The sequence below is a fragment of the Vipera berus genome (genome assembly GCF_964194415.1).
Source record: "Vipera berus genome assembly, chromosome: 2".
In the NCBI taxonomy this organism is placed as follows: domain Eukaryota; kingdom Metazoa; phylum Chordata; class Lepidosauria; order Squamata; family Viperidae; genus Vipera; species Vipera berus.
Genome location: NC_138203.1, coordinates 50,271,168 through 50,847,883, shown reverse-complemented (window position 1 = coordinate 50,847,883; position 576,716 = coordinate 50,271,168). Strand labels below are relative to the sequence as shown.

The window sequence follows — 576,716 nt, the reverse complement described above, 5'->3', positions numbered from 1 at the left end:
ACCCAGGACTTTTTTTGTCATAGAATGCACGGAACGGCGTTCCGGCACCTTTTTTCAATGGAATTTGTTGAACTAAAAAAAGTTCAGTCAGACCTTCCAACTTCTTGTGGGGGAAAAAAAGATCTCACAAGGAGTTGGAAGGTCTGACTGAACTTTTTTTAGTCCCACAAACTCTATTTCCCTGCAGCAGAAGAGAAACACGCCAGAGCTGGAAAGCAGGTTAGCAAAGAAATGCTTTTGGGAAGAGGGAGCACTGCCCACACTCACCATTTTACTCTGATAAAGAGCATCTTTTCTATTTTTTTTTTACAGGTTTGTATGTATGCTGACAGCCATATATGGGCTCTTTTATCCTGTTACATATTTCTTGAATAGCTTTCCACAAATCAAATCTGGAAAGAAACCATAAAGGTTAAATTGATCTAATCAGACATTATTGAACTAGAAGTTGGCTTTACCAGCGGAAGGTTAATCCCATATTAGCTATTTATTAAAAATGTGTTCAGCTTTTAGAAAGCAATGGGATTTACCAAAAGTCAAATCTTTTGATTTTTGCAATTTGGGGTTTGAAATGGACTTTACACACAAAACAAGGACAACAATTCTTTAGTTCCAAAATCAATAACATTTGTTGACCTTCTGAAATGGTCTTTTGGGAAAGTGCCAGTCATTCCAGTCATTTATAATTCCTTCCAGTAAGGCATAGAATGAAGAAAAGCTTCTTGTATAGCTAGTCTCATCCTAAGGCTTTATGAAGAACACCCCATTTGATATGACATTATACAATAATGCTGTGCAAACAATCCAAATAATGAACGAACAAAGATAAATTGTACAAAGCTACATTTTTAGCTCCAATTTTAGTTACACATTGAGGATGTGATTTGTATAAAGTAAAGGTAAAGGTAAAGGTTCCCCCGCACATGTGTGCTAGTCATTTCCAACTCTAGGGGGCCGGTGCTCATCTCCGTTTCAAAGCCGAAGAGCCAGCGCTTGTCCGAGGATGTCTCCGTGGTCATGTGGCCGGCATGACTAGATGCCAAAGGCGCACGGAACGCTGTTACCTTCCCACCGCAGTGGTCCCTATTTTTCTACTTGCATTTTTACGTGCTTTCAAACTGCTAGGTTGGCAGAAGCTGGGACAAGTAACAGGCACTCACTCTGTTATGCGGCACTCGGGATTCGACCCGCCAAACTGCCGATCTTCTGATTGACAAGCTCAGCGTCCTAACCCACTGAGCCACTGTGTCCCTTGTGATTTGTATACAGCTACTTATAACGGTAATGTAAGTGTATGCAATATTCAGCGCTACATATTCCAAGGAAGGAAGGAAGGAAGGAAGGAAGGAAGGAAGGAAGGAAGGAAGGAAGGAAGGAAGGAAGGAAGGAAGGAAGGAAGGAAGGAAGGAAGGAAGGAAGAAGAGAAAAGAAGCATATGAGCACTTAACATGTGAGTCAACTGCAGGCATTTTCACCCTGCCATCCTTTTCACTTCCCAAATCTTCAAAAACAGTTTGAAGGGAATCCAGGAATGGCTTTATTCCTGTTAGTTGAAATACTAATACAAGAAGCAAAAATGGCCATTCCACCCTAAATTATTACAGATGTCAAATTAAGAAAAATGCTCTACTACTCACCATCCAAGAGGGTGAGAAGGAAAGGAAAACAGGTGATGGGCTGGACATTGCACACCAACTCCCTGTTGAATAGAAACAGGCAATTGACAAGTTACAGGATTGTTACACTTTTCCTTTACTCTGGGCTACTGAAGCTGAACTGCAAAGCCAACAAGCTTACATTTCTCTTACAGAATCTGAAAGTTAAAAGCCAGCAGCTGTAGCAAATGTTTTCCAGAAGGGAAAAAGAGTTATTTCAAAGCAACAACAACCCCAAACAATACTTTTCAAAATCCAGTTTCTCAATGGTTTCACCTGTACTACAGCTAAGTCAACCTTCCAGCACTGATGTGAAACCCCAGAAGATTGGAACAACTTCCAATTTACCTCATAAATGGAACTGCCTTATTTCATGTGAAATTAGTTACCAATCTCACAATGAAATTTAGATAATTTTTTTCATTTGCAGATATCCCGTTGATTACACTCTTGTATTATTTCTTCCAAGTCCAATAAGCACAACTAGAGAGAATTGTCTGCAGCATTCTTTTATTTGATATTTAGGGTCAAATATTACTATAAAATGGAAGATTAGAGGCAGAAGGCCCAGTTAACAGATATCTCTATTTATGTTACTTCGTGTTTCTACTACTTATACCATTAGGCCTGAACATCTTTCTTAGCTTATTGTTCTTGCTTCTCCCTTACAAAGTGTTCACATGTGCATATGCAATGCCTTCATACAGTGAAATTTAAAGAGGTCGGTATATTAATTTAGTAATTAGAATAAATATCTAGATTTTTAATTCTTTTATAATTGGAAGATTTTCTGGTATCCTAGAGTGTTGTACACAATTATAAAGGAGGAATAAAAAAAGAACCTGAAAAGATAAAAAGGAAGTACAAGCCAGAGATTCACCAGAGATAAAATCCCAAACAAGACAAAGGTGCAATGACTTTCTCTATAAAGAATGTACAAAATGAAGTCACTGGGGAGAAACTAATTTTGCAGAGATCTAGAATCTTGCTTCAAGTTGCTGATACTTGACAGATAGCACAATAGATGGGCAATATTACACTCCCTTGTTGTAAAATATATTCTAATGAACTTACAGAAATATCCCAGCTTTCTAGCAGGCATGGATCTAAAAGGATAATGCTGACTTTTAAGAAGTCTATTTTTTGATAAATGCTTTTCAGATTTAACTTTTTAAGGAGGCTTTACATTCTATCAATATCTTTATAAGAGTTGTATCCATCCCTGATTTAATTCTAGGAGAAGAGCCAAGAAAATGAGAGACAATGGCATAAACTCTAGAGTCCTAATCACAACCATCCTCTATCTGTAAATAGGGATGTGTCCTTCCCTGTATTTATCCTGTTCTGACCTTGATGTTAAAGGAGTTAACATCAAAGTCAGATCTGGATAAACAGAGGGAAAGAAATGCCCTAGATTTAATTAAAAGAAAGATACAGGTTTCAAATGACTTTTTTGGAAGATGAGGAAGATTTAACTCAACTCTTTGCTACTCTCCCCATGCCCCCCCCCAGGAATGACAATTTATCTTGAAACAATCAAATTTATGCTGCAGTCTGCCACAGCTATAACTGAGTTTCCTAACACCTTACTTCCTTCTAGTTACTCCTCTGTGGAAATGCTGCTAAACTCAGCCTCTGAGAATGCAAAATCTGCAATAAATAAAAAAGGCATTCCAGTACTACAGCATTCTGATTTGGAAAAAGTACCTTGCCATGAGTGCAGGATGTTACCACAAAATCCAGCAAAAATGCCTGCAAGTTTGGACAATTTTTGATGACACCCCTATGTTTTCTGCAAAATAGGTTGCTGCCACCCAACCATCTGTGTTCTATAAACTGCAGGACAAATTCTCATTTTTGTGTTGGTCAATCAGAGCAGTCAAATAATAGCAAATAACCCTAAAGAAAATTAATTAATAGTCCAGAGAGAAAACCTCCCAACCTCATCTTTAGCAGATTTTTTAATTCATTCCTTGTTCTGTCAAGACTTTTGAAATGCTTATATATTATCCTGAATCAGAAAAATATGAAAACACATTGTTCACTCTCCAAGGATTTTATGTTTAGGAGTCGTGGTGGCGCAGTGGTTAGAATGCAGTATTGCAGGCTAATTCAGCTAATTCAGCTCACTGCCAGGAGTTCGATCCTCACCGCTCAAGGTTGACTCAGCCTTTCATCTTTCCAAGGTCGGTAAAATGAGGACCCAGATTGTTGGGGGCAATAGGCTGACATTGTAAACAGCTTAGAGAGTGATGTAAAGCACTGTGAAGTGATATAAAAGCCTAAGTGTTATTGCTATTTTGTTATAAATATTTCTTCACATTTTGCAGGAGGAAAAAGTATACATTCTGTGTCCTAACCTGTGAATGTTAAAGTCCTTAATTATATTCAATTCTTTTGTGGTTTCAGCATCAAAAGTGGTAATGTCTGCTTCCTTCGCCGCTCTCTTGGCCTGAGGCAAATCCTTTGCAGATTTTCCAGGTGATATTACAAATATTACTACACAATTAAACCAAACTGGAAAAAAAACAATTTTCTTCTATCGGTTTGACAAGAAAGAACATGAAAACATGTTCAACATATTAATAATGTGATTTATATTAATATCCATCAAGGTATGGCAAGAATAAGTGTAAGATTGGCCGAGTGTAATGGTAAAACTGTTTCATTCGTGTTCTGTCCTTTAATGTGTAATATGTAGTTATAAAATGGTAGCATCTTTTATTTAAATGGTTGATTAAGGTCTATTCCTGTGTTGTTCTCCTAATAACCTTACTGTGTGGCGTATAACTTCCATTAAAGGACTAAGTAATGAAGTCATACAAACAAAAACAGGAGAATTTAACTAATGGGCGGATTTACACAGAAGTAGGCAGATCTTCTAATATCCTGGTTCAAAACTTTTCTGTGCCCAGAACTAAAGTGGGAATCCAGTGGAACCAATATCCTGCCCATGACACACACTCAGAATAGTTTTTAAAGATGATCCAACATTGATGACATGACTAAGTTTGGATGTTGTTGAACACAATAGTTCCTAGAAAGGCATGCAGTAAGCATAATAAATGACATATATGAAAGGTATTATTTGTATTAAATTCTGATTGTACAAGGATCCATAAAACTGAATATATAGCACCACAAGCAATGTAACTTAAAAGCAAAACAGGAAATTGAATTCATCCAGAACTTGACATTTGTTTTCTTGGTTTAATAACTATCTGTCAAGGTCATCTTGTTTAGACTGTGTCACATATCTTACATATTAACTAAGCCTGAAGTCTTCATATCTTCAAACACCAGGTGAAAACTAAAAGCAAGATTGCACTGGCACTGCCACACAAAATCATATCATAACAATTTACTTGAACTTCCTTTTTTTCTGTTTCTGTTGGTTTTTTTCAATTTGGGACTAAAGAAGAATGATTCCAGGTATGTTCTCTCCTGCAGTATTGTTTTCTTCCTGGTTTCCTTTCCCCTGCAGACCTCCTCACAGTTTCCCAAAAGAACAAAGCCTCTTGTGGGCAAAACTCTGCTTTTTCTTTACATGTACAATTTCAAATACATTCAGGCAATTTTACAAAGGCACATAGCTACATTTCTTCATTTTTGATGCGTCACCCCTGTAATTTGTATAATGGCGTAAGAATTACTTCAAATACATTAAAAAGAGGGAGAGAGAAACATTTAAAAATTAAATACAAATATTGCTATTCTTTGCATCCATGCAGAGGTGACCCTTAAGGTATGATTTTTACAGCTAGGATTTTTAAATAACTCTTCCCTCATTGCTGGAACATACATACATACATACAGTCATTTATTTATTTATGTATTTATTTATTCATTTATTTATTTTATCATATGCTGCTACCCTGCCATCAGGTAACTCTGGGTGGTTTACAACAGACATGCCAAACTCGAGATGTCACATGATGTCGCGCAACGTATTGGGACAGTTTTGCCATTGCCGGAAATGGGGTGGGTGCGGCTTCCTTGTGATGCATCTGACCCACAGGCCGGCAGTTTGACAACCCTGGCTTACAACTTAATAAAAGTGACGACATAAAACATTAAAATGTTAAATATTAAAATTAACAAAAAGATAGAAACTACTTTACAATGGGGTGAAGATGGGGTCTTCTTTTTAATCCACTGATACTTCCAGTATGGAACACCCCCATCGGGGGCCCAGGTCAATTGACAGAACCAATTTTGGGGCCTTTGCGGAAAGCCAAGAGAATAGCAGCAGATCACATCTTAAGGGGCACGATATTCCAGAGTGTGGGAGCCAGCTGAAATTCTTTGACCAACTGGGTTGACAGCATGCCCCTTCTGCCTGAGCAGGTGGGGTGGGCCAGTCCCATTGAGATGAGACAGTTTCTCAGGTAATCTGGACCTATTCCATATTGGTTTTTAAAGGTAATAACACCTTGAATTGGACCCAGAAGCAAATCAACAACTAGTGCAGCTCACACACCAGAGATAGTCCTGGGCAAACCTGGAGGCCCCTAGAGCTGTCCACACAGTTGCATTCTGTGCCACCTGTATCTTCTAAATATACCTTACCTAAATTCAGTCCCATATATGGTACATTTCAAGATGGCCAAGACTTGAGTGACTAAGTGAAGGGACTTACAATCTAGGAAAGGACACAATTGGTGTACAACACAAAGTTGCACTAAGGCTCTCCTAGCCATTACTGCTACCTGCTTTTGAACAGTAGTTGTGAGTTTAGGAGATCCCCCACATTGTGTATGGGTCTGTCTGGGGCAGTGCAACCCCACCCAGAACTAAAGACATTAAACTCCCAGATCACCAAGCCCTCACATCAGTAGCCACTTGGTCTTACCAAAGTTCAGCCAAAGCCTGTTGTGTCCCTTCTAGACCCCTACAACCTCCATGCACTGTAAGACAGCAGAGACAATAACACTTGGATCACCAGGATGAAGATATAAAGTGTAGTATCATCTGCATACCTCATTCCATGGTGGCAGATAATCTCAATCAGCAGCTTGATGTAGATGTTGAAAAGAAGTGGAGAAAGTACCGGGCCCTGCAGCATGACACAGGGCAGCCTCATGCTAGATCTCTCACTCCCTATAAATATAGATTGGGACTGGCCTTGGAGAAAGGAGCCAAACCAGTGCAAGACTGTGCCACCAGCTGCAAACTCCACAGTCAGCCCAAAAGGATACCATGTCAACGGTATCGAAGGCCACTCACAGGTCAAGGACAGCAAGGAGGGAAGCATCAGTTCCACCCTGCTCTCATCAACAAGTGCAGCCAATGCTGTTTCTGTCCTGTAACCAGACATGAAACCTGACTGGAAGGGGTTCAGATAATCCATTTCATTCAAGACCCTCTAATGCTGCCACGGAATGCTGCCACATATGATGACATTAAACTGCGAATGGCTTTCAAAAGAATTGCCAAAGGCAGCTCATAAGGGGATTTCAAATAGAACTATTACCAAATACATTGTCAATGATGCTAGATATTTATTTATTTCTCTTTCTCTTTCTCTTTCTCTTTCTCTTTCTCTTTCTCTTTCTCTTTCTTTCTTTCTTTCTTTCTTTCTTTCTTTCTTTCTTTCTTTGAAAAGAAAAAAAAGTGGGAGAATATGAGAAGGGATATCCTAGCAATAATACAAGTGCAAAGTTTCTTAGAATAATACTTGACCACAAACTGAAGATGAGTTACAGGTGTAAAGGGGCTGCAACCACCACCACCCCCAAAAAAAACACAAAGAAAGATTTAGGGTGCATAAATAGAAATATTGGTTCCCTTCTGCACTGGTGAGACCACATAATATGGCATTTAGTACTGGAAGAAGTACAGAGTAGGGCAAAGATCCAATGAAGAAACTAGCCGCATCTCTGAAGAAAAATTGAAAAAAATTGAGTATGAATAGCCTGAAGAATACAAAACTATGATAATACTCAAGTATCAGAAAGCATTATATAACAGTGGATTTAGGTTACAGAAACTCCTTTCAACTCCTGTTGAAAGTAAGAAAAAAAAAGCTCTTCAGTGATGGTTTGAAAAATCAGACAGGTGGAGATTATGGAGATGCTTTGATTTGTATTCCTGCCATAAGCAGACACCCCCACAGGCACCACCATCTGCCTGACCTTGATTAGCTTTGGAGACTAAGTAGGGCAAGAGCTGAGCAGTAGTTGGTTGGGAAATTCCCAGAGAATATCAGTGCTGTAAGCTAGACTGGGAAAGAAAAAAGAAAATGTCCTCGAGGAATGAGGTGGCAAACCTTGTCCACATTTTTGCCAAGAAAACTGCATGCATGTGACCATGCAATCACTAGGAGTCAATCTGGGACTGTAAAAGGTATTGGCTTCAATGCCCAATTCGATGGTTCTATTGGTTCTGTTTCTTTTAGACGTTGATCCTGCAGCTACTGTCCTCAGACTCCGTTCCCGAGAAAAAATCTTTTCTTTCTCAATATGTATTAATAATAGAAGCTACCAGGTGGATAGGTTAACTGATGAATAAATCAGAGCTGTACAAAAAGCCTATGAAAAATTTGATTCCTCTGGGATGTGCTGCTGTCCCGAGGGAATGCAATAGTTTGAAGCAGTAATTAATTGCTGCTGCTGAAATCACCATGCAGCGAAACCAGACTCTCCAGGCAAGCTGGTACCAAGTGCATTAAAGCATTCACATGGGGAGACTGGAGCAGGATCTGGTGAACCTTTTACCTAGAGTGCTGTCTCCCTGTAACCAGGTGAAGAAAGTAGTCTTTCTATATATTCATCTCAGCATGTCTATAATTAGTCTCTGCAGCTCTGATTTAAGCTTTCCATTTTACACTTACATGCTGTGCGGCACCTGTAAAAATAGATCTGCTATGGGGATATCCCCAAACCACTGCTGAAAGAAGACAAGATGGCACCTTTCCAGTACTGCAGCAGACAGGGACAAAGCTACTTTAGTGAAACAAAAGACAGAAATGCTTCTGTGGATTTTTTTCATTTTTATTTTTTACTTCCTACCAGTTTTCATTCAGTTAAGAGGAAGGAAAACTTGCTTTCACATTTTCTTCTAAAAGAGAATTTCAATTAAATTATGCATGTTTAGACTGTGGTATTCTTACCTTTATTTAGTTCTGAATTACCTATTTTATAAAATTATTCATTAGATTTTAACAAGCTTCCAACATGAAATTCCAAGGGAAGCGTTCATGAGACAGTTCCTATAAGAAATCCTTTTCAGTAACAATGTTGATATCACTGCTAAGGGGGAGTCCTGCTCTTGAAAAATATCTTCTTCATCTGAAGAAATTTGAAGAAACTGCCCACCCAATTTCCTTCTCCACAAATGATTTAATGTAATGATTATATACATATACATATACTTACACAGAGAGAGAGAGAGAGAGAGAGAGAGAGAGAGAGAGAGAGAGAGAGAGAGAGAGAGAGAGAGAGAGAGAGAGAGAGAGAGAGAGAGAGAGAGAGATTTGCCACTAAATCATTTCCGACAGACCCTTCAACATACTGGGATGGGATTTAAATTAAGACAGCAAGTTGTCCCTTACCATATCTTTAGTATTTTTTGTTCTCAGCATGGCAAGCCAAGAAAAGTGAGAATCATCTCAGATTGTTTTTGAGAATATAAGGAACTAAAATGGTGATAGTGTAAAAGTGCCCTTGCAGATACTACCAGTCCTTCTAATCATATAAGAATATTTTGCCTTACAGTTCTGAGGCGGCCTGTGAAAACCATTTTCCAATTTAATAATGCATTACACCAAACCAAAGGACAATCCATAAAAAGATCAATTTAGTTTGATGTGGAAGTTAATCTGTTCCACAAACAATCATGCAGGTATCTCACTGTTCACCAGATAAATTCACCAACCTTCATCTCAGGTCTGCTTTACCATGACACTCTGAAATCAGATCTCACAAATGTCCAGCCATTCCACATTTACAGGGTTAATTTTCTTTTCCACTAGTTAATGTTCAGAAATGTTACTTCATATTCACGTCCTAGAGGGAAGATGGGACCCAAGCTTTCTCAGCACTGCAGATTACAGGAAATAGAAAGCCAATTGTATTTCCTGCCATTTGATTGGGCCCTTTGCTCTCATCTTACATGGAATATTAATAACACCTAAGGATTTCATTAGACCATTGTGTCATTGTTACCTTGATTGGCAGTAGGTAAATATGACAATTATGTAGGCCACAATGTCTGGCCAGTGAACAAGGCTAAGAAAAACTCACTGGCAAAAGGATACATAATTGCTCTCAAATAATAAAACTATTTATGACTGGAAACAATATTTTCAGAAAATTAACACAACTCTTACTGAGAAATCAGATTTTTGTTCTTTTGTTCTTTCAGAAAATTAAAAGCATCTTAAAACTAACACTAAGTTAAAAATGATGATGAGCCTGAAAGTGCTTGGCTATTTCCTACATTGTATATGTACGCAGCTAAATATCTCTTTAAGTGGAATTAAATCCAGCTGTGAATTTGAGGTATCAAATGCTGGAGCGAAATGATGAGCTCTATCAGGCGGATGAGTCCAGATAAGATGTTGGGGAGCACCAATATACTGTGAAAAGGAGGGGACATTTCTTACCAGTAGAGGACTGTCTTCCAATAGACTATACAATAGTGAATTGACCTTTCTTGATTTGGACTCATGACGCTCTTATGTGGCTCTTAACACTTTTATCACATCCCAATATTTGTTCTGGGTAATTTGAGTATCACAAGATAATGCTGCAAAAGCTTCACTTGTGCTAAAGTTCTTGGGGGGGAAGTGGTTGTGAGATTTAATGCTACTGAGTAATACTAATTAATTACAGCTTCTGCCAACCTAGCAGTTCGAAAGCACGTAAAAATGCAAGTAGAAAAATAGGGACCACTACAGTAGGAAGGTAACAGCGTTCTGTGTGCCTTTGGCGTCTAGTCATGCCGGCCACATGACCACAGAGACATCCTCGGACAAGCGCTGGCTCTTTGGCTTTGAAACAGAGATGAGCACCGTCCCCTAGAGTTGGAAACGACTAGCACGCATGTGTGGGGGAACCTTTACCTTTATCTTTACTTTATACAAATCACATCCTCAATGTGTAACTGAAATTGGAGCTAAAAATGTAGCTTTGTACATTTTTATCTTTGTTCGTTCATTATTTGGATTGTTTGCACAGCATTATTGTATAATGTCATATCAAATGGGGTGTTCTTCATAAAGCCTTAGGATGAGACTACCTATACAGGAAGCTTTTCTTCATTCTATGCCTGACTGGAATGACTGGCACTTTCCCAAAGGACCATTTCAGAAGTTGGAAACGACTAGCACGCATGTGCGGGGGAACCTTTACCTTTTAATACTAATTTAGGGTTCAAACACACTCAAAACTAGAGTGATTCACCAGGCATTCTGTTATTGACTGAGAGGAACAATACAGCTTTAAATGCACAAGCATTCAAAATATTCAAGGACAAAATAAAAACAAAGCTAAACCTGCTTAAGATAAATATAGTTGCCTCTTGATAAATATTGTACTATATAGCTTCTTGGCCTTTTGGCTAGGTTCCAATGTATATGTGTATTATATAATATGTAAATTGATCTACAGTATTGCCCCTGGACCCTTTAAAATATAGCATAATAAATCCATGCAAGCTATTTATTCTTCAGCGTATTATTTTCCCTCGATCCTAAATAACAGCTAGCTATAATTCTTACTTTTACCTTGTGCAACTAAATAGCCTCTCCAAGGAGATGAACAATGAACTCCAAAGAAGAAATGCTTGAAAAACCAAAGGAGCAAGACAATTAGAAAAGGTGCAAATGACCTTGTATTTCACTTCAACTTGTACAATTTACTTTTGCCTCTGATTAAAATTTTAATTTCTTCTCGAATTCTTTTCTTAAACAAAAAATACATTTCAAACATCTTGTAATGAGGCAATCCTTTCTTTTCTTATTTTTTGGGGAAAAAGATATAAGAGACTATATATGGAGCACAAGCATCTCATTAAAATAATTGAACAAGGAGCTGTGCCCTCTGTATGACAAATACTGCCTTGTTCCTTTGATTATATTATCTCACAGAAGCATGAGATACTCAACATCAAGCGGAAAGGGTATCTCATTGAATTATTTCAAGCATGAGTAAACCTATATATCATTAGAACGTCTGCACAATATATAGCAGAGTGGGTCATCTTCTTCCTTGAATAATTTTGTTAGTCAAACACATAAGTACTGACCATGTCACCAGTCCCAATAAATCCTAAATCCAATAAATTCAATTCACTATAAATTCTAAGAAGGATGTTCTAAGCTACTCTTCAACACTGATTATTCTGATGATGGATTCCACTGTAGAGGCTTCCCACTGAGTGGGAAGGGGGCTGTTTCTGTTTGTTTTGTCTAACCACTATTACATAAGAAAAATAGACACCGATACTATTCACTAACTTTTTGTCCTCTAACTCCTAGTCTGGTTGAAAAATTATTTTGCTTCCCTTATATACAACCAAGAGCAGACTATTGATTTTCAATACTAGGAACTGCAAAGCCGGGGCAGTGATTTCATATTTTGCAATATGACAAATTATAGGGGGTACAGGAATATAGGATCAGTTTTTCATTCCCTTCCACAGAGGTTCTCTTGAATCAAGTCTCACCCATGATAATCTTTGTTGTAGATTTTGGTTTCAGTAAGGAATATCATTTTATTTCAGAATATTAGCTTTGGAGACAGACTTATCAAGATGTCTTTCTTGTGTCAATGGACTCTCATCTTTAACACCATAGTATTCTGATTGGTTGCTTTTTAAATCGAGACATAAACTAGTGATTATATAGGGAGCAGTAGCAACTATTTCAGAGTCTTCATCCCTGTTGTCCCCCATTCAATCATCCTTCTGTTCATAGGATGAATGAGAAAACAAGAACAATGTAAAAAGAGAAATGGAGGGGTGGGGCGAAGGTTTCAGGAAATCCTAACCAAGTCAGGGGTTCAAATTTCCCTGTTACCTACATTTGATTAAATGGATTAGATTTGGAGATTTTTTGTAAAATTCTAGAGTAGTTCTAACACAGCTGTGGAATTTCTCATTGAGAGGTGGGAATAGAAGGATTGAAACAAAATTCTTCATTAAAACCTTTATCTGTAATCCCCTCTGGGGGGAAAAACCAAGGCACCTGTTGGGAAAGTTTTAATCTTCTCTTCGCCTGGTGGATTAATATTTGTAGTAGGAACAAATAGTAGGAACCTCTTGGTATAGATGCTGCTAGTGGCCTTCAGCCCAACTTCATGCAATCCTTGTCCTAATTCCAAAATTCTTCGCAAGTGAACAGAAGAATTTCTGTTCTCTTCCTATACAGTATGTTTGCTTATTCTCACCATCTCTTCCTCCATCACTTAATCCATCTTCCCCAGACTGTATGCATATACAGTATAATTGTGAACATATTTATAAGCTTTCTGTTTCTTGGGAATTGGTTTATTGATCATCTGATAAAATGATGTGCTCCTGAAATGTTTATGTGCTAATAAAATTGGTTAGGGTTTTTTTTCTTAAGTAATATATGGACATTATGTTAAATGTATTGTCTTGGTTCTTAAACTGAAAATGCAATCCAAAATAAATTATTATTTCACAACCTCTATTTATGTTGATAGTAATGAATTATGAATAACTTATATCACCATGAAAGAAACAAACTCTTAAATTCACAGATTCACCAAATGATCCATTTTAGCTGAATTCTACAGAAAACATAGGAGTAAATGTTGATTTTGAATATAGAAAAAAAGTGAAAAGCATGTGCTTTCAGTTGATGTAAATGATGACATATCCCCTTCAAAAATGGCATAATGTTCTTTAAAAAATAATGTCTGTAACACTGTAAGCATTACAGTACTGCGGACACCTGAATAAACTGGTGGGGAGCAAATCTTAATAAGTTAAACAATTAACCTTGGAGAACACCTACCTCTCAGACCAGCTAAATTAATCATTCATGTCACATTTAACAGCACTATACACAGAGAAGTTCTGATAAAGACAAAAAGTTCAATCCTAGGGTCAGACTCTACATCTGGCTATATTTTCCTGTTCAACTCCAACTATAAAAACAAATATTGATCAAAGACAAGTTGAAAACTACAGATACTAATTTTTATCTAGATCAGGGTGGGAAATCTGTGATGCTAGAACTACATTCAGCCTCTTTTTACTTTAGTCCTGAAGTTCCATTAATTACAATACCAAATTCCAGTGATATGCACACCATAAACACTTACCCAATTGCCTGACATCTCAACATGGGAAACATATGAAAACCCTAGCATAGGACCTAAAACAGATTTAACCTAGTCAATAGAAAGACAATTTTTCAAGCCCTCCAGAAGGGAAAACCAGCCTATGAATAGCTGAAGTATGGCTTCCCCCATATTACATCATTTCTGCTCACTGCCGCCTTTTGTTCACTCAATAAAGCTATCTGACTTCCAGCCCCCAAAAGATAAAATCACCTCTGAACTGAGTTGAGCCTCCACATCTGGTGACTTTATGGATACCTTCATGTAGTTTTCTTGGCAATGATGCAGAAGTAGTTTGTCATTGTCTTTTCCTAGGATCGTTTTCAACTTATAAAGCTATCGTGCAATGTTGAGATTTCCCATCTGAATATTAGCCAGACCAAAAACTGCTTGCCTTTTTGAGAGCAGCTAAAATCAAATAGATGCTGCTGTGAACTACCGTATTTTCCGGCGTATAAGACGACTTTTTAACCCATGAAAATCTTCTCAAAAGTTGGGGGGTCGTCTTATACGCCGGGTCGTCTTATACGCCGAAAAAAAAAACAAATCAGTCGAGCGTCCCCGTTCTTGCAAAGCCAGGCCGCCCCGCGCAACCGAGCTATCTCCGGCGCGGCTCCGGGACACGGCTGGGCGGGAGCGTCGGGCGGCTCTCCCCACGCGAAGGCGGCGCTACCCATCGGCTCTTGTCCATCGCAGAGGAGGCGAAGGCCCGACTGGCCCCGCCGGCCCTCCCGCTGCTCCCGTGCTTCTGCCGGCCCCCGAGGCGCAGCGTTTCCCGGGCAGCAGGCAGCGCTGGAGGGCAGCCGCCACCCCGCCACGGCCGGCGCCCCTCCTGCTTCCCCCCCCAGGCCTTGAACTTCTCCCATTCAGCGCAGGGCGGGGCAGCTCCGCCCACAGCCTCTTTTTCATGTGCCGCTTCCCTCTCACAGTCGGCCGAGGTGCGCTCGGCCCGGGCTCCTGGTCCCTCTTCCCGGCCGGCTTCCCGCCCTGCCCCTCATGGAGCTGGACTGGGCGTGCAGCCTCTCGGTGTGGCTGCTTTTCCTGGGCAGCCTGGCGGTGTGGCTCCTGCGCTCGGACCTGTTGCTGAGCCGGCGGCTGCTGCTGCGCGTGGGGCTGCTGGCCATCCTGCAGGCGCTGGGCCTTCCTGCCGCTGCCTGAGGGGAGGGCCTTGCGCCCGCCGGACTCACCTGTCACCAGCACCGCTCTCCTCCCCGCGGGGATGCGCTTCCACCGGGCGGTGCTGGCCGAGACGAGCCAGCAGGCAGCCGCCGTGAGCGCGGCGCTGAGGGGCAGCAGCAGGACGGCCCAGCACCTGCAGGATGGCCAGCAGCCCCACGCGCAGCAGCAGCCGCCGGCTCAGCAACAGGTCCAAGCGCAGGAGCCGCACCGCCAGGCTGCCCAGGAAAAGCAGCCACACCGAGAGGCTACACGCCCAGTCCAGCTCCATGAGGGGCAGGGCGGGAAGCCGGCCGGGAAGAGGGACCAGGAGCCCGGGCCGAGCGCGCCTCGGCCGACGGTGAGAGGGAAGCGGCACATGAAAAAGAGGCTGCAGGCAGAGCTGCCCCACCCTGCGCCGAATGGGAGAAGTTCAAGGCCTGGGGGGGAAGCAGGAGGGGCGCCAGCCGTGGCGGGGTGGCGGCTGCCCTCCGGCGCTGCCTGCTGCCCGGGAAACGCTGCGCCTCGAGGGCCAGCAGAAGCGCGGGAGCAGCAGGAGGGCCGGCGGGGCCAGTCGGGCCTTCGCCTCCTCTGCGACGGACAGGGAGGGCAGGGCATGTAAGTATTTTCCGGCGTATAAGACAAAAAACCTTGAAAAACCTCTTAAAAGTAGGGGGTCGTCTTATACGCCGGGTCGTCTTATACGCCGGAAAATACGGTATGTAAGAACTAATCCAACTAATTTGCATCACCATTAGAAAAATCTCATCAGGCTATTATTTGAAAGTTCACTAGAAAAAAAATATGAACATTTATTTCTCTCTGAATATTTTCTCATGCCATGGTCTGGACTACAAAATAGAATATTGTTAAATATTGTTAAATATTACCACATTATTTCTCTAGTTTAAAAAAATTATAATCCTAATAGTTTCCAGTGTCTGGTTTAATCATTCTTACAAGCAACCAGGTATGTTATCATGCGCTCCAATGAGATAGGTCTTGTACTCTAGTTATCACATTCTTATTGATGGAAGAAATTTAGGGTGCCTGTTACATGCAGGAATTGTCCTTCAGATATTCTTAATATTTGGAGATAAACTAAAATGTTATAGCTTGCCTTCTGGACTCTGCAAATTAGACTCGAGAATTTTAAGTCAATGGAAACTAAGAAACCTGGAAGTGTCTATTCATAGTATTTTATATTTTCTGGAAATGTCAACAGAAATATTTCTGTGCATAGTCTACTTTTACTACTTGAAGAATCAGCAGCAGCACCAAGCATTCCCAGTGAGCAAACATAAAATCCATAGGTAATACAGTATACTACAGGCAGTGCTTTTTTTGTAAAAGAAAAAGGTGCCGGAACTCACACGTCATACAACCTGCCTTGCCTACGCTACAAGGTTCCATCCAAAAAAGGTGCCGGAACTCCGTTCTGAGCGTTCTATGAGAAAAAAAACCCTGACTACAGGGGTCTTCAAACTTGGCCCTTTTATGATTTGTGGACTTCAACTCCCAGAATTCCTCAGCCAGGCACACTGGCTAAGGAATTCTGGGAGTTGAAGTCCACAAGTCATAAAAGGCCCAAGTTTGAAGACCCCTGGTATACTAGACATGTGATGAGGGGATTATCTTCATTTAATACACAGCTAAGTAATATAATATCTATGAATATTTTCTTATGGATGCACACATTATCTCCAAAAATAAAGCTCACCCTGGCAGAGTTTGAATTGTACTGAAATTGATCTTCAGATAAACATGAATTCCAATATTTACCAAAGTTTCATAGGGATATTTAATAGCTTTTATATTCAGCCTTGAAAAGGGCTCTGGGGTCACTTATTCCAAACAAAGCTAAAATGAAAGTCCATCTGAACATATGAAAAATTAAATCTCCCTTGCCCAGAAAGTAATTGTAATTTAATTTTTGATTAATTTTTCAGGATGCTCCCATCAGAACAAAATTTTTAATATCCCACAAATTTTCTTAATGTAATGTTATATAGGAAAAAAACTTAAAAGACAGTATATGACTTAGTAAAAGACCTAAGCATTGCTGGCACAACTTAAGAAACTTGGTGAGGCTTTACATTGATTTGTTTTGTGGCTTAGCATGTTTTGTAAACTCACTATTGTTAAGTATTATAACATACAATGAAAATTGTGACAGAGACAGTGATCAAACCATTATTTTTTCCTTTAAAGCAAGGGTCCCCAACCCCTGGTTCGTGGACCTGCACCAGTCTGCAGCATGCCAACAAGCAGGCTGCACAAACAAGCAAAGCTCTATCTTCAGGATGCAAGCAGTATTCAAAACCACACACCCCTCTGGTGTGCGGGGGAAAAAAATTCTCCATGGCACCAGTCCCTGGTGCCCAAAAGGTTGGGAATCTCTGCTCTAAAGAAAACTTCTTCCCTAAAAGTTAGCCTGCTGTTGCTGAAAATCATTTATGTATGGAGAAGAAAGGACTGCCCTCCTTCAGTCTTTTTTCAGATTCAGTGTTTCATTAGCTTGGCACACTATTTTTCTATTAAACCTGGCACCAGCTGCCACCAAACACAAGCCAACATTGAAGACAGATACTTCTTTTCTGACAACTGCTGAGAAAAACATTTAGATGCCACAATGACTTATCACAACAACAGGTAAAAATCAGTCTGACCAGATGGGCCATAATTTAAAATTCTACTTGTGATCAAAACTAACTAAGGATGAAGCAACAAAATTAGAAATTACATGGGCAAAGGTTGTTTTATGCAGTCTGTGGCATAAATTGCACAGTTCGTTAATGAATCCATAATTTGACAAGGAGGGAATTGTTACTATCAGGATCCTGGCCACATCTGTGCAGCAATGTCTAACATACATCCCCAACATGCAGATTTGGGGAACAAGAAATAAAATTGGTTTTGTTACTCCAAATATGGGTATAGTAGCCTCTATAAGCTAGGCATAGAATAATTATATGCATATCCAATATATTTTTTGCCTTTTTGTTATTGTTTTAAACTAATGTTTTATTTTCAAGTGCACTTATTTGCCTAGAATACAGGTCTGCAACCCGTGGCTCCGGAGCCGCATGCGGCTCCCAGTCCTCTGCCATGTGCAGTCCCCCCCCCAAAAAAAGTTCAACCAATCAATTCAAATATGCAGGGTAGGTGCATATCTCGCCTTGGCTCCACTCTTCAGTCAAACCCTGTTCTGCGCATGCACGCATGTACGCGCATGCGCACACATTTTTTGCGGCTCCTAGTTTTTCCTTTTGTGAGGGAACCGGTTCTGAGTGGCTCTTTCACTGTTTCAGGTTGCTGACCCCTGGCCTAGAATATAGACAACAGTGAACAAGAGCAAAGGGAGTATATTGTGTGGAGAGAAGGGATTAGATATAGGAGTGAGTATTCAGATAAATCAGTGTTTTACTCGTTATATATCCCACATAGTAGCCATTTTGTATAATAGCATGCTCCCCAATCAACATTTTGATAAAAAGCCTCAACATATGAAAATTCCAGATGTGCCTACCATCCAAAAATGTTAGAAACCCTCAAAATCTACTTGATGCATTTGTTGGTGCATCCTGTGTGAGTTTCATTTACTTATAATAAAAAATAGCCTACTTTTATGTGTAAGAGAGCTCAAGAAGTATCTTGGTTCTACTAGTCCTAATTTTATATTTATAGTATCTCTGTGCAGTAGATTGATATGAGAGAGACTACAAATCATCCATGAAACTTTGTTTGAATCTGGGGTTCCCCTCTCTTAATCCAACATAAACCATTATCACACTGGTTGTACTGTCCTGATGTAGTACAACACAATAACATTGTGTATGAAAGACTCACAGTTTGCATAAAGTTAGGGTCACTTTGATAGCTTTTAGGTAACACACATAGACTTAATTAGATCAGTAATAAACATTGCACAACATGGTAGGCTTGAGAAGTCTTTTTAAGGACTTAGTGTACTACTTTTTTTTTTATTGAAAAGTTTTAACATACAATTTTCCTTTAAAAAACCCCCTCCCCCTCCCTTCTCCCTCCCCCCTTCCTCTCCCCCCTCCCCCCCTCCCCCCCGACTTCCCAGAGCTAAATACAAGGTATATAAAAAAAAACAATCATAAACAACCATATACTAACAACTATAAACTCTAAAATCCATCACTCTCTAGCTTATATAGGATAAAACAAACCTTAGTAATATTGAATATATATAAAAAAACTAAAAGAAAAAAAGAAAAAAAGAAAGAAGACTTATTCAAATGCTACATAAAACTTCTTAACCCTATACTTGTTCTGGATAAACTCAATCCATTTTCTCCATTCCATAATATAGCGTTCTTGTGAGTGATCTTTCAAATAGGCCGAAATCTTCGCCATTTCTGCCAGGTCGGAAACCTTTAAAGTCCACTCTTCTATGGTCGGCAGTTCCTCTTTCTTCCAATACTGACCTATCAAAAGTCTTGCTGCCGTAATAAAATTCAACATCAACTTAGTGTCCACAACTGTAGCATCTGTAATTATTCCCAACAAAAAAAGTTGCGGACAAAACTTTATCCTCTGTTTAAAAATCTTCTGCATGTTCCACCAGACTTTTATCCAAAAAGCCTTAATCTTTTTACAAGTCCACCATATGTGAAAATATGTTGCGTCTTCATCACCGCACCTCCAACATTTAGGCTGATAATTCGGATACATACTTGCAAGCTTTTTAGGATCTAGATGCCATCTATAAAACATTTTGTAAAAGTTCTCTCTTAGATTTTGAGCTTGTGTGAATTTTACGTTCCTCACCCAAATCTTTTCCCACGTGTCCATTGTGATAACTTCCTGGATGTTTTGGGCCCATTTTATCATACAATCCTTAACAAGTTCTGTTTCCGAATCAATCTCTATCAGTGCAAGATATATCCGTTTAATATGTGCGGGTCCCTGATTTCTAATTTGCTTTATCAAATTTTCATCAGTCATTGTAAAACCATTTTTCTGGTCTTCTTTCCACCTGGCCCGTAACTGAGTATATTGAAACCAGTTTTGAACAACCTTCTCTTCTCGCAAGAGGCTATATGATTTCAAACACCAGACATTTCTTTCCAAACTTAGGATCTCCTTATACGTAGTCACATCATGTTTGAAACCAGCATGTATATTTTCTATTGCGTGTTTTGGAATTGCCCACAGTGGTATCTTGCAATCTAACTTATGTCTATACTTCTTCCAGACTCTCAGCAATGCCTGTCTTAAAATATGCACTCTAAACACATTGTCTACCTTCTTATCATACAACAAATATGCATGCCAGCCAAACAACAAGTCATGGCCCTCAAGATTTAATAATCTCTCTTGTGTCAAATTAATCCAATCACTTATTCCTACTAATGCAGCAGCTTCATAATATAATTTAAAATTGGGCATTTTAAGCCCACCTCTCTCACGAGTATCCTGCATAATCTTAAGTGTACTACTTGAATGAGGCCTGGCTACTTTCAATATATTATATGAATAAAACGTCTGATAGTTTGTCTAATGCTGTCATGGTTGTTGTCAAATCTCAGTTCAGAGGAGGAGGAGGATGGCGCAGTCCCCTCAGAACAAACAGAGAGTCCAGTTCAGGAATGAGGCAGTTCCAAGGCTGTCCACTGGGGGAGGGGGATAGCCAACTGGATGGAGAATCACCTGCAGAAGCAGAACAGCTGCAGAGCACCAGGGGAGATGACAGGCTCCAGACCACCTCTGACAAGGAATAGCTGCATCTCCTACTCAATTCACAGGCACAGAGAGCAGAGCAGAGGAGGCACAGAGAAGGTTGGTGAGGTTGCTCTCAAGGAACTTTGATTTGGTGCACACCTTCCTGGCTTCTGTTTCTTGAAACTTGGACTGTGTTTTTGGACTCTGAACCTGTGAACTTAGGAGTTGTCTTCAAAATTTTGAACTGTGCTTTTGGAACCTTGGACTCTGTTTTGTAGATTAGGATTTTGTGAGCAGTGTGTCTTGTCCTTGTGCTTCATGAGTCAATTTGACCCTAGTTTGTGGAACCAATGGTTCTGGCAGAAGGGGAATATGGACAGAGAAAGTGGCGTGGACCTTTACCAGCAACATTGGTGAGTTGTGGGACACTGTTTAAGTGAGTAATAAACTGACTTTAATTAATACATGCCTCGCCAACGTGACTTGGGTCAGAACAAATACTCAGCTAGGAGAAATAAGTAAGCGTTAGGCAAGAATGAGCAGGAAATTCAAATGTGATGTATTAAATATTATAATCATCATTAATTTCAATGGATGGATAGATATGCAAAAAAATCTAAGACATGGTTTATTCAACCTTCAAATGATAAAAAGAAACTTCTTTATAAAAAACAATTTTGACAGTGACAGTAGTGACAGGAAGAAAATGTTCATCACAGTTGTTCTGGCTCTCAAAAAAAATAGACCATCAACTGTAGCTCTGCGGAGAATTGCTGCATTGGCAAAAGCTTGTCATAAAACTGAATTTTGTGACAGGCATTTACTATCATAAAACACTGTTTACTATGTTACCACAAACCATGATGGAATTATAGATCGGTAATAAAAAAATTTGCCCTCATCCCTCAGAGGAAACCTTATAGGACAAGATTTGCAGCTAAAGAAGGAGGCAGGATAAATCAATAAGAGATGTATCTGTAATCTGATGGACATGTGCATAAATCTTAGAATTCAATAACTGCAGTAGGAGTAGCCTGTGTCATAAAGTAGAGGCTCCCAAACAGGTGCCCAGAAAAATAAAACACTTCCATATTGAACTGTCATTGCCCTGCACTGCCATTTTGATCAGCAATTCCTTGTTATCAAGCCATCCACGCTGAGCAGCTTTGTGAGGGGGAGCAGCAAAAGGACCCACAGTAGCGCTCCAACTGCCTTGTCCAATTCAGAATCAGCTGCAAAACTACTTGATTGAAAGGTACTAACTGACTGGGGAACTGAGTCAATTTATTTTTGTCTGGATGCCCGATTATTTGAAGCTGGAGTACAGCTATTTTCCCCCTTTGGATTATTGTAGCTCTGCATCAGTTGTTGGCCATCTGCTTCCCCACTGATGGGGATTTTTACCTCATTCTGCTTCTTTGCTCCTAGAATTAGTCCCCATTACTCTGTTCTTTACCTGGCAAGGTATTTAAGCCTTTTGCTCATGCTTCTTCTCCTTGCAGGTGAATATTGTTTAAACCACTGTTTTTCAAACATGGGGCGTTAAGATGTGCTTAAGATTTTAAAATGCTGGCTGAAGAATACTGTGAACTGAAGTCCACACAACTTAAAGTTGTCATATTTGAAAAACAATGGTTTAAAATATTATCTCCTCCATTCCAATGGATACCAAAGTGTGCAGAGATGATTGTAACTGATGGAAAAGAAACATACTACTTGGAAAATGACTGACATGCTATTATTTCACCTTAATATTTTCAAGGTACTTTAAAATGCAGGAATAATGATGACTTTGCCACCCAAAACTACTCTTGATATCACTCATTCTGTTATTTTGGAGAATGATTAATACACATAACATGTACTGAAAATGTGGGATAGTAGTATTTTGTTGTTGTTGTTTTGTTTTCCTCTGGTGCACAGAAGAAGTGAGGGGTTCTGTTTGGTTCTAATAGACAGGACTCAGAGTGGTTTAACAAGGAATGAGTTTATTGAATACACAAAGTCAACTGCCAACTGTCAAATGTTGCAACCCTTTTATAGAGAAAGCGTTTGAACTGTAACCAATACAAACAGTCTCTTTTCCCGCTCCTTGGTTGTGGCGTCCAATGATTGCACCTTATTTTCCCGCTTTAACCCTTGCAAAGCTGCACTGTGTTTGCAATCTCTTCCATGGCTTATTGCTAACTATTTACATACATAACACCCCTTACCCCCCAGTTGGTGTCATTTCTTTACAAAATCCATTAGGTATTTTGGTGGCCTATGTACTCTGGACGGGTATCTGTTGCTTTGGCTATTAGGGACCCTTCTTTCTGGTTGACTGCTAGGCTGCTGGTTACTCCTGGACCTGGGCTCTGGGTTACTGGCTACAGATGTATTGTCTTGAATAATAGGTTGTGTTTGGGATTCAGTGGTCACTGGCCTACTTCGCAGGGGTATTTCCCAATCAATTGGACTGAATTGTTGTTGTTGGGCATCAGGGAATGTGTTATCAATCCCAACCTCTACATCGCTTTCAGGCCTAATGTTGTCTGTACTGTTTCCCCTTACTGATCTTTGGTCCCCCTCAGCAGGCACACACCCACTAGATCTTTTCCTCAGCTGGTCTATGTGTCTTTTACAGATCCTATTCCCTTCCCCCTCAATGATGTATGATAGGGGACCTAAGATTTCAGTTACCACCCCTGGAATCCATTTGTCCCCTTGGCCGTAGTTCCTGGCCCAAATCAAGTCCCCCACCTCAAATGTTCTGTTAGGAATGTCTAATTCGATGTTTGGTTGGAGTCTGTCAGGGTGTAATCTGTCCAACTTGGTCAAAATTTTCCTGCCCCACCTCATTTCAGCTGGACTTTTCCCTGTAGCCGAACAAGGGGTTGTGTGTTGAGCCAACAAGAACGCAGCTAGTCTCTGATGCCAGTCTCCACGAATGATTCTTTTAAGCGCGTCCTTCGTGGTCCTCACATTCCTTTCAGCCAATCCGTTGGAGGAGGGGTGGAAGGGTGCAGACGTCTTATGCTTAATCGAGTTGGCCTTGAGGAAATCCTGAAATTCAATAGATGTGAATTGTGGCCCGTTATCCGACACTATTAAATCCGGCAACCCATGAGTGGCAAAGAGGCCCCTTAATGCCTGTATTGTTCTGCCTGCCGTTACTGAACTGACCGGTACTACTTCCAGCCATCTAGAGTAGCTGTCGACCACTACAAGGAACGTTAACCCCTGGAAGGGTCCAGCGAAGTCAATGTGAATCCTGGACCAAGGATTCCTAGCCAGCTCCCATTTATGTGTGCGGATGTGTTGTTGTTCGGGCCTGGAACGTTGGCACAGATAGCAATTGGCAACGCATTCCTCAATGTCGTGGTCCAAACCTGGCCACCACAAGTGACTCCTAGCCAGGGCCTTCATCCTTACTATTCCAGGGTGTCCCTCATGCAATTCCAAAAGAATAGCTGATTTGTGGATTTCTGGAATTACTACACGAGTTCCCCAGAGTAAGCAACCCATATGAACTGATAGTTCATCTTTCCTTCTGAAAAATGGACTGTATTTTACATCCGGGTTGGCGTTGGGCCAACCACTCATGACCCAGGCCATTACTCTCCTTAAGATGGGGTCCTTATTGGTTGTCTCAGCTATGTCTTTAGCAGTTAGGGGTAAGTCAGGAATGTCCTGTAGGGACATTATTTGTCCCACAGGGGCAGGGTCCTCCTCTGTTATGCTAAGGGGCAATCTGCTGAGGGCGTCAGCGTGTCCCATGTCTTTGCCCGGTCTGTATTGGAGGGAAAATGAGTATGCTGAGAGGAAAATGGACCATCTCAGCATCCTGGGAGACATAATTTGGGGAGTCTGTTTATCTGTGGTAAACAGTCCCAGCAGGGGTTTGTGGTCTGTCAGTATTGTAAAGTTCCTGCCATACAGGTAGTCATGGAACTTTTTAACTCCTGCCACTATGGCTAAAGCTTCCCTGTCTATTTGGGCGTAGTTCCGCTCAGCCTTGGTTAGTGTGCGGGAGTAGTAAGCAATGGGTCTTTGCATTCCCTGGGTGTCTAAATGGCTGATTACTGCCCCAACGCCATAAGGCGAAGCATCGCATGCCAGGTAGATTGGTCTGTTTTCTATAAAGTGGGTTACTGTGGAACTACTGGAAAGGATGTCTTTTAAGGTCTGGAAACTCGCTTTGTGCTTATCTTGCCAATGCCAAGGGGTCTTTTTATCTAAAAGCCTGTGCAGTGGTTCTGCAATGGCAGCCTTATGTGGCACAAAAGTGTGATAAAAATTTACCAAGCCTAGGAAGGCCTGTAGCTCAGCCTTGTTCCTTGGTTCAGGAGCCCCTTTTATTGCTTTAATTTTTTCAGGGGTAGGGTGGACTCCGCTTTTGTCAATTCTGAACCCCAAAAAATCAGTGGATTTAACCCCTATGCTACATTTTTCCTTTTTTAATTTTAATCCAGCCTTTCTAAATCTACCCAGTACCTGTTCCAGCCGCTCTACTAACATTCCTTCATCTTTTCCAGCTATTAGGACATCATCAAAGTAAGGGCATACTCCAGGTATGCCCTTTAAGGTCCTCTCCATCACTTCTTGGAAGATGCCTGGAGCTGCTGCAATTCCAAATTGCAGTCTGTGGACTCGGAACGCCCCCTTGTGGGTAACAATTGTCTGTGCCTCTGCAGCCTCTTTGGAAACAGTCAACTGTAAGTACGCATGCGCCAAATCAAGCTTGGCGAAGATGGCGGCGTCCTGGATCGTGGCGAGGACCTGCTTCACCGTCGGGACCGGGTAAGCATGCTTTTTCATTCCAATGTTGAGGGTGGCTTTGTAGTCGGCGCAGATTCTCACGTCCCCGTTAGGTTTGAGGGGTGTGACAATCGGCGTCTCCCACAAACCGCCCTCAACAGGTTCTAAAACTCCGAGGCCTACAAGCCGGTCGAGCTCGGCCTCGATTTTTTCTTTTAAGGCAAAAGGTACCCTCCGGGCCTTTAGCCTGATTGGATTTACTGAGGGGTCTAGGTTAAAATTAATGGGGGGCCCTTTGTACTTGCCTAGAGACCCATCGAATACGTCTGCAAATTCTTTGCAGACGGATTCGAGGGTCTTATTTCTAATCACTGAATTTATTCCCCCTATCCAAATTCCCAGGGCAGGAAACCAATTAAGCCCTATTAAGCTGGTCCTATTCCCCTCCGTAACTATCAAATCTAAGACCCCTTTAAACCCCTTAAATTTTACTTTAAGACTGGTCTTCCCTTTTACGCTTATTGGACTTTTTTGGAAGTCCATTAATTGAATATTTGTTGGTTTAAGTGGAATTCTTTTCCCACTTAGTTGTTCAATTTTCTCAAGGGTTTCAGTGGAAATTATCGACACTGAAGCCCCTGAGTCGATTTCCATTCTGCAAGGGACCCCTTGCAGAAGGACTGTGATTTTTAATTTTCCGTCCGGAAAATTGTGCCCCCTTTCCCGCCGTCTCCGATTGACGCGGGCCACCTCCCTTAGGGTTGGAATTTCCGCCCGGGTTTTAGGGGTCTCCTTGCCACTAGCCTTGGGGGTTACCTTACCCTCTGGCCACACATCGACTTCGTTCAGACGGGTGTCCCGAACGCGATTTCTGCAGATGGCCTGGATGTGGCCAGTCTTGCCACACGCCCTGCACTTGGCGGTACGAAATCGGCAGGAAGCGCGGGAATGGTTGCTGCCGCAGCTGCCACATCGGTTCTGGGTTTCGTTGTCGCGTGGTCTGGTTGCTGTGTCCCGCCACGGTCGTTGTGCCCCGGTCGGTGGTCTTTGCGGTGTTGCGGGTTGTTGCCGGCGGCCAGGTTCAGGCCCCTCGCTTCTGAGTTGTCTTGGTGCCATCTTACCGAATCGCCTGGAGACTTCGGCGATCTCTTCCTCCCACTGCTGATCCACCTCCCCACAGTCCACATAGCCCTCTTGGTTAATTTCGGGTGCTGCCGCCATGCTACTGCGGGGGGGGTCGCGATAGCCGGTTGACTCATACGTTAGAAGTTCGTCGAGCACGTCCTGTAAATCGCCGGTAGGTTTGGCGATTATTCTATTTTGTAATTGTTCGTCACGTAAGCCCAGCACGACTCTGTCCCTGATTCTAATTTCTAAATTATCGTATTTGCAACGTACTGCGGCTTCCCTGACGGCGGCGACGAATTTCTGTATGGACTCCCCCGGTCTCTGATTTCTCTTCTCGAAGATGCGCCGCCAAAAGAGTTCTGACCTTCGGGGAGTAAAGTGAACTTTTAATTTTGCGAGGAGGTCGGCATAGGGCACGCTGGAGACTGGTTGAGGCTGGCATAGCCCGACAGCAACTCTGTAGACCGGTGTGCCGCAGATTGTCAAGAGTGCCGCCGCTTTTTTCCGGTCGTCGGTGATTCCGTTCACTAACAGGAATCCTTCGACCTGACCGATGTATTCTTCCCAATCCTCGGGGAAGTTAGGGTCGAATTCCTTCAGTGACCCAATCTGCGCCATTCGGAGAATTTTTTTATTCTGCCGCGGCCGCTCGGTTGACTTTGACACGTATTCGAATTTTGCCGCCTTTGCGCGACAATTCCGCCGATTCTCTGGTCTTCTGTCTATCCCATCCTCGTCGCCAGTTGTTTGGTTCTAATAGACGAGGACTCAGAGTGGTTTAACAAGGAATGAGTTTATTGAATACACAAAGTCAACTGCCAACTGTCAAATGTTGCAACCCTTTTATAGAGAAAGCGTTTGAACTGTAACCAATACAAACAGTCTCTTTTCCCGCTCCTTGGTTGTGGCGTCCAATGATTGCACCTTATTTTCCCGCTTTAACCCTTGCAAAGCTGCACTGTGTTTGCAATCTCTTCCATGGCTTATTGCTAACTATTTACATACATAACAGGTTCTTTAGGTCCAGGGTAAGTAATTGCTTGGAGAAGAGGGACGGTCACACAAAAAGTCATCAGTTGGTGTAGTATATGGCTCACGGTGTTCCCTCAAAGGACTCAGCACTTTTAGGTTGGCAAAAATGAAAGCAATGCAGCCTGTTTTCATCACAGATTTCCCTTATTGCAGGAGCGTCAAACTCAATTTCATTGAGGGCCGCATCAGCATTGCGGTTGCCCTCAAGGGGCCGGGTGGATATGGCCAGGGTGGGCATGGCCTACTGGGTGGGCGTGGCTAGAGTGCATATGGCCTACTGGGTGGGAGTGGCCAGCTCTACATCATTCGCATCAAGGGTGCCTATGGGGGCCTGGGCAGGAGTGGGACAGATCTGAGGGTCTCTGGCAGGAGGAGGGTCTCAGGGCCAGGGCCAAGGCAGTGGGGGCCGTTCCCTCACTGTTTCCAGGATGGCTTCGCGGGCCACATGAAACCACTTCGCGGGCCGGATCCGGCCCCCGGGCCTTGTGTTTGACATGTCTGCCTTATTGGAACAATGAAATGTAAGAACTGGTATCTGAATTGTTTTCCTCTTTCTTTTTTCTGCCTTTTCCTCCCAAATTCTGCTCAAAACCCTTCTGTTGACAGCAGCTAAATTAACATTGGGTGGCTCTGCTATTTATACCCATTGTCGTGTAAATGAGTCAGTACTTTTTTTTTGTTCTAGTGTTTTCCTGTAAGTGCAGGATCTGCTTTTGTCAGATAAAGCAATTATTGACCCATTGGTTGCAACAGGAATTGAGCGATCAGCTTGCTGCCCAAGCATGACATTGTGGCCTAAGGTAGAGTGACTGTCTCCTAGTCATCTAAGCTGGCTTTCATGCATAAGGTGGGCAGGACTAGAACTCACAGTCTCCTGGTTTCTAGCCTGGTGTCTTTACCACTAGATGAAACTAGATCTCATTAAAGTATAAGACAGACAGGTCTTTTGAAGACAATAAAAAATCTGAAAAGTATTTGCTTCTTTTAACATCTGTTACTTAAAGTCCAGCCAAATACTGTCAGACAATTCTTTTGATCTTGCAATAAATGGCAACCAGGAAAAACATGCTGTTTTCATTTGGAATATTTTGCCTCATGGCCTCTCAAAGGATGTGACAGAAAAGACTGGCAGTGCAATCTTATGCAGCTCCAATGAGTTCTGTTAAGCCTCTTGGTTGGGAGATACACACACACACACACACACACACACACACACACACACACACACACACACACATCCTGCATGTTTATCACAAGTTCAGAACATAACTGATTCACTAGCAAGTTAATAGCTAGGTTGTTTGAGCTATATTAATCAGTACTGTACAGAAATCCACCAGACAGACCTCAGAATGAAGGCAAGGATGCTGGAACCACATAAAATATACCATCCTGGTTAATCCAGCACAGTTTAATCACTGGATTATTATCAGCCACTAATTTAAAACATTCGGTCACTGCAAAGTGCAACATGAATGAATTCTTTTCTTTTCCTGTTGTTTTCTTTTTTCATATTGGCTTCCTCCTCCCCCCCTTTTACTGTTTTCTTTACACACATATAAACACACACACACACACACACACACACACATATTCAGGATTCTGAAAATAAAATAAAATACCATCTTGCATGATATGGCATTAGATTTGTTTTATTCCTTCCTCAGCCATGGAGGTTGTGGGTTTTTTTCAAGACAAAATGGAATTTCCCCTTCAGTGCAGCAGAAAGCCCATTGGTTATCCTGTCAGCATGTGGAGCCAGGGAAATCCTTCATGAAAGAAGCTCACATGTGAGCAATCCCTGCAAGCATTCCTCAGATAATTCATCCGCCTACGCGGATCTCTGCAGAGCTTGCCTTTCTCTTGCTTGCTTGCTTGGCAGAGCACAGAGCCAGTGATTAAAATCCAGCAGCAGGCTTCTTTTAACCAGGCACATTGTTATTGTTACTGTTATTATTCCTATATGCACTTTCTGCAGCAATTCAAGGTCATAGTGTAAAACTGCAATTGTTATTAAAAGGGCAGAGTTTAGAACTTTCAATTAAATTGGCAATACTGAATATCTGTTGGGCTTGTCCAAAAGTCACAGAGATGCTAAATGGTTAAAATATAATTCAAGCTTTCTTTTCCCTCCCATCTCTCTGTAGAACAGTATTTTTGTGGCAGGATAGATCAGCTTCCCTTTCAAACTCCAGCCAGGCACCTGCAGGCTGACAAACACTGCTAGCAGATTTGTGTGACTGCATAAGGAAGAAGTAGGGAAGGGAGAGTCCATGAATTCTCATTCCGAAAAAGTTAAAATTAAACAAGACTGCTTGATTGTAAGCAGCAGTTTCTAGAAGATGTTTGAGCTCCAAGGCTATCTGAAATCTGCCTGTCTAAGACCCTTTTCTAAGGTACCCTTCATTCAAGCTCACTCTTTTCTTCCTAGTAATGCTGTGTCCTGCATTTCCCTGTCCTCAAAAATTGGTGTACTTGGTTTCCATGGAATTGATCCAAAGTCATAGCTTTTAAATATTATGCTAAGCAACGGTTTGTTTTAACCATAGTTTGTTAAATATACCATATCTGAGCTATAGCAGTCAGAATTAGAGGGTTTTATTTCTCTTTTCTGCCTTCTACTGGTGGCTGGATTTTTGCAGCCCAGACACAGTTATCTAACTGCAATGGTCCTGGTATATATCACCCTAAGCCATATACCATGTGTCAAGCAATAACATTCAATGTTAGCAGCCATTTACATGGCAGTATTCATACGACACAAAAAGTCAGATGTAAGCAAATCCCATAATGGTTTAAAGCAAGAATTCTCACACTGTAGGACAGGTTTTCTAGGACAAGAATATTTTTAAAAGCCCAATCTCATTTTATCTCCACAAGTCCATGACATATTTTTGTCCAGTCATAACCATAATAAAATCAATCTCCATGAAAAAGCCAAATAGATTATCATTTTCACATGCCTTGGTATTGCAAAATTTGAAAGCTTATTGTCTGTATATATAATAGTAAATATTCCAATACTGTAAATGCAAGGTTAATATTGGATGTGCCTGAATAGTTTATAAAAAGAAATGTTTCAGATTTTTCAAATGTAGTGTGACACTTTAAAATACAAGATTCAGATGTTTATCTCAAGAGCCAGAACAGTCCATATCAGAAACAAAGAAACTGTCCCTAAATTCTCTTTTATAGAGTGCAGCTTTCACATATTCGTGCTCTGAAGAACAGCAGCCATGTAACTGTCAACATAATTGCAGAAGAGCAACTGCTGTAGTGAGATACAAGTACAAGTAATCCGACTTACAGTCACAACAGAGACCAGGGATTCCGTTGTTAAACAAGGAGATAAATAGGGCTACCAAACTGGGCTGAAAAAATATAGGTAACCAGCAGATGACAACAGAGGCATCTTTTGCTGGCATCTAATAGTCATCAAGATTTTTGCATCCCAGATCTGATAATCCTAAAATAGTGGAGTTATTAGGGCTCATTTGCAAATGGTTTATTATCCAATGAGGTAACATTACTCACTGATGTTGCTACCTAGTTGAGTGATGAAACATCTGCAAGCAAACAACCAAGCTCCGAGAGCACCCAGAGTGCCACAGTTCAACCCTGAGCTACAGATATTCTCTTCTACTGAAATCCTACAGTTATGGGTACAGTTTTAGCAAAATGCCGTTTCTTCATTCTCAGCAGTTTTGGGCAAGTATGAGAAGAATGGAAGGAAATTTTTTTCTTGACCTAGAGCAGTTGTCAAGAAAGAGCTGTGTATATATGCACAAATTCTGTGGCATGGGTCCCTACTTTTTCCCCAAAACTATAAAGGCTGCCTTATTGCATAGCTTTAGCTGTACATTTATCTTCAAAAGCAATAAAAAAATTGTAAACTTTTTAACCTGTTAGGCTTGAGAGATAAATCATTGTATGGAAAACATGGAAAAGCAGTCTGCTTATCTGTCATTTTCATGGCCAATTTCTCAAATCAGAGCAAGGAGTGGTGAGCAAAGTGGGGTTTCATCAGCTACACTTTTTTCAGAAATTGACAAAGTGCTTTATCCTAGTTTCTTGTAAATTACCAAAGCTTCATATAGGTAATAACATATTTCTTTTTTCCTTAAAAAAGGTAAAGGAAACGAAATATAATTCTGGCTTATTGCAAGCACCTTAAATCTGAGGGGGTTTTGGCCAGTAGGAAAAACTTTTGGAAATTATCTGACCAAGCCTTTAAACTTGGATAATTCTTTTTCTTCCAGCCTCCTTTTTTTCTGAAGCTAGAATCCTGCATTGCTGTATGACTTGGCTGCTATGGCTGACTATGAGTGCTGGCTGGCTGTGACTGAAGTATAATCAACATGGCTTTCCAAATGTTTTCTGGACAGTTTTCCTAGGTCTACTCTACATTGTTTACTTGGCTTTTCAAAATGGAAAAGACTAAGCATTTTTTGCTCCTTTCTTATCTGGTCTGGTCCACTCAAGAGATACAGCCTCTCACTCTTGGTTTCCCCCTGTTCTGCATCCTCCAAGGAACTTACCACACTTGGATTTCAACTCTTTAACTTTGGGTGAATCCAAGTTATCTCTTCTGAAGTAGTTGTGGTTTCCTTAAAGGGGTTGTCTCCTTTTTGTCCCAAGTGGAACCCTTTTTAAGTGGGTTGGTAGAAAAGTGGAAGGAAAAATGAGCATCTGTTTCCATCCACTCTCCGTTCTATAAATGGAACGTAAATTATTCAAATTGAAGATGATATTTCTAGCCGTCTTCCAGCTTCCAGAGAAAAATCATTCTTCTGAATCTATGTGACTTTGGTTAAGAAAAGAAGAAATAAACAATTACTGAGTTGGGTAGTGACAGCTCACCAAGTTAGTTCTACTTCTCTTTTTGGCATGCAAGGATTTGGTTGCTTAGTAAACACAATGGGACCTTTTGGTTTGATTATATTTATTTACTATTTGGTATTGAACAGGACTGCTATATGGAGTCTGTTAAGTCCGGAATGACGAGCGGAGACAGCGATGTCGCACAAGGAACGTTTATTGGAACTCACATGGGTCAACTGGCTAGCAGCCATTGAACCCTGCCTTAAATACTAACTCCATTCAAACATAACCAATCCCCGGCTTAGAATCTCCCGCCGGGAAGTAGCAGCCAATGATTGCACTCAGGTTTCCCGCCAAAGGGAAACCACTCCCATAACTATGTACACAACACCCCTTCCCCCCTGGATGAAATTACTATTTGACATAGTCCTTCAGGTAGCTTGGGGGTTTATGTTGCCTGACTGGATATCTGCTGGCCATACTAACTGCTGGGGTTCCTTCGGTTCCACCGGTGACTACCTCCTCTGACCCTGTTGTGTGTGTGGACGGCCCAGGTGGTGTTTCCTTATTGGGCTGTTGTTGTGATTGCTGTTGTTGGGGTACATTGGGTTGACTGGATGCCCCTGGTGTGCTGTCCGGGGGCGCTATTTCTATCCTTGCGTTACAATTCTGGGGGTTTGCTTCAATTGCCCTGAAATGTATTATCCTCCCTTTCCCCCCTGGTGCTTGGTTACCCTTGGCTGGGGAAGGTGTAGAGTTCGTTGTAGAGTTGTCCCTCTCTTTGTTGGCTTGTACACCTTCAGGGGCCCTTTTCCTTAACTGATCGATGTGTCTCCTAATCAGCTGATTCCCTTCCCCCTCAATTAAATAAGATAAGGGACCGGTTTTCTCTATCACGACCCCTTGTGCCCATTTGTCCCCCTGTCCGTAATTTCTAGCCCACACCATGTCCCCAATGTTCAGAGACCTGGTTGGGGTAACCGGGTCGTGTTCAGCAGGTAGTCTGTCAGGGTGTAGTCTGTCCAATTTTGTTATCAATCGCCTGCCCCACCTCATTTCAGCAGGACTCTTCCCTGTGGCCACACACGGTGTGGTGTGTTGGGCCAGCAGGAACTGAGCCAGTCTCTGATGCCAGTCACCGTGGATTATTCGTCTGAGGGCGTCCTTGGTTGTTCTGACGTTCCGTTCTGCCAAGCCATTAGAGGAAGGGTGGAAGGGTGCTGAAGTCGCGTGTCTAATCCAGTTGGCCTTGAGGAAGTCCTGAAATTCATTAGATGTGAATTGTGGCCCATTGTCAGAGACAATTACGTCAGGTAACCCATGAGTGGCAAAGAGTCCCCTTAAGACCTGTATGGTTTTTGCTGATGTCATGGACTTAACGGGCACGACCTCCAACCACCGGGAGTAGCTATCCACTACTACAAGGAATGTGAGGCCCTGGAAAGGGCCGGCGAAGTCAATATGGATCCTAGACCACGGGTTCCTGGCCTCTTCCCACTTGTGTACCATTGTGTGTGCTTGCTCCGGTCTAGAACGCTGACACTGGTAGCACCCTGCAACTTTATCCTCTATGGCTGTGTCTAACCCTGGCCACCATACGTGACTTCTAGCTAGGGCCTTCATACGCACAATTCCAGGGTGCCCATCATGTAATTCCCCAATTACTGTGTTTCTATGCCTCTCTGGTATGACAACCCTGTTGCCCCACAATAGACATCCAACATGTGATGATAGTTCGTCCTTCCTTCTAACATATGGTGTGAACTTGGGGTCAGGGCTTTTGCTAGGCCACCCACCTTGTACCCATGCTGCTATTCTGCTGAGTATGGGGTCCTTCCTGGTGGCAGCTGCAATGTCCCTGGCAGTTAGGGGACACTCAGAGAGTTCTTGTAGGGACATGATTTGTCCCACAGGTGCGGGGTCTGTACCTGTATCCTCTAGGGGTAACCTGCTGAGGGCGTCAGCGTGCCCCATCTCCTTGCCCGGCCTGTGTTTGATTGAAAATGTGTAAGCGGAAAGGAAAATTGACCATCTTAGCATCCTGGGAGACATTATTTGTGGAGTCTGTCTATCGGTAGTAAATAGCCCTAGCAGGGGTTTGTGGTCAGTGTAAATAGTAAAGTCCCTACCATACAGATAATCGTGGAACTTTTTTACGCCTGCCACTATGGCCAATGCTTCCCTGTCAATCTGTGCATAATTCCGTTCCGCCTTTGTTAAGGTCCTGGAATAGTATGCTATAGGCCTCTGTTGCCCTTGCTCATCCATGTGGCTAATAACTGCTCCCACTCCATAAGGGGAAGCATCACAAGCTAAGAATATGGGTTTGTTCTCTATAAAGTGAGTAACTGTAGAATTGCTAGACAGGATGTCCTTTAAAGTTTGGAAGCTGGTCCTGTGTTTTTGTTGCCACTGCCAGGGGGTCTTCCTATGTAAAAGTCTATGGAAGGGTTCAGCAATAGCTGCTTTGTGAGGCAGGAATGTGTGATAAAAATTAATTAAGCCAAGGAAAGCTTGTAGTTCCGCCTTATTCTGGGGTTCTGGAGCTAACTTTATGGCCCTAATTTTTCCTTCTGTAGGGTGGATGCCTGATGCATCAATTCTAAACCCCAAGAATTCAGTTGATTTTTCCCCTATGCAACACTTATCCTTTTTTAATTTCAATCCTGCCTCCCTGAATTTCCCCAGTACCTGTTCTAGCCTTTCAGCTAGGATGTCCTCAGTTTTTCCAGCGATGAGGACATCGTCAAAATAAGGGCATACACCTGGAATGCCCTTCAAGGTTCTCTCCATCACCTCCTGAAAGATGCCTGGAGCTGCAGCTATCCCGAACTGAAGTCTGTGAACGCGGAACGCCCCCTTGTGGGTAACTATTGTTTGAGCCTCGGCGGCTTCCTTAGACACGGTAAGTTGCAAATACGCCTGCGCCAAGTCGAGCTTGGCGAAAATGGCGCCGTCCTGGATCGTCGCGAGGACCTGCTTCACCGTCGGGACTGGGTAAGCATGTTTTTTCATTGCGAGGTTCAGGGTAGCTTTATAGTCGGCACAGATCCTCACATCCCCGTTCGGTTTCAGGGGTGTGACGATCGGTGTCTCCCACAGGCCCCCTTCTACCGGTTCTAAGACGCGCTGGCCTACTAGCTTATCTAGTTTGGCCTCGTTTTTTTGTTTGAGGGCAAAAGGCACCCTCCGGGCCTTAAGCCTGATGGGCCTAACCTCGGGGTCTAAGTTAAAATTAATGGGGGGTCCCTTGTACCTCCCTAATGACCCGTCGAATACGTCTGCGAAATTATCGCAGACGGATTTTAAGGTTTTATTCTGAATGGTGTTAATTCCCCCTACCCAAATGCCTAGGGCCGAGAACCAATTAAGGCCTACAAGGCTAGTTCTCTGGCCCTCGGTGACTAAAATAGTTAATACTCCACTGAACCCCTTATATTTAACGTTGATGGTAGCCTCTCCCACTAGTTCTATGGGTGATTTCTGGAAGTCGGCTAATTGTAATTTGGTGGGTTTAAGGGGAATTTTCTGGCCGCTTCTGGTTTCGATGTATTTAAGGGTGTCCCTAGAAATTATAGATACTGAGGCCCCAGAGTCCACTTCCATTTTGCAAGGGACACTTTGCAATTGGACTTCGATTCTTAATTTAGGCCTCAAAATGTGGTTGACTCTAGGGGTGTATTTTCGTCTAGGGATCCCCACGTGGTTGACCCCCACCCCAGTCCCCGGGTTGGAAGTGCGTGCCTTGGGCCTAGAGGTCTCTCCGCCACTCCGTTCGGGGGTTACCTCACCTGAGGCCCAAGCGTCGAGCTCGTGGAGGCGGTTGTCGCGCGGTCGGCTTCTGCAGATGGCCTGGATGTGGCCCGTTTTTCCGCACCCTCGGCATTTGGCGTTTCGGAATCGGCAAGTCGATCGTTGGTAATTTCCGCCGCAGCTTCCGCACCGGGTCTCTGGGTCTCGAGGTCTGGCGGGGTTGTCCCTCTGGGGTCGTTGCGGCGCTGGTGGTGGTTGCCTTCTGTTCTGATCTGGGCCTTCGGCTCGTAGTGGTCTCGTCGCCATCTTCCCGAACCTTCTGGCTACTTCGGCAATCTCGGCTTCCCACTGGTAGTCCACCTCCCCACCGTCCACATGGCTCTCCAGGTTGATTTCGGCTGAGGCTGCCATGCTGTTGTAGGGGGGGTCGCGTCTGCCTGTAGACTCGTACGTGAGTAGCTCGTCTAAGACTTCTTGGAGGTTGCCGGTGGGCTTAGAGATGATTCGGTTTTGCAAGTGTTCGTCTCGCAGCCCCAAAACCACTCGGTCCCTGATGCGAATCTCGAGATTGTCATATTTACAGCGCAAGGCTGCTTCTCGGACTGCCGCCACAAATTGTTGTATTGATTCGCCCAGCCGCTGGTTCCTCTTCTCAAATATCCTCCGCCAGAACAGTTCCGACCGTTTAGGGGTGAAGTGGACCCTCAGTTTCGCCAACAGGTCGGCATACGATACGCTGGAGACCGGCAGGGGTTGGCACAGGCCGACGGCCACCCGGTAAACCGGCATGCCGCTGATAGTTAGTAGCGCTGCCGCCTTCTTCCTGTCCTCCGTGATCCCGTTGACCAGCATGTACCCCTCAACTTGTCCGACGTATTCTTCCCAGTCTTCAGGGTAGTTAGGGTCAAACTCCTTCAGGGATCCGACTTGCGCCATTCTGTTGTTTTAATTTGCTTGCTGCTCGGTTGACTGTGGTTCAAATTTCCCGCTTTTCGCTCTGTCGGCTTTCCGCGGTTCACTCGCTGTTCTGCCATCAATCCCACCTTCGTCGCCACTGTTAAGTCCGGAATGACGAGCAGAGACAGCGATGTCGCACAAGGAACGTTTATTGGAACTCACATGGGTCAACTGGCTAGCAGCCGTTGAACCCTGCCTTAAATACTAACTCCATTCAAACATAACCAATCCCCGGCTTAGAATCTCCCGCCGGGAAGTAGCAGCCAATGATTGCACTCAGGTTTCCCGCCGAAGGGAAACCACTCCCATAACTATGTACACAACAGAGTCTTTTACACAGGAGTCTTAAGCTGCAGGTTTCACAAGCTGGGAATGAGGTTGGTTTTAAAAAATTACATTCTGAATTTCAGTCCACTTTTAGATTTTACAATGATGTCCTGTCTAGACTGTGGTTGCTGTCACCCTCAGTGGACTCCTGTATCTTTACCACTCTCACTTGTTTCTAAAAGCAGGCGCTCATCACTTTTTCATGCAGGTCTGTGAGGACAAGTTATTTCCAATGGACCTTTTGTAGGAAATCCTTTATGTTGACTTCATTTCATATTTGTTATGTTCTATTTGGTATATTCACTAGTACAAAAATAGGAAGGAAGGAAGGAAGGAAGGAAGGAAGGAAGGAAGGACAAGGATCTAATTTTCATCTTTCATTCTGTCACTTGACCTAGAAATAAAACTGAAAATCTTGTCAATTTGTCTAGTTAAAATTAGAAAGGCCAATTTTCATCAAAGTATACATCAGGCCCAACAGAGACTCCACTTCCTCAGGGTCTTGTGGAAGAACAGGGTATAATAATGGCTAATGACCTTCTTTTACCAGTCTACTATACAGAGCATCCTCTCACATTGTATTGTGGTTTGGTATGCTGGCCTGACAGCTGCAGATAGGAAGATATTACAGAGGGTGGTGAGCACAGCACAAAACATCGTGGGCTGTCCCCTGATACCACTGGAAGACATCGCCAGGGCTCGCTGCCTTGGAAGAGTGAGGAAAATTCTCAGGGACGACTCACACCCTGGTTGGTACCTTTTTACTCTCCTACCATCGGGTAGGAGATACAGGAATATAGCCAACCGTACAAACAGGCTGAAGAACAGCTTCTATCCATGGACTATCAGGCTCTTGAACGAGAAATAACTTTATGTATGATTGACTTGCGAGGCCAGTGTGTTGTGTGCAATTAGCTCACATGGTGTAACAAGATGGTGGGTTTATTGTCACTGTGAGTTGTGGGGGGGCACAAAGGAAGGCTCAGCCAATGTCAATGTATACATGGTTGTACTTTGACAATAAAGGTTCATTCATTCATTCATTCATTAAACCTCTACCTCCCCTCCAAAAAAAGAGCAATTTTCAACCAATCCATTCTAGGTTTCTTTCAGCCATTCCCTGGCCTAAGACAAAATGGCTCTGAAGGGCAGCTCATTGAGGAGGGCAGTGGATATTTCTGCCATAGTGCCCAGAACAGAACGGAGACCTTTCCATTCTGCAGTCTCATTCACAAGAGATGGTTAGTGATCCACCCTTATGCCAGGGCAAGTAAGGCCCCATGCCAGGCAGTGAGTATTTCTTTTTTAAAAAATAGTTTTTGGCTAAGCTGAGCACACTGGGGGAAAGAGAAAAAAATGAATACAAAATCAAAGAGGAGAAAACATTAGTATTTAAAATTCTAGAAACATCAATGTTATTTTTAGAGTATGACCTTTCATAGATTATAAATCACTTTCCCAGGGCTAAATTAGAAACCGCTTTTATATATACCACATATATCTACTTACTGTATCTTTTTCTTAATTAGTTAAGAGAGGTGGAAATTTTTATTAGTATTACAGAGCAAAAAGGATATATCTTTTTTTCTTCTTAGGAAAGCAGTCTGGTGTGATTAGGAATAAAAAAATTGCCCTCCAAGCCCAGAGTAGCTATGCAGAATTTTAAACACATATTGTGGGCACTCTCACAAAATGACTTCTCAGAGGCTTGCAAATATATAAGCTGTTCCTCATATTGGTCACAGTTAGTTACAATGCTTCCATTTATGTAAACTGATAAGGTTGCTATCTACTGCCCCCTCTAAATGTTCCAGAATGCTTTTTTCCCCCTACTAATCTTTGGAGGAGTGGCTGGGGGGAGGGTAAGTGAGCATCTGTAGGGAACAAAGAATTCTTGTAAATAAAAGATGAGATTCTGCCAACCCTTGATCTAAGCAATTTAACAACATAGGGAGCTATACTCATCTTCCATGCTCCTGTATTTTCTCTCTTAATATTACCTGAAATTAATTAATGGAAAACAGGATCAAAAAAAGTCAAGTTGAAACAGATCGAACAACAAGCATTCATTGGTTTGCATTTTAAAAGAAAATGAGACAGTGCCATATAGGACAGTGTTCTCGAACAGGTTTGTAATGACACTCATCACATTTAATTATGCTTGGAAAGATTTATTCCAATTTCTCCCAGGGATTGTTGCTCTTAATAATCCAAACTGCAAATTGTAAACTGGAGACCCTTTACGCTTGCTCATTTATGCACTAATTCATCTTCCTTCCATCTTCTTTGCCATTTATTATTTATACAATTAGTAGTAAATTATCAAGTGCACTGGCTAACATATGTAAGTATAAATAACAAAAGGAAGATAACACAGGAAAGAAGATACTAAATTTATGCCATGTTCTTCAGAAAAAAAAACATTTAAATCAACCTCCATTAATCAAAGCAATCCTTTTTGGTGCGTGAACAGTATTAAAGGTAGACAAATTACTGTAGCTACACTGGATTTTAGTTGCAAAATTGGTACAAAAATGAGGCATTAACATTTCTTTACATTGTAGTCATTTTTTCTGCTATTTTTATGGTTGGGTATCTTCAAAAATCAAAAGGGATGGTATATGGCAGCTTTAAGGCAACACACTAAAGATGTGCTTGTTTTGATGGCTGAACTCCTTAAAGAAGACTTATCTTTTTTTTAAAGTCTCACACAGAGGACTAGAAAGGAAGCATCTGCTTTACAAAAAGATGCTATATTCACTGTGTCATGCATTCTGAAGTACCTTTTACTTTTTCAAATCATGCACAAACCTAATAATTATAATACATTTCGTGATGAGAAAGACTGTTTTTTCATTCTTATTTTTATACCTTTTCACTGTGTTCCTTCCTTAATCACTCTTGGTTTTTTAAAAAAATATATACTTGAACCTTCTATTTAATATAATGTTCTATTCTGATTTTGCTTATTATTTAACTATTTCAGGAGAAACTTATGTGTTTACCATGAATATGCAAACACAGAGACACTCATTTCATTCATAAGACTTCTAAGCATTGCAGTCTTTGCTCCCAGTGACTTATTGCTGTGGCAATGATGGCAAACCTGTGTGTCAAAGATGACACACCACAACATTTTGGGTGACACCCCAGCTTTCACCGACACCCAACGACAACTATTCTTGAAAGCCCACCCCATTCTTGCTCTATTTTTGGAGGTGATAGATGATGCATGAGAATAGGGTGTGTTATTGCATGGTCTCAGAAGTTACCAGAGAGGGCCATACATTTATATAGCCTCCAGAGCCTCTGAAAATGTCGTAAGAATGGGACATGCTTTCATGTGGTTTTCATATACTGCAGAGGCTGCAAAAAAGCATTCTCCAAAGCCACTTCAAGAACGAAAGCCTTGCGGAATCGAAAGTAGCCTTGGGAAAGTTACAAGGGCCAGCAGAAAGACAACATCATCTGAATGTAAGCAGCATGAGGCAGACCCTGGGGAGCACTAGGCAGCAGGGACAAATCATGCTGTTTCCTGAAGCTCATGCACAAGGCAGCCTTTTTGAGTGGCAGCAATGGCCCTGGGACTGAAATCAAGGCCCAAGCCTCTACTTCAGGCCAAACCTTGGCACTGCCACTGAGTGCTGCTGTTCAGGGTGGCCTAGATGGGAAATAAAGAGAATTGTTTCTTTTTTGTTTAGTAGAAAAGACATGCCAGCATAGTCAACTTGGGAATTTTCCAAATTTTTGACATACTAACCCCCAAAAGATTCGCTGCTGGACTAAGAAGTCACAGCAGAAAAAGCAGAAAGGCAATAGTTTTAGGGCAATTAACCTTATCAGAAGTCTTTCTCGGCCAAAAGATACTAGGATTGGCTAACATTTGTCCTACAGTGAATCAATACAATCATACTGCTATAAAAATACTGTACATAAAAGTGATTTAGCTATTAAAATCCAATACGTATATTATAACTTCTGGTTCCTTAAGTCACTTTTCTCTCCTACTTTACAGTGTTCTGTTATGACCCTGGAAAGATAATTTTACCCTACAGAAGGATTCAAGAAAAAGAGTTCTAAGTTAAAATGGCAAAAATTATCTCTATGTGACTCTCATCAAGTAATCCCCTAATCTTTATTAGGGCAATGTCATAATTAAACAAATCAAAATCGTAAAACAGTGGGCAAACATTTGAAATTATTACTATGTGAAACGATAAGCCTAGCTTTAAAAGGTGGTTGGTGGTTGCACTGATAATTGTCTGTGTAACTCTATTGTATTAGCAGCATTGGAAAATATCACTAATTATCACAAGGTGTGACTTTACTCATATTATCCCTTTCTGAAACTCAGACCTGAGAATTTGCAGGTACCGGTAGTTTAAATTTTCTCAGAAAATTTCAGAAGTACAACTTAGTCCAAGAAGAGAGAAGCAGCTTCGGGAGGTTTAAGAAGGGCATACATCAATATGATATAAATGATAAGGACAACAACGGCAAGTTCATCTTCAGCGGAACCTACCTATCTTACTTCATATACTATTTAAATGGTCATTTCACATAACATTGAAAATACAAACGATCAATAAATATGCCTGAAATAAATCAAGTACTGTTCATGTTATGTTATAAGCTTGGGTAACATAGTTATTATGTTCCAGGATCTTGATCCTGAAGATATCCAATGCTGTAACAATTTTAGCTGTTCATTCACACAATGATTTCTTACTTCTAAAAAGTACACTCACACTTTTGAATTGTGGTATGCCTACAATATTCAGTGAGAGAAAGGCATGTGATTCCATCAACATTTTGAATATTTTCCAGAAAAGGTATTCTGCCCACCCCCCAACCCCCACCCCCCCGATCTCTGAAATATGCTGTATTGGAATAAAATGTCAGTTGTATTATCTTCCCTCCCCCCACACACACACACACCTCATATTCATCTCCAAATCACAGAATAACACCATGCATGTAATGTGAAGTTATTAGAGGAAGGTCCAAAGTGAATGAATGAGGATGACAAGATGTCCAGCTACAAAGAATAGAACAGAACTTTCTAGTTGCCCAAACTATATTTTCTTTCTATGATTTGCTTACTAATAAAACCATGGAACTTATGCTGGTTTAATTGCTTGAAAAGAACTATTTACGTCCCTTATCCCAGAGCCCAAATGTAAATGCTTTCAGCATTTCAAAGGTGACTGGTTATGACACCATCAAATTTTATGTTAGCAACTGCATCCTTAAATAAGTGACACAAATATATTGGCTCTTTCTAAAGAACAGCTTTTTGCAATGTATGGCAGTGAAAGCTGGACCATAAGAAAGGCTGAGCGCCAAAGAATTGAAGCCTTTGAACTATGGTGCTGGAGAAGACTCCTGCGAGTCCCTTGGACTGCAAAGCGATCAAACCGGTCAGTCCTAGAGGAGATCAACCCTGACTGCTCTTTAGAAGGCCAGATCCTGAAGCTAAAACTCAAATACTTTGGCCACCTAATGAGAAGGAAGGACTCACTGGAGAAGAGCCTAATGCTGGGAAAGATTGAGGGCAATAGAAGAAGGGGACGACAGAGAATGAGGTGGCTGGATGGAGTCACTGAAGCAGTAGGTGTGAGCCTAGATCAGACATGTCAAACACAAGGCCCAGGGGCCGGATCCGGCCCGCGAAGTGGTTTCATGTGGCCCGCAAAGCCATCTTGGAAAGAGTGAGGGAACGGCCCCCACTGCCTTGGCCCTGGCCCAGAGACCCTCCTTCTGCCAGAGACCCTCAGATCTGTCCCACTCCTGTCCAGGCCACCATAGGCACCCTTGATGCGAATGATGTAGAGCTGGCCACGCCCACCCAGTAGGCCATACGCACTCTAGCCACACCCACCCAGTAGGCCACACCCACCCAGGTCACACCCACCCGGCCCCTTGAGGGCAACCGCAATGCTGATGCGGCCCTCAGTGAAATTGAGTTTGACACCCTTGGCCTAGATGGACTCCAGAAGATGGTAGAGGACAGGAAGGCCTGGAGGAACATTGTCCATAGGGTCGCGATGGGTCGGACACGACTTTGTAACTAACAACAACAACAAAAGAACAGCTTTATAGGAATACACAATGATGTGAGGGGTTCAAGTGAATGCTAATTAGAATTGATTGTTCGGAAAGTATATTTTGAAAAAGACAACTTAGCCAAGATTATTTAGCACTTCAGTCAAGAAAGTCATGCCAGGGCAGGGGAAACTGTTCTATACCAACCAGGATGGTTGTAGGGTGGGAGACAGTGAATTCATAGTTTTAGAAAATATGCTGCCCTTCCTTCCTAAGGATTTCAGAAAACTGTACAACTTGATGAAAATGAAGGGAGGGAAGAGGAAGAGAGGGGAGGGGTAAAGAGGAGAGAGTTGCAGGCTATAACACTGAAACCTTATCATTTATTCATTCGAAAATGTCTAGTGAGTCAAGAAAACAAAGAAAAACGCAGTATATATTTAATTATAAATTTATTAAAACTGCACATGAAGTAGCCATGTCACTTCAGTCACTTAGCAGTGTTTTTGTATTTACTTTTACTACTGAGTTGATAATATAATATTTTTTCAAGATTGTATTTAGAGTGACATCTAGGAAACCCATTCTTTTATATACTGTCTCTTCTGTCTTCTTGCGTAGCAGAGTCCTTCCTTCCTTCCTTCCTTCCTTCCTTCCTTCCTTCCTTCCTTCCTTCCTTCCTTCCTTCCTTCCTTCCTTCCCCAAGCAGAGAGATCTTGCTTGCTTGTATATTTGTCTTCCCACTGAGAGATCCTCCTTGTTCAGCAAAGAGATACTTGTGATCTTCAGGCATTTCAATCTCTTGGTCTTGTCTCCTGACCAGACCTCATTGACCAACTGGTTCAGCATGAGAGGTCTTGGGCTGCCAACTCTACAGCATGATTCACAGGCCTTACCTTTGACTGTTTAGCTATATAGGTAACCTAGAAGTGCTAGGCTATTGATATCACTGTTCCTCGTCTTAGAGTGATTTCAGTGGTCAGTCTCATGCCTATATAGTATCCTGCCTTTTTTGGGCAGCATATTTGGTTGCTACAAGATATTGTTGCAGGCTGCAGACAATGACAGAAAGTGATGGATAAAGTACTTCTATCTGACATCTCCAAAGCTTAAAGCAACATTTAGTATCTAGAAAAACATACAATTATATGTGTTTCATATACTTGGTCTATTAATGAATTAATCTAGCTATTTCAAGACTATTTGGAATAGCAAAATAAAATTAAAAGTTTCTTCTACAGTTTGATTTTTCCCTGAAACATAGAATTTAAAACAAATTCAGAACCACTGAATGAATTATTTTTCTAAATTTTGGATTTATGCTTCTGCATCAGTCTGCCTACATCTCTGATATTATGTGACTTAAGTTCCAAGAAAAAAAATCAATCTATAAACTGGTTTGTCTTTAGACATTTTATTGTTATTATATTAATATATTTATACTATTTATATAAAATTTTGAATTGAACTAAGGCCAGGTTCATATTTGTATTTGGCAATGATGAACATAGGCATGTGCTATTTTTAATTTATTTATTTATTTTATTTATATTTAAATTTATATACCGCCCTATTCCCATAGGACTCAGGGCGGTTTACAGGGAAAATTAAAAGTTAAAATACATCATATACAATTAAAAATGATTAAAACTAAGATTAAATTAATCCCTGAGCTTAATTAAAACCCCATTAATTAAAAATTAAAAACCCCTCAGTCTGGGCCAGACAACTCAAAAAACCAAGTTTTCAAGTCCCTACGAAATAAGCGAAGGTCGGGGGCGGTCCTAAGCTCTGTGGGAAGCTGGTTCCAAAGGGCCGGCGTGCCCACACAGAACGCCCTTCCCTTGGGGATAACCCGCCGGCATTCCTTAACCGGCGGTACCCTAAGAAGGCCGTCCCTGTGGGAGCGCACAGGACGATGGGAAGTTGATGCCGGCAGCAGGTGTTCCCTTAGATAATCCGGACCCAAGCCATTTAGAGCTTTATAGGTCATTACCAGCACCTTGAATCTCACCCGGAGGGCAACCGGAAGCCAATGCAGCTCACGGAGAAGAGGTGTTACATGGGAGTATCGGGAAACTTCCGTAACAACTCGCACAGCTGCATTCTGCACCAGCAGAAGCCTCCGAGTGGTCCTCAAGGGCAGCCCCATGTAGAGAGCGTTGCAGTAGTCTAGCCAGGAGGTCACAAGCGCATGGGTGACTGTGTGTAGGGCATCTTGGTCCAGATAGGGCCGCAACTGGCGCACCAGACGAAGCTGGGCAAAAGCCTCCCTGGTCACGGCTCCTATATGATCTTCATAATTGAGCCGTGAATCCAAGAGGACGCCCAAGTTGCGAGCCCTATCGACAGGGGGTAACACCTCACCCCCCGTCATTAGTGGTGGAACAACCTGGTTTATCCGAGATGCCAATATGCACAGCCACTCAGTCTTGGCAGGATTGAGTCAAAGCCTGTTTCTCCCCATCCAAACCTGGACCGCTTCCAGGCAATGGGACATCACGTCGAGTGCATCACTGGGTTGGTTCGGGGTGGAAAGAAAAAGTTGGGTATCATCAGTACCACCCCGAAACCACGAATGAGCTCGCCCAGCGGTTTCATATAGATGTTGAACAGGAGGGGAGAGAGGACCGACCCCTGCGGTACTCCATAAACGAGAGACCTTGGGGCGGACCTCTGCCCTCCCGTCAACACCAACTGCGAGCGGCCCAGGAGATAGGAAGAGAACCACCGTAAAATGGTCCCTCCCACTCCCAACCCACTGAGATGCCGCAGTAGGATACCATGGTCGATGGTATTGAAAGCCGCTGAGAGATCTAAAAGGACTAGGACAGAGGAACATCCCCTGTCCCGAGCCCGCCAGAGATCATTCACCAGTGCAACCAATGCCGTCTCCGTGCTGTACCCAGGCCTGAAACCCAATTGGTACGGGTCCAGATAATCAGTTTCCTCCAGGAACAGAAGAAGCTGATGCGCCACCACACTCTCAACAACCTTCACCAAAAAGCGAAGGTTGGAGACCGGACGATAGTTATTTAAAACAGCCGGGTCCAGGGCAGGCTTCTTGAGGAGGGGCCTCACCAAAGCCTCCTTCAAGGCAGCGGGGAAGATACCCTCCTTCAAAGAAGCAGTTATTACTGCCTGGAACCAGCCTCGTGTCTCCTCCCGAGCCGCATAAACCAGCCAGGAGGGGCAGGGGTCCAGTAAGCAAGTGGTGGAGCTCAGTCTCCTCATAATCCTGTCCACGTCATCGGGGGAAACAGGGTCGAACTCAGTCCAGATAACATGCTCAAGACCACTTGATTCCTCCATGCCAGACTCTGCCCAGTCAGAGTCCAAACCGGTCCGGATCTGAGCTATTTTGTCCACCAGATGATGACTAAACTCCTCAGCCCGACCCTGTAAGGGTTCCTCCCTCACCTCCCAATTAAGGAGAGAACGAGTCACCCTAAACAGGGCGGCTGGGCGATTATCTGCGGACGCGATGAGGGCAGCAAAGTAATTAGACTTCGCCGTCCTCATCGCAGCAAGGTAAGACCTTGTGAAGGCTCTTAGTCGCAATCGGTCAGATTCAGACCGGGTGGACCTCCAACCGCTCTCTAGACCCCGTCTCCGACGCTTCATCTCCCGGAGCTCCACAGAAAACCATGGAGCCCAACGGGATCTGTGCCAAGTCTGGGGTCGCAAGGGTACAACACGGTCGAGTGCCTCAGCAGCTGCCCTTTCCCAGGCATCAACCAAGGCATTGACCGGGCTGTGAGTGAGGGAGAGAGGTAAGGACCCAAGCACCGTCTGGAACCGTTCTGGGTCCATTAGGCGCCTGGGACGGAACCATCTGGTTGGTTCCACAGCCTGGCAGCGGGGGTGGCACAGTGGAAGACCAGCCGCAGGAGATAATGATCGGACCATGACAGGGGGACAACAGATGGCGAGCCCCCTCCCAAATCATCCAACCATTGTCCAGATAGAAAAATCAGGTCAAGGGTGTGACCCGCCCCATGAGTCGAGCCCTGAATTACTTGGGTCAGGTCCATGGCCATCATGGAAGCCATGAACTCCCGAGCTAACTCTGACGACTCTCCCAGGGAAGGCAGGTTGAAGTCGCCCAGAACTATAAGTCTGGGAAACTCCACCGTCAACCCTGAGAGGGTGTCAAGCAGCTCAGGCAGGGCCGTTGCCACACAGCTGGGCACCAGGTATGTTAGCAGCAGACCCAGCTGAGCCCGAGGGCCACATATCATGAGAAGGGACTCACTCCTGCCTATCTGGACAATGGTGGTCTCCTGCGGACATAAGGTCTCCTGTATAACCACCGCCACCGCCACCCCACCGCCCCTGCCCTGAGCCCGAGACTGGTGTAGCACACAGAAACCCGGAGGGCAAAGTTCAACCAGAGGGACACCGCCCTCTGGGCCCAACCAGGTCTCCGTAATGCATGCCAGATCTGTGTGTTCCTCCTCGATCAATTCCCGGATGAGGGGAGCCTTGTTCACCATGGATCTGGCATTGAAATACACCAGTCTGAGCTCAGGGTCCTGATCCCCCTCACCCCCGGATACAAGGGTACTAGCCGGAGGGTCGGAACACGCCACCGCTCGAAGACAGCGGGGGCGCGGTCCCGGATATTGATACGGCCCTCCATGTAACCGCCTGCTGCCGTTCCCAATCGTCGTAATGGACTGTACAGTTATATTCCGTCTTCAGAATATTTCAAATTCACTTAGTAGTTTATGTTTATTTTAAAAAGCAGAGAAGTTTTAATAATGGCCAATAGTGATATGTTTTCTCAGTCATTTTCTTTCAAAAATGTATGGATTGCAAAACCAAAATTTGAATATTGCAAAGGCTATATCTAAACTAGCATAGATGTTACCACCTTCCTCCCATGGCAGAAAACCTACAAATGATAAGATGACTGTGTGATAAAAGTGGAACTGTCCTCTGCTGAGCTGTCACCAAGACAACTTACCTTTCAAAAGAAGAATTTGAGTTATCTTCATGACTGACTGATAATGCAAGATCTCCCAGGTGAATTGAAAAAGATTGGAAGCCTGCAGATGTTCCACTTTTTCATTACACTAAACTAGATATAAATGACAAGGTTACAGCATCTATTTAAGTATGCTTTTCCTCACTCCTCCTTAAGGATGAGAGCTGTGAAGTGAAGCAAAGTCAACCTTGTCAACCCAAGGGCAGTGAATGAAAAGTTCTTAAATTTCAAAGGGCAAAACAATACAACTATCCATGGAATAGCATCTTCTACTGAGGTCTAACAAAAAGTGATTGAATATTAACCACAACAAAAATCATATTTTGCTATGATCAGGACATTAGTTTAGTCAGAATAATTAGGTCTCATATTCTTCTCATTCCATTGGCTTGAATATTATCAATCAGTTTCATGCAATCTTTCTTTAATTTAATATGCAGATATCTAGTGAAACCAATTAATCTAATCTAATGTACTCAGAAGAGCTGCCACCCTAAAATTGAGGTAAAGGATCTTTGCTCTCTATAGGTTACTATTTCCTGGGATCCTGCTTCCTGGAATCCCAAAGCATGGAATTCAGTTAAGGATATCCGGAGTTCTATAGAGAGCCTGCATGCATCTTTTCAATCCTTTCTGCATACTTACACACTTTCTAAAGATTCATTTATAAGCAGAGACTATCTGGTAGAGCTTTGAACACATACCTGCTATGTATTCAGTTAAAACATTCCTTTGGCATATGGGAGATCCTTATATGTATTAGAAAATATACAGTTCTGTTTGGTTTTATTTCTTTAAAAGTCATATTTACAGCTATGAAGATGTATGGATTAATGCCTTTTGATCTAATCCCTTTTTTTCTGAGGTGCTTCTAGGTACCAATTACTGATTTCTGTTTTAGAGGTATGATTTATAGTTTGTAAATAATACATATATCATATACACAGCAAAGTTTATTAAAAAAATTTCTTGGGGAGTCAAGTGAGAGAAATAAAGCTTTATCAAGTGGCTGTAAGTTCTCATACAATTGTGAGTTCTAATGTTGTTTGGCTGATATTATTTAAGCGTGTCCTGTGAACCCAGACTTTGTGATCTGTTATTATCACTTAACATGATGCATAACTCCAGCCACCCTACTTATCTTGGCTTGTCCTTACTAATAAAATTTTTCAGGCTCACTGATGGCTTCTCAATTTACATTGCTGGAGACCTGAAGATATGTTTGCAGTGAGTTATGAACATTCCCAGCAAACCATGAATAAATGAGCTTAACTGTTAGAAATTCACTAAATGAAACAGACCACAATCTTCAAAGAAATAAAGACCATCCCTCAAATATATGATAGAAGGCTTGAATTTAATTCTACTTTTTAAGTTCCACAGTTTATTGGATAATAATAGTGAGCAGAATGTGTATCATGTTTTATTTTAAAGAGTTAAAAAGTGATTTCTCACAAGATATATTGAAGGCTAGTAGTGTATAGACATTTATAGTAAGCAAAATTTCCCTTGGTACTATTGTATCATTACTATGTAACTCCACTAAATTAAAATGTCTACAAAAATATTTAAAAAGTCAAAGCCAATATTCAGATAACTTAACTGGTAGCAATAAAATCAACTCATTTACTCAACTGTATTGAATATGATTCTATTACATTGATGATCAAGAATAATAGGTGGAATTAAGTATTCTTCACATAGCTATTGTTGAATTAATAAAATAACAAATTCAGCAGGCACAGACATAACAAAAATGGCACAGGAGTCACTAGAAAGATAAGCTAAATTAGCACCATATTCTGACTTCAATAAACCAAACCTGTAGAACAGAATTATAATATTTAAATTTGTTTTGAAGTTGTAAAGCTACCACTTTCTTAATTTCTAGCCAACATGTGTCAATTGGGAATTATAGACAGTGAAGTTGTATTAATCTAGAAGGCATTGGGTTGGAGAAAAGTGAATGATCATGTTGCGTTAAGATGAACATAGTACAAGTCATAGATTTTACAAAGAAATAACCAATATTCCTCATTTAAACATTTGCCAATTGATTGAAAAACTCAGCTTTATGCAGACCATATCTAAAAGTATTTAATAGATCGTTGCAGGTTCAGTCCAGCTGTACCCAAACAATACAATACAACTGTATGTTCAGGCAATTAAAGAAGAACTTGAAATTATATTTTGGAGTGATTATTCTGAGTATCACTAAGAGAGTCATTTTTGAGCTATTGTTGTTCATGAAATAATTTGTCCATCTGTTACCAGTGAGACTAGCATACAAATGAAATGTCCATCTGTTATCATAGAAATTGCTGCATATGAAAGCAAAATGGTTATTTCTGCTCCGTGATTTGAGGTTCAGTTTGATATGATTCTATCCTATCTCCTAAGGAGAAGGGGGCAGGTTGGGGGTGTTCCCTTGATATCCACACCCATGGTATTTGCATCATTCCAGGGAACCTTCACTTCTTTAATCTTACATCATGGTTGTCTCAGCCTTCCTTCAGATATTGGTAAAATGAGGACCAGATTGTTGGGGGCAATATGCTGCTTCTGTAAACCGCTTAGAAAGGGCTGTAAAGCACTGTGAAGCACTATATAAGTCTAAGTGTTATTACTATCATCATCTTTGCTGGAGGGTTAAGTAAATTTACTTCCAGTTCAATTGTGGTACAACAGGAATAACCACAACAGTGGTTTTGGATTAGGAAGGCTAGAACTGGGCAGAGCGGGGTGAGGGGGGTGAGGGGGGGAGAGGCAGGTTTCCCACTGGCAAAAATACTCACCTGACCTGACACCCAGCTTGAGACCCACCTCATTTCCTTAAAGGGCAGCCTATCTTAATGCCACAATGCTTTTTCATTGAACTTCCCAAAACCAAATGAATAGTTGCCATTGTGGTTTTCTGACACTTTTTTAAATCTGCAGACAATAAACAGACTTGTGTAACATGGACTACAGATGTGGAAAAGTAGCAAGGCTTAGCTATTCAGAATAATCTTCAGTCATCCAGTTACACTAAATATGTGTGATTTCATTCAAGTAAAGGGAAATGCTTATTTATAAAAACATTGTATACTATCTCAACATTCAATAATAGCCACCATGCTAGATAGTAGAAAGGGCAATTTAGCAGTTTTAAATAATATAATAGCTACTAGTCTTAGTGGCTATCTACCAAATGAGAGGCAGAAGGCCCCTTAGGGCTTATTAATATGAAAAATGAGCAGGAAGGTGCTCTTGTTCTTAGGTCATATTTAGAAGCTTCACAAAGACAAGGATTATGTTTGTACAACAACTTTCCTGTGGTTAATTTATCCAAAGTTAATGACATTAACCAGTGTTCTAGCTTTGTATGAGACACTAAAATATAAACTAACCCTATGACGCCAGAATACACTAGCTGCAATGCAGTTGGCTAATTGGTGACTCAGTGTGCAATGCTAGCAAAGTGGTTAAGACAATCACAATGGGAGCAAAACACTGTTTTATCTGATCAAGCATGGTTCTTCTAACCTTTTTATGGCACTTGGTTTGGTATCACTGCAGAGTTTGATGGCTTGCACTAGGAAATGCATCTTAGCTATACAAGCTCAACAGAGTGGTTGCATTCACATGACAGTCTGAATTATAATTCAGCACTTTAGTAGTTGAATTAATCATGAATAAAAGTGTCACATGAGTAGAGCCAGTATTGGGCTGTTAATAGGTTGCACAGTACAGTTATACTAATAGCTATAGTAATAGTTATACTAATAGGTTGTACAGTTGGTTATACTGTACAATAAGTACAGAAACCTGTACAGGAACAAGTACAACCTTCCTGATTTAGGAAAGGAGATTGGTTTAGTGGTAGAAAATATACTTTGTATACAGTATAAAATGACAAACCTTATGTCTTTATCTATGGTTATCTAAATGTGGTTGACTCATTGGTTTGCATTACACCTTACATATCATGCACTGGGTGTGTACAAAATGCTAAACTAAAATCCATTTGATTAGTTCACAATTTATTTATTTATCAAACTTGTATATCACCCAACTCACCAAAGGTGATTCTAGACAGCTTATTTATTGTGTTAATGTTATAACACATTAAAACAATAAATAAAGATCTTAAATTTAAAATTCAATTAAAAGAAAACTAAGCAGGCTGAAGAGGGTGGGAGCAAAGTGCTCAAAGGGAGGAGACAGGTGTTATATACTCCATTAGCCATGTCAAAAATGTCACACCACCATTGGGAACCAGGCTACTTGGCACAGACATGTCTTCAAAGCCTTTTTGAAGGCCAAAAGTGTGGGAGCGGATCTGACCTCAGAGGTGCAATAAGTTAGAGGGCAAGAACCACAGCAGAAAAGACTCTTCTTCTGCAGACACAGATGAGTTGGGCTAATCTCATCCTGGTGAGCTTATTTCTTAGATAGTCTGGACCCATGTCATGAAGGGCTTTAAAAGTGATAACAAACACCTGAAGCAAACTGGCAGTCTTTGCAGCTCGTGGAAAAGTGATGTAACACGGGCCACCCTAGAAGCCCCAAGAATTGTCCGTGTAGCTGCATTCTACCCCAGTTAAAGCTTCCAGATGCTCTTCAAAGGTAATCTCATGTAAAGTACATGGCAGTAATCCAAACATAAGATGACTAGGGCTTGAGTGACTGAGTGCAGAGACTCCTGATTGTGGGAGAGGACCAGGCTGAGCTCAAGGACGGGGTCAAATGCATCTTGCACCTGACATGATCTAGGAAAAGGTGCAACTGACACACAATATGAAGTTGTGCAAAGGTTGTCCTAGCCACAACTGTCACCGGCTCATTGTGAGTCCAGGAGAAGCCCCAGATTGCACACCAGGTCTGTCTGGGGTAGTGCAACCCCATCCAGACTTAAAGATGTTAAAAGTCCTAGAGACAGACGCTCCATACATCCAAAGCCACTCAGTCTTACAAGGGTTCAACCAAAGTCTGTGTCGACCCTTTTGGCTTCTAGGCACTATGAAAGGATAATGACAAAATCACTTGAGTCACCCAGGATAGGGATGTAAACTTTAGCATCATCATTATACTAACGGTACCTCATCCTATTGTGGTGAATGGTCTCACCTAATGGCTTCATATGTATGTTTAAAAGGAGTGGACAGACTACTGAGCCCTATGGCACACCACAAAAGAGGCCATGGGCTGGATCTCTCACTCCCTATCAACACTGATTGGGACTGGCCTTGGAAAAAGAAGCAGAACCATCAGGTAAGAGATACAGAAGTAAAGCCAGCCATACGAACAGGCTGAAGAACAGCTTCTATCCATGGGCTGTCAGGCTCCAGAACGGGAAATAACTCTATGTATGATTGACTTGCGAGGCTGGTGTGTTGTGCAATTAGCTCACATGGTGTAACAAGATGGTGGGTTTATTGTCACTGTGAGTTGGGGGGGTACAAAGGGAAGCTCAGCCAATCTCACTGTACACATATTGTACTTTGATAATAAAGGTTCATTCATATAAGACAATGCCACCCAGCCTCAAAACCTGCAGCCAGCCCTAAAGGATACATGATCAATGGTACTGAAGTTCTGAAGCTGCCAAGAAGTCACCTTCTCTACCATCTTCCTTTAAAAAGGAAGGTGGGAGAGGAAGTAGTACAGAAGGTGGGAATCAAGAGATTTTTTTAAGGAGGTGGGGAACCAGGGCTTTCTTAAAAGATCACAGAAACATCTCCTCCTGCAGTGAAGAATTGATTACTGCCTGGTTGACACTGACCTGGAGGCTTTCACCAACTAGGAGAGCCAGGGATCTAATTGACAGGTGATTGCACTGACAGCATTGAAGACCCTGTCCACTTCATCAGGTCCAACAGGATTGAACTGTTCCAAGACCTTTCCCCAGGCATCTCATGTGTGGGTTCCAACTGGGAACAAATCCAAAGAATTGTACATCAGGTGTTCCACAAATTTCTCTGAATGACTCTGAATATGATCACCCAAGCCTTCTTGTCCCCATACTATTTAAAAAGTTATGCAACCATATTAGAAAGTAATGTGTTTTTGTGTTAAACTTATGTTAATTCCAGGAAGGAAGCAAATGAAAGAAAATCTTATTTTTGTAGCCTTTTAAGAATGCTGCTGCTTAGATGATTCACATCTAAAATATGTTTGGAGCCTCTGACCTGTTCTGAATTTATTCAGCATAATGTAGTTAAGTGACAAAATCCAGGGAATCTCACATCACTTGCTCACAAAAGAGAATTTATGGTCGAGACAGATTGAACAGCAGTTCAAAGAGTCAGTCAAGGAGCATAACTGAGACAAAATAGAGGTTTAAAATTCTGGACAAACAAGTCAGAACAAAACTAGACTTAACTGATGGACTGAGGTGTCATAAACAGTGTTTCCAGCAGTATATTCTTGAATTGAGGTGAATACAGGAATCTGAGCCTAACCAAAATCAATCATTGCTCATAGCTTGTAAGTGGAGTTTAGATTCTCTTTGCTCCTTGATCAACAGCAACCTTAAGGACTCCAAAGATGGGATCCAAATGATGGTTTCGGATCCAAGGACTGAATTCAAACCTGTGTCTGAATTAGCAGGAGGGATTAGTGCCCTATAAAATAATGTTTCCTTCATTGCGTTTTACTATTCCAAAGAAAAAAATCCTCACTGAAGTGAATAAGGACATTTTTAATGACTTACTAAAGTGCTTGACTTGGCAAAGTTAAGGTCAAAAGATTGAAGCTGGCATCTTGCAAGGATGATATCACTTCATCCTTCAACTGCCAAATTTTGCTTATATGAAAAATTAGTATACTATTTGTACAAAGGTGATATCACCATGCAAATGCTGCAATTATGCATTTGCATCACAATATCTAAAATAGGTACAATTAGTCACAGCATTTGTGGGACAATGTCATGATACATTTTCTTCCCCCTTGCCTACCTCTGGGTAACTATGATGGATGCACCAAATTAGTGAGTACTGCAATAATGGGTTTTTTAATCAACATATAGAAAGCTCAAGTGTAATTCACCAAGCTAAAAAAGGCCCATAGTTTATTCTACAAATTTCTTTGAGTAGTTTTCAGTAATTCATGTAAAAAAGTACACACAATAAAAGGTTTTTGTTGTGTTAGATTGAAGATCTATTTAGTCCAGGTTTCTCCTCCCATAGTGATCTGGAAAAACTCAAAAGTATGAGTGAAATATCAATTGTTCCTACAATTGAATGAGGCTTTTCTTTCAATTATTTCTCTGCTATTGTCAACTTTAAATTTTTTGATGATTTCTGTAATCTTCCTGTGAATGTCTCTGCAGTAGCCTACAGATTTCATTTCAGTGTTAACATTACTTTTCTCACACATTTAAATAACATTGTTGAATACAACCCTGGTTTTGATTTGATGACCAACGGATGTTTCCTACTGTCATGTGGCATGTTCATCCTACATGTTAGCAACAGAATAGATGAAAAATGTGCTGATCTGCAATGACTAACAGATGGATAATTAAAAATTCCTATTTAATAAAACAACGTGCAAATTTTAAAGTTTCATTCATCAAGCATTAAGATAATGAGGGATAATGGTAACATTGCACTTACCAGCCTTGGAAAGATCAGCCCATAAAAAAATTAGAGCATTACACACAAAAAAGTGGAGCTAGTAAAACCAGCTACTCCATTGTATCTCCATCTTAGTTGTATCTCCATCTTAGTATATGAAATTCAATACAGTCATTTCAGCGAAGCTAAAAATGGGTTCTCTTAGTCAGATTCATGCTATCTTGTCCTAGCAGCAAAAAGAAAGGGTAATGCACACTTTAATATGGGGCCACTTATCTGCAATATTCAGACATCAAAATCCTGCCATAGAACATACTAATCCTGAATACTTCTTTCTCGTATTTCTACAGTGTGAGAAAAGAGATAATCACATTACATATAGCATTCCAAAACAGTTTATAATGCTTGCCAGCAACTGCAAAGCAAAATGTCCCAGCAAGTCTAAGTAAAGAATTCAGTAAATATGGATAATTTGATTCAATTTAGAACATTTTGGATTCTGCTAAATAGCAAACAAAGAGCCGTTAGACAATCCTCTTTACTGTAGCGCAGAAATGTCTTATCTGCCAAGGTATATTTTCTATTCCTTTATTTTGGGATTCTTCTCTCAGTTCCCAACTTTATTTCCTAATTCCCTTTTCATACTATATCTCATATCCATCAGATGCAGCTTTCAAGCTGCCAAGTTTCTCCTAACCAGTCCAACATTCTTTTCAAGTTAATAGCCTCTGTAAATCATTTCTAGTGCTATCATTCGTACTGAATATAGCTGCATGGCTTGAATGACATAAAACTATAAGGTCCAACTGAAACACTTTTGGTTTGGTTGGTTAAAGTGATTTGAATGCATAGGTGGTCTGTTTTAACATACTCAGGCTTCAATCTCTTGAATCCAAAGAAAAATATCCAAGTTTCACAATGGGTTACTGTTCAACACCTTCTTATGGCTACAAGGGCATTACTTTTCAAGAATAATGCAAAGGTAACAATAATTAGGGAGAGAGAAACTGTCCCCATCTTCTTACTTATTAACTATGTATACTTCCTTCTGCCTTGCACAGTACAAAAGAACTCCTAATTACTTTACTCCTTAGGAATCAATTTCCAAACAGATTATATTAACCTCTTTCTTCCCTGCAATCCCAAATAATTACAGAACTGAATCATGGAACAAAATTATTGCAAAATATAGCTTGGAGCCAATCTCAATGTATACATGGTTGTACTTCAACCATAAAGGTTCATTCATTCATTCATGCTTGCAGAAAGGTTTGCACAATGATGCTTTTGAGCTAATCACCATCTCTCAGTGACATCTGTCATGTAGGGTTGAGGAAGGAAAACCCCTATAATCCTAAATCAGCGTGGCTAGTGGGTGAGCTAACACATTTGGACAAGGGCAGATTGGAAATTGCAGAACTGTAAATGCAAGTAGCTCTATTCTTTTGTATATATAATAGAGGGTTTTTTTTTTACAAAATACAATGGCAAAGTTATAGGCTGGGATTTGATCCTGTATTATAACAGTATTACATCATCTTCAGTGGTTCTAGGTTCTTGTAAACACTGTTCAAGATGCTGGTATTAAATTGAAAATCTTTTCCTTACATTAAAAAAATGCCTCTTTCCTATCACAACCTTAAGGTTATCTTCAGACAGTTTCTTCATATGTTCTTTCATGTTGGGGTTTAGTTGGCAGTCCTCCAGGAATGGGCCTTCTTATTAAGGCCTCTGATCACAAGTCTTTCCCCAATAATACAAGAATGACAGCTATGTTTTTATCTTTACAATGTCTTTATGTTAGCTTGGTGTTTTTTTCTTTAACATGCTAATATACCACTAAATTGACCTTAAATTACTGATGAAATAAAATTAATTTTATTTAAAGTACATTTATGATTTATTGCCATATTGTATATCATATGCTCTTTTTAGTTTAAATATAAAAATTTTAAGCCATCCCAAGAAAACATCAACATATATAGGTAACAAAAGTTATAGGGGTTCATCTTTGTCATTCATAAAGATTGTTAAGAACATGTTTAAATACAACACAGATAAGTAGAAAGCCATCAAAAGGACATTTATAATACCATTAATTTATTGTTCACTCATGGACACACACTGAAATCTTAATTCATGGATACATACAAGAATACATGCCTAACCAATTTAGGCATGTTTGAATTCCAAGAGAATTAAGAATTAATTAATTAATATCTCTCTCTCTCTCTCTCTCTCTCTCTCTCTCTCTCTCTCTCTCTCTCTCTCTCTCTCTCTCTCTCTCTCTCTCTCTCTCTCTCTCTCTCTCTCTTGCTATCAGAATTCTTATGGGTAAAATAATTTGTATTTCTTTAGTTAAAAGTTGGTTCTTTCCTTTATCTCACAACCTCCAAATATTGGAACAATTTAAAGTCCTTTCTTTAAAAATGCTTCCAAACTCTGGAAAACACAAATCAAAAGTTTAGCATCATTTCATCTATACTGTCTTAGACCACCTTTCCCCCCCACTTCCATTCAATCGTGCCCCAATTTTCAGAAACTGCTTGGAAAAGTCTCTGCCCTATTGTTGGCACAGTTTTTCAGAAGTGATCTGCCACTGCCTCCTTCCTAGGACTGAAAGAGACTGGGACTGGCCCAAGGTCACGCAGCAGGCTTTGTATATAAGATGGGACTAAAACTCATGGTCTCCTGGTTTCCAGACTGATGCCTTAACCACCACACGAAACTACCCCTCTATACCAACTTTTAGATTAACATAAAGACAGTGGTTAGAGAAAAGTTAAATATTTGACTGATTATTAAAAATAATCTTTGAAAATATGTATACCAATGGGTAATCCAAAACAATGAGGAATATTGCATCACTGATACATAGGATGTTAAATATGTTAACTAAAGATTTATGACATAATGGTGCAGAAAATCTTTTGAAATAATTTTTGCACAAGTTAAAGAAGCAGCATTTGAGTTCCTTTACAAATGGTATCAATTTTCAATTAGATTTCATCAACCCAATAAAATATTGTCAAAGGATATCAGAAGAGATATAAGAAATGAAGAATTGTTAACCACATATAATGGCTAAATTACATATGATGGCTTGTTTTATCCAAATTCCAACCTTTCCAGATAGTATCTGAAATAACAGCCTGACATAAATATTGCTTCTTTTGCTGTCATTTTCTTGGAAAACATGAACACAGCAAAACTTTGTATAGAGATAGTACATAAATAGAGATAGTAAGATGTTGAAAATGATTTAGGGCCCTAATGCGTATAACTGACTAGTGAAAACAAAATAACTTGAGCTTAGAAAAACATGATTTATTCATAACAATTATCAATATATTTATATATGCGTATCAAAGTGTCTGCATAATTCCACAACCATGTCAGATAAAAGTTTAGGAAATGTATGTCATAGTGGAAACCTGAATGTTCAAATTGCTATAGAAGTGGACAAAGTTTCCTCAGTAGATCCTACAATATTCCAGGCAGAAATGTCTGCAAATAACATGGAATGATTATCCAGTCACAATATAGCATTGTTGGAGCCAAGTTGATTGTACTGGCTGGCCAAGATCAATGTATAAGACAGCAAGAGATGGCTGTTGTTATGTACTGGGCTCTTGTTAAACACCGTGTGGGTTGCTGGAGCAGCTAACGGCTCTCCAGCAACCAGGACTTTAAGTCTCCTGTGCTGCAATTGGCTATCTCCAGGTGGCAATGGTTGATTCAAACCTATTGGCTGCCGCCTAGGGGCTAGACTGCATATTGCGTCTAGTTGCAGACATTTTCCCAGTACAGTTCCAGCACAAAATAAACAATGAGTTATCCTGTACTCTGTTCCGCGTCTTCATTCCTGCACCAAAGAACCCGCTATTTAACAGCTGTCATTTATTGTTTATATTTATTAATGCTTATTTTATATCTCTCTAATGTTCATCCTATTTCTCGGTCAGAAGAATTGCAATCAATTGTTTCCATTCTTCCAAAATAGTTCTACATAGGAAAAATATTTGGAAAATTCATTTTCTTCCAAGCATGAGCATCAAACTGAAGAAAAGGTTGTGTATAAGATGTCAGATATCTCCATTCATGAATAGGGATATGTGGGAAAGTATAGGTCTGGTTTTGCAAGTATATTATGCAATATACTATCCCAGAGTTCCCCAATCTTTTTGGCTTTGCGGACTGGTGGGACAGGGAGAGGGGATGGTTATGTGCAAGGTGGGCAAGCATAGGCACAACTCCATTTGCACAAGTGATGGGCATGTACGCCCACCGCTCACACTCACCTGCTGCTTGCACTATGTGTATGTGTATGAGTGCGCTCACCCCTGTCTTCCACGGCCCAGTTCCAAAAGGCTCAAGGCCTGGTAGTGGGCCGCAACCTGGACTTTGGGGATCCCTGTTCTATCCCATTAATTTTTTTAATGAATCATTTTTTTCAACATCCCCCAAAACTGTTATATGAACTTTGGATATGGATATATTTAATATATGCAAATGCATATGTGCATTTTTTTATTTTTTGAACACAACTATCCCTAATAGATAAGCTGACTTTTTAAAACAACTTTCAAATGTAAATACTGGGGGGGAGGGAATAATTCACTTTTCAGTAATGTACTCAGCAGATTTGGTAGCGTACATGTAGAATTTATTATATGAAACAATTTTAGGTTTTGAAAATAGCTATACTGGTAGTCCTCAACTTATGACCACAATTGGGACCAGAATTTCCATTGTTAAGCAAGGCAATTGTTTAAAGTGAATTGCACTAAACTTAAAACCTTTTTTACATTGTTGTTAAGTGCATCACTGCAACTGTTAAGTGAATCAAGCTTCAATTAAGAATCTGGCTTCCCCCATTGACTTTGCTTGCTGTAAAATAGCCGGGAAGGTCACAAATGGTGATCACATGACCCCATAATGCTGCTAATCATTGTAAATATATGCTGGTTGCCAAGCACCCAAACATTGATCATATGACCATGGGATGCTACAATGGTTGTAAGTGCAATGACTGGTTGTAGCTTTCAACCTTCACTAAAGAAATGGTTATAAGCCAGAGATTGCTTCTGTATCTTTCAACATAACTTAGGTGTTAATCATTCTTGTCATGCTTTTCCTCTGTATTTGAACTTTGGCTAAAAGCAAATAAAATTATAATAATTTCAGCAAAAATATTAGAAGATACTAAGTAAAAGGGAGATACAGTACTTTTAAAACCTCCATCCATTTTAAAAAGCACATCAGGACATTGCTGATGGAATGTCAGTTGTTATAACATACATAATGAAAACATTCATTAAAGGAGGAGATCAGATGGCCTTGTAAGATTTTAATTTTGATCATGCAATAGGGCAGAATTAATATCCAATCCATTAGTGAAAAAATTAAGAACATTTGGAATTAAAGCATAAATGAGGAAAAATATTAAAAAGAATCAGGTGGTAACTTGACATTTTAATGTTTCTTCTGCAATACCATAAACTTGCTATTTATGTATAAATGTCACTGGATTTTGCAGTATAGAGTATGCAAATATCTAGACCATTGCTGATTCCAGATGCAAATCTTCACCAAAGCTAGCACAACTTCACCAAAAACATCACCAGAGTTTAGGAGCCTGATTGTAAAAGGATAGATATTATTCCATTGTTCTTGATTATAGAATAAAGCTAGTTAATACTCAATCTCTCAGTAGCTTCTCAAACTGTCAACAACACTGTATCTTCCTGAACTACAGATAGTCATCCTGGATTATCCTGAAGTTTGAGGTCTCTGTATTTTAGAGAAAGTATTAAGTTTAATGGATCTTTTGCTGTTATATTTTTCCATGCCTCTCTGAATGAATTAGATTCTGTTGTCTCGGATTATTGTTTTTATCACTGTATTCCATATATTTGTAAACTGCTTCAAGTTGAATTTGCATAGGATGTCGTAAGAGCACCTGTGAAATGAGTAAAATAAGCAGTTTTTATAAAGGAATGGAGGCGAATATATGTATCGCAAGATAATGTTTTTATAAAGGCTTAAAATCTCTGTCTATCTTAGAACTAAATTATAGCTGTTGAATTCATTTATGTGATTTTGTAATATATGGGAGTAAAGCAGTTTATTAACAATTTAGAGCTATTTTCTTTCTTTACTCCTTTACCAGAGTAATCTGTTCCAAATAAACTCTGGGTGTGCCCAGTTTTTTTAAGGGATTCGTAACTGCACACCAAACACTACTTGATGCTTTGACAAGGTACTTTAAAAGATCCAGAAGATGCCATTTTATCCTTCTTCTCCATTGTTTCTTTCCTGTTCAGGCAGACTATTCAACTTGCTTATTGGGCTGAATGTTGGGGAATGCCAGGAAGAGGGGGGGGGGGAAAGCTTATCACTTTTCTAAAGAATGTTGGTGGTTTCTCCAAATATGGCAATTTTTTTAAAGTCTGCTGATATAAATCGGTATAGGAAATAAAATCACTCAAAATAACTGAGATCATGATTAGCACAATATGTCATACTGTAATACTGTAATGGCATGGGTCCGGGTTACTTACGGGAGCACCTGCAGCCGGCATCAACTTCCCTTCGTCCAGTGCGCTCCCACAGAGAGGGCCTCCTTAGGGTGCCGTCGGTCAAAGAGTGTCGACTGGCGGCCCCCAGGGGAAGGGCGTTCTCTGTGGGCGCGCCAGACCTGTGGAACCATTTACCAGTGGAGCTCCGGATGGCTCCCGACCTTCGCTCCTTCCGACGTGACCTAAAAACATATTTATTTGAACAAGCCGGCCTGGTCTGATGGGTTTTGGGGTATTTTAATGTTATTGTATTAATTGTATTGAATTGGGCTGTAATATTTAATATTTTTTTAATTTTTGTATGTTGTATTTTATTGTATTGCCCTGTACACCGCCCTGAGTCCTTCGGGAGAAGGGCGGTATAGAAATTAAATTATTATTATTATTATTATTATTATTATTATTATTAATACTAATGGTGCAATCCACTGAATTGCTGCCAGATAAATGGGCAAATATCATGCTTTTTATAGGATACAAACCAAATGCTTCTGATTTGGGATGCTTTTTATTGATAGAAGATTTGATCATTGATAGATTGATTGATCATTGATAGATTTCCTCAGCTTTTAGAGCATAGAGTATACTTACTTAAGTATACTTACTCAAGGTTTCGGAGCAATGTAAGAGCAGTAAGTATGAGAAACGGGAGAGAAATGAGTAGTAGGTTCTTATTTCTATGGTGCGATTTCCCACCGAGTTCCCTAACAACCTCTGCCAATATGGCTGACCATATGTGATTATTTCATTAATTCTAAGAATTTGGGGAATTAAAAGTGTGATTAGTTCCATCATGCCAATAAAATAAACCTTTCAGATTTATACAAGCCTTCGTCTTTTATTACATGCTCTGAATTCATGCTTCTTTTACCAATGCTTCTTAGAACAGCATCAGTTTTCACCAGCTGTCCTACCTCAGTTCCAAGCCTTCGTCCCACTCATTTTCAATTTCTTCAATTAAGTACTGGATTTTCTTCCTATAAAGTTTGTTTACCAATATCATTTCACCAGAGATAAACCTAGCTATTTTGTGATCTATTGTCAAATAAAGAATAAACCAAACTTTTCTTCAAACATTGAATCATGCCGTAGCCTAGGCAAAAAAGTCAGAAGAAATTAAATAGACTTAATTAGCAATAGACCAGCTGGGTCTGTTCTCTTCTGAGTATGGCAGAGGAGACAAAATAACCCTTTTCTTCATCGGTGGGGGTGGTGGGTGGGGATAAGCCAGCATGGAAAATACCATTCTGTTTGCTTTTTTGTTTCATTCTGCCAGTTTTAGACAGAGCAAGTGCTTTGAAACAGAAGTTCTTTCCCTGAAACCATGGGAAAACATCAGTATTTGGAACAATTGCAAGTCCCTGGGCATGTGTCATTTTTCAGTTTACAAGTTATATTACACCCAAAAGAGGCTATGCCTTTGTGTGAAGGTGGATGATGTAAATTGCTTTCTTTAGAGAAGGGTAAGCAAAATAGAATGTTGCCACCTCCAACTTCCACTTATTTGTTACATCAGATGAAAAATTTCCAGAAGGTGGGAATTCACGATCAGTTGCTTACCTATTTGCATTTATGACAGCTATGGAACATTTATGAGCCATCATAAATAGTTGCACCCCTCCCCCCCCCTCCGTGGTTACATGACTCATGTTGGGTGCTTGGCAACCAAACACTTTTATGATCAGTCACACCATTCCACAGTCACATGAAAACACTCATTTGAATGAATGGATTCACACTTTATAACAGCACTTATAAGCATTGACTTAATAGCTGTGGATTTACTTAATAACTGCTGCAAAAAAAGGTCATTAAAATGGCTCCTGATCACATGGAAGTGAGTTAACCTCTGTAATCACTTACAGATGGATTTCTGATCCCAACGGCAGTTTTAAATCAAGGACTAGCAGTATGCAATGCATGTTAATATGTGAAAAATAATTTTTGAGCATGTCCAATAATATAAACACTGCGCTACATTTCTGTGTGAGAGAAGCAGTTGCCATGAGTCAGAATAAAGCTATCTGAAGTCAAACTAGTCCTTTGCCAAAGCAAAGGACAGGTGGAAATCACCCAAGCAACCAAACGAAAGTTACTGGTTGACCAATAGCCAGTACAGCTCCGATAGTAGAGGTGGGGAAATCTAGGTCTTTTTTGGCCATAGTCTTCACTTGCTATTCAGGAAGAGGCCAGGAATCCAAAAGGACTCCCAGATTGCAGGTTGTACAATTCCATAAAAAGACAGATTTTTTTTTTACTCCAAATCAGTAGGCTTCTGAATCCACCCTTACACTGTCTTTGTGGGATTCAGTCTTAGCTTGTTTCATTTTATCCTTAACAACCATTAGGCATTGGGGCATAACATCAAGTGCATGTCTGTTCAGCCCAGGGTAAGGATATATAACTGGTTATCTTCAAACCCCATGCTGAAGTTTGGTGTATTTCATGTACATGTTAGGAAAGAAAGAGTTACAAAGCACAATGGACTGTCCAGTCACTCAGAACAGAAGTGAACGACTGCATAGACGCGCCCCCCATTCCCAAATCTCATAGCTGGCCAAAGGTTTATTATGGGTGGTGGTTTCAAAGATTTGCCAGGAACAGAAAAGTTGCACTCCCACATGGTGGTCTATTATAGACCATCAATAAGAGAGACCAATTCTGGTCTATATCCAAAGGATTCTTTAATCACCTGGGGCAGTTGTATAAGGAACATGCATGTAAAATTATTTTAGATTAGAAATTGGCATCTAACCTTGTTTAGATTTAATCACCACAGTAAAAGTAAGGATGTGATCTGCAGATTTTCCATGTATCTTTAGATTTGATACAGATTCTGTGAAAGAGGCAATCGCAGCAACACCCACCAATTTTTCCTCCCATCTTGTGTCTATCTAGCATTTTTGTTCACTATAATCTGCAAGATTTCAGGCATGTCACACAGCAGGAAGGAAAAGAAAATGGCCTGCAGCATGAATCAGAATGCAGTGGGTCTTGTGAACTGGAACAGAATTGGTTCTAATGCACTGAAACTCTGCTGGTATGAGTCATGCAAATAGAAACACTGAAGGAGAAAATATGTAATGGCTTGATTCTTTGAAGACCAATCCCTTCTGATTATTTTTTATGTACTGTATGTACTGTAAGAACTCACAAGTTTTATACTCGATCTAGTGTAGGTTGCTATGGGCATTTGTTGCAGTTAGCTCATTGTTGGTGGATACTATTCATACTACTGTTTTTTTCATTTCAGGCAAGGCAACAATGCTGAAAAAAGGAAATGAAGCTATTTTTAACAGAAATTGCATCTCAGCAGGATTTTTTGCTCGTATCAACTGAAGCTGAGAATCTTTGTTCAAAGTACAAGCTTCTATCCCTCACCAAAGCAAAGAACAATTTAAAGGTGCCCACAGAAGTTCAAATATAACATTTTTAAAATCCACTATTTTAATTCTATTGAATTGCTCAGAAACTCTGTTTTTACAGTTGTGTTAGTGGCACTAAAACCACTTGATTATTTCAACTGCTGGGTATTCCCAAATTCAGGGAGATAGGAGTGGAGAGGAACATTGGGAGGGTAAAACAGATAATTAACCCTGCCATGAACCAGTTCTTTTGTCTGTTATTATTATCCTTGGATCACAAAAGCAATGCTCAACTCTGAAATGGAAAGAAGTGATAAGAATAGGGGAAAAATGGGAACCATATATTTTCATAACTACCTACCAATAACTGATACAAATATGCTCTTGCCCACATTCTCAAAATAATTTTATGAATGAAATTTGGAATAATAATAATAATAATAATAATAATAATAATAATAATAATAATAATAATAATAATAATAATAATAGTTGAAAGGAACCTTGGAGGTAAGCTGCTGCAAGAAGATCGCACAGGCTGACTACAAGCAGCGGCATGACAAAGTAGCAACAATGGTGCATTGGAAGATCTGCAAGAAATATTATTTGCCTGTAACCAAGAACTGGTGGGATCATAAAATAGAGAAAGTCATAGAAAATGATAAAGTTAAACTGCTCTGGGACTTCAGAATTCAAACAGACAAGCACCTGCAACATAACACTCTGGACTTAACAATTGTCAATAAAAAAGACAAAAAAGTCTGGATAGTGGATTTGGTAGTGCCTGGAGACAGCAGAATAGACGAGAAAGAACTGGAGAAGATAACAAAATACAAAGACCTACAAATAGAAATGGAAAGACTGTGGCAAAGGCAAGCAAGGGTAGTACCAATAGTAATAGGCGCCTTGGGTGCAATCCCAAAACAACTGGAGCACCACTTGAACACCATTGGCATTGACCAATTCACCATTAGTCAATTGTGGCCTTACTAGGAACTGCTTCCATCCTGCGACAATATCTATAATACCATCAAACATCCACATCTGCCTATGCCAGGTCCTTGGTAAGGACTAGATAGGTAGACAAAAATGCCAAATCCAGTCTGAACATCTGGCTGACTGTGCAATGAATAATAATAATAATAATAATAATAATAATAATAATAATAATAATAATAATAATAATAATAATAATAATAATAATAATGAGGAGGAGGAGGAGGAGGAGGAGGAGGAGAAGAAGAAGAAGAAGAAGAAGAAGAAGAAGAAGAAGAAGAAGAAGAAGAAGAAGAAGAAGAAGAAGAAGAAGAAGAAGAAGAAGAAGAAGAAGAAGAAGAAGAAAAAGAAGAAGAAGAAGAAGAAGAAGTCCAACCCCCTGCTCAGGCAGGAAACCCTATACCATTTCAGACAAATGGCTGTCCAATCTCTTCTTAAAGACTTCCAGTGTTGGAGCATTCACAGCCTCTGGAGGCAGGTTGTTCCACTGATTAATTGTTCTGTCAGGAAGTTTCTCCTTAGTTCTAGGTTGCTTCTCTCCTTTTTTTATTGAAAAGTTTAATAAAAGTTACAATATAAACCCCAAAATCAACCCACCCTAAACCCCCACCTCTCCCTCCCCCACTTCCCAGAGCTGAGTACAGGGTTACAAATATAATAATCATAATCTAACTAACATTAATCAACTATATAAATAACCAAGTCCATAATGCGCTTTAACTCCCCTTTAACATAAATATAAACAGATTAAAAGTAAACATAATAATAATAAAAACATAAACAAATTAATATCCTAATTATTAAACAATACAATATCCAAGTTGTTAAACAATACTAGTACTAAAAATAATAATAATATCATATAATTAAAACTAATAAAAATTCCACTATAATAAACTATTAATAATAATAATACTCTAAAATTTACTCATAGGCTAAATGGAACTTTTTAGTCCCATATTTATTCTGAATATAATCTATCCATCTTCTCCAGACCAAAATGTATCTTTCTTGTGATGATCCTTCAAATAAGCAGAAATCTTAGCCATTTCTGCTAAATTTGACACTTTAAGCGTCCATTCTTCTATAGTAGGCAAGCAATCCTTCTTCCAATATTGCCCTACCAATAACCTTGCAGCTGTTATCAAATTCAACATCAAGTTAATTTCTTTAGTATCACAATCTGTAATAACACCCAATAAAAATAATTGTGGAGTAAACTTTATCTTTCTCTTGAAAATCTTTTGAATGTGCCACCAAATCTTAATCCAAAAAGCTTTTATATTTCTACAAGTCCACCAGATATGAAAATAAGTAGCATCCAAACTGCCACATCTCCAACATTTGGGCTGTAAATTAGGATACATACAAGACAACTTTTTAGGATCCAAATGCCATCTATAAAACATTTTATAAAAATTTTCTCTTAAATTTTGGGCCTGGGTAAATTTTACATTTCTAACCCAAATTACCTCCCATATATCCAATGGAATCGGTTCTTGAATATTTTGGGCCCACTTTACCATACAATCTTTAACTAATTCCATTTCCAAATCCAATTCTATTAAAGCATTATAAATTCTCTTTATATGCGCTCGATTTTGATCTTTAATCTGTTTTACCAAATTCTCATCCATTAATATAATACCAACCTTTTGATCTAACTTCCACCTAGCTAACAATTGAGTATACTGAAACCAAGACTGTACAATATTTTCTTGCTTTAACTCAGCTAACGATTTTAATTGCCAATCATTCCCTACCAATCTAAGTAATTCCTTATAAGAAATCCTATCCAAATTCACACCCATAGATACACCCTCTATCGCGTGTCCAGGAATCCCCCAAATTGGTATTTTATAATTTAACTTATAATAATACTTTTTCCAGACACGCAATAAAGCACTTCTTAAAATATGAAATTTAAAAGCCTTGTAAACTTTTTTATCATAAATTAAGTATGCATGCCACCCATATAATAAGTCCCATCCCTCAAGATGAAGTATACTTTTATTTGTTAAATTAAGCTAATCACTAACCAGTGTTAAAACAACTGCATCATAGTATAATTTCAAATTAGGCGCCTTAAGTCCTCCTCTTTCCCGTGCGTCTTGTAAGATCTTAAGTTTAATTCTTGGTTTTTTCCCCGCCCAAATAAATTTATTAATACCCTTCTGCCATTCATCCAAATTGGCATCTTTTTTCAAAATAGGCATCATTTGAAACAAGAAGAGAAACTTTGGTAGAACATTCATTTTAACAGCTGCAATTTTCCCCAACAAAGATAATTGTAGTTTTTCCCAATTGTTTAAGTCCTTTTGTACTTTTAACCATAATGTCTCATAATTATTCTTATACAATTTTACATTAGAAGCTGTAATATATACTCCCAGATATTTAACCTTTTTCACTCTTTCAAAACCTGTCAATTTAACTAACATTTCCTTTTCCTTCATAGTCATGTTTTTAGATAATATTTTAGTCTTATTGTTATTTACCTTAAAACCAGAAACTTTCCCATACTGTTATAACTTCCATCAAGTCTATAACTGATTGAATCAGTTGAGATAATGTCACAACCAAGTCATCCGCAAAAGCTCTCAACCTATAATCATTCTGTTTTATTTTTATTCCCTTTATTATAGTTGATTCATGAATTTTGATCAGTAAAATTTCCAAAAACAACAATGGCGATAGTGGACATCCCTGTCTTGTACCTTTTTCAATTTTAAATGTCTCTGTTAAACCCCCATTAATTATGATTTGTGCCGATTGTTGTTGATATATAGCCCTAAGAGAATATAAATTTTTTCCCCAAAATTCATTTTATCAACAACTTTCAATAAAAATTGCCAATTCAACTGATCAAAACCTTTTTCAGCATCCAAAAATATCAATGCCGCAGGGACTTGGTTGTTCTTATCCAAATACTCAATTAAATTAACAATTTGTCTTACATTATATTTCATATATCTTCCAGTTATAAATCCAGACTGATCACTACGAATCATTTGCTTCAAAACTTGCATTAATCTATTTGCCAATATTTTTGAAAAAATCTTATAATCTGTATTCAAAAGCGATATAGGTCTATAATTCTTAGGCTGGGTAAGGTCTTGGTCCTCCTTTGGAATCAGCGATATAAAAGCCCTTCTCCAAGACGGAGCCACTTCTCCTCCAATCTGGATACTATTAAAAAGTTCCTTTAATGGTTCTATCATCTCTACAGATAATATTTTATAATAAATTGCTGATAAGCCATCTGTACCAGGAGCCTTCCCCACTTTTAACTGTTTAATTGCTAAAATAATTTCCTCAGAAGTAATTAAACAATTCGTCTCCTTTCGTTGTTCATTTGAAAGTCTAGGAAAATGTGCTGCCTGTAGGTACTTATCTATATCTAAAGCTTGTATATTTTCACTAGCATATAATTTTGTATAAAAATCTAAAAAACTCTTTTTAATCAACTTTTGTTGATATACCTCTTTACCTTATATTCTATTTTCTCTATAATACGTGATTTCTGTTTCTTCTGTAATTGATAAGCCAACCACCTACCAGGCTTGTTTGCATTACAAAACGTATTATGTTTCACATAACACAAATTAGTTACAATCTGATCAGCTATTAACATATTAAATTGCATATTTATAGAAACCTTTAATCTATTATCTGATGGGTTCAAAATAAAAGCTTTCTCCTTCGATTTAATCTCTTCTTCAAGCTCTTTACGTTTTTGCATCTGCTTACGCCTATATCCATTATTCATATGAATTAAACCCCCTCTCATATAAGCTTTACTAGCATCCCAAACCATTGCCATCGAAGTGCCTTTATGCATATTCAAAGCAAAAAATTCTTTCAAATGTTCTCTACATTTCTGCGAAAGCACCTCATATCTAAATAAATTTTTGTTCAATCTCCAAGATCTTCTGTTCCCATCTTCAGCAAATAACTCCAACCATACAGGGCTATGATCCGACAATGTTCTAGGAAAGATCTTAGCATTCTTGACCCTGGAGAAAAGATCAGTAGTAATTAAAAAAAATCAATTCTGGAGAATGATTGATGCCTATCCGAAAAAAGTAAAGTCTCTATCTTCCACATTCCGTTCTCGCCAAATATCTCTAAATTCCAAATCATCTTTCAAATCAAAAAAGCTTTAGGTAATTTAGAATGATTAGGAGAATTTTTGAAAGTTCCCTTCTTGTCTTTACTTGAGTCCAAAACAACATTCCAATCACCCATCACGATAACAGATTTATAATCCAATTGAGTTAGTTTGTGATGTAAAAACTTATAAAAAATTTTTGCTGTTGATTAGGGGCATATAATTCAATAATAAGAACTTTCTTGCCTTGTAGCACTAGTTCAATAATAACATATCTTCCTTGTATATCAGATTCAATTAATCTAGCTGATAAATCTCTTCTTACATAAAAACTACTCCCCACTTTTTATCTGGGGCAGAAGCTATAAAATGTGATCCCAACTGAGAACTAATCAAGTACTTTTGATCTTTTGCAACAATATGAGTCTCCTGTCAGCAAACAATGTCATTTTTATGTTGTTTCAAGTAGTGAAATACTTTCTTTCTTTTCTGTGGTGAAGTCAGGCCATTAACATTCCATGTCAGAACCTTTGCCATCCTTAGTGGCCTGGAGCCTCTGGAACACTACTTGAAGATCAGCCGTTGATCTCTTCGGTCGTGCCCCTCCCACAGGCTCTGTAGTAATCGGGCCTTGTATTATTGGTCCAGAATTAGCCTTCTGCTTCTGCTCCTTTTCTTTACATCTATACGCAGCACAAGTCATCCTCTGTTCCTTTGGATCATCCTTTACCTCCAAACTCTGTTCAATATGCTCAGCCTGCGGTAAATCTCCTACAACCAGTGACATTGCACCTTCAACTGGTTGTTTATCTTCCAGCCTTTCTGCTATTCTCTTAGGTCGTGGAGATGGTGGTGAACCTGCTTTCAGGACATAAGTATAAAAATCTTTTGCCTTTGAAATTGTATTAAGTCTATATCGTGTCCCTGCATAGTTCACCACTATTCCAATAGGTATCTCCTATCTGAACTGGACCTGTCGGTCTTTGAGCTCCTCAGACAGAAAGGCGAAATCTTTTCTTTTTCTAAGAATTTTTGGAGGTATTTCTTTTAAGATTATAATATTTTGATCTGCAATTTGAAATCTCTGTTTGTAAAAAGCCTGAATAATTGCATTTCGAAGTGATCTCCTAGAAAAATAAATAACCACATTTCTGGGTAAATTTTTCTGCCTCACAATCCATGAATTGACCTTAAATATTTTATCCATCTCTTGATAATTCCTCAGGTTCACATCCCAGAATAGGAGCTATAGCTTTTGCCACCTCCTCTTTCAGATCTTCTCGTGGGTCCTCCTTTAATCCTCTTATTCGCAATGCAAATTCCATATCTCTATATTGTGAGATGGTAACTTCATCCTCTGTTATATCAATCTTGTTTTCAACTTTGACAACTCTGCTTTCTAGCTTTTCAGTATTTTCCACAACTTCATCCACCCGGTCATCCAAGCGTTCAAAAGTGCAAGCAATATGTCTTCCCTCATTTCTCTATTTTTATTCTCAAGAAGGTCAGCCATCTCCTCCTTCATTTTACTATCAAGGAGATCAGCCATATCCTCCTGTATTTCCTGTGTTGCTTGCTTTAAAGCATCTTGAATATCTTTAAGCGTAAATGCAGGCAGTGGGGGAGAAGGTGGAGGGGATTTAGGCTTAGATTGCACTGCAGGCTGTGCTACAGGAGAAGAGATTGTACTTTTAGAAACAGCAGAAATTCCCAAATGCTTTGAAGCCATTTTCCTGCTTATATAAATCCACTTCTTATAAGTTTCACTTTCCCCTTCAACAAAATCAGCAGTTAAAGAAAAAAAAGTAAAAAGCAAAATCCCAGAAAAAAGAAGAAAAAATATTCTGTAAGAATTCTCTTTTAAAAAAAGAAAGAAGCTGTAAATACACAAAGTCTAATACGTTGTTTAAACTTTGTTGCCAAATGTATCTCTTTCTTGACACTGTCCTTTCAAACAAAGAAACAGCATTCCGGCACCATTTTTTCCTTTTAAGTCAAATTAAAATATGGAGAAGATTAATTCTCCCCGAGTTAAAGTTTTTAGCACTTGCAATTTTAACTTCTCCTGGTCAGCTCTATCTGCTTTTAAATTACTCACAAGTCCCTTTAAAATGCAGATGTGGATGCGGCATCTTGCTTTGCTCCTGAAGCTCGGAGCAAAGGCGTCCTGGAGTGTGGAGGAAGCCTCGGGCTCCAAGGGAGCTCTCACCCTTCAACCCCCAAATAAGTAAGGGGGTCAAGTGGAGCTCTACCTCTACCCAAGGAGAATTCTTCTCTCCCTCTTCTCCCGAGGGGGAGGTTTTCAAGCCGCGGGACAGCTGATTTTCGCTGTCTCCACGCGCTTTTCACACAATCACAGGGCTGGCAGCCAGAAGAAAGCCACCATCAGCGCAGCGTCACCACCGGAAGCCAGGTTGCTTCTCTCCTTGATTAATTTCCATCTGTTGCTTCTTGTCCTGCCTTCAGGTGCTTTGGAGAATAGCTTGACTCCCTCTTCTTTGTGGTAGCCCCTGAGATATTGAAACACTGCTATCATGTCACCCCTCGTCCTTCTCTTCATTAAACTAGACATACCCAGTTCCAGCAACTGTTCCTTATATGTTTTAGCCTCCAGTCCCCTAATCATCTTTGTTGCCCTTCTCTGTACTCTTTCTAGAGTCTCAACATCTTTTTTACATCGTGGTGACCAAAACTGGATTCAGTATTCCAAGTGTGTAAAGTGGTATTAACACTTCACATGATCTTGATTCTATCCCATTAATGCAGTGTAGCACTGTGTTGGCTTTTTTGGCAGCTGCAGCACACTGCTGGCTCATATTTAAATGATTGTCCACTAGGACTCCAAGATCCCTCTCACAATTGCTACTATTGAGCAAGGTACCACCTATACCAGTGGTGGCGAACCTATGGCATGCGGGCCAGAGGCGGCACTCAGATTCTTCTCTGTGGGCATGCTCATCATGCCCCAGAGATGGCAACCATCCCTCTTCAAGCAGCCCGCTAACGCCAAGGCCCCATGTGGCCAGATGCATCCTGGCACGGCTGGTTTCCCTCCCCCCCTGTCCTGTCCCTCCTGGCCTCTCATGGTCTCCTTTTCCTGGGCACAACCCACTGCATTGCCTCCTCAGCTTTTGGCTGGCCATCCAGCTCAGAGGTGGCTTCTTTGTACTGCTGGCGGCAGGCTGCAGAGCCCCAGATTGTGTCGGCCAAGGAGCCAGCAGGCTATGGCTGCTGACGGACACCGTTGACCCCCATGTGCTCACTAGCCTCTGTGTGTTGGGGCCGATGGTGGTCAGGCAGCTGCCATCCCAGCCCTTGCCTTACCCCATGGCAATGGTACCCCTGCCCTGCCTCGCCTTACCCTGCAGGACGAGCCTCCTGCCTACCGCCCCACCTGCCAGAGACCCCCTGGATCTCATCCATCCCTGCCCACCCCCCACAGGCATCCCTTCCCATGAGCACCTTGGCCACACCCACCCAATCTGCCATGACCACCTCAGCCATGCTCACTCAGTGGGCCACACCCACCTGGCACCCGGCGATAAGTGGGTTTTGGGTTGCAGTTTGGGCACTCGCTCTCTATACTATACCTGTGCATTTGTTTTTTCTTGTCTAAATGTAGAATCTTTTTCTCAGTCAAGCCTACTCCACTGGTGTGTTGCTGTAAGAATCAAAATAGAAGAGAGACTGTTAAGTGCAAAGGAAATGTGAGCTTTATCAGTTATTACTGTATAATAAATAAACCTAACACATCTTAGGAAAAATACAATCAAAATATGTGGCAAATATACTTATTTTCTATATTAGTTAGGTGAAAGAAACAGTATTGTACTGGCATAATCTTGCATCTTTTTAAGAAATAATATATTAGGAATTTTTTAAAAAAGAACCAATGTAAATACATATAAAATACCTGGTTTACCAAAAATTTGTTTCATCTTATATTTTAAAATAGATGGGAAATCAGTAGCACAATCCATTTCCTTTTTAAAATGGGGAAAGTAGAAAATTTCATATAAATCCATTTTTATTATCCATCCTGTTTGTATTGCTTGTTTAAAAAAAGTATTGAAGCATTATTACTATTAAACTAATACTTTGTGGCAAATAGAAGCAGACAATTGAGGGAGCCCCTAGTTCAGCAGCTTGCATCTTCCTGGTGAGAGGACATATCCTGCAAAGCAAAGAGGGAGTATGAATTATGCAAAATGATGGAATAATCTACTCCAATTGATCAAAGCAAAGCTCTCTGTAGTGGGATTTTCCACTGGCAATCTGCTTACATTCTCCTATGTGAGCTGCATCCAAAGCAGAGTCATATTTCCATAATGCCATTTCAAGCAGAATTCACAGGTTGAGAATTTTCCTTGGTCTGTTTGTGCATGTGCATGCATCTCCATATGTAGGTACATGATTCTGCTGAAGGGTGCTGAAAATCAGAGAAAATGATCCTGCAATGTGTTGAAAACAATTGGATTTTTGTCGTTCTGAAAGGAAATAACATAAGCAAAACTAATCCAAAAAGAGGCATATTGATGGGTGTCTGAGTTTCCTAACAAATGCTTGCCTCTTCCGGGGGACTACAGATTGCAGATGCTTCATCTATCAGAGTGCTTGACAAAAAGCAAGAAAAGGGAAGTCAGGAATTCCTGAACCTCCCCTTTCACAAGAACACGCTCTCATTAAATTTCAGTCTGACAAATCTGACTTGAAGTACAAGAAGTAATTTTTAAAATGTTGGCTTTGCTATAAAGAGAACATAGCACAGAATTAAAAGAGTTCATCTGATAATTCCTTACATAACATTGTTAATAATAAATGAAGGGAAAATATCCCAAACTTGTATCTAGAAGATTCTGGAATCTTGATTTCCAATCATTGAGCTATGCTAGGAATGCAGGTGATAGTATACCCCCTCCACAGAAAGCCCAAGGCCAGGGTGGACCAACATTTTCAGCCTGTTTTGAGAGGTTTAGGAAAGTCTTCAAGGACAAAATAATGCACCCATTTCACATCATTAAATTCCATCATGTGCCCAAAATTTGGCCAATAAAGACTTTAAACTCAACAAAAAAATAGTGCACTTCTTAGCCCCAAAGCAATTTTTACCTGTGATCCGATTTGTTTTTCGATGGCGTAATAAGGAAACAAATGAAATAACATTATAGCTTCACAGGGTTTCACATGTTTTCAAAAGACTGCTGATACAAAGGTAGTATCTGTTTACCCCTTTCACGCTAGCACTCAGTGAATGAGATCACTGAGATACACACACACACACAGAGTTCTCCAGCTCAAATTTCCATCTGAGCTGAAGAATACTTTAATTACATCTATTTTCAAAGGAAGGAGTGCAGCACTCCCTTGCAGACATAAAATATGAGGGAGGCTGGGGTCTTTTCTGCCCCAACGACCAAGGGGGACAGTCATCCTCCTAGGGCATCTTGGATTTTGCCATTGTAGATTAGTTTGTTTCTTTCTAAACATTTTGAAGCAGCAACTTCTCTATGATAGCTTATTTGTGAATATCCTCTGTGTTAATCATCCACAACTGAGTATGTTGGCTGAGGATAACAGGAATCAGCAGAACTCAGAGAAGATGACAATTAGGTACTGATAGAAGAAAATATTTGTAGCTCAGAATTGAATTGTGGGGTTCTTGGTGCTCTCTAAACCTGGTTGTTTTCTTGCAGATGTTTCATTACCAAACTAGGTAACATCATTACTGCTAGTAGGAAGTGATCTTACTGGTTTCTTGATTGGGCTCTTGTTACCATTAGATTCTTTGGCAGTTCCTTGAACATCAACTAGTAGTCAGAAGTCATTATAAAAACTACTTAATTTCATAAAACACGGACAGACTTAACCTTGTTTTTTAACTGGGAAACTGTGAGCACCCTAGAGAATTTCTGGAAGCCTGACACTCAGATTGGCCGTCAGCAGGCACATAGACATAAACAACACAAAAGAGATGATCAAAAAGCCAAAAAGGAAACAAAAAGACCCAAATATCTTCTCACCAGCAATCAACATACAGATGAGCAGAGATTTAACACCAAGATTAACATTAGACCAACAATCAAGAAGCAAATAATATCCCAATCAAGGAACTGCCAACAGGCTAACAGTAAACAACATTACCTAGTTTGGTAATGAAAATATGCAAGAAAGCAACCAAGCTCAGAAAGCACCAAGAGTCCCTAAACTCAGGTTTCAGGTAGGACTGTTATGTTTTAGGTGACATTTTAACATTCTGTCTGAAAAAGAGAATATTGAAAGGTTACCTATTGTTTGTGATGTTGGGCTGAATCTATTACGGCTTTTAACAAAAATTAAGTTGTAGAAGAAAAGAATTCTTTGTTCAGCTTTAGAACATTCACTTTCATTATGGGATATACAGTGAAGAAGAAATTGCCAGTTGTTTTGTTTTTTTAAAGCTATCATTTGTTAAAGCTTAAATTAGAAACATCTGAAATGTAACAGATGTGGTAGTATATAATTTTCTTCATGTGAGCAGATCTAATTCTTAGTGCCCCAGCAGGAGACTTATTAGTTATGCTTTTGCCCTTGGCTCCTGCTTCATGAAGTCAAATCAAAGCAGCAAGATTGTCTAGATTGGAAAATGCCAGGTCGAAAGGAGGGGGTGAGAGACAAAAACATTGAAAAGGTGTTAGCAGAAGATAATCTTTGACTATCTTCTACTCAAATAATCTTTGAGTATTAATCCAGAGCTTGAATAAACAGTGATTATATAAGCCACCTTTGAGCCAATAACAAACTTGCTTCCAACATACAAATTCATTTCAAATCTGTATTTCTATCATTCTCTTTGATGAAACTGAAATGTCTCCAGTAAAAAGCTACCTGTAGATGTGCAATCTACGACATGGAGGGCTTTCTTGAAGTCAAATTATTTTTACTTGAAGGAGAAGGATATTTTCAAGCATAAATGGACTTGAAAGTACAACTTCCAGGATTGTAATGTGCTGATTGATTCAATTTGCATTCCTATACTCTATGCCAGGGATGTCAAACTGCCAGCCTGTGGGCTGGATGCGTCACGCCAAAACGTCACAACACCTGTGCTCTATGCCTTTCCAACTCTGATTCTATGAATACAATCCTCCAACTAAAACAGCTGTTCCCAATCTTGCTCTTCCATTGTGTTGGACTACAATACCTATCACTCCCATAGGTATGTTAGCTGGAATTGATGTTAGGTTCAGACCAAAGCAGTTAGAGAACAGCAAATTTGATAAAAGTTAACTGGCACACAGAGACTTTCATGTATTCTGCCAAATCTGTAGATTGGTTTGGTATCACCTGAGCACGTAAACCCAGCCACAGTGGAATGCAGTATTGTAAATGCTATTTCTAGAAAGCATTCAAAATTGCAAATCAATACCAATCTAATACTCAATTTGATCATCTTGACTTAAACATCTTACCACTGTTCTTAGATATTCTGTGAAATGGTAGAATTGCTCCTATAAATGAGAAAATATTTCATCAATCCCAGGTCTAGTTCCCATTTCAAGATTAAGCTGGAATTTAAGGAAGGCATTTAGAGATGGAGAGGATTACTAGTCTGATATATTTATTTTTATCTTAATAAGATGGTGTTTTTATATTTTAAAAGAATAGAAGCCATTTGCAAAAATCCATTTTGCAAAGCACAGTAAAAATAAATTAAATAATCAAAAATTGACAAAGGATTTCAGTGAACTAGCACCTGCCACTTTCAAAACTGTTTCAAATCACACTACCCAAGAAAAGAGATGCAGGAAGGAGCAAACAAGTCAATATGGCAGCTCCATCCCTTCTTAATCATCTTAATTTTTTGAGCATTTTTCATCAAAAAGATGGAACTATTACTGTCAATAAACTATTATGAATTCATTTTTCTCAAGACTAGGAGAAAAGAAATATATATATTTGGGCTAGAAAAACTGAATACAGGTAATCCTCAACTTACAACAGTTCACTTAGTGACCATTCAAACTTACAATGGCACTAAAGTGACTTATGACCATTTTTCACATTTACAACTAATGCAGCCTCCCCATGGTCACATGATCAAAATTCAGTTGTTTGGCAACTGACTCATATTTTAATGGCTGCAGTGTCAATGGGGAAGCCACATTCACTTAACAACCATATTATTCACTTAACAACTGCAGTGATTCACTTAACAACTGTGGTAAAGAAGGTCGTAAAATGGGGCAAAGTTCAATTAACCACTGTCTTGCTTAGCAACAAAAATTCTGGGCTCAGTTGAGGATTACCTTTAATAACTTTCCTTACTGTCCGAGATCTTTTTCCACCATAAAGGAGGAAACTGCAGTCATGATTCTCACATTTCCTTCTCTAATGATTGTCTAATTTTCTAGCCTTGGACATCTTTAGAAAACCTTGGTGGAGAGATGAATTGCTACCCTATGCTTATCATCTGAATCATCACCCATTTTTATGTATTTTATGTATTTTATCTCTTTTTCTCCAGGAGCTGAAGGCAGCAGATTCAAGACTCCCTCCTCCTATTTTTCCTTATAACAGCCACCTTTGTCTGGTAAGTTCAGCAGAGAGAGCAGGAATGACCCCCAAAACATCTGGTGACCTTTCCTATCTGGGAGTGAAGGTGAAGTGGAGCCTCTGAGATCTACCAGTAGTTCAGCTTCTGAACTACAAGCACTACATTCTCTCACACACAAAAAGCAGAAACAGCCATGTTGGCTTTGAGGGGGAAAAAATAAGAACCTCAATCTGAAGAAATAGTTAATTAGACTATTTGAATGCTTGAAATCTACATAAGGCCAGTTGCTTAAAAAAAATTAAAAGCAGAGCAAAGCATGGCTGATGTTTAAGACCGCTCTGTGTCAGTTATAGCCTCAGGCAGCAATTGTGTATTCACTGACTCAGGAATAAGCCTCACTCAACTCAATTAAGATGTCATTCTCACTAGAAATGGGCAGGACTGAACCGGATGGCAAATATGTTCTTATCGGATAAGACAAAACCCCCTCAAGTTATGCTCAACTCTTGATGACTACAAAGACCTCCATGTAGTTCTATTTGCATCAGTTTGAAGGCAGAGGGCCATTGCCTTGTCCCAGGAATATTGTTTTAAATTTCCTTTATAGCCATGTATTTTCTAGCAGTCTGGAAGTTTTTTTTTTAAATTCCATTTATATCCCGCCCTTCTCCGAAGACTCAGGGCAGCTTACAAGCTTAGCAGTAGCCTTCATTCTATGTATATGCCTGCTTATTAGGGCTTTCGCCCCCCCCAAGCGGCATTATTACAAAGTCAGCTTAATTGCCCCCAACAATCTGGGTCCTCATTTTACCTACCTCGGAAGGATGGAAGGCTGAGTTAACCTTGAGCCTGGTGGGATGCGAATCTGCACTAATTTCAGGCAGCTGGTGTTACTTAAGGAGGCATTAGCCCACTGCTCCACCAAGGCTCCACCAAGTTGAAGTCCATGAGTCATAAAAGAGCCGAAGTTGCCTACCTCTGGCATAGACCATGTGTGATGTTGGTCCCCATACATATATGAGCTGCATTCATGTGAAATGTCCTTGAAAGAATATTTTCAGCAAGTTGAATTGACCCTAAATGGTGACAGGAAGCAGAATCCATCAGGAATTATGGCCCCCAAATCAAATTGCTTCTATTCACTGACCATTTCTCAAAGATAGTATGGTTAATATGCTGACTTAGTAGGAAAGGATAAATAATACTAATAATAATGTTTGCAGGAATGGGTTTATCTAAAAGTTTCAACATCACACTTATTTTCCACTGTATCTGCTTTTTCCTGTGTTTTGTCTTTGCGATGCAGTAGGTAATGCAGACTCACCATCATTGCTGAGGAGAAGCAGCTTATTCCAGCCAAGCCCATTGCTAATATTGTCTGAGAAAAGATGAAATTACCACCCTGCCATTGTCTGAATAAAGCTGCCATATATTCATAAACTGTACCCAGAATTTGCCTAAAGCTTGCTTAGATGTAGAAATAAGGAAATATTTCTTCCTCCCACAATCATAATTTATCTCAGAATTTTTAATGCTGCAGTCAGGGTATCTCTAACTGAGTCCTAAGATCTATCCTTAAACTCATTTCCTCTACATTTTAATATCATATTAATATTTTAAAAATGTTGTTTTAATTCAAAATATTACTTTGGGGCTTTATATTAGTCATCCATGGGTAATATTTGAAAAGTAAAAAAAAAAGATTGATAAGCCCAAAGTTTGCTTCTTAATTTAACCATTCCTTCTCATTTTGAATATCTGCCTCCTTGAAAATATACTCACAGATGATGAGCACCAAACAATTAAAGAATTTGAATTAGTGAAATAACAATACCAGACATCCTTTCACAGACCAAAGAAGTAGAAGACAGTTAGGGTACCTGAGTCTGCAGTTGGTACAGTATGTCACAGATAAATCAAGCTCAGAGAAACCTGAAAGCATTTTGGGAAAAGTGCTGAGAATACTAAGAAGTTTAGCAGACAAGTTATGCAAGACTGCCTGGAATGAACTGAGCATAGCAAGAGAGAGAAAATGAAGAGGGCATATTGACAACTTTCAGATAGAAAAGCAATAAAGAGCAAGGAAATGAGTCTGCAGAAAAGCAGAGAAAGGTTAAACATAAGGAAGTTTCCAAAACTGTTACTTCATAAAAGCAGCAGTCTGGGGGGAAAAAAAGAAGAAAAAAGGAATTGGAGGTATGTTCAGCATTGTATAGTCAGAAAAGTTTCAGTATTTTTACATCTTCATGTTTAATGTTAGAAGGGTTTTATTTTAAAGGAAAAAAGAAAAAAAAGGTACAAAGCAAAAAATGATCATGTTTTAAGTTAGATCAATAAATCAGCAAAAGATTACAGTTGTGATAATTTCTGTTTCCCCTTTTCCTTTCTATTCTTCAATATTATATTACAAGAACTCAACTAAATTAGTTTTCTATGCAGTTTTCATTAAGTTTCTCTCTGTCTCTGTCTCCCTCTCTCTCTCTCTCTCTCTCTCTCTCTCTCTCTCTCTCTCTCTCTCTCTCTCTCTCTGTGTAGGGGTGTGTGTGTGTGTGTGTGTGTAGGGCAGCAAGGTGGCTCAGTGGTTAAGATGTTGTGCTTGTTGCCTGGAAAGCCAGCAGCCCAGGTTTGAGACCCAAGCTCCACACAAGGTGAGCTCCTATCCTTGCTTCAGCTCCTGCCAGCCTAGCAGTTTGAAAGCATACAAATGCAAGTAAATAGGTACCACTTCAGTGGGAAGGTAACAAACTTCGTGATGTCATGCTGACCACATGACTCTATTATTATTATTATTATTATTATTATTATTATTATTATTATTATTATTATTATTATTAATAATAATAATAATAATAATAATAATAATAATAATAATAATAATAATAATAATAATAATAATGGTTTTTTCTTTAAAAAAGGGTGCCGGAAGTCTCATCTTGGTGGGCGCAGGAGGTGGGAGGGCGGGGGGGAGCGGTGCTACTATGGTCATGGGTGCGAGGGGTGTTGGTGGTGGGCCGTCCCCTGGGGCTGGAGCCGGCGTGGCTGGTGCTGTGGGAGCAGCGGGGCCTGCTCTATATGGCGGGGGTCCGCAGGGTGGGTGGCGGAGGCAGTGCGGGCCAGGCGATGCAGGGTGGCCACTTAGGCATTCAGGGCAAAGCGACAGTGGCACAGGTCCAGCACCAGGTAGGCCATCAGCCTGGCTGACACGGGTGAGCACAAGGAAGGAGTGCACATGGACTCCGCAGAACCCACCTCCCACTCCTTGTCCTTGTGGTTTAGTTGTAATAGATGGTTAGATTCAAAATAGTTTTCAAGAGTATGTACAAAAGATACTATTTTTTCTACAATCAGCTAAATTAAACATATTGCATTGAGAAAAATGTTTCTCATTTCTTTCCTGTTACCTTTATTGATTTCATTGCAGAGATGTTAACATAGGAAATAGATTATTTTGTTATCTAATTTTACCTTCCAAAAGACAGATGCAGATGAAAAATGTGAGGTTCTTTCCTGTTGGCTTTTTTGAATTAGCTGCTTTAGATTCTAAAAGTTTAGTTCCTAAAGAAGTAACCCTGTAAATAATTTTAATGTCCTCCTCTAGTGCAGGCTCTTTTATGACTCGTGGACTTCAACTCCCAGAATTCCTGAGCCAGCATGGCTCAGCTTGGAAACCTCTCCCTTTCCCCTCAGCATGGCTGGCTCAGGATTTCTGGGAGTTGAAGTCCACGAATCATAAAAAAGGACCAAGATTGCCTAGCCCTGCAATAGGCTTTCAGAGGGAGCTTTTTTTCTTTTTTTTTGCAAAAAAAAGGTGCCGGAACGCCGTTCTGAGCGTTCTATGAGAAAAAAAGCCCTGATTATTATTGTTGTTGTTGTTGTTTGTTGTTTTTGTTATCATTATTATCAGCAACAAATAGCATACATACATACATGTTTTTTCCTTGAAAATGGTCCACAAAGAACGGATCGCCCTTCCTTCTCTCCAAGCAGTCTCATTGTGTTTAGACCTTCACCTGCCAAAGATCCCTAATCATAGGCAGCCATGAAGGGAAAAATAGAGGCAAGTGCTAAAACGTACACCATGACATTGCAACAAAAATTCTGCCCTTATGCCCGTAATATTCCAATGTCAGTTCAAAAAAATAGAATTTCTAGCATGATCCCACTATATTTATAGACTTCATATTGATAGCCTTCTTGCCAACACATTTGCTTTTTTACAAAATTAATTGAAATTGGTAGTTTCAATAACCAATTGTAGATTCCAATGTTTATATACAGTATATGCTGTAGGATTTACAAATGATATTTGTATATAGGAGTAACATTTTAATCTTCAGAGAATTATCTTAAGAGACTATTATCTCTATTGAGATACAAACTCAAGAGATCTTCACAGTTAAAATAGAGAAGCATACAGATCTAAGAAAATAAAATATGAAAGAGAGAGAGGAAGGGAGAGAAAGAGAGAGAAAGAGTTTGTTAATGTATGATGTGCCACTCTCCACATTTATTCTGTCTATCTACACTCAGCATGTTACCAATCCTTCACTGTGATCAGAGCTGTAAAAATCAAGGCAAGTGTGGATTCAACACATGGGAAAGGTACCAAGGGTATAGAAGTCAAGGACATCAAGACGATAGCTATAAATGTAGCATTAATTCTGAGATTTATTTCTGAACTCATATAGATATAAAATTCTATATGTTTGTACATATAAAAATATGTTTGTTTAGCATACATCTAAAAAGAAAAATGTCTCAGTTTGGGACAAGGACATTTTGCAATGTTAACTCAGAGCTCTCCCCTATTTATCTACAAGGCCACACATAGTGCAGTCAGCGAAAAGACTATCTGAAAAATTAGAATAGCGGCAACATTGGCCTGGCATACTACTCACATCTGTTGTTGGTTTCACAGTTAGAAGGACTACCTGTCATTCTTTGAAAGGAGATAATCTGTAGTAACATTACCATCTGCCTAAGCTAAGACAAACAGGGATTCTCAGTTTAAAACATTATTTAAAAAGTGAGTTATCAGTTGCACTTGGGAGAGCAGATATGTCCTGCTGTGCTTGTCTAGGCCATCTGTAGATAGGGGAGAACCATTTGTGTGTCAATAACTGATGATCCCCAAGGCTTTGTCCAATTGTATTTTTCCATGCCTGACTAGGGAATGAAAAGAATGTATAAAAAGAAAGAGAGTTTAAGAATGAATAGAAAATAAATAAAAGATGTGTTAGTCACATCTTTAGTCAGTTAGTTGGCTTGCCAGGTTTTATAGCACTGGTGAGTTTCCTTCAATTCTTAGTGAAAGATGATTTAAATATTATTTTAAGGACTTAAAAACTATTACTTTAATAAAAGCAGCAAAAGAGTGATTAAAACTTTGCTTTTAGAAAGTTACAAATGGACTAAAGGTCCAGATAACATTTAAATAAGATTTTGGGACTAATTATAAAGAATTCTTCCTGAGGGAAAATGCTTATTGTTTTAAATTCTATTTTTTAAAAAGATAAGACCTTAACAATTGGACACACAAAGGAACTAGAAGGAGCTAAAGATTACAATTAAAGGTAAAATCACCTTATAGCGAGATGGGCAGAAAATAAATTAAATAAATAAAATAAGAACACTCAACTTGATTTTCTAATACAGAATGAAACAAAATATTTTAATATTAGACATATTGAAGGGTGATTTTGAACAACGAACCCAGGATTTATTTTTAAGACTATAAGGTAAAGGTAAAGGTTCCCCCGCACATGCGTGCTAGTCGTTTCCAACTCTAGGGGCCAGTGCTCATCTCTGTTTCAAAGCTGAAGAGCCAGCGCTTGTCCGAGGACATCTCTGTGGTCATGTGGCCAGCATAACTAGACGCCAAAGGCGCACAGAATGCTGTTACCTTCCCACCGTAGTGGTCCCTATTTTTCTACTTGCATTTTTATGTGCTTTCGAGCTGCTAGGTTGGCAGAAGCTGGGACAAGTAACAGGCGCTCACTCTGTTACGCGGCACTCAGGATTCAACCCGCCAAACTGCTGACCATTTGATCAACAAGCTCAGCGTCCTAACCCACTGAGCTACCGCATCCCTTTTAAGACTATAGGTAGACTGAAAATGGATTTAAAAACAACAGGCTACAAAATGACATGGGAAAAATGTTACACTTTACATACAAAAGAAATGACTGATGTCTTAATAATTAAAAGAGATATTTTGATTATTAAAAGGTATGTACATACCATTTCTTTATATATTTCCCTTTTCTTCACTATATTCTATTTTTTTTTGTTTTTACTTTTCTGTATTTTCTATTTTTTATTTTTATTCTTTTTAGTTTTCATTAGTTTTTACTGTTGTAGATATAATTTTAATATAATTACTATTTAAAAAAGAACTAGCATGTTTCTCTCTTTTTCACCATAACTATCACACAGAGCTCTTGCAAGTAAGCTTTTCCTTAGTATAAGAATGTCTAATCCAAACTATCTGTAGCTGGGAAGCAAGGTACAGATGTATATCATTATATCTACCATGCAATCACTTAATCACATAATTATACATGCTATGTTATAATCACAGTTTGAAACCATCCTGAAAAATAAAAACATTTTTAGCATATGGATCCCCAAATAAACTTGGACAGGGGGACATATCTTAAACTAGTCAATCAGATACCTGGAAGCGGCATCCACACAGAGAACTGGTTGTTCACATAATTGAATCCACCACTGCTCTTGGCCCTATATAACCAATACTTGTGCTAGGATAATGCCTAATCTGTTTCCTTATCTGATTGCTTCTTTGAATCTTGACCCATATGTCCTTTTGACTAAGAATTTATCTCTAGGATCTGACTAATATTTGCTAATTTAGAATTCATCCATTCCTGTCCTGGATCACATTATTTCAGCCATTTTGGAAACACACTGCAGGGGTTCCAGGTGTGATGTTTTATTGTTGTAGAGTTACCATATTAACAGAATCTTGAAAGCCTGTATTTCACTTTTTAAGGAAAACAAGATAATGTCAAGGCTGTACTAAGTCTCTATCTCCACCTTCAATTTTCCCATGGCTGAGTAACTATTTCATCTCTTCCACTTTCTCTTAAGGCCAGAGCTAAATTCCTTCCCAAATTCATACATTTGGGAAACATATTAAAGGCAAAGAACGGGAAAGTTTAAATGATTGAGATGGCAGCTACGATCTTGAAAAAGAAAATAACAGCTTTTAGCTTGCGATATCTTCTATCAAACACAGATATAAAGATTAGAAGCTGTGCATAAGAGGAGTAGAATACTAAGAGTTTTTCTAAAGGTTTCATAGAATAAGGTACAGCAGGGGGGGCGGAGCCAGCTGTCAGAGCGGGCGGCTGTGTGAACGGAGTTCTCTCCACGCACAACCTCTCACCCAGTGTTCGCGGGGGCTTTTCGGAGCTTCAGGAGGTCCTGTAGGGGCATCCGAAGTCGCAGGCAGCCCGGAGAACCTTCATGAGCGGCGGTTCGTGTTGGAAATCTGGAGAAGTCTGATGCGAGCGAACCGGGGAGAAGGAGGCCAGTAATGGCCGACATGAAGATCTGACAGAGGGACGGAGCCAGCACGTAAGCAGCGGGACAATGGTGGAGCGGAGCTGACGGAGAGTATATCCGAATATCTAATAGGAAGCGCTTAAGAAAGAGGTACTGGTTTGAAGTGGGAGCCTCACGGAGAGGGAATAAGCGGCGATAGAAGTCTCAAGGGAGGCGTTTGGCAAAAACAGCAAGGAAAAGAAATTCGAGGACTATAGTGACTATATGACTGTTAGAGACTGAACTCTGGATTGTCGGGCGTGAAAAGTGACCAGCTTGGTTTATCCTGGGCTTTCCTGGTAAATTTTGAACTTCTGAACTTTTGAAACTTTTTGAAATTGTACTCTACTTGTCACGGGCGGCCATTTGATATAGCAATTTAGTAATTGGAGGTTTGTTTAGTGGGACACCTACTGGTCTTTGACAGTAGAAGAAGACGGAAAAGGTGTCAACTTCTGCGCCGGAAACGAGGGGAAAAAAAAAAGAATGTGACTTTGAATATATTCAGACATATATACTATAGAATTCTATTATATAAATTGCTTAGTTGGTAATAAGTATCTGGTGGTAACTGTTTTACATACCTTTTGTCATAGAATTAAGAGGTTTATATAAGACCCAGGGTACTATATATTGATAAAACGTGTGTTACAACCGGGGAACCATGACAAGTATTTCGGGAGCAACTAAGCCTAGCGCTGGCAAAAAGGTGGCAACACAGGGACAAGGGATGGCCTCAAGTCCCTCCAATCATAAGTCTATAGAGGATATGCTACAAAGGGAAAGATCTAACTCAAATTCCTTTAAAGATCTACATGCCCTGTTGCAAAACCTACACGAGGTAATGGCCAAAAACCATGAGGAGATGAAGAGAGAAATAGGCCAAATAAGAAATGACACTGGTGAATTAAAGGGGAAAATTCAAGCGATAGATGACAAATTCGAAGGGATTCAACAACAATTAGTCAAAAATGAACAAAGACTTCAAGATATGGAAGCTAGAATGGAAAAAGAGGAAAAGAGAGTAGATGATTTAAATGAAACACTTCTTCAGGCCAATAAGGAGTTAGAAACAACAGTTATTTTTCTGGAAGCAGAAAAGGCTGCTCACTATCTACGCTTCCAAAATGTTCAAGAAAAAAGAGGGGAAGATTTGTTGGTCATGATGGCAGAATTGATGGCAAAGGCACTCGGTGTAGGGAAGGAGGAAATGCTGGCGGAAATTGATGAAACATACAGGGTTCAAACTAATTATGCGAGAAGGCACAACCTCCCAAAAGAAGTACATGTAAGGCTAGTTAAGAAATCAATTCGGGATGAGCTTCTGCATAGATCTAGAGAGGAACCATTAGAATTTCGGGGCCAACCAATCACCATCCTTAAACAGATACCTAAAAGGATGAGGGACCTGAGACGTGGCTATCAATTCTTAACATCTAAATTAATCAGGGAAAATGTAAACTTTAGATGGCTAACCCCAGAGGGTATCCTAGTTACGTGGCAGGACAGAAGGCATAGACTGGACACGATAGAGAAGGCAGAAGATTTTTACAAACTCCACTTCCATAACCAAGAGGAAGTGGATTTAGAAGATCAAGATGGAAGGGAGGTAAGAGAAAGAGATACGATACGAGGGACAATGGATGGGAAGGTCTTAGCAACAGAGGATAGAAGGAATAAACCTGGAGAGCCAACAGAGAAACATGGGATCAGAGACAAGGAAGAGAGAGAGCCCCGAATCACAAGATCCACAAAAACTAGAAATAAGTGAGATGAAGGGAGGGGAGTGTAGTATTATGTCTGTGAATATTAATGGACTAAACTCGCCAGTGAAAAGGCGGAAATTTTTTAATAGGCTCATTCATCAACAATTGGATATCGTGGCAATACAAGAAGTCCATATAAAGGAACAACAAAAATATTTGTTAGTACAACCAAAAATAGGGAATCTATTCGTTTCCTTAGACCAACACAAGAAAAAGAGAGGAGTGGCATTATATGTAAACCCAAAATTGATAGCAAAACAAATTTATAACGATAAAGAGGGTAGAATACTGATAGTCGAGGTTGTAATAAACCACAGGAAGGTCATGATGGTAGAGATATATGCCCCAAATCATAATCAAGAACAATTTTTCAAAACACTTCACAATAAGATATGTAGCATTGATTATGAGGAGATCTGTTTAATAGGAGACTTTAATGCTATCCTAGATATAAATTTGGATTATATGGGTAAGACGCTCAGGAAAAAGAAGAGAAGAACTCTACCGAGATCTTTTCTCAACTTGGCTAACGATCTAAATATTCAAGATGTCTGGAGGGAAAGAAATCGTAAGGCTAGACAATATACATATTACTCCAATCGACATAACTCATGGTCTAGAATAGACATGGTATGGATGACGGAAGAAATTAGTTCTGAAATAGATGAGGTGCATATAGCGATAGGTACTTGGGCAGACCACAATCCTATTAAACTTAACTGGAAAGGTTCCAAAAAAATACCTAGATGGACGCTACAAAGAGCAATCTTAAAAGAGGACGAATTCAAATCTAAGATGGAGAGAGAACTAAGTTTTTTCTTTAAGGAAAATAAAGCCATAGACACCTCAGTACAAAACAATTGGGATACGGCCAAGGCAATGATGAGAGGGGTAGCGAGGGCATACATGGTATACAAAAACAAGGGGAAAAGACAACAACGGGAAAGATTAGAAGGGGAATATAAGAGCTTAGAAGTTATACTCCAACAAGACCCACAAAAAGAGAATATTAAGCAATCTATGGATTTGATTAAACACAAGCTTAACATTTTAGATAAAGAGAAATTAGCACAACAACTGAGAAACACGAAACAAAATTTCTTTGAAAATGCAAATAAACCGGGCCGTTGGCTCGCATATAAATTGGGAAAACAAAAGGGGAAAAACTGGATTCGTGAATTACGAGATGAGGAAGGGAGAATATTCCACCAGGAAGAAAAAAAAAATCATAGCCCAGGAATTCTATGAGCGTCTATACAAAGAAGATAGCCAGGCAAGTGTGGAGAAAATGGAGGAATATTTTCAAAAAGCCAAACTACCCAAAGTCACAGAAGATACTAGAAATATGCTAAACGAGGAAATTCGGCTATCTGAGGTGATAAAAGCTATCAATGCACAAAAGAACAATAAAGCATCGGGCCCTGACGGTCTCCCGTCAGAAATCTATAAAGAATTACAAAATATTTTAGCGCAACCCCTAGTGGAGGTATTTAACGCAGTATTAGAAGGCGCAAGAACGCCTAAATCTTGGTCGGAGGCAAACATAACCCTTATCCCGAAAGATAATACGGACCATACATTAATCCAAAATTATAGACCCATATCACTTCTGAATTCGGACTATAAGATATTTACTTCAATTATAGCGGAACGATTGAAACGATTTCTGAACGACTTCATATACGCAGACCAGAATGGTTTTCTCACTAAGAGACACACTAAGCACAATATTAGAATAATATTAGATACGTTGGAGTACTATGAATTACATAGTGGTCAACAGATGGCATTACTTTTTTTAGACGCCCAAAAGGCATTTGATAATGTTAAATGGTCTTTCTTGCACCAACAACTTAGCTTCATGAACATGGGTGAAAAATTTATAAATGTAATTAGGGCAATTTATGACAACCAGGAAGCAAAAATAATTATTAATGGGGAAGCATCCAGGAAGTTTCAAATTCAAAAGGGAACACGGCAAGGCTGCCCCTTATCACCACTGCTGTTTATATTATCACTTGAAGTATTAACGAGAACTATAAGAAATGACCCAAAGATAAAAGGATTAACCATTAAAAAGGAAACCTTTAAACTTCAAGCTTTCGCGGACGATCTGGTCTTTATTATGGAGGATCCATGTCAGATGGGACCAAATTTATTGGAAGAACTATCTAAATATGGTGAGGTCGCTGGACTGCGAATAAATAGAAATAAGACCAAGATGGTTGTTAAAAATATGACCAATAAACAAAAAGAAAATTTGGCTGGAATTATGGATATAGAGATAGTTAAGAAAATAAAATATCTAGGGATTAACATTACGGCTAGATGCACCTCACTCAAAAAAGATAATTATGATAACGTAGTGAATCAAATAAAAGGGGATCTGGAAAGATGGGGAAATCTAAACCTCTCATTATTGGGAAGAATCGCTGTCATTAAAATGAATATTCTGCCTAAAATCCTGTTTCTATTTCAGAATATCCCAATACAACTCGATTCTAAATTTTTTTGAAATTTGAATAAATTATCATTAAATTTCGTCTGGCAGGGAAAAAAACCAAGAATTAAATTGAAATATCTACAGGACACGAAGGAAAATGGGGGTTTTGGATTGCCAGACTGGGAATTATATTACCATGCAGCGGCTCTGAGTTGGATTAGAGAATGGGTACTCTTGAGAAATAGAAGACTACTAACTTTAGAGGGTCACGATTTGCAATATGGCTGGCATGCTTTCCTATGGACGGAGAAACAAGGTCTTTTCTCACATTTTCAAAGACATCAGATTAGGCATGCGTTATTTAATACCTGGAAAAAAATCAGATCTCATAACTACACTAAAGTACCGGTCTGGCTATCCACCCTTGAAGCGATCGTTTACCCAAAACTATTTGATTTGGGTAACATAATTTCATACAAGGATATTCTGAATGAGGAGGGGGAATTGAAAACTAGGAATGAACTAGAACTACAAGGTATAAAACTCGATTGGTGGGCTTATTTACAAATCCAATCGAGATATAGGAAGGATAAAAATGAATGGGGGATATATACCTCAGAAACAGCATTGGACAAAATATTACTGGGACCAGACTCTAAACAAATAAGGAATTTATATAAATTGCTTTTGGGATATAAACTGTTTGAAGAGCAAGTGAAGGATCCCATGTTGATCTGGGCTAACAATTTAGGACATAACATTGATCTAGGTACTTGGCAAACAATTTGGGACAGAAACAAAAGGATAACACTGGCCTCTTCGTACAAAGAAAATTTATTTAAAATGTTTTATCGATGGCATCTCCCCCCAGCCCGTCTAGCAAAAATGTATATAACAGCATCTCCCAAGTGTTGGAAGTGCTCTGAAGAGATAGGCACATACTTCCATACGTGGTGGTCTTGCAGTAAAACACAAAAATTTTGGAGAATGATTTGGACCTGGCTGAAAGAAATATTGAAACAAGATATTGAGTTTAGTCCAGAATTTTTCTTGTTGGGAATTACGAAAGAGAAATACCCTAAAGATGTGCTATATTTAACGATCCATATTATCACAGCAGCTAGAATGTCATTTGCGCAAAAATGGAAAAAGAATGAGATCCCAGGTGAGAAAGAAGTTATTAGGAAAATTTGGGATTGCGCAGAAATGGACAAACTAACTTTGGAACTAAAAAATAAAGATCAATCAGAATATTATAGAATTTGGAACAAATTGTATCTTTGGAGGGATAAAAAAGAAAGGTCTTTAATAGGGTTTACAGACTAGCTTATTGTCTTAAATATTCTGTTATCTTAATGATTTGTAACTTAAGTGTATCTAAGTGTTTATTTGATGTACATATATACATGTATATATATATATTTGAACATTGTAGACAAAAAGGTTTGTCAGCCCGCTGGTACTGTATCCAATGTTTTTAAATAATAAGTTTAATAAAAAATATAAAAATTAAAAAAAAAAAGAATAAGGTACAGCAGTTGACGTCTAAAATATACCACTTCAGACTTCATTGGAGAAGATCTTTTTGTATGTTGCAGAAGTAAAAGGAAAAAAAGTACTATGTAAATTGTTGCATGGCAGAAATTTACAGTAGCCTTCTCCCTAATGCATACTGATTCAACCTATGAGAGGATCTTGTTAATTTCAGAATTACATCTCTCAAATTTACATTCTGAAATGCTATAGCCCAGAATTCAACACCTCATCTAACATCAGTCTGGTCTGGTTTAAAGAAGATATTCAAGTGGACTGCATGTTCTTTAGACATGCAGAATCCATTTATATCATATTCATAAATGGAATGTTTCAAACATTATTCCATGGATTCTGCCATCTCCCGAAGAGAAGAGAATAGATGTGTAGGCATTTCAAAGGAAAGGAGAAGCCTTTTGAACTGGGGAAACAAAAGGGAGGGCTAGCATCTGGCTTTTCTCACGGAAGAGAGCAATAAACATGAAGGGTCCTAAGTTCCTTTTTCCCACGAGAGGGATGATACGAGGTAAAGGATCGGGGACTGACCAAATGGGGTTTTTGTTGTTGTTAGCTGCGAAGTCGTGTCCGACTCATCGCGACCCTATGGACAACATTCCTCCAGGCCTTCCTGTCTACCACCATCTTCTGGAGTCCATTTAAGCTCACGCCTACTGCTTCAGTGACTCCATCCAGCCACCTCATTCTCTGTCGTCCCCTTCTTCTATTGCCCTCGATCTTTCCCAGCATTAGGCTCTTCTCCAGTGAGTCCTTCCTTCTCATTAGGTGGCCAAAGTATTTGAGTTTTAGCTTCAGGATCTGGCCTTCTAAAGAGCAGTCAGGATTGATCTCCTCTAGGACTGACCGGTTTGATTGCCTTGCAGTCCAAGGGACTCGCAGGAGTCTTCTCCAGCACCAGAGTTCAAAGGCCTCAATTCTTTGGTGCTCAGCCTTTCTTATGGTCCAACTTTCACTGCCATACATTGCAACTGGGAAGACCATAGCCTTGACTATACGCACTTTTGTTGACAGGGTGATGTCTCTGCTTTTTAGTGTGCTGTCTAGATTTGCCATGGCTTTCCTTCCCAGGAGCAAGCGTCTTTTAATTTCTTGGCTACAGTCCCCATCTGCAGTGATCTTGGAGCCCAGGAAAACAAAATCTGTCACTACCTCCATTTCTTCCCCATCTATTTGCCAGGAATTGAGAGGGCCAGATGCCATGATCTTGGTTTTCTTAATGTTAAGTTTCAACCCAAGTTTTGCACTCTCCTTCTTCACCCGCAACAAGAGGCTCTTTAGTTCTTCTTCACTTTCTGCCATTAGAGTGGTATCATCTGCGTATCTTAGGTTGTTGATATTTCTTCCAGCAATCTTAATTCCAACTTTTGATTCATCTAGCCCTGCCTTTCTCATGATGTGCTCTGCATATAGGTTAAATAGGCAGGGCGACAGTATACAGCCTTGCCGGACTCCTTTCCCAATTTTGAACCAATCAGTGGTTCCGTGTCCAGTTCTCACTGTTGCTTCTTGACCCGCATATAGGTTTCTCAAGAGACAAATAAGATGGTATGGTACTCCCATCTCTTTAAGAACTTGCCACAGTTTGTTATGATCCACACAATCAAAGGCTTTAGCAAGGTCAATGAAGCAGAAGTAGATGTTTTTCTGGAACTCCCTAGCTTTCTCCATGATCCAGCGTATGTTGGCAATTTGATCTCTAGTTCCTCTGCCTCTTCGAAATCCTGCCTGTACTTCTGGTAGTTCTCGATCCACATACTGCTGAAGTCTAGCTTGTAGGATTTTAAGCATGACTTTACTAGCATGAGAAATGAGTGCAATGGTGCGATAGTTTGAACATTCTTTGGCACTGCCTTTCTTTGGAATTGGAATGTAAACTGATCTTTTCCAATCCTGTGGCCACTGTTGAATTTTCCAAATTTGCTGGCAAATTGAGTGTAGCACTTTTACTGCATTGTCTTTTAAGATTTTGAATAGCTCAGCTGGAATACTGTCACCTCCACTAGCTTTGTTATTGCTCAGCTTTTCTAAGGCCCACTTCACTTCACATTCTAGGATGTCTGGCTCGAGGTCAGTGACCACCTCATTGTGATTATCTGGGACGTTAAGCTCATTCTTGTATAGTTCTTCTGTGTAATTTTGCCACCTCTTCTTAATCTCTTCTGCCTCTGTTAGGTCCCTGCCATTTTGGTCCTTTATCATGCCCATTTTTGCATGGAATGTTCCCTTCATCTCTCCAATTTTCTTGAAAAGATCTCTGGTCCTCCCTATTCTATTGTTTTCTTCTATTTCTTTGCACTGTTCATTTAAGAAGGCATTCTTATCTCTTCTAGCTATTCTCTGGAATTCTGCATTCAATTGGGCATATCTTTCTTTTTCTCCCTTGCCTTTCGCTTTCCTCCTTTCCTCAGCTATTTGCAAAGCTTCCTCAGACAGCCATTTTGCTTTCTTGCATTTCTTTTTCTTTGGGATGGTTTTGGTTGCTACCTCTTGTACAATGTCGCGAACCTCTGTCCATAGTTCTTCAGGCACTCTGTCTATAAGATCTAATTCCTTAAATCTATTTGTCACCTCTACTGTATATTCAACAGGGATATGATTTAATTCATACCTGAATAGCCTAGTGCTTTTCCCTACTTTCTTCAGTTTAAGCCTAAACTTTGCAAGGAGAAGCTCATGGTCTGAGCCACAGTCAGCTCCTGGTCTTGTTTTTACCGACTGTATAGAGCTTCTCCATCTTTGGCTGCAGAGCATATAGTCAATCTGATTTCTGTGTTGACCGTCTGGTGATGTCCATGTGTAAAGCCGTCTCTTGGGTTGTTGGAAAAGAGTGTTTGCTATGACCATCGTATTCTCTTGACAAAATTCTATCAGCCTGTGCCCTGCTTCATTTTGTACTCCAAGGCCAAACTTGCCTGTTATTCCAGTTATCTTTTGGCTTCCTACTTTAGCATTCCAATCCCCCATGATGATAAGGACATCATTTTTTGGTGTTACTTCTATAAGGTGCTGTAGGGCTTCATAGAACCGGTCAATTTCATCCTCTTCAGCACTGGTGGTTGGGGCATAGACTTGGACTACTGTGATATTGAATGGTTTCCCTTGGATTCGAACTGAGATCATTCTGTCATTTTGAGGGTTGTATCCCAGTATTGATTTTCCTACTCTTTTATTGACTATGAAGGCTACTCCATTTCTTCTGAGGGATTCTTGCCCGCAGTAGTATACCTGATGGTCATCTGAATTAAATTCACCCATTCCTGTCCATTTTAGTTCGCTGATACCTAAGATGTCGATGTTCAGTCTTGACATCTCTTGTTTGACCACGTCCAGCTTTCCTTGATTCATGGATCTTACATTCCAGGTTCCTATGGAGAAAAAATCTTTACAGCATCGGACTTTCCTTTCACCACCAGACACATCCACAGCTGAGCGTCCTTTCGGCTTTGGCCCAGTCGCTTCATTCTTTCTGGCGCTACTAGTACTAGCCCTCTGCTCTTCCCCAGTAGCATATTGGACGCCTTCTGACCTGAGGGGCTCATCTTCCAGCATCATATCGTTTTGCCTTTTGGTACTGTCCATAGGGTTTTCATGGCAAAGATACTGGAGTGGGTTGCCATTTCCTTCTCCAGTGGATCACGTTTTGTCAGAACTCTCAGCTACGACCTGTCCGTCTTGGGTGGCCCTGCATGGCATAGCTCATAGCTTCATTGAATTACGCAAGCCCCTTCGCCACGACAAGGCAGTAATCCATGAAGGGGTTAAGGGGGGTTAAACCGGGAACTCTTTATAAGGGTTTACTTCGTGGAATAATATTAAGTCCTGTCTCGTTTCCTACAACCAAGCATGTCATAGTAAAGATTCTTTTTGTAATAGATTTGACTCCAAGAATTTTGTCTTCCTAAGACGTGGTTTGGGGTGGGTCCTGACATTAGACAGGACTTGCACTGAAAGTCAACCTGAGAAGAGGAACCTTACCGGGGGACTTTGCAAATAAATATGATGTCTGACGATGAAGCAAGAAGGGAGGGAAGCCCCACGGAGAAGGAGCCTTCCTCCCAGCCGAATTCCCAGAAACATTGGGAAGCTGAAGCGTTATATTCCTCCTGGGAGGAAACGGCGGAGCAGCACGAACAAAAACCCCGGTGGTCGATGGGCGTTGGAAGGAAAAGTGAGTGGGAAAAGGCTTCAGGAGAAGTGACCCTGAGACGGAGCGACCACCAACTGGAATGGAAACAAGAGATGGAGAACTCCCTGCACGCCAGTGAGGAAAAGCGGATTCTGGAAAAAGCTATTGACTTGATGAAAACAACCCTGAGCTCACTAAGGGAGGAGAGAGCTGGAAACCGCAACCGACACAACACCTGGGGTCGCAACTGGAGGGGTAACGGAAGAGATCCAACACCTGAAACCCCAGGGCCATCCAATGGAACAGGAGCCGATGACTCAGTGGTACCCACCCACCCCAGACCCACAGACGGGGATCGAGATGAGGAGCGATACACTCTGTGGCACAGATAATGCTCCAGCCAAAGATTCCCACCCCTGGAAGCAAAGCTCAAGGGGGAGCCATCACAACTGGGATTTTTCCTAACCCAAGTCCTCAGCTACATGGAAGAGTACGGATGGGACATCCCCAGTGACAAAACACGCATCCGAATTGTGCAATCTGCCCTGGACGGGACGGCTGCAGACTGGGTGGTGAACCTGCATGACTCCAACGCCCCAGAACTCAACGACTTCAACCGATTCATGTCATCCTTGAGGTGACGATTCGAGGACCCTTTGGCTGACTGGAAGGCCTGGGAGAGAATCAAAACGGTGAGGCAGGGCAGGAGAACAGTGGCCGAATATACCCAAGAATTCCGAGCCATCGCCAGCAAGCTGAACTGGCCAGAAGACATCCTCCTCAGCCATTTCAAAGACGGTCTAAACTACGACCTGTATGACGCTTGCCTGCCTCGGGGAGACCCCTACCATCTCGACGACTGGTATGTCCTGGCAGAGGAAGTGGAAATAGACCTATTGAAGAGACAACGCAGAGGAAAACCATGGGGCCGCCCGCCACTTGAGCAAACACGTGAGGGGGAAAACCCACCGGCCACGACTAAAAAATCAAAGGGATGTTTCAATTGCGGGAGAGAGGGCCACTGTGCTGCAGAATGTTGTTCGAAAGCCCCTCCACGCAAAACAGAGGCACCATCTTCCAAAAAGCTGGGGAAGTCTCAAGGCAACCCAAAAGAATCTTCCATGAAGGGAACAGAGGCTGTAGAGTCCACAATTCCTGCCAAAACCTGGGATTGGACTCTGGCCTACATTGCAGGGGCGGCGGACACCTCGGAAGACAGCTCAGAGGGAGAACCTTTGGTAAGTGGACCTCTTCCACCCATACTTAAGACAGTGACTATATTAGCTTCCTCTGTACCAAAAGCCAATGAAATAAAAGTTCTGATAGACTCTGGCTGCATCCGCTGCCTCATCAGCCCAACACTGGTGGAGGAACTGAGCACCCCAGTGAGGAGGCTAAAACAACCAATCTCCTTCAGTCAATTAGATGGGTCTATAGCAGGGGGGGACCAGCTACCCTAGCCACTCTACCACTCCACTTGTCCCTGGGGCCCCATGAGGAGGACATAACATTTATAGTGGCCCCAGGCATGGAATGCCCAATGATTTTAGGACTGGAATGGCTGAAGAAATGGAACCCCGGGATAAACTGGAGGACAGCAGAACTCAACTTCCCAAAAGGGGAACAGGAAAACGTAAAACCCCCAAACACCCCCCCCAACCCAGAGGGAGGAGACAGCAGCAGTGGGGAAAGAGAAGGGGTTACCAGAGATACCGGAGGAATACAGGGACCTGGCTGAGGTTTTCAGTGAGGAAAGAGCAGATGAGCTTCCCCCCCACTGCCCCACAGACTGCACCATAGAATTCAAACCTGGGGCAAAACTCCCAAAACCCAGGATGTATGCCATGAGCCCAAGGGAAATGGCAGAAATGGAAAGATTCATAAAGAAAAACTTAGAAAGAGGATTTATTGAGCCTGCCAAACCCAAAGTGGCCGCCCCAGTTCTGTTCAGGGAGAAGGATGGTTCTTTCCGCTTGTGCGTGGATTACCGGAACCTAAATACAATTAGTGAATGTAATCTGTACCCCCTTCCCCTAATGAAGGATATGCTATCCCACCTATCGAAAGGAAAGATTTTTACCAAACTAGACCTGAGGGAAGCATACTACCGTATTAGGATTAAGGAAGGAGACGAATGGAAGACTGCATTCAACTGCCCAATGGGGTGCTATCAATTCAAAGTATTGCCATTCGGACTGCAAGGGGCCCCCGCAGTCTTTATGCAATTAATTAATGACGTGCTGAGAGAGCACCTATATAAGGGGGTCCTGGTTTACCTCGATGACATCCTTATCTTCACAGAAACCAAAGAGGAACATATCAAACTAGTCAGAGCAGTCCTGAAGAAGTTGTGAGCTGCCCACTTATATGCTAAATTATCGAAGTGTGAATTCCATCAGAAAAAAATCGACTACCTGGGATATCGCATATCTCCAGAGGGCATCGAAATGGACCCTGAGAAGGTCAGGGCAGTACTAGAGTGGGCACCCCCCTGCACACGGAAGCAATTGCAAAGTTTCCTGGGGTTTGCAAATTTCTACCGCCAATTCATCCCCGCATTTGGCCAAATAGCCATGCCCCTCACAAATTTGTTGAAAATGAAGGGGGGGGTCACCTGTGGAACCCAGCCAGCCTCTAAAATGGTCAATGGAATGTCAAGCAGCATTTGAGAGGCTAAAGAGACTCTTTTCTGCGGAACCTGTACTTAAACACCCAGATCCCAACAAACCTTTTGTAATACAGGCAGATGCGAGCGACGTAGCAGTCGGAGCCGTATTACTACAGGAAAATGATGAGGGGGCGTTGCAACCTTGCGCATATACATCCAGGAAACTTACAGAAACTGAACAACGATGGCCAATATGGGAGAAGGAAGCATTCTCATTAAGGTGGTCATTATTAACTTGGCGTCAATTTTTGGAAGGAAATAAAATACCTTTCCAGGTCTGGACTGACCACAAAAATTTAGAAGCACTAAAAACGCCCAGGAAACTCACTCCTAAGCATGCCCGCTGGTCCCAACACTTTCACCGATTCAATTTCACTCTCAAACACTTGCCAGGGGGGAAGAACTTCCTGGCAGATGCATTATCTCGCATGCCCCAATATAATAGCACACGGGTAACTGACTTTAAACCACTCATACCAGAACAACAACTGGCAGCACCAGTCACCACCGGGGCACAAGTAAAAATGAAGCCGGAAGTGGATAGCCAAACCGGAACAGAATTCCGAAAGTCCTTGGAAGGGGACGAATGGTTCCAGAAAAATAGGCATGTGTGCACTATTAAAGATGGGTTACCTTGGGTGGGTGAGAAGCTATACATACCTGCCACCCAGAGGACCAATTTCTTGCAACTGTGCCATGATACAAAATCAGCAGGACATTTCGGGTTTGTAAAAACATTACACTTAACTAAAAGGCAATTTTGGTGGCCATCTATGAAAAAAGACATAGAAAGCTATGTGGGCAGTTGTCAAATTTGTGCAATGGCCAAGAGGTTACAAGGGAAATCACCAGGACTGTTACAACCAGTGGCGAATCCCTCAGCCCCATGGAAAGAAATAGCCATGGATTTTATTGTAGAACTACCAGAAAGCAATGGAAACACCGTTGTCTGGACTGTCACTGATCTGTTCTCTAAGCAAGTCCATTTCATACCTTGCCCAAAAATTCCAACTGCAAAAGCATTAGCAAAACTTTTTGTACAACATATTTACAGATTGCATGGGGCACCACAACGCATCATATCTGACAGGGGGGTGCAATTTACCTCAGCATTTTGGAAGGAATTTTTATCTCTGTTAGGAACTACCCAAGGACTGACATCTAGTCATCATCCTCAGGGGAACGGGCAAGCGGAACGGTCTAACTCTGTACTTGAGCAATATTTAAGATGTTATATAAGTTTCCAACAGTCGGACTGGTCGGATCTACTGCCTTTTGCAGAAGTGGCATATAACAACGCAGTTCACTCCAGCACAGGTTACACTCCTTTTCAAGTAGCCACAGGCCAGAGCTTCAACCCCATACCTGATCTAACTCCAAAAGAACCGGTAATTCCAGAACTAAAGGGATGGATTGCTCAGTTACAATACACCTGGCCTATTGTCAGAAAAGCGTTAACAGAGGCTAGATTAGCACACAAGACACAGGCAGACAAGAAAAGAGCCGATCCCACACCGTTCAAGGTGGGAGAGATGGTATATCTGTCTACAAAATACCTTAACTCTCTCCAACCCTGTAAAAAACTAGGACCAAAATACATTGGACCTTTTCCAATTAAAAGAATCATAAACCCAGTAACAGTTGAATTAGGACTACCTAAAAATCTTAGATGAATACACCCAATCTTTCACTGCAGTCTAATAAAGAGAGAACAACAATCTCCCCTACGAACAAAAATTCCACCACCACCACCTCCCATCATGGTGGAAGGAGAACAACATTTTGAGGTGAAAGAAATTCTGGATTCCAGGAAACATCATGGAACAACTCAATATTTAATGGCTTGGAAACACCTCCCCTCCTCAGAAAATGAATGGGTCAGCAAACACCACGTTAAAGCACCAAAGCTGCTTAAGAGATTTCATACAGAATATCCGAACAAACCGAGTTAACATTTACATATTTTTTTTCTTCTCTTTTCTTTTCTTCCCCTACAGATGGACACATCTTTTTTCTAAGGAGAGCGGACTGTCAGAATCCATTTATATCATATTCATAAATGGAATGTTTCAAACATTATTCCATGGATTCTGCCATCTCCCGAAGAGAAGAGAATAGATGTGTATTGAACCGGTATTAGGCATTTCAAAGGAAAGGAGAAGCCTTTTGAACTGGGGAAACAAAAGGGGGGGCTAGCATCTGGCTTTTGTCACAGAAGAGAGCAATAAACATGAAGGGTCCTAAGTTCCTTTTTCCCACGAGAGGGATGATACGAGATAAAGGATGGGGGACTGACCAAATGGGGTTAAGGGGGGTTAAACCGGGAACTCTTTATAAGGGTTTACTTCGTGGAATAATATTAAGTCCTGTCTCATTTCCTACAACCAAGCATGTCATAGTAAAGATTCTTTTTGGAATAGATTTGACTCCAAGAATTTTGTCTTCCTAAGACGTGGTTTGGGGTGGGTCCTGACAATAACAGAAACAAACATATTTTAAAAGTTCCCTATAATAGCTTCTCCCAAGAAGGAAATTGTCATAGCAAAAAGCAAACTGGTTTAAAATTTGTTGCCATATTTTGATAATTCATATTGTTGGGAGTGTTGAGTTCTATTTTTTTAAAACCAAATGAATGTTAAAAAGTGGAAGCCTCCCAGTGTGATATACGGAGAGGATTTAAGTGACTAAGAGAATAATAGTTTAAGTGACTAAGAGTATAATAGTGTCAGGAAGAGGACTTTCTACTAGAGTCAGGAACAGAAATAGAGCAAGGGGGGGGCGGGAGAGAGAAACTTCCAAAATGTGAAAGAGGAAAAAAATGCAAGCAGCTTTCAGAATAAATAATCATAACAGCCTAAAAAATGGGCAATAACAAATATGTATGATGGCTGGATGCAATTTTTCAATACAAAACAAGAAAACCTTAGTGAAGATATTCACATTCCTTCATTTTCTATTATATATTTTCTATTACCTTTTATATCCCACTTTCTAATAGGGACAGTTCCTTAATGTATTTATTTTCTGCAAATGTTTCCAATATAAGTAATTTCACTTGTAAATGGATACATCATTACATGAATAAATATAATAGACATAGAAATGTTTTTCTTCCACTAGCCACATTCCTCTCTATTTTATGATTGGGTTTTCTACCTTAGCTCCTATGATTTCTCTGATCTTCTCGAAACAAAAGAAAATAAAAGCTATTTTAATAAAATCAGAAAAAACACAGGAGTTAAGGCCCTGCTGTCTGATTTTTAGACTTTCTTAGTTTGATTTTTAATTTTCTCTTAGTTTTTATTTAATTTCCTTCAGATTTTTTTCTTTTTAAGGATATATTTTACTAAACTCTATAGTATCATAGAATATTTAACTGTGATGTTTCATATCTATACATATATATAAGAACTTATATGGCTAGGTATGTTTCATCTCTCTATGTATATAAAAGAAATTATGGTCACTGAATACCTCACACAAAAAGAGATAAATTCTAGGGCAGCAAATAAAAATCATAATAAAACTAAATAATTGCAAACTTGATGTGGTCAAAGTACTATATATTTTACACATGGTAAAGCAAGACTTAAAATCACATTGGTCAGAGAATAATAGCTGTAAATAGATTGAATCCAATTGGCTTGGAAATCTGACTAGATGAGGTGCTAGAGCTAAGAACTAGGCATCTTTCCTGCAGAAACTCAAGGTACGTATATTGTTTTCTTACCTCAAATTTTTCCTTATCACAATGTTGTAAGGTAGATTGGGTTGAGAGGCCAATGTCCCAATAAAGTTAAGGGAAGTAATAAAAAAGACAATTGCTGTGAAAGATGGATGGTATCAAAGAAATTATAGGACTGTCCTTGGAAGAGCTACAGGAGATAGATCAAGATTATTATTTATCTATATAGATATCCGGTTGAAATGGTATTATCTCAAGAGACTCAGGGGGAAAAATTGTGTATGTGAGTGGATGGATGGATGGATGGATGAATAAAAGGAAGGAGAAAGAGAAAGATGATATTCAGCTAGAATTAATAGATACCAAACAGTTGACCATGTCTTTTAGATTAATATGTAATCCCAGAGAAGCATGATTCTGTCTTTTCTTATGCTCCCAAACTCAGCAGTTGAATCTGTGAATTGCCACTAAAATTTCTCAGTGTCTTGGAGTAATATATACTGAAGACATAATGGGAAGTCAAAATGGTGGCTCCTGATTACCACTGCTTAGAAGGCAGAAGCTATTGTTTTTCAGGTGGGTCTATACAGTGCTTTTTTTGTAAAAGAAAAAGGTGCCGGAACTCACACATGTCATACAATCTGCCTTGCCTACCCTACAAGGTTCCATCCAAAAAAGGTGCCGGAACTCCGTTCTGAGAGTTCTATGAGAAAAAAGCCCTGGGTCTATAAAAGGTCACCAACAAAGGATGACTTCAGTAGAAGTATTTTGCTAAAGTTTTCTCAACCAGGATTCAGCCTTGACAGCTAGTTTGTTAACTCTGTAATTAAATGTCAGGGTGAGGAAGATTACCATAGTGAGTTAGCAGACCAGCAGCTAAGGCTGAATTTTATTTGATTTATTTAATTATTTGTTAAATTTGTTATAGTTGCTGACCTCATTGGATTCTGGGTGGCTTGCAAAATCCAGAAACCAATTAAACACATATAAATTGAATAGAAGGGCTCTGGAGCATATCCACTCTGTCCAAACATGATATATTTGGAGATAGATAGTTCCTCAGATAGACCTCAAGCATTGAAGGGTTTTATAGGTGATGATCAGTGTCTTGAATTGCATCCAGAAGCCAACTGACAACCAGTATAGTTTGCATAGCAATCGTGGCAGTTGAGTGTAATGTGAAGTGCCCATTACTGTTCATACCACTGCATTTTGTCCCCGATGTAGCCTCTTCATGGTCTTCAAGGGCAGCCCCATGTTAATCACATTGCAATATTCCAATTGTGAGGTGACCAGGGCATAAGTAACCATTGGAAAGGTCTTCTAGTCAAGGAAAGATGCAACTGATGCTGAAAGAAAGAGCTGCAAACTCAGGACAACCCTATCATTACACCAAACTTGCATGGGGAAGTACAAGCCCATCTAAGACCAACAATGAAAATATCACTGACCCAAACTGTTTGTAGCCAAACAGGGATGGTTACTCAGTCTTATCAGACTAAAGCTGAAGTCTACTTCTCCCTATCCAGCCCTGAACAGCTTCAGGCATTGGTTCAATACATCCAGACTTGTTGCTACAAACTTTGTGAGTTCTAGGCTTGCTTTACTGCAATACTGTTATACTGAAGTCTTCAAACATACAGGCAAGAATCCCACTATTGTTGAGAAAATATTGAGGTCCCTCTGGTTAGATTCATTCATTGGGATCCTTATCAAACCCAATATATAGTTGATGGACTATGTATGGGGAGAAGCTTAGGTTCCTTAGATTCCTAAAGGACAAAACATCCTTAATTCCTTTTCCTTTATTATGGACACATTAAGGAAAGCTGCAATCTCCAAGATTTATGCTCTTGGAATGGTAGAATAGTATAAGAAAAAGGGATCTATTCTTCTTACAGAAAACAAACTGAAAGAGAGACCACAAGAATATTAGTCTCCCATATGGGGAAAAACACTGAAGAAACAAAGAAGCATTTATTGTTATTTCTACTCCTAACATCCACAGCAGTAAATAGAATAATGTAGGATTGCAGAGCAGGGTAGGCCCTTCAACATCTTCTGTAGTACCAGTTATCTTTTTCAGTTTCTAAATATTTCATGACATCACTCCTTATTATTCTACAAATGTACAGGAATCTTTTCCAATCATCATTCATTAAAAGAAGTCAAATTGCAAGACCTGATTGCATCTCTCCTCTGCAAAGGGAAGATGATAGATGATGTCATGGGGAATCTTCATCACAAAATTAAAATAACAACAACAAATTCCTTCCCAGCAAAATTCTGAAGGAAGAGTAAAATATTGAAAGTCAAAACTGCCAACTTTGTAAGATATAGTAGAATGAGGAAAATTGAAATCCTCAAAGGATGCTCACTTGTGTTCTAGAGCTTCTTTTTTTATAGTTTACTATAAAATGAAAAGGAAAATGCTATTATTTTCGCTCCAGTGCAATCACATGAGATTAGCATTCTTTCTTTAGCATACCTTTTTCTCTCTGATTACACACATTTACCGATACACTTTGGGGGGAAAAACTGAGGTCAGAATTGTGACAGCCCTGAAAAATATGCACTGACAGGAGAATCAAAAGAGAATTTTAGTAAGAGCAAACTGTTTATACATAACATACCAAAGTGTTGCCGAGTGTAACTGAAAAGGATATCGTATAGAACCAATCAAGAGGTTCATTTACATGCAATTAATAACAGTAATGATAATAGATTGTGCCTATTATGTGCACAGTGTTGCAAAGGGTAGAAGACAAAGAGAGGTATATAAATGAAAGCCTAAAATATTTTTTAAAGCAGATAAGTTCCAGTAGATCAGATACCTGACAATGGTAGTTAATCTTTTTGATCAGTGGGTATGCTGTGCATTTCTAAATAGAGCGCATTTTCATAGATCACATTTTAATCCTTGATATTGCTGACACTCCAGTAACACTAGTTTGCATGATGCTTTATTTTGAATCGGTTGATTCTCCTGCAGTTTCTCCTTTTGAATTCCCCACAAGCTCAGACACGAAGCTTTTTGTCTCAATAATTGACAGAAGGTTGCCCCGTTAAAATACTCAATTTTGGCACTGTAGTTTTTCAGAGATAAATAGGGGGGCTGCTTTTGATTTTCAAACTATCTGCTGCCTTAAGCTATACTGAGATTGAACAGAATTTGTCAAGTTGAGCTGCTCTAGTGATAAGGACCTGGGGTTTTTTTTAGAATTGAGCCTTAGCTAAGGTCCCTTTTGAATTTACTTTGACTCCTAATGGCTTTAACAATAGATCCATGTCGTTGCCTTGATAGGAGAAAGGAAATAGTAGGCCCTTGCCTTCTTCTGGAATCTGTATTTTAGCTTCCCAGTCTAGCAGATCAATCTTCTATTCCTGGAGGAATCTCATCCAACTATTAACAAGATTCCATCTTCCTTAGATTCTGAACCAGACAAGGTCAGGTAGGTGCTAAAATAAATGACATCCCCCCCCCCCGCAAAAAAAAACCCAGTATGATGCAAAAGTTTGTGTTTGTCTGGATTTAAATGATTTCAATACTTAACAAAATCACCCATTTCCAACATTCTGGCCCATTATGTCTTATTTTGGCATAAATTATTAATATTTGATGAATGAAACATCTATTGCTATATTTGTCTGTATCAACACTATTACTTAGATTGGCTAAATAATACCAAGAGCCCTTTAAGAGACAGTCAAGCATGCATGTGTAGGTGCATTTTTTAACATGGATATGAACAATGTTAGAATTCAAAAGTAAAAGCATTTTAGCATTATTTGTTACAGCAGTACAATGCTAGTAATGCGGTGGACAACAGTATTTCTGAGAGATACAACTCACCCAGTCTCTTGATTTGTTCTATTTAGATTTCTTGATAGTTTTCTTCTTGGTTCTAACTTCATGCAGGGTACCAACTTCATGCAGTGTTTGACAAAAGAATCCCTAAAATGATTAAGTGAATGAATGTAAACACCCCCATGCAATGATTTATATATCAAATAAAGCAGTGATCCAAATAAAAATAAAATATTCTAATGGGATGAGTATGTTTGTAGCCTTCTCAGTTCATTCTTTGTATTCATTTTGACCCAAAATTCATTGAGATACATTGTTGAGCATACTGTTTTCAATGAAGCGTCAGAAGAGATATCAATGAATTGCTGTGCCTCAGTAGTAGCAAGCTATGAATTTAGTATCTATTAAATGAACAGGTAAGTTAATGCTGAGGAAAGGAAACAGGGTAGAGGATGAGTTTATGAGTTTAGTAATGTTAAGTAGTCCAAGGTCAGCTTGAAGCAATTAAAAATGTCAGAACCACCGCCAAACAACTAAGCTGCTTGTGTCTCTTCTATGGGAAGGCAGGGGGGAACCCGTACTTTGAAAAATCCTGCTCAGTGACACTGTACTAGGAAGCATATCATCATAAATAACTGTGAAAACATAATAAAGCAGCTGTTTTTCTTTTCTTTCTTTTAAAAGGCAAACATCTATACAAGAGCACCACCTAGCATAATGGTGCTTTTCTCAAGCAACCCTAAGAACATATTTGTGCTGCTCTGTATGAGAGAAAGATTGCAATTGTATTTTATTTATTTACGTGTCTTGTAGGCTGCTCCAGTCTGCCAACTTTTAAATAGCATACAATTTTCAAATACATAATTGGCATTAAAATTATATAGTCAGTTCAAAAACAGCTAGAAGTATTTCTATGCAATTGAAAGTCAGGAATAAAAACATTAACAATAATCTCACAACCAAGAGACCATTGTAGGAGTCCTGCCTCCTTGAGGTGGTGGAACAACTCAGTTTTCATCAACTTCCGGGGAACCAGAAGTGAAGGCGCTGATTATGCATCAGAGAGAGGGGGAGATGCTGTTCTAGAGGAGCCAGTGACTGAAAAGGCACACGTAGTAAGCTCACCTATTGGAACATTCAGTCAGGCAGCTGTGATAGACAGAAGGGAAATAAGACCAAACAATGGTGTAAATGGCAGCCAACACCTTGAATTACACCAGAAGCCAACTGACACCTCTCAGAGTAAAGATGTTACATGGGTGCATCTTGAGTTATCCACTACTTGAGCTGGTCTCTTCTGAACCAGCTGCAGCTTCTGAATGCTTTTCAAGGGCAACTCCATGTACATCAGTCTAATCAAAACTGATTAAGATAGGAGTGACAATGAGTAATGCCTCTTATTCCAGAAAGGAATATGAAATTGTGCAAAGTCTCCCTTGAACACTCCTACATGTTCTTCAAATAGGAGCTGTGAATTTGAGAGAACATTCAAACTGCAAATCAGGTTCAAACTTTATCTTATCTGTGCTCTATCTGATCCTTGTTTTAATTAATGGCACTCTAGACATATCTTTGTTTCATTTCCAGAGCTTGTCAAAGAACCAAGAAGCCATCTTGTATCAGCAAGTGCAATTTTATCCAAGGTTATTGTCCCCTCATTCCAGTAAATAGTTAAAACCTACTGTTAGCTTTGGAAATTCCCCAAATATTATCAGGAAACCTAACAGTTCCATTAGATGTCTGGGGTAGATCAATAAAATAGGTCCCTCCTCTGGGAACTTTATACCAATAGAGAACTTTATACCAATTGTGGAATGATCAGGCAGATATTAGTAACTCTGAATCTTAGATCATTTCACAACTGCCCAAGACAAAACTCAGATTTAACATTGCAATTTAAACAAATTCCTTGAGTTTATGTTTTACTTACAAATATATTTTCTGAAAAGCAAACTGATATGAAAACAATAGTTTTTGTAACAGACATTGTTTCTAAGCTGACCACCGTAATTTTTTCTGTATCAAAACTGGTGAAGCATCCTTTGACAGAACTGTTTCAATGTGCCATTTAGTGGTTATGAGCACAAATTGCACTTCTATCTTTTATACAACAGTGTTTGATCCCAGTGTTTGCAGGACTGACTGAATCCAACCTGACAGAATGTTTTCATGTGAATTTTCTAATACATCATAACAGATACAGTATGGCTTTAGGTTATGGGAAGTAATCATGATTGCTAAGGTCAGTAGTCTCTCCTTGCCATAATTTCTAACAGCTTGACCAATTTAAATAGCACTTTCCACACAAAAGAATTGGAAGACAATCTTGGCCAATCCTAAATTATGATCTTCAATTTAAAAATAATCTGTTTCCTGCTGTACAGAATAAAAATACTTAATCTATCTAGGCCAAATAGACGAATTAATTCAGTGAGATCTTGCAGTGAATAGAAATGTAATTGGTCATTCTAATGAACTGATTTGTCCTTCATAGGTATGAACCCTGTTCAATCAATGCAGATGATGATCAGATTCAAATTCTGCATGTAATTTGTTTCCATTTCTGCCTTCGTATTTCTTAATAATTGGAAATTCAGCTTACTGAATTTTTTCTATTTTCCTCTACACAATATGTTCTGAGGCATGAAACTATACTTATGGTTCAATGCTATTCCTGCATTTACTTACAGTAAAAGGAGGACTATTTACCTCAATAATTTACCTTTAAAAGGGGAGAATCATTTTACATTTGTGGAGAATATAGAATGTTTCATTACTAGATCACTTTTGGTTTGTCAATCAACAAGAGAAAGATATAGGACACATCAACAAATCCTCCTTGCATCAAAGGTGAGATGGCCTGCTTATCTTTTGTGGATTTTGCTGCCACCCTATTGGAGGGCAAGGTGAAACTGAACCAAAGCAGAAAGGTAGCACTTTCCAGGGGAAAATGTGATATAATCTATGAAAATGTTATGATTCACATGCAAGAGGAAATTGAGGAAATTTAAATTTCTTTAAAGAAATTTAGAGCTGTGCTTAGGGAAGGTATGAGTGAACCAAGAGACTTGGACAAGAAGTCATAAGAGTCCAGAGACTAAAGGAAGTGTGAGGGAAAAAATCTCAACCACTTTTTGTTTAGTATAGAATGAGATATTGGCTTTCAGGATTGTTGTTATACACTACAACAAAATAGCACTTATGAAACCTAGTGATTTCTACTTCTTGACCTGAACTACCTTGAAAGACTGACAGTTGCCAATATCGACTTATTACTGTTGACTGCAATGCACTTAAGTCAAGATCAGGGGTGTCAAACTGGTGGCCCGCAAGCCGGATGCATCACGTGCAGGCCACACCCACCCCGGCTCCGCAAAAGCAAAAAACATTGCAATACGTCACATGACACGGTCAAGTTTGACACATGTGGTCAAGATGATCACAGGTTGTGTGTGTGTGTGTGAGTGTGTGTGTGTGTGTGTGTGTGTGTGTGAGAGAGAGAGAGAGAGAGAGAGAGAGAGAGAGAGATTTTGAATGTAGTTTAACAATCAACAAGAGAGATTTCTAGGTCAATAGTCTTTAATATACCCTTTGATAATTTTTTGGCAATATTACAAATTACTCCAAACTAGATAACTAAAACAAAACAATTTATTCTAAGACATCTTATTTCCAACTTAAAACTTCTTAAGATATTGATTCACAATTTACAATTGTTATAATGATTTATAATTCATTAACAAGAGAATACTAAATGAATGTGTACAAATTACAAATAATCACAGTACAGATAAATACATATACAAAAGGAACATGTGAATGAAAAAGCAACAAATCCAGAATCTTGGCTAAATCTCTACTGTACTAGTCTGCTGATGATGAAAGCCTTCCATTATAATTTCTTCTTCCACGTAGTGGTTTTGCATAAGAATTATCATTCTTTTTTCATTATTAGATTACAGCATGACAAATAATTAAATGGCTCTTTATTCAAACACTGCTTAGAAGTACACAGGTATCATCTCTTTTTAGCGTGCCATTTTTCCTTTCCACTTGTTCAACTGACCCACTAGTTCTCAAAACAGTAGATAAAAAAACTATAGGTTATAGTGGCCAATACCACTCTAAAAGTAAAATGCAGTAAATCAGATAAAGAATTAGTAAGGAGTAAGGTATTAAGTAAATAAAAATTGTAAGAACCACAGAAAGAAAGAAAAATTAGAAGTACACAAAAGAAAAGTTTTAAAAGGAAAGAAAGAGGGGGCAAAAAAGTACTTGAGGCTATTACATGGTTAACACCACATGGTTTTTTCAAGTGTCCTTTTCTTCGATACTGAAGAAATTATTTCTGGTCCAACTGCTACTAAAATGTACAAAAATACCCAACACTTTTTTTGTGAGCTCATACTAGACAGAATGTAAACTAAACACCCGAAAACCAACTTAAAGGACCCTTTAAGATACATAGTTCTAAATAGTTTGATTCAAGTTTAAATAGAGAAGAACTCTTTTATATATTTACTCCAACAATACAATTATTTCAGACCTTTAACTTTCCATGCTGTTTATTTTCCCCTTGAGCATTTCTGAACAAGATCTTATTGAAAGCTTATGCACTGTAGACATATGTATTTCTCCAAAGATATATTAAATATAATTACAACATTATTCATAGTTCACCAGGAGCTTCTGTCTGATTCGAAGTGCAAACAGTAGAACTTCCAAGGTGAAGAACAAATTTCTTAGTGGAAGTTAACAGCAGCCCCGTTAGTTCAGTTTGTGCTTGAAAAATGCACCTGGTTTCCTTCAATCTTATTCTTTACGGCATTTCTTTTCTGTATGAGCACTGATGATTTTAGTTTGCTTTCACATGAGATGCAACTGTGGAGAAGGATGAAATTAAAATTTAACTATTACTTTTGCAATAACCAAAACATCTGCCTTCTGGTAAATGATCCTGACATTTCCTCAGTTGTTTTACAAAGATAATCATCATCATCATCATCATCATCGCCTTGGGTGTAATCCCAAAACAATGGGAGCACCACTTGACTACCATTGGCATTGACAAATTCGCCATTAGTCAATTGCAAAAGGCGGCCTTACTAGGAACTGCTTCCATCCTGCGACAATATCTATAATACCATCAAACATCCACATCTGCCTATCCCAGGTCCTTGGTAAGGACTCGATAAGTAGACAAGAATGTCAAATCCAGTCTGAACATCTGGCTGACTGTGATAATAATAATAATAATAATAATAATAATAATAATAATAATAATAATAATAATAATAATAATAATAATAATAATAATAATAATAATAATAATAATAGTTGGAAGGGACCTTGGAGGTCATCTAGTCCCCTGCTTAGGCAGGAAACCCTATACCATTTCAGAAAAATGGCTGTCCAATCTCTGCTTAAAGACTTCCAGTGTTGGAGCATTCACAGCCTCTGGAGGCAGGTTGTTGCTTCTCTCCTTGGTTAGTTTCCATCCATTGCTTCTTGTCTTGCCTTCAGGTGCTCTTCTTTGTGGCAACCCCTGAGATATTGGAACACTGCTATCATGTCCCCACTAGTCCTTCTCTTCATTAAACCAATTCCAGCAACCGTTCCTTGTAAGTTTTAGCCTCCAGTCCCCTAATCATCTTTGTTGCTCTTCTCTGTACTCTTTCTAGAGTCTTGACATCTTTTTTACATCGTGGTGACCAAAACTGGATGCAGTATTCCAAGTGTGGCCTTACCAAAGCACTTCACGTAATCTTGATTCTATCCCTCTGTTCATGCAGTCTAGCGTTGTTGGCTTTTTTTGGTAACTGCAGCACACTGCTGGCTCATATTTAAGTGATTGTCCACTAGGACTCCAAGATCCCTCTCACAATTACTACTCTTGAGCAAGGTATCTCCTAAACCAGGGGTAGGCAACCTCAGCTCTTTTATGACTCATGGACTTCAACTCCCAGAATTCCTGAGTCAGCTGACTCAGGAATTCTGGGAGCTGAAATCCATGAGTCATAAAAGAGCCGAGGTTGCCTACCCGTCCTAAACTATACCTGTGCATTTGGTTTTTCTTGCCTAAATGTAGAACCTTGCTTTTTTCACCATTGAATTTCATTTTGTTAGATAGTGCACAATGTTCAAGTCTGTCAAGATCCTTCTGTATCTTAAGCCTGTCTTCTGGAGTGTTGGCTATTCCTGCCAGCTTAGTTTCATCTGCAAATTTGATGAGTTCCCCATGTATCCCCTCATCCAAATCATTGATGAAGAGTACTGGGGCCAGAACAGAGCCCTAGGGCATCCCACTACTCACTTCCCCCCCATGTAGTCCTCAGTTCGAGGACTACATGCTGAGTACGGCCGGTCAGCCAGCTACGAATCCGCAGTACAAAATTAAAGTGTGTTCTAGAAGAGTGTCTTGAGGTTTAAGTAAGTGTTGCAATATCTCACAGATATATTCCCACCTTAGTCTTTTTTCCTTCTGCTGTTATTACTGTGATACAGAAAGCATATGCTCTGCTTGTCCCACTTCTGGCTTTAAGTATAGTGCCATGTATAGGCCATCTAACATTACATTAACTATGTGTTGATGGCAGCTACTTTCTCCCAAGTCACACTTTCATCTAAATGTCTGTGAATACACAGATCAGTAAAGGAAGAAAATCTCAACACATTCATTTGTAATATCAACCTGGGACTAGCTCCTACCTCAAAATCTGCTCTTTTATTTTTAGTCTGCTGTGTTTCTCTCCCCTAGAGGAATACGGTCCCATAGTTGTAATAACTGTTCACCAATCTGAGGTTCCAGTTCCTAAATGGGAGGAGGAAAAAAAGGCTTTGAGATTGCTAAAATTTAAATTCTGGCTTATAAAAAGCAAATCACTTTATAAAAGTAAGCAGAATTGAGGCAATGAGATTCTGTATCATTTTAATAATAATAAAAACAATAGCTTTTTTCCAGAAATATTTCCAGAAGTGCAAAATACTTCCATTTATCACTTTAAAAAACCTACCTGTATCAAAACATTCTTGACAATAAAGACTAAAAGAAGCAAGATGATCTTATTTTATCATGTAAAAATAGTATACCTGGCCATCTCGGCTTATCTGTACTTTCTTATTGTCATTCCAAGGGTTAAGCAGATGATGAGCAAACTGAAAAGGAAGACTTTCCTTCCGGATCCATTCCACCTTGAACACTCCCCCTAAACCAGTCGAACCCCAGTCCTGACTTTTCTCACGGCCTATCTCAGAAGACATTCGAGCAAAGCCCTGTGGAAATTTTAGCAAGATTAAAAATCTAAGTAAAATTTAGGTATTAATTTTCAGCTCTGTGTTAAAACAATCTCTTCTAAATTATAGATAATCCTTGACTTACAATCACAATTAGGACTGGAACTTCTGTCACTAAGTAATGCGGTTAAGACAGTTGTGCCCAATTTTACAATCTTTTTTGCCCTGGTCATTAAATGAATCACCATATTTATTAAACAAATCTGGCTTCCCTCATTTACTTTGCTTGTTGGAAGCCCCAGGAGTGAAGGTTTAGTAGCCTAATCCAGGCAATATCCTAGGATTGCTTTGCCTTGACATTACACACCATTTAACCAAATCATGGTTCTCTGCCTTCATCCTTATATGCAAGCATTTGTTTGGAAAAGTAACCCCCTCTTCCCAAAATAGGCTTATTCCTATAAAATGAAGTTAAACACCCATGTTTAACACAATGCTATACAAGTGGTGAACAATATTTTTAATTTTATTAAGATTATTTAATTCAAACATTTATAAAAATGAAATAAGAATGTTCATGTGTGTGTGTGTATGTGCATGTGTGAAGAGAAACCTTATGTCTGAATCAATTTTTATATGAAAATCTTACTGCACGTGATATAAAATAGCAGTAGCAAGTAGACTTATATACGGCATCAAAGTGCTTTACAGCCCTCTCTAAGCAGCTTACCAAGTCAGCATATTGCTTCATTTTACCGACCTCAGAAGGATGGAAGGCTGAGTCAACCATGAGCCAGTGAGACTCAAACTCCTGGCTGTGGGCAGTTAGCCTGCAATGCTCCATTCTAACCACTGCACCACCATGGCTCTACAATGTTACTTTACATCTTCAGGGAGTACAGGAGTACAGGTGCTCCTTGTTTAATAACCATTTGTTCAAGGACCATTTGAACTTAAGAAGCCACTGAACAAGTGTTAGTTGCAACCACTCTTTATGCTTATGGCCATCACAGCATCCCATGGTCACACAATTGCCATCTGCAATTTTCTTTGCTGGCTCCCTGAAAACAAAATCAATGTGGAAGCCAGCCAAAGTTAGCAAATAGCAACTACATGACATCCTTGCTTTTACTGATCTATGGTGATTCACTTAATGACAGCATCCGGGAGTACGAGAATTTCTGTTGCTAAATGGCACAGTCCCATGACATTGCATTTTACAACTATGTTGCTTAGAGATGGAAATTCCAGTCCCAATTGCTGTCTTTAAGTGAGAAGTATCTGTATATCACAAAGGCACTTTTTCTGAAAGTATTGAAGTAATAGTAAAATTAAATTAACAAGTCAATTACTTGACAAAAGTTTACATGTCAGTAATATGTAGTGAACTGTCAACAGTCAATTTGTCAGTTTGGAGAGTTCTTACCTGAAAATGTCCTGATCCCTGAACAGAAAATACCAAGTAAACAACGCTACTTTCCCAAAAAGCACGATTCAATTTTCTCTCATTACTTGGAGTTGTAGACCAAATTCCCTTCTGTTGTGAAATCTCAAGATTCCTTAAATTGCTGCTTTTCATAATAAAGTACCGAATTGACATATTTGGCCTCGGAGAAGGAGACTTGGAACCCTGCAAAAAAGTTTTATTTTATAGCGCTTGGGATATATAATTAAGTAAGAACTCAGCAATTTTTGCACTATGTAATTCAAGAGCTGGCAATCAAAAGAATGAGAATACTGTATGAATGTTATATGCTGAAAATTAAGTACAAAATCAAATGTAGCAATCACACTGTCATTTCACTGTTGACTTTGGAACTTCAGTATTAATTGCAGCATAAAATCAATAAATGTTGGTCTTTCTGTTATGGCTTGTCATTAACCTTTCCAAAGTAGTATGTAGATCTGGAAATAGGTTTTATTTAATCTTATTAGTTTTAAACATTTTACAGCCAAACTATACCCAAGCTTTCATAACTAAATGAGATGGAAGACTGTTCTTGATTCCTGAGCAAATTAATATTTTGCCTCTTGGGGAAATGCAAAGATCACAATAGCAAGAAATACGGAATGGATTATACAAATAAGTCACTATTCCACTTCACTAAGCATTTCATTTTAGTCTAATACTTGCTAACACATTGGTTTTCTTGAATGTTTTATACCTATATAATAGTTTTAGTAGGAGGGTGTAGTTTTATTTAATGGTGGCAAAAAGAAGACAGGTACATTGCATAAAATAATTTAAAAATATCAGTAATTAATTATCATAAAATATTGTCAGCACTCACATTTCACATGCTTTATAACAGGATGCTCATATTCCATCAGTGCAATAGAGGCAGGATATAAGGCAAGTCTACAGAGTCCCTGGTTGACTGCATTTCCCAAATCTAGTGCCGCCTTTCTGCTTGCACTCCACAGCTCTTCCAATCCTCTTTTTTTACTCCTCCATCCAATTTGCCTCCTTTATACACACTACTGTTCCTTCAGCTAAGTCCATGTTTTCAAACTTGTCAACTTTAAGATGTGTAGACTTCAGCCCCACCAAATTCCACAACCAGCATGCTTCAAGTTGCCAAGTTTGAAAAATGTTTGAGCTAATGCCTCCCTGAAATTTGTTACTTTCCCAGCAACTGAAGATGGTAGTGGCCAGCCACCTTGGCAAACAATTTTCTCCACACTAGAGCAGGCTAGCACTTGAACAGACAGGGAAAAGAGGTGGTATGTATGGGTCTAGTCGTGCTTTGATGTGACCAGGATTATCTAGCTTCTCCAAAGCTGTAATGAAAGCAATACCCCATCCCTTGACGTTGATGGAATAACTCCTCTTCACTCCCACTGCTTTCTTCCAGTATCATGCTTTTTTCTTTCTTTTTTTTTTGGTCACTCAAGCAAAAAAGAATCAAGTTGTTTTTCTGGCAAAGTGGTACAGTCCAGTGTCTTGGAGTACTTCAAAACACAGACAAATTTCAGCTCAAACTGCTCACAAGTAGGCTAACAGAGTTCTGTGAGTCTCCTATAAACAGAGTTAAAGCCTTTCTTCACTGCTACTTTGTAACCACTAGTATTATAAAAAGATAATAGAAAGCCTCATAAACTTGTAAATATTATGACTTAGGTTTCTTGATAAAGTACTTGCTGGAATGTCAACATAAAATGTTGAAAATCACAGTATATTCACAATAACATACAGTAGTGCTTAAAAGTTTGTGAATCATTTTGGATTTTCAATATTTCTGCATAAAATGATCTAAAACTAGATAAAGAAAACCCAGTGAAAGAAATGAATCAAAAACATCATGCTTGTTCATCCATTCATTGAGGAAAATTACATTCCTGAGTTGAAACAGTTCTGTAAGGAAGAATGGGCTAAAATTCTTCTGTTTAATTGCCCAAGGGGATACACATTACTAAAAACAAAGGTTCACATTTGCTACCCAGAAATATGTACATTTGGATCATTTTCCCCAATAAATAAATGAATGTATACTGTATGCGTTTCACTCATGTTATTGGGATCTCTTTATATTGTTTTAGGACTTGTATAGATAATGTATCATGTATTAAGTCATACTTATGCAGAAATATGGAAATTCAAAAGAGTTCACAAACTTTTAATCATAGCTGTAGACTTATTTTAGTTTGTTTTTTAATGTTAGCCAATGTTCTTCAGTTTGCATTATTTTTTAATAGGATTTAAAACTACTATACCTTCCCAGAAGATGGAGGAGAAGGACTGGCACAGGGACTGGGATAACTGATACTATCTGTAGATTTCACAGATGTTTGGTCTGCCCTGTCATCCGTGCTTCGTTTGGAGTGCACAACACCTCTTTCTTTGTATTTTGGTGGTTGGTGAAATGCTGGAGATGTAGATTTCATTAAGACTCTGTAAATGAAAAGCAGAATGCAGCATTTAATAAAAAATAAACTGTGGTTCTAACCAGATACTGCAGCTTTAATGTTCTTTTAAAAGGATTCCTGCAGTAACATGCACTTGTATTTAAAGGGATTCAACTCTTGTTTTCAGGTCCATCAAACTAAACACATTTTATATGCACCTATACAAGACAATCTGCTCATTGTAGCATAGCATAAATTATGTGGCATAACCATACCTGGCATTAGGTAAACAGCTCAGAGGTATAGAAATACTTTACTGTTTGCAAGGTATTTCTGGGATCTGTCATTATGAAGCTAGGCTTAAGATTTGGGAATGGGAAGAAATTGATATAGTACTTACTAAGGCTGAGCGCCAAAGAATTGAGGCCTTTGAACTATGGTGCTGGAGAAGACTCCTGCGAGTCCCTTGGACTGCAAGGCGATCAAACCGGTCAGTCCTAGAGGAGATCAACCCTGACTGCTCTTTAGGCCAGATCCTGAAGTTGAAGCTCAAATACTTTGGCCACCTAATGAGAAGGAAGGACTCACTGGAGAAGAGCCTAATGCTGGGAAAGATTGAGGGCAATAGAAGAAGGGGACGACAGAGAATGAGGTGGCTGGATGGAGTCACTGAAGCTGTAGGCGTGAGCTTAAATGGACTCCAGAAGATGGTAGAGGACAGGAAGGCCTGGAGGAACATTGTCCATGGGGTCGCGATGGGTCAGACACGACTTCGCAGCTAACAACAACAAATATCCTCAGAGCCCATAGTCTGAGATATCCTAAAGGTATCCTTGGACTTCCTGCAAAGTCACCTTAAATTTTCTGGAAAAATAGCAATACTGATGCTACTGTAAATGAAAAATGTAAAAGAAGTGTTATAAGAGAAACATTACCTTAATATTGTATTGTTCTGCTCTTTGTTTATATCATAGCTTAAAGTTGCTTTGGGAGTATTTCTGAAAGAGAAAAGGTAAAGATCTAAGTAAATTTCTGGTATTATCATGATTGTCATCATTATGACCACCCACTCCAAAAACATTTTGGGTAGCTTACAATATCCAAATACACAATTGAAGGTTAAAAGCATAAAACAAGATATGGAAGCAGGGATTAAAAACAACAGTAACTACAAAAGCATGGCAGGGACTCCCCCAAATATGCTACTCCTTTCAAAATGGTTAAATTCTATGGCTTGAATACGATGTTCAAATGACACCAAACTACCTTTATATTTGTTGAGAAGATGCCTGTTTTAACACAAATGACACTTATTCAGTTTTTAAGCAGGACTCACAGGAAAAATATATTGTGAGAGGTCTTTTATATATTCTTGTATGCAAATATATCTATTTACATATTGACTTTCCACAAACAAAGAACTAGCAGAATCTTCCCCTATAATATAGCATGTTTTTAAACTGTTAGGAAAATAATTTTGATATGGTCCTAAGAAAACTAAACTGCACTTTAGCAGGTTGTCAATGTTTTAATTAATGAAAACAAAGCAACAAAAGAAACAGATACAGGTAGTAGTGAAATGTCCATCCATCATCCGTCCGTCTGTCTGTCTGTCTGTCTATCTCTCTATCTCATTCAACTGCAGGAGTATCCATTTTTTTCAGAAGAGTAAACAGCAACAGATGCCTTAATTCACTTCCACAAATGACAAAGGTTATGTAGTACCAAGATGTAGTACCAAGATGTACCAGGTATACATCTTCCTGAAATAACAGATAATATGAGGTGACCCACCTAGCTGAACAGCAAGTTGCTTCAGTAGTCCTGCCACTGCTAAAAGAAAAAACTGAAAACTATTTCTCCATTTGTTATTGGACTCTTTAAAAAAAGAATGGGTTTCCCCATGAGTAAAATTTGAGTTATTAACCTTTCTGAGTTAAAAGCATCATCTGCAAACTCTGATTCTCCTGAGCTTTTTCGACTGGTGTTTGATCTCCAAGAAGAGGCTAAGGGAAGTTCTTCAGATGACATAGGTCTTGGTCTTTGCCCAATTCCTGAAGGCTGCTGCAGACCTGCAGACTGTTCTTCAGTGCTCAATACAGCAATGATTGCTCGTATTGTTGCTTCATCAACTTGAGACCATGGCTTTGAAGGAGCTCTCATGCGTCGCAGAAATAAACTATGCCATTTTTGTCTTAACTGCAAGAGGAGGCTAGCAGCCTGTTTAAAAAAAACAAGTTTTATTTTAACACACATATCTTTGAGGCTTTTTTGAAACATGACAATTCAGATTCAAATAACTGTATAAACTGAATTTTTTAGAGCTCCAATACTATTAACTGAACTGAATGACAAAATACAAGATCTATACAACATTTTTTATGCCACAAAATAGATATTTATGCTGAATTTTTTTTTCCATGTACATATATGAACATGAACATTTGCAAACCTACAGCCAATCTTGAACATCCTCAAATATAGGGACAATGCAAAAGACCTGAAAGTAAACTGAACTTTCTTGATCTTGAATGGACAGCTAGAAGATAACTGTGAGTGGTCTGAATTTTAATTTTTGTACACAACCAAAATAAGAGAGAAAGAAAAGAAACCTTATATTAACACCATCAACATTGAACTTTTACTGTCTAATAAGAATTGGTATTCAGGATTATACTGACGAAGGGTAGGAATTCCACTCAGAGGTCAGAGCAAGCAACTCTTGATTGATAATCTCTTTCAAGATTTAACCTACTCTTTTAACCTATTCTCTTTGTATGCCAATGGCCATTGCCACATTGTGTGGCAAGAAAATGTCATGGTCATTATGAATTGTTATGAATTATTTGAACCTACTGATAACTGATTTTATGGAATTCATATTTGTGCTGGAAAAAGATATTTATATGTATGTTCTTTACATCATCCTTTTTTTAACAAATCCTCAAACCTTTCATATCTTCTCAAATTTTTCTATTTTTTATTTCCAAAATTGCACTACTTCATTTTTTTTCAGCAACTGAATTCCAGACACAGATAAATGCAAGATACTACAATACTTAGTTCCATGAATTTACTGAAATATAGCGGTACAGATTTTTTTTCTTTCTTTCATGGATCTACATTTGGAATCCTCATCTTACAAGCCTTTAAGCAAATATTTCTTTTAGGGAAAAAACCTGTGTATTAAATGTGTTTTTTAGCAGTTACCTCTGGATCTAATTTGAAATTGAGCCACTCATCTAATTTTAAAGCAGCCAAGTTTGCAGTTGTTCGATCCTCCATTTCACTATCACTGCTATCGTTAGGGACACCATCAACTATATTAGAAAACAGAGATCCTATGTATTAGTCATTTGTAAATAGTATTTACATAGTTTGAGATTTTAATGATTAATCTGTGCTAAGAACTCCCTAAAGTAAATGTTCAATTTCTCTAAAATACAAAGAATGAACCATTATTGTTTTTCATGGAAACAGAAAACATTTCTGGAATCCGTATATTATGCAATAGGTATATATAATCAAATTCATTTACTTTGAAAATTAGTTTACTTAATTACAACAATTATGATATATTATATAGAGACTTAACACATTTTTAAAGAATATACTAAAAGTACTGGAAATTTAGAGCTGTATAACTGTTATTAACAATAAGTTAGTTCAATAATATAGAAATATTATACTTGCAATCATATTTTGTATGATTTGAAATGAAATCCAATTATATATGCATGTACACACCCACAGATAAAGAAATATAAAATTAAGATTGTTCACACAATGATCTTTCATGTATGGAGACCAAATTTTTCAAACACAATAAACTCAACTTGCCATGAATTAGACCAAACATGTGCAAGACTATTCAATATATCTAGTAATTATATATCTTGATTTTATTCTGACATTATTTCCTAATCAATAATAATACAGTATAGTTCACACTACAAGTAGTCCTGTATTAACATCCAGTTGCTTAGCAATCATTCAAAACTATGACAACTCCCCACAACAGCTACTTACAACTCAGTTTTGAAGTTACAGCTGCTGCACTGCCCCCTCAGTCACATGCACAAAATTCAGACTGATTCGTCCCTATGACCAACTACAGGGACGCTGTGGCCATTTCCAGCCTATCTCCCCCCCTCCCCCCCAATCTTGTTCCATTGGGTCCCCTGCAGGCTTTGGGCCTGCTTCCCATCCCACCAGCTCCTGCACTATTCTCTCCACCCCATCATCAATCGCTGACCATCCAGTTTTCTTTCATCCAACCCTTTAAAAATCATGTTTAGATTTATATTATATAATATATGGAACAAAAATAACCCCTTATATATGTTGACATTTTGATCCAGTAGTTTAAACATCAACTTTCAAGGATTTTTAAAAATATAAGTTACAGGAATATGAATACCCTACCTCGGAAGGAAGAAGGTTCCTGTAAAGCATTACTTGGCAACCTAGCTGATCCACAGAAGAGGGCCACTGTGACTGGAGTCACAACTGAGCAGCACCTGATATTGGCTATTCGGTGGGCTCTCGTCATTTCATCATATATAAGCCAGTCTGTGGGAAGTGCCTGAATAGCTGCTACTTGGCCATTTGCAGGAGGAATCTGTTAGCAGTTCAGCAAAATGGTTTGTTCAGCACAATAAATGAGGCAATTCAAAAATATTAACTTTAAGCTATGTTGCATGAATTAACAAGAAAAGAATTGGGATCACTTAATGTTCTCAGATTATTAACATAAGCAGTTGTAGAGTTTTGTTAAAACTTTAGGCAGGAGATTTCAATAGCTCCATATAAGTCACTCTTAGTTTGCTGAAAACCAAACAATCTATTTATTAGTATTCTAGACCTGAATATCTTATAGCAAAAAATTATGTTAAATGTCAAATTTAACAAATCTATGGCTCATAAAAAATCTTAAATATATCTCTGTGTATATGCATGTGTGGAGAAATACAATACTATTTCACATATATTTGCCAAGTATAAAAGATGATACACATAGAGTTTATTCATGTAATTTGTAACCCTGATATGATATGTTTTTATTTAATCTTCCATCAGCTAAGCAGATTCAGACCTGCTTAATTCTTAGGTGGGAGACTTTCAAGAAAAACAAAAGCTCTAGGCTGGATGGGAAAGGTGAAAGAGGTCCCAGAAGACCACTTGGCAAACAATGTATGTACTGCTGCTAAGAAAATTCATGGATGTGTCTATGAAATCACACTCTATTTTAGAAAGACTTTACCTTTTCACTTGTCCTCTAAACAGAAATTAATCAAAAGTTGAACTATATAATCTCCCTCTAAGTTGTTCAGTTAGGAAATTAATTTTCATTTCATATTTAGTTAAAAGTTTGAAAGCCTAGTAAATTATGCAAGAAATCCTCATAGGAAAAGGTATCCCAAACATTTGAGGAAGAGAGTTGCTTTTTCCTCCAAACCTGAATAGGAAGGTATGCAAGGCACTTGAAAAAGATTCATGAGCCAAGTGTTAAACTAAGGGCACACTTTAGAAGGCCCACAGTAAGTGCTTTGAAGGCTATCGCAATTCTTTCTTTCCACGGGCCAAAACTGCAACCCTAATACTTTTATCTCACCTTTTTATACTGGGGTTGGCTAAGAACAGATGTAGGATGAAAACGGACTTTTTTCTCTTTGGGCCCAGTCAAAATTACATTCTCTCTATCAACATGAACAATATTTGGATACATTCCAGCTACTAAGGCTCCTTTAACTACAGCCCAATTTTCTGAGTTTGTGTTCACATCTCTTATATCACCACCACCTCTGGCTCTAACAAAACCTGAGAAAGAAAGAAATCACTAGTTAATTATTTAAAAAACAACTCTATTTCTTGTACTTAACTGTCAGCCTGGATAATTTCTTAACTCTCACTTCGTTTTTAAGATATATTAACTGTACATTTAGCATGGATGAATTCTACTGAAAAACAGATATTAGGGGATTTGCTCTCCACTTTATTTGGCTGATTTATACTTGTCTTTTTGTATTTTAATATCATACAGATTGTCAAGGCCAGACAGATATATAAATTTATGTAATTCTGAACCTTCTGTAAGACACTTTTTCACCATTAGCAGTTATACAATGGTGTTCCTAATCCAATCAGAGATACTTATGAATTAGCTATAAATTCTGAAAGTGCAGTGTGGAAATATTGTTCCTTAAAACAATGAACAAAAGCAACCTCTGAAAGTTTCTTTCTAACAGATGTTCAGAAAATTACACAAAAATGGAATTCATTCCAACATGCAAACACGTTTCCCTATTTTAATATTTAACTGAAATTAGAAAAAGAACGAATCATAGGCAAAATAGCATCAATTAATAATTTATACTATTCTAGATACAATAATGATTCAACTTTATAAATTCTAACATATAGATTTTTTTAAAGAACTACATTTTTACTATTTTCCATGTGACTATTAATCTACATATAACTACTGATGTCCCTTTACTTTTTGTATTAGGAAAATAGTGTATGGCTTGAATAAATTACAGCAGCTTATTCTTTCAAACATAGCAAATCAAACGCAGTAAGGAAAGTTGTAGCTTTCTACATACGGAACCAAGATATGGTTTTCTTTATTATTTATGATTATTATGAATAGATATATTTGTACCTGAGGCTCTCAGCTGCCCAAGCAACTGTGTTCTCATTCCTATGATAATTTCCATGGTTGCCTGAGAAAGGAAGTTCTTCTCACAAAAAGCTCTTTCCCAGCCATCACTGCGTGCTTTCTGCCATGCCTATCAAACATGTTGGTTTAAAATGCTTAGAACAACAGATAAGACAGACAGATAGAGACAGACACATACGTAATACATCTTCAGTGGCCTTTCCAAACCTAATCCCTTTCCAGATTACCAAAAATTAATGTATGTCTTCCCATCTCTCAAACTTACAATCAAAGACAACTAATATCTATCTACATTGGCTCTACAGGCTCTTTGTACAGATTAGATTAATGCATCCACAATTCAAAAGGCAAAAACCATTGCACTGTCTCTGAGGCAATTGCTTAGGACTTGCAGAAGTCTTCCAAAATTGTGTCCCCTAAAGGGCAGGAAGGTCATAACAGGTGAGAGACAGAGAGATCACCAAACGTCCGTAGCGTTCCTACAGCCACTGGGAATATTTGGAAAATAAAACTGACAGAAAAAATTTCCCACACAGCAATGAAGCACTCTTCACTGCTCTTGAATACTTTTCAAATCAAACAATCACCTTGAGCCCTCCATTAACTTTTCTTGCACGCACCAAAGAAACCAAAGGACAGCTCTATACAATGCTTTTTTATACACAAGAGATGTCGTCCACAGCATAATCTTTAGAACTGTTTTTCCATTATTATTTCAACTAATGTGTGTTTTTAAAATTTAGAAAATAAGATGCATAATTTTTATCAGGTTTTAAGGAAATTTTAAAAGTTTCAGCAATCAATTTAACCATATTACAGAATTACGGGAGCCAGAACTGCAAGCTGCTGAGGTTCTCACTTTTAACACAGGTTAAAAATGGAAGTCTTGAAAGCGATAAAGAAAAAGCAGAAAATACATACAGAATCAACATAACGCTATCGTCTTTTGCCAGCTGGCAACAATGAAAAAAGGAAACAAATAGCAGATGGAAAGCAGAGGCTAACTGGCAGCAGCAAAAAGGAGACAGGAACTAACAACAATATAAATTAGATTTTCAAGAGCTCTGCCCTAATTATATTATTCCTGAGGTAACTTTTCAAAACAATTTGATCTAGCTAAAATAGCTCATTGTTTCATATAATCGAACATGATTTTTTAAATGTCCTTTTAGTAAATAAACATATTAATACCTGGAAAGCCCGAAGAAGAGCCATATGGTCACTAAATGTTCCCGCAGTAAATCGTTTTCTACACAGCATGGCTGCACGTTTTTGAGAAGCCTGTGTGGGTAGCACAAAAGGATCCCGATACGCAAGTGTGCAAGCAATTGTCAAAATAGGATCCAAGCACTTCAGAACCACAGCGCAAAGCACCATTTTCCCAAGATGGGGCTCTACAGGTAAGTCAGCCAGATGATAGCCAAGTTCTGTTAAATCTTCCCAGGTGTCCATAGCATCTATGGTCTATTAAAACAAATTATAAGCAATGTTATAGACAGACATGCATAATCTAAAAAATTTTCTGGGCCATAATGAAAGTTCAAATTCAAATTAGTTAAAAATTCAGTCGCACTCCATTTACTCACCTTAAGCATCTGCACAGCATTTCGCACAATTAAAGCAGGAGGCGGCTCTGGAGCTTTCATTAAGAAGTCAGCAATTGGACAATTGATGGGAGCTAGCAATTTTGTATGTAAACAAAGCTCCTATAATATAAAAATATCTTTTTCAGATCATGACTTCATTCATAGTACAATCTTATGTATTTCCACTTAGATGTCAGTGATGGAATAGAGTGTTTATTTTTATCAATTTCTTCTACCCATTGTAGCAACTTACGTTCTTCTCTGAGGGAGATGGTTGGTTCAAAAATATGATAGGTAAGTAGGTAGGTAGGTAGGCAGACAGACAAGAAAACTAGTCTGGTTGAAAAAATCTTCCAAAACATTAGACTACAATCTTGCAGCTCACTTCAACATCTATAAATCATTCATTTATCATACATATATTCTATTTTATTTTTTACTTATCAAATTTCTTTGCCGCTCATCTTGCAGTTCAAGTGACTCTTATGATGTTTCTTAAAAATTAATGCTGGTTACCAGATGATTAAATAAGCCATTGCACAAGCCACAACTGTCTTCTGTCATTCAGGAATAATTAGATAATATAAATTCAAATATTAATTTTTTGGAATGATTACTGAATGCAACAACAACACCGAAATTCCTAGCAAACTCAATTGGTTTTATAAATAAGCATGCCTAGGATTGTCATTCAACTGCATATATTCAGACGTTGTGGGTTCTTCATCACTCGAGGTTTTTAAGAAGAAACTAGACAGCCACTTGTCTAAAATGATATAGGGACTCCTGCTTGAGCAGGGGGCTGGACTAGAAGACCTCCATGGTCCCTTCTGATGGTCTATTCTGATTATTTATTGAAAATATAATATAAAAAGGGAAATCTAAGAGAAATATTAAATTTTTTGACATTCTGAAGCAGAAACTGGCAATGTAACTGCCTACAGAGCCTTACATTTTTTGATACTTTCTGAAATCCTGAAATCACATGAGTTGTCAGATATTGTCAGGCAAAATTTCAAGCGTTTCATTGTTGAAAATCTGTGAGGTTTCAATAATTTAAAATTTTTATTCTAGGCAAAAATATTTTCCAGTGCAAAAAAAAAAATGTATTACTTGAATCTTTAAAGCAATGTTGTATAAGTAGGCATGAAAAGAAAACCCACAACAGTGACCCACAATCATCAGATTTTACAATGCATATTAAGAAAACTCTTATTCAAGAGACAGTGAGCCTGAGATGCAGAATAGCTAATTTATTCAACATCTCATAAAAATCTGGTTCCCATTAAGTATTTAGCACAATTAAAAAGTACTGTTATTTTAATATTCAAAAGTTTTCAAGGATTTCCATGCAAAGCCTCCAAAACAGCTTTCAATATATTTGTTGCATATTTGTTGCAAGTAGCGATCAACCAGAGTTTGTTTAAAGTTTGTTAAACAAGGCACACTCAGTCTTGTAAACATAAACATATATAGATACATATCCAGATATTTTGATAGGCTATCTGAACCTTCATATTTTCTTTTCTCCTCAGGCTATTTCTTGGATCTGGAAACAAATTCTTGAACTTAATTGCTAAAAATATCAGAAAGTAACAGAAACTAAGGTTAATTTGAGCCAAGTCCTCACAGGTGATTCAACAAATCAGAGCTAAAAAATAAACCACGGCTAAACTCAAGCACAGTATTACAAAGGCTTAAAAAGAGAATAAAAATTACCCACTTGTAGAGGCATTCTTAGAAGTTCAGGAGTCTGAAACTCCAACATATTTTGAAATCTTAATCTACTGAAAAGTCGAAAAGAAATTCCAGGTCGACAACGTCCTGCCCTTAGAAGTAAAAAATTATGTAAGCTGAATTAAAACATTAAAAATATATGAATAAATTATCAAAGCAGACTAAAAATTCATTCATTAAATTTTCTATCCTAAGTGAAAATTTTCTTCCCACTTTTAATTTTATATATTTGTGAGGGTTTCTTGCTAGGTCTGGAAAAAGATTTCTTTTTTTAATGATGTATCTTAAAATGCTGAACATCTCTATTGCAAGCCTCTAAAAATATTTTTTTATATTTTTATTACCTGCCCTTCCTCTGAACAGCACTTGCTTTAGAAATCCACACCATCTTAAGCATAGTTACACAATTCAGCGCATCAAAGGACTTCTAGAAAGTTAAGGAAAATCTATGTTATAAAATATCAATATTTATTTATTAATTACATCTATACTTCTCCAACATTTGGCAGTTAATGATATAAAAATGAACACTAAATTAGTAATTAAGTCATATAACAATATATCATATATATGATGTATGTGTGTGTGTGTTATATAATTAATTTTATTTTACTAAAGTAATGCCGACATAACTTTAATTAAATTTTCTACAAAATAATTTTAAAATATACATTATATTATAAGATATCCACCACATTAAAGATAGCATACCTCTTTCATTTTTCCCGAGTCAATCACAAAAACAACATCATTTACTGTGATACTGGTTTCTGCAATATTTGTAGAAAGTATCTGCAGAAGCAAAACAACAACTTTGTAACGACAGCCTAATGTTAAAGTGGGAACAATCATTAAATAACTAAAGTCATTTGATACTTGCTATTTTGCGGATGCCTAGAGGAGAAGTCTTAAGAACCTTTTTTTGGTCAGATGTCTGCATATTTGAGTGCAGCATAAATACCTGGAATCTGATAGCAAAAAATCAGAATGGAATACCAAAAATATTGCAGTTCTGAAAGTAAAACAAAAAGCCCTTCAAAATAAAAATATATAAACTTTTACCTATGAGCATTATCTGCAAATCTTTTGTCATCAAAGAGTATGCGATCTCTCAATCCAACTATCTCATCATATCCAGGAAGAAAAATTAAAACTGCACCTGTAAAACAAAGTTCAAATGCTATAGAAAGATGAGCCTAAGCAATTCTAATTATTGCTGCACTCAGATTTCTCACAATTAATAAAATAGCTTCAGAACTCTGTGGAATTATGTATATAGTTTTTAGTTTGAGAATTCAAACACTTCTTAAAGGGTTTTTCTATTATCAGCTAGTTCAAATCATCCCTGAATGTGAATGTGCTACAACAGAAATAAAAGCAAGCCAAGCCTTATGCTCTCTTGCCTATGTAACTGAATGTGAAACAAATCTCAATTTCATTTATATGCATTTAGGCCTTGCTCATAATTCATTATAAAATTGCAAGAAAAAAGTGACAACAGGTTTGTCAATCTCTGTCTCTGTATATATGCTGGCCTTGGGATACACACTGGAGTATAATATAAGTAATCCATCCTTCAGTGACTCAGGTCTTTCATAGTTTTTAATGTTAGGATTGTATTTTTTTTTAATTTCTAGTCATACTGAGTGATTAGGATTGAGCAAAAAAAATTAATTAATCAACAAACAAATATAGCCTTGATATGAAATAATGAATGAAATAATGTATTAAAATGGGATATACCTAAATGGACATTACCTGCATCACAGCTATGGCAGATGTTGTACAGTAGGTGCATTATCAAGTCAAGATCTACCTTTTCATCATCAAAACTGTAGTGATAAGCTTTCAGGAGTTCTCGATCTTCTATATTCATTTCACCAGCATTAGCATGGACCAAGGAACTTTCGTCTAGATTACCAGACTCTAATGAGGCACTGAAATATATAGCAGAGATAAATAAGGTAACACTGATGAAATAGGTGTTAAACCTGAAAATAAAAAACCAGAAGTACCAAAATGATTTTTTTTTTCAATTTTACAAATATTTGGAAACCACAAAGAAATCTTTTTAAGAATACAAGGGCATTGATTCAACAAAGACATTAGTTAATCCAAGGATTTTTGTCTTTTCCCCTTTCACTCTCAAAGTCCTAAAGAGCCAGTGTTCATAGTAATTCTATCTTGATTAATAATCCACTGAATTTACCTCAACAGGAATAGGTTCATAAAATTAATTTCAATTAATCCATACTCTTACTCACATGCTTTATTTGTTCAATTTACTCAATGAAAACACTAAAAAACTAATCTCCTAGAACAGAGGTCCCCAAACTTTTGGGAACCAGGGACTGGTTCTGTGGAGAGAGATTTTTCTGCGGAGTGGAGGGGACATGGTTTTGTGTGCTGCCTGCATCCCAAGGATGGGGCTTTGCTTGTTTGTGCAGACCCGGTATGGTCAATGGACCGGGGGTTGGGGACCCCTGTCCTAGAAAGCAATACAGTTAACACTTTCAATATCAACTATCAATGTATTTACTCTAGTGGCAAGGGGGTTAAGCTTTTATTTATTAATTAGACTTACAGTTGCAAGAAAAAGTATGTGAACCCTTTGGGATTACGTGGAGTTTTGCATGAATTGGCCATAAAATGCGCTCTAAACGTCATGTAAGTCACAACAATAGAAAAAAACAGTCTGCTTAAAATAATACTACACAAACATTAGCTGTTGTCATGTTTTAATTGAACATACGATGGAAACATTCACAGTGCAGGGTGGAAAAAGTATGTGAATCTTTGGACTTAATAACTGGTTGACCCTCCTTTGGCAGCAATAACCTCAACCAAACGTTTCCTGTAGTTGCAGATCAGACCTGCACAACGATCTGGAGTAATTTTGGACCACTCCTCTTCACAAAACTGTTTCAGTGTAGCAATATTCTTGGGATGTCTGGTGTGAATCGCTCTCTTAAGGTCATGCCACAGCATTTCAATCGGGTTGAGGTCAGGACTCTGACTGGGCCACTCCAGAAGGCGTATTCTGTTCTGTTGAAGCCATTGTTTTGTTGAATTATTTGTATGCTTTGGGTCATTGTCCTGTTGCATCACCCATCCTCTGCGGAGCTTCAGTTGGCAGACAGATGGTCGTACGTTTTCCTGCAAAATGTCCTGATAAACTCTGGAATTCATTTTCCCATCAATGACAACAATCCGTCCAGGCCCTGAGGCAGCAAAGCAGCCCCAAACCATGATGCTCCCTCCGCCATGTTTTACAGTGGGGATGAGGTTTTGATGTTGGTGTGCTGTGCCTTTTTTTCTCCATAGTGTTGTGTGTTTTTCCCAAACAACTCAATTTTGGTTTCATCTGTCCACAGTATATTTTGCCAGTAGTGCTGTGGAACATCCAGGTGCTTTTTTGCAAACTTCAAATGTGCTGCAATATTTTTTTGGGACAGCAATGACTTCCTCCGTGGTGTCCTCCCATGTACTCCATTCTTGTTTAATGTTTTCCTTATTGTAGATGTGTCAACAAAAATGTTAGCATGTGCCAGAGAGTTCTGTAGGTCTTTAGCTGACACTCTAGGATTCTTCTTTACCTCATTAAGCATTATGCGCTGTGCTCTTGCAGTCATTTTTACAGGACGACCACGCTTAGAGAGAGTAGCAAAAGTGCTAAACTTTCTCCATTTGTAGACAGTCTGTCTTACCGTGGACACATGAACATCAAGGCTTTTGGAGATACTTTTGTAACCCTTTCCAGCTTCATGCAAGTCAACAATTCTTGATCGTAGGTCTTCTGAGAGCTCTTTTCTGCGAGGCATGGTTCACATCAGACAGTGCTTGAGACCAGTAAACCCAAAACAGGTGTGTGTTTTTAAAGGGCAGGACGGCTGTCAGCAACACATCCAATATCATCACACTGATTGGAGTCAAGGTTGGCTCACTCCTGGCTCCAATTAGCTCTTGGAGAAGTCATTAGGCTAGGGGTTCACATACTTTTTCCACCCTGCACTGTGAATGTTTCCATCTTATGTTCAATTAAAACATGACAACAGCTAATGTTTGTGTAGTATTATTTTAAGCAGAGTGTGTTTTTCTATTGTTGTGACTTACATGACGTTTAGAGTGCATTTTATGACCAATTCATGCAAAACTCCACGTAATCCCAAAGGGTTCACATACTTTTTCTTGCAACTGTATATGCCCCCCCATCTTGCCTCTTCCAAGTTCCTAATGATTTCTATAGCTCAAAGATGAGAATACGGAATCGAACAACTAACTCAGAATGTTCTGATAGAACAACTCATATGGTCTGTTCTGCATGTGAAATAAAATATGACCACCACTCTGGATATATTTAATAGAGGTCAACATTAAAAATATGTTTTATATTAAATTACCTCATTGTTTAAACTTCTTTCCATACTGTGTTATAATTGCTGTTCAATAATGTTCTAGTTCATCCTATTTCATATCTTTCAAATACAGGCTAACTTACAGAAACAAATCATTTGCTAATTTTGCAAGGACCATTAATGCCTTGTTTTAGAGGTAGCTTGGCTTTAACCCTGGAATTAACATATACATCAAGAAGAAAATAAACTGCGAAGTGCAGTGTGTGCAATAAAAATAGATTGGGGAATGGTCCTAAAAGTATTTAATACTTTTATTAAACATTAAGAGTTTTTCCAAGTATCATTAAGTAACTCTTTTTCCTATTTCAATTTTATCATGAAATTTCCTACTTGAAAAAGCTTAATCTGCTTCAAGAAATACAGATAGTCCTCGACTTACAACCATCGGTTAGTGACTGTTTGAAGTTACAATGGCTTTAGAAAAAAGTGACTTATGACCAGTTTTCACACTTACGACTATTGTAACATCTCCATGGTTATGTGATCAAAATTTGGGCGCTTAGCAACTGACATGTATTTATGACAGTTGCACTGGCCCAGGGTCATGCAATCAACATTTGTAATTTTCCCAGATGGCTTCTGATAAGCAGAGTCAATGGGGGAAGCTAGAGTTGCTTAACGACCACATGACTCACTTAATAACTGCAGTTATTTGTTTAATAACCATGGCAAAAAAGGTCATAAAAGGGGCTCACTCACTTATCAACTGCTTGCTTAGCAATGGAAATTTTGGGCTTGACTGTGATTGTAACTTGAGGACTAACTGTATTCCAAAGGCCTGGACAGATTTAAGTTCAGTAAAAGATCTCCCCAAATCAGATATCAAAAGCATCCTAATCGTGAAAAAGATTTTGACAGATTTCTGTAGTGCATTTCAGTAACAGAAAATACATTACCAATAGGATTCCAGCAGGTCAATTACTTCTGTCTGCCCAAAGTGTTTAGCCCAATCCAAAGCTGTCCTGTAAAAGTATTTGATAAAATGTTTGGTTTATGCACAACAATGGAATGTTCCCAATATTCTCTAGTTATATTCATTATGCAATAGGTCTATGAATGCTTCACAGTGACATGTAAACCATGCAGATAGCAGCAAACAGCTTAGAAAACAGCTATATAAGCCTAGAAAAAACACGACTGCTTTAATAGTTGCAAGAAATGTGCTTTCTACATGCTCCTTTGTACTGCAAAACATTTATTTTGAAGAATTTGAACAAGTCTAATCTGTAATCTTGTTTTATTATTCTATTATTTAATGAGCCACTTAATGATAGGAAAAGAGCTTTTTAACAATATTTGAACCTCTAAGGTTGCATCTTTAACTACTGCAAAGTACTTAGGATCTCTTGCTACTACAACAAGTAATCTATAGTATATGAAATTACTTTTCTCTGTTGTCATATGTTTAATTATTTGCAGGACTGGCTTCCGGATGGCAAGGCGACGCCGGAGGCAGCCATTTCTTGGCTGTCAGCCTCACGGCTCCGTAGAGCCGCCGAAAACAGCGCGGATCAGCTGTTCGGTGGCTCGGAAGCCCCCACCTCGGGAGAAGAGGAGGGGGTGAGCGTCCAGGTAGGGGTAGAGCTCTCCGGGGCTGCCAGATCTTAGAGTTTTGGTGGCGGAAGGATTGAGCCCCCCCGAAGCCTGGGCATGCTCCGGACTGCGAGGCGCCTCTGCTCCGGGTTTTTTGGAGCAGAACAGGGCGTTCGCAACCATCCCTGCTAGCAAGGAAGAGCTTTTGAGAACGAGGACGCAGGCAGAGCGATGCAGGAGATTTTGGTGAAGATGATGTTTTGATCTTTAACTCAATGGACTTTGCTGAATCTGTAAGTAAAAGTGCGTAGTTAACAATAGAGGGTGAAAATGGCGGCTATATCTTCTAAAGTTCCTGCCCTGAGGCAGCAGTCTTCGGTGAAAACGTCATTGTCCTCTGCATCTGAATCTGTATCAGCTTTTACAGCAAAAGATTTGCAGAATCTGTTGCAAGAGACTATGGAAAAGCAAATGCAGCAATTTGTTGAGATAATGGAGAAAAAGTTGGAGGAGAAGTTTACAGAGAAATTAACAGAAATGAGAGCAGACATCACATCTGCAATACAAAGCATGGTCAAAAGTATTGAGATTTTGGATGACAGAGTGGAAGATCTTGCTCAAAATGATATTAGATTGGAAGCCAAAATGACAGAAACTGAAAATGCGATAGAGAAAATGGATTATGATTTGATTTCGACACAGTATTATCAGATGGAATTTGCTTTAAGGATTAGAGGTCTGAAAGAAAATCCTAAGGAAAATTTGAAGAAAATAGTTTCTGAGGCTTTGGAAGGGGTGTTGAAGAGACCAGCAGATGAAATAATGCAAGATATAGATAAAATCTTCCGTGTTAATTCGTGGATCGCAAGACAAAGGAAACTACCCAGAGATGTGGTGGTTTATTTTACAAAGAGAATGATTAGAAATGAAGTTATCCAGGCCTCCTACAATATTGATTTTGTAATTGCTGAGCAAAAAGTTCTGATTTTAAAAGAGATCCCTGCAAAGATTTTAAGAAAAAGGAAGGAATTTGCTTTTTTGACACAAGAATTGAGACGACGTGATATCAGGTTTAGATGGCAAATACCAGTGGGTATGGTGGTGACCTATGAAGGTACGAGGTATTGTTTTACCACGGAGATTCAGGCACGTGATTTCTACAGTAATGTTTTAAAAGCAGTCCCCATACCATCTTTGGAATCTACAAAGAAAAAAGGTGAGAGTCTCAACGTTCCAGAGAGAACCTGCAAGTTGCTGAAGGGTTAACGCAGACAGATGTGAAAGATACAGGAGTGGGTCAAATTTCATTATCACTGGAGAAGGCCAGAAATTGGAAGAGGCGTGCTACTTCTGGACAAATGAATCAAGCCTGAAGATTTAGTCACATAATTGTAAGAGACTATAATGTAATAAGGATTATGGGAATTGGAATTGCTAGAAGGACTAAATATTTGGGGATATATTTTTTACCCTTATAAAATAATTGTGTAATATTTTGTGTTGTTTTAGTTTTAAGATGATTATGAAAAGTTAATTGGGAAGATTTGTAGTAGTGTTTATTGATATTCTGTAGGTTATGATTTGTTATTTGGATGAAAAATTTTAAGCTTTTAGTTGGATAGAAGAATAGTTTTATAAAATTGATATAAATTGTTTTCTTTGTGATTGAAGCTAACTTGTAATATTTTTATGGGTAATATTGGAATAGGTAATAGAATATAAGAATATAAGAATGATGTGATTATATAAAAAATTTTAAGTTTGGAAAGTAATCTATGGTATTTTAAGTTGTATAACACATTAGGATAATGTGAATTTAAAGCTTAGTTGGAATGAGGAATAGTTTTAGACAATTGATATAAATTGGTTTATTTGGGATTGTTTTTATTGGGTATCAGATTGGAAGGTATTATTTTGTATTTGAATAATCATTGATATGATATATATATGTATGTTTGGAATTTACCTATATGAGTTAAAGTTTGATAGTTTGTGTTTGTATTTTTATACCTTGTGTTTTGGTATTAGATTGGAAAGTATTATTTTGTATTTGTATAATTATTGATATGATATATATATATATGTTTGGAGTTTTTTATATGAGTTAAAGTTCGGTAGTTTAAATAGTTTAGGATTGTTTGCGTAAGTTAGATTATGATTGTTTGTATTTTTATACCCTGTATTTTGCTCTGGGAAGCGGGGGGGGAGGGGAAAGGGAGGGAGGGGTTGGGGAGGGTTGGGGAGGGGGAAGAGGGTGGGAGGGGAGGGGGTTGGGAGGGTTTTTTTCTTTTTTTGGTTTGTTAAAGATAAAATGTATTGTAAAACTTTTTAATAAAAAAAATTATTTGCAGGACTGCTTATCTACAGCTATTTCTACCAGCCTCACAAGGTTGCACTGAATGGGGATATTCCAGATCCCCCCACTGACGTTTTGCTATCTAATGGGATGTAGAAGATGCATCTTCTTTATTATTGTACCTGCCCTTTGGAATGAGCTCCCCTCTCCCACACTCCATCCCCACAAGGATTCTATCAAGCATTCATAGAACCAAGAAGACCTGGCTTTTCTCCTGTGTATTGGTCAAGATAATAACTGAGCTCAGTTTGCTTGTTATTCCCAGCCTTGGCTATATAGTATGTATCATTTGTGGTTGGTAAAGAAACAAGCAGTTAAGAAATATGCCGCACAGTAGCACTTGGTAGGACTGCTATGACAGCTTTGGAAAAGATATTTGTATGCAATGATGTTTGCAGTGACTATACCTACAAGATCAGAATAGTGCAAGTAATGGTATTTCCTGTGATACTCTATAAAGCTGGTGTTTGAAGAAGCAGGTTAGGAAGTGAAATTGATGTTTTTGAGTTCTGGTACTGGAAAAAAACCTCCCAAGAATACTATGGATAGCCAAGAAAATAAACAAGTAGATCACTGAACAAATTAACACAATTCTTGTTCAAGAAACAAATGACTAGGCTCATATTTTCCTCCTTCAGATACATTATTCAAAGATCTAGCTCTCTAGACAAAGCTCTAGTGTTAGAAAAGATGGAAGGAAAAAGAAGAAAAGGATGACCAGTACCAACTGGGTAGACTTAATTACAATGGCAATGGATATACCATTCAAAGACCAAGTCAGGTACAAATTAGCACGGAGAATACATCATACATGCATGCATGCATGCGTACATATATATGGAGAGAGAAAAAGAGAGTGTCTGTCTCGCTAAGATCAATACTGACTTAATAATACATAATCAAATAATAAACACAATGAAGGTGAGAGAGAGATATGAAAATTGCTTTTTTTAAAAAAAAAGTTGTGGTTAGTTTTAATATATCTTTCAATAAGCTAGAACCAATATTATCCTTTTTTCCTTCTTGCCTTATTCCAATGCATTCAGGCTTTCAACTTCAAAATAACTGATACCATGCATTTTAAATTAAATCATAGTATCAGAATCATAGTATCAGAATATTAGAAAAATAGCCTTCCTTTATACAGGTAGTCCTCGAGTTATGAATGTAATGGAGCCTGCCCATTCCACTCGTAAATCAAAAACCTATAGAGTAAATCTTGTTCCTTTAGCGAGATCACTCTCTTCCTCGTTAAAATGCACATGGCTCGTTAAGTAAACATGAGGTATCTTAAAGTGGGGGAGGCCATGGAGAGCCTAGTGATGGTACAGGCCCCCCAGGCCTCCCCGACCCACTAAGATACCTCATGCTTCCCCCTCTTCCTGATGCGCAGGACTCACCTGGAAAAGGTCTGACTCCTCTCTGCTACAGTTCTTGCTGCTGCAACGATCTAAGGCCAGGGGACGTGTCCAGTCTCCCACGGCCCAATCCTGGCTCCGGAGACTTGGAAAAGACCTCCGGAGGCCGGATCTATGGCCGCAGAGCAATTTCACAGCCCCCTGCGGCCAATCCGGTCTCCTGAGGCCTGAAAAAGACCTCTGAGGTCCAGATCTATGGCCGCGGAGCGATTTTGTGGGGGGCCCCCTGCAGCCCAATCCGGTCTCGAGGCCTTTTCCAAGCCTCCAGAGACTGGAACAGGGTGCTGGGGGGCCACAAAATTGCTCCGCTGGCATAGGTCCAGGCAGCAGACGTCTTTTCCAGGCCTCCAGAGCCTGGATCGAGCCGTGGGGCCCCCCCGCAAAATTGCTCCATGGCCATAGATCTGGGCTCCGGAGGTCTTTTCCAGGCCCCTAGAGCCCAGAATGGGCCACTAGGGGGCGTAAAATCGCTCCGCAACCATGGATCCGGGCTCCGGAAGCTTGGAAAAGGCCTCGAGCCCAGATCAGGCCACGGGGGGGGCAAAATCACTCCGTGGGCATAGATCCAGGCGCCAGATGTGGTACAAATTCATATATAGAGGATTACATATAGAATTATAATTCAAGTATGGTTTCCAAGATGAGCTATATTCTGTGGCAGGTTTATTTCTGAGTTATTTTTTTCATTGTTGGATACCACATATTAAAGCATGATCAGTAACAGAAATATTCATCAAGAACTAGAATTAAGCTCTTTCCTCCCTCCCCCAGTCTTAAATCACATATATTCCCTAGAGAAAAACAATGAAAAAATGGCATTTTTACCAGCCATTGGATGATTTGGTATGGATATTTGCTCCCATACCAATCAGCTGTTCTACTTGATTCAAGAAACCTCTTCCAGAAGCTACCATTAATGTTGTTGCACTTGTCTCACTATGCCTGTAATCAACTAGGGAAAGGGCGAGAAAAGATGGGAAATAAGTTTTAGAAATATTATTTATGAACTGCTCAAACTTTAAACTATTATTCCAATATTGTCAAAATATTCTGTTATTGTTACAAAGCACAAAGCATTAAAATTTGAATTGCCTAAGTATTAATTATTTTGCTGTTATGTACAATTCTATAAACGTTTACTAGTCAGCTTGTTCAAGACCAAGCTTCATTGTTTGAGAAAATTCAGACACTGGAAAAAACGGTGATGATCCATGAGTCGCATAACTGATTTATTCAGGAATCATTCATCCTTTCAAAATTATTATTCAAACTTCTAAGAAACCAAACCTGGCTTATTATTCTGTCAAATGGCATGGCCATTTATGATACGGTATCTCAGTCCAGTTGCCTCGTGAAAAAGCATCTTTGGGAATCTCAGTACGTCATTCAGTAAAAAAACTATTGTGAACTTACCACTGACATTTTCAGTTAAAATAAGATGGAACACTTGTGCAAAAGCATCAATGTCCTTATGTAGCCAAATATCAGAAAGACAAGCATCCATTTCTTTAATTAACCAAGGTTCAAGACAATTAACATCTTTTTCAGCCTGCAAATGAAAACACATTTTATTGTCACTTGGAAATGCTTGAAAAACTTTTTTTAAAATGATTTCATTATATGACCTGAAACTGGCAAAAAGCTTAAAAATTTCAACTTTTAAATAGCACTGCTATCTAAACCTTACAACTTTAATGCTATTTATTAAACTTATATGCCGCCCAACTCTCCATATGCCGCAGCTCTAAGTGGTTTAGATAAAGGTAAAGGTTCCCCAGCACGTGCGTGCTAGTCGTTTCCGACTCTAGGGGCCGGTGCTCATCTCCGTTTCAAAGCCGAAGAGCCAGCGCTTGTCCGAGGACGTCTCCGTGGTCATGTGGCCGGCATGACTAGACGACAAAGGCGCACGGAACGCTGTTACCTTCCCACCGTAGTGGTCCCTATTTTTCTACTTGCATTTTTACGTGCTTTCGAACTGCTAGGTTGGCAGAAGCTGGGACGAGTAACAGGCGCTCACTCTGTTACGCGGCACTCGGGATTCGACCTGCCAAACTGCCGACCTTCTGATCGACAAGCTCAGCGTCCTAACCCACTGAGCCACCGCGTCCCTCTTCTAAGTGGTTTACAATCATTCAATTAAAATACAATATAACACATTAAAATTATAAGTAGGGATCTTACATTTAAAATTTAAATTTCACTTAAAATAAAATTGACTGGGATAGAGAGGGAAGGAGCAAAATGTATTGGGGGGGGGAGGTGGGATGTTATCTAATCCATTAGTCACCTCCAAAATGCCACATCCCCATTGGGGCCAAGACCACTTTTGGAAGGCAAAAAGGTGAACATAGATTTCACCTGGGAGAACACAATGTTCCAGTAGATGTGAGCCGTATCTGAAAAGGCTCTTGTTCTGGACCCCACCAGCCAAAATTAGTGTATTATGTTATTACGGTAAAATTGGGAGAAATTCATGCACTTGATTCTGCCAATATAATCTGCTTCCTCGTTTATATATATCAAATTCAATTTTACATGATACAAAGTAAATAATGCATGAACTCAATTAAAAGAATGAAAAAATCATGAAAAGGTTATGCAAAACTTGAAAAGCACAAAATAATACAATGTGGAAGTTATAGCAAGTTTGGACTTCCATTGTCTTCTAATTTTTTTGTAGAGTTGGACATGCATATGAAGGTATTTGTGAAAAAGATATATCAACCAGAACTTGATGTTCACTGGCACAGCCTGAGCTTATAACCATAATCATTCCTATCCAATATAAAATCTAATATATTGAAGATCTTAGAGTAGTGCATACCAATTGACTGAAGACAGTGTCACCCCCGTCATCCAGCAGTTCATATTCTTCAACTACATTTGGTACTGCCCTCTGTCGTTGCAATTCAGGTTTGCTATTATCTTGCGCAGAATACCATTCAGTCAAAGTTGTCTGCTGTTTTTCTTCTAGGTAGCATATTTATGTTTTACATAAAGAAAAAAGTCCAAGATTAGATCCATAGCTTTTGCTATGTTAGGATTTTTCCACTGTATTTTACAGCATCGTCCCTTCCCATTTTGCAATCAATTAAAACATTAATTTTCCAACCACTGCAAAACTAAATACCCACCTCGCTGTTTTTCCTTCTTGTATTTGATCATCTCTTTATTTGTATACCCTGTACTTCTTAATATGTCTTCCAAAAACATTTCCTTTACTTCAAAGGGTCTTCCTGGAACTGAAAACGTAAAGATTATTATAAATTCTGAGTTCATTCTGAACAATTAGGAATTGTAACAAACAAACGTGTTTTTAGAGAATACATAAGTATCTTTTTAAATATAGTTTTATTGCAAGTTTTAAAAACAAGAATAAAAATTAATATAAAAGAAAAAGGAGAAAAGAAAAAGGAAGAAATAAAAGACAAAGTTAAAGTGCAAAAAGAAAAGTAGAAGAAAAATAGAAAAGACAAATATAAAGATTTGGCTTCTGATCTTCTTTACAGCAGTTGTTAAATACAACTGTTGATTTACCTCCTTCTTTCTTACATAGATTATAGAAAGAAGACTCTCTTCTTTCTATAATCTATCCTATCTAATCATCAGAATCATAGACCAATAAGTCTACTTTTTTTGTTTTATGTAAAAAGTCCATTAGGGATTTCCAGTCAGCAATAAACATAGATATTGCATTTTTTCTAATCAAAGAGGTTAATTTGGCCATTTCAGCAAGTTCTATCATCTTCATCAAACCATTCCTCCATTGTAGGTATTGCCAAATCTTTCTATCTTTATGCATATAATAATCTTGTTGTGGTTATCACATATAAAAGTTCCATTACTTTTTTCCAACAGTCCCAAGAAGTAGTCCCGGTTTTCATTTGTATATTAATCTTTAAAATCTTCTGATTGGTGTATGCATTTGAACCTAAAATCTTCTAGCTTTTTTGCATATTCATGAAGCACAATAAAATGACCAAGTGAAGCAGACTTCAATGATAATATTAATAACTAAGCAAAGGATATATCATATTATACTGATTTGATTAGTTAGCTATTAGTACAGAGGTGAACTTTAGTAGGTATCCCTATTGCTGCAACACTTGTTAATATGCCTTTCTGTATTGTTTGCTTTGTCATTCTCAATGAGCTAAGCAATAATATATAGGTAATGATAATATGCTTTACTTAAGTATCTATTGATCTTCACTTAATAATTTTAATAGGCTCCAGTTTAATTGCATACATCTGGTTAGCTGCAGTTTAGTTTAGTTGCATGTATCTGTTCAATTTAATTGCATAAACCTGCACCTGATTTCTGGGACTCTGGGTCCAGTACCCACAAAATCATTTTAAGACTCTCCTAATGATTCTTCTTGCCTTTGTGAAGTGCAACCCCCTTATACCAGCACATAGATAATGCAAATCATAGTACAATCAATCATCAATAAATCCTCTGTTGGCACATTTTCAATAGCCAGTCATTTCACTTGCAGTATTTTTTTCCTTCCAAATTTTCTCATAGACTGGAATACCACTTGCAGAACTACAAACTCTTCATATTTTTCCTTCCTAAAATTTCAAATTCTGAGGTGAGGTCATTCATACCAACTATTCTTGGTAATAACATTTGTCATATTTATAAACAAGAAATCAGTAGGCTTGAGGAGTCTCGGCAGTTGTTTCAGCACACCAGTAGTGCATTTTCCTGGAAAATGAAAACCAGTTCTTAATAAGCCAGTAAGTCTGGCCAGCAGACATTAGTTTCTGAACCTAACAGTAAGATATCAATTACTGCAGTTCTTTTATCTTCTTGCAAATAGCAGTTATGAGTCTCCTGCTATTCAAGAGAGGGGCAACCTCTTCTATCCGGTTAAGTGGTGTTATTCTCCCGTTGGGCTATTTATACTCCGATGACCTGAAAGTTGTTGCTAAATTCCCACATTGCAGAAAGTCTTGTTTCTTGTTCCTCTGTGTCAGTCTTATTCACTGGAATTTCCTTTTTTTTCTTTATGGCAAATTGCTTCCTCCATCAATTCTGCTGTAATTCTGCCTTCTTTGTTTGTCTTCATCTAAGTTCTTTCTCAAGAACTGAAGTATGGCCAATGTTTCCTCAAACTTTACTACAAGTGTACATATGCTATAAATATATGCCACGTTTTATGATGGCAGAACCATGCTTACTTATTTTATTTCTTAAGGCATCACAAATGTGTGTGCGTATCTGTGTTCTCTTCTCAAAATCCTAGAATTGTCTCCCGTGGAACTCAAATGCCAAGGCTGTTTCATTACCACAATGCTCTTTTTAGATTTAGCAACTGGGGAAAAAATTAGGGTAAATGTTTTCCCAGTTAACTCAAGCCCCACTTAATATATACTAAGAATAATATTTAAGTTTATATCCAAATAGTTTTTTACTTCTGCATATGTAAAATTACATACTCAGAATTTAACAAAAAATGTATTATATAACAGCTAAGGGATTCTGAATATTCCCCCATAATCATGCTATGTCAAAATACTAATCTATATACTACTAAAATTTTCACGTCTGTAGGTAAACTTTAACTGGATGAAATGGTGCATCATAGGACAACAATTTTTGAACCAAGATATCTCAAATGGGCTAACTTACAACGTGTCCAAAATAGGGAATCCTTATGTTGGATTGTGTTATACAGTTCAACATGGGTTACTTTCAAGGCAGATACAATTCTGATTATCTCCCTGAATTTTTAAGAACTGGTACATTAGAAGCTCTGCCACTGTTGAAGGAATTGATGAAATCTGGTAAGGAAATGTTTCTGAAATGATGACTCAAAAGGCCATGGGTTGTTTAGTACATTATAAAAGTACAAGTTCAGTAGTAGTGCTTCAAAGAGAAAAAGAGCAAATTTGTATGCATGTGTATCTTTCACACAGATATTCAACCATTTGTTTTCAAGGTTTAGTATATACCATAACACAGACACAGACACACACACAGACACAGAGTGACTCTTTTTAATACTTGAACTTACTGTATATCACTGGACAGCCTCCAAAATATCTGACAAAGAGGTTCACATCAAGAGCAGCACTAGAAAGTATGAGTTTCAATGACAAATGTTTTTGTAGCATATCTCTTAATTTGGTTAACAAAAAATCACTGAATCGATCTCTTTCATGGACTTCATCCTACAACATAAACAAGTTATGTTTTTATAACAAAACCTGAGCATTTTGTTACATCACATACAATGATTTGTTCTTGTCATCATCTGTTAACTGGAGTTGTTCATCTCTTGCAAATACCTCAATTATACATAGCTCTTATTTATATATAAATTTAATAAGACTCCTTGGACAGAAAAGGTGACAAATAAGCATATATAAAACCTTAAATATTGCAAAAATCACAAAATTCCACCTTACTTATTTCAGCCACATCATGCGATCAAACTCACTTAAAAAGCAGCTATGCCCAGAATGGACAGCAGTAAAAGGAAAAAGGTTGATATGATTGGATAGTATAATCACCATGAATGCGATCCATATTTCTCCTATGGCAACCATAGCTCTCAAAATTCCAGTAAAAACACTGGCCATATTTTTTTGAAACCCGACATAGAAAAGATAACAGATAGCATATATCATAATGACATGCCTACTATACTGAAGCTATGCTTTTGCTATGTTTTTACTGCTTTGCTCTACAAATACTGGTGTTCATCTCTATGGGGCTGAAAACCTTCCCTCTATTAGGTGGGACAATAACTAGGTAATTCTGACAGTTTAAGCCCATACATCGGGAGCATGCACAAAGTAGGGAAGACTAATGGTCTACCCTAGCTTGTGCATGCTCCCTATGTATGGGCTTAAACTCTCAGAATTACCTAGCTATTATTGTCTTATCTAATATCAATAGACTCAACAATCAACATATAATCCATCCTGCTGCCCTATGTTGGGATTTTAGGCAGTATTTTGCTTTAGGGCATTCAAGCTCATGCCCTCTCCGTGATGTCCCGGTGCCTGGAGGCGGTTCAGGTCTGGATGGGGAGAAACAGGCTTCGTCTCAATCCCGCCAAGACTGAGTGGCTGTGCATATCGGCATCTCGGGTTAACCAACTTATTCCACCTCTAACGATGGGGGGTGAGGTGTTACCCCCCGTTGATAGGGCTCGCAACCTGGGCGTCCTCCTGGACTCACGGCTCAATTTTGAAGACCACATAGGAGCCGTGACCAGGGGGGCTTTTGCACAGGTTCGCCTGGTGCGCCAGTTGCGTCCCTATCTGGACCGAGACGCCCTACGCACAGTTACTCATGCGCTTGTTACCTCCCGTCTGGACTACTGTAACGCTCTCTACATGGGGCTGCCCTTGAAGACCACTCGGAGGCTTCAACTGGTGCAGAATGCGGCCGCGCGAGTTGTAATGGGGGTCTCCCGATACTCCCATGTAACACCTCTACTCCGCGAGCTGCATTGGCTTCCGGTTGCCCTCCGGGTGAAATTCAAGGTGCTGGTTATTACCTATAAAGCCCTACATGGCCTGGGTCCGGGCTATTTGAGGGAACACCTGCTGCCGGCATCAAACGCCCTTCGCCCAGTGCGCTCCCACAGGGAGGGTCTGCTCAGGGTGCCGCCGGTGAGAGATTGCCGGCGGGTGACACCCAGGGATAGGGCCTTCTCAGTGGGAGCGCCTGCCCTCTGGAACCAGCTGCCGGTGGAGCTGAGGACTGCCCCCGACCTCCGATCATTCCGCCGGGGCCTGAAGACCTGGCTCTTCGAGCTCTCGGGCCCAGGCTGAGGAGAAATTTTAATTGGGGTTTTAAGTATACAGGGTCAATTTAATATTTTTTAATTTGGTTTTTTAACTTTTGTATGGTGGATTTTTTAATTTCCTGTAAACCGCCCTGAGTCCTCAGGGAATAGGGCGGTATATAAATGTAACTAAATAAATAAATAAATAAATAAATAAATAAATAAATAAATAAATAAATGGCAGTTTTTAAAAAAACAATCAGAATCCCAAATTCTACATGATCCATTTGAAAACTGCTCCTGAAATCTCACATTCTTGTTATATATAGAAATGGCTGAACACAGAAAATTATATTCTTTCATAAAAAAAACCTGACAAGCCTACAGGTACCATATTGGAAGATAAATGCTTGCATCAAATCACTTTAAAGTCAAAATAATCGGAAATTCAAAATAATTTAAAATAATTGTAATTAAATTGTTAAATTTATCAATACAGGTAGTCCTTGGCATGCGACCACAATTGAGCCCAAAATTTTATGATGCTAAGTGAGAAATTTGTTAAGTGAGTTTTGCCCCATTTTACGGCTTTTCTTGCCACATTTGTTAAGTGAATCAATGCAGTTGTTAAGTTAGTAACACGGATGTTAAGTGAATCTAGCTTCCTCATTGACCTTGCTTGTCAGATCGTTGCAAAAGGAGATCACATGACCCCGGGACCCTGCAGCCATCATAAATATGAACCAGTTGTCAAGCATCCAAATGTAAATCACATGACCATGGAGATGCTCTAACAGTCATAAGTGTGAAAAACAGTCACAAGTCACTTTTTTCAATGCTGTTGTAACTTTGAATGGTCACTAAACAAACTGTTGTAAGTCGAGGACTACCTGTATATTATTTTACAATTCAAGCTTACAAATCTAGTATGTAAGTATAGTTGTTCAAGCTTTAGAACCTACTATAATTATAAAAATTATAATAACCAAATTCTATTCAATGTATCTATAAAACTTTAAAAAATAATTCAAAACCTCTTCCTCTGTTGGAGTCCATATGTCCAGGAGCAAGTGCCTCAAAGTAATATATGATCAATGAAGACGTACCAGAGTTACAGGGGAAAGGGCATCGTTAGAAATTGATTAAATAAATAAGACCACTAGTATGCTAATAAGAAAGTTTGTTTATATCTTAACATTTTTATTTTAAAATTGTATTTAAAACGTAATTTTATTTTTATTATAAATTTGTATTAGAAAGCTTGCACATTAACAAGGATACCATTTCTGAAAAGCATTGGCCAAACTTACCACAATAACATGAGTTACAGTAGACAATGCACTATCTCCTGCCATTAGCGTACGAAGTAATACACCATTGGTGCAAAATGTTAGGAGCGTTTTTGGAGAGACCCTGTTAATAAAAAGTTATTTTAAAAAAATTGTAAGCCTCCCCAAATCACTGATGTGTGAATTGGGTAGCTATATAAATTTGTTTAATAAATAAAAACATTAAGCACAATTATATAGACATTGAAGTTGCTACAAATAAAGGCTTCTAATCACAATGCTATCACTTCAACACTGTAAATTTTGGACAAACTATACTGCAAAGGTGCAATGTTATTCTGAAAGACCAAATGACTTGTTTTAAAATATAGGTTTATCACAAGAAAAGATTCTATAAAGGATTATAGAAAATTCTAAGCAAGAAAAAAAACACAAAGGTATGTTACATGTAGTTCCTCTATCAAAATGTATCTATGTATTACCAGGCGGAAATGTTTTCTTCTAATCTTACTTGCACAAAATCTAAGGTTAGAAGGTGGTGGTTAAACTATGAAACAGTTCATGTTCAGTCAATGACGGATGTAGTCTGGTTCCTCGACAAATCAATATCACCATTACACACAGTGGCAACATGTAAGAAATATTTTTAAACATCTTAACTACTCAGTTTCACAATTTCCAGCAAGATTAAAATAATCAAGAATACTAGTGTGAGCAATCACAAAAAATATTTAGAGTACTGGACAGTGAGGAGAGAAAAGAAATCACTACCAGCATTAAAACAATCACTGAACTACATTTTAAAAACCTTGCAAATGTAAAAAGATGAAGCACTGGGAAAGTTTTGGAAAAAAAAATCTATGAGGCAAGAGTTACTGTGAAAAGGATCCCATAAACACAGTATCACTTTGTTATGTACTGTTGACTAATTCTGGAAGGCAGCATTATCAAAAAATAGACTTGGCAGATAATGAAATGGATGTTCATTTGGAAACAGTACATGCTATTAGTATTTATCACTATAATGCAACACAGCATTAATAATCAAACAAACCTATAACAAATACTCCTTGACTTATGACTGCTCACTTAGTGACTGTTCAAAGTTATAATGGATCCCCTAAAAATCTATTTATGACCACAGTAATGACAGAATCTTGGGGCAGAGTCAAGGAGTCAGCCTAGAATCTCTACATATAAATCAACTCCTCTGGAATTCCACTGATTCTTATCTAATGCCAAAATAATGCTAATCATAATCATTAATTTAGTAGCTTCCTACACATAGGCATTACTAGTAACAAATCAGTTTGATTGGAACATCACAAACTGTCCTGATCTTTCACACCTGGCAATAACCCAGATTCAAAATTCTGACAGGTGCCTCCCCATGATCATGTGATTGCATTTTGGGTTCTTGGCAACCGGTCCACATTTACGATCGTTTGCAATGTCCCACAGCATTTACTTCTGGTTTCAAGCAAAAGCATCCATTATGGACAATGGTTTCATTTAATGATTGCCATAAAAAAGATCATAAAATTTCATCTGTCTTGAATTAAGACTGTTGTGACATATGACAAAAATTCTGGACTCCTTTACGGTTGTAAGTCAAGGACTACTTGTATATCAGTTTTCCCCATTTCTAAAATAAGAGGAATATAGAGGTACAGGACTAAAAAGAAAAAAATAATGTGCCAAGGAAGGGATGAGATTATCTCTAAAGCTTGTTACTTGCACAATCTGTAATCTGCAGGACTCCTAAAATACTAAAATCCAAATATAGAAAAAACATTTGGTGAGACCTGCTTTCTAATCGGATCTGATAACCAATAGTCTGACCAATCTTCTCTCTTCTTTCAGCAGCAACTCTTTCAGCCACAGCAATTGCTGCTAACCGTCTTGGTTGAGTGCAAAATATGCGACACGGTATACCATTTTTGTAACAGTCGTCAAGTAGAAATTGAGGTATCTGAACATAAAATATAAGTGTAATTAGAAAAAAAATCTGTTAACTAGACATACAAATCCCACATCACATGACATTACCATCTGAAACTGGCTGATTTTAAAATATTAAAACTATTTATCTATTAGGACAGCTTTTCCATATTTCTAATTTTTTTATATGTAACATACCTGAGTAGTTTTTCCAGATCCAGTTTCCCCCACAATCAAAATTACTTTATTTTCTTTAATAATTCTAACGATTTCATCTTGCTTTTCATAAACTGGTAGAGACTGCCGAAATGAATCAAATTCTGATTCTCCTCGTTTCACTGGGATCTGAGGGATGCCACTGTTAAGACGCCCACTTGTTTTACTCATTTCTCTATTCTCTAGGGGGAAAAAAAGGATTATGCTAAGCTGAAAATATATCTACTCTAACAGGCCATAAATAAGCCATTTGGTTATAGAAATTGAATATCACACAACATAACAATAACAAATATTACTTAGCTTGCACTGTAATAGTATCTTTGATAAATAAAACACTGGTGGAACATAATTGTGAATAAACAGGAATTGCTCAACCTGAGAATAGACACACATTCCATTTATTCACAATGGATAGAGAACAGCTATAATTTACATTTTCATTCTGAAAACCTCAGGCAAATCAAAGATCAAAGTACTAAATAGATTAGTGATTACACAATAACAGTCTTGCAGCTCCCAGGTGAAAGCTTTAGAGGACTAGTCTCATTGCTTCAGTGATGAATTGTTTCCTGTGTGGCCACCAAACGACCTGGTCTGTGACAAGTTTGGATATTTTAAGACTTTAGAACAGAAGAGAGTTCAGTATGTTGCTCCAGAACACAGGAAAACTGTAGATTTAAACCTTTTTCTGGTATTGTAAAGATGATGAGATTAAAACAGCTAAGCTCAGGCCTACCATGAGGCAGAAGTAGAACATATAGCTATTATTTTTGGTACAAAGAGAGTTTAAAATGGTCTTTAAACTACAATAGTAGGAAAAAAATCAAGAATGTTTCTGAGGAATCAAAGAGCAGGCTGGTCCACTCCTCAGATTTCTTCAGAATCTCATCTGTATGGCCCCTGCTCCTCAAAGTAAAATTTAAGAAATATGGAATCTGTACTGAAATCCTACCTGAATGTCAAAATTCCACCTAATGTCCATTCTTAATGAAGTTATTTCTGTGACTCTTTTTGTTACTTACTACTGAAAATATAGGTGTGAATCCTGAGTTTTGCTTAGAATTCATTAAAGGGAATGGGAAGTATTCCACCAAATCTCTCCTTTCTTCTTTAGTGGTTTAGAGAATTCTTAAAAAAACAACTCAGAAAGTAGTATTGGGAAATGGTGAATCAGCACCAACATAGGGTTGAACTCACACTCATTAGGATAGCAATCATTACCTTTATAAAAATGTCAGACTGTAATGGTAACATTTTCTAAACATATCTTTCAGCAATATATTTTCCTCCCATAATATACTGCAGTTTTTCAGAGTATACTCAACCTACCAGCTTCAACAGCAAACACATTTCCCCTCTCTGTCTTTGGTAGAAGTTCTGTGCGTTCTTTATTGGTTACAGGAAATCTCTGAACTAAACTTCTAATAGCATGCTTTGTGTTTGGAATCAAACTACAAGTCATCACTGTATGTGCCAATTCAGATCCATCTTTTTTCTTCACAGTTAGGAATCTGTTCGCTCCTTTCCTGTAATATGGACAAATTGTTGTATTTATCACCAGGAATGATCTTTATACATTCACATTAATCAGAATAAAATATGCTAGGTTTCTGTTTAGTTTGCTCTCTTTAACAGTTCATTATTTCTGAATTATCAATGCATAGATCAGCTACTATGAAATACAATCAAACACAACACAGTTGAATACAGCAAATCCCTACTGCATTTTAAATGAATAGGATTTAAAATATGTAGAACTGAGTTTGTTTCTATGTCAAGGCTTTTTATACTGTAAGCTGAAATGTTTATCATTCTAAACACATACTTTTTAAAGCATTAATAACTTTTTAGGAACATCTTAAAAACTTAAAAACTTGGTTGTTTGAATTGTCTGGCCTGGACTGAGGGATTTTAAATTATATTAATTAAATTAAATTAAATTAAAGTAAATTAATTTTAATTTTTAATTTTTAATGTTATCTTAATTGTGGGCTGTGTTAATTTTATTTTATTTTATTCTCTCTTTTGTATTGTTTTTAACTTGCCCTGTGAACCGCCCTGAGTCCTTCGGGAATAGGGCGGTATATAAATTCAACTAATAAATAAATAATAAATAAATCAATCTAAGATTTTACTAATGAGAATCATAAGAGTAAAAGTAAAGTCTGTTTTCAATGAGCTTGAATCTTGGTATCTTCATTGATACATCCATGCGGTCTTCTTGATATAAGGTTTTTCACTGCTGACTTCTGGAATGTTTTTAACTTCCCAGTCTAGTTTACAGTGCTTGGTGATCTTCCATTTCAACATTAACCAGGGCGATCCTAGTTACCTTCCATACTCAGTCAGATGCTGCCATCTACTGAGATCATGAGTACCACAATTATTTATAACTAAAGAAACTTCATTGTAATTATTCAAAGAATTATATATAATTTTAGCCCGATAAAGATTACCAGAATAAAACACAGTAAGATTTTTTATGTAGTCAATGGCCAGAAAACCTACAGTTAAATCCTAACAATAGTTAAAAGTCCAGCTCATTTCAATGCATTTTACTTCTAACACCTACAGAATTTATGTCTTAAATACACTATTCTAAATCTAAGAATAGTTATTTAAAAATAAATAAATAAACATAATAAAATATAAAATATAAATGAATATATTTATTGCAGCAACACAGGATAAATTGATAGCCAGTGTTATCTGGCTATCAATTCAATCTAAACATGGAATTATGAACAAGCACTTGAAAGTAGTACAGTAACTATATGTAGCACTACTTAAAACAGAAGCACACCAAACTCATGAAGAACATCAAAATACTTCAGAAGCTTAAAACTACAATTGTATCAGAAATATTAGTTCTGAATGATCCACATAGACTCGCAATACATGGAGGCTGCTTATTTTGTAGGATATCAACTTACCCTTTGCTTTTAGAAATCAAACCAAGAGATTGACTTAGTCGATGAATAAAAGCTCTCTCAGTGCTGGTCAATGATGAAGGAAAATCCATTTCTGCAGGAGAAAATTACAACGGGAATATTCATTGGGATTATTTTCATTCATAAAAAGGAACAAATATTTCTCAAAGATGAGAAAGAAGTCGTCTCTGGAAAAATTCCATTGAATCCCATGGAGCTTATTTCAGAATAGAAGGCACAGAATTATATCACATGTCAATTAACAAATTTGATTAGTAATACACTTGGGAGAATATAAACTATTGACTGCTAAATGTGTAAATTACTTTTATTTTACATGGCATTTAAATAAATGGACAAATGAATTTATGAAAAATATTATACCAGAGAAGTATATAAATTCTTTAACTTAAATAATTTCTTGAAGCAAGAAATGCTTGGTACTCAGGGCCTGGTAAACCTCTTTATGGTTTCTTTATGACCACCATGTTTGCTTGTTACCTTTCCAAGGTATGTGGGATAGCACAATTGGAAACATGCCTTATTTATCTGCAGCTTGGTCTTGCTGTTTACACACGAACATACACAAACAATAGCAAATATCAAAGCCAAATGATTCAACTCAGATGATCTTTCCTTTAGTATACCCCCGCTATAAAACTGAAGAAAAATATTTTATTTCTGAATGTCTAAAAATATTATCAGTATGGGCAAATCCGTCTCAAAGAATCTGATTAAAAGTATTTTAAAAGAGTTTGATGGAGTGGGAGAAAACTGCCTTGTGAGTTGCAAGAGAATGAAAGACCCTGGGTAACTAATAGATAAAAGACTGAATGTTGTCCTTGAGAAATGTGTCTATTGATACTGCTATATTATTTCTGCAGCAACAACTCCAATCAGCAACCAAAACATCTGTACTTTCCTAGCCAGAGTAACTAATGCAGGGGAGGTAAGGTTGGCCTCCTCTACACAACAGAAATATATCACTTTTGACCTCAAGGATAAAAAAACAACAACACAGGCAGTTGTTCACCAGCAATTGATTACTCCCATTAAGCCTTCCTAAGGGATATCCTCCAGTTGTGTTGAACAACAACTCTCATTGTGTTTGTCGGATACACTGAGAGAGCGCTTGTAGCTCGATCCACAGGAAGAACCAACGGGAAGGACCACTTAATTTGCAAACCTTTTAACACTGGATTAGCTTGTCTCGGGGGCTGCCCTGGTACAAGGCAGGGACGACCCCATCAACTGTGGGTCTCCTCCGGGGTAAGGAGCCTTTACCTCGTTGGTCCCCATACCGAAACCGCTCCAGAGCGATATTCACAGCGATTTTCACTTCTTCGTCTATACGAATATCCTTCAGCCCCTTGGAGCGACCACCGCCGGAGCCGGAGGCGGCGGAGGCGGTAGAGGGGCCTCCGCTTGTGGACCCGCTCCCCGAGGGCCGAGGCGAGACGCTATTAGGCCGGGACATCGCCTAACGCCGCCTACGAGCTGAAGCTCGGCGCCACCATTAGAAGCCGGGTCGGGCCGCGCCAGGCCCGAAATACCCCGAAACTCCGTCGGAAAACTGAAAAGAGCAGCGCAAGGGGCGGAGCTTTGGGCTGCGCGGAGTGACGTCACAGCCTCCCAGGCGGGAAAGGGAAGGCAGAAAGAAAAGCAGCTGGTTTTTATTGCGCTGGCGCTGAGGAGGGGAGGTCGCTTCTGGAAATTAGGCACGACGCTATTGCGAGTCAAATACGATTCGACTTACTGAGGGTGGCTCTTTTATGGGTCGAGGCCACGTTTTGGCCTAATAAACGGATACTAATGCTGTAAGCTTTAGGTCCTTATGAGCGGGTTAAATTAAACTACGAGTCAGAGTGTTGTGTGATTAGGGTGATTTTTAAAATAATGGTTAGCGTGTTATGTGAATCAGAAATCTTCCGAAGGAGATCGCCTTCTGAGCATATGTTAAATAAATAGAACAAAAAACGCATCCTTTTCCGGCATCATGTACATGGATACATTTATTTTCATATAAGTCTTTGTGGCTCAGATGATGATGTCCGGCATACTTCCAGCGTTGTCCTAATAAGTTATTTAGTAATGAAACATACTTCTACTAAGTAATAAATCACAGTGGCTGCCCTCACAAAGCATGCTAAACCGAATCAAATTTTGGCATCTTGGTAGGGTTTTCTGTCATCCTGAGGATAGAAGCCCTTGATTTAACCTTAAGAAAAAATCCTATGTGAGCCCAGTCTCTGTTATATTTTAGTATATATTTGATTGTATCTACAGAATTACTGGATGACTGTGCTTCAATTAAAAAAAGAGACCCAACTATCCAGCTGAAAATAGAAGCTTTCAGGAGAAACAGCATGTTATTTTCTCTTGTGCTGACTACTGCATTGCTGAGGCTATTTCTATATGCAGGTCTAATGTTCTGGAAGAGTGTTAAACCTATGTCCATCCTTGAATAGTTGACAGGTGAGGAGAAGGGATATGGATGAAGACGAAAGAAATTTTATTTCTATTCTTACCCACCCATGACCATGACCTAACAGTCAGTCTAGTTTTAAGTTTACATCAGAAGAATACTACAATATTTGGAAATGTTATTCTATAAGCTCAAATATCAGATCTATATGCTACTAAAACTCTTGTTATCATCTTTAAATGGGTGATATGGTGAACTATAGGGCAACCATTTTTGAACCAAGATACCTTAAATGGGTTGACTTACAGATACACAACCAATGATTTCCAAGAGAAAGAAATTTGGGGAAATTGTGGTTGCTTCAGTGCTACTGGCTGCTGCTGGGCTGCAGGTCAGTCACACCATCTTCATTTTTAATGTTCTGTCACAGTTTCCCAGCCACTCTTGCAATCCCTCACTCCCTTCCTGAATCAGTGACAGCTATTTATTTACTTGCTGGAAAGGGACAGGAAGGGAAAGAGGAAGAAAGAAACAGAAAAGGACCCCCATGCAGTCTTCCCAGCCCAGGCACCTACATGCTCCCACAAACTGTGCTACACCCCCCCACACACACACATGCCTTCTCAGATTCAACCTACACCTTGTATGCCTCCCCTGAGCCATACAGCACTTCCTGTTCACCCCTATTTACCTCATCTCCCAGATCTGTGTTGTTCCATGCACACTTTCCCTGATCTATTTGGCACATTAGGGCACTCACACACACCCTGATCGGTGCCACCTCCTATGCCTCATTCCCAATCTGCATAGCAATTCTTGTACCCTCCCAAGCATTTCCAGGCATCTTTCACAAACCCAGGCAATCCCCTCCTGCATGACATCCCTGACTTCATGCCATTCCCTGTATCCTTCCATTCTTATTAACCCGCATTGCCACACTGCACACCCTACTTGACCTGTACAGCACCTCTTGTACATGCCTGTTTACCAATGCACCATTCTTAACCTGTGCCATACCATAACCTACATGACCCGCATAGCATCTTCTGTGCACCCCAGACACTCTGCCCAGCTTATGCTGCCTATCCACATGCCCTCTCCAAGCCATGTGGCATCTCTGGTGCACACCCACACACCCTTCCCAATAGCACCTCTCTCATGTACCCAAGTACCATTCCTGACCTGCACCTCTGTGCACCCCTCACTCCTTCACCTACCCAGTAGCAGCCACTTACATGCCTGCTGACCTTGGACTTGCTACCTCCTGCTGGCTTCCCCACTGATTTTCTCCTTGCAAGCTTCCCACAAGCAAACTCAATGCAAAAGCTGTCAGAAATGTGAGGGAGGGAGGGAAGGAAGGAAGGAAGATTTCTGATGCTACCTTTCAGCTTCCCACAAGGACACTCAGTGGGAAGTTGGAAATTGCTCCTGCTCTCACTGTTTTATTGCCCATTTTTTCCTCTGTTTAGTTAAGGAAATCTCTGAAATGATGATCCAACAGGGCTTGGGTTTTCAAGTATGATATAAATTTTTTTAATCCATTTGGCTTTTTTATTTAATATATTTATGTGTGTATTTCTTATATTATTACGCTATTTATTTAAAAGTTTAATTCCAGGAGCTTTTTAATTGGGAACATCTCTCTGGTACTTAACTGGCTTGTCCTAATCACTCATATATACAATTTAAGCAGTTAGTGATTTGTTCTGTAAAATGCAATATAATTTGGAACTTGGATCTCTGCATTAATTTCTACCTCCAAATTAAGCTACCCATGTAATCTCTCCAGACACTTACTAGAGGATACTAAAGGATCGCAGCAACTCAGGTAAAATTGATATCAATTGAGGGAAAGGCCTGGGAATTTCCTCTTACAGAAATCATAGCTATTGCTTTCTCTCTCTGTTTAGCACTCTAACCCTTCATGACACAATATGCACAAATATAAAGCATACTGATGGAGGCATATTGGCCCTCATGCTGCTCCTTCCTTTACTTCCTACCTATTGGTAAACTGGTGGTAGACTCCAACTAGACTGTATTTCAACTTCCTTGCTTTGGAGTGAGGTTGAGTTTACTCGAGTTCATGGCTACTGTGCAACCATTGACTTCCCTGGATTATCAGCATTGCTGGATCAGCAGGCAGAAGTCATGATCAGAAGAGTCCTTGCCCAGCTTTGAAATGTTTACCAATTGTACCTATCCCTTATCCTGTAAAATCAAGTAAAGGAAATGTAGTTTGTTAAAATAATATAGCTGATAAATAAAATAAATAAACCTTTATTGTCAAAGTACAACATGTGATGAATGGGTAAAGGAATTCTTCATGAGATCTGTGGATGCTTCAGCTGACAACCATTGCCACTTCAGTTCTAGACATTTGGGGGGGGGGGATTGTACCTGGTAGAAAGAGTATGATTATGGCAAAAAGTGGATTTATTTGAAAAAATCCAGATATGTGATAATCTTGGTAAATCATATATTTTTCCCAATTCCACTAATGGGAGCACAAATATAAGGGCATTATTTTGTTTAAGTTAGGGTTGCTCCTTCCTGATTTGTGTACTGTTTGGTTAGCTATTGTGAAAAACAGAATGTTACATCAAACGGGCACTTAGTCTGGTCTAATTGGTTTTTGCAATGTTTTTAATATTATGGTCCCTTTCTAATAATAGAAATAAAATACAGGCTCAAGATAAGATTTGTAATTAAATGCTCTGAAGGGATTTTATTGTAAAGAAGTTTCATGAAAGACATTTCTGAGATTAACCAGAATGCTGGAGAAGAAATGCAATTGCAAGCATACAATAGTACACATTCCAAGAATTAAAACCTGATAAGAATGCAGTAACAAGGGTAGTGCAACTACATATGCTTCAAAGCTGAGGTAACCTGTTTGCTGGAAAACAGTCTAATTATTAGCTCCACAAAATATTTAACCTTTTTTAGAAATAGCCAGTAGCTAGATGAAGGCTACTCATGGTCTTGGGCGACTTTAACCTACCGTCCCTGGGAGGAGCGTCCGATCTGGCTGGGGAGTTCATGGCTTCCATGGCGGCCATGGACCTGTCGCAAATAATTTCTGGACCGACTCATGAGAGAGGCCACACCCCAGACTTGGTGTTCTTGTCTGGACGGTGGCGCGATGATTTCGGTGGGGGTGCCACGACTGTTATGCCCCTGTCATGGACCGATCATCACCTCGTGCGGCTAGACTTCCCCTTTGCCACCCCCCGCCGTGGGTGCGCGGTGCCAACCAGATGGTACTGCCCTAGGCGCCTAATGGACCCTGATAGGTTCCAGGCAGCGCTTGGGGACGCACATGCACTCCCTGCTCACAGCTCGGCGGATGCCTTAGTGGAAGCCTGGGAAAAGGCAGCCACGGAGGCTCTGCACCGAGTTGTACCCTTGCGGCCTCTGACCCGGCGCAGATCCCAGCGAGCCCCATGGTTCACCGCGGAGCTCCGGGAGATGAAGCGTCGGAGACGGGGCCTAGAGAGCCGTTGGAGATCCAGTCGATCCGAATCCGACCGATTGCGATTAAGAATCCTCACCAGGTCTTATCTCGCTGCGATAAGGGTGGCAAAATCCAACTACTTTTCCACCCTCATCGCGTCCGCAGATAATCGCCCGGCTGCCTTGTTCAGGGTGACTCGCTCCCTACTGAACCAAGAGGTGAGGGAGGAACCCTTGCAGGGTCGAGCCGAGGAATTCGGTCAATATCTGCTGGATAAAATTGCTCGGATCCGAACCGGCCTGGACTCCAACTGGGCTGAGCTGGAAGAACAAGGCATGGACAGTCTTGTCGACGTCATCTGGGAGGAATTTGATCCTGTGACTCCTAAGGAAGTGGACAGGATTATGAGGAGGTTGAGCTCCTCCACATGCTTACTGGACCCGTGCCCTTCCTGGCTGGCATATGCAGCTCGAGAGGGGACACGAGGCTGGTTCCTGGCGGTCATCTCCGCTTCTTTGAGTGAGGGTCACTTCCCCACCGCCTTGAAGGAGGCGGTGGTGAGACCTCTCCTCAAGAAGCCCACCTTGGACCCATCCTCATTGAATAACTTTCGTCCAGTCTCCAATCTTCGCTTCCTTGCGAAGGTTGTTGAGAGCGTGGTGGCGCACCAACTCCCTCAGATCCTGGATGAAGCGGTTTATCTAGACCCGTACCAATCGGGCTTCAGGCCGGGCTACAGCACGGAGACGGCATTGGTCGCTCTGATAAATGATCTCTGGAGAGCCCGGGACAGGGGCCATTCCTCTGTCCTAGTCTTATTAGACCTCTCGGCGGCTTTCGATACCATCGACCATGGTATCTTGCTGCGACGCCTCAGGGGACTGGGAGTGGGAGGCACGGTTCTGCGCTGGTTCTCCTCCTTTCTCCAGGGTCGCTCGCAGTCGGTGTTGGCAGGGGGACAGAGGTCGACCCCGAGGCCTCTCGCTTGCGGAGTCCCTCAGGGGTCGGTTCTCTCACCTCTCCTGTTCAACATCTACATGAAACCGCTGGGCGAGATCATTCGCAGCTTTGGAGTAGGGTACCATCAGTATGCTGATGACACCCAGCTTTTCATCTCAACTCCAAACAACATCAGTGATGCCCTCGACGTGATGTCCAGCTGCCTGAAAGCGGTCCGGGAATGGATGGGGAGGAACAGGCTTCAACTGAACCCGGACAAGACTGAATGGCTGTACGTACCGGCAAGCCAGGATACTCAGGACATCCCATCCCTTAACATCGGGGACAAGTTACTACCCCCTGTTGATAGGGCCCGCAACCTGGGTGTCCTCCTTGACTCGCAGCTCTCCCTGGAAGATCACATAGGAGCTGTGACCAAGGGGGCCTTCTCCCGGGTTCGACTAGTTCGCCAATTACGGCCTTATCTGGACCTGGACGCCTTACGTACAGTCACCCATGCTCTTGTGACCTCTCGCCTAGACTATTGTAACGCTCTCTACATGGGGCTGCCCTTGAGATCCACTCGGAAGCTTCAACTGGTGCAAAGTGCAGCGGCACGGACACTCTTGGGAGCCTCCCGATACTCCCATATCACACCTCTCCTCCGTGCGCTGCACTGGCTTCCGGTTGCCTTCCGTGTGAAGTTCAAGGTGCTAACAATGACATACAAAGCCCTACATGGCATGGGTCCGGACTACCTACGGGAGCACCTTCTGCCAATGTCAGCACCCCACCGTCCTGTGCGCTCCCACAGAGAGGGCCTCCTCAGGGTGCCACCGCTCAAGGAATGTCGGCTGGTGGCCCCCAGGGGGAGGGCATTCTCAGTGGGTGCGCCAGCCCTCTGGAACAGCTTACCAACCGAAATCCGGATGGCCCCCGACCTCCGCACCTTCCGACGCGAATTAAAAACTTACCTGTTCCAGCAGTCCGGCCTGGCCTGATAGCTCTAATTGGGGTCCCAGTTTGTATTTTACTATTGTTTTTCTTCACTATTGTTCATTCTGTATGCCCACCTTATTCTGTACACCGCCCCGAGTCCCTCGGGAGAAGGGCGGTTTATAAAAACAAATAAATAAATAAATAAATAAATAAATAAATATGTAATAGAAACATGTAATTAAAATTAGCAAGGAAAAATATAGAGAAAATGTGTGACAAGAAAAATTATAGAATTGGGAAAAGCAAATATTCTAAAAAAAGAAAAGCTAGAGTTGTTACATAATTATGATTGGTAAAATTCATGAGTGGTTCCTTACAAGACCACAGGTTGGAGTCCTTTTCAGTCTGGTGAATAGATTTAGAAGTTTTGTGCACACTCACAAAATGGTAGCTATGAGAGCCATAATCAGTTATAAAGAACATTCTGTACTACTTTGTTTCCTTTGATTCTTTTTCTGAAGCAATTATGGTAGGTGCATCTTCAAAATACTAAGTGTTTTTCTGCTAAGGAAGTTTGCAGAAGCATCTTACACATATGCATACAGCTAGAAAACCTATGTAGGTCATCAGGAGATGAAATGGCTTGGAGCAAAATGCAAAGTGCTCATAAATCAGAATTAAATTCTCCTAATGTGGTTTGTCAAATTTTGGTTTCACATGGTGCAACTGCCACTGGTTTTTTTACATCATGGTTTATGATAATTGTAAGTAATCCCAACCATTGTGACATATAAAATTGTTTGATTAAAGACAACATAGCATAACAATGTACCTTTTACTAGCTGAGGTATACAGTACACTCAACATTTCCAATGATGCTGAGGGTCACCACCTAGGAAAATAATGGTGTTAAATTAATAGTTTGTCTCATGCATATATAACTGAGTCTGAGAAGTTGCAGTTTTTCTCATTTTTATGAAGAAAAGAGCAAGAACACTGTACCCTGAAGCTTGTTTGTGGTTGTAAGACTTGAAATAGGCAACAAACAACAAATGCATCATGCTAATCAATTCACTTTTGAATTAAGGCACCAATGGCCAAGCTCAAATTATACTTTGAACATTTTCATGCAAAGATGAAAGCCTGCTGAGTAATTTATAATGTTCAGAAATGTGGAAAAAAAGGTTGATCTGCAGCAACACGGATGAACTCAATTAAGGCAGTAATGACTTTATTGTTGGAAAACCTGAAGGATCAGGTTTATCTACTCCTGGGAAAAATCTATGTAGTTGCTAAGAGTCAACATTGACATGATGGTACATAATCTATCCGTGTTGAGGTAGCCAAAGCAAGAATCAATATTTCCCAAGTCGGAGGCATTGTGTTTATTTATTTATTTATTTATTTAATTAAATTTTTATACCGCCCTTCTCCCAAAGGACTCAGGGCGGTGAACAGGGCATATCTTAAAACTCCAAAAGTACAAAAGTTAAAAAAGAATTAAATTATTGCCCACAATAAAAACAATAAAATATATATATAAATATTAAAACCCTAAGTAATTCCCCATCAGGCCAGGCCAGCTTGTTCAAATAAATGGGTCTTTAACCCGCGCCGGAAGGAGCGGAGATCCGGTGCCATCCGGAGCTCAACCAGCAGCTGATTCCACAAAGCCGGAGCGCCCACAGAGAAGGTCCTCCCCCTGGGGGCCACCAGTCGACATTCTCTGACTGGAGGCACCCTGAGGAGGCCCTCTCTGTGGGAACGCACGGGGCGGAGGGGAGTCGACGCCGGCAGCAGGTGGTCCCCGAGGTATTCCGGACCCATGCCATGTAAGGACTTAAAAACCATCACTAAGACCTTGAACCTCACCCGGAAGACAACTGGTAACCAATGCAGCTCGCGGAGCAAAGGTGTAACATGGGAGTACCGGGAAACTCCCAAGACAACTCTCGCGGCCGCATTCTGTACCAGTTGGAGCCTCCGAGTGGTCTTCAAGGGTTATGTAAATTGCAACAATTTCTTGCTTTCGAATAAGAATACTCTGCATTGGGTATTAATTTGGAAGGGCAGAAGGCAACCATAAGTATAAATCATTGAGTATGTCTTTCACTTCTTGGTAAATATGATTTCACTGTTGTCTGCAATCAAGTTTTTAATGCATCCAAGATTAAGAATTTTCAGACTGGTGAAAACAATGTTAGGTTCAGCAATGAAATGTCAGGAAGTCTTTGATTTATTGCTGAAGCCAGGTGGTTACTTAAAAAGATGGGGCAGATATTAGTGCTATAACTTCTGTATGCAACTTGAAATCTCAGCAGTTATTTGAATGACAGGCACCTACTTCTATATTCCAAGTTAATATTAACCAAATTCACTCTACATAGTTGATTATCAGATACTAACCTGTGTAGGGACATGATTTGCAGTTGGGATGAGGTATGTATATTAATATAAAATTATTTAGAAACAGTCTCTCCAAGCTGAGAAATTGTTCCATAACAATAAACTGGGCAGTACATCATATGCCACTTGAGTACCATAAACCAGACAGATGGTGCTGTACCAAAATAAAAACACCTCCATAAACCATTTTATGGTAATTCAACTCTCAGTTATTTACAAACTCAAGTACTGTGCAGCTGCTGAAAAACATTTAGAAAATAAAGCTATTAAAAATGAAAAGCCACCACATTGGCTAAAATTATTTAAACTTAAAATATGAATTAACTGACATCAAGATGGAGATTTGATCCCATGTCCTTGAACATGCATTTTTTTTTGCAACATTCATATTTTTCTCAGCAATAACAATGATCACTTCAAGAAAAATCAGACACACAGTCATAGAAAAGTTTTACTTAAGGCAAAGAAAATTTACGATTACAGTATAATGAATAACATAATACAAAGAGGTACATTTTGGGCAGATGCAACATTTCATTCATTTTTACTTTTACATCTTTTATATGACATACATAATGGTTGTTTGGCACGCAACGCAGATAGAAACATTTTTGCTCAAGGCAAATCATCAGCAAGCCCAAGCATAACTTTTGCGAGCACAATTCACATGCAAGTGCACTGTTGCACCAAACAGTTGAACTGTGGATTCATCAGATAATCATTCACTGTGGAAAAGCATCAAGGGCATTTCTATTGGGAGTAAAAAAGATCCAAGAAAACCGAATCTCCAAGCCAGCGGCTCTTTTTTTTTTTTTTTAAAGGTAACTGTTACTACAAACTGAAGCGATGTTTTACGGGGGTCGTCCATATATATGTAGTCTGCGGGACGGAAACAAATAAGAGTATTCTTTCCATTTGCTCCAGAAAGATAACCTGCAGTTAGTGCAGGTTCGCATCCCACCAGGCTCAAGGTTGACTCAGCCTTCCATCCTTCCGAGGTAGGTAAAATGAGGACCCAGATTGTTGGGGGCAATTAAGCTGACTTTGTAATAATGCCGCTTGGGGTGTGTGTGTGAAAGCCCTAATAAGCAGGCATATACATAGAATGAAGGCTACTGCTAAGCTTGTAAGCCGCCCTGAGTCTTCAGAGAAGGGCGGGATATAAATGGAATTAAAATAAATAAAAAATAAAATATTCTGTTCGTTCGCCTAAGTCGCAGGGAAAAGAGCCGAAATCACAAATAAGCATGCAAATTCCACCTCCGCGTCCACTGTCTTCCACCCAACCCCACCCCGCGTTCTTCCGTTGCAAGCCGACGAACTCCTGGCTTTTCCTTCCAAAAACGGGCAGAGCGGGTCTGGTGCGCCGGTAAAATGCGCGCGCCGTCCCTAGGATGCGCCTGATTGGCGCAGGAGGCGGCGCGCGCTGAATTCGCGCGCGAGAAGGAGCGGCGGAGCGTCTGGATTTCCCCGCCCTCCTTGTTTTCATTGGGCCGCCTTCTCGTGCTTTGTATGCGCGACAGCTGAGCTGGGAAGGTGGGGGGAGCGCTCGCGCTCGCGCGCGGGAAGGGGGGGGTGGAGTCCCTGGCGAACTGGAGGTTCCGGGAACCTTGGACGCCTTGAGCGGGGCTCGAGTCGCCGTCGCCGCTTCTTCGGGGCAGCGCGTATGATGGCGACAGCGGCTGGCCCAGCCGTGGTGGTAGAGGTGAGCGGGAGCAGCAGCGGGAGCAGCAGCAGCGGCGGCGGCAGCGACACTTCCAGCACGGGCGAGGAGGAGAGGATGAGGCGCCTCTTCCAGACCTGCGACGGGGACGGCGACGGCTTTATCAGCAGGTGAGGGAAGAGCTGAAGGGCAGCTGCAACATTTCGTTTCGGGCCAAACAATCCCTACTATGCATGTCATTAATAAGAGATGTAAAAGTGCTCCGTGAGTCCCCGTGAAGGGCGGGTCAACTTCCTCGCAAGTTGCTGAGCGGAGATTCTGAGTCGGGCTTTGCCCCGAGTTGAATGGTGGGCTAGGGGAGGTGCCTTCAGTTCTGCCAAGGGGCCCAGCTCGGAGCACCTTCGGACTCCTTAGCTTAGTGCAGGGGTCGGCAACCTTGGCTCTTTTATGACTCGCGGACTTCAACTCCCAGAATTCCCGAGCCAGCTATGCTGGCTCGGGAATTCTGGGAGTTGAAGTCCGCGAGTCATAAAAGAGCCAAGGTTGCCGACCCCTGGCTTAGTGACTGGCACGCTGGCATTTTCCCAGCGAATAGAAACGGTTCTCAGAAAAGGCTCTTTTCCTTCGAGCCGTTTTGCCTCTCCCGCTTGCTTCTCCGTGTTTCTTAAAAGTTCCTTTTTAAGATTTGCATTCCGACTGCGATCTTTGCCCCCCCCCTTTTTTTTTTAGTTTAAAAGTGTAAGGAACGTGATCGGAATTACTTGTGGGAATGGTATAAAAATGCCGCACTAGTATTTCCTCGCGTCGTTTACTTCTGTCGAGCTACTTCAGATTCAACTGAGCTGTTTTATGTGCTCAGAAGTTGAAGGAGGAGATGAAAAGGAAACAGGTTTCCAGTTTCACTCTTTTCCCCCATTAGATATCCTTACCTTAGCTTTGCAATAAATAATGCAATCTATTTGTTTTTATTTATTGATTTTTTTATGCCACTCACCTCCTCTGCCAAGGTGACTGTGGGTAGCTTACAAGTTATAAAACAAGTAGAAAAATATGTTAAAATATTAAAACTACGCAGGTTAAGATTTTAAAAGTAATCAAAGTATGATTTGGGGAAGGTATTCTTGTAAGCCCCCAACATATCTTGATAGATTTAATTCATTTTTGATTAAATGAAGCAATACATTGTATGCCATCCTTCAATGATTAAATTTAGAATCTAAAGTTAATTGACTATTCTTTGTAGTGACATGTAATATACAGTAGTAAAAGCTTCTTTTGGCACAACAAAAATGTGAGAAGCCCAGAAATGTTCATGCTCCATACTGTCTTGCCATAATTAAAGAATTGAAAAGTATAAATAAAAAAAATAAGCATAAAATCCATGACATCTTTTAATACAAGGAGCACTGTAAATTCAGCATAAGAATCCAATCTCATCACATTTCATAAGAGAGTTTTGAAACTATTGTTAATTGAGTTTGAAAAGCATATGACTGAAGAAATAAAAAGGCACAAGAGTGTTCAGGCAAGACAGGAGGTTGTTATTGGTGGTAAACTTTTAAATACAGTAATAAATTACTTAGGGAGTTCTATCAATGTGTAGCTGGACATACACTGTTAATTATAAATGGTTAAAAGCAATACCTGTCGAAAGCAGTTTGAACATCACTAGATTGTTAGTCAGCAGAAGTGCATAGTAAATAGAAACCAAATACCTACAATGGAATCCTTTGATGTTTGCTCTTTGATGATTTTTCCAGAATGCTTATGCACAAGATGAAACAATCCTCCATATTGATGAAATATTGAAATTCTTGGTGCCCTTTGGTTTACAATTCTCATTTGTTGTGAATAACTGACGTATACAGTGTTTTGAAAAGTAAAGTAGCTTCTTATATTTTTAGTCCCTTTAATGTTCAAACTGATGAGGTAAGATCATTTAAAAATAATTGTTTTAGTGTATTCAGTATATAATCTGAAAATGTATTTTTAAAAATATGCACAGATTTATTTAGAGAAAAATTCCTTTCTTTTTCAGGATGCTTCAGCTGATGTTACACATTAAAATTACATTATAAGGCAAGTTCCCCCCCCACCTCGGGCTGATGAATAAATAGCAAGTTTTACCTTCTAAACATTTTGCCCTCACAGACCAAATTGAAATATATGACACCACTTAAGACAGGAGAAATAATTAGAATCCAGTTACCTTGACAAGTATCAGCCCTTTAAGATCATTATCTCAAATCCCTCTGTCTAAAATTACAATTTAGCAAAGTATTGTTCTATGTTTACTGCGTATGTATGTTTCATTTTATAAAAGGATTGATAGATACTATTGGAGATAGGGAATGTTCCTGTGGTCATGTGACGGGCCATTGTAGGCAAAGGGTTTTGTTAATAATGGCTGTGTTTGTTTCATGAGTACCAAGATTCACTTAATGACCATTGCAAAAAAGGTCGTAAAATCAGACATGGTCACATGGTAACCTGCTTAATGATTGGCCTGACTTACAACCCTATTTCTGGACTCAATTACTGTTGTAAGTTGAGGACTACCTGCATTGTAGTAGAAAGAAATAAAGAAAAAGGCTGAACTTCTAGTACACTATCAATGAAAATGAACTAATCCCAGTTTCTGCAGAGTACATAACAGAAAAACCTACATTTTTCATTCTGTTCCAAGTGAAACTCATAATTCTTTTCACAGTGAATCACATTGCTTTGATTCACATTGCTTTGATTTCTGGCTTCATTTGTTTTTTAAATGTTTGGAAAATGCTCTGTGGGGGCTGGTGTTCTATTAAAATACATTCATGTCATTTATTTGGTGTGATAATCCAATTTCATTGAAAACAGAGAGAGAGAGAGAGAGAGATCTGCACTGGATTGATTTGGGTTGTTGCTACTGCTATAAATGATGGTTAATTTTATACATACAGTTTACCATTAAATGACTTGCTTAAGAGCCACTATCTTTAGATTTGCTTCTAAGAGCTGTAAATTCTGTTACGATATTTAAATATACATCTAAAAATACCATTATTGTTTTGTAAATACTTCATAAACAGAATAGAATGTATAGCTCTTACAACCAATTATAAAAATAACTTTTAAAGCAAGTTTTACTAGGTTCTGTGAAACTACTCAAATGTGTGCATGGCATGGCATAAATTCACAGAACAGCCCTCTCGCCACCACCCCCAACCTTGGGTACAATCTTCAGAGTCCTTTCAAAAGTTGCAATTAAATTGTAATTTTGAATATAACAATATTTGGGAGAAACAAATATATGCTATTAATTTTTATTACTCACTTTAGTATAATTTAAAATGAGTCAGTTGTCCTAGCTGCATTCACTGTGAAATGTATCCTACCCTCCAGCACTCTAAAAAGCTATTTATCACTTCATGGCAGCTTACCAGCCCAGTCTTGAAATATCTTCTTAGAAAACTATCCTGGATAAAGTTTATCCTTAGACATAGTCTACCTAACTGATATACTTGGGACTGATACATTCAGGATAGATTTCTAAGAAAATAGAAGGAAACACATCAATCTGCCATTTCCACCTATTCAGTGTGTGTGTGTGTGTGTGTGAGTGAGTGTGAGTGTGAGTCAGTCTTGATATCTAGCAACTGTCTTGACTAGTCCCTGCAGTTTTCTTGGCAAGGGTTTTGAAGGATTTTGCCATTGCCTGCTTCCTAAAGAGTGTGACTGACTCAAGATCAGGATCAAGATCAAGCCTAAAGCAGAACTAGAACTCACAGTCTCTCAGTTTCTAACCTGATGCTTTAACCACTACATCAGTCTGGCTCTAACCTGAAGAATTTAGGATTGAGTTATTAGGCTGAATATCGTGTGACTGATTCTGACAATCTGTTTATTTAAAGATTTCCCTGAAGATACACAGCCAGAATTCTTAAATATTCTCAAGCCAAATACAAAACAGTAATAATCTTTAATGGGAAGAGTAACATAAGATGTTACTGTTCTATAATTTTCATGTGTGGTTTGATTACAATTGACTTAAGTTAGGGTATCATTTTAATACAAGCTTTCTTTAGTGATTGAGATTTCTGAGATACTGGGTCAAAAAATCTAAAGATCTCTCTCTCCCCCTCTCCCTCTCTCTTTCTGTGTGTGTGTGTGTGTGTGTGTGTGTCTGTCTGTCTGTCTCTCTTCCTCCTTCCCTCTCGTAAACACATTGTTCAGAAATGATAATTTCTTCTCATACTTTTACGTACAAGCCCCTTCTCTTGTATGATTGCCATTTCCTTTTGTACTCTTCTTTCCACATGTGCATTTGTGAATGAAGTTGTTTCTTGGTTTAAAAGCCTTCATAAACATGAGTTTTATCATCATCATCATCATCATAAGTAGTAGTAGTAGTAATAGTAGTAGTAGTATGTTGGAAGGGACTTTGGAGGTCATCTAGTCCAACCCCCTGCTCAGGCAGGAAACCCTATACCATTTCAGACAAATGGCTGTCCAGTCTGCTCTTAAAAACTTCCAGTGTTGGAGCATTCACCACTTCTGGAGGCAGGTTGTTCCACTGGTTAATTGTTCTAACTGTCAGGAAGTTTCTCCTTAGTTCTAGGTTGCTTCTCTCCTTGACTAGTTTCCATCCATTGCTTCTTGTCCTGCTTTCAGGTGCTTTGGAGAATAGCTTGACTCCCTCTTCTTTGTGGCAGCCCCTGAGATATTGGAACACTGCTATCATGTCACCCCTCACCCTTCTCTTCATTAAACTACACATACCCAATTCCAGCAACCGTTCCCTATATGTTTTAGCCTCCAGTCCCCCAATCATCTTTGTTGCCCTTCTCTGTACCCTTTCTACTGTAGAGTCTCAACATATTTTTTACATCGTGGTGACCAAAACTGGATGCAGTATTCCAGGTGTGGCCTTACCAAGTCATTGTAAAGTGGCATTAGTACTTCATGTGATCTTGATTCTATCCCTCTGTTAATGCAGCCTAGCACTGTGTTGGCTTTTTTGGCAGCTGCAGCACACTGCTGGCTCATATTGAAGTGATTGTCTACTAGGACTCCGAGATCCCTCTCACAATTACTACCATTGAGCAAGGTACCACCTATACTATACCTGTGCATTTGATTTTTCCTGCCTAAATGTAAAACCTTACTTTTTTCACCATTGAATTTCATTTTGTTAGATAGCGCCCAGTGTTCGAATCTGTCCAGATCCTCCTGTATTTTAAGCCTATCTTCTGGAGTATTGGCTATTCCTGCCAGCTTGGTGTCATCTGCAAATTTGATGAGTTCCCCATCTATCTCCTCATACAAATCGTTGGTGAAGATGTTGAAGAGCACTGGGCCCAGAACAGAGCCCTGGGGCACCCCACTACACACTTCCTTCCATGTAGATGCAGTTCCATTGAGGACCACACACTGAGTATGGCCTGTCAGCCAGCTATGAATCCATCTGGTGGTGATACTATCTAACCCACATTTTTCTATCTTATCAAGTAGTAGGTTGTGATCTACTATCAAATGCCTTACTGAAGTCCAAGTAAATTATATCTACAGCATTCCTCTGGTCCACTAATTTTGTCACTTGGTCAAATAATGCAATAAGATTTGTTTGGCATGATCTGTTTTTGTCAAACCCATGTTGACTTTTAGTGATGACTTTGTTTGCATCAAGGTGTTCGCTGATTTGTTGTTTGATTATCTTTTCCAGAATCTTCCCAGGTATTGAGGTCAGGCTGATAGGTCTGTAGTTTCCTGGATCTATTTTTTCCCCTTTTTGAAGATGGGAACTACATCAGCTCTCTTCCAGTCCTCTGGTAGTTCCCCAGTGCTCCAGGATCTTTGAAAAATATAGTTCAGTGGTTCTGAGATCACATCTGCCAGTTCCTTGAGAACTTTGGGGTGTAATCCATCTGGTCCTGGTGATTTGAACTCATCTAGGCTGGACAGACTTACCATTTTCTTGCCTATCTTAACTGTGTTTCTATTCTGTTTTTTATAGCACTGGTTTTGGTACGTTGGACTGTTTTTTCCCTTTGTGTAAAGACAGATGCAAAAAATGAGTTAAAGAGTTCTGCTTTCTCCCTGTTGCTTGTCACCTTCTTGCCATTTCCCCCACTAATGGACCAATCATTTCCTTAACTTTTTTCTTGTTTTTTAATATGTAGAAAGAAGCTTTTTTGTTATTTTTGATTTCAGTCTCAAGCCTTAGTTCATTTTGAGCCTTAGCTTCCCTCACTTCATCTTTGCAGGCACGGGCTATTTGCTGATATTCTGCCTTAGTTATGTGCCCCTCTTTCCACTTCTTATACTTGTCCTTTTTATCTTTCAATTTATCAGAGAGTTCTTTATGCAGCCATGCCGGTTTCTTTTGAGAGCTGTTATTTTCTTCTTTGTTGGTATTGTGCTAAACTGGGCCTTTATTATCTCACTTTTCAAAATTTCCCAAGCTTCTTGAGTTGTTTTTCCCCTTAGGATTCTCACCATGGAATTCTTCCCAAGGTCTTTCTAAGTTTATTGAAATTAGCTCTTTTAAAGTCCAAGACTCTAGTTTGGCTGTGTTCTATTGCTTGTGCTTCCAGAATGTTGAATTCCAATATTGCATGATCACTTCCCCCCAAGGTTCCTGTGGCTTCAACACCTTCTATCATTTCATCTCTGTTTGTGAGAATTAAATCCAATATGGCTAATCCCCTAGTTCTCTTCTCTACTTTTTGGGAGAGAAAGTTGTCTGCTAGGTTTGTCAGGAATCTGTTTGATCTTCCACTTGGTGCAGAGTTTGTCTCCCAGTTGATATCAGGGTAATTAAAGTCCCCCATTACTATTGTGATGTGCTTCCTACATACCTTAGTTAGCTGACTAGCAAAAAGTTCATCTGTTTCCTTTGCTTGGTTGGGCGGCCTATAGTATACACCTGGCATTGTCATTTTTCCCCCTTTTATGTTGACCCAAATGCATTCAAGTTTACAGTTTTCATCATTGTTGTGCTCTATTTCTGTAGAGATAAAGTTATTTCTTATATATAGAGCAACTCCGCCTCTTTTGTTTAGTCTGTTTCTTTTAAATAATTTAAATCCTTCTAGCTGTGTGTTCCATTTGTGGGTTTCGTCCCACCATGTTTCCGTAATGGCAACAATATCATATCCGCCCTCATTTACCTGAATTTCTAGTTCACCCTGCTTACTGTTCATACTCTGTGCATTGGTGTATGCAGAAGTGGTGTTTATTCTTGTTCTAAATCAAGTGCTTTCCTATTGTATGCAGTTTAATTTCGTGTATGGAGACAAGCTATTTGCATACTTAATGAAGTTATATGGTGTCTCAGCTGTGAAAAGCCTTTGTGGTACATTAAATTGAAAACTCTTTGAATACTAGCTGGGTAATAAAAAACTACATATGGAGAGAAAAGGCACCTCCAGAGAGAATAGTTAATTTTCATACTATGAATAGTTAGGGTGACATTTTAAAATGTGAATAAAAAAATTGCTGATTGATATTAAAAAGGAATTGCATTTGGCGGTACAGGGTGTAATTTAAAATTCAACTACCGGTAATAAACTAATGCTTTAAAATATTTCCTTATAATACAAAGATCATTTGAATAACTCTTGTCAAGATAAAGAACTTGCAGTTCTGAGCATAAAATAACAAAAATTAGGTATAATTAAAACTCTAAATAGTTCAATATATTTTTAAATTGACATTTTATATTTGTCCTATTGGGAGTGAGAGTTAATATTTTTAATAATTTCAGAACAAGGGGATTTGGATTGAATGTGACACAGTTTCAAAGATTGTTTCCTGCAAAAATATACAAAGATAATCCCAAATCTCTAATGATTAGCTTCTAAACTCTAGGAATGCAACCCATGGACTCCATGTGTACATATGCTTCCTAGCCTCTCCACTCCCCTCAGCTCCCACTAATTTTTAGAGGCATGTATGAAATTTTGAGCAATAGGATTCTTTCTCTTTTTACTTATTCCTTGTGCCCATCTCCTAGTCTACCTTTGCCAGAAAGAGAGAACCAAGCTGCTAGGCGAGTGAGGAAGATGGCGATCCTGTTAATATCTTAAATATTATAATATAATAATATCTTAAAGAAAGAGCATGGGGGAGGCTCAGCTAATCTCAATGTACACATGTTGTACTTTGACAATAAAGGTTTATTTATTTATTTATTTTATTTAACTCTTTTCCTTGTCCTCAGGTGAATACCCGGGTGGCTGTTAATATGCCAACTAGCTTTTGCATGTAGAGCATTTTAGAACTGGACAGTCTTCAGTGACAAATGTATATGTCAGAGAATGTAGCAGCTGCTAAAGTAGATTTTTTAAAAATGATGAATAAGAATTTATTATATCCATACAATTTATTATTACAACTAAGTACAAAACAGATACTATAGATAGAACAACAATTGAAACACTCATTTATTATAATGATTCTAACTAATATAAATTGAGCTGAAAAACTATGACATATAATAATACCAGTATCCCCTATATCAACAGTCCCCAATATTTTTAGCACTAGAGACCAGTTTCATGTAAGACAATTTTTCCACTGGAGGGGAGGTCGCACTCAAATGAGAATCTAATGCCTGATGATCTGAGGTGGAACTGAGGTGGTGATGCCTAGCACTGGGGAGCAGCTGCAAATATAGAAGAAGCTTCACTCACTTGCTTCCAGCTGTGCAGTCTGTTTCCTAACCGTGGCCAGGGATTGGAAACTCCTGCCCTATATAATCAAAGTTCAGCAATAATTTACTATAAAGAAATTTTAGAGGAGCCTATAGGAAAGAAATGCTTTAGTGTTTTTTTAAACTTTAAGTGATCTGATTTCAAGTGTAATCTTGGTGGGAATCTCTTTAAAAAAAACAAGTTGGCAAGTAAGTTCTTAACTGTGACATTAGTGGTGTTAAAATTAGACATATTGGGAGAAGGTAGTTGGAAGGAAGGCAAAATTTACATTTTCTCTGACTTGTTTTATATTTTCATGATTAAAATGATAAAATACAGTGTTAAATGGATTAGGGGAAAAATCTGCAAAATAGTCTGCAGGATATAGTTGTTTTCTTGCTGCACCACCAATGCATGTTAATTTCCTATAATGCTAATATAAGTGGCTTTGTGTACAAAATATAAAGTTCTTAACATTTTATAAAGCAGTTTTATATTTAAGGTGTGATTATCATATCAGTATTACTGTATTGGTGTTTTCCATGTTTTTCTTCATAATTGCTTTCAAAGTTTACTAAAATTGTTATCTCAGATTTTTATGTAGAGCTTATATATGATTATGTATGTGCATATTAGGTAACTCTTTTTTTAAAAAAACCTAGGTTAATTACATTGATAAGAACTAGAATGACAATAATTCACAGTTGTGTGTTATACTTCTTTGTTCTTTTAGAATGATAATTCACAACAATGTTTTATCTTGACTTTTCTGTGTATACTGTGGATTCTTGTTTACATTAGTAGAGTACATATATCACTTCATATACGAAATGTGTATTTGCACATAAATGACAGCATCATGTTGCAACAAGGAGCAATAATATGTTTTTGAGACTTGTTTCTCATTATCTTTCTTATTTTAGTAAAAGGTAATTAATAAAACAGGTTAGTTGTTTCTCCGACTACAGGGTATTCGTAGGTTAATAAAATAGAGATGGTTTAGTAAATAAACAACTGCAGGGTTTTTCATTATTCGCAGAGGACTGCATTTTGATCACACTTAACACAAAAGTTGTTAAGAAGAAATGGTGTTACTCTTTGCCTATGATATTTCAGGGGATGTCTTAGTTCTGTATGGGTAATAATCCAGTTGCTGAAATTGCTGTAACAGTAAATCTGGTTAACAAAGGTTCTGTGAAAATTTTGCATTCAGGTTGAGGCAATTGCCAAAAGCTTTACAATAATTGCAGCAAATATTTTACACCTTTGAAAAAGAGGTAATCTTGCTTCAATTTCATAAGCTTTGACTAGCTTTTCAAGATCACTTACCCAGTTGCTGCATTTTGACTACACAAATAAAAATGACCACTTAATGGCAAGGAAGGGATAGAAAAGGATCTCTTTGTTTCCACCTAATGTAATAAAGAATAAAAAAAGAACCCAAGCATTGTGCATACCAGTTGGAGAATGTTTTTTATGCGGTGGATAACAGGTGAGGCTGGAATTTCATCTGAGGGAACCATAATAGAGTAATGGCCTTTCAATATATGTGTGTGCATGTAATGAATAATAGTGGAGTAAAAAACAACATCCACAAAAAACCTATAGTTCGTAATTTTATAGTAAGAAAAGAATCCACATTCAATGATGATGATTAAAATAAAATGTAACAAAAAGGGGGAAAAATCCATATAAAATCACTTTAGTGTCAATGTAGAATCAATCCAGTCCTTTAACTTATTAAATTTAGACCACATGAAAATCTATTGCTGCATTTCTCATTTTTAAACCATAAAGCCGTTTCAGAAACAGAAGAGAAAAAATGTTGAAAAATGAACTCAAGAAGTGAATCAAGAAGTGAAGTTATGTTTTTTGATACCCAGACCCATTGATTTTCCAAACTTGAATATTTCAATTATTTTTTTCCACCAAATATATAATTAAATTTCACTTTTCAATTTCTTGTAAAATTAAATTGTTGATTTCTTTTAATATGTAATACCTCTTAAAGAAGCTAAAATTTCAGATAGCTTGGTGGCATCTAGGAACATTGTTTAGTTAATACAGGTAGTCCTCAACTTACAACAGTTTATTTATTGACCTTTCAAAGTTACAAGGGCACTGAAAAAGGATTTATGACTGTTTTTCACACTTATGACTGTTGCAGCCTCCCCATGGTCACATGGCCAGAATTCAGACTCTTGGAAACTGACTCATATTTATGACAGTTGCAGTATCCCAGGGTCATGTGATACCATTTGCAGTCTTCTGACAAGCAAAGACAACAGGAAAACCAGATTCACTTTGCAACCATGTTACTAATTTAACAACTGCAGTGATTTACTTAACAACTGTGGCAAGAAAGGTTATAAAATCGGTCAAAACTCTCACTTAGCAATATAAATTTTGGGCCTAATTGTGGTCATAAGTTGAGGACTACCTATACACGTTGCGGTTGTATATTTTGTCATGTGTATACTGTGGGCAAGACATACGTAAATGAAAATCTCTGAAAATCTTAAAAACAACCATAAAAATCAACTAATTTAAAATGTTACCTTGTAAAAATTCTTACCCATTATTTTTAGATTTGAGTTATATCATAAGATGAATTTTATATGTAATTTGGGATCAAATTGCAAACCAGTAGTTTTCAAACCGGAAACAAATATCTTGATTTAAGAAACCTAGATCCTAATATTTTTCAGGATGTCAAAGATGTTTTCCAAATGTGTTCAGAGAGGAATAAAGACAGAAGTCTCATTCCACAAAAATATAGATGTTAAAATAAAGGCCCCATGATAGAGGTAGGAAAGTATTTCTGAGATGAGAGATCCCTGGCAAGAAATTGGCTGCACCTGTTAAAAATTGGGAAGAATGGTTTTGGGAGATACTGATCTACAGGAGATCAAATTAAATGTTGTATTGTAGGAGAACAAGATCCGCAAAATCGTTCAGTGCTAAGAACTGAAATGGGGTTGAAGGGTATTCTTAGAGACTTCTAGTGAGGAATACATAAATACAGAAAAGAACAGATCAAGTTACACGACACAAGGTTTAAATGACTATACAAATGTGTATGGATGACATTTTTTAAGAACCACATTTCTTACTGCAGAAGATAAATGAGATTTAGTAGGTATTGCTGAAACTTGAGAAATGCTGGGGAATGTTGATGATGTTACATTTTATTTCTTCATCTCCCACCTATTAAGGCTGCTGGTACTGTTATGCTGACATATGAACTGTTTTCCATCCTCCCCCCACAAGCTTAAACATAATCCTTGAAGTTCTCTATCTATAACATTTGGCAAATATATAAAAGGACACTCAAGAATCAATCTTTTGGACTATTTAATACTGATAACAGTATGCCATTGAACATCCTTATGTAGAACGTCTTTGAAATATAATGAAACTCTTCTTTATTTTGGATTGCTTCCATTTTATAAGTTCAAAGAATTCTTTTCTTTTCATAGTGGGCCAAATGCCAAGCTTTTTCTCTGAGAAGCTTTCCTAACAAGTTTAAATTAGTACAAATGAGAACAGAAGTTATAAAAAATAGAAAAAAAGTATAGGCAAACCTTTATTTTCTCTTTTCTGCCAAGTGTGCAGAAAGCAAAATAAAACTATGTAATTGGGTATTTTAGGCAAGATGGCTAGCAATGACAGAATCTTTGTACAAGTCTAAGAAATAAGTTGCCTAAGAAATAGTGTAAAAAATAGATGGACATTTGCTTTTTATCAATATCTCTAAATAGGGCTAGAAATACAATAAAGCCTGGGCATCATTCTATTTAATGATTACATCCTCTCACAAGCCAGAGTGACTAGTCTGCACAATAGTATACTGAAAAACTGACACATAAAATATAAGTAATTTCTGCTGTTAATATACACTGTAATTCATACCACAGAGGAGGCTCTTATCCAGTTTCTGGGGATTTTCTAGAAATCAAAGTTTTGACACAAAATCTTTAACAGTTCAGCTTTGAAAATGAATGAGTTATTTGAATACACCATTCAAAAGAAGATTGCCAATGGTCTTGAACATAAAAGTAGTTGGGCAAGTGTATATAGATTTGATTTGATGATATGTCATATCCTGAATTTCCACTGGAGTTCCAGTTCGAACACGGATCAGTAGAAGCCAAATTATAGCAGTAATTTTGTCAACAAAGCCAGGGTGCTTAAACATGTTGAGATGCGGTTTCTTGATCAGCTATTCAGAGACAGAAAATTAAGCTAAACATGAGCCAGTTCTTACTTTTGAGGTCAATATTGGATTCATTATTTGATTCAAATTAGAGAAATGCAAGATCAAGGCATCGTTGAATTTAAGTATTATTTCCTCAGAAGACATCATAGCTAATGTACTGGACAACCAATTACCAAGCAACTTTCACCCTGGTTTCATAAGAGATTAATCTTAATTTAATATTATTTCATTTTATTATGCTAAATTATTAAAAGTTTAAAACAGGTATGTAGGTAGGTAGATAGACTGTATATTAAAATTATATATAGTATTTTTACATTAAGAATATTTACATAAATTAATAAATATAAAAATATGAAAAAGGTTATTATGACTATCATTATTCAGTTGTTTTGCATATATCTAAGAACTTCTGCACTGAAGATAAATTCCTTGTACAATATGGGACAACATGGTGCTGCCAGCTCACTGCTGCCAAGTTGCCTTTGACAACTCACCACTGCCAAGTCACTGCAGGACAACTCCACACAGCCAAATCTCCACAAAAATAACTCACTGTAGGTGGCCCAAGGGAGAACCAGGTGGGCAAGCAAGCCAGTGGGCAGAGCGCAGAGTGGTAGTGGTGGCCAGGAGCCTCCCATTTTCACACCCCAAGCCACTGCCACCACCACCTGGCTGAAGAGGCTGGGGATGGTGGCAGTGGGGCAGGAGGTGAGAAAGCAGTGGCTGGGCACATCCCATTTTTCATGTGTCCTGCTGCCACTGCCATGGGCTGTTTTGTGGTGGCAATATTCAGGCCATGTAGTGGCAACAGCGGTGGGCAGGGTGGGTGGCAGGGAGGTGACAGTTTTCACACCCTGCCGCTGTCATTTGTGGTGTGTGAAAATGGGATGTGCTCAGCTGCCATCCCTTCCTCGCTGCCCAATCCGCTCACCACCACCACTGCTAAACTCTGCCAAATTCCTGTATTGTGAAAGTTTCAGTTCTTCCATTTCTGTGCACATCTGTAATAATTATACTGTAGTTTTCAGTCATCCAAATCTCTCTCTTGTTCTTCTGTGAAACATAAGATTGAATTTTAATCTACCTCCAGCAATATACTATAGAAAGGTATCACAACAGTGTTATTGGGCTTCTGCTAATATGCATGCCAAAAGGTTGTCTGCAGCCTGTTCCACTACTCTTGATAGTTCTTATCACTAGTGTTAATAGTTTACTTGCCCTGAGTGATCTGTGACAAAAGTGGGAAGAATTACAGTAGTCACCATTTTCCCCCAGTCTTTTCCTTCTGTTCAGATTCAAATGTAAATGGCAAAAGCAGGCAGGTAGTGATGAAAAGGAATACTTGGAGCAAACATTAGAAGCTAGTATATTAATTGCTTCATATAAATGTTTCAAAATATTACTAGTAGCCAGCATTGCAGGGATTTTTTTTACCAATCAGGGACAATTTTATTGCCTATTTTTCCAATATGAAAGCATTGAACAATATTATTATGCAAAATTTAAAAACTAGTTATAGAATAAGTTACATTAGACTCAATTCACAAAAAAGTGTGGAACATGCACAGGAAATAATGGAAAAAAATAGAATCCTAGTACTTCAGAGGGAAAAGTTTGCTTTTACACTTGAAATCTCTGTGTCCTTAAATATTTGTAACTTTTCATTTTATTTGTGTCCTTAATATTTTTTAAATAATATTTTATTAATTTTATATTTTTACTGAGTTAATCAATAGTTCAATAACATACAAAAATCTTTAGTACAAATCTCAAGTTACAACATCAAATATTTCCTCTCTTTTCCCCTTAATATCTATCTCGTATTTAAGCTAATATAGTTCTTATTATATCCACTAAGTAAAAACATCATTATTACATTTATCAATGGTTTTTTCCCAATTTTTAGTTTCCCATCAATATTCAAATTTAACATTTGATATTTATAATTTCCAGGTTTTAGGTAACCAAAGTTTCCTTTATCTCAATTCATAACAAAATCTAATATTCAAAATACACATCTATTTGAGTATAGTCTTGTTATATTTTCTAAAAATTATTTCCCATCATATTAAATTATTAATTAATAATACAGTATCCCCTTTAATAAATCAAAAACATATATATTGTCTGGGTTAATCAATAAATCAAATATATTCATAATTTTTTTCCTCTTGGATCAATTTTTTAAATATTAAACAAATAGAATCCTTATTTTCAACTAATTTCCAAATATTTTAAATTTAATGACCAAAATTCCCCTTATCTTAACTTCTCCCTTTAACCCTCTAATTAATAATAGAAAATCCCCTCTAATAAATCAAAATCCCAAATTTCTTCAGCCTTATTCTGGCTTTCTTCCTTTGCCAACTAGCCTTCCATGTCACTGCTTTTAAATCATGAAATAGATCTCCCTCTATTATTATATATATTATTTGAAATAAGAGAGACCATTTAGTTGCCATTTTTTTAAGAGCAGCCGCTAGCCCATTTGTATTCATTAGATCGTCTCTCTATTATTCCAATTCCCCATGATTGTCCTGATATGTTTATCTTACATTCAATCTGTTCTTCTTCTTTCTTCTCAAATTTCTTCTGATTTATATAGAAAGTCTTTTCCATTTTCAGTGTTGTCATTCCATTCTGGATTTTCCATTAACTGTATTTGTTGATCAGTTTACTATCTGATTGTTCCACTTCTTCTGTTATCCTCTGCATTGTTAGTTCTTTGGTTGTAGTCAAAATATGGGTTTGTATATCTAAGCTGGCATCTTCTTTTATGTTGCATCTTATTTTGTCATGTTGAAAGAATAGTTTCATGTATTGCTTTCAACATGGGAAGGATCTTTTCTTGGTCTTCATCCATATTCTGTTAATAGTGTGTTAAGTTGAGGACCTTAAAATCAGACATTAAAAATAATTTTATAACTAGGTATGGGACCTCTATTTCACATGTTTATAGGTAGTCTTTATAGTAGAAGTCATTTGTCAAATAAGATTTTATAGTCCAAGGTATTTCATCATCTCATATAATAACCAATGTTCCTCAGATAAAGAAATAATAATAATAATAATAATAATAATAATAATAATAATAATAATAATAATTTTATTTGTATACCAGGAAAGCAATTCCCCACATATAGCTCTGAAAGTCAGTAAAGGTTTACATTCATAGTTCAAGCAGGCCAGTTATGCCGCTCAAAAGTTCTCTTTACAGCTGAGTTTCTCACAGATGGTATCTATCAAGGTTGAAAGACTTTTATCTGAAGTCTGGGCTTCAAGCCAAGTCTCTTTAGGCAATAACAAGTTGTAATACCAAATTTTGCCACAAGATGTCACCGATGCTGTTTAAAACTTTTTAAGTCCAAACTTTTTATAATCCCTCTTCCAATTTCTTTTTTGTAGATAAAAACAAAAGTCTCCAGTAAAAATAAGAAAACTTTTGGTCCCCAAGTTTCAGAAACATATAAATCCAATTAGATTAAAATTGTTCTTTTAGTGCTTTAACTCCCTTGGGTAGTCAGTCACTGCTATTCTTAGAGGGTGGGGTAGAAATTCCCTTCCCTCTCTCTTCACAGGGGGAAAAGATACTTTGGGCAGCTTTTACAGGAAAAGAAAATACTTAGGATCTTAAAGAGAATATCGGATCTCACCTAGTTTCATCCACATTGCTTTAGAAGTGCTTGGTGGTAATTTTGACTTCAGCTGTCTGCAGCTTAGTGATGAACCATATTGCTATGGTCGGTCTTTCCTCCGCCAGTTTGAAGGGCTGCCCCAAATTGAGCGGAAGGACTGACGCCCTCCTGTGATCAAGCAGGGGTCCCTTGCTCATTGCCCCTTTCCAGGGTCCCCCAGCGGAACAAAACTGAACGTGGAAGTTGGAGCTCACCTTCCAGTGTCCGCGGCGGCCGCAATGGCAAACCGGAAGTCATGTCCTGAATATTTTTAAAGCGTTTTTGTATGGGGATGCGTGAAACATATTTCAAGTACTTTGCAGCCTATTTTAAAAGATATAAAAATTCACATATATCATAGAGAAATATTTGTGGTGTTATTTGCCAATATCCTGATAGAGCATTCTCTTTTGCAGCTAATAAACTGGGATGAGGATGCGGGAGAAGTATATACGTTTTAAATCCAGAATGTATTAAGGAAAACTTAAGATTCAGAAAATGTTTTTGTCTTTTGTACCACCCTATTTTTCTTCCCTCATATAAATTCAGAGATGGTATCATTTCTTCTTATCTGAAAAAGCATGAAATCTTTTTCATAAAAATGAGATAGGATGGGCAGAATCCTGATTTTAGCAAAAATATTGGATTATATAAATTTGTTTCTTTAATCAGACATCGTTCCTCTGATTAAATTGGTTATCTTTAAGGTCTCTTACTAAGGAAAAAATAGCGTTCAATAACTTTATTATATTTAAAATATCTGTGGACATACTGGCATTTTTTTATTAAAGTACATTCATTTTGGGTTTCATTTTTTCTTTCTTTAGGAATGATTTGCTGATGGTATGTCGCCAACTGAACATGGAAGAATCTGTGATTGAGATCATGCATCAGCTTGGTGCAGATGAGCATGGAAAAATTTCCTTTCAAGATTTCACACGATGTCGTATGCAGCTTGTACGAGAAATCAGGAAGGAAGAAGTGGAGCTTTCTGTGAAATTTGATGATTCATGTAAAAAGAAAACTTTAAGGGATAGAATAGCTTCATGGCCAACCAGCAGCAATAACAGTTTAGGTCAGTGTGGTTTAATTATACCTATTACCTTAAAATCCAATACAATTAGGAAGAGTAGTAAGTACAATATTTATGTATTTCTTTTAAAAGATTGATAGAGTATCAAATATTTTGAAATATGGTTCAAAGTACAGTATGAAATAGCTACCACCATACTTGTAATATTAGCTATATTATTGCAAACTATGTTGATTGCTTTTAAATTATACCTCAGTTGAAGCTAACTCTGGGTGGTAAATTACAATAAATATGTTGAAAACCTAAATTATTACAAACTAAAAACTCTGCAGATAAAATACTATTTTTGCATGTTCCTAAGAATCTTTCCACTGCAGGCATATTATATTAGAAATCACTAGGCATATCTGGAGTTTTGAAAGCATGTTATACGCACTCTCTTAAAGTAACTGCCATAGTGATCATCACAATCTTAAATCATTTCTTGGCCAGAAAGTATATTGAAGTTCCACCCTACAACTATTTCTGGTCTTCTAGTACGATCCTGTCTCCTGTTCAAGACAGCAGTTCTGTTCAAAAGTGCAATCCTACACAAAGCTACTCAAACTTTCTTCTGTATTTAATGATGTTTGTTCACTTTTCTGTGCAGTACTTTGGAGCATTTATAAACATGTCATTTAAGATCATAATTATCAATTTGAAAATATTTAGCAAATATCTGGAGTGATAGATGGGCTAGATACATTTCCAAAGTAGTGGGCTGCAACTTTTCAGGTTTTTTTTAAAGAAAACGTTGTGAGTATAGGAGTGGCCTTGCAAATAGATATTACACTTGAAGCTGTCCTTTAATTTGTAAAATGCTATTTTTATTTATATAATATGAGGGGTGGTCTTTTAGACAGACACCACAAGTTAAGGATAATATCTTTATCTTTTCTGTGTGGCTGCTATTACAAAAAAAGCTCTTATTTCTTGTCACTTAACACCTAGCTTTAAACCTATAGCGTACCTTATATAATTTCTATACTGATCTCTATGACTGCTGTATGTGCATATCTAAGAATCCTTAGAATACTAAGAATACTAAAACAGTTCTTTTTTCTTGTTGTTACAAAGTTTTTAGCTGCTATTTAGCCATCTTCTTGCCAGTTGTGCTGAAGCATTGGCATGGCATAGTCTTTGGGGAAGGCAAAAAAGAGAGGTGCCTTTAACAGCTACTGGCTGGTGTCGACTGTCACCATCTGTGCTGGAACAGAGATACTGCCTGGCTCCCCTTTCTCTTTCAAGAATTCTGCTATTGGTTTGCTGGAGTCTATCCCCAATTCTCCTTCACAGGTGCCTGTTATGCTACATTTTATCCTGGCAACTGCTTCACATTTCTGCCTACAATTTCTCCTAATACTTCTGGTCTCCTACACAGTAAGAATCTCCTTCCAATGCACACCCATACTCATGTGCTTAGAGTGTTTTCTTTTGTTATGGAAGATCAGGTGTGCTTTAATGCTTTCCTAGTGGGGAAAGTCAACAAAGGAAAGGAAGGAGTTGCACTGATTGCTTAAAGGGTCTCCTTCCATAGTGTGCTTTCAAGAAATTTGTAGTAGAAGTATTAGTTCTAAAAGATACGGTGTTGGTGACTCTGAAATTAGATTTTTTTTCCTAGTCTGTTATCTTCCATTTGATAAATTGAGGCAATTTCATTTCTACTTTGTATGAAAATCATACTTTTTACCTTCTACTTAGCCTGTGTGTATTCTTTTATATAACATAGGCTGTTATATTCTTTTAAACTATTGATATAACTTGAAAGCACTTTGCAATCCATAGCTTCTTAATAACATATAGATTGCAAAAATTGTGCATTTGTAAAAAATGTGAAGTGGCTATCAGTATTGCATTTTTAGTGTATGAAAATATGCTATGTTATGCTGTGAATTTTCAAAAGTTGCTGAAATAGAACTTCCAAACCTTTGTAGCTAGCATGGTTAGTGTGAAAAATGCTGGGAGATTTGAACTGAAGAACATCTAGAGGACTGCATGTTTCTTGCCTAGGTTATATCTCAAAACAGTAGACCAGGAAGGAGAAAAGTATATTTCCTACGTAACATCATGTAGTTCCATTTCCCTTAGTCCTATATAAAAGCTAGGCATCATGTTTTCTAATGAATTTCTCATTTCTTATTTAAAAAAAAATCACATCAAATGTCTGTTTAAGTTCTATTAAAAACATCATGGTTTTGATATTGCTTATTTAATGTATAAAGAATTGGCAGTAAAACTTGGGGAATTTGTATTATACATTATGGTAAATTAGATTTTTTTAATTTTATATCTATCCTTTTAAGACCAGTTAATAAAATAACCAATTGCTTTATAAAAATAGCTGAATGCTTGAGGCATTAACATACACCTTGAAAATACACCAAGCAGTTTTTGCCTAGTTTCTATTTTTATTAATGAGATTTCCATGCTGCCCCATGTCAGTTTGATTGAGCAGTGTACTTTTTTTTTGGGGGGGGGACACACATTTAAAAAAGAAGACAGGTAAAGCAAAGCAAAAGCAAAGAAGAGATAACTAGTCGTAATAATAAGTTTTGTTTGTATTATGTATTTGTTCTGTTCTGCTTCCAAAGGTTCTGTTGGCTGTCCTTTATGCTATCCTATATGGCATATTGTTATCCATGGATGGATGGATGGATGAATATAAATAAAAGTGGAGGATTCCTGTATGCATCAGATCTTACTGGGGACATGTCACATTTCATAAGTGATAAATTAATATTTTCTTCTGGCTTTTCTTTCTTACTAAAAAAAGTCTAATCAGAGGCTGGTAAAAAGAGATTGGAGAAGTGGAGAAGATTGGAAATCGAAAGCTTTTTCATCCTTTTCCCTTTGGGACATTTTGGCATATGTGCTTTTCACCATCAGTCAGTTCCAGCTGTGTAATCTGGCAGAGAAAAAAAGGATTGATTATTTATTTATATATTTTTAGTCTGCTATATTATAAGTATCTCAAGGCATCAAACATACCTAAAACTTTTTCCTCCTCTTTTTTCCACAAGAACAACCCTGTGAGGTGGATTGGGCTGAGAGAGAGAGAGAGACTGGCCCAAGGTCACACATCTGGCTTTTACATTAGGCAGGATTAAAACTCACAGTCTTCAGGTTTCTAGCCTGGTACTTTAACCGCTAGACCAGGGGTAGGCAACCTTGGCTCTTTTATGACTCGTGGACTTCAACTCCCAGAATTCTGGGAGTTGAAGTCCACGAGTCATAAAAGAGCCAAGGTTGCCTACCCCTGCACTAGACCATGGCTTTTCAACCTTTTCACCCATTGTACCACTTTTAGGATATGGCAATATCCGAGTACCACCGGTCGCCTAGCAAGGTGTCAAAAACTTGATGACCAGGAAAGGAAAAAAGTGATGAAGCACAGGTAGTCGTTGACTTACAACAGTTTGCTTAGTGACTGTTCGAAGTTACAATGGCACTGAAAAAAGTGCCCCCCAAGCCACAGCCGAGCAAGACACCTGCCTGCCTGCCCAGCAGCGCTCTTCGTCCTGTCTGAGGTTTTCATTGTTATGAGCATTTCTGTTGAGGATTGGCAGTGGGGTGGGGGGGTGTTGGGTTTTTATTCCCCCCCCCCCCGTCTGCTGGGTGGTTGCAGCAGGTTTTGGTCACTTCACATGACCCTGGGACACTGTGATCGTCATGAATCAGTTGCCAAGCATCTGAATGTACATCACAAGATCCTGGAGATGCTGCAACATTCCAGCTGATCAGTGCTTTTTCTGGGCTCAGAAGCGCCATGATCAGCGCCGAGCTCCAGCTGGAGACTGGTGCTGATCCTGGCGCTTCCACTGAGCCCTGACAGCCCCGAAGAAGCGCTGATCCTGGTGTTTTCGCTGAGCCCTGACAGCCCTGCAGCTCCACCCATCTCTCGCTCAGGCTTGTGCGGTGCTGCCACCGGTTAAGCTCATTCCTCCCCCCCTCCCGCTACCACTTTTCTAGGATGGTCGCGTACCACCTGCTAGGTGCCAATGTGGCACAGGTGGTACCCGTACCACTGGTTGAAAAGCCCTGCACTAGACCAAACTAGATAAAAATGATTGATGTAGCTCAGGGGTCTTCAAACCTGGCCTTTTTATGATTTGTGGACTTCAACTCCCAGAATTCCTCAGCCAGCATGGAACAGGAAAGAAAGAGGGAAGAAGGGAGGAAGGAAGACCTGCTTCCCCCTTTCTTACATTTTTCAGAAAAGATCCCAAAACATTTTGGTTTTGTAGGTGTATTCGGAATGTATTTCAGAATGGCTGCAAGGTGATACCTAACCATTCCTATAATGGCTACAATGGCAAAAATGAGTAATAAATAAAAATCAGTTAATTAGAAGCCATCCTGGTTCTCCCTAATGCTATCAATTTCCAACTTACTCTAGGCATTTTTTCCAGAATAATGGACACTTTCTATCTTTCTGGAAAGTACTGAACTGTAGGTAACAATCTCAGGAGTGTCAAACTGGATGCGGGCTGGACGCATCACGCAGAAGCCGTGCCCACCCCATTGCCGGCAATGGCAAAACAGTCCTGATATGTTGCGTGATGTCATGTGATGTCACGAGTTTGACATGTCTGATCTATCTCATCTTTTATCATTATATCTATTTGCACCAAATAATTTACTTTCTTGAGTATTTGTACAACAGATGAAATGAAAGAGCTAAACAGTTTACTGGTAAAATATTTTTTTAATTTTCTTTAACTTCAAAATATTTATGAAAATATTTTTCATAATTTGAAGAGAATTCTTTTCTTATCAAACATGGCAGAAATCATATTTATCTCAAGAGTATAGCTAAAGTAAATTCAAGATGATACTGCCTGAAGAAAAGAATAGACAGAAAAAACTCACACACCTCCATTACCATATTCTGAATGAATCCGAGACAGTTTTCCTATTTCGTGCAGTAGTTAAGTTATTGGGAAAGCCCACATTTCATTTCTTTCAACAATTGCATTGTTCAATGTTCAGTGAAACAATGTGGGTTCAATGAAACTATAAAGACAGCATTGCTAATAATTTCCTGTAGAATCTAGGATAGCGGTCATAGTTTTATTTTTGTATTGTGTTGGTTTCTTTTTCAGCAGTTTGATACTTTTCAATGACTACATTTTGAGTAAATTGTATTTTATTGATGGATCAGTGCAGCTGTAGTTGAAAGTAATTAACATTATATGAAGCAAAATAACCATTATGCATAGAATTCAATAAAGATTTTGGCCTTTAACTCCTGCCTCAGCTCAATGTGCGGCAGCTGTTCTTTAATTGTTCAGATGCTGATGCAATTAAATGGGTATTATGGTAGTTATGAGTAGAGAAGATGCAGCATGAAATTTTCCAACAACATGCTTGTGTTCCATCTATGTTATATTAAAATATCCAGTAATTGGTTTCTGGGTCCTATATTCTAGTTTTGCGCAATGAGCTTTTAGCAATATACTCTATATGTTACATACTGTAAATGCTTGCTAACTGAGAGTTGCTTGAAAATTAAAATAGCATAATAAAGCAGATCACAGCTAAGCAGTTGGAAAAGAATATCTGCTTGAAATCTGACTTACATAACAAAGGGTTGGATGAATAAGAGTATGATCACCTGGTATAAACAACAACAAAAAGAACCAAAGTGAACATCAATTAGAAACATGAGATGAAGTGGCATAATGAAGAGAATCTGTGTATATAATTACAATTTAATCCTTCAAAAGACATGGAACATGTGGAGCTACATACAAAGCATCTCCTCTCTAATAGTTAAAGCACCATCTCTTTTTGCAGACTCACAAAACAGCTTTGGGAGCTACTTCTACTGCAGACAGTTAGGATAGCTTCCAAAGCAGCTGTGCAAGCCTGGAAAACAAAATAGTTGTTTTTATCATTCCAAAATAGACGCTTTATGTGCACTTCCATGAATTCATGTGAAAGATTTGAACAGGCCTGTTTACTATTTTCAGAAGATGAAATAACTCAGGGGAAGGCGGGTGAGGGTGATCATTAGAACCAGAAGAAATTTAATGTGAAAGAAAGGAACATTCCCAATAACTGCAATTTCTGAACAGCCTTCAAAGGCAAAAGTGTAAATAATCTGAGATGTTATGAATACACAGATAACTATAGCCAGGGTATCTCAATGGAGAGGTTACAAAGGGCTCATTAGCTTATGCTGCTAAAATAATATGGAAAATATTGGCCACAAAACTGTGAGTTAGAGCAGCCAGAAAACAAAATAAATGCATAGTATTTCTATTGATTATTTAATGGCAGTGACAAGTAATCTTTCTCAAAATATCTGGAAACTGGAATGTTTTTCTGCTCAGCTGTCTCTAAAAACATATTACCAAAGCTTTGTAGCTATTATTGCGGAAAATTGTAAACCTTGCCCTTCCAGATGTTTCTGACTTCTCAGTATCCATTGCTATGCTGACCAGTCTGCTGAAAGTGACCTCGATTCTGTTTAAATGTTAATAGAATACAACATTTCAATATTCATGCATTGATTTATTTTTCACTAATTTTTAAGACAGTGAATGTTTAATATGTAACTGGAATTGGCTATATAATTCAGGGGTCCCCAACCCCCGGTCTGTGGACCGGTACTGGGCCACGGCATGCCACATCTGGTCCACACAAACAAGAAAAGCAGGATGCAGGCAGCACACAAAACCATGCCCCCTCTGGTCTGTGGAAAAACCTCCATGTAACCAGTTCCTGGTGCCCAAAAGGTTGGGGACCTCTGCTTAAGAGCATAACTATGTTTTTTTTCTTTTAAAACAGTTCTTTTTTTAGTGAGTAATTTTTTTCATATGAGGGGGAATTGTTATAATACAGATATTCTGGTAGGGAAGAATTACCTGTCCTTTGGTTGTGCTATGCCAATAATGGCGAACCTTTTAGAGACCAAGTGCCCACACTGCAACCCAAAACCCATTTATGTATCTTCGGGTGCTGGGTGGGCATGGCCCATTGGGTGGGTATGGCCCATTGGGTGGATGTGGATGGGAGTAGCCCATTGGGTGGGCGTGGCTGTGGTGGTAACAGTAGAGTGAGTGGGACTAAAAAGTTCAATCAATTCCTATTTTGCAAGATCTTTTTTTCCCACGAGAAGTTGAAATTGATTGATGATTGAACTTTTTTTTTTTGCACACGGCAGCAGAGGCCTAAAGCGAAAAGGTTTTATAAAAACCCAGCTGAAAGCCTAGGACTAGGGCACAGGTCTGCAACCCACGGCTCCAGAGCCGCATGCGGCTCTTTCAGCCATCTCCTGCGGCTCCCAGTCCTCTGCCATGTGCAGTCCTCCCCAAAAAAAGTGGGACTAAAAAAGTTCAGCCAATCAATTCAAATATGCAGGGTAGGTACATATCTTGCCTTGGCTCTTCAAACCCTGTTCTGCGCATGTACGCGCATATGCACACATTTTTTGCGGCTCCCAGTTTTTCCTTTTGTGAGGGAACCGGTTCCGAGTGGCTCTTTCACTGTTTCAGGTTGCTGACCCCTGGACTAGGGCAACGGTGCATGTACCCACAGAGAGGGCTCTGCGTGCCACCTGTGGCCACCATGGTGCTATGCCATTTGTTAAACGTGTCGAAATGGGGTTTACATTGATCAATGTAAAAGGAGGTCTGAATGGACTGTGTTTTTGAAAAAGTCTAATGATTCTTTGTTAGATTAATATTATTTTCAAGGGAATAACCATTTGTTCATATAGACTGTCTCAAAACACTAGCCAATGGGCCAGCAAAAATTGAGACCAGCCTGTTTCTTCAGATAGGAATAATATATTTGTCAATAAAGGGTAAATCATAAATAATAATTGACTTGAACCAGTTGAGTCAAAAACAAAAGAGCCTACTCTTGGTAGGTGATCACTGTCTCAATGAAAGGACACACTAAAATCTTTGCAATGGAGGGCAAAAGTGCTAGTAACTAAGATGCAATCTACAGTTGATATTCCACTAGAGACCCAAAAGGGAGTTCACCCTTGGGATACTCTGCCATGGATGCATAAAGAATCTTTAAATCAAATTTTGTTCCCAGGAAGAAAAGTTTTCATTCCCTATGTTAATGCTGGAATCATTCAATTTCTGGAGAGTCTCCTCAGTTGAGGATGGTAAAGTTTAACAGTTCCGCTTCACCATATTTCAGCATTCTCACTCAATAAGTACCATGCCAAAATAAAAGGAGCTTCCATGCAGATGCCTGATATGGATATAGGTTTACATATAAATAGATTGGTTTATTATTAGGCAGATATCCCAGGGGAGATATGAAAACTTTAAGGGAAGGAGGGGAGGGAGGGAGGGAAGGAAGGAAAGAAAGAAAGAAGGAAGGAAGAATTTGGGCCAGATTCAAAGCAAAAAGCCTGATCTAAATAACACTGAATTATTTTGTTGTAGAAAGATTATAGGTTCAAAGGGTATGGGGAAGATACCTACAATGAGTAGTGTGATAAAAGGGCCAGGTTTGAAGACCCCTGATCTAAAATGTAGTGGCCTATATTTTTATTGGTCAGTCTTAACACTGCCATGTCTTACCTTTGATGCAGGAGCTGCCTTGGATGCCAGTATACTTCTGAGTTCACTTTAAGATGTTGGTCACATCCTTTAAAGTTGTCAATGACTCTGGGATGGTTATCTAAGAGGACACTTTTCCTTCATCTAATCTACCTATCTAGCCTAAATAGCTCAGGTACATCTATTGGGAGGTGTAACGGGAAGGAGCCTGAAGTCATGAATTCTCCATAGGAACTTCCCTCTGATGTAACAGCTTACTTTTCAAGGCAAGGATGGTTCCATATTGTTTTCATTTCTATTATATATACCATACTTTTGGGATTTTGAGAGAATATGTCATTGGTACTGCTATTACAAAGAAGAAAAAAATGTCCTTCCCATTTAGAGAGAAAGTATTCATCCAATTCTCACATCACCCCTTAAACAAATATAGCAGCACAACCATAACTAATATACATATGCAAACAAAAGTACTGCTATGCAGTCTTATAGACACATAAATATATGCACCACACAGTTCTATACTACCTTCTGTGTCTCAGAAACTTTCCGTTAGCTGTTTAAAATTTTATTCTTAAGGACAGCTGGGTATTAGCCATTTGCATTTAGAAATCAGAGAGGGAAGAAGGTATTCTTCATTCAGATCAATGTCTAATTCAGGGGTGGGGAACGTTGGCTCTTTTATGACTTGTGGACTTCAACTCCCAGAATTCCAAAAAGCCAAGGTTCTCCATCCCTGGTCTAGTTGCTCTATGCTTGTAGAGACAAAGGGGAGTCAGTACAAAAAGACTATAAAAATCAGAAGATATTTGTATGGAGTTATTGCATCACTCCTTATAAATAAATATCTTTTTCTATACAGGTGCCCTTTCTGGAGCTAGAGAGAGTTGGGAATATGATTCTGGAGCCAGAGATCTTCATAGCCCTGATTTGCACAGTTGTTCAACTTTACAAAAGCCATTTGAATATGGCGGGAATACTATGAATCAACAAGTTGCCCTTCAAAGATTGCTTACACAGGCCACGAATCTAAGCAATTCAGTCGGAGGAAGTTATCTAGAACTTGCCAACACTGTAAGTACCACTGTTTCAGATACAATTCTTTAAATCTGTTGTATTCCTCCCACTCTCAACTTGGATAATAATTTGCATCAATTCATAGAGGTTATTAGGCAACTGCTTTATAAGTTTTCTTTATCTATTCCCTCCCGTCTGATAGCTCCAAAGTAATAACCCTATGCTTTTATCAGAGAGGCTATCCCTGCTTGGCTTTGTAAATTTGCATCTAGCATTTGTTTTGTTACACATTATTACTATTACTTAAGAAAGACTCTCAAGCATATAATTTTAATTTTATTTAATCTTAATTTTATTTTTATAACTACATCATTGGTGCAATGTCATGCTTGAAAAAAATTTAAATTTAAACTAGTCAGCTTGCAACAGAAGTCTATGTCATACAGAAACGAATCCATTCCATTATTTAATATTTTATTTTACTTTGCTTTAAATATCAGTGTTTGTTTACTTTCTCTACAAATTACTGATGTCTAAACATAATAAACCTCTCTGCAGAGAACTAGATTTAGGCAAAAAAAAAATTGTCCTGAACTGAGCAGATTGTTTAGCAGTGTTTCAACAATGACAAGAGTAAAAAAAGACAGAATGAATGTGTCTTCTTTGTCAGGGAAATAATATTAATTGTGACAAGTGGAGAGATGTGAATAGAGAGTTGTTCTAAATATGTTTTTAACAACAAAACATCCATTAAAACCAACTGAGTAATTAGATTACAACCAGTTTATACAAGAGAGGTCAAAGAGATGTTAATACCATAACCTCAGGTAAGGCAGAATTCTCAACCTTAGCAGTTTTAAGATGTGTGAATACCAACTCCCAGAATCCCCAAGCTAGCATTAGGAAAGGTAAGGTGATTTTATGAGCCGAGTAAGTGTTATTATTATTTTTATTATCAATGGAAATACTGATAAGAATCTAATCTAATCATAGTTGACCATATAAATTAGAATGGTAGTTCATTAAAGTTCATTAAGTTCATTAAAGCAACTAAGTCTGGAAAGATACATTAGGTTGTTGAATTCATCCATTTTAATTATTCAGACCTTTCTTTCTTTTGCCCATTGAGTCACTTAGTCACTTACTTACTCTTCCATGGACAAGACATTTCTTGCATCCGATCCTTCATTCTAGTTCTCTTTTAGGGATTGAAGGCAGTTGTCCCATCACTGTATGTGCATGACACATACTTCTCTAGGGAGGATGACTAGGTTTTGCTAGTCAAGGGCTGTGCTTACCATTTTGTTGGGCCACAGTGGATAGAACAATAGCACAGCATAGGTTAAGTTTAAAAATATTTATTTTCACTTTGTCCAAATGAACTTTGTTAAACCTATTTCTAGACTTAACTTGCAGCTTGTGTATATTTTCTCTATCAAAATTCTGAAAAACTGAGGTGCCAGTTTTCAGCCAGTGCTAATAGAAATCTAGGGGCCATGGAGGAGGGATTAGGAGTCTGCATGTGGTCTTGGTACCTCTCTATCTAAGGAAGAGCTTTCCTGAAAACGGGTCAGCCTTTGCTTACCAATGGTAATTAGAGCTGGGAACTCTGTAATAAGGCGTGACTTTGCCAACTTAACAATGTAGTTTCAGCAGTCCCAGTGTTCTTTGTAGGGATCATTGGGATTGTTGCTGTAGTACCAACATCCCTGCTGCATAGCAACCTTCCCGACTCCATTTCTGGGCTGACAGTGGTGTTCCCCAGATTTATGGTTCTGGGGAACTTCAACCTCCCTTTCTTAGGAGTTGGAGTGGCTTGGGTTCATGTCCAACATGACAGCCTTGGGCTTATCTCAAGTCATCGTAAGGCTGACATGGGACAGCGGCTATGTGATCTGAAATTAGGGGAGCTCTTAGTTTGTCTCTTGTGGTGATATACAGCACAATTGTCTGCAGGAAGGAAGCCTGTATAACAAGTGCAAATTGGTTTCAACATGTGTCAGGATGGCTACATGTTTTCTTTTTTCAAAAAACTCTGCTGCGTGTGTGATTATTATAAGGAAGTTGGTATAATTTAAACAAAGGAGTGAGCAGAGTCTTTTTTAAGAGTGCTCATATTAGGGCCCCTCTTTATGTCTATTACTGTATGATTTCTATGGGAATGCATCTCAAATCATTTCTATTTATTATAAAAGCAGGTATAAAATTTGACAATTGATGTATACTGAACATGACTCACACTTTATTGCATAATAGCCTTTCAATTCTTTCAATGGAAGAAATATCTGAAACGTTCCTTTGCATAATGAGGCAGAATAGCACTATAATAACAAACATCTTGCCATTTTTGAGAATTATACTGTAAGACTGTACTATAAAATGAATCACTGTCATGCTCCTTTGAATTGCTTCAGTTGAATCTCATTTTTTTTCATGTTTTTCAGTATTTTTTCTGTTCAAATGCTAATTGTCTCCATTAAGTGTATTTTCCTAAGTAACTGGCAGAGGGCACACTGAACATAGGCTGTATCATTTAAGCTCCTTGCTTTACTGCTTTCTTGCTGTATAAAAAGCCATTGCTAATATTATCTATCACTGCAAGCAAAGCCAGGTTACTATGTTAAACATGTTGTAAAATATTAAGACTATTCAGATTTTAAAATTTAAAAGATTTTAAATATATATATTTATATTTAAAGATGGTCTTAATTACATTGTAAACACATTTAAGTTTTATTTCTATTAAATACAAATGCTCTGTCCCATCAACAGCCAATTTTTTCAGAGTTCCTTGACTTTTTAAACTTACATCACTTTTTCCCCCCAAGAATTTCATTTCAAGAATGTCAGTTTGATTTAGTGGTTAAAGCAGGGAAACCTGAATTGTTGTCTGGTCTTAAATATGTAAGCTAGCTATATGACTGATCAGTCACTGTTTCTCAGCCCCCCTAGTAAGAAGACAGTGACGTGCCATTTTTGGAAAATGTTTCCATGAAAACTGTAAGGACTTGTCTATGTAGATGCAAAGAGATAAGACTGACGTGAAGGCAACAAAAAGAACAAAATTAATTAATTACCATAAATTACTAGGCAATTACCATGTATTCCTGAAAATAAGACCTACCCCGAAAATAAGACCTAGTTTGATTTTTTACACGTGCTCCCAATATAAGGCCTACCCCCTAAATAAGCCCTACTTAAGACCCCGCCCATTCCATTGCACTTGGTTGCACGAGGTGGGGCAAGGCGCATGGGTAAAAATCAAGCTAGGGCGGGGATGGGAGGAGGAGCAGCTCCATGCACCCCATACCCACTTACCTTAGGACAGTTGCAGCCAGGCCTCCCGCACCCCGACACCTGTCTCACCTCACCAGCCCACTTCTGTGGCTACTCGTCGGCCTCCATTTTGCCATCTGAGGCTCATCCAGAGCTCATTTCTCGGCTGCAGTGGCCTTTCCGGATGGTGAAACGGAGGCCGGGGGCAATTTGCACAAGTGGTAGCGAGCAGCCACAGAAGAAGTGGTACAACGAGGTAAGGCAGGTGTTGAGGCATGGGAGGCCTGGCTGCAGCGGTCCTTAGCTAAGCAGTAAGGCATCCCCTGAAAATAAGACCTGGTGCCTCTTTTGGAGGCAAAAAATATATAAGAGCAGGTCTTATTTTTGGGGAAAACACGGTATATAGCTTACTGCAGCCTTCTGCAATCTGCAGTTTTCTAGATATGCTGGGAATTCTAATCATATGATGATGTGTTGCTTACCTCATCAGCAAAACTGGATAGCAGCTCTTTTTAGAAAGTATAAATAAATGATGTGGCTCTCTCTTAGTCCTCCACTGACCCTCCAAGCAACCTTCATGCACGTTTTTATGCTCCACTTCCAAAGTCCATTTTTTTCTTTTATATTGCTTTGAATGTTTCTGTCCATTTGGCTAGATAGCTTCAGTTTGCTACAGGCTAACATCATCAGTTAATTGCCCAGTTTGCAGTAAAAGGACTGCCCCTTCAACTTAACCAGTGCTAATCATATATACCTAATATTTGTGTATCTTGTTTTATTTGCATTAATGAAATAGCACAGTGGTTAAAACACCTTGCTTAAAATAGAGAAGCCCAAAAATATTTTTCTTTTCTTGAGTAACTAGTTTTCCCCAAAGGTTTTTGTAAATAAATACAGAGGTTTACTGTTATATAATTCCAGTCACTGGTGATAAAATGATTTCACTGTGCTTCTAGCCCCCAAGTACGGATTATTTGGGAGCCGGGAGGGGGGTAAATGATGACCCAGATTGCTGGGGGCAATTAAGCTGACTTTGTAATAATGCCGCTTGGGGGGGGGCGAAAGCCCTAATAAGCAGGCATATACATAGAATGAAGGCTACTGCTAAGCTTGTAAGCCGCCCTGAGTCTTCGGAGAAGGGCAGGATATAAATGGAATTAAAATAAAAAATAAAAAAATAAAAAATAAATCTTTCTATCTAAGGTGACTGGGTCACCTGGTAATACTTGGATATTATTTTAAAAAAGAAAACAGAGAAGGAAACTACCTATTTAAGAAATGTATACTTCAAAATGGTACTTTTTTTAAAAAAAAGTCACATTTCTGCTCTGGTTTGAACAGCAACCATCTATGGGCTATGTGAAAATATTAAACTCTCTGCTATTTCATCAAGGAAGTATGGAAACATTAGAATGTATGCTTAGAAAAGGATCTTAGTTTTTTAAGCTGCCTATTATATCCACATACATCTGCATTTTGATCTGTGTGTATATATACAGTACAACCCATTCACAGAGATACCACATTAAATACCAATACATGTACACATATGATTTTCTTCTCAGGTTTACAGAAAGCGTTTCTTCTGATTTTTTTTTCACAATATAAAGAAGCACAGAGCTTGATTTGATGTTATCCACATTTCTATTTTTGCTTTTCGATCTACATAAACAATTTTCATTTAAAATATTAAAAAATATAGATAAGAATATACATCCATTTATTTGTTTATTTGTGGCTTTATTCAATTTATGTCGCTGCCCATCTCAAATAAATGATTCTGGGAAGCTAAAAATACTTAAAAATAAGATAACAATCCATATAGCAAAGTAACATGTGTGGCAACCAAGCAAAAAACAAGTAACAACAATTAAAACAGCCATGACAGAGTCCAATCAGGTATCTGGGGCCCAAGACATTATGACAAAACCAGGTTTTTGAGGGCTTTTGAAAGACTAAGAGGATTGGGTCAAATCTGATCTCTGGGTGAATGATGTTCCACAGAGTGAGCACAACAGAAAAGGCTTTCTTTCTGAGTCCTACTGGATAACATTCCCTTACGTTATAGGGGACCTGGAGCATGCTTTTCCTACCAAATTTAAGAGTATGGATAGATACAACAAAGGGAGAGACAGCACAGCAAGTAACACAGTCCCAAAACATGAACCCCATCAAGCTCCTGCGTGAGTTTTAATAGTCTGTTCACTTCACCATGATACATGATTGAATTCTATAATTATGCACAATGGTTCTTTTAGCATTAAAAAAACCTATTTGACACTGGATTTTTATTTATTTTTCTAGAAATTCCTGTGAAAAAGTAATCAGGATACTCTTATATTTCAAAAAAAATTAGATCGTATAGAAATATTTCTATATGGGACCAATCAAAAGAAGATTACATTTCCTTGGATCAGGATCCAATTTTGTCTTGGCATTGCATTGTCTTTTGCAGTGGGACATGCACAGAATATTTGCATAAAAACAGAATATTAAACTTGACATGCATTTGAAAAATTGGCTCTCAACTCTGTGCGTCTGCATATCCATAATGACTTTAATTTTCTAAAGAATGTTTAGTGGAAAATAAATAGTAAAATATTGAAATGCAGTAAATGGTAACAACTTGATTCTAAAACAAAACCTCTTTCTATATACAGTTACTCAAAACTAATAACTTTAAATTCTTCCAAGATAAAGCTAACGTATGTTTGAAAACTGTTTTTATAGTACAGATCAACTTTACTACTTTTATTTTTTTAAAAAAAAACATGGTTGCTGAATGGTTCCAGATTTTAAAAGTGATAACTCTGTTGTGCCATGTATGTGTAAACTGATATTCACAAATTATATTAGCCAAGTTACAAATTTTTGCCTTTAAAGTGCTCTCCAGAAAGTTTTTGAGAAAATTCATCTATATTAAAAGAGAAATCCCATATTTTATAATGCTGAATTCAAATATATCACACATATTGGATTTACTCTAATCCATTTCTTATGGGAGCATGTGCTGTGAGTTACTTTCTTCTCAGAGTCTGTGGTTTTTTGATAGTCCTATTAAAACATGTGGATAATTTCCTGAGTGTGAAGGAAAAAAACTTTCAAAAGTGGTGAAATTTTTGGAAATCAACTTCTGTCCAATATCCAGTCCTTTGCAACTCTGTGTGTCTATGTATTTTTTATTTTAAAATTAATTGTACTGATCTATCTAGAAGTCTATCTAGAACCCAGGCACGCTGGCTGAGGAATTCTGGGAGTTAAAGTCCACAAGTCATAAAAGGGCCAAGTTTGTAGATCCCTGATGAAGATGATAGAACTTGCTCAGATGATCAAATTAACTTCTTTGATCAGAGAAAGGGCAGCATCCATGCATATTGTTGATCGGAAAACCTTTATTGACATTTTGTATAAAACAAACAATGAAATAATGATATAAACTTTTGATGATTAGAAAAATAATTATAGGAAAAAATCTTAATAAAATGTAGCTTTTGTAGAGAAATAGGATTTTCTAAGATAATATCAGTACTAAAAATTATATATAGTTGTATTGTTGAATCCAACTGAATGTAAGCGCTTAACAATAAGAGATCACACAATTATTTTTAAATGAAAGCTGACTGCTACTTTATAGAAAAGCCTACTATGGTAATCAATCAATTACCAGCAAAAGATATTATGTATCTTAGTAAGAAAGCAGTTATAAATCTTAGTGGATCTTACAGTGATTAATTTTGTCAGTTTTTATATTTTCTACAGGACAATGAAAAAGGTCACCTTCCATTAGATACTGAACATTCTGTTGCCAGTCAGAAATATACATCTATGAGCTGGCAGGTAATGGTGTATAAAACTATCATTGATCAGAGAGTGGTAGTTAAAACAACCAGGTGAGGCAATTAGATTGTGATTTCTTTGCTAGTAAAAATCAAATAGTAATTTCTCATTGCTAATGACAGTCAGAAGTAATACTGTAATGTGTTTTTGTCATCCAGATAATAAATCTAATCTGTTGGCTAGAAAAGATCAGACAACTGGCTTCTAACTGCTGATTATTGTGATATTCAATATGGGAGGGAGGGTTTGGCATAGCAATAGGAAATCAATAATCTGGAATCAAATTTATGTGGGAAAATTGAAGTAGATTTCCATCTTCTTCCCAGCAATTCTATTTGACATTGTTTTTTTCCTGCAATGGAAACCATCAGTTTATAGATCAGTCCCTGGTGTTGGGAGATTCTTGTTGCATTCTTGTTCCTCCCACCAATTCTCCTGTTATTTCTTGTTTGTGAGAGAGGGATATCTGTGAATTGGTTAATATAGAGACATGTCCCTATATGACTCCTGACTTTCTATCAGCAATCAGCAGTATCCTTGGAATTGAAAAGAAATAGTGTTACATAAACCAAATATTATAAAACAGTAGTGGGCATTTTTGTGACCAACGGCTGAATTCAATAGTTTTTAAGAAGCTAGGGACTACCCATAGTTGATGACATACAATCATACTTATGAAATGAGACTTGATTTGGGGGAAAACTTGGAAGTTTTATTTTTTAAGAATGATCGTGCTTATTTTATGCCATACATTACTATTTTATCTAACTGATAATATGAAAGTGCTTTGAGTTTCAAGCAGTTAAGATTGGGAGGACTCCCAGTGCTGCAAAAATGGACTTCAGGGCCTCATATGGATCTGGGACTACAAAAGGACAGTACCATGATTTTTCAGAGTCATTCAGATATTCAGAAAGAGAAGGTAGAGTTCATATAGAAGCTGAAGAAGAAATAGGACAAGAATGATGGTCAGTAAAAATGTCTAGATAGAATGAGCATGCAAGATTTAGGTTTCAAGAAATAAAGACATCAAAGTCAGCAACTAAGTTGCACTTTTTTGCTAAGTAGTTCATGATCAAAAAGAAGATAAAAAAATAGAAGTTGCAAAAAGGTCTGCCATTTAAAGACTATTTACCTCAAAAAGCTAGGAATCTATTATGAGAAACAATTGACTTTATTCAGCCTTTTATCTTTGCAGGTACTGCTTTAGCATACTGAAAAGAAACCTAGATTTCTGTGGTATTTTGGAAGATCTAACTGGGAATAGATAGCTGTTAAAGGAAAATGGGCTAGGATAAGGATATTTGAGGTTCTATATAGAAATAGTACTTTAAACAATATATGTAGCATTTAGTGTAGCGTAGCATGTCTTTGGGCTGCTCTTCTGACTTTCCTTTAAAATCTCTGCATTAGTTTTAATGAAGCTGTGGTCTGCCCTCTTCTTAAGAAGTCATTGATTCCACCTATTGGATACATTTCATCCAGTCTCCAATCTTCTCTTTCTGGGGAAGGTGGTTAAGAAGGTGGTTGCGGGGTAGCTGCAGAGGTTCCTGGGTGAAATGGATTATCTAGATCCTTTCCAATCAGGTTTCAGTCCTGGATATGGGACAGAAATGCCATTGGTCATTCTTTTGATGATCTCTGGCAGGAGGGTGTGTGTGTGCAGTCATTCTCGCTCTACTTGATTTAAATTTGATTTCCAGGTGGTCTTCGATACATTGGCCATGGTGGTTTTTGGAGGTTAGGAGTGGGGGATTCTGTGTTGTCCTGGTTCACATCTTTCCTCTGTTGTCACTCTCGGTCAGTGTTGATAGGAAATGAGAGATCCGGCCCTAGCCTCTTGCTTTGTGAGGTCCCGTGGGGCTTGATACTTTCTCCAATTCTGTTTAACATCTATATGAGGCCGTTGTGGGAGATCATCTGCTACCATGGGCTGATATATTATCAGTGTAGTGTTGACACCCACTTATATGTCTCGTTCCATGTTGAGTTAAGCGATGCTATGACCTCCCTATTGCAGTGCTTGGAAGTTGTTAAGGACTGGATGGGGAGCAACAGGCTGAAACTAAACCCTGACAAGGAGTCAAGGTGCTGGTTGTCACTTTCAAAGCCCTTGGCTTGAGACCAGTTATTTGAAGGACCATCTTTTTCTGGCCACATCTACCTGACCCTCCATAGCAGGGAGGCACGGTATGCTACAGATCCCCTTTCCTAAGGAGGTTCATTTAGCAGGGCCAAGAAGAAAAGCTTATTTCATGGTGGCTCCTCTCTGTGGAACATTCCCCCCATGGAGATGAGGTTGGCTCCCAATTTGACACTCTTTCACAAGGCCCTGAAGACCGGGCATTGCCAACTGGACTCATCAAGTGGCTTATTTGACTGATAGATGTTGCCAGGTAGATGAGGGGTTATTGCTTTTTAACATCTTTATATTGGGGTTTTATGTCAGTAAATCACCCAAAGTTACTGAGAGTGAGTTGAGTGGACGTATAAATTTTCTGAAATAAATAAATACATGTTTAATTGTACCGGATAAATGCCTTTTAAATAAACAATAATGCATTTGTTTGTACCTTTCAATTATTATCTTTTCTTTGTCTGAGAATGAATGAATCTTTTGTTAAAATACTGTAAATAAGAGTTTTGGAAATTAGATTCAATAAGTAGCCTTATATGCGACAAATGGACTTTCCTATTTCCACAATATCTTCAGTTATGCGCTACTACATGCTACTAAGAGCTAGGGTCCTTGTGCTGCATATGTTGTTATGAGCTTGGGTCCTTGGTGCTCTCTGAGCTTGCTTGTTTTCTTGTAGAGGTTTCATCACCTAAACTAGGTAATGAATTAATATATATATAGGGACGCGGTGGCTCAGTTGGTTAGCACGCTGAGCTTGTCGATCAGAAGGTCGGCAGTTTGGCGGGTCGAATCCCGAGTGCCGCGTAACAGAGTGAGCGCCTGTTACTCATCCCAGCTTCTGCCAACCTAGCAGTTCGAAAGCACGTAAAAATGCAAGTAGAAAAATAGGGACCACTACAGTGGGAAGGTAACAGCGTTCCGTGCGCCTTTGGAATCTAGTCATGTCAGCCACATGACCATGGAGAGGACCTTGGACAAGCGCTGGCTCTTCGGCTTTGAAACAGAGATGAGCACCGGCCCCTAGAGTCGGAAACAACTAGCACGCATGTGCCAAAATGCAGAAAAGAAAGTATACTAAATAGAATATAGTAAACCTATATTCAAGCTCAGATGATTGCCAGTGCCTCAAAAATGCTTCAAAGTATATTTTTGTGCTGTGCTTGAAAGATTAAGCTGGCGTTTCTTTGTCTATCTTTAAGGGTGAACAGAGTTTGAAATGAAAATATAGTACAAAGCAAATTTCAAAATATTTACAAGAGACTCTATTCTATGTGGCCTTCACTGGTTACACACACACACACACACACACACACACAAACACACACACACATTGTCTGTTATGGCAACTAATTCAGGTTTGTTAAAGAAAACTGCTTTACTAACATTTGCAGTTCAATAAATGATGTAACGGTGTTGAAAAAGAACAATCAAGGAAGCAGATGGAATACAACTACAGTGTACATGTCCATGAAAACAACTGGTGATTTTGTACATACAGTATGTTACATTTAATTTGTTAAAACACAGTTTGCATAACTTTACATTTGATCTTCACTTGGACATTTCAAAGATTCATGTTATGTAAAACAAATTCACAAATGTGATTAGTTATACCCTTCTTCATATACAGGACACCAATGTATTTTCAACACACACACACACACACATCACATTTCCTGTATATTGACTGGAAATTGATCAGTACTTGAAACTGATTAGAATTTGAAACTAATTAATTTTAAGCAAATGTTTCATAACTGGGATATCTGTATACTAGTAAAAGTAAGTATTTTATTTTGCCTGGTTTACATTCAATATATAGAAATATATGTATTTTCATATTTCTATAAAAAAATACTGATAAATATAGGTATAGGCGGTTACCATCCTATATCTGGTAAATCTTCAGATGCCATCATCCCTAACCATTGTAACAAATGTTTTAAAACATCAGAAGGGCATCAAGATGGGGAAAGTAATTCTAGACAGTAGGATTTCTAGAAATTCTTAAGAGTGAAGCAGGGTTCTCTTTTCTATTCTTAGAAGCAGAATAAGGTAGAAACAAAAACTATTACCAAATGTACTTACTTTCCATAATTTACACATAATATAACATTTGGCTCTTTTGGCAGATGTGCTAAATATTGATTCCCTCTTCTCTACCTCTCCACTCTATTTATAGCTAACCTGGTGTATACCCTATATGTGGTAGATTACATTCCATAACATTCATTGAAAAGGCCCGTAGTGGGTTGATTCAGGTTGATACTAATGGAAATACTGATATTTAACAAATGAAATACAGAGACTAGGAATAAACCAGCAAAACTTTCTCCTTATTTGCCCTCTAAGAGCTATGAAAACTTTGACCTCAGAACATTTAGCTTACAAAAAAAAAGAAACCTTTCTGCTCAGAGCTACACAAACATTCATTCATTCATTCATTCATTCATTCATTCATTTAATGGTTCAATTGTTCAATTCTTAGGGTTTTGAATAAAATTTGAATTGACTCTAAACTACCAGCATTTACTGAACATTCTTCAAAAAAGAAAGTGTATATAGTGTATACTGTCTGGAAAAGATCTACTTATCTTGGAGAAGGTTCTACTACCAATAACTCAAATTATTCTTTCTAAAAAATAGAGCTGTAAGTCTGGGTCTAAAAAAAATCAGAATATTATTTTTGTTCCAACCAAAGAAGAAAATGAAATTTACAATATAACTTTGTATAAAAGTTAGCCAAAGATCATAAAAGCATTTTTGCTCCACCTTTTTGTCTATTCTGTCCACTTTCTCATTTAAAATTGCTCTCTGAATTACACTGCAACACATTAAAATATCACACAAAATAAACTCAGTGAGAATTTTGCCTCTGCAACTATTGCACACAAGAAAATGTTTCCAGCAGTTCATTTTATTACCATAGGCATCCACGTGTATCATAACATCATACACATTATGCAAATTATGCAATTTGTGTCAGTGATGTAATGTGTTACATTAGTTGTGCCGTTTATTCCGTACTTCAGCAGATACTGATGTTTAGTATTTCAGTAAAAAGTCTGTGAACAGCCAGATGCTATTCATAATTTTATTGCTGAAGTGAGAAAAACACCCCTCTAGGGAATGCTTCTTCTTTTTCATTTATAATTATTGGGAAGAAAGTCTTCACTGAGATTCCTTAATCTCCTTGTAGCATAGGACATTGACATTTGTAGAGCAGGGAGACAGATTATAATTATGGCTAGAGGTTTGTATATTGATATATTGTATATTTTCAACCTATGGAAAACAAAGAAGTGATTCTAATTTCTGGAAGGGTAATTGATGCTCCAATAGAAAAGAATATATTTTGCTCAAGGTTAAACTATAGAATTCTTAGTATTCCTGAGCTTGGTTGTTTGTTTGCAGTCATTTTATTACCTAAGTAATATCTTGAGGGCTAGAAAAGAGTGGGGTTTGCTCTTTGTTTATATACAGTAGTTTGCCCTATCAGTTTTGGTAGGGTTTTTTTCTCCTTAATAGTTTCTTGATTAGGTTGTTGTTTACTTCTTGCTTGTATGTCTGAGTTGGTACTTCCTTGATTAGAGTATTGTTTATTGTTTGTTTGCCTGTTTATCCCTACTTACATTGATTGTTAAGTATCTTTTCTAGTCTTTCTTTTTTATTGTCCCTTTTGAATGATGTGTAAATGTGGTTTATCTCTGTGTCTGTTAATGGCTGATTTGTCTGAGTATCAAGTTTCCAGGAATTCCCTAGTATTTTTTGGATTTAGCTTGTTCTAGGTTGCTCACAGTTTTCCAACTGAAACTTTGGTTATGTTTGCCCATGTGTTGTGAAATTAAGAGTTTTCATTGTGTTCTTCTGACTTTTACTTGATGTGCATGGATTTTGTCTGCTAGTCTTCTGTTTGTTTTCTTTCATGGTGGCTGCAACAGTCATACTGTATGTTATAGATGACTACTGATTTTTCTTCTTGGGCAACTGGGTCTTTTGGTTTACTTAAGATGTTTTGGAGGGCACTAACAGGGCAAGGTATTATATATAAACAGAGAACAAACCCCACTTCCTTCTAGCACTGAAAATGTTAACTAGTTGGGTAATGAAATACCTGCCAGCAGACAAACAAATTCAAGGAGCACCAAGAATTCCAAAATTGAAGTTCTGTTACAGTTCATTATATAATTGCCTTGCCAATATAAAGTTTTATTTTACATTAAAATGCTATATTTTTAATAGTAAGTATTTATATATAATTATTTAAAGCTGCAAAAGTAGCCAGGCAAGAGAAGATTAATAACATTGAAATTATATCTAAAGACCTATTTGTTTGAACAAGCCGGCCTGGTCTGATGGGTTTGGGTTTTATTATTGTTTTTAATGTATTGTAATTTATTGTTGTATTGCATAGGGCATTATGTTTAATCTTTTCTTAATTTTTGTATCTTTGTATTTTAGTATTTATTGCCCTGTTCACCGCCCTGAGTCCTTCGGGAGAAGGGCGGTATACAAATTAAATAATAATAATAATAATAATAATAATAATAATAATAATAATAATAATAATAATAATTATTATTATTATTATTATTATTATTATTATTATTATTATTATTATTATTATTATTATTATTATTATTATTATTATGTTCTACATACCACAAAGAAAATTAAGGAATAGGAAATGTACATTGATTTCTGCAAAAGGGAATCAAAATCATGTTTTCTTTTAATAGTGTTTTCTTACTATTTATCTGAAATAGATAACAACACAGGTTCTGTCTCTTGATAATCTGACCAAAATGGTGGAAGAAGTTGAAGAGGCATCAGCAGTACAGTCAAACAAATAGGTACCTTGTATATTTGAACTGGGTAAATTTTGACTCTCAACAACTACATTCCCAACAAAAGAACTGGAGAGAGAGAACTGGAGAAAATCACAAAATACAAAGACTTGCAAATAGAATGACTGTGGCAAAAGAAAGCAAAGATAATACCAATAGTAATAGGTGCCTTAGGTGTTTGAAGTTAGTATTTATTTTTCACAAGGAGGTATAAGTAATAACTATTGAAAAAAAGTAGGGCTAGAGCTGTTTATAAAATGGAATAAATTATTTTGTTGATGGAGAAATAAACATTAAAGACATGAAGGAAATTGTGTATTTTATTTGTTCAAGAAGGAAACACATGCAGCACTTTTCAGCGTCTTTTGCACTCTATTTTACACCACAGCAAGAGTTAGGGACACACCCAGGTTTACACTTTTTGAACTTTGATATTAAGCAGAAGATGGGTGTGTGTCATTATCTCCTTTTAAAACTAAGTATATACAGTATGATGCTGACCTTATTTTGTAGCTTTTGATCCTTGACAACTGCCTAAAGTTAAGTAGCTCTGTGTATTAAAACTGTAAAAGATCTAATAATTGAATATTTTTTTCCTTTTGATTGCTCAAATTTGTTTCTCTGTATTTTTATCCTTTTGGTACTTTTCTCTTAGAAAAATATTTTGTGAATTTCTGTTACGAGAATAGTAGGGAGATTTCTATAAAAATTCTGATTTGTACAAGGACAGTTCATGAATTTCAACACTTCGCGGTTTTATTTTTGGCTTGCTCCCTAATTTTAAAACTTATGGCATTTTAGAAATATGTTTTTAATTGCAGTCTCACTGAAAAAAATGAAAGTGGTATGACTTTTTAAAAAGCATTTGCTTTTACCTTTTGTGGTATGTGAAGTTACAATTGTGAAAAAGTTTGGTCAGGAGAACAAATTTAAGTCAAGCCTTTAAAAGTAATGTAAAAGTAAAATAATCAGAAATGTACAAGATCATCTTTAAGTTTGGAAAACTAGGCAATTGTTTCATAGGAATTGGACTCTTGAATTAAGGATGGTTCTTCCATATTTTCCCTTATTCCAATTTGAAACTTTCAGGTTTTGTTTTGTTTTTTAGTAATTTCTATGTCATGTTCTGCATAAAAACGAATACGTATCAATTTAAACATGGCCCAAATGCCTGTAAAGTTTTCATTCACTTTCTTAGGTGTAACAAAGAAGAAAATCTCAGTCATCAAAAGTTACCTATTTGAGAGTTTTTTTCTTCTTTTTTTTCTTTCTTTTGGTTGCTTTGAACTTTGGAACACAGTGGTTTTTGGGTGCACACAACACACAAAATTCTGGAAGGATGCCTGCAGTCCCAACTAAGCTCTCCGGAGCATGTGTTCTGCTTCCTTCTCCCCCCCACCCCAAATCCCTCCTCCATTTGGTACCGCCTCTTCCAGGCACCCCGTAGCCAGCAGCTAGACAGCTGTGTTTGATCATAAACCACTTACAACTCCAGGCTCCCTTGAAGGGGAAACTTTAGCGGGAGCAGCACGTTACGTCTGCGCCCTGCTTCTCTCCTCCACCTCTGAGTAGGATTCAGTCGGAGCTACGAGTGGGTTTGAAGCTCCATAAACATTTCCAAGTGCGTTGAACTGCCTGCCTCTCTTTCTGAGCTAGCTGAAAAAACTGAAGGCACGAAACTGAATCGCGGCTATTTTAGCAGCCGGAAGACTTTTTTTTTTATATCTTTCTTGGACTCCGTCTGGCGGAGCGCTCTGCAGTTTTTTATTTTTTTAAACGAGTCTCTTGCAGCAATGAATCGTTTGTGAAACGGCAGGCAGATTTCTTTTTGTCACTGTTAGACTCTGCGTTATTAATTTCTAGGGGTCTAAATGTTCCGCGAAAATGGCTGTCTAGTAGTGCAAAAAGTGCAAGACGGAAAAAGCTCAGATGCGAAGGGGGTATTGAGTTTTCTGGAGCTTTGAAACCTTAAAATCTATAGACGGCAGGCAAGCCCCGGTGAAAGTCTTAATCATGAATACTGGAGTTGCCATGAAATATGGAAATGACTCTGCAGAACTGAGCGAGGTAAGAGGCTTTTATGTCCTTATTTTTCATGCTGCTCGGATTTTGTTTTCAGAACACAGTCATCTCCTTTTGGGCATCCGCTTTGGAGTTAAAAAAATAATAATGAAAGTGTATATACGTTATCCCGACGTGTAGGGCTACTCAGGAAGTGATCTGAAATCGAGTTGTAAGGGTTAAGCGTTGAAAGGGAAATTCTTGCAACTGCACGGAGATTTGCCCTCTCCGTTTAGCACTCTGCTGCAAGGAATCTCCCCCCTCCCGCGTGCACCGTTTTCCACCCAGCAAGCATTCCATGAGTAGGTAAGAAGGATGGATATCCCAGGCGAAATCAAGCTGATGGCATTTTATTTTAGTTTAAGAGTATGAAACAAATATTCTGCAAGAAGTCACATGACCAGCTGGCCACATTAAGGTACACTCAGGCATTTTGCTTCATTTATTTACCCAAAAGTATAAGTCCTAGCCTGTGATGGTCCTTTATTGATGATAAGAACTGAACTGTTTATTTTAGTTACTGCAGCTGGGTATTTTGTTTCCTGTCAAGTTTTTGAATGCTTGATGTTGGTTTATGACCAGTGTTAAAGTTATGTGTTTGTAGGAGTTAGTCCAACTTTTTCCCTAGTAGAGTTGCGTAGATCAGGTCTTGTCATTTTACCTCTTCTGACAACTAAAATAACATTACCAGAGAATATCTGCTGGATACATATTTAAAATAATAGTCAAATGATCAGTTTTGAATCTGATCTTCCTTTTTTTCTAATGTGTATACAGAAAGTATTCCACATTAGAAGGTATTTTATATCTTTCTTATGTAAGAGCTGGTAACTGGAAATTGTGATCCTGACATATCTACAAATTCCCAGGTTGAGGGAGATTGATTTATAGATAGAAAAGCTCATTATGTTCAGTGAAAACTCTTAAGGCATAAACTTTTGAAATGTAAAGACATCAGTGGAACAAATTGGAATCCTCTCTAAAATTAGCAAAAAAAGGAGAAATAGTGTTGGGAAAGGGGATGATTGAGTTTGACATCATGCACTTTGTCATTTAATTATTTCATTTAAAATTAATTACAAACCTTGAATGAAACCTGGCAGTTTCTCAAACTCCTCTGGTCAGCATTAAATCATCTGTACTTTGCTGAGTGTGATTATTGTGGTTCAGATTTCTTGGCGAACACTCCTTTCTGCTTGTTCTTGCTGTTGATGTAGTTTATTAGTTGCTCAATTGTTTTTCATCTCTCATAGTTCCTAAAATAGTTCCCATTTAATATTTTTTTTAAAAAAGGAGATTCGTGGTATTAAAATATATCACATAAAGCATAGTTTAGAAACTACAAATTGGCCTTAATGCACATTCATTTCAGATAACATTCAAATTGATTGTAACCATATTGTACATCATGTCAGTAATTTTTAAGAAGTTACATCTCCTATGGTGGAATCCTAAATGTGTATGTCATAATACTGAGATTACTTGTTTGAATACAATATTATGTTTTTGATGGCATTAATAGTTTTTTGTGTCATTGCTTGTCAAAATCTTACGTTTGTGTCTTGTATGTTGTATATCATTGGTTCTGGTACAGATATTATTTCAGCTTCAGAAATGTCCCAAAACTAATTATATATTTGTGTTAGAATTAGGATTTAAACCAGTGAAGATGATTATAGCAGTAGGAGATGATCAGGTTGGTTGATTTTTTTAATGATGGTCTATGATTGTAATAAAAATTAGTTTGACTTGATTTGATGGTTTAGCAGATTTTAAAAATATAATAAACATACATGATTTCGTAATGCTATGGTTTTAATTCCACAAAAGTGCTTCATATCACTTAGTGGCATATATATACTGCTCAAAAAAATAAAGGGAACACTTAAACAACACAATGTACTGTATTTAATAGTAGGATGTCTTATCTTGTGTTCCCTTTATTTTTTTGAGCAGTATACAGTCATGGCCGAAATTGTTGGCACCCCAGAAATTTTTCCAGAAAATCAAGTATTTCTCACAGAAAAGTATTGCAGGAACACATGTTTTGCTATACACAGGTTTATTCCCTTTGTGTGTATTGGAACACACAAAGCTCTGTGTGGAATCAACTGCCGGTTGAGCTCCGGATGGCACCGGATCTCCGCTCCTTCCGGCGCGGGTTAAAGACCCACCTATTCGAACAAGCTGGCCTGGCCTGATGGGGAGTTAATTTAGGGTTTAAAATATTTGTATATTTTATTGTTTTATTTCGGGCATTAATTTAATTCTATTTTAACTTTTGTATTTTTGTATTTTTATTATATGCCCTGTTCACCGCCCTGAGTCCTTCGGGAGAAGGGCGGTATAAAAATTTAATAAACTATAAACTATAAACTAACTATCTCCAGAGATCTAGATTTGCCTTTGTCCACAGTGCGCAACATTATCAAGACGTTTGCAACCCATGGCACTGTAGCGAATCTCCCTGGTCGTGGACAGAAGAGAAAAATTGATGAAAGGTTGCAACGCAGGATAGTCCGGATGGTGGATAAGCAGCCCCAAACAAGTTCCAAAGGAATGCAAGCTGTCCTGCAGGCTCAGGGAGCATCAGTGTCAGCGCAAACTATCTGTTGACATTTAAATGAAATGAAACCCTATGGCAGGAGACCCAGGAGGACCCCACTGCTGACACAGAGACATAAAAAAGCAAGATTTGTTTGCCAAAATGTACTTGAGTAAGCCAAAATCCTTCTGGGAAAACGTCTTGTGGACAGATGAGACCAAAATAGAGCTTTTTGGTAAAGCACTTCATTCTACTGTTTACCGAAAACGAAATGAGGCCTACAAAGAAAAGAACACAGTACCTACAGTGAAATATGGTGGAGGTTCAATGATGTTTTGGGGTTGTTTTGCTGCCTCTGGCACTGGGTGCCTTGAATGTGTGCAAGGCATCATGAAATCTGAGGATTACCAAAGGATTTTGGGTCGCACTGTAGAGCCCAGTGTCAGAAAGCTGGGTTTGCATCTGAGATCTTGGGTCTTCCAGCAGGACAATGACCCCAAACATACGTCAAAAAGCACCCAGAAATGGATGGCAAGAAAGTGCTGGAGAGTTCTGAAGTGGCCAGCAATGTGTCCAGATCTGAATCCCATTGAACACCTGGGGAGAGATCTTAAAATTGCTGTTGGGAAAAGGCGCCCTTCCAATAAGAGAGCTGGAGCAGTTTGCAAAGGAAGAGTGGTCCAAAATTCCGGGTGAGAGGTGTAAGAAGCTTATTGATGGTTATAGGAAGCGACTGATTTCAGTTATTTTTTCCAAAGGGTGTGCAACCAAATATTAAGTTAAGGGTGCCAATAATTTTGTCCGGCCCATTTTTGGAGTTTTGTTTGACATTATGTCCAATTTGCTTTTTTTCCTCCCTTTTTTGTTGTGTTCCAATACACACAAAGGGAATAAACCTGTGTATAGCAAAACATGTGTTCCTGCAATACTTTTCCATGAGAAATACTTGATTTTCTGGAAAAATTTCTGGGGTGCCAACAATTTCGGCCATGACTGTATATATCTGTCTCATCACTTTAAGTAAAAGTTTCTGCATTTTCTGCTATGATCACATGACAGCATAAAAGTACACATATGGCTATCCACATTTGCTTTAGAGAGTTGTGGGCAAGTGCTACATTCAGGTCCAGAACAGCTTTGTGGGATAAAGTCTGCATTTTAGGACAGTCCTAGTACATGCAGAAAGAACACATTTCTGCTTTTATTAGTATTTGTGGCAACTAAAGAAATGTTAAACTAGAGATAGAAAGAAAAATTCTTATGTTCAATGCAGAAATATTTTATTCATATGTTAAATAAAAGAAGTAATCCAAATCCAACCTAACCAATATTAGAGTCACCCAACACGTCATTTTATGAGTAAACTTTGGTTTTCAGCATCAAATCCAATGATTGATTTCTGCTATATTTTTAATACTACAGATACATATTGGAAGTCAAAATCTATGCTGCCTTGCATACCTGATATAGTGATTAAGGTGCTGGCCTAGAAACTAGGAGACTGAATTCTAGTTCCACCTTAGTCATGAAAGCTGGCTGGTTTACTTTGGACTAGTGTTTCTCTCTTGGTCCAACTTACCTCCTAGGGTAATTGTGAGGAAAATAGGAGAAAGGCATATGATGTATGTTCACTGCTTTGAGTTATTTGTAAAGTAATAAAGGGGTTTAAACAAACCAGTAAATAAATAGGATTTATGGCATATATAATGCTGAACCATTAGAATTTATTATTTAGTCATCTACCAATGTTTTCTAATGTTATTTTTGTATTTTTTGTGTCCTTTGTCTGTTTTTTTTTGAGAAGATGTAATGAGCTTTCTCATCTGCTTTCCTCTTTTTGCCTTTCAGCTAATTTGTGCTGTTATTTTCTCTCTTCTTCCCCTCCCCTAATATATTTTCTTGTAGCTTTTAATTGCATGTGCTTGGCCATAGGGAGACAGGACTCCCATGATTATTAAAGGAAACTAAAGGAATTGGCTGCGGTTAGCACTTTTGCGAAGAAAAAACAATCCTGAGTATTTTTTCCCCAGTATTCCTAGTGTAAATACAAATTGCCTGGTTCACATATGAGATCAGTGTAAGCAAGTGTTTTTGGCCATTTAGCTTGTGGTGACCAACAGCCAGTCTATGTCTTCTCCTTTCTCTTGGTATGGAAGATCTGAAGGGTCAATAGGCTACAATCAACAAGTACTTAAATATAGATCAGAACTTTCTGAATGCAGACAAATATTGGTATACAAAGCCAGGAATGGCCTGAATTATACAGTTACAGTAGAAGGCTGTACAGGAAAAAGAGATAATGAGCCTAAGTGGTTTGTATCAATTTGGTTTAAATTTTATTTTGATTGTAAAAGATATTTTCCATAAACAGAGACATGCATTTGGAATAATATGCTGGCTTTCCATATTGCTATGAAATATATTCAGCTATCCATCACAAAAGATTCTTCTGTCAGCATTGTGTCTATAAAAATGTTTTTATCTTTTCCCCCCTGCTTAATGTGTAGAAAAAGTTATTTTTCTGCTCAGCTTTATCCTTCTCATAAGAATTCACTCTTTAATTTCATTACTATTCTGATTCATTCCAGTTCAAGTATCATATTAGTTGCACCAAGAATTACCATCCAGTTAGAAATAGTTAGCCTGATATTTGATATTTATACAGTAATAATTTTTGAATGTCACAATATTGATTTTGATATGTGTTAAGAATTATGAAAATTTTATTTTCGGTACTATAAATACTGTATAAGTATTCTCTCTTTATTGCTTAAGTAATTCATAGTCCATATAAATGAAATTATTTATTTGCTTGTTCCATTTGGTCTTCTGAGGGTTTGCAAAAGATTCAAATAGGATTCAAAGGATTCAGTGGAAGTGATATTTTGAATATTTTTGAAACATATGAGCTATCCTGATTTTTCCCTGCTTTTGTAACGAGAAATAAAAAATAGGAACAATATGAAAAACCTTAAAATTTTAAATTATTCTATGTTGATTTTTAAGTAATGGAAAAAAAAGCCAGATGAAATGGAAACTTCTTATTTAAAAATAATCTTATAGAACCAATAAATGGAAAAGGACAAGAATTTCTCAAGTTTTGTTCTATATATACATATATATATAGAACTAGAAGAACATTTTTTCCTTCTGTTCTTTCCACTTACTTGGGGAAAAGAGATAAGACAACACCTAATCTTTAAGTAATCCTATTGTGTGCAAATCATGAAAACCACTTTGTTTTATTAGCCAAGAAGCAGAACAGATATTAGTCAGGAGAAGTATAGATAGTTTCAGTTTAGAAATGCACACTTCAGGCTTGAGAAAATAAATTATGTTCTTGAAGAGTTTGCAAGGCATGTTTCTACTTGTTAAAATGTGGCATAAAAGCAAAGATCTATAAAGCATTAAGTAGCAACAGGTTTTATATGAATTCAAAGTGGAAATTAAAAGTCATAAATATACTGTCCTTTTAAATTGCTAAGCTTGTTTGTCATTCTTTTAATAGTCAATAATATGTTGGCCTTTCCTTTTTTTCACAATTACATAATTTAACCATAGTTCATTGCTTAAATCACTAGTTGATGTTACATAATGTGCATTGTTAACCTTGGCTTAAAATCACTGTCACTAACTTTATATATTTCAGTAAGCCATGGTTTTACATTGTTTTTTGAATGGAACGGTCCACATTAATCAGGTACATATAACATGCTTGTAACATCAACACTGATGATGTTACCTAGTTTGGTAATGAAGCATCTGTAAGCTAATAGCCAAACTCAGCACCAAGAACTCCACAGCTCAATCCTGAGCTACAAATATTTTATTCTGTTAGGATATATAGAGAAGACAAATGATAGGGACATCTGTTTAATTCATTGATTCATATTTTAAATTTTCTTTTTTGCTGGTAATGTTTTATTCATCTCTTATTCTTTTCTCAAATAAGCGTGTTACAATTATGCATTCCTTTTAAAATTGGCCTCATTAGGATGATCCAATTTAATCAAACAGTTCTGATTTTTAAAACATGTGGAAGCAGAGGAAGCATACATTCCAATAAAATTCATAAAGAATTCCAGTCTTGCATGTAATTGAATTAAAACACTATAAATAGATTACTGTGCTGCCCAGTAAATGTCAGAGCAGATAATGCTCTATTCCAAAACTCCTAACAAAAAGATGTTAAAGATTGTGTAATTATTACGTTTGGCCGCTTTTAAATTATGGCTGACTCTTAAGTGGTAAACATGCTACCTTTGTAAGAAAAATTAAAACTTATAGTCAACTAATTGCAGAATACTCTTTCAGTGAAACATCAGCTGCTGGATGGCCATCTATATTTCATTCCATGAAGGCTTTCTGAAAAAGCTGGGTCTTAATGGTTTTCCTGAATTCCATAAATAGATTGTGTGGGGTAGGAGTTAAGGAATGCTTTCAGGTTAGCTGATGATAGCATCTTCTTTCTGTTTGCTATTAAAATACAGCCACGTGAAAAAGAAAGCACACCCTCTTTGAGTTTTATGGTTTTACATATCAGGACACAGTAAAAGTCATCAGATTCTTAGCAGTTCTTAAAAATAGGTAAATACTATCTCAGATGAACAACAACACATGATATATTACACCAGACATGTCAAACACAAGGCCCGGGGGCCGGATCCGGCCCGCAAAGTGGTTTCATGTGGCCGGCGAACCCATCCTGGAAACAGCCCCCGCTGCCTTGGCCCCAGCCCAGGCCGGCCAGGGGCCAATGTACAATTTCGTGGTGGCCATCTATGCTGAAATACATTCAGTCTTAGCTCCACAAGGCTGTCTGGAAACAGCGAGGGACCAGCCCCTGCCGCATCGGCACTGCCCCCTGGGCGCACACTGGGGAGGTATCACCCTTTGTGAGGAATGAAGAAATGCACCATCGCCTGGAAGTGGCCAGCACATGACCCTGCCTACTTCGGGCAGGCTAGGGGCTGGGCAGCATTGCGCTTCTCTTCAGATTCATGCCACCTGGCTCAGCCTCTTGGCACTGTGTGGAGAGCACCCCACTGCCTGCCAAAATCGGGCAGGCTGGGGGCTGGGCAGCATTGCGCAGGTAACCGACTCTCATGCTGCTCATGGCATCCCCTCCTTCAGAGCCCACCAAGCCGGATATGTGAAGTAGGCGAGGGCCATGTGCTGGCCACTTCCAGGCGATGGTGCATTTCTTCATTCCTCACGAAGGATGACACTTCCCCAGCTGCGTTTCTTGCCTGTTTTTCTCCCTCCCTCATCTCGAATATTTTCCCACCACTCTTGGAAAGAAGGAAGGAAGGAAGGAAGGAAGGAAGGAAGGAAGGAAGGAAGGAAGGAAGGAAGGGGAGGGTGGGTCTGAGGGAAGTCCTGCCTTAGACCTTCCCTGTTGCCCTTTCACCATCCCCTTGCCCCCTCCTCCTGGCCTATCTTGGGGGGGGTCTCCCATCCTATTGCTAAGGAAGCTTTGGATACAAAGCCAGGTCTCTTCACATGGAGAGGGAGTGGGCCTCCCTCTCGACTTTGCCCTCGTACCCATCATGAGCAACCTGGCTAAGGAGAGCAAGCACAGCAGCAGCAGCCTTGAGGAGGAGGTAAATGCAGCTGGGTACCCCCCTTGGGAAAGTGGGGCTGGGCTTAGTGCCGTGGTTGCTTGAGGGCTGGGCTGGACATTTGACCTCCGTGCCACCATCCAGCCCACCACCACCACCACCATGGCCTGAGAGGAACAGTGAGGCTCCTCCAGTGGACCATGCCTTGGCAATTGCCCCGGTCCTATCTCCTTCTGCCAGAGACCCTCAGATCTGTCCCACTCCTGCCCAGGCCCCCACAGGCACCCTTGACACAAACGATGTAGAGCTGACCATGCCCACCCAGTAGGCCACACCCACTCCAGCCACGCCCACCCAGTAGGCCGTGCCCACCCTGGCCACACCCACCCGGCCCCCCAAGGACAACCGCAATGCTGATGTGGCCCTCAATGAAATTGAGTTTGACACCCCTGTATTACACTATACACGTGAAACCATAGAATTCAGAGAGTGTGTACTTTCTTTTTCACATGAGTTTATGCCAATTGCACCCAGAATTAATCTCAAAGGTCCCCTAACATTATATGGTAAACCAAGGATGCCTCTTGTAATTGGTTATCTACCATATTTAACCAGTAGGAAGAAGAGAGTTTTTAACCATCAGATAATTTTTCTGAAATTTACTGTGTTAATAGGATTGGAGGTGCAGATAACAAAGACATGGCTGCTGAAAAGTATTGATACTTTCAGATATTAGCTTGAATATTACTGACTGCTTTAGAGATATGTTTGCTTTTCCACAACGCTTTAAGGCCTTTGTACCTTAAGATTATATAGGCTTTGTTTGATGGTAATAATAAAAGCATTTTTGTTATATGCCTTTATTGCATTCCAAGAATTTTAAATTTAGTTGTTTCTGAAGTCACTTATGGGCATTGTTTTTGTTTCCTCTGTGGTATCATTTGCACTAATGAAATAGGTTATAAATCTGGAGGAGGCAATTTATTTCCAAAATATCTTAGTGTAGTAATAGTCTGGAGTGTATAATGAATTAAAAATGCCAGCATGTAATTTTTATTCTGGTAGGATCTCATGTACTGGTATTTGTAAGACACTTTTTTGAAATTGTGAAGCTGAATGACAGCCATAGTGACATAAAGAATGCTGTTAGTGCAATGGCATTAAACACTTATTTTGGATATTAGCTGTGTTAAAGTGGCTTATAACTGGCTGGTTATAGTTGTGCAGAACAGCCTACTGCATTTTTTATTCAGGGATATCTTTTATGCTGTTATTCTCTTGCATTTTGTTAACATTTTTAATATTTTTAATAAGTAAGATGACATGCTGAAATGACCACATTATCTGAAAGCAGATTTGTCTTAATAGGAACCTACAGTTTATTTTAAGATAACCATTCCAGATTTTGGAGTTCCAGTAGTGCCTATATTACAGCACACTAAAATAAAACAAGCCTGAAGAAAAGTTGAAAGCTGTTGGAAAGATAAGAACAAAGAGTAATGACATTCAAAAGAGTTCAGTAGTTGTTTTAATTTTCCACTTCGTGCACTTTTCTTATTAAAAGTGTGTTCAGTATAAATAAATGGCTTAAAGTAGCTCCACTTGTTTTTGAAACTGAGTAAGGTCATTGGGACCTGGTTCTGCCAGGACGCCTCAAGATACTGAATTGCTTAGGGTCACCCTAATGCTTCTTGTCATTAAACCTGTACTAGAGAGTTTTTCTCATGCAGTAGCATTAATGATAATTAATCATTTTAAATTATTAAATATTGTATTGCTTTAAGTCCTGTTACAGCTTGGGCATGTAGTAGAAAGAGTCAGTTGCAAGTGAAATGGTTTATAAGTTTGAGTAAAAAAATAAAACCTATTTTATCTTATTCCTTCTAATCTACATGCATATTTTTGCTTTTCCTATTTGCAGATGAAGGCTGCTGATTGAGTATATTTGCTTAAGAGCTTAAAAAATCCATATAATTGAAAAATAAATTAATAATAATAATAATAATAATAATAATAATAATAATAATAATAATAATAATAATAATAATAATAATAATAATAATCACTGAAATTAGTATATCAGGAAGGCTTACTGACTACTGGAGAGACCAAACTGGCCTACAAGAAAGACCAAATGAAGAACAGAATAGAGGCATGGGAAGACAAAGTACTACATGGCCAGTACATTAAAAAATAGCTGGGAAAGGAGGTAATAACAAGACCTGGCAATGGCTAAGAGCAGGAAAGTTGAAGAAAGAGACCGAGGGAATAATTCTGGCTGCAAGCCTTAAGAACAAATGCATACAAAGTCAAAACTGAGAAGACAGCAAGAGACAGTAAGTGCCACCTATGCAAGGAAGCTGAAGAAACAGTGGACCACCTGGTAAGCTGCTGCAAGAAGATCACACAGACTGACTACAAACAGCAGCATGACAAAGTAGCAAGAATGGTGCATTGGAAGATCTGCAAGAAATATCATTTGCCTGTAAGCAAGAACTGGTGGGATCATAAAATAGAGAAAGTCATAGAAAATGATAAAGTTAAACTGCTCTGGGACTTTAGAATTCAAACAGACAAGCACCTGCAACATAACACCCCGACTTAACAATTGTCAATAAGAAAGAAAAAAAAAGTCTGGATAGTGGACATGGCAGTTCCTGGAGACAGCAGAATAGACGAGAAAGAACTGGAGAAGATAACAAAATACAAAGACCTACAAATAGAAATAGAAAGACTGTGGCAAAAGCAAGCAAGGGTAGTACCAATAGTAATAGGCGCCTTGGGTGCAATCCCAAAACAACTGGAGCACCACTTGAACACCATTGGCATTGACAAATTCACCATTAGTCAATTGCAAAAGGTGGCCTTACTAGGAACTGCTTCCATCCTGCGATGATATCTGTAATACCATCAAACATGCACATCTGCCTATCCCAGGTCCTTGGTAAGGACTCAATAGGTAGACAGAAATGCCAAATCCAGTCTGAAAATCTGGCTGACTGTGCGATGAATAATAATAATAATAATAATAATAATAATAATAATAATAATAATAATAATAATAATAATAATAATAATAATAATAATAATATAACAATAATAATAATAATAATATGATAATAATAATAATAATAATAATAATAATAATAATAATAATAATAATAATAATAATAATAATAATAATAATAATATGATGATGATGATGATGATGATGTTGGAAGGGACCTTGGAGGTCTTCTAGTCCAACCCCCTCCTCAGGCAGGAAACCCTGTAGTACCATTTCTGACAAATGATTGTCCAGTCTCTTTTTAAAAACTTCCAGTGTTGAAGCATTCAAAGCTTCTGGAGGCAAGTTGTTCCACTGATTAATTGTTCTAACAGTCAGGAAATTTCTCCTTAGTTCTAGTTTCCATCCACTGCTTCTTGTCCTGCCTTCAGGTGCTTTGGAGAATAGTTTGACTCCCTCTTCTTTGTGGCAATCCCTGAGATATTGGAACACTGCTATCATGTCACAACTCGTCCTTCTCTTCATTAAACTAGACATACCCAATTCCAGCAACCGTTCCTTATATGTTTTAGCCTCCAGTCCCCTAATCATCTTTGTTGCTCTTCTCTGTGCTCTTTCTAGAGTCTCAACATCTTTTTTACATTGTGGTGACCAAAACTGGATGCAGTATTCCAAGTGTGGCCTTACCAAGGCATTGCAAAGTGGTATTAACACTTCATGTGATCTTGATTCTATATCCCTCTGTTAATGCAGGCTAGCACTGTGTTGGCTTTTTTGGCAGCTGCAGCACACTGCTAGCTCATATTTTAAGTGATTGTCCACTAGGACTCTGAGATCCCTCTTACAGTTACTACTATTGAGCAAGGTACCACTATACCTATGCATTTGGGGTTTTTTTGCCTAAATGTAGAAACTTACTTTTTTCACCATTGAATAGCACCCAAGTCTGTCAAGTTCCTTCTGTATCTTAAGCCTGTCTTCTGGAGCGTTGGCTATTCCTGCCAGCTTGGTGGTGTCTGCAAATTTGATAAGTTCCCCATCTATCCCCTCATCCAGATGATTGATGAAGATGTTGAAGAGCACTGGGCCCAGAACAGAGCCCTGGGGCAACCCACTACACACTTCTCTCCATGTAGATGCAGTTCCATTGAGGACCACACGTTGAGTACGGTCGGTCAGCCATATGGTCTTTAAGTCCTTACATGGCATGGGTCCGGAGTACCTCAGGGACCACCTGCTGCCGGCGTCAACTTCCCTCCGCCCTGTGCGTTCCCACAGAGAGGGCCTCCTCAGGGTGCCTCCGGTCAGAGAATGTCGGCTGGTGGCCCCCAGGGGGAGGGCCTTCTCTGTGGGCGCTCCGGCTTTATGGAACCAACTGCCGGTTGAGCTCCGGACGGCAACGGACCTTCGCTCCTTCCGGCGCGGTCTGAAGACCCATTTATTTGAACAAGCTGGCCTGGCCTGATGGGGGAATGTTAGGGTTTTTAATGGATTTTATACTGTTACTGTTTTATCTGGGCAATTATTTAATTCTCTTTTAATTTTTGTATTTTCTATTTATATATGCCCTGTTCACCGCCCTGAGTCCTTCGGGAGAAGGGCGGTATATAAATTTAATAAATGAAATGAAAATGAAATATACGAATCCATCTGGTGGTGATGCTGTCTAACCCACATTTTTCTATCTTATCAAGTAGTAGGTTGTGGTCTACTTTATCAAATGCCTTTACTGAAGTCTTAAGTAAATTATAGTAACATACTAATCACCTTTCATGGATGAGCTTTTTCATAATTCTAGGAAATTATTGTGTATTTCTGTACTATTGGAAAGTTTCAACGTAAGTCCATTTTTCTCTGAACGATATGAAAAGCTGCTAACTGATTCTAATTAATAATTAGTAATGATGAATATATTATTGCTAAGTTTTATAAATTATTGTTGAAATTGAATTTTGAGAATGTGTATGTGAAACATTGTATGATCCAATGGGCAAAGAATTTTAGATATAATATAATGCTTGAACAAGGGGGAAACGTGGACGAAGGGTTTAAAACTTATATTAGGTTATAAAATATTTTTTTTAATAAAATGATGTAACATTTGTATCTAACACTGGATAAATTTTCAAAAATGCACAAAGGTGCTTCAGAAGCATGCTGTAAGTGTAAATGTAACTAAGGAACTTTTTAACCATCTGTGGTGGACCTGTGACAAAGCAAAGAAATATTTGAGTAGGATTCACACCTTAATACAGAAGATTCTTAAAGTGGTGAAACCACTTTTGTTTTAGGCCTAATGGACAAAGAAAAATGGAACTTTGATGTTATATATGCTGACAGCAAACAACAATGCTCTATATGCACAAAAACGGAATGTTATACGGTACTTTAATTCCCACAATGGATGACTGGCTGCAAAAACTGATGGAGTTCCAGAGATGGCTAAATTGACTGCTTACTTAAAGAAAAGAACACAACTAATTTTGTTTCTACTTGGAAACCACTTCTAGACTTTGTGCTTGAGGTGGAAAAAAATATGAAACTTTGATTTTGAGTTTTGCTGATTAGACGGGCTTGTTTTTATAGACATTGCTAGTGCTATGGTTTTATCAGTTTACATAAAATGTTTACGTATAAAGTAGAAGGTTGTATGTTATTACCTGATTCTATTTGCTAAAAAGAGTCTGAAGTAAATGCTTTTCTTTTTCTTTACCTTTTTACCCCACACTTTTTCCTCTTCCCTTTTCCCTCCCCTACCTTCCCATTATTTTTCTTTTTCCTTGTAATTTATATTTTGATAAACTAATAAAATTCTAAAAAAGTAAGATTAGAGAAAAGATACAATAGAATATGATATACAGTTATAACAAAGCTTTTCAAATTTATTGAAGCGGAGATTTAATATTAGTAAATACGCTACACAATTCCTTTTGTATTATCAATTTGTCTTGAAGAATCCATGAGTGTATACCATTAACAAAATCTTTGTTTCTTTCACTAAATAAAGAGTAATATTTATATACCCTTGTTCCATGTTGCTGGCAAAAAGACAGATATATTTGTATTGGCACCCTGATTATTACATTAATAATTATTTCAAGTCGGTTTTGGAAACCATTTATTTAAGAGTTGTGTTTAATGGAATATTAAGTAAACATAAGGTAGCTTCTTGAAATATTGAAAATGAAAATGAAAGCAATTATGAAAGAAGGAACAGCTGAAACTATTTCAGTCATTTGTGCTTTCTTTTTTCATTTATTCACTATGATACCGTGGCTCCTACAGTAGCATTGTAGCCTTTAACTTACAACTGCAATTGGGACTGGAATTTTCATTGCTAAGTGATGTGATCTTAAAGTGATGGCAATCCCTGCAGCCCCAATTAAGCAAATTGCACAACTTCCTGTTAACTTCCCACAACTAAAATTAGTCAGGAAGCCGGCAGGAAGTTGCAAATCCTAGGCTGGCAGAGTAGGTGGAGGAGAAAGCAAAGGGATTTGTGGGATGCAGGGGAGGATCAGGGAGGGGCTACACTAGACTCACGGGTTGGGGAGGAAACGAGACTAGTGAAGCAGGGACAGTTGCATGGTGGAGTGTTTATATAGTTCTGAAATCCTGAAAGTTTGCACCTTGATTTTTTAATTTTCTATCTTTGTTCTGGCATACTTATTGAAACAATTGCTAATATTTATATCAAATTTATTTTTATTTAGGGGAAAGATATGAGGATGTATGAGTAAGAAGTATTCAGAATTGGGAAGAAGTGAGATTAGAGATTTGAAATTTTCATCTCACAGTTATCTAAATGATTTTGTTTTGAAGAATTTCTTTATTGAGTAAAGTCTGAATTGTAATCTCAGCGATGGATCTATAAAGTGTTTTAATAAAACCCTTTTGGTCCAGACAAAGCAAGGTTTTAAATCATAAACATTCTACCTATGAATAATAGTCTACTTTCCATATTATTAAAATAAGTTTTGATTTTCTTTTACTTCTACTATATGATGATGCTGAGAAAAGAACACATGCTTTCACATATTCTTTACAAATCCTTGTGGATTCCACTTGACATTTTGTTTTGTATCTCTCTTTACTACCAATGTAGAATAATTATTTTACATTCAATAAAAGCAAATTCTAATTAGACTAGAAAGGGTTTTTATCAAATTCACAGATTGATATATTGTATAGCAACTAATTCTAGTTATAATGATCTAATACTTTGTCATAGTTTGGATGTTTTGTGCCCTAAAATCCTTAAAATACTGGTTTTCTTCTTCGTTTCTTTAATCAGTGAAATCTAATATAAAGTGATATAAAGGTCATGCTCAATAAAACATGTTTCCTTTACAGTTGCCAGATAGAATAAATCCTTAGTGTTTACAGAGTATTAGTGTTGAATTCAAAAACTCCTGATTGCTATTATTTTTACTCAAGCACTTCAGCAAATGAAATTTGCGATTATACAGTGCATTATTTTAATGGACAGCCATCGTTCTATTAGCTGAGGCTAAAAATAGTTATTAGCCGTATTACTCTTATGTTGTCAAAAACATTGCTTTGCAAGCATTAAGCTAAATGGAGTTTCAAACAGTCATGTATTGAATATTGATGTGGCTGAATACTAAATGAAGATATTTCCTTCATATTGGCAGAACTCTGATTCTCTTAATAGTTATTGTTAGTTCTAAAATAAATGCTACTTGTAGACGGTCTCCTGGTTGCATACTTATAAAAGGTTATAAGAAATCTCTCAAATGGTTTGGTAGATATAAAGGAAATTTTGAACAAATACTATGTACTATTTTTCAAAATTACCAGTAATTTGCTTTAAGCAAGGAGGAGGATTTGTCTAATTGTAGAATGAATTTGTGTGGCTTAATACAAAATATTCACTTGCCTAAGAGGAAATTCTTGTCTTTTTTCTGGTCAGCTGCTTCCAAAGGATTTTTATTTTTTAAGAATGTCTGTTGAGTACCCAGAATCTTTCTTAAAAACAGCAATAATTTTAGAATTGAAACATTGCTTTGTAATATGCTGGCTTCCCCTTTAACCTTCTGAAATTAAAAAATAAAATGGAACCTGACTTATGCCAAGAGATGTTATAGTGGGCATATTGATTTTTGTAGCTCTCAAATTGTTTATCTCTGCTACACAAAGTAGATGCTCCCAAAAATTAATATAAGCGTAACATATTATATTATCTATTATGCATTTGTTGGTATTCTTGACTATCCACAATATTTTAAGGAATCTCCCCTAACACCAATGTTCAAGAGCATAAATATTCTTTCTGTTTTGGATCATTAAAGCTGAATTTTAGAAATTCTGTAGAATGTTACAAGGAAAACGACTACCTGCATAAACCTGATCTGTGTAGGTGTAGATACATCACAATAGCTGAATATTTTTCCAAGACTTTCATTGTTCTACCAAGTGTTCATCTATGGTATATTTTTTGACTGCTGCTATCTTTACTCTTGATAGTTAATCATAAAAGTCAGAAACTATCAAGTTCTTCATAATGATTTTTAAGATTGGTTGCTATACCTGTTGTATCAGTTTGGTATTCTTTGTATTGAACATTAGTTCTATTTTTTTTTAGTATTGTCCCTGACTTTCATAATTAGAACTTCCAGTTGATTTAAATTTTCAGGTATTGGTCTACTCCATCAGCACAGCGCAAGTTATTGTTGTTTTTAAATCATGCTCATTTATTTCCAATTGCACTCTGCAAAATATATTAAGCATTTAGATTGAATAAATAAAGAATGTACAGCCTTTTCTTACTTACAGCGAGATATTCTGGGATTCTCATTTTCCTAAGGAAATTCCACAGATTGACATGGTCATCTTTCTATAATTCATGAAGCCCATATTGTCTTCATTATGGTATTATTCCTCAGTTATTCAGCACGCATTGGCAATAATGTCCCTTATTCTTCAAACTTTTCTAAAACCGGCTTAAACATCTGGCAACTTCATTTCTATGTTGGATTCTGATCTGTGTCGATTAATCTTAAACATTATTTTGCTGACATGTGAGAGTAAGAGTACTGTACCATAATTGATACACACTATTAAGTCTCCCTTCTTTGGCTTTGGTACATAAGTGACCCCTTCCAATTTGTGGGCCACTGTGTCATTCTCCAGATTTGCTGGTATAGTTTGGTTAGAACCTTTACTGATTTTTTTATATAGCTTACCATATTTCTATAGATTTTTCTGCAGATCAATTCCTATAGCATTTCAATTTGATAATGATGTCATCAAATGTCATCTTCTAGTACCAGAGGTTCTTTTAAGTAAGAACTATCTTCTAAGGTATCTTGGATATTGTTTATTTAAAACATTTATTTAGTCAATCATGGGAGCCTGCCAAAGTTCAGCCGGAAGGATTTGCCATATGGCAGAGGGATGCCATGGAAAAGGCACATTTCCTAGATTCCACAAGATGGCAGTGTTTAAGGGAAGGAACTGGAGGATGCTTACTGTATCTGATCTGGTAGAATGGGTAGATGTCCTTAGGGAGGGGCGGTCCCACAGATAACTTGCCATAAAGGACTTTAAAGTAATAGCATCTTGATTTTTATCAGAAAAGAAATTGGGAACCAGTGCAGCTCATACTATAGAGGTGTAAACCATTACTATGCATAGTGTTGCATTCTGGACTAGTAGCAGCTTTTGGGTGGTCTTCAAGAGCAGCTATGTAGAGCATGTTGCAGCAATCCAAATGGGATATGATCAAGGCATGACTGACCATAAGCGATAGTAAGGATACCAGTTCCTTTCAATTCATGGTTGGATTTTCTGAATTCAGACATCATTTAAAAGCCTCTCCTTGTTTGTTTCCATATGTTTCCATCTTTGGTATCTTTGCAGGTATAGTAATACTGTTTCTTGTATGAAATTCTTTGTTAAATTCTTTCCTGAGATCTTTGTCTTTCTTGGCTTTGTCTTTTCTTCTTGGCAATTTCTAGTGACTTCCAGTTTGTTTCTTTCTCTTACTGGATCTTTGGTAGGGATGTGGTGGGATGTTCCTTTTCTGCTCATCTGCCATACTGAGACAGTATAGCACGGACTTGAACAAGGACTGTATATTTTATGACTGATGATAAAGTTCTAATTTGTTAACTCTACTTCAGAACACATAAAATATCCTTCAAAGTATATCTCTGTATTAAGATTTAATATGCCACTGTGAAACAACTGTAAATCTTTAACCTTTAATGGGAAGAGATATAAAGATAAATTAAAACATTTGTCAAACTTTTCCTGTGAACTTCCACTAGTCCACCTGGAAATAATTTGGAATTATACAGATATAGATTTAGTTATAATAGGTGTCAAGTACTTTGTGATGTAATTTAGAGAAATCTTTTTCTTTAAAACTATACATTTATCATATGCCCTCAAAAGCATATCATTCAAAGATACAGTACACGGAATAATCCTCTATTATATGTTAATATAATTTGTGATGTCATGATAGATTTCTGTCACTCAAAATAAAACTGAAAAGGATGTATGTATATCAAGTAGTATAAAAGTCATATTTAACATCTGGTGGAATTTCTACTCAAAGTAAGGCAATAACAGACAAGGGTAGGCTGTGTTGGTTGATATCTGAAACTGAATTCCATCGGCAAATGAGAAACCTGGTCCAAATTTGTGTTTAGCAGAGGAGCAGATTTTCATGTATCCTTTTAAAATATACATTCATTTTAATGTATAGTCTAGACTCTAGAAAAACATGTAAACTCAGGCCCTTTCACAGATTCTTGAGCCATTTCTATTTTATGCTAATGTATGAAAATTGCAGCTCATCCCTGATGGTTTTCAGGAAAGACGTAAAAATGAAAGTCTTCTTTAGAACATTGCATTTACAATCACAATTAAAATTTATAATGCGGTTGGGTTTGGCTCAGAGAGGAATTGCTTGCTATATAATTATTTTTTTAATAATATGGCTTAAACTGATATTTTGGTTAGGGATATATAGTAAACCTCTTGTAATCCATGAGGAATCAGAGGTGTATAAGTTAAATAAATGAAGAGCTTCCCTTTGGGGAAAAATAAAATGACAGAAAATGGAAAAGTGATTTATAGCTCTCTGATTTACCTTCTGTGATAATTTGTATCACATAAAAATAATGTTTTTAAAAATAATGACAGCATTATTTTGCCACTCCTCCTCATTTGGTATTTCAGCCACTTTTGTAAACGTTGCTTGCCAGCATTTCTGCCCATCCCATTTTTATTTCAAATAATCATACCTCACCCCGAGTTTTGCTCGTAGCAGCAAAGATCCTATGCGCTATGCGATAAGGAGTTTCAATTTTCACCACCAGAGGCCATGAGGGAAGTCACCCATTGCTAATTCTTTGCCAGCCTAAAATATGCAGAATCATTATGAAGTAAGTAGCCTTATTACTGGCAAAGGTTCCAAATCTCTGTGTTTAATATACTTCTGTACTTGGAATAGGTTCAATTAACATTAAGTTTACCTTCATTATGACTTAGTGCAGGGGTGTCAAACTCAATTTCATTGAGGGCCGCATCAGCATTGCGGTTGCCCTCAGGGGGCCGGGTGGGTGTGGCCTGGGTGGGCGTGGCCTACTGTGTGGGCATGGCTAAAGTGCGTATGGCCTACTGGGTGGGCGTGGCCAGCTCTACATCGTTCGCATCAAGGGTGCCTATGGGGGCCTGGGCAGCAGTGGGACAGATCTGAGGGTCTCTGGGCCAGGGCCAAGGCAGTGGGGGCCGTTCCCTCACTGTTTCCAGGATGGCTTCGCGGGCCGCATGAAATCACTTCGCGGGCCGGATCTGGCCCCCGGGCCTTGTGTTTGACATGTCTGACTTAGTGCAAGGGGTATTGGTTTTCTTCAGACTAGGAATACTGTTTATCAATGGCATGTTTATTCATTTCAAAAAGGCTGGGTGAAATTGTATTTGCTTTCTATTCATGGTATGTCATTAAAATTATAATTCATGTGATCACATTTTTATCAAATATTAATAACTTCCTCCTCCTTCTACATTGACAGTTACAACTTGTTGAAAAATTCTGGAGATGCCTGGGAGCTTCATCTAAAGCTTTTGGAGATTACTATACATTTGTCAGATTGTGCACTTTTGGATTAGTATGTTTCTTCTTTGCCTTTGTTGTCATGAAAGTTCCTATAGGTATAGGAACTTGCTTCAACCCAACAGATTGATATGAGAGAATCATAAAAGTCAGATTATATTTAAGGAAAGGATGAATATTTGTGCATCTAGTATGTATAGATAAATACATATTAATAGACATTGGGAGAAGGAAAAAGTTCTTCACCACCACCCCCAAGACCCTGTAGAATACATTTTTGACAAAAGTATTAGTTCAACTATGCTAAACATTTATGAAAACTGTTCCTAAGATATGGGCCTGGATCATGATGCTTGAAAAATGACCTATCATTTTAGCAGTCCTTAGTAAGTGCAGATATTTACCACCACCATACTTCAGTGTGAGAAAAACATAGATTGAATTTTATAAATGCTTGTTTATACCATTCTTACTAGTTACTCGTGATAATGAAACGTTGCAGGTGGCAGTAGTTTTTTTATGAATTTTCCTCAGTCTGGGACAAGGGAGAACAGCCTTTCCCCAGCTAAGATATTTGAGTGGTGTATCTTGAAAGTAGGGTGGAATAGAAAAAAATGTTTTATTAAATTTAATTTTTGTAACTCATTTAACTTCCAGGGATTTGTTTTGAACAGTTAGCTAAAAGGGAATTCCAAAATTTCTTCAGAAATGAGTTATGTAACTAATGTCATCTGAAAAGACTGTCCTATATCATATTCTTCATTCTTCTTGTAAAGTAAAAAGGTATAAGCTATTTAAGACTTATGAGGGTGAGTAGGGGTGACCTGTGGGACGCGGTGGCTCACTGGGTTAGGACGCTGACCTTGTTGATCAGAAGATTGGCAGTTTGGCGGGTCGAATCCCGAGTGCCACATAGCAGAGTGAGCGCCTGTTACTCGTCCCAGCTTCTGCCAACCTAGCAGTTCGAAAGCACGTAAAAATGCAAGTAGAAAAATAGGGACCACTACGGTGGGAAGGTAACAGCGTTCCGTGCGCCTTTGGCGTCTAGTCATGCCGGCCACATGACCATAGAGACGTCCTTGGACAAGCACTGGCTCTTCGGCTTTTAAATGGAGATGAGCACCGGCCCCTAGAGTTGGAAATGACTAGCACACATGTGCGGGGAACCTTTACCTTTAAGGGTGACCTATATAATGTGCAGATATTTATAATTGACACTTGATATTTAAAATATTATTTATGGAAGAAGAGTTAGAATATTTTGGTAGAGGGTTTTGTTCAGAAATTTTTTTTCAGAAATTACAAACTCAGTTTCTGCAATCCTTGATTAAAAATTGAGAAGCATATGAAAGAGACTTCTACCTAATGACATGCTACTCACTTGCCTAGACAATTTACAGGCAGCTTTATTTATTGAACTGAAGTCTGTCAAGTAATTGATTTCTCTTAAGATTTGTCCCTGTGCACAGCCATATAAATACTCTTAAGATTGTTTCATATAGTCTTTACTTAACTACGTAGTTGGGACTGGGATTTTCATTACTAAGCAATGCAGTCATAAGTGTGATGTCACATGACCACATCACTTAGCAGCAGTTAAGCAAGAGCCTCATGTGACCATAACTTGTGATTTCCTGCCACCTTCCAGAAAGCAAGGTCATTGAGGACTTCCAGTAGGGGAAAATGACAGGCTGAACATCTCCATAAGTGTGAAGTGTCAAGGCTGGAATTCCGATTGGGTGAGGTGCGGGTCTTGCAGGGCTTCTCTGGAGAAAATGAAGAAATCACTCACATGTGCTCTAGATAGCCACTGCTCACAAGAAAGCTGGAAGGTCTGAAAGAGAAGAAAATATTTCATTATTTGAAGAAATTAAAGCTGTATGTAAGAGCCACAGTGACTCACTTAACTACCCATGAAGCTATAGGTTCTTGCTGAATGACAACAATGGAGACTGCTGTTGATGGGGCAATAAACAAGTCTTGTAAGGGGCAGTTAAAGAAACTGGATATATTTAGCATATAGAAGAAAGGACTGTGAGAATATAGAACAGGAGACTTCCTTGTACCTATACCAAGACCAATAGCACTGAATTCAATCTTGGGGGAATCAGATTCTGGTTTAGATATTTGAAGGAATTGTCTAAAGTTAGAACTGTCAATTGTGGAATGGGCTGTCTTGTGAATTAGTATGATTTTTCCAATAGAAGTCTTTAGTCATGTTATATAGCTGTTAGTCTGAAGTGCACTTTTCTGTCTGTAAATTTTGTTGGAATCCCACATGTATTTTGCAAGCCATTTAATTGAGTAATCCACAGTTTATCCATTATCCATAGATTAAGGTAGATCTTTCTACTTTTTCTATGCAAGGCACAATTTTGTAACTGTTGTTATTCTTTTTCTTCAGTTTATGTTTGCAAAACTGATGTGGCTTTGGCAAAACTATAATTCATCACCATCAACCTTATTGACTAAAGATGAAGAAAATTGAAATCTAAAATGTCTGAAGAGCTGCTTACCCTTATCCTGAGGCTTTAACCTCCACTTATAGGGAAGATGCACTATTTGCTTGACTGTTGGAGTTTACTGACCTCTAGAACATAAATTTTGATAGAAAATAACCATAATTTTATAGTGATTCAAATGTTGCCAAATGTGTTTGTCAGCATTTCACTTTGAATATTTTTTTTCACTGAGCTCTTCATCAACTGAAAAAGCTCTTTTCTGAATATTTACTTGCTGTATCATTTTGCGTTAGTGTGCTGCACTTTACTTTTTTTCTTGGCTTTTGGGTCTGAATTTTTCTTTTTAATTTTGAAAATGTATTAATAGTATTATTCATTTTAATATGAGCAAAGCTTAGAGCCATCTGTTCCTCTGGTGACAGCTGATATATTAACCTTATGAATTAAATTGCTTATTTTTCATTACTGGGCTTGTGCTAGAGGGCTGAATTAGATTTTCAGTCCTTAGTAAACTAGCAGCAGAAGATAATTGTGTTGCATGAATATTTTTAATGGCACAATTCAGTTTACCATTTTACCATTTTAATAAATGAGTATCCTAAGAAATGTTATTGTCACATTGATAGATACTGAGAAGCATGTTAAAACTGCTAGAAATCAATTCTGTCATTGTGTGAAACATTTGCGCTGTGTTGCTTGTCCTGATGCAAAACTCAGGCTGCTTTCTAAAGCTGCATTCAGGAAACAGCTACGTGGAAAGAAAATGTAGCCTGAATTGCTACTATTTCTAAATGAAAAATGCTGGTTATATCCAAATTAATAAACGTAAGGTCATGGGCAGAACTCTTTCCCCTCCTTCTCTTTTGTTTTTTATTCCATTCATGTGTTTTACATAATAACCAGTCCATGCAACCCATGTAAGTTTTTCCTTTAGTAGCCAATATTATTTGAGCTGTGATTCACTGGAAAAAGAAATACTGCACAGTTTTATACTCCCAGATGGCTTAAATTTTATTGTTATTGCTGAAGAATGTAATTCAATTCATAGCTCTGTGGAGCTCCTACAGTGGTATTTCTAATTCACATCTTTCTTAAGATTTTGAAAGTTTACCCTCATCTTTTTCTTCCAGCCTGGCTTGCACAGAAAATTCTGTTCTGTTACATCCACTCCTATAATTTCATACACGCTCAAGCATTTGATTAAATTCACTGCACTGGAAAGCAAAAAACTGGGAAGAAAATTCGTTATAAAAATTCAGTAATGCATTCTGTCTTGAAATATATCTGCATTTCATTTATGTTAAGGAAAAGATTATATTTTTCAAGAAAGGCCGGATCAGTTGCCAGAGAATTGTCTCAAAATGTAATAGATTCAGTCCAGCTATCTAGAAAGAGAAAATATGCAACTTGAATATGAAGAGTGACAGACTCTTAGAGAGGATGATAATATAGCTTGATCCTATAAAATTTTATTCTCTTTTTCTTCTCTTTTCTTTCTTGATTGCTTGTTGAATACCACATTTTTAGAAATGATATAACATCTATCCCAATCTCACTCATTTCTTTTCACATGTTCTCCACCCGAAGCAGACTGACCGCATGGTCAATATTGAGCCTATATTACCTAAGAGATAGAAGTCATCCTCTTAAGTGTTTTGTCAACCTCACCAATTTTAAGGTGTGTGGACTTCACCCAGCATTTTCCCACCCAGCATTCTGGTTCTAGGTTCTGTCACATTTTGGCATAAATATTTTATTTAAACGATATGGTAAAATAAAATACACTCATATGAAGAATTAAAAATAATTATATAACATAATTCCCAAAAAAGCAATATACTTCAATTTAGATCAGCAAAAGATAAAAAACCATGATCCAGAAAATGATGAGTAGACGGGAACATACAGGGAAGAAATAGAAGCAAAATCTCCCATCTTCCTATTTTAAACCAGTGGCCTTTTAATTGTTCTTAAATTATCTTTCTTTTTAATGGGAAAATGCTGGGTTTTTGTTCTGCTTAGTGTGCCCAACCCCTCCCCACAAAAGAAAAGACAAAAATGGTGCACGATAAAAGCAATAAAGAGGGATTGGTGATAGTGTGTGAAGATACCAGAAATAACCATACAATCCTCACCTAATTAAGGATCACGTCCAGAAACTTTTAAGGAAAACAGTAATTCTGTAGAAGTTCCTGAAGTTCTTTGTTCAAGAATCAAGTGAGAAGTGAATTATATCAGCTGAGAAAAAGAGATGTGAACATTGCATATCAAAGCAATCAGTGGGACAATATTTAAAATAAAAACAATATTTAAAATAAAAGGTGCTACTGACTCAACAGCAGCTTCTCAGCAAATATAGAAGTGCTCTGTGTAAGAGATATTAAATCTTCCCTCTATCAATACTTAGTACAGCTTTGAGTTTCGCTTGTATCGATGCTCTTCTGTGTATGTAGAGGTGATGCTATGTAGGCACTGAAAGAAAGAGGCTTTGGGACATTTTATCCATATTCACAAAGAATGAACTTTAGATATATCTTTCTATAAATTCAAATCAAGGAGTCTTTTTTAAAATTATGATTAATTTCTTGCTTATGTCTTTTAGGACCAAGTGATATTAGGAATGGGATAGAGTGGCCAAATGAATAAATATTTTTTCCCCAGGAGGAAATAAACTACTTAGCAAAAAATAACTGGATAAGAACCTCACCCCAAAAGTAACTTTTAGCTACTATTTAATATGTTAGATTTTCAAACAAGGTGCTAAAAACAATTCAGGACAGAATTGAGCACTTGCTGTCAAAGTCTAGTAAATTTTGATTGGATAGTTTCAAGGTTAAGTGTACTATACCAGAGTTAAGAAGAAAACTTAGTGCTGAACAGGAAAAGACTTAGGAGTTTTTAATAATTGAACAGAGGCAGAAACCAAAGAGATCCCTTTGCAGCTACCGAGTTAATGTGCTGGCAGTTTTTGGAGTCCATATTATAACTTTGCAAAGAGAGCTGGAGAAAAATAATCTGGGATTCAGGTTTGAATGTTGTTAGGCATCCTTGAGGTCTCCTTTTTTCTTTTTCCCATAATCACTTTCTTTGTGCAATGCCCACCTCTTTTGTTACGAGTATTTGTTGCTTTGTCTAATCAAAGAAAAGACGGTGTAAACTGATATTATGGATTACCCAGTAGATGGAAAAATAGCCCATCTTCCTTATGATCCTGTGATTGAGACACAAAGGCATAGCTTAGTTTTGACCAATTATGTCACTGTATAAAAAATAATTTTATAGGAAAGCTTTATATGGAAAACAACATTTGAATACCTTATTTTTGGATTTGGATTTCTCAGCATGATATGCTTTAGGAAGCACAGTTACGCCCTCACAAAAGTTAAGTTTGTTCCTAGGCCTTTCTCATATGCATGGTACAGACATACCATGTCAACATTTTTCCCCCATGTTCCCTGTAGTTGCCTTCATTTCATCTCCAGCCATTAACTGAGGGGGCTTATGTTATCCTTAGCCATTCTGTGGCTACAGTAATCTTTTCTCCGAGGGTACTGAATGCTTCTCCATCCATTATATAAGAAGCAGTCAAAGTGGATGGAAATAGAGCAGCATTTATTGGCTGTTCTGGATTGATGTTGACACTCTCCCCCTTCTCTCCAAGCATTCTGCTACCTTTCTGCTATTCCCTAAAATGCTGTGCTATGCTGTGCTGCTGTTCTTTGGAATTAGCTAATGGCCTACATAAATTTGATCCAGCAAGTCTTACTTGCTTTTTAAAAAATTTCTGAGCAACTGGATAATTGTCAGTATTCTTATGTAAAACTATATCATACCACAGTTCATAAAGCTAACATTTAATATAGTGTTAACTTTATGAACACTGGTATGACACATTAAAACATTATCATTTTTAATATATGCACTCATATGTTTTATGACAAAAGAAATTCTACTTATGCCATCTATGTCATTGTGAGTATTTTCATTTATCAACTACATTTGGATTATAATGTTCTCTTTATGTCAATTGTGACTGTCTAGCCCAGGCATGTCAAACTGCCGGCCTGCGGGCTGGATGCATCATACTAAAACCGTGCCCACCCCATTGCCGGCAATGGGGGAAAAGTCATGATACGTCGCGTGACATCGTGAGTTTGACATGTCTGGTCTAGCCAATGGGCTATTTTCATTTAAGTAGGATACAGGTAGTCCTTGACTTAAGACCACAATTGGATCCAAAATTTATGTTGGTAAGTGAGACATTTGTTAAGTTTTGCGCCATTTTATGATTTTTCTTGCCATAGTTGTTAAGTGAATTATTGCAGTTGTTAACTTAGTAACCCAGTTGTTAAGTGAATCTGGCTTCCCCATTGACTTTGTTTGTGAGAAGATTGCAAAAGGTGATCCTATGACCCTGGGACACAGCAACCGTCATAAATATGAACCATTTGCCAAACATCTGAATTTTGTTCACGTGAGCTTGGGAATACATGCAAGAGTCGCAAGTGTGAAAAATGGTCATAAGTCATTATTTTCACTGCCGTTATAACTTTGAACGGTCACTAAATGAACTGTTGTAAGCCAAGGACTATCTGTATTGCTCATTAATGGCTTGTCTTGTTTTTCAAGTTTTAAGCTCATAGCAAATCTGTCCTCTTGAGATTATACATTCATACATTTATTTTACGATCTTACTACAAAGTTTTTCAGTTGAATTAAGAAGAGATCGGACAGCCATTTGTCTGCAATGGCATAGGGTCTTCTGCTCTAGCAGGGGGCTGGACCAGAAGACCTCCAAGGTCCCTTCTAACTCTTGTTATTCTGTATTCTATTCTGTAACCTTCTGTCAGGGATTTAGTAATAGCTGTTGCACAGGTATATAAAGTCAAAGAAATGGAAACAACATTTAGGAAGCTAAAACCTGTAAATCAAGATTAGTTGTAAAAGGAAACATCACTATTACTTAGCTAAAGAACAAATGGAAATTAAAACAGCCATAATGTGAAATTCCCGTCAAATGCAGTGAATTTTTTCAAAGCAAGGAAAATCTCAGGTAAAAGAATATGCCTAGTTTTAAAGCATTTAGTCCTGGCTCTGTCATATTTTGCCATAAAGTAGAAACATCTTTCTATGTATCTAGAATATAGGAAATATTCATAGATGAATGTAAATTCATCTGTCGGGTGTGCTGATTTTTTTTTTGCATTGCCTTTGTTTAATTACAAACTGTTCTGCAAGCACAATTATTAGAGCTGATAAGAGTCACTCACAAAGGCTTGCATGCAGTGTGATCAGAGGTTTAGGCATCTGGGATAGTGGATTCCCATTCTCTGCTCGCATACATTAAAAAATTTGTTACTTTATTTTCGCTTGGCAAACAGCGGTGTTACTATACATATATTTTATAATTCCATGCCATATGTGCATCATCTGTTCGTTTGGGCTCTGTCAGTCTTTATTGTGCATGTGTTGTTTTTTGGTTGGTCTCATATACACAGAATAGTCTGTTATGTTGGAAGTTGGGTGGAGTAAAGTGGAATTTCCTAAAAGGAAGTGGCCAGATAAGTCCAGATTTTTATTGTGAATATTTTTTTCTAAATGTGACTATGAAAACAGAACATTATCTGGCTTCACTTTGCTAGTGTGACATTAAGAAAAGAAGTAAACTGGCAAAGAGCTAGGTGGAAAATTGCATTTTACAAGATAGAACAAATATGTTGATAAACACTTCAAAGTGGTATAAAAACACATTTTCATGGTTGTCTTTTGAGGAGCTAAATGTTATCAACTCATGGATAATTACCTTTTTTTTCCAACAAGAAACACTACAATAGTTAACTAAAACAAGTTTTATCAAAATCAAAATATTTAACTTTTCGTTCAGCTCTTTTATGAAGAAGATTCATTACAGCTCAACTGGTATGTATGATATTTAGTTGACCTCTGATGTTTGCCTCTAATAATGATTTTAAAAACTTGTTTTCCTATGTTCTTCAGTTTGCAGTTAATTTATAAGTCATTTATATATAGACAGATTTTGAGAACCGTAACAAACTATAGCACTTTGTGGGCATTTATAAAAATATATTGTAGGAACTGTGAAATAACTCAGTGTTCTTAAAATATATTTTCCTCAGAATACATGTAATATATATCAGAGTTTTTGAGCCTTTTTTTCCTTCAAATTTTAGATGTCTTTTCTTTTCTCAACTCCTTTTTAAAAAAACATAAAGCTTATTTTCCTAAAGTCATTACATTTTTTTAACCTTTCTGTGTCTTCACTCTTTGTTTTCCAAACTGTACTTCTGGAATTCAGCCTCCCAAAATCTTTCAGTATGAAACTGATTTATTTTAACTCTCTTTTACCTAATTCTAAGCTCTTGCTAATTGTGAATCTTTTTTTGTTCTAGTTGTATTTTAGTTTATTTACAGTAGTAATTTGTTATATTAATACAACTAAACATATTGTTATCTGTTTTTAAAATATATAAAACTGTCATGGGGTTGAACTCATAGGGAAGGTTACAGTGTTTTAAGTAGGAAAAGCTTAGCAAAAGGCCAGCAAACACTAAATATGTAAAATATGCATTTTATGGAGTTAAATCGTAGGAAAACTGGTAATTTGAGACCTTTATTTTTTATTCTTCTGATTTCTTATGTTGCAGAGACTTAAGAATGTAACTGTTTCTGAACATCTTATCACAATTGTTTTTGACATAATTTGACACAATTAAATTACTCAATTTTATATTATTGTAATACAGGAAGCTTCCAGCAGGAATGAATAAAATTCTTGGAAATGTTTGACTCCTGCTGCAAATTTTTGTTTTGTTTTAATAGATTTGGGGTGATATGTGTTTAGTACTTCCTCAAATTTTTTGTCAAGGTGTAAATTTGTAGCACTGTTTGATTAATGGAAAATATGAATATCTCTCTATTTGATAAAAATAACAAGTTAAATAATTTGGTTAATAAATCCTTGGTAAGTTTCAAATATTTTTATTTATGGAACTTTAAATTATTTTCACATCATTAGCCTGTTTTAGATTGTGTACTATGTGCTGAGTATTTCTATAATACAAATTAAAAATAAAATGAAAATCTGAAGTTGGTAATATGTTTTATATTAATAAGTCTTATAAAAACAATGTGAATTATATCATAATTAATTATGATAATTAATTATATCATTTCCAACTGGTGACATAACTAATATGGAACTTCATGGAACCTCCTCTATGCTTCTTTCAAAAAGTATAAAAATCTATAAGCGTAATAAGAGGGAGAATAATTTTTAAAGCTCAGTAGCAGTTTATGAAACAAAGTTTTCTTCAAATACACCTATTTCTTGCTGCAGATTGAAATGCCATTTATGACCATTATTTTTTAAAACTCTAATATTTTTTCTCCATAGCAACTAAGATTTCAACTAGAATAGCATAACATATAAGATGTGAGCTCTCTCTATATATGAATTTAGTATGGGGTAATTTACCAGAGCTTTTCTTATCACATAACAGAAGCTTAATAATATATTATTGCAGCTGGTCCTAATTATAAAGATTTAGATTTAGATTTAGATTTATTGAGATTTTTATACCGCCCTTCTCCCAAAGGGACTCAGGGCGGTTCACAGGGCATAAATATAAACAACAGTACAAACATTAAAAGATAATTAAATTAATGCCCAAGTTAAAACCAGAATAATAAAACAAACCTATAAAAAACCCAAGTACCCCCATCAGGCCAGACCCGCTAGTTCAAATAAATGGGTCTTCAACCCGCGACGGAAGGATCGGAGGTCTGATGCCATCCGGAGCTCAACCGGCAGTTGGTTCCATAACGCCGGAGCACCCACAGAGAAGGCCCTCCCCCTGGGGGCCACCAGTCGACATTCCTTGACAGGAGGCACCCTGAGGAGGCCCTCTCTGTGGGCGCGCACAGGGCGGAGGGGAGTCGACGCCGGCAGCAGGTGGTCCTCGAGGTATCGCGGACCCATGCCATGTAGGGACTTAAAGATCATAACCAAAACCTTGAACCTTACCCGGAAGACAACTGGTAACCAATGCAGCTCACGGAGCAAAGGTGTAACATGGGAGTACCGGGAAACTCCCAAGACAACTCTCGCGGCCGCATTCTGTACCAGTTGGAGCCTCCGAGTAGTCTTCAAGGGAAGTCCCATGTAGAGAGCGTTACAGTAGTCTAGGCGAGAGGTCACGAGCGCATGAGTGACCGTACACAAGGCCTCCCGGTCCAGATAGGGCCGCAACTGGCGCACCAGGCGAACCTGGGCAAAAGCCCCCCTAGTCACGGCCACTATGTGATCCTCCAAAGTGAGTCGTGAATCTAGGAGGACTCCCAAGTTGCGAGCCCTATCCACAGGGGGTAAAAGCTCACCCCCCATAGAAAGAGGTGGAACATCCCAGGTGTCTCGGGAAGCCGGAATGTACAGCCACTCAGTCTTGTCAGGGTTGAGTTGAAGTCTGTTCCTCCCCATCCAGACCCGAACCGCCTCCAGGCAACGGGACATCACAGCGAGGGCATCACTGGGGTGGTTTGGGGTCGAAATAAAAAGTTGGGTATCATCAGCATATTGATGATACCCAACTCCAAAACCACGAATGATCTCACCCAGCAGTTTCATATAGATGTTGAACAGGAGAGGCGAGAGGACCGACCCCTGAGGAACTCCACAAGCGAGAGTCCTAGGGGTCGACCTCTGCCCCCCTGCCAACACCGACTGCGAGCGTCCCAGGAGATAGGAGGAGAACCACTGAAAAACCGTGCCTCCCACTCCCAATCCCCTGAGACGCTGCAGCAGGATACCATGGTCGATGGTATCGAAAGCCGCCGAGAGGTCTAATAGGACTAGGACAGAGGAATACCCCCTATCCCGAGCCCTCCAGAGATCATTCACCAGAGCGACCAATGCCGTCTCCGTGCTGTGCCCGGGCCTGAAACCCGATTGGTAAGGGTCCAGATAATCCGCTTCATCCAGGACCAGAGGGAGCTGATGCGCCACCACACTCTCAACAACCTTCGCAAGAAAGCGAAGGTTGGAGACTGGACGAAAGTTGTTCAATACAGCTGGGTCCAAGGCAGGCTTCTTGAGGAGAGGTCTCACCACCGCCTCCTTCAAGACGGTGGGGAAATAACCCTCACTCAAAGAAGCAGATATAACCGCCTGGAGCCAGCCTCGTGTCCTCTCCCTAGCTGCATAAACCAGCCAAGAAGGGCACGGGTCCAATAAACATGTGGTGGAACTCAGCTTCCCCATAATCCTGTCCACTGAGAGTGCTAAACTGTATTGCTGGAGAAATTCCTCCAGATTTGTAGTCTCAGATCAGGCTTAAGAATGCCTCATGCTACTCTTTGTCAACCCTACATGGAGATTGAAGCACCTGCAGCATTTCTAGGTAATATGGTTTGGTATTATTAAAGTTACTAGCATTCAACAGTATCTCCTATCCTGTAATCTTTGCACCTGAAAGTAGGATCTTATGATGAGTCAGCCTTCCTTATGGTACTTAGAACCACTGTGACTTGTGTTTTTCCTTACCTATTTATCTCAAATCTGCTGAAAGTAATTATGGTATAAAAGAACAGAGGAAACCTTATCTATGGCCACTTAAAAAAAAATTAAATAGTTACTATGACTACTTTTTGTAAAACTGTTCTCAAAGAGGAATAGGTGGCTTTGGCCTAACAATAAAATAAAAAAAGTCTTTAGGGAGTTATTTCCCACATTGTGAGTTGCATCTAATTTAGCTGGATATTAAAAAAGATACATAATATTACATTTGAAGACTTTATAGTTAATGAAGAATTATATTACTATAAGGAATAAAGGGATTTTGGGCACATGCATTTTCGCTTCTCAGAAGTTGAAAATCCTATGAATTACACCCATACTGAATTTACAAAAGGTTAGATAATCAAAAGTAATTTGGTATTGATTAGTTTAAAATTTAAAATTCTCATTCTGAAAATAAGACAGTTGAAAGTTTGGTTGATAAAGAATTTACCGTAGGTATAATTTTGGCATTATTGTGTGAGGACCCTTAATACTGCCCTTATCCTTTCAAAATGTAGCGCTCTGTTTTGTTTCTTAACACAAGCTAAAGTTTTTGTGTGCCCTTGAGTTTGTGTTTGAAGATAAAGTTTGGATTTAATATTAAACTTTGTTTCTTATAAATAGGACTTTGCCTATCAGTTAATTTTAGATGAACAAAAGGGCAGCTACACAAGTAAAGAAATCTTGTTTCACTAAAGGATCCTTCATGTCTACAGCTATACTTCTCCCTATCCATAATTGAATTTTTCCAAATATTTTCATGGCACTTCCATATGGCATCCTTTCTGCCCTCCAATCTCCTCAAAGCACATTGAAGCAGAACATCCAATAATTCACTCTGCTGAACTCAGAATCCTGAGAAACACAATGAGGGAGTTCCTCCTGCTGAACAATGGGAACCTTCAAATAACATCTTTAAATCAGTTACTCACCCCCACACAAAAAAGCCTTCAACTTTACACTAGAGGAAATGAAATGTTTAGTGTGCTTTTTCAGGACACAGTGGGGTGTGTTTGTATAAAATCAGAGTACACTAAATTGAATATGCTTGGCTGCCAAGCTGTCCCTGCTTTTGTACTTAAAAAATCTGAAGTGGAAGCAAGTAGGTAATAACTTTTAAATAAAATGCATACATTCTAGACTGTGGGAACTGTAACTTCACATTGTTGTCTGTTACAAATTGTTAAAATTGAAAATCTATCAAGGCTACTAACATTCAAGTTAAACATGTTTGCCTGGTTCTTGAATCCTTAACTGTTGTTGTTCCTTAAGTTCATTATTAAGCCAGAAAAAATATTCCTTGTGCCAACATTTTAATCAGAAGTTGTATTAATAAACCAATGAAGTCCAGCCTTTAGGTATAAAATGGAGGGCCTTCTCGGCTATTGCTCCTGCCCTCTGGAACATCTTGCCCCCCCCCCCGATGTGAGGTTGGCCCCAACACTCCTATCCTTTTGTAAGGGCCTAAAGACCTGTTTCTGCCAGTTAGCCTGGGGCCCCAATGGGGGAACAGCACAGTGGAGGTGGTTGAGTCACAAAAGGTCCCACCTTCCCTCCATTCTGTCCTCACCCTTCCCACATGTCCTTAGATTTTAATCTTTGGTTAATTTATGTTTTAATGCAGATATAATTTTATCCCTGTAAGCCGCCCACTTTGTGGTAAGATGGGCAGCCAATACATTTTATAAAGAAATAAAAAGTGGTTGTGCTTATTTGGAACGCAAAATTATTGGAAAAATAAAAACAATTATATACATGGAATTGTGAATCAAAATTAATACAACAAACTTAGTGAAACTAGTTTATTTCTATCTGCTTAGCTATTATCTAGATGTCATCACCGTTCATTTCAGACAGGGGAGGTGAACAGAGACCGTCATCTTCCCTCTTCTTCCAACATTGCTATTGTTCCTTTCTTCCTTTCCCCTTTGAGCTTTGCCTTCAATTTCATAGAATATGGAGGATAATTAAGAGCCAGTCCTTTGGAGAACATTTAGTGTTCCTTTGTCCAGTTAAGAAAATAAAAATTCTGTTAACATGCTGTGTCACCAGCAAATCAGAAATTATGTTGTGTCCTTGTAAGGGAAAATAGATACGTTTTCTCCAATTGTGCCACAGTTCAAAGAAGATTATATGGGAGAAGCAGTTTTTCTTGATGGTGGTGGTAATAGTGGTGGTGAAGCAAAATATGAATTGTCACTTCAGCCATCTCAGAATATTTGCCTATTTCTTTTGAGTATATTTTTGAGCTATATTAAAACCAAGAATTTGTCACATGCTGTTTCCAAACTTTGAAGTAATCAAAATACCCTCCTTCCCCCTACCCCAAAAAGGAAAGGAAAAAAAGAGACTCAATCAACTGACATTTAATGAGCTTTCTCATCCCTGAAAAAAGAAAAAAGAGGAAACAGCAAATCTCATTTCAATTCAAGCAAGTATTGTTTTTAATGGCCTGCTAAAAGTGAACCTCAGAAACAATGCTTCCCTGTCTTTTCCTTTCGTTTGGATTATACCTAGAGCTATCAGTTTTAGGCTGCAAAATCCAGAGCAGTTGCAGAGAAATAGGTGAAATTTTAATGTTTTACTGCTGTCAGGTAGTCCAGATCTGGTAGTCATCGTAACACCACAACTGAATGAAAGTGAAACTCCTCAGTGACATATGATCATAGAGGTCTGTAGCTGCTTTTGAAATGAGAGAGTCCTTACATAAAAGTTTTTGATATTAGGTACCTGCATTTTTATACAAGTAAATACAGACTATATTAGATCTGTGTTGTTCAGCTTTTACTTTTAACATGCTTTGAGGGAAAACATTCCATGGTAAGAAATTACAATTATTTTAAACAGCATATAATATAGTTAGACTGTTTCCTTTTGCCAGAAATGTGCATTTGTTTTCCCTCTCTGGTTGTGAATTTTCTGGTAATCTTGAGTAGGATTAATTATGATGATAAAAGGAAACTGTCTGCATCACCTGGGAAAGAAGGCTACATTTTTGAGGAATAAAGCCAAGAAATGTTTCCTGTTTTTCAGGGACCTAAAATAGGACATCAGATCTTTACAGGAACTTTAACGAGTCTTTGGCTGCTATCCATCAAGGAAGAGAGCTTAGTTATTACTTTTTATGGATAAATGTATATTTTGAAACAATAGGCTATATTCATGCTACTTGAACAGCCAGCTGTACTGCTGTAATGCCTATGCTAAATTGAAGGTAGGCATTTAATAAAATTCTTTACTACCCTAACTCATCTATTTTGTCCTTTTACTGCTCTAAACACTTTCCGCACATAGTAGTATAATAGTTTTACTGGCTAGGGCAGGAGTAGGATGGAGATTTGGAGAATGGGAGGGATCTCACAACTATGGGGAAGTTGGATGGGTTTCAAATTTCTCAAAGGACCAAAAATATCTTATCCTTGGTTTAGATATATTATACAGTTACCTTAAATCAGGGGTGTCAAACTGCCAGCCCTTGAGCTATCAGCTTGAGCTGGATGCGTCACACCAAAACCATGCCCACCCCGTTGCCGGCAATGGGAAAAATCATGATACGTCGTGACATGTCACATGACATCGCAAGTTTGACACCCATGCCTTAAATCATATACAGATAGTTCTTGTTCAGTCGCCACTTGTTCAGTGACTATTTGAAGTTACAACAGTGCTAAATGATGGGACTTATAAACATTCCTTGTAGTTGCAGCCTCCTGCAATCACATGATCACAATTTGGGCACTTGGCAAATGGCTCTCTTATGACATTTGCACTTTCCTGTGGTCACATAATATTTGCAACCTTCCACAAAGCAGAGCCAATGGCAAAGCTGGTAGGAGGTCACAAATAGCAATCGTATGACTGTAAAGGTAAAGGTTCCCCCGCACATGTGTGCTAGTCGTTTCCAACTCTAGGGGCCAGTGCTCATCTCCGTTTCAAAGCCGAAGAGCCAGCGCTTGTCCGAGGACATCTCCATGGTCATGTGGCCGGCATGACTAGACGCCAAAGGCGCACGGAACGCTGTTACCTTCCCACTGTAGTGGTCCCTATTTTTTTTTGAATTGCCAGATAGGTTTCCCTTTGCTCCAATAGATATTATTTGAATCGAAGGAGGCCATCTAGCAATCAGTGGTCCACAAAAACCAAACCATTTGTAATCATTATGTTGTTGCCCTGTTCTAGTCTATTTGCTCTAAAAACTTTTATCTTCAGTTCAGTCTGGATTCCTCTTCCGTCTGGGTTCATCTGCTTTAAATAGAGAGTCTTATCCAATTTTGTAATTAATGTTTGGCTATCCGGGCTTTCAGGAAACTCTCTTTGTTGATCTTCCACGTCCTCTATGTTAACATCACTATCTTGCACATTACGTTTTCCCATAGTATGTTGTTGGTCCTTAAGGTTATTTGCCATAGTGATAGTTCCTTGTACTTTTAAAGTTGTCGGTTCTTTGGATAGTTGCTGCTTATATTCCTGTGTCTCAATAGTAATATCTTCCAATTTTTATTATATTCTGAAGTGTAAATTTTTTTAGTTGCAGTCTGGGTTTCAATTTGTGACTTAAGGCTGGCATGTAAATTATTAAATCTGGAGATAGACATCTCAGTGACTCTATAAATTGTTTCAAGTATGAGATTATAATCAAGCAAGGTTTGTGGCTGATCCTTCTCCATTTTGTAATAATTATAAATAGTTCTTGGTGGAGGCTATTTTTCAAACAAAAATCAGTAAGAGTCCACAAGTCTAAGCCAAATTCATCTCCAGCTGTTTCAGGTTTTTATCTTAATGCCAAGGCCAGTCCAAAATGTAAGCAAGTTTGTTTGTCAATAGTATTCACTAGATATTCTCAGAGTACTTCAAAAGACAATATATTTTTATTTATTTCTTTTTTGTCCCCTTTTTAGACTAATAGGTAGAATAGTCCATTTCTGAAAATATAGGAACTTTGGGCCAAAAGTAGAAAGGCAGTAAGTCCAATAAATCAGTATAATTTAGTAGAAGGCTGATTCTTTTCTCTCCCAATGTAGACAAAGGCCGCTCTTGAGGAGGGTGGGGAAAAAAAATCCCTTCCCTCTCTCCTTGCAGGGGGAAGCAAATTCAAGAAGCTTTTGACAGGGAAAGTAGACAATTAGGAAAACAAGAAGGCAATTCTCACCCAGTTTTCAAGTGCTTTCAAATGCTTTGTTGTGCTTTTGGCTAAATGATGGGCCATGGGAGTGGCCGATCCTTTCTTCTTCGGTTCAGAGAGTAGCTCCAAGCCAACGGGAGGGCCGCCGCCCTTCTACCGCCGACTGGAGAGACCTCTCCGCCACTCATTGCCCCTCCAGGGCAACTTTTGACCCATTTACAGGGGCCCTCCAATGAAGAAACCCAGGCGACACGAGCAAATCCCTCACACGTCTGGGAGCACCAAAATTCCAGAACCGGAAGCCTATAAGCTGCATTTCTGAGGGCTTGGACAAAGTTTTAATAACTAGTCTTAACTTTCAAATTAACATTAAATTGAGATGGTATTTTTAGAGAAATCCAACTGAACCAGCATTTGCATGCAGTGCATATTAACTTGTTTTCAGGTTTATGGATCAGAAATTAAGCTTCATGTCTTTTTTTTTTTGAGAAGGGATTTTTCTCAAACAAGACCAGCATTATACATTTTTAATAGCAATGTTCATATAACAGGACCAAGTCATCTTGTGAAGAATAGTGAAGGAAGTTTTTGAAAGTAATGGATTCATTACCTAATCTCAAGTATAATTAAGAAACTAGTTGTGTTTCACATCTGAAGAATTTGATCCAATTTCTTTCTTACAAATAAAACTGTCTTGCTTTCAAAACCCTTTTTCTTTTTAAAAAAATAATAGCCCTTTCCTTCTTTTAAACCTAAACATATCACCCTGTGTGGAATTCTTTGTATATTCCATTTCAAGGAGTAAATTCTTTGGGGTTAGTACATTGCAAGAGCTTGTATTACATATGAAACATAAATACTGCCATTTTTTCTTTTGAAATCCCAATTTTAAAAGGACGTTTTTTAAATACATTGTACTTGTTTATGGAACTTTCACGCTTATTTCCTTTTTTCCTGGTTATGCAATGTATATTTTGGTTCTACTTGCTTGTTCTTAGTGGCAAATTATTAGCTTGCTTTCATGCAACTTGAAAAATCACCTTGGCAAGATAGATGGCCTAGAAGTTTAATAATAAATAGTAAATAAAATAAACTTGGTAAAAAGACAACCCTTGTCCCTGCATACAGATATATATTTGGAACTTGTACATTCAGAGTAAAAATGTAAATATTCTAGATGCTGTTATGATTTGATGACAATTCTAAATAATAAAAAGTGCCATGTTGGTAAAATGGTAGCAGAAGAAGTATGTTTGTGTTTGTGCACACAGCATCCTGAACAATACAGAGGTTGGATTGGATAAAAAAAATGTAATATATGCATATAAAAACATTCTTTTAAAATATATATATATATACATCTTATTTATAGATTTACTACTAATAGATTTCTTTTTCTTCCACACAATATATACATAATTTGCTGTTGTGAAGTTCCATGGCTGCCAAAGTGATAATTCTAGTAAATCTCCTGGAAATTTAACAACACAATGGGATGTACTGCAGCTTCCAGTGAAGATCATCTAAGTCATTTTAGGATACAGAATAATTTTATTCTGGGCCTGTTAAAAGATCTTACTGATATGATAAATGGTAGTTATAAGGAATGCTGAAATAGAATTGTATAGTATATAAACCAATTATGTGAAGAGTAAACACCTGTTCTTTTGCTGCTTGAATTAAATTTAAGGTTTGTTACACCTTGGAAGTTAATTAAAATAGTCTTTACTCTTAAAAGCAGGTTTGAAAGAAATATTTGTTTGTTAGATTATTGTTTTAAAAATAGTGTCAGCTACTATACTGTTGAAAAATCAACTGCCTTCTCCTTCAGTATTGTTGAACAAATAATTGGAATAGATATACATCTCTGAACATGAACCAGATGGTTGTTTTTTGCCATTAGCAGGGTGTCCTTTGAATATACTGAAGGATGGCAATCACCAAAAAACTAAGTAATATGACTGAAGTCTCAGTAATATTTAGCATCTACTGTGTTTTGTGATATGGGATACAAACCGACAACAGATGCAGAATTAAATGTGAATAGACTAAAATGGCCAGAAGCATCACTATAGGGAATGCAGATGATCAGAATGCTAAATTTCAATAAATGCTTTCGTGTTTTGGACACAGAATTTCTTATTTGAGCCAAGGCCACTGTAAAATAACATGAGACAGCAAGAGAGACATGACTAGCCATTTTTCACAAACAGTATTTTTATAAGAATTTGCTCTAAATGTAAAGATACATTTTGTTACACTATTGAAGTACTACCCAATCTTTGTACTCAAATGTGCAAATCCATGCAGAAATCTGTAATCGTACATGTAAATAAGTACTATAGATTTTGAACAAAATATTTCCTCAAATGCTTACTAAGGCAGGAAGTGGTGGTGAGGCCCCTCCTCAAGAAACCTGCCTTGGATCCAGCTATTTAAATAACTTTCGTCCTGTCTCCAACCTTCGCTTTCTTGCGAAGGTTGTTGAGAGCGTGGTGGCACGGCAGCTCCCTTTGGTCCTGGAGGAAACTGAGTATCTGGATCCGTACCAATCGGGTTTCAGGCCCGGGTACAGCACAGAGAGAGCATTGGTCGCGCTGGTGGATGATCTCTGGTGGGCCCGGGATAGAAGTTATTCCTTTGTCCTGGTCCTATTAGATCTCTCAGCGGCTTTTGATACCATCGACCATGGTATCTTGCGACGTCTTGGGGGGTTGGGAGTGGGAGGCACCGTTTTACGGTGGTTCTACCTCTCGGGCCGTTCGCAGACGGTGTTGGCAGGAGGGCAGAGGTCAACCCCGAGGCCCCTTAGTTGTGGGGTGCCCCAGGGGTCGGTCCTCTCTCCCCTCCCGTTCAACATCTATATGAAGCCACTGGGTGAGATCATTCGGGGTGAGGTATCATCAATATGCTGATGATACCCAGCTTTTCATCTCCACACCGAACCGACCCAGTGATGCCCTCGATGTGATGTCCCGCTGCCTGGAAGCGGTATGAATCTGGATGGGGAAGAACAGGCTCCAGCTCAACCTAGCCAAGACTGAGTGGCTCTACGTTTAGTCCAAGAGGTTCCGTCTTTGGTTATGGGAGGAGATGTATTACCTCCCGTTGATAGGGCACGCAACTTAGGCGTCATCCTGGATACACGACTCAGTTTTGAAGATCATATAGGAGTTGTGGCCAGGGGGGCATTTGCCCAGGTTTTCCTGGTGCACCAGTTGCGCCCCTATCTGGACCGAGATGCTCTACGTACGGTCACTCATGCACTCGTTACCTCCCGTATAGATTACTGCAATGCTTTTTACATGGGGCTGCCCTTGAAAACCACCCAGAGGCTCCAGCTGGTGCAGAATGTGGCCTTGTGGGTTGTGATGGGAGCATCCCGATACTCCCATATTACACCCCTCCTGCGTGAGCTACATTGGTTACCGGTTGTCCTCTGGGTGAGATTTAAGGTGCTGGTTCTTACCTATAAAGCCCTACATGGCTTAGGCCCGGGATATTTGCAGAACCGTCTGCTGCCAGGAATGACCTCCCATTGCCCGGTGCGCTCACACAGGGAGGGCCTCCTCAGGGTGCTGTCGGCTAGACAATGTCGGCTGGTGACCCCCAGGGGGTGGGCCTTCTCTGTGGGAGCACCGGCCCTGTGGAAACAACTTCCCCTTGAGCTCCGGATGGCCCCGGATCTCCGGTCCTTTCGTTGCGGCCTTAAAATATTTCTCTTCCATCAGGCTGACCTGGACTGACGATAGGGATTTTTAAGTAGAATATTTTTTATATTTTATCATTGGGGCTTGTTAGTTTAATCTTTTTAAACATTTGTATTATTGTGTTTTATTGTTGTTAGCCACCCTGAGTCCTTCGGGAGATGGGGCGGCATATAAGTCCCAAAAATAAAGAAAGAAAGAAAGAAAGAACAATATCAGGGTCCTTAAAAGCTTAGGTGTGTTAGTACGAGGAGCGTGGTTAACACCGACGCCTCATTGGCTGAGGAGCTGAATATCTTCTTCGCTCGCTATGAGGTAAAAAGACCAGACCCCGTAGCCTCTGCTGGCTGGCCTTCTGATTCTCAGCCACTCACCCTGTGTGAACACCAAGTGAGAGCTGTATTGAAGGCTGTGAATCTCAGCAAAGCTGCAGGCCCAGATGGGGTGCTGGGGATAGTGGTTAGGAATTGTGCCGACCAATTAGCAGGGGTCCTGACAAGGATTTTTAACATCTCGCAAACGGCATGTGTACCATCGTGCTTGAAAGCAGCTGCCATTGTCCCGGTCCCCAAGAAAACCGCAGTTGAGTGCCTGAACGACTACAGACCTATTGCATTAACTTCTGTAGTCATGAAATGCTTCGAAAGATTGGTTCTCCAACATCTCAGGACATGCCTTCCACTGGATTTTGATAAACATCAATTTGCCTATAGGGAAAATAGGTCGACAGACGATGCCGGTGTGTGGTGTAGTTGGTTCACATGGTGTAGTAAGATGGAGGGTTTGTTGTTACTGTGTGTTGGGGGGTGGGAGCACAAAGGGAGGCTCAGCTAATCTCAATGTACACATAGTTGTACTTTGACAATAAAGGTTCATTTCAATTAAACACTGTTTCTTGTTTTGCAGTGTAATGAACACTTCTTTTTAAACATGGTTCTTGGACAGATGGTGTTTGTCAAGCTCCAAAATTTCTGGATACTATTGATATAATTGTAATTGTTTGGGGGTCAATTATCCAGCTGCCTAGGTTACTTTGAAAGAATAACTTAGGGTCTGCTGTTTTTTCAAACCACAGTTTGTTGACCTTGAGATTGTCACTATAAGCTTGAAATTAGGGGTTCATGCACTGTGTGGTTGTATTCTTTCCTTGCAGGCATTTTCTGGGTAGCACTGAGAATTACAGTTTGATGCTATGGCAGCTGTGATTTCACATGGGATTCTATCTGTCTGTGCAGATTCTCAGTCATCTGGTCATGGTTGTCCCAAAGTCGTTTTTTCAAGAGGCAACTGAACCTTCTTGTTTTTCTTTAAAGATGTTTTGCTTCTTTTCCAAGAAGCCTTTTCAGCTCTGATTGGATTGTGGGGAATGAAGGATTTATATTCCTTGCAGAGAACTGGTCATTCTATTTGCATTCTTTTAGAGAGTCGTTGAGGCCACTTGGAGGTTTATTTGTGACCTGAGTGGTGCAAATGGGTGTGGAGCTTTCTTGGAACGTTCCAAGAAGGCTCCACAATCATTTTCACCATTCAGGTGACGTTGAGGACGCAGATAAACCTCCAAGTGGCCTCAATAATTCTCTAAAACAGAGGCCCCCAACCTTTTGAGCCCTAAGGACCAGTGCTATGGAGAAAGGTTTTTCCATGAACCAGAGGGGGCGTGGTTTCACGTACTGCCTTTATCCCGCAAATGGGGTTTTGCTTGTTTATGAGGACCGGTTGCTGGCATGCTGCGGACCAGTGCCATTCCACAGACCCCTGTTCTAAAAGAATGCATATGACCAGCTGTCTGCAAGGAATATAAATCCTTCCATTCCCCACCATCCAGTCAGAGCTGTAGAAGCTTCTTGGATGAGAAGCAAAATGTCTTCAAAGAAAAACAAAGTCCACTTGCCTCTTGGAAAAGCTCTTTGGGACATGGGATTCTAACTACACTCCTGTTCTGTTTATATCTGCATGAAGTTCATACAGATTAGCCATTTATATGCAAGCAGTGCTTTTTTTGAATCAGGGCCAGTAATAAACCCAAATTAGTAATAGGCTGGAAGATAGTCAGTAATGCAAGCACAACACAGAAAAGATAACAGTATTAAGGAAGCTGTGCTGAATCAGACCAACATATTTAGTGGCAACTGCATACCTATGAAATCTGATCTATCCTCCCCAGCACCTAATATACAGAGTTTGTTTTATGTTTTGTTTGTTATGTTCTAGACAGCACATAAAGTTATATATTTATATACCATATTTGAGAGAGCTCTTCCTTGTTGCTAGACTCTCAGTGAGCTAGATGGAGGATAGATAGATCCTGGTCTAGGAATCAGAAGTCAACAGAGGATCCTGTGTTGCATAGGAAGGTAAGATGAAAGAAGGATCTTCAGTTCTAACTCAGGCATCAAACTGCACACTAGTCACATCAAATGTAAAAGGTCCACATTTTAATTTTGGTACTGCAGCCAATGACTAAAGAAAGATCTAAATCTTTTTATGAATATTCTAAGTAAAGAACATATATGAATGCTCTTCCTGATTTAGTACCATCTTGAAATGCATATTAGAAGCAAGCTTCTGATTTCAACTTTAATACAGCATTCTTAATTTTAGCTTATAGGTGGAGGAGTGGTTTCTCTGGTAAAAGAGTGATTTATTCCTTTACTTGACAATTTTTTTTAAAAAACTGCCCTCTGTTATTGTTAGGAGTTTACCAAAATCATTCTGCTGATTTCCTGATTTTTTTTCTCCTTTGAATTTTCTAGCCATTTTGGAGAAAGCATTTTTTAAAACATTACTGAGATCAAAAAGAGTAAGCATTCCTTCATCATGTGTTACTACCTTCATGGTATGAACTGCACTTACCCACAGACCCGTACTGCTGTAATTAGAAAAAATAAGTGGTAATTTAAGATTTTACGTATTACTTGAGAAATTGTTTAATAGTGGCTCTTTTAAGTCTTAGTGGAAAGGTTTGAACTTAATGGGTTTTTGATGATAATGCTATATTTTTGTACTGTATTTTCAGCCATTATGCACAAGTTAGTATATAAATTGGATCAGTTGCATATTTACTATAACATTATTTGGCCCTATCTCTCAATTGTTTAAATAGACTTTGATGCTATAAGCAGATTGATAATTTATTACAGCTGTTGATATTTTTAATGTGTTTATTAATGATTGCTGGAAATGTGGCAATTTATAGATATGAAGGACTAAAGAGGAAAACATTGCTGTTCACTCATTCCTATTACAGTTAGAAGTCTAATATAAACTGGTTAGTAAAAAACATGAAAAGCATGATCATGTCTGCTAACTGGTACTCAGAATATTTTGGATAGTGAAGAATAAAACTTACTTTTTTCATCTGCTTACTGTTTGGCCTGGGTATCAGAATGTGGGGTTATGATTTGATTTGTGTTGCTTTAAGTGCTGGACAAATCAAATTGTGCAAGCCTGTGTAGAAGAAAAGCAGTTTTTAATACTCATGAAAAAGTTTGCTTTGGGACGAAGAGGAAACCAAGTCTCTTATAACTTACAACTTTTTACACATAGATTTGTATTGTTTTACTCTCAATGTCAATATCATTCCAAAACAAATGGGTCAGAAATTTCCATTGGTAAGTGATGTAGTTGTAAAATGCAGTTGCATTCCTGCAATCCTAGTTGCCATTATTAATTGAATCTCATGGTCATTATGGGAGGCATCTTTCTGGCAGTTTCTCATAACAAAATCAGTGGGAAAGGCAGCAGGTAGTTGCAAGTCACAGACAGCTTGCAAACAGGCCAGCAAGCAGGTGAATGGCTGCTGGTGGTGGTGGGGAGAATGCGAGGGTGCACATGAGATTCAGTGTGGAGGTGCAAGGGAGGTGTAGCAAGGGTCAGGGAAGGTGTGCATAAATGCATGGCAGTATTCTAGAGTTGGGGAGGGTGCATGGGGGAGTTCATGGCCAGTGTGAGCCGTACAAGGCTGGGGGAGAGTTCGTGATGGGGGAGACTTATACCAGAGACTTGGAACTTTCTCTGCCAGTTTATCCATTGACTTTCTGGAGAAGCAGCCAGAAAAACTCACAATGGTGATCACATGATTTCAGGTTGCTGCCATTGATCATAAGCACCCAGATTGTGATCGTATGACCACAGCAGTGCTAAAACAGTCAGAACTCTGAGGACCAATTGGTAATCATCGTTCAGCACCATTCTATCCTTGAGGGGTCATAAGTCATGGACTACATCTAAAGCAGGGGTCCCCAACCCCTGGCTGTGGCCCAGTGCTGTTTGGAACTAGGCCACAGAAGCAGCAAGCAAGCTCATGGACATACACACACACACACACAAAATACTTCATGGCATCATCCCCTCCTCTTCCCCACCCTGCCAGTCCACAAAGCCGGAAAAGGTGGAAACTGCTGCTTTAAAGTTTTCTTTCAGAGGAACAGATTGTTAAAAATAGTGCTGACGAAGCTTTACAGAGCTATGGCAATTTTTCATATTCTGTACCTGGTAAAGTCTTTAACAATGCATTAAGATGGGTATCAAACTGCCGGCCCATGGGCCAGATTCATCATGCTGAAACCACGCCCACCCCATTGCCTGCAATGGAAAAGTCGTGAAACATCATGTCATGTGACGTTGGCAGTTTGACACCCCTCCATTAAGAGATTTGTTTGAATACCTAATGAATTATTCTCTCTCACTGCCCCGTCATTATAAATTTCACACAAGGAGCCCCCTGTAATAGCATAGCAAATGTATCTTGCCCAGTATTCTAGTATGTATATACTTTCTCCAAATTTCAACTATATTCCTCTTATTACACAGATTCCTGCATTTGAGATTCTAATGTAGAATTATAACAAAACCTTTCTAACATAGCATAGTCCAGAGAAACAACTTTATTTGATTTTTATTCTTGTTTTTTTCTTTTGGGAGCCAGTTTGATTTAGTGGTTAAGGCTCCGGATTAGAAAGTTTCTTCAGTCATGGTAGTAAGTTTGGTGACTTTATTTATTTATTTTTATTTTATTTTTATTCCATTTATATCCCGCCCTTCTCCGAAGACTCAGGGCGGCTTACAAGCTTAGCAGTAGCCTTCATTCTATGTATATGCCTGCTTGTTAGGGCTTTCACACACACCCCAAGCGGCATTATTACAAAGTCAGCTTAATTGCCCCCAACAATCTGGGTCCTCATTTTACCTACCTCGGAAGGATGGAAGGCTGAGTCAACCTTGAGCCTGGTGGGATGCGAACCTGCACTAATTGCAGGCAGCTGGTGTTACTTAAGGAGGCATTAGCCCACTGCTCCACCAAGGCTCTTAAGACTTTGGGCTAGTCAGACTCTTTCCACCCAACCCACCTCACAAGGTGGTTATAGGAAAATAGGATGAGGAAGTCATGTTGGATATGTTTGCCACCTTGGCCTGTTTGTAAAACTAATATAGGCAGGATAAAAATTAACTTAAATTCTCAAAGTAAGTTTTCTATCTCACTTTGTGTGAAATTGTTGTGTTGCCATTTTACACAATTTATTCAAAAATGTTGAGGGGGGAAACCTTGTTGAATTGTTTTATATATATGTACGTATGTATGTATAAGGGACGCGGTGGCTCAGTGGGTTAGGACGCTGAGCTTGTCGATCAGAAGGTCGGCAGTTTGGCGGGTCGAATCCCGAGTGCCGCATAACAGAGTGAGTGCCTGTTACTTGTCCCAGCGTCTGCCAACCTAGCAGTTCGAAAGCACGTAAAAATGCAAGTAGAAAAATAGGGACCACTACGGTGGGAAGGTAACAGCGTTCCGTGCGCCTTTGGCGTTTAGTCATGCCGGCCACATGACCACAGAGGCGTCCTCGGACAAGCGCTGGCTCTTTGGCTTTGAAACAGAGATGAGCATCGGCCCCTAAGAGTCGGAAACGACTAGCACGCATGTGCGGGGGAAACTTTACCTTTTATGTATGTATGTGATATTAAAATTTGCCAAAATAATTTCTGTAAATGTTTTATTTCAGTGAGTTAGCATCTAAGTACAGCAAAATCAATTATATAGATTAGAGACAAATAATTATAATATTGGACAAAGAATATTGAAACTTTTTTTTGAATAGACTCTGCAAACCATAATTTTGGAGATCAGTTGTCATCTTGTTTGATCTCACTGACTGAGTCAGAAAACTATTATTATGGCAAAAACATATATAAAGAATAAAGGCTGGCAGAGCAAGGAGCCCAAGGTTTCCTTATTTTTAGTTTTTATTTTGTTTGAATTAATGACTGAATTTCTGCACAGTATTTCATAATTTGTGATTTTAAAAAATGTTAAGCATTCCTTTTGGTCTGAGTTAAATGTTTCACATATTACTCACCTATAACAGTTAATTTACTAACAAAAAAAAGGATCAGAGGAATTAAATTTCCTACATTGTCGTTTCTTCTACCCAGTATGCCATCCCAGGCTTTGAGACAAAGCTTTTAAAATTTCTTCTTTTTCTGCAAACAAATGAACGTGTTGTGGAGAAGAATAATCTTTTGAACAGTGATACTTTTCACTGTGTAAAATAAAAGGGAAATAGGTTCATTAGCAGTTTGGGTAGAAATAATATTCTTTTGACATTTACAATAATTTTCTATATATAATAGACATGCTGTTACATCTAAATAGGTAGATTATGAACATTTACCTTTGGGAATTCAGTTAGGACAGACAATTCTCCAGATGGATTACACCCCAAGGTTTTCAAGGAACTGGCAGACGTGATCTCAAAACCACTGAACTATATTTTTCAAAGATCCTGGAGCACTGGGGAACTACCAGAGGACTGGAAGAGAGCTGATGTAGTTCCCATCTTCAAAAAAGGGAAAAAATAGATCCAGGAAACTACAGACTTATCAGCCTGACTTCAATACCTGGGAAGATTCTGGAAAAGATAATCAAACAACAAATCAGCGAACACCTTGATGCGAACAAAGTTATCACTAAAAGCCAACATGGGTTTGTCAAAAACAGATCATGCCAGACAAATCTTATTGCATTCTTTGACCAAGTGACAAAACTAGTGGACCAGAGGAATGCTGTAGATATAATTTACTTGGACTTCAGTAAGGCATTTGATAAAGTAGATCACAACTTACTACTTGATAAGATAGAAAAATGTGGGTTAGATAGCATCACCACCAGATGGATTCGTAGCTGGCTGACTGGCCATACTCAGCATGTGGTCCTCAATGGAACTACATCTACATGGAAGGAAGTGTGTAGTGGGGTGCCCCAGGGCTCTGTTCTGGACCCAGTGCTCTTCAACATCTTCATCAACGATTTGGATGAGGGGATAGATGGGGAACTCATCAAATTTGCAGACGACACCAAGCTGGCAAGAATAGCCAATACTCCAGAAGATAGGCTTAAGATACAGGAGGATCTGGACAGACTCGAACACTGGGCACTATCTAACAAAATGAAATTCAATTGTGAAAATGTAAGGTTCTACATTTAGGCAGGAAAAATTAAATGCACAGGTATAGTATAGGTGGTACCTTGCTCAATAGTAGCAACTGTGAGAGAGATCTCGGAGTCCTAGTGGACAGTCACTTCAATATGAGCCAGCAGTGTGCTGCAGCTGCCAAAAAAGCCAAGACAGTGCTAGGCTGCGTTAACAGACAGATAGAATCAAGATCGCGTGAAGTACTAATACCACTTTACAATGCCTTGGTAAGGCTACACCTGGAATACTGCATCCAGTTTTGGTCACCACAATGTAAAAAAGATGTTGAGATTCTAGAAAGAGTACAGAGAAGAGCAACAAAGATGATTGGGGGACTGGAGGCTAAAACATATAGGGAACGGTTGCTGGAATTGGGTATGTGTAATTTAATGAAGAGAAGGGTGAGGGGTGACATGATAGCAGTGTTCCAATATCTCAGGGGCTGTCACAAAGAAGAGGGAGTCAAGCTATTCTCCAAAGCACCTGAAAGCAGGACAAGAAGCAACAGATGGAAACTAGTCAAGGAGAGAAGCAACCTAGAACTAAGGAGAAACTTCCTGACAGAACAATTAACCAGTGGAACAACCTGCCTCCAGAAGTGGTGAATGCTCCAACACTGGAAGTTTTTAAGAAGAGACTGGCCAGCCACTTGTCTGAAATGGTATAGGGTTTCTTGCCTGAGCAGGGGGTTGGACTAGATGACCTCCAAGGTCCCTTCCAACGTCGTCTTCTTCTTCTTCTTCTTCTTCTTATTATTATTATTATTATTATTATTATTATTATTATTATTATTATTATTATTATTATTATTACCGTATATACTTGAGTATAAGCCGACTCGAATATAAGCCGAGACCCCTAATTTTACCCCCCAAAAGTGGGAAAAGTTGGTGACTCGAGTATAAGCCGAGGCTGGGAAATGCAGCAGCTCACCTTATGCTCCTCTCCAGAGATCTTCCCTCAGCAGCGGCCGGCAAAGTAGCTCGCACGCGAAACAAGCCCGGCAGAGGAGCCGGAGCGGCGAGCAGAGGCGCCCGGCCCAGATCCTGCAAGGCCCGGCCGAGACACGCCCCCAGCAGCGGAGCTGCTCCGGCTCCTCTGCCGGGCTTGTTTTGCATGTGAGCTACTTTGCCTGACGCTGAGAAGACCCGCTTGGGCACTCGGGTTGGTGTCAGTCTCCGCAGGCCCTTCTCGTTTCCAGGAACGTCAAGCGCGCTTGGCTCCCCACCCCCACGGCAGGGCAGGGCAGGGCAGAGCAGAGACTTGCTCGCCCTTCTGACGGCCCTGAAGAGAAACGAAGGGCTTGCAAACTCCCCGCGAGAAGCTGGGCGAAGCGCGCGGCTGGGCGAGTGTGTGCCTGCGCGCGTATTTACGAAAGAAACGCTCCGAGAGTTCTTCTTTCTCCGCCCCCTTGGGGGGAACTCTAGCGACTGCTGTAGCCGCGCTTCTCTTCTCGGCTCCGAAAATAGGGATTTCTACTCTCTCTCTCTCTCTCTCTCCCCTCCCCACCCCGCATTCTCCTGCCTCTTCGATTGCGACAATAAAAGGGCGAAGGGTGCGCTGGTTTCTTCCTCCTTCCTCCCCCCCTCCCCTCCCCTCCCCGATTGTCAGGTGAGGCAGCTGGAGGTCTGGCCGGGAGATTGTAGCCGTTTTGAAACGCCGCGTCTTGAAACGCCCGATCAGCTGATTTTCGGGTGGAAGAGCCGCGGCTTGAATCTGTTTGCATCTGCCTGAATTAGACCGAAACGGCCTGAATTTGACCAGAGTTGCTTTGTAATGGCTGGAGGAACTGCAGAGGAGGTCTTGCCGGGAGATTGTGGCCGTTTTGAAACGCCGCGGCTTGAAACGCCCGATCAGCTGATTTTCGGGGCGGAAAGAGCCACGGCTTGAATCTGCTTGTATTTGTTTGAACTTAACCAGAAACGGCTCGTAATGGCTGGAGGAACTGCGGAGGGAGTGAATGCTCCAGCCTGGAATATTTGGAAAGGCTGGGGGAACCGGATGAACTGCAGCTTAAGCGACTGTTGCCGGAGGAGCCATGGCTTGAAACGCCCCAGTTTTGGGGCAGCGTTTGCTTGTTCCCTCCCTCCCTCCCTCCCCTCTAAATCCTTCCTTCCTTCCTTCCTTCCTTCCTTCCTTCCTTCCTCCCTCCCCTTTCCCTCCTCTCTAAATCCTTCCTTCCTTCCTTCCTTCCTTCCTTCCTTCCTTCCTTCCTTCCTTCCTTCCTTCCTTCCCCAGCCCTAATCCGGAAAGTGGAAGGAAAGAAGAGTAAAGGTTGGGCGGAGGAGGAGGGGAAGTTTAAAAAGGGGGCGGCGTTCCCTTTAAAAAGCCGCCCGCCACGCCGCGCTCCCTCGCAGCACTCGCAGCGGCTGGCTTCTTGGCTCCCGGTCTCCCCCAGGCTTCCCGGCTGTGATTGGCGAGCGAGCCTCCCGAGCTCCGGCGGCCGTGACATCAGCAGAAGCGGAGCAAGCAAAAGCGAAGGGGGAAGTCTCCCCTCGTCCCGGGAGACTCTCGCTTCCCCCCACCCCCCACCCCCCACCCTCCCTACATCCCGAGCCTTCCAGATCTTCGCCTGCCTACTCGCGAGCAGGCATGTTTTCCAGCCAATCCGGGCCTGGGAGCAGGGCGCCGGCGGCACGTCCACTTTCCCCGCACTCTCCGTTCAGACGGCGCCCTTTGAGCCTGGAGTGATGCGGACGTCGGAAAAGGGCGCCGGGCGAAAGCAGCGAAGCGGGATCGCCGCGTGCCCCCCACTCCTCCTCCTCCTCCTCCTCTTCTTCTTCTTCCTCCTCCTGGTCGGCTTGACACCCCCATTTCGGCTGCTTCGCAAACTGCTTCCTCCACCCCACCCCACCCCACCTCACCCCTCCCCGCAAAAGATGCCGGGGTCGACAGCGTTTTTTCTACCCGGAACAAGCAAACACGCAGGCAACCCTGCACTATTCAGCTCAGTGAAGTCACGCTTGAAACGGCTTGAAACGCCCGATCAGCTGATTTTCGGGGCGGAAAGCGTGCGGTGTTGTTGTGTTTTTTTTCCTCCCCCCGAAAGTGAACGGCAGCTTTCCGTACTAGTGTATTGGCATGTCAAGACACCAGCACAAAGACCAAGGTACAAGGAGCCCTCCTTCAGTCATTATTGAAACATTTGATCAGCCCAACTTCTTCTTCTTCTTCTTCTTATTATTATTATTAAATCTGTTTTTTAACCAAGCGTGACTTCACTGAGCTGAATAGTGCAGGGTTGCCTGCGTGTTTGCTTGTTCCGGGTAGAAAAAACGCTGTCGACCCCGGCATCTATTCAGCTCAGTGAAGTCACGCTTGGTTAAAAAACAGATTTAATAATAATAATAATAAGAAGAAGAAGTTGGGCTGATCAAATGTTTCAATAATGACTGAAGGAGGGCTCCTTGTACCTTGGTCTTTGTGCTGGTGTCTTGACATGCCAATACACTAGTACGGAAAGCTGCCGTTCACTTTCGGGGGGAGGAAAAAAAACACAACAACACCGCACGCTTTCCGCCCCGAAAATCAGCTGATCGGGCGTTTCAAGCCGTTTCAAGCGTGACTTCACTGAGCTGAATAGTGCAGGGTTGCCTGCGTGTTTGCTTGTTCCGGGTAGAAAAAACGCTGTCGACCCCGGCATCTTTTGCGGGGAGGGGTGAGGTGGGGTGGGGTGGGGTGGAGGAAGCAGTTTGCGAAGCAGCCGAAATGGGGGTGTCAAGCCGACCAGGAGGAGGAAGAAGAAGAAGAGGAGGAGGAGGAGGAGGAGTGGGGGGCACGCGGCGATCCCGCTTCGCTGCTTTCGCCCGGCGCCCTTTTCCGACGTCCGCATCACTCCAGGCTCAAAGGGCGCCGTCTGAACGGAGAGTGCGGGGAAAGTGGACGTGCCGCCGGCGCCCTGCTCCCAGGCCCGGATTGGCTGGAAAACATGCCTGCTCGCGAGTAGGCAGGCGAAGATCTGGAAGGCTCGGGATGTAGGGAGGGTGGGGGGTGGGGGGTGGGGGGAAGCGAGAGTCTCCCGGGACGAGGGGAGACTTCCCCCTTCGCTTTTGCTTGCTCCGCTTCTGCTGATGTCACGGCCGCCGGAGCTCGGGAGGCTCGCTCGCCAATCACAGCCGGGAAGCCTGGGGGAGACCGGGAGCCAAGAAGCCAGCCGCCGCGAGTGCTGCGAGGGAGCGCGGCGTGGCGGGCGGCTTTTTAAAGGGAACGCCGCCCCCTTTTTAAACTTCCCCTCCTCCTCCGCCCAGCCTTTACTCTTCTTTCCTTCCACTTTCCGGATTAGGGCTGGGGAAGGAAGGAAGGAAGGAAGGAAGGAAGGAAGGAAGGAAGGAAGGAAGGAAGGATTTAGAGAGGAGGGAAAGGGGAGGGAGGGAGGAAGGAAGGAAGGAAGGAAGGAAGGATTTAGAGGGGAGGGAGGGAGGGAGGGAGGGAGGGAGGGAGGGAACAAGCAAACGCTGCCCCAAAACTGGGGCGTTTCAAGCCATGGCTCCTCCGGCAACAGTCGCTTAAGCTGCAGTTCATCCGGTTCCCCCAGCCTTTCCAAATATTCCAGGCTGGAGCATTCACTCCCTCCGCAGTTCCTCCAGCCATTACGAGCCGTTTCTGGTTAAGTTCAAACAAATACAAGCAGATTCAAGCAGTGGCTCTTTCCGCCCCGAAAATCAGCTGATCGGGCGTTTCAAGCCGCGGCGTTTCAAAACGGCCACAATCTCCCGGCAAGACCTCCTCTGCAGTTCCTCCAGCCATTACAAAGCAACTCTGGTCAAATTCAGGCCGTTTCGGTCTAATTCAGGCAGATGCAAACAGATTCAAGCCGCGGCTCTTCCACCCGAAAATCAGCTGATCGGGCGTTTCAAGACGCGGCGTTTCAAAACGGCTACAATCTCCCGGCCAGACCTCCAGCTGCCTCACCTGACAATCGGGGAGGGGAGGGGAGGGGGGGAGGAAGGAGGAAGAAACCAGCGCACCCTTCGCCCTTTTATTGTCGCAATCGAAGAGGCAGGAGAATGCGGGGTGGGGAGGGGAGAGAGAGAGAGAGAGAGAGTAGAAATCCCTATTTTCGGAGCCGAGAAGAGAAGCGCGGCTACAGCAGTCGCTAGAGTTCCCCCCAAGGGGGCGGAGAAAGAAGAACTCTCGGAGCGTTTCTTTCGTAAATACGCGCGCAGGCACACACTCGCCCAGCCGCGCGCTTCGCCCAGCTTCTCGCGGGGAGTTTGCAAGCCCTTCGTTTCTCTTCAGGGCCGTCAGAAGGGCGAGCAAGTCTCTGCTCTGCCCTGCCCTGCCCTGCCGTGGGGGTGGGGAGCCAAGCGCGCTTGACGTTCCTGGAAACGAGAAGGGCCTGCGGAGACTGACACCAACCCGAGTGCCCAAGCGGGTCTTCTCAGCGTCAGGCAAAGTAGCTCACATGCAAAACAAGCCCGGCAGAGGAGCCGGAGCAGCTCCGCTGCTGGGGGCGCGTCTCGGCCGGGCCTTGCAGGATCTGGGCCGGGCGCCTCTGCTCGCCGCTCCGGCTCCTCTGCCGGGCTTGTTTCGCATGTGATTCCGGGCCAGGTGCTGCTGAGGGCGAGCAGAGGCGCCCGGGCGACCCCAGCAGCGTCAGGCAAAGTAGCTCGGCCGCGCGCAAGTCCTCGGTAAGTTCTTTTTTTTTTGTTGACTGGAGTATAAGCCGAAGTGGATTTTTTCAGCCCAAAAAGTGGGCTGAAAAATTCGGCTTATACTCAAGTATATACGGTATTATTATTATTATTATTATTATTATTATTATTATTATTATATCTGTGTTTGATTCTATCTGATTTGTATTTGTATTGTATTGTATTGTACAGTATTGTATTTGATAGTATTTGATTTTTTTTTCTTTCCTAAAAATTGTCTATAAAAACACTAGTATCCACTTTAGAGCATTGAAAATAGAATTAGATATATCTTGTATTATTATAAAAATCACATCAAAAGAAGTCTTGAAATTAATTCATGGTAACTTCAGTAGAATGAAAGTCTCCCATCTTCCTTTCATTAATATAAAATATTAAACTAAAAATGTATTCCTTTATCTAGATTTCCCTTAATTGGTCAGTTGCTGTGTTCTTGTTTGAAAACAATCTCCCAGGTGTTAGATGTCCCTCAGAGATTCCAAATCAGATGTTTGCATCTCTTCCATATGAAGTACACATCTGTTCATTTTCATACCATTATCTGTGTTTGTCAGATAAGATTGTTTATTTCCAGCTGAGTTTTGATTTCCTTCAAATCACACTTAAGTCATTTTGCATAGCTGAAATTCTGGAGATCTTATAGGTGAGTTTCCCATTCGCGGGAACTCTTTCATTTTTTTTTGCTTCTGGGCTCTTGCATTCAATCCTCTCTCAACTATCTCTTTATGGAGGTGAAGCTGCTGCAGATAATTCTTCCCTAGAACTCTACCTTATTAACTCAATTAGTCCCTTGGAATATAAACCTAGGCTTGCCATAAACCGTGTAGAAACACAACAGGGGAGGGAGTGCAGGCATCCCTCTGAACCTGAGATACACAAGGAAGGAAGTGTCACAAACACACACTTTTACTTAACCCCCCTTGGCTTCAAGGAAATACATAGTGCAAGTATACCAGTACTTATAACTGGTAAGGGTTGGAGTCTCACCCTTGCTCTCCACTCAATCCCAGATTGAAGGGGCAAATTCCCAGTGAAGCAATTTACAAGTGGAGACCACATAATCTGCTTGAACCAAGTTTATTTAAACAACAGTGAGACAGAATGCAAGGTTTTGCTCACTTAAGGAGGACACAAAAAACTAGTATATAAAATGCTGACCAGTAATGATGTCATATGTGAATCTTTCTATTTTTGATAACATGGATTAGATTTTGTGCTTACAGTGAGAATACGTAATTAATAAAGTCGATGTCAGCACAAATCAGTTTTTGTGGTTAGTTACTTCCTTGCTTCCATCTAAAACTTTAAGATAACTCATGAGCCAGCATCTGCAAATGCCTAAGCAAACTATTAAGGAGACCGCAAAGGTACTTTTCCAAAAAGGCAACTGGACTTTCTTGGTTTTTTTCCTTGAAAATGTGTCACTTCTCATCCAAGAAGTTTCTTGGATGAGAAGTGACACGTTTTCAAGGGGAAAAAAAAACAAAGTCCAGTTGCCTTTTGGAAAAACACCTTCGGGACAGCCATGACCTGGATGATTGAATCTCCATAGATATTAAGGAAGCCTAGCTTGAATTCATGGTCCTTGAGAGTTTGGATGTCAGTTATTTGTTTTACTCCTAAAGCTGAGATACTGTTCATTTAAACAAGGTACAGAAACTACAGAGCATGACTTCTGGAATTCTTTTTAACCCTTTAATACCAGCAATGTTTCAGGTTATATGTTCCATAAAAATTGAGTATCTGACTCTCCCACATGGAAGCATTGGGAAAAATTTTCTGCATTTTTCCTGCATTTTACTCTGATGAGCTGGACCATTTTTGAATATTTATCTTTCTTTTTCTGGCTTTTGGTCCCCTTCCATTGCAGTTCTGGAGAATTATCCTGCTAATAGACAAAAGTCCTGAGCCCCATATGTAATTTCTTCCCAAGATCTCATTGACAGACATAAAGAATAAGAGACAGAGCAGCTTTTGGAGATTTGTTTTTTTAAATAACGAAAATATCTTGAAAGAAAAATATAGTTGGGGAGTAAGGTACTAATTCAATATTTTTCCCATTTTGGGATTAAATCAGTCGGAGAGAACGTTCATTAATTTATTGGTTTTGAAGGCAGACAACTTCAAACTGCCATGAAAGAATTGGAATTGAATGGAATGGAAGCAATGTGGAAAAAGCCCTAAGAAATATCTGTTATGAGATATATTCTTCATTCTCCTCTGTTTCTGAAGACACTTTCCTCACACTTTGCATTTTTAAAAGGTCTTTTTTCCCTTCCCCTTTCACATAAACCTACTATATTATGTAGTCACTATTCCCAAGTGTTTTTCTCTCACATTTGGTCAGTTGCAACACTGATTAAGGGCTTTTGTAGTTCTTCTATTTTAACTTTAACTTGGGTGTGAATGTAATCTGATTCTGGAATGTGTGACCCTCCTGATGGATCTGGTTCATATTTTTCTGGCACTAATTTTTTCAGAACAGGAAGTGGTTTGTGGTGTTCCAGACTAAAGTATTCCAGCTTGAAACTGGAAGAGTTTGAAATGGCAGTGATCTATTTAGCTTTAAAATAAAAGTGCTCTTACTCTTGTATAATACTGGTTTTTTTAGTGTAGTACGTGTATATGTGTGTATGTACATATGTGTGTGTATAATTTACACAGCATTATTTTGGGACTGAGCTGGAGAAGTGAGACTGTTGTGTGAACATTAAACACAGTGCATTCTGTTTGTATAAATAACAGGCCTCTGCTGCCTAATTTTAAATGTAGATTGTCAGGCCCGAAACCAAGAATGGCATGTGGTAATTCTTCTAAAATGAGTTATTTATTGATTCACACTTATAGACAAATCTTGTCAGACTGAATAGTTTACTGTCTGCATCTACAATATACTCTCTGAACTATTAGGGAGGGGATATCTTCATCTTTTTCTCACACGTTATCTGGATTGAGATTTTACTCCTCTGAAATACACACTTTCCCTGCCCCCCAGGGATCCACTTCCATCACAAACTAGAGTAAATGCTGTGTTTTTCATGTATAGAGACCTGAATACTGTTCTGTGTGAAAGTAATGTTTCATAGTACATAGAGGGGCAAATGTCCTATATATGCATATGTGCTCTTGTAATCTCTACATTTTGTAGAATTGCAGTTTATGCTTTTAAAATACTTAGTTTTCTGTGAAGTTCCATTAAAAGATTTACCATGTCATTGTCTATACTGTCAGTCCACCCAATTAGCTTGTAAAGGAGAAAAAAAGTACCTTAAAACTGGAATGAATTTTAGAATTGTGGTCTTTGTGTCAGTTTCCACTCCAGATGGAAAGATTTTCTGGGGGGTGGGGGCAGCAGCAAAATATTTCCAGATGAATTCTAAAAAGCCACCATTCAAGTGGTCTTAGTGCTATTAGCTGTAAATTGTGCTGAGCTTCCTGGACAAGGCCAAATATCTTCAAGATGCTGATTTTCTAAATGCCTTTATGAAGACAGTTGAATGACATCATCATCATCATCATCATAATGTTGGAAGGGATCTTGGAGGTCATCTAGTCCAACCCCCTGCTCAGGAAGGAAGCCCTACCAGTGATGGCGAACCTTTTAGAGACTGAGTGTCCAAACTGCAACCCAAAACCCACATGTATTGTTGGGTGCCGGGTGGGCATGGCCAATTGGGTGCGTGTGGCTGCGGTGGTAACAGCAGACTGGATGGGACTAAAAAGTTCAATCAATCAATTCCAATTTTGCAAGATCTTTTTTCCCTGCGATAAGTTGAAATTGATTGAACTTTTTTTTTGCACACGGCGGCGGAGGCCTAAAGGGAAAAGGTTTTATAAAAACCAGCTGAAGGCCTAGGACTGGGGCAACGGCATGTGTCCCCACAGAGAGGGCTCTGTGTGCCACCTGTGGCACGCGTACTGTAGGTTCGCCACCATGGCCCTATACCATTTCAGACAAATGGCTGTCCAGTCTCTTAAAAATTCCCAGCGTTGGAGCATTCACAGCTTCTGGAGACAGGTTGTTCCACTGATTAATTGTTCTAACTCTCAGGAAAATTTTCCTTAGTTCTAGGTTGCTTCTTTCTTTGGTTAGTTTCCATCCATTGCTTCTTGTCTTACCTTCAGGTGCTTTGGAGAATAGCTTGACTCCCTCTTCTTTGTGGCAACCCCTGAGATATTGGTTTCCTAATCATCTTTGTTGGTCTTCTCTGTACTCTTTCTAGAGTCTCAACATATTTTTTACATCGTGGTGACCAAAAGTGGATGCAGTGTTCCAAGTGTGGCCTGACCAAGGCATTGTAAAGTGGTATTAATATTTCACGTGATCTTGATTCTATCCCTCTGTTAATGCAGCCTAGCACTGTGTTGGCTTTTTTGGCAGCTGCAGCACACTGCTGGCTCGTATCTAAGTGATTGTCCACTAGGACTCTGAGATCCCTCTCACAGTTAGTACTATTGAGCAAGGTACCACCTATACTATACCTGTGCATTTGGTTTTTCTTGCCTAAATGTAGTACCTTACTTTTTCACCATTGAATTGCATTTTGTTAGATAGCACCCAATGTTCAAGTTTGTCTAGATCCTTCTGTATCTTATGCCTATCTTCTGGAGTGTTGGCTATTCCTGCCAGCGTGGTGTTGTCTGCAAATTTGATGAGTTCCCCATCTATCCCATCTTCCAAATCATTGATGAAGATGTTGAAGAGCACTGGGCCCAGAACAGACCCTGGGGCACCCTACTACACACTTCCTTCCATGTAGATGCAGTTCCCTTGAGGACTACACTGAGTACTTCCGGTCAGCAGGTCATCATCTGGTGGTGATGCTGTCTAACCCACATTTTTCTATCTTATCAAGTAATAGGTTGTGATCTACTTTATCAAATGCCTTACTGAAGTCCAAGTAAATTATATCCACAGCATCCTCTGGTCCACTAATTTTTTCACTTGGTCAAAGAATGCAATAAGATTTGTCTGGCATGATCTGTTTTTGACAAACCCATGTTGGCTTTTGGTAATGACTTTGTTTGCCTCTAGGTGTTTGCTGATTTGTTGTTTGATTATCTTTTATGTTTATGTTTATTGGACTTTTATACCGCCCTTCTCCCGTAGGACTCAGGACGGTTCACAAGGAATTTAAAATAACAATACAAATTACAAAAGTTAAAATAATTAAATTTAGTCCTTGAATAAAATAAAACCCCTGTTAAACTCCAATTAAAACCCAATTAAAATAAAATTACAATTAAAATTCTCAGTCCTGGCCGGAAAGGTCAAAGAGCCAGGTCTTCAGGTCCCAGAATCTTCCCAGGTATTGAGGTCAGGCTAATAGGTCTGTAGTTTCCTGGATCTATTTTTTCCCCTTTTTTGAAGATGGGAACTACATCGGCTCTTTTCCAGTCCTCTGGTAGTTCCCCTGTACTCCAGGATCTTTGAAAGAGATAGTTCAGTGGTTCTGAGATCACATCTGCCAGTTCCTTAAGAACCCTGGGTTGTAACCCTTCTGGTCCTGATGATTTGGACTCCTCTAGGTTGGATAGATGCTCACTTACCATTTTCTTGCCTATCTTAACTTGTGTTTCTAATCTATTTTTTACGGTACTGTTTTTGATAGGTTGGACTGTTTTTTTCTCTTTATGTAAAGATGGATGCAAAAAACGAGTTAAATAGTTCTGCTTTCTCCCTGTTGCTTGTCACCTTCTTGCCACTTTCTCCCACTAATGGACCAGTCATTTCCTTAACTTTTTTCTTGTTTTTTACATTGGTCTAGATCCCATTTGGAGAGTGGCCAATTTGATGTAACAGAATTAAAAAATAATAATTACAGTACTAGAGGCCAGCTCCATTTCAGTCTTCCTTTCAGTATGTTTTTGTTTATGTTGTTGTTTTGGTTATGTTTTATATTTCCTAATAGATTTTACTGAGGTACCTGACATATCACTGTTGCTTTTAGCCTTTGTTTGTGTAAAATGTCCCTACAAATAAATGTTGACTACTGGTAACTACTAAACAAGTCCCTGCAGTTTTCTGGGCAAAAATTTTGAAATAGTTTGTCATTTATAGCTTCTTAAGGCTGAGAGAGAATGACTGGCCCAAGATCACATAGCTGATTTTGTGGTGAAAGCAGGATTAGAATTCACAGTGTCCCGCATTCTAAGGTCACAAATTAATTTTTAAAATACAATTCCTACTGAAAACAAGGAGTATTTATCACTTAGCTTAACTAACCATCAATTCCATTTACACTAATTAGCAACAGAGAGAAAAGTAAAACATATTTTTTCATGATTATAAAATATATATCACCTTCTAAGATGGCGGCGCCTGGAATGGCTGCGGCTGCATTGGCTCTTGAAGGCGAATAGTTTTGGGAGGGATAGTAAGGGCTATAGGCCACATGATCAGGAAGATTTTAATGTGTTTGAGCAACATGGTGGAACTAAGGTAACATACGACATACGACCGACAATCTTTGCTGGCCTGGCGAGTTTCTAGTTGTTTTGGAACTGTTGGTGAGACCGTTAAAAGTCGTTGGCGCTGTTTGAATTTGTTCTACCAGCAGTAAGATCTGACTGCTGGGCCAGTGATGGATTGTATTGCAAATCAGGGCTGTTTCCAGAGGAGGCAGAGAGGACCTGGAGCTTATGGAGCGAAGGAACTGGATGAGGCTGTCGGCAGGCCCAGAGGAAGAGAGAGAGGCTTTTGGAGGAGTTGGTAGCGGCGGCAGCAGCGTGCTCCAGAGGCGAAAAGAAGCAAGGCCTCTTTAAGGAAAGGGTGGAAGAGTCAGCATCAGAAAAAGGAAAGAAGGCGAGGTTGTCAGAATACAAGCTAACTTGAGGGCTAATCCACATGGAGCCCCATTTCCATCTGTCCTGTTTGCCATCGTTCACTCCTTAGAGACTAAAATGGACAATGTGAAATTTGAGCGGGCCCCGAACAAGGAGTATATATCGGAGGTGGTGACCCTTTGAGAGCTGTATGCAATGAAATTTCATTTTGATGTATGCCGATTGGTGTACATTCAAAGTGACAATAAAGTTATCATCATATATTTTATAATCATGAAATATTATCATTCTAGGAGTATTCTACTCCTAGAAATGCTTAACCCCATTCAAATACTTTGGGTATATTCTTAAAAATAACCCAAGGTTTTTTCCCCTCTTATTTGAGAGATGAACTGATTTTCTTTTGTTCTGAAATGATAAGAGGACCTTAGTTTGTCAGGCAGCAGGCAGCTCTAGGATATCTGACAAGGGAGCATACTGTTCTTATGATTAATTTATAAAAGAAAACAGGTCATTCTGACATGACCCCAGGGCTTGCAAAAAATTGAACCAGATGGAACCAATGGAAGGTGTGTCTGTCTTTAATACCCATTGACATACCTATCTTGATTATGAATAATATCAACTGTTTATATAACATATCTTGAACAGTGGAACCTTAAGCTGCTTTATAGGTTGGCTTACTCTGCATCACTCAGAAATGTTCACGTATCCTTGATTTAATACTGTAGTATCTAGTTTTTAGTTTATATTCAAGTATTATACAATTCCCTCAATTTAAATATTTGGTCAGCTTGTTGAAATAAATTGCTGAGTACCGTATGTTTCCAAAGCAATATTATCAATGCAAAATGCATCACTGCCAATTCAAAAAGAATGCAATTTAAATCTTATTTTTAAAATTATGTCTATATTTATTCTTCTAAAAGTTCTGATTCTTCTTATGTTTTAGATGAAAATATCTATAAATGGGTGAGGGAATCTTCAGATCCTTCAGCAATTGTATTTTCTACAAGTCTGCATTCATGAACAATTCAGATTTGAAAATCCATACTTTAGGTTTTGCCATAAGAAATACTTTTCAATAGTTTACTTTCTATATATACAGTATATTGGTGGATGAGTTCATCCATTACATTGCTTAGCTTTTTTAAAATGCTGATTATAAACAACACTTTCTGCAACACTTTACTAAATTGTAACAGCTCCATTGCTTCTTTTGCTCCAATTTCTTTTATATATTTTTTGCCTTTTTTGCCAGATTGGTTTCCAAATATTATATTGTCAGTGTAAATGAGGTTACTTTTAACAAAAATAGAGAGCTTGCATGGTGTGACAACAGACTACATTGCTGCTATACTTAACTTTTTTTGCTACGTCCGTTCTTTCTTTATCATCCTATTTCTCATTATACTTTGGCAGGATTTAGTCAGCTAACAGCATAAGATATAGGCAATTGTTTCTTTTAATCCATTTTATCTCTTCTCTGGAAGCAATTTTGATATATGTATAAGAGGGCAACTGCTCTGGTGATTTTCAATTACTTGGTAAATGCGTAGTAGTTAGTTATGGCTTCTAGAATTCCCTGTAGATTATTACATTACACATCTCCCCCCCCCCAATCTGTGCAAACGCTTAATCTCTTTAAAAGTCTCAATTTTAATTAACTCATCATGGGATGGAGCAAGTGATTGTAACTAAATATGTATTTCTCTGCAACATTTTTAGTATGAGCTGGAATACTCTAGAAATATTGTTTTACAGGGAGATACATTTTTGAAAAGTGGAAGTAGAGAAGTAGAATTTGAAGTGAAATGTAAGTCTGACATGACAAAATTACTGTTTTATATTTTCATGTTAATAATAAACTTTACCTCTAGAAAATAGAAAGTCAAGCTAGAAACAAGAGGTTTGTGAAAGAATTGTGAAATATATTATCATTGATTGCTATGCCAAAATGTGAATTGGTATTTCTTTTTTCCATCTTATTTAACTGAAGGAACTTAAAACAATGATGTATACTAGGAATAAAGAGACTGAGATACTAGTCCACCTTCAGCCAAAGAAACTCTGGAGGGTCTTACTCTTTCTCATCTTAATCTCACAATATTGTTATTGTGGGGGAGAATTGGGGAGAGGTGCTACTTATTCAATCTTGAGTTCCTGGAGTAAAAAATAGAAGTTGTATAAATCAGTGGTGCAAATGGAGTAAAATACATAGTAATGTATAATGGAAATAATATAAAACCAAATAAAATAACATGGTGAGAAAGCAACTGCTTAAGACAATATGAATACAATTACAACTCAGTTTACTAATTAAGCACTTGTAAAGGAATTATAAAATATGGGGAGAATATCAAGAAAGTCCTGTCTTTGAGTTTGCTCCAGATTGATTCAGCTTGCCCAAAATTTTAAAACCCAAATGAAAATTATACAGGATAATAGAATCTTTCAGATAACTGAAGTCCTAAAAGTTACTGAGCATTGCAGATTATAGAGAGACCTCCAAATTCAGTCTAGAAACAATAGATTTCCTGTATAATAATAAAATCTACCCATTCTTTTATAGCAAGATTCATCTATTTCTTTTAACTGATAGAATCATACAGAATTTTGGGATCATTTATTTATTTATTTATTTATTTATTTATTTTATTGGATTTATATACCGCCCTTTCCCGAAGGACTCAGGGCGGTTTACAGGGTATTTAAAACAAGGAATACAAAAGTTAAAAACAATTTTAAAAAATTACATCAATCCCTGAAAAAATAAAAACCCCAATTAAAATTAAAAATTCTCAGCCTGGGCCAGAGAGCTCGAAGAGCCAGGTCTTCAGGTCCCGGCGAAATGAACGGAGGTCAGGGGCAGTCCTAAGCTCCATGGGCAGCTGGTTCCAGAGGGCAGGCGCACCCACTGAGAAGGCCCTCCCCTTGGGGGTTATCCGCCGGCAATCTTTTACCGGCGGTACCCTGAGAAGACCCTCCCTGTGGGAGCGCACTGGACGAAGGGAACTTGATGCTGGCAGCAGGTGTTCCCTCAGATATCCCGGACCCAAGCCATTTAGGGCTTTATAGGTCATCACCAGCACCTTGAATCTGCTCAGGGTCCCGCCGGTAAGGGTCTGCTCAGGGTCCCGCCGGTAAGAGATTGCCGGCGGGTGACACCCAGGGATAGGGCCTTCTCAGTGGGAGCGCCTGCCCTCTGGAACCAGCTGCCAGTGGAGCTGAGGACTGCCCCCGACCTCCGATCATTGCGCCGGGGCCTGAAGACCTGGCTCTTTGAGCTCTCGGGCCCAGGCTGAGGAGAAATTTATTTTAATTGGGGTTTTTAATAGTACAGGGTTGATTTAATTCTTTTTAAATTGGTTTTTAACTTTTGTATGGTTGTTTTTTAACTCCCTGTAAACCGCCCTGAGTCCTCAGGGAAAGGGCGGTATATAAATTCAATAAATAATAATAATAATAATAATAATAATAATAATAATAATAATAATAATAATAATAACCAGGAGCCAATGCAGCTCGCGGAGTAGAGGTGTTACATGGGAGTATCGGGAAACCCCCATCACAACTCGTGCGGCCGCATTCTGCACCAGCTAAAGCCTCCAAGTGGTCCTCAAGGGCAGCCCCATGTAGAGACCGTTGCAGTAGTCTAAACGGGAGGTCACGAGCGCATGAGTGACTGTGCGTAGGGCATCTCGGTCCAGGTAGGGTCGCAACTGGCGCACCAGGCGAACCTGTGCAAAAGCCCCCCTGGTCACGGCTCCTATATGATCTTCAAAATTGAGCTGAGAATCCAGGAGGACGCTCAAGTTACAAGCCCTATCATGCCATATATTACTGACACAAAATAGTTGCCATGGGACAGGCACCAAATGGCTATTTTAAATTTATTGTGTTTATTGTATAACATAGTATATTATGATGGGATCTAAATCTCATCTTATCTAACTACTGCTTCTGAGCCCATAGATTTATACTCTGATAGCACAACCATTTCATAGAAGAACTCTCCCTCTCTTTCTGTTAACCAATGTGCCTTTCCTTCTCTTCTCCATTTCCTCAGCTCAGTAAAAAATCTGGATAACTATTCCATCCACAGCTATCTTTCCAATCAGCCTATACCTCGTGTTTATCATGTAATCTTCCTGGTCAGTTTTCCAACTCGTACTCCTTGTTTTCCAGACAGCAGTAGTCACAAGAATTGTCACGTCATACTGGAGAAAAGACTGCTATCTAACTGATACAGGTAGTCCTCAACTTACAGCCATTCATTTAGTGACCATTTGAAGTTATAACAGAACTGAAAATAGTGACTTATGACCAGTTTTCACACTTACAACCATTGCAGCATCCCTGTGATCATGTGATCAAAATTCAAATGCTTGGCAACTGGCATGTATTTATGATGGTTGCAGTACCCTGGGGTCACGTGATCATCTTTTGTGACCAGCCAGATTCATTTAACAACCATGTTATTAACAACTGTCATGATTCACTTAACAGTGGTAAGAAAGGTTGTCAAATGGAGCAAAATTCAATTAACAACAATCTTGCTTAGCAATTGAAATTTTGGGTTCAATTGTGGTCGTAAGCTGAGGACTAGCTATACCTTTATTTTCTAAAGACGATTATGGTATAGGGTTTCCTGCCTGAGCAGGGGGTTGGACTAGATGAACTCCAAGGTCTCTTCCAACTTTATCATCATCATTATTGCTGATGATGATGATTGATCATTGCACAGTCAGCCAGATGTTCAGACTGGATTTGGCATTTTTGTCTACCTATCAAGTCCTTACCAAGGACATGGGATAGGCAGATGTGGATGTTTGATGGTATTATTGATGATGATGATGATGATTACATAACTTTTATTCATTAAACATGAAACTCACTCAACTGAACACTCAAATTGTCTGGCACTAATGATTGACACGGGTTGCTGCCAGCATCCTAGGTATCAACCAGGTATCTCCTTAAAATGTTGGTTGAAGAAGGGAGTTTTGGTACATTTTTATACAGCAGATAGGTGAAGTAGAAGTTTCAATAACCTCATAAATTCTTTTTTCGTGAATACTTATGTTGCAGGATCTGATTGGGCAGGCAGTCCAAAGATTTTAAAACAGACATACATGTTAATAACTAGGGTTTTTAGAAAAAATCATAAGGCAAAGGGAAGAGAATAAAATATTTACTCGGTTGTCTGATTTATCATGCTTTTTATTTCAGTTTTTATTGGTGTAGTTCAGCCAAGTAAAACACTTTATGGGTGATCAGTATGTGATGGCTATATATTGGCAGCCTGTAAAATTCAAGGTTTATGTTCTTGTAATATTACTTAGATTTACAGCCATGCCAATGATGGTAAGTACAAAACTCTGCTCCCTTAATGTACTGAGAGGATGCAAACACTGAAATCTGGAAAGCACATCATACATCATTTCACTTATAAATTACAAATAGTACCTTACACTGACCCTTGACATGTTCATCTTCTTACTACTTTGGTCATTAAACATTTTAGTGATTTTTTTATATCCATATTTGGCTGAAGGCTTTGTAATACTATATATATTAGGGGAACTGAATCTAAAAGATGAAATAAATTTAAGAAGTCAACATGGATTGAACATCCTTCTACTATTGATATCACTATTTATTGAAATAAAAAATTAAAAATTACAGATAATATCTATTCAGTAATTTCTATTATATTAAATTGCTGATCTTTTAGAAAATATGTCCTTGAGTTGGCTGCTGTATCAGAAAATTTGGAAATGTATCAGAAAATTTGGAAATGGAATTCCTTTTTTCTGTTCCATTAAGGAACAAAAGATAGAATTGCTGTGAACTGCCTTTTGATTACCAGCCTTAGAAATCCTCAGGAAATATCCTCATTGAGAGTTAAAAATGTTGTGCTATTGACTGTTTTTCTCTGCTAGTACCAATCATACACAGCTCAGGGCGTTGGTTAAGATAGACATCAATCGCTTAGAATAAATCAAAGGCAACCAAATAGAATTTGTTTAAGTCAAGTAAAAAGAAAATGAGCCAAAAGATTTATATAAAAAAGATTGTCTCCAAAAGTCTTGGATTTGATTCCCAAACCATTCAAAAGGTTACCCCTGAATTATTTTTAATACCAGCTTTTTGTCCTGGTGCTATCATTTATTTGTATTGCAGTTCCCTGCATGCACTCCTATGATAATCCTTGGTTTAAAATGTTGTATTTTGAAATGTATGAGAACCAATTTAAAAGCCTACAAAATTCATATTGAATGGCTGAAAGAATGAAGGCCAGTGCATTCTGCATCAACCACAATTGCCAGTTAGTTTTAAAGACAGTCCCAGTTTCAAGGCAATGAGGGTAAGACTTTGGTTGCCAGGGTATCTTGCTCCAGAGAGGGCCCCAAAAGCCATATTTGCTGTGGCTGTGCAAAGGTCCCATGAACATGGCCTCTACCTGCTGATCAAGCATTAGCTGTGATTCTAGCAAAATGTTCATTAAGAAGGGGAACCCGGAGCTAACAAAGAAGCAAACATTATCTTCACTGAGATATACCAACTTAACTAGACATTATTGCAGTGATTCTGGGCAGCTACAGATTAAACCAACAGATTAAACACTTTGATTTTAATGAATTAAAAATAATAATCTTAGTGCATTATCTGACAGAGTGTTGCCATAGCTATTCTATTACACTGTGTTCCACTGCTTCTAGTTTCTAGTTTCTACAAATTAAAAAAAATTAGGAATGAAGGAAAATATACGTGTCCCAGGATAATGTTGTAGGATCCAATCTGGGTCTGTCACCGGGACCAGATGACCAACCCAGGTTCGATATTGCAAAAAAATAAAAATAAACCATGGGTTAAACTGTGGTTCATGTCAAACTAGTTTGTATTAATAATGTGGTGGTGGTGGTCGTGGTGAAGTTGGAAGGGACCTTGGAAGTCATCTAGTCCAACCCCCTGCTCGGGCAGGAAACCCTATACTGTTTCAGACAAAGGGCTGTCCAGTCTCTTAAAAACTTCCAGTGTTGGAGCATTCACCACTTCTGGTGGCAGGTTGTTCCACTGATTAATTGTTCTAACTGTCAGGAAGTTTCTCCTTAGTTCTAGGTTGCTTCTCTCCTTGATTAGTTTACATCTGTTGCTTCTTGTCCTGCCTTCAGGCACTTTGGAGAATAACTTGACTCCCTCTTCTTTGTGGCAGCCCCTGAGATATTGGAACACTGGTATCATGTCCCCCCTCATCCTTCTCTTCATTAAACTAGACATACCCAATTCCAGCAACCATTCCTCATATATTTTAGCCTCCAGACCTCTAATCATCTTTGTTGGTTTTTTCTGCACTCTTTCTAGAGTCTCAACATCTTTTTACATCGTGGTGACCAAAAGTGGATGCAGTATTCCAAGTGTGGCCTGACCAAGGCATTGTAAAGTGGTATTAATACTTTACATGATCTTGATTCTATCCCTCTGTTAATGTAGCCTAACACTGTGTTGGCTTTTTTGGCAGCTGCAGCACACTGCTGGCTCATATTTAAGTGATTGTCCACTAGGACTCTTGAGATCCCACTCACAGTTAGTACTATTGAGCAGGGTACCACCTACTATACCTGTGCATTTGGTTTTTCTTGCCTAAATGTAGAACCTTACTTTTTCACCATTGAATTTCATTTTGTTAGATAGCGCTCAATGTTCAGGTTTGTCAAGATCCTTCTGTATCTTATGCCTATCTTCTGGAGTGTTGGCTATTCCTGCCACCTTGGCATCGTCTGCAAATTTGATGAGTTCCCCATCTATCCCGTCTTCCAAATCATTGATGAAGATGTTGAAGAGCACTGGGCCCAGAACAGAGCCCTGGGGCATCCCACTACATGCTTCCCTCCATGTAGATGCAGTTCCCTTGAGGACTACACACTGAGTACTGCCGGTCAGCCAGCTACGGATCCATCTGGTGGTGATGCTGTCTAACCCACATTTTTCTATCTTATCAAGTAGTAGGTTGTGATCTACTTTATCAAATGCCTTACTGAAGTCCAAGTAAATTATATCCACAGCATCCTCTGGTCCACTATTTTTTTCACTTGGTCAAAGAATGCAATAAGGTTTGTCAGGCATGAGCTGTTTTTGACAAACCCATGTTGCCTTTTAGTAATGACTTTGTTTGCCTCTAGGTGTTCGCTGATTCGTCCCTTGATTATCTTTTCCAGAATTTTCCCAGGTATTGAAATCAGGCTAATAGGTCTGTAGTTTCCTGGATCTATTTTTTCCCCTTTTTTGCAGATGGGAACTTTGTTGTTGTTGTTAGCTGCAAAGTCGTGTCCGACCCATCGCGACCCTATGGACAACATTCCTCCAGGCCTTCCTGTCTTCTACCATCTTCTGGAGTCCATTTAAGCTCACACCTACTGCTTCAGTGACTCCATCCAGCCACCTCATTCTCTGTCGTCCCCTTCTTCTATTGCCCTCGATCTTTCCCAGCATTAGGCTCTTCTCCAGTGAGTCCTTCCTTCTCATTAGGTGGCCAAAGTATTTGAGTTTTAGCTTCAGGATCTGGCCTTCTAAAGAGCAGTCAGGGTTGATCTCCTCTAGGACTGACCGGTTTGATCTCCTTGCAGTCCAAGGGACTCGCAGGAGTCTTCTCCAGCACCATAGTTCAAAGGCCTCAATTCTTTGGCACTCAGCCTTTCTTATGGTCCAACTTTCACTGCCATACATTGCAACTGGGAAGACCATAGCCTTGACTATACGCACTTTTGTTGACAGGGTGATGTCTCTGCTTTTTAGTGTGCTGTCTAGATTTGCCATGGCTTTCCTCCCCAGGAGCAAGCGTCTTTTAATTTCTTGGCTACAGTCCCCATCTGCAGTGATCTTGGAGCCCAGGAAAACAAAATCTGTCACTACCTCCATTTCTTCCCCATCTATTTGCCAAGAATTGAGAGGGCCAGATGCCATGATCTTGGTTTTCTTAATGTTAAGTTTCAACCCAAGTTTTGCACTCTCCTTCTTCACCCGCAACAAGAGGCTCTTTAGTTCTTCTTCACTTTCTGCCATTAGAGTGGTATCATCTGCATATCTTAGGTTGTTGATATTTCTTCCGGCAATCTTAATTCCAACTTTTGATTCATCTAGCCCTGCCTTTCTCATGATGTGCTCTGCATATAAGTTAAATAGGCAGGGCGACAGTATACAGCCTTGCCGGACTCCTTTCCCAATTTTGAACCAATCAGTGGTTCCGTGTCCAGTTCTCACTGTTGCTTCTTGACCCGCATATAGGTTTCTCAAGAGACAAATAAGATGGTCTGGTACACCCATCTCTTTAAGAACTTGCCACAGTTTGTTATGATCCACACAATCAAAGGCTTTAGCATATTCAATGAAGCACAAGTAGATGTTTTTCTGGAACTCCCTAGCTTTCTCCATGATCCAGCGTATGTTGGCAATTTGATCTCTAGTTCCTCTGCCTCTTCGAAATCCTGCCTGTACTTCTGGTAGTTCTCGATCCACATACTGCTGAAGTCTAGCTTGTAGGATTTTAAGCATGACTTTACTAGCATGAGAAATGAGTGCAATGGTGCGATAGTTTGAACATTCTTTGGCACTGCCTTTCTTTGGAATTGGAATGTAAACTGATCTTTTCCAATCCTGTGGCCACTGTTGAGTTTTCCAAATTTGCTGGCAAATTGAGTGTAGCACTTTTACTGCACTGTCTTTTAAGATTTTGAATAGCTCAGCTGGAATACTGTCACCTCCACTAGCTTTGTTGTTGCTCAGCTTTTCTAAGGCCCACTTCACCTCACATTCTAGGATGTCTGGCTCGAGGTCAGTGACCACCTCATTGTGATTATCTGGGACGTTAAGCTCATTCTTGTATAGTTCTTCTGTGTAATTTTGCCACCTCTTCTTAATCTCTTCTGCCTCTGTTAGGTCCCTGCCATTTTGGTCCTTTATCATGCCCATTTTTGCATTAAACGTTCCCTTCATCTCTCCAATTTTCTTGAAAAGATCTCTGGTCCTCCCTATTCTATTGTTTTCTTCTATTTCTTTGCACTGTTCATTTAAGAAGGCATTCTTATCTCTTCTAGCTATTCTCTGGAATTCTGCATTCAATTGGGCATATCTATGTTTTTCTCCCTTGCCTTTCGCTTCCCTCCTTTCCTCAGCTATTTGCAAAGCTTCCTCAGACAGCCATTTTGCTTTCTTGCATTTCTGGGAACTACTGTACATCAGCTCTCTTCCAGTCCTCTGGTAGTTCCCCAGTGCTCCAGGATCTTTGAAAGATATAGTTCAGTGGTTCTGAGATCACATCTGCCAGTTCCTTAAGAACCTTGGGGTGTAACCCCTCTGGTCCTGATGATTTGGACTAGTTTAGGTTGGATAGGTGCTCACTTACCATTTTCTTGCCTATCTTAACTTGTGTTTCTAATCTATTTTTTATGGTACTGTTTTTGATAGGTTGGACTGTTTTTTCCCTTTGTGTAAAGACAGATGCAAAAAATGAGTAAAATAGTTCTGCTTTCTCCCTGTTGCTTGTCACCTTCTTGCCACTTTCCCCCACTAATGGACCAATCATTTCCTTAACTTTTTTCTTGTTTTTTACATGTTGAAAGAAGCCTTTTTTGTTATTTTTGGCTTTGGTCACAAGCCTTAGTTCATTTTAAGCCTTAGCTTTCCTCACCTTAGCTTTCCTTTTACCTTTAAACTGTTGCTAAGAATGAAAAGAGTGTTCAGTTACTGAAATGCAGATGCTTTTATTGATTTGGAGATGCTTATGAGTTGGAACTGATAAATCTATTTAAAAACACAACTCAATTTACCCATACCGTAAAAAATTGCTTATTAAAAGGCATGTTCTTTCCTGATTGGAAAAATGTAACTTCCCTCATCTTATGCTTCAGTAAATTTTGCCAGGATGCCTACAGTTGGCTGTATAAGCAACATACACATCATAGCATACTTATACAATTTTATTTAGTCACAGATAAAATTAATTGCTAATCATTGCTATGAGATACTGTATACTTGGGCAGAATTTCTGCTTACTTTCTTAAGTAAGGAAACAGATGCTTGTTTAAAGGAAGTTAATTAACTGTGCCCTCCAGTGAACATTCAAGAACCAGACAGTTTTTTGTTAACATACATTTCTTTGGTTATAGTATCTATTTGAATGCTTAGTCTAGTCATTCTGCAGTGTTACACTTCTTAATTCGCAAACATAAATTATTGTGAATACTTAATTTGATATAGCTGACATATTAGAACATGTTCTGTAGTGATTGTGCAGTCTCAAGATGATAAACAAGTGTATTACAAAATTGCAGCTGTTTTACAGTGGCCCTGCCTCTTTGTGTCCTATATGGTAACTCTGAGAGATTAGAAGGAATACCTGTTCTGTGCAACTCTCTCTGATGCAATAATGTAGTACAAAATTGACTAATAAACGTCACTTTTATGGGAATATCTTCACTTCCCATAAAATATGGGATTTAACATATTCCCATTTCAGAAGCTTCATAAATGAACATTAATCAATACCATCTATGTATTTTCATATTTCTGTGACAGGTATAAATATATTCCATTTTATTTACAGTTAACTGCTCCATGCTCACTCTGACACAGTTGTGTGCATATGTGTGTGTGTATGAGAAGAGGTGAATCCAGCTAAATGTCTCTTTCTTTAGTATTCCCCAAAGCAGCTTAATCTTGGAATTAATCTCTGTTCATTCCAACCAGCTAATTTCTACTGAAGATGAAGAGAAAGGCAAATTCTGTATATAAAATTACTTCTGAATGACTTCATTCCAAATTATCAGTTACACAGGGGTGTCAAACTGCAGGCAAAACCGCACCCACCCCATTGCCGGCAATGGGGAAAAAGCTCCGTGACGTCGCAAGTTTGACATGTCTGAGTTACAGTTTTAAAAAAAGAAACAAAATGCCCCTAATTTGTTAAATATTGTATATTACATTACTACCATCTTCCCCCAATCAGCAATCTTTTTTAAAAAATCATTATGAATGAGTTACTTAGAATACAACATTTTCCAGGATTTAAGGATACGTTCATTTAAAATAGCAAAATAAGGTGTTTAAAGGAAACTAGTACTTTTATTCTGTATCTCACATTTCTTAGCAATTCATGCATTTTCTCAAATACCAAACCATTTTTTTCTATTCTGAAAAAAATTACTTAGAATTCCATCTCAGACATATTGCTTTGTATTGGTAGTCTTTTGTGAAGGTACAAACCAGTTAGTTTTTAACAATACTGAAGACACAGAACTAATTTCCTGCTCAGAAATGTTAGGAGTTTGAGTATGGTATATTTGTTTGAATGGCTTTTCCATTCATTGGTTGGTATAAGCTTGAAAACCTGTTTGGTGAGAAAAATACATTAGCACATCTGTGTTTCTACCTAATCATCACTGAGCTGTTTTAACTGGGTGGGGTACAGCCTTGCTCAAGGTTAGGAGCCAAAGGGTTGGCTGTTCAGACAGTCTCTGAGGCAGAATTACAATCTTCGGAACTCTGATATTCTTCTCAGGTTAGTGTGAATATTCATAAATATAAATGTTTTAGAAAGAGAATGGAGTGTTTAATGTTTAGTGAACAGAATGGAAAATCTTGAAAGGGATCTATTAATTTCATTACAAATGCAGGGGTACATTTTCCAGAAATTTACAGGCCCTCTTTGTTTTACTAAGTTATTTTTTTAAAGGCTATTATACTTGATTTTTGTCCTAGAGCAAGTTTGTTCTGGGCTCCAAAATTATTTAAGAGGTTTTTTCCACTGAAAGCATAAGAGCTATATAAGATTTATGACTATATGTAGGATTTATAAATACATGTTACTGATCTGATCCTTAGATCTCTTTTTTAATACTGGGTGTTATAAAGTGTATATACGGTGTATTTCTTCCTAAGATTTTATATTGATAAGTCTTTGTTAACTGGTTTCATAAAAAGTTTAGTTTCTCAGTAAAGCTTACCACATAGGTCTGCAATAAGATTGATGACAGTGAAGCAAATTATAATGTGTATCTATCAACAAATTTACAGTTGCAAATGAGGATTGTAACAGGTTGCCATAATATTGGTAATACTGCTATGTGTGCACAAAATTTAATTTGAATTTTGCCATTTTCTAATTCTTGGCATGTTTCTAGGTCTCCTGAATGGTATTTAATCTATTTAATGAAAGACGGGAAAAATAAGAGCCCCAATCCTCATATTTATACACATACCCATATATACAGTTATGTGAAAAAGAAAGTGTACTCTTTGAATTCTATGGTTTTACATATCAGGATATAGTAAAAAAAATCATCTGGTCCTTGGCAGTTCTTAAAAGTAAGTAAATACAGCCTCAGATGAATAACAATATATTATATCATGTCATTTATTTTACAAAAGAAAAGACAAAGTGGAGAAAAACAGAAAAATGTTAAAAACTAAGTACACCTTATGATTCTATAGCTTTAGCTGCAATAACTTGAAATAATCATTGTCTGTATGATATTATCAGTCTCTCACATGGTTGTGGAGGAATTTTGACCCATTCTTTAGAACAGACGTGTCAAACACAAGGCCCGGGGGCTGGATCTGGCCCACGAAGTGGTTTCATGTGGCCCATGAAGCCATCCTGGAAACAGTGAGGAAACGGCCCCCACTGCCTTGGCCCTGGCCCAGAGACCCTCCTTCTGCCAGAGACCCTCAGATCTGTCCCACTCCTGCCCAGGCCCCCATAGGCACCCTTGATGCGAATGATGTAGAGCTGGCCACGCCCACCCAGTAGGCCATATGCACTCTAGCCACACCCACCCAGTAGGCCATGCCCACCCAGGCCACACCCACCCGGCCCCCTGAGGGCAACCGCAATGCTGATGCGGCCCTCAATGAAATTGAGTTTGACACCCCTGCTTTAGAACATTACTTCAGTTCATTGACATTTGTGGGCATTTACTTATGCACAGCGCTCTTAACGTCACACCACAGCATTTCAATCAGGTTGTAGTCTAGACTTGTCTGGACCATTGCAACACCTTGATTCTTTTTTCCCCCAGCCATTGTGTTCTAAATTTGTTGGTGAGCTTGGGATCATTGTCCTGTTGCATGACCCGATGTTGGCCAAAGTTTAGCTTTTGGACAGATGGCCTCACATTTGACTCTAAAATACTTTGGTGCTCAAGTCCTGTGGCTGCAAAACAAGCCCAAAGCATCACCCTTAAGCCACCACAGCTGGTGGTTTGTATGAGATGTTTGTGCTGATATGCTGTGTTTGGTTTTTGCCAAACACGGCACTGTGCATTATCCACTTTGGTCTCATCTGTCCAAAGAACAGTGTTCCAGCAGTCTTGTGATTTGTTCAGATGCAAACCTAAGCCATGCTACCAAGTTCTTTTTGGAGAAAAGAGGCTTTCCCCTGGCAACCCTTCCAAACAAGCCATACCTATTCAGTCTTTTTTCTAATTGTACTGTCATGAACATTAATATTTAACATGCTTATTGAGACCTGTAGTCTGAGATGTAACTCTTGGATTTTTTTGCAATTTCTCTGAGCATTACACTGTCCGACTTTTCTGGGACACTCACCCCTGGGAAGATTGGCAACTGTCTTGAATGTTTTCCACTTGTGAATAATCTTCATCACTGTAGAATGATGGACTTTAAAGTTTGGAAGTGGCCTTGGAACCCTTCTCAGATTGATGTGCAGGAACAATTGCTTTTCTAAGATCATTGCTGATGTCTTTCCTCTTTGGTATTGTGTTAACACACATCTCAATGCCAGAGATCAGGAAACTCATAAAACTTCAGCTTTTTTTTTATTGAAAAGTTTTATCATACATTTTATCTTTAACAATCCCCCCTAGCCCTCCCCTATCCCTCCCTCCCTACCCCTCCCCCCCCTCCCCCCCCCCGACATCCCAGAGCTAAGTACAAGGTATAAAAAACCAAAAAAAACCAATCGTAGACATTCATATGCTAACAACCATAAACTCTGAAATCCATCTCTCTCTAGCTCATATAGGGTAATTACAAACACTATTAATATAAGATATATAAAAAAAAAAGGAAAAGAGAAAAAAAGAGGAGAAAATATAAGATATATAAAAAAAGGAAAAGAGAAAAAAAGAGGAGAAATAAAACTTCAGCTTTTATAGAGGTAGTCATACTTGCTGATGATCAATTTATCAAGGGCACTTGATTAGCAGCATCAGGCTGCTATTTAGCCTCTTCATACCTATGGAAGCAGTAAGTATGTACTTAGTTTTTCACACATGGCTTCTCTATTTTGGCTTCTTTTTCTAAAATAAATGACAACATGGTATAATATGTCATGTGTTGTTGTTTATCTGAGGTTATATTTACCTGTTTTTAAGAATTGCTAAGGACCAGATGATTTTTACTAGGTCCATAACATTCAAAGATGGTGTACTTTCTTTTTTACATGACTGTGCATATTTAATTTAGCTAATTTATATTGTTATTGCATTTGATTTTGTATATTTTATTCATTTATCAAAAATTAAATAACTGGGCAATTTACAAATAAAAGCCATACAACCATATGGAGACATAGGTAAATACAAGTTAGAAACAGAGGTAAAAATAAGTTAAAAAGGCAGAGTGAGTTTCCTCAAGCCACCAATCCTTCCAAGGGTTGAATGTCCCTCTTAGATCCCTATGCCAGTTGGAAGAGCCAGGCCTTGTCATGCCTCCTGAATGCCAGCAGAGTAGGAGCTAGAATAGAGCTGTCATTTAGGTGGAAGAAGTTTGGATGCCAAAGAGAAATTTTCAAAAGATAACATAAACAGCCTGTAGCATTTGAAGTACAACTGTAAGCCCAACCATATCTTTTAGGGCAATTGCTCTAAGATTACCAATTGGAAGTATCAGCTATGGACAATTGTTTCTCTCCATTTCCTCTTTGACCCATGAGTTGAAAACAGACTCAACTCAATTCAAACGACAGCCATCAACCCACCGCAATCAACATCTAAAAAGCCATTTACAACAGGCACTATAAATACCACACACAGAACAATACACACACTGCTAAAGAGAAGTTCCCTGAAGACGGGCTCCAACACGAGTCCAGAAAGTTCGGAAGACAAAACCTCTGGTCCCAGTGACCGATCCAGATTGGATCCTGAGCTATGGGCAATGTTTGAGGTGTGGAAGATCACAGCTCTTGATGTTCCAAGTTGCCACAAGAGGTCATCTGAGGATCTGACAATATCATTCAAAAGGACAAGACCAAAACAATTTAGATTCTTTTGGCTGTGTTTCTCCCTTCTCTCTTCCTCGTATGCTAATGGTAAGAATGGAAAGAGAAACCACTCTTATTACCATCATAAAGTTAAGCCCACTCCAACCCCACACTGCCATCATATAGCAATTTAGACTGGATTTGAAAGGGTTTCAAAGAGATGTGAGATGTTCAGATATAATTTTACTTCTGCATCTACTATAGGCTAGGCATCTTTTTAATTTAGCTGTTGCTCTCTTTCCAATTCTGTGGTTTAGAACCTTAAGGAAAATCTCTAGTTTCATCTACAATGAAACTTGCTCCAGGCACCGGTAAGTTCTATGGACACAGCATTTCTCCTGCTTCCACATTGAGCAGGTGCAGGCCTCTTAGCTCTCTGTAGGGCACAACATGCTTTAAAAATAAACAACAAAGAAAAGAATTTTTAATCAGAGCTTTGTTTGATTCTCTCAGTTTTTCTTTGCATTTGTGATGTTCATGAAGTCATGAATCATTCCAATTCAGTATACAAAAAATTATTTTGTTGAGAAAAGATTTGTATAGTCTCCATTGGCCTAGTCCAGGGGTAGGCAACCTCGGCTCTTTTATGACTCATGGACTTCAACTCCCAGAATTCCTGAGTCAGCTGACTCAGGAATTCTGGGAGTTGAAGCCCATGAGTCATAAAAGAGCCGAGGTTGCCTGCCCCTAGCCTAGTCTTTCTCTGCCAAATGTATTGGGACTTCAATGCCCTTCATCTCAGATGTCATGATGGTTGTCACTGAAGGGAGTTATAGTCAAGACATCTGGAAAACTGCTTATGAGAAGGATTTGTTAAGCATATTATATTTATTTCTTTTTAGTTTATGTGTTTATTGCTAAATATTTAAAATACAAAAATAGCAAAAAAGCAAAATAACACAAAAAGGCTGCCAACTTTGAATTTAAAAAATGTAATTGAAAAAGGTGAAAAATACATTACTTTTTAATGATATATTCTCTGCTTCCTGATCATTTGTATCCTAAACCAAAAGCCACAGTTTATATATTTAAACTTTGTGCTAGAAATTGTTACTAGTTTCTAATTTGACTCCTAAAAACCATATTCCTGTTATCTAAATCTGTCTTGCTGTGAGGTACAAAAGTTATTTCTTGAGGATATTAGATCTTCTGTGTGTGATATTGCTATATATGACTGGGAGAAGGGAGCTGCCTAGGAACCATTAAATTGATCAAGTGAAAGATTGCAAAGCCCTATTCAACAGCTTGCTGAGTCTTCTATCCAATGAACAAAAAAAGCAATACAAAGTTTTATGTACATTGAAGTTGCAAATTGCAGACTTTTTATATTAAAGACTATAGCTACATTAGTACATATTTTTTTTTAAAAAATTACACTTCCTTAATGACATCAGGAAAATAAGCTATTAATCCAGTGGCGACTGCTTCATCTTATTTTACAGATGTTTTAGCTATGATTGTTAAAAATACTTTGCTATAGTTTAAGCAACAAAGTTTTAAAGATGGACTAGACAATCCATGATGCATTGGATCATTTTTTAAAGAATATTTCCTCACCTAAACAGAATTACAACAGGTGGGCAAAAATCCGTGGGAGTGGGACAACTTCCAAATTCTTATTGGCTTTCCCATTGAGTTTCTTGTGGGAAGCTGGCAGTAAGTGGTGGAAATCTTCCTTCCTTCCTTCCTTCCTTCCTTCCTTCCTTCCTTCCTTCCTTCCTTCCTTCCTTCCTTCCTTCCTTCCTTCCTTCCTTCCTTCCTTCCTTCCTCCTCCTTTCCTTCCTTCCTTTCCCAGCTTGGATATTTAAAATATGTGCAGGGTTTGGTTTAGTAATAATGTTAACATTTGTGCAGTCATTACTTAAGTTTTCATTTTCACGTGCTTTTTAAAAAATTAGTTATTTTAAAAATTTGTCTATTTTTTGTTTCTTAGATGGTTTGAGGAATATCTGTATGCCAGAATTCATTTTTTGTCATTTCTTCCTCTTTTCCATGTATAAGCTCATCTTTATGCACAGGATCCAGTAATTAAAAAAGATTAAAAAGATAGTATAAGATAAAAATAGAAATTTACCAATAGACCCTGATCGCTAGGTGCTTTCCACTTCGCCATTTTGGTTCCCTCCAGTTTATTCAAGGTGTATATATAAGTCTATCTCTCTGCTGTCAGTTTACTGTGTAAAGAATAAATGTTGGAACTACCATAAATCTTCAATATCTATTTTGTACCAATTCTTGGCACAAAATTATTCAATTTTAGGAAAGGGTAAAAATAGTTCATTTTTCCCCAGTAAAGAAATAAAAGTGGTTTCTTTTCCTTAAAGCATTGTGACATTTGCTCTTATGTTAGTAAGTTATATTCCAATTCCAGGTAATTAAGTTGTGTTTAGTTCTGAGAAGAGGTACACTATTAAAGTATTCGTTTTTCTCAGACTCCTTATGAAAACATCACATTTCTAATAATCATATTGAAAATGTGGGGGGGTAGGTGGGAGGATATGCCTTCAGATCAGTTTTTGACTTTTGGAGCTACCCTGGACAGGTTCCTGCAGTTGTCTGGACAAGATTTTTCTGAAGTCGTTTGCCATTGCCTCTCCATCCTAGGGTTGAGAGAATGTGACTGGCTCAAGGTCACCCAGATGGTTTTATGGCTAAGGCAAAATTAGAACTCACAGTCTCCCAGTTTCTAGCATGGTGCCTTAACCACTAAGCCAAACTGGCTGTTTTTGAATATGTATGTTCATTAAATTCCTTAGTTAATGTATTATGGAGTAAGATAGCCATTTTATAATGAAATTGTTTTGTTCGTTTTATACTGAATAATAATAATTAAGCTGAGCTGCTGTGGATACATTAAGATTCAGTGTTTCATCAGAATTGTTTCTTAATGGGCAAATCCTCTCCTTGGATATAACCTGCCCAAAATAATCTGGAAATCAATTAACTTCCAAATCTAATTAAATAAATAAATAATGAAATAACCATTTTTAAAAGAGCATAATAAGAAAATAATAATAAGGATTTGTAAATGCTAGTTCAGTGACAGTTCACCTGCCTATGCAGCAGTAACCTAGGCAATAAAAATACAAAACCACAAAAAATCATTACATCTTGCCATTTTAACTAATTCTCGAACTTATAATTTGAGTATTTAAGGAGCTGGTATCAACTGGATTTCATATTCTTTTCCATTTGGATTGTTTTGTTTTAACTTTGAGATTGGGACTGAACTAATCTTGATTATCTTGGCAGATGATTTCTGCTAGACACTATACGAGAGGAGCATATTCCCACTGATTTTACTGGATTTTGTTAGGAAGGTTGTTGAACTGGTAATAGTGGATCAATTTCGCAGCATTTTAGAAAAAGTAGATTTTCTGACTAAGTCCAGGTTTGGAGACTTGTATGGGTATGGTGAACCCTTTCTGGACTAAACCTTTCAGCGGCTTTTGATGGCATCAATCATGGTATCCTGTTGGACTGTCTGCAGAGGTTGAAGATAACAGACAATGGTCTATAATGGTCCAGCTCCTTTCTTCAGTGGTTAGTTCCAATTTTCACATTGAGGAAGTAATGATTGGCTAAATGGCCCCTGAATGGGTGTTACTGCTTGAGGTCATTCAATGGGGTGCAGTATCATGAGTATGTTGATGATACCCAATTGTACATCACTGTTGTTGATGTTCTTTTCTGGTGCCTGAAAGGCACCTGGGCCTGGCTGGAAAAAAAACAGCTGAAGGTGAGGCCTAGTAAATCTGAGCTGTTGTGGATGTAATGGGGTTCTCTGTTACATCAGTTATTCCTAGATGGACAAATACTCTCATGTTTGTTCCAGTTGATTTCTGAGTACAGTTTAAGGTATTGGTTTTAACCTTTCAAGCTCTTTAAGATTTGCTGCCTAGGTGCAATACAGTCTACTCCAGCCATTACTGGTCCCATCATTAGATTAAGCAGAGAGAAATATTATTGATCCCACATTTTTGGGAGGTCCAGGAGGCTAAAGTTAGAAGTGCTATCTTTCTGTAGTGGAGCCAATTCTGTGGATTGGCCTCCTAGTTTTAATTTTAGTGATTTTTTTATATCCATATTTGGCTGAAGGCTTTGTAATACTATATATATTAGGGGAACTGAATCTAAAAGATGAAATAAATTTAAGAAGTCAACATGGATTGAACATCCTTCTACTATTGATATCACTATTTATTGAAATAAAAAATTAAAAATTACAGATAATATCTATTCAGTAATTTCTATTATATTAAATTGCTGATCTTTTAGAAAATATGTCCTTGAGTTGGCTGCTGTATCAGAAAATTTGGAAATGTATCAGAAAATTTGGAAATGGAATTCCTTTTTTCTGTTCCATTAAGGAACAAAAGATAGAATTGCTGTGAACTGCCTTTTGATTACCAGCCTTAGAAATCCTCAGGAAATATCCTCATTGAGAGTTAAAAATGTTGTGCTATTGACTGTTTTTCTCTGCTAGTACCAATCATACACAGCTCAGGGCGTTGGTTAAGATAGACATCAATCGCTTAGAATAAATCAAAGGCAACCAAATAGAATTTGTTTAAGTCAAGTAAAAAGAAAATGAGCCAAAAGATTTATATAAAAAAGATTGTCTCCAAAAGTCTTGGATTTGATTCCCAAACCATTCAAAAGGTTACCCCTGAATTATTTTTAATACCAGCTTTTTGTCCTGGTGCTATCATTTATTTGTATTGCAGTTCCCTGCATGCACTCCTATGATAATCCTTGGTTTAAAATGTTGTATTTTGAAATGTATGAGAACCAATTTAAAAGCCTACAAAATTCATATTGAATGGCTGAAAGAATGAAGGCCAGTGCATTCTGCATCAACCACAATTGCCAGTTAGTTTTAAAGACAGTCCCAGTTTCAAGGCAATGAGGGTAAGACTTTGGTTGCCAGGGTATCTTGCTCCAGAGAGGGCCCCAAAAGCCATATTTGCTGTGGCTGTGCAAAGGTCCCATGAACATGGCCTCTACCTGCTGATCAAGCATTAGCTGTGATTCTAGCAAAATGTTCATTAAGAAGGGGAACCCGGAGCTAACAAAGAAGCAAACATTATCTTCACTGAGATATACCAACTTAACTAGACATTATTGCAGTGATTCTGGGCAGCTACAGATTAAACCAACAGATTAAACACTTTGATTTTAATGAATTAAAAATAATAATCTTAGTGCATTATCTGACAGAGTGTTGCCATAGCTATTCTATTACACTGTGTTCCACTGCTTCTAGTTTCTAGTTTCTACAAATTAAAAAAAATTAGGAATGAAGGAAAATATACGTGTCCCAGGATAATGTTGTAGGATCCAATCTGGGTCTGTCACCGGGACCAGATGACCAACCCAGGTTCGATATTGCAAAAAAATAAAAATAAACCATGGGTTAAACTGTGGTTCATGTCAAACTAGTTTGTATTAATAATGTGGTGGTGGTGGTCGTGGTGAAGTTGGAAGGGACCTTGGAAGTCATCTAGTCCAACCCCCTGCTCGGGCAGGAAACCCTATACTGTTTCAGACAAAGGGCTGTCCAGTCTCTTAAAAACTTCCAGTGTTGGAGCATTCACCACTTCTGGTGGCAGGTTGTTCCACTGATTAATTGTTCTAACTGTCAGGAAGTTTCTCCTTAGTTCTAGGTTGCTTCTCTCCTTGATTAGTTTACATCTGTTGCTTCTTGTCCTGCCTTCAGGCACTTTGGAGAATAACTTGACTCCCTCTTCTTTGTGGCAGCCCCTGAGATATTGGAACACTGGTATCATGTCCCCCCTCATCCTTCTCTTCATTAAACTAGACATACCCAATTCCAGCAACCATTCCTCATATATTTTAGCCTCCAGACCTCTAATCATCTTTGTTGGTTTTTTCTGCACTCTTTCTAGAGTCTCAACATCTTTTTACATCGTGGTGACCAAAAGTGGATGCAGTATTCCAAGTGTGGCCTGACCAAGGCATTGTAAAGTGGTATTAATACTTTACATGATCTTGATTCTATCCCTCTGTTAATGTAGCCTAACACTGTGTTGGCTTTTTTGGCAGCTGCAGCACACTGCTGGCTCATATTTAAGTGATTGTCCACTAGGACTCTTGAGATCCCACTCACAGTTAGTACTATTGAGCAGGGTACCACCTACTATACCTGTGCATTTGGTTTTTCTTGCCTAAATGTAGAACCTTACTTTTTCACCATTGAATTTCATTTTGTTAGATAGCGCTCAATGTTCAGGTTTGTCAAGATCCTTCTGTATCTTATGCCTATCTTCTGGAGTGTTGGCTATTCCTGCCACCTTGGCATCGTCTGCAAATTTGATGAGTTCCCCATCTATCCCGTCTTCCAAATCATTGATGAAGATGTTGAAGAGCACTGGGCCCAGAACAGAGCCCTGGGGCATCCCACTACATGCTTCCCTCCATGTAGATGCAGTTCCCTTGAGGACTACACACTGAGTACTGCCGGTCAGCCAGCTACGGATCCATCTGGTGGTGATGCTGTCTAACCCACATTTTTCTATCTTATCAAGTAGTAGGTTGTGATCTACTTTATCAAATGCCTTACTGAAGTCCAAGTAAATTATATCCACAGCATCCTCTGGTCCACTATTTTTTTCACTTGGTCAAAGAATGCAATAAGGTTTGTCAGGCATGAGCTGTTTTTGACAAACCCATGTTGCCTTTTAGTAATGACTTTGTTTGCCTCTAGGTGTTCGCTGATTCGTCCCTTGATTATCTTTTCCAGAATTTTCCCAGGTATTGAAATCAGGCTAATAGGTCTGTAGTTTCCTGGATCTATTTTTTCCCCTTTTTTGCAGATGGGAACTTTGTTGTTGTTGTTAGCTGCAAAGTCGTGTCCGACCCATCGCGACCCTATGGACAACATTCCTCCAGGCCTTCCTGTCTTCTACCATCTTCTGGAGTCCATTTAAGCTCACACCTACTGCTTCAGTGACTCCATCCAGCCACCTCATTCTCTGTCGTCCCCTTCTTCTATTGCCCTCGATCTTTCCCAGCATTAGGCTCTTCTCCAGTGAGTCCTTCCTTCTCATTAGGTGGCCAAAGTATTTGAGTTTTAGCTTCAGGATCTGGCCTTCTAAAGAGCAGTCAGGGTTGATCTCCTCTAGGACTGACCGGTTTGATCTCCTTGCAGTCCAAGGGACTCGCAGGAGTCTTCTCCAGCACCATAGTTCAAAGGCCTCAATTCTTTGGCACTCAGCCTTTCTTATGGTCCAACTTTCACTGCCATACATTGCAACTGGGAAGACCATAGCCTTGACTATACGCACTTTTGTTGACAGGGTGATGTCTCTGCTTTTTAGTGTGCTGTCTAGATTTGCCATGGCTTTCCTCCCCAGGAGCAAGCGTCTTTTAATTTCTTGGCTACAGTCCCCATCTGCAGTGATCTTGGAGCCCAGGAAAACAAAATCTGTCACTACCTCCATTTCTTCCCCATCTATTTGCCAAGAATTGAGAGGGCCAGATGCCATGATCTTGGTTTTCTTAATGTTAAGTTTCAACCCAAGTTTTGCACTCTCCTTCTTCACCCGCAACAAGAGGCTCTTTAGTTCTTCTTCACTTTCTGCCATTAGAGTGGTATCATCTGCATATCTTAGGTTGTTGATATTTCTTCCGGCAATCTTAATTCCAACTTTTGATTCATCTAGCCCTGCCTTTCTCATGATGTGCTCTGCATATAAGTTAAATAGGCAGGGCGACAGTATACAGCCTTGCCGGACTCCTTTCCCAATTTTGAACCAATCAGTGGTTCCGTGTCCAGTTCTCACTGTTGCTTCTTGACCCGCATATAGGTTTCTCAAGAGACAAATAAGATGGTCTGGTACACCCATCTCTTTAAGAACTTGCCACAGTTTGTTATGATCCACACAATCAAAGGCTTTAGCATATTCAATGAAGCACAAGTAGATGTTTTTCTGGAACTCCCTAGCTTTCTCCATGATCCAGCGTATGTTGGCAATTTGATCTCTAGTTCCTCTGCCTCTTCGAAATCCTGCCTGTACTTCTGGTAGTTCTCGATCCACATACTGCTGAAGTCTAGCTTGTAGGATTTTAAGCATGACTTTACTAGCATGAGAAATGAGTGCAATGGTGCGATAGTTTGAACATTCTTTGGCACTGCCTTTCTTTGGAATTGGAATGTAAACTGATCTTTTCCAATCCTGTGGCCACTGTTGAGTTTTCCAAATTTGCTGGCAAATTGAGTGTAGCACTTTTACTGCACTGTCTTTTAAGATTTTGAATAGCTCAGCTGGAATACTGTCACCTCCACTAGCTTTGTTGTTGCTCAGCTTTTCTAAGGCCCACTTCACCTCACATTCTAGGATGTCTGGCTCGAGGTCAGTGACCACCTCATTGTGATTATCTGGGACGTTAAGCTCATTCTTGTATAGTTCTTCTGTGTAATTTTGCCACCTCTTCTTAATCTCTTCTGCCTCTGTTAGGTCCCTGCCATTTTGGTCCTTTATCATGCCCATTTTTGCATTAAACGTTCCCTTCATCTCTCCAATTTTCTTGAAAAGATCTCTGGTCCTCCCTATTCTATTGTTTTCTTCTATTTCTTTGCACTGTTCATTTAAGAAGGCATTCTTATCTCTTCTAGCTATTCTCTGGAATTCTGCATTCAATTGGGCATATCTATGTTTTTCTCCCTTGCCTTTCGCTTCCCTCCTTTCCTCAGCTATTTGCAAAGCTTCCTCAGACAGCCATTTTGCTTTCTTGCATTTCTGGGAACTACTGTACATCAGCTCTCTTCCAGTCCTCTGGTAGTTCCCCAGTGCTCCAGGATCTTTGAAAGATATAGTTCAGTGGTTCTGAGATCACATCTGCCAGTTCCTTAAGAACCTTGGGGTGTAACCCCTCTGGTCCTGATGATTTGGACTAGTTTAGGTTGGATAGGTGCTCACTTACCATTTTCTTGCCTATCTTAACTTGTGTTTCTAATCTATTTTTTATGGTACTGTTTTTGATAGGTTGGACTGTTTTTTCCCTTTGTGTAAAGACAGATGCAAAAAATGAGTAAAATAGTTCTGCTTTCTCCCTGTTGCTTGTCACCTTCTTGCCACTTTCCCCCACTAATGGACCAATCATTTCCTTAACTTTTTTCTTGTTTTTTACATGTTGAAAGAAGCCTTTTTTGTTATTTTTGGCTTTGGTCACAAGCCTTAGTTCATTTTAAGCCTTAGCTTTCCTCACCTTAGCTTTCCTTTTACCTTTAAACTGTTGCTAAGAATGAAAAGAGTGTTCAGTTACTGAAATGCAGATGCTTTTATTGATTTGGAGATGCTTATGAGTTGGAACTGATAAATCTATTTAAAAACACAACTCAATTTACCCATACCGTAAAAAATTGCTTATTAAAAGGCATGTTCTTTCCTGATTGGAAAAATGTAACTTCCCTCATCTTATGCTTCAGTAAATTTTGCCAGGATGCCTACAGTTGGCTGTATAAGCAACATACACATCATAGCATACTTATACAATTTTATTTAGTCACAGATAAAATTAATTGCTAATCATTGCTATGAGATACTGTATACTTGGGCAGAATTTCTGCTTACTTTCTTAAGTAAGGAAACAGATGCTTGTTTAAAGGAAGTTAATTAACTGTGCCCTCCAGTGAACATTCAAGAACCAGACAGTTTTTTGTTAACATACATTTCTTTGGTTATAGTATCTATTTGAATGCTTAGTCTAGTCATTCTGCAGTGTTACACTTCTTAATTCGCAAACATAAATTATTGTGAATACTTAATTTGATATAGCTGACATATTAGAACATGTTCTGTAGTGATTGTGCAGTCTCAAGATGATAAACAAGTGTATTACAAAATTGCAGCTGTTTTACAGTGGCCCTGCCTCTTTGTGTCCTATATGGTAACTCTGAGAGATTAGAAGGAATACCTGTTCTGTGCAACTCTCTCTGATGCAATAATGTAGTACAAAATTGACTAATAAACGTCACTTTTATGGGAATATCTTCACTTCCCATAAAATATGGGATTTAACATATTCCCATTTCAGAAGCTTCATAAATGAACATTAATCAATACCATCTATGTATTTTCATATTTCTGTGACAGGTATAAATATATTCCATTTTATTTACAGTTAACTGCTCCATGCTCACTCTGACACAGTTGTGTGCATATGTGTGTGTGTATGAGAAGAGGTGAATCCAGCTAAATGTCTCTTTCTTTAGTATTCCCCAAAGCAGCTTAATCTTGGAATTAATCTCTGTTCATTCCAACCAGCTAATTTCTACTGAAGATGAAGAGAAAGGCAAATTCTGTATATAAAATTACTTCTGAATGACTTCATTCCAAATTATCAGTTACACAGGGGTGTCAAACTGCAGGCAAAACCGCACCCACCCCATTGCCGGCAATGGGGAAAAAGCTCCGTGACGTCGCAAGTTTGACATGTCTGAGTTACAGTTTTAAAAAAAGAAACAAAATGCCCCTAATTTGTTAAATATTGTATATTACATTACTACCATCTTCCCCCAATCAGCAATCTTTTTTAAAAAATCATTATGAATGAGTTACTTAGAATACAACATTTTCCAGGATTTAAGGATACGTTCATTTAAAATAGCAAAATAAGGTGTTTAAAGGAAACTAGTACTTTTATTCTGTATCTCACATTTCTTAGCAATTCATGCATTTTCTCAAATACCAAACCATTTTTTTCTATTCTGAAAAAAATTACTTAGAATTCCATCTCAGACATATTGCTTTGTATTGGTAGTCTTTTGTGAAGGTACAAACCAGTTAGTTTTTAACAATACTGAAGACACAGAACTAATTTCCTGCTCAGAAATGTTAGGAGTTTGAGTATGGTATATTTGTTTGAATGGCTTTTCCATTCATTGGTTGGTATAAGCTTGAAAACCTGTTTGGTGAGAAAAATACATTAGCACATCTGTGTTTCTACCTAATCATCACTGAGCTGTTTTAACTGGGTGGGGTACAGCCTTGCTCAAGGTTAGGAGCCAAAGGGTTGGCTGTTCAGACAGTCTCTGAGGCAGAATTACAATCTTCGGAACTCTGATATTCTTCTCAGGTTAGTGTGAATATTCATAAATATAAATGTTTTAGAAAGAGAATGGAGTGTTTAATGTTTAGTGAACAGAATGGAAAATCTTGAAAGGGATCTATTAATTTCATTACAAATGCAGGGGTACATTTTCCAGAAATTTACAGGCCCTCTTTGTTTTACTAAGTTATTTTTTTAAAGGCTATTATACTTGATTTTTGTCCTAGAGCAAGTTTGTTCTGGGCTCCAAAATTATTTAAGAGGTTTTTTCCACTGAAAGCATAAGAGCTATATAAGATTTATGACTATATGTAGGATTTATAAATACATGTTACTGATCTGATCCTTAGATCTCTTTTTTAATACTGGGTGTTATAAAGTGTATATACGGTGTATTTCTTCCTAAGATTTTATATTGATAAGTCTTTGTTAACTGGTTTCATAAAAAGTTTAGTTTCTCAGTAAAGCTTACCACATAGGTCTGCAATAAGATTGATGACAGTGAAGCAAATTATAATGTGTATCTATCAACAAATTTACAGTTGCAAATGAGGATTGTAACAGGTTGCCATAATATTGGTAATACTGCTATGTGTGCACAAAATTTAATTTGAATTTTGCCATTTTCTAATTCTTGGCATGTTTCTAGGTCTCCTGAATGGTATTTAATCTATTTAATGAAAGACGGGAAAAATAAGAGCCCCAATCCTCATATTTATACACATACCCATATATACAGTTATGTGAAAAAGAAAGTGTACTCTTTGAATTCTATGGTTTTACATATCAGGATATAGTAAAAAAAATCATCTGGTCCTTGGCAGTTCTTAAAAGTAAGTAAATACAGCCTCAGATGAATAACAATATATTATATCATGTCATTTATTTTACAAAAGAAAAGACAAAGTGGAGAAAAACAGAAAAATGTTAAAAACTAAGTACACCTTATGATTCTATAGCTTTAGCTGCAATAACTTGAAATAATCATTGTCTGTATGATATTATCAGTCTCTCACATGGTTGTGGAGGAATTTTGACCCATTCTTTAGAACAGACGTGTCAAACACAAGGCCCGGGGGCTGGATCTGGCCCACGAAGTGGTTTCATGTGGCCCATGAAGCCATCCTGGAAACAGTGAGGAAACGGCCCCCACTGCCTTGGCCCTGGCCCAGAGACCCTCCTTCTGCCAGAGACCCTCAGATCTGTCCCACTCCTGCCCAGGCCCCCATAGGCACCCTTGATGCGAATGATGTAGAGCTGGCCACGCCCACCCAGTAGGCCATATGCACTCTAGCCACACCCACCCAGTAGGCCATGCCCACCCAGGCCACACCCACCCGGCCCCCTGAGGGCAACCGCAATGCTGATGCGGCCCTCAATGAAATTGAGTTTGACACCCCTGCTTTAGAACATTACTTCAGTTCATTGACATTTGTGGGCATTTACTTATGCACAGCGCTCTTAACGTCACACCACAGCATTTCAATCAGGTTGTAGTCTAGACTTGTCTGGACCATTGCAACACCTTGATTCTTTTTTCCCCCAGCCATTGTGTTCTAAATTTGTTGGTGAGCTTGGGATCATTGTCCTGTTGCATGACCCGATGTTGGCCAAAGTTTAGCTTTTGGACAGATGGCCTCACATTTGACTCTAAAATACTTTGGTGCTCAAGTCCTGTGGCTGCAAAACAAGCCCAAAGCATCACCCTTAAGCCACCACAGCTGGTGGTTTGTATGAGATGTTTGTGCTGATATGCTGTGTTTGGTTTTTGCCAAACACGGCACTGTGCATTATCCACTTTGGTCTCATCTGTCCAAAGAACAGTGTTCCAGCAGTCTTGTGATTTGTTCAGATGCAAACCTAAGCCATGCTACCAAGTTCTTTTTGGAGAAAAGAGGCTTTCCCCTGGCAACCCTTCCAAACAAGCCATACCTATTCAGTCTTTTTTCTAATTGTACTGTCATGAACATTAATATTTAACATGCTTATTGAGACCTGTAGTCTGAGATGTAACTCTTGGATTTTTTTGCAATTTCTCTGAGCATTACACTGTCCGACTTTTCTGGGACACTCACCCCTGGGAAGATTGGCAACTGTCTTGAATGTTTTCCACTTGTGAATAATCTTCATCACTGTAGAATGATGGACTTTAAAGTTTGGAAGTGGCCTTGGAACCCTTCTCAGATTGATGTGCAGGAACAATTGCTTTTCTAAGATCATTGCTGATGTCTTTCCTCTTTGGTATTGTGTTAACACACATCTCAATGCCAGAGATCAGGAAACTCATAAAACTTCAGCTTTTTTTTTATTGAAAAGTTTTATCATACATTTTATCTTTAACAATCCCCCCTAGCCCTCCCCTATCCCTCCCTCCCTACCCCTCCCCCCCCTCCCCCCCCCCGACATCCCAGAGCTAAGTACAAGGTATAAAAAACCAAAAAAAACCAATCGTAGACATTCATATGCTAACAACCATAAACTCTGAAATCCATCTCTCTCTAGCTCATATAGGGTAATTACAAACACTATTAATATAAGATATATAAAAAAAAAAGGAAAAGAGAAAAAAAGAGGAGAAAATATAAGATATATAAAAAAAGGAAAAGAGAAAAAAAGAGGAGAAATAAAACTTCAGCTTTTATAGAGGTAGTCATACTTGCTGATGATCAATTTATCAAGGGCACTTGATTAGCAGCATCAGGCTGCTATTTAGCCTCTTCATACCTATGGAAGCAGTAAGTATGTACTTAGTTTTTCACACATGGCTTCTCTATTTTGGCTTCTTTTTCTAAAATAAATGACAACATGGTATAATATGTCATGTGTTGTTGTTTATCTGAGGTTATATTTACCTGTTTTTAAGAATTGCTAAGGACCAGATGATTTTTACTAGGTCCATAACATTCAAAGATGGTGTACTTTCTTTTTTACATGACTGTGCATATTTAATTTAGCTAATTTATATTGTTATTGCATTTGATTTTGTATATTTTATTCATTTATCAAAAATTAAATAACTGGGCAATTTACAAATAAAAGCCATACAACCATATGGAGACATAGGTAAATACAAGTTAGAAACAGAGGTAAAAATAAGTTAAAAAGGCAGAGTGAGTTTCCTCAAGCCACCAATCCTTCCAAGGGTTGAATGTCCCTCTTAGATCCCTATGCCAGTTGGAAGAGCCAGGCCTTGTCATGCCTCCTGAATGCCAGCAGAGTAGGAGCTAGAATAGAGCTGTCATTTAGGTGGAAGAAGTTTGGATGCCAAAGAGAAATTTTCAAAAGATAACATAAACAGCCTGTAGCATTTGAAGTACAACTGTAAGCCCAACCATATCTTTTAGGGCAATTGCTCTAAGATTACCAATTGGAAGTATCAGCTATGGACAATTGTTTCTCTCCATTTCCTCTTTGACCCATGAGTTGAAAACAGACTCAACTCAATTCAAACGACAGCCATCAACCCACCGCAATCAACATCTAAAAAGCCATTTACAACAGGCACTATAAATACCACACACAGAACAATACACACACTGCTAAAGAGAAGTTCCCTGAAGACGGGCTCCAACACGAGTCCAGAAAGTTCGGAAGACAAAACCTCTGGTCCCAGTGACCGATCCAGATTGGATCCTGAGCTATGGGCAATGTTTGAGGTGTGGAAGATCACAGCTCTTGATGTTCCAAGTTGCCACAAGAGGTCATCTGAGGATCTGACAATATCATTCAAAAGGACAAGACCAAAACAATTTAGATTCTTTTGGCTGTGTTTCTCCCTTCTCTCTTCCTCGTATGCTAATGGTAAGAATGGAAAGAGAAACCACTCTTATTACCATCATAAAGTTAAGCCCACTCCAACCCCACACTGCCATCATATAGCAATTTAGACTGGATTTGAAAGGGTTTCAAAGAGATGTGAGATGTTCAGATATAATTTTACTTCTGCATCTACTATAGGCTAGGCATCTTTTTAATTTAGCTGTTGCTCTCTTTCCAATTCTGTGGTTTAGAACCTTAAGGAAAATCTCTAGTTTCATCTACAATGAAACTTGCTCCAGGCACCGGTAAGTTCTATGGACACAGCATTTCTCCTGCTTCCACATTGAGCAGGTGCAGGCCTCTTAGCTCTCTGTAGGGCACAACATGCTTTAAAAATAAACAACAAAGAAAAGAATTTTTAATCAGAGCTTTGTTTGATTCTCTCAGTTTTTCTTTGCATTTGTGATGTTCATGAAGTCATGAATCATTCCAATTCAGTATACAAAAAATTATTTTGTTGAGAAAAGATTTGTATAGTCTCCATTGGCCTAGTCCAGGGGTAGGCAACCTCGGCTCTTTTATGACTCATGGACTTCAACTCCCAGAATTCCTGAGTCAGCTGACTCAGGAATTCTGGGAGTTGAAGCCCATGAGTCATAAAAGAGCCGAGGTTGCCTGCCCCTAGCCTAGTCTTTCTCTGCCAAATGTATTGGGACTTCAATGCCCTTCATCTCAGATGTCATGATGGTTGTCACTGAAGGGAGTTATAGTCAAGACATCTGGAAAACTGCTTATGAGAAGGATTTGTTAAGCATATTATATTTATTTCTTTTTAGTTTATGTGTTTATTGCTAAATATTTAAAATACAAAAATAGCAAAAAAGCAAAATAACACAAAAAGGCTGCCAACTTTGAATTTAAAAAATGTAATTGAAAAAGGTGAAAAATACATTACTTTTTAATGATATATTCTCTGCTTCCTGATCATTTGTATCCTAAACCAAAAGCCACAGTTTATATATTTAAACTTTGTGCTAGAAATTGTTACTAGTTTCTAATTTGACTCCTAAAAACCATATTCCTGTTATCTAAATCTGTCTTGCTGTGAGGTACAAAAGTTATTTCTTGAGGATATTAGATCTTCTGTGTGTGATATTGCTATATATGACTGGGAGAAGGGAGCTGCCTAGGAACCATTAAATTGATCAAGTGAAAGATTGCAAAGCCCTATTCAACAGCTTGCTGAGTCTTCTATCCAATGAACAAAAAAAGCAATACAAAGTTTTATGTACATTGAAGTTGCAAATTGCAGACTTTTTATATTAAAGACTATAGCTACATTAGTACATATTTTTTTTTAAAAAATTACACTTCCTTAATGACATCAGGAAAATAAGCTATTAATCCAGTGGCGACTGCTTCATCTTATTTTACAGATGTTTTAGCTATGATTGTTAAAAATACTTTGCTATAGTTTAAGCAACAAAGTTTTAAAGATGGACTAGACAATCCATGATGCATTGGATCATTTTTTAAAGAATATTTCCTCACCTAAACAGAATTACAACAGGTGGGCAAAAATCCGTGGGAGTGGGACAACTTCCAAATTCTTATTGGCTTTCCCATTGAGTTTCTTGTGGGAAGCTGGCAGTAAGTGGTGGAAATCTTCCTTCCTTCCTTCCTTCCTTCCTTCCTTCCTTCCTTCCTTCCTTCCTTCCTTCCTTCCTTCCTTCCTTCCTTCCTTCCTTCCTTCCTTCCTTCCTTCCTTCCTCCTCCTTTCCTTCCTTCCTTTCCCAGCTTGGATATTTAAAATATGTGCAGGGTTTGGTTTAGTAATAATGTTAACATTTGTGCAGTCATTACTTAAGTTTTCATTTTCACGTGCTTTTTAAAAAATTAGTTATTTTAAAAATTTGTCTATTTTTTGTTTCTTAGATGGTTTGAGGAATATCTGTATGCCAGAATTCATTTTTTGTCATTTCTTCCTCTTTTCCATGTATAAGCTCATCTTTATGCACAGGATCCAGTAATTAAAAAAGATTAAAAAGATAGTATAAGATAAAAATAGAAATTTACCAATAGACCCTGATCGCTAGGTGCTTTCCACTTCGCCATTTTGGTTCCCTCCAGTTTATTCAAGGTGTATATATAAGTCTATCTCTCTGCTGTCAGTTTACTGTGTAAAGAATAAATGTTGGAACTACCATAAATCTTCAATATCTATTTTGTACCAATTCTTGGCACAAAATTATTCAATTTTAGGAAAGGGTAAAAATAGTTCATTTTTCCCCAGTAAAGAAATAAAAGTGGTTTCTTTTCCTTAAAGCATTGTGACATTTGCTCTTATGTTAGTAAGTTATATTCCAATTCCAGGTAATTAAGTTGTGTTTAGTTCTGAGAAGAGGTACACTATTAAAGTATTCGTTTTTCTCAGACTCCTTATGAAAACATCACATTTCTAATAATCATATTGAAAATGTGGGGGGGTAGGTGGGAGGATATGCCTTCAGATCAGTTTTTGACTTTTGGAGCTACCCTGGACAGGTTCCTGCAGTTGTCTGGACAAGATTTTTCTGAAGTCGTTTGCCATTGCCTCTCCATCCTAGGGTTGAGAGAATGTGACTGGCTCAAGGTCACCCAGATGGTTTTATGGCTAAGGCAAAATTAGAACTCACAGTCTCCCAGTTTCTAGCATGGTGCCTTAACCACTAAGCCAAACTGGCTGTTTTTGAATATGTATGTTCATTAAATTCCTTAGTTAATGTATTATGGAGTAAGATAGCCATTTTATAATGAAATTGTTTTGTTCGTTTTATACTGAATAATAATAATTAAGCTGAGCTGCTGTGGATACATTAAGATTCAGTGTTTCATCAGAATTGTTTCTTAATGGGCAAATCCTCTCCTTGGATATAACCTGCCCAAAATAATCTGGAAATCAATTAACTTCCAAATCTAATTAAATAAATAAATAATGAAATAACCATTTTTAAAAGAGCATAATAAGAAAATAATAATAAGGATTTGTAAATGCTAGTTCAGTGACAGTTCACCTGCCTATGCAGCAGTAACCTAGGCAATAAAAATACAAAACCACAAAAAATCATTACATCTTGCCATTTTAACTAATTCTCGAACTTATAATTTGAGTATTTAAGGAGCTGGTATCAACTGGATTTCATATTCTTTTCCATTTGGATTGTTTTGTTTTAACTTTGAGATTGGGACTGAACTAATCTTGATTATCTTGGCAGATGATTTCTGCTAGACACTATACGAGAGGAGCATATTCCCACTGATTTTACTGGATTTTGTTAGGAAGGTTGTTGAACTGGTAATAGTGGATCAATTTCGCAGCATTTTAGAAAAAGTAGATTTTCTGACTAAGTCCAGGTTTGGAGACTTGTATGGGTATGGTGAACCCTTTCTGGACTAAACCTTTCAGCGGCTTTTGATGGCATCAATCATGGTATCCTGTTGGACTGTCTGCAGAGGTTGAAGATAACAGACAATGGTCTATAATGGTCCAGCTCCTTTCTTCAGTGGTTAGTTCCAATTTTCACATTGAGGAAGTAATGATTGGCTAAATGGCCCCTGAATGGGTGTTACTGCTTGAGGTCATTCAATGGGGTGCAGTATCATGAGTATGTTGATGATACCCAATTGTACATCACTGTTGTTGATGTTCTTTTCTGGTGCCTGAAAGGCACCTGGGCCTGGCTGGAAAAAAAACAGCTGAAGGTGAGGCCTAGTAAATCTGAGCTGTTGTGGATGTAATGGGGTTCTCTGTTACATCAGTTATTCCTAGATGGACAAATACTCTCATGTTTGTTCCAGTTGATTTCTGAGTACAGTTTAAGGTATTGGTTTTAACCTTTCAAGCTCTTTAAGATTTGCTGCCTAGGTGCAATACAGTCTACTCCAGCCATTACTGGTCCCATCATTAGATTAAGCAGAGAGAAATATTATTGATCCCACATTTTTGGGAGGTCCAGGAGGCTAAAGTTAGAAGTGCTATCTTTCTGTAGTGGAGCCAATTCTGTGGATTGGCCTCCTAGTTTTAATTAGGCTACCCTGCTCATTGATGTTATAGAAGCTTTTATGTTGCTTTAACCTTTTTATCACTGTTGTGATGTGAATGTTTTACTTGCTTTTTGTAATCAATGTCAGCTTTAAAAAGTCCATAAATTGTGGCAGAGTAGAACTTTGGTTAATAAATGAATTATAAATTTTAAAAAATAAAATGTATTAAATATTAATGCTGGAGGTATACAAAGTAGAACTTTGAATAATGTGAAATTGTTGTTCTATTTATCCATTTGAAATTCCAAAGTATGAAATTTTATACATGAATTATACCACTTGCATTGTCTCAACTAGGACATGTTTTATTGATTGTATTTAACTTTAGCTCTATTTTGTTTATATGTTACAGTTCCACTTAGCAGCATTGGCATCTTTGAAAGGCGACATCATTGATCTTAATAAGCGCTTACAGCAAACAGAACGAGAGAGAGATTTGTTGGAAAAGAAATTGGCAAAAGCCCAGGTTAGTCATTATTCAACTTACTAAAATGGCCTTTGCTCAATATCTCAAGCATTTAAACCAATCAAAAGAATTGTTGTTACATCAAAAGCATCAAATGTGACTTTTCACAGATTAACATATCAAAGTCTACCAAAGTAGTTTCTTTATACTAAGGGCATTGGGGAACAAAATTGTGTAAAACAAAGTTACTTTAGTAATACATAATCAAGTTATTGCCCTATTCAAAGAGTTTGTACAGTTTATGAAAAACAAAATTCCTGCAAATATGATCAGTAATTTTCCTACCAATGGAAGTGGTACATTCAGTCCAAAATGGCATGTATATTTATTGAGCTTCTCACCAATTGAAGCAAAATTGCTGTTTGTAGAGAAATTAATTGATTTATAAGCACTTGAAAACAGTTATCAGGACTTAGCATGGATTTCTCGAGAAATCCAGAAGTCTTCTGCAGTGTCTTGCTAGACTACCTATGTTTTACTTTCTGGTATTAAGCTTTCTTAATAGACTGTGGCAATATACAAATATACTATACCTTTATTTTAGCAAAACATTTGATAAAAGGACAGATAATATTTGATTAGCACACTGGATAAGGCTGGACAAGATGATATGACAGGTTGATACCTACAGCAACAGTCTCAAAATTGCACTTGAAGAATATTCACTAATGACATTTCATCATATTGGAGTGATATTGGGTGTGATGCCACAAGACTGGATCCTGAGTCCTAGACTCTTAAAATAGTTTTGTAATGACTTAGATGAATAGTAGAAGGAAACAAATTTAAGCTGATACAAAGTAGAGTAGGATAGTTAATACCAAAGAAGACAGAAGTAAAATTCAAAACAATTGTGAGAGATTAGAGGAATGGGCTGAAAGGTAACATAATGAATTCAGTAAAGATAAATACAAAATTCTTCACTTAGGAAATTAAATGAAGCACACAAGTAAAGGATGGGGATACCTGGCTTGGTAATAACAGTTGTGAAAAAAAGGTAAGTAGCAATGTGATGCATTGTAAAAAAAAAGGCAAATGCAAAATTAGGCTATATTGATAAGAGTATAGAATAATTATTTCCTGTTATAGATTTGGGATGGTACAAAATACTCAGGAAATATTTAGACTGGTTGTTAGTAAATGCTATAATGCTATAAAGATGTGAAGAAAACAAATTTAACTTTCAGTTTCTTTTTGGAATGGTTCAACCACTACCTATTTATCTCTGAATTGATAATGCCAGGGGCAAACAATCAGGTCCATACATAAAAGTTCCAGTTTACTGCTTTCTGGCTCATGCCTATACATAGGAATCTTCTCAAACTAACAATTTGCCCCTGGGTAAAACTAGGTAGGGTTCAACAGCAATGGGGGGGGGGTTTGACTCTTTTGATTACATAAAGACTCTGAACTAATTCTCTGCTTGACTCCTCCTCCTGGATCTGGCAATCTGTCTTCTACAGGTTCAGCTTTGACTGCTTCCCCAGACTACGTTAAAAAAAGCTAAACTTGACTAGAATACTTTGCCACCTTGTTAATTTGAGAAATTAAATTTGGCTCCACCTCTTTTATATCTTTCCTTGTTTTCTCATCACTATATATTTGGGGCTAGCTTGCCATTTTAAATTATTTTTGTCCATGAACCTTTCAAGGTTTCCTCTTTTTTTCCTCTAACTTTTTTTTATATCTTGTAAATGGTTTTTATGTCACTGACACTTGATTTAGAGGGATCTTGGTTTCCTCTATTCCTCAGCACTAAAACCTGAACTGCCGACTTTGACTAGGTTTCTCTCTTGCCATCTGTGGGAATGATTTATTGTCCTCCAGCTGAAACTTCTGACTGTTGTTAGTTGGAATTTTATGTTGCTAAGCACATTGATTTGTGCTTAAATTGTAAGCCGCCCTGAGTCTTCGGAGAAGGGCGGGATATAAATGGGATTAAATAAATAAATTTCAATTGAGTTTCTTTTCTTCCAGTGACAGTATATCTGCTGCTGGTGGCCATAGTCTGTTAGTCTAGCAAACTGCAATTGTAATGTCCTGGAGTTGGCTCTTCTGGACTTGACAAACTTGCTCACAAAATTAAAGAACCATTTCTTTTTCATGAGCTTTATTCTCTACCAATCAGTTTATTGGCCAAAATCTACATGAAATGTTATGGACAAAGCTTGACTGCTGGGTTGAGTAATCCACTGTACACTGCAACTTTTTCCTACTTAAGTACATACTTAATACTCCTTCCTGTTTGTATTTTCGCCATAACAACATTCTGGTAAGGTGAATTGGGCTGAGAGAAAGTGACTGGCCCAAAGTCACCCAGACAGCTTTCATACCTAAGGTGGGACTAGAACACAACAATCTCCTGGTTTCTAACCTAGGGCTTTGTTTCAAATTATTGAAAACTATCTGCTAACAATAATAGCAGGAACATCAAAAAAGAAATCCTTATTCAGTTGGACAGGAGTTAATACATAAACCAGAACTGTGTATTCTTTGATTAGTATTAATGTACTTTAATAACCATAAATTATTACATTCATGACATTTCCATTGTAGTTTGTTAGTCTGTCTTGAATTTTCTCAGTAGTTTCCTAATGTGCAATATACCTAGAACAAGGCATGATAATATTGATTATCTCACTCCTTTCAATATGAAATCTCGGATTTTTTTTAATATGAGGAAACTACAGTATCAAGCAGGCAAGTGTATAGTAAGATCATCACATCACCAGATAATTATTCTTTGGAGATCACATGCTAACTATAATTACTAATTCTAAGGTGCATTATAATATACATGCATTGGGAGCAGTTTTGTTTTGAGACTGAAGGAAAGTTTTCAAATCAGTTTTTAATCCGGAAGGAAGAGCACTAGAGGCATATTCTGTCGCCTTTTCTTTTCAGTGCCTATACTGAAAAATATTTGATGAACTAAGAACTTCACCATGATTGTCAATAAATAACTTATAATTTAAGATATACAGATGGTACTATGCTCCTGATGGAACTGGAAGAAGAACTAAAGAGCCTGAGAATAGTAAAAAGTGTAGGTTACATTTTAATACAAAAAGTGAAGATGCAAAATAAAAACAAAAATCAATTACACCTTTCTTTAGCAAGGCAACATTTTGTTGATTTTGAAAATTTAAACTTAGAAGATGAGGGGGAAAAACTGGTGATATAAAGAAGCAAATAAAAATTGCCTGGAATGCTGTTTTAGAATTTAAAAATATTCTAATCTCAAGGAAAATAGATTTAAAATGAAGAATTGGAATGATCAGATGCTGTATTTGGTCCATTCTCCTTTATAATTGTGAAACATGAAGAATATCCAAGGAGACTAAGAACAGTCTAAAAGCCTTTGAAATAGGGTTTTAAATAGAATTTTGAGAATCTTGTGGAGTAACAAAAGATCAAATCTTGGAAGTCCTAGAGATGGCAGAGGGGGGAAAAAAGGTTCGTAATGACCATCAATTAAATATTTGGATCATTGATGCATCTCTATATAATGTACTTGGTTAGAAGGAACAATAGAAGAAAAAAGAAGCAATATATGACAAAGCAGCATCTACAATAACCATGTAACTGGATTTGTCTAAATTATGAAGAATTGCAAGAGTAGCATAGAGGGGATTTGGTCATCAACATCTTGGAAGGAGAAGACACCCAAACTATATTAAACATACTAATACACAGACACTCTTCTATAAAAACAGATTATTAATTAAAGAAAAATATTTAATAATCTTCAGTATACTAGTATTATGCAATTCAATATTTGTGGCTGTGAATATTTTAATATACAAGATAACTAATACCAGTTTTCTGAATTCTGATGATTTCCAAGTATTAAAAATAATTGTTCAGTTAATTAAAATGTTATATTGCAAAATTTGTGTCTGAAATATTTGCTGCTGTGATAAAAGAGAGAAACTAGCATGAAGTAACTTCCTTAAATGATTTCGGTTGACAGTTCCATAAAAAACATGAATAATTTTCCAGCGAAGCTAATGGGGTAGTTACAGTATGTCATGGATTGCACAGTTATGCATAATAATAATAATAATAATAATAATAATAATAATAATAACAATAACAATAACAACAACAGTAACAGTAACAGCAACAACAACTTTATTGTCCCTTTGAACGTACACCAATCAGCATACATCAAAAAGAAATTTTGCATACAGCTCTCAAAGGGACACCACCTCCTATATACACTCCTTGTTTGTGGCCAACTCAAGTTTCAGATCATCCATTTTAATCTCTAGGGAGTGAACGATGGCAAACAGGGCAGATGGAAATGGAGCTCTATGTTGATTAGCTCTCAAATTAGCTTGTATTCCTGCACGACAACCTCCTTTCCTTTTTCTGATCCTGACTCTTCCACCTTTTTCTTAAAAAGTCCTTGCTTCTTTTTGTCCCTGGAGCATGCTGCACGACTAAATTTCTGGTCTAGTTTTCAGGCAGTGGCTCTTTTACTGTAAAATAATGGAATATGTATTTTGCATTTAGTTAAACCCAGCAGATATGTGAACTTATCCCCATATCAGAATTATTAATCATTCTCATCCACCCACTATCATTCAAGCATTACCCTAGCTACTCTAAAGAGGAAACATTTTTGCATCCCGTTTTGCTTCTACTTTCTGCTTTGATCCTACTCTAAATGACCTAAATGGAAAGCTAGCCTCCCCTTTATTTCAAACATGACACACCTTGTAAATTATCATGATATATTGAGTAATGTAATGATCCTGTCTTCATATGGAACTTTCATTACTTAAAGTTTAAATTTAGTCTCATAGCTGAGTCTACAGCGATACAGTCTTTCATCACAATGAAGCTACAGTATGTTATTATAAAGTTTTAATTAATTAATTAATTAATTAAATTTTAATTAATTTTAATTATATCTAAAATGAGACCATCCATTAAATTATTGTATCAATATCCTAAAACTAATAGGGTTTTCATTCTGATTTCTGTGATTCATATATATTTTTTGCATAAGTTGCCATCAGGAATGTTCCAGATCAATGTTTTTGGTAGGACTCTTCCTCTTCTTTAATATTAGGTTTGGGACTAGTACATAGCCAAAAATAATTTCAATGTGATCCATCTCACCAGATGGGACACTTCTTTAGAAAACACACTGAGTAGATTGGCCTCTTTGTAGTAAGAATGACATCCAGATGTCATTGCCACCTTTTTTTTACAGATCCAAACCATCCAGAAGTCAACCTTTTTACTATTTACTGGGACAGGAAATGCATATGATATTACAGCAGGATGTAGACTAAAGAATGTAGACTAAAGAGTAAAGAATGTGTGATTCAAAAGTTCTTTAAATTATAGTTTAAGGTTGATAGTTTCAGTTACCGACTATAAATTATATTGTAGTGATGAGAATACATTATTCCTGTGCTGTGACTGTGCATAATGGATTAACTTCATTTTATTTAGTATATTTATATGGGAACCCAACTCAAACTATATCATTCTGGGTGATGTACAATAAAAAATACAAAATAAAAATACCAAAGATACCATTATAAAGCAAACTAAAAGAAGTAAATGGCAATCAGACATATAATATACTATAATTCATCAGTTAGGAATTTCTTCATTTTGACCCAAGAGCCTGGGGACAGAGCAAGGTTATCTTCCTAAACTTCATTGGGTGCTTTTTTTATTTTTACAAAGACAAATAATTTCATCAAAGAATATTTACACAAAAAGGAGTATTGTTATGGCTTATATTAAACCTTGAAGGAAATTTTTCATTAACCAGTCTAACTAATCTAAACCTGTTACAAGTTTTTATATGTTGGGGAAGATGACAGGTTGTAAAATACTATCTTGCATCATGTTCCATATTGCCTCCATATGACCTCTAAATTTCTTTTTACACTATTTAGTGTGAGCAATCTCACCTAATGAGAGAGCATGAAGATGTGCAAGAGCGTGCAACGCTTCGTTATGAGGAACGGATCACAGAGCTTCATAGCATTATTGCAGAGCTAAATAAGAAAATAGATCGACTGCAAGGAACTACTATAAGGTACAATGACAAATGTATTTATTAACAAGCATGTGAACATACTTTTTGCGTTTCATGAAAACAATTTCTATATATACATTCTTTTAGACCTTAGATTAGTGACTGAATTCTGTGTTTTGCTTCCCTTATTCATATCCTGGACATTTCATAAACTCTCTTGCCACTCTTTCCAAGTCCTTAGCATTTAACACCTATCCAAATAACACAGAATTAAAAGTTCATTTTTAAAAACCCTTAAGTTTAACTATTTATAATAGGAATGAGCAACCTGAGGCCTTGACAGTCTGTCAACAATCTTCTGGTCACTGGAGAAGATTATATTATTGATAAGAGGAGCAGAACAAGTTTTATTTGCAATAACCAGGGAGATTGAGAAGCTGTAACACTCATTTCAGTAATTTCCAGGCCAATGCTGGGAAAGAAGTTGCATGAGGGTTCGTAGATAAAACTCTACTCCATTATAGATCAGGAGCCCTGTAATGATAAAGAAAAAGGTATTTTAGTAGATTGCATTTCCAAAAATCCACCAAAAAGTTGTTGACAAAGTGGCAAGTGCCCTGATTTTGCCAGGGGAACATGATACTGTGCTTTGCTGACCATTTATGCCATTAGATGATTCTTAATACCTTTCTTTAGTTTCTTACATCTTCCAGAGATGTCTATCCTTGAAACATTAAGGCACCACACACTCTTGACTATGAATGAATATTATTTATGAGTAGTCCATATTAATTCTACCAACTACTCTGATCCACTGGTTTTATACAAGAAAACTATTTAGTGTTACATAGATTTGTTGTCCAAATCACAAGCATTTATCAATAGATGGTAAAACTACATGTACAAAGTATGCAAAATATATGGAGAGTAACATTTTAGTAATGAAAACTTATAGTTTTTTATTTAGTATCATCTGTGTATGTAAGACTTTGCAAAGCAAAGTAAGATCCATACCAAATTATAACAATAAGTTCTTAATGCACTTCCATTTGTTATTCTTTCTTATTCATTCAGTGGACTTATATGGCTGTCCATCTCATATTCATGACTCTGGGCAGCTAACAAAATAAAAATCCTGATAAAAACTTACGCAAAAAATATAAAACCCATAGCACCAGAAAAAAATTGTAAAACCCCAGTTGAACAGTCAATATAACCAAACTAGGGTCCCATCTCTAGGGCTTCCGGTTTCAAGCACAAAGCCACATCTTCAAGGCCTTATGGCCAGCAGGGAAGAGATCAACCTGGTGCCTGAAGGAATGACATTCCAGAGGGTGGAGTACCAGGATTTCAAAGGTTTTCTTCCTGGACCCTGCTAGTTGCCATTCACTCCTACTGGACTGAATGGCACAGATAGAAATGACTTAATGACTTCAAAAATAAATGTAAGCAGAGTTTTCAGTGCAGTGCAATATTATATGTTTCTTCTCTAAGTCTTTCTTTAATGACAGGGCTGATTTGGTTTTTAGTATTGTCAAAAATCTTTCAATTTTTTTCAACAAAGCATACACTATTAAAATAGAGGCATTGTTCTAAAATTCATTAATGCAAGCAAAGGAGTACTGACAATATTCACCATTTGAAATCATTATTTTCCTACTGAAAAAAATAGCTAAAAGGGTAAATATCATTGCTGCTTGCTATTTTTTCTTTATTCTGTGATAAAGAGTTGTATGTGTTTGTATAATTCATCAAATAGATGTTAGTTCAAAATATATGATTTTTATAAGATTTTGAGGGTGAAGCCTTGTTTCTCATTTAGCTTAATTAAAATAAAATTTCTGACGTCCATTTATTATGTTGTGGATTATATAATAACTTTGGATCAGTTTATCCTTGCCACTTTTGGAAGTATCTGAAATAATGACTTGAAACAAGTAAACTGTATTTGATTAACTTCTTAATTTTAGGAATGCTTATCTAGCAAATATCTGTGTTCAGCTTCTGTTTAGATCTTTACTGGTGTGTGACATATTCTATACACTGTCATTTAGCAAATTATTCTATGCTTTGATGCTGTATATTTATTTTAACTATAAATTTGCTATGAGGGAAATTTTTTATTGTTTCTTATTTTTCTTAACCCTAACCCTAATAAAAAAATAAAATTCAATTTCTTTTTTTTTCTTTACACTCGAAAAGGATTTTCCTTTGTCCATATTCTAGAATATAAATCTCTTCTCTTCACAAAATTGATTTGTTGCACAAGGGAACAAAGTCATCCATTCAGATTACCAAAGGTCAGAAAAAAATGGAGGATTGTTAATCAGTGTTCATATGAGAGAACTAACAGTGAGAAGATGTAACACAAATATTAAAACAAGTTGAATTATAATAACTCTTTTATTCACAGAGGATTTCAAACCATAGATATCAAGGTATTGTGGCAGCACTGATTAAAACAGAATGAAAGTTGGAAAAGAGCCAATTTTAGATTGTGTGTGAAATCACGAGAGAATTACTGTGCACACACCCTGTCAGCAACCCAAATTAATTCCTTAGTGGAGGAATATGTGAGGAGTAAAAGTTTGTGTAATTTGTGTAATTTCTTGTGTTTTGTTTAATGAGAAAAGCAAATATATATGATCTGTTCTTAGAAGGATAGGTGATAACTGTTAAAATGGGGTTGTGATCTGATTGAAAGCCAACGATTAGTAACTAGAAAACTAGGTTTTTGTACAGAGCTTTCATCAACTCAATATATTTCAAAATATTTCTGTTATTATGTATACCTAATAATTCTCAAAAATAAATTTAAATAGCATAGCAATTAGCTGTGTCCAGAATGTCATATATATGATATTTCTTTTACACACACACACACACACACACACACACACACACACATACACACACACACACACACACATATATATATATTCCAGTCTGGCTGGATGTTGAAAAAAAAAATAGTTTGAAAGAAAATGAGCAGTTATAATTTCCGTAACATGTTCAACTTGAAATGTTTACACATATGCCATACACTTACTAGCCAAACACAAATAACTTTCAGTCTGGAGTCATACTGTATTTGCTGTAATACAATTATCCATAGCCTAGAGCACGGGTCGGCAACCCGCGGCTCCGGAGCCGCATGCGGCTCTTTGAGCCGTCTCCTGCGGCTCCCAGTTGCCCGGTGCGCGCGCACCTCTCCTAACGGGAGGAGGTGCGCACGCACCACTCCAAAGGTTTGGAGAGCTGCACACGCACCTCTCTTGCACCTCCGCCCGAACACCCGTTTGGAGACCTGCTGGTGCCGGTTTAGAAAGCTGCTGCGGCCCGCAGCAGCTTTCTAAACCGGCACCAGCAGGTCTCCAAACCGCTGTTCGGGCGGAGCTGCGCGTGCACCTCTCCAAAGGTGTCGAGACCTGCTGGTGTTCGGGCGGAGGTCGGGCGGCAGTTTGGAGGTCCCGGTGGTGGCTCCAGCGACGTCCGGGCTGAAGGCGGCGACGCAACCTAGCGCCCGTCACCACAGAGACCCGTCGCCGCTGGCGTGCAGGTGCGTCCACATAAAAAAAAGTGGAACCGCATGCGTGTATCCACGCATGCGCATGCGCAAAAAACCAACATTTTGCGCATGCGCAAAACATTTTGTTTTATGCGCATGCACGTGTGTGAATGCACGCGCGTGGCTCCCACTTTTTTTTATGTGTGATGGAACCGGTTCCCAGTGGCTCTTTTGCTTTTTCAGGTTGCCGACCCCTGGCCTAGAGTCTTCCAGTGTGTTGAACTTCACAATTCTCAGTCAGTATGACCAATACATCTAGAACAGGGCCCCCAACCCCCTGTTAGGAACTGGGCCTCACAAATGGTGGGCAAGAGAGCAGAGCGTCATTGTGCATGCACGGGATCTAGGTTGCGCAAAAAAACGCCACCATCCTGGTCCATGGAAAAATTGTCTTCCACAAAACCAGTCCCTAGTGCAAGAAAGGTTAGGGTTAGGGATATAGAACACTAAGAAATCAAAAGCTGTGATACCTCAAATAAAAGAGATGGTACAACACATTTTTGAAGAAAGTACTGAATTCATATAAGTATATTTAATTTTATATATATTTAATATATGTGATATCTAGGTGAGATGGGATCACATGTAATAAAATATGCAAGAAGAAAAAAATGCACGACATAAAGAGGCGTGTGGGAAACACAATTGTGCAATGAAGTCATACTTAAGTTAACTCAGAAATCAGTGCTTTTTTTGTAAAAGAAAAAGGTGCCAGAACTCACACATGTCATACAAACTACCTTGCCTACCGTACAAGGTTCCATCCAAAAAAGGTGCCGGAACTCCGTTCTGAGCGTTCTATGAGAAAAAAAGCCCTGTCAGAAATACTAATATTAACATGAGGCAGATTATTAGCCTGCATGTGTTATAAATAAAGGGAGCATGCTAAACTGAAAAATGTTAGTCAGATTTCTTTCAAAACTAAATTAATTTTGGAAAAAAGTATTCCTTAAATGGATTCTATAAAATGAAAACTAGAGAAGAAGACTGATCAGTTTTTCCTTTAAAATAAGGAAATTGCATGTGTAAGGGATGCTCTCCAGATTGTTGGACTGTGTTCAGCTATAACAAATATGCATTGTTTGTTTTCACAAAGAAAAAGCTAACATTACTTCCTAGTTTGAATTTAACCCAGTTTGGCTAAATAGAATAAATTTGATATTCATTGCATCTTGTGTGTTCAGTTTTAATATGGTGATAAGCTCTTTCACCAGGAAAGAAGTAATTCAAGTTTTGAAATGAATGACTAATTGCAGAGAGTTGACTAAGGAAGCAAACAAATTATCCTTCTAACCAAAAAAGACATGTCTTCAACATCATGGTAATTGTTTTTTTGCTTAAGGCTAATTATTATTGGAGTGTAATGTTCCCAGTAACTAACTATTCATAGAGCATTAACCAATATTTCATTATCATGTATTTTAATTTGTGTGCCAGTTACTGTGCTATTCAGAATTTAGTTCTCTTATTTAATAAATATATAGCTTTGATCTCAACTTTAAACAAACGCCTGGCATGTTTTGAATATTTTTTGGTTCTCCTAATAAACTAATACTTCTCATTTGAATTTAGTTTTGATAATTTGAATAGTTGTGCACTTGCACGAAGAGCAAGTAATAATTTTGTTTTCCTATTATCATAAACAGCTAGTATTTGAACACAAATAATTGCTCTCCTCTTAAAGGAAAGTCCTCAGCCAATTGAATCTAGGCATTTTTGAAGGCGTCTTTGTGGGCGTCCGGAGTATTCCATTACTGCCTTCAATTGTAGTTGAATAGTTGCACTTAAATATTTTCTTAGGAAGGAGAAAGCCCTTGAACTATATATTTAAATAAAATCTATTTCTATTGGAATGTGTTATTGAAATATTTGTAAATAGTTTGCTGGACAATGTGTCAACACAGTAGGATAAATTTCCTTTTAAGGTATAAAAATAATCACTTCTGCAGTTCTTAAAGTATTGATTTTAGCGTACCTGACGAAATGTGCTACTGAACGTAATTCCTAGCTATAGCCTTCTGTGAAATAAAGTGACTGATTTTTTACAACGATATATTTTCTGTTCATTTATATACTGCTAATTAATATTGTGAAATAATGAATTTCTTAAAAGTGAAACACACCCACCCACTAGCAAAGGAATAATGCAAGAAAAATGTGAGAGATCCCTGAGAGTAAATTAGATAGACCTGGGTTGAAAGTGGAATTGTATTTCTGCTCATTTGAAAACCTGGAAGTTACAAATGGTAAATGAATAAAATAACAATTTGAAAGCAGAGTTTAAATAACTGAATACTAGTACTGAATGTACTGTATGTAGCTTTATTTTCAATACCTTCTGTGATCAATTGTATGCTTTATGTTCCCTTCATTGACCAGTGTATTAATGTCTTAGATCTTACAAACATCTTAGATATTACTGAATGTAATGTAGAATATCTATAAAAAGCATTTTTGATCATTTGAAATTATTAAACTACATTTGTTCAGTTTCTTTTTATTTATTCTGAATATTTTATGTTTCATTCCTTAGAGAAGAAGATGAATATTCTGAACTGCGATCAGAACTCAGTCAGAGTCAGCATGAGGTCAATGATGATTCACATAGCATGGACCAAGATCAGACCTCTGCTTCCCTTCCAGAAAACCAGTCAACTATGGTCACAGCTGACATTGGTATATTGAATATATTTATAGTTGTAAAAGATTAATTTTTAAAATAAAGCTTATAGTGCCATATCTCAAAATAGATTTAAATAACTAGCAAACCTTCCTAATTTTTTAAAATGTGAGGTAAACAGCTGCATTTAATAATTTTTTCTAGCCTTTTTGAAGGAAAAATGACATCAAAAAATGACATTGAAAGTAAAGTAAAAATATCAAACATTTTTAATAATACAAGTATTCAAAATACACATAAAACTTTAATACCCAGAAATAAGTATAGAATATTAATTTCAGCAACAGTTGTAGTGAGAATGTTTGTATTTGAGAATTCAAATGCAGTAAAAAAAATCAGAAATAACATAGGAGGTAATCTTTTTTAAAAATGTTTGCAAAGTGCTGAAGTAAAACATTCTCATTTGTCCATTTACTTTTTAAAAATATTCTGATATAATTAATTAAGTTTAAATATAGCATTTTATTCAATAGTACATTAAATTATTAGTTTTTGAAGATTTCTTCTTATGCAATTAACTGTATAAATTCATAGATTGCTAGTACTATTAGATCAGTAACAGAAAATGAAAAGCAGTGTTCTTCCAAGACTTGTTGCTTTCTGAAAGCTGTATAATTTTTATACAGATGGCAGGTTTCAGATAACATTTGGCTGAGCTGGGAAGTGTTAGGGACATTTGTTTGTGTCAGAATGACTATAGTAATCATGATTTTTGTCAAGTTCCAGCAGGTTTTGTGGTTCCATTGCCTGGGCCTGTAGCCAATGTGCTATGTAGAAATAACTTGTGACAGAAAGAGTCAGTATATCAAGTCACATTTTAAAGATTCTGGATTCTGATGTTTAGTTCAGAGAGATAAGATTCTTCTAAACCTACTAATAATTTATTGGTAAGAGTATGTTGTGTAGTGTGTGTGTCTCACATTTTCCTGAATATACATTTGGAAATCTGTGTTTCTTATGGCATATAAATTAGTTCAGCTAAGAAATTGATTAAATTACTGTTGTCCTAGCTATCGCAAAATATTTGAAAAATAAATGTTTGATTGGATCTGTAAAATATATAAAATTGCTAAAAAAAATTGACTTAAAAAAGTCAGCATATAAAGGAACATTGAAACATTGCAATTGAAGATAATTTTATTCAAATCTACTCACCATTTTCAGACTATAAAAATGATTTTCAAAATAGATCTATATAGTGCTTTTTTGTTTTAAAAAAAAAGGTGCCGGAACTCATGCACAGCTCCGGTTCCAGTCGAAAGCCATTACAGAGCCGGGGGGGGGGGGGAGAAGAAACCGCTTTAGAGAGTTTCCGATGCGCATATCACTCACCTGGAAAAGGTCTGTCTCCTCTCTGCCGCAGTTCTGGCTGCCGCACCAATCTGAGACCAGGGGACGCATCCACAGCCCCCCATGGCCCGATCCAGTCTCTGGAGGCCTGTAAAAGACCTCTGCCACCTGGATCTATGGCCGCTGAGCTATTTTGCAAGGGCCCCCCTGCAGCCCAATCTGGGCTCTGGAGGCCTTTTCCAGATCTCTGGAGCCCAGATCGGACCTTGGGGAGCCCACAAAATTGCATCGTGGCCATGGATCCGGGTTCCAGAGCCTTGGAAAAGGCCTCTGGAGCCCAGATTGGGCTGCAGGGGGCCACAAAATCGCTCTGTGGCCATAGATCTGAGCTCCAGAGGCATTTTCCAGGCCTCTGGAGCCTGTATCCGTGACCTTGGAGTGGTCCCCTGCGGCCCAATCCAGGCTCTGGAGGCCTTTTCCAGGTTCGGGCGAGGCGGGGTCCCCAAAATCTCTCCGTAGCCATAGATCTGGGCTTCGGAGGCTGGATTGGGGTGATGGGAGGGCGCAAAATCGCTCTGTGGCCATGGATCCGGGCTCTGGAGGCTTGGAAAAGGCCTCCAGAGCCCGGATCAGACTACAGAGGAGCTGCAAAATCATTCACAGCCATAGATATGGGCTCTGGAGGCTTAGAAAAGGCCTTTGGAGCCTGGATCGGGCTGCAGGGCTACTGAAAATTGCTCCACGTCCATGGTTCTGGGCTCCGGAGGCTTGGAACAGGCCTCTGGATCCCGGATTGGCTGTGGGAGGGGCACAAAATCGCTCTTTGGCCATGGATCCGCGCTCTGGAGACTTGGAAAAGGCCTCCAGAGCCCGGATCGGACTACAGAGGAGCTGCAAAATCATTCCACAGCCATAGATATGGGCTCTGGAGGCTTGGAAAAGGCCTCCAGAGCCTGGATCGGGCTGCAGGGGTGCCAAAAATCGCTCCACGGCCATGGTTCTGGGCTCCAGAGGCTTGGAACAGGCCTCTGGATCCCGGATTGGCTGTGGGAGGGGCACAAAATCGCTCTGCAGCCATAGAACCAGGCGGCAGAGGCCTTATCCAGGCCTCCGGAGCCTAAATCGGGCTGCTGAGGGTCCGCAAAATCGCTCTGCAGCCATACATGTACTCGCGCTGGCAGCTTAGAAGGAACCGGTTCTTCTGTTCAAAAAAAGGTGCCGGAACACTGTTCCGTGTGTTCTATGACATAAAAAGCCCTGGGTCTATATCCTCTGTACAAAAGTCATTCTGGATAGAAATGTGAATGTGAATATTTAAAGCATTTTAAATGTTTTCTAAAATTACTTAAGTATGTATGTACTTAAGTATGTATGTACTGAAAGTTTTGCTCTTTGTTTTTTAATTCCTATATTATAATAATCTCTGTATTTCTATAATTCTTTCAGAGCAAAATAAAACCAGAAAATAGAGTATAAGGGGATAACTGTTGATATTTTATTTATTTATTTATTTTTTATTTTAATTCCATTTATATCCCGCCCTTCTCCGAAGACTCAGGGCGGCTTACAAGCTTAGCAGTAGCCTTCATTCTATGTATATGCCTGCTTATTAGGGCTTTCACACACACCCCAGCGGCATTATTACAAAGTCAGCTTAATTGCCCCCAACAATCTTGGTCCTCATTTTACCTACCTCGGAAGGATGGAAGGCTGAGTCAACCTTGAGCCTGGTGGAATGCGAACCTGCACTAATTGCAGGCAGCTGGTGTTACTTAAGGAGGCATTAGCCCACTGGTCCACCAAGGCTCTAGCTATACATATTTTTTATGATGTGCCACCATAAAGCAAAAAAAAAAACAGTGGTCCAATTACTGTAAGATCTTAAAACAAAAGCAAAATTTATGTATGGGTGTCATTTGTTAATATTATGCATAGTTAATACTGGTTGATTAATATACAGCTATATATGACCCACCAAATTTGGCGATGCATATTGAATGGTAAAGTTGCCCAGAGCAGATTTTTAGATATTTTTGTTTTAGATACATAAAGATATTATTTTAGATAATCTTGTTTGGAAAAATTCGCTAGTTTAATTTTGAACAGAAACAAATACTGTATTAGACCGCAGCATGAACCTGGAAAACGTTATTGTTTTAAGAAGCTGCCAGACTGTTTTACATGTGACACCGGTTCCCCTTTGAGTCTAGTATACCTTAATGTTGAGGCTATACCAGTCAGAATAGCAAAAACAGAAAGAAAGGTTTTTTCATCTTGTATTTGTTTTCTACAAAGACAGGTAGTAACTATTAAGTATATCTGTGTTAACAAAAATTAGGTTTTGAGAACAGTTTTGTAGTGTTCAGTTGCTCAATGAAGGTCGCCAACGGAGACAAAATATAGCAATATGTACATATTGAGACTGAGGAATCTGAACTACATAAATGAAAAACTATTAATTTACAAGTTTTGAATATTTTACAATATGATCATCTTTTTTATAAATTCATCCAGAATAAAAACTTTTAGAAAAAGTCACTAATATTTATCACTACCTAGCAAATAGTTTCCTATACAACTAGGGTTTTCACTCAAGAAGCTTCTCCTGTTTAGTTCTATGAAAGTAAAAATTTAATTTCAGTGTCCGCATTAGGCAATGTTCATTTACATTGTCATTCTCTTCCAGACTCAGGTTACTTTTCAGCAGAATTATAGCAACACATTACTTTGATGAAACAAATTGATTTATTTATTTTTTAAAAATGGCTTTTTTTACTAAATAATAAATATGGTCAGAGAAACAATGGTATCCCAGCTGAATAGACCAAGATTTTTACATAGCTTGGAATTGATTTTGAATCTACAGCTGCTTAGAATTAACAAATGGCTTGAAAAGCTGTTGTTGTATGCCCAGAATCTTCCAATGCTATAATTAATTTTCCTAGTTCTAATGCTAGTTAGAAATATCAGCCAAATCTAATTTCCCAGGGTGGGTCATTTGTTCATTTAGTCCTTGCTGACAAGTTTATCTCTTCTTAAGAAAAATGCATGGCCTTGGAATTGTCTTACTGCAGCCTCTTAGCCCAATCCCAGTGGTAGAAGTCAGACTCCTTGATTTGGATCTGTAAAAGGACAGACGTTCTGCAAAGGTTCAAATCATTTTTATGGGAGATTTTAGAATAGGCCACCTCTTGTCTCTGTTCTACAAGGGGGGGCATTGACATTGCAAGATTCAGTGTTTTACCTTGACCTGAAATGGAAGTTCGGCAATTTTTACAAATGGATCAATCTATTGACATATTAAAGTTGTTAAATTCTGCTGGTTTTGTTATTAGAATTCTTATAGAAAATATTTCTAATGTATTCTTCAATGACACAAAGGTTTGAGTGATACTATAAATTTGTCTTATATGGTATAGAAAGTTGCCAACATTTAATATTTCTCATTACCTTTTGTCCCTTTTGTATGTTAATTCTTCATTATGTTTTATTAGTTCATAACTATATTATTGCTTTCATTTTGATTCATGATCATAAATAAAATAAGTGAAGGTACTTTGGATTCTATAAACATTACCCAATAAATTGCAGAAATTTGCAGAACATCAGCAAACAGCCCGTGCCTGCAAAGATGAAGTGAGGGAAGCTAAGGCTCAAAATGAACTAAGGCTTGCAACCAAAGTCAAAAATAACAAAAAAAAGCTTCTTTCAACATATAAGAAACAAGAAAAAAGTTAAGGAAATGATTGGTCCATTAGTGGGGGAAAGTGGCAAGAAGGTGACAAGCAACAGGGAGAAAGCAGAACTATTTAACTCGTTTTTTGCATCTGTCTTTACACAAAGGGAAAAAACAGTCCAACCTACCAAAACCAGTGCCATAAAAAACAGAATAGAAACGCAAGTTAAGATAGGCAAGAAAATGGTAAGTGAGCACCTGTCCAGCCTAGACGAGTTCAAATCACCAGGACCAGATGGATTACACCCAAAGGTTCTCAAGGAACTGGCAGACGTGATCTCAGAACCTCTGAACTATATTTTTCAAAGATCCTGGAACACTGGGGAACTACCAGAGGACTGGAAGAAAGCTGATGTAGTTCCCATATTCAAAAAAGGAAAAAAAATAGATTCAGGAAACTACAGACCTATCAGCCTGTCCTCAATGCCTGGGAAGATTCTGGAAAAGATAAACAACAAATCAGCGAACACCTTGATGCGAACAAAGTTATCACTAAAAGCCAACATGGGTTTGTCAAAAACAGAATCATGCCAGACAAACCTTATTGCATTCTTTGACCAAGTGACAAAACTAGTGGACCAGAGGAATGCTGTAGATACAATTTACTTGGACTTCAGTAAGGCATTTGATAAAGTAGATCACAACCTACTGCTTGATAAGATAGAAAAATGCAGGTTAGATAGCATCACCACCAGATGGATTCGTAGCTGGCTGACAGGCCATACTCAGTGTGTGGTCCTCAATGGAACTGCATCTACATGGAGGGAAGCGTGTAGTGGGATGCCCCAGGGCTCTGTTCTGGACCCAGTGCTCAACATCTTCATCAACGATTTGGATGAGGGGATAGATGGGGAACTCATCAAATTTGCAGACGACACCAAGCTGGCAGGAATAGCCAATACTCCAGAAGATAGGCTTAAGATACAGGAGGATCTGGACAGACTCGGACACTGGGCACTATCTAACAAAATGAAATTCAATTGTGAAAAAAGTAAGGTTCTACATTTAGGCAGGAAAAATCAAATGCACAGGTATAGTATAGGTGGTACCTTGCTCGATAGTAGTAACTGTGAGAGAGATCTCAAAGTCCTAGTGGACAATCACTTAAATATGAGCCAGCAGTGTGCTGCAGCTGCCAAAAAAGCCAAGACAGTGCTAGGCTGCATTAACAGACGGATAGAATCAAGATCACGTGAAGTACTAATACCACTTTGCAATGCCTTGGTAAGGCCACACCTGGAATACTGCATCCAGTTTTGGTCACCACGATGTAAAAAAGATGTTGAGACTCTAGAAAGAGTACAGAGAAGAGCAACAAAGATTGATTGGGGGACTGGAGGCTAAAACATATAGGGAACGGTTGCTGGAATTGGGTATGTGTAGTTTAATGAAGAGAAGGGTGAGGGGTGACATGATAGCAGTGTTCCAATATCTCAGGGGCTGCCACAAAGAAGAGGGAGTCAAGCTATTCTCCAAAGCACCTGAAAGCGGGACAAGAAGCAACGGATGGAAACTAGTCAAGGAGAGAAGCAACCTAGAACTAAGGAGAAACTTCCTGACAGTTAGAACAACTAACCAGTGGAACAACCTGCCTCCAGAAGTGGTGAATGCTCCAACACTGGAAGTTTTTAAGAAGAGACTGGACAGCTATTTGTCTGAAATGGTATAGGGTTTCCTGCCTTAGCAGGGGGTTGGACTAGATGACCTCCAAGGTCCCTTCCAACTTCTTCTTCTTCTTCTTCTTCTTCTTCTTCTTCTTCTTCTTCTTCTTATTATTATTATTATTATTATTATTATTATTATTATTATTATTATTATTATTATTATTATTATTATTTCATTAGGAATATATATTGCTTGCCTGTCACTTTGTTATTGTCAGCTATACAAGATAAGTATATTATCAAATGCATTGTTTATTCCTCACCACCACCATTATGTGGGTGAACTGTACCAGTTCATCTTCTGACCATCCAGAATAATAAAAGTAATCAGAGATTCAGTGCAAGCAGAAACAGAGATCATCTCACTTTTTTGAAAAAATTGTAATGAAGATATAGTGCTCTGATATTACAGACACTTATAAGGTGTTATAAAATATAAGTGAACCATGCTAAAGATTGCTTAGAAGAATATAATTACATTACACTGAAGATTTCTGGTTTGCCTTACTTGTTGGCTTTAGTGATATTGTGTAGATCAGGCATGTCAAACTGCCGGCCCGCAGGCCGGATGCATCATACTGAAACCATGCCCACCCCATTGCCGGCAATGGGGGAAAAGTCATGATACATTGTGCGACATCATGTGACGTCGCAAGTTTGACATGCCTGGTGTAGATGTTTCACATTTTTGGCAAAGTGACCTTACCATTAAGGTCCTCAAGTTAATGTTTTGTCATGTTGTTGAAAATCAGGGTCCCAACTTTTAGGCTGATTGGCTGGTCTGAAAAAAACTAAACAAAGCCAGATCTGATTAATACTTGGATAGAAGATTATCAGGAAATCCCAGAGTTTGGCGGGGGGGGGAGCCAAAAGATAATGGCAACCAACCTCCATTTATATTGTTCTGAAAAAATACCTTGATTTCCCTTACATAGAAATTGAGCAATAGGAGCTTTAAAGCTGAATTAAAGAAGATAGTATTTGAACTAATCTTTTACCTTAGTTGTCAGGTGACCATTAGTAGGTTGCAAAATTAGGATGTTAGTACTGTATTTTCAAGGAAAATTTGAATCTGCACCCTTCTTCCCTAATCTCGTTAGAAAGATGAAGAGGTAGTCTTTTCTGCAATGCTCATCTGACACATTCTGTTTATTCCAGATACCTGTAGTGACTTGAACTCGGAATTGCAGAGAGTGCTGACAGGACTGGAGAATGTTGTCTGCGGTAGAAAGAAGAGCAGCTGTAGCTTGTCTGTGGCAGATGTCGACCGGCATATTGAACAGCTCACAACTGCCAGTGAACACTGTGACTTAGCCATTAAGGTGTGGTAATGTTAACTGTAACTATTTATAGAATGTGATACAATTGGTCCACATGTATGGTTGTTTTTTTTATTGAAAAGTTTTACAATACATTTTATCTTTAGCAAAACAAAACCCCTCCCAACCCCCTCCCCTCCCACCCTCTTCCCCCTCCCCAACCCCTCCCTCCCTTTCCCCTCCCCCCCCCGACTTCCCAGAGCTGAGTACAGGGTATAAAAATACAAACAATCATAATCTAACTTATGCAAACAATCCTAAACTATTTAAACTATCGCACTTTAACTCTTATAGATAAACTCCAAACGTATATATATCATATCAATAATTATTCAAATGCAAAATAATACTTTTTAGTCCCATATTTACTCCGTAGTATCTCTCTGTTGCAAATAGTCTTTCAGGTGCACTAAGATCTTTACCATATCCTCGAAATTAAAAACTTTACAGTCCATTCTTCTGTAATCAGTAATTTACCTTTTTACTAGAAATCTTACTGCCATAGTTAAATTCAACATCCATTTGATATCCACCACAATAATATCAATAATACCCAATAAGAACAATCACAGACAAAACAATATTATATCAGTTATTAAAAACTATTCTTCTTTCCAGCTGGGCTTTAAATTTCCATACTAAAACCAAGTTTATACAATCTTTCCTTCTCCTAATATATTATACAGCTTGAAGTACCATACATTACTTTCCAAACTTAAAAATGTTTTTTTTATATAGTCACATCATTCTTATATTTTCTATTACATATTTCATTATTGCCCATAAAGATATTATAAGTTAACTTTCATCTATAATTTTTCCCAAACTTGCACCAGAGCATATCACAAAGTATATACCTGAAACACAATATCCACCTTCTTATCACACCATAACTATACATACCAACCAAATAGCAAATCATAACCTACAAAATTTCAGTAAACACTACTACAAATCTTCCCAATTAAATTTTCATAATTATCTTAAAATTAAAACAACATAAAATATTACAACACATAGTTATTTTATAAGGGTGGAAAATATATCCCCAAATATTTAGCCCTTCTAACAATTTCAATTCCCATAATCCTTATTACATTATTATCTCCTTCAGTTATGCAACTAAATCTTCAGGCTTGACTCATTCGTCTAGAAGCAGCACGCCTCTTCCAATTTCTGGCCTCCTCCAGTGATACTGAAATTTGATCCACTCCTGTAACTTTCTCATCTGTCTGCATTATTCCTTCAGCACCTTGTAGATTCTCTCTGTGTCGTTGAGACTCTCTCTCACGTTTCTTCTTTGTAGATTCCAAAAGTGGTATGGGGGCTGCTTTTAAAACATTACTGTAGAAATCACGTGCCTGAATCACCATAGTAAGACGATGCCTCGTACCTTCATAGGTCACCACCATACCCACTGGTATCTGCCATCTAAACTTGATATCATGTCGTCTCAATTCTTGTGTCAAAAAAGCAAATTCCTTCCTTTTTCTTAAAATTCTTGGAGGGATCTCTTTTAAAATCAAAACTTTTTGCTCAGCAATTACAAATTCAATGTTGTAGGAGGCTTGAATAACTTCATTTCTAATCACTCTCTTTGTAAAATAAACCACCACATCTCTGGGTAATTTCCTTTGTCTTGCAATCCAAGAATTAACACGAAAAATTTTATCTATATCTTCCATTATTTCATCTGCTGGTCGTCCCAGCACCCCTTCTAGAGCCTCAGAAACCATTTTCTTCAAATTTTCTTTAGGATTTTCTTTTAAGCCTCTAATCCTTAAAGCAAACTCCATCTGATAATACTGTGCCGAGGTCAAATCACAATCAATTTTCTCTACCACATTTTCAGTTTCTGTCATTTTTGCTTCCAATCTAATATCATTTTGACTGAGATCTTCCACTCTTTCATCCAAATTCTCAATACGTATAGCCATGCCTTGCAATGCAGATAAAATGTCTGCTCTCATTTCTGTTAATTTCTCTGTAATCTTTTCATCCATAACCTTAGCTAGTTTTTCTGTTAACTTCTCCTCCAACTTTTTGTCCATTATCTCAGCAAATTGTTGCATTTGCTTTTCCATAGTCTCTTGCAGCACATTCTGCAAATCTTTTACTGTAAGGGCTGATGCAAATACGGGTGCAGGGGACAATAAAGCTTGCAACGAAGACTGCTGCACCAGAGCAGGAACTTTAGAAGATATAGCCGCCATTTTCACCCACTATTGTTTGCTACGCACTTCCACTTACGAGCTCAGCAAAGTCCATTGAGTTAAAGATCAAAAGACCATCTTCACCAAAATCTCCTGTATCGCTCTGCCTGCGTCCTCGTTCTCCAAAGTTCTTTCTTGCTAGCAGGGATGGTTGCGAACGCCCTGTTCTGCTCCAAAAAACCCGGAGCAGAGGCGCCTCGCAGTCCGGAGCATGCCCAGGCTTCGGGGGGGCTCAATCCTTCAGCCGCCAAAACTTTAAGTTCTGGTGGCCCCGGAGAGCTCTACCCCTACCTGGGCGCTCACCCCCTCCTCTTCTCCCGAGGAGGGGGCTTCTGAGCCGCCGAAACAGCTGATCGGCGCTGTTTTTGGCGGCTCTATGGAGCTGCGAGGCTGACAGCCGAAGAATGGCTGCCTCCGGCGACGCCTTGCCATCCGGAAGTCGGTTGTTTATTTGATAAAGAAGCATTTATTTATTAAACCAATTTCTGTAGCTGCGATTTCACACATGGGCGACTTCAGGCAGCTTGTAATATTTAAAGATCCACCAGATAAAACCTATAAACCACACAGACACACACGATACACCACCCCATGGCAGCAACCACATAATCAAATCAGTCATTTGTTTGGCTTCATCTCCATTCATGGCCCCATGCCTGCTGACAAAACAATATTTTTAGGGCAACATGACAGTCTTGTTTATGATTATGCACTGAATTGGTCTGGGATAGCGCAACCTCACCCATGTCCAAAGATGTCACCCAGAGCCAAAGAGGCCTAACCCAGAATCACTTCATCTTGCCAGGATTCTGTTTTAGTCTATTGCTCCTCATCCAAACCTCAATACCCTTCAGGCACTAAGAGAGAGTAATTGTAACATTGGTTAATTCACGATAGGCAGAGATGTATGGCCAAACATCATCAGCATATTGATGATATCTTATCCCAATGTGACAGATGATCGCTCCCAGAAGTTTGATGTAGGTGTTTAAACAGGAATAGAGAAAGTACTGACCCTTGATGGACCCCGCAAAGCAAAGGTTCAGACCTTTTGCCCCCAATCAGCTTCAACTAAGAATGGTTCCAGAGACAGGAAATAAAGCAGCCCAATGCAGTGCCCCCCACCCCAACCCCTGGAGCCATGGTCAATTTATAAGGTCAAGTAGAGCAAGAATGGATCAATACCCCAGTCACATTCCCACTAGAGATCATCAAAACGAGCAACCAGTGCTGTTTCTGTTGCATATCCAGGCCTGATATGCACCCTGTATATCATTTTATAGACTTTTAAAATTTGTACACTTTGTAAACCATTTTAAGACACAATAAGGAAGTTAGACTTCCTATTTGAATGATTATTATAATTAGTAATAACTGGGAAACTTTCTATGTGCTGCATTTCTTCTTCATAAAGGAAAATGCTATTACTTTTTTAAAAATTATGTATTCGAAAGGGATTTTGTTTTAAACCTTTTTTCATACTTCAAAAATGAAGTTCATTCATGCATCCAGAATCTGAAAAGCTTAGGGAAGGATCCTGAATTTTGATTTAAAGGTGATCTATGTAGGTCACCTTTAAATCTGTGCTGTTTCATAAAATACCATGTTAAAAATGAGAAGTTGCGGATAGTAATAGAAATTAGAATTATAATGATACATCAGGAGATGCTTAAGAGGGAAGAGGGTCTACTTTGGTCAAAACATTTAAAAAATATTAAAATGAGAAATTTTAAAAATGAGCACACCATTAGGCTAATACAGAAACATGTCTTCCTAGTAAAGGTAAAGGTTCCCCCGCACATGCATGCTAGTCGTTTCCGACTCTAGGGGCTGGTGCTCATCTCCGTTTCAAAGCCGAAGAGGCAGCGCTTGTCCGAGGACGTCTCTGTGGTCATGTGGCCGGCATGACTAGACGCCAAAGGCACACGGAACGCTGTTACCTTCCCACTGTAGTGGTTCCTATTTTTCTACATGCATTTTTACATGCTTTCGAACTGCTAGGTTGGCAGAAGCTGGGACGAGTAACAGGCGCTCACTCTGTTATGCGGCACTCGGGATTCGACCCGCCAAACTGCCAACCTTCTGATCGGCAAGCTCAGCGTCCTAACCCACTGAGCCACCACGTCTTCCTAGAAACAATTAATTATTAGTTAATCAATGTTTCTGCCACCTTTACATATATATTCAGCCTTGGTGGAGCAGTGGGCTAATGCCTCCTTAAGTAACACCAGCTGCCTGCAATTAGTGCAGGTTCGCATCCCACCAGGCTCAAGGTTGACTCAGCCTTCCATCCTTCCGAGGTAGGTAAAATGAGGACCCAGATTGTTGGGGGCAATTAAGCTGACTTTGTAATAATGCCGCTTGGGAGGGGTGTGAAAGCCCTAATAAGCAGGCATATACATAGAATGAAGGCTACTGCTAAGCTTGTAAGCCGCCCTGAGTCTTCGGAGAAGGGCAGGATATAAATGGAATTAAAATAAAAAATAAATAAAAAAAATAAATATTCAGAATTGAATGATCATAACTCAGCCTTAATATAGTGTAGTATACACTTGCAATAAGAAATAATAGTATTGCAAGCACATATGTTTTAACTGGAATAGTTATTAAAGTGTATTATAATTGCACAAATTTTAACTGAATTTATACATCTTGATTCATGCTAATTTTTAAATGCTAATCACATGCAAGCATGAGTTTCATAAGTGACTAAATTTATAGATACTATATAGTACTTTTGTATATGCAGGTAAGTTTTACAGGTAGTCCTCAACTTATGACCTCAATTGGGACCAGTACTTCCATTGCTAAGCATGTGAGTGGAAGGATTTCATTTTGGTCACATAATCAACTTTTCTCAAAAGTACTAAATCCTACTTCTGCCACTTCATGTGAATGGGACTTATGAATACCTGTGGCTTACCGTATTTTCCGGAGTATAAGGCGACCCGGCGTATAAGACGACCCCCTACTTTTCATGTTAAATTATAGGATTTGGGCTAATAACTCAATATTTCATTTCCTGGCACACAATCTGCATATTAACAACTCGTTTAGCGTTAGTACCCTTTTTTATAAGTGCCACGATGTTGCTAAAATAAAAAAGGTAAACTTCATGACCCTCCCAGCCCGTGCATAAAACAGAAATGAAAAGGCTTAAGCCTTTCCGTTCCCAAATACCAAGGTTTCCCCCGAGTTTTGCGCGGTTAAACAAACGGCATTTGCGTATTAATGTTTTTCCATGGAGCACAAAATTCGCCCGAATTAAGGAAAGTGGGGAGCTAAAGAATCTGGCGCTACAGGGAATACCTCTGGCACGACAGGCAACCCTGGGAAACACGAGGACTGTAGCGGCACGCTCAGTTTGCACAATCCGATCCAGAAAGCGCCCGGAGGCTCCTTCGTTACTTCTAACTGCAGAACGTCTCCACGTCCTGCCCGCCTTGCCTTTTAAACCCCGCCCCCTTTTCCCCTGTAACGTTTCTCTGCTCCACCTGCTCTGTGATTTGCCCAGCTTTGCTCCTTCCCCGCCAAATGGGCGCCTCACCTTCTTTTCTCTGAGCTCTCTCGCCTGGTGCGCTGCTGCTCTCAGTTCCGGGCAAGGGGCCCCAAGTGGCTGCAGACAAGAGGCGCTCCATCTCTCTTTCCCCCCACCCTCCCGCCGCCCAAAACCCGAAGATTGATTGGCAGACTCACCACGCTGAAAAGAGCGCCCCGCGCGCTGGAGACAATTCACGGGCAGCGGCAGTGCGCGAAGCCGAGGCGTGACCGGGCAAGCAATTCTTCTGGTCGGCGCGAGTCAGGCAGTGCCTCGGCGGGAGCAAAGGTGCTCCCTTCCTACGGTCGAGCGGGGCGCTTCTGGGGACTGCCTGCCCCTCCTCTCATCGGGGACCTGACGGCCAGCATTGGAGGCGCTAGCATGGCCAGTCCTAGAGAGAGCAACGGCGGCAGCTGCAGTAGCCGCCCCAGAAGCTGACGAGAGTTTGCCCTCCTTCGCCGTTCGCCGTCAGCCGCTTTATCACGGGTTGCCATGCCTACCTCCATTCACCCAGCGATCCCGCCGCCCAGCAGAAAAGAGAAAAGATCCGAGAGGTATTTTTCCAGCGTATAAGACGACTCAGCATATAAGACGACCCCCCAACTTTTGAGGTGATTTTCATGGGTTAAAAAGTCGTCTTATACGCCGGAAAATATGGTAATTTGGCATAACATAAACATGATCTTCTTTATAGAAATCACTTTTGCTATGACTATTGCAAATGTAATATTGCCCATATTCTTTGGGAGTTTTAGAATTCTCTATCTTCAAAAACATTGACAACAGATCTATGTCTCATGCTCAGTTATTCCTATGTCCCATCTTTCTTTTCTTATTAATTCTTGAGCCGGCAAAAAACTAAAGCAACATAATATTTTCTGCCTCAGTTGCTGATCCTTAGAGCCCCTATTCTGGCTTGCTGCCAACTGAAATGTCCTCACCTGGCAAAATGTAGGGATGGACTAGGATTTGATATCTGGCAAGATACATCATGATAAAACTGATTTGGATAACACACCTGCTGCCAACTTCTGTCCCAAAGCATGTAAATATACTTGCAAAGAACACTGAAAATGTTCTAGAGATGTCTTCTTTTCAATTCTACACGAATTATTTCCTTTATTCTTACACACTGAGAAGAAAGAGAAAAAGGCGAGTGGTTTTTGCTTAATCCATAGCTGGAATACGAACTAGGAATAATAATTATGCCTTTATTGCTTCATAGCCAACTGTAGCTTTGAAGTCAGACTAAAGAAGAAATATACTTGCGTACCCACACACATCTGGCGAAGTGTAAAGGGAGAGGACAGATTGCAAGTTCTGTCCATCTTTAGAGAAGACCAAGAAAAATGCTCCCTGTCCTCTCATACTGATGGTTTCCCCACTCCAGTTCAATTGGGGAGGGGGTAAAAAGAGATGTATATGGCACTGTTTATTGCTTTATTATTAAACTCCTCCAGGTATGATTATCTGCTCAGAGATAGCAGATTTAGTGTTCTTCAGAACTTCAAAGTTTTCACAGTAACATCTCTTGTCAAAAGAAACCAGCTGTCATTTCTTTGGTTACAAAATAGTAAAATGGAAGAGCTATTTCTTTTAAAACATGGCTTTTGCAAAAAAAAAACAGGTCTCCAACATTTCCGTGCTGCTGTCTCAGACATTGATAAGCTGTCTGGCTACATGCATGCAGCTTCCTAAGAGAGCTGAGATGAGCAGTTTTATCCTGGTTTTTCTTCCTGGAAAGAGATGAAAAAGAATGGTAAACTAAGAAGAGTCCCCGGAACTCCAGATTGAAATTGCAATTGGCTGTTCCCAATCTCTTTGGGTCAGACTCTATTGCCTAGCAGACGAAATAGTCAGTAAAACACTTCAAAGTTATGCAAATTGAAACTGCCATAGGTTACTGTTATTTGAATAGTTGTGCAGAACATCTTTTAGACTATGTGTATTCCAGATAAGGAACCTGTAGTGTTTGCATTAAGTGGTAGTTCATTCAGTTAACAACTTTTTTTCTCAATTAGTTAATGAAAGCAGCAGTAAGTCCACTTAATATATCGACTGATTAACCGGAATGCACTTTGCTACCCATTTTAGAGGTTAATTAGAGCTTCATTGCCTACTGAGCAAATATGCTCTACAAATGTCAATGGTTTAGTATTGCTTACATTAGCATAACAAGATGTGAATGAAATAGCCCTTTTTATCTTTAAAAAGTATAATTTTCTCTTGACTGAGCCTTAAACATAGTTGTATGTATTTGGTTTGGAGGCAAGTGCAGCCCAGGAAAGTGAAATAGAAAGGAGTTGAGAAAATTACAATTACAAATTTTAAACAAATTTGAGTTGTGTTTTCTTTTCAAATAAATCACTGTTATTTCAAAGAAGTGAATACATGACAATATAAAATACATAGCATATGAATTCCAGCTGCTGTTATGATCTTGCTGTAAATAAGTTGTAACAAGTATTGTCTTGCAAACATAATTGTAAGTAATCTATGTCAATAAATCTCATAGAAATACTCATAATTTCTTTAGCACTAAAGAAACACCTACCTATTTGCATAGTATCCTTTATCTTATTCTTCAGAATTTTTAAAGTTATTTTTAGTTTTTCAAACAATAGCTGGCCTTTTACTGTTCAGATTGGCTTGGTAAAAAGATATATATGAGGGAAACGCTTCAAAATAAACCAAGAAAGTGTCCATTATGTTTAGCTATCTTCAGGGTGGGGGGATATTATCTGCATATATTTTGGATTCCTTATTTCTTTCCTTTGCCGGGCTTAAATCAATTTTTGTCCATTTCTGAGTTAATTAATTAATTAATTTAATAAACATCCACAAAAATGTTTGGGGAGAGAAGAGACAGAGAAAAAATTATTCTCTGTGCTGGCAGCAAACAACACCATTTTCACACAACCTTTACTCTTTGCCAAGTGATTTCCAAGTCCAATGTAAACTGCTTCTATTCTATAAAACTCTTCCTAATTTGGCAGTTGCTTACCTGCAGTACTGCCTTCTTTTGTCAGTTTCACCCAAACCAACATTTTTTTTCCAAGGAAAAGTTGCTGCGGATCCTACATTTTGAGGAGGTGTGAGGGGCTGCGGCAAGAAGGTGCTACTTTTCTGTCAGCAGAATGCCAACGTTCTGAAACAGACTCCCTGTGGAGATCTGGGTGGCTCGATATTTTCTGGTTTTTTTAAAGCTCTTAAGACTAAGCTGTTTTGGATACCCTAAACTGCAATTTAATATTGTCAATTTCTTTATTCTTTTTTTTATATTGAGGCATTGCTGTTGTGTTTTTATTTTTTGTATTGGGTATGTTTTATATTGTATATTTTTTCCTATCTAAGTTGACAAGCTTATGAAAACAAAAAGTTTAAGGAATTCTGGTTTAGAAAAGATTTTTTATTTTCTGTTTTTTTTATTCTGGCTGTATATAGGTATAGCCAGAATAACACATATATTGTGTGTGTACACACACATATACATTCACACATATATACATAGACAAACACACCTTTTCTTTCAGTCCTCCCAATACAATATCTATGAGATTTAAAAGTCATAAGAGTAAAAACACTGATTTCCATAAAAGATTAGGAAAGATTCTATGAAATGTTGTATTCTAATTCAAATCCAGCATGGATCCAAATAAATTGGAACAAGGATGTGGAATAGTAACAGTATCTTTTTAATATATTTTTCTGAATTTATCTACGGACAAAGGACTAAAATGGTAGCATAAATGCTCAAAAATGATAGTTTTTAAATCAAAATTATCTACTAAATGGCAATGAACTAATATGAATGTGTATATTCAGAGATTCCTCATGATACATTCCTCTAAAATTTTAATTTATTATGTTTTTCAGACAGTTGAGGAGATTGAAGGTGTGCTTGGGCGGGATTTGTACCCAAATTTGGCTGAAGAAAGGTCCCGATGGGAGAAGGAACTGGCAGGTTTGAGGGAAGAGAATGAAAGCTTAACAGCAATGTTGTGCAGCAAGGAAGAAGAATTAAACAGAACTAAGGCCACCATGAATGCTATCCGTGAAGAACGAGACAGATTACGCAGAAGGGTGAGATTTCTTGATTGACATCTAATTTTGCGAGAAAAATGAAGTTGCTACAATAAAGAGCTGTTTCATCTCTCTCTCTCTTTCTCACACTATCTTCTAAATTGGAGGGGGTTAATAATTTGGCTGATTCTTCTTGCTAAGATTTGCCAGTAAAACGTAATTACATAAAGTAATCCCAGCTCTAAGAAATATAAAGAAAGGTACTTTATATCTTCCTTTCCAAAATCCAAAAATATAGAATTTAGCAAATCTTGTGAGCCTCCTAGAAACACAATGAATAGTAGTGCAGTCTGGTGCTTGGGAAACTTTTAATCAGAAATTCCATTTTTAAACAAATGAAGCCAAAAGTCTAGATATAAAGAAGACAACAGGAAGGCAACAATCACACATAGTATTCCAGATAAAAATAATTAAGAGTATCGAACTAAATTGTATGTATTAGTATTTGAAAAAAAATCTTGGCTTTCCAAATAAGTTCAGAGTTAATTGCAGAGAGGATGGCTTGAAACAGAACATCTGATCTGCCTTTAGGGCCTTCAAGTTTAATAGAATATACAGGATAACAAAACACTAGCATCTTTTGGGGACTGGTGCTTTCCCCAATTAAGCAAACAGTTCTGCCTTTAATGATCTAGTCAACAAATAAAAAAAAAATTATCTGCCAGCTGAAATTATAATCCTAGAAATTTGATACTGCTGATTAGTTTTTTACAGTTATGCCATTGTATATAAAAGATTTTATGGAAGAGACTTCTGAGAATGCAAGAGATTAATTCCATCTTCCTAGTGTTGGGGTAGGGCTGAATCAGACTTCATTGATATTTTGAAGAGTGCACTTCAATCATATGTGGGGCAGGAACATTTTGGAAGCAGGATGTTTAATATCTGTGGTGTACATTGAGTGCATTGAACATGTCTAATACAAATATATATAGCTATATATTTATTTCTTGCTGAAGCTTCATTTTTTACATAATTTGGATTTGGGAATTAACATCAGCCTACTTTTATAACTTTCCTTGTCATCTGAGGAGCTTGCACTAAAAATAGTAATTTCTGAATGCATTTCTTATTCTCTCATTTGTTATTTTCACGGATCTGCTGTTCTGCTCTACAAAAAATCTCACTATCAAAACTTCTATTCAGCACAATTTAATGTGTCTTTCAGGCCTAGAAACATTGTGTATCTAATCAAGTGTATGGTATAATTAGAGCAATAGAGCAGAAACCTTTTAAAAGTGCATAGATCAGGAGTATGCAATTGTTTGAAGTTGTTCTCTTGTCTGTGTACTAAAGTAGCAATTCTGAGCTGAAGGGACCCAGTCAGTCCATCATACAAAAAAAGCAGAAACTTAAGGTACTCTTTGCATTTTTAAAAAAATTCCAAACAAGTTAAAGATAAGGTATGAAGCTAGGTTTTCCATTGTGTCCATGTTAAAGAAAGGGCTTATATACCACCCATAGCTGTCAGCTTTCTCTGCTATCTGATAATGAAGGCTTTTTAAAACAGCTTCCCCTGCCTTCATGTCTTCCAGATCTATTAACCTAACATTGGTGCAGAATATTAAATTGTAGAAAATAAATTTAAACTACCAGATGGCCTCAATTTTTCCTGGTCACTTTATTCCATTCTCCAGCTTTCAAATGTTGCTCTTCTATTAATTCATCTTAGCAGTCAAATATTGTTTTTGGATAAAAAAAATTGCTCCATTGCAAAATTCATTTTTATCTCTCTTGATTTTCTTACAGTGAGCCTTTTGAGGGATTTTATCATTGAAAAGTAGATTATGGGGTTGTAGGGTTTTTTTTTAGTTTTAACAAAAACAAAAAGTTTAGTGATAATGGAATGCATTTTATTTATCACACAGAAGAATTTTATTCAGATCTGTACTTCTACTATTCAAGGACCATAGATTATCCTCAAGATCCAGCCTAATGCTGATTTTTCTATCAGTAGACATGTACAATATGTCATCTTAGTTTATCCAGAAAAGGGGAGCTTGGCAAACTATCTGTTTTTATCTAGGTGTAAAGCAATTAAAAGATGCTTTGTGCCAACAGTTGAGACAGTTAAATCTAATTGTAAGACTGAAAAGTATGCATTTTTCCCTAAGATTCAGCATTTAAATCCCCTCCCCACTTTACAGCAAATTCCTTTCTTTCCCAGTGGCTCCTTAGGGTTCTTTTTTTGTCCTGAGCTGCAACAGCTGGTCTTAATAAGATAAATTGTCTTCCTTCTATTTACCAATGAAATTCAGTTGTTTTTTAACCATGAGTTTAGAGTAGCCGTCAGAAAGCAATAGAAGAAATGACCAGATTGAAATGAAAAAGAAATTAACCTTAATTTTGAACTATGACATGTTTTTAAATAAAATGATTTAATTTTAAATAATTCAGGCTCTGCTTTATATTTGAATCATAGGGGTCAAATAGAAGAAGGAGCTTTGCAATTATTTCTCTGATGCTATACATATGTCTTGGTACATGTCTATGTATAAAAACACGTGCATTCCCATACACAACTTTTGGTATAAATGTTTAGTGAGCTGCGGAGAAATGCCATTAGCTGGTGAAAGGACTATGGGACAACCTGCACCAGGATAGTCTTCTATCACGCTAGTCCACGAGTCATAAAAGAGCCAAGATTGCCTACCCATGTCCTAGTGTGATGGCACTTCCTTGAAGCCTATCAAACAAATGGATGTGGTAGTTTAGAAGCTAACTATTTTCACATGTGGTGGACTTGTAGAAATATAAAAGATTTTTGGATCAAAATTTGGTGGAACATTCAAAAGATTTTTAAGAGAAAGATAAAGTTTTCTCCGCAATTGTTTTTATTGGGTATTGTTGTAGATTGTGATGTTAAAGAAACTAACTTGATGTTGAATATGATAACAGCAGCACGGTTACTGGTGGGACAATATTGGAAGAAGGATAGTTTGCCTACTATAGAAGAATGGGTGTTTAAAGTTTTGAATCTTGCAGAAATGTCTAAGATTTCTGCTTATTTGAAAGATCATTCACAGGAAAGATATATTTCAGTTTGGAGGAGATGGATAGATTATATTCAGAACAAATATGGGACTAAAAAGTTCCATTTAACTTATGAGTAGATTTTAGTGGGATATTGTTATTGGTACTTTGTTTGTAGTTATGTTAAAGGGGAGTTAAAGCACATTATGAATTTGGTTAATTTTATATTATGCATATTTTTATTTAGAATATGATTATTATAACTATAATCCTGTATTTAGCTCTGGGAAGTGGGGGGGGAAGTGGGCGGGTTTGGGGTGGGGGGGATTTGGGGATATATTGTAAAACTTTGTTTTTGTAAAACTTTAATAAAAAAAACAAATGGTCAATGGGATGCTGAGAAGTATTTCAGTAATTGGGGAAAGTATTGGTAGGATCATAGGAAAAAGAAATTACAGCGAGAGGTATTTATAACAGGTCCTAAAGGAGCCTACCAAGATATGAATGTAGTCCATGAGCTAAAAGGTTCTGTCCCTGGTCTGTCTAATCAAGTTATCCTACTTTCTATAGTGACTACCCATAAACAACTTTTCTTCAATACTCAATAACATGAATAGGAAAGTTATATTTATACTCCATGAATGCATTTAAATCCACTTCGAACCCAGGTCCTTATCACATTTTATGGGAATAAAATCTATAAAATAACATTTTGATCCCTGTGCTTTTGTTCAGAATAGATCCTGCACTGCAATTATTGATCTCCACCCCTGAAAGAAATAGTCTCACTTGGTGTAAAATCAAAAGTAATATGGTTCTTTCTTTTTCTTTTTTCTTTGCTATTGTTAACCTGTAAACTTTGGCCCATAACACAAAAATTGAAACATAGGTTTCTGATCACTTAATGCAGAATTTTTATTCTTCATTTTCTCATTGCATATTGAAAATTAGGAAAACTTTGTACTCTAAACTAATGCTAATTTGCTTAACAGTAAGTTTATTTCTCCCTGGAGGAATCTGTCTGTAACAAATGTCCATGTCAGGCACATGATGTAATGGTGTGCACCAGGGAGCTTATTTGCATTTGTAATACAGACTATAGCTGCCACACAAATTAATGTTTTCTCTGACCTATTAAATATTTTATATATGAAACTCTAACCAAATGGGACTTTATATTACTTCCCTAGGGGATGCGACAGAAACCCTTACTTTAAATTTAGTTTTTCTTCTGTACACATTAAATTGGGTACATAAAAGAAGTCAAAGCTTAAGAAATCAATAGGGCTGTTTATTACTTTAGTCCAATATCTGTAATCAGACAAAGTGCTCTCAGTTGGGTTTTGGAGGCTTGTTAGAGGATTAATTAATTTAGATATTTAATGTATTCAGTTAACAGTTTGTTCTACTTTTGAGTATAATAACTAAGACATGTACCTCTTCAAGGTCATTAGTAAATGAAGTAATTACTTACTTTTTAAGTGTGCACATAATGTGGCTTTACTTCTTTGCAGAGTAGCCATATAAAAAAAGAGCAGTCAGGTTATTAGATTTGTTTGCTATCTATAAAAGCATTTGTACTGAAATATGCATATAGCTTAATAATTCTGTTCACAAATTGACTTATATTAATACATTAATATGTAATATTGTATTATATATTGATACAGTACAATACTATGCAAAATGTTTACAAATTCATATATATTAATGGTATATTTTTAAAAATGTGTACATCTTAGTTAAATAAAAAATCAGGGTGATATTGTATACCTATGTGGTTCCTATTTATCTATAACTCATGGAAATATGTGAGCAATTTCTAAACAGATCTGCCTTTACTTTGATCTGCAGTACTGCATGTGTATTTATAAATACACAATATCTTCAGTTTAAAATAAACTTGGATAAATAAACATGTTGAACATCTGTTTTAGATCAAAGGTACAAATCATTCATATCTATGTTACTAGTAAACATATTAGAGATAAAATCATTTATTTTATTTTTTAAAAAATATGAAAGCCCTGAAAACTAGAAAAGTAAACAATCAAGAAAGCAAACCTAATATGCTATCTCCTTTCTGATCTGGGAAACTAGAAACAATGTTAAGCAATTCGCTAATGTGTTGCATATCTCCAGTGCTTTTTTTCTAAAAAAAAAAAAAAGGTGCCGGAACTCAGAGGTGCTCTCACTGGGAGCGATGCCGGTGTCTTGCTATGGCGTCACCGCCCGTCCTTTGCACCCCCGCCCTGCGGCTTGGGGCCACATGCCATGGGGATTCCCCTCCCCACAGCCGCCATAGGGATTCCCCTCCCCGCAGTTGCCACGCCACGGCCTGTGCTGAGCCTGGAGCTGCTCCGAACCTCGACCCAGAGCTGTGTTCCTCGTGGCAGTGGTCTCCGGCGCCAAACAGCTGATGGCCTCCGGCACCGGCACTTGTTCACTTACTGCCCCGTTCCTTCCAAATGCAGTAAGTGAGCGAGCGAGCAAGTGGCGTTTGGAAGCATTTGGAAGCAATGGGGCAGTGAGTGAGTGAATGAGCAAATGGTGTTTGGAAGCGTTGGGGCAGTAAGTGAGTGTGTGAATGAGCAAATGGCGTTTGGAAGCAATGGGGCAGTGAGAGAGTGAGCAAGAGGCCTTTGAAAGAGACGGAATGAGTGGGGGAGAGACTGAACGAGGTGACTTTGAAAGAGATGGAGGAGTGAGTGAGAGCGATTGGAGGCTTTTGTGAGCAAAGTGTGAGTGAGTGACGGGGCTTTTGCGAGCGAAGGGTGAGAGAAAAAGGGAAACGTGAAGGGGAGAAGGGAAAAAGAAAAGGCACTGACTTCTGACTTCCTCTGTTACAGGAGTAGAAGGAAGCATTAATATTGAACCTCAACTTTTTGCTTTTCTATAATATTATAAACTAGCCATTTCTATAACAGTAAATGAATCTAACCAATGAAACCCAAAATACCCCCCCCCTTTTCTTTAGTCATCAAGTTTTTGACACCTTGTTAAGCACTGGTGGTGCTTGAATATTGTCATGTCCTAAAAGTGGTACAATTTCTGAAAAGGTTGAGAAGCCCTGATGTAAATGCAGCCTAAATTGTTTATTGCCATCCTATTTGCAAATAATATCTTACTTACCTAGTTGAGATGGTGTAGTTGGGCAGCAGGGAGGGGTGCAAAGTTCCTACCTTCACTGCAGACAACTTGCCTGTGCAATGTTTGCCGGCCAGATCTTTTGGCGCACTCGACAAAGCCAATAGGCCAGGCATAGGCAACCTTGGCTCTTTTGTGACTCGTGAACTTCAACTCCCGGAAGATGTTACATAACATAACATCAACTGGAAGATGTTAAACTGTACTTCTGTTTCTTTTCTTCCCAAAAAATTGTTTTAATGAGTCCTCTCTAAGCTCTGCTAATCAGCTTGTCCTGGATTGTTTTGCCGCAAAACAGAACGGTTTGCAAGTTGTAGTTGAGACAGCTCATCTCATTTTAGATATATCACATATAATTGAAGATTGTAATTAGTTGCGTTTGCACGTTCAGCAAGTGTGATGTATTTGTGCTGGCATTTCTAGGCCTCTTTCCAACCACATCCAGAAAAATTTGTAACAAACATTGGAATTCTCAAGACCATGTTTGGTATTTCCCAGCAATCTGTTACTGGAAGGAAAAAGCAATCCCTGCTGCGTTAGTGATCCCAGAGAAGCATTTGCATGTATGCAGGTATCCTTAGGATGCCATAGTTATGGATGAGAAATATTGGTTGCAAAGTTGGCATTTCTGGATGTAATACAGATATTTTGGACATATTTTTGTTTCTTTGCATGTTTGATATTTTTAAAAGGCATATGCTACTGACTATGCTTATGCACATATGTAACATCTTTTTGCTAGGATACATGACCACTGCTTGTCCAAAATGTGAAAAGTGAAAGATTGTGACTAAACAAAATTTTAATGTACAGATAATACCACCAGAAATTATTTTAGCTTTTTTTAATAAATGTTATTGATGTTAAGCTCACCATGGAAAACATCATATATTGTTATGTATATACTAGGTTAATTATTTAAAGACTGAAGTGCAACATAACTAGATTCTAAATAATCTATTTTTCAAAACACACAACAGTCCAAACAGTAAAAGTAAAGTCCAAATTAAGAATATTTCATTCTTAAGAATTGTTTAATTTAAAGTGGTTTAGTTGTAATAGATGGTTATAGATTCAAAATAGTTTTCAAGCGTACAGTATGTACAAAAGATACCATTTTTTTCTAGCATCAGCTAAATTAGACATATTACATTGAGAAAAATGTTTCTCATTTTTTTCCTGTTACCTTTATTGATTTCATTGCAGAGATGTTAACATAGGAAATAGATTATTTTGTTATCTAATTTTACCTTCCAAAAGACAGAAGCAGATGAAAAATGTGAGGTTCTTTCCTGTTGGCTTTTTTGAATTAGCTGTTTTAGATTCTGAAAGTTTAGTTCCTAAAGAAGTAACCTTGTAAATAATTTTAATGTCCTCCTCTAATGCAGGGTAGGCAACCTTGGCTCTTTTATGACTCAAGGACTTCAACTCCCAGAATTCCTGAACCAGCATGGCTCAGCTTGGAAACCTCTCTCTTTCCCCTCAGTGTGGCTGGCTCAGGATTTCTGGGAGTTGAAGTCCACGAGTCATAAAAAAGAGCCAAGATTGCCTACTCTTGCAATAGGCTTTCGAAAGCCAATAGAGGGAGCTTTTTTTTTTTGCAAAAAAAAAAAGGTGCCGGAACACTGTTCTGAGCATTCTATGAGAAAAAAGCCCTGCATATCTCTATGTTGCTTGACCATGATTCTAAAGTATCAGCAATTGATTAACAAGTTAAACCACAACTTGTTCTTCAATACATATGAAATTATATTCTATGCTAGCATATGATTATTTACCATATATCTTATACCCTTAAATGATGTCAAGTTACAGGAGGTTATATACCCCCTTTTCTTAATTATCAACATTTAATGATAAGAGTATTCAGTTATTATTTTGAGTCGGGGAGATATATAATATTGATTATGGAGCCTTAGGGTAGAAAAATATGAGATATTGATGTATGCCAGCAAACAAATATTTCTCAAAGGTTTCCAGGATTCAAACAATTTATTTCCTGAAAATCAGTTCAGGCCAAACCTCAATAGTATTGGATAAATAATAAAAATATCCAGTTAGTTAACAATGAAATTATCTCAATTGTCCCCTTTCCCAACTGACATTTTATGTATTTTCAGTGTTTGGGGAATTTAAATGTCATATCCATGTTTGATTTCATAACATTAAATTTTAAAGTTGTTTGTCACTGGTTTCATTGGTAGAATTGAAACATAAAGATAAACCATTTCTGCTTTAAAATATTACTTACTTTCAGATAGTTTTCCATTGTTCATCAGGTTTCTTTCAGTAATTCAGGTAATGAAGTTTTAGTGAAACTAATTTTCTATTGTGTTTAAAATGGTTAATACTCTTCTTTTTGTTCTTTTCAGTGAAATGCAGTTAACAAAGCTTCCATGACATCTATCTATTCAATTTAACTTTCTTTTTCTGGCAATACTGCCAAGCATAATACCAAAATAAAGCCCCCATTTATGTTTTTTCCCTAAAAATGCCTCTGGCATTCTGGGAAATAAAACTAAAAAATTATGTTTAGATTTGGCAATTTGTACTATGTACAATGTCCCAATTAATTTGGTCATTTTTAAAGAAAATCTTCAAAAATTATGGTTTTACTAAGGCTATTTTCCTAAATATCTTTAATTATAAGCAAAGTGGTCTCTCTTCTGCAATTACCTTTTTTTCTTATCAATTTTTTTAAAGGTTTGAAATACAATTATTCACAATGTCCTCCCTCATTTCTGTTAAGTTGACATTAATAACTCACATTCGTTTTTGAAGTTTTTTACTCAACACACATTTTTGAAGCCTTATTTCAGAGTGATACTGCAGATGGAAGATTGCCAGGTTCTGTTCTTCATATTAAGTATCTGCCTCAGGTTTTAAGATCAGAAGTTTTACATTACGCTCTGTAACTATTTTGATATGCTTCAGAACTTGCAGAAGCAAAGCATCTCTCTGCCTTTTAATAAAGCAGGTTTTTTTTTCAAATTTCTGAATGAGCCTGAAAAAAGACGTGGCCGCTTTAACAAATAGCAAAGTGGTGTTGTGTATATTTTTTCTAAAATGTTTCTTCCAAATCAAATGAGGCCATTTCTGACTAGGCTGCCTAAGACTTAAGAGAAATCCACAAAGCTCAAATGGAGAACTATGGAATGCCCTTCTTTGGAGATGCTCCTAACTTTTTACTCCTTTCACATTTAGGAAAAGCATCAATACCATCTTCATCCATGTCCTTTGAGGTAGACCATAGATTTTCTTTTCCTTTTACTCTGAGCTACCTTGTCTGCTCAGTAGTTAAAACATATTTGGAATAGTCAGTACTATTTCAATTCTACCCGAATTAAAGGAGTAGAGGGCCATAAAAAGGGAATCAGTACAATATATACTGCTGAAAAAAATAAAGGGAACACTTAAACAACATAATGTACTGTATTTAATAGTAGGATGTCTTATCTTGTGTTCCCTTTATTTTTTGAGCAGTATATATCCTAAGATAAGAATCCTCTCAAGCTGATTTTTTAAAACCTGATAAGGAGTCCTTTGTCTTGACAACAGATTAACTAAACATACTTGGATGATCTTTCTCAACTTCATAATTTAATAACCCAGGAAAAACCATGATGCAAACTTGTCTTTCCCAACCCTTTATTAATCTTCCCTTTTCCCATCTTGAGTGCTGGATTCCTGTCTTCTTTATTCAGAAATCAAAAATAGTATCTTAACAGGAATTTTTATGCAAACTTAGTTAACACAATGATTTAAATTTATCTTATGTGAAAGGAACAAGAAAAGAGCACAACAGACTAATGACTTATTTCCAAATTCATAAAGACAATGAGAAAGCTCCTAAAGAATACCAATTATTTTGGATATTAATCTATCCTAGTAACTGCAATATATCTCCTAACAGTGAATTATATACAGTATTAAACTATTTAATCTTGCTGCTTAAGCTTTGTTAGTTTAGGTCTAGATCTGACTTTTCCAGAACAAACAAACTTTTCAAGAATTGCTTTTTGGAGAATCATCTGTATCTATAGTTTGTTTCTAATTCATGTTCATCTTAAAATTCCCTTAACCCTTTGGCATATTTTTGGCCACTCTGTTGCCACTGGCTGACTGCAGTTCAATTTTTCTCATCACTGAATTTTCACCATTCCCAATTAACTAGTGAAGTGAATTATTTATCTTTTGCCAGGCAAAAATTGCCCATTTTATTTTATTTGTTATTTCCTAAAGAAAAACTAAAGCAATACATAATATTGAGATTTCTTATATACCTTTCTTTATATCTGGAGAAGAAAATCAGTAAAACATGTTGCATTGTCATTTAAAATAAATTTATCCTCCCAGTTATTTCATTGGTTCTTTGGAATTTGGATTCTGGGCAGACACAATGTTTTGATCAATTTGGAACTCTATGTGTCCCTGTGTTTTTTTTCAATTATGCTATATATTTTCAAATATTTGATTCTGTATAAAAGCTCTGTAACACAGTTATCCATGCCATACATCTTTTATGTTTCTTGCCAGAAATTTATTGATTGCATCTTCAGTATATGCTTTCTCTACAGACAGAAAATGTTTTGAAACTATGATGATGTTAGGTAGAATGACACAAAAATAAGTATCCTTTTGTGCTATCAAGAGTCCAGGGAAAGTTTTTGAGTCAAAAATATTGAAGGTTTGTTATTATCATTTATCCCAACTTGAAGCAGAATTGAGTATCTCTAACTCTTACATTACCAAAACAAGTTAAAGAGAATAAAGAAATAATATTGGCTTATATAATTATATTTTTGTAGGTCAGAGAACTACAGACCCGATTACAGAGTGTTCAGGCAACAGGCCCATCAAGTCCAGGTCGCCTCACTTCTGCAAACCGTCCCATTAATCCTAGCACTGGAGAACTAAGCACCAGCAGCAGTAGTAATGACATTCCCATTGCTAAGGTGAGTCCTAGGACATTACTGCTTACGTTTGCTGCTCTGTTGTGCTACTATTCTACAGTGATCCTGAACCAGCAGGAGAAATATTTTTCTAAAAAAATGTCAGCCTTGTTTGGTCATAACACATGTATTCTAGTTTATATATGCATTTTAAGATTTAGTTTCTGAACATAGTACCCGAGTGAAATGAGGAGAATCTTAGAAGTGATTGTAAAGGTATGCAACAGTTATGTGGGCCCCATAAAATATTGGGTTTTTTTATAAATTTTTATTGATTTTTTTTAATACAATTCAAAAGTACTTATTCCATAAATGTGTTGTCTGAGTTATCATTCATTAATACAAATTGAATTCCTAATGCCTTATTCTTTTCTCCAGCCATTGATAAAATAAGTCCAAAATTTGAAAATATTCTGTTTCTTCTTTTTTCTTTCAACCTCAAAGTAAGTCTGTCCATTTCCGCACAATCTAGAATTCTTCCTCTGGTAGTATTTCTTCATTTTTCCAATATCGTGCGAATATTATTCTTGCCACTGTTATCACATGTAAAATCAAGTATATACTTTGTTTGTCAAGCTTTTCTGGCATTATACCTACTAAGAAAAGTTCAAGTTTAAAATCTACACGTTTTCCCAACATCTTTTCTAGCCAAGTATGTATTTTTGTCCAATATCTCTTTGCTTTAAGAGATGTCCACCATACATGGTAATAGGTATCTGACTTGTGATTACATTTCCAACATCTATCTGACATATTATTAAACATTTTTGCTAGTCTTACTAGTGGCAAGTGCCATCTGTAAAACATTTTATATAAGTTTTCTTTGTAAGAGGTTGACCTTGTCAATTTATAATTTCTTTCCCACAAGTTTTGCCATTTCTCTAAGTCTATATTGTATCCAAAATTCTTTGCCCATGTTATCATTGTTTCTTTTATTTGTTCATTTTCCATTTTCAAATTCAATAAAAAGTTATACATTTTCTTAATTAGTTTCTCATCAGAGGTTAATAATATCTGATCAAACAAGTTCTGCTCTTTATGAAATCCGTACAATTTAACATCTTTATCATATCTCACTTGTATTTGTAAATATACCCACCATGATAGATCAATACCCTGATTTCCCATCTCTTGTTTACCGTATATACTTGAGTATAAGCCGACTCGAGTATAAGCCGAGACCCCCAATTTTACCCCAAAAAACTGGTAAAAGTTATTGACTCGAGTATAAGCCGAGGCTGGGAAATGCAGCAGCTGGAGGCTGGATCCCCCGAAAGACGTCTCTGCTGAGATGAGAGAACGGGGTGGCAAGCCGCCGAGAGAATGGGGCGGTGGAGTGCTCTGCCGAGAGAATGGGGCGGCTTGCTGTTCTCTCGGTGCAGCACGGCAGAGGCTGGATCTCGCGAAAGAAGTCTCCGCTGAGCGAGAGAATGAGGCGTCTCAGCGCCCATTTTCTCGGCGAAGACTTCTTTCGGGGGATGCAGCTTCTGCCGCCCCTTTCTCTCAGCTGCCCAGTGGAACAGCTTGCCACCAGAAATCAAGAGTGCTCCATCACTGGAGGTTTTTAAGAAGAGACTGGACATTCACCTGTCTGAGATGGTATCGGTCAGTGGTGGCGAAACTTTTAGAGACCGAGTGCCCAAACCGCAAGCCAAAACCCACTTGTTTATCACAAAGTGCCAAGGCAGCATCGGCATTCTGGTGCCCTCGGGGGAGGGGACAGGGAGGCGCCTCTGAGTGCCGCCTCTGGCACGAAAAAAAGGGGGAGCAAAAAATGGGCCACCGTACCGCAAGGCACAAAAATGCCAACCGCCGCGCCGCAGGGTGCAGATACAAGGCACCGCACCACGTGAGAACGGGGCTGGGCTAGTGAGTATCACGCAGGCACTAGCCCCGCCCCCTTTGCAGCATGTGCCTGCTCGTGGCCCCGTGCGCGCATGCACGCATGTAAAATGCTTCCCCCTCCCTTTTCTTCCAGTCCACCAACCGACAAGGACCTGCTGCTGGCAGCGGTGGTGGCGCACGTGCCAACAGAGAGGGCTCTGAGTGCCACCTCTGGCAGGCGTGCCATAGGTTCACCACCACTGGTATAGGTCCTCCTGCTTGAGCAAGGGGCTAGACTAGAAGACCTCCAAGGTCCCTTCCAGCTCTATTCTATTCTATTCTATTCTATTCTATTCTATTCTATTCACTTTCTATATTTCTATTCTATTCTATTCTATTCTATTCACTTTCTATAATTCTATTCTATTCTATTCTATTCACTTTCTATATTTCTATTCTATTCTATTCTATTCTATTCTATTCTATTCTATTCACTTTCTATATTTCTATTCTATTCTATTCTATTCCATTCACTTTCTATATTTCTATTCTATTCTATTCTATTCTATTCTATTCACTTTCTATATTTCTATTCTATTCTATTCTATTCTATTCTATTCTATTCTATTCTATTCACTTTCTATATTTCTATTCTATTCTATTCTATTCCATTCACTTTCTATATTTCTATTCTATTCTGTTCTGTTCTGTTCTGTTCTGTTCTGTTCTGTTCTGTTCTACGTTCTGTTCCATTCCATTCCATATTTTCTATTCCATTCTGTTCCACTGTCAGAGCCCATCGGAGGCAACCCAGTCAGCCCAAACAGGAGTTACACTAAGGCTATGCAGCCTCTCCTCTCAACCTGAACCCCTCCTTACCTTTCCTTTTATCTGCATCCTATTTTTAACTGCCGGCTCTGCCCTGCCCTATTTTGTCCTTGAGCACTCGTGAGCTCATCAAGAACAGAAGGTAACCGTGGGGTGAAAGGCAGGGCAAGATCTGCAAGATCCCCATTTGCATTTGACTTTGCCATCCCATCTGGTTCGAGATAACACACCACACACACACACACAGAGAGAGAGAGAGAGAGAGAGAGAGAGAGAGAGAGAGGATGAGGATGAGGATGAGGATGAGGAAGAGGATGAGGATGAACGAATTTTGCAGCTGCTTCTTTAAAAGCTCTCTTCTCTCAGGGATGACCGAGATAGTGAATTGCAAGCAGAAATGAATTTCTCCTTCCGTTTCTGATCCGCGCAAACACCCAAGCGTGAACGCCATCACCTGATAGCTTGGGTGCCTGTTCAATTCGTTAGAGAGAGAGAGAGAGAGAGAGGGGGGGGCTTTCTGTTTGTTTGTTTTACCACGAGTTGACAGTTGGGCAGAAACCAGAGGGGGGGAAAAAGAATTTCGGGCTTCGTGGGAACCGAGGAAGCAAAACAAGATGCAAAGTCTAAAATCTATAGGCTCATAAACCACCCCGGTTTCTTGAAACAAACCGGGATTTCTCTACCCCAACCTTGAAACCATGGATCGAGTGAATCTCTTTACCGAAGAATGTGATGAACGGGAGAAGGTGAGTCTTCGCCGAGAAAATCTCAGCGCCCATTTTCTCGGCGAAGACTTCTTTCGGGGGATGCAGCTTCTGCCGCCCCTTTCTGTCAGCTGCCCAGCTGAGAGAAGGGGGTGACAGAGGCTGGATCCCCCGAAACAAGTCTCCGCTGAGACGAGAGAACAAGGTGTTTCTTTCTCCCCCCCCCCCCCGCTTTTGCCGCTTTTGTGTGTGCGTGTGTGTGTGTGTGTGTGTCCCATCTGCAAAGCTTCCGAGGAAGGAGAAGCAGGATACTGGTTGGGGGGGAGCGGCAAAAGCGGGGGGGGGAGAGAGAAACGGCTCCGCCTTTGGTTCCCCCTCCTAAAGCACAGGGGCGCTAGAGAAAGTTTGGAGTTGGGTAAGGAAGGGCAAAATTCAGGAAGAAAAGCGGGGCGGCGGGCGAACGGGAGACCTGTACAAGGGGGAAGGGGAACTCTCTGCTTTGTGTGTGTGTCTGTGTGTGGGTGTGTGTGTGTGTGTCCCATCTGCAAAGCTGCCGAGGAAGGAGAAGCGGGATACTGGTTGGGTGGAGGAGGCAGTGGCGGCGGCGGAGGCGGCCGCAGCACCGGCAGTCTTCCGCTTTTGCCGCTTTTGTGTGTGCGTGTGTGTGTGTGTCCCATCTGCAAAGCTGCCGAGGAAGGAGAAATGGAGGAGGCAGTGGCGGCGGCGGAGGCGGCCGCAGCACCGGCAGCCTTCCGCTTTTGCCGCTTTTGTGTGTCTTTGTGTGTCTCCTTCCCCGGCAGCTTTGCAGATGGGACACACACACACGCACACACAAAAGCGGCAAAAGCGGAAGGCTGCCGGTGCTGCGGCCGCCTCCGCCGCCACTGCCTCCTCCACTTCTCCTTCCTCGGCAGCTTTGCAGATGGGCCACACACACACACACACACACACACACACACAAAGCAGAGAGTTCCCCTTCCCCCTTGTACAGGTCTCCCGTTCGCCCGCCGCCCCGCTTTTCTTCCTGAATTTTGCCCTTCCTTACCCAACTCCAAACTTTCTCTAGCGCCCCTGTGCTTTAGGAGGGGGAACCAAAGGCGGAGCCGTTTCTCTCTCCCCCCCCCCCCGCTTTTGCCGCTCCCCCCCAACCAGTATCCTGCTTCTCCTTCCTCGGCAGCTTTGCAGATGGGCCACACACACACACAAACACACACACACACACACACAGCAGAGAGTTCCCCTTCCCCCTTGTACAGGTCTCCCGTTTGCCCGCCGCCCCGCTTTTCTTCCTGAATTTTGCGCTTCCTTACCCAACTCCAAACTTTCTCTAGCGCCCCTGTGCTTTAGGAGGGGGAACCAAAGGCGGAGCCGTTTCTCTCTCCCCCCCCCCGCTTTTGCCGCTCCCCCCCCCAACCAGTATCCCGCTTCTCCTTCCTCGGAAGCTTTGCAGATGGGACACACACACACACACAAGCCCAGCGGCCAGACTGCGCTGCCTCCCCAAGGGCTCCTAATGGCTTGCTGCCCCGCGTGACACCGCTGGCTGACGCTAGCTCGTCTCTCTCTCTCTCTTCTTTCCTCCCTCCCTCGGTCTCCCCCTCCCCCTTTTCCGGCTCAGCCCCACGTCACCAGGAGACCAAAACGGGGACATCATGGCAGAGCAGAGGAGACACAGGAAGCGGATCCAGGTACCGGGCTGGCTTATCTCCTCCCTCTTTTCGCAACCGCTCTGCGGGATGACTTTCCCTTTTCCTTCTGGCTCACCCCCCCCTCCCCCGCCCGGTCACCCTTCCCTCCCTCCTCCCCCTCCGCCTCCTCCGAGGCCGCCGCCAGTCAGCATCTCTCCTACCGTTTTTGCGGCTTTTCCGTCGCCCCCGCCGCCGCTCCCCCTTCCCCGCAGAGCCGGCCGCATCCAGCGCCTTCTTCCTCTGGAGGGAAGCACCAAAGCCTCGGCCGCGCGCAAGTCCTCGGTAAAATTTTTTTGTTGACTGGAGTATAAGCCGAAGTGGAGTTTTTCAGCCCAAAAAGTGGGCTGAAAAATTCGGCTTATACTCAAGTATATACGGTATATTTTAAATTCCCTTCAGGGTTTAGAATATCTTTATATATCCACATTTTCTCAAGACTGACTAAATTTGGATGTACAAATACTTCCATTGTTGAAAGCCATCCTGGAATTTTCAAGTATATTTTACATTTTATTTTTTCCCATGTTAGTAATAATGCATTTCTAATATAATGGTTTTGAAAATGTTTATGAATTTTATTTTTCCCATACCATAGGAAGGCACGCCAATCGAGTTGTAGGTCATGTCCCTCCAAATACAACAACCTTTTATTTCTAAGATCCATTCTTTTACCCGTGTTAGTACTGATGCTTGATAATATAAACCCATTCTGGAAGGCCAAAACCTCTTGTAACATTTTCAATTTAATTCTAGCTTTCTTCCCTTGCCAAATAAATTTTAAAATTAGAGAATTTAAGTCTTAAAAGAGTTTTTTCTCCAGTTTTATAGGTGTTGTTTGAAATAAAAACAATATTTTTGGTAATATGTTCATTTTCACCGTAGCAATTCTTCCTAAGATCAACAGTTGCAAGTTTTTCCATTTTTCCAAATCAAGTTTTATTTGATTCAGTAATTTACATAGTTATTTTCTTTTATCAATGAACACCTTGCTGTCAGGTATATTCCCAGTATTTAACCTTTTTGACTATTTGTAATTCTATTTTTCTGACATTTTTTGTTATCTGTAAGATTTTTAACTATCACTTTAGTTTTTTCTCTGTTTATCTTCAGTCCTGCTATCTCTCCAAACTGTTCTATCTTTTCCAGTAATTTAGGATTCCTCTAGGATGAATACCAAGTCATCTGCAAGTCATCGCATTAAAATCTCCTACTATGCAAATGTTTTGATATTCCATTTATGCTATTTTTCTATGAAGACTTTGATTAAATTCTTCTTGCTTATTTGGTGCATATATCGCTACCAAAAGTACCTGTTTTCGATGTAAAAAATATTTTTACCATCACAATTCTTCCTTCTTCATCTGAATAAATCATTTTAGAATCTATTGTCTCTTTAACGTATATAGCTACTTCTCTTTTTTTGTTATTGTGCTGATGCATTAATAAAGTGTCCCAATTTTTGGGTATTCCAAAAGTTTATAGTATTGGGGTTTTTTATATGTGTCTCCTGCAGACAAATTATATCAATATTTAATTTCTGCAATTTTTTAAAGATTCTGTTCCTTTTTGATAGGGAATTTAGTCCATTTATATTCACTGAAAAAAATCTGTTTTCCTTCTCCATTTTATTTACTTATATTTATGTCTTGTCGATCTCGTCCTCTGCTCTCTTGCCATTCCCTCTTGATCTGGCTTATCTTTCTCTTCTTCTGTTTGTGTAATTGTTTCCTCTGTTGTTTGTTCTGTCTGTTTCTGGCCTTTTCTGTCCTCTTGCTTTTGTACTCTTTCATCCAGGAATGCTCTGTTTCTTTCTTCAAAATCTTCTGCCTTCCAAACTGAATCCAATTGATATCTTGTATTGTTCCAGTTGATTAAGATCCCTTCTGGCATTAACCATCTAAAGTTTGCACCTTTTCGCAATTAACTTTGTAGTCAAAAAGTGATATTGTTTTCAGGTGCCCCTTATTCTCTTAGGAATCTGCTTCAATACCACAATTTCTTGTTTCCGTTACAAATCTTACATGAACGTCTCTAGGCAATTTGTGTATTCCGTCAATTTCCATTTGTATCTCCTCTCTATCTGTTTTTAGATTCTCCGCCAGTAGATTGATAATCACTTCTACTATATCTTCTTCCTTCAGGTACATTCTGGAATCTTAAATAGTGTACAGCGTTCTCTACAAGGCTGCAACTTCTTCTAAGCTTTGATTTGCTTGTTCTAGCCTTTCATTTTCTTCCATTAATGCCTCCATTTTTTTATCCGTTTCTTCTGATTTATCTTCTATTTTCTGAATTCTTTATTTTTGGCAATCATTTGTTGATGGGAATCAAATTGTGTCTTTATATCAATCATTTGCTCATTTAGCTTATCTAAGTTGTTTTTTGTCTCTTCATGAATTTTCTGCATTGTTTCTTGAATTAGCTGTAATGTGGCTTACATTTTTTGAAAACTATTTGTTTTTTCTCGTTGTAACATTGTTTCAATAGATCCCTGATTTGCTGGGCTAGATGTTCCAGAAGAGGGTGCAGAAGAGGATTTTTTGTGATTTTAGTGAGATTTGGTGCACTCATTTTTCAAGTGAACAGGTTTAGTAAATCCACGAAGAGAAAAGGAAAAAGAAAAAAAGCCAACTGCCCTAGGCTATAATCCAACTGTGAAACAAGCCAACTGCTTTAGGCTAATCCAAATGTTCCAATTAGTTTAAAAATGTAAAAAGTCCAATTCTTTTGGTGTTATTTTAGTATCTCCTCTCACCACTAGTCCTTATTTACTGCATTGTCTATATCCAGGTTTAAAAAAGTTCTTTTTAAAATGTTTTCACACAGAAAATAAATAAATAAATAAATTCCATGTCGTAAAGATTAGCCAAATTTTCTTTAAATCAGTCCCAGTTTCATTTTGATATATTCTTTTATATTCCTTCATTTCATTCCCCTATTTAAAATTTTTCACCACTTTTGACTCCCTTCTTCCCAAGTCTTCCTGGGGTCTTTGTTTTGGAAATTTATCCATTCAGGGGATTTTTATTTCTAAGTCCACAGAGAAGAGAAATAAGAAACAATCTCACCTGGATCTCAGCACATTGTTGACAATCAGCTATTTGGCAGCATGCTGTAGCATGCCGCATTTTTTTGCTTTTTCCTGATTGTCTGTGACTTGGGCTGCTTGTGCCTTTCTTCTGTCCATTTGAAGAGGTTCCTCAGTTCATTTGGGCCGACCGTTGTTGGCTCCAAGCTTCCATAGCTTCCCTTCCTCTTCATTGCCTCTCCAAGGCAACTTTCCGACCCCTTGGGGTCTCCAGACGGAGTGAAATCGGGCTAGGAAACCAGAGCTCTGATTTCTTTTGCCTGTCTCGTCATGACAACAAGCCAGAAGTCATTGTTGTGATTTGTTCCCCATTCTATCTTGATTGTTTCTAGATTGCGGAGAGAGTGAAGCTTTCAAAAACGAGGTCAGAATCCTCAGCATCTGATCGTCCTGTCCTGGGATCAGAAATCAGTAGCATAGGAGTAAGTATAATATCCACACAAAATGCATACTTAGCTACTTTAGTTGACAGTCATGATCAAGATTGTTTGAAGTCACAGAAATAAAAGCAGTTCTCATCTTAAATTAAGTTATTCATGTTTTGGGTATTTCTCCTCCAAAGTATGAAAGCAAAATTTCTTTTTATCCTTCAAGATAAAGATAGCCATTCTAGGAATGTGTATAAAACAGACACAGTCATGCATTTGGATTCTGCAGTAAACATCTACAGTCAGGGTTGCATTTCCTGCAGCTGTTTTTAGAGAAGGCAAGCATTCTAATGGAGCAGCTTTAAAATACATACTCAAGGGTTATGTTTTTATGTAGCTCTGTTAAAAGTTATATGAGGAATATTAGAGAAAATTCAGACGATATGAACTAAGTTTGGAATACTGATTATTCCTCTCCCCATCAACATTTCCTTTTCTTAGTATGTTGATAGAATATTTTGAAAATACTTCTTAACAATGTTCAGTTTCCTTAGACTCAGTTGAATAGAGTTGACCAAATTAGTATACAATCTTCATATAATGGTCTTATCATTTCTTAAGAGGTGATAGAATTATTAGGAATGCACTTAATTACATAACTAGAGGAGCATGAGAAATGGCTATTTCTTCTGAGGTTATTTTTTCATGTACTTTGTACTTTATGTTTCTTATTCTTTTTTTATTTTTCTACTTGGCCATTCATTATAGAAGTTGCAGGCTAATCCAGCCATGATGTGAACATCTAAAGCAGATTCACACTGAAGTTTTATTAACTTCTTTTGTTCGTCGCTTTTAGCTTGAAGGCAAAAATGAAAAATATAATTTCTAGGAAAACTCTATTATGCTTATATTTGTTCCCCACTTCTTTGTATTCCAGCACATGTAAATCTGAGCTGAGCAGTGGCTAAGTCCCCAGAACATAAAATTATTTTAATGACTATTCCTGTTATTTATACAACAAGGGACAAAACAATATCCAAATAATAGATCCATTCTTAACAATTTTCTCAAAATCTGCCTACAGGTATCCAGTAGTGTGGCAGAACACCTGGCACATTCTCTTCAAGACTGTTCCAATATACAAGAGATTTTCCAAACACTCTACTCACATGGATCTGCTATCTCTGAAAGCAAAATTAGAGAATTTGAAGTAGAAACAGAACGGTTGAACAGGTAAGATGACATTTTTATGTGCAGAGCCACTTTGCAACAGAGTAGATTCCCCTTTTTAATTTTAATCCAAAGTTGGCACTGAAATGATTTACATGAGAACGGGCCTTCTCCATTTTGAGACAAAGTTATGGGGGGAAAAAATCTGAGTTTTATCTGGCATTTACATCTTTTGTTTTCAAAATTAAGAAATTATAATTTAGGAACACGTTTATCATTTTTACTGCACATTTTCACTTATTGTTTGTCACTGTTAGGAACTTTTAAAAGAGAAGCTCATAAATATATTAAATAATTGGGCCATGAATTTATCTGCATAGGAAAATATATTGTGAAATAAAATTGACCCTGTAGAACAACTAGATATGCAAACTCATTATCAGTGCACAAATGTTAGTAGATTTTATATTTATCAAAAAATCTTTACATAAGTGTAGAGAGGGAAAGAGCAAGAGTAATCTCTTTCAGTTAATTGATTTATTAACTTCTTCATTTTGACTTTTATGAATTATGCTTATGTCAGCTGAATGGCAATATGGAAGTTTATGATAATTAAAAGAGGACAATCCTAATTATTATCTTTCTTTCAACAAGATAATGAAGTCATTAGTATTATGTCATAAAGGAATCTGTTAGTCTTTCCATATTGTTCTGTAAGTCATAACAATAGCTGATGTTATCTCCAAAGAAATGTGGTATGAAATCTTTAAGAGTGATTTGGGTAGATCAGAGTGAGAGAAAGAAATCAGCAGGAATTGCCAAATCAGACCACCATGTGAGAGGATTACACTCCCCAGCCTCATACAAATTCATAAAAGAACACACCAGTGGCTGATACTTTATCCAGTTAAGGCCCTTGATAGGTCCAAGGAAAGCATAGATGGTTTACATCAGTTTTCCTCAACTTAAGGATTGTCTGTAGAAGCTGTAGAACTCCTAAGACAGCGTAGGGTGGCAGCAACCTCTACATGAAAACTAAGAGGATTTTCTTTTCCACAGTCGCATCGAGCACTTAAAATCCCAGAATGATTTATTGACAATAACTCTGGAAGAGTGTAAGAGCAATGCTGAAAGGATGAGCATGTTGGTTGGAAAATATGAATCCAATGCCACAGCCCTCAGGCTGGCATTGCAATACAGGTATAACAATGGAGAATATATGAGGGGAAAAAATAAATGAACTGATACATGTTCTTACATTGTTTGATTTACAGATAGTACTTGACTTACCATCAAAATTTCCATTGCTAAGCAAGGCAGTTGTTGTGAGTTTCGCCCCATTTTACGAGCTTTTTGCCACAGTGTTAAGCGAATCATTGCATTTGTTAAATGAATCATGGGGTTGTTAAGCGAATCTGACTTTGCTTGTTAGAAGCTGGCTGGGAATGTTACAAGTGATGATCAGGTGATGCATCTGTCATAAGTACATGCTACTTGCCAAGCACCTGAATTTTGATCATGTGACTAAGGGGATGCTGCAATGGTTGTAAGTCGAGGACTACTTGTACTATAAAAAGTTTAAGGACTGCACCAAAGCATTGTGTTTTCTCTTTATTTTACTTAATTTCTTGCCTGCTGGCATTACTGTTTCTACTTAACAAGTGAATTTACAGAAATAACCGTAAGTAGGCCGTTTTCCATTTCAAGGCCACAGGCTCCATTTTCTAGACCAATCCCTGTCCCGGGGCAGGAATTCTCAGACCATTCCAGACAAATTGCTACCAGCCTTGGTTTGAAAACTGTCAGTTTCAACTCCATAGGGCAAGTTGTTCCACTGTTTAATAGCTCTGACAGTTGGGAAATCACTTTATTTCAAATTTGTATCTTTGCTTTTATGGGATTGTCAGTTCATATGACAATATGGGTATTAAAGGAAAGTGATGTATATTTGTATTTAGCATTTATTTGGTTCATTTTTATACTCCAACTTATTTCATTTTAAAACTCCAACTTATTTCCACATTAAGGCTTAACAAAGTATCTAAATCTTATTTTTAAGAACAATTTAGCGAAACACATAATGTTATCAAACTGCTAATAAACAAACAATCCATGTTTGTTATAATTCATGATAAAAATCCAAAATATTTTGGTACTAAAAATGTCTTCAGGGAAGTTCTTTATCAGCTATTCAGGCTATTCCTTATTCAAGCCAAAGCAAGACCTAACAGAAGAAATGCTTCAAGGAAAGAGTTTCTGCTCTTCTAATGCTTATTCATCCAATTCAATTGTCCCATATTTTGCTCTGGGATGCCTGGTATGTTGTAGGACATGTGGAGAGAAAAAGCACCTGGCTTGGTTTCATCTAAACTACTTGGTTCTATTCTAAAAAGTAGGTTTCTGGAACGGGTGTGGTGATGTGTTCTAGAAAAAAAAATAGGAAAGTTGTTCTATAATTTCATAATACCTAGAGTTAAAGGCTTCTATTCTACAATCAAAATTTTACTGTGAATTTTATTCATGCAGTTCTCATGTTATATATATGAATTATTCAAGCTTATTTAGGAACATAGAGACCACCAATGATCACCATACTTGCTAGTTTCCCACTCACCAGAGTGGGGGTTTAAATAGATTAATTTCCTCCACCAAATACACTGATACAGTCTTTTTCTCTCCTCAGTGAACAGTGCATTGAAGCCTACGAGCTGTTGCTAGCATTGGCTGAAAGTGAACAGTCTCTCATTCTTGGACAATTCAGAGCTGCAGGTGTTGGGTCTGTTGGTAAGTGTTCACTTTCCCTCTAATAATCCAGTTTGCACTTTACTGGCTATCCATCACCCTTACAGAGAACATTACAATAATGAATTGTCTCATGACTACCGACTGGTATGTGCTTGTTAGGACAACCTAGTACAGTTAAAACAAATGATTCAACTGGAAGCTAAATACAGAATGCAAGAAAAAGTGCTTTGAACAATAGCTCATCTTGTTATAGGATTATTAAATGGAAATCCATAAACAGTCACATCAACAATGATTGAGAACGTTAACTATTTTATACGTGTGATTAGTAATTTAAAAATGCTACTTTTCATCCAGTTTGTTTCCCAAAATTAGGCATCTGCTGAAGTATTTCAGAGCATGGAAACAACATGTTTAAAGATTTAAATTCATTATATCGGCATCTCAACAGTCAACATGTTATATAGAAGTTTTTAAAGATCAAATGATCATATGATTTCATTCTTAGAAGGCAAATGAATTTCAGTCCTTTGTTTTAGCAAATTGGAATTAATTATTCACAGTCGCTATGGAGAGTTCCAGTATGAGTCTTTTCTTCTAAATTGAAAACAAATTTATTTAAGAAAAAAAATATTTATTTTAAAATCTATTTAGAACAATAGCTTTAAGAAGCCAAAGTTAATTGTATTCTTATTTTATATAAAATGCTAAATACTTCTGACAAAAGCTATTCAAAAGAAAGAAATATAGCTTTTGTGATTTAAGTAATTAAAAATATAAAACTATAACATGTCCAAATAAAAAATATTATGCCTGACTCCTAGAAAATCAGGACTGAACAATAGTAACCTGCTTCTAATCAAGGAGAAAACCAATCTAGAACTAAGGAGAAATTTCCTGACATTTAGAACAATTAATCAGTTGAAGTCCACAAGTCTTAAAAGTTGTGAAGTTTGGAGACCCCTGATCTAGAGCCATGTGGGACTATAAAGCAGGGGATTAGGGCTCTCCACACTACCAAAAGCACTTATTAGAATTTATTGTCATTATGGGGTCTGTAAAAGCTGTTTCAAAACCTTTCTTTCCTGTAAGCCCTTCTTAGTGGATTTGGAAGAAAGCTTCAGATTGTGGTCTTGCTGAAACATGCAAACATTCAACTTCAGGTTTTTCATATTCATCTTTGTACCATTTAATGCAAAGATTATATAAAATGTACATTTCACATGAAATAAAAAGTGTCTGTCATTATTTCACCAATAAAAATCCATGGATATTATTTTATTTTAAATTGTACAGAGACATCCTTTTAAAACATATTATAAACTTTTTAATACAAGGAATAAAAATGATTAACCGAAACAGTTCTCACTAGCAGAATACAAAGTAATAATGATTGGAAGCTGTGAAACTATTTGTATGAATAGATATTGTTCTATTTCAGGTAGTACAAAAAAGTTAGGAGAGTCTGGATAGAGGTATGGATCCTTTATGACTATGATTCGGTTCTTATAGAATCCCATTCAATTCACTATGCAGCCTAACTTTTTCTTCAGATCTCATTGTTCCTACAAAGATGTCATGTGAAGAGCAAGAACAGATGAAAGACTCACTCTGTGTGGAGAGTTTATAGTTTTACCACTGCCTATTTCACCTCTTTCTAAGTCCAATTATTTTTGAAGTCCATTAAGTGCTAATGTCCTCATGGGAACATAGATATTTGCTTAAAAGCCCATCGACTCACATTAATACTTCTGAACTGCTCCAGTATTATGTTGTTCTGATGATTTGCTTGTGAACAGGGGATCAAACAGGAGATGAAAGCATCACCCAGATGCTTAAAAGAGCCCATGACTGTAGGAAGACAGCTGAGAATGCAGCCAAAGCCCTGTTGATGAAATTGGATGGAAGCTGTGGGGGAGCCTATGCAGTTACTGGCTGTAGTGTACAGCCCTGGGAGAGTCTTTCTTCCAACAGTCATACCAGGTAATTATGGCTCATTGGCACGGTTAATCTCCAGTCATTTGGGGTTTTTTTGAAGGTTTTAGAGGTTATTTGGGGGTTGTTGATTTTTTGCATTAGCTAGCCAGCCATCCTTCAACAACCTGTTCAATAATATTGGTGTTCTTAATAAATTATTACAGGGTGATCTCAATCTGTTACTGGATTCTGTTCTGATTTGTGGACATTTATTGTATTTGAAATCTAATCTGTTTCATAAACAATATTATTTATTTTGGTAATTTCTCTGCTACTTCTTTATTTCTCCATTTCTTCTCACTGAAACTTAAAATATATATTACTGGTTCAGTGGTATTATATGAAGTCTTTGCAGATCTACAGTGAGTAAGAATCTGATTTCTCCAAGTTACCTGTTAACTACATAAATGAAGTCATTTGATGTAATTCCATTTGATGTTAAAAATGTAATGCAATATATGGGGTCAATTTGACATTTAGAACTGAATGCATATAACTTATTTGCTAATCCTCTGCACCTGAAGAACACTTTATTGCAATGTGGATTGGTGAGCTTGGGTATGTAAGAGGATTTAATCATCATATTTAGCTATTACATCTATGCACCTTGGTTATGCTTTGGCAACAACTGTAGGTTCCTCTGGATGATCACTTCCTAAAACACAGTACAATTATAGGGGTTGAATTGTGCAACCACAGAACTGTGTAAAAGATTGAAGCTCATAGATTCTGTGTAATACACAGTGTCCGATGATACTGCAAATGTTTGGTATAATTCTTTTGTAAACACTGTGAAGGAAATGGGGGAGCCTTTCTCCTTGGAAAAGACTTTCCATGTCAATGTGAATAATTTCTTCTGCTGTTTGAGACCCCTTAAAATGGGCTTTGTAATTGAAGTGTTGACCTGGGCTTAACTTCAGCATCAAAAATGAGCTGCTGAATGTCAGATTGCCTAGCACATTACTGGGAACAAATGCTCAGGCAACCACTAGGGACAAGGAGGTTAAAGGCGATAAAAGGGAGCATTTGCAATAAAATGGGAAAAAGCAGCACGCAGGCTGCTGTTACTAGGCAGTGAATAAAATTAATAGCTAGAATTTCAATTTGCAGCCTCCCAGTCAGACTGCTTATTCCTTTGTGAAAAGAGAAATACATCTCTGGTGGATGAAGAAGTAATAATCGTTTTAAAGACAAAAGCTCAGCCTCAAAGCATGTTTCTAAGATGCACAATTGATTGAACTTGGAGGAAAAATAAAACACTAGAGGGAAGGGGTGAAGTTGTTACTTGATATTTAAACACATGTATCAAGATATTAAAGTCTATTTGTAGCATAAACTTTCAGGGACTAGAGGTTACTTTGCCAGATAAATATGGATTCTAATCTATATTGCTTATTCATATTCTATTTAATCTTTTAAAATATTTCTTCCTGGAGATTATTACAATCATCCCTTGGAAATTGCTAGATATATAATATTAGAATACTAATTACAACCTAATCCTTCTGCTGAAAAAGAATTAATTTATCTCATTTCATAAAGAAGAACCCAGTCTTCTTCATTCCAGGCCCCCCACACTTCAGGTTTGAGATATATTTTATATTTATTAGAAGAGTTGTTTTTAATACTTCTGTGCCACTCATGTAATTCAAGTTGATTCAGCGTCTTGAGGGGGACAAGCATTCTTTCTCAGTCAAACAGTTATACAAGTTTGTTGCGTAAATAAAGTGAAGAGAAATCCCCATTTAAAACACCTTGAACTGCTGCAGAAAAGATGGAATAAATAACTAGAAAGTGAATGTGTACGTTGTTTATTAGTACCATTGAAACATTAGATGGCATTTAGGTGATGTAGAAAAAGCTAAAAGAGCCATCAGCAAAATGATTCCTGAAACTTTGTGCAACTGGAAACTCATTTTGATACAGTATTACCACTGTATATTGGTGTATTCAAATACTTAGATATCCCTGGTAAATACATGACCTTTCACAAAAATTATAACGATTTTCTTTTAACCCATACTTACCCACAATGATCTGCGCTCTCATGAAGTTTAAGGACATAATGATATTGCTTCCAAACTTCATATGTACTACTCTCTCCTATTTGGTCAACATTAGACTAGAAATACATCAAAGCTTATTAATTTAAGGAACATAATTAATAAATTCATATCCCAAAGCATATCTATGTGCTAGAATGTGAAAAAAGTCATACTGTACGTCCAAAATACTGTTTTGCTTCACTGTGTTTTTTTGCAACTATAGCCAGTGATTGTTACATTTGTTACACAAATATGGATCTGTTCAACCTCCTATGTCTTGTTACACTTGTTTTTAAATTTAGAGTTGTCTCCATTACATTTCTCCCATAAAAGCATGATGCTGCCTTAACAAATATGGAAATAAACATACAGTATAATTGGTTAATAGACTAATCCAAATTTAAAATGTGGGTTTGAATCCATTAAAGCCAAAAATCACTGTAGTTATTGGAGAACGTGTTAGCAGTAATATTGCCTGTCTTAAAAAAAAAACATCGCATTATAAGCCCTGATCTGTAGTCTGTTCTTGAAAGAAACTAACATAGAAGCACCTTGATATAGTTAACCCCATAAGAGGGTGGTCACATTCTTCTGGTATAAAATACATTTAGTAATATTACAGTATTTTCTATAGCTTTTGGATAAAGAATGCAGGGAATAAATAGGAAGACACGGCAAGGGCTCTTGTTAGGCAGTGTTTTCTGCTGCAGAGAAGCTGAAATTAATATCTCAACATGACTGAAAAAAGTTCTCCATCCCCCAGTTCTGCTCCTGGGATTAAAACTCAACTACAGGATTGTTAAACTCATGCATTTAAACACAGATATGACAATATAAAACCAGAATTTGGAACTTTATGAGAGAAGTATCCAGACTGCATTTGTAGTAGGCATGCATGCATGGTCTAGGACCAAAAATAGTTTGATTGATCAAATTAATGCCCCATCCATCTCACTGTATAAGTGATTCTGAGTGGCTTACAAGTTAAAAGACCATTAAAATCCTTATAGAAATAAGAAAGTTTTAACAATTTGCTCAAATTTTTAATCCAAAATGTTTAATTTTTACAGAGGCATATATTCCTGGGCATTTAGACTATATTTTTGTCTATTGTCATTTGTGATATGTAGACACATAACACAATAGGTTTACAGTAGTTCATTTAACTAAAATGTAAAAGTTTGCATGATACAAGGCTTATGTGGAGGTATCTTCTGAGCCATTATAACTTTTATCAGCTTTTCTATTATAAAAAAACTTATTGCCTGTAGTGAATTCAGTTAGCAATTAGCTACTAAGAAACTTGCTTTATTTCTTTATGCTGTTCCTCAATATGAGATCCAAAGGATTAGTTTTGAGCCTAAACAATCTATTAAGTTTTCAGAAAGTTTTATGGAATGTGATATTAATTGAGCATGGGGCTTCTCTGATTCTTTTGATCTCTCTCCTCTCTCTCTCTCTCTTAGTGAATTAAAAGTTTCAGAGACTTTTGAGGAAAATCAGAGTCCTTGTTCAAGCCTATATATTTGTAAAGAGAAAGTACAGTTGTAGGCAAAAGTGTGGATAAGGTAAAGCTAAAGGTTCCCCGCACATGTGTGCTAGTCGTTTCCAACTCTAGGGGCCAGTGCTCATCTCCGTTTCAAAGCCAAAGAGCCAGCGCTTGTCCGAGGACATCTCTGTGGTCATGTGGCCGGCATGACTAGATGCCAAAGGCGCACGGAACGCTGTTACCTTCCCAATGTAGTGGTCCCTATTTTTCTACTTGCATTTTTACGTGCTTTCGAACTGCTAGGTTGGCAGAAGCTGGGACGAGTAACAGGCGCTCACTCTGTTACACGGCACTCAGGATTCGACCCGCCAAACTGCTGACCTTCTGATCGACAAGCTCAGCGTCCTAACCCACTGAGCCACTGCGTCCCTTAAAAGTGTGGATACTCCTGATCAAATGATACATTTCAATTACTTCCTGAGCCAGTTGTTATTCAGTGGGGGTTCAAACACTCTACTGAGAATTGAATACACATACCTTTGCATTTGTTTGACATTATTTCGATTTCTGTCAATAAAAATTATTGACAGAAAGGTCTGAATTTCTGCGTGCCATATTCATTGTTTTCTTACTTTGAATCTGTAGCATATAAACAGTGAATTTACAGAAAGTTGATGTTAACTTTGTACTGTGGTTGTGTCAGCTTGTATTCGCCTCGAGACTGATTGAAATATATAGGAATCCAAGATTTTGCATAAAACTGCATATTTATACCCAAAGGTGCTTTTCAAAAGGCACTGAAAAAACACTGAAGAAGCTTGAAGAAGCTTCTTGGATGAGAAGTGAAACGTCTTCAAGGAAAAACAAAGAAAATCCAGTTGCATTTTGAAAAGCACCTTTGGGACAACCATGATTTGGATTGCTGAGAATATCCATAGATATGTATATTTACACCTTTCTCAGTTATCAGTGAAGGCAAAGGGAATTTAAGAGAAAATAATAAAGTGACTTGTTAGCTACTGCTCCACAGCATACTTGTTGCTAGAAGAGTTAGAGGTTCGCTGGTGATTTTTGTTTTTTTTTAATCCCATTTATATCCCGCCTTTCTCCGAAGACTCAGGGCGGCTTACAATCTAAAGCACAAATCAATGTGCTTAGCAATTTGGAGCATATAAGGGCTACTACATGAAAACAACAGGTCAGACAGATCTGTGTACTTTGCCAATACTTTTCTGTAACTTCTAGGATAAGCTTGCTTGGAAATCTCTAGAAGACTGGCAAGCTGTTTATTTGATAACTTATTTAAATTATAAAGACAGTTGAGTTTAATAGAATGAAAAACGAGGCTTAAAATATAAAGCCATGATAAGTATGGCTATGGAAACTGTTCATGTGCTATGTCTTTCTTCCTTCTCTTTGTCTAAAGTGGATGGAAAAATATTGCAGCCCAGTGCAGAAAATGATTTATTCCCTTGCTGATAACTGAGATCATCCAGCATTCCAGACAGGCAGAGCTAATGGATGACTTAACCCCTACCCATCAGCTGATTACAGGTCCTCAGGAGACAGCATAGTTTCTGCACAAGGGTGTAGAAAATGTGGAATTGTCTCTGTCCCTTTGTAGTAACAGTACAATTATGTTCAATAATGAATGTTAAGGGATGAATTGAAGAATCACAATTAACCTCTAAAAATCTTTTTTCTTGGATGACTAGAATGGCAAATAACTGAGAAATAACTTAGTTATCTAGAAATTCTGGAACATATTAACATTTATTTGAAATGTACAAACAGGATCGGATTGGCTATGTGTTCTAATTTGAGATAATGCATAAAAATTGTCAGCAGGCTTATGTAGTTAAATATGAAGCATTTGCAGTGCTAGTTTCTTTACAGTTTTAAAACACAATCATTTCTAAATCCAAATCTCTTTAGACTTAGTCTTAGGTCTGTTAGCCAACTTCTAGCAATTTTGTGTTTTTTTTTCCAGAAAACTATTTGTATATGTGTTTTATGTTTATATGAAGGAGCACTATAAGTAAATTATTACTAAACTTATTTTTGAAAGCCAGTTTGGTCTAATAGTTAAAGTATACTACTACAAAGCATGAGACTGTGAGTTCAAGTCTTAGCCATGAAAGCCAGCTGGATGACTTTGGGCCAGTCACTCTCTCTCAGCCCAATCCACCTCAGAGGATTGTTGTTGTGGGGAAAAGAGGAAGAGGAAGGTATGGCGGATACGTTCACTGCCTCAAGTTATTTGTAAAAATAAAGACAGGATATAAATAAAATAATAAATTACAATTATAAAATGTGAAAACCAAGCATTTCTGACTTTAGATCAGGGGTGTCAAACTGGCGGCCTGTGGGCCAGATGCATTACGCACAGGCCATGCCCACCCCAGCTCCACAAAGGCAAAAAACGTTGCAATACGTCACGTGATGCAGTTGAGTGGTGACACCCGTGCTTTAGATGATATTGGAGTATAGGTCATACTGATTATAGCATGTAGTTAAAGATGATGAAGTGATAAGCTTCTTGGCTTCTCTTTTGCAAATAGTCTATCAAGCCCACTTTTGTGTAAATCTTAAAACAAGATAGGTCTTATTCATCAATTAAGTTATTCATTGACTCTTTAACACTGTTTTACTGGGGGGAAAAACAATTTATCAATATCTACAGTGGGACACGTTTTTGTTTATTTCTTTTATTCTTATGCACATAAGAGGACTATTTAGATATATCATTGCTAAATGTGTTTTCCCTTTTTTCCTAAGTACTACTAGTTCAACAGCAAGCAGCTGTGATACAGAGTTCACAAAGGAGGATGAGCAGAGATTGAAGGACTACATTCAACAGCTAAAAAATGATAGAGCAGCTATTAAATTAACAATGCTGGAGCTGGAGAGCATCCATATCGACCCCCTCAGTTACGATGTCAAGCCTCGTGGAGACAGCCAAAGACTGGATCTAGAAAACGCTGTACTTATGCAGGAACTCATGGCAATGAAGGTATTTTATTTAATGATGTATCAGGCAAGGCAATCTTGATATCTTGATTTAAAAGTATAGCTGCAATAATTTTATGTAAAATCATTTTATTTTTAAACAATTTAACCCAGAACAGTAGTGAACTATAGAACACAAAATAGACATATTTTTTGTACCTATGATTAAGAAGACCACATCTTATCAGATACAGAATAAATATTGCATGCTAGTTATGCGGAATTCGATCTGACATACTACTTTGATCTTGTGCTGTCTCCCCCAACAGGAAGAAATGGCAGAACTGAAAGCACAGCTGTACTTGCTAGAAAAAGAGAAGAAAGCTCTCGAGTTGAAGCTGAGCAGTCGAGAAGCTCAAGAACAAGCATATTTGGTCCACATTGAGCACCTAAAGTCAGAAGTAGAAGAGCAAAAAGAACAGAGAATGAGGTCTCTCAGTTCAACTGGTAGCAGCAGCAAAGACAAGTCAAGTAAGGTGAGTTACTGTCATACGGGTAGTCCTCAACTTACAACCATTTCTTAAGTAACTGTTTGAAGTTACAACGGCACTGAAAAAAGGGATTTATGACTAGTTTTCACACTTAACGACCACTGCATTTCATGGTCACATGGTCAAAATTTGGGCACTTGGCAACTGGCATGTATTTATGACAGTTGCACTGTCCCGGGGTCATGTGATTACCATTTCTAACCTTCCCAACTGGCTTCCAACAAGCAAAGTCAGTGGGAAAGCCAGATTTGCTTTACAATTGCATATGATTCACTTAACAACTAAAGTGATTTGATTAGCAACTGTAGTATAAAAAAGGTCATAAAATGGGGCACCACTTAACAATTATCTTGCTTAGCAATGGAAATTTTGGGTTCGATTGTGGTTGTAAATCGAGGACTACCTGTACTTATTTGGATAGTAAGAGATTAGGCTTATTCAAATTTGTTGCAAAGCAAATATCAAATGCCTGAAGTGGAGAGAATTTTTGCCCTTGAAGACTGTAGGTAATGTTGCGTCAGTCCTTTTGCTGCAATGGTTGCTGATTCATTATTGAACGATTTAAAGTTGTATCTTTGTTCTTTTAGTGTGGGGAACTACCTATATCCATATGCAGATCTTTCTATTTTTAAGGTCAACATTGCAAGTTTTCTTACTGATGCACCTCCAAGATGCATAAAACTGAGTACTAACAATAGGAGCTTTTTTTTTTGCTAGTGCCTATTCTGTTATATTCCTTTCCTACTGTATAAATACATAGAGGATTTCGTGCATGCTACATTTAAGAGGATTTAAATAAATTTCTGTTGTCTTTTAAGTTTTAAAAGTGGCATTTGTGGATAGGTATTTTGAAAGGTTTTTATATCTTACTATTTTACTACATGTTTTTATTACGTGTTATGCTGTTTTTATTTGGAAAGTCTCCTTGAAAGAGGTTAAAATGGAGCCAAGTGACTGATAGTCAGATGATGAAGCTATGTTTTTATGATTACTATAAACTTTAAAATGTGCCTGGATTTATGTAAGGTAATCCTACCTTGTCTTGGTTAAATTTGCAGGAGTGCACAGATGGCACATCAGCATCATTAACACTAGCTGAGCTCAAATCTTACAGTGAAAGCGAGCTGACTGCAGAATTGGCAAATGCCCTCAGACGGTAAGCGAGATGTGTTCTCCCTCCCTTTTCTGAACAGAAAGGTGCTAATAAATCTATGAGTTTATAGCGGCCTTTAAATTAGTCAGATGTTCTTACTGTTCTGCAATTATGTAGTTTTGAAGTATCCATTTTCTCATTTCATATTCTGAAATGCTCATCTGCATGTCCCTCAGGTTTTCACAATATCTATAAACCAGCAGATTAATTATTGCTGTTAATTCTCACAACGTACATGAAAACTCTAGAGGACAGAGTAGGTGACTATGCTAATCAAAAAATCACTAGGGAGACTTGGCAAGTTTAGAAATAGCATTCCAGAATTATCTCTGTTAGTTTAGATTCCCTGTAAGAATAAGCTGCCAAGTTTTATATTAACAGTAATTCTAGAAATAACTAAATAAAAAAAGAATATCAGCAGTACGTCCTATCTCACAAATCTTGTCAGTTCTTCTAAATTGCCTTCTAATTCTTGCCAGAGTGAAACAATTTAATTATCTTACTATGCTATGCATTATAGTAGGCAATCCAGTCGACCATTTTATTACTCTTAAGAGCATAAAGGAACTACTTGCCAGCAGTTTGATGCTTTTAACTGTCATACTGATAACTTTGTCTGTTGTAGCTAGAAGGGTAAGAAAATAGTTGCTGATATGCTCATACTAATATTTATATGCCATGACCTGAGAAGTTAATGGTATAACACGATATACCTATGTAACTCCTGTATTATGACAGCTGCATTGTTACAACATGTAGTCTTTGTTTAGCAACTATCTTATTCAGCGATTGTCTCCTCACAGGAACATCTGCCTGTCAGTTAAGTTTAGGTAGGGAAGGACTGATCCAGATCCTGTCTGGGTAAGCAATCTGGAGGGAGGAGCTTAGAATGGAACAATGGAAGCATTTCAAGTTGCTCCTCGGGTGCCTCTCCCATAGAGGTATTTTGGGGACTTTTTTCTCTGTAGGTTTCATATTTTAATTCAGTTTTTCTTTCGCTGACTTCTGGTGTCACATCAGATTTGTTCCTATTCTGCTGACGAATGGTCTGAGCCCCTTCTATACTTTCTGTATAACATTGGTTTGGGTTGAAAATAATAAAAGGAGTGGCAGGATTAGAAGAGATATCAGCTGGAATGAAAATAGGCTGAGATATTAACTTCAATATGTAGATAACACTACCGTTAGCCTTATGGAAATAAAAATAGAAAATAAAATTCTTGGATTAATAAGAAGACAAAGACTCCCTAGTACCATGGTCTGCAAGAATTTCTGAACCAACCATTTAGGAACCCCTAATATGAGCGGATGATTTAAAAAAAACACAAACCTGCTATGATTGACAAGGTTGTAGAAAGTAGGAGAAGAAGCCAGCAGTTAAGATGGATGGAGGAGATCAAAGAAACTACTGGAATATTCCTGGAGGAGCTGAGTCAAGTCTAATTCAGTGGCACTTTGAACCGTCCCCAGGCTATTGGAGTGTCTTTGGTATTTGCAGTGGAGGGCCATATAGCTTGTTCAAGAATTAGGGAAGACAGTTAGAAATCTAACTCTTTTTGTGACCAAGACTTGCTTTCCTTGCAAGCAAAGGAAGCATTATAGTTATTGCAATATACGTATTCTAGCTTATCGTAATGTGGATATTGATAGTACCACTTGCCTATCCTAAAATAACAGTATGTACTAAACATAAGATTATTTTGGCATGAGTGTTAAGTATAACATTGTTCCTTGAGAACAAGTAAGCTTTCTTCTGCAGTCATAGATGAGAGATGCAGGCTTTGCTGTTTCTTTTTTATATATTGGGCTTTATAAATTCACTAACAGGTCAGGAGCACAGAAGAGCAGTTACTCCACAGGGAACAGAAAGGAGCGAAAGATCCTAGAGGGAACAATCATACACAGGCAGGATGGAAAGTAAGATGATCTAATAGAGAGGAGGGGGGGGGGTTAGGAAGGGAAGAGGATTATTGTATCATATTTCTAGGATTCTATTAAAAATGCATGAGAGCAAGGACTGGATTTAAAACCTTTGAAACAAATAAGACTAAAGGACCTCTCTATCCACGTTACACACAGTTGTGCGTGAGACAATATCTATACATCATTTTAAAAAGCTATTCAATATGACAAAGAAGTTAGCAACCAGAAATACACAGTACAGTGGTTTTCAATTTTAGTTCTCTAGGTCTGGGTGAGATCTCAGAATGTAGAAAAATTCTATTTAACTAGCGTGCTCTTGTGAAAATGTCAGCAGAAAAACTAAAGCAAATGAAATCCTGAATCAAATTTGAAAATATTGTTGCCCTACTTTAGCAATCTCACCCTGCTGCCAGCTATGCTAAAAAGCTTACCATGCATGAAAGGACTTGCGTCAGCTCACCCCGGACCTACCTAGCACCCAGGTGCAAAAGTTCTACTGCAAACTGCCACCCACAAAAGCTCCTGCTTCTCCTGGTTTCGCTTATCTCTCTGCAAAGAGCCACCACCAACCTGTGAGTCCTTCTGCCAAGGCTCACTGCTGCTTTAAAGCAGCTCTCTGGTCTTTGCACCTTGGAGGCAAGGCAGAAGTAAGTGGTAACTGGGCAGTTGCAGGACATATGGAGAAACTTTGGGGTGTCCACAGCTGAAGTTCCACTCCTTGCTCTGGTCCCGGGGTGCACCATGGACTCTTACTTTGGGAGTTCCTGCCTGCAAAGCAGCCTCACGGGATGGGTCTGCCCAGGGGGAGGTAGCACTGCCACTGCTCAGGATCCCTGTGGCAGTTTGGCTGAGCTGGGCAGGACTTGGGCATGTGAGCTTTGCAGGGCTTTGGCTGTAGGACAGATTGCATTTCCCAGACCAGCCTAGGGTTGGATCGGGCAGGGAGGAAGGCAAAGAAAATGAGGAAGGTCAGCTGGCAGCGGTAGCCAAGTCCTCGGCCTTCTTCATCTGCGGAAATGCTATGCAGGGTGCCAATAAGACAAAGATGGGTGAAGGGGCTATGGGGGGGGGGACGGACTCAAGGGCTTTTGTTAATATTAGATTGACAATTGGCTACAACAAAAAACTGAAACCAAGAGATGAAACCTAAGACTACCTTACAAATTTCTTTTTTCAACTATAAGCTAATTTGTAAATAAAAGTATGTGGAGTAGCTTTTAATTCTCCATTGAAAGGAAAGAGGTTACATACTGATGAATACTGATGTCAGCTTAAAAGTAGTTCTTGTTTAACAGCTGCCTCATACAGTGACGGTGTGCAATTAATACGGTGATGAAAAAGAAATGGCAGCAAACCTCACATTTGTGACCTGCACAGCTTTGTAAAGCAAAGGAAAGTTGAAGTAAAATCATATGCACAGTCATGTTCAGTTAGCAACTGCTTAATGACTGAGTTGCTGGCTCCTATTATGATTGCTCAACAAGGACTACCTGTGTATACCAGTTTTCCATCATAAAAATATTTTTGTGCCTTTGAGGAATTGAGCAGCATATAACATGAAAACTTTGATTCCACTTGTAAAACAATAACAGGAGGACGAGAAGAACTAAATTCTAGTAGAAGCTATAAATTAATAAAAAGTGTAATGAAGTATAAAAAAATAAAAAGCATTATGGAGAAAGATAGGCTTGTCAAAAAATTGAAATAATCTGGCCTTCCTTTCCTAAGAAAAATTATATGGTACAAATGAAGAATTTATAAAATATAAACTTGAATATTTATATTGTTTTTGGACTGTAGATAGATTCCCAAGGAAAAAAAATATGTCATTAATGGAAATGATGTTCCTCATAATTACATACAAATTCCCATTAATATATTACTTTTTAAATACCTTTCATCATTTTTTTAAACTGCTGCTTGTCACAACAAGGCTTGGAAGCGGATCCTGGCCATATTATTTCCAGAAAGCTTTAGTTTCTGACATTTTGAGGGACTGGTGGCAAAGCTATCTGTGACCCTAGAGCAGAGACCCCCAACCTTTTGAGCACCAAGGACCGGTTCTGTGGGGTGTGGTTTCATGTGCTGCTTGTATCCAGCGGATGGGGCTTCACTTGTTTGCCCAGCCTGATTGCTGGTATGCTGCGCTCCAGTGCCGATCCATGGGGGTTGGGGACCCCTGCCCTAGAGAGAGATACTGCCCACTGGTGATAATTCTGAGCTCAATTGGACCTGCTGTGGTTTAGTGCAATTTCTCTCTTCAATGTGGGTATTGTTGTTGTTAGTTGCGAAGTCGTGTCTGACCCATCACGACCCTATGGACAACATTCCTCCAGGCCTTCCTGTCCTCTACCATCTTCTGGAGTCCATTTAAGCTCACGCCTACTGCTTCAGTGACTCCATCCAGCCACCTCCTTCTCTGTCGTCCCCTTCTTCTCTTGCCCTCAATCTTTCCCAGCATTAGGCTCTTCTCCAGTGAGTCCTTCCTTCTCATTTAGGTGGCCAAAGTATTTGAGTTTCAATTTCAGGATCTGGCCTTCTAAAGAGCAGTCAGGGTTGATCTCCTCTAGGACTGACCTGTTTGATCGCCTTGCAGTCCAGGGGACTCGCAGGAGTCTTCTCCAGCACCATAATTCAAAGGCCTCAATTCTTTGGCGCTCAGCCTTTCTTATGGTCCAACTTTCACTGCCATACATTGCAACTGGGGAGACCATAGCCTTGACTATACACACTTTTGTTGACAGGGTGATGTCTCTGCTTTTTAGTGTGCCGTCTAGATTTGCCATAGCTTTCCTCCCCAGGAGCAAGCGTCTTTTAATTTCTTGGCTGCAGTCCCCATCTGCGGTGATCTTGGAGCGGTGATCTTGGGTATAGCTAAAGGTAATCTCTCCAGGTATTGATTTTAACAAACTGGTGCAGAGCAGAGCTTTGCATAAAGCTCTACTCTGTACTTTTTCTGACCTCTACGTGTTCAGCTAGGAGTTATGGAGAAGTTATATTTGTGTTGGCTTGAATAGACCTAAAAGCTCCTGGCATGAGCTGGGTGCTGAATGAAGCAAGGTACCAGATTCCATTGATAGCTGTATTTGGTTTTGATCCAACCCAAGCACAGGATCCTTCAGCCGCCTTAGTGAATTCTTGAAAGCATTATATCTTTTAGTAATATGTGCAAAAGCTACTCCTTAGAAGTAGCTCTCCTGTTATACTTCCAAATCTGCCATATGTGCTAAACCATGGATTAAACCCTGCCCCTCAGTTAAATTAGATCAGTCTCTGACTCAGATAAAGGGTGTTTTTTAGTCTGCCTCATTCTCTCTAATTTCATTAATAGAGGTTCACCTCCTTAGCAAACTTGCTTTACAGGTTGATTAGTGATGACAACAATGTTTAAGAGGCATGCCTTTAAAATATCTGTTGCTCAAGTGAAATTTACTAGAAAAGGCAACATACTTGGCTTTTGGCATTGTAGACAGTGCCACCAGGAGGCCAGATTAAGGCTGCAGTTGTAAATAAAAAGTTAACGGCTAATGTTGTACAATTGTACTGGCTGTTTGAAAATGGTGAGGGTTCATAGATTCTTTTACAGTATTGTTGCTCTGCTGTCTTGTTGTAGCCATTCATTGTTACAAATCAAAATTTCCAAAGAAAAAAAGATAATTACAATTAGAAACTAATTTGAATGATATCTTTTAATAAGTTTAGGACCAAGCTTTTGCTTTATTTTGACAAAGAAACTATTTTTTGGCATTTTCCTAGAAACTGGACAGTGTTGTTATTCTTAATGGCAATTTTCACCTTTCACAAGAGGTATTATAGGACAGTCTTGAGCTATAAGAACTCTCCAAAACGGAAGTATAACTTTCAACTCTGTGCCGGTATTTGTACTGTGCTTGTTGATGATTCAGATACAATGATTAGTGTGTGACAGAAGACAGGTAAACTTCTCTGTAAAGCAGCCATATCATTTTTCAGGCTTGTGTGGAATTCAGACTAAAAATGCAGTTGCTTTAAAGAGGGGGCTGCTTACCCTCCTGCACTTTCTGAAGTACCTCTTAGATTTAGCTAGAGATAGAAAACTAGGTACGTACTTGTCAACTCTGACTTGCTTACAGTTTCATAAGAAATGGCTTGGCCATCTTGGAATTGCTGTATAATGAAAGTCATAATATAAGGCATTGAGAGCCAGTGTGATGTACTGTTAAGATGCAGGACTTGCACTGAGACCAGTGCCACCCTTACCCCAGTAGCACAGTCATTGCCTTTAGGTAAGTCATTCTCTCCCAGCCCAACCTGCCTGTTGGGGAGTATAGGAAGAGAAGCCAGTATATCCACCACCTTGAGCTCCTGAATAAAAAGGTAGGATATAAATTAAATACATACATACATACATACATGTAAATTTTTAGATTGCTAACAAAGAATTAAAGGGAGACTGATATGCATTTCAAACTTATTTGTTTTCATCAATTAGCCATACCCTTCTGAGATTCTAGCTGACTGATGAAAACAAATAAGTTTGAAATGCATATCAGTCTCCCTTTAATTCTTTGTTAGCAATCTAAAAATTTACATAAATATGAGCTGTCACTGTTGTGACTACTGCCTGACGATGGCCTTCGGTTAGGCCGAAACAGGAAATAAAGATTTGTCCCATGTTTGGGTGGCCGGCATGACTAGAAGCCAAAGGCGCATGGAACGCTGTTACCTTCCCACTGTAGTGGTCCCTATTTTTCTACTTGCATTTTTACGTGCTTTCGAACTGCTAGGTTGGCAGAAGCTGGGACGAGTAACAGGCGCTCACTCTGTTACGCGGCACTCAGGATTCGACCCGCCAAACTGCCGACCTTCTGATCGACAAGCTCAGCGTCCTAACCCACTGAGCCACCGCGTCCCTATATATATATATATACACACAAAATATATTTGGACACCCCCACCCCGTTATTCAGTAGATGCCTCCCGTCTAGTCTTCTGAAAAGTCTTGTAGATCTGGATTTTTCCACAAGCTTTGGGGTGGTGTGTGGTCTGAGCCAAGAAAGGTTGTTTGTTATAAGCATGTATTGTTTATAAGCTGTCCAGGGTGGTGCTCCATACATGAGCAGCCATATAAATCATATTAATTTTGCTAAAATACTGTAAGTGTATACTTTTACAGCCAATTTTACCAGTTAGTAGAAAAGCAATTGTGTTAGCAATTAGCAATAGTATGTAATAGCAGTAGCATCTTCCATACTGAAACAGCTTTGGAGTGACTCATTAGAGTCCTGCTTGTGGTTATCATTTGGACTCTGTATATGCAGCTCTCCAGCAGTGTGGTACTTGCAACAAATATTGTTGTTATATAATAGTATTATGAGATCTGTATCACAGAAAAATGGTCCATGCTGCCACCCCTTTGTGCAGCTTCAAACCTGAGTCAATAAGTTAGATAAGATAACCCTTATTGTCATTTTTTACTGTGGCTACACCGGCACACATTAAAAATGAGTTTCTGTTGCTTGCTCTCAAAAGTGTACACATACATAACACACATATAAACAGGCTATATACAACATATATATATACATACACCTTTATATATAGATATAAATATAAATCACTGTCCATCTTGAATACATAAAGAAGTTAATTAACATATAAACACCAGTATTACTGTGGCTTCCATGCTATCAGAGTAATGCATTGTCACTCAGATTGCAGATGATAAATAAGATTTTGTTCAACTTATTTGCCCTGAAAACATCATTTGGATTGATGGTACTATGCTTTGTACTTTCCAGAGAAAAGAAACTGAAATCCAGAGTGCAGGAGTTGGTGAGTGCCTTAGAAAGACTAACTAAGAGCAGCGAAATTCGGCATCAGCAATCTGCAGAGTTTGTTAATGATTTGAAAAGAGCAAACAGGTAAATGGTTCCTCCAGTCAATGGCAACATACTATATACGCTGAGCTAAACTAACATGTTTTTTGTTATACTTCTTGTGAATCACTATATGGAATATACATGGCTGACAATGCACTAGCAGAATGTTGGGCTTATACGCAGAGCAGAGCAGAGCTGTGTAGCCAGCTGGAATTGAAAAGTTGTTGTGGGGATCTTGCCCAGTATGTCAACTAATCAAAAGCCATTTAAGATGCTGCCAATCAGAATGGATGTGTAGATATGACTACCTTGACCTTTTATTATTGTGTTTCCATAGTAACCTTGTGGCTGCCTATGAGAAAGCAAAGAAGAAGCACCAAAATAAGCTGAAGAAACTGGAATCCCAGATGATGGCAATGGTGGAAAGACATGAGACGCAAGTCAGGATGCTCAAACAAAGAATTGCTTTGCTGGAAGAAGAAAACTCAAGACCCCATACGAATGAGACATCACTTTAAGAGATATTAGTTTTCTTTAAATCAATGTGCCATTACAAAAATGACTCCTTACAAGACTCCTTGAGATAGTAAACACAGTTGTGAATTGATACAAACCAGGCAAAGTTGGAGATCAGTACCTCATAGTGAGATTGCAACTTCAACACACAGCCATGGGCAGGAGCCCCCAAACTCATGTTTTTGTATAGTTGAGCATACTCAGTGCCTGATGGTAAATGGATCAGTTTATCACATTTTTCATGTAATAGTTTTACTGATATTACTACAGATTCTCTTATAAATTTCAAATTTGTATGAGTAACTATATTCTTCTGCGCTTATTCATTGAACACTATCTTTGGAGTCTACCATAATGAGGCAGTGTTGGAACACCAGTGCACTCATCGCTTTCATTTGGATAATAGCATTTCTTTTCCCATTTTCTTTTGTCATTCATTCTGCATTCCCCCTTACAATGTAAATCAGGTATCTGTAGTCAACCTCTATGTACACAGCAGATCAAGTATTAGCATACAATTGGCTTTTTAGGGGAACGGGAATTACTCTTGCTTCTTCAAGTGATGGGAAATCACAATAACTACTGCACATATATAATTTTTGCAGTAATGGAGGTGTAAGTTGATAAATAACTGTTGCAATTCAAATCAAAGGAAGATGTATTGGAAATTATTTTAAATTGTGCTTTTGAAATGGAGACTAAATTAGTTCGTTGGTTTTTTTTTTTTTGCTTCTCATTAAATAACAGTAAGAATATGGGCAGTGGAAGAATTTTATGTCAAACCAACTGGAATAATTTCTCCCATAGTATAACTGGTGCCTCTATCTGTCTGTAGTACAATTTTTAGAATTGTGCCCATTGAAAATGCCCCAGCATTATCCTATTGCATGGCTTGGTAAACCTGCAGTTTGCCATCTCAGTCAGTCATGGAATAGAATCCATAGTAATTCTGCGACTAAACATGTAGTACAGTATTTTTCAAACGTGACAATTGTTAAGATGTGTGGACTTCATCTCCCAGAATTCATCTGTTTGGGAAACATTGATCTATTGTCTAAACACAAGCTATTTCACTGCTGCTTATCTATCACAAATAAGAGGTTGTTCTTAATTTGTAGCAGTTATGCATTTATAAAAGAAATGGAATATATTGCTGGACAATGTCTAATCCTTTGCATTCCATATATAAACTACATGAGTGTTGCAAAATATTCTAGAATACTGTGTGTATGGGGTAAGATTCATAAAACTAACAAGTTCTAAAATAACAATATTCCACTTTGCTCGGTTTTTTTTCTCTGAAACCAGCATAAAATGTTAAGGAATGTGCCTGATTAAATGAATGTAAATGTACTTCCAAAAAAATGTGGGGACATTAATTTCCAGTGAGGATGTTATGATGCTAATACTGTCCACTTAGCTCAGTAAACCATATCAATTAGAATTAGAGAAGAATGTAGTATTATGTCCCTTAAATTTTAAAGCCTTTTTAAATTGAAATGTCTTTCTATTCTATTTTTCTTTTGTGATATAAGCGTAGCAATAATTCTTTTTCCTTTAGTCTGCTGTATAGATGTCGGACATTAATCTTTTAAGGATAATCCTCAATCATGGCAGATGTTCTGCAGTGGTGCCTTCCTTTTAAAATGATTTCTCCTTGCACTGATTCTTGGAAAGACTACAATAAGACCAATAGTCCTACCAATTTAGTCTTTTGAATGTTCGTCCACATTTAATCATTGTAGGCAATTTAATACACTTTACAATCAAACTGATTTTTTTCTATTTCTTTTATAGTGAAGATCAGCACCTAGCCGTGTTTTCAAATAAAGCAAGTTAGACAGATCTAACCTGCATTACTTTATTAGGATTACTTAGAGACATTAAATTATCTCAATTTGGAGTTGTCTGAAATAAGAACTATGTAAGAATTTATTTTCAAAGGTATCTGCATTTGAATTTGGTATAGACCAGGGGTCGGCAACCTCGGCTCTTTTATGACTCGTGGACTTCAACTCCCAGAATTCCTGAGCCAGCATAGCTGGCTCAGGAATTCTGGGAGTTGAAGTCCACGAGTCATAAAAGAGCCGAGGTTGCCGACCCCTGGTATAGACAGAACATTTCAGATTGCCCTTTCCAAAAGTGGAGTTAAAAACACACACACACAATGTCCTATCCCTGTTCCTGTATCATGTAGTTTTCTAAGCTCTTGTTTCATGAGTATCCAAGCTGATCTGCATGACAGGTTTTGGAAGGAAAGGATAGGAAAGAAAAGCATGCTCTGAATACTGATTTACTCCATCTTTTTCATCCTATGGAGAAAATGGCCTTCTGCTCACTAACGTGATCCTGACACTTTGTGACATCCTTCACCTGTGACTCTCCCCATCTCCATGTGACACCCAGGGTGTTGCTCTGCAAGTTATTCACATTAGACGTCATTTGGGCCGTTTTCTGCTTGGCGTTTTTCAATATAGTACATTTGTTTTATGACAAATGCTATGATTGTTAGGCAAAACTACATCAGCTCCATAATCTAAGCAAATCAGATATTTATATAAAAAAAAGTCCATGGAGAATATAGTAAAATGTGAGGGGAATTCACCTATTTGGTTCCTTTTTTCCTCACAAGTTGTAAACCGCAAGTAATTCTGAAAAAAAGATTATTCATTCTCATTTTAAAATTTCTTGTTGCATGATTTAATATTTTTTGTAATAGTATTTTATCATTGTACTTAGAGTAGTTTGTCTCAATCATTCTGGGTTTGTTTTTGGATTAGCAATGACAATTCTTATTAGAAATTGCTAGTTTAAAGAATACCTGTTTCTGGTACATGGAAGTAATTTATTTCATTATCTTTTTTCTTTCTAGTTAGAAATCTTCAGAATTGTACTGTGAACTACATTATACATTCCATGTTTTACTTATAATTCTTAACCTATTTTAACTGGCATGCCATTTAGCTGTTTTTCCATAAGGTTTCCCTATGCAGTCTTGTCCGACTCTTAAGGCACAGTGCTCATCTTCCTTTCTTGGTCAAGGGAGGTAGCCTTGACCGAAGACATTTTCTGTGGTCATGTAGCCAGTATGGCTATACACCAAAGGAGCACAGAACGCTGTTACCTTCCCACCAAAGTGGTACCTATTAATCTACTCACATTTGCATGCTTTCGAACTGCTAGGTGGATAGGAGAGCCCTACTTTAGCTTATGCAAATTGGATTCCTTGAATTGATGTAAGGCTTTTCAACCAGCAGAGGATCATGCCAAATGAAAAGAATGCAGCAATTTTGCCATTGTTGTCCTGCAGTTTCCAATTTTTTTCAACACGATAAGGGAAATTGCACCTTCTCCAGCATTCCATCAGTGGTATTACCTGAGCAAAAACTTTCGGATGCATCCAGCATCTTGGGTTTGCTAAAGCTGGCAGGCATGCTAGAATAGTTCCACCATCGTAATACAGTTAATATCCATTCTGTCTCTTAAGCAAAAGCTGTTTTCGTGATACGTTACGCTGTTAAAATAGGCTTCTATTTTAATCTGATATACTGTACAAAATATATTGTTACTTTTTCAAGGCATGATTTTTTACACCAGCTTGAATATATTGTTATTTACAAAACAGCAAGCACATTTTTAAATTAAATGTCAGTATTGTTCCTGTTTATATTAGCAATTTTTTGTTGAAAAACCACCATTTTCATTGGTTTTTCTCATTCTAGTAGTTTTTTTAGATGCTGTAAAATAGCTATTTGGGTTTGATATAGAATTGTACAAACTAGTTAATTTATACAGAGACATTTATAACACTTTTATAAATGTTCTTATATTCTGAATAAAAAATTAATGCTGAGAAGGCATTCAGTCTTCTTTCTTAACAGATTAATGTATTTTGCCCTTCTTTGTCAAAAGCCCTGGATACATTTTGGGGGGGGCGTGAAATGTTTCTCAAGCTGAAGCTATTCTATATATAGGAATATTTTACAGAAGGGGTCCCCAACCTCTGGGTCACAGCCTATTCAGAAGTAGGCTGCAGAAGTGGTGGGCAAGGTCGTGCATGCAAAGCTGCATTTGTGAAAGCAGCACTCATGCATGCTCATGAAACCATCCCCTCCCCTCCTCCTACCCCGCTGCCGCCGATCCGGAAAGGTTGGAGACCGCTGTTTTATAGCACTTGTTTCCATTCCACTTGGAATATTTTCTGTACCACCATTCCCCAACCTTAGCAAATTCTGGCTATGCAGACTTCAGTGCTGGCTCAGGAATTTTGAGGGTTGACACCTTGCACTTTACATTTGTTTACATGACAGTTATGACTGAAAATTGTTTAATGGTGTCATAGAAGAATCGTGCAAAATTAATGTTATAACAAAATCACCATTTTAGAAATGTATTTTTAACCACTAAATATAGGATATGGCACTTTTTAAAGCCTATTCTGGTTAAAATGCTTGGAAAAATAGCTCCTCTTGTATATCTTACTGCATATGTGCCATCTTCCTGTTGAGCTGGAAGGTATCCTGCAATCAAGAATCCCGGAAAAGGAAAGCCCATGATCTAGGAATATTTCTGAGCAAGTTCAACTAAATGTAGCAACATTATAGTTGTTTCTTTTCAAAATACATCTTGGTGAACACACAAAACCATACACATTAGATACTTGGCATCTGATTATATTTTAAAGACAAACTTGGGTTTATTTTAAAAATATAAATGGAAAACATATAAGAAGATCCAGAAAGCAATAAAGACACTGGTGACAATGCAGCCTAAAGCACCCTAAAGCTTATTGAAATTCCCTGTTAAGGGCAAGTTGCTTGAGAAGGATGATTTACAATTTAAATACTGAAATCATTTAATGTATGTTAATGTATGTAAATGTTAGTTGTAGTTTCTATGCAATATGTCAGGTATAAAGTCCAAGCAGCACACTACAATTTTGCAGTTCAGAAACAGTATTTCAAATTATTTGTTATCACAAGTCCCATTCTTATAGTTTCTTTTCAAAATACAAATATCTTGGTGAACGTACAAAATCATACACATTAGATACTTGGCATCTGATTATATTTCAAAGATAATCTTGGCTTATTTTAAATATATAAATGGGAAAAAATTCTATCCTCTAACATGATAGAAGAATTACTCTACTAACCAACTCATTGTTCCTCACTGGTCAGGACCAAAGTGTCTTGCTGTTAAAACTTGTAAAATAACATTTTGAAGAACAAATTATTGCAAAAATCTGCACACACTATTGTCTCAAATCTTCCTTAGGTCTTGTCCAGCAGTAAAGATATTTAAACCATATATATTAGACCAATTGCGAAACAATAAAAATTTTCAAATGGATTCTTATTACCTACTATAACTGCACCTTCGGTTGTAATTTTCATTGCCATCTCATCAAAAACAAGCTGCTGCTATTGCAGTGTCATTCTTTTATACCATATAACAGTGAATATTAACAATTGCTTTGTTTAAAAACAAAGAAAAACACCTTAACACGTTTGAGACACCACTCACTACAATGGATTAAGATTGGTCTTTAAGGAATAAACTAAATCTGGTCAAGAAAAACTAATTTGGACATCAAATTTATATTTCCACTAATATATGTGCCATTATGGAAAGATTTTTACATTTTCTAGAAATAAGCCACAATGAATACTGTATAGTCATTTTACGACACTGGACTATTTAACTGATTTACCAATTGAAAAACTGATTTTACAACATTTTACAATAAGTTGCAAAAAGCTGTTTTTACACAACATTAAATTACATTAACAAAACAACTTAAGAAAAACTCATTTCAAACAGGACCCCAATATGCACTTTTATTTTTCTAAAATTACAGGTTAATTTTAATTCTCTAATATTTATGACGTTACTTAACCTAATTACAATTACTTTTATCACATCAAAAAGCTTATGTGTCCAGCTGTATTTTCATCCACACACACTCAACACATACAAAACTTGTGTTAGAAACTTTTGTCACATACAAAATTACTTAAGAAACACCCCTTGGTTTAAAAAAATCGTTGCCATCTAATATGTGATATCGTTGCCTAAGGAAAGTCGAAAATCTCCTTGAACAAGTTTGATTGATGAATCCTGATCAATGAAACAAGAGACTGACTATTGATATTAAAAAATGGATGTGTAGTTCAAAACCCATTAAAAAAAATGGGACCTTCTTGCATCATTTCTGATAAGCATGCTTGAAGGAACAAGTGAAATGTATACTGAATATTAAGCATTGAAGACATTTTGCATCCATCAGTGTTTTCAGCATATAGTAGCAGTTTAAGTCAAATTCCCGCTTCTTGAACAAAATACACGTTTAAATACATTCCAATTTTAGTAATAGGCAGCTTTCCTATAAGGAAGCCTTCACAGTGCACAGGATTAAACGTACCTATAAGAATTCAAATGTAAGAAAGCAGGAACAGAACATCTGAACATCTGAACTGAGTGCTTCATGATTAATAGCTACAAAAATATCCGTGTTCCACATACCTGATCCAGGAAAATCAAAATCTACACATCTAACCAGAAAAATCTCACAAAGTATTTGATCTGAAATTTAAAATAGCATCTGAGGCAACACTACCAGGCAGAAAGAATGTCATTGGTCAATTTCAGGCAGGCAGCAATGGAAAGGAAAAAAAAACACTGGAAAAGAGGCACACTATCCATCACCTCTAGATTTAAAATGTCAAAAGCTGCTTTAAGCACATATTTAACAACTTATTCGGCACTCCCTACTTTGTAATAATAACCAAAAACTGTGTAAAAGGTTATATCAATATATCACTTGGCTATGTGATCATATGTTCTATATTTGACAGCCTTGGAAATAAACTTTCCATTTAAACTGAAACAAACATGCACAATTGTATAACAAATCTCTTAAAATTCTGCTTAAATTTAGCCCATAATCCAGAAAAAAAAATGAAGAATTGAAGCTGGAATACTTCCTTCAATCTGTTTTCTCTGAACATATGAAAGCATCCAAATATACGAGACTTCATGCCACACAAAATATACTGATACCCCTAACAGAGTAGACAAAGGTTAAGAACAAATGGAAAGCTTTACTAAGCATACACATAGAAACACTCCCCAGATGATTTAGTCTATATTTTTATAGCAGACTTAACTTGATCTTAAAAGACATACTTAATTCAATTAAGTAAGGCAGATTAATAATTGCTATGCCCTCTGCTAAACAGCAGTACAGAATCCAACAGTCAAACAGTAATGTTTTTTATGGAGATGAGTACAGATCCATGCACAGATCATTTATTTTTCATCCTTTAAAATGCCTCATTAGAGAAACAAGAATCAGTTACAGCCAACGAACTGCCTTTTCTTCGCTGATACATAGAAACCTAAGAAAACCATATGCCTACATTTTGGAATAAGTGAGTATAATATTTAAGCTCTCTGCAAGAAAATAAAAAAAAATAATTACTAACTGAAGAGGTAAACAATCTGAAATGTTCACAGTGCAGGGCACCCAGGAACTATTACATTATGTCCCATACTTTTAAGACATGATAGAATCAAATTAAGGAATACAGCCACGTGCAATACAATATGTAGTAAAAGTGATAATTCTTGCATATGTTGCTATGTTAATTTGCAACCTGTATTAAGGCTGTTAATAAACCAAAATTAGTCTTTTAGAGTACCTGGAAAGCCCTCAACAAAGTAGTAGTCAGACACTGGATTTTCTTAGGAAATTATTCTCTGCAAAACAGAAAACATCTTCTATATTCAAAAGGAAAGAATGTGGGCCCTATAAGTTACTTTACACTTAGGAAAATTAATCTCACATTGCTAGTATAACACGTAAGCACCTCATATTCAAAATACACATAACTGTGCCAAAGTTCCTCTTATTAATGGCATCATACAAAGGAAGCAGCATTAAACAGTAACATTCCTGGAAATCAAGGTACTCATCAGAAGAATATTGGCACTAGCAGCCTGAAAATCCAATTTGCAGCGATTGAGAAGTTAGCAAATTAGGCACTTTTATTACTAGAAGAGTTAACCTGCATTAAATACTGACCAAAAAGTTATTTTCACAGATGAAGATTAAACAAAAGAATATGGCATCTTCATCACCAGTTTTTCAACTATCTTACTTTTAACAGATAATGCAAATCCAATTAACTTCATGTTATGAAATAAATGCTGGATACGGTAAGCAGGCATATAGTGACTAGGTGAGTCCGTAATTCAATTATTTACAAAATGATCAATAAAGAAAACTGAACTTACTTGGGAATTAATCTGCACCTATTTTGCTATTATGAACAAGACGTTTGATAGTTACATGTACATTTCATTGTATTATCCTTTAACAAGAGAAAACTGCATATTGCAAGCATTTTGCAAGTGAATGGGGCTACGCTTAACTTTCAAGCCTACTCTAGATAAATTTCAGAAACCTCAGTGAATATTGTGAATCCAAACTGTCGTAATAAGGCTAGAGCACCGAGGAAACAAAATTCAGTAGGTTTTATACAATCTGTATTTATAGACATTCCTTCAGTGCACCTTGGGCTAGGACTATAAATTCAGGTTTTATTGCTTGTTGCTATTCCGCTCCATGTTTTCACTGATGTAGCACAATGCATTTTTTGAGCTACTACTCTTAAAACTCAGTTCTAAGTCAGACCAAAATACTGAAAATGATACAAACCTAGTGAACCGGACAAACAAACGTCCTTGTTGTTTGAATGAAGGCATTAGCATAGGGTGGTGGTGCCCTTCTGCCAACAATTCCATTACTGTGGAAACCCTTCTAAGTCAACTGGTGGTGTTTCTATAGGCAGTAAATGGCACACAGTCTCAATATATGGTGTTCCAAGGTGGGGAAAGAACCAGCTTTGGATCAAAATGGTTCAATGATGCTTTTTTTCCTGATTCAGGCTATCAGTTCTGCCAATCTGAAGCTGGTGTAGTTAATTCTCTCTCGTACTACTTTTAGGAGATTTTAAACTGTACAGCTCCATTAGACAAGATAACCTCCTCAGACCATCCATGAAACTTCTGACATAGGCAGCATAACTAATAGGGCTTTGAGATTGGCTAGAACAGGGGTAGGCAACCTTGGCTCTTTTACGACTCGTAGATTTCAACTCCCAGAATTCCTGAGTCAGCTATGCTGACTCAGCAATTCTGGGAGTTGAAGTCCACGAGTCATAAAAGAGCCAAGGTTGCCTACCCCTGGGCTAGAGTATGTTTTCCTTGAGTTTGGTTGCCACAAAAGCTATAAGCCATGTAATTTCATATAATGTTGGTTTTTTCTTTTGTACTACTTCCAAAAACTAATTTATTCTATCTCCTAGAATTATCTCCTTAAACATACATTTTCCTATTTCATTTTTCAAAGTACCTGTAAATCTGGTCGGAAACAGCTTAGACATTTCACACATGGGGAACAGTAAAAGTTATATCAGACACATTCCAATATCACCACCATCTTTTCATTGGAGCTGAAACAACGCAACTATTGAACAGAAAGTAAGATAAAATATCACACTAGTAATACAATTTTAAATCATGCCTATATTTTTAAAAAGTTCCAGTACAGTGCAACAATGAAGATGGGGAAATAAATTGATTTGAATGATATAAGATCCCAGGCAGAATAATTCTCAGAATGAAAGGTTGCTTTTCAACATTCTGAATCGTAAAATACCTAGCTCCTTTGCTCAGTACAGAATATGGTACTCTTCAGAAAATCTGTATGGGTTTTCAGCAGCTGTACTGCAAAATATCACAAAAAAACCAATATGATATATAAGATCAATTTAAATGTGTAAAAGGTTAACACGGCCAAGGGTAAAATACTCCTCCAAAATCTAGACAGACAACAAACGAGTTAAAAATGCCCACTAATGCATAGCTAGGAACTACTAAATGATATATTGGAAAGCATTTTTGCAGGTAAAAGTTAAACTGCATTTAAAGTGCAACACTGCATGGTGCTACTCCCATATTACAATGAGAACAAAACCTTCCAGTCGACCACTAGGTCCCTGCATTGCTTTAAAACCTGAGAAAATGTAAAAGTTGGATTTTAAAAACCCACTCAATTGCTCTGTGCCAGGACTCTAGCCAGCTTGTCCAAACAACCAAGCTTCAGAAGTCAAAATTTTTCATGATCGCATCATGGTCAAACTTGAAGCTCAGAAAAGCACGTGAGGAGAAAGAGAATTTGCAATGGCCATTGCATGACACCAATTGTCCACGCTCTAGTTGCTGGTCTTCGCTGAGACAGCACAAATCATACGCTGTTTCTACATTAAAAAAAAAGAATTTAGCAGTGAGTTATAAATATGGGTCAAAATAATTTCATATTAAGAAAAGTTCAAATATACAGTATCATATTACTTAGACATTCACTGATTTAAAAATTGGACAGTATGGGAACTACAATCAAATTAGAGTTACACAGTTTTATAGGCTAATAAAACTGGGCACAGTAGGGGCAGCAGATTGGAGAAAGCTACCTTAGGCAAAGCAGATCTAAATGAAAATAGCCTCTGTCCCAAGATTGTGTCCTATTCCTCCTTTAAATCCCAATCTTCCAACTTATTATTAATCTTCAGAATAAGCAGTGACAACACCATAGGTTTGCGACATCTTTAATAAGATGGTGATCATTAACATCAAAAGTATACTGTTACAATAGACATTTTCTCATAACAGTAGCTTGCAGAATTTGTAACCTTGCTCTCAAATAAGAGAACACAAGCATCAACTAAAGCAATGTTAAACTTTACAGCTTTCCTTAGAATTTACACTTTGAAAAGCTATGCTTTTAAAAAAAGAAATTGTAATACTAAAGTACAGTACTCTACTCAGAAACCATTTCAGGCTAATAAAACTGGGTACAGTACTGTAATATACTCTTGAAAACCCTCCCGTATCCTTTTCGTACCCAGCTTTAGCACTATCATAACCACAATTGTTTAAACTACATGACTATACTGTTCATCAGTGCAGGGATTTAGTTTTCCCTGTTCAGCTGTATGGGAAACTCTTATTCAAGCACAATACCTTGGGTAAAACCAAACATTTTGCTAGGTTGGGCACTGTAAATTATAGAGCATTAATCTCAGACATTTAAACTAAGGTACCAAGTTGTCCGCTAATCAACAAGTAATATGAACTATAAATGCTATATACCTTTATTCTGCATCATCTAAAGTGACATAATCACACATACCTGTTTCAAAATTATCTTGAAGTTTTCTTGGATGCTTCTTTTCACATTTCTAGTTAAGAAGATAATCACATTAAACATTTCTCAGAAAATTCTGAGATTTGTGACCCAACCAAGAAATAGAAACATTTTCATTTGTAAACAGAGGATCATTAAATAAATGAAGCATTTGCTTAAATTTAAAACTGGATTATGAGCTTTTATTGTCTGTATCTCCAATTCTGTGTACGAGGCGCCTTCTAAGGGAGTGCTTTTAAGCAAACAAAACTGAAAATAAAGAGCTAATTTGGTCTAGTGGTTAAGGCACCAGGCTAGAAAGCAGAAGACAGTGAGTTCAAGTCCTGCTTTAGCCATGAAAGCCATCTGGGTGACTTTGGGCCAGTCCGTCTCTCAATTAGTACAGGTAGTCCTCGATTTACAAATGGAATGGAGCCTGCCCATTCCATTCGTAACTCAAGAATTTGTGGAAATGAATCTCGTACCTTGAAAGAGATCACTCCCTGCTCGTTAACACATGCGTGGCTTGTTAAATGAACATGAGGCATCTCAGGGTGGGGAAGGCCACGGGGGGGGGAGGGGGCTACTGATGGAACAGGCCCCCCAAGGCCTCTTTGATCCACTAAGATACCTCATCCTTCCCCCTCCCTTCCTGTTGCACCAGACTCACTTACCTTGAAAAGATCCGTCTCCTCTCTGCTGTGATTTCTGCCTTTGAAGGAGAGTAATGGAAGCTTTTGGAGGCCCGTAATATCACGCAAGTTCAGGCACCCATCCTCTTTTGCAGAGAATGAACTCTAGCGATGTTTGCGGTGCCTATCTTCTGCTCCGTTTCTCAGGAGCCCCGTTCCAGGCATACAGAGCTTGCTGTCTCTGTCAGGTTTCCGTTCGAATAAAAAGTGTTTCAGCGCCGATGGAGCGCTTCAAAATGCAAGGATTTTGAAGCGCTCCATTGGCACTGAAACACTCTTTATCCGAACGGAAACCTGACAAGAGACAGTAAGCTCTGTATGCCTGGAATGGGGTGCTTGAGAAACAGAGCCTTCTGCTCCGTTTCTAAGCGCGCACTGGCAGCCATGCAGAGACCTTGGGGAGACTGGAACCTTCGTGTGGCTGCCAATGCACGCTTAGAAACGGAGCACAGGGCTCCGTTTCTCAGGCACTCCATTTCCGGCATACGGAGCTTGCTGTCTCCGTCGGGTCTCCGTTTGGATAAAAAGTTTTCCAGCGCCTCTGGGGCGCTTCGAAACCCAAGCCACTGGCGGTGGCAGCCATCTGAGTGGCCATGATCCCCCCTACCCAGTCAGCCATCCACCCCACCCGATCTACTCCTTGCCTGACCAGCTGGCTGGCACAAATCCTGACCGATCTTCTCCTCACTGACCTCCCCACTCAAGCGGCATTAGCCGCTTGAATTTCTTGGTTCCGTCCAAGTGGAAGAAAGCGGAGATGCAGCGGCAGGATTGCTCTCAAGAAGACCCGGATGCACTGCATGCTCGCGTGCGCCTCTGCTCTTTTCCACTAGGATGGAGCTGAGAAACCCAAGCTGCTGGCGGTGGTGTCAGCAGCCACCTGAGTGGCCATGATCTCCTCTCCCCAACCACCTAGCCACTCTGCCCGACCTACTTGTTGCCTGGCAGGCCGGCTGGCACAAATCCTGACTGCTGTTCTCCTTGTTGTTCTTCCCACTCAAGCGGCTCCGTCCGAGTGGAAAAAAGCAGAGGCGCAGCAGGAGGGTTGCTCTCAATAAGGCTGGCGCACACGAGCGAGCAGCACACGTGGGTCTTCTTGAGAGCAATCCTGCTATTGCGTCTCCACTTTCTTTGTTTTGGACAGAGCCGAGAAACTCAAGCCGCTGCCGCCACTTGAGTAGAAAGAACAACAAGGAGAAGATCGGTCAGGATTCGTGCCAGCCAGCCAGTCAGGCAAAGAGTAGGTTGGGCGGTGGCTGGTTGGGGCTGGGGGATCGTGGCTACTCAGGTGGTTACTGCCGCCGGCAGCTTGGATACAGGTGCAAGGGGCCTGGCTCCACGATGCCTCCCTGCTCAGTTGAAGGCTTTGTTCCTGCCCTCAAACTAAGGCTGGTACACGCAAGCAAACAGCACACCCGGGCAATGGACGGCATTGGTTCCCGCTCCAATTTCACACTTTGTCCCACAGGCATGCAAACAAAGCAAACAAGCCTCCCTCTTTTGTAGAGAATTTGTGTTTGAACTTGCATGATATTGCAGCACCCAGGAGTTTCCATTGTCAGCGCAAAAAACATTTCCAAGCTGACTCTCCTCTCCCCCGAAGGGAAAGAAACCGTGGCAGAGAAGAGACAGATTTTGCAAGGTGAATGTATCTGGCGCGGCAGGAAGAGAAGGGGAAGCAGTTGTGGGGAGTGTGGGGGGGGATAGGGCAAATGTTGCAGAGCCTCTCCAGTCATTTGTAAGGGCGAACAATTGCCGTGGTGCTGCAATATTTGTGATTTTCGGACTTGCTCGTAAACATTAGTGGGCGCTTGTCGCATAACTCTGAACAAGCGTTAAGTGAACACTCGTAACTCAGGGATTACCTAAAATTACCCTTTTATTTTGTTGCTATGCCAATTTTCTACAAGCTCCTAAATCATTGCATCTGTGTTTTTTATTTAAAAGAAAATGAATACTTATTTTTAAATAATTGCCCATCTAGTAATACATTTTAAACACTTAATTCAAGCAAGCACATTTTAATATGCAGTTGCAAGGAGCTAACAAATGCATCACAAATTCTAGAAAATTGCAAAACAAGATTTATTCACTTGCCTGGGAAACAGGATCTAACAGGTATTCTTCAAAATACCGTCTAAATTACATTCCCATGTATCTTTGCTCATTTACTTCTCCCACAATCATAGCTCTCAAGACGTGTCATTTGAAGCCTCACAATTTGCATTGTACTTGTAGCCCTTGTAATCAGAAAGCAACCCTTCCTTTTTAATCTTCCCTTTGCCTCAATCAATCGTGAACTTTCCAATTGCCATTCACTTTTCTTATTCGATGGGGAGGAGGGGGAGGGGGAGGAGGAGTTATTTTCCAGACGACAGATAAGTCATGGCAGACCTACCATAAGCCAAGAACATTTAACCAAATACACTACCAAATAACAAAATTATCCAATAGTATTTCATGCTGCGGGATTCTTTTCCTCACCAGCCTAAAAATAAATTATTCACTAATAATCAATGCCTGTATTTTACACCATTTTAAGCAGCAGCCTAACAAGAAAACTCCCAACAAAACTATCCCAGAAAGACTGCAAGATATTCTCAACGCATCTTACATTCTCAGAGGGTATTAACAGAGCACATTCCCCATTTTTCCTATCAAGCCCAGGTTAAAGGTGGGGTGGTCCTTAAGAGTAGCAATACCCCAAAGCTACCTGTTGAGCACAAAGGCTTTGTTTGCCAACAGATAGAGCTGAATACCCAGGTTTATGTTATGTCACAAGCCATCTCGGCAATCAAAGCACTGAAAAACATTTCCGGAGCCATTGCTGGGGCACCCATTAGACAATGTCACCAACACACAGTGCTTGATGCAAAAATTATTCCCAATTCCAGTTCAAAATGCTTTCCCTTTTGCATTTACCTTTGTGCATCTTACCAAAGTTTGATTCTGCTTGGCTGGCTGACTCTGAACTCCATTTGTTCTCTTTTTTTGATTCGGAGTATCTTGGTACTGCTTTTTGCCATTGCCTCGTGCATTCTAAGCAAGTAACGCAACAACAACAAAAAATGAACAAAGGACAGCTTTCAACTGAAAATAATTAGTTTTAAAATACATTTATCTTCATAACAAAATACATCTAATTTACCAAAGTATGTTTATTTACTTTCATTAATTAATTTGATGCTGCCCAATTCTAAATGAGCCTGAGCAACTAACAACACACCAAAGCAATATAAGAGAGATCAGGAAATAACAGAATCAAACTCAGACAAAAAAGCAAGGTAACAAACCCAGTAAACCCCAAAACATCCCACCAAAAGCCAACATCCAATAAAGGCGGCAGCAATCCCTCTAGCCCACGTATTCTCAGTAGTTCACCAATGAATGTGTTCAGTTTATTTAAAAATATCTTGTTCCATTTAAAAGGCAAGTTCAAGAAATTAAAAAATATGTTTAAAACATATTAAAAGTCAATTCTTACCAAACCTAATCTAACAACAATTTTAATAGAAAGTCACCTTTAGTTTTAAAGCTTCAGGCATATCCAAAAGATTGTTATATGGCTTTTGTTGTTGTAATTGCCTCTGCCTTGTTGATTGGTCTCCCACAGGTGTATCTGTAAACACCTGCTGACTATAATGGAGTTTGGATCTGATTCGTTTAAAAAAAACAACATCTTTTTAGAAAAGTTCAGCAGACAATTATGATCATACAACACAACTGTATTAATAAGACTATTCTATCAAATAATTTAATTTAATTTAATTTATTAATATTTCTATACCGCCCTTCTCCCGAAGGACTCAGGGCGGTGTACAGGGCAAGAATAAAACACAGAAATTTACAAAAGATAAAAGGTAATTAAATACATGCCCAATTAAAGAATACAGTTAATACATACTAAAAACCCCAATAAAAATAGTAAAAACCCCACCAATCCCCCCTCAGGCCAGGCCGGCTTGCTCGAACAAGTATGTTTTCAGATCGCGGCGAAAGGAGCGAAGATCGGGCGCCGTCCGGAGCTCAACCGGTAACTGGTTCCATAGCTCCGGGGCGCCCACAGAGAAGGATCTCCCCCTGGGGGCCACCAGTCGACATTCTCTGACCGGTGGCACCCTGAGGAGGCCCTCTCTGTGGGAACGCACAGGGCGGAGGGAAGTAGACGCCGGCAGCAGGTGTTCCCTAAGGTACTCCGGACCCCTGCCATGTAGGGCTTTAAACACCATTACTAGCACCTTGAATCTCACCCGGAAGACAACTGGTAACCAATGCAGCTCACGGAGCAGAGGTGTGACATGGGAGTATCGGGAGACTCCCAACACAACTCTCGCGGCTGCATTCTGTACCAGTTGGAGCCTCCGGGTGGTCCTCAAGGGAAGCCCCATGTAGAGAGTGTTGCAGTAGTCTAGACAAGAGGTCACGAGCGCGTGAGTGACCGTGCATAAATCATCCCGGCTTAGATAGGGCCGCAACTGGCGCACCAGGCGAACCTGGGCGAAAGCCCCCCTAGTCACAGCCACCATGTGATCTTCCAAGGTGAGCCGTGAATCTAGGAGGACTCCCAAGTTGCGAGCCCTATCTACGGGGGGTAATAATTCACCCCCCATAGAAAGAGATGGAATATCCAAATAAACCCGGGATGAAGGTATGCAAAGCCACTCGGTCTTGTCGGGGTTGAGTTGAAGTCTGTTCCTCCCCATCCAGACCCGAACCGCCTCCAGGCAACGGGACATCACGTTGAGGGCATCACTGGGGTGGTTTGGGGTCGAAAGAAAAAGCTGGGTATCATCAGCATACTGATGATACCCAACTCCAAAGCCACGAATGATCTCACCCAGCGGTTTCATGTAGATGTTGAACAGGAGAGGCGAGAGGACCGACCCCTGAGGAACTCCACAAACGAGAGACCTCGCGGTCGACCTCTGCCCTCCTGTCAACACCGACTGCGAGCGTCCCTGGAGATAGGAGGAGAACCACTGTAAGACCGTGCCTCCCACTCCCAATCCCCTGAGACGCCGCAGCAGGATACCATGGTCGATGGTATCGAAAGCCGCTGAGAGGTCTAATAGGACTAGAACAGAGGAATGACCCCTGTCCCGAGCCCTCCAGAGATCATTCACCAGCGCGACCAATGCCGTCTCCGTGCTGTGCCCGGGCCTGAAACCCGATTGGTACGGGTCTAGATAATCCGCTTCATCCAGGACCAAAGGGAGCTGGTGCGCCACCACACTCTCAACAACCTTCGCAAGAAAGCGAAGGTTGGAGACCGGACGAAAGTTGTTCAATACAGCTGGGTCCAAGGCAGGCTTCTTGAGGAGAGGCCTCACCACCGCCTCTTTCAAGACGGCAGGGAAGCTACCCTCACTCAAAGAAGCTGATATAACTGCTTGGAACCAGCTGCGTGTCCTCTCCCGGGCTGCATAAACCAGCCAGGAAGGGCACGGGTCCAACATGTGGTGGAGCTCAGCCTCCCCATAATCCTGTCCACTTCCTCCGGAGTCACAGAATCCAGCCAATACGGTACACAGTACGCATTCCAAGTGAGGCCTGACCAAAATAGAGTAGAATGAGAAAAATATTTTCCATAATCTGGACTCTTTGCTTCTGTTGGTATGTTTCAAAATGACATTTGCTTTCTTAGCAGCTACATCACATTGCTGGCTCATACTCAATTCATAAATCTACTAAAACACACAAACCTTTTCACATGTACTACTGCCAAGTCAAGTATCTTCCAGTCTATACTCATGCCTTTCTATTTTAGTTTCCAGATGCCTTTTTCCTTGTTAAATTTCACCCTGTTCTTTTTGGCTCACTGTACATTTCATGTGTTTTTGTATCTTCTCTTTCATTTCTAAAGCAGGAGCTACTCCTAGCTTTGTATCACCTGTAGCTTGATAATCTTTCAATGACTCCAACCAGGTAATTAAGAACAATGCTGAACAGAAAGGGCCCAAGACATTGTTCTGAGCAATTCTACTTGATAGTCTGCTCTCCAACTGAATATCATTTTTATTAGTCTCCAAGTACGGTCATTCAGCCAATTATGAATTCAGCCAAAAGCTGTTTCATGTTGGCCTATTCTACCAGGTCATTATTATTTTACATGCTGTAATATAAGTCAGCACGTTACCTAAAAGTAAAGAATATACCTTGACACTGTAAATGTTAATCTTTAATCTTTAATCTTAGTTAATCTTTCATTGACAATGGCTTCAGTATTAAAAGATGCTGATAAATAATACAATTAACACATGGTATATCAGTGAAGGCCACTTAGCTATAGCTATATTCTGCCATGACTCAAAGAAATGATATCCCAAAATGTGAACACAATAATTTGGAGGCTATTATTATTACCACAAAAATATGAATGACCTTTACCTAACATACAGCACGCAGATAAGGATCTCTATAGCTCCATAATACATACAACATAGTCAATTCACAGATGCTCAAATTGGAGAAGCATTTGTTCAAAGACAGGACAACATATTTGTACTGCAGGTATTTCTTTTTAAATTTCTAGAGAATCTAAATGAAAGCTGCCTTTACTGAGTTAACTATATACAGTTAATGCTTTGAATGAAGATAATAGATGGTAGATACAGTAGAGATAGACAGACAGACAGACAATGATGATGCTCTAATGTTGTTATACCAACTCCACAATTTCTCATCGACATGGTAAATAGCTAGGCTAGTTAAGGAATCCTGATTATTATTATTAGTAGTAGTATTTGATAAGCATAAGCAATTATGGCAATCCGAAAATGCAGTGAATCCAACAAGCATCAGGATTGAGAAAGCTGATAAATGATATCAGGTAAATGTCATTAACTATTATTATTCATTTCATTTACAGGGGGGAAAAACACTTGACTTATATTTGAAAGCAAATATCAGTTTTACAATGAATTACCTCTGTTTTTCTATATTGGATTTAGGTGGTGTGCTGCTACTGGCGGATGAGAAGCCATTGTCACTATCTGAAGAGTCTCCATACCGTTGTGAAAGCCAATCTCTTAAGGGTCTGCAAAGTTAACATTAGAATAACAATATTCAGGTTTATGAACCAGGATTTCAAAACCCCACCCTTAAATCCTCAATACAGAAATGGAACATAACAGATTTATTTTCTTCTGTCATTTTGAACATACCTGATGAAAGGAATGGTCATAAAAAACTTGTTAGGTGCCAAGCCTAACTTCGACTTCGGTGTCATGTCATTTCTGTGGCAAGGCAATTTATCAATTGAAAACCATTCAATATTCTGAAACACAGAAAAGAGATTTACTTAACATTTTACAGATATGATAGATAGAAATAAATAATAATTCCCACTAACCTTCTAAACAAGAAATAAAGCATATCTTCAGGAAGCTTTTCTATCGCCAAACAGTAATTTGAATTCTTTATATTGAATCGAGCAAATATTGTAAATACAGATAGCCCTCAGTTAACAACCGGTAATTGGGACTGGCAACTCCATTACTAAACAACGCGGTTATAAAGTGAAAAATCACATGACCACACCAACTTACGACGAATATTCCAGTTGCAGTTTGGCAAATCATCATGGTTGTTAAACACATAATGTGACTTCAACTGGTGACTTCCTGACAGCTTTCCCATTGACTTTTATTATCAGAAGCCAGCCGTTAAAGATTGCAAATGGCAATCATGTGACCAAGGGACACTGACCATCATAATTCTGCAACAGTTGCCAAGCACCTGAATTGTGATCACATGATCACCGGAACACTGTGACAGCTGCAACTTTCAGGACTAGTTGTAAGTTTCCCCGTTCAGCACCACTGTAACTTTGAATGGTCACTGAACAAGTGGTATCTGTAATGTAAAAAAAGGCTGCTACAAAATTATTTCAAAACATTTAGAATCTAAGCAGTCTTGTCTCTTCTTGATGTTCTCCTACCTTCTGTTTGCAAAGCAGAAAGGAGACACTACAACAATTTTCTTCATCTCTAATAAATATGGCTTTATGAAAATAAATGAATAGTCACCCCCAGATTGGACTGCTGAAATGCATTCTAGATGGATCTGCCCTTGGAAGAATATCCAGAAGCTTCAGTTGATGCAGAATGCAATGACATGGACATATGCACCCCTAGAACCGCATATTTTACATTTCTGCTGCACAAGCTACACTGGCTGCCAATTTGCTTCCAGGTCCAATTCAAGATGCTGATTTTAACCTCTAAAGCCCTTCATGCATGGGACTGGGCTATCTGAGTGACACCTCTCCTCAGTCACATCAGCCCACTTCATTAAATCTGGCAGAGAAGGCATGTTGTAGGTGCAATCAGCCAGGGACTTATATTGGGTGGGTCCCAGGTCCCATGGTGCCCGCCATATCGAACATGCTTTCCCCCAAAATTAATTAGCTCCATCCATGTTGACACTGTGGAAGTCCCTCAAGGCCTAATAAAAGTTATCAGGTTTGGGGCTCCCAGGTAATCAGAGACATGGTTTGATGGTTCTATTGTTGAGGTGGCCATTCTTATCCTCTCTCTGCCCAAGGTTTGCATATTCATTTTTATAACATAAAAATATAAAATTCTACATTAAAAAATACGTATCTGCTGTTTTACTCAACTGTTGTATGTCACCCAGAATCACTTTGGTGAGATGGGTACCTATATTTATTAATGATGCACCAGGTAAACAATTAAAGATTTAGTTCAGTGAATCTTGAACCTGGATGAGATTGAAGTACCACTTTATAAGTGGAAATCATTGCCAGCATATTCATTGTGGACCACCTAATATATTTTAGGAAGCTCCATGAATACAAGATATTGGTAGTGGTACCCTTGTTGATGATAGAGGCAGCTAAATTATATCAGGAATAATTTTCTAGTATCTGAGCATTCAATTATAGTTGAAAGGTAGATTTACCCGAATCTCTCTTCTTGTTTTAGGATTAAATTTTGTGTCCTTTGGAATGCCTGGGATGATATACAATCGTGCTTGCTGATCGTTGATTCTTAATTCAATATAGTCATCTTTATTAATATAATCTTTTATATCAAAACCAGTTTCTTCAAATACCTGAAAAGGGATAAGATCAGAATACAATTTATGCAAATATTTTAGGAATAAAGCAATGATTGTTTTAGGTTGAAAAAAATAAGAAATCTGATGCAGACTTTTGCTCTAAAAATTTGGCTTAGTTATATTATCTGACTAAAGTTGTAACTCCTTACTACAGTTTTAAGAAAACAAAAAAGATATATGCAGAACTACTAAAATTATATAATACAAGGATATTTGGAACAGAAACTGAAAATGAATCATACTGTTATTATTAGTGGATTTTTCAAATAATTAGATTTCCAATAGCTAAAGGTATCACTCACACCTCTGCTGGAGGAACGTACCTCTAGTTTTGAATATGCACCTCAAGAATAGCGCAGTGATAATAAGATAATGTAAATGCAGGTAGGCCTTGACTTAGTGAGGCTGGATTTACGGTTGTGTTTCTATGATCATGCAGTAATTTGAGGTGCTCACATGACCAGATCTGATTTTACAATTTTTTGGAACAGTCAATACGCAAATCCAAAGTCACTGATCAACCGTTGCAATCAGAAGTGTGAAGCCATTGTTCTGAATGGGGCTTTTTTGATGGTATTCAGCAAAAAAAATGCCAGAAACCAGCAAAAAGGCATAACAATTTGTGATCATGTGATTACAGGATGCTGCAACTGATCATAAAGGCAAGCTGACTGTCAAGCACCCAAAATACAATCATGCAAGGGGGGGTGGAGTGTTGCACGGCATTTTATAATGGTCATAAATGTTTTATGGGCCATAAAGCACCCAATCCAGGCTTGTCACAATTAAACAGCTGGTCATAAGTTGAGGCCTACCTATAAATAATTAGCAATTCAAATAGCAGATATGTTACATGGGTGTACGGGTGCACCCATAACAGCCTGAATAGTTATGGGACTGCCTGTATGATCTGCTATTAATCTCAACCCTATGGTTGCAATTTATTGCAATAGTCCAAATGTGAAGTGCTTAAGGCATGAATGACTGTGAGAAGGGAATCTCAGTCCAGGCAAGAATGTAATAGGTGCAACCAGACAAATCTGGGCCATAGCTGCTCAGACAGAATTCAGGATCCAGAAGAACTTCCAAATTACGTATTAGGTCTCTCGGACAAAGTGCAACCTTGTCCATAACTAAAGATACCAGAAGACCCCAAAATCCATAACCACTCTGCCTTGCCAGGGTTGAGTTTAAGCTTCCAGGCACCATGACATGATAGCTGGGGGGGGTCAAGATATACAACTAAGTATCATTGGCATATTGAGAGAGACTCTGTCAACAAATGGTTTCATTTCGAACCTTGAGACATTGAATGGGTAAGGCGTCAAAGGGCCAATCTCTTTCTATACCAACACCAACTAGAACTAGTCCAAGAGATAGGAAGAAAAAGACCGTAACACCATGTCTCCCATTCCTAATACCTGGAACTGACACAGAATATCATGATAGATAGTATTAAAGCTGCTAAGAGATTAAGAAGAGGCAAGTTGGTTATACAACCTTTATCAGCATTAACCTTAAAGCCATCCCCATACTATGTCCCAATCTGAAACCTGACTTGACGACCAGGTAATCTGCTTCAGTGGGTTAGGACGCTGAGCTTGTCGATCAGAAGGTTGGCAGTTTGGCGGGTCGAATCCCGAGTGCCACGTAACAGAGAGAGCGCCTGTTACTCGTCCCAGCTTCTGCCAACCTAGCAGTTCAAAAGCACGTAAAAATGCAAGTAGAAAAATAGGGACCACTACGGTGGGAAGGTAACCGCGTTCCGTGCGCCTTTGGCGTCTAGTCATGCCGGCCACATGACCACGAAGACGTCCTCGGACAAACGCTGGCTCTTCGGCTTTCAAACGGAGATGAGCACCGGCCCCTAGAGTCGGAAACGACTAGCACGCATGTGCAGGGGAACCTTTACCTTTATCTTTAAAGCTACAATCTGACCATGATTTAATAATCTAAGAAAGGGAAGGTTGGAGACTAGATGAAAGCTGTCCAACTGTCAGGTCCAGTGATGGCTTCTGGAGAAGGGAAATACTGTCTCTGATTAGACACCACTGCTCGCTCTTGTTACTTAACTCTATATTGAGTCAATCACATACCATCTCCCAGGAAATTTTAATCAACTAGCAGGAGATAACTCTAATAAACAAACACCCTAAAAGACTTGGTAAATTTGGATATTATTTTATCACTTGCAATAATGAAACCTGGAACAGAGAAAGCACAAATGAAGGCACCAGGATCTATTTAATGTAGAAAAGTATAAAAGTATGTTGCATTTACAATACACAATATGCATATTCTATTCCTGAGAAAATATACAGTATTTATGTAGTTTGCTAAGGAGTCAGCACCAACTTTATATTTAATATTATATTTGTATTCTAAAAATCTTTTCAATTAAAAATGCTTGGATGTCAGCAGGATGAATTGCCAAGACTGAGAGTGGGTTGTAACTTAGCCCCAAGGCTGAGGTTTTGCCAGTTGGTCAAGTCCATGACAAGAGCCATAAAGACAGTAAGAATATCCTCAGACTATTGAAGACATGCATTAAACCGACATGCTTGCCTTCCAGTGAAGATTTATAAGGGGCAGAGCTGCTAAGAAAGGAGATTGTTGGTTGATTGGTTGGTGTGGTTGTGCTAGACTGTGTATCGAGAAGCAAGAACTGAAGCTGCTGGAGGAAAGCAGGCACAGTGTTGGAGAAAGAATCCTTGAAAGAAGGGGAAATGTACAGTTGAGGGCCCAATAGAAGCCTGCAGAATCAGTGAGATCCGTAAAGCCGATTGGCTGGCAAAAAGAACTGAAGAAGAGTGGAAAGGACAGACCAAGAATCAGTGCAAATAATGTGACTAAGATGCTGCTTTCCAAGAGACTCAATAGTTATTTTTCCCTCTCTACTTCCTCCTATTTGCTATTGTTGTTGTTAGTTGCGAAGTCGTGTCCGACCCATCGCGACCCTATGGACAATGTTCCTCCAGGCCTTCCTGTCCTCTACCATCTTCTGGAGTCCACTTAAGCTCACGCCTACTGCTTCAGTGACTCCATCCAGCCACCTCATTCTCTGTCGTCCCCTTCTTCTATTGCCCTCAATCTTTCCCAGCATTAGGCTCTTCTCCAGTGAGTCCTTCCTTCTCATTAGGTGGCCAAAGTATTTGAGTTTCAATTTCAGGATCTGGCCTTCTAAAGAGCAGTCAGGGTTGATCTCCTCTAGGACTGACCGGTTTGATCGCCTTGCAGTCCAAGGGACTCGCAGGAGTCTTCTCCAGCACCATAGTTCAAAGGCTTCAATTCTTTGGCGCTCAGCCTTTCTTATGGTCCAGCTTTCACTGCCATACATTGCAACTGGGAAGACCATAGCCTTGACTATACGCACTTTTGTTGACAGGGTGATGTCTCTGCTTTTTAGTGTACTGTCTAGATTTGCCATGGCTTTCCTCCCAAGGAGCAAGCGTCTTTTAATTTCTTGGCTACAGTCCCCATCTGCAGTGATCTTGGAGCCCAGGAAAATAAAATCTGTCACTACCTCCATTTCTTCCCCATCTATTTGCCAGGAATTGAGAGGGCCGGATGCCATGATCTTGGTTTTCTTATTGTTTAGTTTCAACCCAAGTTTTGCACTCTCCTTCTTCACTCGCAACAAGAGGCTCTTTAGTTCCTCTTCACTTTCTGCCATTAGAGTGGTATCATCTGCATATCTTAGGTTGTTGATGTTTCTTCCGGCAATCTTAATTCCAACTATTTGCTATAGAAAAGGCTAAAGAGGTAAAAGTAAAAGTAAAAGTAAAAACACCATTTAAGCTGTCAAAAAGAAGCAATGTAATAAAGCAATTATTAAATATATAAATAAGGGAACAGACAGGTGAAGTAGATGAGGAACTGCAATAAACACTAAAAATGTCCATACGTATGCTATTATTATTTATAAAGCTTCAATTTGGAGAACAGCAATGTATGTTTGTCTGGATGTTTTTATCCCTTTCCTATCTTCTGACAGGAGTATGTCAAACAACATAATAAACAGAATCACCTCTCTGGCAGCACAGTCATGTGGAGCCTCCTCTTTATTCACTTTTCCTTTTGGAAAACCCCAGCCAGATTTTGCTAAATAACCCTGAACCAGTAGCACCTGCAAAACATAAAAATATTCAATCATAATTAAAATGTTATAAGGAAAAAAATCAACTCATGGTAAATAGACACACAGTTAACATTCACAAAGAGTTAGATACTAACTTAAGTAAGTAACACCAGCTGCCTGCAATTAGTGCAGGTTCGAGTCCCACCAGGCTCAAGGTTGACTCAGCCTTCCATCCTTCCGAGGTAGGTAAAGTGAGGACCCAGATTGTTGGAGGCAATTAAGCTGACTTTGTAATAATGCCGCTTGGGGGGTGTATGAAAGCCCTAATAAGCAGGCATATACATAGAATGAAGGCTACTGCTAAGCTTGTAAGCCGCCCTGAGTCTTCGGAGAAGGGCGGGATATAAATGGAATTAAAATAAAAAATAAATAAAAATAAATAAAATGAAATGAAACCGATAACATACATACTTCTATTACAGTGGGGAAATAGATGTGGAAGATCTGCTTTTGCTGATTGCCTTTGAAAGTCAAGAGTTAAATCTGTCAATTCTATTCAACAAAGCTAAAAAGAAAATACCTTACATTTTCAAGGGTCTCGTCAAGAATGATTGCACCATAAGTTGGCACTCCCATTTTGTACTCTTTCCATTCATCTAAAACCTTCTGCACATCTTCGCCTTGAGGGAGTAAAAAAGGGCAATGGCTGAAAAGTATAGGGAGTCAAGGAAATTCATCGACTAAATCACATCTCAAAACTTTAAACCACATTTCTACTGCTTTTCTCTTCCCTTCGGCATGCTGCCTTTAGTAAACATCGTTCTTCTGCTGTCTCGTTTACTGGATAGGATTGAATGTCTATGATCATTAAAAACAATTTGGGAAATCTGGCCAACTGTGGAGTTACTTGCCCTAGTTATCTGTACAAGTTGCAATTTCCTTTAACTCTTTATTTTCCTAAGTACGCCCATGACCCAAATACTTCCAGTTGTATTCTCAAAAGCCCCATGCATTTATCAGCCTTTTATTTACAGTTTACCGAGTTTACTGCAAAAGTAATTTCTGTTGTCTTTCTTTAAAAAAAGAACTCTACATGATTTGTTCTCAACCAACTCTTCAAAATTTCTTTAACAAAGGACATAATGACCAGATTCTCCTGCCACGAGGGAGGGGGGGAAGGGGGCGCACATTTTTTTTTAACAGCCTATCCCCTAGGAGCCATTTTACAATAATTTCAATTCTAGTTTCTCTCATTTTGAGATGCATTCCACAGGGTCAAAATGTTGGGAAACTGTTCTAATGAACCATAAGAACTTTAAAAATCTCAAGACATTCCTTACCAATTTCTAAAACCACTGAGAATTAAGTTGTAAAAAAAGGCAGTTTATGTAATCTGATCAAGTTTATGACATGAAAAAGCTGGCGGGAAACAATTTTAGAGTGGGATATTAAGTGAAGCATCATGTGACTATGATGGACTTTCAATGTCATTTCCCATTCTGTCATTAAGCAAGTCCCTGCAGTTCATGAAACAAAGGATCTCATGACTATGTAATCCTGGAGACACTGTGATGGTCAAAAATGCGAGGACGGGCCATAATGTTACTTTTTCAGTGCTGTTGCTATTTTGAATGGCCAATATACAATTCTTAAGTGAGATTTGCCTTAGTCGCCAATAGTTGCTCCAAAGATACTTTAATAATGCTTTTTGATGAAGCTGATTAGATCAATTTCAGTTTTAAGGAAAAAAATTGTTCTGCTGCCTCTTTTGATGACCCATGACAGTAGAACATAATAGCAAAAGTACAATTTGTAAAAAAAAAATCCTATTCCTTTTTAACAAGTATGTTGCAGAATGTAATGAACTTATGGTTATTGCCTAGTTCTTTGATATTTTTCTACTACTACTACTACTACTACTACTACTACTACTAATAATAATAATAATAATAATAATAATAATAATAATAATAATAATAATAATGCTGGAAGGGACCTTGGAGGTCATCTAGTCCAACCCCTGTATATTTACACAAAAACAATGGGTTTTCAAATTCAAAGGAAATGGGATATTCTGCTACAATTGTTTTCATAAAACGCAAATATATTTAATGGCTGGTATTTGAATAAATATATAAAATAGATAATAAATTATAAAAGTGAAAAGCAGTAAGTTCAAACCAAAAGCAGAAGAACACTCAATGAGCCACCAACCTGGGGAAATAATGCCTTCCCAAATAAAGCACTCCCCCATTAAGCATTTTAATCTGGAATGAATTCCTAGACCAGATTTCCCCAACCTTTGTGGCTTTGCAGATCGGCAGGGGGGGGAGAGAGGGGATGTTTGCTTGTGCAGCGGGCGAGTGCGCACACACGCCCATAGCTCCTTTGCAGCTTTGCAATTTGGTGGGGGAAGGGATGGTTTGCATGCAGCGGGCAAGCTCACACACGTGCATAGCTCCACTTGCATGAGCAGCAGGCACGTGCGCCCGCTTGCGCAAATGGTGCACATGCAGACGCACACTCAACCGCCACTTCCGCAGCCTGGTTCTGAAAAGCTCAAGACCTGGTAGTGAGCCTCAGATCGAGGGCTGGGGACCAATGTCCTAGACTCTCAGGTGGCTAAATGCACCGTTATTTAGTCAGGTGAAATCAGCGTAAGAGATCAGATCACAGAAAATAATAGCTTGATGGATTTGTGATATCCTAAAACGGCTCTTCAACCCCCGGTCCACTACCAGGACTTGAGCCTTTCAGAACAGGGCTGCAAAAATGGTGGCAAGCACACACACACATCTTCACTTGGGTCCCCCAACCTTTGCAGCTTTGTGGACCAGCGGGGGGGTAGAGGGGATGGTTCTGTATGTGCAGCGGGCACACTTGCCAGCCTCCTGCACAGAATTGTCCCCTCTTCCCCCTTCCACGGGTCCACACAGGCAAAAAGGTTGGGGAACTCTGTCCTAAAACATAAGTATTGACTATTAGCTTTATTCAAAATTAATATGCAGTTTCTGAACTTTCAAGTTATAAGACTTCATTTATTTTCTTTCTTACAGCAAGATAACAGTGTGCTATATAAAGCATGAACTTAACACTTAGCAGGATAACAAGTTTTCAGTAGCCTTGGGATACATACTCATCTCCTTTCCTTTCAAAAGCATTACATTTTATGCCAAGACTGTAGAGTGTTGATTGTCTTCATAATGGTTTGTTTCAATTTATACTGTCTAGATGTTACATATATGCAAATATCTTTAATTCTATTTTATAACTATTTATTTTTTAAATGTTCCATTTGTTTTTATCTTTATCCACTTTCCCTTGCTCTTTTGTAGAAATTGACCATGTAATACTTTTCTCTGCCAGCATTCGGCTCATGTTTTTATGAAATTATTTTGATGTTCATGTTTTGTTTCCTGTACATTAAGTTCCAATTTTTAATTTGCATCAATGTTTGTTCTTCGCTACCTTTTACATAATCAGCCAATGCGTGTTTTTTCTTCTGTGACTGTTTGTCTTCATATAAACCCCTGCTTCTATTTCTGCAGTGCACGTATATTATTGGTTTTTTTGTTGTTGTTGTTAAATTTATAAGCTGCAAAATTCCCACCTACCCTGGGTAGTTTGTATATCGTCCCCAATGCAACCTTTTTCCTATCTATGTTTTAATATCATTTGTATGTTTAACAAAATCACATAGAAAGGATATCAGCTTTAGCAAAATCTCTTATCCCACACTGAGGTAATCCTGGTGTGTTCTGCATGTAGAAATCCAAGTAAAACCAATGGGCAAGCTCAATCTGAAAACAGACGCGAATTGCATTGTCTCGTTCTTCACTCGGAATGTGCAAAATAAAACGACTGTCAAAAGTAAAAAATAAATGTAAGAAATAAGTATTTTGTTATTTTCTATGGTTAAAGTACAACATACATGAATCCAATACTTCTATAAAACAAGCCCAAGTTGCAAAACGATTTAAAACTCAGGCAGGCAAGTTTGAGGCACCTGGAAACTATAGTAATGCTGGACAAAATGACAGTGGCTGAGACTAAGATCTGTGATGAGGCATTCCAAAATTTGGTATAAGAACTAATATACCACCAAAACCAAGACTAGTGAAATATGAAGATTCAATTTCTTTAGGTTTAGGAAAACGGTACACAACCGGCAGCCCCACAACCATGTGCGATTCTTTGGTATGCCCTCTGAGACCATTCAGTCCAGTTTAATGTGACAAAAGAGTAAAATAAAATAACTGTTATTATATTTCCTCATCCCACTTCCACACACCTATATATAATCAATTCAAATCACCAAACATACCTAATACTATTGCCTCTTATTTTCCCCACAAAAACAACCGTGAGGTGAGGTGAGTCAGGAGAGTGTGACTGACTCAAAGTCACCTAGCTGCCATTCATTCATTCATTCACAAATTTTATATGGCCATCTAACTCACTCACTGTGACTCCAGGCCTTAGCAACAACAATCCAACCAACTAGCTCACAGGTCTGCAACCCGTGGCTCCGGAGCCACATGCGGCTCTTTCAGCCATCTCCTGCGGCTCCCAGTCCTCTGCCATGTGCAGTCCAAAAAAAAAAAGTGGGACTAAAAAAGTTCAATCAATTCAAATATGCAGGGTAGGTGCATATCTCGCCTTGGCTCCACTCTTCAGTCAAACCCTGTTCTGCACATGTGCGCAAGTACACACATGCACACACATTTTGTGAGGCTCCCAGTTTTTCCTTTTGTGAGGGAACCGGTTCCGAGTGGCTCTTTCACTGTTTCAGGTTGCTGACCCCTGAACTAGCTGATGTACTCCATACCACTGTGGGTCCCCAGGCCAAACAGCAAACTCATGATTTCAGGGCCATTCACGCCTAAGGGAGGCCTAGAGCTTAAGAGTCTTCTGGTTTCTAGGCCAGCACCTTAACTTCAATACCACACTGGCTCCTTATTTTAATGTATAATTTTAAAAATTAATTTGAAGTTACGCTGCTTCAGAATTTTTCTTTGCCTTGCCCCTCCTACTTACTGGGATGTAGCCCATACAAGTGTTTTCCATAGAACAAATAATGTATCTCTTCTATAAGGATAAGCTGTAACAACATTTTGAATTATTTACTGTAAAAACAGGCTATCTTTGAGCTTAACACTGAAAATATATAATATTTAAGAAATTATTCCTGTAACTGAAGAATGAGGGATATGAATGTAATTATTAAACTATTAGAACAAATTATCAAATTAATATTTTGCATTTTTTATCAACTAGGAAAAATTCAGGAGTCTAATAACAAATCAGATCTTGGAAATCTGTAGTCTGTACAATACTGCTCTAATAAGAAAATTTTGGTTTTCCAACATTTTCCTCCATTTTCCTAAACCATCCACTATAAATAGTTTTTTAAAAAGTTATTACCAGTCAGAAGCCAATTTCATTGTAACCAAAAGTTAACTAGACATTCACTATTAATAATGTCAAATGGGAGCATTTACCTATTCCATTTATATGTCACTAAATCTACTAGGGCCACCCAGCATTTTTTAAAATCTTGAAACAGTTCTAAATGGGCTGTCACCTTTTTAAATTACAGCTTCATTAACTAAATGTATTTTCTATACTTACACTTTTTCCAAGAAATTATCTCATGGACCCTAGATGTATTTTTAGATTACATACTTGTATCCAACTAAGAACACCCCAAGAGACATCTCAACTTTTCTCTACCATAAGGCAATTCCTCTTCTAAGATCCTGGTTACCAACTACTGATACTAACTTTAATAAATTTGCAAACCCATCCATCACACTTCTTTAATAATGTATAACTTTGGCAGAGGTTATTTTACATTTTCCATCCCTGACCTTTAAAGAAACATCCTGTCCAACAAAAGAATTAGTCTTTTAATGTGGCTCAGTTTAATTAAATAATTTAATTAAATAACAAGTATCTAATATACCGTATTTATCGGTGTATAACACGCACCGGCGTATAACACGCACCGCCGATCACATCCATTCGCGCTGCTGTGCGGTATTTACTATGGGTCATTAACATTATATCGGCGTATAACACGCACACATCATTTGCCCCCTATTTTCAGGAAGAAAAAGTGCGTGTTATACGCCGATAAATACGGTACATATATATGTGTGTGTGTGTGTGTGTGTGTGTGTGTGTGTGTATGTGTATATATATATATATATATGTATGTATGCATGTATGTATTTACACACACACACACACACACTATATATATATATAACTGTAAGTATCCAGAAAGCTAATTACTAAAAGCTTTGTATTCATATAATTAAACAAGCTAAGAACTCTTCCTGACCACTACTTAAATCTAATCAATATTTTTATAATCATTTAAGTCAGAATTGAGCCAAAATATTTAGCCTCAGGCCTTTATTGTTTTATCCTTCACTTCAGACACATAAGGTTATGGTTACTTCACCTCTATTAGTTCTCTTCCACAATAAATGTTAATATTTTTGATCAGTTTCTTAATTAAAGCTGGTTTAGGATATTCCCCATTTTTTTTAAAAAATTAATTTTTCAATAAGTTAGGGAGAAAAAAATTAACATTTTTTAACAGTTTCAGAATTATTGGAAAATATCGGAAATCTGCTGCGAACAACGCAACAGAACTGCAAAAGTGCTCAAAAGGGGGGGGGCGCAAACTAAAAACCGGCATTCATTTTATAGAATTGATCCGTGGATCTTATAGGAGGTTCAGACCGCACAAAGCCACAATATCTGGCTGGCTTAACGGGTTGCAGGAACCCAAGTCGCCTTTTGCAGATAAACCATGGTTTATGGCTTAACCTTGTGCGGAAATCCAGCCAACTGCAGTTTGTTTAATAATTCATGCATTTACGGCTCAGCATAACGGATGGATCTCATCCCAGAGTATGGTCAATACCCAAACATCCCTCCGTCCAAGCACTTTTAATTTAAAATTATTTAACTGAAACCGAGGCAACTGTGGAGGTCCCTCGGACCGCTTGCTACCACGCTGAAGAGGCGGCGGCGGAGGCAGGCATTTTGGGGGACGAGGAGGACCGCAGGGGCCACTCCAACTTGTTGGGTTTTGTTTTGTTTTTGTTTTTTTTGGCGGAAGCGTTACCTGCACAGGTCGTCCAAGACGCTGCCGGGAATCTCAGGGCGTTTGGTCTCCATGGAGAAAGAGCGTAGCTCATCCCGACGCAACGAGGCCCGATCAGCGCACCACACAGGCCGGAGGGGGCAAACCCAAACCGGGCGAAGACAGCAAAGGCGGAGCCTCACCGATTCCATCCCATAGGAAAGAAGGGGTTTCGTGAAAGCCAATCAGACCCGTCGACGTTCGGGGGGGGAGGGCGGGTTGAAAGGAGATCGGAACCAATCATCGTGACATAAAACCAAGAAAATAGCTCTCCGCTATAAACCAGCGACCCTGGAGGGAACGCCGTTTCTTGCCTCAAACAACGGGGTTGGGAGGAAGCAGCTGAGATGGAGGATGGAGTGTTTGGGGCGCAATCCCGCCCTTTTAAAGAAAAGATTAAGGATTAAAACCTCTTGCAATTTCTACCGGGCAGCAGCTCTTCCCTATAGTCTGGCCACTGACTGCGTATGCTTTAGATTAGAGGTCTTCAGACTCGGCCCTTTGATGACTAGTGGACTTCAACTCCCAGAATTCCTCAGCCAGCGTGACGGAACTGTGACCCCTTTATGACTTGTGGACTTCAACTCCCAGAATTCCTCAGCCAGTGTGAGGGAACTGACCCTTTTATGACTTGTGGACTTCAACTCCCAGAATTCCTCAGCCAGCGTGAGGGAACTATGACGCTTTTATGACTTGTGGCCTTCAACTCCCAGAATTCCTCAGCCAACGTGAGGGAACTATGTCCCTTTTATGACTTGTGGCCTTCAACTCCCAGAATTCGTGCCTGGCTGAGGAATTCTGGGAGTTGAAGGCCACAAGTCATAAAAGGGCCAAGTTTGAAGACCCCTGCTTTAGATCGTAGGCAGTCCCCAAGGCTGAAGCAAAGCCAGAAAGCAGGTTAATTCCCGAATACTGTAGCTTGTAATTTAAATCTGGGTTCATGAAGTCCTGGTCCTGTTCCATTTTTTCCTCAGTATGATCGTGCTATTTGTTTTAGTGATTGTGTTCATATAAGATACCCATGCTTAACTTAATTGGTGTTTGCTGAATCCAGTTTTCTGGTTTTACGCAACACACGGAGCCATAAATTAAGTGGGCAGTTTGCACTACCCGCTTGTCTACAACGTGGTTGGCTAATTCCTAGTTTGGTATCTCCTCGGAAACTAGCCAATGGGCATAGCTGATCCAGGTGCTAGTCCATTCTAAGATGAGAAAGGATGCTGAATTGCTGTAGTATAGCTTCCCTAGCTCTCTTTTTATAAACCATATATGCATTGGGCAATGGAAAATACGTCTTCTGCTAGGATTTTTTTTAAGTTGCTCCAGAAAAGAATGTTTACCTTTAAGCTACTTTAAGAGGTTAGTTTGAAGTGGGTTATTATAGCACTTAATATCATTCTGGCCATCAAAAGAAACTTGTTCCACATGTCACTAATTGGATGAGTAATCATAGGGGTTTTCAGAGAAGAAGTGTGTAATTGTAAATGTATCACTTGAGTGCTGTTATGTTCAGTGGAAACAAGATAGGTGCAGATAGATTTGCAATCTAAAATTGAAATTCTAGATGCCTTTATAAGAAAATATGCCCCCATGAACATAGTAGGTGACTCATACTAATATGCTTATTTGAACCATGGTTTATTCATTCCTGTTTTTAGAATTTTAGAATATTAAAGAAACAATATATAATTGGGATACATGTTACAATATTTTACAATGGCACTAGAATAGATGTTTTCCTTCTATCTGATTACAATACAGTATTACATAGTATTTTATGTAAAACATTGACCATAAATTATATAGATTTGATTTTTGTTTCAACTCTAATCCCCTTGGTATTGTATTTGTTAAATTGTGCTATTTTTTCCCAAGATTATTGGAGATTTTTTTCTTTTTTTCCTTGTTTTAGTGTTTTAATTCTTTTTAATGATAAGTTTACTGTTGTTACTGTTTCTGTTTTGATATTCTGTCTATTGTACTAAAATAAACTAGAAAAAGGATGTATATGGTAATAGGCATATAATTACTCAATAAAAAGAGCAAATCTTAAAAGAGAACTAGCTGCTGAACTGTTGCCATCTGTCATGTCTTTGGTATTTATCTGTCAAGAACTGTGACCATGTATATGTAAACCTTCTGTTCATAATTCCATCCCTTATATATATAGAACTTGCTTTTGTGTTTTTACAACATGTAAACATCTGTTCAACAATTCTTAAACTGCAATCAACACTGAATTCTCTGCATCTGAGAAAGATATCTTATTAATTTGAAGTTGTACTTTTGCATAATCCAGTTCAAAAATGGGAAGCCAAGAAAGACAATTTTGTATCAGCCAATCTCTGGTAATAGTCCCTGAGGTTTGTGCTTATATTTTCTAAATATAATTGTGCCATGAAGACCTTCATGAAATCTTTAAAACTGGGATTCTAGAATCTATGCAGCTTTTGCAGAGATGGACTTATGAAATGGACTGATTCTGTTCAGATGTTTGTAGTACTAGATAAGGGTGAAAGATGAGAGTGAAAAAATTGGCTTGAAATTCAACATTAAAAAAACCTGAGATCATGGAATCCAGTCCCATCATCTCCTGGCAAATAGAAGGGGAAGAAATGGAAGCAATGTCAGATATTATTTTCTTTAGCTCCTAGATCAAATCAGATGGCGACTGCAGCCATGAAATTAAAAGACGCTTGCTCCTTGGGAGGAAAGCTATGGCAAAACCTAGACAGAATATTAAAAAGCAGAGAGATCACCTTGCTGACAAAGGTCTGTATAGTCAAAGCTATGGTTTTTCCAGTAGTATGTATGACTGTGAGAGTTTGACCATAAGGAATGTTGAGCATTGAAAACTTGATACTTTTGAATTGTGGTCCTGGAGAAGATTCTTGAGAGTCCAATGGACTGCAAGGAGTTCAGTCAATCCTAAAGGAAATCAATCCTGACTCTTTTTTGGAAGGATAGATACAGAAGCTGAAGCTGAAATACTCTGGCTACCTAATGAGGAGATTGAAAATGACCCTGATATTGGGAAAGATTGAAGGCAAAAGGAGAAGGGGACAGTAGAGGATGAGATGGTTAGATGGTGTCATTGACACAATGAACATGAATTTGGGAGACAATGGAGGACAGGAGAGCGTGGCATACTATGGTCCACGGGGTCGCAAATAGTTGGACACAACTTAGCAATTAAACAACAGTACTTGTGAATGTGCCTGCTTCATAGACATTCACAGTACTACAGGCTACCAGCCTGACACAGAGGATGCATTCTGACAATAAAAATTCTGGTGTATGACAAAGAATAGAGCATGGATAAAAAGAGAGTGGAGCTTTCAAAATTGGATAGAGTATTCTGGCAGAAATTGCTAACCTGGAATGAAAAAGAAATAGGTTTAAGAAGACTTTCCAAGCCTCTGATTAAAGTTTAGAATCTCTAGGAAGCCAGAACAGTCTAGATAATGGAAGCAGAGGGAACAGAGTCCTCTATGTAAGAATAAGTAAGATTTTCAGGCAAGAAATTTTAACAGTAACAATATAACAGATTAGGAAAGGACCTTGGAAGAAAGGACCTATTCCTAGTCCAACCTGCTGCTCATGTGCTAGGTTTGATTGCTATTCCTTTGTGTTCTGCTAAAATGAGCTTTTACCATTATTTCTATACAAACTTACAAACTGTGTGATTCTTCAACTTGGGCGTGAAGATACTCATTTTCTTTATAATAATCTTGTCTATAATACCAAAATTACAACTTCTCCAAAACAAAATGCACCATTTGCAGTAGATGAGAGCCATGTCTGCAAATGCATTGCATTTTCTTTGGCAATTTTTTTTACAAAATTGACAGTCATTTCACTGTCATCTGATAATGTACCAACACTGATTATTTGCATCTTAATAGCAAAAGTTTGTACGAAGAAAAGTCTTCTTATGGTTCCTCCAAGCGGGGAATAAACATGGCAACTGCTTTGGGAAGAAGGTTGTAGTTTATTGCAGAGGAAAGCCAGACAGAAAGATGGATCCAACAGGAAAAGAAAGAGTGAGCACATGTGGGTAGTGGGTTTTTATACCCCCTGGACTCTATTGTCTGGAGTTATTTCCTGTTTCAAGCTTTGTATTCCCTTTGTCACCTATTCTATCCTGAGCCTAGGTGTGCCCCTCTAGGATTCTTGCTGGTTGTATGTCCTATTATGTCCCCTGCTTCCTTGGGGCTGTGGCTGATGTTGACTCTAGAGCAGGGGTGTCAAACTCAATTTCATTGAGGGCCGCATCAGCATTGTGGTTGCCCTCAGGGGGCCGGGTGGGTTATGGCCAGGGTGGGCATGGCCTACTGGGTGGGCGTGGCTAGAGTGCGTATGGCCTACTGGGTGGGCATGGCCAGCTATAAATCATTCTCATTAAGGGTGCCTATGGGGGCCTGGGCAGGAGTGGGACAGATCTGAGGGTCTCTGGCAGAAGGAGGGTCTCTGGGCCAGGGCCAAGGCAATGGGGGCCGTTCCCTCACTGTTTCCAGGATGGCTTCGCGGGCCACATGAAACCACTTCGTGGGCTGGATTCGGCCCCCGGGCCTTGTGTTTGACATGTCTGCTCTAGAGATCTTTCTTCCTAATCCCAGTTTCCTGACAAGATTATCACAACTGCATTTCTGTAGAGTTGGTATCTGCTTGGGGGAGGGAGACTTGGGGCTATTAAGAAAAACTGGGCATGCTTTCCTGCCTCTTTAACTTCTTTTTAGAAAATGTATTTTCCTGCCCTTTTAATATTTCCTTCTCTGGGGAGCTGACTTCCCACAAGTTAAAAGGGGATTTGACATATTACTTGTCTTTTTAAATAAAACTTAACTGGTCTGTCTGCAAAGGAAAGAGCAACTATATAAGCTAATCCCATGCATCTATGCTCCATGGCCAGGACATTGCACTATTGAAATTAGTTTGGTTTTTTTGCACTTTTGCTTTTCAATCTCCAGAAAAAAAACACATTGTTACAGCCTTATATCAAGCATCAGTGTTAGAGTGAGTATATCAAGTCTTGGAGGGCTTCACTGGTAGGAAATACGAGAGTCCCAACCTTCCACGCTATATACTTAGCCATTCAACAACTACAATATTCTAAGGGATGACTACAGAAATCAGGATATTGGGATTTTGATTACTTGGCCGTTGGAGCTTAACAGTATTTGAAATAAATATATTTGTGTTTCATACTTCAGATTTAGCCAATATTGTACAAACTTGACCTATAAATTATTTCTATTGTGTGAAAATTTCCACTGTTGACTAACTCCTTAAGTGTTTGTTCTTATAACTAGATGGGGAAAGGATGTGCAAATAATGTGGCCCTTTAAAAAAAACATTAGCACTCTCATATACTAAACAATTCTTCTTGGTTGTGTTGCATTTTACTATTTACTTTCTAGAATAGTTACTTTTAAAAGTAATTATGTTTCACCCCCTCCTTATTGTCACATGGTAAGTTCTAACAAAGGTTGTTACCCATGCTCAGTTGCCTTGTTCTTTATTGGCAGTAAGACACAAAAATTTTGGTGTCATCTCTCTCACTGCAGGGGTTAGAGGACAGCACACCAGGTAGCAGTTCTCATGGTTTCAAAACTCTTTTGCACAAACGCTGAGATGCTTTTTTAGGAATCAACAAACGCTGAGATGCTTTTTTAGGAATCAACTATCGTAGGACCAAAGCAGAAGGTGTTTTCATCAAGGCCCAGCTTTGTGCCATGATTTACTATGCTATTCTTGTTCAGAGTAAATCCATTCTCTATCCAGATCAATGGAACTCAGGGCTAGAGCCCAATTCCAATATTTGTATCTTGCATATAAGTCTACTTCAAAAGGTAGCCTAGATTTGACTATAGTTTCACATTTGAGCATCTTCTGGACAGAAGAGTACAGTTATGTGCACTTTGCAGCCTGAATACCCCTTCCCTAATGCAAAATTTCACTGGAGAAGAGCCTAATGCCGGGAAAGATTGAGGGCAAGAGAAGAAGGGGACGACAGAGAATGAGGTGGCTGGATGGAGTCACTGAAGCAGTAGGCGTGAGCTTAAATGGACTCCAGAAGATGGTAGAGGACAGGAAGGCCTGGAGGAACATTGTCCATAGGGTCGCGATGGGTCGGACACGACTTCGCATCTAACAACAACAATGCAAAATTAGATTGGCTGATTCTGGTAACATTGGTGAAGGGAAACGGCACCGCCGCTACCATCAAATGTCCCAATGAAGACAGGCCCTGCTGGGGAAAAAAAACACATCCCGCTGGGTTGTTTTGCTTCTGTATTCCTTCTTGAATGGATTTCGCACAGGAGAGACGGGATTTGGGTCCACACCCCTGCGGTGCGACTCAGAAGGTTCAGCCCCTGCGACTCCTCCTTTTCCATCGGGAAAAAAAGCAACTTTGCTGCGGATTCTGTGCGGCGAGGAGCCTTCCATCATAACACCGGAGCCCCGAGGGCGTGCGGATGAGGCTCTAAAGCTCGCAAGCATTTCGGACGACGTCTACAAAGAAAGGTCCGAGGCCGCCGGCAAGGGACGCCGCCGGCTCGCCACTCTCCTCACCACCCCGAAGTCCGTCGGTCGTATTCACGACCGATCGCCCGCTCTTGGCGCAAGGGCGCTATTTGCCGGCGCTTCTCGGGTGTGGCGTTAAAATTGCGGACCCGAGGCAGGAGGCAGGGCGAAGGGTGGGTCGGCTGGCCAAGTCGGTGCTGACGCCAGCGCACAGCGAGCCCTCGCGTTGACGTCGCCTCGCCTCTCTTCTTTGCTCTCGCTCCGCTTCCACCTTTGAGGCCGGGAGCTGGCTCTATCTATCTATTCCGCCGCGCGAGAAAGGCGAAGCGTCAGCGGGATTCTTGCTCGGGCGGATCAGCTCTCGGACTGAGCGCGGAGCCGAAGGGGGAAGCCGCGCGCCGCCGCGCCAAAGCTCTCGCCATGACGGCCTCCATGAGGGAGAGATTCGACAAGTTCCTGCGCGAGAAGAACTGCCTGACCGATGCGCTGGCCAAAATTGAGAGCAAGACCGGCGTCAGCAGGTCCTACGTCGCCATCGGTGAGGGTTCCGCTTCATCCCGCCCCAGCCTTGCAGTGTGCGTGGAGGTGGGGGGGGGGATGGTGGTGGTGTAATTTTGCCCGCCGAAGCTTCGCTGTTCTCTTACCGGGTGGGTGGGTGGGTGAAAGGAATGGAGGCTTCTTTGCATATGGTAGATTATGATCGTTTCTACTTTTATACCTTGTATTTAGCTCTGGGGAGGGGGGAGGGGGAGGGAGGGAGGGGTTGGGGAGGGTTGGGAAGAGGGAGGGGGTGGGGATGGGTTTTGTTTTGTTTTTTTTTATAAATAAAATGTACTGTAAAACTCTTTAATAATAATAATAATAAAAAAAAGGAACGGAGGCTTGCTTCTTTGGAAGACGAAGCAAAAGTCGAGCCTTGCCTGGGAAGGGACGTTTGTGTTTGGCTTGCTAGCAGCTGTGGCCTTAGCTGGGCTGTGCAGTCTTTCTCCTTCCTCCAGGCCACAGCCCCAGTGCCAGTATGGGTCTGTGAGATGCTGCAATAGTTCACGAGATCTGTCCGGTTAGGGAGGTAGCCGGCCTCGTCTTGGTACGCAGCCTTCCCTCTTCCCTCCCTCCCCGCCCTTGTTTTGTTTTTTTTCCACTGCACCCTTAGGGCAGCGTTTCCCAACCTTAGGAACTTGAAGATGCGTGGACTTCAACTCCCAGAATTCCCCAGCCAGCTATGCTGGCTGGGGAATTCTGGGAGTTGAAGTCCACGCATCTTCAAGTTCCTAAGGTTGGGAAACGCTGCCTTAGGGGATAGTGAGAACATGACTCCTCCGCCTCGCCACGCCGAGATGGTTGCAACCACAACTGAGCCCCAAAACGTAGGGTGCTGGGTGAGAAATGGGTTCAGTGCCTTTTGCCCCGTTTTGTGCTTTTTTTCTCGCCGCATCTGTTTTAAGTGAATCAGTGCAGCTGTGAAATTAGCGACCCGGTTGTTAAGTGAATCGGGTTTCCCCATTGACTTTGCTTGTCAGAAGGTTGCAAAAGGTGATCGTGGAACACGGGAACCATCACGAATGTGAATCAGTTGCCAAGCGTCCGAATGTAAATCACGTGACCCTGGGGATGCTGCAACGGTCATAAGTGTGAAAAGTGGTCATAAGTCACTTTTTCAGTGCCATTGTACTAAGCGAACTGTTGTAGGTCGGGGACTATCTGTACTTGCAGCTTCTGCACCTCCTTGGCACCCATCTCTTCCTTGCATATTTATAGATAATCTTGCAGAGCATCTTGTGAGGATATTTGGGAGAAATGCTGGCCGAAGCCCCCGGGATATTGAATGGTGAAACAGTAACCTAGCTGGAAGGGCTCCAGTTATAGCAGATGAGATTTTTTTTTTCCTTACAGCTATTCAGGGCAACTCCTACGCCTTCTTGTGGGGAAGTGTAAATGGTACCAGCTCCTCAGGAAATGGAGCTCACCTCAGTAGTTTTAAGGAAATTATATCTGTAGATATATAAAGGGGAGGAAGAAGAGTTACATCCCTGGATAGTAATCAACTCACTGACCTGCATGGGATGAACTGAAGTCTTGATTTCCTCTCTCATCTGGCATGTATCCCTTCAGTTCACATTTCTGTTTTGTCCCCACCCCTTCCTACTGGTATGTCTTGTAATCTGAAACTTGTAGGTAACTGGCAAGCTGACTTCATCCTGAATGTAACTTTTGGTAAGAATTAGTGAGCTGAAAGTTTGGCCCTATGGAAATATTTTCCCATTTCCTCTTTGCTTCTTCCCTTACAAAAGCATGCTTCTCTGTGTAAACAGGACCACTATTATGTTTCTCACCCATCCTACTAAGTCTCCTGTCCTGACTGATGGACTGACTTTCTGCATTTTCTTTTAGCCTTTATTGCTGTGCTGGCTATTTACCTGGTTATTGGCTATGGAGCATCATTGCTGTGCAACCTGATTGGGTTTGCTTATCCTGCATATATCTCGTAAGTATTCTGGTAGCTAACCCTTCTCTTACTGTATGCTGGGAGTTGGTTATAGGTGAAAGATAATATTTCTTGTTCATTTGGTTGCCAATAGTTTGCAAACCATTGCACTGTGGGGACTGAGCTTTTATTCCCAGATAGTGACTGCATTTGCCAGATTGCATTTGCCAAATTGGCCTCTGGCACTGTAGAGATTGGGAATGGAAAGATTGGATGCAGATGCCAATTGCGGGCTTGATTCCTTTGCATGTTACTGCAAAGATAGAACCAGCCATAGACTAAAGACAAGAGGAAGAACCAAGGTATTTGTATTTGTATCTTTGTATTCCACCTCTTCCTATGGAATCTACATGTATTCAGAAGGAACATGACTGAAGGTTGCTGCTAAATGTTTTCAGCAGCTGATTTGAATTACAGTTAGAGCTACAATCCGTCATGCTAGAATTTTTCTGGGAGGATTGGAAAATGTACACTGTCTTCAGTGAGGTTGGTTACGGTGTGACTTTATGGTGCCCTAGTTAGTGGAGAGAAACAATGTCAGATTGTGTTTCTCTTAAATATAAGGACTCCTGTAGTAAAGGAAATCTCAGGGTGGTTTCATGTGGGGATGTTTACAGTATGGTATAAAATCTTTGTGTTTGAAACTGTTGTTGCAGATCAAACATTAGAGGCAGAGTTTTTCAACTGATTTGTGCTGTTTCTAAGATGGTTGAAAATATTCAGCTTTGTATATTGTCCAGCATGTATTTGCATATAGGACTCCCACCCAACGGCTAAAACTAATATTGCTTTGTCATTTCTAGTTTTGGGTCATTTATTTAGATCCATTGTATTTTTCTTAAGATTCTAAACCAATGCAGCACTTCAGTAACAATTAGAAATATTGAGATATTTGAATGATATGTAATATGTACTGCCTGTTTTCAACAAAATGATTACCTTTTAAGTAGAATTGTTCAGGGTTTTCTGTACTGTAGTTGTTGCCATCTATTGATGATCCAGGTTTTCAGCCCAGAAGAGCCATTACATAGGAGATTTGTAACTGGAATGTGTATAAAAATATCTTAACATTGGAATCAGGATTAGGGGGGTGTTAAGGCAAGGGATAAATATTAATCATACATTATTTATTTGATGATACTCACTCTAAAGCTGCATTTTGGGATGGTAAAAGAAAAGCCAGATAGAGTATGAGCCCATGTATATGTTCTTCTGCTATAAGGATAATAGATGCTATATTTAAATTGATTAAAAAGCACAGAAATGATTAAATTCTTCCCCCCCCAATCCCAGTACTGCAGTCAATTTAAATGTCTACTCATGCTGCTGTCAGCAAAAATATCTGGAAATACCCTCTTAAGTCTCCCATATCACCTTTGAAAGTCACCCTTCAGTGGAGAAATGATCTTAATGGAATATTTCATATGTTTCTTGCCATACGTGTTTGAAGGCCACAGCTATATAGTATTATGTCATCTCTGCACTGTGTTTTGCTAACCTTTATTGTGATTATAATAATGGTTCGCCGAAGACCTGAATGTGTACCTTTCTCCCTAGTTCCTTTAAAAACAAAACTGCAAAGAATGAAAACCCAGAACTGACAGAAAAACATTGATTATTCCTGCAACACGTACTGTTTTCTGGGAGAACAACAGCTGCTTTAGTGTTAAGATAACATTGGCTGGACTAGATAAGTGGAGATCATGAGTACATATATGGTTTAACTAATTTTGCTCCATGATTTAAGCATGGACAATCAGTTTCACCTAACCACCATACTGCTTACTTTGTCACATGGATCAGATCTGTGTCTTTATTGAATTCAAGCTTTCTCATGCACGTGTTTACCATTTAATGACCTGTATGTATGATTTATTCATTATATAATGATTAGCTAATCCACACTTCTAATGCAATATTTCTCAATGTTTCCAGTTTACACCTATGGTGATCAATTTTCTCTCCTTTCTTCCTCCCACTTTCCAGCTTAATTTCTTTGTTTGGTAGATCTGTTTTGAAATACTTGGATGAAACACTGGTTTGAATGTATTCATGAACTCACAGCAACATTTCAAAGCAGCTTCAAAACAGTTTCAAAAGTTTGTACTTACCATAGTGCCTCCCTCAGTCAGATATATTATATTCCTTTCAGAGTTTAATAACTTCTGTATTTTGTGGTTGGTTGCAAATTTCCTGTAAAAGATGGTAAAACCATTAACATTTAACTCATTGATACAGGAAGGTAGCAGAAATGAGTCAGTAAAAATTGCATATAAGTAGAAAGAGTCAATCTCCAATAGAATGCATTTGGTTCTTTATGACCTATTAAATATTGATTCTCCCAGCAAAAATATAATGTAGCTTGGGAAGACAAATCTCTGTTGAAATTGCTTTTCCAGATGAATAAACCTGGAACAGTAATCTCAAGTATCATAACAGTGAGGACAAATGGTGAAGAAGTGCAGCATGCATGACATGCAAAGAATGTTTGGGTAGAATGGGAAAACCCATTGGGTTTTTCATATGCAAAACGTTATACATATTAGCATAGGCAAAATATGATACAGCATGTAGACTGTTCATACAGTTTTAATCTGACTATAAATGCAACTTGAATGCAGACTTCTCTGGATCAATTTTTGCTGTTGCTACACTACACTTAATCTTAGCCAAAAGGCAGAGCAGCTGTTGCTATTTTTTTTACATGGATCAACAGAGTTTTCCTCCAAAGTCCCAACATATAATTCAGATTCCTTACGTAATTATATAGACATGAAGGCTGTTTAGAGAGTAGCTATGTAATCCTGAGAAAAGATGCTGCTTTAAAACATTGCAGACAGGTGTTATATTAGCATTTCAATTTGCTCTGAAGGAACTGTGAGAAATTAAATCTGAAACATCGCACAGCTCTAATAGAATATTTTGTGGGCATCATAAATCTGTTAAAAGGAGGATGATAGCATATTTTAGGACTAGGCAGCATTTATCTGCAATTTTTTTGGCCCAGCATCTCAGAAGTTAAGGTAGACATTATCATCACTAAATTAGGCAAGAGGGGGAGATTCAATAAACAACAGTGTTTCTGTCTCAGATTTATAGTTACTAACATCTCTGATTGGACTGGAAAAGACTTAGTCTGAAGTACTGAATTGTCTTACATTCAAGGCTGACTATATCGGGCAAATTCTTGAGGACAAAAACTGCTCCTGTTCTCGATAGAAAATTTAAAGTAAAACACTTTCAAAAAGATTAGCTCTAGTAGTTCTTCACACTATTTTTCTCCCTCAGGTATTGTTTTTCAAAACATAAAGGGGAAAAAAGAAGAAAAAAGTAAAAAAGCTCCAATTTACATCTTCTCCCATCACTGTTGACCACAGTATGTCATCCCTTGATAGCAGCAATTTCCTCTTTATTTGCATGAGATTACTGCTGTCTTGTAACCAACCCATGAGAAAGCACAGTTAAACTGTTATTCCAGAACTAACATGAAACATGCATATCCCATATTGTTTCTATATTAACCAAGGACAGCCTCAAGGTGTATAAAATCTACCATATTACACTTTACCACTCATTGTCTTTCAGGGAAACTCAGGTGACTATTAAAGTTTTTCAGAACTGTTGAAAGGTGCAGGCTGTGTCCTTAGAGGCCAACCTCTACTACTATCTCAGCCAGACATTGTCCTTTCCATTAGCCCTGCATTTCCTGTGTTCCTTTCAGAACCCAAAGCCATCTCCCCCCCCCAGCCCCCCCCCACATACATTCCCTCCAGGGAACATTCAGAGGAGTTGAGAGTAGAACTAAGTATTTCATTTGGAGAAGCAGAGAAGGTTACCACTTCCCCTGTATTTGTCAATTTCAGACACTTCCCCTTCTGATGAAGTGAAAGAGTGGCTGTCCATCAGCTAGTGTGTTTGCTCATTCTCCAGCACCTAGATAGTTGTACAAATAGATGCAGTCTTCCTCATTTTGGGGGTGGTTTCTTCCTGGTATGCTCCCATATATTTCTTTATTTTGCATTATTTTTAAACTTGAAAGATGCTCAATTGGGGAGCCAGAGTAGGGACAATCAATTCACAATCCACAACGTGGGCAGACTTCTGAAGACAGACCTATCCCGTTATGCCTGCCATGCCTTAATTGGTGGAAGTCATCTGCATTGGTTACTGACTTCTGAAAGAATACAGTAATAAAAGTCAAAGAAAAATAATAACAGTTCTTGGTTAACTATGTTAATTGGGAACGGAAACTCTCAAGGTGATCATAAAGCGTGACATCATGTGACCACATGAACTTACAGTAGCAACTCCAACTGCTTGAGTTGCAGTTGTTAGGTGTGACATCATGTGATTGTCATTTGTAACCTCCTGCTGGCTTCACTGACTTTGCTTGTTAGAAGCAAAGGTCACCAATGGCTATCCCATGACCACTGGACACTGTGATCATTGTAATTGTGAGCTGGTTACCAAGCACCCAAATCACGATCACTTTACTGTAGGGACACTGCAACAGCCACTACTTTGAGGACTATCTGTAACTCTCCTTGTTCAGCACCATCATAAGGTTGAATAGTTTTTGAATAAGTGATCCTTGCCTACCATGATTGACTCACACAATAGGAAAATATCTATGCAGAGGAAATAGGAGAGTAGGAATTGACAAACTTACATAGGTGATAGTATTTTAACTTAGGTTTTCTTTTTAGAGATGCAAAACCCTTTTATTAACACAACTCTGAGCTTTGTTGCTTTCTTTCCAGGTTCTCTGATAAAAGAGATATTGTGTGTGTATAATGTCTCTCTGTGTTAGCTTTTCTCTCCATTCCTTTCTTCCCTTTTTCAAGCTAAATATTCCTCCATTATCTTCCTCTCTAACAAAAAAACAGCCATGGTGTGATCCACACTCTCCTGTGTACAGTCCCCTATCTTCCCATTTCTACTATCACTTTCTCCCTTCTGCTAACAATCATTAGCACAACAATCTGCATTATTCTTAGCAAGTAATTACTTATGTAGTAAGTAATGTACCTAAATAGTTGAAAAATCACATTTCTATTCCATATGCCATCCGAAAGCAAAAAAAAAAACCAATAATGGTATCAGACTTCTGGAAGAAGTCATCCATATGTTTGGGGTCATATATCACTAGTGTGTTGATAATATTCAGGGACAATCTCTCTGATTCAGTTCTCCGTTACCAGTATGTGGGTCTAAGTGGGATGAAACAACCTGAAGTTGATCCTAAAAAGGTGAAGTTGCTGTTTATCCAGAAGCCTTTGGTTTTCTCTCTACTCTGGAAGGAATGACACTACCCTTAAAGAAACAAGTCCGTGCCTTTGGTATCCTCCTGAATGCAGAGTAATTGATGGGAAGATAGAAGCAGCAGCTTTAGTTGGTGTGCCCTTGTGGCCCAACTTGAAGAGAGAAGACTTGGTGACAGCAACTCATGCCCTTATCATCACCTGTATTTTCTGCTTCAGTGCTCTCTTTGGTGATTCCTTTGAAGTTGCAACTGACATAAAATTGAATAGCCTGTGTACTGACAGGAGGGAAAGCTATTACAGTAGAACAGTAGCTGTATTGGTGCTGCATTGGTTGTTGATAGGCATCCAAGTGCAATTTGAACTGTTACTTTTGATCTTTAAATTCTTCAGTGTCTTGATTCCTGCATGTTTGTAGACCTATCTTCCATATAGGTACAAATGACCAGTCCAGCCCACTCATCCTAGATGGGAATGCTGCAAGGCCTGGAGAAATATGTTCTGGTAGTTGTCCTTGTTGTATGGGAACAGCCTCTTAGAGATCTAATCATTCTGAATGCATTTTGAAAGGCAGGTAGAACAGAGGGTTGTAAAAGCCAATTTTGCCTTAGGTTGGGGCATGCTACTTTGCAGTTGAAATGGTGGCCATAGTTTATATTGTTTTATTGTGTGTTACCCATATTATTTTGTCTTTATGGCTATAAAGCACAATCTATTGAGCCTGGCTGTATATAAGTGAGAAATACACACATACAAATAAATAAGTACTGATTTTTTGTGCTGAACTACAATAAAATTTAGCTAAATCTGATTTTACTACAATTTTTTTAAATTATACCCACTCTGATCAACCCAGACTCAAAAGAATTAATACTTGGATCAGGTGGTTCCTTTATATCTGTCTGTAAGAGTTAAGGAGACTTTATTTTGAAAAAGAAAGCCAGGGCAGTCACTTGGAAGAATCAGAAAGCAAAATTGGAGGATCGCCTGGGTGAGATGATGAAGAGACTGTAAAAGGGAAAAAAAACTTTCCTTCTTAAATGCTGGAAATTGCAGGGAGAAAATAAGAAGAATTTGAAGCCATGGAGAAAGGGTGGGGGAGTGGGCTTTTAAGCTGCTCCTCTTCCAGAACTGTAGCAGCAGAAAAAAGTGGAAGGCAAAAAGAAGGCAATACCGTATTTTCCGGCGTATAAGACGACTTTTTAACCCATGAAAATCTTCTCAAAAGTCGGGGGTCGTCTTATACGCCCAGTCATCTTATACGCCGGAAAATACGGGTACATAAATCAATCGAGCGCCCCCCCTTCTTGCAAAGCAACTTCAAGCCTCCTTTTTAACCCATGAAAATCTTCTCAAAAGTCGGGGGTCGTCTTAAATTGTTTGTTTTAAGTGAGTTGCCTCTTTTTTGCTATTTTCTTTGCATTTTTTCTTCTTATATTTCGGCTGGGAGTACTTTTGAAGCTGCAGTGTTGCCTAGAGGTACCTGGGTGTTAGTAATCAGGCTGAAGCATTATCATGGATGAGAGAATGGATTTTACTGAGAAACACGAGATGTATACATCTAAAGGAGATGTATAAAACTTACAAAGACATGTGACTTCTTCCTACTCCCTCTAGTCTATCCCATCCAATATATTTCTGTTACTATTACAAGGTTTCCTCTATACTCGATTCCTCTATGCATTCTTTCTTTTTACTGCTGCACTTCTTTGTTTCCTGGGGATTGCAGATCTATACCTCTCCCCACCTGCACCAAGGCGATTCTGCTGTACTGACTGTGCTGGGAGGAAGACTCAGACGGCAGGGAAAGCAGCAAGCTCTTCCACAATTCCATATGTTAGAAAAATGAATGATTGAAAGAGAGATTTAATTTCTTTTTAACCAGTTCAGATGTATTCAGACACTGGAGGATTTATAATAGCCTCCTAAAACTTCCAGGTAGAGAACTATCCCAGCAGAAATTGTCTCTATGCATGTGTGTATCTGTGTTTGGGACATGTGTATGCTCATGGACCCAAACCTATGCATTTATGATTGAGTATTCACAGCAACTCTAGATGGAGGTAATTATGGCGTGATTTATCAGTCAATAAAAAATGGTTGATTCTGACCTTAATGACTCAGGAAGAAAAAGCAAAGGCAGCAGGATGAATAATTTGTTGTGATAAATAGCTGCTTGCACTGCTTTCCTGTAACTTTTCCATCAATCTGTCTAATTGTTTAAAATTAACTATGCATAATGGATTGCCTTATATCATTACTGCCAACCCCATTCATAATTCTTCCGCCTTCATATTATTCTTGAGATCAGAATATGCATTTATGTTAGTTAATTAAACAAATATTGGGCTCTTTAACACAAGTGAGATTATTAAATCTTGAAGGTCATGATTTGCTATTCGGTTGGCATGCATACCTATTGTATGATAAGAAGGTGGATAATGTGTTCAAGGTGCATATTTTAAGACATGCTCTGTTGCGAGTTTGGAAAAAGTATAGACATAAGCTAAATTATAAGATACCTTTATGGGCAATACCGAAACACGCAATAGAAAATATAAGTGTTGGGTTTAAACATGATGTGACTACATATAAGGAAATTTTAAGTTTGGAAAGGAATGTATGGCATTTGAAGCCGTATAATATCTTACGAGAAGAAAAGATTGTTCAAACTTGGTTTCAGTATGGGCAATTACAGGCCAGGTGGAAAGAAGATCAGAAAATTGGTTTTTCAAGGACTGATGAAAATTTGGTAAAGCAAATTAGAAATCAAGGTCAAGCACATATCAAACGGATATATCTTGTACTGATAGAAATTGATTCAGAGACAGAACTTGTTAAAGATTGTATGATAAAGTGGGCTCAGAATTTTCAAGAAGTCATTACAATGGATATTTGGGAAAAGATTTGGGTGAGAAATGTAAAATTTACGCAAGCTCAAAATTTAAGAGAGAACTTTTATAAAATGTTTTATAGGTGGCATTTAGATCCTAAAAAACTAGCAAGTATGTATCCGAACTGCCAGCCTAAATGTTGGAGGTGTGGTGGTGAAGATGCAACGTATTTTCATATATGGTGGACCTGTAAAAAGGTTAAAGCATTTTGGATTAAAATTTGGTGGAATATGCAGAAGATATTTAAGAAAAGGATAAAGTTTTGTCCGCAATTGTTTTTACTGGGCATTACTACTGACACTACCGTTGTGGACACTAAGTTGATGTTTAACTTAATTACGGCAGCAAGACTTTTAGTAGGGCAATATTGGAAGAAGGAAGAACTGCCGACTATAGAAGAATGGAGTTTAAAAGTTTCCAACCTGGTAGAAATGGTAAAGATCTCAGCGTATCTGAAAGACCATTCGCAACAGAGATATATTGTGGAGTGGAAAAAATGGATTGATTACATCCAGAATAAATATGGGACTAAAAAGTTTCATTTAGCATTTGAATAAGTATTGAGGTGATATTTATATTGCTTGTAGTTATTTTATAAGAGTTAAAGTGTGATAGACTTAATAGTTTATTGTTGTTTGCATATGGTAGATTATGATTGTTTCTACTTTTATACCTTGTATTTAGCTCTGGGAAGGAGGGGGGGAGGGGGAGGGAGGGAGGTGTTGGGGAGGGTTGGGAAGAGGGTTGGGGGGTGGGAGGGGTTTTGTTTTGTTTTGTTAAAAATAAAATGTACTGTAAAACTTTGCAATAAAAAAAACAAATATTGGGCTCAAAGATAGTTGATTTTGAATATCAAGTCATAAGTACAATATGTCAGTGGAGAGTTGTGGATGTTCTCTATTTGCTTTGTGGGGATGATGGTAAATCCAGTCCTGAAGGCTCCCTGGATTTTCACCAAATTCAGTGAGACATTCAGGTGGAATTTAGAAAATCCTCCCCAGGCATGTATTCATTTGTCTGTTTTGAATAGTATGCCTGTAGCTATAGCTGTGGTAAGAAAAAAAAACATCTGCTACCAATTTTGGAAATATACCTGAATGCCTCATTCAATATATTCATACTTGGGCGTCCTCCTGGATTCGCGGCTCAGTTTTGAAGACCATATAGGAGCCGTGACCAGGGGGGGCTTTGCCCAGGTTCGCCTGGTGCGCCAGTTGCGGCCCTACCTGGACTGAGATGTTCTGCGCACAGTCACTCATGCGCTCGTGACCTCCCGATTGGACTACTGCAATGCTCTCTATATGGGGCTTCCCTTGAGGACCACTTGGAGGCTTCAGCTGGTGCAGAATGCAGCCGTGCGGGTTGTGATGGGGGTTTCCTGATACTCCCATGTAACACCTCTGCTCCGCGAGCTGCATTGGCTTCCGGTTGCCCTCCAGGTGAGATTCAAGGTGCTGGTGATGACCTATAAAGCCCTAAATGGCTTGGGTCCGGGATATCTGAGGGAACACCTGCTGCCGGCATCAAGCTCCCTTCGTCCTGTGCATTCCCACAGGGAGGGTCTTCTCAGGGTACCGCCGGTAAAAGATTGCCGGCGGATAATACCCAGGGGGAGGGCCTTCTCTGTGGGTGTGCCTGCCCTTTGGAACCAGCTGCCTGTAGAGCTTAGGACTGCCCCTGACCTTCGCTCATTCCGCCGGGACCTGAAGACTTGGCTCTTTGAGCTTTCTGGCCTGGACTGAGAGTATTAATTGGGGTTTTAATTGGATTTTAATTGGGGTTTTATATTTATTCAAGGTCTAAATGTAATCATTTTAACTGTTCTTAATTTTTGTAATTGTTGTATTGTTATTTTAAAAACCTTGTGAACCACCCTGAGTCCTACGGGAGAAGGGCGGTATATAAGTCTAATAAAGATAAAGATAAAGATCTGTCTTCAATAGATACTCGTTTTCAGTAGAAAAATCTACCCTTTGCTGTCTCATGCAATATATGCTTATTGTTAGACTGTTTGCAGTAGTTTGCCGTTGACAGAATCACTCAATTTGCACAATCACACTATGCCATAATGTGGTTGGCTTGTTTTTGACTGAGAGTAATAGAATAAGATGACCAAATAAATTATTGTTTATTTTAAGATAATACAGATAATCCTCAACCTGCGACCCTAATTGAGCCCAAAATTTCTTTTGCTAAGTGGGAGAGTTGTTAAGTGAGATTTGCCCCATTTTATGATCTTTCTTGCCACTATTGTTAGGTGAATCTCTGCAGTTGTTAAGTTAGTAACACGGGATTGTTAAGTGAATATGGCTTCCTCATTGATTTTGCTTGTCAGAAAGTCGCACAGGGTGATCACATGACTCCGGGACACTGCAACTGTCATAAATATTAGCCGGTTGTCAAGTGTCCAAATTTTGCTCACGTGACCATGAGGATGCTGTGATAGTCATAAGTGTGAAAAATGGTCATAAGTCATTATTTTCACTTTAACTTTGAACAGTCACTAAATGAGCAGTCTATCTGTAAATCATAATTTGAAACAATGGTTTCTTTTTGTCTTACTGATTGCGGTATTTAGCATATTTTACATAAGGACGGGCATGGTTTGTTCAGAGTTTCCTGGCATAATCCTGATTTGATTTTGTTCCTTTCCTAAATATCTGACCAAAAATGTGGGCAAACAGACCAAGAACTAGTCCAAAAACACATCCTACAGATACTTTTTTTTATTTAGAATGCTAACTCTGGCTTGTTTCTGGCTTCTTCAAGAGCTTGTGATTAAATGACTGCTTTAATCAAAATAGATTGACTGATGGTGTGCCAACATACTGACTTGTACTAACAATTAACAATAAAATATTATGCTTCTGTTTCTGCTGCTTTAGTGTTACTGTTCTCTTACTGTTATTATTTTATCTCTCTCTCTAGAGCTCTGGCATCAAAACCAGTTAATCTTGTTTTTCACCTACTTTGCATTATTGAAACCACATGTTTTTGTACTGTAGTTGAAACACGCATTGCAAGTCAACTTCACAGTCTTCTGATGGAAGTCCTGCCTACTGTAGTTTTGCCCATCATGTATTACTTTTAATTTATTCTCTGAATTCATATATACCTTTGTCAGGCAGAATAACCAATAATATTTATTTCCTGTGCAATGGATAGCACAGGTATACATATTTGCATGCATAACTATCATACTATGATTATGTAAAACACAGAAAGTATGAAGCAATAGACAAAGAAATTAAAGGCACGAGACAAGAAAAAGTAAATGAAGTTTAGCTAAATCTAATTTATATCAATATTTTATTTTTCTATACTTTTCTAACCTTGCACACTATTATTGTTTCAGCTACACCCATATTCCAATTCATGCAGAAACTTCAATCCTCCTTTTCTTATTAATTAACTAATCGCTTCTTTTCTCGGTCTTCTTTCCTCTCAAACCATTCCCTTGTCCTTTATAATATATTTGTTTTGATATTCGGTTCCCATTCATTCTCTCTAGATGGGTACATCGTTTAATGCAGGGGTCTCCAACCTTGACAACTTTTAGATTTGTGGACTTCAACTCCCAAAATTCTCTAGCCAGCTATGCTGGCTGGGGAATTCTGGGAGTTGAAGTCCACAAGTCTTAAAGTTGCCAAGGTTGGAGACCTCTGATTTAATACACTTCTTTTGCACTGATCTCTCTTATTAACACAGCGTGCCTTACACATTTTTCCATGAATACATTAAGCAGCCAACAACAGACTTCTTTATGCCCTGCTGTTGTATACTTTAAAACTTTTCCAATTCAGAGATGTTTCACAGTTATACAGGGCCAATAGGTTCCATGGGAAATGAATTAAGTAAGAAAATAATTCCATGAAGATAAGGTTTTTTTGTATTAGGCTCAGGTCCCTTCCAACCCTAGGAGTCTGTGTGATGGGGATAAAATTGAAACGAAGAAAGGTTGGAAGCAAACATGCATGGGAGCGGCAATGTTTATCTTCCTACAGTCAGTCTACTTTGATGTAATTTCTTTTACTTATTTCTGTTTCTTCCACTTCCCCCTCCAGACACATTATATGATGGTTTTCATTAATTCTATCAATCTTTTATCATAAAAAATCAAATCAATATTGCTTATAGATATCTATTCATTATATTGTGTTTGAATAGTGCATTCAAATAGACTTAGGCTTAACTATATACTATATCCTTGACTTATGACAACAGTTGTGACCAGAATTTCAGCTGCTAAGCAATGTAGTTGTTTACCATTTTTGCCGCAGTCCTTAAGTGAGTCACACAGTTGTTAGATGAATATAAAGCGCCCAGCTGTAGAATAGGTTATTTGTAGTAGAAAATTGGCCAGGTTTATGATCCATATATTTGATGTGACTTGTCTCCTGATTATTGTTCTTTCAGCATCAAAGCCATTGAAAGCCCTAACAAAGATGATGATACACAGTGGTTGACCTACTGGGTCGTGTATGGAATCTTCAGCATACTGGAATTTTTCTCTGACATCTTTCTGTCTTGGTTCCCATTCTACTATATGATGAAGGTTTGTAGTCTTCTGCTCCCCATATACACATACCTCTCTCAAGAAACAAGTATCACAATGAGAAATATAAGCTTGGATGGTGCAATGACTATAGTTAAATGTATCTTAATCTTAGTTTATAAAGTAGCTCTAATTTATACAATGAACTTCAACTCCAACTGTGATTTAGTTTCCAAACATACCAAGATTTGGTTCTTGAAGATGTTTCTTAAACCAAAACCTATTGTCTGGAATAGTGATAAAAATATCCAAGCAACAATAGGATAACAGCACTTCTTCATACATAAAAGAATAAATTTAGGTATCATAAATTCATGCAAACTTCCATTTGCTTTTAAACATGACTTTTTCAAAAGTTACTATTAATCTGCTTTGTAGTTGCATTTATATCAAACAATATTGGAACAATTTTAAAATTACAAGCAATCCTATAAGCATCCAGACCATGATCACATGACTGCAGAAGGGGATGCAACATTTTGCAATGGTTAGAAGTGCTTTACAGCAGGGGTCCTCAAAACCCAGGCTACAGACCGGTACCGGTCCATTGCCTGTTAGGCACTGGGCCACACAAATGGCGGACAAGCGAGCAAAGTTTCATCTGCACATGCATGGGATCTAGATTGCGCATGAAACCATCCCCCCTCATGGTTTGGAAGACAATTTTTCTTCCAAAACCGGTCCCTGGTACCAGAAAAGTTGGGGCCACTTCTTTACAGGCCCTTTTTGCTTAAACCAAAGCTATGCCCCAGTATTGGAAAAGGCACGAAATTTTGCATTATTTCTCTCTATCAGTTTTGGAAAACATATTTGCAATTGTCTAGTTGGGGAAACTTGCATGAATCTTATTTTGCTACCTTATGTTTAGAAGATTTTATTCTCCCAATTATGTATATACCTGGAAGAAGCCAGTGCCAAACTACTTTTATATTATTGCAAAGAAATCACATGGCTGTGTCCATCAAGTAACAAGAACTAAAACCTGATTTGAGGCAGAAATTATTTTATTTTAAAATTATTTTTATTAATAGGTGTGTCATAGGCAGGGCACATTGATTTTCTAAACCTTTCTTCCCATATTCTAATGCACAAGGAGACGCAAGGACAAATTTCAGGAATTTCTCCTATTGTTTTGGAGGCTGCTCTCAGATAGTGTATTCCACCAGCTGTGAAAAATCACTTCATTCCTTAGCCTAGGATTATAGATTATTGCAAAAACTAATCACACTAAGTGTTCCTTTATTTATGAAGTGGTGGTGTTCTTAGAATTTTAGGCTAGATACCCATTTTCTTTAACTCAAAGAAGTAGTTTATCTGCAATACATGTAATATCTTTTGCAGAGCTTTGTGGGACCCATACAATACTTGTATGGCTTTATTGCCCAAAATGATTCACATTGTTATAGTCTCTGTGTAAGATATTATCTTCATATTGCAGATGAGAAGAAGAGGTAGTACTAAAGCTAATATATTTATCACAGTGAGAAACTCAGGCTAAGAAGCTGCCTAAACTGTTGTATCGGGATTACTGATATTTAAATACCACTGCTGGTCACTGCATCACAGCCTGTTCCTTATTTGCTCTTTCTGTTTGTATAGTGTGGCTTTCTGGTGTGGTGTATGGCCGCAAGTCCCTCAAACGGAGCAGAGTTCCTTTACCGCAGAATTATCCGCCCTATTTTCTTGAAGCATGAGGCTCAGTTGGATAACGTAATGAAGGAGTTAAAAGAAAAAGCTGGAGAGACAACAGACACCATTACTAAGGAAGGTAAGCTGAGCCCAGCAAGGCCAATTTCAAACAAGTCTGTTTCGTAGATAATTATGCATTAATCAATCATTTTTAGTGAAGTTAATCAGAAAAAAATGTACAGCAAGATTTGCTGTGAGGAAGTATGTCTGTTTCTGAACTATGTAAGTGCAGAATTTGTTACTGTATGTTGAAAAATTCAATGGTCATTTTTTCCAAGACAAGCCTCCATACCAAGCTCTTTGGAAAGTGTTATTTCTCCACATGTATACGATTTCATCCACATAGGCTGGGCATTCTAAGAAATTTATTTCAGAAACTTTAGGTTGGGAAAGACTGCTCTATTAGGTCTGTAGCAATGGGCTATAGACTTTGTAGACAGTGAAATTTCACAACAAAGTAGAATTGTCATGCAGGAAGATTGGGAGACTTATCCTATTTATTCCTTTCCCCAAATGGTAGCAGCCCCTGAAAAAATGCTATCCAAGAAATTAAGTAATTAAGTATGTTAATTAAATATGTAAATATATTTATCTTGTGTAATTTATACTGATTACACCATGCTGAGTACTTCTAAGTTGTTTAATAATATAGTACAGTACAACATTCTGTATTAAATGTTGGAATAATTCCATTTTAGTTAGACATGGAGTGTTGATTACTCCATTCCACTCTCTCTTTTCATTATCTCTACCCCTACTTCTTTATTACTATATGCAAATGTGGATGTTGTCCCATAGAAGTTGAACATAATTTGGTATTTACAATAATTTTGAGTTACCTTGTTATAGTATTGTTAAAAATAATGGATTTCTTTCCATCTTTTAGTTAAAAAAGCAACAATAAATTTACTGGGCGATGAGAAGAAGAGCATCTAAAGAAATTAATTGGAAGAAATTTCTTCTTATCACTACCTTTATACAGTGTGATGTTTCTGGGGACTGTGATACAGTAATTTGAATAATGTTGCCTTGTAAACCATTTTGATTTTATTAAAAGAATGTATTGTAAGATTGCTTGCTGTTTTTGCAGTTTTCTGTATTGAAAGTAAGCATTTTTATTTAACGTCAATGCAGTAGATGGCATCTAAAGCTTATACAGCTTCTAAGCAGAAAGATTTTCAGTAACGTCTTATTTGCCTTTCATGTAACTTTCAAAAGAAAATATGCCCCAGGCTCTGAATATTACACTGTTTGTGCATGCAGTAGCTGTATGTGCAAATTTCATTTCATATTTGACTAGTTCTTGCTATAGCATAGTTAAATATCAAAGTGTAATGATAGTGATTTGGTGTGCATAGTTTTGTATATATACAAGGGTGTTGCTGTGTATTTCTCTTCACACAGACCTTCTCCAATTACTTATAATGTTGGAAGAATAAACTGAGATGACGGTGCTGGAAACTTGAAGTACAGATTGGTTGTAACTTGTAATATCTGGTTTAGTATATGTATATTGACTGGCATTCTCTTTTAAACACCAAAAAATGAACCCTTTGCCAAAAGCTATTTAACATCATCATATTGGAAAGTCTGGTAGCACTTTTTCTGACTATCACATTTTATTAACAGGGGTAAGCTCTCTTGAGCTGGGGCTCACCTAATTAGATGTAGAGTGCGCAGCTCATAAAAGTCTGTGCTTTTTAACAAAATCTACTGTTTTAGAAAAAGCTGCTACAAGAAAACTGAATTTTTGCTAACGCATAGACTGGCTCTCCTATAATATTACCTGAGTTATGTAACCAAACCACTGATTAAAGCAGAGAAAAGACATTTTCCCCTTCCCCATTGACACGCTATTCTGGTTCACTGAACTTCAATCCTGTAATGGGTTTTTATAGTGATGGTGTTTCATTTGAGCAATCCCAGATGATGCTTGCTCAGTTTATAAAATAAAAATTTTAAAAGTGATTCTGTTGTGTTCTTTGATGTGTTTTAGTTTACTTGGCCCTCGAATGCTATTCATTCCATAGGCTTCCCAGTGTTTTCACCTTTATTTTTAATTTAAAAACATACAGCAGCAAGACGAGGGAATAGTGGGTGCTTATTAAAACAAGCAGGTGGGCAGCCACATCTCATACATTTTCTCAAATGCACTGGCTTAGTTGCAACAACAAAACAAGAGTTCATTATTGGCTACGCATGTTCTGTACCAGCCTGCTACTGGCCCTGCAACAAAAGCAGGGACGACCCCTTTACAAACGGCAAGAGGCTGGAATAACGTCTGCCACATTTATTACTACAAAAACAAACAAGACACGAACCAAGATACAGGAGCTTTGAAACACTATCCGAGCGGTTGCTTTCAGCAAACCAGCCCTCCCCACACATTCCCTTTTTATTAAAGAGTTCAGGGCGTGGCTTCTCTCTCCCTCCTTCCGAGAAGCCCCAATGCCTTCCTCTGTTTACTCCTACTTGACTGCCTCCTGCGTCGGGCGTCCTTGAACAGGGCCAGCTGTGGGTCATCTTCATCCACACTGTCAGGCTCACACAACTGGGTCTCCATGGTGACCAAGTGGGAGGGGGCTGCCTGAGGGCAATCATCAGCAAGATCTTCAACCCCCTCAGCAAGGTCTTCAACACCCCCCTCCTCCTCTGAGTCATCCGACCCAACTGCCGAACCCACAGGCTGACCCTGAATCACAACAACGCAGAAATTCAGACATTCAAGTGTTAACAGATAAACCAGGCAAATACAGTTTAATAAACTATGATTTAAACATCCTGGTCTAACATTTGTGAATGTACCTAGTATTGCTAAAGTGGATTATTTAAAAGGGAAAAGGTATTTATTGCCTATACACGCTATCTGCTTGCAATTTGTATTCATTTCTACAGTTTAACAATGATCTTGGTGATATTTTAGAATGTTTCTTCAGCAAAGGTACTGTGATGTGTGTCTGAATCCCTCCTCTGTAAGGATGATGTTCCATCCCACAGATAGTGAGAGCTGCTGCCTGCTTGTCTTCCTGTATACTAAGTGAAATATTAAACGACCTGTGCTAATATCCATCAATGTATCTTGTAGGAAATAATACTCCCAATAGCTTGGGTAATCTCAATACTGCTAATAGCACAGAAGCTCTTAAAACACACATTTCAAAAGAAAGGGAGCTAAAAATAAAATCATTTGAATTGTACATATGTAGAACAAAGGGGGGGGGCTCTCGGAAATAGTAATTCTCTAGTTTTACAAGTATTTTTTTTCCTTTTGATTCAAACTCAACTTCCAGTTGCCTTCATAGAAATAGGCATATAATTTTCTTGGCAACAACATAGAAGTGGTTTGCTGATGTCACTTTGTAAATATTTTTAACGTCCCAATCTAAATTGCAACTCCTAGATTACTTTTAGATATTCTTATGTATTTTGGCACTAAAAAAAGTTCAGTTATGAAATTTAAATTATTCCTTTGGACATCTACAGAAAATATATTGATATAAACAGAGTACAATTTATGAGTACTTTCCCTGCAATTGCCCATGAAATACAGCTGTTGTAACCCTCCCAGGCATGACAGCTTATTGATTTCCATCAAAAAATAATATAACTGGAAGCACTACTTGGCAATTAAAACATTCTAAACAGTTTAATTCAAACATATGTTTATTGTAATAAAGAGAAGCCCAACATCACAATGACAATGTATTTCATTGTAAAGTTATCAAGTGAAAATGTATCCAAGGCAAAAACAAACTCCTTTGCATTCATTTGTACCTACACTTCAATACATTAAAACATTATTTTTTAAATATTAGAAGAGGATTTTCTGGTTATGTTCCCAAATAGTTCAACCATAATTTTATGCAAAATGAAATTCATTCTAATTCAAAAACTACCACAAAATAGCTTTGCATGTTCTCATTGGTCTGTCCGTCATTTGAAATCATTATTCTTCTGTAACCATACTCATTTGAATATATATTAGTCCATGTCACATTCATTTCTTCTTTTTTCCTTTATTTTTTTTGCCTCCTTCTCCTTGCTGTAGACTTGGGTCACTGCCTCCCATTTTCTGTGTCCTTGTTTTCAGTTTGGGAATTGTTTCTGCTGCATATAACATTACTGCCTTACCTAAATAAACAGAGAGAAAAGAACAAGAAAATAATTCACCAAGCAGAGGGTAACCAGGAATTATCCACCATTTGCGTTCCATAATATGCAGCTTTGGCTTCCATCTATAAATGAAAAAAAGGAACTAGTCTTGTGAATATTTATAACACTCACGTGTTGGAAACTGAGGCTGACATAGATTACCATCTTCCTGCTTCAGCTGAATGCGAACTCTACCCCTATATTGCGCATCACGGTTCCATTCCCTGGGGTACATTTTGTTTTTCTAGTACATAAAGAAATAGTTCAGAACATTACAAGTAAGCGTAAGCAAAATAAAAATGCTTACAATTATAAATCTACTTTGGGAGCAAGAACCATTAAATTATTAAATTAATAGTCCTAATAGTTACACAGGAACAAACCAGGGGTCTTCAAACCTGGCCCTTTTATGACTTGCGTGCCAGGCTGAGGAATTCTGGGAGTTGAAGTCCACAAGTCATAAAAGGGCCAAGTTTGAAGACCCCTGAGCTAAACTGTTTATTTTAATAGTCAAATATATTACCTTAGTAATTCAAAGGAAAACTCTGTAAGAAAGGCTACATGTTATTGTAACAATTTGAAAGTTATATTATTAAAGGGTTTTTTTAGAGTGTATGCCAAGGATTAGATTTCAAAGATGGATTTCCCAGCTTATTATCTTAATTATTATATTATACCAGCATGAAAAGGGATGCGGTGGCTCAGTGGGTTAGGACGCTGAGCTTGTCGATCAGAAGGTCGGCAGTTTGGCGGGTCAAATCCCAAGTGCCGCGTAACAGTGAGTGCCTGTTATTCATCCCAGGTTCTGCCAACCTAGCAGTTCGAAAGCATGTAAAAATGCAAGTAGAAAAATAGGGACCACTACAGTGGGAAGGTAACAGCGTTCCGTGCGCCTTTGGTGTTTAGTCATGCTGGCCACATGACCACGGAGACGTCCTCGGACAAGCGCTGGCTCTTCGGCTTTGAAATGGAGATGAGCACCGGCCCCTAGAGTTGGAAACGACTAGCACGCATGTGCGGGGGAACTTTTACCTTTACCTTTTTATACCAGCATAAACATTTTAGATTTATATCTCTCCAGAGTGTTGTTAACACTCTATTGGAAGAATGTGTTCTGTAATCCTCAACCTCCATTTATTAGAGTGTCCTCTGTAAGATCTGCTGCTTTCATTACTCTAAGGAAGGGAAGGACTTGTGTTACAACATTGCTTCCATGAGTTTGATTCTTCTTACTCCCTTCCCCTTTGTCACAAATTGTGAAATTATAGTTTTACATAAGAGTATAGTAGGAAATAACAAAAAAAAATTACCTCCAAAAGCACATTAAGACCAACTGCTGCACAAACATCTTGGATTTCTGTAGATGTAGGATTTTCAATAGCCTAACCAAAAAAACAACAACAACCCAAACCAAATATTTTTTAGCGTCTATGATTTCTGGCCACCAATTAAGCTGTCACCCACATATCGTTATTAGCTAATGCTACAGAATTTGGAGCCTTCAGCGTTTTATTGCAATAGCATTAAAAGGATTATGTGCATCTTACACATTTATAGGAAAAAGAAAAAAACATTTCCTAAAATATATTGAGGTACAATTGACAACAAAAACCAATTAACACAATAAAATGGGAAATATTTAGAGACATATGATATAGCCCATAGAATGTATAGATATAAATTTGAGCATGCACAGCTTTAAATTTTGCAAGCCATATGCCAGCTTTAAAAATTGGCATTGACAACCCTCACCAATTTGTTACCTGATACCAAAAGAAAAAAAAAGCAAAGAAATTTTCATGTAACAAAAATGTTACAGTTAAGCATGGAGTAATTATAGCTTGCAACTGAAATTTTTAATATTCCAAGATACATAAATCATTTAAGTGCTTTAATTTTAAACTACATTAAAACAACCAAGTCTTTTTATACATGAAAGACATTATGTGCTAATGAATATATACAATGAAATTATTTTTTTACTTAAAGCAATTATATACTACATCTTAGTAGCAATTATATACTACATCTTAGTATCTGATTAATAAGGCTCCATGAAATAACAGTTCACACAAATACATTTTATTCTACATAAGTTTCCAAATTATATTTTTGATGCACAGATTTTCTTTCCTCCCTTCACCCACAATTACTTTGTCAAGAGGTATTCTTCTTCCTTCTGCTATTGTCTTCTTGTTATTTATATAGGCTGGATATATACAGATAAACCTAAGGCAAGAAATAAGAATTGAAAGCTGATAGGATACATAAAAGAATACTTAGTTCTTCACATTCAAATATTCTTCCAAATATGACATATGCAGCTCCTAAAGTAAAGAAATCCACTATGGCTAAGAACTGTATCAGTGAAAGGGCTTATTTTTATATTTTTAAAGTTTAACTAGACAACCTAACGAGTTGCCATTTCAAAGACGTTGCCTTACCTACACATAAAAGGGGCAAAAAAGCAATGGGGACAGGAGCAACGTTTGATTTCTAGCCGGCTTGATGTAGAACTGGTCTACCTAGCTACCGGAGGGCTAGGGTGGGATCAGGCTAAAGAGCTTCCAGGCAACAGTGCAGCACTGCAGGAGCACTGAAGTGACCACATATTTGCCAAATTTCAATTTTATGGGAAGCATGGGTCCCAGCTCTTGGATGCATTCTATACGTTAGCCCATTTGAGGTACCTTGATTCAAAAACTGCTGACCTATGATGCACTGTTTGGCCCAGTTAAATGTTACAGACACAAAAGTTTTAATAACATATAGATAAAACTGAACTGGGTAATAAACCATTTATCTATTTATATTCCACTTTTATTTTTTTATAAACTCAAGGTGACAAACATATCTAATACACCTTCCACCTCCTATTTTCTTCACAAGAAGAAGAGGATTTTGCTGAGAGAAAGAGACTGGTCCAAAGTCACCTAAGGCAAGATTTGGGGTCTCCTGGTTTCTAGCCTGGTGCCTTAACTTGACTAGACCAAACTGACTCTCCAAAACATTTTATGTTTTATGAGTGAATTCAATGTTGCCAAGTGCCAATCCCTATAAAGAAGTATCAGCAGATTTTAAGAATTCCTAAAGCTTGCAGATGCACCCCAAATAAATAAGTAAATGATAAAAGACTCTGTCCCACCCCAATCCTTTTAAAGTAGGAAATTAGCATGAACACCACCATATGGAACGTTTGAGAAAAGAAAAACTAAAACACTTGACAGGAAGAATATGAAACTGGCTAATTTGCTATTTTTATTTGCAGATTCTGTCTCTAATATTTTAAATTAAATCATATAGTAGCTTAACACAACTGCAGATGTAAACCACTTTTTTAATAGAAATCATTTCTATTCCCTCAATCAAGGGATGCACAAGCATAGCCTTCAAGGTGGGCTGGAACTAGAGCGAGACCCATCACAGGTTACAAGAACAGCATTAAAACCAACCATGGATATATCTAAAGAGAAGAGGCTCCCAAAATGCATGGGCATTTGCAGGGTGGGCATGAATGGGCACCTGCAGGAAAAGCACCTACAAAGAGGGCATGGATATCACACCATCACGACAGTGTCATCCAATTATGTGAACACAACTAATGCAACTTATATAGCACACACACACACACACAAACATTATATAACATGCAACATTTGTATGTGACATCAGGCTTCTTATGGATGCCTACTCCACTCCACTGTGTGCTGCCAAAAAACCGGATCTCAAAAACCTAGATGATTGTCTTAAGGAAGGGTCTGCTAACTCATGTAAATTCATTGCTCAAAGTCGGATGCTTGTTTTATTAACGTTTAATCAGTTAGGATGGTTAAGATTTTGGACTAGGACAGGGGTCAGCAACCTGAAACAGTGAAAGAGCCACTCGGACCCGGTTCCCTCACAAAAGGAAAAACTGGGAGCCACAAAAAATGTGTGCACATGCGCGCATGCGCAAAACAGGGTTTGACTGAAGAGTGGAGCCAAGGCGAGATATTATTATTATTTATTCGGTTTATATACCGCCCTATTCCCAAAGGACTCAGGGCGGTTTACAAGGCAAAATTTAAAAACAATCCAATATAAAATTAAAATAAAATCAAATTAAGTCTAGCCGCAAAAATTAAATATACACCTACCCTGCATATTTGAATTGATTGGTTGAACTTTTTTAGTCCCACTTTTTTTTGGGGGGACTGCACATGGCAGAGGACCGGGAGCTGCAGGAGACGGCTGAAAGAGCCGCGTGCGGCTCCGGAGCCGCGGGTTGCAGACCTGTGGACTAGGAGCTAAAAACCAAGGGTGTAGTCTACCCTCACACAAGAAATTCAGCGGGGTGACTATGGGGCTGGTCAGGCTGCTGTTGGGAGGAAAAAAGCAGAAAAAAGTTCTTTGTAGTCCTCTTTTATGATCTTGAAGAAAAGAGGGTTGCATCGAATGAATAAATGAAGGAAATCTCTAAGCATGTTGCAGCCTTTATTCCAGACATGTCAAACACAAGGCCCGGGGGCCAGATCCGGCCCGCGAAGTGCTTTCATGCGGCCCCCGAAGCCATCCTGGAAACAGTGAGGGAACGGCTCCCGCTGCCTTGGCCCTGGCCAAGAGACCCTCCTTCTGCCAGAGACCCTCAGATCTGTCCCACTCCTGCCCAGGCCCCCATAGGCACCCTTGATGCCAATGACGTAGAGCTGGCCATGCCCACCCAGTAGGCCATACGCACTCTAGCCATGCCCACCCAGTAGGCCACGCCCACCCAGGCCACGCCCACCCGCCCCCCCCTCCCGAGGGCAACCACAATGCTGATGTGGCCCTCAATGAAATTGAGTTTGACACCCCTCTTTATTCTCTTGCCCTTCCTGATTCAGTTACGAAAAACAATGTGTGTGTGTGTGGGGGGGGAAGCATGCAGGTCCCTCTTTCTCAGCTCCACAGAGCAGGGACCAGGAAACGAAGCGCATTCCCACCACGCGCCAAGCCCACGGGCTCCTTTATGGAAGCCACCGGACCTCCCAGTCGAGCGGCGGAAGACCAAGCCCAGGGGTCGGCAACCTCGGCTCTTTTATGACTCGTGGACTTCAACTCCCAGAATTCCTGAGCCAGCATAGCTGGCTCAGGAATTCTGGGAGTTGAAGTCCACGAGTCATAAAAGAGCCGAGGTTGCCGAAGCCCAAGAAAAACGGGACAGCTGCAACCGTCGCCGCGGCCTTGCACAGGTGCCTCTCGTTTGAGTTTCGGCCACTCTCGGCTGTCGCGTCCGGCCCTTCCCGACGGCCACCCGAGCCGAGGGGGGGGAAACCCAGGCACTCCCGGATTAACTAAACCGCGGTTCACACCCCGCGCCGAGTCTGAGACGACTGGGCAATTCACCGCTCGGAGCCAACCCGGGTAAGAGAGCTACGGCGCGGCTCCCGTTCCCACGTTACCGAGATTTATCGGAGGGTAAAGAGGACGCAGCCCAAGCCATGGCCTCCGCGTCGGCAGGCGGCGGCGGCGGCTTTTCGTGACTCAGCCATTCACCAGCCACGGCGAACCGGGGACAGGAAGCGGAGAAAGCGAAACCGACTGTCCCGCCCTCGCTCAGTGACGTCGTTCGACCTCAATGGATAGTCGGAGTGTCGTTCGTGGGACTCTCTCGGTGTCGCGAGACTCAGGTACTATAGAGATGGGAAATTGAGCTGCGGAGGGAGGTCCCTGATTTTAACCTCCTCGCCGGGCGGATGACGTAGCGAACCACAAAGATGCCTCAGATTATGTAGGTAGAGAGGCAGGAAAAACGGTGGGTGCTGATGTGGCTCCCATGTTGGACGTTGTTGCACGTGACGGATTTTTCTTTCTTTTTTTTTTTACAGGATTCTATGTCTTGTAGAGACCCGAAGGTTGATAAAAGAACTCGGTAAAATGTCTGCATCTAGACACGAAAAGCAATGACAGCCCTGGGAGAAAATTCAGAATTCATACTGTATAAGAGTAAGAAACAGAAATTAGCAATATAAACAGAGAAGAAATCTTACTGAAATCACACCTGCTGTAGGGTCTTCAAACTTGGCCCTTTTATGACTTGTGGACTTCAACTTCCAGAATTCCTCAGCCAGCGTTGCTGGTTGAGGAATTCTGGGAATGGAAGTCCACAAGTCTTAAAAGTTGCCAAGATTGGAGATCACCTGCTCTTTGCTGAGCATGTAACGTTGGTGACTTTTACCGCTGACATGAAAAGTTACCCATCTTTCCCAGCTTGGTGCTCTTCAGTTATGTATCTACAGTTATGTGTCAGGGACTATGGGAACTGGAGTTGAGATTGGAGAAATAAGTCCTAGCTATGACGGTTTGAACAGGAGTAGGGAACGAGGTAGAATTTGTATTGGTCCAGTTAATTCAAAACTACATAGCCTTTGGAAGCTCTACTGTTCATTCCTGAGAGTCCTGCTTTTCTGTTCCAAAACATTATTACATAAAATGAATAAAATGGAAAGAGATTTTCAGCTGGCTTGAGGGGTTGGTGAGTACTCCCACCTTCTCTTGCTTTATTACACAAGGTAAGCACAAGAGCATCCAGTGAGGTACACATCTGTATTTCTCTGCCTACACATTGCTGTTATGATTGGTGGATAGTTTCCTGCCAGCTGATAACATTATGAAACTGGGAGGGCAGCAAAACCAGAAGCTTTAAACATTGTCACTGTTAACTGTCAACATTGGCAAATAGGCCCCTTTGCCAAGAAAAAGTATACTAGTTACTGGATTATTTACACGTCTATCCAAGTTCTACTGTCTATATTCCAGGTTTATTTTTCCCATCACATTATATGTAGATGTGTTAATCTACTTCAGATTATGGAAATATACTGTATAGAAAGATCTTTTTATACAAAGATAAATGATATATATGCAAAATCTTTGCAAAATTCAGAGATCCACTCCAAACAGTTTGGGGAAGTGATCTGTTTGTGCAGCAATGCAATGCAAAAGATACCTCAGCTTCCAAGACTGGGTACACACACTTGAATTATTTATGGCATTTTCTGTATTTTATAACCACATAGAATTATGTTACAGATTGCAATGCCTGCTTCAGATAAGAAAAAATGTATAATAGATAAGCTTTTGTGCATTCTCTTTCAGCGCTTGCATTGTCAAGTTCATATAATGATTTGGTAGATATTGTGTTGGCTTCCTAATTAATGTAAATTTAAAAGAATTGTCCTTCAGTTCCACTTTACCTTTGATGATTATTAGAATGAAAGCTATTCTTAAGGGCTTTCATGTCATTTCTGTCTAGGCCTTTGAAGATGAATACATCTGCTCCTTACTAAAGGTCTGGAAACTATAAGACAGACATTTGGGAGAAGAAGTTAGTTGGAAGAGATTAATGCCTGCCAAGTTAAATCTATTCCAAAGACAAATGATAAAAAAATATACACACGAGCATAAAAGGAGGTCCAGGGCATTGTGGCAGAAAAAAATCAGGAATTATTTGATTTATTCATTTCATCTTCTCAAGTAGAGCAAAGGATATACTTCTTAGGTTTGAAGTATTAAAAATTATACTGCCAACTAATATATCATGTCTGTCTTTTAATGACACAGTGGCTAACAGGATAGTTTATAATTACTGACAACTGTTTAAAAAAGAAAACAATAGTCTGAAACATACTCAAACTGCTTAGTTGGAAGTATTAAATTCCCTCACAAGAGTCAGAATAGCCCTCAATATCTGTATTTTAACAACATAATTAGCTGCTTGGTTGTGGTTCTGAGTAAGGAAGTGGATGCAACATGAAATACAAAGGAATGGATGGACAATATTTGCATCAGAAGATTTTATTGAAGTTCCCCTGGGAAAAAAAATCTCATCTGACTTTCAGTCCACATAACCAAGCAATGATTAACGAAGGATATGAACCCTAGGGTTAAGTTTCATCTTCTCAACTTTGATTTGATTCAGGACTTAAGAGTATTCGTGTCAACCTTCATTGTAAACCAGATTAGGAAAAATAGGAATCTACTTTATTGAGATACTTAATGATAACAGTATCCTGCAAGTCCTTCCATTATAAAGGCTGGATATAAACAAACAAGGATATTACACCAAATCTATTCTTAACAATATCCCTGCATACTATCCCCTGAAACTGGTTGATAAACACATTGTGATACATTCACATTGAATGATGCAGTATCATTATCATAGACAATTGATTTGAAATGAGTTGTGTTTGCTCTGCCATGAACCATAAGAAATACTGAAGATAAATTCTAAAATTAAGATCTTAGTATTTGTCAAACATGCCAGAATCCATGCCTGACAGTTGAATGAACATCTGATTGAACAAGTTAAAATCTGAACGTATCTGTGAATAGTGTTTCAGTTCCTTGGTAACCATAGGGCTCGCTGGGATTATATTATTCAAAATGCCTCAAAATTGGCATTGGCCTGCAATCTTTTTATTATTCTGTTTACTACTCTTTATTATGCCATAACTCAGGAATTCTGGAAGTTGAAGTCCGCAAGTCATAAAAGGGCCATAGTTCCCCACCCCTGGTCTAGAGGGACATTATTTGTATTTGTATTAAAGCATTTTCAGCAAAAGATCATGTGTAACTTTTATTTGGTTTCCACATAGGCTGCTAAAGCTCTTTTGCCCCATTAAAGAGTACAATTCCAATTTCTATAAACTGCTAATGTGGTCTTTCATGAAACTGATGTGATTAGAGTGGAGACTAGTAAAAGGTTGTGCATATTTTCTTTGTGGTTGAAATCACAGCTTTTTGCAGCATGCTTTGGTACTCTGCTCCTGGTTGATAATTTTGAATCAACTTGGGAGACTAAATTCACTGGATGTTGCAGTTACAACTTTTCATGAGATACATTAGTGATGATGGATTACAAACAAGCTGTGTCAAGCCTTAAGGAACATGAAGAAATCAATTACATCTATCAGTTATCCTAGGGCCTAGAGAATTTTTAAAAGTAAGCAATATTTTTTTAAACCAACAAGATATCTAAATCATATTTCCATCCCTAAATTTAAGACAGCAGTAAACCCCAGTACGGTATGTTACAATAGACTTTTAACAACTGTCCTTAGAAGGAGGTTTAGGAAAATCACTTTCTATTTGATCCTGTTCTTGTAGGGAAGTAACTGTTGAAAATAAAATCCATATGCAGTATTGTTGCATTGCGCATTTTATAAAGATACACAGCTGCGTTTTATATCTGTTTTATCAAACTTCTCAGCCATTTAATCTATTTTATGTATAACAGACAGTTGCTGTTAGCCAGTATGATTTTTTTTGAATGTTGCTAAGTTTTGTTGTTTTCAAAACTATATTTTTTATAAAATGACATAATAAATATATCATTTTAATTTGCATATTTTATTTTAAATGAAATTTTGAAAATAAGTTTTTGTGGTCTGACAGCATGTATTATTCTGAGGAATTAATTATAGGATGCTTTTATGTACTATTTTGTTACAGTTATGTCATATTTATCTTTGTGAGCTGCCACAAGTCTTTTGTGACTGATATATATATTTGATTAATAAAATAAATCGGTGGCCCACTGGAATCAATCAATCCAGTTAAGCAGTAAATATGCTTTCTGACATGCTTTGGATTTATTCAATTATCCCTAAACCAGGTTAAGTACTTGACAAAGTTTAGCTGATCCATACAAAATCCTTCACTGATCCTATTCAGCTTTAGTTGAAAATATTAACTTTTTCATTAGTATATGCTTATATTTTTCAAAATGTATGCATTAAAAATTACCTATATATCTCTATTGTGTGCATGACTTATATCCAAGACCAACTTTTAGCAAAGCTCCATATTGCTACATGAGTAAAATAAATCAGATCACTCTTGTTTAATTACATGTATTGCAATTCCCTAGGCATCTTTACATTGCTCATCTTTTGAGAAAACATCTGTGAGAGAGGGTCCTTAGAAACAAAAAAACAAATGACTACAGTCATAGGCAAATAGGCTGCATATTTTAACATTGTTTCCAAAACAACTATTAAGAAAAGGGACAGGAGGAAACAGTAAACCCTTGAGTTTCCCAATAGGTTTGAATGTTGGTGTATAACACAGCGTTTCCCAACCTTAGGAACTTGAAGATGCGTGGACTTCAACTCCCAGAATTCCCCAGCCAGCTATGCTGGCTGGGGAATTCTGGGAGTTGAAGTCCACGCATCTTCAAGTTCCTAAGGTTGGGAAACGCTGGTATAACAGTTATTCAGTATTGAAAAATACACAAGCATCTGGTTCCAGCATACTCATTAAAGCTGATCTACATAAACAAATACCTTTAAGATGTATATTTTAGTATTTTAATACTATAAGTCCAATAAACATAAGTCCAAGAAACATAAACAACGAAGCACAAAGTCACATTTAAACTAAATCATGCTTTAGTCTCACTGAAATAAGTGGGCAAGTTAATCATAGCTCTATCCTAGGCATTTCATAGAAACAGGAAACTGCGGACAGAAAAAAAAACCCCACTGGTCCATCAAGTCTGCCCTGAGTTTTTCTTTTAATTTTTTAAAAAAATTTCAGGTGATGGGCATATGTTTATCTCAAGCATGTTTAAACTCAATTACTGAGGGCTGATCCACTACCTCTGCTGGAAATTGGCTCCAAGCTTCTGTGAAGTAATACTTTCTAACATTGCTTTTGAACTTCCCTCCTGTCAGTTCTTGATTTTTGCTTAATATTGAAAATATTGCCTTCTACAATTTCAGTAGTGCCCAAGTATGCCTTAGCTTTCAATATTGCCCTAACCTAATCTCTTGACTGGAAGTGATTCGAATGAGCCAGAAGTATCCCATAATTGCCGGGTCAATGTCAGCCATTAATGTTTTTGGGGTACACACAGCAGACTCACAAGAATAGGTCTGCCTTTTATATCTTCACTGGCAGGGAAACCTTCACTAAAATAAGTCTTTTGTTCCATCATGAAAGCCATAAATAGGTCTTTCCACTGCATCATTTTAGTCAGCTCTATAACATATATTCTATAGCCCATGGGTAGGCAACCTCGGCTCTTTTATGACTCATGGACTTCAACTCCCAGAATTCCTGAGTCAGCTATGCTGACTCAGGAATTCTGGGAGTTGAAGTCCATGAGTCATAAAAGAGCCGAGGTTGCCTACCCATGCTATAGCCCTTAGCATCTTCATGAATGCCATATCTCATTCCAGATATAGCCTATAAATGAAGGTAGGCAAGAGCAAATGCTGAACAATGTTAGTACTAAGAAAAAGCAGTGAAATGTTTGCATAATTACAGGAAAGCCATGTTGCTGCAAATTTCCAATTTAGCAAAGAGATTTTATTTACTTTAAATAAAACAATTAAAAGGGCAGTTTGCAGAAGACAAACCATACATTTTATTCACATTTAAACTAAGTCATGCTAAATTTAGCAGATAGAGCTTTAGCCCTCTTGAGAAGATCGTATAAAATATGAATTTTCAAATACGATAAAAAGCTGTTTTAAATCTATTACGAACCAAGGTATCTCTAGATTTTGTTTAATGGTGAATGAAACGTCAAATAAATACCTGCATTTTTGTCCAGAGAATATACAATTCATTAAAATATTTGCAGAGAAAAGATTGTCTGGTAAAGATCATGTACTATTATTTCTTCAACAGCAACAATGGACAATTGTATGAAAGATTGTCTGGTTTTGAAAAGAGCTGTATTAAGCCAAAGTCTGTGTGTGATATATTAGTATCTTATACTCTATTTATTTTAATATCTATTCAACTATGTGTAAACCAACTTTAGCCCTCTCTTGCATTTTCATTTTTAATGAAGTTTTTCAATCTAATTTAAGAATGCATGAAACCAAAGTTATCTGTATATTTAAAAGCACCCATGAACGTAGATACCACACATAATATGCTCATTTATATTTACATGTGTCATAGGAAATTTTAAGTTGAGCAACCATGCAGTTATGTTATATACCATACTGTGAAAAAGCATCCAAGTTTTACAGTTTTCAGATTCTGCTTTGAAAATTTCCTTTTCAGATATCTGGGATCCTAACTGGCTAGCTCAGTTTATATAAAAACAAGATGCTGAATAGATGTGTTTAAATGAAAACGGCAGATAAAAGAACATAAAAGATATAGAGGATAGATTAACTACAATATTGTCAAATAGTAATGATTAAGCAAAATTGGGCAATCTTCAAAATCGTGGTTGAGAATAGTATTCTCAGCAAATGTATCACAGTTGTTAATTAAGAAAGGTTATTTGGTTATTTCTCACCAAGTAGAAAATGCAACATAGAAGCACATGTATGACTGACATGATTACTTTTGTACAGGGCTATTCTTAAACCTAACATAAATATTAAGCTTACATGTTTATAACATTTTAGGTTCAGATTTACACCTGTTCCAGGGTTATAAATAATTATGATGCAAATTCTAGAACTGAGCTGTCAGTAAAAAAAAAAGTTTAAGCCAAAATGTCAGATGGCAAACCTCAACAGAGATTAAGCCAGATTCCAATTTCAGCAGGGCATCTGATACACAATACGCCTCCTTTTTATATGTAAAAATAATGGATGGCTTTGTAAACAGGATATAGTTAATTATTAGAATACAGATTTTTTTTATCCTGTACTTTAATGCATGGTGAACTGCAATGAATAGTATTTTTTTATGGTTTGGAATGAGCATATTTCAGACTATAAATTATGTGAAAAAACTGACAGCAAATGGAGTTCACAATTAAATGTGGACAGCACCTCCCCCCGATAGATAGATATGATATTTTCTTCTATATGTTTATATATTCAATATATTGGAACTGAAAGTACTTCATGTAAATAAAAAGCAGACACAATAATACATGCATATTTTCTGGAACATTTCGTTAAAAAGGGGCACTTTGATTTGTCAAATAATTTGTTTATTTCAGTGTGAGAATTAAATTACAAAAGAAAAGCTCTTGTCTTATACATCAACTCACAAATAATCAAGGAAGTGGATAAAATTAGTACAATTCTCATTAGCAAAACTGCAGAAAGCAGCAGAAAAACTTTAAAAGAATCTGTCAACTTTTTAAAAAATGTTGCCTTAATTTCTTGACTTGGTTCTATCCATACTGCACGGCGCATCACTTTTACAAGTTAGTGATTAATTTCAGTAGAAGCAAAATAGCAGTAATCAGCAAGTACAAATATGACAACATTAGTGACCTCCAGATGCTGAATTAAAGTTAATAGTCAGCAAAGATGGGTATATGATGGGCTTTTCCCATTATGCTTTCCTATTGTCTTTATACAACAAGTGATTTAAAGATAAATTGAGATGAACCATACTGCATACTGATCCTGTTTATTGACCCACATAAGATGCCTCACAAAAAGTACATTGAAACATATACATTAATCCATCACAAAGATTATATATATGATAAGCAGGCCTTGTGTTCACGTAAAATATTCTACCAATATGGTATGCCAATAAATATGCCCTGTTAAAAGGCAAAAAGTACAAGAAATAAATATGTATAATCTTTTTGACGGAGAATTAGTAATAGGAAGTTACATCTATTCTTATGTCATACTTTGGGGGGGGGGAAACACCTTAAATTTAAATTAATTATTTTTGTGGTCTTAGTAATATTAGGATTAGGATTATTGGGCTAATTGCCTACCTATACGTGTGCATTTTAAAACAAAAACAAAAAACAACCCAGTGGAATAGAGGCTGGGAAATTAAAATACAAAGCCTGCATCAAAAGATACAATTATGTAATGCTAAACCAACTTACAAGGCCTAGATTGCTGTCTCTTCTTCCAGCATGGCCATGACTTTAGAATCTTATTTCTGTTTTAGGCTAAGCCATGGGTCTTCAAACTTGGCCCTTTTATGACTTGTGGACTTCAACTCCCAGAATTCCTCAGCCAGCGTGCCTAGCTGAGGAATTCTGGAAGTTGAAGTCCACAAGTCATAAAAGGGCCAAGTTTGAAGACCCCTGGGCTAAGCCATAGTAGATAGTACTTTGATCTGGTTACTGTGGTCAAAGGCAAATGACTGCAGGAGCTGCAATTCTAAACACCCCAGAAACATCCCTAGAATTCCTACCATGGGCTACTTTATCATGATGTTGAGGCCTAGACAAATTGCAAATAATATCAACTATCCTTAATATAAAAATACTTTTAAGCTTACAACATTGGCTTATTTTTGCTAATCTTAATAACAGCAATAACAATTTAAGGTTTTACGCAGTGCTTCAAAGTTGGGCACTATAAAACCTTAAATTGTTTCTCTAACTTTTCTTTTTTCACACTTTTATTATACCGTAAGTGTAAGAAAAGAAAATATAAGGAAATAAGTAAAAGGGATACTGTGATCATTTCTCATATAATCTAGTTTTCTGTTTTGTGTGAATTTGGCCATCAGTCAGTTGAAAATGCATACTAATTGTTGCTGTCACTCTATCTTAATGTAGAGGTTATTATCTGGTCTGAAAAAGTTAAAACTGATATTAGAATAGTTGTAGCATCCACACATTTTAAAGCATTGGTTTGATTTATAGATTAAACTGGATTATCGGAGAACATCTGTAAACAGATTTTGAACTTGTCAAATAATCATGAATAGGATTGTAATAATGAAAACCTGCCTGAGATATATATTTGATTTGCTCAATACTGTTTTAATTAACAATGTGCACACGCATGTTGCTATTTCTGTATAGAGGCACTTAGTAGAGTACTTCTGTTGTAAACAGTCACGGAAGGTCTCTAAAGTAAAAATATATGTAAATAACAAGTTGGTTTATCCAGAGCAGTTTAATATACAAATCTTTTTTTCTATAAGACACTAAAATTTAGTACATTAGTTTCTAGTGCATTAACCAAATGAAAAAAAATATTCTAAACAACTTTCATTCTCAATACTTTCCATGTTGTATTTGTATATTGAAATCACTCTAGGCTGTGCAATAGGAAATTTATGCCTTTGGGCATATATATGGAAGTACTTCTTTTCTGTACTGGAGGAACCCCAAAATATTTCAGCTGAAAACACTAATGCTATATCCTAAAGCTGCAGCTGATACATACAAACAGCTATTAGAAATTGGAAGAAAACCAGTGTGCGACTGTATTAGGCAGTGGATATAATGCAGATCCATTCAAATTTGTAAGAATGTTTCCACTGACTTCAGTAGAATAATTATTGTTCCCAACACGCTTTTTGAGGAAATGCATAACAGGAAACGGATTTCTTAAACATTAAAATTAAAACATTGTTATGTACTGCAAAAGTAACACACAACAAAATGTACATACAGCAATAATTTATTCCGTCATTTAGTTTTGATGAGACTTCACCTGTGCCTCATTAATAAAAGAGCAGCCATCTTACCTCAAATACCAGAATATACAACAAGTTACAGCATAGCAAAAATCCTACCTACTGTCAGTTAAAATCTAGTTCTGGTAAAATAATTTTGTTCAAGGTTTACACATACACAGATGTCCTTTTTTTCTTTTTTGCAGAGCACAAAAACAAAAATGTATTTATTTCACTATAACTATCTATGCACATTATGTGACCACAGAAATGTTAATGTATCATTTCAGAAAATGAACATCAGTTCTATCCATGCAGGAATAAAAGGCTTGTTCAGCAGAAACCATATTACTGTGAATTTCACAGCCACATGATTAATTAAAAGGTTAGTGGCTTCACAAATACTAAGGTGGAGGGTTGGTTTTTTTTTGGCATAAATACCAATTTTTCCCTGAAGTTATTTAGCCATTTTGCAACTCTAGAAGTGATATATTAATAGAATTATTTATTTTAATCTGTTTTTCATCTTTCTAAATTCCCCCAACCCATCAAAACAATTATAAAGGTATGGGATGTTAATTAAATATATGTAAAATATACTGTACAAATATAATTATTTTAGCAATTTTATTGCTAAATTATCAATTGGGAATCCCTCAAATATTATTAGTGAAGACAAAGAATATATATGGCTTCCAGAACAAGAACCCTCTACAAGAATCAAACCTATTTACAAAAAAAAAGAGGGGCTAACCACAATTTTGCTGCTTTACTTTTTAAAAATCCACATAAATCAATACATTGTTAATTTTTTATTAAACAGAAGTCACCAGGTAAGACCCTGAATGGCGCTTAGGGCTTTGTGCACCACTCGAATCTGGACTTTCAGCCTTTGAGTCTCGTTTTTTTGTACTGTTATTTACTGGTGTTGGTATCTGCGATGGTCGAACAGAACTGTTATCCAGACTACTTTTCCTGGGGCTTGGATTATAGTTAAAAGGCGTCACACGTGCTGCAACAGCACCACTGGGTGAGCTGTGTTTACTCGAGCTGCTAGAACTAAATGGTGTGCGCTCACTTAGAGTGTTTTCACTAGTCTCTGGGGCAGCTGTAGAATTGCTTAGAACTATTTTTGTTTCATTTCCTTTCTTGTCTGGACCATCAGACTGGATAAATGAATTCAATCGGGTTTCTAAACCCATGGTGCGAACCGGGACATTTCCATTTCCGGCATTTTGTTTTCCATGAAGATCTTTTGAATCTTTGCTATTTATACTGCTTTTCTCTGAACCACTGTCAATAATGGGGGGAGTATTTCCCGTTGGAGATTTTCCAGACCTTGGATTATTAATAGGACAGTCCTCAATCCTCACCCATACATCCTCTGTTTTAGAGACTGCAGGGGCCATCTGATAAATGAGAGTTTTTGAATCAGCACCATTGGTGGGACTTGATAAGATATTCTGAGGAGGACTTGTCATTATTTGAGGAATTTCATTTTCCTTTATTTTTCTCCAAGTCCCTTTGGTTGGTGCTTGATTTTCTTTACCTTGTTTGAGTCCAGAAAAAGAAGTTACATGTTGCTTTTCATCTTCACTTTTTGCCTTTTCACTGGATTCTGAAGAAGCTGACAGAATTGAGGAAGAACTTCCTGTCCTTCGCCAAGTACTTACACGAGGAAGTGATGAAGAGTGTTTACTGTGTTCACGCTTCCAAGTTCCTGATCTGTTAATTGGCAATCTGGATGGACTCTCAGAATGAGATCGAGTTATGTCATGTCGTTTTGTTGGCCTCCCATCACTGTATTCTAAAGATGGACTCAGGTTAGGAGGTAATTTTCTCCAGCCACTGGCTTGGGTGGCTGAGTGAGAAGATAAAGACATGTCAGGAAGCGATGGACTTAAAACTGGAGTATGTGTTTGGGACTGGGTTGGAGAGTCTGGTCTAGAAGGTGACAAAGATTCAAATGAGACAGACTCTTCTAATTTCCTTCTTAGAGTAGGACTTGGGGTTTCTTTAATAAAAGTCGACTGACGTACTAAAACAGGTCTCTCTGACCGGTCAGATTCACTCCCACTTGATTTGGCTGATGACATTCTAGATAACTCAGTCTTTTTATTTGATCCGCTGATGCCAGACATTTGATTTAATCCTTTTGAGGCAGATTCACTTCTAGGAATTCCACTAGTACTTTTAGGCAATCCTGTTTGTTTTGCTACAGTTTGTTGGTTCATTTGTCTGCCTGGTGATGTATATGCCATTCTTCCTGAACCTGATGATTTATTGGAAGCTGTACTTGGTGATGCTGTTCTTGGCAGCTGGGAAAGCTTATTGGGAGGACTTATGCCATTTCTACCTGGTGAAATCGAGTTTCTGCCAGGAGACTGCAGAGGCCTACTTAATGGTTGTTGTTGTGGTCTAGAAGGTGTAGAATCTCTAGATCCTGACCTAGAAGGTCCTTTACTTGAAATACCCTGTTGAGATGGCTGTCTAGATATAGGGCTTGGATCAGATTTCATAGAAGGTTTGGCAACTCTTGGAGAGCTAGTAGAACTCTGGCTTTCATTTGGACTTTTGGATGCTGCATTCTTTAGTTGTGGTCCTTTTTTAGAAACTGGACTTGTACTTGATGAACTATTTCGAACTCCAGGAATATGAATCATTGTTCTTCCTCGGGAAATAGAGGGCATATTTGTTTGCAAGGGCTGTTTCAAATGGCTTGTAAGTTCAGAATTAGAACGAGCTTTACTTGTAATCATACTTTTATAAACTTTCTTTCCTCCTTTAATTCCTTTATTTTCAGATTCAATTTTCTTATTTTCCAGTGTACTCTTCTCTCCTGGTTTAATAATTCTTGGACCCTTATTAGTAGTAAAAGGTTTTTCTTCTTGATCTGGTGTAAGATGAAATGGTGATCCTAAGGAAATTCCCGATTTTAATGAAAGGATTGAATCTGAATCTGATGAAGCTTGTCTAGATAGTGATGCTGCTGCAGCAGCTTGATGTAAACAGCTAACTATAGAATTTGCACCTTCTTGAATAGCTTTCCAGTCAAAGTTCTCTGAATCTGGTGAGAAACCGTTCTCTGAATCAGGCCTTTGTATATCTTTCAAATCTAATGTGAGATCTTCTGCTAAAATGCCTCCAGTGTTTCTAGAACTAAATTTTTCACTATCCCCCTTTGACCTTGATGGCCTTTTCTTTTTAGGCATAGCTGAACTAATACATTCCTGCAAAAGGTCATCTTCTGAATCAATACTAAGAGAACTAAGGGAACTGTTCCTTGAAAAACATACAGGTGTATCTTCTACATGAAATGATTTAGGAGCATATCCAGAAACCTGTACTCTAGTTGATTCTATATGTTTATCAGGTGGTTCTATTTGTTCTACAGGTTCACTTTCTTTGCTGTTGTTGTTTTCCTGATCAATATCACTGAGAGAACTCAGAGAGGAATTACGAGAGAAACAAACAGGTGTATTTTCTATTGCAAAATTTTGTGTTTTTTCATCTGTAGACGTAATGTCTTTGGCTGATGGACAAAAAGAGATCTGGTTTTGCCCTAAAGGTTTGGGTTGATTTCTTCCAGTTGAAGAGTGCTTTTGACCAGCTTGTGATCCACTAACTGATTGCTGATTTGGAATATATTCTTTATTGGAGTTGGCTTCAATTTTATTGTTTTTCTCCTTTCTCAGTTCTGCCTTTTCTCTTGAAAGATCTACATCATCATCAAATTCCAAGGAACTCAAAGAGTCATTTCGAGAAAAACAATATGGAGTTCCTTCAATTGGAGTATAATGGTGAGGAGAATCAAATGCAAAGCTTCCTCTTGTACGCTCTTCATTATTTGGAAGTTTATCATTAAAATCTTTTGAATTATTTTCAAGAGTCTGCTTCTTTGTCTCTTTAGTCTCATTATTTCTTTCACTACTAAAATTATTTTTTGATTCTACATTTTTTCTTAAGCGTGCTCTGTACTCATTGCTTTGTGGCATAGGTTTTACTGGTGACGTTGGTTTCTTTTTCTCTATTTCTAGTTGATTTTTAGTAGTTATTGGGGATGATGTAGATGCTAGCTGAATTTGATCCATTATCTTTTTCACTCTGAAAGGTTTGTGACTTTTCCCTTTTGGCATAGCAGAATTAATACATTCTGCAAGAATATCATCACCTTCTTCTGTTTTGTCATCATTCAGCCCAACAGTAGAGCTGTTTTTCCCCTTTTGAGCATCTTCCGTATTTCTTCCTTCCGTGGGAATTGTATCCCTCTTTTCAATTTCAGCTGATTCCATTCCTGAAACAGCAATCCCTGTACTGGCCAGTTCATTTGGAGGTGATTCTATTGTTAGATCACTCAGAGATGTAGCTGTTGAAAAATTTATTGGTGTTCCCTCCACACAATAAACACGTGGCATGTCATCACCAGGTGTAAATGTAACATGCTTTGGGGAATGTAATCTGCTTTGAGAAGGAAGAAGTTTATATACAGGCAAATGGCTTGGTTTTCTGGCTACAGGTGGAGGTATTTTAGAAGCAGTTGCCTGCGAAGGCTTTTTGGCTTTACGTGAAGACTTAGTTGGCATAGCAGAAATAATACACTCCTCCAATATTTCAATATCATCTTCATCTGAATCATCCAGAATATCTTTCTCTATTTCAGTGGGTTCTTTTGTATCTTTTTCTAGTTTATCCTTGGTGTCATTTGATTGTTCAAGTTCTGCTTCATTTACATGATCATTTTCATGCACAGGAGGCATTATTCTCAATTCTACATCTTTCTGTATAAATGGTTCATCAAGACTCAAAGCACTCAGGCTTGATGAACAAGAAAATCCATCTGGTGTACTTTCTGTTGCAAAGTGTAACAATGTGTCAGCATCTTGCATTACCTGCACCCTTTGAACAGCTGTATTTACAGCAGTTTGTCTTGGTCCAGATTCTCTCTTTTCAGTGTTGGATACTTTTGCTTTGGCTGTTTCTCTTTTTACTTGGGGCACTTGGGTAGGCGGTGGAGTTTTACTTCTGCTGGGTGGCATTGTTTGCCCAGGACTATCTGGAAGATCACTTGGGCTTATTATGCCACTTATCATCCCACTACATGGCTCACTTTGAACAGAGCTAGCAATCGAACGGCTCTCAAAACTATCCAAGGAACTCACAGAGGTACATCTGCTAAACATGAGTGGAGTCTCCTGCATATAATGTTCTGGTGGGCTCTTGGGAGTTTGGGCACCACTTTTTGAAGGAGACTTGGCACCCGAAGAAAACTCAACAACCTTATGTCTTGTTGAATCAGAAGGAGAAATAGTAGAAGTCTGAAGTCTATTTGATTTGGTCCTAAGATGCTGGGAAGTTAATGAGGTTTCATTAGTTGTAACTGCTGTTGACAGATTCCCACTGTTTTCTTTCATTCCAACTATCTTCAGAAAGTTATCAGTATCAGCTACCCGTGTGGAATGATCACGTCCTGTTTCATCTTCAGCTGATGATAAAGATGATAGAGAGCTACATCTTGAAAAACATATTGGTGTATCTTCTACACAGTAAGTTTGCATTGTTTCCTGGTTAATGGAAGGTGCTTTGCAGGATGTAGGCTTCTGAGTATTATTTGTCTTATTCTGAGCAGAATTTGGATGAAGTTGGTTATGTTTTTTCGACGCAACAGATGATGATGTATTTCCACTGCTTGATGAAATATGATCTGTTTTAGTACTCTGTACTGACGGAGTTTTTGAAAATGAAAAAGATGGTTTCTGTGCAGGAGGAACATCTGTTGAATATCGAAGGCTGTAATCAATTGGCTGATCTACATGGTGTGCCTCTTCATTGTATTTTATGCTGTAGTTAGTTGGCTGATCTTCTTCCTCATGCTGTTCCTCTTCAGAATAATGCTCACTATAATTTGTAGGCTTATCAGTCGCATAATCATCAACCTGACACAAGGATTGACTGACTTTGGGATTTATTCCATGATTACATCCTACTCTGTTTTGTTCTGAATTACTGGATTCTCTTGATCTGAAAGGAGATACACATTCTGGCTGTCCAAAAGCTGATTGATAACTTAGATGTTTATTATCACCACTTTCAGGATATACAGGATATGCTCCACTTTGACTTCTGGATTGCCTTTGCTCATTCTGCTTTATTTCTTCTTCTATTTCATGCTTAGGTCTTGCCCATCTTTCATTCTGAGATGGGCTCTGCCTTCCAGAATTCAATTGTTCATCAGAATATTTCAGACTATAGTTTATTGGAGTATCCAATTCTCCATCATTGTCATCCATATGATTAGCACTGTGTATTTTATGAGCTAAATCAGCAGGATACTGTCCATAACTGCAAAATTTACTTTCTTCATCTTCAGAGTAAGATTCTATAGGCTTCATTTGTCCTCTTTTACCGTACCCATCACTGCTACTGACACTGTTTAAACTATCATTAGAAGCTCTTTTATACTCTACTTTTGAATATGGTACAGAACATGCCCTGTTCTCAGATTTTGGAAAGTTATAACTATTTGTGTGAGAGTGACCAGTAGAGGTTCTTCTTAAAGCATTTCTGTCTTCCGACAAACAGTGAATTTCTGTTATAGATCCACTGCTTCTTTCATCTTGTGATATGTGCATATTTGTTGTTTCCTCCATTACTTTTGAAATCTGAGTAGCAACAGTAGAAATTTGCATTCCTATTCGTTTAGAACAACTGCCAGAATTTTCTGCTGTGCTATGGTAGCTGTTCAATCCCACTGCACGTTCCCTATCTAAACTCCGTTCTTTTTCAGAACGAGAATTCTCAGTATTTCCTCTGCTTGAGGAGGAGGAGCCAGGCAACACTGTAGTATTTAAATATGGTGAAAGTACAGTCACATTTCCACTGTTAAAATTTTCTGACCTGCACACTCCATCTTCATGGCGATTACCATCCAAAACATATTCACTGTAAAGATTCTGTTTATGTCTTTGCTTATTGCGGTGAGATGTTTTGGGACTTAAATTATCAATGTTGTCAAAAGTCTCAGATAATTGTTGAGCATCTAATTCTGCTTCCAGTGCTTTTTGTTTTCTGACATGGAGAGATGGTAAACTTGAACCTGGAGACATAATATTAGCATCTTTGTATTTTGCAGGTCTGTTTGCCATTAAATTTCTTAGAGCTGCAGCACTCCCCATGGCAATCATCTTGTGCTTCGAATGTATGAGATTTTTGAGCATACTGACTGCTCCCAAGTCCCATAATGCTTCCTGGTCCTTTGCATTCCGTGCAGACAGGTTCCACAAAGTTCCACATGCATTACTGACTATTGTCAAACTGTGAGACTTCAAATGATGTAAGAGGGTTTGCAAGCAGTTATTCTCTCTCAGTATTTGCCTGGAATTGAGATGTAAGCATAAAAATAATCACATTAACAACACGAAAAAGTTCAAATATATCAACATTATTTTTCCATATACAATATGGCTTGTAAGCTCTAAATAACAAATCCTCTCAAAGAATGAATAAAAAAAAGTCAAACAGTACTATGGAAACAATAGTTTCCAACAGATTATTTACCATGGCAAATATTCCCTATGCCAAGGAGATAGCTATGTGAATATCCCTAAATATTACATGCAGATATTATGCTGATAATGTTATTTCACTTACTTTAAATATTCTGCACATAAAGTAATTTTACTCTAGAAATATGAATCTAATACAGAAAGATGAAAAGGAAACATGGCTACTCAGCTGGCTCTGCTGAGACAGCAGCTCCTCATCTGTTTATAAAAGCTTCATTATGTTAAGATCTGATTTGAGAGTTTGCCTCCCACACCCAAATCATTCATAAAACATCTTTGATTGAATGGATAACTAAATAATGCAATAAAGCAGTATGCTTACCTATGGTCCTCATTTGTAGCAATCAAGCTAGACACATTACGAAGAATTCCCCCTCCACTTTCAATGATGGCTAAAGTATTTGTTTGGCTTCGGTATGTCAGTGTGCCAACCAAAAAAGCAAGAGCACCATCCACTGCACATATATCAGCTTTATTCTCAGTGCAATGTGCTGATAGGTTCCATAAGGCACTCAATACACTTTTCAGCGTAGATTCCTGCAGAGAGTAAAACATTACATTAGATTTCCTAGCTGTATAAAAAACATTAACACTTTATTTCAATAGGAAATATCTTAATATCTTTGTGGCTTGGCGGCCTGGCTGGGAGAGGGGAACCGGGCCGTGTGAGCGGCAGGCCGGCACACATGTGGCACAGCTCAACTCACACGAGTGGCAGGCCAGTGCACATGCACGTGCACTCGACTGCAGGTCGACCTGCGTGTGTGTGTGTGTGTGTGTGTATGCTGGCGCATGGCACATGTATATGTTGGGTAAAATCAGTTAGTTCAGGGCCAGGGCCCAGTAGTGGGCCACAGCCTGGGGGTTTGGGACCCCTGTCTTAAGATATAAATGGATAAATGGATTAATAGATAAGCTGGCTCTGCAGGATCAATTATTTTCTATGCCCCACACAAGTGCTTGACAGGCCTTATCGTCCTCCTTCCCCCTTTTCACTCAAAATCAGTACTCTGCCCATGGCAGCAATCATGTAGCAACGTTATCAATGTATGGGTCTATGTCTACATGTATAACAGAATATGTGTCTTTATTTAAATATGAAAGGAATTTGTGTATGTGTAGCCATTTATTGTTATGTCATTGTAAATATACCATAGGCATTTTATTATTTGATAGTAATCCAGTGATAACTTCTTCACTGTGGCATGGAAAAGAACAAATAAATACATTTATGCATACATGTACATTACAGATGTATCCCAAAGACATATTATAGCCCTAATAAAAATTTCAAATTGTTAATATAATAAGGTTTAGTAGAGAACACCTGTCCTTCCAAAATTAAGTACTTATTTTGGGAGATACTTCCCATCAGCTTTTATAACAATTTAAATTTAAACGTATTTTTCAATGTTATTTACTAGATGGAAATTACTCAATAAATTCAAACAGACTTTAATCTATGGGAACTAACTGATTTTACCCAACATATTGAGTTGATTTCACTGGGATTCAAGACTAATTAATTTAATACACAACCAACTAAATTTGTTCTAAAGTACAGTACTATTACAAAATAATATACAAACAAAAACAGCACCAGATAAAAATGGCAAGTGTATAGTTTATTTAGAAAAGTACCATAAGTGGAAAATACTTTTTTTTAACAATTCTTCCTCCTAGCTTCCTTCCCAGAGAAGCTTCTGCTTTCCAGGAACTATTACTGATGATTGTCTTCTTTCACAAAAGTAACTATTTGAACTCTCTCTTATGTAAATTCTTAAACAAGAAAATAGAATTTGTTTTATATTTTTAAATACTAAAGAAACACTAATTTGCTACAGTACCTTTTTAACTTCCAAAGCACACTCCATTAGTGCTTTCACACTACCAACCTCTCGTAGTGTCTTCTTACTATTCACATCTGCCCGCCAAGACAAATTTCTTAAAACGCTTGCAATAACCTATAATATTGTTAATGAAATAATAGAAAAAAGTAATGTGTTTTAACTTGGTATTCTGAAAAATATTTTATTACTCATTTTAATATGTTACTTTAATACAGTGGTACCGAGTTTCAACTGCTATGAAACTCATCAAATCTGGTACTCAATGCAGTTTGACATGAAAATTTTGTCCTTGTGCTATTTATTTCTTTGGTACTCAACACAAACTATAACTCGTGTTGGCTATCTAGTGACTCACTCCACTATTTCTTATAGAAAAAAATTGTTTAGTACTTATTGTTTTTGGTATTCATTGCACCTCCCAGAACCACTAACGCTGAGTACAGAGATACCAATGTATATTGATTTTAAATAATTCAGTGCTTGAGACTTTAAATCAGAAATATAGAACATCATCTTTTTTAATTTTTTCATAAGAATTCTTGACAATAACAGACAACATATCTGAGGTAAAATAGTATCTATAAATCTCTATCTCTATTTGTCTATCTATGTTATTTACACTATTCATCTGTAAATGAAAGTGTTCTAATACAGTATTATGAAATATGAAAACTTTTCCAATTTAATTATTATTTTAGCATAAAGTATTCAATATAAAATAAAATATTTCTCAGGGTAAGAAAATAAATTGCATCAATGTAAAATCCCTAATATGGATAGTTTGCTTATAAAATTATCTTATTTGATGGACTTTCAGACATTATAATTAGTTCAACTCAATATTAATTCATTTAATTTTTTAAAAAATCAATAAAAATCAAATGTTGTAGTAAAAACAAGGGCAAATAACATTTAATGCTTGATTTGTTCCACTAATCAATTTAGTGACTGGATAGCTCCTCAAGTTGTCCCCAGTCACGTCAATTGTGTTTTTTTCCCCCCTCACAACAAATTCAGAAAAATTATGTCACTAAATATACTAATTGAAAGTATACAGAATAAGAAAATAAAATGGGAAAACGTTTGAAAAACCAGAAGATCTATATAGCAGATTAAAGTATACAAAGGAAGCAAAAAAGAAATGTTGCATGAAAGTTATAAATATATAGAAATGGAATATCCTAGCAATGAAGTTTACCTGCTGCAAATCTTCACTTTCAGATTTTAACTGTGCTACTAAAGCTCTCATGCAACCCTTCATAGAACACAAAGTAGCCTATTTGAAAGAGAGAAAGAGATTTTATGAAGCAGGTAATTAGATTTATGTTGGCAGTTGAGGATAAATTATCTAATGGATATTCAAAATAGAATTATTTCTTTTCTGTATTTTTGCACTTAGCCAACTAACTAACGGCTTTTCATAAAACTAAAGTAATAAAGAAATAAGAATGACGAACATAAGAAGCAGTTTTTTCTAGGGGAGGTTTAAGAGAACATCTTAGGTGAGAACCCCCAAACCTAATTGAATACCAAAAGGGGAAAGATCCCCCCAAAACATGGGGGGGGGAGAAATTTGAAATAAGCTTCTTCAAAATCACAATAAACAAGCACACATCCAAATATAAATTAGAATAATTGATAGTACAAGTATAAATAACACATATATAATTATAGATCAACATTCATTGCATAGAACAAGTGTAGGAGCATTTTTTTAAAAAAAAAGACAATTTCAATGAATAAAGAGCTGCACGAATAAGATGAAACAAAAAGAACTGGATCTTGGCTCATTATAATTAGTTCACCCAAGAAGAAAACTGCTGATGATAGATTCAGACAACACCTAGATTCAGAATTTACAACAAGACTTTAAATAGCAAGAATCAATCTGTGAAGTATAAAAACATCTATTACAATAAATAGAAATAAATCCAAATAGATTCAAACCTACCTTATTGGCTACATCTCCAAAAGTTAAATTTGTCAGAGCCATTCCAGCATATCGTCTTAACGTGACACTATAATGGTCATTAGTAAGCCCATACATTTCACAATCTACCTGTAGCAATTCTGCAATGGCTTGTAAACCCCCTATAAAATAATTGAAAGATTTGTTAGAAATATTTTGGTAAATTGGCATATTTATTTACCAAAATTCCTTTTTTTTAAAATGTTAATATACCAAAAAAAGAGAAACAAATGTAATTATTATGGCTTTATTGTACACAAGAGAAACAAAACTGATCACTTTTGGAAATAACACATCCTTAGTTTTATAATCCTGGACTACAGATATATGGTCAATTTCTTTTTATTGATTTAATGGAAACTCTAATTTTATTTATTTATATCCCGCCCTTCTCCGAAGACTCAGGGCGGCTTACAAGCTTAGCAGTAGCCTTCATTCTATGTATATGCCTGCTTATTAGGGCTTTCACACACACCCCAAGCGGCATTATTACAAAGTCAGCTTAATTGCCCCCAACAATCTGGGTCCTCATTTTACCTACCTCGGAAGGATGGAAGGCTGAGTCAATGAATATTATTTTGTAGGTTTTAATGTTTATTTAACATTTAGAATGAATTAATCTCTTGTGTGCTCTAAATTTCAAATTTTATTGGATGCTCTAAATTTTTTTGTATGCCCTAAATTTTTTTGTATGCCCCAAACTCTAGGAGTCAATGACTGTGAGTTGGGCAGCCTTATAAATTTTCATTTATACATATATATGTAAAATATAAACATGAAACAAAGGAATTCAGTGGCTGCTCTGAAAACTCCTGTTGGTTATTGATGTATGCATGTACAACCTTTGGGCTGAGACTGCCGGTAAAGCAAGATAATATAATAGTTAAGTAAGTAATTAAGTATATATAAATAAAATAGTTAATATAACCATTGAATTAAATTGGTGAAAAAGCTTGTGTGTGTGTGTAGTGTCCGCCTTTGTATGTGTATGTACACATGTATGACCTCTGTGTTGGCATAACTACTCTGCTAATCTGGAATCCTTCTCTTAGCTTTATTTTATGTATAAAATAAATTTTATGTATATTTTATGAAAAATACCAGATGGAGCTATTCAAAATTAGATCCTAAAAAACTCAATTATTTTTCCTTCTAAATACTACCTAAAGTTATCAAGTGGCATTTCTTGCTCCTTTTTTTAATAAAATCATTATTAAGCTTCATTTTGAGTCTTTTTCTAGTAGTAAGATAACTTAAATGACCGTTGCATTTTATATTTTTAAACATGGAAACTCAATCAATTGCACTTTTCTTGGTGCACGTCTCAGTGCAAACAAACTGCCAGAGCACCAGACAAACCCTGAATTATATGTAAATTTATATATACACTCTTATGAATGTATTTTACTGTATTGTAAGTATATGAGTGTATTTTACTATATTATATGCCCATTTTCCCCAGTATGTTTTCACATAATAAGGAATTTTAAAAAATGTATTCATTCTGAATACTTCGAGTAAACCTAATAAAAACAATGATTTAATGTGGATTTTGAAACATTCTATTAGGTGAAAACAATTAACTTAATATCTGCTCCCTGCAAAAGAATGTCCTGACTTTTAAGACCTCCTTCTAACAACTATATATTAAGGAGAAAGATTTACTTTTCTGCAATGTCATTTTTTTCTTACCAAGTTCATTCATTGCATGCCTATGCTCTTCATCAAATGAAAGCTTCATTAAAACACATACTGCAGGACAGATCTGATGGTCAACTGGAGCTGGCACTATGTTAGAACAAAAAAAAAACACATTTTCATTTAATATACTGTATCAATTAAAGAATGCAACAAAAACTTTAAAGTTACACTGTCAAACAATTTATTAAATGAAGTCTAACAGACATACTTCTCTAAGCTTTTGCAATGGAAAAAAATTGAAGTCTGCCAGTTTTGCATCAGGAAGAATAACAGATCAGTTATCAGTAATAACAGATCACTTCCATACTTGCTCTCAATGAATGTGATACCTATTGCCCGTCGCTCGTAATCACTTCCATGTAACTTCATTTTATAGGTAGTCCTCAATTTACAACTATTTACAACTATTCATTTGGTGGCTGATCAAAATTACATCAGCACTGAAAAAAGTGATTTATGACAGTTTTTCACAGTTATGACCGTTGCAGAATCCCTTTGGTTATGTGATCAAAAAACCAGATACCTGGCAACTGGCTCATACTTATGACTGTTGCTATGTCCCAAGGTAATGTGATCACTTTTGTGACCTTCTGACAAGCAAAGTCAATGGGGAAGCCAGATTCACTTAACAACGGTGTTACTAAGTTAGCAATGGCAGTGATTCACATAACTGTGGCAAGCAAGGTTGTCAAAACTAACTTAACAACTGTCTCATTTAGGAACAAAAAAATTGAGGCTCCATTAATCATGTCAAAATAAATTTTAGAAGTTAAAATTCCCAATCAACACAGAAATATATACTTTATAACAAAAATGACATGATTTAACATAGATACATTTGCCCATTCCCTCTTGCACCTTATATTTCTGACAGCCTGCTTGGGAAAAAAAAATATTCCACATTTAGCTAGAGTTCAAAGCTGTTAACACCAAATAATACTTCACAAAGGTTTTGAAACCTGAATTGCAACCAACATACTTGGATTTTTATCTTGGTCCATGCCCTGATCATGGGCTTCCTGCCATTCCCAACAAGTTTCACAGTAAGCTCGGATTTGTTCTAGAAGATGAAGAACACGTATTTCTCGTCTGCCTCGTTTATCATCAGGCTGGGAATGAATGATATTATGTAGTGCTGCACTGGCTCTGGCACGAGCCTCTTTACTTCCACGAGAATTTCCCAACAACACAGAGTCTTTATCATTGCCATGCAAAAGTTGAATGAGAAGAGGAAGACATCCAGACTGGCGCATAGCTATGCAGCTATCCTGGGAGCTAGACATTGCTAGTAATGTTCGTGACATATCATCTTTATCATGGGTGCCCAACATTGACAGCAGTGAATACACCATTTCAACCTGCAAAGGAAATAGTTTTAAAACACTGTTATCTATAGTTAATGGGATATATTCACATGAATATTCTAGAGCATGGGTCGGCAACCCGCGGCTCCGGAGCCGCATGCGGCTCTTTCAGCTGTCTCCTGCGGCTCCCAGTCCTCCGCCATGTGCAGTCCAAAAAAAAAAGTGGGACTAAAAAAGTTCAACCAATCAATTCAAACTTCTCATGGAAAAGAAAAAACTTGTGAAGTTTGAATTGATTGGTTGAAGTTCTTTGGTTTGTGGGACTGCCCACAAACCTCTTCTTCTTTGGACTGCACATGGCGGCAGTGGAGGAAGAGACGGGAGGACTGCTGGAAAGGTAAGTAGTGGGTCGGTCGGATGGGGCGTGCGGGTGTGGTGGTGGTGTTTCTGAGCAGCATATGGAGTCTTGGGTGCTGCCAGATCCCCTCCTTCTTTTCCCCCTTTTCTCTCTCTCTCTCTCTCTCTGTGTCTGTGTGTGTCGGACCTGCGGGGAACGGCTGGTAGGGAGGCAGCAGTCCGGCATTTTTCCCACTCTCGTTTGTGTGTGTGTGTGTCAGACCCGCGGGGAACGGCTGGTAGAGGTGGTGGCAGTCTGGTGTTTGCGTCTCTCTGTGTGTCGAGCCCGTGGGCCCGACACACACACAGGAGGGGGGGAAACGCCAGATGGCCACCTCTACCAGCCGTTCCCTGCGGGTCCGACACACACACACACAGGAGGGAGGTAAACAACGCCGGACCACCACCTCCCTAACAGACCTCTCCTGCGCGCGGAGAAATGCCCATTCCCTCTGCTGAGCCGTCCCAGTTGCTTGCGTTGCAGAAGGCAAGTACCGTATTTTTCGGACCATAAGATGCACTTTCTTTCCCCCAAAGTGGGGGGGGAAACAAGGGTGCGTCTTATGGTCCGAAGGTGATCCGTATGGCCAGCCCCAACCTCCGCAAGTGAAAGCAAGGGAGATTGCAATTGGCTCCTGCAATCTCCCTGCGGCCCGGCTTTCTCTTGCAGAAGGCAGGCTGAAACGGAGCAAGGAATGCGAATCGCCCGATCTTGCGCTCCTGTGATCTCCTCTGCTCGGGTTCAGCTTCTCTTTGCTACAAGAGAAAGCAGGCTGAAACAAAGCAAGGGAGATTCCCTCGCTCCGTTTCAGCCTGCTTTGTCTTATAGCAAGAGAAACTGAAACCGAGCAGAGGAGATCACAGAAGCGCGAGATCGGGCGATTTGCATTCCTTGCTCCGTTTCAGCCTGCCTTCTGCAAGAGAAAGCCAGGCCGCAGGGCTGCCTCCGTAGGCACTGCTCTAACGCGGAGAGGGAAGGACAAAGAGGGAGGGAAGGAAGAAAGAAGGAAAGAAGGAAGGGACAATGGGAGAGGGAGGGAGGGAGAGAGAAGAGAAAAATAGAGAGAGAGAAAGGGAGAGAGAGAGAAGGAGAAAGAAAGAGGGAGGGAAACAGAGGAAGAGGGAGAAATAGAGGGAAAGAGAAAAATAGGGAGAGAAAGAGGGAGAGAGAGAAGGAGAAAGAAAGGGAGGGAAATAGAGGGAGAGAAAGGGAGAGGGAAAGAGGGAGAGAAAGAAAGGGAGAGAGAGAGAGACAAGGAGAAAGAAAGGGAGGGAAATAGAGGAAGAAGGAGAAATAGAGGGAAAGAGAAAAATAGAGGGAGAAGGAGAAAGAAAGGGAGGGAAACAGGGAGAGAGAGAAAGAGGGAGAAATAGAGGGAAAGAGAAAAATAGGGAAAGAAGGAAAGGGAGAGAGAGAAAGAAGGAGAGGAGAAAGAGGGAGGGGGAGAGAGGGAGAGAAAGAGAAGGAGAGAGAGAAATTAAATTAGTAACATGATTGTTAAGTGAATCTGGTTTCCCCACTAACTTTGCTTGTCAGAAGGTTGCAAAAGGCAATCACATGACCCTGGAACAATGTGACCATCATAAATATGAATCGATTGCCAAGCATCCGAATGTAAATCACATGACCCTGGGGATGCTGCAACGGTCATAAATGTGAAAAATGGTCATAAGTCACTTTTTTCAGTGTCGTAACTTTGAACGGTCACTAAGTGAATCATTGTAAGTCGAGGACTACCTGTACTTTATCATTTTTTTTCCTTTTTTAGGGGGGGGTGTCAAGTTTTTGACACGTTGCTGGGTGACTGGTGGTACTCGGACATTGCCTTGTCCTAAAAGTGGTACAATGGATGAAAAGGTTGAAAAGCCCTGTTTTAGTATACTGGTGCTATTTGGTTCAGAATATATTTTTTCTTGTTTTCCTGCTCTAAAAACTGGGTGCGTCTTATGGTCAGGTGCGTCTTATGGTCCGAAAAATACGGTATTTGGGATGAAGACTTGAGATTTGGCGTTTCTCAGCCCGCGCTGATCTCACTCTCCTTATAGTCTCCCTCTCTCGAGTCTTCATCCCAAATGCAGAAAACAAGCTGAAACAAAAAGAGGGAGACTGTAAGGAGGGCGAGATCAGCGCGGGCTGAAAAACGCCAAATCTCGAGTCTTCATCCCAAATACTTGCCTTCTGCAATGCAAGCAACTAGGACGGCTCAGCAGAGGGAATGGGCGTGCGCGGAGAAATGCAGATTCCCTGTGCGCCCTTGCGAGATATGGAGGTGCTCCAGGGAAGTAACTGGGATGGCTCAGCAGAGGGAGTGGGCGTTTCTTCGCACGCGCTGATCAGCGGGTGCAGAGAAACGCCGAATCTCAAGTCTTTGTCCCAAATGCAGAAAGCAAACTGAAACAAAGAGAGGGAGACTGTAAGGAGCGCGAGATCAGCGCGGGCTGAGAAACGCCGATCTCGGAGGGGGCAGGGCGGCTGCATGTCTCCCCTTAGGCTGCACTGTTCTGTCATCTTGTTGCGCGCATGCGCGTCCTTCTTTGCGGCTCCCAGTTTTTTCTTTTGTGAGGGAACCGGTTCCGAGTGGCTCTTTCACTGTTTCAGGTTGCTGACCCCTGTTCTAGGGTGACTTCAATTATATATAGGTATATATGAATATACGTATATATAAATATTGTTTATATACACACACACAGGCAGAGATGTATGTAAGGTAACGTATGGTAATGTAACTTAACATGTTTAAGTGCCAAATTAAAACTTACTTAAAAAGCTAAAGGCAGAGCACAGTCCTTTTGGGTAGTTAATAATTTCTGTGGGTAAACAAAGCACTTGGAAATAATTATGCATTAGCATTCAACTCAAACTATTAATTTGGCAATAGTCAGATATTATACCATTTAACAATATTAACAGTGTCATAACAGGCACATTAACTACTTTGTTTTATAAAACTGAAATAAATATTAAAAAGTATGTTAGATGTTAAAATTTGCTAGATTATACATATTACAATATAAGACAGCCAGTTGGGTCTAGTGTTTGTGTCTATGAAGATTCTCAGTCATCCAAGGTCATGATTGTCCTAAAGGTGCTTTTTTCAAGAAGCAATTAAACTTTCTTTGTTTTTCCTTGAAGATGTTTTGCTTTCATGAAGAAGCTTCTTGGATGAGAAGCGAAACATCTTCAGGAAAAACAAAGTCCAGTTGCCTCTTGAAAAAAGCACCATTGGGTCTAGTGCTTAAGGTGTTGGGCTAGGAACCAGGAGGCCATGAATTCTAGTCCCATTTTAGGCATAAAAATCCAGTGGTTGACTCTGGGCTAATCACTCTCTCTCAGCCCAACTTACCTCACAGGATTATTGTAATGGGGAAAATAGGAGGAGGAAGGACTATTAGGGATGTTAGCTGCTTTGAGTTATAAACAATAATAAAGGTGGGATAAAAAATTCAAATAAATAAAAAGTAATTTGATTTGAAATGTATTAATAAAAGCTATTTGACCTTCTGAAAACATAAAATATTTCAAAAGCATCTGTAATATAAATTTTCCCACAGGATACATAGTCCAAATGGATAAGAATAAAGAATTCATTGTTACGTAAAAATTTACGCTGTATTGCATGGTTAGAGCTTGCTTTTAAAAACAAAATAACAAAATAAGGTCAGGTTTGTTAATATTACATTTTGCATTATTGGAAAAACCAGGGACACCGATTTAGAAGATTCCTAGAAATCTTCTAGTCCAACCTCCTCCCGAGGATAAGAATGCTCAGACCATCGCAGATAAATGGCTGTGCAAGCTTGGATTGATGATGGAGTACCCAAGATTCCATGAGCCAGGATGTTCCACTACAATAGCTCCAACAGTCAGGAAATTCCATGTTATTTCACATTTCTCTCTTCCGTGTCCACCCATTGGTTCTTATCCTACTTTGGAAAATAAATTTGTATCTTCTTGGCTGTGGTAGCCTTTCAAGTATTGGAGGACTGAATTCATGTTTCCTGCTCTTTGCTTTTCTTTGGCTAAGCCTCTAACCTTCTTTGTTGCTCTTCTTTGCATTCCTTCCAGTACCTCAGCATTTTTCTTGTAGTGTGTGGTAATCAATACTAGACACAATACTTGAGCTGTGCTGACCACTCCAGCAGAGATTGGAAATATCACTTCCCATTATGCAACCCAAAATTTAATTGGCTTATTTGAAAGTTAGAAAAAACTGCTGGCTCATGCTTAATCTGTGGTCTATCAGGACATCCAGATCGTTTTTAACAAGTACTACTGATAAGCCAGCTATCACTTATCTTATACCTGTAGCACTTATTTTTTTTCCTACTTAAATGGAGAACTCTACATTTCTCACAACTGAATTGCATTTTGTTGGAAAAGGCCCAATGTTCAAATCTATTAACCTCCTTTTTACAGTGAATCTGTCTTTTGAGATATTACAAGCCCAACCACAGAAATTATTGGATAAACAAAAACTATGACTTTAAAATTGTGAAGAATTGAAGCTGTATTTCTGTTAAATAATGTTTTTAATACTGAATGGTACACGTGACAAAATAGAAACAAATTACATGCCCATTTGCAATGAGAGTGCCTATAGACTAGAGCACGGGTGTCAAACTTGCCGCGTCACATGTCGCAACTTTTTTTGCATTGCCGGAGCTGGGGTGGGCACGGCCTCTGTATGATGCAACCAGCCTGCGGGCCGGCAGTTTGACAACCCTGGACTAGAGGATTATCCTTGTGTCCCTCTAACTGTGAGACAAATATGTTCCATTATACATTTTTAGAAGAAATATCCTCATGACACAGCCTTTCTTTTATACCACCCCAAAATGAACATACAGTTATACTTTTAAAATAGCATTTTTCATAATCTCTCAAAATAAATCTAGGAGAACAAAAGAAATCATCAACATCTAGCATTTCTGGAACTCTTATCGCCTGCTTGAGGCATCTGCAAATATTTCCCCACTCCTCCCCAGTCACTGGGTACTGCCTCCACAGCCATTACTGCTTGGGCTGCAAGAGAAATCTGTCCTGTATCAGCAAATACAAATGTAGAAAGTTAGACTTTGAGCTCTTTATGGCAACTATATAATCCACTATAGCGCAGGAATGAGAGACTATTCAGGAAAACTGAACTAGCTTATTAGTAAGTTCCAGGCAGACAAATCTAAGATCCAGGAATCCGAGTTGACTCTGTAGCCTTGCGCCAGTCCAAAAGTCAATCAGGGAATCAGAACATGTTCAGGAGGTAACCTCTGAGACCGGAAAGATGTTTGCCAACAAAAGTCTGACACCAAAGCTCTTTTAGTCAGGCACATCTATTCCCGAGTCCTGACTTTCTTTTAAGGAACCTCGCTGAACATTTCTGTTCTACTCACTTGGTATTTATGTGAAGGCCGAGGATCTTTTCCTGCTCAGGTTCTAGGTCAGGTGATTCAGACTGCTGCTATGCTTCTGTACAGGTAACTGATTACCTGATCTTATCCCTACCCTGGATTAAACATTAAGCAAAGTAAACAGTGATTAATGCACCAAGGGAAGGGGGCACCACAGTGTTTTTTTCCCCTCCTAGCTACCATGACCTAGCCCCGTAGTGGCAAACCTATGGCTTCTCATGAAAGATGGAATTGATTGACTTCCCACCCACCCCAAAAAACCCCTTTGTTTTTTTGCACGCGGCGGCAGCGGCGGATTGTGAAGGAGATACGGCACGGGGCTGGAAGTCAGGTAAGGAAAGAAAGGCAATTTCTGGGGGGGAGTGAGGATTTCTTTCCTTACCTGCCCCACTTGTTCCAAGGCCGCTTTCCACTCAGACGCGTTGCTCTTGCCAATGGCCCGACCGCTCACTTCAGCACCCTCCCGCCCTGAGCCTCCGGCACTCCACCTGCTGCTTTGGTGGCTCTATAGGCAGAGCTGCGAAGTTCTCTTCTCAGAGAAGAGAACTTTGCAGCTCTGCCTACAGAGCCACCAAAGCTGTAGTTGAATGGGCAGATGGGAAACCTGCCCCACTTGTTCCACTTTCGGCCGAGCCACATTGCAGCAGCGTTGGGCGCAATACATGAGGCAGCAAACGGCCGCATCACGCCGAAACCGGCCATTTGCCACCTCCTGCCCAATGCCGCTGCCATGAGGCTGCGGAACAAATGGGGCGGCGGTAAGAAACCGGTATACCGGTTCCTGACCTCTGCCTGGCTTGTTCTGCAGCCTCATAGCAGCATTAGGTGCAATGCGGGAGGTGGCAAATGGCCACAGCAGGAGGCAAACAGCCACATTGTGCCGAAACTGAGGGAGCAGCAGGCTATGGCTGCTGATGGACACAGTTGGCCCCCATGGACTCGCTGTGTGCAGGGGCCGATGGTGTCAGGCAGCAGCCACCCCGGCCCCTGCCTCACCTTGCCTTGCCCTGCAGCAATGGCACCCCTGCCCTGCCCCCTGCCTCGCCTCACCTCACCCCGCAGGATGAGCCTCCTGCACACCATCCCACCCGCCAGAGACCCCCCTGGATCTCCCCAAACCCTGCCTTGCCCCCACAGGCATCCCTCCCCATAAGCAACATCGAGGTGGCCACGTCAATTCTGGCCACACCCACCCAGTCTGCTGTGACCACCACAGCCACCCAATGGCCACAGCCACCCAATGGGCCATGCCTACCCAGCACCCAGCGATACAGAAGTGAGTTTTGGGTTGCAGTTTGGGCACTCGGTTTCTAAAATGTTCGCCATCACTGACCTAGCCTCTTTCACTGTCACACTCAACTTTAATTTTCAGCACTTATGGAATCTTAATGTCTTGTCAGTTAACCGATGAAAGGGCGCCACTCTTAGGCTTTGCTTAGCCTTAAGGCAACAACAGCAAATTTCATTACACTGACTATAGTAGAATATGCAAATTTTACATAGTAAACACTTAAGCAAATTGAAATCTAAAACATCTGGATGGTATCAGCTTGCCTCTCTCATCTAAAGCAGGGCTTTTCAACCTTTGCAGAGATTGTATCACTTTTACGATATGGCAATATTTGATACCACCAGTCACCTAACAGATGGGCGTAGCCTGCTCAACGCCACTTACTGGACACAGCTGACTCGAGACAGCTGGGTCAGAACGGAACAAGTCACACTGGCACAACTCAATGTGGGGACAACTCGGTGCCCCACAAACTCCTTGCCTCCCCAAAGTGGTGGCGGTGGTGAGACCTCTCCTCAAGAAGCCTGCCTTGGACCCAGCTGTATTGAACAACTTTCGTCCAGTCTCCAACCTTCGCTTTCTTGCGAAGGTTGTTGAGAGTGTGGTGGCGCATCAGCTCCCTCTGGTCCTGGATGAAGCGGATTATCTGGACCCTTACCAATCGGGTTTCAGGCCCGGGCACAGCACGGAGACGGCATTGGTCGCTCTGGTGAATGATCTCTGGAGGGCTCGGGATAGGGGATATTCCTCTGTCCTAGTCCTATTAGACCTCTCGGCGGCTTTCGATACCATCGACCATGGTATCCTGCTGCGGCGTCTCAGGGGACTGGGAGTGGGAGGCACGGTTCTTCAGTGGTTCTCCTCCTATCTCCTGGGACGCTCGCAGTCGGTGTTGGCAGGGGGGCAGAGGTCGACCCCTAGGACTCTCGCTTGTGGAGTTCCTCAGGGGTCGGTCCTCTCGCCTCTCCTGTTCAACATCTATATGAAACCGCTGGGTGAGATCATTCGTGGTTTTGGAGTTGGGTATCATCAATATGCTGATGATACCCAACTTTTTATTTCGACCCCAAACCACCCCAGTGATGCCCTCGCTGTGATGTCCCGTTGCCTGGAGGCGGTTCGGGTCTGGATGGGGAGGAACAGACTTCAACTCAACCCTGACAAGACTGAGTGGCTGTACATTCCGGCTTCCCGGGACACCTGGGATGTTCCATCTCTTTCTATGGGGGGTGAGCTTTTACCCCCTGTGGATAGGGCTCGCAACTTGGGAGTCCTACTAGATTCACGACTCACTTTGGAGGATCATATAGTGGCCGTGACTAGGGGGGCTTTTGCCCAGGTTCGCCTGGTGCGCCAGTTGCGGCCCTATCTAGACCGGGAGGCCTTATGTACGGTCACTCACGCGCTCGTGACCTCTCGCCTAGACTACTGTAATGCTCTCTACATGGGGCTTCCCTTGAAGACTACTCGGAGGCTCCAACTGGTACAGAATGCGGCCGCGAGAGTTGTCTTGGGAGTTTCCCGGTACTCCCATGTTACACCTTTGCTCCGTGAGCTGCATTGGTTACCGGTTGTCTTCCGGGTAAGGTTCAAGGTTTTGGTTATGATCTTTAAGTCCCTACATGGCATGGGTCCGCGATACCTCGAGGACCACCTGCTGCCGGCGTCGACTCCCCTCCGCCCTGTGCGTGCCCACAGAGAGGGCCTCCTCAGGGTGCCTCCGGTCAAGGAATGTCGACTGGTGGCCCCCAGGGGGAGGGCCTTCTCTGTGGGTGCTCCGGCATTATGGAACCAACTGCCGGTTGAGCTCCGGACGGCATCAGACCTCCGATCCTTCCGTCGCGGGTTGAAGACCCATTTATTTGAACTAGCGGGTCTGGCCTGATGGGGGTATATGGGTTTTTATAGGCTTGTTATTTTTTATCATTCTTGTTTTAACTTGGGCATTGATTTAATTGTTTTTTAATTTTTGTATTGTTATTTATACATGCCCTGTGAACCACCCTGAGTCCCTTTGGGAGAAGGGCGGTATAGAAATCTCAGTAAATTAAATTAAATTAAATTAAATTAAATTAAATTAAATTAAAGTGCTAGTAGCCAAGCACATGTGTGTGCACATGCACACACAGACGCGCACACACCACATTCCAGGTTTGGGGACTTTTATCCACAGAGGAAGGAGAGGGCCTTCTCCCCAAGCCCAGGCATGATTGGCAATTTGCTAGCTCAGATGTGGATACAAGTCTCCAAGCTTGGAATGTGTGTGTGTGTGTGTGTGTGTGTGTGTGTGTGTGTGTGTGTATAGCATGGTAAAGAGAAGTTCTTTTCCCAATCTCAGACATCATTGGTGTTTCCCTGTCCGTGCCCCCTCCTGCCAAAACAGGAGGTGGAGGAGGTTTGCAGGAAGCAGTTTCCTCCGAGTCCAACTTCTATCTTGACAGATCTCTGGAGACCAAGAGGAGGCGGCAGAGGAGCAGCGCTCCCGGGTCCTGCACAAGGGAGGCTGGCCCTTCTTGAAAGGGAATTCCCATTTCCAATTGTGCCTGAAAAGGATGCTGGCTTGTTGGGGCAGGCTTCCCTCACACAGCTCCCCTACCACCCCCTCCTCCTCTCCAGAGATCTGCAGGGGAGACAGAGATCTGGAGGGCAAGGTGCAGCCTCCATATTGGCCACTTCTACCTCTCCAAGACCTCCTCAATTAAACATACATTATATATAAATTAAAACACAGCCAAAAAGAAAACATAGTTAAATCTCTAATTACAGCTTTCACATATTTTCTGGAAAAACCACCTTTATTGATGTTAGGAAGCAAGAGCAAACCTTATTAAGGAACTCTTAAGAGGAAGGGAATTGAAGACCCCAAAAGGTCTTGTTCTTTCTAATCTGCCTTCCCTTTGAGCCTTTAGTTCTCATTATTTCATTATTATGTATTTAAGAAGAAGATCAAAGATCTCCATAGCTCAGGATACTCACCTTAAAATCAGAACCCAGAAAAATTTAGTTAATCCACAGTACTGCCCAATGAAGAATGAAGATAATCTTTGGGCCCTGAGAGTATGCAGGTGTCCAGTCAGAATATTAGTGGCACATCTGTCAGCAACTGGAAGTGCATAAGTCCATGTACTTCCCTTCCCTGTCACACAACTCAATCCATACATCCTTTAATTTTCAGACAGTTTTTTTTCTCATACGCTCCTTTAAAAACCCACAAGGTATAGTGTAATTAGCAGGAAAAATAAATCTAGCACTCCTGAATTCTTTCCCCAAGGGGGAAAGGAAAGTTCACAGCCTGCAGGTTGTTAGCAAAGTCGTCAAACAACATAGTTATTCCTGGTAAAGGCAAGAATAAATAATGAATCAATTATTTTTTTAAATTCCATTTATATCCCGCCCTTCTCCGAAGACTCAGGGCGGCTTACAAGCTTAGCAGTAGCCTTCATTCTATGTATATGCCTGCTTATTAGGGCTTTCACACACACACCCCAAGCGGCATTATTACAAAGTCAGCTTAATTGCCCCCAACAATCTGGGTCCTCATTTTACCTACCTCGGAAGGATGGAAGGCTGAGTCAACCTTGAGCCTGGTGGGATGCGAACCTGCAATAATTGCAGGCAGCTGGTGTTACTTAAGGAGGCATTAGCCCACTGCTCCACCAAGGCCCTATTACTACATCCTCTTACCTCCAGAATGTGGCCTGAGATTGCACAAGGGGCTAGGCTAAAATCCAGTTGAGTAGTTTGCAGGCAGATGTTCAGTATAGACCTTGCCAATGTGATTTTAATAGCTCAGGAAGGGATAGGAAAACCCGAGGAAAAGTTTGCAATCAATAAACCATGGTGGACTACGCTCGTTTTGCCCTAATAAGATTCTCCTCCCCAGCATCAGCCCATTGGTTTCAGAACTGCATGGCCACAAAGGGGAGGGGCAGCTCCGTGTTTGCAGGCCTGACGGCACCTGTTGGAAAGCCTCCTGCTTCCCCCCCTCCCTGCAGTTACTTCCTTCAGAGCCATCCTCATCCCGCCAGGCCTGCCGGCATGGCGGCAGACAGGTGAGAGCGCCGGCTGACCCGTGCTTTGCAGGATGAAGCTGGCGGATCTATGCTGGCAGACCCGTCGGCATCAGGATGGCTCTGAAGGAAGTAGCTGTGGGGGGAGGGGGGAACAGGTGGCTTTTCAGTAGGTGCCACCAGGCCTGCAAACACAGCACTGCCCCTCCACTTTCCAACCCCAAAATTGCAGGATAAAGTTGGGCAGCCTTTGAGCGCCACTGACAAGCTGCAGAGCTGCTGTAGTCTTGGTTGCTGCCCCCCTTCTTGGCAGAGTGAAGCTGGAGCGCGCAGCCTTTAGTCAGGCCTGCCAGCATGGTGGCGGGCAGGAGCGCCACTTTGCAGGACGGAGGTACTCGCAAGTCCCGCCCTAGCTATGGCGAGGAGTTGCAACTGCATCTGTGCCCAGGGGGCAAGGAGAAGGAAACGGAGGAGCACAGTGGTAAGCTGCCTTCTGGCCCGCTGAATTAAGGGTTTTCCTTTGATTACGGGTTAGGGTGGGCCGGCCCCTCACTGTCTCTAGGGTGGCCCCAGGCCAAATATATACACCTCGTGGGCGTGTCTGTCTATCCCCTTCTCCTCCTTTTGTCTTTGGTGTAGCTGCAACTGACTCCTTTCCCCAGGCTGCACGCAGCTTCTGGAAGCGCCAGTCAGCTGGAGCCCTGTGTGGATCCTGAGCACTCAGCAGAGCCCCGGCAACACCGCAGCTCCAGCTGACTCTCCCACAGGCCTATGCTGTGTTGTCCCCGCTTCAGCTCACCTCCACGCTACACTTTTACACTTCATTTTACATGTTTTTTCCCCCAGTGCTTTTCAACCCATCGTAAGCGTACTGCCTGCCAGGTACCGATGTACCGCCAGTGGTACACATACCACTAGTTGAAAAGCCCTAATCTAAAGAATCCCAGCATTAGTAGAGCATAGGCATAATCTGATGACTCACTCAACTTCTTTCAGGATGTATATTAAATTGTTGTTACAGATAATGTTAAATCTGAAAATCACTATTAAAAATAATATTAACCACTAACTCTATATACCAGGTGTGCATTTCTGGAGTTATATATTAATTACGGCCATCTTCAGGCTGCTTCACTGTAATAAAAGTCTATATACATATCAATACATTTCACCCTGAATTTCAGCATATAGTGTTTTCTCAACTATTCAGCTTTTTTTGTATTTTTCTGTATTCATTAAATGACTACTGTAAAAACCTTAAAGCCCAAAATTTTATGAATGTTGTAAATAATTAGTAAACACAAAACAATGCATTTTTTAAAAGATTATAATTGTATCAATTTAAAAACAGCCATATAAACCATTAAAATATCCCAGTGCAGCAGACTATTCCATCTATTAAAATCTCTTTCATAGTTTAAAAAAAATGACTCCATTCATCTCCAAATAGATATTCTTCATCTTCACACCTGTTTCTCTGAATTCACTAAGCAGAATAGGGACTAGAGAGCATCCATTACTGATTATAAATTCAGATAGGTCAATGCAGATGTACAATATATTTTAATTATAAAATGGAGGATTAGCAAATCTACAGAAAACTTTGGTTACCTTGGTGCCTAAATGACTTGTCAGTCTTCGAGGAACAGAGTAATTACTATTAGAACTCATAACACTGGATGTTTCATGGTCCATCCGAGCAGTTGAACTCTGTAAGTTTAAGAAATAGGGTTAAGGGGGTTAAAATATTAGCACAATGCAAATGTGGAACTTATTGTTCCAGTAAATAAGTCAACTCAGTAAATCTCATTATTTCCGTATGTATATTTTATTGAACTATGATTAACATTATCTAGTAACAAAATAACATAAATCCAAGATGCATAGATAAAAGGTATATAGAAAGTATTTTAAATATCTACTTAAAAGGGAAGCAAAGAGACAGGTACTGTAGATATAAAAAATTACCATAAAAGTTACCATATTATAGCCTATTGCTTTTGAGATAAACTATAAAATCCATCCAAACTTGATAGAATTGTCTGATGATTCATTATTTTAACAGTACCTGTGATTTTTTTTTTGAAAGTCAGCAACTGAAGTGAATTTGTTAATTCACATCTATCCAGTTTTTTTCAATGTTGGGCAATTATTATTTTATTTGCTAATATTAAATAAATAGTAAGCTCCTTAGTTTTAAACTTGAAATCTGGTCCTGTAAATAAATGTAATAAACCTAAATCTGGGAAGCATTTATTTTTTTATTTAATAGTGGTACTTTCGTGCAAAAATGTTATGCCATAAGAGCATGCCTTTATTGAATGACTATCACAAATGAAACTGAGGCCACTTTTTTGACAACCTCACAAACATTTGCAAAAATAATTCTGAAATATATGCGCCAATGTAAGTGGAGTCAAGTGCCAGCAATATATAATCTTCCACTACAGTTCTTACACCGAAGCTCATTATCTCATTATTGTTTAGATTTTTATTCAATATGTTATAATAATAAGCCACCATAGTATAGAGAAAAAAGAGTTTGCCACTTATGCAAAAACAGGTCCTTTTGTAGGATTTTATTTTCAATTCATTAATTGATTAAATGCCATCAAATCAGTGTTGACTCTTAGTAACCACAATTTTCTCCCATCATTATCTGCTCCTAACTTGCTCTTTCAGATCCTGCAGCAGTGCACCCATCACCTTTGTAAATGAATCCATTCCATCTTTTTATTGATTGGGTAACTCCCAGATGGGCAATATAAGGTAGAACTAATGATTTCAAAGCTCTTCAGGAGTCACATGGATAGGTGAAACTGTATATTTGCAGAACAACAAGACCTAAAGCCAAGACACACCATTATACCAGCTTGCAGCAGAAAAATAGCAATTTTGATTTCTAAAAATAATTTATTTGTAGAGTAAAGGTGATGACAGAGTTCTAAAATAGGGCTGCTATCTTAAACAGTGTCTTCCAGGGAGTGGGGGGAACAGTATAAATGAAATAAAAACAAAGTAATATTAAGGTGAAAATGCATCAGCATCAGTTGCATAAATAAAAATAATTCATTCATTAAATAATGGAAGTTATTGATTATAACAGAATCAAGCAAAATAGTATGTGAGCTTTGCAATGGCGCAGCTGTTTTACATCACCAGAACAACTAAGGAAATCTGCACAAGTTGAAGCTTTCCAGACACAATGGGAACATCCCCAGATTTTGATGTCAAAACTATTTCTTTCCCAACTTTGTTATTTTTATAAATATCTCAAGGCAGTGAACACACACAATATTTCCACCTATTTCTCTGCAATAACAATAACCCTCTGAGGTGGGAGAGAAAGTGACTGTCACCCAGAAAGTTTTTCATGTCTAAGGCAGGACTAGAACCTGGTGCCTTAACCACTAGACCAAACTGGTTCTTATCATCAAACCTGCTTTGCATAAAGTTCTGTGTTTTACATAAATTTGATTGACATAAAAAGAAATTGCATGATAGGTAAAATATGTATTATATTAGAGTAATATCTGTCAAAAGGGTCAATTGCAGCTGAATTGTACTAGGACCCCGAAACCCCAAAGGTAGCAGTCTGAAAAACATTTACAGTAGAAGATGCAAGATCATCTCTGTATTTTGCAAAGAAAATTATATGGATTTGTCCATGAAGTCACCAGAAGTTGAGTTCAACTTGAAAATGGCCTTATATACAATTCTACTTTAAAACACACCACTGAAAAGTAATTATTGGTCTCCTCTTCCCCCTAAGGACCCCATATTACTCTGGGGGATCCTCTTGAACTGGGATAGTTTGCTACAGATAACTTAATAGAAAGGAAGAATTATTTAAAGCTTCCCTGAACAGAAGCTTTCATTTCTGATTTTCTAAGAAGCTAAACACCTGCTACTGGAAGAAGGGGAAAAAACCACTATCTTGTTGTTTCTACATTTTTTTGGATCTGAGCTACTGAAGGCAGAACTAGTATAATACCAAATATATAATAAAATAGAAGCAATTAAAGCTCAATTACAGAACATTAATATTCAGGAAGTTAAAACACAACTCTTCCACAGAGCCTTCCAGGAATAAAGTTTTATTATGCTGTGGCTGAATTAGCTGATGATTGTCTGGAAGTGATGACTGCATCTGATGTTATAACAGATTATTTTGCTGTTATTCTTTGTCTGATTTTGTATGGTTTTGAATTATTGCAGAGATTAAATAATCATAAAGCTATGGATTTCTTTATTTACCGTAGTCATAGATTGTCCCAAATGTAAGACTGTGGGCAGAGTACAAAAAAGATAGAAGAACAGAAAATATCAAAAGTAAAAACAAAACATGCAAAGATGGAATGGCTACATTAAATCAACTATGATGATAGAAACTTTTCATTGACTTGTGCAATATTAAGGAGGAAAGAGTTTTGCATATTCCTCCAGGAAAGCAGATTCTAGGTTAAGTGGTCACTACACAGAAGGCTTGTCATCTAACCCAGGGGTCTCCAACCCCCAATCCGTGGCCTAGTGCCAGACCGCAGCCCATTCGGAACCGGACCATAGAAGTGGTGGGTGAGCGCACATGTGTATGCAAAGTTGCATTTATGAAAATGACGCGTGCACGCAAAACCATCCCGGCCCTTTGCCCCGCCTCACCATGATCTAACCCAAGTTCTAAGCACTTCCTGCAAGGATTCTCAGCAGACCTTCTCCAGGTGGTTGGACTGAATAATTCTGGGAAGGCAGTATACCAGTGCAACAGCATATATACCTCTCTTGATGATAACAAGTACTTTGAATAAAACTGAGAAACCTATTTTTAACCATTAGAGCTACCACGAAAGTGAAGTGGCATACTAGGCTGTACTAATAAATAACTGAATTATTTTGTATTGATGCCACCTTTTAAGTAACTTTATTTTTGTAATCTGAATATTACTACTCTGACTTGCTTACATTTTTTTTAGTCCAGTGCTTTTATTACATCTCATTTTAAGCAACCTCATTTTTAATGTTATGTTCTATAAAAATGGTCAAATAAAAAAATAAAAAATAATGCACTGAAATCCTGTTAGTCAAACATGTTATGATGGAACTTTTCTTATTAAAAAGGAAAGCTGCTTAAAATTCATTTTCTGGTTTGAGATATATTTAGGTTTCAGTACACAAATAATCAAAATAAAATGTGACAAAGCAACAACAGCAACAAAGTCAAATAGTGAAGGTTATTTACAATAATATGTCCTCCTATCTTTTTTAACTTTTAAATTAAATTTTCATTAGGATTTAGCAATGGATCTTTGTTGTTCCAAAACAGAGAAAAAGAATAAAATTAAAAATACATTTTAGCTATAGTTGCTATATAATACTAGGAAGTCTTAATAACTTTAAATAAAATTAAGAAGGTATATATGTACATAAGTGGATTTAAACTATTTTACAGATTTGTAAAAATTGATTTATGAAAAAATATAATAATTCTAGTTATTAATGCAGATCCAAAGCATATGCATATATATTATAAAGGGCTCTTGTAAGCAAAATGCAGATCTATATTAAATTAGATGATAATCCCTGCCATGTATAAAGGTAGAGCTGGACTATATCCAAATTAATACATAATGTACAACACAGGAAGCACTTTTTAAAATATATCTTCTTTCAACATTTCCCTAGAATGATGGAATTATTTGGTTTACAAAATTCCACCTTTTAAGAAAAACAAATCTATTTCAAAATCATTCCACAATTGAAAAGAATATTCTTTTGACTCACATGCTCATATTAAAAATGACAAATCAATTTAAAGATACATTTATTCCTTTTCCTCCAAATGTATTCATAATAGCTCTTTGAACAAGAATTATACTATTACAATATGGAATATTAAAATATTTCAGTTTAGAAAAAAATCTTCTGTAGCAGATTAAAGAGCGTTCATCTCTTCCAGTGGCACGCTAGCTTTCTGGTTTAACAAAAATGAAATAATTCATGTAGGCACAAGTTGCTATTACAGAATTACTACCTATAACCTACAAGAAGACTGTATTTTTAAGCACAATTTATAGCCTTACCTGGCTACTGCCAGCAGTTGCCACAACGATTTCAGCTGCTCCTTGACATTCATTTTGCCTTTCAGATTCATGTGAACTTGCACCATGCTTGCTTGGAGCTGTTCTCTGTTAACGCAAGAATTTCTGGCATTATGCATAGAGATCAAATACACTTCATCATGCAAAACCTTCTAAAAACTGAACGAATCAATGCTGTAATTTTACATTCCACTAAAGTGTACTTTGTATTTTATAATCCCCAGCCTCAATAATTAGCACTCGAGACTGGCTGCCTAAGCAAAACTGTAGCATGAAAGTGAAGCATGTCCTCTGAGGATTATAGCTCTAGAAGACAAAGGATCTGCTGTGAGACACAAGACACCATCTTCCACCAGCTGTGCTCACATCACTTTCAGAAATGTAACAGAATTAGAACAAGCTGCTTTGTCACATGACCTACGCATTTACTGGAGGCTACAAATAAAGCAATCAAAATAATACAAATAAATATTTGCATAAAAATCTACACAGAACTTCAGTTTAAAAAGCATTTTTAATGTTTCAGTTATAGGATGACCTCTATGGAAGCATCCATTTTAACAGCAAATAATGCATTGTCCCTAGCTTAATTTCTAGTTAGATTTATAAAACTATCCATTTTTCCTGGGAAAAAAACCCCAAATTTATAAATAAGTTTATAGGTTCTTTACTTATAAAAGCAACATTATTTTTTTAAAAAAACTGACTGAAATATAGAACATCATATAGAACCATTTTACTGCTCAGAGCTATTATGCATATTTTATGGGGACATCTCTATAATACAGGATTTTAAAAGATCTCCAGCCCAAGCATGCTAGGCAAATGATGCATGCACAATCCTTTTGATGTGTATTCCACATTACTCCCTCCTTATTCTTGTAACCCCATTCCCTCCAACGAATGTAAACCCAACGATAATTCCCTTCTTGCTAATCGTCCCAATGCTGGGGTAGGCATTCTAAAAGGCAAGGGAATTAGGAAAAAGGAAAAGCTGAAGTAAAATCATAAGCAAAGTCATGATCATGTGATTCCTCACTGAATGACCAAATTGCTGGACCTGATTGTGGTTGCTAAACAAGGATCATCTATCACAAATGATTCTCTCATGTTGTAACCCCATTTATAAAGGATTTCAAAAGTCATTCCATCTTCTTTTAACCTTATTTGCCTCTATCGGATCACTTTTATGTTTATTCTTAAGGATTCCTGCAAATATTCCTGTAATTTCACCTATCTTCTTTTAAAGGTCTCTACTTTTCTTTCCCACCCCCTTTTTTATTGTTGCCATTATTTAACATTTTCTTGTCCTTCCATGTTTAAAGTCTGCACTCAGTTACAGATTCTTTAAGGAACATGGTACAGACCACAAATAAGAAATGAAATTTATCTTCTTTGATGCAGGGATTTATTGTTAAAAAATGAGATTATACACTTATTCCAATAGTTATACTTTATTTCTATGTCTTCTATTTTTTATCGCTATCTTTGTGGGTTTTTTCCATGTACTTTTGTCTTACATTTCTGTATCTTATATCTACGTACTACATTCTACATGTTTTTATAAATTTGTTACCTTTTTCTATAAAGCTTCTCCCCTGCTTCTCCCTCCTTCCTTTTGTAATCAGGCTTGAATTGCTAATACTTTCTTAGATTTTAGTTAACCTTCTGTCCTTGGCTGCTGTTCCTGCCATAGAATGCTGCTATTCTCTTCATCTCATTATGTCTCTTCCTACAACTGCCCAGATTCTCCTCTTAAGCTACTTATATTCTTATACTGGTCTTTTATTTTGACTGCATGTTTCATAGGGTGAAAGCACATATGCCCTCTTAATGTTCCAACCTGTAGGCTAGTTCTGTTCACTTCTCCAACAACTGTGTTGCATACAGGAGCTGCAAAAACAGGAATCCCTTGAATGGTAGCAAAAATGGTATTATTAGATGCTTCCATCTAGTGGCTATTAAGAGGTTTGCACTTCAATTATGGTTCCCTTAGTATTGTTTGGTTGGCCATGTGTTACAGCACTTTTCTGAGGAACTCCAAGAACTCAACATAAAAGAGTATAAAAAACAACATAGGTTTGATTGCTTTAAGGTACTAATTCAAGTGTCATTGGCTTTAAGGTTTTCAACATGGTGATACCTGAGTATTGTGGACATCTGATCTTTTTATGCAGATCTGCTTTTCTCTCTTTTCCCTCCCTTCCATTTTGTTGTTACTTTCTGCTTCTTTTATTTCTTTAGTTCTATTTCGGTGTATAAATTAGGTTAAGAACTACCACAGACATAGCTTTAAGTCAAGCTGATATCCACTCTGGAAGCATATACACATTTGAACTTCCACAGAAGTTGAGACACATGAGTCACCTGTATTTTTTGTTGAATTTATCAAAACCTGGCAGTTCTCATGTTTAGCTATAGCTACCCTGATGCTTAGCAGTTCGAAAGCATGTAAAAATGCAAGTAGAAAAATAGGGACCACTACGGTGGGAAGGTAACAGCGTTCCGTGCGCCATTGCCGTCTAGTCATGCCGGCCACATGACCACGGAGACGTCCTCGGACAAGCGCTGGCTCTTCGGCTTTGAAACGGAGATGAGCACCGGCCCCTAGAGTCGGAAACGACTAGCACGCGTGTGCGGGGGAACCTTTACCTTTACCTTTACTGTTCTGCTTGGTTCATCATAAAAGAGTGTTCCTTACTGTTAAAAAATATTGGTTTCTTCCAATACTAAAGTTTAATTTTTCTCTACCAAAATCAGGTATTATCACTTGTTATATTTTGCAGATAGAAGTTTTAAGAGCACAAGATTTCTCTAATTTCAACCAAACTGTAATCAATAACGGATTCAATGATTGTAGGTAATTACAACTCCTATCCATGGTAAAATCAGATTTATTGGGCCAGAAGAGGCATACTTCCTTCTAAATTTATTTTTCTGATAAATAAAATCTTGATACTAAAATGATAAACCTAGACTTCATATACTGATTTTATTCCTTCTCCTTTTTGTTCTTCTCCTTGGTAGAATCTTCTCTAACTACTAGAACAAAATGGGTTCTTCATTTTTAGAGTAGACAAATATCTGGTTTCAAAGAAATGAAATACCGTGAAAGTTTTACTGTTGTCAACCTGTGGAGCGCAAAAATATAACTTTAAAAGAAATGACTTTTACGTGGAAGTACAATTCTTTGTGCAGAATTTTACAATGAAATTTCAATGTTTATAAACTTGTGTATTTCCTGCCCTCAATATATTTTTAAAGTATTTATTGGATTCATTACTTGAGAAATAACTCAGCAGTGGGAGATCACTAGCAGGTTCTACTAGAAAATCCATGATCCTGATTTACTTGGAGGTTCTGAGGAATAATTCAGAGCCAAGCCATGTATGTCCTTAAAAATAAAAACCAACATTTTAAAACTGTTTTCAGTTCAAGGCATGGAACATTAGCTGGAAGTTACATATATCCTATGTACTAGTCATCAACTAAGTGTTGATATTGGCGATTTTTAATTTTTAAAGAAAAATATCAGAATGAGAGCGAGCAGTGAAGTAGTTGTACTGCTGATCAACAGAGTAAAATCAAAAAAGGGTTTGTGAAACATTCCAAAGGATCTCTCCAAAATAGACTTCAAATATATACTGAGATTCAGCATAAATTATGCAAATTGATGCATATTGACACAGAAAATCCAATCAACCTGTTAATGGGATCTGAACCAATTATAATAGATCCAGGAAGCTGTATTAGAGAAATAGTGGTCTGAACAGTGAACACTGCACAGTTGCTGTAAAAAAGAAAATGCCACACTTATGATCATTAAGAGAATTAAAAACAAAAAAGTTGGAGGTATACAAAATCAAGTTGGAGGTATACAAAAAAGCTGGAGGTATACAAAATCATGCAGGGTGCATATAAAAGGAAGCATGCATTTTTCTCACTCTGTTACAAGGTCAGTTCGATTTTGAAACAAAATCCAGAGAGATGTGGGACCAATATAAACTACAGATATACTTTGTGGAATTTGCTGCCAGTAGTTGTGGCAATAGCAATCAACTTGGGTGGTTCAAAAACTGAGCTGCTGGAGTCTTGGTGGGCCTGCTCCACTTCAGCAGTTTCAGCCTGCTGTTAAGCCAGGGTTCATGCTGACATGCGTGCCCTGAGAGGAGGGGTTTGTGCCAGTTTGCCCTAGACTTGTCCGTTGCCCTGATGCAAAAATCCTGATGCAACCTGCTACCTGCAGAAGCTTCTGCTTTCTTCCTAGTTCTGATACTGCCAACAAAGAACTGCCGCCAACACATGAGTCCCTCTGCCAGGGATCGCTGCTTTTTGATCTTTGAACAGCGGAGGCAAGGCAGGAGAAAGAGAAACTATGCAGCGCCAGGGCATGTTCAGTGCCTTTTGGTGCACACTGTGGCTGCACTTCTGTCTCTCCAACCCACAACTCCCAGCTCTGGCTCCAGGGCACGCCAGGCACTCTGCTTGGGGAGTTCTTCCCTGCAAAATTCCTCATGGTTCCATTGGCAAAGTTCAGCTGAGTTGGGCAAGAGGAGAGGCTGCATCTCCCAAACCAGACTGGACTGGGCTGAGAAGGAAGGAAAGGGAAAAAGAGGGGAGAGGAGATGAAGACAACAGTGAAGATCAGCTCAGGGTACTTCCGGTTTGCCAACAGCTGACAATGGACGTCTGGAGGACGGCTCCCGTCTTCCATGTCCAGATTCGCATCACTGGGGGGTCCTAAAAGGACCGAAGAGTCGCCCTGGAGGGGTGTCCAGACAGAAGGGGCTTTTGCAGAAACGCGGGGGAGCAGCAACCCCCCCCCGTTAGTGCCTGCATTCCCTTTGTACTGGTGGATAAAAGACTGACCATAGGAATATGGCCAGTTACTAGGCTGCAGACAGCCGAAGTCAAACTTACCATCAGGCAACATTAAAGCAGCATGGAAGAGACGGGGGTAAGATTCCTCTCTTATACATTAATCATCTTCTTTTCATCTAATTAAACTGTTAAGTACTTTCCCCCTGTGGAGAGGGAGGGGGAAATTTAACCCTCCCTTCAAAAGGCGGCGAACAAGCCCAGGGGTGCTTTTTGAAAAAAAACGTTAAAGAAAGAAATACTAAAAGAAAAGAATTTCCAAAGTACTTGGGGGACACCCAGTGGCTAAACATGAAATTGCAATCTGACTTTCTCTTTAAAAAAAACAAGAAACTATTTAAGAAAAACAAGATAAGAGTAACCTTGAACACCAGATGTGAATTTTCACGATGGAAGAGTTTCAAAAACAAATTCAGGCTTTGTGGGAAATATCTTACCAAACCTATCAGTTCCTTTCTACAGCTGGTGATGAAATAAGAGCTTTTGGAAAAGAATTAGAAAGCATCTCGATGAAACAAACTCAAATTCAAACTGTGACTACAATTAATATTTTATTGGGACAAAACTTAACAGAAGAAATAGAACAATCAAATACATTGGCAGAAGAATTAAATATTCAACAAATACAGGTTTTTTGAAGATTGTAATGGAGAAAATATGGAAGGAAGTTTATTTGGACAAGGACAATTATATCAAGAGGTGAAAATAATGAGAAGATTTGGTGCTGTTGGCAGATTCTTCAATCCTTCAAATGTGGAAACTGGAGGGCCACTTCAATATGATATAGTAATACAAGAATGCTTTGATGACCCTGAGGCAAAGAAGCGTAAAATGACATGGCAAAGGAAGAAAGCAAGAATAAGATTGAAGAAATATGAGCATTTTTAAGAGGCCTGAAATAGATAATATTAAAATAGACAGGATTGTATTGTAATTACGAGAGATTGTTTTGATGAGTAGATAAAAATACTGATTAACTAAATAAATAAATAAAAAATAAAATACAGATGTATGAATACTAACATTGAAATATTGAGTTTTTTAAATATGGGTTAAGATGTATATATGCTAAAAATGATAGAATGTAAATAATATACTTGGATGTAGAGACATGAAAGGATGTATTAAATGTTGAAATGGAAGAAATTTTGGTTAATTTTTAATATGTGGAAACTATAAATGAGAAACAAGAATATTATATTGTCCTCCTTCTTTGTTTTTTTCTCTCTCCTCCTTACAAATTGGTATTTTAATGACTACTATTCTAAATATTGTATAATTGATATGGATATGGAAATGAGATAAATAAGAACTGGATTACATTACCACATATTGAAGAAAATTGTGTAAAGGGAAAGGTTATTTAGCAATATGAAAATGAGAAGTCTTAAACGTTTTAATTTCAATATCAATGTAAAATTAAAGCTAGAAAAATAGATAAGGTGTTTGATGTGTTAAAGATGGAATGTTAAAATATGAAATATACTAAATATATATACCAGCCTGAGAATGACGGATGAGATTTCGTCAAAACGTTGCCCTGATACCACCAATTCTACGTGGGGAAAAACCCGAATGACCAAAGATCTACATACATACATACATATATATATATATATATATATATATATATATATATATATATATATATATATATATATATATATATATATATATATATATATATATATATATATATATATATATATATATATATATATATATATATATATATATATATATGTTTTCTTAATATAAACTATTAAATGACTGATGGGTAGCAATAAGAAATATATTAATTTAGATAAGTATTAAAGGGAAAAAGAGAGAGGAAGTATTGATTATAACTTGGAAATTTGTAATAATATGTATTTGTCTGAAATGGAACTATTGTAACCTGGACACCATGTTGCTTTTTAAAGATATTATTGTAATAATGGAAAATTAATAAAAATATATATACAAAAAAAAAGATCAGCTCAGGGTAATGGTAGGATTCAGTGGCCTCCTCATCTTAGCCATGCTGTGCAGGATGGACAAAAGGGCAACGATAGTGGGGAGATGGGGGAGCATTGAAGCAGAAGCAGTTTGCATATGGCAGGAGAGGTTGTGGCCTAATTACTACAACTGGGACTGCCTGCATGTTGTTTTAAGTCAGAGGCAACTTTTTTGTATGGCTATTGATTCTTTAAGTGACTGGAGGATCGTGCTATTAGTTGCACTGAATGTATCATATTAAAAAAGAAAAGACACTTTAAACAAACTTCTTGTCTGACTGAAACAATATAATACTGGTTTGCAAAACATTTCAAACCCAAAACAGATTTCAACTGTTTATCTTCTGAACTCAAAACAATGTTTTAAAAGTCTGAAATGGGGCAATTTTGCACTTAGGACACTTTTAAGATAGACAAAACAGTATCAGTTAGAACAGTTCAAACTCAAAACTGGATTATTTTGAGCTCAAGATGAGGCATTTTGACATTTTTCTATACCATTATAATTTAATATTACTCAGCTGCAATTTAACCAAAGCTAAAAGACTGGCATAGGTTATTAACTATTTCTATTGAATATGCTCATTATTCTGTTAATTCCTATTATTTCTTTTTATCCCATTGATGCCTGAATAAATGGCAAAAAAACCAAAAACTAACCTCTGCCTCAGCAGCTTGGGATTGCAATAGCTGTCTTATACGCAGAATATCCTTCTCAATTTGTTGAATTCTAGCCACTCGGACCTGAAACAACATGAAGTTTAAGAACTATTACAACACAGTTATTATTTCTCCTTTAAAAATTAGATATGACACAATGTAAAAGCTCTTAATGCAGTGTAAAGTTTGACTCAGAATATTTATTTATTTATTAAATTTGTTTGCTACCGATCTTGCTTCGAAATGAATATATTGCTATATATAGGAAGGAAGATAACCCTGAATTAAGACAACCTTCTAGAGAAGGAGGAGGAGGATCACTGATCACCTCCATTAGGAAAACACTTTAAAAAAAAAGATCGATATTCAAATGTTCTCTTTAAGTGATACATAAGGTCTTTTATTTCCAGCTAAAATTAATCCTACAAATATGTTTTTCCCTCAAAAAGAATAGAATAATGACAAGAATTAAATAACATTCACTGGAAATGAATGTTTCATTAAAGTTGTCCATTTGTAAACTTAATTGATATAACATAAAACTTTCTCTATCACAAGGTTCTTCTAGCAGAAAGAGGAAAGAGGGAAATGTGTTGAAAATAAATAAGCAGTCCTTGATCTACAACTGTAATGGAGCCTGCCCATTATGGATGCAGGTTATGATAACTGTTAAGTGAGACAGCCTTGCTTAATGACCCCCTAGACCAGGGGTCAGCAACCTGAAACAGTGAAAGAGCCACTCGGAAGCGGTTGCCTCACAAAAGGAAAAACTGGGAGCCGCAAAAAATGTGTGCACATGCGCGTACATGCGTGCATGTGCAGAACAGGGTTTGACTGAACAGTGGAGCCAAGGCGAGATATGCACCTACCCTGCATATTTGAATTGATTGGTTGAACTTTTTTAGTCCCACTTTTTTTTTTGGACTGCACATGGCAGAGGACTGGGAGCCACAAGAGACGGCTGAAAGAACCGCATGTGGCTCCGGAGCCGCGGGTTGCAGACCTGTGCCCTAGACTCTGCTCTCCCTGATGCCACTGATAAACCAATTCCAGGGTTGTTAAGTAAGCAGGAAGTAAAACATGGGTGGGGGAGGCCCTGAGAGGCAGGTCACCCAGCTGGGATCATAGGGGAGGCAGACAAGCAGCAAAAAGCTTTGCAAAGCCAAACACAGCCCAGCAGGGAAGAAGGACCCAATTAGATTAAGGCTGACTGCAGTGTTCCAATACCAGAGAAGCTTCCATGCTTGGCCAATGAAGCCACACTTGTAGGCTGGGTGTCTGCCCTGGCTTCCCAAAACTTTTCCTTTGTTTAATGCCCTTCCTCCTCCAGAAACCCACATTTCTTCAATATAATAAACAAACAAACAAAAAAAGTAACCTGAGGACAGAGTTCTTGATCCTTTTTTTCCCCAAAGGTTTCAAAGATTTTGACTGCCTGTCTGATTTCCTTTAGGACCCAGCTTCTGTTGTAGTTTGGTGCCCACATTTGTGCTTTAGATGCTTTTTTTAAGAGCTGAACTTTTTCTTCAGCTCCTCAAGGCAAACAAGCTGCAGGATGATATTTTTTGCTTCTTTTCCTCTACTCTTCAGCTTGGCAATGACTCAATAAGGTAAGTAACTTACAGATTTTTGTCATCACTTTCCAGGTACGCAGTAAATTAAGTGATTAAATGGATCACGATTGGAGGGCAGAAATGAAGAGTTTAGTTTGGGCACCTAATTGGAGGGGTATGTGTAAAAAGATCAACAAGTCTATCTCTTTGTTTCTTGATACAAATAACTATTTGCTGAAGGACTACAAGGGCATATTGTGAAATAAAGGTACATTAGATTATAGAACAGCCATAAAAGGTAAAGGTAAAGGTTCCCCCGCACATGCGTGCTAGTCGTTTCCAACTCTAGGGGCCAGTGCTCATCTCCGTTTCAAAGCCGAAGAGCCAGCGCTTGTCCGAGGACGTCTCCGTGGTCATGTGGCCGGCATGACTAGACGCCAAAGGCGCACGGAACGCTGTTACCTTCCCACCGTAGTGGTCCCTATTTTTCTACTTGCATTTTTACGTGCTTTCGAACTGCTAGGTTGGCAGAAGCTGGGACGAGTAACAGGCGCTCACTCTGTTACGCGGCACTCGGGATTCGACCCGCCAAACTGCCGACCTTCTGATCGACAAGCTCAGTGTCCTAACCCACTGAGCCACCACGTCCCTAGAACAGCCATATAACACCCTTAATCTTTATCAAGTCTTCTTAAGACTTTTTCTTGCTAGCTTTCCTTTGCCAATATGTACTACATACTAGAAATTTAGTCTACATCTTAAGCTCATCTACAGTCCTTTCATAGTCCAATGTTCTTTTACAATCCATGTGAATCAAACTACTGGTGATTAAAAAATATCCTTAAAAATGACCTGTTTCAAATTGTCTAATACGCCTCAAGTCATTCATTTTTTTTGCTGAGTATAGGAATCTGCTTAGAATCTTTTGGAAGATGATTCTAATAATACCCTCTTTTATATTTTATTGCTGAAAGATTACTGATACTCAAGTCAAGTTTACTACAGTCAAAGAAAGTTAAAAATTCAAAGTTAAAAATTCTAGAATAAAATCATAAATAACACATAAAATCTATATTAAAATCACAATTGGGCATCCAATCTGTCAATTACACATGGCCTAACTATACTAAAATATCAGTCCTTAAACCGTGAGGCCCATAGTTATTAAATAAATAAAATACAAAAGAATAGTAATGCAAAAGGGTTTGCTGCATTAGTTGTGTAAAATAGCTATGGTGGATTAATCACGTGTTTCTGACGAATCCCCAGAGCTGCTGTGCAGAATCTAGCCACCTGCGCTTTAATCACCGTCTATTCGTCCTTAAGCAGCCACTGGACATAAGCAGTGTCTGAACAGCCAGGACACCTATCGATTATTGGGAGGATATGCTTTTTTAAAATATCTCTATAAAAAGAATATCAAAAGAGTATGTGTCCAATGGTCTCCAGCCAGGGGTTGGATTCAAATATGTGAACAACCGGTTTACTGTGTGGATGCCATTTCCGGAAGTCCATTCTGGGCCTGGGCAACAAAAAATTAGCTATCGGTTCTGTTGAACCGGTGAGAACTGGCTGAATCCCACCACTGTCTCCACCTCTCCTGAGCCACAGGAACAGAGTCTTTTAGCCAATGGTATTTTTTTATACTTGCTGTGCAGGACAGTTGATGGAAGCGCATGGCACTGTGCAAGCAAAAATGCTTTCCGGTGTTTCTCCGTCTCCAACTGGCTAAGATAACTGGCAGGAGTAACAACATATCTAGTACAGTCTGGAGCCAGAAACAAGAAAGCTTTCCCCAAGTCCACTTGCCTCTCAATGTCCTCTACCCTTTGTTGCAAGGTTTGTTTTGCTTGCTCGTAGTTCAACTTGAGTATTGAGGCTGCAGAGAAACCTAGTTTGGCAAGGTTTCAATGGCCTTGATCCATGAAGAGGAGAATTTGTCTTGGAGGATTAATGGAGCAAGGCCTTGCCGAAAAAAAATTAAGCTTTAGCCAAAGATTTAAAGAAGCTATACAGATTCTCGCTTTGACTTTTATCAATTCTGTCTCCAGGCACAGAAGTGCATTTGAGACAAAACGCGGCATCTGGGGAATCGCTCTAATAAATTTGTATTGAACTCTTTCCAATGGTGTGAAACACTAAGCTGAGGGTCCGAGCAAGGTCCTGTAAAGAAGCTGTGCTAGCAACTTGCCCTGAAAGAAGTTAATTGCGGCAGGAACATAGTATCCTCCCTTTGTGCAGAAAAAATTGAGAATAGCATTCGCTGATCTTCAGCCAGAGGCAGCCGCATATTCTCGATCCGGTGGCATGGATGACCACCCCTAGATACTTAAAGGTGGTTACTCGTTCTATAATATGGCCATTAAGATACCATGAAAAGAGTTTTGGCCTTTTCGCAAAGGCCATAACCTTGGTTTTCTGGTAATTTATGTCTAGTTTACTGTAATTACAATACTGGACGAGGGCTCGCAAGGCTGTTTTGAGTCCTACAGGTGTCTTGGAGAGGATCACAGCATCATCTGCCTCGATCACCTATTTTTTTGGGGTGGTAATTTGATTTATTTAACCATTTTACCATGTTATTAATATAGAAGTTGAATACAACATTATGCTATACTGCTATTCTACATTCTGGTCTATAATGCCTTAAAAACTGATCTCAACTCTAAACACACCTTTTTATATACAGGCTGATAAAATTCAGGATCCTTTTTGAGACTTAACCTTTCCTCAAAAGAGAAGATCTCAGGTTCATTCTGACTATAGATTCCATAGACTCATTGTTTTGGTCAATCCTGTCAGTATGAAAGAAAATAAACCTTTAAACTAAGAAATCCAGTGGCTCCTTGATCTCTCTTACCTGTACATATAAGAGAGATCTTATATCTGCTGGCTTATCTCTCTTTGGTAAGAAGAGTGAGAAAAGGAATTGCAGGGAACAGACAGACAAAAGTACTAAGCAGAGAAAGATTATGTAAGAAGAAAAATAAGCAACTTATTTTACTTTTCTTTGAGCGAAATTGAGCAGTCACCTCATGCTATGTCAGTATTCTACTGTATTTAATACCACTGTTTCTGTTCTGTTGTTTTTTTTTGAACCACAGTTGTTAATTTTACTGCACAATTATTAAATATATCATTTGAAAACAAAGGCACTTTCTCAGGCAGGTACACCTTTGAATTGTTGCTAAATTGTTACTGAACTGATGTGCAGAAGAGATTACCTGTGCTCTCTTCTCCATGTCCTGACATGTACCAAGTTGTTCTTCCATGGCAGCTCTGATCTGTCTTGCCTCATATTCCAATTGCCTTCTATTCATGTCAGTCTGCAATGAAAACTAAAAAACACATGAAATACAATACTTCCAATGAAGAATAATGCTAATATCCCATAATAAACTAAAGAAATTTAAGTATGGGAATCCAATGTTTATAAAGGTTAAAGCTAATTAATGTCCTTTTCCCAATATGACATACCTAGATATACACAGAAAGACTGAGAAAAATCTATAAACGTATTTTATTTTTATTTTATTTATTTTAATTCCATTTATATCCCGCCCTTCTCCGAAGACTCAGGGCGGCTTACAAGCTTAGCAGTGGCCTTCATTCTATGTATATGCCTGCTTATTAGGGCTTTCACACACACCCCAAGCGGCATTATTACAAAGTCAGCTTAATTGCCCCCAACAATCTGGGTCCTCATTTTACCTACCTCGGAAGGATGGAAGGCTGAGTCAACCTTGAGCCTGGTGGGATGCGAACCTGCACTAATTGCAGGCAGCAGGTATTACTTAAGGAGGCATTAGCCCACTGCTCCACCAAGGCTCTGAAGACTGTTAAAAAATATTCCCAATGTATTTCTGTAGACTTTAATCTTGTCCTTAAAATATCTGAAATAATGTCGTATCTCAACTGGTACATTTTAATTTAAATAATACTTATTATATGTGTACAGTTGTTACCACTTACATTTTCAGTAAGAGGAAGACTATCTATCCTTTTAGTCAAATTCTGAAGCTGAGCATAATACCAGTCTTTTTCCTTTTCTTCCTTTTCAAGCTCAGCAAGCAAGAGAGATCTAGAGATGAAGAAACGAGGATTGTATCATTTATTACTCTACATTAACCAATATATGACAGGTAATAGTTATATAAGTGAATCATTTTTGATTTCCATAATCATCCATGAACTTCTCTAAGATGAGCCAATGAGGTTCATGGTGCAGAGTACAAATTTAAATGTACCCTCACCCCAATCCAAATTCAATATTCTATCGCTTATGCTTACTCCATTCTCATCTTAATTGAATCTTACCTCATCTTGATTTGATGTTAATCTTGATAGTGTTGTAGATTTATTTGGATTGATACATTCTAATTTGTTGTTACTTAACAATATCAATATGTGGTTAGGGAATACTAATTTAAAAATTAGAAAAGGGCTATCTTAAATTTTATATTTTCATACTGTCTTTTTATCTACAGTTTAATAACTTGTTATTTTTCAAGTGGAAGATAATGTTTCACAGCTGCTCAGAATTTCAACAATACATAAAATTCATATTTATTCAGCATGTCAAAAATTCAGAAAATGCCTAAGTTGTCTCTGCTGGTGTGTCATACTCCGCGCTACCCCCAGCCCCCTGACAAAGCCCTCCAGATTTCCTTTCTTTCAGACTCCAGAATCGTTCCAGAGGGCCCTGCTATTGCAGGGCTTCTGGAAATTCAGAAAATTGTGCAAGAATGCTTCCTCAATTTTCAGACACCGTAGGGTTGTCATAGATTTGCCATCACTGGCGTAAAAGCACAATATGTGAAAGCAAAATTAGCTCCACATCTAATTCACAGCATCCAACTTAGATGAACTCTATGCAAGAAGCTTCACTAACATAACTTGAAACATACATTTTCAGACTTGGGGAAATTATAAATAAGATTTCTTCAACATGCCATGCACGCAATAAGTATTGTTGTGTGGGGAGGGAGGGAGGGAGGGAGGGAGGGAGGGAGGGAGGGAAGGAAGGAAGGAAGGAAGGAAGGAAGGAAGGAAGGAAGGAAGGAAGGAAGGAAGGGGTACAACTAATTGAAAGTTTCAGATTGATATAAATCAGATTGATTAAAAATTACCTCTCTTTCTCTAGTTCTTCTAGATAACCAGTGCTTTCTCTACTTCCATTCATAAAACCTCTTCTGGGAAATGATCCCATGGGAACAGGGCTGCATTCACCTGATCGACTGGAAACTGATCCTTCTCTGCTTCCGTATGAACGCATGGATATCTTTGGCCTTAGCTTCACTCCAGGGAAGTTATTGCTATCCAAATTCAGTTCTGAACAGGAAAAAAAAGAAAAAAAGTCTTGTATGATTTTTTTTTCTATTATACCATTCCCTGTTCAGGTAAGCAATGTTATTCAAAAGGCAGAAAAGGAATATAGGTTGTTCTTGACTCACTAACATAATGGAGCATGCCCACTGTGGTAGGAAGTTGTGACAGCCATTAAGTCAAGAACCCACATGATCTCATCACTTACAACCCCTCATTTTTGCTCTCCTGATGTGATTGTTAAACAAATGCATGGGTCGTTAATCAGAGCAGGGGGACCTTAGGGGAAGGCCCTAGGAGGCTAGCACAGGCCCTGCCCAAGATCTCCCAAGGCCTCCCCACTCCCAGGGCATCCTGTGCTCTGCTTCTTGCTCACTGGGGTCCCTGCAGGCCTTGGGCCTGCTTCCCATCCACTGGGACCCACTTTCTCTTCCTCACCCCGCATGAGCCATTGAACACTTGCCTTTCAAAGATCTCTGGAGCTTAGGTTAGGGAAGGAGGGCAGGTCACTCCATTGCTGGGCAGCGTGGCACAATCCCAGAAATGGCAACATTTTCTGAATGGCCACAGTTCAATGCAGAATGCAGCTGTGGAACGCTGTAGAACTTGTGTTAGGGAAGCAAAGAAAGCTGCTCCGTTGCTGGGCAGCACAACATGATCCTGGAAACAGCCGCCATTTTTTGGGTGGCCACAATTCAATGCAGTTACTCGGAAAATGGCAGTCTCTACAAGGATTGTATCACATGGCCCAGCAATGGAATGGCCTGTTCTCCTTCCTTAACCCAAGCTTTGCAGATCTTTGAAAGATAAATGAGGAGGGTGTGGGCCCAGGGTCTGCAAGGACCAGGGGAGATAGAGAGGGGGGGCACTGCAGTGTGCATGTGGCTGGCTGTAAGGGTGAATGGCTGTGGGGGAGCTCCGGCATCTATAACTTTGGGACTGGGTTGTAAGTAGTTTTTGGGGTCTGCTGTAACTTTGAACAGTCGCCAAATGACAAGTCATACATTGAGAACCACCTGTAAGAAATAAACAAAAAAAACCCCAAAACCTCAAGGCAATCAGTAAGAGAAAATAAAAGGTATACTGCTTAATCTAGTTTGCCCCAGCATTCTCCCTTATCTGTCCATGCCTTCCTGTCCTTGAAAACTATCCTTCTACCATGTCTGTGCACTGGCTGGTTCATACACTGCCTTTTTTCTTTAAACACTTCAATAGTCACCTTTCTCTCAACCATTCTGTAATTTGAACACACATTTTTTCAATTCAGAACCATTCTTTCCCTTCTCTTTTCTTCTTTCATTATTTCTTTCTAGGTACCCATTTCTATTGCATTCACATATTCATTTCTTAACAAGCATTCATTCCTCACATAAAGTCATCTGTCTTCACACTACCACTACCCTTCTTTGCAATTGTTTTTAATGCATAAGCTTTGACAGATTATTGAAACAGAAATCACACAAGAACACTGTAAAAATACTATTACTACTACATTTTTACTAGTATTTGTATCTCTTAAAATTTCTCCAGCTATTTCTCTGTCTTTAGGAAATATTCCAACAAGATATATCAATTTATCTACTTGCCCCAGTTTGTCAGTAGTTTGAATTTTTCTTCCAGATAAAGAGATAAAAGTAGGCAACAAATCTTCTAATACTTCATAAAGACAGAAAATTTTCCTACTAAATTAAAATTAGTGTCAATTGGATTAGATTTATTCAGCTCTTTTCTCTTCTACTAAATAATATTTTATTAGGAATCTCACAAAAGGAATACATGTTTTCAAGCTGCCAGAATGGAAATTTATTCAGTACTAAATATTACTATATCTAAACATATAAACTTTATAAGTATGAAAGTTAAATTGCCAGTGTTTTCATATTTGCGTGATAATTTGAGAAACATTTTTTTTGTGGCGGGGGGGGGCAGAATATATCTTTGGCTCACAGTGTTCATTCACCCTGTCTGATCTCACAGAAAGAATTCATGGAAAATATTTGCTTTGCTAACTAGTGTAGCTTTCTCCCACGTTTACCTTTAAGACGTTCCAGCAAATCAATCTGACCAGATGAAGCCATTGCCTCATCTTCAATACTTCCTTGCAATTGCTTCAATACCTCCTGAAATATAAGGAACAGCATTTAAAAAATTAAGCAAGAATGAAATATAAAAGTTACTGTTTTATAGTGCACCCACTTTCAAACACATCTTTTGAATTAGGTAAGAACATGTACAGAATTATTTTATTTAGAATGAGAAATTAAATAATAAAAAATGCTGCACATCTTTAATTCCCAATAGCTATTATTTATTTTTAGTACAGATTGATAATTTTTCAAGGAATGTATATATGATGTCTTAATACTTTTTACAGCATGCAATATGTACATTAGAAAAAGAACTGTGCTTTTAGAATGAAAAAAGATCAATTCATGTGCATTACAATAAAAATATTATGAAATCCTATTAATGTCTTAAAATTAAAATTATTATACTCAATTGCTAAATAAAATATAATAGAAAAAGCAGATAGTGCTTATATTTGGAGTTATAGTTTGGATCTTAACTTCATATTTCATTATTCAGCAGAGATAATTTTTTGTTGTTTTATTTTATGACATGGACATATCTCTTCTTCAAGTCTATGTTAACATATGATAACATGACTTCAAGATGGCCAGCTATTCAACTTCATTCACCAAACCTTTCTTATAATTGACATCTTGATTATGTTATAGGATGGTTGAAGGCACTGAGCATAATCTTTTTGATGCTTTTAAACATATTTTAAAATATGAATTCATAAAATTCTAAATTCTGTTTTGTATGCAGAAGATGCAGCTACCAATCAACAGTGGTTTCTTCCTTTCTGTAGCATATTGACATACATTTTTATATATCCACTGTGTTCTCTTGTTGTGCATATGATCACCAGATTTAAAGTCCAAAGGACATATTTCAAATCTGATTTCTCATTCCTGATGCTGAACACCTGGTCAATTGAGTAGAAGAATGATAGAACCATTTCTTCCCCAATTCCCCAAGAATACTCTGCACCAATATTAATTAATTGGTTAATATGTAATAGAAATCTTCTGATCACCACTAGTGAGCAGCTGTTCAAGAGGTGACATACTGCAACTCTTGTAGAAGAGAAATAAAAATTCAGAAAATCACTACAGTACTGAGTAGTGATTTAAAAAACCTAACCTTTTCTTATTACAGAGCAAAGAATGAAAGGAAGCTTATGGGTTCAATACTACATGACTAAGAAATTTGGGGTATGTTTGTCATGCATCTACCAAACCACCTTCTCCCTCCTTTTCAACTTCAGAATAAAGTAGGGAGGGATGGAGATAATAGTGCAGTTGTAATTGGTCCTTACATCAATTGCTCAATTCTTATTTCTGTGTATTTAAAATTAGAAGGGTCCTATTAAACAAGTACTTAAAACCGAGGAAGCAAGGTTTCTTGGACTATTTACTGCTAACTTGTTTAATTAACAATAAACAACAGTCCAAGGAATCACCAAGACTACTCCCTCCAATACTGACAGAGCAAACCATTAGTACAGGGGTAGGCAACCTTGGCTCTTTTATAACTCGTGGACTTCAACTCCCAGAATTCCTGAGCCAGCAGTCCACGAGTCATAAAAAAGTCAAGGTTGCCTACCCCTGCACTAGTATATAAAACAAGAGCTCCTATTAGCACTGATGATGTTAACTTAGTTTGATAATGAAACATGTGCAAGAAAACAACCAAGGTCAGAGAGGACCAAGGACACCACAGTTTAAAATATTCTCATCTATCGGTAAAACATAACAATGCTTGGTAAGGTACTCATGGTGCTTTGCTGATTCTTGCTTATTTACAAAAATGCCACATTATGGGGTTATTTAACCTTACGCTTTATTCCCTAGAATTCCTTCATTATTAAATGATAAATCTAAGATTTTGAGCTTCAAGGTCTGAAAAGTTAAAAAAAGAAAAAGCCAATGAGGCTTCATACAGTCCTACCAAACTGGGGTTTAAAATAATGTGTGGAGTAATTTATAGAGAGAAATTCAGGAGCCCATTGAGGCTGCTTCACCCCTAGCTGGATGCTGGGATAGATATATAATACTAAAAGTATAATCCTCAAAGGGAGATTAGATATAAATGTTAAAACATAGAAGCTGCAACACGAACAGTACCTATATACAAATTATTCAATTCCAAATAATTCTGGGTCTTCCCTGAAGTAAACTTCAATGCCTTTCTCAGTGCAATAACACACTGAAGATATAACCAGACAACCTTTACACACAGAAGATGCCCCTGTTGTCTCTGATGAAATTGAAACCTTAGGACAGGAGTCTTCAAACTTGGCCCTTTTATGACTTGTGGACTTCAACTCCCAGAATTCCTCAGCCAGCATAAAAGGGCCAGGTTTGAAGACCCCTGGCTTAGAACATGTTTTCCTAAAGTGAAGATTTTACAAGGAATTGATCTCAACCTAAAGATACAAAGCACATGAAGAAGCAGCTCACACCATTAATAGGGCAGAATTGCCAATTATTTTATTTAAGAAATTGTATATGGATATTACCTTAAACAGTTGAGAGAATATAAATGCACACACACTGAGAGACACACACACAAATACAAGAGGTGTGATACAACAGAGATTTTAAAGGGAAAATCAATTATTTAAAAGGACAAAGCTCAATATCCATTGCATTATGGGAAAAATCACAGAACTATGCAATCCGAAGCACAATCCCAAAGTGCTTTTAAAGTAAAATTATTTCCATACCTTCATATTAGATGCTTCAGTTTCCAGTTTTGTAAGATGGTTTGAATTATCTTCCAGTTCTTGTCGAAGATTTGAGTTCTCCATTTTTAATGCCTCTACTTGTTTTAACAACTGATCATATGACACTGCAGCCATTCTGGGCTACCCCAGGACCTGAAGCAAATAGAGAATAAACATTTGATTTCATTTGCTCCAAGAAACATACCATGAATTATTTTTAAAACAGAACATTACTTCCCACCTAAATAATTTATCATTGCAGTTTTTATATATTGTAAAAATGTCTTGGAACTTCAAGTAATTCCCTATTTAAGTACAAAGTACAGAGCAGATCTGCTTACTTTCAGCCCAGAGTTGGCTGAAAGATGGACAGCTATATACTGTAAATGTTTTAAATAAATAAATAAAATAAACTCTTGAATGACTTTACTTCAGACAATAACATTTAAGACAATATCACAATATTCAGTAATGAGAAGTTTCCAATCCAAATTTTAGTATACAGCATGCATTTCCATATAGACAAGTAGTATGTCTGAATTCATTTTCAAAATAATTCAGAACCAATAAATATGCTGTAATAAATAGATAAGCCCCTTAATTTAATGTACTAAATGTAAAGCACACTCAATTTATCACTGTGGAAAAAGGAATGAAAGTGAAATATTAAAGTTCAAAGTGAGCTGAGTTTGCAAGAGACACAAAAAAATAAAAAGAGTACCTTAAAAATAAAAGGAAAGTCAGAGAGGATTGTAGGTTCAGCGTGAGAAAACAGTATGAATTGATAATGGGTGATGACGAGAAGACAAAACTTCTGAACTCCTATTTTATGCATATCTTTTTTCAAAACAGAAATAATGCCCTACTTGGTCATTCTTCCACTGAGAGAACAAAAATGTTTTAGGATGGGCAAAGAGACGCGTAACAGACCTGCCACTAATTCAGCACTATTGTAAATTTGAACAGTTGCTGAACAAATGTTCAGATCAAGGTCCTAATCGCTATGTCTCAGGGTACAGAAGGAACTAAAAGAAGCAATCATAGGAACACTTTTAGTGATCTTTGAGAACTCCTGTGGTACTCATGAGGTCACAGAAGTCTGACAGAAGGCAAATGTCATCCCAATCTTCACAAAAGGGAAGAAAGAAGAGAAAGGAAACTACAGACTTGTCAGCTTGATATTTATGCTGGACAAGATTTGTAAAATGATGATCAAACAGTATGTTTATAAAGACTTGGATTAGCTGTGCTACAAGTAGTAGTAGTTAGAATGGGTTTGTTATAAAGAAACTGTGCCTAACTAATCTAATTTTTATCTGTGAAAGTGATAAACTTAGTAGGTCAGAAGAATGATGTAGACATGGTGTGTCTGGATTTCAGTAAAGCTTTTGATAGAACACCTCATTATATTTGCATTAAAATTATTGTATAACATGACCTAGAGCTGACTCAGGAATTCTGGGAGTTGAAGTCCATGAGTCATAAAAGAGCCGAGGTTGCCTACCCCTGGCCTAGATGATACATACTACTGTTAAGACTCAAGAGTTGATTAAATAACTGTATTCAAAGAGTGCTCATAAATGGTTCTAACTTCAGCTTGAAAAGAAATATTGGGGAAAAAATGCCCCGGGCCTCTATTTTAGACCATACACTGTTTAACATAAAAAATATATTTATAAAGTTTGCAGACAATTGGGAAGGGTGGCTAACGTTTACATAAAAGACAGATTCAAAACAATCAAGATAGACTTGAGCAGTAGGCTGAAATGAACAATTTAACTGATAAAATGCAAAATTCTGATAAAAAAATGTACAGGAAAACTATAAGGCACAATTATAAGATGGGTAAGGCTTGGCTTACATGACCACAAATCAAATGTGAGTTAGCAGTGTAATGCAACTGCTAAAAAGGCAAATCCTATCTTGAGATGCATCCCCAGGAATACAGAATCCAGATCATGGAAAGTAACTGTGACTGTGACCAGGCCTCGCTTGTGGAGTACTGTCTCCAGCTCTGAGCACCATACTTCATAAATGACAATGATAATTTGAAGTAAGAGGCTGAGAGGTCTGGAAACTAAATCCTATAAGGCAGCGGTCCCCAACCTTTCCGGCTCCATGGATCGGCAGTGGCAAGGGTGGCAGGGGAGAAGGTATGGGTTCATGCACATAACTTAATCCCACATGTGCGCAAATGAAACTTTGTGTGGTCATCTGCCCCTTGAGAAGCTCGGTTCCCAACGGGCTGCAGCCTGGAGGTTGGAGACCCCTGCTATATGGAATGGTTAAAAGATCTAGATATGTTTATCTTATAGAAAAGATGGCTGACAGCAGTCATATATAAAGGGCTGTCTCACAATACAAAGAGTAGTATTTACTTTGATACCCCAGATAGGCACTTCCCCTAAACTTACTTCAATTTATGAAGTCAAAATTACAAAGGAGAAGGTACAGGTTAGATATCAAGTGGAACAGGCTATTGTATGACATTGTAAGTTCTCCCTTGCTGAAGGTCTTCAAAGAGAGACTGAATGGATGGATATCTGTCATAGTTGTTCTAGTCTAGTGGATCCTGTACTGACTAGGAGTTAGATGGTCTCTAAGGTCCATTTGATTTTTTTTAAAAAAATGAATATGCTTTTAGGTGGCTACAGAAAGGATAGTAGGCAATAGTTTCACCAGTATGCCTGATGGCAATTACTTATATATATATTAGGTGACTAACATTCCATTTGAGAATGTTACTTGAATACAATAGACAAAATATTTTCTTACTTTTCTCTAAAAAGAGGAAATAAAATAGAAAGCAGAGAATGCACCTAAATGAAATATATTAAAATGTGGGTAATACCCTAATTCTAAAACAGTAGGTATTCAGCTATGAATGAGCAACAGAGTATTTTGGAAAAAGAATACGGCTAAGTAATTTCCTTATTCCAAGGACTGAATCAGTTGCTTCATGACGGTCAGGAAGTATGCACGTGTATACAAATATTCCATTCATAGCAGGGACATATGAGATGACTGGAGGAAAGCTTAATTCAGAAATGAACTATGAACAGTGAATAAAAAAAAATAAATGAATCTTCCTTGCTAATTAGTTTGTTCCCATATTCATTCATTTTATTGGCCTAAATAAGGTACATATGTGTAAGCGTGTGCATATCTTTGTGTGTATGTATAAGTTCAGAGAACTTCAATAATAGCACATGCTATTTAACTTGATGCAATTAACACCAATTTATTTATGTTTATATTTTTAATAGCCATGCATATTCTGGCAACTTGTTTTTCCATTTGGATGCTGATTAAATAGAAGACCAGGAAGAAATAACAGAATTAAGGACTAGTCTAGGAATTATTTTTAAAAATCCCCAAAGAAGGAATAGCAAATCACTTGCATAATATTTCCAGGAAAAACTACACAAACATATTCATGAAGCCACTAGGAGCTAAACTCAAACTGAAGAAAAAATTACTTTCCATTCTATTTGGAATGTGCTTTGTAATTCCTCATTCAAAGATGAAGTGTGGCCCTCATCCTATGCAGTTATAGAAATCTGTTTTATATATAAATGCAAAATGCCTAGTAACTCCTGAGATTATTATTTACAGTATCTTTGACCACTGGCTATACTAATAAAACCTATGACAGGTAGTCCTTGACTTATGACGGTCACTTAGCGACTGCTTGACCCAGTTTACTTCTGACCTAGTTTCAAAGTTAAGGCTGCTGAAGCGCCCCCGTGGTCATTCACCCTTACAACTGACTGCAGAGCTACTGCTGTAAGACTCCATCTATTTCCCACACCCCCAGCCGGGTCCCTGTAGACTTTGGGCCTGCTTCCCACTCCACCAGGTACCATACATTCCTCCTCATCCAGGCTTATCACTGACTGTTCACTTAATTTGCTTCAGCTTTGCTCCCTCTTCCCCCCAATAGTTTTTAGTCTTCTTTTGTAGCCTAGGCACACTAGAAGCCAGGGGGAGAAATGAAGCTGCCTCCTCCCCCCGAGGCACCCCTGCTCCACTTAACGACTGCATTGGAAAGAGGGATGGGAGTCATTCATTGGAGCGATCATGTGGGTGCTTCACTTAATAGCCATCACAATTTGCAACAGAATGGGCAGGCTCATTACAGTCACAGGTCAAGGACTACCTGTAAATTTGATGTCCAGCTTCCATCCCATCAATTCCTATTTTTGTACTTGGTACAGAAATTGAAAACTTAGGCAATTTTATTATTTATATTTTTAAATCCATTTTAATAATGATGTTCGGGGGGGGGAAATCTGTCCCCTGAATTCTTAGAAATCAGATTTACTCCTTCAAAACAATTTAATATGCCCCAAAATAGATCAGGTTTTAATGAATGCTTAGAAGATAGTAAATTTTGGGGAAATATTATTAGGTAAAACTTATATACTTCATTTTCCCCAAAAGTTAAATTAACTAATAGACAAAAATTTTCAATGCATTTTCAAGCTGAAATTTTGCGTATTAGAAGATGACTACACAACCTGAAACCTACTTAGTAAACATTTGCATCAAGAAATGAATATAAATATATAAATATATTGTAAATATGCAGATTGCATGCACAGTATCATTGTACTCAGAGAGACTAATTAATGTCATTACTAAAAGCCAACGTGGGTTTGTCAAAAACAGATCATGCCAGATAAATCTTATTGCATTCTTTGACCAAGTGACAAAATTAGTGGATCAGAGAAATGCTGCAGATATAATTTACTTCTTTTTCCATCTATATAATATCATTGAGCTACCCTTTGGACATATTTATAACATCTGCCCTATGAGACTATTCTAGCGCTGTATGGTTTACCTCCGTTACTCCGAAGCTGATCTGTATGCCCTCAGGGGGGTTCCTGCCTCCTGGGCGCGACCTACCGCCTGTTTCCATACTCCCCTTAATGACGAGCCCAAGTGTTGGGACTCCGAGAGGTGGCTGGGCTTAGATAGGGGCCTCGAGTTGAGACGTGCTAAGAGGCCCCTGATAAAATTTTTAGCCAGTTATTTTAAAAGGTTAGGGAGGGGGAGGGATAGGGGGGTAGGGAGGGAATCTTTAACCGGCACTCAGTCTGGACCTGTTAGGGGTCCTGACGGGATGGGGTCGGGGGAGGTGGCTGCTGGTTCTGGGAATGTGGGGGTGGGGCTTCAAATCCCCACGGCGATAGGGAATGGCAGCAGGTGCTCGCGCGGAGGGCCATATCAACACCCGGGATCGCGCCCCCGCTATCTCCGAGCGGTGGCGCGCTCCGACCCTCCGGTTAGCACCCTCTTACCCGGGGATGAGGGTGATCAGGTCCCTGAGCTCAGGTTGGTCTATTTTAATGCTAGATCCGTAGTTAACAAAGCTCCCCTCATTCATGATCTGATCGAGGAGGAATGTGCGGATCTAGCGTGCATCACGGAAACTTGGTTGGGTTCGGAGGGAGGGGTGCCTCTTACCGAGTTATGCCCTCCAGGTTTCCGGGTGCTGCACCAGCCACGGGCTCAGGGCAGGGGTGGCGGGGTGGCAGTGGTTATTCGGGAGACTCTGTGTCCCCGGGAGGCCACCATTGTCCAGATGGCCGGGAGTGAATCCCTCCTCTTGAGATGTGGTCCTCGGGCTCAGTTGGGCTTGTTGCTTACATACCTGGCGCCCGGCTGTGTGGCAACAGCCCTGCCCGAGCTGCTCGACACTCTCTCAGGGTTGGCGGTGGAATTCCCCAGGCTTATAGTCCTGGGTGACTTCAACCTGCCGTCACTGGGAGGGTCGTCGGAGTTAGCTCGGGAGTTCATGGCCTCCATGACGGCCATGGGCCTGACCCAAGTTATTGAGGGCCCGACTCATGTGGGGGATCATACTCTCGACCTGGTGTTCCTATCTGGACAATGGTTGGATGATCTGGGAGGGGGTTCCCCGTCCATCACCCCTCTGTCATGGTCAGATCACTACCTCCTGAGGCTGGTTTTCCGTTATGCCACCCCCCGCCGCTGGGCGGCAGAACCGACCAGGTGGTTCCGCCCCAGGCGCCTAATGGACCCGGATCGGTTTCAGAGGGCGCTTGGGCCTATACCCATCACCCTTACCCACAGCCCAGTCGATGCTCTGGTGGATGCCTGGGAAACGGCTGCCGCCAGGGCACTTGACTGCGTTGTACCCATGCGACCTCTGACCCGGCGCAGATCCCGTTGGGCCCCATGGTTCTCTGTGGAGCTCCGGGAGATGAAGCGTCGGAGACGAGGTCTAGAGAGCGGTTGGAGATCCAGCTGATCCGAATCCGACCGATTGCAGTTAAGAACCTTTATAAGGTCTTATCTTGCGGCGATAAGGACGGCGAAGTCTAACTACTTTGCTGCCCTTATCGCGTCCACAGATAATCGCCCGGCCGCCCTGTTTAGGGTGACTCGCTCCCTCCTTAACCAGGAGGTGAGAGAGGATCCCTTGCGGGGACGAGCCGAGGAGTTTAGTCATCATCTGGCGGACAAAATCGCTCAGATCCAGACCGGTCTGGACTCTGACTGGGCAGAGTCTGATGTGGAGGAATCGGGCGGTCTTGAGCACGTTATCTGGACTGAGTTCGACCCTGTTTCCCCTGATGATGTGGACAGGATCATGGGGAGACTGAGCACCACCACCTGTTTGTTGGATCCGTGCCCCTCCTGGCTAGCTTATGCGGCTCGGGAGGGAACACGAGGCTGGTTCCATGCAGTAATAACTGCTTCTTTGAAGGAGGGTGTCTTCCCTGCCGCCTTGAAGGAGGCGGTGGTGAGACCCCTCCTCAAGAAGCCTGCTTTGGACCCGGCTGTTTTAAATAACTATCGTCCAGTCTCCAACCTTCGCTTTTTGGCGAAGGTTGTTGAGAGTGTGGTGGCGCATCAGCTTCCTCTGTTCCTGGAGGAAACTGATTATCTGGACCCGTACCAATCGGGTTTCAGACCCGGACACAGCACGGAGACGGCATTGGTCGCGCTGGTGAATGATCTCTGGAGGGCAAGGGACAGGGGTTGCTCCTCTGTCCTGGTCCTATTAGATCTCTCAGCGGCTTTCGATACCATCAACCATGGTATCCTGCTGCGGCGTCTCAGGGGGTTGGGAGTGGGAGGCACCGTTTTACGGTGGTTCTCCTCCTACCTCCAGGGCCGCTCGCAGTCGGTGTTGACGGGAGGGCAGAGATCTGCCCCGAGGCCTCTCATTTGTGGAGTCCCTCAGGGGTCGGTTCTCTCGCCTCTCCTGTTCAACATCTATATGAAGCCGCTGGGCGAGATCATTCGTGGTTTCGGGGTGGGGTATCATCAGTACGCTGATGATACCCAACTTTTTCTTTCCACCCCGAACCAACCCAGTGATGCCCTCGCCGTGATGTCCCGGTGCCTGGAGGCGGTTCAGGTCTGGATGGGGAGAAACAGGCTTCGTCTCAATCCCACCAAGACTGAGTGGCTGTGCGTATCGGCATCTCGGGCTAACCAGACTATTCCACCTCTAACGATGGGGGGTGAGGTGTTACCCCCCGTTGATAGGGCTCGCAACTTGGGCGTCCTCCTGGATTCACGACTCAATTTTGAAGACCACATAGGAGCCGTGACCAGGGGGGCTTTTGCACAGGTTCGCCTGGTGCGCCAGTTGCGTCCCTATCTGGACCGAGATGCCCTACGCACAGTTACTCATGCGCTCGTGACCTCCCGTTTGGACTACTGTAACGCTCTCTACATGGGGCTGCCCTTGAAGACCACTCGGAGGCTTCAACTGGTGCAGAATGCGGCCGCGCGAGTTGTAATGGGGGTCTCCCGATACTCCCATGTAACACCTCTACTCCGCGAGCTGCATTGGCTTCCGGTTGCCCTCCGGGTGAAATTCAAGGTGCTGGTTATTACCTATAAAGCCCTACATGGCCTGGGTCCGGGGTATTTGAGGGAACACCTGCTGCCGGCATCAAATGCCCTTCGCCCAGTGCGCTCCCACAGGGAGGGTCTGCTCAGGGTCCCACCGGTAAGAGATTGCCGGCGGGTGATACCCAGGGATAGGGCCTTCTCAGTGGGGGCGCCTGCCCTCTGGAACCAGCTGCCAGTGGAGCTGAGGACTGCCCCTGACCTCCGGTCATTCCGATGGGGCCTGAAGACCTGGCTCTTCGAGCTCTCAGGCCAGGCTGAGGAGTAATTTATTTTAATCGGGGTTTTAATGGCACAGGGTTAGTTTAATCTTTTTTTAAATTGGTTTTAACTTTTGTATTGCTGGTTTTTTAATTCCCTGTAAACCGCCCTGAGTCCTCAGGGAAAGGGCGGTATATAAATGTAATAAAATAAATAAATAAATAAATAAATAAATACTTGGACTTCAGTAAGGCATTTGATAAAGTAGATTACAACCTTCTACTTGATAAGATAGAAAAATGTGGGTTAGACAGAATCACCACCAGATGGATTCGTAGCTGGCTGACCAGCTGTACTCAGCGTGTGGTCCTCAATGGAACTGCATCTACATGGAGGGAGGTATGTAGTGGGGTGCCCCAGGGCTCTGTTCTGGGCCCAGTGCTCTTCAACATCTTCATCAATGATTTGGACGAAGGGATAAATGGGAAACTCATCAAATTTGCAGACAACACCAAGCTGGCAGGGATAGCCAACACTCCAGAAGATAGGCTTAAGATACAGGAGGATCTGGACAGACTTGAACACTGGGCGCTATCTAACAAAATGACATTCAGTGATGAAAAAAGTAAGGTTCTACATTTAGGCAAGAAAAACCAAATGTACAGGTATAGGTCAATAGTAGTAATTGTGAGAGGGATCTCAGAGTCCTAGTGGACAATCACTTAAATATGAGCCAGCAGTGTGCTGCAGCTGCCAAAAAAGCCAACACAGTGCTAGGCTGCATTAACAGAGAAATAGAATCAAGATCACGTGAAGTATTAATACCACTTTACAATGCATTGGTAAGGCCACACTTGGAATACTGCATCCAGTTTTGGTCACCACAATGTAAAAAAGATGTTGAGACTCTAGAAAAGAGTACAGAGAAGAGCAACAAAGATGATTAGGGGATTGGAGACTAAAACATATAAGGAACGGCTGCTAGAATTGGGTATGTCTAGTTTAATGAAGAGAAGGACGAGGGGGGACATGATAGCAGTGTTCCAATATCTCAGGGGCTGCCACAAAGAAGAGGGAGTCAAGCTATTCTCCAAAGCACCTGAAAGCAAGACAAGCAATGGATGGAAACTAATCAAGGAGAGAAGCAACCTAGAACTAAGGAGAAACTTCCTGACAGTTAGAACAATTAACCAGTGGAACAACCTGCCTCCAGAAGCTGTGAATGCTACAACACCGGACGTTTTTAAGAAGAGACTGGACAGCCATTTGTCCGAAATGGTATAGGGTTTCCTGCCTGGGCAGGGGGTTGGACTAGATGACCTCAAAAGTCCCTTCCAACTTTATTATTATGTTTTGAGAGGTTTGTCCACATTTTTTCACGTTGAATGCAATTCTTTATTTTAGTAAAGTGATGGTTACAGTTGAAAGGAGGATTAAGGATTTATACTCTTCTTATCAAGAGTGGAAAAGGTAGATAATGAAGTGCTGATTACTAAAGTAATAACTTGGCAGGAAGTAAAGTAATGCAGGACTAGATGAAAGAAAAATTCTAGCTGGAAAAATGAATGTTGTAAAGAGCTTACACAGCATCCTGGCCTCCACTGAAAAATTTCAAGGAGGCTAGAGGAGTGAAAGAGAATGAAGTTAGTACAGAGCTACCATCCAGCTTATTTATCTCTTTTAGACAGCTTCAAGCGCAGCCTTACATTTTATTTATTTTTATTTATTTTTATTACATTTATATCCCGCCCTTCTCCGAAGACTCAGGGCGGCTTACAAGCTTAGCAGTAGCCTTCATTCTATGTATATGCCTGCTTGTTAGGGCTTTCACACACACCCCAAGCGGCATTATTACAAAGTCAGCTTATTGCCCCCAACAATCTGGGTCCTCATTTTACCTACCTCGGAAGGATGGAAGGCTGAGTCAACCTTGAGCCTGGTGGGATGCGAACCTGCACTAATTGCAGGCAGCTGGTGTTACTTAAGGAGGCATTAGCCCACTGCTCCACCAAGGCTCTTTAAGAATACTACAAGAATCTTTTTTTTTTGTAAATCGGATTAGCATATTGGCTCTGCCCAAGATTGCAGAGACTCTAAATGTTACATACAATTGGTAAAAAATTAGCTAATCATTCTGACTCATAAAAAATTCCAATATTCTGCATCTATTCAAATAGAAAAAAAAAGAAACTCAGTCAATCTAGTTCTTGTAAGTGCTTATCAGCATAATTTCTGATTTGCCTGGATTCAGTTTCAGGCTATTTCTCTTATTCAATATAAGTTCAAAACAGTAGTTCTGCATTTCAAATGTTCTTTTGCTTAATGACCCTATCTGGGGCAGGATTTTCCACCATTAAGCATTGTCTAAGCGTCACCTAAGGTTAAGTGAAATATTACGTTACCACGCCACTTAACGAGGGCAATTTCAGCAGTCCCAGTTGCGGGTTCTTAAGCCAAGACTTTCCCCTCATTAGGCAAAAGCTTCATGCTTCTCCTGCCATATCATTCCTGCCTCTGCTTCAGCTGCTACCCCCCTATCTTCCCTCCCCCCCACCTTGTCCTTTTGGTTACCCTGCGCTCTGCCAACTTACCCTCAGTTGCCCCCTACCAACTATCACTATCTGCTTCCTCCTGCTCACAAGGTGCCACTGGGCTGGCCCTTTGCAAGACAGCTGCTGGCAGCACAAGACCTTTGCAAAGGGATAGGTAGCGAGCCATTCCAGCAGCAGGAGGAGGAAGATGGTGAAAGTCTACTGGGGGAGATAGAAGGCAAGGTGGCAGAGGGCAGGATGGGTATAAGGGTAGAGATGGGGGGGGCAGAAAGGCAGGAGGGGGGGCAGCTGAAGTGCACTAGGCAGCTGTGACTGCTGAGTGCTCAAATTTTGATCAAATGACCATGGGGTCGCTGCAACAGCAATATCTCCAAGAACAAACGATAAGTACCACTCATTCAGCACCACTGTAACTTTGAAAAGTCACTGAACAAAGCTGTATGATGCAGTTACAAACTTTGGTAACAAAAATTTGAATCATCACCAGAAACTGATACTCAGCTACACATCAACATTGACCCTTCCAAATAATTTAAATATTCAGTAGTATTCTATTTAAATATTGTATGTAATATTTTAATATTAAATAATATTATTAAATATTAAAGAGCATTTACTATTACTGAACAGCGCTAATACTGACTCTTGTGGAGCACCCTTCAATACCTTATATACCTTGTCTGTTTAGACACCCCCCCAAAAAAAGGTACCAAACTTTCAACGAAAACAATTAAAATGAATTAGGACCATTATCAAAATCCAATGAAATGATCTGCTAAAATCAAGACCATAATTATCAGTCATATAATGACCATTATGTTTGAAAAGAAATGCTCAGACACCAGTCTTATAACATAAAGATCATCTCTTTAAGACCGTGGTCTCCAACCTTTCTGGCTTTGCGGACTGATGGGAGAGGGGATGGTTCTGTGCAAGTGGCAGGCGAGCACGCAGCTACATTTGCACAAGTGGCAGGCACACATGCCTGTCACTCACAAAAATGGAGCTGAACGCACTTGCCTGCTGCTTCCGTGGCCCAGTTCTGAAAGGGCCACAGCCTGTTAACTGGGCTGCAGCCCTTTCAGAACCGGGTCACGGAAGCGGCAGGCAAGGGCCTTCACCGGGCTGCGGCCCTGGGGTTGGGGACACATTCACAATTCAGGCCATCAACTGGAAGTGTCAGTTCGCTTTTACCATCCAGGAAGGATAAGAAGCCATATTCTATATAGTAACTTCCCAAAATAAGAAAAATCTTAAAGGTAAGTCAATATGGGTAGGATAATTAAAAAGAGCCTTGGTGGAGCAGTGGGCTAATGCCTCCTTAAGTAACACCAGCTGCCTGCAATTAGTGCAGGTTCGAGTCCCACCAGGCTCAAGGTTGACAGCCTTCCATCCTTCCGAGGTAGGTAAAATGAGGACCCAGATTGTTGGGGGCAATAAGCTGACTTTGTAATAATGCCGCTTGGGGGCCCCCGAAAGCCCTAATAAGCAGGCATATACATAGAATGAAGGCTATTGCTAACTTAACTTGCGCTCCCACAGGGAGGGCCTTCTTAGGGTACCGCCGGTGAAGGATTGCCGGCGGGTGACTCCCAGAGAGAGGGCCTTCTCTGTGGGTGCGCCTGCCCTTTGGAACTAACTTCCTATGGAACTTAGGACTGCCCCCGACCTCCGTTCATTTCGCCGGGACTTAAAAACTTGGCTCTTTGAGCTGTCTGGCCTAGACTGAGGGGTTTTTAATTGGGTTTTAAAGTTTTAACTTTTGGGCTTAAATTTAATTAATTGTTTCAAATTTATTTTAACTTTTGTATTGTATGGTTTTAATTGCCCTCCAACAGGACAAGAAGCAATGGATGGAAACTAGTCAAGGAGAGAAGCAACCTAGAACTAAGGAGAAACTTCCTGACAGTTAGAATTGGGTATGTGTAGTTTAATGAAGAAAAAGGTGAGGGGTGACATGATAGCAGTGTTCCAATATCTCAGGGGCTGCCACAAAGAAGAGGGAGTCAAGCTATTCTCCAAAGCACCTGAAAGCAGGACAAGAAGCAACGGATGGAAACTAGTCAAGGAGAGAAGCAACCTAGAACTAAGGAGAAACTTCCTGACAGTTAGAACAATTAACCAGTGGAACAAGCTGCCTCCAGAAGTGGTGAAAGTTCCAACACTGGAAGTTTTTAAGAAGAGACTGGACAGCCATTTGCCTGAAACAGTATAGAGTTTCCTGCCTGAGCAGGGGGTTGGACTAGATGACCTCCAAGGTCCCTTCCAACATCATCATCATCATCATCATCATCATCATCATTATGTTGTCAATCATTCTGCTGTTCTGCACATGTATTCCATACTAGCATTTCATGTGCTTCCAAAGTTTAGGATTAGGAAGCATTATTTGTCACTTGCATTGTATGGCTTAGGTTTTGTCTTCTTCATTGCAATTTGCTGATTATATATTATTGATTATAGTTTACACAACATATAAATACAGTATAAATTCAATCCAACTAAGAGGTCAGTGAAATTGCATTTTCCCCATTCACCAAGCATAAAGGGCACATCTCTCTCTGCATTTTCCTTGCACATAGAGGACTAGCAGCAAGGATACCCAACTAGTTTTGTGCTATATATCATGCTAATAGGATGTATCTTTCTGTCCACACCCACAAAACTGAGTAGATTATTGCCTAGAAGATTATTCACTTGCACTGATGTTACCTAGTTTGGGTAATGAAATATCTGCAAGAAAACAACCAAGCTCAGAGAGCACCAAGGACCCCTCATTTCAACCTGAGCTATAAATATTCTCCTTTATTGGTAGATTATTTTCCCTTTATCTTCTGCTACTATTAAGTGCCATAGTTATTACTTGTTATCCTTTTGGGACTACTACCAATTTATATAGTAATATGTTTAAGTCTGAATGGTTAAAATTACATATACTAAAATACATTTTATACAAAAGTATTCATACAATATTTTTATATAGATATCAAGTGCAAACCTCTACACGTTAAGCAACAAAAAAATAGCGTTGAGTTCAATGGAACTTCAGTACCAGATGATATATATAGCATTGTTATTTAGTTCTGTTCAATAAAAATTATTTAAATGGCAGGTTATATTTTATACCCTTTGCTATAATTATTAAAATCATAACTAATTATCTTGAAATAACATCTTAATTTACCCACTTTCTAAAAACAAATTAGATGTGATTCAAGATTAAAGACCAGTTGAAATCAATGGGATTCCATTTATTCATGACTGAAGCCTCCATGGGTTTCAACTGGCCTGCCCTAACTATAGTTAAGTCTTCCTCCCCATTTTTTAAAAATAAGGAATATTGGTGGATATAACTAAAATTAGACAATTTTCATGAATGCAATTAATGTTCCAACAAAAACAGGAAAATAAAAGCATACACATGTAGAAAAAAAATAGCATTTCTAAATTTAGGATAACGAGTTTTAAAAAATAATCTGGGCTAACCCCCTCCTCCCACAAAAGCAGCAAATTTCTTCTAAAATGCTATCTGCTGCTTATGTTACCAAATATTATTCTCAATTTATCCATTTACTTTAAAATCATTGCTTTACTTTACTATTTATAAATCTACTGATACTGAAAAATCCTTCATTTTTCATCCATACTGAAATACCTAAGTCTAGGATGACCTAATTATTACATTAAAAGAACCATATGACAAGAAAAAAAAAGAAAAACACCTCATTTGCTATTTATTATTAATATTATCCAAGACTGAATAACTCTGAGTCTTGTTGATGATGAATATAATTCAGATAGCTTCGGCTGGGTGGATGATCAAAGAAAATGAGAAACCCAATATACAGCTTTATTTTCTATTTCAGCAATTGCTTTTTTTTCCAGGTGGCAGCTGCTTTATTACATTCCTGATTGCAGCAGTGCAGGAAACATTCTCGTCTCTAGGTAGCTTTTTCTTTTTAAGTAAGGAAGCAAAAACTGCTGCAGTAAACCGCAGAAGTGCCACTTATACATCGTGTCAGTAACAAAGGCATATGATTTTGCACCATTTTCAGTACAGAATCTTCCTGGCTTCCCAATGTCAAAGTAAATATTTCAAAGCTAAAATAATTCAGTTTCTATAATACTTGCCTCATCTTCCCCCTACAGCCTCTATTTTGCAGGGCTGTTACGATTCACATCAAGGCATCTCCTATGTGGCTTTGTGTCTTTCTCTCTGGCTGCTGCTTCTGTGACAGGAGGGGAGAGGGGGAGGAGGAGGAGGAGGAGGAGGAGGAGGAGAACCAGAGGATTTCAATGGGCTCAGTTCTCATTCCTCTAAGCAATGAATCCGTTTCATTCTTTGTTGCCCTTTATCCGTCTCCTAAGATACCATTTTCCCATTTTCTATGTCAAACCTTTAAAACAATCTTTTGTTCCCGATAAAGACATCTTATTTTTTTCAACTGCCTTCTAAGTGCACCATTACCACCTTCTTCCAGCCTGTCAAAAACAGGGATTATAATGCTAAGAATCTATCTCTTGTATATTTCTCTACAAGTCAAAATGAGGAGATGGGTAAAAACAACCAGGCTGCCCTCTCTATTATTTGTCAATACAAATGCATGGATCAGCCCATTGCCACAGATACAAATGCTAATTTCTATTAAGAGTACAATGCCAATGTACACCTACCCCATCTCCGATGCTGACTGCACCTCCATTCAGTCTACAATATCCAGTAGCCTCCTGTATTCAATGACTGCGCTACAGTTAGAGCAATACAGCCACATTCCAATCACGTGGGTGCCCAGCCCAGTTCAGCCAATGGCCTGCTTGCTTCGGAGAATGTAACAGACTATGGTTCATACCCAACGCTTCCTTTTCCTACTCACCCTGACTTGCTGCCTGGACAATCTACACAGAGAGGGGAGGGGTAACTTGTCAACAAGAACAGGAAAGGACACAACCTTTACAGAGCAAAGAAAACAAAATAAAATGGAGTCAGGGGAAAACTACGGTAACAGCTGGACTTGGGGGGAAAAACGTATCCAAAACAGAATTCTTTTATCCTATTTAGCTGAAGGATTTATCTCTGCACCGAGATGGAATTTTTCAAAAGTAATATTTGTATGTTAATGGCAATTGATAATGAACTCAAATTGTTACTATGGAAAAGAATTAACTCCTTTGATTACAGGGAGAGCCACTTCAGATCTGTTTTCTATTACTAAACCTGACAGTCATTTAATCCATTTACATTTAAATTACAGGATCCTGCTTTAGGATAGTTTGCTAACAAAAATTGCTTTCATTTCCTATTTATACAATCAGGTTCCTGTAATAATGGTAATAATGGTAATTAATTTAAAACAGTTTAAAACACAACATAGATTTTAAAGTAACATTGTCTATACTTTACAAAGTTATTTTTAGTTTGCTATAATTTATAACAAAGTCTTCCTCAAGTAGACTATGGAGACATCCATCTAATTTTTTTGGCAACAATATGGAATTAGTTTATCACTGCTCTTTTTATGTTTTTATTATTATGTTTGGTTGCACAGTCAGCCAGATGTTTAGACTGGACTTGGCACTTTTGACCATCTATTGAGTCCTTCCTAACAACCTGGGTTAGGCAGATGCTGTTGTTTAAAAATATTAAAGATACCATCGCAGGATGTAAACTATTATAAGTAAAGCTGCCTTTTGCAATTGGCTGGTGATTTTGTCAATGCCAATGGTGTTCATGTGGTGCTCCAGATGTTTTGGACTAGCACCCAAGGTACCTATTCTATTGGTAATAACTCTTTTTTTGCCACAGTCATTCTACTTCCATTTGCAGGTTTTTTGTGATTTTCTACAGTTATTTCTTCTATTCTGCTGTCTCCAGATATTGCCACATCCATTATCCAGACTTTCTCATCCTTTCTTATCAACAATTGTTATGTCTGGAGTGTTGTGTAGCAGATACTACACTCATCTGCTTATCTGTCACTGCCAAATTTAAAGTCCAGAACATTTTTATTTTTATTTTCTATTACTCCATTTATGGTTCCACCAGTTCAGGCTTTCAGCCAAGTGATATTTCTTGCAGATATTCCAATAAACCATTGTTGCTATTTTCTCATGCCATTATTTATAATTAGTTTGTGCAATCTTCTTGCAGCAGCTAAGTACATGGTCCATTGTTTCTTCAGCTTCTTTGCTATCTGTTGTTGTCTTTTCAATTGTAGCTTTATATGCATTTGTTCTTAAGGCTTGTTCTTATGAAGCCATAATTACCGTCTTTCATCAATTTTCCTGCTCTTAGACATTGCCAGGTCTTGTTTTTATCTGCTTTGCCTGCTATTGTTTTTATGTAATGGCCAATTTAGACTCTCTGGTATTCAGTGAACCTTCATTGTATACTAGCTTCTAGTGCATCTTCTTCACTGTTCTTCAAATATTCACCCAATGTCTCTTTTTCTTCTTCCATGCCACCTATGCATCTTGGTAAATAGTCTCTTGTCAAAATCACTATATGGATGAAAGGAATAAATCACTGTTACTATTTTTCTTCTCTTCCTATCTAGGGCTTCTACGTCTGCTTGAGTCCAATTCACTATTCCAGCTTTATATCTAATGTTGGGATTACCCAGGTGTTAATTACCTTCATGGCATTTCTGCCACTGAGTTTTGACTTTGACTTAAGATACTAACCTTCTTGACTACAGTGTGCTTGATGTTGTCAGCTTGAAGGATGCTCAGGTGTTCATAATGATCATCTTCATCCATATTCTTGATCATCCGGATTTCTTCAGTTTCCAATATTTTTCCCCTGCTGATAGAGTAGGTGGCATATTTGTCCAGTCCAAACTTCACTGTAATATCTTGGGTGAAGATAAGGCAGTGTTGAGCAATGATTCTATTTCAGATGGTAGTTTTCCATACAGTTTCAGATTGTCCATGTAAAGAAGATCACCTGGCAGATGTTTTTGATGTTTGATAACCATAGTCTGACTTGTTCAGTACTATTGAAATCAATGCAATGACATACAGTAGTGGTCATGGTGAGCCTATGTGAAAGATTCCTCTCTCAATGTTAACCTGTATTGGTTTATCACCAACTAGAAACTGTCTTCCACTGTACTACTGAATTTTGCACAAAGCTTCATATGTTTTTACTGATTCTTATTATTTCTAGGCACTTAATTATCCAGTAATGTAAAAAGGGAGCCAAAGGGACATAGGGAAGCCTTCTAGTAATCACAGTCTAAGCTACATTAAAGTTGATCTTCCTTTTCTAAGAGTTTTCTCAAATCATCTTGTTAATTAAGAACTGATCTTTTGTCCTGCTGCTGTTTGGATAGTTTCCTTACTGGTCAGATGGAAAGAGTTTATTTTCAATTAGATGCATCAACTATCAAACCAGTTAATAACCTGAAAGTTACAGGTAAGCGAATAATCAACCTGTAGTTGCCTAGTGGTGCCCCTTTTGTTGGCTCTTTCATTATCAGGTAGGTTTTGCCAGATGTTAACCAATCTTCAATTTCACCTCCTTGCAGTATTTGTTAAACTGCTTGGCAATGAGTCGGTGCAGATCAGTTAAATAAATGCAGTTCATCTTCACCTGGTGCTGACCAGTTCTTAATTTTCCTTGCCCTTTTCTCCACCATTTCTGTTGCTATTACAAGTTCTTCCATCTCAGCTTTCCCCCCCCCCCTTTTCACCTCCTTTATCCAAACTGCATTCACGTTGTACTTCTTTGGGTTGTCTCATAGCTGCCCTCAGATATACGTATCTACCGTATTCTGTATAAGGTGTTGGCTGGTTCATTCCATTACATTGGTAGATTAGTAGAAATATTTAACTGAAATTGGAAATTCTGTTTGTAGTGAGCAACTCAAGCTTCGTACCTGCTGATTTTCTTGGCTGTGGCTGTTATTTTCTCCTTTATTATTTCCAGTGCTTCCTTGATCCTGTCTCTAGGTGATATTTCTTAATCAGGTGTAACTTGGTCTTGTTCTTCAGCTTTTTTTGCCTTCACTTCTATTCTAGCTTGCTTGCATTCAATGTTGCATCATATTATTCTCAAACCTGATCATCCATTCTGATATTTGTCTTTTTTTCTTCTTTGTGCATTTTGCATCCAAGATATTCAGTTACAGCAGCAACTAAGCTGTCCCATCAGTTGATCTGTTTCTTGCAGTGTGGTGATGCTTATATAGTATTGGCATCTTTTAATACTGAAGCTTTTTTGTAATAAAATTTCAATTCTGGCAACTTTATTCTGTGTTTTTTTCTGCAGTTCTAGGTGCTCAGTTATTCTTCATTTCATATTCTTCTTTTCCAATTAGAGTACTTTGTCTTCTGAGGAGAAGGTAGAGGAAGGGATGGTTGGTTTGCAAATGAAAATAGTTCAATTGTGAGGCAGGTTTTATTATCAACTCTCCCCTGGCTTGTTTCTACTGTCTAAATTACTTTCGGCAAAGCTTTGATTTCTTTGCCCTGGACAGACATTTGCAGTTCTTCCAATTCTACTTCTGTGAATACTTTATTTCATATTATAAATTAGTAATGATCTATTAATCTCTGTCCTATTATTTCTGATTCTGGATCTTTTTCTTTCTAGAAATGGTACATTCTTTTCAAATATCCTCTTTTCTTTGAACTTGATTTGCAACAGCAAATTATTATTTCTTTGTTTGGGGTCTTTGAATATTTGCCATGGGCAAGCAACTTTTCTTCCAGTAGTTCTGCAGCTGGCCCTGACTGCTTAGCCAAAGTCCTGAGTCCTGTAGCCAGTTGTCACCAACAGTCCAGAAACTCAAACACCAAGTGTGGTCCTTGTTGACCTGGGAGATAACTGATCTGATAGAGGGTTTGTAATTTTCATCTCACCAAATTGTTTATGGGGGGGGATGCTCTTCGTCTGCTTTTATGTTGAGACCTGTCCTGTATGGTTGAACCTCTGGCATAGCTCTCGTCTTCCTCAGGACATGCAAGCTCCACATCCACATAAAAATACTGTCTCACTGAGGGCTTATTATGATGGTTGGTCACACAGTCGGCCAGATGTTTAGACTTAACCTGGCAATTTTATCAACCTATTTAGTCCTTCCCAAGGATTTGGGATAAGCAGATGCTGTTTGATGTTGTTAAATGTATTGTTACAGGATCTTAATCTTTCTATATTTTGCAACGAGTGAACAATTTTTCTTCCAGCAGTTCTGCACCTGCTGGCCTTGTTAGCCAATAGTTCTGAGTCCTGTAACTCACTTTCTAACAGATGTCCAGGAACTCAAACACCTAGCATGGTCCTTTTTGACCTGGCAGCAACTGGTCCAGTATGGGTTCCTATAAATTATATATCATCATATTGTTGATGGCAGAGGCTGACTCCTCTAATGAGACAGTTTAGTATGGCTGAACCTCTGCCATATTTCTCCTCTTTCTCAGAGCACATAAGCCCCACAACCACATCAAGGTAGTCCTTCACATTGGGGGATTATTATATGTGGGTAGTCTATTGTTAGTAGCAGCTAAGAATATAGGGTGTTCTAAGGGCATTGTGAACTAAGAAAGTTTGTGAATCGCTGCACTATATTGTTTAGAACTTAGAAAAGCAAATAAAATAAAACAATGCTTTAAAATAACCATTTTTAAAATATACACTCATTTCTTTAATAATGAAATCAAACCCAGCTTTTTTCTATTAACGTTTGAGATCACTGAAATTGAACCAAAAAATACTGATTTTCAACCTCACATTTTTGTCTATGGAACAATAAGAAAACTAGGCACAATAATCCTCACCAATGTTGCAATGAAGCATTAGACCATCATATAAAAAACTGTCAATTCCAGCTCCACCTACCCCAGTTAAATCACTGAGCCACAGATCATTCTATCACCCTCTGTGATAAGACACACAAAAGTCCTGAGCAATATCCAGCTTCCTACTTTGTTAAACTAAGGTCATCAATACCATCTGAAATCAAATGCTACAGATTCCCCTTAACCAGTAGTTCCTAACCTTTTCTATACCCCGCACCCCTAGAACACTATTATCGCACCCCCTACAAAAGTTCAAAATAACGGCAATGAATTATGCATATACACTATAATTTTGAAAACCCAAGTTTTTGCACCCCCTGGAATATCATCTTGCAGCCCTAGTTGGGAACCCCTGCCCTTAACCCTTCCTTCCCCATACTGGCCCATAAATATATCTGAGTGACGTGTTAGTATATGAAGGATATAAAGTATGAAAATAACAGTCTTTCATTCCAGTCTTGAAAAGCTATGTATAATATTATAAACATGTTTAACTGCACTAATCAAACACCTAAATATGATGACCCACATGATAGGAATGGAAAATGGTCTTTTGGGGGAATTTTTCAAATGGGAAGAATTGTCATAAAATGGTTAAAATGGTTACTATTTCAAGAATTCTATTAAAAATGCTTAACAATATATTTTAAAACAAAATGTTATGTCACTGAGTTTTACATGAAAAGGATATGAAAAAGGTTCCTTGCCTTTGTCAGTTATTTACAAGAATAATTCTAGTATGGTTTGAAAATAAATTAGATAAAATATATTGAATTGTATTTGTGGTAATAACTCAGATTTGTGCTTATTTGTAATCACCATCAAATTACAAGAGAACCCTGTCCATTTAACTAATTAAGCTCTATTATAAATTCTAAAAATATTTTGAATTCTAACTACTTACAAGAAATTAATTTATGAATAAAAAACATGGAAAAGCTTCTTACAGGAAAAATTTAATCAGAGGCAAAAACTTGCCAAAAGAACCTAATTAACTATTACATTTTATAACAAGAATGGAATACAAATATTATTTACATCAACTATGTTGAAATTGCAGTGATAGAAGCTGGGAATGTAAACAAAGTAAAATTATTTTTATGCACAAATAGTAGAAATAACTGAGAAAGGCTATAGCACTGAATTAATAATTGCATATCTTCTTATGATATGACAGTCTTACTTCAAAATGAAGATAAGAGATTCAATACATAAATAATAGAGAAAATACTGGTTATCATTGTAAAAACACTTAACTGGGAGAGTTGCAGAAATGAATGTAATGTTAGTAATGAGTCTTCATCCTAATATTTTCTGCCATTTAGTAACTATTCAAGGGGCAGCTACATTTTATGTACAGTCTTACTTGATAAAATACTTGCTTTTTTTGCTTTTCACATTGGATATGCTTAGAAGAATGTAGTTTTGACATATAGGTAGATGTATTGAAACGGAGATGAGCACCGGCCCCTAGAGTCGGAAACGACTAGCACGCATGTGCGGGGGAACCTTTACCTTTTTATTTATAAAAATAAAATAAATATATATATTTAAAGCAATGTTATACATTAATGCTATAAAAATAAATCCAATTTTAATCTTTACACAATTACTAATTTAATGTAATATAACCAAGACTTTTCTGAAGCAAACTATTTCAACAGCTGAAGTTAAGATATTTTGTTCCTTAGTAAAAATAAGAATAGCATAAAGACCTACTTTTTCATGCTAACAGAGAAGTACACAAACTCACTGCTTAAAGAGGACAAGAACTTTTTTCCCCATTCAATTTACTCTTTTAAATGCATTACACTTGAAACATTTTTGGAAAAAACTTCATGAACCAAGTCCAGTTCTCAAGGTCTAACAATGACATCTAATTAGCGAGCTGTCACTTGAGCTGGCACCAAAAAGTTAGTGAAATACACAGTTCCACATTAATTCAATATCACACAGGCTTAACATAACTAGTAAAAAGTCAATTCTTACCATATGAAATAAAACCAAAGACATACTGTTAACATAAAGAAAATTTTATAATTTTAAAATCTTAACATGCTAACCTTACACACTGAAGAAAATTCCCATACTTGTTCCTTGGTTTAGAGTCAGACTCTACTTGTGTTACAATTTACTGCGCACAAAGCTTTCACAAAGGCAGCTTAAGAAAATTCCCAATGTTCATACTCCATCTATTCCAAAAGTATTATGAATTCAAGATACACCCAAGTGCCCACAAAATTCTTGCACAAACTGATACACTGGTTCAATATGGCAATGTAACTTTCACTATAGCTAAGAATCTATTCAAAATGCTACATCAGAACATAAATGCTCATAATGATTATCTTCCATTACATGCTATGGGGTTGAAATAATACTGGAAGTAATTCATGTGTCACTTTCAGCCACCATGAAGCCAGTCACAGTTGTGCAATTCTACACATTCCTTCTACTATAGTTCTTGCTTGTTACAAAAGGATTACAACTACCAACAGCAAAAAATGCAAATCTTAAAAACAAAATTGCCAAATATACACAGCAAGTCTTGCTTAAGACTCCATATAGTCTCTGTTAATATAAACCCTGTTTCATTAGCTATTTAGAATTATTTGAGAAGTAATGAACAAGGGTGATTTGGAATGTTTTTATATTGTTTCAAGTTCTTAAGCAAAGATGGTTATTATAAGATAAGAAAAAACATTTGTGTTATAGGCTGGTAACTGATTAAGGAATTTATATAAATGGAGGACTTTAAAAATATATACTGAAAATAAATTAGAACAGTTCTAAAAGAAACATTCCAAATGGATTGGCTATTTATATTTTTAAAAAGCTACTATTACTTTTCTAATGTCACCCTATCTGTGCACACATCAGCTTCTCTTTGTAAAAAGACACTTTTCTGTGTCAACTACCTACCATGCAGTCTACCATGCAGAATCTCAAAGTTATCCTAGTTACAGACATTTTCAGAAAACCCCTTATATACAAGCAATAAACTGCTATTTATGGGGGAAAACCCTTTTCACAGCTGGAAATATCTAGATAAAAATTTATCTATGATGTTATAGACATGCAAAGCTTCCACAAACATGGAGGTAGAAAATGGAAAAGATCATGGGGAAATAATTTTTCTGTCTCATGTTATTCAAAAGTATTTGGCATAGCATTACACCATTAAACATTTATCATTCACCCTACAATGATCAATAGATCTATCTTCCAGATATAAAATACTTATTGTATCAGACAAATCTTGCCTTAGCTAAACTGATTTTTAACTTTGGTTCAGTACTGAGAAATCATGTTAGTAAGTGCATCCAAGTGGCATAGTGACTGCCTAGAAGTACCATAGGGTATTATAAGCTTCCAACAACTTTCATATTAATGGTAACTATAAACAGCAATACATTATTCACAGAGGGAGTCAAGCTATTCTCCAAAGCACCTGAAGGCAAGACAAGAAGCAACTGATGGAAACTGACCAAAGGGAGAAGCAACCTAGAACTAAGGAGAAATTTCATGAAAGTTAGAACAATTAATCAGTGGAACCTGCCTCCAGAAGCTGTGAATGCTCCAAACACTGGAAGTTTTTAAGAAGAGATTGGACAGCCATTTGTCTGAAATGGTATAGGGTTTTTTGCCTGAGCAGGGGTTGGACTAGATGGCCTCCAAGGTCCCTTTCAACATCATTATTATTATTACTGTTATTAGTATTTGCCAGATTCAGTAGTACTTACTACTAATCTCATCAAGGCAAGTATAAAGTAGGAATAAAAGTAGTCCAACAACAGATGTCACCACTGAATAACTCATGGAAAGATACATTCACAAACATGTCCCTCCCCAAATATATCACACTTACCTGAAGAACAAAAGTTAGATTCCCTCTGCCTCCATACAATATATCTAAGTAGACAAAATATATAGTGGAAGGATTAGCTTCAATAAACAAGCCTGGCTTCAATAAAATCATGAAAACTTGAAATATCTGAATAATTCTATCACTGATGCTGAGTGAACCAATATACCGATTTAACAAAATACAACTTATCTCATTCCCTACCCATCAGCTAAATAAAACGTTAATATACAATATTAATCCGATAAAGATTAAAAGTCAAGGTTAAAGTTATTAGTAACCTATTGTTCTTTATTCATAGCTCCTGACATTGCATTAAAAATGAATTACCTTCTCTACTATTACAGTATTTTTAAAATGTTTTCTTTTTATTGGTCACATCATGTAAGTTTTATAAAGCTGCTTATCTAAAGAGAACTATGACATTACTCTAAACCAGCCAAATAGTTCATTCCGTTTGGTAATACTTCTTTAAATTTCAAACATGACATATTCCTCATATTTGATTGAAGATGCTAAAAACAGAACCTAGGACCTTTTGAATAAAAAAATATGCATGTGCTACTAATGAATTATAGTCATCCCACAATCATTTCAACTACTTGAAAAGTGCACTTACCCATCAGGACAAAAGGTACTAAGAATATAACAGTTTGGTGTGCATCCTCTTGGAATTTAGTAGTCTTCATATTAGGCAAACACTATAGATCCCCAAGAAGCTATATTATCTAGGGCAGGGGTCTTCAAACTTGGCCCTTTTATGACTTGTGGACTTCAACTCCCAGAATTCCTCAGCCAGAGCTGGCTGAGGAATTCTGGGAGTTGAAGTCCACAAGTCATAAAAGGGCCAAGTTTGAAGACCCCTGATCTAGGGGATGTGGTGTTTGAAATATCTTTGACCCAGATAAAAATTGCTACTTTATTAAATTTATATATGGACGGAAAGGGGAAGGGGAATCACCATTCTCGAGAATAATAGCAAGGATAAAATTTAAGAGGCAAGAAAATGTTACCACCGAGAGTAGACATCCTCACTTCAGCGAATAATAGAAGGATTACTGACTATAGCAAATCAAGGCACACAGTGCACACATTAAGCCTATTCCACAGCTCAAAATGTACTGTCAAGATTTTTTGACAAGATTCACAAACAAGTGTTTCTTTGTGTATACCTGTAATTCACCTGTTAATTACCCTCCAGAGTCCGCACGCTCACCCATACTTATCCAACTTTTACTAGGAGCCGTTCTTCCTAAAAATCCGTACCCAGCTTCTGCCATATAAGAAAGCCTTAAAGAATCCTGGAAGGGAACAAAAAAAAAGCCTATCCGATCCAGCATCTCGTTTCCTTCGAGGGCTAATAATAAGTAAACGCTTAGGGGGAAGTGCCCAAACAGGAAACGAGCTTCTTACGAGACGGCGCTGGACCTCAACCTTTTTTTTCCCTTTTTTTTTTAAAGAAAAGCTTAAGCCAACGGGCCATCGAGAGTTATCAAACTCCAGGATTTCAAGCAGCACGTCGTTATTTACCAGGAACGTCAAGCCTCGTCTCCGAATCTCCACTTGCCATGGTTAAGATTTTTCAGAAGCCAGCCAGACAATGGGGGCGATCATGTCTGCGATCCCGTCAAAGTGGGAGGATCTGAAAGACGCAACGCCCCCTAAAAGGCCAGGATCGCTTTGGCTGGCAAGTCAATACCTCAAGATTTGCCGGAGCCAAAGCTGAGAGACAAAAAAGAAAAAGAAAAAGAGGCGGGAGAGGAAAAAGGCAGGCAGGCAGGCAGGCGTGTTCTTCGCAGCCGCCGTGCCCGGGGAGAAGGCGCATGTCCGCCTAGACGCAGGGGTCTTCAAACTTGGCCCTTTTATGACTTGTGGACTTCAACTCCCAGAATTCCTCAGCCAGCTTTGCTGGCTGAGGAATTCTGGGAGTTGAAGTCCACAAGTCATAAAAGAGCCAAGTTTGAAGACCCCTGGCCTAAGAGACAGACGCCGCCGAAAGCGCCCACTCACCTGCCCACCTCGTCGCACTCCACACCCAACGGCGCCGCAGCCTCCGCAGCTCCCCGAACTCTGCCGCCGCCTCCGTCGCGGCCGGTGCTCGGGGGACTCGGCCCCACCAAGGAACCAGGAGATGACCGCCCACACATCCGGGGCGCCGGGCAGGCCCTACGGGACACTGCTTACAAGCGGCAGCGGGCAAAAGGGGTAATAGGACCTCTCGTCCCGCCACCTTGACCCCGCATTTCCGAAGAGTACAGTGACCGAGGAATCCTCGCTGTTCAGCGCGAGTCTTGCTCCAATCGGTATCGGACCTTAGCCGGCCTTTTGCCTTCCCCGGAGTTCTACCTGCCGCCGTCACCGCCCCCTTCCTTCCCTCACCGCAACTCCCTCAGCGGCCCTCCGCCATCTTGCTTAGGGAAGCCCACTTCGGACGCATGCGCGGTACTTGGAAATCCCAGCTCCCAAAGAAGTTTGCTTGGCTTCTGGGTAGGGTTAACCGGAATGAGAAAGGAAGAGCCGAGTGCGCCTGCGCCGGCTCACACCTGCTGTGTGACAGGAAAAAAAAAAACCGAGGGAGGAGCTTCGGTTTATTCGGGGCTCGCCTAGAAGCTGCGGGAAGGAGGCGCGGAGCGGTGTTTGAGGTCAACACGCTGGGCTGCCCTTTTAGGTTTTTAGGTTTACGAGGTTGAAAGGGAGTTGCTCTGTAATGCAAATAACACATTCTACAGAAAAGAATCTTGAAGGGTCAGCGAACATCTCGACCATTCCATATATGTTGGGTTATAACTCCCATTATCCAAAGAAAGAATCTAAACTTGCTGTTATTTTCTCCAACTGTTCATGATACTAGGGATTAGTATTTTGCCTTTATTTAAAACTGTATGTGATACATAAGCTTTATTGTCATTGTTTACTGTAATCACAATGGTCCACATTAAAAATTGAATTCTGTTGCCTGCTCTCGAAAAAATATATACACATAACACACATTTTATATATACACGTCTATATGTCTATAGCATACACACACACACACACACACACACACACTAGGGGCCGGTGCTCATCTCCGTTTCAAACCCGAAGAGCCAGCGCTTGTCCAAGGACGTCTCCGTGGTCATGTGGCCGGCATGACTAGACACCAAAGGCGCACGGAACGCCGTTACCTTCCCACCGGAGTGGTCCCTATTTTTCTACTTGCATTTTTACGTGCTTTCGAACTGCTAGGTTGGCAGAAGCTGGGACGAGTAACAGGTGCTCACTCTGTTACACGGCACTCAGGATTCGACCCGCCAAACTGCCGACCTTCTGATTGACAAACTCAGCATCCTAACCCACTGAGCCACCGCGTCCCTATACACACACACACACACACACACACACACACACACAAACAAATATTAATGACTATTGATTTTGAATACATAGCGAAACAGGAAACTTGAAAGTTCACAAGGTTGTGTTGCTTTCTTACAGGTAGTGGCATAGTAAATAGAAGGATGTGCATATATCATCTGATTCATATATTGTACTGAGTTGTGGTTTGCTGAACAAATCAGAATAACTGTGTTTTGTACAGAACCATAAAGCAAACTACAATACTAGGCTTATATAACAAGTCAAAATTGAACAAATTATGGTGTAAGAAACATACAAACCTAGCTGCTGGATATATCCTAAGATCCTGAGCAAAAGAAAAAAATAAATATGTGACCTTCATCTTTTCATTTATCCTTGTGTAGCTTGATGGTATATGATCATTATCCTATTCAGGAAGAAAACCTATTTTTGTGGGAAATATCTAGAAATTTGGGCAGTGAAATGTGTGGAAATTGTTAAGTTCAGTAATTTGAAAGACAACATGGAAGCAATTTTGAAGTTGCTAAAAAGTTATTGCATAGTTAGAACAGATAACCTGTACTTAATTGATTGTTCCATGTCTTCAATTCAAAAATATATATTTTTAAAAATCAAAATATTCTGCATAGGTCCAATGGCATTATTTAAAAGATAAGTAAATTGAAACACATTCTAAGGGCTGATTTAGTTGCCTACAACTGCAGGTAGTTGTCGTCACATACCTATGCTGCGATGTGGTTGATGGGTAAGCGAAAGTTGTAGATGGCTGTAGACAGGCCAATGTGCACATCTCTCAAATCCAAATCCAAATCCCAACTACAGGTTGTAAGCAGATGCGCAACGTGATACTGATTGATTGATCTGATTTCCTGTTCTGTGCTTTGCTGTTTGAGTGCTTTGTAGCCAGAATGTTACATTTGCAGAAACATAAATGGAACAGTTATGCACCCATCCTGGAATGACAAATGCAATCGTTCCCTGACGTGCACTACTGGAGAACTTTACTCAACCCTTAAAGAGTTTGAATGGAATTCTTGCAGGATATATTGTATAGATACAACAGAATAACAGTTGGAAGGGACCTTGGAGGTCTTCTAGTCCAACCCCATGTTCAGGCAGAAAACCCTATACCATTTCAGACAAATAGTTGTCCAATCTCTTCTTAAAAACTTCCACTGTTGGCGCATTCACAACTACTGGAGGAAAGTAGTTTTAAGTGAGTCACAGACATTTGTGTTTTAATAATGACTGGCAGTCTGATTGCCCTGCCTAATTTTTATGAGTGTGCTTTCTTTGAAATGTCACTAGAAGTTATGGGATTATAACAAAGACTCTTTTAAAATTTCCAAATATAGATTAAGTCCTCCCCCAAACTTAGTTACATTTGTCTGATTTGGTGTAATAAAGAAGTTACTGTTCTTGATTCATAGCTAACATTCTGTTCACTGAGTAATGGTATAAAAAGTATTCCCTTTATCAAAATAAGAGTGTATTCACTCTTTAATCTATATTTGAACATTTGCCAGTGGAAAAGCAAGCCAGAAGTAAAATAAAATATTTTTTTCTGAAGAAATTAACTATGTCCATACAAGAAATCTGATTAATATGGAAAATAAAATATATTTGAAAATTACAAAAAGGGGATATTGAAAAGAGGTCATACCCTAAGAAATGTAAATTTTATCATTAGGAGTTGAAGAGCATCTTAGTTTGTTAACTTATGTATTTTTACTGTTAAATTTCTTCTATAATTTTACTACCCTAAAACAAGCTGTTTTTCTGCACATGAGGTTTAAGTTCAAATTATGCTATTTCTTTCATGATGTGCTTATGGTTCATATAACTTAAAATCCCCCACCTGATTCCCTCCAGGTATGCTTGACTTCAATTCTCAAAAAACCTTAACAATTCTGATTGAGTATTATAGGAACCAACATATCTGTGTAGGATACTAATTTAGACAAGGTTGATAATGCATTTGCATATTCTTAAATGTTTGTTACTTTTTTAAAAGATGTATGGAATGAAAATTAGTGAAATAAAATTAGTGAAAAAAATATCAGGAAAGGATCCTTCTCAATTTCCAGTGTGCTTTACTATACTGTATTTAGGAAGACATTTTACAATTTGTTTCTAAAAAGCCTTATAGAATCTCTTTAAACTTCTATTTAGGGAGTTTGCTCTTCTTTTAAATACGGTATGAACTCACATTCAATGGATGTTATATACAGTTTGACTTGTAGAATAAAACCACCACATACATACCATTCTTGTGCTTCCAACAATCATGCCCATATTATTTCTTTATAGCATCAAGTTCCTGCTATGAATTCTAGCTCTCTATATCTGTTTAATTTTAGGAACTTTATTTTTGCCATGTGAACTGAATAGCTTTCAATATTAGCACATAAACATATACTGTTATGCTTTTCTCCAAAGATTTTATATATAGTGGTACCTTGATACTCAACATTAATTGGTTCTGGGAGGCCCATAAGGAATAATGTAGGGAGTCACAAGGCGTCCAACACTGAAAGATTCTAGCTTGTTCATTGAGTACCAAAAAAAAACAATGAGTACCGGGGCAAGATTTTCACATCAAAATGCATTGACTATCGAATTCAATGAGTTTCAAAGCAGTTGAGTAGTGCAGACTTTCTAGTAGTATTATTTCATTATTTTAAAAGATTATTATATAAGATTGGACATTCTTTTTCAACTCCATGCCTGCCAAAATTTTAGAAACTATCACAATATCAACAGTAAGATTTCAGTGACATTTTTTTGCTAATATCAATAGATAAAATTTAGAAATGCATTGTATTGCTGGATGTACCACTTTACAAAAAACAAAAACAAAAAGACACTATACTATTGGACAGGAAAGTGTTAATCATTTTCTCCCCAATACTATATGTGCCAATATATGCTTTTAAAATATCTACATTGAAAAATGTGGGCTTCAGGAGAGAGCGAGAGCAAACATTTCCTAAACTCATTGCAGGCTGCATTGGGTAAGTCCACAGATCCAACCCATTGCCCATGAAAATTCACATCTGGAGCAATAAGATTCATTCTTCTGCAGGAGCATTCAGTATTTTAGAACTTGTTTATTACATAACCTTACAGATATAACATTGCTATTTAAATTGCTTTACTGCAGATAAGATAGAAGCCACAAATACCCAGGAAATTTCTCTTCAGGCCTATGTTTGTGTCTGCTCTGGGATTTAATTTTTTTTCAATTTGGCTGTTTTCTTCCTGCCTTTGGAAAGGGAGAGATCTGCTTAGTATTTATCCAACAGTTCAGGCTAGCCTAGGAATAATTGGTTCTTTTTTTCATGAAATTCAATGTTTATTTTGACTCAAAACTGACAGATGCTGAAGCCAGTGAGGTAGTTTGCAAAAGGAACTGTCAAATATGATGAGCAGGGTATATATTACTTGTTTCCAGCTACAATTCTTTGTGTGGGTAGCCCATCCCTTGAATTAAATAATCCGATCTGCCTTTCTTGTGCCAACTAAATTCCATCTGTAATTATTCCTCTGCTGAGATGGAGGGATGGGTTTACAGGTACACCTTGATTTATGACCGGTTGTTTAAAAAATTGTTCAAAGTTATAACAACCTTGGAAAGGTTTTATATCTTGTAAAGTTGCAGCCTTTGCAAATATTGTGCCGCATCTCCCCCACATACGTGGTTACATGATTGCATTTTTGGCGCTTGGAACTGGCTCAGATTTAGGAAGAATCCATGACAGGCCTCCTATTTCTAGATTATCTTAGAATCTATTTAGAACAGGAGTGGGCAATTAATTTTCTCAAGGGTCCACATGAGAAATTGGGCCTGTTGTGGAAGGATGACATCACACTACCATTGCCCTGCCCCTGACACCAATGCTGGACCACTGCCCTGCTCCTTCTGCTGATGCCCCACTCCCTGCTGATACCACCTCAACCCTGACACCAATGCTGGACCACCAAAGCCCCACTGCCAATGCCATGGGGCAGATTGGAGACCGCCAAAGGGCTGGATGTGGTCCACAGGCCATGAAATGCCCAGAATGGTACCAGAAAAATACCAACAAGCATTCTTGTGAGCAGAACACACACCTGTAGCCTTTTCATCTTCACACCTTCAAATTGCTCATTCAAAGGCCAACTCGACCTGCTGCTCTGCTTAAAGTGCCTCAATCTTTCTGAAGCTCCATATAACTGCATATACTGTGGCCCATTTTTAGCTTACTCATCAAAATGCATTTTTTCTTCTGACTTTTGACTATAAATTCAATATTATAAGTAATAAAACATAAATCTGGGGTAAATTTGAGAAATTATATGGAATTACAATATAACTGCATCAATCTACAACCTACATGGTCCATGTCTCTCTATATGCCTTTAAGATATATTTTTCTATTCAGCTATAGTCTCTGGGCTGCAGGCCATTAGTCAGTCATCAGCTGTTTGCAACCAGGTCACAGAAATGGGTGACCGAGTGTGCACATCCTCACTTGCACGAGCAGTAGGTGAGCGCATGCATGTGTGCTCCATTTGCATGAGTGGCATGCGTACGTGCACATCGCTTGTGCAAATGGAGCTGCACGTGCATGCTTGCCACCTACATGCATGGAACCATCCCTCTCCCCTCCCCCTGCCAGTCTGCAAAGCCAGAAATGGGTAAATGGGCAAGGTACCACAGCTGAAGGCAGCTTTCCAATGCATGCCATACTTAAGTGTAGTCAGTAGCTTAACAAAATGGGTAGAAATCATTTTGCTCTAGAACACGGGTGTCAAACTCGTGACGTCAAGTGACATGTGACGTATCGCGACTTTTTCCCCACTGCTGGCAATGGGGTGGGCGTGGTTTTGGCGTGACGCATCTGGAGCGCAGGCTGGCAGTTTGACACCCCTGCTCTAGAACCTCATTTGGGTTTTTACTTGCTTTGACTGTAATTATGCAAGAGGTTGACCATTATTGCCCCTATTAAATACAATTCTGTAGTTATTTTTAATTCTGTAGTTGACCTTTACAAATGATTACTTTTAATACTATCCCAATCCAACCAAAATCAAGCAATTTTACCCGGTAGCTTTTTATAAGAGAATGGATTGTTTAAAAATATTTTTTCCATCTAGAAAATTTACAAATATATCAGGCAAAGTAGGGGGAGGACAGAGAATAATAGCATTCATACTTTGTTAGTTACATAAGACGCATCTTGTATCCAAATTAACTTACTAGTGCCAGCATAAAAAGATTTCCTTTGTAATTTAGTTTTAAAGACATGACAGGAAGAAGAAGCTGTAGAATGGATGAACGTGGCATTTTTCCAAAGTCCTTGTAAGCAGTCTTCCAATTTTTGATCCCAGGCTGACGCAGAAGTGAGGCTATTTCTAGCACGTAATGATACCACAGAGCCTGCTGTGTTAAAACAGTGCTGTGAAAATTTACACAGAATAGGTCCCTTTGACAATGTACCACAGATTCAATTGCACGGCCATTTCATTCTATTACTGTCTCCTTTCTAGAAAACAATGACATTAGAAAAGCCAATGCACAAAGCCTGTCAGCTGTGCTGCTAGGGACAACTGTCAGGAGTAATCTATCACACCTTAGTTATTCTTCGAGACAATGCCTGAAACAGCAAGAAAGGGACTCAGCCAGGACGGGGTAGGAAACGGCTAGCACCAAGGACAAGGTCAGCTGCTGATAAAAATATAATAAGTCCAGACAGTGCCTTCAAACTGGAATATAATCTTAACCGTGGATGTGTCCTCTTTCTGGGTTCATTAATCACAGCTACACATAGTTTCTGTAAGCTGCAGCAAAGAAATGACCATAGTTAAAAGTACTAGTGATGTTATGGTTAGTAACTTTTGACAAAATGCTTGATTCTATGTTTTTAAATTGGTCAGTCAAGTCAAGGATTGTAGTGAAATTTGTAAGAATTCTTTAAAGATCATAGCAAAGGTTTTTCCCCCTTTCCTTTTAAAAAATATCTCATCAAATCCATATTAGACTGTGTTGAAGAAGGTGTTGCGCTGGTTTCACCTTTAAGTACAATTTACAGAAGAATATATGTGAAATGAAAGATTGTAAGATATAAAAGGTGAAATTAGAGCAAGTAAATTAATTTTGCACCTTTGTAGAATGTTTACCACAGACAGGAAAATGTATGGAGATATATGCACAAATGCTGGTAGTGGGTAGTATATACTCTAGTGCAGGGGTCAGCAACCTGAAACAGTGAAAGAGCCACTCGGAACCGCTTCCCTCACAAAAGGAAAAACTGGGAGCCACAAAAAATGTGTGCACATGCGTGTACATGCGCAAAACAGGGTTTGACTGAAGAGTGGAGCCAAGGTGAGATATGCACCTACCCTGCATATTTGAATTGATTGGTTGAACTTTTTTAGTCCCTGTTTTTTGGACTGCACATGGCAGAGGACTGGGAGCCACAGGAGACGGCTGAAAGAGCCGCATGCGGCTCCGGAGCCGCGGGTTGCAGACCTGTGCTCTAGTGCAAGTAAATATTGTAAATATCTGTGTATAAGAGTGTGCTTATATTTATTTTGTCATACGGAAATGCAAGATTGGTTTATCAGGAAAGCAAAACCTTGAATGAAGTACTGAAGTAGATGAAGGAAGAGGAAGACCAAGGTCACAATTAGATTGAATTGCTGAGTTCCTCAAAAATAAGTTTAAAGAACAGAAGTCAATGTATGAAGCTGTGTATGAATATGTAGAAGCTGTGTAGAAGGATGATTTGTAAAGAAAATTAGGGGAAAGCTCATTGAATTGTATTGGTGTGCACTACATTTGATTAGATTTCCTTTTATCTCCATCTTCAATTCTTTTGCTCATCATATTGTACTCTTCTTCTCCACTTTCCATGTCATTGCTTACCACAAAATGAAATTGTACGGATACATCCTTCGACAATCTGTCATTTCAATTGTAGGTCTAACAACCAAACTTTTTAAATCCTTTGGCTGGGCTTTGTTTGGAAATGTCAGTCTGTCACTTCTATTTAACTTTTACTCCATTTGTCATGTATAATTTTAATAATTTTATAGCAAATGTAAAACTGTAAGATAGGAGTTTTACAGGGTTGACCCAAGCGAGTTTTTGTGGGACAAAAAACAGATCATTGCTACCCAACATTAGGCTCAAAGCAAAGGCCCAATCTTAGTTTAGCATATGAGGCCAATCCCCTAGTATGTAATAAACAAATTCATCACAGCAAATTAGTAGATTTTGCTGTTCTTTCAGGACATCCATAATTTACTCCTTGAAGTAGTTGTTAAGCATTGTTCAACTACAGAATTATTTTATTGAATTTATACATAGCCAATAGACTGATTTACCTTCATGGAAATCAGTTGTGCACTGCCTATTTATTTGGGAAGACAGATTAAGTGAACATACTATACACAGCTGGTTTCGCCCTGCCTGAAGACCCTAAATGGGTTGAAAGTCGCCCCGGAGAGGTGACAAAGAAGGAGGGGCACCCTGATGATCGCGGTACGAAATCCGTTTGATTTGAGGGAAGCTCTCCAACCCTACAGGAGAAAGGCTAGCTGCACTCCAGTGACTAGCCCAAGCTACTGGCATCCAAAGTCCAAAAGCACCAAGAACAACTGTGAACAGCGTGTTGGAGCTGGGTCAGACTATTGATCTTCTCTTCTCTATTTTGAAACTGATTTCCTGGAAAAGATCCCCAAGAAGCAAAAAATCCTCCAAAAGTGAGAAGGAAGGGGACTATAACCCCACTCTTCCATAGATGGAAGCAGTGATTTAATATTTATGGGGGACAGAAATACATTGAAATGGACTAATATAAAGCTATAATTTGGATAAAACTGAAAATTGTGGAAATTGTTAAGATTTTATAACAAAAAGAATATTGACAGAATTACAAGAAAATAATCTTTTAGTTTTAAAAGCTGGAAAATAAACACTTGACATCTAGTAGTGGAATAGAGTATAGAACAATTAATCAGTGGAACAACCTGCCTCCAGAAGCTGTGAATGCTCCAACACTGGAAGTCTTTAAGAAGAGATTGGACAGCCATTTGTCTGAAATGGTATAGGGTTTCCTGCCTGAGCAGGGGGTTGGACTAGATGACTTCCAAGGTCCCTTCCAACTTTATCATTATCATCATCATCATCATCATCATCATCAATCAGAAAATAGAACAAAAACTAGAGGAAAGTTATTTGGAAGCTACAAATGAAGAAAACCACAACACAAAGAAAATATTATTATTATATTATTAATTATATTATTGTATTGTAATATAATTATTATAAAATTATTATTGATCATCACACAGTCAGCCAGATGTTCAGACTGGATCTGGCATTTTTGTCTACCTACTGAGTCCTTACTAAGGACCTGGGATAGGCAGATGTGGATGTTTGATGGTATTACAGATATCGTCGCAGCATGGAAGCAGTTCCTAGTAAGGCCGCCTTTTGCAATTGACTAATGGTGAATTTGTCAATGTCAATAGTGTTCAAGTGGTGCTCCAGTTGTTTTGGGATTGCACCCAAGGCGCCTATTACTATTGGTACTACCCTTGCTTGCCTTTGCCACAGTCTATTATTATTATTATTATTATTATTATTATTATTATTATTATTATTATTATTATTATTATTATTATTATTATTATTATTATATTTATTTATTTATTTTATTACATTTGTATACCGCCCTTTCCCTGAGGACTCAGGGCGGTTTACAGGGAATTAAAAATCTAACATACAAAAGTTAAAAACCAAGTTAAAAAATATTAAATTCACCCTGTACTCTTAAAAACCCCAGTTAAAAATTTTCTCCTCAGCCTGGGCCCGGAAGCTCAAAGAGCCAGGTCTTCAGGCCCCGGCGGAATGATCGGAGGTCGGGGGCGGTCCTCAGCTCCACCGGCAGCTGGTTCCAGAGGGCAGGCGCTCCCACTGAGAAGGCCCTATCCCTGGGTGTCACCCGCCGGCAATCTCTTACCGGCGGAACCCTGAGCAGACCCTCCCTGTGGGAGCGCACTGGGCGAAGGGCGTTTGATGCCGGCAGCAGGTGTTCCCTCAAATAACCCGAACCCAGGCCATGTAGGGCTTTATAGGTGATAACCAGCACCTTGAATTTCACCCGGAGGGCAACCGGAAGCCAATGCAGCTCGCGGAGTAGAGGTGTTACATGGGAGTATCGGGAGACCCCCATTACAACTCGCGCGGCCGCATTCTGCACCAGTTGAAGCCTCCGAGTGGTCTTCAAGGGCAGCCCCATGTACAGAGCGTTACAGTAGTCCAAACAGGAGGTCACAAGCGCATGAGTGACTGTGCGTAGGGCGTCTCGGTCCAGATAGGGACGCAACTGGCGCACCAGGCGAACCTGTGCTAAAGCCCCCCTGGTCACGGCTCCTATGTGATCTTCAAAATTGAGCCGTGAATCCAGGAGGACGCCTAAGTTGCGAGCCCTATCAACGGGGGGTAACACCTCACCCCCCATCGTTAGAGGTGGAATAACTTGGTTAACCCGAGATGCCGATATGCACAGCCACTCAGTCTTGGCGGGATTGAGACGAAGCCTGTTTCTCCCCATCCAGACCTGAACCGCCTCCAGGCACCGGGACATCACGGAGAGGGCATCACTGGGTTGGTTCGGGGTGGAAAGAAAGAGTTGGGTATCATCAGCGTACTGATGATACCCCACCCCGAAACCACGAATGATCTCGCCCAGCGGCTTCATGTAGATGTTGAACAGGAGAGGCGAGAGAACCAACCCCTGAGGAACTCCACAAATGAGAGACCTCGGGGCGGATCTCTGCCCTCCTGTCAACACCGACTGCGAGCGGCCCTGGAGGTAGGAGGAGAATCACCGTAGAACGGTGCCTCCCACTCCCAACCCCCTGAGACGCCGCAGCAGGATACCATGGTCGATGGTATCGAAAGCCGCTGAGAGATCTAATAGGACCAGGACAGAGGAGCAACCCCTGTCCCTAGCCCTCCAGAGATCATTCACCAGCGCGACCAATGCCGTCTCCGTGCTGTGTCCGGGCCTGAAGCCCGATTGGTACGGGTCCAGATAATCAGTTTCCTCCAGGAATAGAGGGAGCTGATGCGCCACCACACTCTCAACAACCTTCGCCAGAAAGCGAAGGTTGGAGACTGGACGATAGTTGTTTAAAACAGCCGGGTCCAAAGCAGGCTTCTTGAGGAGGGGTCTCACCACCGCCTCCTTCAAGGCGGCAGGGAAGACACCCTCCTTCAAAGAAGCAGTTATTACTGCATGGAACCAGCCTCGTGTTCCCTCCCGAGCCGCATAAGCTAGCCAGGAGGGGCACGGATCCAACAAACAGGTGGTGGTGCTCAGTCTCCCCATGATCCTGTCCACATCATCAGGGGAAACAGGGTCGAACTCAGTCCAGATAACATGCTCAAGACCGCCTGATTCCTCCACATCAGACTCTGCCCAGTCAGAGTCCAGGCCGGTCCGGATCTGAGCGATTTTGTCCGCCAGATGATGACTAAACTCCTCGGCTCGTCCCTGCAAGGGATCCTCTCTCACCTCCTGGTTAAGGAGGGAGCGAGTCACCCTAAACAGGGCGGCCGGGCGATTATCTGCGGACGCGATAAGGGCGGCAAAGTAGTTGGACTTTGCCGTCCTTATCGCCGCAAGATAAGACCTTATAAAGGTTCTTAACTGCAATCGGTCGGATTCGGATCGGCTGGATCTCCAACCACTCTCTAGACCTCGTCTCCGACGCTTCATCTCCCGGAGCTCCACAGAGAACCATGGGGCCCAACGGGATCTGCGCCGGGTCAGAGGTCGCATGGGTACAACGCAGTCGAGTGCCCTGGCGGCAGCCGTTTCCCAGGCCTCCACCAGAGCATCGACTGGGCTGTGGGTAAGGGTGATAGGTATCGGCCCAAGCGCCCTCTGGAACCGGTCCGGGTCCATTAGGCGCCTGGGGAGGAACCACCTGGTCGGTTCCGCCGCCCAGCGGTGGGGGATGGCATGACGGAAAACCAGCCTCAGGAGGTGATGATCTGACCATGACAGAGGGGTGATGGACGGAGAACCCCCTCCCAGATCATCCAACCACTGTCCAGACAGGAACACCAGGTCGAGAGTATGATCCCCCTCGTGAGTAGGGCCCTCAATAACCTGGGTCAGGCCCATGGCTGTCATGGAAGCCATGAACTCCCAAGCTAACTCCGACGACCCCCCCAGTGATGGCAGGTTGAAGTCACCCAGGACTATAAGCCTGGGGAACTCCACCGCCAACCCTGAGAGGGTGTCGAGCAGCTCAGGCAGGGCTGTTGCCACACAGCTGGGCGCCAGGTATGTGAGCAACAAGCCCAACTGAACCCGAGGACCACATCTCAAGAGGAGGGATTCACTGCCGGCCATCTGGACAATGGTGGCCTCCCGGGGACACAAAGTCTCCCGAATAACCACTGCCACCCCACCACCCCTGCCCTGAGCCCGTGGCTGGTGCAGCACCCGGAAACCTGGCGGGCATAACTCGGTGAGAGGCACCCCTCCCTCCGAACCCAACCAAGTTTCCGTGATGCACGCTAGATCCGCACATTCCTCCTCGATCAGATCATGGATGAGGGGAGCTTTGTTAACTACGGATCTAGCGTTAAAATAGACCAACCTGAGCTCAGGGGCCTGATCACCCTCATCCCCGGGTAAGAGGGCACTAACCGGAGGGTCGGAGCGCGCCACCGCTCGGAGATAGCGGGGGCGCGATCCCAGATGTTGATATGGCCCTCCGCGCAAACACCTGCTGCCATTCCCTATCGCCGTGGGGATTTGAAGCCCCACCCCCACATTCCCAGAACCAGCAGCCACCTCCCCCGACCCCGTCCCATCAGGACCTCTAACAGGACCAGACTGAGTGCCGGTTAAAGATTCCCTCCCTACCCCCCCTCCCTACCCCTCCCTAACCTTTTAAAATAACCGGCTAAAAATTTTATCAGGGGCCTCTTAGCATGTCTTGACTCGAGGCCCCTATCTAAGCCCAGCCACCTCTCGGAGTCCCAAAGCTTGGGATCGTCATTAAGGGGAGTATGGAAACAGGCGACAGGTCGCGCCCATGAGGCAGGAACTGCCCTAAGGGCGTACAAGTCCGCTTCGGAGTAATGATAAATCATACTGCGCTGGAATAGTCTTTTAGGGCAGATGTTATGAATATGTCCAAAGGATCGCTCAATGATGGTGTATAGATGGTAAAAAAGTCCAGTAGGCATATCTCCTAATCTGCAAAGCCATCTCAGCTCTCACCTGAGATGGAAATCCAAGGGACAACCTCAGTCGTCCTCTCACTCCGGCTGAGGAGTCCAATCTGGAGCAGAGAGAGAAAAGGGGATCCTGAGCCAGGGCCACCCCAACTGGTCTCTCACACCAGTGAGGTGGTCGCTGACCAGTCCAAAACCGTCCTCCCACCACGGTCCGGTCCCGGCCACACTGGACTATCAATAGGAGGGATCTTAATTCCGAGGCCAATGACCAGGCCCACCGTCTGCAACCACCATCCGGGAGGAGAAAAAGGCTCCGCGCCGCCAAAAAACGGCGCCAGCCAGTTGATGATCGTAGAAAGATCTCCGACCGGTGGGATCGTCGCCGCTGCCCCTCCGACAAGCAGAGGGTATCCACGGCGAGCAGGCAGAAGAGGGAAGGCAGGGCAAGGCGTCCCGGACTTCTCGGCGCCATAGCGGAGCTCGGCAGGTCGGCAGGCAGGCAGATTCTCAAACGCCGCTAGTTCAAATCAGCAAGCCGCTAGTTCGGAGGGGGGGGCTCAGCGCCACAAAAAGCAGCGCCCAGCAGCTGTTTTAAAATCCCCCCAATCCCCAAAGTCGCCTCGGCAAGCCGGCAGAAGAAGGAAGCAAGGCAAGGCGTCCCGGACTTCACATCGCTGTAGCAGTGCTCAGCGCCATAGCGAAGCTCGGCAGATCGGCAGGCAGGCAGTTCTCGAGCGCCGCCAGTTCAGATCAGCAAGCTGCCAGTTCGGAGGGGGGGGGGCTCAGCGCCACGAAGAGCAGTGCCCAGCAGCTGTTCCAGAATCCTCCCAATCCCCAAAGTCGCCTCGGCAAGCCGGCAGAAGAAAGAAATCAGGCAAGGCGTCCCGGGCTTCACGGCGCTGCAACAGCGTTCGGCGCCATAATGGAGCTCGACAGGTCAGCAGGCGGCAGTTCTCCAGCGCCGCTAGTTCGGAGGGGGGGGGCTCAGCGCCGCAAAGAATAGCGCCCAGCAGCTGTTTATTAAATCCCCCACACCCAGAGTCGCCTGAACATACCGTGGGCCTCCCTAAGCTAATTCCTTTGGAGCCCTCGAAGAGCGCCCGAAGCTTAGGTTGCGGCCGTCGCCATCTTGGGCAAAAAAAAAAAATGTCATCATCATTATCTTTATCATTATTATTATATGTTTTGAATACTGAAGGAAACCTAAGCTTAAGTAAGAACAGGCAAGAACTAGACTTGAGAGAGATGACTTGACATACCAGATGGAGTATCATACGACCAAGTATTTTGTCTAAACATGATTAAAAGAATAGTTAAATTTTGGAAATGAAGAGGTTTTACAGTAAGAGAAATGTGATTTATAAGTAGTATGGTATTTTTTTCTTTCTTTTTTATGATATGGGAAATCTAAAAATATTGGGATGATTTAAATCAGGGGTCTTCAAACTTGGCCCTTTTATGACTTGTGGACTTCAACTCCCAGATTTCCTCAGCCAGCATGTACGAAATATTTTGGATATTTAAATGTAATCAATTTTGAGAAAACCATAACTGGCAAGAAATGTTTGGATTACTGAGGGAAAACTAAGCTTAAATAAGAGTTCTGAAAACAGGAACTATAGTGATTTATATAAGATGATTTTGTACAAAGGCAACTGTAAAATAAGCTGATTAGAAAAGACATTACATACTGATGTTACTGTGAAATATTAGAAAAATGTTTATATTTAAATTTGTATGTATTGATAGTATTAAGAATTATATTTGCTTAATGTTGGTAAAAGGAGAACACTATTGGAAGAAGAGAGGATTAAGGAAAAGTATTTTTAGTTAACATGTTGATTATGAAAATATATATATTAACTATTATTGACTGTTGTTAAATATATGAACCCAGACAACACATTGTTTACTAAGCATTAAAGATTGTTATTCTAAAAATCAATAAAATATAAAATAAGGAGTCAACTCCTTGTGATTCTTGAAGTAGCCATATCTCTTTTTAGGCTCATAATGAAGGCTCATAAAGAAAAGGCATTTATATGAGGTCTGAAGCATCTATTCCAATCAATCTCATGATCTGTACAGTCACAATACTTATGTCACATCTACTGTATAAATGAAGCATCCAGTATGACAGTTTATAGACAAATGAGTAAATTGCAATAATGCAGGCAATTTTTCACACACACTTATCAGAGTTTCTGGCCTATTCTAATTGTATTCTAGAGAATATTTCCTAGAGAAAGTAAATATTGTATTGACATAATCTTGTGTCTTTCGTGAGTTGTTACATTAAGAGTTATTCACTCTTTCTGTCTTGTTTAATCCACTGTAATAACTATCACAGTCTAATAGACTAGAACAGGGGTGTCAGACTCAATTTCATTGAGGGCCGCATCAGCACTGCGGTTTCCCTCAGGGGGCCAGGTGGGTAGGGCCAAGGTGGGCGTGGCCTACTGGGTGGGCGTGGCTAGAGTGCGTATGGCCTACTGGGTGGGCGTGGCCAGCTCTACATCGTTCACATCAAGGGTGCCTATGGGGGCCTGGGCAGGAGTGGGACAGATCTGGGGGTCTCTGGTAGAAGGAGGGTCTCTGGGCCAGGGCCAAGGCAGTGGGGGCCGTTCCCTCACTGTTTCCAGGATGGCTTGGCGGGCCACATGAAACCACTTTGTGGGCCTGATCTGGCCCCCGGGCCTTGTGTTTGACATGTCTGGACTAGAATAAAGGAATAAGGAAAAAAGTGGGCAGGAAAACAAACTACTAATTAATTAGTCAGAGACCAAAAGGATTAAAACTTTTCAGTTGTTCAAGCTGCTGCTTCACCCCACTCTACAATTTTTATTTATTTTTGTATACGCCACCCATCTTGCCTGGAGGAAATTCTAAGAGGCTTACACTGGATAAAACATCAATATAAACATTAAAACAATAAGCAGTAATTTCAAATTTGGTTAAAATTGAAAAGAGGGGGAGGAAGGGTGCAAGACACACACAGGAAGGGTGAAATCTTATTTAATCCATTAACCACCTTCAGAACGACACAGAAGAGCAAAGTCTTCAGGCCCTTTCAGAAGGCCAAACGGGTGAGTAGAGATCTCACCTCAAAAGGGCATGATGTTCCAGAGGGCAGGAGCCACAGCAGAAAAGGTTCTTCTCCTGGACCCCGCCACCCGGAGTTCCTCGAGTGACCAGATTCACAGCATGCCTCTTCTGATGCAGGTAAGATGGGCCAATCCAATAGGGGTAAGACAGTTCATCACAGATTCAGGAGGAGTTCCCAATGGTTCCGGGGATGGGGACTATTTCCTAATTATTACCTCTTTATCTTTAGCCACAATGTAAATTATGTAACTAATGTGTGCCTCAAAAACAGCCAACTTGATTTCCATAAAAAGTAGGTGCCTGGAATAAAAATATTTCTGTAGCATTGCTACTGATTTTTTTTTAAAATCAAGGTAACGTTTACACTGAAAACGAAGCAGTATTAATAAAAATGTAGCATATCCTTCACCATTACTCTTTTCCTCTTAATATTGTGCTAACATATTTAGGGATCTGAGCCTCCCGCTACATTCACTACATCACTTTATAAGAGTGTGGAATCATTCCAAACAGATCAACAATGGAATTTAAAATATTCTTCTTATGAACGCATTAAAATATGAAAATAATCTCTTATGTACAGTATGAGAACAAGACGCACGTAGGGGGAAAAGGGCAAATAGGCTTCTTAATTTAAAATACATTTCATTCATGAGTAATGCCATATATAAGTCTTCGTTAACCATCTCCAGCTATATTAGGACATCAGCTTCTTGGTTGGATAGAATTTATGAGTGGAATTCCCTAACAGATCTGAAGAGTGTCAGGCTAGACTGATATACATAAAATGTTTAATATTATTTTGGAATGTGTAGATTTACAAAATAGGAATATATAATAATAATATAAATATATTAATAATAATGTGGCAATTTATATGCCACGCAACTCACAGCAACTCTGGGGAAGTTTATATATTGTTTAAATTTACATTAAAACAAAAACAAGAAATCAAAAGAAGGGTAAATATAGCAGAATGGAGGAAAAAACAACAGGAAGACAAGAGCAGAGGAAAACAAGCCATCTACTTGAAAGAAAACAAGTGTGATTCAGCCAGTGACTCAGCCATTGAAGTCAAGCTGGTAATCAGGGTTATATGCCTGACTTATTGTGACAAATAGCATTTAAATTTCCTAACCGCAACTTTGTCAATATACATTTGTGGGATTACCTGGAATCTTGGACTGCATATGGACTATTCTTGGATTTCCCTGAGCCTGAAATTTGACTTTCCAGATACTTGGAAAAGTAAGCTCTTGTGCCGATTTTCTATCCAGAAACTTCGACTTCTGTGTTAATTTGGTGGTTTACAGCTAAATACCTCAGGTTTGCTATCAGAAATTGGCTACACGTTGTCCTTGACTTATGACCGTAATTGAGCCCGGAATAACCGTCATTAATTGTGCCAGTTGTTAAGTGGGTCATCACATGATCAACCAACCTGATTTTATGTCATTTTTGCAGTGGTCATTAAGTGAACGCTGCAGCCATTAAGCAAACCCATTCTCAACTATGGCATTTATTGCTGGAAACTGGAAGTAAATGCCAGTTTCCAGCAAAAGAAGTCATAAATCATGGTCATGTGATCCTGAGGCGCTGCAAACAGCTGTAAAAGTGGGCCACCTGCAGGGCACCCAAAATGCCTTCATGTGACTCAGGTGGGAGGCTGGCCATCAGAGCTTTGAATCCAGACCATAAGTTTCTTTTTGGGTGGATCCATCACAACTTCAGACAGTCACTAAGCAATCAATCATAATTTGAGGACCACCTGTATATAAATGTAGCTAAGAACAAGATACTGTTGTTGATATCTTTTTAGACCAACTCTGGAGATTGGGCAGTCACTGTGTTGCAGTGATTTTCTTCTAGTGTTGATTTCAATTGGTGTAGATGAGTCCGCAGGGCCCTACATTCTCCTTGCAGCTGTTTAACATAGACATGAGGCTGCAAATGACGGCCAGCTTCCTTTGGGGCTACACATCACATAGGTGATGCTGTAGAAGGCCTGCCTCATTGCCTGCAGACTGTAAAGCATAGTTGGGAAGAAACAGGTTTAGTGTTAACCCTAACAAGACCAGTCTTGCAGCTCTTTAGCAGAGTTCCAGGTAAGGAGTAAGCGGTGCCTCGGGGGGGGGGGGTGTAGGGAAAACACTGGGTGTAGGGAAGACACTATTTTTGTTCAGTTTTATACTTTTCATAAATCTTTTTTTTCCTTCTTCCTTCCTTCCTTCTTTTTTTCTTAGTTGCTTGTTAAACTAAATTAAAATAAAATAAGCCAATTCCCCCACCCCATTCCATTCCAAGATAAATTCATTGCACGATGACACCGCTGGTAATGGGAGACAAAACCTTGTTTTTGAAATAATAGGTCCAGTTGCCAACTGTATTGTACATCTCTAAAACACAGCTGTTTTAGAACTCTGGAATAGACAACTTCTTGGGAAATTGGGAAGAAGAGTTCTATAGCGGACTTTTCTTGGTGATCTTTTCTTTGGTGAAGTTTTAGGAGAAACATTTTAATAATAGTGAAACAATTTGTGGAGCAACATGAAAGATAATAATTTTAGTTCAGGAACTCAAGGAAACAAGGTGAAGCTATCACATTGTGATGATGGGTATGAGTACACGTTCTCAATCTCAGCCATCCAAAAATGGTATTGTGGCATTTAGAATACCAGTAAAGCATCATGGAATCATGAAATAAGATTACAGAAGGCCCTGAGGGCACAATCCACCCTTTTCTGAAGGCCATGGTACTTCAAAAAATTACCAGAAATCTTAATTGTATGCTTTGTTCCCATTGTCTGATAAAAGGAGGTTATATAAAACACAGCTGCGTTACTGAAATATGGTAATTAAAAAGCAGTTTTTCTTCTGTGAGCTACAACAAATTTTCATGCCCTATGTAATACATAAAAATGCATAGCTTTCCAATGTTTTTCTTTCTTTGGAGACCTCTATTTCTTCTGTATTATTCAATCTTCTAGCCATCTGTTAATTTTAAAGCATAGTATTTTCAACTGAGATTTCATAAGTGCACATTAATCAAAATTAATATTAACCAAGTATTATTTTGAAGAAAATATATTCAATTATTTATCACATCTTTCTTAAATGGTGTGCATATGAAAATGAATGATATCCCACTCCAAAATCCTGCTAATATAAACATGGCTGATCTAGCTAGACAAGTGATTCCGCTAGTGACCTTGGAGGCACCCTAATTGTAATCCAAAGTGAAAAACAATCACTGGGAGAGGACAGAATAATTTGAGAAAAATAATACATCTTTAAAAAAAGTAAAGGTTTTCAATTGTGTCTGATTCTGGGGTGTGTGTGTGTGCTCATCTCCATTTCTTAGTGAAGGGAGGGAGTGTTTTCCAAAGTATCCAGATAATAAATCAAATCACAGTCAAAGGCTAGAATACAGATAATGCAAAATAACAAGATTTGGGAAGTTTATGTATAAATGTTACTACAGCAATGGTGATTGCTCGGAAAGAATATTTAATAGAGTTTACCATTCAGAAGAAAGACAATTGCAATCTCTTGGTGTTATCTTGGATAAAAGATGATATCAACAATCTGTTCTAAAGCCCATGGTAATTAGAAAAATATTTTATTAGAAAAATAAAAAGCATATTAAAGGAAATATATTATGCTTGGAATAATATCTTCTGGGCCTGTCACATGCCTGGTACAATGGTTCTATTTTCTAGTTTCATTGATTTCCACTTATAGTGAGTAGTTATAAAGTTTAAGAAAATGTCAAATCTGACACATCATATTGCATTTACTTGTCAAATAGTGTCACTTCTGTAATTTGATGTGTGATTTCTATAGAATCTGAAATAATAGAATATTGAGATTTTTTTTCTCCAAGAGCATAAACGATTACCTTTCCATGTGATCCATTTAACCTTCCCGTCATTATTTCAGTAAACTTGTGAAAGAGGTAGGCTAAACTGCTCTCTTCTGGAGTGTGCATACTTCAAAAACACTTCAGAAGAAATGTTTTTTATCTTACACAAGCACGATCTCAACTCCTGTCTGCTATTCATTTAAACAGCCTAACCTTTTTCAGGCTTTCTTGTCAGCCTGAAAAAAATATCACATCCATGCTTTAAGGAATCTACACATTAAAGTTAATGTGATTCCTAAAGCAGTGACTTTTTTCAGGTTTGTGCAGAAGTCTGAAAAAAGTGGAGCAGCTTTAATGAATAGAGAGAGGCTGCATTTGCACTGTCAAACATCTTGTGTGTGCCCATCTCTGTCCTTCATGTTATAATGAAATCAGGTCATTGATCCATGACTGTTTAGTTCCATTTCTGAACTTGGGATTTTTAAACCTCATGGCTGTGCTCAGTGTGACAGATTTAAATGAATTAATTGTACAATGCCTCCCTCTTCTTAGTTGCTAAGATACAGTGGCATGCCTTCCAGCTGTAATAACTAATTCTTTATTCTAGTATAATTTACCTGAATTTGAGAGTAAAGGTTGAAGTTGAAAGTAAGGTCAGTAGAACAATGTCAGTTTAGGAATGCCTTCAGTAGAAAATTGCTTTTTTCTCCTATCTTGCTATACCATTTTTGAATTAATACTTTAATTTATCCATATTTAGAAAAAGTGTTACTACCTCTGCGGGTTTTGCCTTGTGACTATATATGCAGAACATAAACACAGATTGTGTGTCTTATTACTTCTACAGAAACACTATTTCCTAAGAAATAGAATTTCTTAGGCAGAGATGAGAGTTATGTAAACATACAACAACCACCCAGCTTCAAGAATCCAAAACACCATGCCAAGAATCCATTAATTCATTGGAAGGGGTGGAGAAAGAAAAGCAAGTTTAAACTATCATGGATATAGGAGTCACTGGCTGTAGACAATTAACTTTTTGGTACGGTTTCATTTTTATATACAATTAGCAATAACTTTTTTGCCTTTTCTAACTGACCCGTCTGTGAGATTTCTTCAAACTCTAGTGAAGGAGTAAGAATCAGCTTCAAGAAACAGAAATGAATGGTTTACTGCTAAGTCCTTCTTAGCAGTAAAAAGAGTCTCTCATGTCATCCAGGAAAGTTTATGGGTTTGATTAATTTTTATTTTATTTCTTCTCAGTAGCTGGTCATGCATTTTTATATTTTTGCCTAATATTTTTTTTAAAATATTCTAATATACATTCATCATATTTTTCTCCATTAACAAAAATATTTGGTTTGTACTTTTCCAAAATATGTATATTTTATACAAATGTTCAGAAAACTACACAGAAAAATCTGGATTGCCAACAAATTTTGAAATCAAATAATTTAAATTGCAATTGGTATATTTATTTATGAAGTGGAAATTGTGTATTTATCAAAATAGCAAGACAGTGAAACTCTGCCCGCTATGTAATAATAAACCATTTCCCACCTTTTTTTGAGGAGGAAGTGTCAGAAGATATACTTAGAGAACTGGTAAAGCGAAAAGTAAAACTTACCAGACTTAAGTACAAACTCAAGTTTAATCCTACCGGCATATTATGATTTCAGGGTGGGGGGAGTGAAGGGAAAATTTTCATTATTTCTCCTCTTATTCCAGTGGCAGCTATCAAGTTTTGGCCAGTAGCCTTGGTTAAGGTGGCCAACTCTGAGTCATTGAAGATCTGGATGGACAAAACAGCTGGCGCTGAACCCAGGCTAGATAGATTTCTTGTTATTTTAGGTTTCTGACATATTTGGTGTTAAACAGCTGAAAATGAGTTATGTAGAAGAGTTAACTACTTTCTACATATGCTTTATATTTATTGATTTTATATCGAATACAAGATCTGTTCCACAGAATAATTGATGGTAATGGCCCACACCTCCATAGCAGTGCACCATTTCTTGCATCTACCTTAACACATAGGAAGAGTTGGGAGACCTTGTATACATTAACCATGGTTTCTTGAACAGGTCCCTCCAGGTAAGTTAGGCTTGTGAGCAGAAATTCAGCTTGGTGCTCATGATGCTAGAAACTATTCCAAATCTTGATCTCTGGCATCCCAGTTGATGTGCTGCAGATGAGGAGAAAATACCTTGCACTGAGTGCATGGTTAAAGGTGTTGTGAAACACTCAAAGCATAGCAGACTGCTGAATGTGGGTGCACTGCAGCATTCAACAGGATTGTAAGATGACAAATGAGAAGTGCACCAGGAGATTTCGGTATTGTGCCAGGCAAACAAGAACTCTCACCCTGGAAACATCCATAATTTTTTTAGTATTCTATTGTTAAAATATTGAACAATTGGAGCTCTTTCCATTAAACATTTTAGTCCACATTTCAGAACCCTGATTCATGTGGCATATCAATACCACATGATTTTTTTTAAAGTGCTAGAAGGGGAGCTTTGCCAGAAAATTTAATATAAATCTGCTCAAATAAGTGACCAGCCCCTTACATCTTTGAACTTCTCCCTTGTTCTGCATGCTAGAAATTCTCCTAATTTATTTTGGCTCAGTTTGGAATTCATTGTCTGGCTGTTCTCCCAAAAGGGTGATTTACTGAACTCAATATTTACATTATTGTTTACAGAATTTCAGGTCAACTATTCTAGTTCTCTCCATAGCCTCTCCTAAATGTCTATCTAGTCTGCTTCAGACATGAGTGATCATTTAATAAGTGCCACTGAGATATTGTCAAACTTTTCCCCTAACTTCAGGAACCTCATCAAATATTTGGTATATTATCTTAGGAAAGAATTCTGGGGTAGACTGAAAACGATATTCAGAAGCATTATTATTGTAAAGTACACTAAAGTATATAACCTTGAGCTTTTATTTAATAGGACCAACATTACATCTGAAAGAGATATCCAGCATAGAAATCTATTTTGTATCTGTCATTTTACAAAAAAATGTCCTCTTAAGCGGGCTATAGAAAATGGTGGGTTTTGACATTTCGCTGGTGACATAATTGAAGAAATGCTTCTTTTCCCCCCCTTTTCCAATAGTCACTAAAAGGTCATTCTATGAACTTACTTCAGTGTGCTGCAGCTGCCAAAAAAGCCAACCCAGTGCTAGGCTGCATTAACAGAGAGATAGAATCAAGATCAGGTGAAGTATTAATACCACTTTACAATGCCTTGGTAAAGCCACACTTGGAATATTGCATCCAGTTTGGTCGCCACGATGTAAAAAACATGTTGAGACTCTAGAAAGAGTACAGAGAAGAGCAACAAAGATTAGGGGACTGGAGGCTAAAACATAGAAAGAATGGTTGCTGGAATTGGGTATGTCTAGTTTAATGAAGAGAAGTCAGTTAGAACAATTAACCAGTGGAACAACCTGCCTCCAGAAGCTGTGAATGCTCCAACACTGGAAGTTTTTAAGAAGAGACTGGACAGCCATTTGTCTGAAATTGTATAGGGTTTCCTGCCTGAGCAAGGCATTAGACTAGATGACCTCCAAGGTCCCTTCCAACTACTACTACTACTATTATTATTATTATTATTATTATTATTATTATTATTATTATTATTATTATTATTATTATTATTATTATTATTATTATTATCCTCCCACCAGCAGTTCTGAACTGGAGCAAAACTATTCCTGAAAGCCTTTCTCAACATTTCAAATAACAATTCTTCTTATCTACTACCTCTTAGCTGGAAAGGCAAAAACCCACAACTATTATGCCCATTGATAACACCCATCTCCTTTAGTTACTATGTTTTTTAAAAAAATGCCTCTTCAAAACACATACTCTGCAATGCCATGTAGGAAAGGAGTGAAGCTTACATCATGACATTGCAGCACTGCTTATTGTATACAAAAACAACTATACCTCCTCCATATCTGTGGCTCTGGGCTAGAATCATAGAGGAATTCTATATCCTTTATGCTTCTAATGGCAGCAATGACTCTAGGCTGAGAATCAGAGGGCAGAGAGATGGATTGGTAGACTTACTTGCAAGACTGCCTCCTCTACAAAACCTCTGCCTGTGACCAGTTGGCTAATGGGACATTAATAAGCAACCTACACTGTTTGCATCTGAGTTGTGACTTTAATTTTGTAATAGGAAATCTTGGCTACTGCTTAACTGTTCAAACTTCTGCACTTGCTACTTACAGTATATTTAACTGCCTTCACCTTTGGGTTTGTTTTTTTGACTACAATTTTTCCTGCTGATTCTGTTATGAATAAATTGGATAAATCAACCCCAGACTAATTGCCTAAACTTAACATGAAACGTATTGCTGGAAGCCGAGGCAACTTGCCACTTAATTATGCTCTACTCTACTTGTATTGGGATCGGTATGTAGAAAACCATTAAAGATTTGAAAAAACAGCATAATAATTGCTAAAGAATTTGGAATAATTTCACTTTTCCATATATTCTTTCAGTCCAAATAAATGTAGTTGTTAGCTCTCCAAAATGTAATGTATTGTAATGATAAATAGATCAGATGACGATACTACGCTGATAGAAGAATAAGCAAACTAAGATTAGTCTCTTCATTTTAATGGCCACTAACTACACTTTTTAAAAGCAAGATGCCATTTTTTCTTCTTCTAAGTGACTTTTAAAGAGGGTTTCAGATTCATTTGCATTTGAAACTTGACTTATGCTGAATAATTCATTAATTTAGGAATACTATAAATTATCCAAACTTCATTTGGATAGAATAGAAGGGGAATCTTGAGGAGGTACTTCACTTATATAAACAGATTTCTACCAGGTGAAATTTTATTGACTAGTAACTTGCAATAAACAGGCTGTGGATTCACATAAGGTACCTCATGCAAATGTACTAAAATATAAATACTAGAAAATTTCTATTTTGCTCAAAACAGAGGTTTTTTTCCCCTCTGGGAATCAGCATTTGTTGTTAACAATGTTCAGACGTGCTCTAAACTTATTGTATTTTAGCATTCACTTCCTCACAGTCACAGGAACTATTTCATCTGTTTTGTGAGTATGATTTATGGTTATTTGTTTTAAGGTTATATATTAGCCTGTCAATGACAGACAAGTTATTGCTTCCTGTTAAATATGGCAAAGGGTCTGAAGAGAGGTTGTCTTTTTGCTGCAACAATTTCATGGGAGGAGAGAGGCTTACTTCAGTACTGCTTAGCATAATTTTCTTATCATGAGAGATATTGAAGAACACCAAAATCCAAGAGATTACTCTCAAAAGGGCTGCAAAAATGTGGACAACCATAACATAGCAATAAAAATATACAGAAAACTTTTTAAGTGTTGCTATCCATGAAGTAGTTGACTGGACTGTTGCAGCTCACACCTGATTGCTCAGTCTAGGTAGAGAATGGGGCACATAAGCTTTAGTACACAAGGGACAGTGACTGGGGAATCCCACAATTATATTTAGTAGGAAGCCATAACACATGAAATCTCGAAGATAACATTGAAATGGATTTGGGTTCACCAGGACAAATTGTTATAGTTATGATAACATAAGCTTGGTCTTGTAAAAATATCAGCTAAAACATGCTGTGCAACTTGAGACAAATTATTATCTCTCGGCCCATTGTCACCCCAGAGATAAATATTGTTTATCAGCATCACAGTCTGGTTTGGAAGCATCACTGCTTCAGACAGGAAGGTGGTGCAAAGTGGTGAGGATGGCTGAAAAGATCATTGGCAATTCCCTCCCTCCCATCCAGGACATAGCACAGAAGCATTGTTTGAACAGGGTCCGTAAGATTATCTGGGACACTACTCGTCCTCTTCACAACCTGTTTTCCTTGTTACCTTCTGGGAGGAGGCTTCGTGGTATCCATAGCAGAACATCCAGATTCAACCATAGTTTCATTCCATACAGCATTAACCTTGTGAACTCTCAAGCTTCCTCCTTCCGTTATATATTCAAGATGGACAGTATTTAATATTTATTTGTTATCTATATGTAGGGGTGTGGGTCTATACATATGTGTATATAGTATGGTTAGTTGTGTGTCATGTATGTGTTCCACTTTGAGAGTGGGCAACTAAATTTCATTTTTGATGTGTGCCGTTGTGCCCACAGTAAAAAATTGACAATAGAGGTTATCTTACCTTATCTTGTTAAGATAAAATGAGAACTGATTCCCACCTAGATTGCTTTAAGTAACTTTGTTATTTAACTGTGATAATAAAATAGACTATGCAGCATACCACTACTTTAATTACTCAGTCTGCAGAACCATTTTTTAAAAATTTCTATCCATTTTCAGAGACACAATGCCTCCTCTACACAGGAAGTTCTATTCTTGAAAATGCATTCTCAGCACATGATGTTAGTCAGTCTCTTGGGTATCTGAATTAACAAAGCTTCCTTCCTGAACCTCTCCAATGTCTATTTTTATGGGCAAGATTAATAACAGGAGACAAGTTATATTTCAGCAGCCCCCAATAAAAAGAACTTCCCAAGTATTCCCCTCCCTTTTGTAATTCCCAGGAAGAAATGAAAAATCTGTCTACATGAGTTTTCTGCTGATTTCATTGAGCACAATTATCTCAGCCACTCTGACTTCATTGATTGTGCACTAAAAGTGAGTGATAGCTTACATATTGGCATTGATTATCTTCTTTCTTGAGCTCATAGCAATTTTGGTGATAATCATATCAACACTGTCCTCCAAGGTGTATCAAATCAGAATACGCCACATTGTAAAGATAGTCAAGTATGATATTCAGCAAATATTTATTTTCATATACATGTGTTAATTATTTATAAAATGTTCATAACAACTCCTAAGGCAATTTATGGCATACTTTTCCAAAACAGATAGCATTAAAACTAGCATTAAGTTTGAAATAATTACAAATCAGGGGAAATGAAAAAATAATTTTAGAAGAATGCTAAAGAATTTAATAACTGCTAGAATAGACCAAAACCTTACTTCAATCTTCCTAAATGCATACATATAAACAAATATACCAGAGATGTTTGGATTCCCCAGCCACCATGTTAGAGATCTAAAGTTTCTGGAGGGCATCAGGTTGGGGAATGCTACTTTAAAGTTTCTAAAGAAATTAACAAGGGAACCCACATTTATGTTGCTACAGGCATGTCAAACTCGCGACGTCACATGACGTTGCACTGAGGCAGGACATAAAGTGAAGGCAGGACATAAAAGTGAAGCATAAAGAAAATGTGTGCATTAGTTAGAAAAGAACGAGGAAATGGAAAATGCCAAACCACGAGTTCATTTGTCTCTCACACCTATTTAGTCAAGCATAGAGCTGTGATACATCTAACCACATACCGTATGTCTCGTTTGTAGCTAACCACAAACATGGTGCCAGAAACTTAAGCACTTCTACAAGGAACCTGTGACCTCGATCAGTAAAAGGTTGCAAGATATTTAGCTAAATTCAGCATAGCAACAAGGGGGAGTTGAGGGCTGTAATTTAAGTAACCAATCAATGCTCATAGGTTACATTTCCGTGTTTTGCTACTTTTGAAGACTATATATGTACTTGCTTTTCCCTGAAAACATGTTCAGACATTGATGTTGCTTTTTGCTCTGAACCTTTTGTGCAAAATAAAACAAACTTCTTTTGATTCCGGGGTCTGAGTCTCTTGATTCTGCAACAACGCGACATATTGCGACTTTTTCCACATTGCCGGCAATAGGGTGGGCGTGGTTTTGGCATGACGCATCTGGCCCGCGGGCCGGCAGTTTAACACTCAACAAATTTAAAATCTTCTAGGTTGGCAAAGGATGTTTCTAATCCCACAATGGCCAACCAAATGATTTTAGGAAGCCCATAAAAAGATCAGTCTGGATAATTTCTCTAAATAACAACAAAGAGATTTATTGAAGTTCTTGAAGAGTTTTACCAAAGGGAGCTTATTATTCAAAGAACTCTGTGATAGTTGATAAGATACAATAAATAAAAAACATTCAATCTCTTCATGCCCTTTTTATATACTGTAAAAGAGGAAGAAAAATGGAAAAAAATTGCTCCATAAGCAAATCACACCCATATTTTAACATTTATGTTCAATTATACATTGACTATATTTGCAATCTTACAATTTTCAGCATTCTCAGTCTATTATTGTTTTTTTATCAGTTTGGGATTGTTATCGAAATTATAGCATTGATTACAATTCTATACGCATTATTATACAAATCTCTAATAAAATCCTTCTATTCCTTCAATTCTGTTTCAACCCAAATCATTTCATAGCTTTTTAAAATTCTCTTTACTCTGTTGAAGGCTTCATGATTACTCCTCTTCATACACTTCCAGCAAAGAAATATTGGAGTAGGATTCAAATCTTAATACTTAAGTGAATATGGAGATTTTTCTTTTGGGTCTAACAGACAAAGGATTTGAAAAAAAAGGAACTTTGATGTTATATATGCCAATAGAAGCAAGAATGCTTTATGCATAAAAATGGAATTCCCAAAATGAATGACTGGCTGCAAAAGCTGATACATTTAGCAGAGATGACTACCGGTAAATTGACTACTTTACTTAAAGTAAAGTAGTGTTTTTACTTGGAAACCACTTCACAACTTTGTGCTTGAGGTGGGAAAAAATGAAACTTCAGTTTTGGATTTTGTGGATTAAATAAGTTTGTTGTTGTAGCAATGGCTAGTACATATTACAGGTAGTCCTTGACTTACAACCACAATTGAGGCCCAAATTTATGTTGCTAAGTGAAACATTTGTTAAGTGAGTTTTGCCCCATTTAACGACTTTTCTTACCACTGTTGTTAAGTGAATCATTGCAACTGTTAAGTTAGTAACACAGTTGTTAAGTGAATCTAGCTTACCCATTTACTTTGCCTGACAGAAGGTCCCAAAAGCTGATCACACGACCCAAGGACAATGCAACCGTCATACATATGAACCAGTTGCCAAGCATCTAAATTTTTATCATGTGACCATGGGGAAGCTACAACGTTCATGTGAAAACAGTCATAGTCCCTTTTTTCAATATCATTGTAACTTTGAACAGTCACTAAATGAACTGGATGTAAGACAAGGACTACCTGTACTATGTAAAAATAAAAAGTTGAGATTGTATGTTATTACCTTATTGTACTGCGCTATAAAGAGTTGGATGTCAATGTTTTTGTTTCCTCTTTTAGCCTACGCTTTTTCCTCTTTCCCTCCCCACTTTCCCATTATTCTTATTTTTATTTTATATTTTGATCAACTAATAAAATTTGTAAGACAACACGCTTCCAAACAGCTTATTTCCATCAAAATTGCTCTGCATTTTCTCCACCATTTATTCTCACACATTTTTCTATCCACAACCTCCTTCATTTTATCATTATTCCAGGCATCCTTTTCTTTATTTCCCAATAGCACAATTTTTTGCATTCAGTGGTGCTGTCTAACATATTTTTTCCCCAATTCTGTTCCAAGCAACTTCTACATTCTCTTTCATTTTGCTCCTTTTTAGTCATTCTATTGAGATTAATCTTAACTTCCAATACTTTTCATACAGAATATACGTTCTTTTCCTGCAGTTCTTTCGTTCTAATTTCTTTCACTTTTTTTCCTTTTCTTCCATGCTCATTCTTCCCCAAAGCCTAATCCTACAAATAATGGTATGTCCCATATTCAGAATCACTATATCTCTGTTCTTCATTAATTATCTCAACCTTTCATAATAAATGATCAATTCCATCTTGCCTTAAATTGATAGTCATTCTTTGCCATATTTACATATGAATACATGATACATGAATAGACATATGTCTACATATGAATAAACTTTCTTATGAAAGAAACAAACCTTTCTTTAAATAAAAATATACCAAAATGTTATCCATTCTCACTTGTTCTTGGGTCTCTGAATGGCACAGTAACTTTTTCTGTGTGTTTTCCAGAGATTCAAAAAAGACTTTGTTCTGTTTGATGGCATAATTACAATAGATAACACATTGATGTAGAAATGCGACCATGATACAATCAAAGGAGACAAATGGTAGACAGCACAGCAAAATAACCAATAGTAAACCCAATAGTAAAGGGACATTGATGACAGTGTATACTTTTTCTCTTTTGGTTACTCAGTGCTTGAAATATGATTGTCAGTAATAAAAGTCAGAAGATCAAACACTTTATACTGCCTGTGAGCCCAATGTATATTTATCTGTTATGAACTTCTAGTAATAATAATTTTAATTTTAATTAATAATCTGTTCATAATAAAATCTGACCCATTCTTCATTTTGTAATTTGTAGCAAGAGTGACACCTTGTGTGCAGAATAAACCTTACAGGACAGTGATTTTTGCTCCTTGTTCTTAGCATTTCAAATCCACAAAACTGCTTCTTAGAATTTTGGGAGTGATAATGGGGAAAAATACCTTCAATCATTTATACAAATAGAACAAATTAATCAGAATAAGTATTTTTAGTATTGATGCAACCACAAAAACACATGGGTGGACAATGTAAAGCAATTTGCACTGCTTGGATTTATTTGTAGTGACTCTTGAAATAAGGGTAACATCTTCAGGAATATTCCCTAAACAGTTTACCAGGAAAAGGAAATAAAGGATTAGGATTAGGGGAAGAGGGGGGGGAAGGCAATAGAAAGCACAGTAGTAGCAGAAAGAATAGGACTTTAAAAAATAAATTGTACCCCAATGAATAAACCTCAAGCCATGATAGGTGAACTATTTGAACCAGTGGGCACATCTGGGATTTTGAGAGCATTTTGAAGCACAGCTATGGGGAGTTACTATAACGGTTATTTTTACCATAGGGTTAATAAATTCCTTAACTCTAGCAAAAAGTCAAAGAGGGAAATGATTGTTAAAAAATAGAAGGAAGAGGATCAGGATGTGTTTCAGCCCAAGGAGAGATTTAACCATTAGATTTTAATGAAAATAAGGAATCAGAAATATATACTCAGTGAGAAACTATTTTTAGGCTGATTCATTAATATGTCTATATGGTTAATTAGGATACTTTCATCTCTGGTGTCAATGGAGATTCTCAGTCATCCAGGTCATGGTTGTCCCAAAGGTGCTTTTTCAGGAGGTAACTGGACTTTCTTGTTTTTCTTTGAAGACATTTCGCTTCTCATCCAAGAAGCTTCTTCACCTCTGAGCGGCTGGTGGGGAATGGAAGGATTTATATTCCTTGTAGACAGTTGGTCATTTGCATTCTAATTTAGAGAGTCCTTCTGACTCCACACACATTTGCACTACTCAGGTAACCCTGAGGACACAGAAAAACCTCCAAATGGCCCCAAAGGACTCTCTAAAAGAATGTTTGTATAAATGTTTGCTCCTTTAATGAACCTGTAAAACATAAAAAACTGCCAGCTGTTTGCAGTTTCATTGATGAAGTTTGTCCAAAAAGAAAAAAAAACACTATGGGGGATAGTGACTAGTAATCAGAAGAGACAGAATGTGTCTTCCACAATACATGCAGTAGCCAAATGGAATTGAAAGGTTTTTTTATAATTAAATAAAATGAAGTAAAGAGAATTGGCTGTGTTGACAGAAGTAAAAAAAAACATACTACTGACATACAGATAGTCCTTAACTCACAACTATTTATTTAGTGATCGCTCAAAATTACAACAGCACTGAAAGAAGTGACTTGCAACTGGTCCTCACACTTAACAACCATTGCAGCATCCTGATGGTTATGTGATCATGTATTTATAACAGTTGCAGCATCCTGGACTCATGTGATTTGTGAGCTTCCCAGCCAGCTTCTCACAAGCAAAATCAATGAGGAAGCTAGATGTGCTTAATGACTATGTGATTCACTTAACAATCATTGCAAAAACATTTTGTAAAATTGAGTGCCAAACCACTTTGTTTAGCAATGAAAATTCTGGTCCTGATTGTGGCTGTAAGTTGAGAACTACCTGTATAGCAGAAAAATAGGCAAAATTGTGTTCCCAGTGGCCCAAGGTGGATAAAGGATGACACAGCATGTTTTTGTCCTCGAGAAATGGTCAGTGGCCAAAACTCACTCTAGAACAAGCAAGCTCTACAAACCAGACGATGTGCTAAATACTGTACATAAAAGCAGGGAAGATATGGGTAGAGTTAACTCCTTAGCTTGTCCATTCACAAAACAGCTGCTATGATGATATGCCCAATTGCAAGGCAAAAGATAGGCTGATGGAATTGCCTGCCTCTCCTTCTGACTCCAACTACCCCACAATATTTTACTTTCTTCTCTGGAACAGAAAGACATATTTCTAAACAACGACAAATCTGTGTTTTTTTGTTTTTTTGTTTTGTTTTTGTAGCTTTCAAGTATATCTTCTACTTATACTTTATTAAAAGAATCTTTTACAAACAAAATCAGATGGGAGCCCAGTGGAAACTATGAAATTCACTGCTATCCTACATAGCCTGCCACTGCTTCAACAGATAGGAAAATTGTACCCCTGCTACAGTTGATAGGGAATTAAGAACTTTTCAAGTTCAATCAGTCAGGCTTTATCTGGTCACCTACATTAGCCAAGAAAACCAGGAAAAAGCAAGACTAAGTGTTTGTGTAGTATGCCGAGATTCCTGTTTATATTATTAGTGTTAATAAATATTACAGAAAACTCACAAGAGACAAGTATGAATATATCCAACATAGCTCTCCCCTGCAAAACAAAACTCTCAAAAAGACTGTTATTGATTTTTTTATCTACACATTTCTGCTAATCTACGTTTCCAAAAAAAGGTCACTTTTGCTTAGGGATAAATATTATGAAACACTTCTTCAGTAATCTAGATTTTAATTTAAGAGTCTTTCTACAGTGAGAATTTACAGCATCACAAGAATGGCTTGGCAATCCCAAATTTATCCCACCACCACCACCTCAGCTCACATATGCTGACTGTGTCTTTTCTCTAGTCTAGGCTATTATTTTAAAGTCCTTATTCTGTACTACAAAGCACCAGCCTGCCACAAAATCCAAAGAAGAATGAGGAGAGTCAGGACAATGACACAAAGGGAAAATATACATAATGAACCCAAGGACTGGGTTCTGTTAAGGATTACTAATGAAGAAACCTTTGTAAGTTGACAATGAATGAATGCAATGGATTTGGAAAAACAGAATTGTAGTTTTGGCCTAATTTTTTTCATATATTTCCCAGTGTAGACAAATGGGTTGGTTCCTTTTGTGAAACATAAACTCCACACAAGATTTTCTGACACATTACTCTTTTATGTGTGATGGGTCCTGTGATGCAAACTCCCTTCCCATGCCAGTCCACAGGAAAGAAAGTTTGCATAGAGCCTTGTATTTGAGGAAATACTTGAAGTTCACCAAGGAGGGGCTGTTTGGATTTTGGCCAAAATACTTTTCTCTGTTATATTAATACCTTACAAAAACAGTGGTTTAACCACAATTGAACATTTCACCTTTGCATTTGGCAGAGATTTTAAAAGGCTTAAAAAATTTCTCCATCACAAAGAGAAGGTAAGAATATATGGAGTTCAGAACAAACAAACAGCCTCAAGCCTTTACAAAATGCTAATACCTTCAAATTATCCCGGAATGTCATTTTATACCTAAGTAGTCTTATAAGAAAAGTCAGTTAGTAATCTGCGTAAATCAAAATAATTGCATGAATGTTATAAATCGGCTAACAATGAGCAAACTAGCAGTTATCGGATATCTATTATTAACCCCATTTAAAATCTCTTTTTATACTGCAGTATTTACCGTAGCTTACATGAAGTCTCCCTCTTTTTTACTATTTCCTGGAACAGTTCTGAGCTGTTCAGTGTTTTGCATGAAATGCAAATAATCCAAACTAGAGGGACCACAGAAAAGCCAGTTATCAATTTTTTTAACTATAGTTGACAGTCTGCCTTGGTTTGCCACTTGTACATACATTCTTATAATGGATGTGTCTGCTCCTTTTTTCTCCCTAGGTTTCTTTTTGCAGTCTATGCATTTATTTGACTTTGGATTATATAAATCAAAGTTTATGTACATAGTCTTTGAAATTCAGCTAATAAATTTGTCTGTCTGCCTGCCTGTCTGTCAATCGATCATACATGTGCACCTCTAAATTCCAAGGAATGGAATACCATTGCTGATGGGAAATAAGTCCATGCATGCCCTATAGACTTCTTTTTTTAATTAGCTATCAGAAGCACAGAAGATAAATTAACCCTTTTTAAAATGCTTTAAGGTAGAGGAAAGTTCCATCTCTCCACAACAGCCAGTGCCTCACCTTCTAAAAACTATTACTATAACAAGTAAAGCAATGCTGCTTTTGATGTATGAACATTCCCACATTTTAAAAATGTCTCTTTAAAATGCCACAGTAAAGGGGATGGGGAAGAATTATGCTTATCTGTTGTGACATTATATTCATTAGTTAGATGCTCATATACTTATGTCAGAGGTTTTCATAACAGTAATGGAAACAGATTGCCAAAGGAAGAATACAGAAAATACGAGCTAAAGTGCTGCCTTGCAGAAAGAACTCTGGTTCTCTTCCCTTAAGTTCATACTGAGGCTTTTTGTAGTATTTTTGTAAGACTATATATAATGCTTTTAACATTATTTCTTCCTTCCTGGAATGACTTTGAAGTGAAATATGCTGTAATTGCTTTGGTTATTCTATGCTGTGGGGGTTTTATGTTTGTTATAGGTCTTTTATATTTTCCTAATTACATGTAAGTAATCCAAAATCACTTCTGTGCGATTTGGGCAGGAATATAAATGAAAATAAATGAATGAAAGAAAATTGATGACCATTTGATTAAGCCAGGAATGAAGGCTTCTACATATTTTGAGATAAACAAAAGTACGTTCTGAAGATTACATGGTATAATGCTGTTTCTTTTTAATTACTCACCTGTTTGATTGTTCTATTTTTAATGAAGATTTATTCCTTTTTTAATACACACACACACACACACACCCCTTCAGTCACTGGCCAGAAATATATCCATATACATATGTATATTTTCAAATGACTTTATATACATTGTATTAAATTAGATTTATAATGTTTATATATGATACATTATATGATATAGAGTATATTATCTATAGCATGTATGATACGTTATACATATACTGTAGCACACAATGTACAAAATGGAAAAGATAAGCATGTGGTTTATAAAATTTTCCATTGATGTCTCCATAGGAATGACTTTTAAGACATTCCCATGGGCAAAAATCATGTCATGCTCAACACTCACTTGCAGGATTCCATTCTCAGAGTACTGAAATCATCCTTGTGCTCTTTATCACACGTATTTTTGTGAGGCTTATGTGTGTTTTGTAGATCATTTCAAAATGAATACATTTTTCCACATCTCATATTCCCAGTCTCAGCTTCTTTTTACATGCTACACTCTATAATGTTGTACACATATCATTTCTACAAACAGCACGCACAGACACAAACACATATTTGTGTGTGTGCATGCACATATGTATATACACAGAGATAAAACATATACAGCACATCATACAGAATATAATGTATACAACAGCACATACACACACAGTGGCATCTGTGAGGGAGTCAAAACAGACAAGTTGGTGGAAAAGCAGTGCAGTTTTGTATGTGTACTAAACAACTCATGACCACTTGGTTTATTGTTTCAGAGATATTTCAAACCATCACAGAATGTCTAATGTCCTATCATCACTGGAAAAGATGAGATACATTCAGAAATGTATATGCCTTGAAAATGGCCCATGTTGAATTGTATAGAACAAGCCTCAGCACAGAAAATATTTTATGACATTTTGTATTTTGTCATAAACTGTTTTATGATAATTTTATGTCATAAAGTGTTTCATAAAATGTACCAAATTTCAATTCCATGAGAGTCATGGGGTCCCACATTTGAAGTATCTTGGTTCAAAAATTATTGCCCTATGACAGGTGTCAAACTGCTGGCCTGCGGGCCAGATGCATCATAGGGAAACCGCACCCACCCCATTGTTGGCAATGGCAAAAAAGTTGCAATACATCACGACACGTCACGTTGCGAGTTTGACACCCCTGCCCTATGATGTACCATTTAACCCAGTTAGAAGTTATGTGAATGAGAGTATACTGGGCAAAGTGTGACCCCTTGGGTCATCTTTTCAGAGATGTATCCTTACCAAATTCCTCAGAGCTTCTAATATATTGCCTTCACAGGAAAAGGAGTGACTCTGATGCCTGCTGGTAAGGTAGGACTGGTTAGGAGTCTCTGGCAATCAATGGGTGAGGCTTCTTCCTCCCAGGATGGTGGGGATTTCTGGGAACATGTCAGGATGGGGAGTTGGGGTGCAATTTTACTCATGGTCTGCACCTCCCTTCGTTCTCCCTCCTGCAAGAATGTGACAGGCAGCTCCATGGGTCAGAGGAGGAGGAAGAAGTGGAGAAGGAGGAAGAATTTCTGATGCTCCCTGCTGGCTTCCCACAAGCAAAGCCAATGGAAAATCAGCAGAAAATGCCAGTTTTGTCCATCCATGGTCATTCTATTTTTCTGTTTACATAAGGAAATATCTCTGAAAGGATGACCAGGTTCTGTAGTTATTCAGTAAAACAGAACTTTTCAGTGCTGATATATAAATCAGAAAAGCATACCATGTGTTGAATATCTTAATTTTACATCTTTTAATTTTGTCCAAGTCAGAGATTGGCAAAGTATTAATAAAGGGCCAGATGCTACCTCTCTTCCATGGGCACGGCTGGGAGGTCTACAAAGCAAGCCATGTGGCAGACACTGTATAGTGTTGGATCACCAGCAAGCAGGTTGCTGATAGGACACTGCCACAATTCAGGCTAAACCCCACCTCTGGCCCTCACCTCCACCCTTCACTCCAGTAATCGATGCCATTCTTAGCTCACAAAAAAAAGGTGATGGGCCAGATTTGGCCCATAGGCCAGAGTTTGCTAACCTCTAGTCTAAGAAGTATAGAATGATGTTAGAAGTACCCCTTGTGACATGTATTATCATTTTCTATGTTAAGCACATCACATAGTGTACAGAACAACTAAAATTTAGAAGGAGCATTAAAATATCAACTATTAAAATGATAAACATGAAAAAGAGGCGATCATCAATTATGGATCAAACTGAATAGATATGTAACCCACATATTGGTGGGGCTGGCAGAAATACTTAACATTTGATAGACTCCACTGATAGTATTTGCTAAACATCCAAGTAGAAAAATTTCGAATAATGGGTGACACAAATATTGGCCAGAAGATACTCTTTGATGCTTACCTTCAAGGTTCCTCCAATGATTTTAGAGAAAGTCACCTAATAACCAGGATTGGGAGATGTAAGGTAAAAGGTGATGACTCTCTCTTTTCCTCTCACAGAAATCCTTGTATATACTCTGCCCTGCTTTCTTGCCTCAGCACAACCACTTTTGCTACTAACACTCACTATAAAAGAGTATATCCTCCATCCAATACGAGATCACTAAACTGATAAAAGCAAACTAAAATCTATAGTCCATTCTGTAACTGTAGTATGAATTAAGGGAAAAGCTTGTATAATTAAATAATTCTATTATAAAGCTGTATTACAAATAAGATTTCAAAGTGATATGTAATCACAGAGAATGATGCAGAAAATATTCCATAACGCTGCTAAAACTGCAGGCTGTACATTAAAGATAATCTCTCATAGTATGTAGGAGAAAACTGCAGAGCAGACCATGTTTACTAGCTTATCTTTATTTGGAAGCCCTCTGGGGTAATGAGGCCAAAATGCAAAAAAAAACAAACAAAAACGAGCAGAACTATACAAATCGCTCCATGTATGCAAAGAATATATCACCACAGACAATAATCCCAAACATTAAAACTTTAGAGACGTTAGAGTATATAATTAGCAACACACATTGCAATAAAATAGAAAACCCTTGCAGAGAGTTAGCAGCTGAATTTGGTTACCTATATTTACCCAAACATAAACCTCTTTCTGATTCAATATTACCTTGTCTTACTTTTCCACGTTCAGGATAGATGATAAAACCTCATTTTTTTTCCCAGTTTCCCCTCCAGGATCTTTTTATTGTCTCTCTGCCGAGCTCGCTCGCTCGCTCGCTCGTTCCCCTCTATTTCTCTTCTACCTTTGAACCTCAGGTGTTTAAATCCCCCGCTTTTTCCTTTGGAGGAGGGAAGTGATTAGGCAAGCCTGAACTTGTCTCTCTCGCTGCCTACACGTGACCAGCCACTGCGGATTCCAAGTCTAGGTCTCGGCTGTCAATCTTGAGATAGCTGAGTGAAGGTGGGGGAGGGAAAGGTTTGCCCCGTCTTGGCTAGACGACTGGAGGTTTGTATATTTACATTACGGACTTCCAATCCATATTTGATCCCTGCCGACTCCCTGGACAAATTCCCTGCAGCTTTCTTCACAAGGTTTTGCAGAAGAAGTTTGCTACTGCCTCCTTCCTAGAGCTGAGAGAGAATCAATGGCTCAGAGTCACCCACACGTGGCTGTGTGCCTAAGGTGGGTCTAATCTTCTGGTTTCTAGCCTAACGGCTTAACTACTACCTACCTCAAACTGGCATCTCCTCGGGGCATACTTTATTGGCTGTGGAGGCCTGAGGGCTGGAAAAGTGTTATTGAATAATGTGGTAAATTCTGATAGGATAAATATCTAGATTCTAGAGCCTTGGTGGAGCAGTGGGCTAATGCCTCCTTAAGTAACACCAGCTGCCTGCAATTAGTGCAGGTTCGCATCCCACCAGGCTCAAGGTTGACTCAGCCTTCCATCCTTCCGAGGTAGGTAAAATGAGGACCCAGATTGTTGGGGGCAATTAAGCTGACTTTGTAATAATGCCGCTTGGGGTGTGTGTGATAGCCCTAATAAGCAGGCATATACATAGAATGAAGGCTACTGCTAAGCTTGTAAGCCACCCTGAGTCTTCGGAGAAGGGCGGGATATAAATGGAATTAAAATAAAAGATAAATAAATCTTTCTCTCAGGGTTTTTTTTGGGTGGGTGGGTGGGTGGGTGGGGTGGGGTTGGCCCATAGACAATGGGTAGCCCAGCCTAATAGATCATTATCAAAAGAGATCATCTGTCAGGCTCTGGTTGCATATTGTTCATAAACCAATTGCAAGTTCTTGAACCCAGATCAGCTGCTAAAACAGACATGTCAAACACAAGGCCCAGGGGCCGGATCCGGCCCGTGAAGTGGTTTCATGTGGCCCGCGAAGCCATCCTGGAAACAGTGAGGGAACAGCCCCCACTGCCTTGGCCCTGGCCCAGAGACCCTCCTTCTGCCAGAGACCCTCAGATCTCTCCCACTCCTGCCCAGGCCCCCATAGGTACCCTTGATGCGAATGATGTAGAGCTGGCCACGCCCACCCAGTAGGCCATACACACTCTAGCCACACCCACCCAGTAGGCCATGCCCACCCTGGCCACACCCACCTGGCCCCCTGAGGCCAACTGCAATGCTGATGTGGCCCTCAATGAAATTGAGTTTGACACCCCTGTGCTAAAATATAGTCAGTGCAATAAGCGAGAGATCCAGTCAACCTCCTGGTATCTCAGTCTGCTCAAGTAAATTCATGTAAAGTCCATTGCAATTATCAAAACATACATCTTCTAATGCAGGGGTCTTCAAACTTGGCCCTTTTATGATTTGTGGACTTCAACTCCCAGAATTCCTCAGCCAGTGCCTGGCTGAGGAATTCTGGGAGTCGAAGTCCACCAGTCATAAAAGGGCCAAGTTTGAAGACCCCTGTTCTAATGCATGGATTACAACAGCCAGCCTATCCAGGAAAGGATGTAGCTAATGATATATCAACCAAAGTTAATAAATTTGCCACAAGGACCACTTCATCCCTCAATAATGAATATTCTAGAAGCATGTATAAACTATATACATTTCATACATTTCTGAGTAAGTGTTGTTGTTGTTAGTTGCAAAGTCGTGTCCAACCCATCGTGACCCCATGGACAACGTTCCTCCAGGCCTTCCTGTCCTCTACCATCTTTTGGAATCCATTTAAACTCACGCCTACTGCTTCAGTGACTCCATCCAGCCACCTCATTCTCTGTCGTCCCCTTCTTCTCTTGCCCTCAATCTTTCCCAGGTGAGTAAGTGTACCCTATCTAAAACAAACAAACAAACAAAAAACAATTCTCTAAGAAGCATGTGTCTATTGGCTATGACTCCATGATGTGGTTGAATCAGTTGCTACCCTGAGAGAAATACTTAGCTCCGTGTTCTAATAGCATTCAATCATAGATGCCTCAGTGAAATGGGAAGTGGGGAATTTTTTTTAAAGAAATATTTGATAAAAAAATTGTAGTAGCCCAATCAGAACTGGCATCACAATGGATGGAATTAGGAGACTTAATCATGTCATCCCTGTTCACCTCTTCATGTGATTATGGTGTATGCGTGAGAAGTAAAATGCAGACAGAGAATTTCTAGGGAAATCTTGTTTACGCAGAATGATAACTCATCAAAATTAGTTTAGTACTGCCCACTCCCTTCATTAAAAAAAATACCTGTGACAATTTTGTGATAAATCCATCCCCAGAATATATGCACTTCTGCATAAATTCAGAGAATAAGGGAGAAGTACCCAAGGGCAAGTGCCCAGAAACTGAGGTAGGAGACCTCAGAGACCTAGAGCCTGGTGCAGCACCTGAACTAATCTTTTGTCTATTTTTGTGAAATCTTGGGAAGAGCTGAAAGTCTAAAACTTGCAAAAATATTGTATTCTTATAAAGGCCTCAGTAGCTGAATGTTGCTGGAATGTAAGGCTCAAATTAGGAAAGCTGGGCACCAGTTGTGCCCTTCAAATCTCATTTTTCAGGGATGTCACCAGGACCATGAGAGTATCCTTTTTCTATTGCTGACTCTTTTTTGGAACAGTGTTCTACCCAAAGTATTTAGAAAATCCACTAATCCTGGCTGTGCCAGAATACCTTTAGGGTTTGATATAATGGCATGTTCCCTCCTTTCAGCAGGCATTTAGTGCTGCCATGATTATTTTTCTTGGTGTGTTAATGGTCAGGAAGCATTCTTGTAGTTATTGGACACTGTAATTTGTTCTAACTAATTCTATTTTATTTTTGATTCTTTGCAAGCCTCTTAGAGCATTTTCAGAATTTTACGACCTTTTTGCCACAGTTGTTAAGTGAATTACTGCATTGTTAAGTTAGTAATATGGTTATTGAGCGAAACTGATTTTGCTTGTCAGAAGGTCACAAAAGGTGATCATGTGACCCCAGGACAGTGCAACTCTCATAAATACATGCCAGTTGCCAAGCATCTGAATTTTGATCATGTGATTATGGAGATGTTGCAATAGTCATAAGTGTGAAAAACAATCATAACTCACTTTTTCCAGTGCCATTGTAACTTTGAGTGGTCACTTTGAATGAACGTAAGTTGTAAGTTGTAAGTACCTGTATTCTTGGGTATTTGGCTTCTCGCTGCTGCCTGGATTGAATTTTTTAATCCCTTTTTATTTTTATAAATAACTCAAGTTATTTTATAAATAACTCAAAACATACCTAATACTCATTCTTCCTCCTATTTTCCCCAAGACAACAACCTGGGAGGTGAATTGGGCTGAGAGAGATGATTGACCCAAAATCACCCAGTCAGTTTTCATCCCTAAGGTGGGATAGAGAGGAAGCCAGTGAATTCACAATGGAACTTTGATTATGATCCATGCCTCTTTGAGCATAATCTCCCATAGTTTCAAAAAAACCCAAATCTATGGACCCCCTATTTGGGCCAAACAATAGGCATATCCTGATGCCAGAGGGCATTGTACTTAGAGTTTCAATTTTCATATCCCGACAGGTTTTGAGCTTATCAACGTTTTTGATAACACACTCAAGGGGGTGGTGGTGAGGGCACAGTTTTTTGTTTTATTCATTTTAACAGGTTTTCCTTGGGCTGAGCCCATGTGTCTAAATCTCTCACACCACTTGCACAGCCTGTTGGGCCACAAGAGATCCACCAATTCTCCTTGCGATGTAGAAACCCCCGATCAACGGCCACAACCTCGCAGGGGTCTAAGGGTGGCTATCTATTTCAGGTTTTGTTCTTCCTCCCCCCCATACTGAACCTTCACAGGATGTAAGAGCCATTCTGATACACAGCGATGGCATGCCATATCTCTTCTAATTGTATACAAGGTTGCTTTATAAAGATATATAATCTTTCTTGGCTTTCTGTCCTCGGTGATAAGGTAACCAGGGAATGTGAAAGGATCTGTATTATTCATAATGGTGCCTCTGTTGTAAAATATCCATCTTCAAAGTGAAAACCAGTCAACCAAACTTTTAATGAGCAATAAATCTTATACTATTGCCACTCAGATGTATAATTATGATTTTATTGATACTTCTATCATTATTATTTTGGTTATCATGATAATGATGCTGTATTGCATTTTAAAAATAATTTATAACTTTTCCCAACATTAAAGTATGTGCCATAAATATGTCAAATAAATAATCAAAGATCTTGTTTGGAAGAAACATCTCTTAATCTTAGTAATTTTTTTTATTAGAAGTGAAAATAGTAGCTTCTTTTCATTTGCTTTTGGCATGAAATACTGCACTGACAGCTCATCATGACTTCATATAGTTGAGTGCAATCAGCAGCTTTGAAAATAATGCTTCTTTTGTCAGCTAGATAACAAGGACTACAGTAGCTAGAAGCATCAATTGTCTGACTAGCTTTTGCCTATCTGGATGCTTGGCATGTATGCATATACATTTTCATATGCTAGAAAATATTAATGAATTGTTGTAATAATAGTTAAGAAGTACATGCCTAAAGCAGACATTAAAGGCCAGCTTTTATTAACAGGAGTGCCATTTGTGCTTTGTATATATACCAACCTTCACCAAAGTGAGAAAGACATATTCTGTGACATGACAGTAAGTGAATCAATTATTTTGGAATCATCTTCTTTTCAATTAAATTATTGCGTTATTCCTCATTGCCATCCATAATGTATGAATTTCTAAGGAATTAACTTAGATTTTTCTCGTACGATGAATTTTCTTTGACTATATGTAAACATAACAAAACCAACAAAAATATTATAACAAAATGTTATAGCTAACATTACAGCCACAAAACTCATCTAATCTGTTACATGTTCAATGCAGCACCAAAACACCCTCTTTCTTAATATTCCAGAAATTTATCAATACAAATGTATTATGGTATTCTTTTGGAACGATTTTCCAAAAGGTAAAAAATGTACCAGATTGTGTACATTTTGATACAGTTTCACAGAAAATACAAAATGTGGTATTTTGTAGTGTACCATATCCTGCTAAACGTTCAGTGCCTCAAAGCAGCTGTGGATAAAAGATTAGTCTGGGCCATAATAAACACTGATTATGTTCCCTCTCAAATGTACAGCATAATCACTGCTGTGAGAAAAGAAATAATTTATTTGCAGATGTACAAGGTTCTTTGGCAGGCCAATTACCACACAATCTGTAGGCACTACTCAAGGGGAAGAGTTAATGTTTGCTTTCAAAGATCTGTTTCAAAATGATTGTACAAGAAACAAAAAACATTTTGTTTTAGAGACCAGCAGCAGTTCTACTTTGAGGATATTCTGGAGGAGGTGAAATCCAAGAAGCCTTCTAGGATGTCAAAAGTTCATCAGGGGTAAGCAACCTTGGCTCTTTTATGACTTGTGGACTTCAACTCCCAGAATTCCTGAGCCAGCCATGCTAGCTCAGGAATTCTGGGAGTTGAACTTTTCTAACTACAATATATAGCTGTCCAGGTTGGCAGTCACCCACCTATAGCTTTTTCTTTTCTTTATTTAATTTAAAATAACATTACAACAAAATTTAATAGAACATTTCAGATGTTATAGACTCACATCTGCTAAGTTAAAAAGATAGGAATGGAAAAGGAAAACAATGCTGCAAAAAATGTGATCACAAACATAATTGGAATTTCTGATTTTCAAGTACCATATCAAGTATTCCCAGTACCAAACAAACTACAGGTAATCTTCAGTAAGCAACCACTTCTTTAGTGACTGTTCAGAATTGTAACAACATTGAACAAATGAATCATTGCATCTGTTAAGTTAGTAACATGGTTGTTAAGTGAATCTGGCTTCCTCACTGACTTTGTTTATCAGAAGGTCTCAAAAGGTGATCACATAACTCCAGGACACTGCAGCCATCATAAATATGAACCAGTTGTCAAGCATCTGAATTTTGATCATGTGACCATGGGGATGTTGCAGTGGTCATAAGTGTGAAAAACAGTCATAGTCATTTTTTTCAGTGCCATTGCAACTTTGGTCACTAAATGAACTGCTGTCAGTCAAGGACTACCTGTACTTATGACAGATCCTCGAAGTTCTAGCTGTTGCACACCCTCATAGTCACATGATTGTGATCTGGGTGCTTGGCAACTACCTCACATGACGGTTGCAACACCTCACAGTCATTGTTATTCAAAAAAATAGAAAATACAATGGAAATTCTTAAATTCATTAGAGCTAAAAGTTATTTATGACACCAGGTTTTTTTGCAAAAGGATCTTATGCAGCCTTGACAACACACACAACTAATTAATCTTTCCATCATTCTCCCACATACACCTAATCATGTGTTACTATCAGCTTAACAACACAAATACCATTTAAGAGGAAATTAAACATTATGCAATAGTCCTTTGGTGGAGAAGTAAGGTTTTTTTCTCCCAGAACAAATACAAGAATCTGATAGTATCAGCCATCATTATCTTGCAACTCTTTATTTTTCACAAAATCAGCCAAGAAAATATTGGAGTTGGGCTGCTGTGAGAATGGCATTGTGATATAGTAAGGCACAGATGTCAAACTTGCGATGTCACGTGACGTGTCACGACGTATTGCAACTTTTTCCCCATTGCCGGCAATGGGGTGGGTGCGATTTTGGCGTGATGCATCTGGCCTGTTGGCCAGCAGTTTGATACCCCTGTAGTAAGGGAACTACATACATTATAGAATACAGATTCTTGCTTATTTCATTGGCAGTGAAAAACTAGTCAGTTTTAAGGATCTGGCTCTTCAAATTCTGGATGGCTGCATATTACCTGAATAAAACACTTAAATTATATTCGGCAAAATAGTTATAGTAGTAGACACTTTGCACAATAACCACAAGGACTGAGCAAGAATGGATTACAAAGTTTTAAGGGACTTTTGTAGGCAATATGGCAATGTAAGCTGAGCTACAAATCTATGTTTATTTACTTTTTTATACTGCTTTATATTACAAACTCTGGATAGCTCACATAAATATTATAAATATCCCAAAAACTATCTATTGAAAAACAAGTGTAATTAAAATATAGTTAAAACAGTTCAGTTAAACAAGGACCTAAGCCAAATAGCTCAACAAAGGAACAGTTTTTGTCACCTTCCTGAATTCTGAAAGTATGGAGGTCATCCAGACATTGGTGAATAGACTATTTTAGAATGAGTGATAGGGTTCACTAGAGAAAAACCTTGCTGTCAGGCTCCTATCTGAAGCAGCTGTGAATTCAAAAAGAATCTTCAACTTACACTGGTGCTCCTTCAGGCAAACAGCAATAACATCTAAAGCCAATAAAAGCTCAGTGCTTTGGGCAAACAGCAACTCCCATCCATTCAACTTCAACATGTCTTGTCCCATGTAGCTCCAAACTGTTTTTAAATATCTAATAAGAAGTTCTGTTGCATTTCCTGTCTGATCTAGGTGTGGAAATATATAACAACAACAACAACAAAAACCTTTTATCTGTAAGAATAACTAATAACTTAAAATACATAAGAACATGTTTTGAGAGCCAATCTGGTCTAATGGTTAAGGCATCAGGCTAAAAACTAGGAGATATGAGTTCTAGTTCCCCCTTAGACATGAAAACTGGCTGGGGCACTTTGGGCCATTCACATTCTCTCTGCTCACAACAACAGGCTTGTGCAACAAGCTGGCCAATCAATTCCTGTTGCAACCAATGGATTGATACTTGATTGATCTGAAAAAAACAGGCCCTGGACTTGCAGGAGAACACTAGGAAGAAAAAAAGGGAGAACATTCTATCATCATTACTTTGTATATTATTAGCATTCATAATGGAGCTAAAATGATCATCAGTTCAATTGGTAATTCAAATTTATCCATCTATTAAAATCTATTTGATCAACTCTGTTGTATATGTTGAAAGCTTTGTGTTTAAATGGAAGTATTTTGAAAATCACGGTTCTATATGCATTAACATGAATAAATCACAGTGGATATATTTTACTCTTGAGTAGTCATATATATTAACAGCCTTTTAATTGATGAAGGCCTTGCACTATGGAAGATCTGTGATTTTGATTATGACTTCACATTACTCCTTATCAGGTAAGTTTAACAACAATATTTTAAAAGAAAACGTTCATTCCCAAATTCTTAACAAATAAAGCAAATCTGTGAGAAAATTTATAGATTCTAAATATTTTTAAAATCTGATTGTATCACAATTATCAGTCAATATCATATTTTCAGATAGACAGAATAAAACATGCCACTATTCATAATAATCTGCTAGTGTTTTTAAACTTGTTACTCCAGTAACTGAAGCAGAAATCCAGATTCAGTCACAGCTTTGTTCCATACAGTATTAACCTCGTGAATTCTAAAGCTTCCTCCTTCCGTTATGTATTCAAGATGGACAGTGAATAATATTTATGTGTTACTTGTAGGGTGTAGGTCTATACATATGTTGTATATTGTATGTTTTTAAATGTGTGTTATGTATGTGTACACTTTGAGAGGCAACTAAATTTCATTTTTAATGTGTGCCATTGTGCCCAAAGGAAAAAATGACAATAAAGGTTGTCTATCTATCTATCTATCTATCTATCTATCTATCTATCTATCTATCTATCTATCTATCTATCTATCTATCATAGAATATAGGAATTTAGTCCAAAACTCATGTATAATACAGTAAATTTACCTCATGAAGAATAATTGGATGATTAAACTGAAAAGTCATAAAAATTAATGGTATTTTAGCAATGTGTTTTTTACAAGGAAATAATGTGCTAAAAGGTAACCCTGTTAATAAACTGAACACAAAGGACACTATAAGGTATTCATTGCAACGTTTTGCCTCCAGCTACATTTTCAGCATCCATTCAAATGACAGGTCATTTTAGTATCTATTCTTCTTCTTGTGCCATGTCCGTTATCGGACGTTGGCGATCCTGTTTTTATCAGCAGCCGCACGAAAAAGTGCTGCTGAGTTTTGTCCAAACCAGTCCCTTAGATTTTTGAAGCCATGATGTTCTTCTTCTGCCTGGACCTCGTTTGCCTTCATTTTAGTATGGCTATATGCAGTGCTTTTTTTGTAAAAGAAAAAGGTGCCGGAACTCACACGTCATACAACCTGCCTTGCCTACCCTACAAGGTTCCATCCAAAAAAGGTGCCGGAACTCCATTCTGAGCGTTCTATGAGAAAAAAAGCCCTATATGAAAATGATAAATAAAGTACTTGAGTTTGGGAATAATAACTGGAGATAACATCTCACTGATGAATAGATGCCTACTGACTTCAAAGAGCAGGCTCTTGAAATAGTTGCAATTAATCCATTCTGATTTCCTCGGCTAATTTCTGCAGCCACT

The 576,716-nt window shown here is 38.7% G+C and overlaps 6 protein-coding genes across 22 annotated transcripts; 2 read left to right on the top strand and 4 right to left on the bottom strand.

Moving 5' to 3' along the window:
* Positions 1-110,927: 110,927 nt before the first annotated feature.
* YTHDC2 (YTH N6-methyladenosine RNA binding protein C2) lies at positions 110,928-153,850 on the bottom strand. Of its 2 annotated transcripts, XM_081315722.1 has the most exons (31): positions 153,584-153,850; positions 152,303-152,393; positions 150,699-150,895; positions 149,349-149,548; positions 149,015-149,181; positions 147,231-147,333; positions 144,196-144,352; positions 141,307-141,414; positions 140,997-141,142; positions 139,586-139,721; positions 138,998-139,124; positions 133,762-133,827; positions 130,209-130,387; positions 129,513-129,609; positions 129,331-129,418; positions 129,162-129,242; positions 128,795-128,877; positions 128,437-128,542; positions 126,714-126,833; positions 126,319-126,591; positions 125,110-125,236; positions 124,060-124,265; positions 122,871-123,066; positions 121,656-121,765; positions 120,373-120,665; positions 119,381-119,443; positions 118,314-118,491; positions 116,026-116,229; positions 114,456-114,638; positions 114,075-114,177; positions 110,928-112,247 (listed from the first exon to the last, which is right to left on the bottom strand). In XM_081315722.1, exons 1-30 carry the CDS (start codon positions 153,774-153,776, stop codon positions 114,097-114,099), a joined length of 4,359 nt encoding a protein of 1,452 aa, XP_081171848.1. In that variant the 5' UTR covers positions 153,777-153,850; the 3' UTR covers positions 110,928-112,247; positions 114,075-114,096. The 2 variants fall into 2 exon arrangements, with proteins under 2 accessions (XP_081171848.1, XP_081171849.1); XM_081315723.1 differs by lacking the exons at positions 110,928-112,247; positions 114,075-114,177; positions 114,456-114,638; ... (1 more) ...; positions 118,314-118,491; positions 119,381-119,443 and adding an exon at positions 119,486-120,208.
* Positions 153,851-164,087: 10,237 nt separating this feature from the next.
* Positions 164,088-378,129, top strand: MCC (MCC regulator of WNT signaling pathway). Of its 2 annotated transcripts, XM_081315724.1 has the most exons (19): positions 164,088-164,298; positions 181,527-181,774; positions 191,162-191,373; positions 304,002-304,115; positions 310,040-310,182; positions 316,224-316,366; positions 324,219-324,382; positions 334,007-334,213; positions 345,142-345,288; positions 353,750-353,839; positions 354,870-355,018; positions 356,015-356,155; positions 357,639-357,739; positions 359,500-359,683; positions 365,990-366,224; positions 366,490-366,696; positions 367,770-367,867; positions 375,568-375,690; positions 375,986-378,129. In XM_081315724.1, the coding sequence occupies exons 1-19, from the start codon at positions 164,132-164,134 to the stop codon at positions 376,164-376,166; spliced, it is 3,054 nt and encodes a 1,017-aa protein (XP_081171850.1). In that variant the 5' UTR covers positions 164,088-164,131; the 3' UTR covers positions 376,167-378,129. The 2 variants fall into 2 exon arrangements, with proteins under 2 accessions (XP_081171850.1, XP_081171851.1); XM_081315725.1 differs by lacking the exons at positions 375,568-375,690; positions 375,986-378,129 and having other exon boundaries at positions 366,490-366,691.
* Positions 331,723-408,526, bottom strand: DCP2 (decapping mRNA 2). Of its 9 annotated transcripts, none has more exons than XR_014024870.1 (14): positions 408,408-408,526; positions 404,976-405,127; positions 401,852-401,979; positions 401,216-401,314; positions 397,030-397,182; positions 395,271-395,383; positions 395,033-395,143; positions 391,629-391,761; positions 391,030-391,146; positions 387,422-387,470; positions 384,887-386,489; positions 383,868-383,925; positions 353,398-353,812; positions 345,305-345,878 (listed from the first exon to the last, which is right to left on the bottom strand). XR_014024870.1 is itself a non-coding variant. In XM_081315731.1 (12 exons), the coding sequence occupies exons 1-12, from the start codon at positions 408,458-408,460 to the stop codon at positions 386,445-386,447; spliced, it is 1,176 nt and encodes a 391-aa protein (XP_081171857.1). In that variant the 5' UTR covers positions 408,461-408,526; the 3' UTR covers positions 381,843-386,444. The 9 variants fall into 9 exon arrangements, 3 of the variants coding, with proteins under 3 accessions (XP_081171857.1, XP_081171856.1, XP_081171858.1); XR_014024871.1 differs by having other exon boundaries at positions 385,583-386,489; XR_014024867.1 differs by lacking the exons at positions 345,305-345,878; positions 353,398-353,812 and adding an exon at positions 331,723-331,866 and having other exon boundaries at positions 385,583-386,489.
* A 6,361-nt stretch (positions 408,527-414,887) lies between these two features.
* Positions 414,888-433,805, top strand: REEP5 (receptor accessory protein 5). The gene is made up of 5 exons (XM_081320826.1): positions 414,888-415,491; positions 417,345-417,438; positions 430,010-430,148; positions 431,748-431,916; positions 432,724-433,805. The coding sequence occupies exons 1-5, from the start codon at positions 415,374-415,376 to the stop codon at positions 432,771-432,773; spliced, it is 570 nt and encodes a 189-aa protein (XP_081176952.1). The 5' UTR covers positions 414,888-415,373; the 3' UTR covers positions 432,774-433,805.
* A 1,677-nt stretch (positions 433,806-435,482) lies between these two features.
* Positions 435,483-441,551, bottom strand: SRP19 (signal recognition particle 19). The gene is made up of 5 exons (XM_081320279.1): positions 441,410-441,551; positions 438,143-438,218; positions 437,300-437,371; positions 436,122-436,233; positions 435,483-435,968 (listed from the first exon to the last, which is right to left on the bottom strand). The coding sequence occupies exons 1-5, from the start codon at positions 441,448-441,450 to the stop codon at positions 435,835-435,837; spliced, it is 435 nt and encodes a 144-aa protein (XP_081176405.1). The 5' UTR covers positions 441,451-441,551; the 3' UTR covers positions 435,483-435,834.
* A 7,347-nt stretch (positions 441,552-448,898) lies between these two features.
* Positions 448,899-528,876, bottom strand: APC (APC regulator of WNT signaling pathway). 7 transcript variants are annotated; one of them, XM_081320273.1, is made up of 18 exons: positions 528,434-528,876; positions 526,427-526,470; positions 516,892-516,989; positions 502,112-502,264; positions 499,352-499,436; positions 497,121-497,322; positions 495,964-496,072; positions 495,216-495,329; positions 490,439-490,522; positions 482,886-482,990; positions 478,420-478,518; positions 465,381-465,759; positions 464,393-464,488; positions 462,683-462,822; positions 461,930-462,007; positions 460,729-460,845; positions 459,204-459,418; positions 448,899-458,690 (listed from the first exon to the last, which is right to left on the bottom strand). In XM_081320273.1, the coding sequence occupies exons 4-18, from the start codon at positions 502,244-502,246 to the stop codon at positions 452,135-452,137; spliced, it is 8,514 nt and encodes a 2,837-aa protein (XP_081176399.1). In that variant the 5' UTR covers positions 502,247-502,264; positions 516,892-516,989; positions 526,427-526,470; positions 528,434-528,876; the 3' UTR covers positions 448,899-452,134. The 7 variants fall into 7 exon arrangements, with proteins under 7 accessions (XP_081176399.1, XP_081176398.1, XP_081176402.1 ...); XM_081320272.1 differs by lacking the exon at positions 516,892-516,989; XM_081320276.1 differs by lacking the exon at positions 516,892-516,989 and having other exon boundaries at positions 495,216-495,317.
* Between the last annotated feature and the right edge of the window lie 47,840 nt (positions 528,877-576,716).

Coding starts and splice junctions, on each gene's coding strand:
- YTHDC2 (XM_081315722.1), bottom strand. CDS start 153,776: ATGTCCCGGCCTAATAGCGTCTCGCCTCGGCCCTCGGGGAGCGGGTCC. Junction 147,334..149,014: donor CAGATCCGATTAGAAAGCAG/GTCTCACCAAAT, acceptor TTTTATTAACAG/GGTCTCTCCAAAAACGCTCC. Junction 118,492..119,380: donor CAGAACAATACAATATTAAG/GTAATGTTTCTC, acceptor TTTCATTTACAG/AGTCTTAATGAAATCTACAT.
- MCC (XM_081315724.1), top strand. CDS start 164,132: ATGATGGCGACAGCGGCTGGCCCAGCCGTGGTGGTAGAGGTGAGCGGG. Junction 164,299..181,526: donor GGCGACGGCTTTATCAGCAG/GTGAGGGAAGAG, acceptor TTCTTTCTTTAG/GAATGATTTGCTGATGGTAT. Junction 356,156..357,638: donor AGGCTGGCATTGCAATACAG/GTATAACAATGG, acceptor TTCTCTCCTCAG/TGAACAGTGCATTGAAGCCT.
- DCP2 (XM_081315730.1), bottom strand. CDS start 408,460: ATGGAGACCAAACGCCCTGAGATTCCCGGCAGCGTCTTGGACGACCTG. Junction 401,980..404,975: donor AAGAGATTTTGCTAAAGCTG/ATATCCTTTCTA, acceptor GACTCCCTATAC/TTTTCAGCCATTGCCCTTTT. Junction 395,384..397,029: donor AAACAAGAAGAGAGATTCGG/GTAAATCTACCT, acceptor TCTGTGTTTCAG/AATATTGAATGGTTTTCAAT.
- REEP5 (XM_081320826.1), top strand. CDS start 415,374: ATGACGGCCTCCATGAGGGAGAGATTCGACAAGTTCCTGCGCGAGAAG. Junction 415,492..417,344: donor CAGGTCCTACGTCGCCATCG/GTGAGGGTTCCG, acceptor ATTTTCTTTTAG/CCTTTATTGCTGTGCTGGCT. Junction 430,149..431,747: donor CATTCTACTATATGATGAAG/GTTTGTAGTCTT, acceptor CTGTTTGTATAG/TGTGGCTTTCTGGTGTGGTG.
- SRP19 (XM_081320279.1), bottom strand. CDS start 441,450: ATGGCTTGGGCTGCGTCCTCTTTACCCTCCGATAAATCTCG. Junction 438,219..441,409: donor TTACCCTCCGATAAATCTCG/GTAACGTGGGAA, acceptor TTCTTGCCTTAG/GTTTATCTGTATATATCCAG. Junction 436,234..437,299: donor GTCTTAATGTGCTTTTGGAG/GTAATTTTTTTT, acceptor TTTATGTACTAG/AAAAACAAAATGTACCCCAG.
- APC (XM_081320273.1), bottom strand. CDS start 502,246: ATGGCTGCAGTGTCATATGATCAGTTGTTAAAACAAGTAGAGGCATTA. Junction 497,323..499,351: donor TTTGCTGGAACGTCTTAAAG/GTAAACGTGGGA, acceptor TTTCCTGTTCAG/AACTGAATTTGGATAGCAAT. Junction 460,846..461,929: donor AAAGTGAAGATTTGCAGCAG/GTAAACTTCATT, acceptor ACAATATTATAG/GTTATTGCAAGCGTTTTAAG.